Source organism: Scophthalmus maximus, chromosome 2 (assembly GCF_022379125.1).
Source record: "Scophthalmus maximus strain ysfricsl-2021 chromosome 2, ASM2237912v1, whole genome shotgun sequence".
Lineage (NCBI taxonomy): Eukaryota > Metazoa > Chordata > Actinopteri > Pleuronectiformes > Scophthalmidae > Scophthalmus > Scophthalmus maximus.
This window is the reverse complement of record NC_061516.1, coordinates 1,660,947-2,121,731: the sequence shown is the minus strand read 5'-3', so window position 1 is coordinate 2,121,731 and position 460,785 is coordinate 1,660,947. Positions and strand designations below refer to the sequence as shown.

The 460,785-nt window shown below is 41.3% G+C and overlaps 6 protein-coding genes and 1 pseudogene across 50 annotated transcripts; 3 read left to right on the top strand and 4 right to left on the bottom strand.

Annotated features, from left to right (window-relative positions):
• Positions 1-1,079: 1,079 nt before the first annotated feature.
• On the top strand, positions 1,080-144,983 carry camk2d1 (calcium/calmodulin-dependent protein kinase (CaM kinase) II delta 1). 10 transcript variants are annotated; one of them, XM_035626299.2, is made up of 21 exons: positions 1,084-1,208; positions 6,136-6,726; positions 8,599-8,693; positions 81,481-81,540; positions 90,950-91,004; positions 95,457-95,522; positions 98,313-98,385; positions 106,232-106,334; positions 114,179-114,262; positions 115,127-115,221; positions 115,876-115,998; positions 116,107-116,190; positions 116,442-116,484; positions 125,234-125,271; positions 131,183-131,242; positions 132,893-132,937; positions 134,163-134,211; positions 139,823-139,898; positions 140,013-140,107; positions 141,653-141,881; positions 143,351-144,983. In XM_035626299.2, the coding sequence occupies exons 2-21, from the start codon at positions 6,665-6,667 to the stop codon at positions 143,352-143,354; spliced, it is 1,539 nt and encodes a 512-aa protein (XP_035482192.1). In that variant the 5' UTR covers positions 1,084-1,208; positions 6,136-6,664; the 3' UTR covers positions 143,355-144,983. The 10 variants fall into 10 exon arrangements, with proteins under 10 accessions (XP_035482196.1, XP_035482195.1, XP_035482194.1 ...); XM_035626298.2 differs by having other exon boundaries at positions 125,231-125,271; XM_035626300.2 differs by lacking the exon at positions 132,893-132,937 and having other exon boundaries at positions 125,231-125,271.
• LOC118301124 lies at positions 22,293-30,334 on the top strand. 2 transcript variants are annotated; one of them, XR_007030126.1, is made up of 10 exons: positions 22,293-22,472; positions 23,059-23,157; positions 23,246-23,323; positions 23,859-23,942; positions 24,025-24,114; positions 24,233-24,563; positions 25,017-25,177; positions 25,264-25,345; positions 25,526-29,651; positions 30,151-30,334. XR_007030126.1 is itself a non-coding variant. In XM_047328900.1 (10 exons), exons 5-9 carry the CDS (start codon positions 24,288-24,290, stop codon positions 25,746-25,748), a joined length of 774 nt encoding a protein of 257 aa, XP_047184856.1. In that variant the 5' UTR covers positions 22,293-23,157; positions 23,246-23,323; positions 23,859-23,942; positions 24,025-24,114; positions 24,233-24,287; the 3' UTR covers positions 25,749-29,651; positions 30,151-30,334. The 2 variants fall into 2 exon arrangements, 1 of the variants encoding a protein (XP_047184856.1); XM_047328900.1 differs by adding an exon at positions 24,878-24,955 and having other exon boundaries at positions 22,293-23,157; positions 25,063-25,177.
• Positions 144,984-146,503: 1,520 nt separating the features above from the next.
• On the bottom strand, positions 146,504-308,786 carry ank2b (ankyrin 2b, neuronal). Of its 34 annotated transcripts, none has more exons than XM_035626276.2 (54): positions 231,544-231,966; positions 223,637-223,738; positions 220,121-220,219; positions 209,070-209,168; positions 208,750-208,848; positions 207,686-207,871; positions 205,007-205,030; positions 203,832-203,840; positions 203,112-203,210; positions 198,600-198,698; positions 197,924-198,022; positions 196,942-197,139; positions 196,632-196,730; positions 195,312-195,410; positions 195,040-195,138; positions 194,722-194,919; positions 191,771-191,869; positions 191,424-191,522; positions 189,848-190,045; positions 189,440-189,538; positions 189,154-189,252; positions 188,405-188,503; positions 188,193-188,291; positions 187,951-188,023; positions 187,628-187,684; positions 185,777-185,918; positions 185,218-185,229; positions 184,938-185,025; positions 184,277-184,380; positions 183,164-183,202; positions 180,883-181,107; positions 179,510-179,608; positions 177,968-178,122; positions 177,653-177,864; positions 176,777-176,981; positions 176,590-176,686; positions 176,230-176,458; positions 175,176-175,301; positions 174,956-175,078; positions 174,316-174,348; positions 174,000-174,021; positions 169,368-171,779; positions 167,211-169,256; positions 166,629-166,706; positions 166,352-166,483; positions 166,116-166,265; positions 165,795-166,020; positions 165,395-165,455; positions 152,195-152,287; positions 151,583-151,666; positions 151,268-151,432; positions 150,172-150,360; positions 149,958-150,049; positions 146,504-148,804 (listed from the first exon to the last, which is right to left on the bottom strand). In XM_035626276.2, exons 1-54 carry the CDS (start codon positions 231,682-231,684, stop codon positions 148,609-148,611), a joined length of 10,506 nt encoding a protein of 3,501 aa, XP_035482169.2. In that variant the 5' UTR covers positions 231,685-231,966; the 3' UTR covers positions 146,504-148,608. The 34 variants fall into 34 exon arrangements, with proteins under 34 accessions (XP_035482169.2, XP_035482172.2, XP_035482181.2 ...); XM_035626279.2 differs by having other exon boundaries at positions 167,211-169,574; positions 169,695-171,779; XM_035626288.2 differs by having other exon boundaries at positions 170,232-171,779; positions 231,544-231,965.
• On the bottom strand, positions 154,149-164,770 carry LOC124849618. Its single transcript, XM_047328898.1, has 2 exons — positions 156,242-164,770; positions 154,149-155,213 (listed from the first exon to the last, which is right to left on the bottom strand). The coding sequence occupies exons 1-2, from the start codon at positions 164,768-164,770 to the stop codon at positions 154,155-154,157; spliced, it is 9,588 nt and encodes a 3,195-aa protein (XP_047184854.1). The 3' UTR covers positions 154,149-154,154.
• Positions 308,787-400,063: 91,277 nt separating the features above from the next.
• Positions 400,064-420,103, top strand: aco1 (aconitase 1, soluble). 2 transcript variants are annotated; one of them, XM_035625915.2, is made up of 21 exons: positions 400,064-400,198; positions 401,497-401,629; positions 401,738-401,906; positions 402,909-403,046; positions 403,164-403,233; positions 403,337-403,520; positions 406,971-407,110; positions 407,207-407,378; positions 407,728-407,828; positions 408,451-408,567; positions 408,824-408,983; positions 409,084-409,219; positions 409,504-409,588; positions 410,075-410,231; positions 411,835-411,959; positions 412,058-412,162; positions 413,444-413,586; positions 413,971-414,118; positions 416,466-416,588; positions 418,447-418,632; positions 418,720-420,103. In XM_035625915.2, exons 2-21 carry the CDS (start codon positions 401,515-401,517, stop codon positions 418,834-418,836), a joined length of 2,691 nt encoding a protein of 896 aa, XP_035481808.1. In that variant the 5' UTR covers positions 400,064-400,198; positions 401,497-401,514; the 3' UTR covers positions 418,837-420,103. The 2 variants fall into 2 exon arrangements, 1 of the variants encoding a protein (XP_035481808.1); XR_004790195.1 differs by lacking the exon at positions 418,720-420,103 and having other exon boundaries at positions 413,971-414,110; positions 418,447-418,586.
• Positions 420,104-422,982: 2,879 nt separating this feature from the next.
• On the bottom strand, positions 422,983-430,806 carry paqr9 (progestin and adipoQ receptor family member 9). Its single transcript, XM_035626995.2, has one exon. The coding sequence runs from the start codon at positions 430,015-430,017 to the stop codon at positions 428,857-428,859; it is 1,161 nt and encodes a 386-aa protein (XP_035482888.1). The 5' UTR covers positions 430,018-430,806; the 3' UTR covers positions 422,983-428,856.
• Positions 430,807-449,982: 19,176 nt separating this feature from the next.
• Positions 449,983-451,132, bottom strand: LOC118300017 (annotated as a pseudogene).
• Between the last annotated feature and the right edge of the window lie 9,653 nt (positions 451,133-460,785).

Sequence of the window (460,785 nt, the reverse complement as noted above, 5' to 3'; positions counted from 1 at the left end):
AAAAAATATTATTAATTAACATTTATAGTTTAGTATTTTCTAGATTGTCTTTTGACTTGAAAGTAAAGATCTTTAATGTGTTGTTTTTACAAAATCTGTCACGTGGGAGCAGGAAGCAGGACCCAAATGCTGATGTGGGGAAAAAAGGATATTTGATAATAAAACGAAAACGGTTCAAACCAAGGGTGTCCACGACACGTAGCAAAACAGGTTACCCAAATACTGGAGCCAGGGGGGAAAGCGCAGAAACAGATCGGGGAGACGACCAGGAAACCAACAGTAGCAGACGTCTCAGGACAGACTGGGGAAAAACGACAGACGACCCAACCCAGACAAAGGGAAGCACAGAGACTAAATACACACAAGGAGGGCAGGGCAAAAAGAACACAGGTGAGACACACGAGGAACAGGTGCAGACAATCCCAGGGTCAGGAGACACAGGAAAAACAAGACACCAGAAATAAGACACAGGAAAGGAAGTGAATCAACACGCGGGAAGAGACTTCAGAATAAAACAGGAAACCAAAACATGGAATCATGACACGGGTAGGAGACATCGGCAAAGTAAAAAGGAACCCATAAAAGACAGGGAAACAGGAAGTGCAAAACTAATTCAAAATAAAAGAGGAAATCAAAACACGGAATCATGACTAAATCGTTACAAATACAGACTCTGGTACCCGCATGGTCTTCACCTAAAGACTCATGATAATACACTTTGAGATTGCTTTTATCAATGAAAAGTGCTCTATAAATGAAATGTATTATTATTATTATTATTATTATTACTACTACTACAACAGAGGTACATAGCTTAAGAAAAAAAGACTTTACTTTATGTTGACTTTCAGTTTTGCTCCATTCTGAATTACTTAAAAATATGCAAAATACATTTCATGCTGGCAAACTTTATATGGAACGACGAAATATTAACATACATTAACAGTATCTATTGTTATTAGAACTGTCTTGATTTAGCTTCGATTTAAGGCAGGACAGACAGAATTTGTGTTAAAAAAAAACATTCTGGACTTCCCTCTAAATATTTGCCTAATACATTTATATCCCTCTGAAGGGCGAGTGAGATGGAATTGCGTTCGAGGACAACAGTTTGGCGACACTTCACACCACCGGAGAGATTTTTCACGGGCTCTGGAAGTGGCGGTTGGCAGAAACTGGTTTGAGACTGGATCGGGATGATGAGTCAGGTAGATGATGACAACAGCGACATGGACTCTGACAACTGGACTAACGTAGGTAGCCAACGAGGAAGGGGAAATGGCGGACTGAGGGCGACTAGCCTAAACAACAAAAGGGGTCTGGAGGAGAACAGCTTGGATGAGGGAAGGCAGGTCGTTCGGAAAAAGGTAGTGAGAGAGGGATTTAAAATAATTATCAAATTTAAGACGGAAGATGTTCATATTCCGATTAGCCCGATAAATCTGGCAAAGGAGTTAAAAAAGAAGATAGGAGATGTAGAAATGGCAAAGATCCTGAGGGATGGGAGTCTACTAGTCAAAGTTAAAACAGAAGAACAAAAAAATAAAACGATGCGAGTAGAAAACATATGCAAGAAAATTGTGAATGAAAAAATAGTTCTTGGAGAGAAGAAAGTGACAAGAGAGGTGATAACATGTATTCCGGTGGAGGAGGACTTGGAGAGGCTCAAGAAAAGCATGGTGGGGGAGACATTAACCAAATGAAGAGATTGCAGAGAAATAGTGATGGGGAAAGGGTGGACAGTTTATCTATTCTTATAGAATTTAATGAGAGCGGACTGCCACAAAAAGTGAATGTTGGACCAATGATATTTCCAGTAAGACCATATGTCCCAGCCCCACTTTGCTGTTATAAGTGCCAGAAATATGGACACATAGCAGTGGTTTGGAAAGGGAAACAGAAGTGTCCTAAATGCAGCGGGGACCATAGAATCGAGGAGTGTAGAGAGGGAATGGAGGACAAATGCAGTAATTGTGGGGGACAGCATAGAGTCACATATGGAGGATGTGAAATCAGGAAAAGGGCTGTGGAAATACGACATTAGTTATGCTGAAGCAATCAAGAAAGTACAAGGAAAAAAAGCCAGACAACAAACGGAAATAGAGAACACAAGTCTGACAGCATTGGTCGAACAAGCGAAGTACAAAGAAACAGCAGCATTAGAAGATAATATTATTCTGTTCGTCTCTTATGTTATTAACTGCACGGATCAGGTCAAACACAAAACAGAGAAAATAAAAATTATAGCAAAAGGAGCAGAAAGATTTTTGGGGATCAAGAATTTGACATGGGAGCACATCAACAAGAGACTTGAAGCGGAAGGGAAACCAGGCAGTCAAGCTGAGGGGACATAATGAAAATTCTGCAATGGAACGCACATAGCCGTTTAGCAAATGGACAAGAGTTCAAAGGATTCATTCAAAACCTCTCAAGAAAGCCAGACATTATATGTATACAGGAAACATAGATAAAACCTTCATTAGAGTTCATTATAAAAGGTTACATGGGTGTCCGCAGGGATCGAGGGGAGGGTAATGGAGGAGGATGTGTTATATTTATAAAGCAGGGACTGCAGTACAGATTTTTAAAAAGAGGGGATGAACTGGAGTATTTGTTGATTGAAGTTTGGACAAAAATAGAGAATATCAAAAAAAATGAATTTTTACAATCCCTGTAAAAAATTAACAAATTATATAATGGAAGGAATAGCAAAAGAGTTACAAGGAAAGGTAATATGCTGTGGTGATTTTAATGCACATAGTACGTTATGGGACAAACGCAATGACAATAATGGTTTAGTTGTGGAGGAATTTATGAAAATTAAAAATTTAGTATGCTTGAATGATGGAAGAGGAAACAAAAATAGATGCGAGAACAGGAGTAGAGACCTCCATTGATCTGACACTGGTATCTGATACGCTAGCAAGTACTTGTACATGGGAGGTTATTAGAAATACAACAATTGGCAGTGATCATTACCCGATAATGGTAGATATTGGAATTGAATATGAGGGGGAGGTAACAAGTGTGGAAACATGGGCATTCAATAGTGCAGATTGGGATAAATTCAAAAAGATAACTGAGCAAGAAATGGAAAAAATTCTGGTTAATGAAAATGTGAATGAAGTAAATGAGTATGTTTGTAAAGCCATCTTAGAGGCAGTAGAGAAATCTATAAAGAAGAAGAATAGTAGGCATAATATTAAGATTGTTCCTTGGTGGACAAAAGAATGTAGCAAAGCAATAAAAGCTCGAAATAAAGCATTTAAAATTATTAAAAGGAATAGCAGTTTTCAAAATTTTATAGAATATGAAAGAGTGCAGGCAAGTGTACGGAAAATAATAAAAGATGCAAAGAAGGAATACTGGAGAAGATTTTGTAATACTGTGGGAAGGGTGACAGAAATTGGGAAAGTGTGGAGAATGATTAAAAGAATGAAGGGGGGTAAACAAGAGCGTGGTTATCCAGTTTTGAGCGAAGGGGGAATAATAGCAGTGAAGGATGAAGAAAAGGCAGAGATGCTAGTTAAAACTTTTGTCAAAATTCATAGTGAAGACAACATCAGTGGGGAAGGGAAAAGAGGAAGGGAAGACACATTAGCAGGAAATGAAGGAATATTAAAGGAGGAACAAGACATAGACAACTTAATTAATAAACCATTTAGTGTTACAGAGCTGAATCGATCTCTGAGGAAAACAAAGATGTCAGCACCAGGAAAGGATCAAATGAATTATATCATGTTAAACCATCTTGGGGAATCAGCAAAAGAAAAAATTCTGGAGTTGTATAACAAAGTGTGGGAAGTAGGTAAGTTACCCCAAAGCTGGAAAGAAGCAATTATAATACCAATACCAAAAACGGAGAAAAATCGCTCAGATCCCAAAAATTACAGACCAATCTCATTAACGTCAAACATGTGTAAAATAATGGAAAAAAATGATAAATGAAAGGTTAATATATCATATTGAAAAGGAAGGATATTTGTCTAGGTATCAGAGTGGGTTCAGGAGAGGGAGAAATACTCTGGACCCAGCTCTGTGGTTAGAAAATGAAATAAGGAAAGCTCAGGTTAATAGAGAGAGTGTCTTCTTTGATATAGAAAAAGCATATGATATGATGTGGAGAGAAGGATTTCTAATAAAACTTAAGCAACAAGGAATCAAAGGACGGATATTTAGATGGGTGAAAGACTTTTTAAACAAAAGAATAATTCAAGTAAGAGTAGGAAGGAGAGAATCCGAAAAATTTGAAATAGAAAATGGAACACCGCAAGGGAGTATAGTGAGCCCACAAATATTTTCCGTAATGATAAATGATATTTTTGTGGGGGTAGAGAATAGAATCGGGGTGTCATTATTTGCAGACGATGGTGCAATTTGGAAAAGGGGTAGAAATGTAGAGTTTGTGGTAAAGAAAATGCAGGAATCCATTAACAAGTGGAAGAATGGTCACATAAATGGGGTTTTAAATTTGCTGTTCAGAAGACTAAAGTAATGTGTTTTACAAATAAAAGAATTAATAATGAAATGAAATTAAAATTATACAACCAGGAAATAGAGAGAGTGAAACAGTTTAGGTTTTTGGGGATATGGTATGATGAGAAATTAACATGGAAGGTGCATATTCAAAAAGTAATAGATAAATGCAAAAAGGTACTGAATGTGATGAAGTGTTTGGTGGGACAGGAGTGGGGGGCTGACAGAGCAGCGATGAAGGCCATCTACGCAGGCCTGATCAGATCAGTTCTGGATTATGGGTGCATAGTATATGGGTCAGCAGCAAAAACTACATTACAAAGGTTAGACACGATTCAATATCAGACACTAAGATTGTGTACAGGGGCATTTAAATCAACACCATCAGCAGCGTTACAAGTAGAAATGGGGGAAATGTCACTTGAAATGAGGAGAATACAATTAGAAATAAATTATTGGGGACGGTTACAAGAGCACAGGGAAGATCATCTAGCACAGGATATTCTTAAACCCTGTTGGGAGAAGGAGAAGAGGAGAATGAGAAGTTTTGGATGGGAAGTTCAAAGGAAATGTGAGAAACTACAAGCACATACGTTGAATGTCAGTCCAACAGTACCAATGTCAATAATTCCACCTTGGATACTCCCAGATGCCACAGTGGATTTAACGCTTTTAGAAAAGAATAGACAAAAGATTAACTGGTTCAGTGTACAGGAACGAATTGATAGTTATTATGGTTATGTAAAGATATATACAGACGCATCCAAAAGCTCTGATGGTAAAGTAGCAATAGCAGTATCAGTACCAGAGTTTAATGTCACAAGTGTGAAAAGAATCAGTGATGGGTTATCAATATACACCGGGGAGATATTGGCAATTCTTTTAGCAGTACAATGGGTGGAAGACCCATAAGACCAATGAAAACAATAATTTGTTCTGACTCAAGCTCATCATTACTCAGTATTAGTAGCCGCCACACAGACAGTAGGAAAGACATTTTAATAGAAATACAACAAACACTGTAATAAATTTATATGATGGGTCTCACAGTACATTTTCTTTGGGTTCCAGCACATTTGGGTGTAGTAGGAAATGAAATTGCAGACAAAATTGCAAAGCAGGCGACCAGGAAAACACAAATTGACATCACGGTGAACATTAGCACAACAGAAATTAGGGGAATGATAAAACAGAAATTGAGAAGCATTTGGCAAAAACAGTGGGAGAAGGAAAGGAAAGGGAGATGGTATTACAAAGTGCAAAAGAAAGTGGGAGAGATGAGAAGTACAAGAAGAAGTAGAAAAGAGGAGACAATCATTACAAGACTCAGATTTGGGCATACTGGACTTAATAGTACACTATTCAAAATAGGAAAACATAACTCAGGAAACTGTGACAATTGCGGACAAGAGGAAACAATAGAACACATCATAGTACTCTGTCAAAAATATGGGACAGAGAGAACACGACTCAGACAGAACCTGAGAAAGCTTAAGATGAAACTGAATATTTTGGACATTTTACAGCAAGATTCACATAACGAATGTTATAGTCATTTAATACAGTACCTCAGGGAAATAAAGGTGTTAGGGAGAATCTAATCATATTGTACGATTTGTTTTGTTTTGGTTGTTTTGCTTTGTTTGGATTTGTTTTTAGTGATTCCGATCCACACTCCTTACCAGTTGGTGGCCGTAATGCACCATTTCCTTGATTGCCAACCGCCATAAAACAATAAGAGAAGAAGAAGAAGAAGAAGAAGAAGAAGAAGAAGAAGAAGAAGAAGAATTGCGTTCCAGTAAGGGTTTTATTTTGAAATGTGACCACCGGATGTACTGTGTTGTATTGTACAAACTCAGTGTGACTTGATGGCGGTCAACTAATCCAAGTGTCAGTGCGGAGAGCAACACAACAGCAGGTCGCGACGTGCCTGAGAACTTCAGGAGTGACTGGGTCGAGCGCACAGGTAACCGGGAGGAGCGACGCCGACTGTTTCCTGCAGCCAGGAGCCAGTTATAAAAAACAAATATTCCGGAAGTTTTGCTTTTTTTATTTTTTTCCTCCGCGGAAGGCGACGAGCGGCACTTTGGGGACACGGAGGGGGGCGGGGAGGAGAAACGGATTTGTGGAGAGTGATAAAGCAGCTGGCGTTCAGGTTCCCGAGTCAGTTTCCGCCGCCCACCTCAACATGGCTTCAACGACCTGCACCAGGTTCACTGATGAGTACCAGCTGTACGAGGAGCTGGGGAAGTGAGTTCTTTACATTTTCTGCGCATGTTTATATATACATATATATATATATATATAGATAGATAGATAGTGAAGTTAAGCTGCCCTGCGTTTCTTTTTTAGACCGCCGCCTACCTGTTCCTACCTTGACGGGCTCAGGTAGCGCGAGAGGGAAGAACGTCACGCCAGTTCCCATTAAGAGAAAAATCTTTGCATTTATTTGTACGTCGGTTTTTTTAACTGTAAAAACGCCTCGACAATTGTGGCAGGGACTTCAAAGACGGATTAGTAAATTGGTTTGTTTTAATATTTTCTCATGTTTTTCTCGACTACTTTAATAGTTTCTCCCTGCTCGCTACCGCCCATTAGGTTGTAAGAAGAGTTTTTTTTGTTTTTTTTTTCCAGTAACGCATGCTGAGCTCAAATAAAAAAGTTTAAATCGCAATTTTGAGCACCACTTAGTGTATTGGGATTCACACGGAATGCAAAAGTGGAGCGTTCTAATTTGTCACTTTTTTAAAAACACTGCTCCAGAGGCCACGTGCATCTGGTGACATACCAGACGAAATTTGGCGTGAATGTCGTTTGCAGAGCAGGTTAGGCAATCTGCTCACCTGTGTCACGCCCAGACACAGGTGCAGTAAAGTGAAGCTCCACCCTTCAATATTGATGGGTCATCTCTCATGGCCTATGTCCCATCCTATCACCAAGTCTTGTGGAAATCTGTTCAGTAGTCATTGTATAATATTGCTGACAAGCAAAGAAAAGAGGAAATTAAAATAGAAGAGAGAAAAATGGAAAAGTTCTGTAGCAGCTTGTCATTCAGGCTCAGCAATATATTCACCATTTGGATTAGGATAAGATTAGACCTGTGACCTTGGACATGAGAGCATAAAATCTAAAGATGCAGATTATGTTTATGAAAAATGAATTAATGTTTAGACTAAGATAACCAGCCCAACTAACTGCGACTGATGGAGAAAAGTCAGCGACAGAATCTAGGAAGACACTTGAATACAGATGACTAAGACACACTGCCCAGTCAGAACTCACTGACTTACTTGTTCTGAAACTTTCTTGCTTCTACAGTACAGCTCCAGTTTTGTGGCAGTGGAACAAACTCAGTTTTCTGATGAAGCTTTTGTAATGTGGTCGAAAGCTTCAAAGCAGCCTAATGGCAACTTTCAGCTGATCTATCATCACGCTCAAGGATGGGATCTAATCTTTAAATCGGTTTCAGAGAGTATCTGATCAAGTAATACATTTAAAAACGAATCCCTTTTGCTTAACTCTGGTGTCCACACTTGTCTGGAGATTTTGAGCCCCTTTTGGAAAGGCTGCTGGGGGGGCCCTGTTTTACGATTGTTTAGATACTCGGGGGCTGCATTTTAGTTTGGATGGGCAGAAACAGAAACTTTTGTAAACGAGTCACCCAATGATCGCTACCTGCTCACATCTGACCAGTCACGACGAGAGCCCAACCGATATAGATTTTGGAATGCCAATACCAATATTAGGGAGAATATCCGATATTGCTACATCGACTGATATATTGATTCAAAAAAGGAAACTGGTATCGATTCGTAAGATGTTGTTGATTTTACAGTTCAACAATGTGCCTTATTCTAAATAACTTTAAATCAAAAAGAAAACGCAACTATAATTGAACATGTAAAACTTCATATAAGAAAAAAATGTAAAAAATAAAAACGTGAAATGTGAACATTAATGCACATCATTTCTGCATTGATTATTCTGTAAACATAAAAGTGTATGGGGCAAACCATGATCTGAGTTTTCAGGCATGTTAGTATGGACAGAGTTTACTGAACTAAAATGCTCATCTGGTGAAAAATTCGTGTTGATGGATCCCTGCCCTCTTTTGTTGTGTAGGGGGGCTTTCTCTGTGGTGAGGAGGTGCATGAAAATTTCCACGGGGCAGGAATACGCTGCCAAAATAATCAATACCAAGAAGCTGTCAGCCAGGGGTGAGTACAGGACGCTGAACTTGCTCTGGGACATTTTCTTTGTTTAAAATGTTTACTTTTTTTAGCCATGCCATTTAAATCAACTTCCTCTTATTATTCTTTTATTTGACTGTATATGTTTTCTCACATCTTCAGCATCTTTCTCATTCTATCTGAATGCTATCTGAAGTAGCAGGTGGTCGTCAGGTTTCAGATGATAGCGGCCGTGTTAACCGCATCTTCCTCCTCCAGCTTAAACTCCTCCCCACTGCTTTCCCTTTTTCTGACTCCACTAAGTCAAAGTGGCATAAACATGAAGGAGCTGATTTTTATGACTAATTTCTCCAATTTCAACCACAGCCTCTGACCTCAGAAGAGCGGCACAGGACTCTGAGCTGCTTTTCACATTAAAACACAAGCCAGTGAAGGCAAAATGGTGGCAGAATTGAGGGAAAAATTCTCCTGTTCTCTCTTCCCGCTGGCCACTTTTTGTTCTGTGTGCGCTTTTGTTTTCCTCGCCTCACCTTTTTCTTTCCCTCCATTGTTTTCTGTGCAGCGTGGGCCGAGGCTCCCGCTGTCTGGATTTAGCGCCCCTGATTGATCCCCACACAAGACCCTAATGGGCTGATGGGACAGCGCACAACACATAAATACGCAAACATAAGGGGATGGGCTTATAAAAGCACCTGGTGATGGTGAGCGCTTGCACAGCGGCAGCAGATGCAGTGTCTCTTCACAGAGGCAGGGGGTTTCCTCACATCTTTAAAGGCTGCAAAAAAAACAAAGCGGTAGAAGATGTGGCTTTAAAAGAGAGAGAAGTGGCAACTCTAAAAATTAAACAAAACGAAAAAAAGTGTCTCCATTTTGCTACTCTGAATGGATCACTGACACAGAATCTCTGTTCAATCACAGCCAGTCCTGCCATACGGTGAACGTAAAAAACTAAACAAAATATGGGAGGATGAATGACAGTTTTTTGTTTGTTCCCGGGTCTAATCATTGGTGGCTTGGCTGCGGAGGTGAGGGGAGAACATGAGCGATGGAAGGGAGGCTAGCAAAAAGAGAAGAGGGCAGATGTTTATAGAGGGGGAGTCCATGATGGATTCCATACTCAGATTGCTTTGGCCCAATGCCTTCACTGAGGCCGGGCCTCCCTCACCTGGAGAAGAAAATTAGGGTGAAATGGAAAGCTTAGCAGAGGGGTGAGTGCGTGCGTGCGTTTGTGTTTGTGTGTGAGGACATGAGAGTATTTGTCGGCCTCGCAGCTCTTGTGTTTAGACAAGATGAAAGCCAACTTCTGGGGGAAAAAAATCTAATAAGTTCTTTGTGATTTTTGAGTTTACCCAGTGGACATTTCTTATTCCAGAGAGGCCCATTCAAAAACAGAACTTTGCTTTATTATTTTCATAGTTTTGGTCATCGTTCCTCTTGGTAAAAATGGACTGTGCAAGGTTTGATGCTGAGTGATGAAAACATGGTCCAGGTTGGCCAAACATATGGCAGAGCAACCGAAATGTGAACTTTAAAATTATTCTGTTGTAAACATCCAACACAGTTTACAGTCCAACCTTCTGTTTTATCTTTGAACCGAAGTACTTACTGTAGTTATCACACGCAGTTTCTGTGCTAATGAGGGATTATTGTTGATGTTACTTTGGTTTAAATGATCTTGCTAAACTATTGGCTTGTTAACAACCTGTCTGATTATCTGTTGCTTGCTTTGGTTTAGGATTGGGCCACTTACCGGTTTTTACAGGATTTGTTATTCTCGCCCAATTCAGTGTAGGAGCTTAAAGTGATTTGATGTTGTGTGAGCCGGCTGATCTGAATTGTATCAATAGACAGGTTCTGGCAAATCAAAAAGTAGCTCACATCATTGAGCTGTGCCGAAGCCGTCACGGCGCTAAATCGAACGTTACAAAATACTAATTGCATTTATATGAAGGGGTCTAACAGAACCACTAGTGTCGGACGAGCTGTGCACATTTACTCCTGAGCTGAGAGCGACATGTGAAGGAGATCACATTTCACTGGAGGAAGGAGGGAACATGTGCTCTGTGTTGACAAAAAAGTTTGTGTTTTTGGGGTCATGACGAGTGGAGACATGTCGGACTATGTCGAATTTGAAGCTGACAAAGTTGAAGCATTGTGAGACATAAAAACACAATTTTCCTCTTCACTCTGCTTCTTCAGTTAGAAAACCAGCTTTGAGGAGCATTATCGCCACCAAGTGGACTGGAGTTGCTATAATTTCATTCATTGGCTCTGAAGCCGCTTTCAGACATGTGTGGACACGGTCCTGGGCTTTATGTGAAACCACAACTATCTGCAGTTGTTGCTCTGGACATTCTCTGGAACTGTTCCTGCCAGCCCCCTAGTCAAATGTCTGGAGAATATCCGGGTGAGTCTATGCTAGAATACATCAGGAGAATCTCTGGAGGTTTCACAGCCAGTGAATGGGCTTTCTGCAGAGTCATTGTCACTGCCTCATGCTGCTCTACACAGATGCCACAAAATGAGACGAGATTATCTTGCTGTTGTGAACGCGTCTGACTCTGACAATGTCATATGTGAACGGCAAACTTGGGAAAATGTCCGGGCGCATTTCTGCAGACATTTTCTGGAGTTTATATTTTAGTCTGGAGGGGCAGAAACGGAGACTTTTGTAAATGAGTCACCCATTGTTCGCTACCTGATCAGGTCTGACCAGGGGTTTTGTTCCACTCAGAAGCATCTACTGAATCAAATGCGACACCCAGTAGTAAAATTCAGCACACAGGTCCTGTCCAGTTTATGGCTTGACATCAAAATGGATGATCCTACTTTGGTTTATGTTTGCATGAAACCAAGATAAAAGGTGTTAGTATTGGAAAGACTCCAGCTAACTGTAACCCTCCCCTGTCCAGGCTTTATGCCACACTAAGCTAACCACCTGCATAATGTAGCGCAGCTATGAGAGTAATACCACTTTTCTTATCCAAAATGTTGAACTGTTAAGTGGAGTTAAAGATTCAAACTCAAAGCACTCCCGGAACTCCTGTCTAGTTCCGGTACATTTGTTTTAGTTTGCAAATCTTGTGGCAGGAAGAGGGAACTCTAAATGTGCCTACAGTTGCATAGTTTTTCAAAAATCATGATCCCAACTCAGAACACAAAACAAATGTGTTACGAACAAAGTCTTGCAGTGTTACAAGCTAAAAAGTAAAGTCTGATATTGTTTCACACTTTTCTCTATTTTCACATTTAAAATGAGGGTGTTTGATTGTTAACTAGTATAGACACACTATGGGAAATGAGCATTACCTGTATATGTAAATGACAGATTAGCAGAACGGTGCAAGAAAGTGAAACTGACAGCTGACTCAAAAGCAGCGTCTCTTCTTCTAACTCAGACGAGTTCTCACAGAGTTCTCTGCCCTGAAGTGGAACCTCTTCTGTGGCTGAAATGACCATTGTGTTTGTAGCCTCTGCTGGTGATTGTGTTTGTCTATTCTCACTCCTCTCAGTCAGTGTTGTCAGGAATTGTTGCCTTTGCTAGATGTAAATAGTGTGCTGTGCAATACATTTTTTTCCTTTCATTTATTTATTTCAAAGTTATATTTTAATATTTATGCAACCTCAGTATTTGCCTTGCAATAAAGTGTATTTTTAAGTGATTGGTTTCTCATTGCATAAATATACAACAATGTGTTTTTTATTAATATAGTTTTTGAATCAATTCAAAGCATAATTTGGGGTAATCAGATTCGCCGGTTCAGTACTACAGATGCAATATCTAAAAAAAAAAGTGAAACAAATTTATCAAATGATGTAATATTGTCAAGCTTTATTTTGCACATGAATATAATACAGTAGGTGTAATGAATATTCCTTCCTCAGCTGTTCCCCCAGCAAAGTCCATGATCCAGGAAAAAATATTCCCCAATAATAATTTATCACAAGTCAAAATACTATGAGGGGAATAAATCATTTGAGTACATAATCTGTAGTCATGATTATCAGCATCAAACAAAATGTGTAATTACGTGCTGTTCACCTTTTACTGCTTGGTTTTAATGCAGGGGCGATGTGCATTTTACTTTTCCCCATGACCAAAGTGGAGTCTTGCTTTGGGAAAACACACATGGGAACTTCACCTCGTCTTAAACGCTGCTGCGTTATTGACACAGGAGATTACACACAGAAAAATAAATAATTTGACAGTCTGCTCTCCAGTGATAAATAAATACGTAAGTGATGAGTGCATTTGCAAATTCAGTAGGCCTACGTGAATGTGGCTGTAGTCCCAGCTGGGAATAGCGACACATACTTAGCATTAAGCATAGCAGGGGATGCTACGCTTGGTGATAAATAGTGATGCTAACTAAACAGTACGACACTGATGGGGAAGCATTTAGCCGCGAGAGCACAGGCAACGGCACACACGTGTCTGGAAAACTCTAAAAACTGATTAGACCGCTTGGACACAAACATATTTTCAGCCACTATGCAATAAACACCACTAACCATTAGCCATAGCACTGTGAACCTAGGAACCAGGAGTCTGAATACATCAGCACAGTAGCATACGGTCACAGAGTGCGACAATAACATGGAAAATAAAAGATAAATGAAACCGAGATAATTACCGGTCGAGCAAAAAGCATTGTTTGTGAATCCTTTAGCTCTCGCTGCTCTGTCATCTGTGGAGCCACTCCGATGTTTACATCTGCTTGATCTGCTTCCTTCTTTTAGCTTTGCTCGTGGTCTGTGTGGTATATGCAGTTTTTTTCCATGCTTAGTGTTTCTCTTCCACGGTGTTTTCAAACTAACTCTGCTTCTGCTGCTAGCTCCTCGTTGCTAAGACGTGAGCTTGGTCTTGGCCGAGCGAGTGCACAGGGACTGAGCAGCGCTGCGCATCTCGTACCTGGATGATATACAGCGCGGAAAGACGGCCCCTGGCCGTGATTGGAGATTTTTCTTCGGGCGCGGTGGATTCCTTGCAAATGGCATTAAAGGCAGTAGGGGGAGCTAAATGACGTAGATTCTGTCACAGATGATCTGTCTCACATATTACTACCAGTATAAAGTAACAGTTTAAGCAAATATAAAAAAGGGTATTTTTGCAAATCCTACCAAGAAGATTTTTTTGAATTTCAGTGATTTGAAATGATAATAAGAACATCTGTTTTAGGCATCATGAAAACAGTACAGTAATAGTTCAAATAGCATATTGAATACAGTTAACCATGCCTTTTTATAACTCCCGACCCCCCACCCCTTCCCACCCGTCTTGTTAGGAAAGGAAAAATAAAGAAATGCATGAATAAACAAATAAATAGGGAAAGACAAAAAAATATATATATACATATACACATATGAACATACATAAAAAAAGAATATTCAAAGAATTAAAAAAAAGTGCATTTCATTTGCATTGACAGTGATACATAAATTCAGAAACAAATAACTTAAAATAAATAAAGCCTACGTCTTAAAATACAGATACATAGTTAAAATAAATAAATAACTATTAAACCCATACTCTTTGCAAACTATCACAGGCTATGGGAAAATCCAAAGTTCTATCCCATTCCAAATAGTCCAAGCTGTTCTAAAGCATCATCATTACCCTGATTCATTGAAAACAGCTGTTTGTGGACAGTCATGGCTAAGACAAAGGAGCTCACTGAGGACCTGCGGGTGCGCATTGTGGCTGCTCACAAGTCAGGAAAGGGCTATAAGGCCATATCTAAATGTTTTCAAGTTCCGGTGGCTACAGTGCAAAGTATTATTAAATAATACAAGACGTTCCGCACTGTGGAAAATCTCAGAGGACGTGGTCGGAAGCCAAAATTTGACACCTGTGCTGGCCAGGAGGATAGTGAGAGAGGTGAAAAAGAATCCAAGGATCACCACCAAGGCCATCCTGGTGAATCTGGGCTCTGCTGGTGGCAACGTCTCAAGGCAGACAGTCCAACAGACACTGCACACTGCTGGGTTCCACGGACACAGACCAAGGAGGACGCCACTTCTCCAGATAAGGCACACAAAAGCCCGCTTGGCCTTTGCAAATGCTCATCTGGACAAAGAAGAAGACTTCTGGTCTTCTGCTTTATGGTCAAATGAAACAAAAATTGAATTGTTTGGCCACAATGATGTGTCCTTAATTTGGCGTAAAAAAGGAGAAGCCTTCAACCCTAAGAACACCATCCCCACTGTCAAACATGGTGGTGGGAACCTAATGCTTTGGGGGTGTTTTTCAGCCAATGGATCAGGGAACCTAATCACAGTAAACGGCACCATGAAAAAAGAGCAATACATCAAAATTCTCACAACAACATCAAGCAGTCTGCAGAGACACTTGGCCTTGGGCACCAGTGGACATTTCAGCACAACGACCCAAAACACAGCAAAAGTGGTGAAGAAATGGTTAGCGGACAAAAACATTAACGTTTTTCAGTGGCCCAGCCAGAGTCCTGACTTGAATCCAATTGAGAATCTGTGGAGGGAGCTAAAGATCAGGGTGATGGCAAGCAGACCATCCAACCTGAAAGAGTTGGAGCTCATCGCTAAAGATGAATGGGCAAAAATACCAGTGGGGACATGCAAAAAGCTATGAAGGGTATGAATAATTTTGGACTTGCTACTTTTTGTTCAAATGTAAATAAAAGCTGAGAAATATTTTTTTCCTCAATGATGCCTCTTGTACATCATCTTATAATCTTCTGGGAGACGCCGGTGTCATTTCCAATCAAGAAAAAACTTGCTGGTTGAATAAAAGTAACTTTAGGTCAAAATTTGCCAGGGGTATGAATAATTTCGGGCTTGACTGTATGTATAGGCAGATGTGTTCACATACTGTGTTTAGGCCTACGGCCCTTGCATTCATAAATTTTGGGCTGCAGACGTTCTCTGTGCACTCTTTGGACATCATTAAATTTGCAGAACATTAACCTTTTTGTGGTAATGCAGTCACAATTTCTTCTTTGGATTTGAGTTTCTGTGAATTCATAGTTCTCTTTTGTTAGAGCTTATAGGACCCAATTTCTTTATGACATTATGGATTTTTTCCCTTGAAATGGTCACCTGCTTGGCTTTTATAATGAGTTCAGCGTTTCCCCTACGTTTCCCCCCCAAACCAGTAAACCTAGGGGAAACACTGGAGTATTTACTTCCTGGGAATGGTTTGTCTTTATGCATTATATTTTTTATTTTGTGGCATAACAAAGTTCACCAGAATTTCATCATGATAGAGGAGAAACACCAATACAAATTTGGACATTTTTATATGCACATTATCTTTCCCCTCCCCCTCAAAATAAAAGCCAGAACGTCTAACTAAAATATTACCCAGATGTGCAGAACTGAAAGCATGTCTTCAGTGACTGCGCAGGCCTGTATTAAAGGAAAACTAGGACAGTGGTTAAACACAGACCTAGTGATGCTTGGACTCAGCGGAGTGGAAATGATCACTTGACAAACCCACCAGACAGTGGAAAAGCATGCTCTGGTTCAGGAGCCAGCCATTCTGTCACTTCTGCTCCTGGAAAATACCCCAGGCCCCAGCCACGCACAGTGAACTCCTCATTCCCATGGAAACAAAAGAGATGGAGAACTAAATATAGTCTGTGGGGTTATGTAGGCATTTGAATATATAACAGTCTTTGTGCTGTTAATTGCAGGAGTGCATGACGCTGCGAGTGTTCGTAAGAATCACTCAGCTCAGACACATTTAGCTAAACAATGAACAGTAATATAATTTACTGCATTTGAAACTGGCCTTGATCTGGCTTCATTTGACAGCAATGAGAACGCACAGACGCACACTGTGCCAGTGCTTAAAGTGCTGGTGCCAATGCTTTTTATGTCTGCTGAAAGAGCTTCAACAGGGTTGATGACCCGACCCCTCAGCCCTGTGGTTCATATATACATATATATATATATATATATAAGTCACGTACGCACACACACACACACACACACACACACACACACACACACACACACACACACACACACAGGGACTGAACACGACATTCACACAGAGCCCTGCTAGACTAGGCTCTGGGAGCTATATTTTTCGCGTGTGTGTGAAGGGGAAAAGAGACATTACACAAAGCAGCCGAGGGTAAAGAGGGGAAGGTAAAGCCCAGGGTAAGTAAAGTGTGCATGATATTTGAGTGTCCTGTCATTGTATGTCATCCTGGCTGCCCCATATGGCCTGTGACTTAGAAACTAGTGAGCTGTTCATACAGGCCCTGTTGACACGAGCACAAGTGATGACTCGGTAAACCCAAATCAAACATCTCTGTCATAGTCTTTCTCTGCCTAAAATGTGTCCACTGACGCTTATTGTCTGTCAAAGACCCTGAGCTAATTAATAATGAGCTAATAGTGTGAAATATTCAGAAATCCCTACGGACCATTTTCTGCAGGGAATGCAGGCATCAATCATTCAGTTGAAATACCCAAGATTTTAGATTTGAGTTTCTCAATTTCACTGTTTCCTGGTCTGATCATTAACATTGAAGGCCTTGCAAAGACCATGAATTGAACCAGCTCTGAATGGTGCACAAGATTAAATAGAATGTGTGAAGAATGGTTCATATGTCGCATGGTTACAGATTTCGTTATTAAAAGGATTACATTAACGAGATTACTTAATTAGTCAGTTTAAGATGTGTTGCTAGGCAGATTTTGTTACAGACTACGTGACAGACTTCTAACCTAATCTAACCAACAGCTGGATGTAACTCCATATTTATTGGACAGCCATGAGAGTGGACCCATCTTCTCATTGAACTCTGAGCTCGGGGATTCCTTTTAATCTGGAAATTTCATGGAAACACGTATATCAATAGAGCTGAGGATATTCGTCAATTAATCAAGGGCAGAACAATTCTACACGCTTTACATATCTGTAAACGTTCATGTTTAATTCCCCTCAAAATTCACTTTTCGCTCATTTCTCTATCTGCTCTTACAGTGTTTTACAGGGGAAAAAATGGGTAGAGTTGTTATTTCTTCTTGTTTCTTTTTTCCCTTCTCACCAAGGCTCTGTAAGTCTCAATTGATTTTTACATGAGCATAAAAACCTCAGTGTGTTTAACCCCCTGTGACTGGTTCACTTGAGGAGCTCTTTTTTGAACCGCTTCTGGATTTTACATCTACATTCATTTATTCCAAAGAGAAATGACATACTGGGAGATTAAATGTACCTGTGAAGATTAACCGCAGTCTTGTGACAGAAGTGTGCATATATATATTATTTGTAATCATTCCCCCGAGACTCCCGGTTCTTGTAACTGATGCACAGCTGCTCATGGTGTTCTAAAAATATCTCATTAGAACTACACAATATAGCATGGAAATCAGGCTGCCATGTAATAGAGCAACTGTCAGCGGGGTAGGAGGACTCCCCAGTCCTTGGCAAAATGTATATTCATCCCTGTCTGCCTAATTTACTCATCAATCAACTGGCAAGAAAGAGACTTATCATTCCAGCCTTTCTTTCTTTTTTCAATAGCAATTAATGTTATTTCACCTTCACCTTAAGCTAACTGTATTCAGGAGGAGTGCAGATGAATAATTGAAAGAAGGAAGGAATGCAAGACAACATGTCAGGGAAAATCAACAGCATGAAATATGTATGGTAAGACAAAACACATGCAGTAGAATGATGGCAGGTGAAAAATGTACCCAACAAAATATAATCTTATTCTTTCAATTGTGGAATTTCTTAATCGAATACAGTGCCACTTTGTGACATGTTCTCTTTTCATTGCTCAGTTGGCAGGCAGCAGATGGCAGGTATCGACTGTTTTGTGAAACACATTGGTGGCTGCTAAGCTGATTTGTCTCCTATCATCCACTCAATCAAAGCCCACAGGAGGCACCTCATCAATACTGATAAACTTCATTGTCTCTTCTCTTGTGGAATAATAACGCTGGATGGATTTCTGTGGATTAGTTGCTCGAGTCTTTGTTTGATGAATAGACCTGGAGAGGTAGAGGAAGTCGAAGGGGTATTTTTCTGTCTGTCTGTGTACTTTCTTTTTTCAGTAAAATCCAGAGCAAGAATATGTTGGAAGCTGATGATTTGATTGAATTTAAAAATGGTTTGCACATATAGAGTTTCCTATTAATCTTAAAATGTACATGCAAATAACACACAACTTAAACTTTAAAGTATAACAGCATTTATTAACTTAAGCAATATCAATGTGCTGCAACAGTTAAAATATTAATCAAACAACAGCAGCAACAGCAAAAGAAAGTACATGTTAAGTTGGTGCATTGTTCAATTGGTTGTATATATAACATCAGGACAAACATGGTAGCCCAGATATAATTTTCTGTGGCCCGGTCCTCCAGGTCTTCCTTGGTGTTCCCACTCCTAATGGGATATACAGTACAATTCCTTCAAAGGGAGGAATCTTGTGCGCGTTTTCATATTATGGCCAAAGCACCTGAAGTTGAGCCTTTTTTGTTAAGTAGCTGATTGTACCTCAGGTTCCTTCTGGATATCTGAGCGTCCCTGTCTGCCTCAAACCGAGACCCTGCAGGGAAAAATAATTGTTGCCACTTGTATCAGCAATCTCTTTCTTTTGCTTGGGACGATAGGTTTAATTGGTGATTAGATCACTGGCAAATCAAACACTTGACCTCCATATCAGTCTTCATATTCCCAACAGCAAATATAGCATACTCTTTGTGAGTCTTGGAATGGGTTGTACCTTGTCACCTATCTGTGCCTGGGGGCCTCAGGATTGGATCTCTTCTCTTTGTAGATTATGTATTTCTGCTGGCTTTGTTATACCATGACTTCCAGCAAGCAATGAGAAGTTCTTTTAGCCTAGGTTGAAGAGACTAGGATGTGAATCGGCACCATGTTTTAGGTCTTTGTACTCTACCCAACCTAAGGAAGGCAATCCACTATTTTCAGGCAGAGTTAAGAGAAATTCAAGTATGATAAGGCATAGATCATGGGTGAGAGTAATTGAAATGTGTTTATGCATTTGTGGTTGCACAGGTTTGACTTGTTAGCCTTTGTATCATTTGCCGTACCTAAGCCCGAGGACTTTTCCTACTTATTTTCATTGGTGTCATCCACTCAGGTGGTGTCTCTCCCTGTTTTCTTTGAAACACAGAAATGAATTGGAGTATTCCCTCTGGGCATTATTCTAAATTCTCATTTAGCCAAGTAGGCCAGCCACTTGAGGGACAGGCTGCCTGCTTTAATTAGGGCTTCTGTGTCTGTCACTGGGTACTCTGATCTAGAGACGGCATCTTCCAGCGGTACTCTCTCCCGACTTAATAAACCATTCCACTAGCCCTGAGAGTCCAAGGTCAGTCCAACTCTGTCCCTCTATAGCTTTGGGGCTCTCTGGAAAAGAGCATTCTCCTCCTTCATTCTCCGTCTGTGAATGGGAAGAGGGAGGTCATTATTCTACATGGTGATCATCTATTAACTCGTCTTTGTGTTCATCACTGTGTTGATGACCTGTGGGGGATGTAGTCACAGAACTCAAACATGCACCTTCAAAACACCCTCCCTGATTTTGAATAATGTATTCATGTAATGCTGTTCCGCTCCACAAGTGTAAAGGCAATGGGAGTTTCTACCTGCTGCAGAATTTGCAGTTTAGATGAAAAACAATTAGATAATCATAATATCAATCCTTGTCAGCTTGATGGAGGAGAAAAGAAATGAGCACAGTGAATATTGCATTCGTGCATTGGATACAGGCTTAACATTTTAGTCGATTCAATCTGGGAAAAGCCACAAAAACACCTTAAACACTGCTTTGATTGAAAACACCTTTGTAAATTGTTATGCATGAGCACCTTGGGTATATGAGAACTGCGGCCTGCATGTCATCTAAGAAACCTTAGTGACTGAACCCACAGTATTTCAACCGAGTCGACTGCCGTCCGATCCGAACCTGGACAGAACGTAGGCTATTTGTGTGTTTCAGTAAGTTTAACCTTCTGTGTATTGTTGAGAAGTTTGTATGGGCTCGCCATATCCCGTTTATTGATGCTATAATAACCGCGTTATTATCAGCGTTATCATCAGTGATTTGTGTCCGACCACGTCGGACTATTGTGTGTTGTATCATGTCTGAAATCAGCGCTCTGACCAGAGACGCGCCGGCTCACCAGCTGAGCCGCTGCGCCCCTGTGTCACACAAACCAGGTGCTGGGTCTCAGTCATCATCGCATGAGCCTTACTGCTGCTTTGATTGCTTTCCCCTTGCTTTCTTACTTATGAACATTTACACACACTCGTGGGTGCTTGAGAGTTCCCGATCTCTCCTTTGTTAGTCATGTTTAAAGCTAGCCGCCGTTAAACTTGAGGTCTCACTCCCCACCTTTCTCTGGCGCCATGTGACGTCCCCGGTCACGTCCGCAATCTTGTTCCTCCTCCCCTTTTCACGGGGACAAGCCTGTACACGCAAGCGCGCACACACACACACACACACACACACCGAAGATGCTTCGAAGTTGTGCTAGCTAAAGTTAACTTTCAGCAATTAAACTGTTTGGGTGGCTTTATAAAGGTAATAACTATGGATATGCCTGTCACGATAATAAGGTTATTGACTTATCGTGCAGTACATGAATATGAACTCAAATTTCTTTATTGACCTTAAAAATAGCCATTGTGTCAAAAAGCGTTTTTGTTGACATTGGAATGCACGTCAGCAACAGTCCAGCAAGTCTTGCTGCTTCTATACTTCTCGTCGTATGATTAATCAGTTGCTGGTTTGGTCTATAAAATGTAAAAAAGAAAAGAAGGGATTTCTTTATATTTTACCAAAGGCATCATGTCTTGAAATTGCCTGTTTTGCTCAAATTTATGTGATGAAAACAACTTAAGCTCATGTTGCTGAGCAGCAGCAGACCAAACCCCCCTCTTATCAACCCAGACCGCAGCTGGATGCTATTCTCACCTGGCTGGACATTGAATGCACTAGTGGAAAAAACCCTGTGGATTTGTATGCATTAGTTCGTATTCATGGCAGCTGGACAGTGAATGTAGGCTAGATTCCAACATGGTGATGTTGGAATCAAGAATACTGTTCATGGCGATGAAGAAACAGAGACAATGTGAGTCACTGATGTTTTTTTAATAATTTTTGGAGGCGAATGGTTACAGTGGGGCTCCAGCAGGGGACTTGTTGTTTCTCTAACCTTTTGTCGCTTCACTCTCAACTGACTCAACTGCCAAATGCTTTAGTCTGTTCAATGGTGTTTATTGATAATAAAAATAGAGAAACACTTTTCTTTTACAATTCATAGATGCATTACTTAAACTGGATTATTGCATTGTCTCACTGAAACTTAAAGCAACACTATGTAGGATTTCAACCTTCATAATATATTTCTAAGACCCTTGGGATGGTACATCGACTTACAGTAGGTTGAATGACATGTCTGTCGTAGCCTGACCGGGTCTGTATCGCTTTCACTGGCACTACGGAACTTCAGGGTGCGGGTAGTAACCCGAGCACAAAATAAACCTACAAAATTCGACTGCTTTACGGCATACGTCACTTCCCCCTTCCCCATTTCCTCAAATTCAGACGGCAGAGCCCAGCTAGCGTTTGTATGCTGGCTGGTATAGCGTGTGTACGTTGATGTCATGGCCAAAGCAGCAACGAAACTGAAGTTTTTTCGGAGGAGTCTAAGAAAAGAAAAAGGGAGAGTGACAAAATCAAAGGCCGGACGAGGATCAATATTGGTCCAGCGTGAACTAAAGGAGGAGGAGGGGTCCCCGACCGATGCTGACTTGGCCGTCATGCTGTTGGACTAGTAAGTATATTGCTTGCATACTATCTCTAGTTTTTTTATCTGTTGTCTGCCTGACTATGTTATGGAAGCTATCTGGTCCTCCATTTATCTTCATGAATCAAGCGATGCGAGTAGAGGAGCAAATTATCAATCGGGTAGCTAGTAAACGCTACTACGATACTTCTGCGTGGTTACATTCTACGAACATGTAGGTTTGTTGAGTTCAGTGCAGTGATTGAAAACGATGACTACCACACCAAAATTCTAACTCAAATGTGTTGCTTGTTCTGAATAATCAGCAAAGTAATTCCCCTGTTATGTGATTTTTGATTTCTCACATTCCTGCTTATCACTAGCACCTAAACTAAACTGCTGAGTGTAACCACACAGATTGTGACTTGTAGAATGTCAATTCATGTACATTTACAATGTTTAGCTAGAGTCAAGCCACTAGCTAACTTCAGTGGGGACAAGCACCTAGGTTTGGAAATCATTATCTGATTTAGCAAGTAAATTTCATTAATCTTCAAGTCACAATGATACAATGTCTGTGTTGTTGCTGTGAAATTGAATAAGACAAATACGTTCTCTGTTATTTTTCCTGTAGCTTTCAAATCCAGGTAGTAACATCTACTCCCCACAAACAATCCTGCCAACCTCCACAGCCTGTGGTCTCGAGTATTACAGAGGAGTCGGACCATGATAGGTATTGCATGTTTTCCTGGGCCAGCATTTGTCTGTTTTGCGGAGCCTTTTACATTTTTTCTCATGTCCTATTTTCTGTTTTGATTCAGGGGTGAATTTCCCATTTAAGGTGTTGAAATACTGGAAGAAGTCACTAGGGCAGTAGAGGTCGCTGTATTAGAGGCCAGGTGAGTTTCTATAGCAGAAGGCTATAGTCCTTGGAGTTGGTGGTGGGAGCCTCTGGTTTTCTGTCTTGTATCCCTTGCACACTTTCCTGCAACACTTGCCTACTGTCGCACAACACTCACATACTAGTCGTGTTTGCACTTGGTTAAAATGAAGCACAGGCAAAGTATCAAGGCATGCCCTCTCCTTTGTCCTCTTAGCCATCATGTCTCCATTGCAAAGTAGGGACTGGGAAAGTTGAACTGGACGGGGAGGGTAAAGGTGTGAAGTCCCGCTTTGTGCGGACCAGATTCTGGCAGAACTGAATTTGCTTCTTGTGCCATTCACCTACTGGCCAATGCAAGTTGTACAGTACAGTAGGCGAGTGATGCCTGCCACCAACAACAGTGAAACACAGTTTGTGCTCTGTGCCTTCTTAGTTTATCTGAGACAGTGACTGAAAGTTGTTTGCTTGAACTAATGTGGATTGAATGGACTTCCCACTATGTCTACTAATCTATACTATTATTGTCTACATCTATTATACTGTGTCTGCAGCATGCAATCTCTGGATCTTGTAGAGGAAGAAGAGCAGCATGACTCTCCGGATGAGGATGCAGCAAATGACCCAAGGAACAGCATGTAAGTCTGTCTAATGACTCGGTATTCATTTTGTCTTTTTGATATGTCTTTCCCGCTTATGGTTATGTGTGTTTATGTACAGTATTGAAATGGATGAGAGCTGGACAGACCCAAGATTCTGTAAGGACGGGGACAGCTCTGATGATTAATATATACCTTTTCTTCAACTACGGTATGTTATATTTACTAGCTTCATCTCATGCACAATCATATTGTAGGATAGTACTTGTAGTAGTAGTTTCCACTATCCAAAATTCTAAGACCTGTTCATATTTTGCCTTTTTATGCAGAGTTGGTGGTGCAGCTTCAAAGGTCGGTAATATCGAGCAGCTTCCAGAAATATCCATGGACGAGACCGTGCTTGATGTAGCTGTTCCCAACCCCACCGATGACCAGATGACAGATGTGCCAGACCATTTGAAAGTTGACCATGAAGATGACCTGGTTGGAAAGAGGGCCTGCATCGCCTACCTTGACAACCCGAAGATGCTTGCTTCGTTTCTTCAATTTCCTATCAAATCATGCACCTATTCTGACCGAATTACTGGGGTAAAATGTCCAGGAAGACCACCATTTCAGGTTGAAATGAAGCCTTGGGGAACTGGTGTTGTCTTGGAATGGGTAAGCAAACAGTATTTGCTTTTGTTGTGTGTGTGCATATTTGTGTACTATACTCAATAGTTGTGTGTTGGAGGAGGAGGAGGAGGGACTGACTCTGGGGAGAAATCTGATTCTGACCTGAGTAGCATAGCTATTTCGGTCATGCAAATGGTCATTGCTTCATGGAGTTTGAAATGACAGTTTTGTGTTGAATAATTGAGAACTTTCAGTTATTTGTAGGTTAGTCTGGTCTAGTGTTGAAGTGTTTGAGTTAGTAAATGTATTGCTTTTCCTGTGTTGTTTTTTATTGTTCTTACTTTATTTACTGATTGTAGCTATGCCCCTTTGGACACATTCTCTGGAAGTGGATCAGGGACATTGTAAACCATTTCTGGTATTGTGCTTTAGGAATGGTATGTTTTTGGGAAGTGAATCGATGATGTAAACAAAACCATTGTTTTGCTGTGTGTACAGAAGGCGAGAGAAATCACGTTTCTATTTCTGGTGTCTATTTCTGAAGCTGAAGTGGCGTGCTGTAATACACCACATTCGCACCCAGCACACCTGGCCTACTGGATCTTGTGAGCATGAACCACTGGGCGATGGTACCCAGGAAAAAACTTGGATAAAACAAGGTAATTCTAACTTATTTTCATGAGGAGTGCGTGTTGCTTTGAAGGGGCTTTTGTCCGTCTCATAATATGATGATGTGTGATTACAGGTTCAGCAGCTCACCAAGCATTAGTAGCCATCGTCCTGGACAAGCGTTGGTTGAAGAATGTAAAGAAGTTCATCAACTTCAGGTATGCACATTACCTTTAGTCTACACTAATACCAGTGTCTTACAAGAAAGTTATCCTGAGTGGTTTCAATAACTAGATAAAAAAACCTGTTCCTGGCAGATCGGTATGTTTAGTGGCATGTTAGTAACTTTCAAAACGAAATAACACTGAAGTGTTTATGTTTCTTCTCCCACACTGCAGGACTACATCGGATCTGGAAAACTTCCAAAATCACATACTCATGGATGCTGGGAAGCGGTATTCCTACAACGCAGCAGTGTATCCCACGCGGACTCTGCTTGCAGCAATAGACTACAACTGTCACAATTGCCGGCTCCCTTCACGAAACAGAGATGGACACAAGATGTACGTTTTCAGCATCTGCGGAGCTATTCCCTTTTGGAATCTTAGAGTGTATTTCTGACAGTCATAAATCAAGACTGGTTTACAATTGGTACTTTCTTTGTAGTTATAGACAATACTACAACAAGCGGTAAAAATTCTGGAGTGTCTACACATTGAAGGTGTAAAAGGATTACTCCTACATTCCAGACCTGCAGAGGGCCATTGTTTCAAAGAGGCTGCAAAGTGGAGGTGGTCCTCCTAGGAAACAGACCCTCAGGCCAGATGATCCCAGGCGCTTAGGTCTTCTGGTTCAAGTACAGCCACCCCCAACAGCAGAGCTAGTTAGGGCACGTGACTCGTGGTGAAGGTGTTCCCCAAAGTCAATGCTGAGATCTCTGTTAGGTGTGTGTGTGTGTGTGTCAGTATTTATTTTTAAACAAGTGAAAGGGATAAATGGAACAAGGTAATATCAAACTATTTCCAGCAAACTTCTAAGTATTATTATTGTCTACATGATCCGGCGATCCCTGAAACCTATATACTGTACCCTGCCTGGAAATGTCTGGAAAAGTGTCTCTGATTCGCCACACACAGCACCTCGGGATGACGACTCTGTTGCCCACCCCAAGGAGACCGTGCTGCCAGAGCACAAACTGGCAATAGGCTGAGTGTCTATTTTCCCTTTGCTCTACCCCCGACTCCTGGTCATCTTCAATTACAAATATGTCGTTCCGGGCTGCCCGAGCCAACCGTAATACCCTTTCGTCCAGTATATACAGGCGCATATGGGCCATGTTACTGACGCAGGTCTCTGGCGTTTGCCTGCAGCCGAGTCTCTCCAGATCAGTGCTCATTTCCCTGCAGTTTGAACAGGTGCACCACTGGAGAACACCTCCATCAGGGACTCTCGGTGGTTCAGAATCCTCCAGCAAGGCCAGCACATCAAACATCAAGCCAGGGAGTCTTGTCATGACCATCTGGAGGAGAGCATCCCTTTGCTGAGGGTCCAACGCCCCCCCCCCCGGCTCTACCTCTCCCAGATGTACTATATGGGGGCTCAAAATCCGATGAAGCAGAGGTAGAGGCAAAGTCCTGAACAACAGATTCCTGATAAAACGAGAGAAGTGTTATGGTACAAGTGTAAACTTTGTACAGCCTAATGTTGGAATATTGTTTTATGACTAAGCCCCTTCTTTTTTAGGACAAAAAATGTCAGAAGTAAGCCCATGTCTAAACGGAGTGTACGAGTTTGGTAGGGGCCACATTCTTGCAAGTAATAAATGATTATCCAGATGGACAAAATCATCTTTTAGGCTAACTAGCCTAAACATAATGACTGCAGGCTGATAGTCTAGGCTGGTGCAAGTGTCTTGCCTCTGGCTATAATGCAAAAAGGTTTTTCAACTTTGCAGATTCATCTATGGTAGCTTTACATTATAATATTGACGACATATGGCTATTACCTAACAAACAAACAACATTGAATTGAATTAGCGTATCCATCCTGTAAAACAGTAGCCTATAGTAGCCTACTATCATATTCATATGACATGCTGAAATATAGGCCACTGTACCTGGGATGAAGACATTTCACACGTGACGCAGGTAGTCTGCCCAAGCCGTGAGAAGTCGTGCTACAGAGAGTTCGGGGGTATCGTTGGCTTGTCAACAAATGCACGTGCATCCCCTGGTGTAAAGCTGGGTTTATACTTGACGCATCGGTCCGCGTCTGACAAAGTGCAGTCTTCTCCTAAACAAAAGGTGTCGGTGCAGACAAAAGAGACTCCCTACACCGCTGGAATCGCCACAAGAAGAAGCGAGAGGCATCCCGCACCGGGGCGACGGCGCTGGTGTCGGGATCGGTAGATTTGGACGAAATTGTGGTTTTAAACTTGCTTTTAGAAAAGCGACGTTAATGAAGAAGGTGGTCTGTTCGTCTTCCGAACGACAAAAGACACGTCGGGGGCAAAGTAGTGAAAATCCCCCTCGTTCTCCCAGAACAACACTGTTCGGCTAACAACTTTCACTTTTAAACACGTTTAAACTTCACAATGTCGGACAGATCTCAACAGGGCGATGAATTATTCTCTGTTTTTACCCTCTGTGAATATCTGCCTCACTGTCGGAACATATGAGTGGAGTTTTGCGACAGTAGTAGAAGACAATACTGTTTTCCCAACTGTAGGGGGACCCCGAGAGCAAATCCTACATAGTGCTGCCTTAAGATATGGTAAATGGACTATATTTATATAAGCACTTTTCTAGTCTTATGGAAGACCGCCCGATATCACACCACTGCCAGTGCAGCCCGTTGAATGTTTTCAGTGCATTGGCATGCTTGGTCTAATATCGTGTTTGGCATGATAATAACATTAGAACATAAGAACAAAAAGAAAGCCACTCATAAAAAATTTAATGCACTAAAGCTATCTACCAAAATGATGTATTTAGAGCATAGAAATTCACTGTTTCAGTTACCACCTTGAGACAGCAGACTGTTAATAATGTCCACAGAGCTTTTTCCTGGTGATGACCCTATGTTGTTAAAAGGTGGCCTTGGGATTTTCCTGCAGTAATTAACTACATCACTAGTGGAGTTTGCTGAAGTCTCCAAATGATGCTATCTGGACTGTGTAAATAATACAGCTTCCCTAATGCTTGCACAGCCCACACATATTGTGCAGCAAACAGCAGAGGTGAAGAGTTGCCAGAACCTCTCTCGCTCTTGGCGAGAATCTTGTTTTGTCTCTCCCCTCTGTCACCTTCCCTCCCTTCAATATGTTTTTTCTCTCTCATGCTCAGTGTATGAAATCAGGAATTGCGTCACTCTCTGCGGCTAAATTGAGTCATGTTTTTAAGGGGAGTTACAGCAAGAGCTTTTTCTTTCTGCCTAAGAAAGAGGATAAGGTAGACAGTGTGGAAAAAGTGGAAACCCCCTCCTCATTGTCACACTGCAGCCATTTCCCCAGCTGTTTAAATCCATTTGTATTTCTGCCAGTGTGGAGGAGATCATTTTCTTTGTCGTCTGCCATCTTTTACTTTCCAACATTGATGTTTGTACATGACTAAGATCTAAGCCTGTCACGATAACTACTTTTTGTCAGACGATATATATTTGGCCAGAATTATTGCGATAAAATGATATTATTAAAGATCTTTATTTCAGTTGCTTGTGCTGATGGTCAGACTGACACAGTCACACTCCCTCAGGACATCAAACACTGTGCATTGCTCCACATCGTGGTGTTTGTCCAGATTCGACGTGCGACCAGACCTGCAGCTAATAAACGACCCGCAATTTACTGCACTTTGCTTGTCGCCGTCAGACTTTTGACTGTTCTTTCTGTTGGTCAGACGTTAGCATGCATGCTAAGTGCTAGCTCATTTCATGTTGCCCAAAGATAAAAGCCGTAGTCGCAGAGTCGTGCAATTGCGACATTTAATGCAATTCTGAAGCAGCAGCGGCAATATTTTTGCAAAATGAACTTACAAGACTGCTGAGAGAAATGTTATCTGACAGTGTTGACACTGTGAGCTGCACCTGCGACACAGAGCAGAGGAGAGGATTGAAACAGCATGCCTACCTGTCAACAAACACTACGGTGATTATCGAGGTCAATGGAAATGATCAAGTTCATTTTAATGTATCGTACGATTAAGTCGATAATGTAATTATCGCGACAGGCCCTACTAGTTTTTTGGTTTTTTTTCCGTAATTGACCATGTGATGGTATTAAAATAAAAAGTTATTGTTTTTTAATAAAAAAATGTCTATTTTCATAATTTACAGTTTTTTTGTTACAAGGGTTTGTTAAAGGAAGGGTAGGTGATTTCGAAAATCGCCCGCAAAGTCCGACTCGCTTCCTTCAGACCTCTGTCCAAAGCCACTCCCCCACAACACATGTTGCGCACTGCTGCATCGGAGGAGGAAGACACGAGCGGAGCACAACATGCTAACTGACTGCTCGTGGCTCATTCCCAAGTAAGAAAACACTGGACATTATCTTAATATAAACGTAAACAATGAACATGGCTATTGTTGGTGGGCATATTTGTCAAGCTAACATGTTTGTGTTGGGAAATCTCATTGAAAATAGAGTTCTGATGCAGTAACTTGTTGCTGGCTAGTTAGCAACAAGCTGCTGCATGCTAAGCTAAAACAAACACGGTTAGAAATACTACACAGACAATGTTTGTTTTGAGTTTATATTTTAAAACTTCAGCACATTTCAGCCATATTGTGACGATGAAACAGCTGCAGCACCTTTTATAGCTTTCTGGCCTTGTTTTCTGTTACTATCTGTGACACAATGAAGGTGAATTTTGCACAGGACTCATAACATGTTGTTTAGCACATCAGAGCTTCCACGATGAGTGTGTTGTTAGCTCAGACTGAGTTGACTCCAGACTCTGTTCAATGTATCTTATCATATATTTAATTCTTTATCATGTATCTAATCTAATCATGTGTTACTGTACAGGTCAGAACTCCAGGACTGAGGTTGGAGCAGTGAAGTGACACAAGCCTGTTGCTTCACTTACTACACCTCACATCAGCAGATGCTCCTCCGGGCTGTCCCGTTGCAGGTCAACCTACTTGTGTCTGCCAGAACTGCCCTCAGACATGGAAAGAAAGTGCTGTGGGCAACTTCATGACTCCCGTGTCCAGGCTGCCAGAGATGGAGGTTTACATTTTGCACATACAGTATTTGATGCAATACCAATGTTTATTTATGTTCTGCATAACCTGCTCTATATTGTTGGAATAAAAATCTTTTAAATGTTCAAGGCCTTTCCTTATACTCACAGCATAAACAATCCAACCATTACATTTTCCACTTTACAAGCTGCACAAATAATGAGAACACAATGTGTCATGACACCTGTTTATTTTTTTGGAACATCATACAATATACCAAATATATTATAATATTAGCATAAACAACATATGTACAAAAATTAAGAAACTGTCTGTCTGCACTGGGTTTCCTAGCTCTAGTGTCAAAGCAGGTCTGTCGGCTGACGGGTCAGGCTGTGCTGTCGTCGACTCTTTAGGCAGTGGTCCTGTAGAAAGAATATCACAATAATAGATCAACATTACTGTAAAAGACTGAACACTTCAGCAGCATTATCTGCAGTGACAAACACAGTTGTCTGTGTCACTTTTTGTGGGAGCCAAGTATAATTGTTTTAGTGATTTGTTGGTGGACCATCCACTCTTTCATATGTATTTGTGTTATGACTTTCTTCAGATAAATATTGAAAATCATAACAGGTAGTTCTGAGGTTCAGAATCTGTAAAAAAAAAAAATTAAAACAACCCACCTGGCATAAATGTTTACACTTTGGAATTTTTTACAACATTGCCATATGATTTTTAAAGTAGCTTTTGTACACAAGTATGTTACCACTTCATGCTCAACCTACAGTATCATGAGCCGACTCACCTGGTCCTCTGCTGACTTGCTTCTCTAGCTGTTGACGGGGATCGGCTGGTCTCGTTGCTCTGGTCCGTGGCAGACAACCTCCAGGTCCTGGAATTCTTCATGTACAACTTGCTGTACCTGGTATAAGAGAAAGGAGGTCAACTTAGTGAAATGTTCATATTACCTTACATTGAGCAGTACTTTTCATTTAATGTCCTGCCCGTCGTCTGGACCGTAGTCTGGGAGCAGGGAGACAGTTTCTTTAGGGCAAGAAGCTCTGCATTGCTCCCGGACCTGCCCCTCATGCCCGGCGTTGCGGCATTTATTATTGCACACAGACTGCAACATGCACATCAACTGCTACTACAAGCCTCTAGCCACGCACACCGGGCATTCTCACTACGCCCGCTCCACACACACACACACACACACGCACGCACACGCGTAACGCTACGTCCCGTTCAGAGCGGATATATATAAACAATCAAGCGACATTTGCTCACAGCTACAGTGACGACAACCGGCGAACACACAGGCAGCTTTAGCTGTAGATACACACAAGCTAATGTAGCATTAGCTAACTTACCTAGTGTCCTCCAGCGAAGCTAACTTGGCACTGGCTGATACACACACAAGCTTTCCAACAGTTCTCTTGGTTACACAGTTCGAGAACATAAACCGCTTTCACCCAAACAAAGCAGATAATTACCTTTCACCATCTTCTCCTCTCGGAGTTGACGTCAGCGCTGAAGTGCCACACCGATGTTTACTCTGTTCACTCCTCCTCGTAGTATCCAACCTCTTTGTGTCCGTAGCCGTCTCTACTGCCGTCTTTCTGTTGCGACCGGAAGCTGTTGTAGGCACTTTCTCTACCTTTCTGCAATTCTTTTCTTCTTTAGTTCAGTGCAGCAACTCAGCTGCTAGCTCTGTAGCTCCGTAGCTCCGGTTGTTTGCCGACGCCGTGCAGGAGACTGGTCATGCGTCCGACTGTGTGGTGAACGACTAGAGTGCGCGCAGGCAGGAGTAAGCCAGTTCATCCAATCGCTTTCTTCGGACAAAACTTTCCGATTGGTCGTGTTATTTACAGTCCTGCCGTGGCCACAGATGAGGGATTGTTTTCGTTTCAGTGCCGGATCATTCAATGTACTCATCGCTATCAGTTTGTCACGACAGTTTCAAGTAATATGACAGAAAGTGCTTCTCACAGAAAAACGCCTACCCCACCTTTAAAAACATCTTCGGAATCATTGCCATTTGTGTATATACAGTCAAAATTCAGGACACCCTATGAAAACATGTTTTTCTAACATATTTGGACATATGGATATTTAATATCAACTTTAACAATATTGAGAGATTCAAGTTATATAACTAAACAAGGAAAACTGAAGAAAATACTTTTTAAAACTTTCTGTAAAATGTAATAAAATAAACATCCAATTTCTGGTGAGGAATAAATTAGGACACCCCCACATTTTTTCCCACTTAAAATGGCTGAAATCACACGGGTGTATCACATCCGGTGCACATGACTAGAACATTGTTACTCAGCATTTTGAAGGAGGCTTGCCCTATTTAAACCTCAGACATTCAGTTTGGTGTGCTCCTGACTGTTGACGTGAGAGTGAACACCATGGCGAGATCGAAAGACCTGTCTGAGGCCTTCAGAAAGAAGATTGTTGCAGCTTATGAGTCTGGTAAGGGATTTAAAAAGATCTCAAAAGAGTTTGAAATCAGCCATTCCACTGTCCGGAAAATAGTGTACAAGTGGGGGACATTCAAAACAACTGCCAACATGCCCAGGGCTGGCCATCCAAGCAAGTTCACCCCGAGAGCAGACCACAAGTTACTAAAAGAAGTCTCCAAAACCCCTAAAATGTCATCACGGGACTTACAGCAGGCTCTGGCGACTGTTGATGTGAAAGTGCATGCCTCTACAATCAGAAAGAGACTGCACAAGTTTCATTTTCACGGGAAGTGTGCAAGGAGGAAACCTTTACTCTCCAAGAGAAACATTAAGGCCAGACTGAAGTTTGCCAGAGAGAACGTAGAATGGCCCAGTTAAAGCCCAGATCTTAATCCCATTGAGATGCTGTGGGGAGACTTGAAACGGGCTGTACATGCAAGAAAGTCCTCAAACATCACACAGGTTAAAGCATTCTGCATTGAGGAGTGGGGCAAACTTTCCTCAGATCAATGTCAGACTGGTAGAGGGTTACAAGAAGTGCCTCACTGAAGTTATTTCAGCCAAAGGGGGTAACACTAGGAATTAGGGGGTAGGGTGTCCTGACTCTTTCCTCAGTTAGAATATGCATTTATGTTGATGTCTTTTCTTTAATGAGTAAAACAATGTTATTTTTGCCTGTATACCTGCAATTAGATCACTTTCTTTTCCAGAGATAAATAAAAACAAGATTAGACATTGATATGTGAACATTTCTTAATGAATAACTGAATATTTAATGGGGTGTACTAATTTTTCCACATGACTGTATATGATTGCATGAATAAGAAGCTGTACAGGTGTTACTCATAAAGTGTAGTTGAAATGGCAGGTAGCCATGTCTCAACAATTTTTGTGTTAAGCTATAGTAAGTACAGACCTCAAAGGTTTGTTTCCAGTCTCTGCTGGCGTCTAATGCAACAGGTCACATCCTTTCATTTTCCTTTTTACTCAGTTTTTAACTCAAAGCAATAAGCCCCCGCGGGTTGACTTTTACCACAATAGGTGATGTTGCCATGACAGTGTTCGCACACAGTTCTGGTCATTTATTTAATCTTTTAAATCCTTAATAGCACCACAGCTCGAATCTCACCTGGGCAGGTGCTGCTTCCAATTCCCATCATTGTTAAAATCATCAACGATCATGCCCTTCGGGTGCAGGAGCTCAGAAATGTAACTGGTTGTAAAATGCTGAACAGCTGGGATAAACATAATAAGAATAATGGAAATCTAAGGTGAAAAATGAGATCCAGGAGGGGGGGAAAGTGTTCTATCCAACAAGAGAGGGGGTATCATCTTTCTACTTGCAATATGGAGTGAGTTGAGGGAAAAGGTTAGCATGTGAGCACGCAGTGTTTCAGCCTTGTGGGAGGGAGTAGTGTATATGTGTGGTCCAGCAAAGTCCTATCTAGCCTGATTGATATTGGTTTGTTACAGATACCAACATTAATAAATGTGTTATGTATTAACCTGTGGTAATTATTACTGTGTCAATGAGCCACTACTTTGTTCCAGACTAAATAATATCTTGGCGTTGATGATCCTCTGACTTTTCCTCTGACACTGCCATGAAGCTTTTGGTTTTAAGTAAACTGTCCCAGCTGGAAAAACTTTAAGCAGCCATGAAGAAACTTCCTAGCATAGTAACAGCAAGGCTAATCTACAACCCATAGCCTTTATGAATGCATTTGTAATGTCCGTTGTGTAGCTTTTTCATCAGAAATGGAATATGATATGTTACAGTAGCCCATAATGGACAAACTAAACACTGAAGGCCACTTAGATTTCCTCACACATTCGGAAAGGGAAAATGATGCACAAGATATTCAGCTGGTTGTAATCTGCTCCCTCACCACAAGTCACACTAAATGGTACATAGTGAATGTTTAAATGAATGTTCAATTTATTTAATGGAATACTTTCAGTAGTCTTGACAAAGTCATCGTGGCAACAACCCTAGGCAAAACCCCAAACTCCTATTTAAATGAATGTGGAGAGAGCCATTATCATTCATTACCAGCACATTAAATCTACATGTATAAAATCACGAGACCGTTTGTCACTTAAAAAATGTGATGACTTTGACCCCCCTCCCCCCCCCCCCACAGATTATAGTTCTAACATGCTTTCAGACATTTTCACGACACCAACCTCTTTTAACATGGTTCACACAATCGCCATCTTTGACAATATGTATTTATTTAGTGGTTTTTTTCTCCTTGATAATGGCTCTAGTCCTGAGCTCATCAGTTCTTCAGGAATGTTGGAAAAGTGTCAGCCCTCGTCGGGCTTTATAGGCTTTAAAAGAATTGTCTCCTTAATAAGAATGATACTACTGATGATGATGGAAGTGTAGACATGCTTGGAACTTGTCCTGCTGACTGCATAATAAGGAAATTAACGTCCTTAGACTGTATTTGGTTGTGATGTCAACATGTTGCTGTGGGAACACTCTGGAAGGGTATTCGTTTCTTTCAACCTTATGCCGGAGCTGGTTTTCTGCCAGTTTGAGCCAGATAACACATGAAGTCAACGTTTCTTATCATGAGTTTAGAGTGGAAATATGTGCTTCAGCCATATTAGTTTTTCTGCCTGACATCACCACCAACACTAGCATATTGACTGATTTTTTTCTTTAATTGAAATCAGTAAAACATAAAATTAACACTTAATTAATTGTCATGCTGCATGTGGCACTGTTTGAAACATTATCCGTCTTTCATCCCATCTTATTTCTCTTTCTCTGCTGGCTGCACCACTGACGTTTGCTCCCAGCCTCCAATTTTTCTTGTAAACGTTGGCTCTAGAACGTTCTCTGCTCTCTTTTTACATCAGCCTTATAAATATTGTCGCCCGTCTGTGTTTGTAGACCACTGGAAATCTCCCAAAACAGATGGTCACTTCGGAAGGCTTACACTGTGGTTCCAGTTAAACACAGGGATTCCACTGGCATTTCTGCAGTGGTTACTCATAAAAACAGACTGGAAACTGGAACACACACAGTACCCACAACACAAGTTCAAGTATTACGTTTTTGCACCCAGGACACTGTTCAGCAGAGGCTGTAAGCCATGAATTGAATGTATTGATTTCACTTCATGAAATCACGCTTTTTCCTTGAAGGCATTAAGTTTGGATGTTTGTTTTTTTCAAAACACAAGCACAGTTAATTTCTTTATTTTTTATGCAGATTACTTATAACAAATAGAGCTCGTCTTTCACAGTAACTGTTTAAAACAAAAAAATTGTTACATGTCGCCGTTTTCCTTGGGTCTGTTTACTGGGTCTGTACTGCATAAACTACTACAAAATTGCTGACATTTTCTTTGGCTCTGGCCAACACTACACTACCTGAAATCACTGCTTTGCCGCTCTAAAAACAGTATAGGATAGTGACAATACAGTACAACTCCTCTTTTGGAGCAATGGGGAAGAAGTGATGACCGGGATAAGAAAATTGGAGTATTATATGGGTGAAACTACTTTCAAGACGTGCTATGGAAATGATAAATAGATTTAGCTCGATCCGACATTTTCCATAATTGTGGGTCTTTGGGGAATGTAAGCAGAAAGTTTTTAATACTGGCTGCCCCTTTTAAATTATAGGCAGTTTCTGCTTGTGATACAGCCATGGATGAACAGACAACTGTCACTGGATAACTTTGAACTCTGAAGGTACTAGGAGTGACCATCTTGTTTTATAAAGTTGATTAATTGACTGGTGTATTGATGATGGATATCTGAGATGATAATATTCCCGGAAAGTCCCCCCCCCCATGCACAGTTTGACCGCGTCTGGGTTAGAGTGAATGAAAACACTCCACCACCCAAGCTGTGGATAACATGCACATAATGTCTAGCTAATTGAAAGACAAAAAGGGGGCAGGGTCAATTCAGTCTAATAATAAGGTCAGAAAAAGCTGATTGTCACAGTCAATGCTATAACCTTGGCAATCTCCCTGGACTCATAAGAAAAAGCCGCCTGGAAATTAAGCAAAGAAAATACCTGTTAGTCAGAGGAGAGTATTTAATATCTGTGCTCAATGATCCTCTTCGGGTCACAGTCCTGTTTCTTGTAAGCACAAGGAATAGTGCGTCATCCACATGAAAGTGACTTGCAGTGGTTTCAAATTTGACTTGTTTTCCAAATCTGATTGGTCAGGTTGTCTGGTATTTCTATGGTGCAGGCACCATTTTTTTCTTGGAGCCGCCCTCTTGCTTTGACCTTCATTGTTGTGGCTGTAGCACTGGGTAATTTGGGTCAAGCTCCTCAATGCTGCCTCGAACCTGTGATCCCAGTTGTCCAGTTGCTTGCTGCGATAAAGAAATAGCTGGACCAAAGGCAGGGAAATGCAGTTTCTTCACTGACTTGCATCTCACCCTTGAAATGAGGAGGTAGATGACAGAATATGTGATAACGCTTCGAAATAATACAGTGTCGATTTGAATCCATGGATATCGATTACATAAGTAACAATATGTTACATTACTGCAGGATGAAGCAGAGTTTAAAGCTTATTAATCAAAAAATATACAAATTAGCAGAGGTCGTGTGCTCACATAAAGTTTATTTTCTGTATGTTACATTTGACTGTGGGAGTGATCACGGTGGCTGCAGTGAAAGATAATTGAGGTTGTCACACCGTTGTCTAGATTTAACGCCCCCACTCGAGGGTGACTCACTCCTATAAATTGACTCAATGAGCAACAAGAGGGGGAAAAATGTGTTGTGTGTCTGTGTGCGTTATCTTAATGGCTTTTGTGTCAGAACTTCTGCTTCAGTCTTAATTTTCCCATTTTTTGGAAGTTTAAGTCGCAGTTGCCATTCATTAAATGCAAATTGGTGCCACAGGGACAACCTGTTAAACAGAAGAGCTATTACAGAGGGACTTAGTGGAGTTAATAAGTCCATTAAAACATACATGTCACTTGGTAGTCAGTGGTGGATTTGCATTGTTGGTAATGTAGACACCAGGACAACAGAACAATGTGTGAAAGTCAAAGGTTTTGTGCAGGGGTGGTGCATGACGCCAGGAAGAACACATTACATTTTTGGGCGGATCTGGATGAATGGGCAGTTCAAGAATTGTTTTACCTTTCTTTAACGTGGCAAGATAGGGCTTTTGTCTCGGCGGATGGTGTGAATTTGACAACTTTCTAGTGAAATGTTCAAGCTCTGGTTTAGGGGTATTTTATGCTTTATTGCTGTTCTAAAGTCCAGAAAAGTTGCTATGGATTGTTCACTAATCAGTGGTAGTTTAGTTTGATAAGATCCAAGGACAGTAATTTATAGAAAGGGTTGATGAATAGTAAAATTATAAGAATTTATATTTTTTCACTACATATTGATGGCTGCATACCCATGGTTGCCATAACTTAAATACTACTGTCATAACATGCAATGATAATAAACTTGCCACAGATGTATCCGTTAGCTGCTGTGCAGTGTTTTATCCTTTGGCCCGGCCCTAGCTGTCATCGTGTATAGCATGACAATGACATGAAAGGATGATATGCTGAGCCTCTGAACACAGGAGGTTTCAGGACAAATTGAGTGAAAGCAGGCCCGGGCAAAATCCAACCATGGATTTGTGTTTTTGTGTGCTTTGCTTGTGTAATCCAGGGTTTATAATCCCAATCTCGTGCTGCAGTAACTACATCACTGCCAGAACCTCGCACACCTCCTCCTCGCTTGAGCTGCTCTGGATTATGTCCTATCTTGGCTAAGTTTTTTCCCACAGCCATACATCTGTCAGAAGGCCCTCCAGGGCATGAGTGGTTTTGGAGCCATGACAGCTGGAATTTAGGAGGAAGAAGTAGTAGTCTTCCAGTGTGTGCGTTGACATCACATTTCAAACTCTGTAGCATCCTTCGAGGACGTAGCCCACACAGCCGACGGAGTTGATACTCCTTTGTCGGCCAGGTAGACCGCGACAGGCTAACCGAAATGAGACGGTCTGGTCTACGGCAGATATCCTTCTTCTTCTTCCTGTTTCACTTGCGAGACATTATCGCCACCAATTGACTTGATTAGGTATTATATATATCCTTGAGAGGAGAGCATGGCTAAAATATACTGGTTAATCTTTATAATATAAATTAACAACGGTTTATTAATGTATGGTTTATTTCATTTCACTGTGATGATTTAATTCTAATCTAATACAATCTAATATTTAACTACAAATTTAAGGTACTTGTACTTTTACATTAGTATTTTCCATTTAATCCAAAGTTATACTTCAATTCCACTACATCTGTAAGGCAAATGTACTCAGATTATAATTTTTCTTAACTTTCAAGTCCACTGAATGCCACATATCTCATAATGTATTGATCTTAATACGATGATTTTATAGAATATGTTGCAGTGCTGTAGGATTAAGGACCAACAGAGTAGAAAATAGTTAAATTCAGCTAAACTTCTAAATACCAGCAACAGTAAAAGGCATCAGGAAAGAGGTGGATAATAAAATACAGCAAAAAGAAATACAATAAAAATAGAAAAGTTATATAAAGACAAGGCTAAATACATTAATATTGGAAAAGAGGCTAAAATGTGCAATTGTCTGTATAAGTAGTGTTGTATGGTTGTGCAGTAAAACAATAATAAGAATAAATATGTATATACACACATATTTACATGTATTCCTATACACTACCATACATAGATATATTGCACAGGATGAGAAAAATTGCACAGGTGAAAAAGACAAAAATGAATATCTGGTTATTGTTTATTGAACCGTTTTTCTTTTCCTTTCTTTAAAGCAGTCCAGTTGTATGGAGTGAGCAGTCTGCTCCCTGAAACAAAACACAACAGTCAGTTTTACTTCACACCACCAACACCAGGTCTGGTTGAACAGTAATAAACTTATTATTACATTACGTTTCAAATGTGCTGGGAATATTCATCTGTCTTATACAGCAGCTCCGCGACTGTCACACAACTTAACATAATAAACAATAATCACATTTTAAGGCTGCTTGGTTTATTAAACATATGTACCTTTAGCTAGCTAAACATCACATTTGTATATTATTGAAGCCTGATACTCACATTTAAAACGTTTATCTCCGTTGTCTCCGCTGGCACGCAATGAATCCTGGGATAGCCTGGGCCAGGTAGTATCCTTCGTTCCACGGGGCTTGAAGGGCGCCGACGAATTGGGACAGCCGAGTCGCGACGCTGTGACGCAACCGGTCGACAAATGCACCCTCCTAAGAAGAAAGCTAAACTACTAAAGGTCCTCTGCTGGGCTGCAGATTTTACCATCCACTCATGGACAAGATGGATTGGGCGTCATCACTGGCTTGGCCTGGTCCCAGGTGTATTTTTGTACTGATGCAAGAACAAATCTAAATCTCAAGGTTCTTGTTGGAGCCAGATTCAGTCCACTGAACTCATGATGCACTGGGAAAACATAACAGCATGGTCCAGCTCAGCAAGCATGACCTCACTGCACATATGTTCAGGACTAATTGTTTATCCATGCCCACAGTTACAGAAAATTAAAGAAATTCTCAGGATTTTTTTCCTACACATATGTCTGTAAGACGCGCACACACACACACATACACACACACACCCATGATGGTGTGATCACTTTCCCCTTTATCCCATTGACAGGATCAGATTAGAGTGCTGCTCTAATGTAAATTTGGCATCAGACCGCATTTCCTGTGTGTGTATGTGTGTGTGTAGCCTTTGTCAATCTTGTTGGACAGTGCCATAAGCCATGAGTCTTTTTGACTCTGTATGTCTCCTTGAAAGTCGTCGTCCCCCCCCCCACACACACACAAATACCTGATTTGTGTGTGTGGGCACCATGCAAGAAAGTTGTATAATTAATTTACACCTCTCGTGTTTTTTAGAGCTGCAATAATGACTTGTAAGCCTTGGGTCATTAAGGCAAGTTAGACAGAGACTAAACTTCATGGAAATTTGTAATAGAGTCCTCATTTTGTGCAGTAGAGAGTGCATGTTGACTCATTAACACTCTGGTATCCCCACCGAGAGTGACTCAAGTCTGAAGCACAGTCTTTGGAGCTGATGGGAGAGAGATGGTGGAAAATGTGGCAGGTCATGTCCAATCGAGGAGCTTGTTTTGGGGCTAGAGGTTCACTCCGACCTAAAGCCTCTTTCATCAAAGGGTGTAGAATAAGTTGCAGATCTGTATAATAAACACAGGCTGTATATGAAATTTTTTTGGGGGGCTAAGTTTGATTTAATTTGTTATTTGATGAAATTTACATTATATTATGATGTGCATAATATTTAACACCATGTTAATAACTCATTTTATAGATATCCTGATCATTATTTGATACGTGTGGAGCTGCAACAGTTACAATCGATTAACCGATTAGTAATCGACTACTAAATTAATCGCCAACTATTTTAATAATCGATTAATCGGTTCAAGTAGTTTTTGTATTCTGATTTCAGCTTCTTAAATGTGAATATTTTCTGGTTTCTTTGCTCCTCTATGACAGTAAACTATATATATTTGGTGTGTGGACAAATAAATCATCATCTTGGGATTTGGGAAACACGATTTAAAGTTTTCACAATTTTCTGAAATTTTGTGGACCAAACAACTAATCAATTAATCGAGAAAATAATCAACAGATTAATCGATAATGAAAATAATCTTAAATTGCAGCCCTAGATACGTGTATGTGCGGACCCCAGGAAGACTAGCTGATTGCCATGGCATCAGCTAATGGGGATCATCCAAGTAGGCAAGGCCCTTAATGCTATATGCCTCAATAATTGTAGGTCGCTTTGGACAGAGGCATCAGCAAAATGAATGTATTGTAATGTAATTGTGACACATTTAGTCAGACTAAAAAGTGAAGGGTTGATAACAGCCAACAGCCCTCTAATCACAGAAGAAGCTATTTGCTTCTTATGGCTGATCTTTATTATTTAAACAATAGCAGACAGTCAAGTTATTGTATCATAAAACATAAACCGTTAATCATCAGTGAAGAATGAGTAATTAAATGTGTTATTACATAGTTTCTTTCTGTATGGTGATACAAAAGCACAGTGAATAATAATTTGAGAAAAAGATATCATAGAGGCTGTGGGATATACCACCTTGTTTCCAGTTGCACCAGTCTGCCCCTTGTACTCTACCTGTACAACAACCATCAGCAGACTGAGAGACAGTGGAGTATTTAGCTGAGTCTGCTATTTCAGGAGACCAAAACAGAGCTAAAAGGAGACTCATTAATGGACTTAGTTAATGGACACAAACACACCCCTGCAGGGACGTGCAGAGACATTTGGAGCGGCTATTGCTCTAGCCCTGAAAAAAGGCTACAAATGGACATAACGTAGCTGCTGCTACATAGGCTGTGCTAGCTTTGGCTCATGTAACGTAGCATGATAGGTTAATGTAAGGCAATGTTGTGCGACGTGATGCAAACGTTACAAGCTGCACATTATTTGAAGCACAAGTGGATTCATTTGTTTAATACTCAAAGGCCATTTGTCATTATCTCCAGTGGTGTAGTGGTCCCTGCAGGGGTGGGTATAGTATTAATTTATGCCCTTGTTTTTTTAAAGTGGCCCCCTCCAGCATAAAGGGTAGGATAAAGGATAAACACGATGTTTCAAACAGTGACCTGTAAGACGACTCTTGCATTTTTAGTTCACCCAGAATGGCCAGTAATATTTGCACATTGTCACTTAATTTCTGATGCAGCTGCAGATATTGCACCAGTACATCCCCACAGGGTATAGGTTGAGACAACTACACATTTATGCATTTTGAATCAACCATTCCTTAGTCCATCTACACATGAAAACTGGACAATTATTATCTTATCCTGCAAGTAGTCTTTTGGCCAGTAGTTTATTTTATAAACTGTCACTTAGAACACCTGACTTGCAGCAGATAGTGTCGGCCAGTGTCTGCAATTATAAAGTTAACATTATTTGTCAGGGGGCAAATGTTACTGGTCCTACACAGGCCTAATGCAAACATATTCAAGATGCAATTTTTATAATGACAGCCTTTTCTCAAACTATTATGGAGCTATCTCATTACTGCAATGTCAAAACAAGAAATATATGTTGAAAAAATTTGCAACTGCTGAATGATGCGCATCAGAAGCGATTTAGAAGTGGATATACACTATTCAGATTGGTATACCCGCTTATACCCTCCACTACACTACTGACTTACAAGGGCTTTCCCTCTCTTTCACATGCAGTGCTCAGTGTGTGAGAATATAAACAAAGTCACCTGACTGGGGGCAGAGGGCATCGCTGACATTATGGTGGCAAAATAAATTAACACAAAATTGGATGATATGGCGATTTAATTTGATTTAACTTTAGTAATGATGGACTTATGGTATTGATGCAAACAACAGCCCCTCTTTCTCCAGAGGGGCAGCTCAGCCAATCAGGGCAAACAGGGTTGTTTCCCGGGCAACAATAGCCCCTACCTCTGCACCCCTGAATGAATGCTAGTGGTGGATATGTAAATGCTGAAAATATAATTATGCAACTGTTTGCTAACTTTGTTAGTAATGACCAGTTAATGATAGAAAAATGGATCTCCTGGTTCTCATTTCACCAGCTCAGTTACGTTCAAATTTTTTGTCAATAGGTGCATTTTTTTAAGAGGACCTCATGAAACCTTGCAAATTGTAGAAAACGTTGACAGTATGTTTGTAGGAAAGAAATGGGTGGGAGAAAATGAATGAATAAAAGCATGTTTTGGCTCCTTCAGTTTTTCTCTTTTCCTTTTCCATTCTACTTGTTCTCCCACACAGAGCAAATTTACTCATTGTTTCTAAAGACTTGAGCCTAATGTCACTCTTCTCCCTGTCGGTTTTGTTCATCTTTGTTTTTCCAATGTGCTGACTTACATCATCTTGAAGCCAACACAGCCTTCACTGACATACTACTGTATGTCTACATGAACATGATCCTGGATAATATTTATGATTTTTTTCCCCAGTTTGTGGTAAGCGGAGAATTATGTGCAGCACCAAAGCACTTGGCTGGTGAAAGATTCCAGCTGTCTGTGGCTCTTTGCTGATGGAATTATCAATGATGGTCTTGGAAATCTGATTGGAAGATTGCTTTGGAAAATTAAACGAAAGTTAAGGCTGTAACTACGGTTCTATGAATCCTGGATGAGCGCCAGAGGCAGTGCCTCACACTGGATATCTTCCGTTTTGCGCATGCGCAGGTCGAATATTAATATCAACAAAGTCCCATGTGACCTCCGATGACCCCCGACTCAGGTAAGTTTCGGTGTCATCACAAGATCGTTTCCTAAAGTATTTTCTTGCGGGTTCACGAGATTCTGAGTGACCAAGAACTCTGGCGGTCATCCAGGATTCATAGAACCGTAGTTACATCCGTAACTTTCATTCTATTTAATCCTTACTGACTACCAGAGGCAGTGCTTAAAACTCGCTGACTCATAACAGCAGAGTCATGAGGAAACCTGAGTACTCACCTCATAAAGATGAAGCAGATGAGCTCCGCTGAAGAGCCACGCCCAATGGATGGGGGGTGGCAACATTTACACTGTAGTATCCAGAGAATGTACCTCGGTGATGTCGATGAGACCTCAGCACATATGTTCACCGAGGGCACGCATTTCAGGGTGGCCCATGACGTGGAGACACTGGGAAACACGATTTAAAGTTTTCACAATTTTCTGAAATTTTGTGGACCAAACAACTAATCAATTAATCGAGAAAATAATCAACAGATTAATCGATAATGAAAATAATCTTAAGTTGCAGCCCTAGATACGTGTATGTGTGGACCCCAGGAAGACACTGGCATTTCACTCCGGATGGTAGAGGACGGCCCTTTGCCCCGTATGCATAGGCTATGACGATCCAGTGGGACAGGCGCTGCTTTGAGAGAGCACAACCTTTCCTAGGACCACGTGACAGACAAAAAGCTTGTCAGACGGCCTCATGTCTGCAATAGTGTCTACGTAGGCTTTAAGGGCCCACACCGGGCATAGCAGCCCAGAGTTGTTGTCCCCCTCACCTAATGGGGGGTCAAACCATGCCAGTTGGATAGGCTGATTGAGGTGTGAGCGTGCAAGCACCTTAGGGAGAAAAGCTGTATTTGGCCACAGAGTAACACCCGAGCCATCTGAGTTCCATCTCAGACAAGAAGCGCTGACAGACATAGCATGTAGCTCACCTACACACTTGGCTGAGGTGATGGCCGACAACCACTTCAGCTCTCCCTGTGCCAAGGGTTCAAAGGGAGGCAAACATAAGGCGCTCTACACCAGGGGCAGGTCCCATGCAGGAGCCTTTGGGGTGCGAGTGGGATGCAATCTCAGAGCCCCCTTTAAGAAGATGGACACCAGCCTGTGGCCCAGTGGCCCAGAGGGCTGGTCTTCTCCGTCAAGGAATACCAGAGGTGACGAGGCCCACCTCTGCTCTGCCGAAGAGATGCTGTGTACCACTTCTGGATGAAGTCGCCACTCTCCAGGTGGAGGCTTATGATGGGAGAGGAAATCCACAACCTGATTCTGTTCTCCCGGTAGATACATTGCCCGTAGGCTGGTAAGGCAGGGGGCAGCCCACATCAGGAGGTCCTGGGACGACGGGCGAGGTGTTGCTTGCCTCTCAGGTATGGCAGGAAGTGCTTGAGTGCTAGGTATATGGCCAGTAGCTCCAGCAGATTGACATGCTCTGTGTAGTCCTGAGCAGACCACTGCCCCCGAACTGTCCTGTTTTGCCACACTGCACCCCATCCCAAGAGGGAGGCATCCGTAGTGAAACCGTCACGACGGATGCCTCTTGGGCACACCTCTTGTCAGGTACGACCTCTTCCTCCATGCCAATAGACCAAGAAGACACTGTTGTGACACCTCGAGCCTCTTGTGTCTGTGCCACAAGGCGTCCAAGTGGAAGCTGTTCAGCCACCTCCACTGCAGGGGACGCAGTGACAGCAAGCCGTATGGAATGACAATCGAGGCAGCCGTCAATTTGCCCAAGAAGCAAAGAAACTGGCTGTAGGACAAGCCCTCATATTGACTGTGTCCAGAGCCACACCGATGAAGGTTATGGTCTGAGAGCTCTTCTCCAAGTTAACCTTGAGACCCAACTGGGCCACGTGACAGAGAAGTCAAGCCGTGTCCTGGGTGGCCTGACGCCAGGATGGCGCACAAATCAATCAGTCGCCTAGGTCTGGCAGAATCTTCATGCCCTGCGACTGCAGGGGCGCGAGGGCTGCTGTGACGCATCTGGTGAATACACGTGGGGAGAGGGAGAGTCCAAATGTGAGCACCCTGAAGTGAAAATTATGAAAGAAACTGATTGTGGTGAGGCACAATGGGGACATGATAATAAGCAGACTGAGGTGAACCAGTATCCCCTGGCAACAGCATGGAGGACCTCTGCTGTGCTCAACATGTGGAACGGCAAGACTTTTAAAAACTTGTTGTGTTCCCTTAGATTGAGGACTGGCCGAAGCCCACCACACCTTTTTTTGACCAGAAAATAAGTTGAGTACAACCCCCCGGCTGCAACAGGGGGCCCACAGGTTCGATTGCTCCCTTGGTCATGAAGGCTGACAACTCTTGACTTAGAGCTAAAAAAAATAAATAAAAGTCATGTTGACCCAGCTGAAGGCTGGGGGGCGGTGTGCAAGCCAAACCTGTCGGCGAGTCTGAACAAGAGTGGACATCAGACGCCCTAGTTCCCTTGACATGAAAGCAAAAGCCTGCAGTGAAGCATCACTGAGGCTGGTGGTAGACGAGGCATGTAACTGCAATTCAGCATAATTTTAACTTTACTCGATGTTACCGATTGAGAGAGGTGGTCTCACATTGGTGATGACCGAGGATCGGAGCGTCCGTCAGTCCGGGTGAAGAGCCAAACAGCGAATCCACCGATTCCTCTCTGGAAAAGGAAGAGTTTGTCGCAGCCTTTGTAGGGCGAGCAACTCGCAACTCCGACCAGTGAGGTCACAAGGCTACAAGCGACATAATTAAAAAAAGCTGAATAATTTATAATTTAGCCAAAGATAATGTTATTGCAGTCGCGTGCGCTAACCTGCATAAGCGAGAAGATGAAAAGGAAACGATCTTGTGAAAACTCACCAAAATTTGCACACTTGCTGGAGAGGCGTGTCATTCGTTGTGAAATTAATCTTGTGCATGGGCGTGGCAGAATGGCTCGATAAATTTGGGTGGCATGTGTATCATGTCAAGACATAAAAAAGTCTGTGGCCACCAATCCGTCTGACCAACAGGAAGTCGGCTGTTTCGATTTTTCGGCACGTTTTGGGACATTTTCTGACATCATACTTTAACGAACTGCTCCTACAGATTTCATGTGAGCAACCTCCAATTTGGTCAGTGTCATCTCAAGACCTCTGGGATGAAAAGATGCTAAAAGCTTGAGTTTTCACCAGACGATGTGGCCGTGACAGCACACTAAATTTTAATGTCTCACAATGAAAAAGGAAGGTACATGGTCCGATCTGAACCACACTTCTCAGGCATGTTAATAGCGCGACCCTCAACGCATCTACATATTAATATTGACACCATAGCGCCACCTGCTGACAACAGGAAGTGACATGTTTCGGCTTTTACGTCGTCTGGCTTGCAGGTTGACCAGATCAACCTCAAACTTGCTCAGAAAAGAAGGAAACACTTTGTCGATGTCATCTAGAAAAATCTGTGACGTTTCGTTAGATAGCCCATGAAACATCAGACTGTCATAACTCGACCATATATGGTCATATCCTTACCAAATTTCTCAGAAATGACAGTCCTGCCTTCAACACATTTACATGTCAATATTGAACCATGGAAAAAGCGCCACCCACTGGCAAGAGGAGGTTACAAGTTTTGTACTTTTATGTCCTCTGCCTTGCAGGTTCACCAGATCCACCTCAAATTTGGTCTGCCTCGATGCAAGACGTCGATGATGTTATGTCGTGAAACTTTTGATGAGGTAATGAACGCTGTTGCCATGGCGATGCATTGTTTGCTATCAAATACAAATATGGGATGTTTAGGTGCTCACGATATTTGGTAGACATGTCCAGTGTGGCAATTCCTGATTTCTGAAATTACATTTTAGTCAAACTTGGTCAAAATGGCTCGGTAGCGCCCCATACAACATTTCAAAGTCACAGCCCCCAACTTTAAATTTGATGTAGATAAACGAAATTTGGTAGCCACATTATGTGACAACCTACAAAAAAGCCTCTTGGAGCCTTTAGCTCCGCCCAACCGGAGTCTGCCATATTGAATTTAGTGTGTAAATTTGGGGACTTTTGTGGGTAATTAAAGGGGCCGTACTTTAACAAACTCCTCCTAGGTAGTTAATCAGATCCACCTCAAACTTTTCCAACTAATAGAAGACACCTTCCCAAAAAACGATACTCAAAGTTTTAGTCTAAGTCAAAAGGCGTGGCTGTGGCAAAGCATTATTAGCCATAAAAGTTGTTTTTTTTACAGGGTTAGGGATGCTTCAACACGCGCGCAACTTGGCACGCGTATTAAAAACGATGAGTAGTTTCATCTCATATTGCAAAATGGCTCCAAAGCGCCCCCTAAAAAATATCATAAATCAAGCCCCTCCTCACTGCTTCACCTACATGTATGAAATTTCAGGGGCACATGTATCATCTCTAGCTTTGAAAAAGGGTTATTGGTGCCATGACCTAAACCAAACAGGAAGATGGCAATTTTGAATTGAGATCACAGGGAAGTGAAATCTACACATGCCGACTTGCAACACAGCCCAACGTCGCATGAGCGATGTCCCGTACACAGCTGTTTGCAGCTTAATTACTATTGCTCCTGTGTATGAGTGGCTTAACTCCTGTTGTGAATGGGGCAGCGCATGGAGTATGTGCGGTGTGGTGTGTGTACGTGGCGTGAGACAGAGAAAAAGAGTGGAGCAGCTAGAAGTCCGGTGTACATGCTAGCAGCTAATGTTACAGCTGATGTCCAATAACAAATGCAGCAACAACTTAGTTCCACTCGAAAGTCTCTGTGTGTACTGTATGTTCACCGCGCAGTTGGGGGGAAATAAGGGGTTAATTCCAGAGCAGACTGCTTCAGCACCAGGGAGAAACTATCTCACTAATCCTTGACTACGGTCCGGACGATGGGCAGGATAAATGATCAACACTCCTCTCAAAAGTATTTCTTTTCTTTTTCTTTAAGCAGGAAATAAAATCGCAATAATCGATTTTATCGAATCACAATAATTGTAGAATCAGGATAAATCAGAATCGGAATACAAATTGGATCGGCACCCAAGTATCTGAATACAATCGAATCGGGACAAAGCATATCATCCCAGCCCTAGTAATCAGAGTACAGATATACAGAAGACTTTTTAAGTGTTGTTCTTTTTAAGTCTGTGTTATTCCAGGGCTCCAGTGTGACCATTTTGGTCGCACCAGTGCGCCTGACATTAAGCTGGTCTGTCTGTGTGTAGGGCAATGTTTTTTTTTTCTCCAGCATCCAGCAAAGAGGAATACCACGGTCTGAGCCAATCAGAGGCAGAGAAGGGGCAGGCCTTCGTTGCTGACACTGGTATTCTTGGGGGGGAACTGGGAAAAATAGATCCGGCAAAGTTGGGGATGGGCATCGAAATCCGGTTTTTAACGGGTCCCTGGGCAAAATTATGAAAGGCCCTAGAATCAATAATCTCCGACGTTATCAATGCTGCAAGTGTTGGAGCAGTGGCAGCACCGATGCCAGCTGCCTGTCCCAGACGCATTAGTAATGGCGATGGTGCAGAGAGTGAACCAGTCTAAAGTGACAACACTCGTTGCCACAAGCATATCAAATGTTTTGCAAATAAAGGCAGTGACACAGAACATTTAGTGAAAGTGAAAATACACTCTACTTCTGCTGGTCCCAGTCAGAGACAATAACTGCAGCTAGTGGCAGGATGACTGACCAGAGGGTGAATGAGTGACACCTCGCTGTGACCTGGTTCATAAGACCTACAACCCTTAACAACAGTAGAGTCCAAGGGCTTTAGCTAGTAGTCTGTTAGTCCCATCACTCAACACACAAGATAATGTACTATATATTAATTATTTGTTAAAAATAGAGATGTTCAGTGTTCAACTATGTACTGTGTGTACAGTCCAAAAAACGAAACATTTGTTGTTTCTCCTCCCCGCTGCTCAGAAATTATAATAAAATTTAACACTGCTTATAATATCGACAGCTACCATCTACAAAATTTAGATCCCAAATCATCCTCATAATAAAGCACTTGAATTCCTGTTTACAGTCATTTACATAATGTGCTTAAAAATTACCAGTGTATAAAGGGTAACTGTCAAGAAAAGGTATAAGAGGTGTATTATTGCTGTGCCAAAAGGCCCAGCGAAAATTTTTGGTTGCCCCTAAATTATGTGTCGGTGCATCCCAATTGAAAGAGTTAGGCACACCGGTGCAACCAATATAAAACTTTAGTCCCGAGCCCTGTATTAACTGTGACATATAAAAGTGTTTGTAATTTAGTTGAACGCTTGCCTACCTAGCGAGCCAACTACTTAACTGGTTGAATTGCCGACTGCGGATCAGCTTGTTAGCATTTTCAGCATAGTAGCTAGCTTGCAATGCAGGTCTGACTAACAAATGAGAGACGTCAATTTACAACATGCCTGACGTTTTTCATTATAATTGTATAATAATATATAATTATAGATAAATACATAATATATCGTATAGTAAAAATAGATTAAATTATATTTTTTCTATCCACTTATGTACATATTGTATTACCTAAATGTTGGAGAACAACAACATTTTGGTACGTGAGCTGGCTTCTTCTCTATGCTGTGGGAAAACGAAAGGAAATTTTTTTTACATTTAAAAGAATTTTCTGGAGAACAAGTGTAAATGCAGGATTGTTTTCTGGTCTTAAGTTGTTTTCATGTTGAAGCAATCCAAGATATTTGAAAAACATTGAGTTATCTTACAGAATACATCAAGAATGACTTTAATGGCAATGTATTCTGTCTCTGCAGTGAACCTTTTAAGTAAACCTCCCAAAATTGGTGGAAAGTCAGGACTCAGGAGAGGATACAAGGGATCTTAGGCTCAGCTAAGATTAGCATCAACTTTGTAGGCCATGTGTATGTACACTCTAACTATGCATAATCATTTTGTCAGTGTTTTTGTTTTTTATAGGCTTGGCAGTACAAATTATGATTATTCTAAGCCTACAAAAACTAGATTGATTTTGATTTTTTTGCGGTTGATAATTTAAAGCTTCTCTCAGTTCTTTGTTTTGGTTTTACAGCCCACAAGTTTATGGTTTTGCTCTCTGGATGAAGAAATGGCCTCCTCTTTTCTAAGATGTGGTAAAGAGACCTTTTTTCCATCATAGCTGGATTTCATTAGTATTATCTCATCTTATCTTTGGCATGGGGAGTAAACTTCAAACAGATAGCCTGTGATACTTGCTACATTTATACTAATAGGCTACTCTCTCCTCACGAGCGTCTTAGCTCCATATCAAAAGTAATGTGCGTTCAATCTAACATACCTGAAAACACATCAGATTGTCTTCAAGAAACGGATACGTGCAGAGATTTCTTTTCCTGGCCTAATTGCCAAGTGGAACTAGTACTTTAGTAAGTGTTTACCATGCTTTGCCTTCATCGCTGTTGGTCCAGTTGTGCACTTTCTAAACATCTCTGTCTCTGTGCATCCAGACTAAAATGCAGAGTTTTCGAACTAAAACGAGGTCGGCTGCGTTTCCAAACTTCAGTTTGTACAGCAGGCGTAAACCTAGCAACAGCGATGCTTTTGAAAACTAAAAGCTGTTGTATCACTGGAATAGATTCAACTCAAAGCTTGAAGTGAAAGTCATAAGATACCACAGTGCAGCTGATACATATGACTGTGTAAATGTGCCAGGATCTGAACATGCCTGGCTTCTTAGCCCTGCTTTGGCAGTTCTCACTCTCATCATGTTGTCTATTCAGTGTAAAAAAAAAAGACACTGGTCACTGATGCTTATAAACTACTTGTAAATGTGGTACTTCCAGAGTCCTATTTAACTTATGTCTTTTTCCTCTCTCAGATCTAATGTTCTATAATTAATCTATGTAATATTTCATATGAAGTTAAACATAAAGATGTTACGGTCAGTTATTTGATGTCATTTTTGTCATCCAAGGGAGGGAACGAGGTGAACCAGTAAAATGCAACAAAATGATTAAGACAAAAAAAGGATAAAGATAAAGAGGTAAATGAAGGGTGCCGGCGGCGGATGTTCTAGGAGCCATATGTGCCTGGGCTTTGATAGACAGGTCATGTGCTGGCATGCTGCCATGTGTTTGTATATTCCACACAATGAAACAGAATTTGTGTGAATTTGAAGAAAATGGATGTTTTTGAAGGTTTTTGTTTTGTGTAGATTTTTGGCAGGATTTTATCAGAATTACCACTGAATATCTTCAGGTTTAAAGTTGACATATTATGCAAAAATCCCCTTTTCAGTGTTTGTGCACAAAAATGTATGAATCTGTGGAGCCTGCCAGCCCATAAAACTGTGAGAAAAGACCACCCTGTCATTTTTTTGTGAGCTGGCTAAACCCTACAGCCTGGGTCTGAACGACTGGTTCAGATTTCTCTCCCACTCTGATGTCACAGTTGGACTCTTATGGGGTAACCCCGCCTACAATCTGAGAATCTATACTTTTCTAGTAAGGGGCATGGCATTTTGAAATCCGTTGACCAATCAAAATAGACTGGGCCAGCTGGCCTATCAGAGCAGACAGGTTTATCGAAGGGGGTGCTAAAAGAAATCCAGGTGTTTTAGACAGAAGATTTAAAGAGGAGCTTCACAAAATAGCCGGCTTTCGTGCTAATGTACCATGCTAGCTGTGCATGCAATGCTAAAGGGAAATATGTGGAAAATTAAATCCACAACCACGTGGCACGTGACAGAAGGAGGGTTGGGTACCGAAATCCGGTGCCAGTAAAGAACAGATTCCTTCACGGCTGGTACTTACCAGACCGAAAATCACAACACAGATTTCGATGCGTCATTTCGGTGTTGCTATGTAATGTAATAACTGCACTGCTTACAGGCAACATGAACCTCACTGCAAGTGCCTTGTCACGATAATAACGTTATGGACTATCGTATGATACATGAACAACGACTCGATAATTTCTATTGACCTAGATAATTGCCATTGTGTTTGCTAGGCACGCTGCATCAATCCTCTGCTCTGTGTTGCAGGCGCAGCTCACAAACTGTGTCAAAACTTTTAGATAACATTTCTCTCAGTGGCCTTGCTTTTCTCTAAGTTCATTTTGCAAAAATATTGCCATCGCTGCTTCAGAGTATATAATTTTACGAAGTCGCAATACACGACTCTGCGAGGGCTTTTATTTTGACATGACAGTAGAACGACGGAGCGCTGTAGAATCTGTAGAAAATTTAAAATTCGTTTTGCTTATTTGTTATCTGCAAGGACTTGACCTGCCAGGAGGTTTTTATTCATCTGCCAGGACCTGTCTGCCTACGTCACGCATCAACATACCATCGCCTGTGTTTTGATAGGAGTTAGCACTTAGCATGCATTCTAACGTACGACCAACAGAGTGAAACATACCGCGGTGAACAATCAAATGTCTTACTGTTCTTTAACAGAGAAAGCGACGACAAGGCAAACTAAAGTAAATCCGGGTTGTTTATTTGCTGCAGGTCGGGACCCACTTCGAATCTGGACAAACAGCACGACATTGATGTGGAGCAATGCACAGTATTTGATGTCTTGCGGTCTCAGAGTGCGACTGTGTCATCTGCTTATCAGCACAAGCACCTCACAAGCTCCAGTTAAGATTGTCAACATTCAGTTAGATGTCTTAATGCAAATTAGTTATCACATTTTGCCCCTATTGCTGCTTTGATGAACTGCCCCTGCTGCGGAAAAAAAACCCTTGAGGAAACTAGTGAATCACCGCAGGGCTCCAGAGTAACTTTTTTTCCTAGGAGCACTGTAGCCCCTTAATGATAATTTAGGGGCACACCTTGAATCGGCCTTCAACGCAATTATCCACTTTATCGCCCATTTTAACTGTATTACTGATAAATGCATAGATAATGAATAGACGACTTACAGAAATTACAATGTGCTGTTTTATTTTAAGTTCACAATGTCACAGTTGAATTGAATTGAATGAGGAAAAAGGGTCAATGGTTATATTTTGCCATTGTTGAGTCATATGTTAACAGGGATTAATACAAAAAAATTTTTTTTATCTTTCTACTTTTTTAGAGGCAGACTTTTTTTCCGCCATGCGTCGCTTCCCATAGGTTTAAATGTTAATGGGTGAACAGTGTTTATACACCTTTGGCCCTCAATGCCTTCTAAATAAGTGAAATTATAATATTTAAGCAGCACACCACACATCGCTGCTGTTCTGTAATTCCTCCGCGAGCTCACCGACATCAGGTCCGTCAAGCCCTCGGAACAGGCTGGTGATGTGCGACGCTTGGAGTGGAGGAGAGGAGAGGGGCGACTTGTTTACTTTTTTATATTTTTCTAGGAAAAGGGATTGATTAAGGACCGGTATTGTGAAAAAACCCTAACGATACCCAACCCTAAACAAAAGCAAAGTGAAACAAAGAAACCATAATGCAGGTCGGCAACGCATGACAAGCAGTGTTTCTCTTGAAGCCTCCAAGACCGTTGTGTGTCCACATAACAGTTTGCAGGTGATTTGCTAAACTCTTTGCCCGATTCCTTTGACTAATCTAAAACAAAATTTTTGGGGCTCATCTTTGCAATTGTGGAATTTATTCCAGACCCATGACTTTCCACATCTTGCTAGTACAGTTTTAACTTGAAAACCAGTGTTTGGAATGTTACAAAATTATCACTAAGATTAAATGTCCTTGTCTGAGAGTAATTAATAATAATTAATGTTGAAACAAAATGAACAATGTTGGATAACGAATGCATTAATTTCTTCAATACCGTTAGCAACACCGATAATGTGGGAGCTTATTAATACTACGGTTTTTCATAATCCATCACCAAGGCCCGTTTAATACCCGTTTAATCCCGCCCTAGATAAGACGCAGCCTAAACTCCTCTCATAAAAAAATATAATTTAGCAGCAGCGGTCAAAATCCAATAGCGGGGTACCGCGAAAACTGGTGGATTGCCTACTCCGGGTAGGTAATGAGACCTTACCCCAAGTGAAGGAGTTCAAGTACGTCATGGTCTTGTTTGCAAGTGAGGGGACAATGGGGCTTGAGATTGGCCGGGAATCGGAGCAGCGGGCACGGTTTTGAGGAGCAACACAATTGGAACATTTTTTTGCTCTGGTCTTCGCTCTGTTTATTTCACTGTCCGTGTCCGGAGATCCCATGCGCTGCCATGGCTCCATTGTTTACACCCGGGATCAGCTGTTAGCACTCCGAAACACAGCGGTGCTGCCCCATGGGAGACACGACGGGGAAGCCGTGCCGGAATTCAACGCCGCAACAGGTCCTGTCCTCCCGTCCATCGTTATGGGAAACGTAAGATCTCTTTCCAACAAGATGAACAAGTTAGCGGCGCTGACCCGGCACCAGAAGGAGTACCGGGTGAGCAGCATCATGCTGTTTACAGAGACATGGCTGAACACGCTGATTCAGGACACACACGTCACTCTGGATGGATTTCATCTGGTGTGGGCGGACAGGACAGTGGACAGCGGTAAGAGAAAAGGAGGAGGGCTGGCTGTGTTTGTGAATGATAGATGGTGTAACTCTGGCCACATCACTGTCAAAGAGCAGTATGTCAACTGCCACACCGGAGACAATAAAACACTGGACTTGTTCTATGCCAACACCAAAGAGGCATATGACTCAACACCCCTCCCTCCCCTGGGGAGATCAGATCACAACCTGGTTCATCTCCTGCCTGTGTACAAACCTCTCGTGCACAGGCAACCAGCTGTGACCTGCACAGTTAGAAGATGGTCTGAGGAGACCGAAGAGGCTCTGAGGGACTGCTTCGATACAACTGTAACAGGAACTCTGTGATCCTCATGGGGAGGACATCGACAGTCTTACTGACTGCACCACAGACTATATAAACATTTGTGTGGAGAACACTGTACCCACCAGGAATGTACAGTGTTTCTCCAACAACAAGCCCTGGATCAGTCCTGAAATTAAGGCTCTCCTTAAGGAGAAAAAGGGGGCCTTTAAGTCAGGAGACAAGGAGGAGCTGAAGACTGTGCAGAGGGAGCTGAGGAGGAAGATCAGAGAGGGGAAGAACGTGTATAGGAGGAAGATGGAGGAGCAGCTGCAGCAGAGCAGCTGCAGCAGAACAACATCAGCCGTCATCTTCCTCCTCCACAGAGCTCTTTCTCACCTGGAGAAGCCTGGAAGCACTGTGAGAATCGTGTTTTTTGATTTCTCAAGTGCCTTCAACACAATCCAGCCAGTGCTCCTGGGGGACAAGCTGGAGCAGTCAGGAGTGGATCAACACCTCACATCCTGGATCATCAACACCAACCGCCCCCAGTATGTGAGGACAAGGGACTGTATCTCTGATACAATGGTCTGCAGCACAGGAGCTCCACAGGGACAGTCTTGGCTCCCTTCCTGTTCACCCTGTACACTGCAGACTTCATGTACAGCACAGCCATCTGCCATCTGCAGAAGTTCTCTGACGACTCTGCCATCGTCGGCCTCATCACAGATGACGATGAAAGGGAGTTCAGAGAACTGACTCAGGACTTTGTGGACTGGTGCCAGTGGAACCACCTCCAGATCAATGCTGGGAAAACCAAGGAGCTAGTGGTGGATTTCCGCAGGCGCAGTCACCCCCCCACAACACCGGTGAACATCTAGGGAAAGGACATTGAGAGGGTGGACTCTTGTAAGTACCTGGGTGTTCACCTGAACAATAAACTGGACTGGACAGACAACACCATGGCACTGTACAAAAAGGGCCAGAGCAGACTGTACCTGGTCATGAAACTTAGGTCCTTTGGAGTGCAGGGGGCGCTCCTGAGGACCTTCTTTGACACTGCGGTGGCATCAGCCATTTTCTATGGAGTGGTCTGCTCGAACAGCAGCATCTCAACAGCTGACAGGAGGAGACAAGACAGACTGATCAGGAAGGCCAGCTCTGTCCTAGGATGCCCCTTGGACACAGTGCAGGTGGTGGGAGAGAGGAGGATGATAGCAAAGCTATCATCAGTAATGGACAATGACTCCCACACCATGCAGGACACTGTCTCTTCACTGAACAGCTCCTTCAGCGACCGGCTCCTAAAGCCCCTTTCACACTGGCCAAAAAACCCGTTTAAACCCGCTAACACCCGGCGTTTTCTGCAGTGTGAAAATGTTTAATCGGCATTCAGCCCCGGGTCTATTGCAGAGTCATTTGACCCGGGTAATAATTGGCTTCACCTCTGATCGGCATTGATGTGAACGTCACACCTGGGTGAACTCGCTAATTTGCGCGATGACGGAGGCAATGAAGGCTCGACTCCTCCGTCGGTAACTGCTGTTACTTTACCAGCTGTAGTAAAGAGACCTCTCACATGTAGCTAGCTTGCTTAGCCTAGCTTTAGCTTGTTGGTGGTAACAACTAACACAATCCAGATCATCAATGAGGTTCAGAACGGGGCACTTTATTTCAACCCTTCGGTGGATATACACGGCCTCATCAGGCGGTCTCTCACTACACAGTGGCCATAAACTGTCGGTAACATGGATGATGTGCGGAGCCCATTCTCCTTGTGGCTGCAGCTACGTACACAACAACAGCGCGCAGAGCCAAACTTCTTCTTCTCTCATACACACACTTCAAAACCCATACGGCCACCATTCTGTCTGTATTATGATTTTCCTTTAATTTCCACTGTCATGTTTTGTGTTTTTAAAGGAAATTAAGTTCATTTTCAGACTGTCAGTCAGTCATATCTCGAGAATCGTTCACCTTGTCCTGTGTTGTTAAGGGTCCAATAAAGTGCAGTGTTGAGTTTGGACACGTTGAGTATTGACTTCAATAAACAGCTGTGGAGCAGCAATGTAAGACACGTTGTCAATCACAACAGCGACAACAGCTGATTCTACAGTTCAGCAGTTCAGGGTTCCGTGTACTGATTCACTACAGTACAATCAAAATCACCTGACAGTTTGCGCCCGCCGCTCGCTTTTTTTTTTTTTGCCCACCGCCGTCTGTGGCCCGCCTCAGGCCAGCCACCCGCCTTGTCACCCTGTGTCGGACGGATCTGCAGTCTGCAGTGTTGCATTCACAAGATTTACTTAAAAAAAAACTCAGGCCAGCGGGCCAGGCCACCGGGAAACTCTCTGGTGCTCCCGATGGCCAGTCCGGGCCTGGCCCCTCCAAAACGGAAGTCTGCCATTTTTACTTTTTACATTAAACTTCACACTGTCATAACTCAACCATATGTGGTCGTATCTTTACCAAATTTCTCAGGAATGATAACAGTCCCGCCCTAGACACATTTGGACTTACGTCACGCCTCGACCTGCACGTACACGAGGGCCCGCTTGACAGTTAGAAAAACTGCCCATTTGTATCATATTCAAGTTAATATATTACTTTGCATCCTTTGCATTTTTGTTGAGGTTTTTAAGCCGTAAACTACGAAAAAGCTCCTATGGGGCCAGCCTTGGGTGCGATATGGCAGATAAAATCAAATTAAAGTTAAAGAGGAACATCAAGTGTCACCCAGGTGGCACTTCTTCAGTGGAGGAAACCTGTTAACACTAGTTCAGAGTTTTTTTAAAAGTTTCACCTAAATCTGAGACAAAATCTAGAGTCTCCATTTTGTGTGGTAGAAAGTGGAGAAAATTAACATCAGCTTGAAAAGAATGCAAAAACGGTTTCATGCTAAGAGCTTTATTTTGTTAGTAAATCACACATTTATTAGTCATGTTAAAATTTCACAGAGAGTGCAGAGTTGACCAGGACATCACTAAATAAAGAAAGAGAGCATCCCTCACTGTGCAGTTCACTGCCCCTGGGTGGTGGTGTGCAGCCTCCCCTCCTGGGCCTGTCCGCTTCCTGTTTACACTACATCAACTTCATCTCATGAACAGTCTTAGCCATCAGTGCATGTGCTGTTACTGTTGCCACCTGCCTGCGCACACGCCGACTTGTGATATTAACCTGCCACCACAGCTTGAATGGCTGGGTAGAAAGTGAAGGGCGCCATGAAGTGAAAGCTGCCAAGACAGAAAATGTGCAGGTCAGGATACTGAGGTCGACAACTAGTCTGACATTGTATTACTGCTTGTCAGGCTTTATGTCCACTGATGAAGCCTATTTGTGCTTGACAGAACTAGAATGGAAAACCGTAGATTATGATGTCAGTCAGAATCAGAGGGACCAATGATGTATGTATATTTCTGAAAAACACACATTCAGGTGTCTGTCTGGATTTTTAACTTCCTTACTTGCAGACTTGAATTTCCAGTGTTGTGCCTGCACGTGGTGTAATATGGACTACAGATCCATGTTTTTCATCAATGGACCCAAGGAAAACGGCCTCAATGGAGCCCAAAAGACTCCAACTCCCAGAATGCACCACGGTTGTATTCTCAGTTGGGGGTCAGTGACACAGTCCCGACACCCGGCACTCATTGGACAGATGCTTCCGCCCACCACGCCGGGAGAAGCCAGTTAAACAAAAACCCATGTCCTCCTCTTTACATCGCACTCCGGTAACCTCACCAAAGGATGCAGACGTGCGTGGAACCAGGTCCCGCAACTCCTCCCCCCCCTCACGCCGTGGACTAAATGAAGGAGATGGCTGACAACAAACTTTTCTTCTTTGCTGGCCCTTCGCTGCCCAACGAAGCTTGCTCAGCCGCTGTTCACCCCGCCGAGACAGCCACCACTCGCCACAGAGTGGAACACTACCGCCACAAGAGCTGGAAAGCCGGACAGATCGTCAACACACCGGTCACTTCGACGCGACTCACATAAGAGGCAAACATATCTGGGCAGAGATAGTTTAGCTGATTATTAACAACTTGCTTATTTCCAAATCTGCTCCTACCGATGCACAACACCAGACTTGAAATTATTTTTATCATGTCAAACCCCAGTTTGAGACATATGATGCAATGTCAGTAGGGTTAGGGTTTGTCAGTTGACTACGTTGGTCCATACGAGGGGCATTGCGATCTACCAGTATTGACCATAATCAGGATATACTAGATACTACTAGGATTTACTATAGCCCAACTGATTTATGTTGTGGGCTAATGTGAGTCTTTCACAGACGGTGTATATGTTTGCCCATATGCACTGAATTGAAAACCTTTATTTTATATAATAAACAATGCAGAGAAGTTGTGCATTTATGGTTACATTTTCTATAAATTAAATGTTTGTCTTCTTAATTCCAGTTCTTTATACTTGGTAATATTTTTTTTCTCTTAATTTATAGTTATTAATAATGTTTATGGTTTAACTGTGAACATCAAGCCTAAATAACATTTCTTTTTCATAATGGTTTGATAACAACTTATTTGCCTTTTTCTTTACAATTGGCAGATATATCGGGATGGAGAAACATTTTCAACCCTAATATTAGCACCGGCATCAGCCCCCAAAGATCCATATCTGCTATAATCTGTTAATATTTCCCTCCATCAAAGATGCTAGGTTTTCATTGATATGATCAGGATAAATGGGGATCCAGGAATTTTCACTTACTTTAACATGACGAGATAGGGCGTTCTCCATGTCAAGAGAAAGCATTCTGTGAGTGCTTTTATTGTTAAAAAGTGTTACAAAAAACACATTTGAAGTACTGATGTTTGATTTAGAGAAAACTGCACTGTATTTACCATTTTAGTTGATTCACAAAGTAACTCATTTATTTATTTCTTCACTCTTATTAAAGGTAAAGTAAAGTAGTAGGTAGTAAAGTAATAGATAAATAGTAAATGTCTATGAGGAGGTATGGCAATATCTAGTATCACACTGGTGTGGACGTAAACCAGACTTTTTTCTCAGAGATAAAATATTTATATGCATCATTAATTTGGTGTGACAACTCTCTGCTGAAAATCTTTCGGGATCATCCTTATCTTAGGCGAACTACGGATACATTTTTGCTCCCTGATGACTAAAAACACAACAGTGATGAAAATGTTCCCGCATCATGTTGGCTCAGTTTTACCTTTTGACCTTTTTAGAAATCCCTAGATTTCCTGTAGTTTTTCACTGAGGGATGACAGCAAATGTAAATTTATCCCCATTCAGGTTGAAAGTTTCCCTCCACGGGAGATGGTCAAAAGCGTATTCACAAATTTGTCTGTATCAGTCACTGAATGTTCTTGGTTCTTTTTAGGTTTATGGTAATCTGTTGTCCATCCCCTCAGCTCTATCACTCTCCAAGTACTCGCACTCTGAATGTTAGTCACACCTGCTCCTAGCTCTTGCCCATGGCAGCATCAGCCTGTCTCTCTGTGTGTGTTTATGTTTGGGCATGTACTGTGGTTTCCTGGCATGTGTTATTTTTAGCCTCTTCCACGTCACATCTGTGTGTTTGTTTTTTTTCTCCTTTACTGATGTATTCTGAGATGTGATGAAAAGGAGAAGGGGAGAGAGCTCTCTCGACTATAACGAGGAAATAGTCGTGGTGTTCGTCACCTCATGGTGCCTCGTAAGACATTTTCATACGGAGTAACAGTCTCAAACAACTCTCATGTGGTTCTCTGTTCGTCACTACTTTCACTGACTTGTTAGCCGTACACTCGTCATGTAGCCGCTGGCACTGTGCCAAGCGCTGATACAGGTTGGTGGTGTTGCCCTGTGAGGTTGCAACGGTAGTCAGCCCTAGTACTAATGCTCCAGCTTTCCTTTTCTCTGTTCTGCCAATCCAGCCACGAGGAAGCTTAGCGTTGCAGTTCTGCGAAAGCTTGCTGCTTCTTTTGAATCTATGGTTTTTTATATCAGGTGTCACAGTTATTTTATTGCATGACTTTTCCTGTCCTTTTCACCCCATGTTACCATAATGGCAACATCAGCCGTCTTCTGGCTGACAAGGATTAGTGGTGTGGTTAGGATTTCATTGTGTGGTCTGTGGAAACAGGAGCTGTACCAGCTTCATCAGATGAGTCACCATCACGGGCTCCTCAAGATCCTTTTCAATCAGCTGGGCCTGGGTCATTTCAATAGATTATATGGTCATATTGTACACTGATGTACAGTGGAAGATTACGAATAATAACAGTAAACACCTGGATTGAGGTCCTACTCATCAGCTCCTCCTCTAGTCTTGTCCACACTGCATCTGCCACTTTTGTCTTAAACCTTGGGTCCAAGGCTGTGCCCTTCTCCAAGAACTACCCGATGCTCTCATCCTGCAAGACAAAAACATTATGTAGTATGTAGGTCCTCCAGTATACCAAATGAAAATAATTGATAAATCAATAGGATAATGCTACACACATTATATTGTTTTGAGAGTTTACCCCAGATCTTCTCCTTGATGGTCTTTGTAAAGAAGGATTCCTCTTCAGGAACAGAGTAGTGCTGGAGTTTCCCTAAGATGGGCAGAATTTGACCTAGGGTTGGACTCCTGTCAGCTTAGATGCAGATCGTTGAAGTATAAAGTATCTTCATAACTTTGACAAACTCTTCTGCCGAAAAAAAAAAAAGCACTGTTTTTTTAACGACTAGTCTTATACGCAAAATATTTGACACTGGCCATGGAGTAAGCCAAAACCAATGTCCATCATTCTGGACAATACCTGTCCTTCTCAACTGACTTCTTTAGCCGAGGGTCCATGGAGGCTGCCTGGATGGCAGGGAACGGCTCCAGGAATCGCTCCACCATCAGAAACAGGCTATACCAACTGGTCTTCACATCCAGAATGACAGCATGTTCTGGAAGGTCTATAGAGACAAACAGAGGGTTTGCCAAACTGGTTGTCCATTTGCAGTATTAGTTTAATGAGTTGTTTAGCCAAGGAATTTTGCACTAAGTTGGTGTATTTTTATTTGTACTTACTGAGAAGACGCTGCTTCTCTTCAGACTGGACCTCTTCAACCACACTACCATTGCTCTGATTCTTTGAGCAGCAATATTAAGAGTATGAGCAAAACAGCCAATTTTTCTAATACTCATCTTTTTCACTACCACATCCATATTTGCTGCATTATCTACAATGATAGCAACTACTTTGTTCTTTACACTGAATTCTCCTCCTTCATGGGACCTTGTCACACATAGTGGACTGAGATGGTCCACCCATCAGCAGTCACAGCCACTTCCTTCGCGTCTTGCAACTATCTCTTGACATGTTCTTTCTCTACTGCATACCATGCAGTACCATGAGGGTATTTGACAGCATGTCTCTGCTAAGGGACTGATACTTGGGGTTTAGGGTTCTTATCATCTCCCTATAATTGACATTAGAACAGAACACAAAACATTAACAATGCCATCATCTCCTTATAATTTACAATAGAAAACAAAATATTAACAATATCACTTATGCATTATTACTGCTGCTTAGCATAAAAGTAAAAATATATATATCAAAGACTACAGATTACCTAGATTATATTGACCAACATCCTTTAAATTACAATAACACCCTTTACAGCTCACTTACCTCCACTGTCCAAAAAGGTAGAAAACCTTTAACATTAAAGCTGGTGATTGCCCTGTGGCACTCATCTTGCTTTTCCTTGAACATTTTCTCTATCTGCCAGTGTGAACGGATTGACACTTTCTGGCAGTGTCTTCTTCACACCAGGGTTGATAGGATAAGAAGCTAATGTGAAGAGGAAAAAAAATATATAACTGTGCCATTTACGCAGCAAAACAATGGATCAGCGGAACCTTACATATATATTGTTACCCATTTCCAGTCTGTCGGCTCCGAACTGCAGTTGGGAGCACAATGGTTGTTGTACACTCGTAGCTGCTAACTAGCCGTGTAGTCTGGACAGAGAGCACTTGCAATGTTTAAAAAGCAGACATGAAATATTACAGCCTCCTAATGCTGTTACTTGAGCTAACTAGACCATCGATACGTTGCAAAAATAAGTACATAATATACGTCAGCGACGTAAACTTAAATAAACGCTATATGTCTACTAAACTTACCTGCTAAAATCCATATCATAGCACCACTCTCCGTAATGTCAGCTGATGAGGTGGAATCCAGCGATGGAGATGTTGACACTGACATACTTGAATGATGAGAGGAGGAGGGAGCTGGATGTGGTTCGTTCCTCTTGCAATGAAACACTGTGCAACTGTCCGCTCTGAAATTATAGCCATGCATGGTTAAGCGCTACATCAAATTGGTGGTATTTCCATCCTTTGCTGTGACGTCCTTTGCGCATATATTGCATTTCGCTCTGTATTGGCACCCAATCTCCATTAAAATGCAACCAAACTTTTGATCTGTTATTAGGCATTTTTGAGATTTTGCAACGCACACGCTACAACCTTTGTGAGTTGGATCTTTGGCGTTTTTAGAAATTAGCAAATAAGTTGCAGGTGGTGCGCTTCTGTTACGTAAGACAACCAATCACCAGCATTCTTAGATCTAGGTACAAGCATGGTGCATGCTTACTGGCTCACAGACACTTAGATTTACTGCTTGGGTATCTAAATTGGGTACCAAATGACAAATCGTTTTTTGATGCTCGGTAGGATTGGAGCGTTTCGGTCGGTGCAAAAAAGTATAGAAGTTCGATACCCAGCCCTAAAAAGAATATGAATTGAATTTGAGGCAGGACAGATGGACACAGATAAACAGTGGCTCTAGGTGGATAGAGGACTAGATGACAAACACTGTAGGTTGTCTACCTACAATGATTGTGGATATTTCAATAAAATCTTCTGCATGTATTCCTTGATCACCCTCTGGTTTACTCCCTATTTTAGGTGGAAAGATGTTTCATTTTAGCGTGAAACACCAGCTTGCCTTACAGAGGTAGTTAAGCATTTATTAAAATCCAATACACTCTTTGTAAAAAGCAGGTATTTACTCACGGTCCATCAGCTGTCGGTTCTGTGTATTCCTAAAAAATATGTGTTTTGGTGCAGTCCTGGCTCTGTAAAATGAGGTAAAAAATTATGGTCTGGACCGCACTCCACAGTGACACTACAACTCAGGGGTTTTGTCCTAGTGGTAAGTGCTTTGGTCTCCCTTACCTGAGACTGAGGGTTGGCGGCCTGGTTAGAGCAGTAAGATCATCAACAACAACAAGGAGAGAGACGAGTTTTCTCCAAAATCATATGCCCATTTAAGACTTGACTGTCGAAGGAAACTTTAGCATAGATTAACAAAGCTTCGTTGCCAATGGCAGCACCATCTGACCTCAGACGCCTTGTGAAGGAGATGCAAACAATGCCACTTATTTAATTTTGGCATTCCAGATTAACACTTATTTATGAGGATTACAGAACACTGCTCTTTTAAATGGTTTCCAAGGAATACCTTCCTCTCCAGGAACCTTTTGTATCTTAAGTTGTCTTTTATGTCCTACAGGCAGGTTGCATACTTCCAAAAGCTGGAAAATAACCTACCTTTGAGCTGTATGTCAGTGATGCTGTACCAGTATTTATCAGATACTCATTTTTTTCTTTCTTTAATACTTGTACATTTTTAAACATCTTCTCTTTTTATAACCTGCCTCAGGTATCAACCAATCAGTTTCTTCTTGTGTCCATGAGTTATTTGGAGAGCTATCATTCCTTCATTGTAAGCTTTTGTTGTAAAGCACATTGCACGTTTGCAAAAAGCAAGGTCAAAATGGGTTGTAATTCTCAATTCTTGCAGACCAGCACTACATGGCTATGTAAGGGGACAAGAGTAGAAGTGATTCATATCACACTTTTGTTGACATTCAGATGCAGAAAGCTTTGGTTCATCAGTTTCTCAATGTCATGAAAGGTATGATCGTTATGGTGCAACCAGTAATTTTTTACTTCAAATTATTTTTTCTCGGTTAATTGGTGGGCTATAAAGTGTTTTTGTAATTGTGAAAAATCCACATTGTAAAATTCAAAAAGTTTAAGGTGGAATCCTCAAATTGTTAGTTTCTTCTTAACCTATACCTTTATTAAGACAACACATTCTCACATCCATTCATTTATTCAAGATGGAAACAGTGGAGGATTTTGTTTTTGTTTACAAGATTTACAGTTAATTAATACATTTTATATTTTAGGGTTAACATATAAAGAGATAACAGTATTGGCCCAAATTTTAGCCTTGGTCACACCTCTCTAGCACACCAATGAAAAATGGTTGCCATGTTAGAGACAAACCAATTAACCACTGACACTGCCCTGCTGCCTATTCAGAAGAACCAGTGACACTGAGCCATTTCTTCAGTCTGTCAATTAGTATGTTGTGGTTTAAAGTGTTAATAACAGCACTGAAAATCTAACAGTTGTAAAACTGTGCGATATATTATGTTTTCCCATCCTTGCCTTTTTTGCTTTCCTGTTGACTTAATCAACTCATTCTGGTATCACCTGAAAAAGTGTGTCTCAGTCCACTGGAGAAGCATTTAAAGCTGCTGTCGGTAGGATTTGCAAAAATAACTTTTTTTCATATTTGCTGAAACTGTCGCTATATGCTGGTAGTAATATGTGAGACAGTTCGTCTGTGACAGACTCTGGGTCATTCACCTCCCTCTACTGCCTTTAATGCCATTGCCAGAGTCCACCGCGCCTGAGCAAAAATGTCCAATCACAGCCAGGGGGCGTCTCTCCGCGCTGTCAGTCATGCGGGTACGAGGCTCAGCGCTGCAGAACCTGTGCACAGCCTCTCTCGCTCGGTCACGACCAAGCTCACGTCTTCACAACGAGGAGCTTGCAGCAGAAATGGAGTTAGTTTGAAAACACAGAGAAATGGCAAGCATCGAAAACTGCCCGGCTCCTTTGCCAGAAACTGCATATACGACAAAGACCACGAGCAAAAACGAGCTAAAAAGAAGGAAACAGATCGAGCAGATGTAAACATCGGAGGGTTCCACAGAAGCAACGACACTGACAGGGTTCACAAATGATGCGTTCTGCTTGAACGGTAATTATCTCTGTTTCATTCATCTTTTATTTTCAATGTTATTGTCGCACTCTGTGACCGTGTGCTACTGTGCTGTGGTAATCAGGCTGCTAGTTCTAGGTTCACAGTGCTACGGCTAGTGGTTAACGGTGTTTGTAGCATAATAGCTGGAAATATGTTTGTGTCCAAGCGGTCTAATCTGTTTTTGAGAGTTTTCCAGACGTGTGTATCGTTGTCTGTGCTCTCACGACCAAATGCTCCCCCATCATACTGTTTACATTATACTGTTAGCTTCACTATTTATCACCAACGTAGCATCCCGTGCAATGCTAAATGCTAAGATGCGTGATGAATTTGTGAGGAGGAATATTTCTTCCTGGATCAGTTTCACATACTCATGTTGCTTTTCTCCACAGATGCTGACTTTGCTGGGGGGACAGCTAAGGAAGGAATATTCAACACAACTGCTGTATTTTATTCATGCAAAATAAAGCTTGACAATATTACATCATTGTACTTTGATACCTTTTTTATGCTTTTCTTTGAGCTACTGCATCGGTAGTACTGAACCAGTGAATCTGATTACCCCAAATTAATATATTTGTAATGCCTTGAATTGATTCAAAAATTTTATTGATAGTAGTAAGTAATCGTCACATTGTTGTATATTTATGCAATGAGAAACCAAGCACTTTCAAAATACACTTTATTGCAAAGCAAATACTGAGGTTGTATGAATATTAAAATATAACTTTGAAATAAATAAATTAAATGAAAAAACATATATTGCACTGCACAGTATTTACATATTGCACAGTCTGAAGTGAAACCGTTTTGGGATGAAACCAGTGCAAGCGGCAGGGACCAACTGGCTCATCACATGAAGATCATCTGTGTCTTCGGCTCCCAGGTCCTCGGGTGTCGGGCCACACGCCGACCTCTGCCCCGTCTCCCACTGCCGCTGCCCTGGGCGTCTCGTATGTGACTCCCTCTTCTCCTCGCTCGACTGCTCGTCGAAGGAGCCGTGTTCCTCGAATGAGCCTTGTTCACTTCCTCATCGGAGTCCAGTGTACAAGTCTCAAAGCTCTAATAGTGTTATAAAACATAGATAAAAGTGTCAGTCATCTTGCAAAGCAACAAATGATGTATGTGAAGATAAAGCTGTTCACTTACAGGCCTACCTTGTAACACTGCAGAAGCTAACGTGCTAGCTAACGCTAGGTACGTAAACAAGCTAATATAAACGGATTTACGGTCAACTACGTTCAAAAACACTGACGATGTTGTTTTCACAAAAAGTCACAGGTAATAACGTGAGGCAACGATAACTAAAACCTCTTATAGTATATCAATGTAGACAGTAGTCCGTGTTAGCTTCTTACCGGTGGGAACGTCATGTTACGTACCTTGCCCGGCTTTGGTTGCCATGGTAGCATGCGCGAGCATGGCGGGCTGGGAGGAGCTGTGAGGGCAGAACCAAAGTGCAGCGGAGAGGGAGGGGGAGGGAGCAGGAGTCGTTGGGTTTTGAATTCTGAACTATGTCCTCACTTCTCTCAATCCTACCGACAGCAGCTTTAAAGGAGAGAGCCAGTAAAGAGTTGGGATGTTGCCTCTGGAATAAGGAAAGTAAATGTGTTAGGATTTATTTAGGCAGGTGTGCCAGGGTTATTTTTAAACCCTCCTTTTTAATTTTCTTATTACATTCATACTCGCTGTCTTTTGGCACCAAATTCCATTACTCACCTACTTAAATAACAGCAGGTGAAAATGAGGGATGACAGATCTTTTCTTATAGTCACTCGGTGGTCAAAGGTTAGTAGATTGAAAGAATGTTCTTTTTCACTTTTATGCTTGTTTTGAAGGTAATGTTCGAATATTCTAAGAATCTGTTGGCTATAGATATGCAGAAGAGAAGAGGTGGGTTTTAAGGCGTGACTGAAAGGTTGTGAGGGAGTCGCAGTCATGGATCTCTTGGGGGAGGGAGTTCCACAGCTTGGGAGCAGCCCTGGAGAAAGCTCTATCCCCAAAGCTGTGGAGATTGGTTTTGGGGCTCGAGAGGAGACTGGCAGAGGTGGATCTGAGGGACCGTGTGGGTTGGTAGGGGGAGAGGAGATCAGTGAGATATTTGGGAGCAAGATGGTGGAGGGCTTTGAAGGTGAGGACCAGGACCTTGAACGTAATTCGTTGGGAGACAGGGAGCCAGTGGAGTTGAACTGATACAGGTTGGTGGTATTGCCTTGGAACGTAGCGACTGTTACACAACATGCTTTGCACAATACCTCTTTTTGTTGCACATTTTTTATCTCAAAGTGCGGCTTTTCTTGGGATCTAAATTGTCCAATGTTTCTTCTGGCTCTGCAAAGGCCACTTCACAAATGCAATGTTTTTCTTTAGTTTAACGCGCGTGTTGTTGGTGGGCGTATACGCAGTCACCCTGGTCAACTTTTGATTGGTGAGGATGACTAGAACTTGTGCACAGGGCAGCAGGCATCTTTCACACAACACACATTACAAATATGAGAAATACAAATGCAACAATAGAACTGCAAAACTTATTTCCAATGAGGAATATTAAAATAAAGAATGTAGATAATAATAGTGCAAGTTTGTAATCAGTTACCAGTAATGTGTATAAGAAGATGACATGAAGGTTAAAATGTGATGGGATTTGTGTTAAACAGAGTCAAGAGTGTCTCTGCCAGACAGAGGTGAATCGCAATTTCGATTTTAAAACGATTAATCTTCCAGCCCTACATGTAGGGATTTTTTTTTAATGACTGAACATACAGGATGAGGATGAGGAACCAGATGTGTTGGTTTCCTCTTTCTGTGGCCTGGTGGTGATTTTCGGCAGTTAATGTGGGTTTTATAAATGGGCCAGATGCAGAGTGAATCACACCACAGTCTTGGATTTATGACTCAGGGGACAAAAGGTATTTTGTGGGACTCTTTCCAGACTGTAGAATATTTGGTATTTGCTGGTTCCACTTTTGAACCAATGTATTGAGTTCTGAGCCAATTTATTTTTGGTTAAGATTTTCTAAATGTTCCAAAAATTGGGTGTGAAAACCTGAATAGAACCTTTCCATGTTGGTGGAAAAGGGGTACAAAAGCACTGCATGTTTTACAGTTAGGCATGTGCCAGTATGAGATTTTGAAGGTATGATAACCTTGGGCAAAAATACCTAGGTTTCACAGTATCACGGTATCACACACCACTTAATGTGCTATTGTAAAATATCTGGCCAAAAAAAAAATACTACATTTTTTTTGCCATTGACCATAATTTAATTCTTTTTAAATAACATATAGAACATTTGGAACATGAGTAAATGTTGTATGTCAACATACAGAACATAATTGAATTATTTTCTTGAAAAACCCACTTCTTGATAAAATTTAAATATGTGCAGTCTCTTCATTGTTGTTGATGGAGATCGTTTGACTGCTCTGTACTGCTCGTGTTGGAGTTGTTCCTCTGCACATTCCGCGACCTGTGGGATTCCACTGCACTTTTTGGTTCCTTAGTGAGGATATCTGTAAACACTTGTGGAGGTGAATGTGGTTGTGAGAGAGACGTGATGCGGAGCCGGCTAAGCGGCTGAGGACTGCTAGGTGGGCTGCTTAGCACAGCTGCGCTGAGTTGGCTAATCAAGCTCTCTGGAGCAGCTGGTGTTGGTCTTTTCCTGCTAAGCGCCCAGAACGTACTGTAGTCGGGAAGCGTATAAGACGTGTTCTTTACACTGAAGGCGCTGCAGCATTTATTTTATTTCTTTATTCTTTACTTGGGCAGCAGTTCATACCTTCTGGACGGTATGACGGGAAATATTGGTGGTTTCTGAACTGCGACGTTTTGATACTGTGGTATACCTGGAAACGGGAACCGGCCTATGCCTACTTACAGTCACACAATATCACACTTTTGTTTTCTTGTTCACTCATCATGGATGTAATCTGTAAAAATAAATATTCAGATGGTGTGAAAAAATTATTTTGCACTAAATTATCAATCGACATTATTCGCCAAATTTAATTGTCCTACTGAGACTAAATGTGAGCAATGCACAATTCACCTGTGTGCAAATGTCTATAACCTTTAACATTTGACTGCTGAAGTTACTGTATAGGATTTTAGCCTAGGATTGCATAAAATCTCTGTACCATTTCACATAAAGTAATATATAACTATCACAGCAATTGGTATTTTAGTGCTAGAGGAACTACAGTTAAGTGAAAATGGAGAACAACACAAGTCTGAGTCAAATAAGTACTTAGAAACTGAAACAAATCCAAGTTTTGCACTCAGACCTATTTTTAGTCAAGTAGCAAGTTGAGTAACAGTCCTACAATTCAAAATGAAACGTAATAGATTCATACTTTTGCATGAACTTGAAGCAAAAAAAGATGGCTCAACATCGTCATTAAAAAAGTGAGTGCCTTCACCCTATTAATGTAAAACGTTGTACGTCATGGGACGCATCACATATGGGAAAGCATTCTGATATAAAGTCTAATGTTATCTTAATTGTCATACAAACTAACCCCAATATTCCAGCCCTATGTTATTACCAGCTGATTAATAATCATATTGTAGGGCTTTGAGGGAACCACCAAACAACGCTGTGGCTAATGCATTTTTTTGGGGGGCAGACTTAAAAAAAACAAAAAAAACAACAACGAGGGAGCGAGTCCGCACTCCGCCAGTGTAGACCAATGTGTGTGAGAGGGGGAAGATTTCTGTCAATAGATTCCGAGGGGCCACGCATGAGATCAGTGTAGACCCACCTCCGCTGCTGATGGGGCAGTGCCCGGATTATGCGCGCGCACGGGTCTCCCGACTCACCTTCCGTGTTCTCTTGCACCCGTGGTCTGCCTCCCAGTTGGCCCTGGTGCTGTTTAACCAGAACGGCGCACTCTTTTATCCCTTAACCGCGGCCCCGTCCAGACCGGACGTCTTTGTATCACCCCTCTCCTCACCTCCCCTTCCCTCCACTCCAAGCGTTGCACCTCGCCGGCCTGTTCCAATGATGGACCTTATGTTAGTGCGCTCGCGGAGGCGTTACAGAGCAGCAGCAATGTGTGGGGTGCTGCTTAAATATAATAATTCCACTTATTTAGAAGGCATTGAGGGTCAAAGGTGTGTACACACTATCCACTTTTTTACATGAAAACCTATGGGAAGTGACCACAAGTGCGGAAAAAAGTGGCCTATAAAAAAGTAGATTGGGAAAACGCCAGAAAAATAAATAAAAAATCAATCGGATTCTATTTTCTTTTGCAAAATAACCATTGACCCTTTTCCTCAAGTACTTCAATTAAATTGTGAATTGAATAAAACAGCACATTGTAATTTCTGAAAGTTGTGTATTTATTACCAAAGCATTTATCAGTAATACAGTTAAAATGGGCAAAAATGTGGATAATTGCGTTGCAGGCCGATTTGAGGCGTGCCCCTAAATTTTCTGCTTGTGCCCCTAAAAATTTCATTAAGGGGCTAAAGCGCTCCTCGTAAAAAAAAGTTAACCTGGAGCCCTGCGATGCCAAACTTTTTAGTTTAGTGTTGGCAACACAAAAAATATTTTTTTCTGGAAAATAAAATTGCAAACAAGACAACAAATTTGACCTGAAGTCCAGTGGCGACTTTCAATTGGCAGTTTTTAATATTTAATTTTGGATGGTATTAAAGAGCTGTTCTCTAACTTTCAGCCCAGAATAGGAAAGGATAAGTGCAATGGCTACAAATAACTGGCAGCAGACTGATAATAATGATAGTGAAGCACAGGAAGGAAGTCACTGTGAGCATGGAAGGAAGTGACAGAGAGCATGGAAGGAAAAGACCAGTTGCCTGTGGTTGGAGATGGTGAGTGAGCACCACTCATGCTGCAAATCCGGTAATGTCACAGATTAGCAGCAGGCCACGCATCAGATGGAGGAGAGGGTGATGTGGAGAAAGCGAGAGAAGTCAACTTCACCCTGGTGACCATGAGGGTTACAGCCGTTGTAAAAGTGCATCCCGTTGGTCCAATTAGGAATAGGAAATAGGGCTGAAAGATTAATTGAATTTGGGATAATATCGCGATATGATAAAACGCAATTTTCTAACCTCAGGAACGCAATCACACGGGTCACGTGATACACAAGTGAGTGGAGCACTCGGTTCCGATAACAAGCATCAGTCGCGCTGCACTATAACCTGCTGCGCAATTGCCTCAAGCTCAACATAACAGTTGGAAACTGATACAGTGGAGACTTTAGTCACGAAGATGAACAGCAGGTCGGTTTTAAAAAGGACGATGCTGCGCAGCATCAGGTGTTGTGCAGAACATGCCGTGCTATCGTTCCTACTTCACTGGGCAACACAACCAACCTGTATCCGCGCTTTACACAGCGCCACAGCAGCTACTTGACGAGTGTACAGCCAACAATCAGTGAAAGTAGTGATGAACACAGAACCGCACGAGAGTTGTGTGAGACTGTTACTCCGTATGAAAATGTCATACGTGGCACTGTAAGGTGACGAACACCACGACTATTCCCTCGTTATAGTCGAGAGAGCTCTCTCCCCTTCTCCTCTTCAACACATCTCGCTCTGTCAGTGTTTGTGTCCTAATTATAATCGCAAATCAAATCGCAATATCTGCTGGAAATAACGCAATTCGATATTTCCCAAAATCGTTCAGCCCTAATGTTGTGTGATTGAAGATGGTGTCATCACATCTGGTTGGAGCCAGTATCACAAAGGAGCAGAAACACTGGTGCTGGTTGTGATTGCACTTGCTGCTTATTGTAGAACCAAATGTTAAAACTTGCAAAACAGCCTTTTTTATTAAAATGTTCTAAAACAAACCAACACACAAAAAATATAGATGTAGCCATCTATGAAGCTGTGTATTGCGTTTGCCAGCATTTTGATTGGTCTCATCGTTACAGCCGTCTTGAATAATGTAAGGATTGAGGACAAGTCTGCTTCCTGTGTTTACTGGCTAATGGCTGCGAGCTGTTGTTACCTCGCTGGTTTGGTCATGGTTGTACATGGACTGACGACAATTTGGGCAATTCGATCACAATGCATCTTGGGTGCATTACAACTGGTACTCCCATATAGTCAAGCGCTATCTGATTTTTAATCTGATTACCAAAAGACATTATATTGGCATGTGTAAATAGGAAATTAAGTTTCTTAGCTGCTCATTGATTAGTCGTCCATTTATCCTCTCTTTGGTATTGGTTTTACTATAGTGTATAAGTGATTTATGAACATTCGACTTGTGGGCTTAATTTTTTTGTAAATAATTACTTAACACAGAAATCAAGTAAATGGACTGTATTTATTCAGAGCTTTTCAGTCTTATAGACCAAGTCAAGTCATATTCACCCATTCACACACATTCATACAGCGCTTCCATTAACCCCTCTTTTTCTATCACATTCATACACTGCCCGCAGAGCCGCCAGTGGCAATTTAAAGTTAAGTGCCTTGCCCAAGGACACTTTAGCATGCGGAATGGGGGAAGCTGGGATCTAACCTCCGACCTTCTGGTTTGCCGACCGACTCTACCTCCTGAACCACAGCACCCCAAGTAAAATCAACGTGCTGCTAAAAAACATTTGATTAGATTGTGTCCAGGACATACAAGTACAAATGTTGTTGTCCTTGCTTGTTGTATAGACCAGTGTTTTTCAACCTTTTTTGAGCCAAGGTACATTTTTTCATTGAAAAAATCACGAGGCACACCACCAAACAAAAATGTTAAAAAATGATACTCTGTAGCCTATATTAACAATTTAGTCATTCTTATCAAAGTGTCTTGAATATGAATCAAATAAACACAAAGAAAAAAATAATTCATCATCTTTTATATATCTTCTTTAAAACAAAAAGTGCACTTAACATGTCCATTTTAAAAATACAGCTTGAACATAAATGCTACAACAATGTGGTGTTAAAGGTAGTAGAAAACTTAGAAAAGTGTTTTGCAAATTCTAATTCTGTCTAAAGTCATTCTATTAGCAGGAATGCAGAAACATAGTGCTTATTCTGACAGATGCAATAATATTTGGGTAAGATTTTACTGTTCCACACTGAGAAATATGAAGAGTTGCATGTACAAAATTTCAATCAGTGTATTTTATTCACTTAGTGTGAAACCTGTGCCTTTTTGGATGAACACAGAGCTGATATCCTGGCAGGAATTGAAGAAAGACACACACGAAGGTCTTCCTCAATGCTCTCAGTCTCTCTCTGTTTTTAGTTTTTAAGGCAGTCAGGCTTGAGAAGCTCACCTCACACAGATATGTCGTGGAAAATGGGAGCAATGTCAAAATAGCTTTGTTTGCCAGAATGGGGAACTCCTTGGCAGCAGTCAGCCAAAAACTCTCCAAAGGTAGATCAGCAAAGCTTAGCTTGAAACCGCGATTTTGTCTCAGTTCAGTTAGTTCCTCCTGCTCCTGTAAAGTCATGTCCTTTCCAACAACTGCTGAGCTGTATGGGTCCCTAACCCAGTCAAGACTGTCCATGGAGGCTGAAGAGAAATGAAATGAGTTTTCAGATGTTTACCTATTATCTCACACAGTGCAGCAGTGTAAACATGTTGCCATTTCTTGGTGAGTGGGAACATTTCAAGGTTGCCACTTTCCACATGTTGTTGCCAGAGGTGCACCTTTGAACGGAAGCCATTTATTTTATCCGTACTTGTGAGCAGGTTTTCGTTTCGTTGAGTTCAGTTCATTCAGATGATGAAAAATATCCGCCAGATATGCCAGCCTTGCACACCACTCATCACTTGCAAGCAGCTTTGCGTAATCAGATCCCTCATTTGTCAGAAACACTTTAAGTTTCTCCCGCAGCTCATACACACGGGCCAGCATCTTGCCGCGAGACAACCATCGGACCTCCGTATGGAATAGCAGGGCCTTATGATCTGCTCCCATTTCCTCACACAAAGACGCACATATGCGGCTTTTCACAGGACGTGTCTTTACAAAGTTTACCATGTGCACAACATCATTCAACACAGGGGTTAGGTCTGCTGGTAAAGTCTTGGCCACAAGGGCCTCACGATGTAAGAAACTGTGCGTAACAATCACATGTGGGTTTATTTCCTTCACTCTGCTGACGAAGCCTTTGGTGCGCCCGACCATGGCTGCGGATCCATCAGTGCAGACACTCGTGCAGTTTTCCCACTTAAGTCCTCCTTGTTCAAGATATTGTGATGTGACCCGAAAAATTTCCTCTCCGGAAATTCCCCGGTGAAAGTAAATCCAAATGAAAGGTAACTCTCGCTGTATTGCCTCGAGCTCACCGTCTTTGCTTTCTTTTGACCTCCACTCATACTAGGGCTTTCATCTGGGTCCGAATTTTGTCTAGGGCCCAGTTTGGAGTTAGCATTTTTCCTCTTCAAAAACGTATCCATCACCGCCACCTGTCACATTCATGCATCGCTAATTCTCTTGTCTCAACGTACAATGCAATTCACTACCTGCTGCCATCTAGTGATATGGAAGAGTATTACATGATTACGCTGCCAGTCACTACTACAGCGCAGACACTCGACAATGGCATATTATTTGCAGATAATTAATTATTTGTTTTCAAAAAATGTTTTTAGACCAATTAGGTGAAATTGGATAATTTCCCACGGCACACCTGACGATCTCTCACGGCACACTAGTGTGCGGCGGCACACTGGTTGAAAAACACTGGTATAGACGTTTGTGCTAAGGGAGAAGTTGGAACTCTGTGCAAAGAGGGGACCCTGCCTCGAAGTCTCAATCTTGCTATTACTGCTTGCTCTAAAAACTATGGGCAAGTTCCCTCTCTGTGAATCAGCAGCTCGTCTCTGTGACAATAGAAGGGCTGTGAATTATTGTTGGCACAGGGGAGAAACAGTGATGGAAACCCTTCAGCCATACTTGACCCATCTTCTGGGGTGTCTTCTTAGCAGCATACAAAACAAAAGCAGCTCTTTATAAAAAAAAAGTTTGGTATTGTAGTAGCTATGAACAATTTTTCAGAAGAAAGATAAGAAATTTCCACATTTTCTGTAAACATCACAGATCTGCTTGATGTGACAATGTCACCTGCAGTGTAACATACCCTCTCACTTTTTTGTAGGTCTTGATGTGATACAAGTGCCTACCAAATTTCGTTTATCTACATCAAATGTAAAGCAAGGGGGAAGGCGAGTTATATTGAGTTATATTGAGCTTTATTATAGGTGATCTTTATTGAGTTATATTGACACGCCCATGCCCGAGAGCCCTAAAATGTCAATTTTATAAAAAAATTCACAGGTTCTGATGCGCGTGCAAAGTTTTGAGGATGGTCGGAGCACCTTAAGTGCCTCAAATTAGCGATTCATTTGGCGGCATAATAATAATAACTACAGCACATCGTCCCATGCAGTTTTTCAAACTGCTAGCAGTGTAAAGCGGTCCCTCGCATACACGTCGCAAGTCAGTATGTGTTGCAGATTTCACATCCCGTGTGCGCGTACATTATGCGTTCAGTGCAACATGTAAATCGGATGATGTTTGTCACATGAGTCATACATTCTGATGTTAATAGGTGGCGCTATGACCATGGGTCAATATTGATATGCAAATGTTATCATTCCTGGGAAAGTTGGTGAAGATATTGCCACCTGGAGTGGAGTTATGGCATTCTGATATTTGATGGCAGCACATTGAAATCAGCCGCCACGCCACACGGAGGGCATTAGACAAAAACTCACAGATTTGTCAACATCACATCAAAATGTTGAAGTTTTTCTGAGCAAGTTTGAGGTGGAACTTGCTAACCCCTTAAAAACCAACTTCCTGTTTCGTGGTGAATCATGCGTTGCCACAGCCGCGCCTTTCGACTTAGACTCAAACCTTGAGTATTGTTTAATCGGTAAGGTCTTTTCTATAAGTTTGCCAAGATTGAGGTGGATCTGATTAACCACCTAGGAGGAGGGGTAAAAGTACGGCCCCCTCAATCATAAAAAACAAACAAATTTGCACACTTAATTAAAGATGGCCGACTTCTTGTTGGGCAGAGCTAATGGCTCCCAAGGCTTTTTTGTAGGTCGTCACGTTACAAGTGTTGTCCATCTACATCAAATTTTACAGCTGTGGGACGAGCCATTTTGACACAATTAGACTAAAAATCCATTTCAGACATTGCCACTCTTAACATGTCTGCCAAGTATTGTGAGCTTCTAAGCATCCCGAGTCCGTCAAACACATATTCGTATTTGTTGGCGAACAATGCGCCGCCATGGCAAAAGCATTTGAGGTGGATCCGATGAATGTGCAAGGCAGAGGACGCAAAAGTACAAGACGTGACTGTTATCATTCTGGAGAAATTTGGTGATGATATGACTACATATGGTCGAGTTCTGACAGTCTGATGCTTCATGGCGGCACATCGAAATTCGCCGCCACGCCACCAGGACGGTGTTTGATGAAAAGTCACAGATTTCTCTACATCACATCATCAAAGTGTTGTCAATTTCTGAGAAAGTTTGGGGTGGATCTGGTCAACCTGCAAGGCAGAGGACTTAAAAGTTGAAAATATGTCACATCCTGTTCCCAGCAGGTGGCGCTATGGCGTTCGGTCAATATTGACATGTAGATGTGTTTTGGGCGGGACCGTTATCATGTCTGAGAAGTTTGGGTCAGATCAGGCAGTGGCTGTGTCCTCATTCACTACCCCCTACTCACTATATAGGGCATTCGTTGTAGTGGGCTATATATTGCACTCACCAGCTACGATTTCGGATACTAATTGGGTCACGTTGGTAGTTACGTATTTGTTGCAGGATTATGACGTACTACAACGTAGCCGGCCGTTGGACGATCCCATTAGATTATAAATCTTTATTTTACACTTTGTATTAATACTTATTTGTACTTACTTAAGTAAAACGTACTTTGAATGGTCTTGTTTAAATAAAGGAACACATATATATGCCTACGTTTCTGTTGTGGTGCGCTGCTCTGCTCCTATATTATTTTAAAGCCACAAATTACATTTCTCCTGCCTGTTAAACAAAACAAACAAAAAAACACGCCCTCAATCGAAATCTTCACGAAACCACTCTAGCTTGTCCCACAAATATAAACCTTTGTATTTTCACCATTATGCAATGGTTTTTGACAAAAATTTGGCGAAATACAGCAAGAAGAGAGAGAAGGCTGTGACATGTTGCTGCTGCGAGACTAGCAAGACGTACTCAAATTGTAAGTGAAAGGATGAAGATGATGCTGTACATTTATTTTTTTTTAAAGAAGATATATATAAATATATACATTCATCAACTGAGTTCTCTGTCAGACTTCACTCCCTCCTGGGGAAACTTGAACAAGGCCCAATTTTTTTTTACATGTAAACTTTATGGTGTTGTTGCTCTTATTCATATTTCATTCACAATATCAATATTTCTGTTTTTAGAATGGCCAAGTAACTCGGTACTGTGTACTGACTGACCAAGTTCCTGTCTTGGCCCTGTATTTTGATAGTGACCTGCGACCTGACTTCCGCCTCTCCAGACCCAGGAGGGTCTGCGGATGCTCAGTGCTATTTCAACCGGAAACTCTTCCACTCCATCCAAATGCAAGCCATGTGTGACCATCAGTGCCAGTTCGTGGATGTATTCATCGGTTATCCAGGGTCAGTCCATGATGCCAGAGTGCTTACAAATAGCCCTGTGTATGTGCGCAGTCTGCACCCACCTGAGGGATATTGCGTTCTGTGGGATGGTGGATACCCCTGCATGTCCCAACCCATCGCTCTCATCACACCCGCTCTCTTGACTTTAGGGGGCGCTGTTGAGCCATTTTGGCCTGCCTATTCGCGTACACCAAAAAAGACAAATGTTTGCCGAGACTGAACTTGGGGCAAAGGTTCATAAAAATCTGAGTACATTTAGCACCTCAAAATTAGGATTCATTGCGGTGTATAATAATAAGAAAAAGAATTGGAGCGATTCCAATACGATGTTGCAGCATCAAACTTTTAGTTTGTGAACATGTGAAACTTTGACTCCAAACCATCTCCAAATGATCAAGCCATTAATTTTAATTTTACTAACCAACTCCTCTTCAGCTGCTTGCCTCTCGTTTGTGTCTGTCTCTGTGTTGGTGTTGCATGCCCTGTGTGAGTGAGCGGGTAGGGGAGGGGCGGGTATTGGTTTCGCTCAGAGGAAGAGAGGCGGGGCAATGGGAAGTTGTGTGTGAGGGACAGACAGGGAAAGGAGAAATAGGCGAACTGGTGGCTCCACGAAAAACCCTTTAACGTTATTTAAACGCAACATAAATCTCGATATACACGACATTGTCTTATCCTATATCATGTTTGAAAATATATTGATAGAATTTAAAAACTCAATACATCGCCCAGCCCTAGGAGAGAGCAGTGAATAAACACGGTCATGGTTTAAGAGACTTCAGCTCCATCTCTCTTAGCAGTCTGTCTCTTTAGTGAAGCAATAGTCGTGGTGTTCGTTACCTCAGGGTGCCTACGTTAGCCATTTTCATTCAGAGTAACAGTCGCAAAAGATCCGACACCGTACTTGTCGTACTGTTTGCTGGACGGGTGCTGGACGGGTGGAAAGCAGTGATGGGGACGTCACTGCTTTCTTTTTTAGCCATACAATCGTCATGTAGCTGCATGTGGTGCTATCTGAAGCGCTGATACAGGATGGTTGCCTCGGGATGTAACGATTGTTACACGACATGCTTTGCACAATACCTTCTTTTGTTTCACATCTGTCTGCTCAAACCCGAAATACTCCCATATCATCGAAGTGCGGCCCTTTTTCGGGACCTAATTGTCCAACGTTGTTTCTGGCTCCACGAAGGCCTCTCCACTAACACAAAATTTTTCTTTAGTTTCACTTGTGTTTTGTTGGTGGGACAAGCAGATTATAAATTTAAAAATTATAATCACAATTGTAGCAAGTTATTCTTTTCATAACCCTAACCCAAAAGTGTGGCTCCTTGTTTTTTCCTCTTTAAAATGAATGCATGCTGCTCACAGGCTCTATAATTCTGATGTTGTCTAAATGCTTATAACCTGTTAGCAATAAACTTCTACTCTATCATGTAGGGATGGGCACAAGTATTAAATTCCAAGATCGACGGATCGCATCAATTCCTCGGTGGGACCAATCAAATACTCGTTTTTCTAAATCTATTTTTAGAAAGCAACGCATCTTTCTGCAGGAATAACAATGCACAGCAATACAGCCTACCTAACATGTAATGCTTATTCTCAATCAAAATAGTCACAGTTACCCTTTAAAGATTCATTTTTCACAACTTCAAAACATAGTTTCTTACAAAAACGTAATTAAATTTGCGTGTCACACTTTACTTGACTTAACGTCGAACAAACGCTGTAGGCCTGTAAAGGCCAGGAAAATGAGCATGTCAACGTGTTCGGGACAAAGGCGAGAACACATTCTGTTTATGATCAGTCCCGCTGTGGAGAAGACGCGCTATGCTAGCACAGAGGTGGCAGGTATCAACAGGATGCTGATACCTGAACGGTCAGTTTTCTTTCAATTCTGAAGAATTGCTGGATGGCTCCTCCGACAAGTGACAGATGTCGTCTTTTTGTCTTTTTTTTTCAGATCACCAGAAGCTGGAGCGAGAGGCCAGGATCTGCCGCCTGCTGAAACATCCCAACATCGGTAACTAATTCTCCCCTTCCGGTTACTGTGTCTCATGATGTCATAGGAAGACATCATGACTGATACACCATGTTTAACATATATATCCATGTGTTTGAAAACACACAATTGTGAGAGCAGAAGAGGATCGACACGTGTAGAACATGCCATTTAATATTTATACATTTTCCCCCCCAAGTGCTTTTGAGCACAAACTATATCTATATATTCCCTAATCATCAATAGACCTGCAATGTGTGTGTGCGTGCCTGTGTTGGTCTCATGAACTTAGGCCACCACTTTATTAATACTTCTTGTTCTATCTCATCCTTACTGAACGCCAGGGGCAGTGCTTAACACTGGATATCTTCCATCTCGCGCTTGCGCAGGTCAAGTATTTATATCAACAAAGTCACATGTGAACTCGGATGACCCCCGGCTCAGGTATAAGTTCCGGAGTCATTACAAGATCGTTTACTTTTCATCTTCTCACTTATGCACTTGTCTTGTCCCCGGACATTTGAGGGAAGGTCTCTCAGAAGACCCATGTATGAATTGCAGATACATGCCTCTCGCAGTAAGAGCTGCTAGACTGGCTGAGGTGGAATGCCTGATGGATGATGCTGGCTCCACATTGTCGGAACAATTAACTCCAGCCAAGCCTGCTCGTCCCAAGCGGCGGGCAACGGAGCAGTTAGATCTGACAAGCTGTCCTCTAAGGTGTATCTGCTAAGTGCAGAACTGACCCAGATGAAGTCTCTCCTCCTGTCCCTCCATTCTGTTGCTGGTACTGCACCTGAACTACCCATGCCCAAGTTGGTTCCGGAGGAGGATGTTATTTCAGTTGCACCTTCTGCCTTCTTCTCACTCTCATGACTTCGGGGATGAGGGGCCCTCCCAGGCCTCCAAGCCTGGCTGTTGTTACTACGCTCAGGGCTCTTTGGAAGGGACGGAAGTGGGCACCATGAGGTCCATCATTTGTGCAGCACTAGCGCGACTGCAGCTGGATCTACAGCAGTCAGGGCCGGTGCCTTGGTAGTGCTTTCTTTAGGCACACTTCAGCCCCCGCCACATTCACTGTTCCTCCCTCTGATGAATATCTGAGGGAGTTGCATACTTTCTGGAGGTACACGTAAGGCCCTCTCCCACCTTCTATCGGATGGCCGGACTCAGTTGACTATTGTGTCCCTCATAGTTTCCCCTGATGAAGCCCTCAGGCAAGTTGCCCTCAACCACAATGTCGGGTCACAGATGACCTCCTCTCTAAGGCTTACGACACTTCCGCGCGCATGGGTCGTATATCGGCAACTCTCTCTCATCTCTTGTTTGCCCTCTCAGCGTCCTTGCAGAAGGCTGATGTCGACACGTCCACCACCAGCCTCAGTGATACTTCAGTGCAGGCTTTTGCTTTTATGTCAAGGGAACTACGGCGCCTGTTGTCTAGTCTTGTTCAGACTCGCCACCAAGTTTGGCTGGCACAGTCGGCCTTGTCAGTGACGTGTAGGAGCACCCTCCGTAAGGTTCCAGTGGAACCAGGGGAGATGTTTGGCTCAGCTGCTCGAGCGGACTACTGCATTGCAGCAGCATGAAGATTCTGCCATACCTAGACGACTGGTTGATTTGTGCGCCATCCTGGCTTCAGGCCGCCCAGGACACAGCTTGCCTTCTTTCTCATGTGGCCAGTTTGGGTCTCAAGGTGAACTTGGAAAAGAGCTCTCTGAACCCCTCACAGACCATAACCTCCATCGGTGTGGCTCTGGACACAGTCACTGTGAGGGCATGTCCCTCGCTTCGGCGCATGGATGATATCCTTCACCTTCTTCTCCTTTTCCAAAGGGGCAGGTCATTGCCTTACAGCCAGTTTCTTTGCCTCTTGGGCAAATTGATAGCTACCTTGACTGGCATTCCCTTGGGCTTGCTGTCACTGCGCCCCTTGCAGAGGTGGCTGAACAGCTTCCACTTGGACGCTAGGTGGCACAGATACAAATGCTTGAGGTGTCACAACAGTGCCTTCTCGCTCTATTGCCATGGAGGAGGTCGTACCTGACGAGGGTGTGCCCGTGGCCTCGTTCCGGTTCGTCATGAAACCATCATGACGGATGCCTCCCTCTCGGGATGGGGCGCAGTGTGGCAAAACAGGACAGTTTGGGGGCAGTGGTCTGCTCAGGACTGCACAGAGCATGTTAATGTGCTGCAGCTACGGGTCGTGCACCTTGCGCTCAAGCACTTCAAAGTCAGCCATTTGCTTGTTCGGTCTGACAAGACCTCGGCCGCCTTCCATATACATCATCAGGGGGGCACCAAATCAGCGGGGTTACTGCGGGTGTCCCAGGAACTCCTGACGTGGGCTTCCTCTTCCGTCAAAAGCCTCCACAAGCCACAGGCTTCTTCTGGTGACCCCCTTCTGGCCAGCCAGGACTTGGTTTTCACTGCTGCACAGACTATGCTGTGGGACACCCTGGCACCTTCCAGACAGGACAGACCTCTTGTCTCAGCTGGGGGTTGGATTTGGCATCCCGACCCTTGCCGCCTTCAGCTTTGGGTTTGGCCACTGCTGGGCCCGACCCGCTGCTGAGCGATTCCATATCGCCTGCCAAGAGTACTATTTTAGTTCTCTCTTGAAGCAGCACTCGTGCCATGGATCGTGGACGTCATAGCCTGTGCATACGGGGCAAATGGCCATACTCTACCATCCAGAGTGAAATGCCACTCTACCAGGAGTGCCTCCACGTGATGGGCCATCCTGAAAGGGGTGCCCTTGGAGGTCATATGTACTGCAGCCTCATGGGCATCACTGAGTACATTCTCCAGATACTACAGTGGAAACGTTGCCACCCCCCATCCATTGTGTGTGGTTCTTCAGCCGAGTTCATCTGCTTCATCTTCATGAGGTGGGTGCTCACTATTCCTCATGACTCTGCTGTTATGAGTCATCCAGTGTTAAGCACTGCTTCTGGCAGTCAGTAAGGACGAAATAGAACAAAAGTTATGGATAAAACTAGGCTTCTATTAATTCTGGATGTCAGGCTGAGTACTTGGTCACTCAGAATCTCGTGAACCCGCGATAAGATTCTGTAGGAAACGATCTTGTGATGACAAAGGAACTTATACCTGAGCCAGGGTCATCTGAGTTCACATGTGACTTTGTTGATATTAATACTGAACCTGCGCATGCGCCAGGACGGAAGATATCCAGTGTTAAGCACTGCCTCTGGCGGTCATCCAGGATTCATAGAACCGTAATTTCATCCGTAACTTTCGTTTTAAAACGTTGTAAATCAAAAGATCTCCGTCCAAACAAGCACTTTAGCTCCATATCAGAAATAATATCTGTTCATACTAACACACCTAAATACTAGGAGTGTAACAATAAACGTATTCGTATTGAACCGTTCGGTATGTGGCTATCGGTTCGGCACACGTTACGAACAGAGCGATCCATTGTAATCCTAAATACAGCATAAACTGTGTGAAATATAATGTTCTCAGAGCCACAGCGCTCAACAAGCAGCCCACACTACGTAACACACAGCTTCAGTGTGCTGCCTGCTCCTCCCCTCCCCAAAGCAAAACATTGTTCTCCAGTTAAGCTAAGCTAGATCATGGCAAAATGGCTAGTAAGGTTATTAAAACAACGGTATGTCCCAATCCTTCTCAGTGGGACTACTTCAGACATGTCAACTCATTGACGCTGACATCACCCAGCATGTCAATAGGTGGAACCACAGCCCCCAGAGAGAGAGTAGCGATATCTCAGTTCACTCCAATGGACCAGTTTTTTTTCCCAGCAATGGCGGAAAATGGAGCCCCTCAATAGTTCCTGGAAGTGAGAAGCAGCGAATTAGAGTAGCAGCAGAATGGAGTCAATGGACCGTCTGTGTTGCACTTATGAAGGGTAAGAGGTTCAAATGATCAGATTATATATTAATACAACAATTATCAGCACATATAAATCAAATCTAAATGTGCATTACGGCATGTGAGTGGATAATGATTTATGATTAATAATGATTTAAGAAAAACATATTGACTAACTACAAAGAGTAACTACAGAGGCATGTCGGTCTGCTTTATTGCAAAACCAAACATTTTAATTACCAAAAATCTTGTTTCTGTCAGTCTGAATAATGGATTTCAAAGCTGCAAAAAAAAGCTACAAAGCGAACGGCACATTACCCCACCACACAGCGTTACTTGGCTGTGAAAGCCTGCCCCTAGTGCAGAGTATCTTCCACTGCAGGTGATATTTGTCACAGCAAGCAGATCTGTGCTGTGGACAGAAATGTGGACATTCTCATCTTTCTTCTGAAATAAACTTGAGTAAAAACACAGTGAGTTCCATAAATAAACACGTTTCTTTTGTACTTTTCTTTTGTTTGTATTTGTTTATAACTACACATTACAAACAACAAAAACAAACATCTGCTTTTGTTTTGTATGCTGCTAAGAAGACACCCCAGAAGATGGGTCATTGTACAAAGTCAAAAAACATTTAACTATTATGTTATTTAAAAATCAACGACGTTTCTCTGGCATTTCTACATTGAAAATGTACTGAACCATGACACCACTGAATCGAACCAAACCGGAAATTTTGTGACCCGTTACACCCCTACTAAAAACACATATCATGTACACTTGTGTGTACGTCATTATTTACAAACGTCTCCATTTCTCTCCATCCAGACCAAAACACAGCCCCAGAGTTCGTAGTATCCGTGCCCCTAAAATAAAGGAGTAATGTGGACACCATGCGTAAAAATAGCAACAGTGATGAAAAGTAAAACTAAAACAAGTGGATGTTGCCTCACATTCACTCCCTAGAGTTTTAACCCTAACCCTAACCCTTAAACCAAAGACTTAATTTAAAATGTAGCCTTTTCATTCATTTGAATGAAACCAGTATGACAACAGAGTGGGGATGCACAACACAAAGACAAAACACAAAAGACCATTAAGACTCTTAACTGTGAATGTGAATAAGTTCTGCGTTAAATATTTTTTGATTTATGTTTTTAATTGATGACATATTATGGCTTGTGCTTTGGCTTTATCTACAAATAGAGTGCATCTGCACATAGCTCACTTTCGAAGCGCGCACACACGCACACAAACGCTACCTTGCTTTGGGAGCTACCGAAGCAAAACTACTATAATTACCACCTCCGTTCCATAGAGACTTTGCAAAGCACTGAAAACTGGCATTAATTGGTTGTTTGGTCCCCTTTTCTTTGCTTTCAGGGTAAGTGGGAGATGAGTGGATGGAAGTGACGAATTAATGAATGGATGGATTAGAGGGGGCTATTGGGTTTGCTGGCCTTATGTCCACAGAGGTTTAGGTTTGCATGCCTATTTCCACAATTAAACCAAGTCTTTGTATTTCGCTGCAACATAGTGATTTCCATGTGAGGGTGACAATTGAGATGAATATTGCCCAAAAAGCGGTAATCTAAATACCGTCCCGACGGTATGAACTGTCCCCCCAAGTTAAAATGACTATTCACAAAGAGATTACCTCATCATTACCTCAGTGGGTTCCCTTGGAACAAAGCACACACACACAGTCTGGACTCAGGATGAGCACTTTGTGCCGTGAGTTTGGCTAGCTAATGTGCAGTGTAGTCTGTCTCAATCTAATAAATGCCACAGTGCTTAGTGTGAAGAAGACATCTGAAGACACGGTCTCTGTCCTACAGCTGAGAGCCAGAACCACGCTCCCTGCCACAAGTGTTTACAGATATCCTTACTAAGGAACTAAAAAGTGCAGTGGAATCCCCCAGGTGTTGTAATGTGCAGAGGAACAACTCTTTCCAACAAGAGCAGTCAAAAGATCACCATCAACAACACTTAGACTGCATTTAAATTTGTATTGTTTTTTCAAGGAAATTATTCCTTGTTCCTTATTCCTTATTATTATGTTCTATATGTTAATATACAACATTTACTAATGTTCCAAATGTTCTGTAATATTTTTTTTACAGAGAGATTTTACAATAGCACATTTGTGCGATACCGTGAAAGCACTGTATTTTTTCCCGAGGTTATAATACTGTCAAAATCTCATACCGGCCTATCTATTTATCTATTTTCATCATTTCTAAATTACTCCAAGCCTCTTCCAGGGTTCTCGCGGGTCCTTAAATTAAATTTGGTGAAATTAAGGTAATAAATAGTAGGTATTAAATGTGCAGACGCTGTTTTAAGATGATGGGGTAAATTGTCACAGATTCTCACACTCAATCACCTAATGTGTCTTTGGTTATCTTCGACTTTTGTAGCTTATGAGGCCTTACGGCATTTTCAGGAGTTTTACTTTATGTTACCTTGCCCAGCATGGCATTTGACAAGCTCATGCTTATTCTCCTCTTATTTTGAAAGTGCGGTAAAATCCTAACAGTAATGACTCGGAAAAAAGTACATAATCCAGGGTTTCCTCTACGTTCATTTTGCAGTGCCAATTCCTGCAGAATTCAGAATTTTATGAAATGTCATCAAGTCGCAATTACATGACTATGCAAGGGCATGACACGACAAGAAACAACGATGGAGTGCTGTAGACTCCTTGGGCAACACGCCCCTGAGGAGAGGGAGGGAGACCGGGTACCCGAGAGAAAAAGTAGCATTTCGTTTATGCTTATCGGTTCCTAAAAGAGGGTATTAACGTAACGTAAAGGCGCGTGTTACTGCATGTGCATGCTAGTGCTAGCAATTATCATGCATGCTATCGTCCAAGCCACTCACGAACCAAAATGCAATGTTAACCAAAAACTAACTCGTAGAAAACACGTGGGCTTGAGCTGACATTTTAATTGTGCAACACAATGGGAAACTCAATGGTAGTGATATATTTAACAGCTTTAAACAGGTGCACAGGCAGCAACACATTAGTGTCGTAGAATTTTCTCCTCTCCTGTGTGAGAAACTGTGCTTGGTGCACTGTGCGAGGTCATCTTATCTTTGGGAGGTCAGGTCATTGTTTCTGGATGTCATAGTCTAAACATCCCGATTCTAAGGAGCCGTTCTGATTATTGAGGACATAATTCTGAGAATTAAATACACCACATTGACCGGGACAGCGGGGGTTTGGGACATCATGCATTGACAATTTTTGATCTTTATACGAACCAGAAACCCCCTCAATATTGTGCTCCTGTAATAAATACTTTTGCTTAAGACATCCATGGTCTCCATCTTCCTGATTCAACTGCATACATTTTTCCATCACAGATCCTCAGTACTGAAAGTCTTACCTAGAGCCCAAAGGATTTATCAGTTGGCTGAACAAATCGTTCAATATGAGACATATATAATATGGGTATCAGCGTTTGTTTGCTTGTATTCATTTTATAATTCAAGTTCTAAATATTTGTTTTTATTTGTGTTTCCTTTTGATCATTATTCATAATAAAATTCATGTTTAAACTGTTAAATATCCAGCCTCAATTACATTTCTTTGTCAAAAGGGTTTGATATAAAATATAATTATATTGGCGGATATAGTGGTATATAAAATCTTTTACTTCCGAATATTGGTATCAGCGTTGGCCCCCAAAAAGTCTTATTGGTTGGGTTCTTGTCTTAACTCCACTTTAACTTGATTTTTTTTTTATTTGTATTTCAGATTTATAAATCAATCATAGATTGTTTTTTCTTCCATATAAGAGAAAGAAAAAGCTCCACCCATGGGCTCTTACTGGACTGTCACCATTATACCTGTGTAGCTTTATATTTACATTATTATTTCAGTAACATATTTGACTGTCCACTCATGGAGCCCCTGTGTACATCCACAGCTGCATCTACAACCTCTGTGAGAGAATGAGAGTGAACATTGTTAATAATTTATTTTTATGAATTTTAATGAATCCAACCTCAGAACACATGGACAGATGCAGAAAAATGAATTCCTGATTGTGCTGACACGTATTAGTTTATTGTGAAAAAATGCCTGACAGAGTTCTGCAGGAGAATGATGGAAACTTAATTCAATACATTCACATGGGTACTGTAACTCACAGTATTGTAAATGTCAGTGAAGATTAAACTTTTTACAAATGTGTTGTGAATAAATGTGTAATCATTCAAACAGCATCACGTATCAAATGTGCAAATGTGCATTACCGTATATTTGAGTTTTAAAAGACCAGTAAATGACACGCCCATGGACAAGTCAGTAAACCTGTGTATATGCTATATGGGGTCTGTGTGAATGGGTGAGACATTAGTACCTTTTTTGCTGCAGAGTCTGTGTCTGGACACTGTGGTTTGGTTGGAGGACCTGTACTTGTCTGTGACAGTAAGATGAAGGTTGTTTTTTAAAAGTTCCATTCTGCAACAGACACTTCTGTGCCAAAAGGCCTTGGTGGAATAAAGTGGAGACTGTCTAAAGAAAGTCAGCTCGTGTTGCAATGTGGTTTCACATTAAGGTCTAATTCTTATAACGCCAGGCTGGAGTTGTGTATTTGGAGGAAGCTTCTATCCATTCAGAAAATCGTCAGAAAAAGGAATGTGCAGTTCATACTTGAACAGTCACTTTGATGAATTATTTAACCTTTTGGGAAATTAACACTTATTTTGCTTTTACTTCTGAAGTGAGCTATCCGACACATGACTGTGTATAGAGAACCGGGCTGTTGTAACAGAGTTGTTTTTTGCAACATTGTTAGTGTGGCGAATCTCCATTCTTTGCGTTATTCTTGAATTTTACATGTCTCGTGCATGACGAGACGAATAACATGAAATTTGTGTCTACTTGTGTCTCTGCATTGACTTTGTACGTCATTTTATCGCGCCAGAAATACACTTTGCATTTGGTTAACCCATTAGAGTTAGAACAGGCACAAAGGTACCAAACCTGGCGATCACATCATGACAACAAGGCTGTGCAGCTTGATTTATAAAAGGAAAAGAGAAAAAAAATAATTTAAATGGATGTATATACTTGTCTGAGTGTCCATGCATCATTCAGTCTGCATCAAAATGGTCCCAAAAATGAGTATGGAGTGTTTCCTTAAGGATTTTTTTCAGCAGCGGGGGCAGGCCAACCAAAAAAACAAAAAACAAAACAATCTCTCTCTCCCTCTCCACGGGGACATGTTGCTTGCAGCACTCTGTTGCTGTGTCAAAATAAAAGACCTCGCAGGGTCCTAAAATTACGACTTCATGACATTTCATAAAATTCTGTAGGAGCAGCGGGAATAATTTTGCGTCGGCGAGTCGCCGCCACAAAATGAAAGTAGCGGAAACCCTGGTATGTAACTGCAACCAATCCACCAGTGATGTCTAAGACTCTTAACCACATTTCACACTGAGAGGTAACGACCTCACTCTGGTGTCCAGTGCTCAATTTTGGGTTCAATGAAGTGTGGCAGTTTTCCTGGTTCAGTGTTTGACAAAATGAAATAACTGTGCACTCTCTTGTCCTTCACAGTGCGGCTCCATGACAGCATATCAGAGGAAGGATTCCACTATCTGGTCTTTGACTTGTAAGTGCATGGTTTTTATTTTGGTCTAAAACATGTCGAACACGCACATTCCCTTTTTTTTAATGTGAAAGTTAAACTTTCATTTGGTCTCATTCGTGCAAGTACACGATAATCACTGGTCTGTCTTTGTGCCCCTCCGGCACGGGTTCTTCTTCACTGGCTCAGTCGGTCTCCCTCTGCCTGCACTTCTGCATTGATGATGAAACACGCAAAACAATCCCTTTAGCTCTGACTGCGTTCCAAAGATGAATATGGGGAGGCTGGTGGAGAGTCTCCACTTGGACACAACTGATGATGAGAGTGAAGACTGCTACTGTTTGATCTAACCTCTGATACTCCTCACATACCCTGTACATTTGACTTTTTTGCTGCTGTTGTTTCTTCTTCTACTTCTTCTTAGCTCACCTGCTTCTTCTTAGCTTCCTCCTTGCGTCTTAGGCCTCTTCTTCTTCTCAGCATCTTCCCCAGCCTTTTCTTCTGAGCTCCTTCTTCTTCTTCTTTGTAGCATACAGTGACAAAACAGAAAACAGGCAGAGGTTTGTGTGTTTGATGAGTAGAGACGGAGGGGTTGAGGGGTGGGTGGAGATACACACGGAGGTAGTTTATATAAAGCGGGGAAGAATAGGAAAAATAACTAATAATGAATATGTTACTCTGAGGAACAGAAATGAGTTTGTAGTTTGTATGTTGCTCTAATCATAAATATTTACTCCTGGTTGTTTTTTATCGTTATAATAGTTGCATAGTGCAGCTTACTCATTATTTAATCCACCAACCTCCTCAACTGTCATCCTTGTCTTACAGCTATTACTTCTAGTTCCCAATTTGTTAATAAACCAACCCATATATACATTATATAACTAGTGGTGTAAAGGATCACAGTTGATCCGTGATCCGTATGGATCCCCACCTACAGTTCGGAACGCATGTGATCCGTGGATTAAATGCCGCTGTTACTTTTTGAAGTAGCAAATTAATTCCCTAAATGTCGATGCAGAGAACTACAGGTAAAATATAATGATCGGGAGATATTGAAGGAAGTTATGTGTTCACGTGAACAAGGCATGTTAACAGCGGTAGAAGCCGATCATATTCATGGCTACTGGAAGAACGGAAGAACTGGAGAAGCCACCCGGATCATTTAAGTTTTGTGTATTGGAGCATAGTGGCTTTTCTGTAATATACACAGATGATGGTGATGATCCACTGGCATGGTGGAAAAGCAATGACTGTGAATACTCCTGTCGATAATGGAGCAGTGTGTGCAAGAGAGAGAGAGTGAAAGAGCAGGGAGTTGATGTGACGTGAGCATGGCTCAACCCAGCGAGGGAGAGAGAGAGTTGGTAGTAGAAGTTAATGTGCGGTTCCGGTTGCATTGTCACAATTTGATAAATAAGTGTAAAAAAGAAGTCTCGGAGTGTCCTTTGCCTCACTTTTGGGGAAAGTGAGTGTTTGTACTGCAGCAAGACAGTGAACATCTCTCCCTCCCGACTGATTCTGTGATTCATGTATGGAGTTAGAATTGGGTCAGCAAAAAAGATTGATAGGTTTCATAGGTAGCCAACAAAATGTATCTATCAAGCAGGTTTGACAGCTACAGCCTGCTTGAAAATGTATGAGTAACGAATATTACCGTCCGTTGACTCTCATCTTGCCTGTCTTGAAGGGACTAATTATATGTTAATACAGTCCCGGTCCAGTAGAGGGCTCTAGGAGTATACTCAAGGAAATTACGTATATCCAGGTGCAGAGAGAGTGTATATGGCCGGAGGCATGAGACGCTTTACCCCCACGTTGGGCATGTTATGATGTTCAATTCAATTCAATTCAATTTTATTTGTATAGCGCCATACCACAACATTGGCGACGGTGGAGAGAAAAAACTCCCTTTTAACAGGAAGAAATCTCTGACAGAACCGGACTCAGTTGTGGTCGGTCATCTGTCTCGACCGGTTGGGGTGAGGAGAGAAATGGGGAATTTCTCTCCTCACCCCACCCCCCCCTCTTTCTGCCGGGTGGGCAGAAAGAGGGTGAGATGAGAGACAGTAGGAGAGAAGAGAGAGAGAGGACTGATACTTAAAATTACAAACAATTACAATAATTTTGTTGTTGTTATTAGTAATAATAATAATAATAATAAAAATATCAAAGATGATTATGAATTTTTAAAATCAATAGAGCTTATTAATACATTTTAATAGCAACGGGGCACCACCCGGAAACCGGGACCAATAACCAAATAGTCAATTCAGTCTCAAGAATTAAGGTGTTCACTCAAAATGAGCATATGGAGTGAGCTGAAGGTGTGAATCCGATCGCTGACTCTGTCAACCAGCCTTTATCACAATGTACATGCAAATAACACTAAACAACTTATTTTTCAAATATAGCAGCATTTATTAAATTTAGCAATATCAATGTACAATCAATACTACTTTTATCAACAAATGTCAATCATATGTTAAGCTACCAATCATATATCATATGAAAAGACTCTGCAAAGACAAAGACTTTTCAAAGACAAAGACTTTTCAAAGACTTAACCTTGTCGGTGGAGAATATTCAAATGCAATAGGTGACCGAATTCACCCCGTACTTCCCTCGGTTCCTCCAGTGCACTTTGCACGGATCTCCCCGTAGAGCAGAGCAGAGGAGAGACCCGCTGATCAAGCCCGTTATCTCCCGCATTAAAGCTGTGACTCGTCGCCAGGTTGTTTTGTTTTGACCGTGGTTAAACACTCGGACAGTTTCTTCAATGACTTTGTCTGGATCTTGGTTGGAGATTTTCCCTAAGCTGATTTTGCTTCTCTGATCGTTTTGCTCAGTTTCTGAGGCAGGCAGCACCAGTTATGAGTCCTAGAACTCAACCCAAGCCTGGAACTCAGTCACGAAACCATTGCCCAACTCATGCTGCCTTTCTCCTGCTCCTCAATCTCAGTGCTCTTCGCGCCACCCCCCATCTTCACCCTCTAGTGCTCAAAAAACTATTAAATATGTTAAAACTGTCATGGAGTCCTGAACACGTTTAATTACAAAAACAGACAAACTGCCTCTGAACTGTCGGTCAAAAATTGACAATATGATGAACTCTGTCTGCTGTCATGACGTGATGCAAGTAACCAATGCATGCACTTTATTATGACCCGCCTTGATGAGAGGACTGACTGCATTTTCAAAGCCAAGTTCCGAGAGCGCAGTGACATGTAAATAGCAGCAATAAACGGGACACAGCAGTCCGGTACAAACTTCACAACAATACACAGTAAGTTCAACTTACTGAAACACAACTAAATAGCCTAAGTTCTGCCCAGAGCTAAAGCCTCTTACTGTACTCCTTTGTGGGGGAACAGGCGTGTGCAGTCCGTCCTCGGATGTTCCGATGCGCGAGGTGGGAGCCGTGGCACTTCCTAGCGGCTGACGGCGGTGCGCAGTCTTCCGGGTTCGGAACGGACGGCGGTCCTTTGCCCTTTTTCCATTCTTCCAAATTTTTTTGCTCTGAATTAAACGTTTTATGATAACGATTCATCTCGTAGCATATTGGCTTGGTTCCAGGCTTTAAACTCTTTATATAAGTATTTTATGAAATGTAAATGAAATAAGCGAATGTGAAATTCACTTCCGGAACCACAACCGTAGAGATTGAACCATAAACTCCTCAGGAAAATGTTTACTGACGTTAGAAATCAAGTGAGAGTCATTTTCTCTTTTCTTCTATAGAAACAGACTTTTTTTTTGCAACCAGGTAGTCGCCCTCTGCTGGTGATTCAAGAGATAACAGGCTTCAGGGACTTCCACATATCTATTTTCACATACTGTACATTATATGGTTGGAAACTATCTTACAGAGTTGTCAACTCAAATGTAGTTCGCAGTGCTGTATTTTATCCTCCCCATTCACATCAACAAGGCTGTGTTTTGTTCCCACCTATGCTCCTGCTCTTGTTGAGTGTGATCACATTTTAGAGACAGTCAGAACCTCCTTAATGTTTAATTCGTTGTATAGATGAAGCATCAAAATGACTGGATCCTACACTTCCCATGATGCCACTCTGTTGCTCTTCAAAAACCCACACCCCAAATTTTAAGCAAACATGTATTCTCACACCCCAGGGCCAAAGTAATCCTGATTATCATCGTGGTGATGTCACCATCGAGGTTATTGTCCCAGGCTTTGGAAAGCTGCTCCAGAGCCATAGGAGAAGTGTGTCTATTTAACATCAGCATCATAAACCTTTGCAATATAATATATTTAATTTGTCTTGGCACCTAATATCAGGTCGTAAACAAAGGGTCCTGTGCTGCCACCACAGGTAAAGTGGTGCAACACTTGAGTTCTACTGTACATGACCACCTGCTTTTTCTGTGGGGGGTTTTCTCCACCTTAATTAAAGTGTTTTCTTTGCAACTTTCTCATTCAGTGTTTGTCCCTAACTCCATTTGTTCCTCCTCCAGAGTTACTGGCGGAGAGCTGTTTGAGGACATTGTTGCCAGGGAGTACTACAGCGAAGCTGATGCCAGGTCAGTCGAACACAGTGTGTTTGGGTTGATATGTCTGAATTAATGTGTAATCTATTATGAAACCTGTGTATGGTGCCATTAAGGTATATTCAAGTTGATACACACAAAAGAACCACTGGCAATTTTACACCAATGCAAATCCTGAAATTGTGACTACCTACCTATACATACACAAAAACACAATCGCTCCTCATAATGCAGTGGACACAGCAGTGTCTCCTTTTGATATGCCTTTCATGCCCGAAATTCTCCTCTTTCTAAATGTCCTTTTTTTCCTGAGGTTTCCTCGGATCGTGGATCTACTTTCCCAGTATCTGCCTCTCTCCTGTTTATTAAAAATCCACTCACAAATGGACCTGTAAAGAAAAGCAGCTTCATCATAAAGTTTCTAAGACTTCAACTTTTCTTTGTGTTCAATTTTCCATCCAGCTCAGTTCATTCATGCAAATGAAAATATATTATTCAAGCTCAAGATTCTATTTTGCGGTCGATTTTACTGATGTGTTCAAATTTTTTCTTACTCACTAACGTTATTAGTATTTTTTATTATTTTTAAATGTGACATATAAGAATTGTATTGATGAAAAGAACATGCTTGTTACCTTTATTATATTTCTCTACGTTAAATGACAGGAACAGTTCAACAATGTATTTTCTCTCAAAGAGTGATGTGTAAACATGGTCAATCGTGTGCGTGCATGCGTGCATGCGTGCATGCGCGTGTGTGTGAGAGAGTTATAATCTGGCTCATTGTCCTGTGCGCCTAGCCAAAAGTATGATAAGACACATCATGAGGAAGTCGCAAAGAAGTCAGAAAATGACATCATGCATTGTTAAAAAATGCATTTTTCTAGGTACCTCTGCAGGATTATAGGCACAGCCTAGAACTTACATAGATTGAATAATGATTCATGATTATATGGTGTATAGTGTAGTAATGCATTAACTTTTGCAAACAATAACATCAGAGACACAATCTACAGCTTATTTAGATAAACAAATTATTGGTCATCCTATGGTATACATGTGAATGATGACATCATCATGAAATTGCACTATTACAATATGAAAGAAAAATAACATCGCATGTTTGGGTGTGTGCGGGGTATGATCGCCCCTCCGATGCCTACTGGCCTTAAGTTGGGACCCAAGCCATTTTTAGAGATGTTTATTTAAGTTTGGACTGAGCCAGGCCAGCTGTTTCCCTAATATACTGATAGCCTCATAACTCCAGCTCTGTAAAAAACACACACATACGATTAGTATTTATCCTCTCATCTCATTCTTGAAAGAAAGTAAATAATCATATTTGCCGAAAATGCTGGACTATTCCTTTAAATCCCCCCCCTTTGTAAATCAAGTGTTGTTACCAGATGTGTTGTGGTGTGTTGTGTCCACCCGTTTCCTGACATTTACCTATTCTCCCTCTTCCTCTCCTTCTTGCTTCTGGCCTGGTCTCTCTCTCCTCCACAGTCACTGCATACAGCAGATTCTAGAAAGTGTAAATCATTGCCACATAAATGGCATAGTGCACAGGGACCTAAAGGTTAGTAAGTGACCACAGTAACGGCAAAAAACGCCACTCTCGCCTTGCTCCTCCACTGCCTGATCAGTCGATTAGTTAACCTTTCCCAGAGTGCCCCCCCCCCCCCCCCCCCCCCCCCCCCCGCACCAGACACCCACACACCGCCATCTGACAGGAGTGTTAAACTAGCCACTTACTGCAGGGCACTGTGGGCAGGTTGGCTGGAGAGGAGGCGATGGGTTGTTTAGTGCTGGAAGGGGGGCCCTGGTAGAGTTCATCATGAACTGCCTCTCCTGTATGCCGGGGCACAAAGTGCATTTATCATTCATGTACCAAAACCATGCTGTGAACGAGCCACTGAGAGGCTGAGACCTGAGAGGGGGAGGAGACAGACAGAGGGCCAACTGAAAATTCTAGTGGTGATGGTCGGTTGAGAGGAAGGCAACACATATATGTAGGGCCTCTCACTCATAAAAATGTGGAAGATTTTTCATTTTCTTGAGGTGGCCGTCTTTGGTTCTTTGGCCAGCTCACATAATTAATTTTAATTCGCTTCATGAGACTAAATTTGGCTGTAACTATGAAAGTCCCCAACTGTGCTATTGGTCAACCTTTAGTTGTGATTAAAAAAAAAAAAATTATATTTTAATTTGAAGATTCCACTTCATAACACAACTCTGATACAAGACCAATGACCCATTTAGCCGAATCACATTTTTTGTTTTCATTCCACCCAAACAAGTATGTGAAGGTGATGTGTGTAGCATCTCATTTGCAATGCACAATGCTGCATTGTAAATACAGAGAAGTAATGAAAACTTGCATAGAGTTCAACACTGGCGGCCTGTTGCAGATTGAACCCTCACCTTCCTACTCGGTCTCTCAGGGTCTGGCCTCTCTGATTGGCCAGGAGCTAACACCACATCTGTTTTGGGACTTGGGCAGAGAATTGGCCGTGTTGTGTGAGTAGCAGACAATGGCGTAATTTCAGCAATGTCTTTTTACTTTCCTGGATCTGTCACAGCAAAACATCAGTGTGTGACTGTGGCAACACACACACAGACAGAAAAAGCTCACAGCTCCATTTTATCAAATTGCCCATTATTATGGCTCCTAGGTGGGTCAGTAGCCACATTGCTGTACAACCCCCACCCTACACACACTGACATGGCCAGCAGCTCCCTGAGTACCAAAGCGAGCTCACAGCCAAAGACAGTGAGTGGTAGCTTGTCACTAACCCATGTCCCCCTGGTGTTTGCATGCAGTCATTGCATTCAGCAGATCCTAGAAGCCGTGCTCCACTGCCACCAGATTGGCGTGGTCCACCGCGATCTCAAGGTAAGTAGACACACGAAAAAAGGTGCAAGCTAAAAGTGTGTCCCACATTTCCAACATGTCGTTTTTTCTATTTGATCTTCCTTCTCTATCAGCTGACATTTATCTTATCAAAATATCAAATCACATTCTTACCTTCTGAGGCTCAGTCACAGAGATGTTGGTTCACCTTTATCCCAGATCTTGTTTCGCTAAAATATCAGTTTCACTCTTCCACTGAGCAAGGACTCATCACCTCCCCCCTAATGGCTACAGAAAAGTGTTAATGTGCTCTGCAGCTGTAGACGGCAGTGTACTGTCTGTTGACATGGTTATGTAAACACCCCTGTCTGGAAAACCTTTTCATATAAAGTTTAACAAAAATAAGTGAAAAAATCAAATCAAAATTGTAAAAATCAATGCTCAACTTATAGATTAAATGCCTGAAAATGATTTATGATTATTACATTATAAACCATTAGACAGATTATTATTTACATATAATTTTGAGGTCCCGGCAAGTATAAATTATCAACAAACCCTTTTAAATATTTAAGTTTTAGTCTTGTAGGTTGTTAAAGATACACCAGTTTAATGTAGTTTTCCTCGTCTGCCATTTCTTCTTTGAGCAACATCACAACAAAAGAAAGCAGAACTCTTCAGGGCCACGTATTTTTTCATTACACGTAAGCATGGACTTTGTGACCATGAGCAGACTTTTTAATCATGTTTGCTGCGGCATGAAAAGCCGATATGCATGCCAATGGCCACCTGTCCGTACTAACGGCAGAAGTGTTCACATGCAGCTTTTAACAGAAGACGTCAGCTTGATAACCTGACGCAACAGACGTGATTTGTTGTGAATGACTATGAGCACAGGGTGTCTTTTTGAATCTCGAGTAGTGTGTTATAGCAATCACCATTAGAATACCTGCGACACCACACGATATCCCAACAAAGATTTGTGTGTCAGAAATGTTTCCCTTTTCATCCTCCTCTTTTACGACATGATCTGTGATGGTGACCTGTAGGAGCACAGAGCGCTGCTTCATTTAAACATGGTGAAGCAAAAGAAGAACAATGTTGGTGCATTCATGTGCAGCAGTGAATTATGTCACCGACACCACCATTTTGATCACCTAGTCACACAATTCATGAAAGAAGTCTCCTTCTGACCCTGGCAGTAATTGACACTATAGTTCCATGAGGTGGACTTAATCGATCAAGACCTCGTGGCTGGGGTGGTAGTAGATTTTAAACTGATTTGCTAGATAGTTCCCTGATTTACTGTTTTATTTAAAATGCAAATTTATTTCCGTTGTATTATTACTGGAATTCAAAGTTTTTTGCTTACTTTAATGCAGGTATTTTGCTGGATCTTTTGTTGTTGATAGTAAAATGTTATCTTCCTTTTTAATTTTCGGGGTTGCGAACCTCCAGCATCCGGGCCATATACTATAGGCAAAATACGAAAATACAAAAAGAAAAGAAACTGAGGAAAAATTTCACAACAGCAATTTTTTTCTGCAATAAAACAAAATAACAAATAGAACAAGCTTTGCATATGGTTTGATCCCATAGGTCTTGACATGACACACACCAAATTTGAGTTTGCTGGTGAGAAGTCTGTCGGAGGAGTTCGTTAAAGTATGACGTGCGAACATTTTCAAATTTGCACAATAAAATCGCAATGGTTTACTTGCTATTGGTCGGAGGTAATGGCAACCTTTTATTTTTTTGTAGGTTTTGATGTGATACATGTGCCTACGAAATTTCATTTATCTACATCAAATCTAAAGCAAGGGGGGATGTGGTAAGGGGCTTTATTGAGTCATTTAGACGCGCCCATGCCCGAGACCCCTAAAATATGAAATTTATCAAATTTTTCACCGGTTCTGATGCGTGTGCAAATTTTCAGGGGCAGGTCAAAGCACGTTAAGTGCCAAATTAGCAAATTCATTTGCGGAATAATAATAATAATTCACTCAATTACAATAGGTCCTCGATCTGACTGTCAGTGGAGCTTGGGCCCTAATGACTCTTAGAAGAGCACATACCATACCACTTAGAAATCAATCAAGCCGTACCAAATTGCACATATTCATAGATATCAGTCTCCTAAATATGCCTGATTTATTTTCTTTTTTTTCCCATTAAGATCTATGAATTATTCCTTATAAAATCGTCAAAAAAACACCTTATCTCACAGTGTAAAAAAAAATGCCTGGATCGAGCCCCTTTGTCCAAATACGTGGCAAAATTCAATCGCTTCTTTCTTGACCTCAGTTTCGTGGAAATCCGTTCAGTAGCTTTTGTGTATTTCTGCTGAAAAATAAACCAACCAACCGTCAAACCAACGGACAGGGGCAAAACCTAACCCCCTTGGCCGGTTTCATTTCTACAGTATATTATGTGGTTCTGGGTGAATCTGGCTGTATGCCTGTCAGATCATGGTCAGGGGGAACAAAACGACAGACAATGTTCTCAATATGGTTTTATAGGTCTTTTCTCAGGAGCTCTGCAAAGAAACAGGTCGATTTTGGCCTTTGGTCTAATTAATATACATGAGCCTCTCTTCTGATTGGCCGCCTTCTGAGTGACGCACGGCCAGGCCAACCACCTGATCTGTTCAACGTGTGTCTGTTCACCATCCTGTCCCGGAAGCAGGGCAGAAGCTGTTTCTGGAGAAACTATCACCCTGCTTCCCGACTACGCAAAATTAATCGGTAACCGGTGTCTGCGGCAGCCCGCAAGGGAATGGAAGCTGGACAAAGCTGCCGTGACGCCCCGAGCTGTTGCTGGGGCAGAGACGCTGGCTGTTCTGGACAATGAAGGAGCAGAGAGTGTCTCCCTCTCTGCTACAGTCACAGTGGAGGTCTAGCCACTCCCTCACCATCCTGAACAGCTGACGTCTCTGCCCTAGCAGTAGCTACATGTTGCGGGCGGCGACCGACACCAGTTACCGATGAATTTTGCACAGGTAAAATAATTCTGAGTTAGTTCTGGTCTCTTGTATTAATATCCTTAGGAAGCCTGTGCAATGATGTAGCTTCCTGACTTTTCTCGTGTTGTTGATAGCTCAGAAACGGAATGACGGGTTAGCGCTGGGGGCAAGGCTGAAGGAAGGGACTGCATAGCTGTGTCCTGATCACATTTCTGCAGAAGTCGTGGTGCACCTAGGCCTTATTTATTATGAAAAAAGCCAGGAAATCTCAATTTTGACAATATGGGCCCTTTAATGATATGGGACATGAAAAGCAGTCCAAGCCATCGCATTAGATAAGATTGAATTGGTCCTTGACAGAAAAAAGGTCCCCCACCCCTGCTTTTAAATACAGCTTCTCGTGTTTCACATACCTCACATACAGTGAGGTATGTGGTAAATTATGAACCTCCATTAAAGGACAGTCTTAACGTTTAGGGGGGGTCAGATGTTCAACTCATGATGTTTCAATGTTGCTGTTTGTTTGGACATCAGCAGACATTATGTACACAGTGTTCCCCTTTCCAACAAGCCGTCTGAAAACTGAATACATTTGTACTCAAATGTATTGATAGTTTCCCTACTTCCTCAGTCTCTAACAAATCTTTGGATTCAATTTTGTCAAAATTTCTCCATTTAGCCTAATGTGATTTATGTGTTCAGTACTGTGCCTCAAATATAAGCTTCTGAGATAAGAAATCCAGAAAAATCCTCTTTTTATCATAGGAGCCATTTTACGGAATATTCAAAAAGCCTGTATCTGTAATGCTTTGCCAATCAAATGAACCCGGGTGTGTCTGCGGTTTGGTTTACCTTCAGCAATAATGAGCTCGCACTTTGCATTCGCCGGCTGCACTCTTCCTGTGATCTGATTGGCTGTTGCCAGGCAGCTGCCACGGCTGGCTGCAAAAGCACAAAGATAAAACAAATACAACGCAACACAAACAACCACTGTTTGCCACTGTGTGTGTGTGTATGATTTAATTTCTCAAGATAATGATTTTGAGCAGCACAAGGAGTCCAAATCCTCTAAGTTCTCATAAAGCGCAGTAGTTTATTTGAATAGTTGAGACACTTGAATTTATCTTGTAGTCGTCAAGTGTCATAACTTTTTGTGGAGCAGTAATCGCATGCACACAACTGATTTTGACCTGCTTTTCCTATTGACAGTTATTCTTGACCGTGGGATAAGTATGTTCGACAGTGTTTTCTCAACTTGAAAGAGTATTCCACTAATTAGGCTTTGCGCTTCTATAACATTGTCCGACTCTTAACCCTAGAGGATCAAAATCGCGCAACCAGAGATATCATCTTATTTTACTCCTCAATGTTATCATTCTTCTTAAAACCTGGCAGCTTGATGATTGTTCGGTCAGAGATCTGAGCATGTCACGCTAATAGCAGCAAATGTATCCTTCAACCCTCCAACATTTTTTAACGTCTCCCTCTTGATACACTAAATGCTTCATTCTGTATTTTCAAACCCCAACACCTAATGACGTGCTGTGTAGTTGGAGAATACAGGCTGTTTGGCCACAACGAATGGATGATGAGAAATTCACGCTGACTATAAGACTAGGGTGGACACAGCTAACTCAACAAACTCCAAAGGAAGCAGGGACTCCCAGATTTGAATACTTTAAGATCTCTGAGAGGAAGACAGCCAGGGATTAAGGACAGATCTTTGAACAGTGACAGGTGTTACCATCTATACACTGTACACTATTGAATCAAACAACTTAACAACATTCAAGACACACTTGAATTATTGTTTTGAAGAGTAAAAAATTAAACAATAACAAAAATTAATTGGCAAGAATTGTTTTCAAGCATGACAACCCTCTGGCCACAGACAATTGCGCTGTCCTTATTCTTCCTGACTGATTCCCCTCTGTTTTTGTGTCCTGCTAATGTCCTTGTCACTACTGGCAGAATGAGACTGAGCCTGCAGCCCAATCAGGTTGCACAGATTGCCCAAATCTCAAGGATGGCACATCCATACGTGCAGTGGCAAGTAGGTTTGCTGTGTCTCCCAGCAAAGTCTCAAGAGCATGGAGAAGATACCAGGAGACTGGCTGTTACATGAGGAGAGTCGGACTGCGCCGTAGAAGGGTATCAACCCAGCAGCAGGACAGATATCTGCTCATTTGTGCAAGGAGGAACAAGAGGAGCACTGCCAGAGCCCTACAAAATTACCTTCAGCAGGCTACTGGTGTGCATGTTTCTGACCAAACTGTCAGGAACAGACTCGGGACTTGGGTACACCAAAATTTACAGCCTTTTTTCCCCTCTTCCTTTTTGTCCTTCATTTGACCCTTATTGCCAATCCACCAGGTCACATGGTTGTTTTCCGGGACTGGGATTGGGGTGGAGGATACTGGGGTCCCCTTCCCCTTCCCCTTTTGCATCCTTTCCTCCTCCTACTCCTCCTCAAACATCTGACCATGGCATGCCCTCCTGAATCCCACGACTCAGGATTCCCATATGCTCTACTAACTGCTCAAGGAACCTTGAAATACACACACTGACTGACAATGACTTTGACTACTGATCGCTTTTCAGTGAATGGCATGACCGATGCCTTCTGGAATGAATAGCACAGACAATATTAAAAAATATGTGTTGATATTTGTAGACAGTGTATGAACAACCATATAAACCATAATTTATTCTGGGCCTCTCACATATCTATTTTCATTCTCCCCATAAATTTATTCTGCTCTGATGAGGATATTGTATGTATGAATACAATATGTAAGGTAGTCTTAAAGGTATGCATGTTTTATTTTATTTTATTTTATTGGCTGAGAAGCTGGAGCAGTTTCTTCTCTGGGGACAATTTTTTTTACAAATTTCCAGTTTAAGATTTTTGAAGGATTCCTAATTTGGTGTCGTGGTTTGCCTTAATAATCAGTCGTGGAAGTAAGATGCCTGCGTGTAACTAGCCAGGCCTGTTTATGCGGCTGGTTTCATAAGCAGTCTGAAAACTGAATACATTTGCACTCAAATGTATTGATAGTTTCCCTACTTCCTCAGTCTCTAACAAATCTTTGGATTCAATTTTGTCCAAATTTCTCCATTTAGCCTTATGTGATTTGAAAAAAAATGTTTTCAGTACTGTGCCTCAAATATAAGCTTCTGAGATTAGAAATCCAGAAAAATCCAATTTTTATCATAGGAGCCATTTTAGGGAATATTCAAAAAGCATTTTTAGTTAGAAACCAAAGGATATTTTTAAGAGAGAGAGGAATGTTGAGGCAGTGTTTTTGAATACTAGCAATATTTTCCCAGTAGTGCAGAAGTAGCTTTTCTGTTTGTCAGAGCGGATAATGGGTGACAAAGTAAAGGACTTTCGTACTGGAGATGAGGATTCATTGCATTGGGTTCGGTTTAGGCAAAAATTTAGGGTAGGAGTTGTGTTGGCTAAATGTGAAAGAAGGTGGTAAAAGTCACTATTAACTTATTTTAAATGACCAGGATCTTATTTCCAAACTATAACCAAGTGCTGTGAGTGCCTATGAAGAACCTTAAAAAAAGTTTAATCATGCTTCAGAAATTGCTAAAATTTGATTTATACTGCTAGAGAGGTTATTTTATGGGAGAAAAATGAAATGCTTTTTTTGAGATACTTTCATTTAAAACCTTACCTGATGTTGACTGATGAATCCAGGCAACATGAAGTGTCTTTTAAAAGAAAATGTTTTACTGATGTACATTTATAACTCGTGAATGTAATGTGCAGGAGACTGTTATTATTTTGGAGTTTGACTTTTCTTCTATTGCTATTAAAAATCTCAGTGGAGGGGCAGGTTCGGAGCCTTTATTTATTTAGAAAAAACTTAATTGAATATTTTGTCTATGTGTTCATATATATACATAATCACCTGAAATAAAGAACCAATGTTTTTTCGTCAACTTTGAATGAGTTAAATATAGTTACATTAGGTGGACCTGGCTTCCTTGTAACTTGCCATGTTTGCTATGTCGTGTTGAATACGGTTGCACAAAACGGTCTACAATATGCTTATTTGCGTTGAATTTTCAGTGCTGCCGGAAACTGGATATGGAATCAGTGGTACGCCGCCATAAAGTGTACCTGTCGGTTGCTCAGTTGTTTGCGGTTTGAAATTTTACTTCCAGATGCCGCCTGAAAATTACAAAAATTACACACTGGGGCTTTAAGTTTCTATAAGTTCTATAATTAAATTTTTTTTATATTCACCTTGGTCTTGAATTCTTTTCTTGTTATTGTTATTTTAATTTGTGGGGATTCTTATCAGACTTACTTTACTTCAGATAGAGGCTCAATGTGTCACCCTACTGTCTTACGGCATTATGTGCAAGTGCAAATACAGAACGTCCTAGTAAAACTAATGAAGTAATGTGATGGAATGTGACAGCCTCAAAATGAATTATGGCTTGTACTGTCCCTTTGTAATGTAATTTATAGCCAGTGTGCACACTGCTCCCAAGATAACAGGATAATTGTTGCAAACAAGCTGCTTCGTTTTGATCAACAGCAGCTTCCCTTTGTTTTTAAGTGTGTGTGGGTGTGTGTATGCAGGTGTGTACAGGCCGGACTCTTGACTTACCTTCGTCCACTATACACTTGAACTATCTGTTAGACTGTACAGCTGCTACTGTACACTTGGCCTCCGGCTCAGCCATTAGTGATAACTGCTGAACACTAACACACACTATATGACATCAGTCCTTAATGTTATTACTCTGTCAACTATAAGCACCCTTCCTGTAGTTTTGAAATCCTCGAAGACTCTTTTAACTAAAACACTAGAAAGACTTTGAGTCTTTACCTACATTACAGAATGATATCACCACATCCGAGCAAGGTGCTGAAAGTGTTTCTCTCTATGTCTTTACTCTAAGCCGGAGAATTTGCTCCTTGCCAGCAAGTTGAAGGGAGCAGCGGTTAAACTGGCTGACTTTGGCCTGGCCATCGAGGTGCAGGGAGAACAACAGGCATGGTTTGGTGAGTACACAAAACTAGTTTTTCTTTTCACATTCAGTGATAATGTGGGGATTAATATTTTAAAAGCTTGCAATTAACACATGAACACATGAAATTTGTCATTTACATAATATATACCTGTAGGCTTTTTATGTTTCACAGCATGAGTTCACCCCTTCAGTGTCTTGGGTTGGATTTTGCAAGTGGTTTAAGACCACAACTAAGCCTTATATTCAGTATTAATAACCTCAGGGTCTGAATAATTATAATTGGTTGGTTTGTTCTATGAATATGGTTTGTTGGTGTTGTGCATTGATAGGAGCAGTTTTGGCAATTAGCGAGATATTCATAATTTTCAATGATTAATATTCATATTCATAAATTATTAATGAAATCAGTAAACGGGGCACCAGGGACTAATTATCCAAACTTGTGATCTGAGTCTCAAAAGGGTGTTCACTTGAAATATCAAGATTTATGATATTGATATTCCAGATTGAACAGGGAAGGTCAGTGAATTCAAGCACTGACTCTGTCAACAAGCCTTTGTCACAATATACATGCAAATTACACTAGGAAACTTCTCTTTAAGGTATAACAGAATTTATTAACAACAGTGAAATCAATTAACAACCAACAACACAATGATAATCAATCTCTATTATATACTATCACTACACAATAAATCAACACAGGTTACAACAATCCGCTTTTAGTGGATCTGTAGAGGCAGATATGTATTTGAATAGGGGCATACTGTGCTCCCTAAATGTATGAATGGAAAGTTTTAAGATGGAAGGTTTGATTTCCAACCTGAAAGAACCACGTGCCCAAATATCTACGGCCCTGTGAGTGTACATTAGTATCAGAGAGAAAAGAGGGGAAACCTTCAAAGGGAGCGGCAGAGCTCACGCAAACTCAGTTGGATCTTCCGCGTATCTGTTATTACGCAGGAACGCGCCAGTTGCATCTCTGGATTGCTAATCAACAGGGGTCTCATTTGTAAACGTGGCATATGCACAAAACGGGGCTGGAAACGTGCGTACGGCACTTCCCACGCAAAGGTTGTGATCTATAAAAAACAAACTTGACGGGAGAATGTGCGCACCGTAAGCAAACTCTGACCCGTGCATATGCCGTACGCACATTCTGGAGACAAGGGGAATAAGCGATACAAATGGTGAGGTAGTGAACTGAAGTCAGATTGTGGAAAGTAAATGTGAGAAGAGCGATTGACGCCTCACACACAGTGCTCACAATAATGTTTTCTCGCTCCGGTGACCAACTCCTTTTACTTCCTCAACAGTGGCACAACACAGAGAAACTTCCCCTTTGCCCTGACACAATGCAGCATTTAAACAAACTGCAAATTCACTACTGCAACTCTGTTTCTTAGGAACTCGCTGCTCACTGACACCGACACCACGTACACTTTTAGTAAGGATCCTACGCACAGTTATATAAATGAGACCCCAGGACGGCAGAGCAACACTCCCAAAGTCTGATCGCATCAGACAACAATAAAAAGAACACTGCGAGGTAACAGAATAGAATTTCAGAAACACTAAACAGAAATATCTGCGTTCTAGCAGCAAAAGGGACTCATCGGTCCTTAAATCACAAGCAACAATAAAACACACACTCAAAATCAAACTAACATCTGCCCAGAGCTAAGATGCCTCTTACTGTGATTCCTGCGGGAAGAGTTTGAGTGTGAAGAAAAAAAGGCTGTCCTCAGTTGGACTCGCGTTGCGGGCTGCGGTGAGGGAAGATGGCCGGGACTTTGCGCACAGTCGTTAACTGCGGGGCTGTTGTCCGGACGTCGGAGGAACAGCAGTCGACGATCTTTGAGACTTCCTTTGTCTGGCTTCTGCAGGCATCAGTTGAAAAAAATCCAGGCGCGTCGCAGCGGGCTTTAACCGGGATACCGGGGTTGTGTGAATCCTTAATTACACACAAAGTGAGGACTTCAGCCCGGCCAGCGAGTGGAGATCCTTTAAGGTCAAATTCTCGTTCACGTGGTAACTTCTGATAAGAAGTTACGGGTCCTTCTGTCTACAATGGTCCGACTTCTCACAGTCTTCTCACGGTTGGAAAGGGCTAAATGAGAGTCTGTTCTTTGCCGATATGGTGCGCAGCTTGTCCCTAGAGGACCCTGCCCACCGGTGAGCAGGGGATTTACGGCAGTTCTTTAGTTCGGCCGTGCAGTCTTTGCCTCTGATTTCAGGACATTGTTCTGTGGATTGTCAGAAGAGGCTTTCTCTGGTCAGAGTCTTTATGGTGAGACGCAACAATCCCCCTTTTGCTCTGAAGAGTGGGATGCTGGTCGCAGTCTTAACAGTTTTTTTGTCGAAGCGTAATCTGGGTTACACAGTCCATATATCCTTGAAAACCAGAAAAAGGTTTGACAGTCCATACATTTCAGTTCATCAACTACACATGGGCATTAGCATCAGGGCAGCTACCTGAGGCACATCTGGGCAGATGATTTCTAGCTACCTTGTTATACCTTCACATGTCACACATGAAAGAAAAACATGATACCCGAAATCATGTTCCACATTAATTTTCACCATATTGTTTTTGGTCGTTCCTGACAACACTTGAAAAAAAAGGAAGAAGAGAAAGGGGGGAAAGAGAGGGGAAAGGTGTTAAGGTTAGCGGCTTTGCTCTTGGAGAGGGTTAGAGCTAGCCAGTGGAATGAACACAGAATGGTGTGTGTACCGTGGCGGACGTCGTCCAGTCTGATCTGAATCTGGAATCTGTCCGCTACTCAGGCTGTTAACTGAGGAACTGACTTCCCTGAGGAGATCCTGCATCAGATCTCTAAGTATTTGCACGTATGTAATATCATCCTTAACAACTTGACAACTTGAAGTTCCTAGCACATGCAAAGTGTTATTGAGGACAGTGACTATGGGACTATGGTCCCCTGAAGGGTTTTACCCATGCCCTGAAAATATTTTTATTGGATTTGAAGACTCTTTTGGATTTCCATCATCTCCTAATTGAGTTCACCCATGTGTCTTTGGAGTGTTTTGATGCTAATGGAGTTGTTTGCTGAGAGTCCAATGGAGAAGAGGGGCCCAATGGCGGATGTCGCAACGAGCAGGCCACCCAGGAACCGTTTCGGACGTTTCTTTCCACTGAGATCTTCCTCAGTGACCAGAAAGTTTTGCAACTGCTCGAGAGTATGGATGATCATTTGTATGGCATGTTCCAGGGTGTCCTGTGTTTGAGTTCTGCTTGGCCTACCCTCAATTAACTGTGGGGGCCGGCGAAGGTGTCTGCGATATACTGCCCAGGGATCCAGCCGTACATAGATTCTGTGGGTGTACAGGTCGCAATGTGTGTGATCAAGAGTCCAGGTATTCCTTGTAGGACGATACCCGACGATGGGCTGGGCTCGACCATATCCTGGGACAGGTGACATGAAGGTTCAGGAGGATGCCGAAGATCCAAAGAGATCATCTGTAATGAGACCAGAGTTTAATAATAGGTGACCGGGGATAACTAGTGTTAGGAGTCAGTGCATGCTGACGGGTGAGTGGGGCATGCAGTAAATCCTATGGAGCTATGGTGTCGCATTTGTTTATCTCTGTGAGGGAGGTGTTTCTGACCTCTCAGGTGGAGAGAAGGGTACAAACGGCTTAATCAGGTTCGCGTGGACCCATTTGTAGGCTGGTGTCTGGCTGGGTTTAGAGGTCCGAATCAGGTAGCCTACCAGAGAGAGTTTGCCCGCTATTTCAAATGGACCTGACCAGCGGGTGAGGAACTTCCTGGAAATTCCTACTGGTGTGGCGCACCTGAAGTAGAAGACCTTGTCACCTACTTGGTACTCACGATTGGACGCTTTCCTGTCGTAGTAGTCCTTGAAACCTTTGACACTGGCCTCCAAGTTCTCTTTGGCCCAGGCAAGGTGAACCAAAGGTGATCGTGCAGATCTGTCATGTGCAGCCGTGTAGGCAGTTGCAACACTGATATCCTCTGGACGATACAAGAGCTGGAGTGGGAGGGTTCATCTCACTCCCCATCATCATATCGAATGGTGTGACTCCCGTGGTGCAGTGTGGGGTGGAACAAATGGCCATCAGCACCAGGGGGAGTTTTACATTCCAGTCCTTGCCACTAGAGTTAACATACTTCTTGAGCATGCTAACAATAGTGCAGTTGGCAAGTTCGACTATGCCAAATGACTGGGGTTGGTGTGAAATGTGAAAGATTGCCCCACAACATCGCCCTCATGACATTCGACGTGAAGTGGGTGCCTCAATCTGAGTTGACGGAGAGGGGTAGTCCCCAGCGGCTTAACACGTGATTCAGCAGTAAGAATGCAGTTGTCACAACTGTGTCGTTAGGCGTTGGAAGACATTCTACCCACTTAGTGAATGCACATGTGACGGCCAGGAGGTATTTATTACTTCTTGAGGACTTGGGGACTGATCCAACACAATCAACTTGAAGGTGTGACCACAGTAACGTGACACCTCGGTTCTGTTGTGGGGCCAGATTCAGCGGTCGGGATGGCTGGAACTGGCAGCAGACCAGGCATCCTTTCACGTATGCTTGAACGTCGCGGGCCATTGTTGGCCAGTATGAAACCTGAGTGAAGATTTTGAGGGTGGCCTTGTATCCGCGATGGCCAGCAACGGGTGAATCGTGGGCGTGGGCAAGCATCAACCCCCCATTGGTCTGTTGGGACAAGCTAACGAGTTGGTCCCTGGTTTGTTGTGGACATAGACCAAAAGGCCTTTTTCAAGCTTAAGGTGCAGTTGGTCCTTACGCAAGGTGTGTAGCACATTGGATTCAGGCAAGGGGACCTGTGGGGTCCCCTGTGTTGGAGGTTTTCGACCAGCTGACGCATGGTCTGAATGGCAGGGTCTTGTTCCTATATGGTCACCAGGTCGGTATAGCCAGGTTTGCGACCCAGGTGCACAGTGTGTGCGCAGTTTTGGGGTCCTCTCGCCTCTCCCTCACCTGTCGGCGGGTGATGGCATTCACTGCGCAGGTCTTGGATACTGGAAGCCACTCCTCTCTGAAATCCCGGGGTTTACCCTGTTCAGCACCTAGCTTTGCTAGGCGGTTGGCTTCATCGTCTCCGTTGTGGTCTGGACGGAGGTTTGGGAATGCCCCTTGACCTTCTTCACGGTCATACCTTGATCGGTTACAAGACAGTCACAAGCCAGGAAGAGTTAAGAGTTTTAGACTTCCTTGTTCCGTGCGCTTCGCATACCATTGTGTTTCCGTGTGGGTAAGTGAGAAATGAAACTGTGACGAGCGTAGTTGGAGTCAGAGAAGATCACCAGTTGCACCATAGCCAGCTTGGCGGCTTGCTGGAGCGCGATGAGTACTGCAGCTATCTCTGCGTACTGGCTCGTCTTGTTACCCAGCCAGTAGTTGTTTGGTTCTTCAACGTTGCGGTTGACCCAAACAATACCGGCTCCTGCCCGGATCTGGCTCTATGGTGATATGAGCAGCCGTCCACGTAGACTCTTGGGAGGTCTAGGCAGACATTCTCATTGTGGTAAAAGTGGTTGGACAGGAGTGATGGAGTGGTGACGTCTAGGGACTGGGGACTCGGCTGTCCTTCACAGTCACAGTGGTGACATTCGGCCAGACCCTGGCTTAAAGCCATTCTGTGGTTCTGGGCGTGCTTGACCTCAATATCATAGCCCTGCAGCGCCATCATCCAAGAGGTTATGCGGCTGTTGGAAATGTCTCCTTTTATCAGTCTCTGGCTGTTCAAGAAGGGCTTTTTCGCAGTCAGAGAATTTGATTTCGATGCTGCTTAAGGGTCAGCTCGCTAGGCAACAACTCGTTTGTCGGTGTCATGCTTCTGCGCCAGGGCAGCACTGAGGCAGTGGGGAGAGAAGCTTGCCTCAAGGTGAAACTCTTTGTTTTTGTCTGGGTAGGCGAGGCAAGACGCGAAACAGAGTTTCTCTTTCAGCTGCAGGAAGGAATGCTCTTGTGGTTCTCCCCATTGGAACGGTCTTGTTTAACATCCCCAGCGGCTGTCGTGCCGTCACCAGAATGGGTGCGTAAGTCAGGTTTTGGACCAGAAGATGGGCTGAGCGGTTGTTCAGCTCAAATAAGGGTGTGCCGCAGACGGACAGTCTGAGCTCACCGAAGCGAGGTAAGGGCTGGAAGAATGCCTGTGTGCCAGGGATCTTCCGTCCCTTAATGCCTGCTGTTCGAGCAGGGATAGTCAAGTCGACATCGTTGGCAACTTGACATGCCTGGGGAATGGTCTGACCTGACAACATGTGTTCTGGTTCAGAGAAAGGAGGGTGTCTCTCGGTGCTAAGCTGGTACCAAAGGACTTGTTTGACTGTGTCTAGCTGAACGCCGAGTCTGACCAGAAGGTCAGCCCCTACAAAGACAGGAGGGTGGAGTCAAGGTACCACGCTAACAAAATGCACCACCTGTTTCCTTCCGATGCATATGGAGACGGCGCACACCCCAATCGCTTTAAGGGGGTTTGCGGCGTTTCACCTTGTCTCACCTTGTAACCATTCTGGAGCGAGGCACTTCATTGCCTCCAAGCGCCAAGTCGGCATTCGCTGAGGTTTCGATCCCAAGAACTCTTGAACGCCCCCTGGTGGGGGTGCATATGCGTCTCCCATGCAAGCTGCACATACTTCTTGATCTCCTGCATGGTGAGGCCACCTGTTCTGCAGTGCATTGTGACCTCGTACCGCATGCACTCATGGAGGTTGTGGAGGAATAGGGACTTGAAGCCATGATCCTCTTCAAAACCTGGTGCATTACGTCCTTGGAAGTACGCATTCCTCAGGAGCCTGTAATAGTCACGAGGGGACTCATGCTTTTTCTGCATGATGGCGAAGGCTCCAAGTGGTTGCTGAAGCTTCATCGGTGAATGGCGAATACTTTTCGCGCAAATCTTTGCGGGGGGTCTCCGGCTCTGCACTCTCCCTGTTTGCATCCTACCTCAAGGACCACACTTACAGGGTTACTTGGAGAGGATCTTTGTCCAAACCCTGCAACCTCACTACTGGGGTCCCTCAGGGCTCTGTTCTGGGCCCTATCCATTTCTCTTTGTAAACCAGGTCATTATGCTCTTCCTGACTACAGTACGGTCTGGACGCCTCGCAGGAAAAGGCCAACACCGGCTGCTCCGGATAGCATGATTAGCCGACGCAGTGCGGTATTTTTGCCAGAGGTTATCATACCGTCAAAATCTTATACCGGCCCATGCCTATATCTTATATCCATGGTTGAATGCACTTATTGTAAGTCGCTTTGGACAAAAGCGTCTGCTAAATGAATGGAATGTAATGTATTTGTACTTTTGTGCCCTTATTTTCGTCTGTCACCTGCTTCTCAGTAAAGAGCTTGATAATCTGATTAAAGAATTTTTAAATGGAACATTTGCATTCTTGTCCCAGTTTTCTGTCTTTAAACGGCAAAATCATATGAAGATCTACAGTTGTGCCGTTTTATAATTCAGAGCCCAAATAAAAACCAAAGTGTCATCACTCCTATCTATTGGGAATATGGGTGTGCCACTGCTCTCGGCTCTCATATCAGGTTTGGATTGGATGGATATCAGGTCTATTTTTCTCCTTATTCCTTGTGGAACAGAGAAATAATTGGTCTGTTCCCTCAGCTCCAGCCTCACGTTGTGTTCTGACTTTGAGTACGGGTCTGCTGATACTTTTTTTGAAAGTAGGCTGTTCGTGAACCAAGCTTCATACCAACAGAGGGATGTTTTCCTTTAACCTTGGCTCATAAACCTCACTTTATGAGACCACTGTGTGAAGTTTTAGTCCACGTAAGGGGGTTCCTAACGTGCTTTTCAATATACAAGAGATGGTCAGGTGGATATATGTGCGTGTGTTTTGCAGGTTTTGCCGGGACACCAGGGTACCTGTCTCCAGAGGTGCTGAGGAAAGATCCGTACGGCAAGCCGGTGGACATGTGGGCCTGTGGTAAGATTTACAGCTTCTCATTTCTGGGGGAAGTTCAGTGAAGCAGTTTGTTATTATTATTTTCACACGATTGCTGTGGTCGGAAACAGTCAATCAAAGGCCTTCCCTGGAGAGTAAGCCAGGGACCATCACTACATCAAATGAAGCTACAACAACAGCAGAGATACTATACTTTTTCTCTGTTCCTTCATACTTGCTGTTACTAGGTATCAGCTGATTGCCTAATTGATACAACTGCTTTTTCTTCATTTGCTTGAAGATTTGTATTCAGGCCCCTTAAGTCTTCAAGCAGATGCGAGCATGCAAACATGCATGTAAACACATTGGCTATTTTAGTAGTCAGTAAAAATAATCCCGTTCATGTATCAAGTCGATAACATAATTATCGTTGGGTGCGTTATGAAGGTGACAAAAATGTGTTGTTACAGTAATATTACTGTCAGGCTTTTTTCAGCAAGCAACTTCATGAGCAGTATTTCCCCTCGTTGGTATCAAATTCAAATAGCGACTGGATTTCCCCTATAACAAAGCAGCGCCACGTATGGAAATTTGCATTTGGGCTAGGGATGTACAATTTTAATTTTTCTCCTCACCAACAACCTCAACTGACACACACACGCTGTCTGAAAAACATACAGTACACGCCAATCGACCAGCCAATCAAAACCGTATCTAACACCAGCAAACTCAGGCACTTGGTTTCTGTCTATTAACACACTGATCTTATTTAGACGTCAAATGTTTATCTTTATCTCTTTTTATATATTTCTCATTTTGTAGCGGCCTGTTGAGATTAATTTTGATGACTCTAATCTGTGTGTGTGTGTGTGTGTGTGTGTGTGGGGGGGGGGGGGGGGGGTGTAGGAGTGATACTCTACATTCTCCTCGTGGGATATCCTCCTTTCTGGGATGAGGACCAGCACAGACTCTACCAGCAGATTAAAGCTGGAGCTTATGATGTAAGTTTTAATGTGAATGTGTGTATGTTTCTCACTCTCTCACTCACACACGGAAAACTACTACAATAACAACAGGTCTTTTAATTTTTTAACAGTATGAGATGTGAGAATATAGGTTAAATATATTTTTTGCACATGAAACCTAATACCAGAGGTAAAGCAGGGGTGACTGTTCAAAAAGCATCAAGGTTTGGCTCTATTTGACTGTCATCCCCTGAGTTCAGATTACTACTAAACGATGCATCCGATTTAAATAAGGACCTTGTGTCAACCAAATACAGTCCAACATTAGTAGAATGCCCTAAAATTAATTTTAAAAATGTAAGTAAGAAGTTTGACCTCTTATTTGATCCCAACTTGCAATATTTTGAACACTTTTGTTGGACATGATACTATGGACAGATTCTTGTTGGTGCTCAAAAGTATTTTAGTGTCAATACCTAGCCCTAGCCCTGACTACTTAAGAATAGGTTATTGGATATTCAAAGATACCTGCCCTGGCCTTTACGAGTGAAAGAAAACAGCTTAATCGTTTCTGTGCAAGTGAATGCAAAGATGCATTGTGTCATGCAGTGTACGATAATAATTTCTTTAGCTTCTTAAAGTTGGCGGGACACTGTAAAAAAAGATTTTGTGGCGTCTTTCTTCCAACAGTTCCCATCCCCAGAGTGGGACACGGTGACTCCAGAGGCCAAAGACCTGATCAACAAGATGCTGACCATTAATCCAGCCAAGAGAGTCACTGCCACAGATGCACTCAAACACCCCTGGATCTGCGTACGTCTTTTGACACAGAAATGCACGCACACACACATCTTCCTCCATAGTTTTTGATGCAGCTTGCACAACTTCAAATAACGCCATTCACTACCTCTGTTTTTACAGCAACGCTCCACTGTGGCATCTATGATGCACAGACAGGAGACTGTGGAATGCCTGAAGAAATTCAACGCGAGGAGGAAACTCAAAGTAAGTGACAAGATCCCCTAACCCTAACCCCTAACCCTTTTTGTTCTACGTAAGAAGAATTATTGTTCAGTTGCTTCATTAGAGGGGAATTTAAGAGATCAACTCTTTTTTTTCTTAAACACTGGTTCACTCTGCCCTTTAGCTGATAAAAGCTACAAAACTCAGTCCAAACCAGTCGTGGGCACCAGTGTCTAATTATTAACCTTTCAATTTGTGCAAACATAAATGTCTGTTTCTCTGTTTCTCCACAGGGTGCTATCCTGACTACTATGCTTGCCACTCGTAACTTCTCAGGTAAGAATGAACCAGTTGTAATGACAGTGACAAAAATACCATAACTGATGGCAAGTCTTCTCTCTTTGCCTGTTTTTCTTATATATTTACCTGTTGTTGATGATGCTCTTTTGTGTGGAGCGATATTTCAAACATGCTGACCTTTAGAGCCTGTTAAGCTCCATCCGTCGCCCCTTCTCAGCTGTTCTCAAGAGAGAATGAATGGCCACATGGGTCGATGAAGTCCGATCTTCAGGTCCATTCAAAGGGCAAAATATTCAGGCCAAGTCTAAATTTATTGATTGTTTTGTCTTTGATTGTCTTCATGAGAAATGACAGGCGGGCTTACATTTTTTAAGTTCATGTTAATTCTATTATGCGTAACCTCTCAACTGTCAGTCGATGTCAATGCAAACATGCCATTAGTATTTACTTTTGTTTTTCTTCCCCTCCCTCTTGTGTGGTAACTCGCCTAAGGTAAGAGTCCTTGGTGTATCTGACACTGCTCCACAGGGTCAAACTACACAGGTTTTGTTCTGAGGCATGTCATGTCTACTAAAGCACCAGGATAGAGCTTTCAGCTGACTCTGTGCATCCATCGGTAGCCATATTGGAGGAATCCGACAAAAACAAACTACTACTTCACAATTGGCATTCACCAACAGTCGCTACATTAACGGTTTTAGTCTAAAATTAATATGTACAGTATAGTCCATACATTTTAGAATACAGGCCTGATATACACATATTTCAATTCACATACAAATCGACATTACAACTGTGAATTTAACACTTTTTAATATGATTTTAATTATTTCTTATAAGCAGATATTTTTCTTACATACTATGTTTGGTTGGTAACTATTCATATATATGTATTTCATGAATATGGACCATTTGTATTAAAAATAAGTTTTTCAGCAATAGTACTAGCTCATAGTTACAGATTTCGTCCATAAATGTAAGACCAAATATATGTAATTTACAAGTACAAAAGTACAAAGTACAACCATTACAAATTACAATTAAGTACATTGAAATATATCACAAGTGTTATATAGATAGACATATATATATATACACTGAACAAAATTATAAACGCAACACTTTTGTCTTTGCCCCCATTTTTCATGAGCTGAACTCAAAGATCTTAGACTTTTTCTATGTAAACAAAAGGCTTATTTCTCTCAAATATTGTTCACAAATCTGTCTAAATCTGTGTTAGTGAGCATCTCTCCTTTGCCGAGATAATCCATCCACCTCAAAGGTGTGGCATATCAAGATGCTGATTATACAGCATGATTATTGCACAGGTGTGCCTTAGGCTGGCCACAATAAAAGGCCACTCTAAAATGTGCAGTTTTATCGCACAGCACAATGCCACAGATGTCGCAAGTTTTGAGGCAGTGGCAACCGGCCTCAAAACCGCAGACCACGTGTAACCACACCAGTACAGGACCTCCATATCCAGCATCTTCACCTCCAAGATCGTCTGAGACCAGCCACCCGGACAGCTGCTGCAACAATCGGTTTGCATAACCAAAGAATTTCTGCACAAACTGTCAGAAACCGTCTCAGGGAGGCTCATCTGCATGCTCGTCGTCCTCATCGGGGTCTCGACTTTGGAGAGGTGTTCTCTTCAAGGATGAATCCCAGTTTTCACTGTACATGGCAGATGGCAGATCGTGTGGGTGAGCGGTTTGCTGAAGTCAATGTTGTGGATCGAGTGGCCCATGTTGGCGGTGGGATTATGGTATGGGCAGGCGTATGTTATGGACAACGAACACAAGTGCATTTTATTGATGGCATTTTGAATGCACAGAGATACTGTGACGAGGCCCATTGTTGTGCCATTCATCCACGACCATCACCTCATGTTGCAGTATGATAATGCCCCATGTTGCAAGGATCTGTACACAATTCCTGGAAGCTGAAAACATCCCAGTTCTTGCATGGCCAGCATACTCACCGGACATGTCACCCATTGAGCATTTTTGGGATGCTCTGGATCGGCGTATACAACAGCGTGTCCCAGGTCCTGCCAATATCCAGCAACTTCGCACAGCCATTGAAGAGGAGTGGACCAACATTCCACAGGCCACAATCAACAACCTGATCAACTCTATGCGAAGGAGATGTGTTGCACTGCGAGGCAAATGGTGGTCACACCAGATACTGACTGGTTTTTGGTTTTGCTGCCCCATGGGAGACCTGACGTTCCCCGCGAGCTGAGGAGGACACGATTGGGAAGCCGTGCCGGAATTCAACGCCGCAACAGGAGGAAACGTTACAGACCTGTCCTCCCGTCCATCGTCAAGGGAAACGTAAGATCTCTTTCCAACAAGATGGACGAGTTAGCGGCGCTGACCCAGCACCAGAGGTAGTACCGGGAGAGCAGCATCATGCTGTTTACAGAGACATGGCTGAACACGCTGAATCATTGTGAATGATAGATGGTGTAACTCTGGGCACATCACTGTCAAAGAGCAGCTGTGCTGTAGGGATGTCGAACTGTTAGCCGTTAGCATGAGGCCCTACTATTTACCCAGGGAGTTCTCACATGTTATTGTGATTGCGGGGTATATTTCCCCCTATGCTAATGGCGACGCAGCTTGTGATGTCCTGCACTCAGTTGTGAGCAGACTCCAGTCTCAGCACCCGCAGGCCCTCTTTCTTATCTCTGGAGATTTTAATCACGCTTGTCCATCCTCCACTCTGCCCACATTCAGCCAGTATGTCAACTAACACACCAGAGACAATAAAACACTGGACTTGTTCTATGCCAACACCAAAGAGGCATATGAATCAACACCCCTCCCTCCCCTGGGAAGAGCAGATCACAACCTGGTTCACCTCCTGCCTGTGTACAAACCTCTCGTGCACAGGCAACCAGCTGTGAGCCGCACAGTTAGAAGATGGTCTGAGGAGACCGAAGAGGCTCTGAGGGACTGCTTCGAAACAACTGTGTGGGAGGAACTCTGCGTTTCTCATGGGGAAGACATCGACAGTCTCACTGACTGCATCACAGACTATATAAACTTTTGTGTGGAGAACACTGTACCCACCAGGACTGTACGGTGTTTCTCCAACAACAAGCCCTGGACCTAACATTAAGGCTCTCCTTAAGGAGAAAAAGAGGGCCTTTAAGTCAGGAGACAAGGAGGAGCTGAAGACTGTGCAGAGGAAGCTGAGGAGGAAGATCAGAGAGGGGAAGAACGTGTATAAGAGGAAGATAGAGAAGCAGCTGCAGCAGAACAACGTCACTGGAGTCTGGAGAGGCCTGAAAACCATCTCAGGTCACAAACAGCCAGACTGCGGGGGACCAGAAGTGGGTGCTCCAATCTGTCCCTCTCCACAATCCAGATGAGACAAGAGCTCAGGCAGATCAAGGCAAGAGAGACAGCAGGGCCGGACGGCATCAGCTCTCGGCTCCTCAAGTCCTGTGCAGACCAGCTGTGCGGGATTGTGGAGTGCGTCTTCAACCTGAGGCTGAAGCTGGGGAGAGTTCCACAGCTTTGGAAGACATCCTGCGTGGTGCCAGTACCAAAAGTACCGCACCCGAAGGACCTCAACAGCTACAGGCCAGTGGCTCTTACATCGCACCTAATGAAGACGTTGGAGCACCTGGTGCTCGTCCATCTCCGCCCCCTGGTGAGACCATCGATGGACCCGCTGCAGTTAGCCTACCAGCCCGGCATCGGCGTAGATGACGCCATCATCGTCCTCCTCCAAAGAGCTCTTTCTCACCTGGAGAAGCCTGGAAGCACTGTGAGAATCATGTTCTTTGATTTCTCCAGTGCCTTCAACACCATCCAGCCGGTGCTCTTGGGGGACAAGCTGGAGCACTCAGGAGTGGATCACCACCTCACATCCTGGATAGTCAACTACCTCACCAACCACCCCCAGTATGTGAGGACACGGGACTGTGTCTCTGATACAGTAGTCTACAGCACATGAGCGCCACAGGGAACAGTCTTGGCTCCCTTCCTGTTCACCCTGTACACTGTAGACTTCTTGTACAGCACAGCCACCTGCCATCTGCAGAAGTTCTCTGATGACTCTGCCATCGTCGGCCTCATCACAGATGACGATGACAGGGAGTACAGATAACTGACTCTGGACTTTGTGGACTGGTGCCAGTGGAACTGCCTCCAGATCAACGCGGGTAAAACCAAAGAGCTGGTGGTGGATTTCCGCAGGCGCAGTCACCCCACCACAACACCGGTGAACATCCAGGGAAAGGACATAGAGAGAGTGGACTCTTATTAGTACCTGAGTGTTCAATATACTGGACTGGACAAACACCATGGCACTGTACAAGAAGGGCCAGAGCACTGTACCTTCTCAGGAGACACAGGTCCTTTGGAGTGCAGGGGGCGCTCCTCAAGACCTTCTTTGACACTGTGGTGGTATCAGCCATTTTCTATTGAGTTGTCTGCTGGAGCAGCAGCATGTCAACAGCTGACAGGAGGAGACAGACTGATCAGGAAGGCCAGCTCTTTCCTAGGATGCCCCCTGGACACAGTGCAGGTGGTGGGAGAGAGGAGGATGGTAGCAAAGCTAACATCAGTGATGGACAATGACTCCCACCCCATGCAGGACACTGTCTCTGCACTGAACAGCTCCTTCAGCGACCGGCTCCTTCACCCTAAGTGTGTGAAGGAGCGGTACCGCAGGTCCTTCCTTCCTGTTGCTGTGAGGCTGTACAACCAGCACTGCTCTAAATAGGACACAAAAAGGACTCAACCACTTACGGATACAATTAAAGTGCAATAACAAACTGTGCAATATTTATATTTCATATTTTTTAATATCCTATGTGCAACTATTGCTACTGCTCTGTATATAGCATTTATATACCTTTGGTGTTTTTTTTATTTAATGTAATTTTTTTGTTAAATTTTGTACATACAAACCCTTTTTTGTAAATTTCTTATATATTCTTCTGTCCACTTTGCTGCTGTAATGCCTGAATTTCCCCATTGTGGGACGAATAAAGGTATATCTTATCTTATCTTTTCTTAATATGGTTAATGTATGGCATGAGGTAAAAGAATATATGAACATATTGGATTCCCTGTCACAATTAAGTCCAATCAGGGGCAATGTTTCATTTAAACCAGGCAAATTGGATGCAGGATTCCAGACATGCAAAACTGATCAATCGGGATTCCTGAACTCTCATCCTTAGAAGAAACTATCACAAACAGTTGCGTTGGGAGGGGCTTGATTTCATCAACATATAAATGGCTTGCATCTGGCTGTAGAGAAACATCGATAGCCAAGCTTGAAACATGGAGGGCGGACTTAAAAGAGGACATTTCTGAAAACGATTGGAAAAAAACTTGGCTCAGGACGTAGAGTCGTTCGTCAACCAACCCGAAGGTTGGTTGTTCGATCCCAGCTTCCACCAGTCCACATGCCGTTGTGGACTAGGGTTAAGACACTTAACCCTAATTTGCCTCTGTAGGCTGTTAGATCCCCGGTGTACTTCCCCTGACTGGGAGGTGCCGGTCCAGCTTTCCGTCTAAAAGGGTCCGAGTGCGGGTGCTATGGAGTATTACCCCGATAGAGTCGCCTGCGCTTATTTAAGCTGGTGGTGAGGAGACTCGCCTAGCTGTCTCACTGCCTTCGTCCGAACGTCTTACCCCGCTTCTGCTGAACAGCGCAGCCGGCCGAACAGCCCTGTGCGCCACACTGCCTCCGTCAGCCATGTTCGTTAATGGCAGCTCTCCTCGGGTGATCTGGGCTCTTGTTAAGTGCTAGGTTTATTTTAGTGACCAAGAATATGGTCCCAGGGGTCTATTGCTTTTAGTTGGCTAGAACAATCTATAAAAACCTTTAAGGATGTTGCATGTCGGAACTCCAATCTTTTTACTGTCGCAGAAAGAACTCAATGATCGCAATCCTTCCTTTAATTGCAAGTTGGTATTTATTGAAAGCTTTTAGCAATGGCGAGCGCACAGCATAATCATCAAAAGAGTAAATATGGTACAATAATTAAAAGGATATAGCTTCCCATAAATGATTAAACTAAACAAAATCACATGAAATACGCTAATATTTAAGTGCTGAGGCTTTGTGTCTAAGTCTTTTGTTACTTGTTGTTGTTGGTTGGAGAGAACGAGTCCTCTGGCCTGGGGGACAACTCCCTTCCCGCCGGGAGATAGAAATCCGCCAGCAGCCGCTTGACTCCGTACAAAGTCCAAAACGTCCGTGTTCAGTCTCTATCTCGTATCCAGCGGAGTGAACGAGGAGAAAGTCTTCAAGTGTCCAAATTGTAATCCACAGCCCAAGGGCGCAGCGGTTAGTCCTCCTCTCGCAGAACTGTGGAAGATTTCCTGAAGTCTTGTCCTCAGCAGATGTCGGCTGGTAGTCCACTTGCTCCGTCCATGGTGTTTGGGAAGAACTCCGACGACTAACCCCGAGCTGCACTGCCCGGAGTCTTTTATACATCAATTTTAGGACAGCAAACTTCACCCTTCCCCCTTCCTGCCGTCTTGTTTGGTGTTAATCCAATAATAACTCTTAATGCTCAATTATTCCCTTCTATGGCAACATTAAGACACTTCTGACTCTTCCCCTCTTTCTGGCATACGTGCCGAATGTGTTTTTAGCAGTGGCATCAATGTAATGGCTATGGCACAATCTTTGATGATCTTACCAATACACTTCACACCTACCTTGTGCTGCTTTCTGTATTACACAATACTTAAAATCCCCTTCATTTCTTTAACTTTGCACTTCTGCTTTTTATCTTGTGAGCAGTCATGTGGTTACATTTTAAAGTTTCAGTACATTTCTTATAATCACCTCGTGTTGATTACATTGATTCTTACATTATTTCAGTACATTGTTTCTAATCAACTCTTTATTATAGCGGTTACATATTTGTGATTCGTTCTTTGACATGGTTATTGTCATGACATCTTTTACTTTGGCTTGCAATGCTTCCACGATTGACTATTATTTTTCTCTCTGTTACCTCAATTGTGAAGTAGACTGTTCATCTTCGTCCATACCAGGCATGCTCTCTGTATTCGTGTCGAGAGCGAGATCTCAACTTTCTCTTGACAAGGCTCTTCCGACGTGAATGAATGTGACAGAAAAATGCGTGGTAAATAGCAGCGCTGTATGAATGTGTGAATGGGTGAATGGGACCTTCCTGTAAAGCACTTTGAGTGGTCTAAATGACTAGAAAAGCGCTATATAAATACAGTCCATTTACCATTCAGAAACAAACAGCAAACTCTAATTTAAAGTTACTCCAATATAATTGGCTGATGAAGATATACACAACTCCTGTCAAATAAAATGAATACAACAGTAATATACTGACATTTGTTTTAAATGCAATAAGGCTAAACCAACATTTATGCACTGTGTCTGGGAGTGTGGCAAAATTAAAGCATTCTGGAGGGCGGTGATTAATAAAATCATATTGTTAAACAAAGTTGTAATGTATTGTACTACACAATAACACTATCTTGTGAATGTAATAAAAAAATCAATAAATACATTGTTAAAAAAAAGAAATGTCTCCAGCAGTGAAGAGAACATTTACATTACATTACATTCAGTACATTCAGAGTAGCCTCTCTGCTACCCTTATATGTTAAATGTAAATGTCTGAAAATCAACTTCATTTCTTTGAGGGTCACAAAACCTATGATAGGAGTAATTAAAGGAAATTCAATACAGACAGAATTATGGTCTTAGAAATTTAGGGAAAAATCATCTGATACATTATAATATCCTCAGAAAAAAAACCTCTTCCATGAACTACTGCACAAAATTGTTTACAAGAGCATACAATTCTTCATATAGATGTAGCCTCCTAAATTGCTATCATACTTCACCAGATTGATGGATTTTAACTATGAAATATACAACCTTCTCTTCCGGGGAACAATGCCCTCAAACCCCCCTACAGGGTCTGACCTCCACCGCCATAGTCTCACAAAATCTTATGGTAAACACTGAACCCTACAAAGGAGTCCCTAAATGTATGTACAAATAAAGGAAATAGGATTCAAATCAAAAAAAAAATTCATGGAGGACCCCCATACCCCGTTTTCTGCCCCCCCCCCCCCCCCTTCTGAGCCCAAAGTTACACCCTTGACAGTACCACATGCTTTTCCTGCACCTTTCCACATTTTTTACAGGAACATTTTCCTCCACTATGGCTGCTAAAAGATATTTGATGTCACTGAAAAACTGCTATCAGTTAATTAACATGCACATGTCTGTGGTTTGACAATTAAACCCCTCACTGCCATAGAGGATGCCCAACAAAAAACCCTGAAACCAACATTCTGCTCTCCCTGCCACCACTACCAATCATCTTCTTCATCTCTAACTGTCCTTGCATGTTGACTGAAAAGTTGCTGGTTTTTCATTTGCCAAAAAAACAAAGGAAACAAAACTCTTCCCACATGATTTCAGCTCACTCACTTCTTACAAAGAAAGTGGGCAAAGAAGGAAAAGAAGAAGCTAAAGGGCTCAGTTCCCTGGTGGCTGCTCAGCTCTGCTGCCAGTGTTTCATATAGTCTCGACTGATGAATCTAATTCCAAGCGAATTATTCTGTAAATGTTATCTCCTGACTTGATTTGCATGGTTCTCTTTGCTTCCAATTTTCTAGCATACACCTCTTTGAGTTTGCTTGTAATTGGCCAACCTTGAATAGACATTGTGCTTGTGTGTGTGTGTACGTGTTAAATCCAGCCGGCCACTGAGGTCCTTCCATTGTTATCTTTTTCTCAACAGCAGCCAAGAGCCTGCTGAACAAAAAAACAGACGGTGTCAAAGTAAGTCCAGCTTCCATTTCACTCTTCACACTTGTCTCTTTTCATTTCCTGTGCAGAGACCCTACATGTCTCGTACTTCTGATTACATAGCTTTGGCCTCAGTTTAAGTGTTGTACCTTGAATGCTGTATTGTATAATCGCATTTGGGTGTAAAGATCAAGCTTTTGCTTTGATCAAGTATAGAACGGTTGAAATACGTGATGATTAAACCCAAATTAAAGGGGTTGGGGGGGACCCATTTCAACGCTGCTCCTTTGCGTTGAAATGGGTCAGGTGAGGTGGTTCAGGCATCTTGTCCTTTGGAAGTTTACTGGGCACGTCTAACTGGGAGGAAACCTAGAGGTAGACCCAGAACTCTGAGGGACTAAATATCCCATCTGGCGTGGGAACGCCTCCGGATCCCCCAGGATCAGCTGGAAAGCACCCTGTTTAGCCAGCTGCCTCCTTGATCCAATCCCGGATGGGATGAATGGAATCCTCTGAATTATTATCCCTTCTCGTTCAAAGATTCATGTTGATTTTACCTCTGTGCCTGACTAAATTTCATCTCTCCTCTTTAATCAGAGCTGCCTTTCTTTATTTTTTCTGATGAATTCCCGTTGGTGGCAGTCTAACCCTTTCAGTCACAATAATTAATGATAATAATAATAATAGTTTGCCACGCCAACTACCACATCACCTGTATAATTCAAATAAACCACTGTCTACTTTTTTGATTGAATATGTACTTATTCACCACTGTTTTTGATCAACCAGCAAAAAGGATTCTAGAGGGATTTATATATATATATATATATATTCTTCTTCAGACTGTCACCTTGTTGATGTTCTTATGACAGATGAATCTCTGCAAAAGAAACTTTACCTCCACAGGATGCTACAAACTGTATATGAAGAATAGGAATATGCCTAATAAAGTGTGTCATCATCATCATCATCATCTTCAACCGCTTATCTAGGGTCGGGTCGCGGGGGCAGCAGCTCCTGCAGGGGACCCCAAACTTCCCTTTTCCAGGCCACATTCACCATCTCTGACTGTGGGATCCTGAGGTGTTCCCAGGCCAGTGTGGAGATATAAACTTCACAACACCTCACAGGGGAGGCGCCCAGGGGGCATCCTTACCAGATGCCTGAACCACCTCAACTGGCTCCTTTCTACGCAAAGAAGCAGCGGCTCTACTCCAAGTTCATGAGATGACTGAGCTTCTCATCCTATCTCTAAGGGAGATGCCAGCCACCTTTCCAAGAAAACCCATTTAGGCCCCTTATACCCACGATCTTGTTTTTTCGGTCATGACACACCTTCATGACCATAGGTGAGTGTAGGGATGAAGATTGACCAGTAGATCGAGAGCTTTACCTTCCGGCTCAACTCACTTTTTGTCACAACGGTGCGGCAAAGCGAGTGCAGTACCGCCCACGCTTTCCAGATTCTCCAGTCAATCTCACATTCCATTGTCCCCTCACTCGCAAAAAAGACCCCAAGGTACTTGAACTCCTTCACTTGGGGATAAGGGCTCATTCCCTACCTGGAGTAAACAATCCAACGGTTTCCTGTTGAGAGCCATGGCCTGAGATTTAGAGGTACTGATCCTCATCCCAGAGGCTCCACTCTAGGCTGCGAACTGATCCAGTAAGTGCTGAAGGTCACTGACTGATGGTGCCATCACGACCACATCATCTGCAAAAAGCAGTGATGAGACCCCTGGCCCACTGAACTGCAACCCCTCCCCACCATGACCACGCCTCGATATCCTGTCCATGAATATCATAAACAGGATTGGTGACAAAGCGCAGCCCTGTCGGAACCCAACCCCCTCTGGGAACGAATCCGACTTACTGCAGAGAACCCGGACACAGCACTCGCTTTGAGTGTACAGAGATTGGATGGCCCTAAGAAGTCACCAACTCACCCCATATTCCTGCAATACCTCCCACATTATCTCCTGGGAGACCCGGTCATTCGCTTTCTCCAGATACACAAAATACATGTAGACTGGATGGGCATACTCCCAGGCCCCCTCCAGGATCCTTGCGAGAGTAAAGAGCTGGTCCGTTGTTCCATGTCCAGGACGGAATCCACATTGTTCCTCTTCAATCTGAGGTTCGACTATCGGCCGAACCCTCCTGTCCAGCACCTTGGAGTAGACTTTAGCCGGGAGGCTAAAGTCTACAATTACAGGGGTATCTCACTCCTTGTGTGATACCCCTGTAATTGGCACACACTATCTGGTTTTTGAACAGGGGAACCACCACCCCGGTCTGCCACTCGTTTGGCACTGTACCAGACTCCCACGCAATGTTGAAGAGACGTGTCAACCAAGACAGCCCCTCCACAGCCAAAGCTTTTAGCATTTCTGGACAGATCTCATCAATCCCCAGGGCTTTGCTACTGTGAAGTTGTTTGACTACCACAGTGACCTCCGCCAGGGAAATTGATTGTCCATCAGCCTTCAGCTCTGCCTCTACCATAGAGGGCGTTTTAGTGGGATTCAGGAGTTCCTCAAAATGCTCCTTCCACCGCCTGATTACCTCCTCAGTTGAGGTCAACAGTGTCCCATCCTTACTGTACACAGCTTGGATGGTTCCTCATTTCCCCCTCTTGAGATGCCGAATGGTCCCCAGACCCAGCTTCTGTTGCCCAGGTACGGTTTTTAAGGTCCCTGACCTTTACTGCCACCTGACCCCAGCGGTTCTTCCTGCAAGTGGTGGGCCTACAGGATGGAGAGGGGTAGGTGCCACGTAGCTTCTTTGGGCTGTGCCCGGCCAGGCTCCGTGGCAAACCCGGCAACCAGGCGCTCGCTGACGAACCCACCGCCTGGGCCTACCTCCAGACGGGGGCACCGGGCTTTCTCCGGGCAGGGTCTCCTTGCCTCTTCCATTTTCTTTCATGGGGTCTTGGTGAACAATACTTATAGTCTGGCCCCTCGCCTGAGACCACTCTGCCATGGGAAACCCTACCAGGAACACAGACAACACAGCCCTCAAGTAATAGAGACACACAAACCTCTCCACCACGGTAAAGTGATGGTTCCTGGAGAGAAGTGTGTGTTCCCGGAGAGAAGTGTTTGTGTTTATATGTAAGTGTGGATTGTACAGTTAGACATATGTTCATTTTCTATCTCGTGGCTGCTTAACGCAGAAAAGGAAGACGGACAGTACAGAACATGGGGTAGGCCTGAGCTATAGCTGCTGCTGCTGCTGCTGCTGCTGCTGCTGCTGCTCCTTAGCCAGACCCTGACTCTTGAATTGTGTAGTCAGCGGTAGAAAACCCTTTGTGTTTAAATTCCACCACAATGTTGAACAGTGCTGTATACTGGGAGTGCACTGTCTGACTGATCAGAGCATGAAAACACCACACATTTGGTGTGTTACATAAAGATTACTTAACATGTCAAGAAACTACTTAAAACCCTGCCTGTCGCTACCGTTTAAGTACGACAGGCAGGACTAAGTGGAAAGTTTATATCTCCACACTGGCCTGGGAACGCCTCAGGATCCCCCAGTCAGGGCTGGTGAATGTGGCCTGGAAAAGGGAAGTTTGGGGTCCCCTGCAGAAGCTGCTGCCCCCGCGACCCGACCCCAGATAGAATGAAGATGATGATGATAACACACTTTATTAGGCATATTCCTATTCTTCAGATAAGGTTTGTAGGGTTTGTGGAGGTAAAGTTTCTTTTGCAGAGGTTTAAGTAAGTTTAGTCATATCCTCAGTATTTGGGGAGTTTACATTGTACAATGAAAAAAAATGTTCATGGTATTGCAAGCTGTACTTTTCTTTCTATGGGATTGGAACCTTTTTCAATAAAGTGCAAAATATGAATTAGCAAAACCTGACCCTTCTCAAAATAGAACTCTAGCTGTCTTCTTGTTATAGTACTACTGGCAAAATGGTACATTAATGTAACATACTATCACAGTTACAGTAATTTAGTAAACTCATAGTAGATTATTGGCACATCAGATTGACAATAGACCAACAAGTTGTTTTAAAGAAACAATTGTTGAGCCATGAGTCTTATCCTGGTTTTCATCGTGGAACAAACATTCGTAATTCAAAAGTTATTTAAGTCATGTTCCTCTGTATGTGTTTGGTTGTTGTGTTTTTTGTTTTGTCAGCTACTTTTTGTCTGTTATTATGTCAGTACAGAAAGTGCAGAGTTTGCATAATAAGTTATAGGTTTGTGAAATTAAAGCCATTGCTTACATAGTGATAAGAAGTAGTTTAGTTCAACTACACAGTAAATAGGTTCACTGTATAATGACATTAATATTTTCTCAGTCATGTTTGTCAAAACAATGCATCATTTTTGTCTGAACTGCAGACTCCCCTCACCATTTATTGGTTCAGAGTGAAAAGTCTTGGCAACCGTTAGATTTATTCCAATTGGATTTGGTACAGACAATCATGTTCCCCGGAGTTTTAACTGCGTTCACTTTGATGCACTATCATTTCCACAACCCCACAGCTAATGACAATCACATCAGCCTAAAATGTACTCTGCATTAGGTGCTAATTAGCTAATGTTAGCATGCTAACATGCTAAACTAAGACGGCAAACATTGCTCTTTAAACATCAACTTGTTGGTGTCGTCATTGAGCATCTTGACATTTGCAATTAACCAGAAACGTCACTGCTCAAGCTTTCCAGACCTGCCAAGCATGGCTGCAGATTATTAGTCTCATCAAAGAGCAATATGTGAGAAGTTTACAAGCCATTTTCAGGCCATATGGCATTTAATCCCTTCAAATGTTCCATCGTGGATCCTCAGTGTGAAAGTATGTGTTGTGGATCCTAAGGTGAGGCAACAATCGCTCCAGGGTGTCGGGTCAGGACACGAGTTGTGTTCAGGTGAAAGTGCAGACGAAAGATGATGGCGGAAGCAGTTGTAGAGTTCAGACTATTTATCTAGATGCAGTCCAGCATGCCAAATACAAGGTCATCACATTTTCAGGTACAATCCAAAAGGAAGGGGGGGCTCAAAGTACCGGTATAATCCGAAGGAAGGGAGTCTTGATGTTCTAACTGAGTCTGAAGAGGATTCAACACCTATTTATACACAATGAGATCCTTTGATCTTAGGAGTGGGTTTGTTCTAGATCACAGGAGGGTGAATGTCTGTGATCCTTTGATCTTAGTAGTGGGTTTGTTCTAGATCACAGGAGGGTGAATGTCTGTGATCCTTTGATGGTTACATCAACGGAATTGCTACTTAACGACTATACAGTAAAATATAGTAAAATATATAACTCGGAAATACTATTACATCTAAAGAACAGAACAGTACATAGTGGCATGGCCTTTTTTACACACTATATAATAAACATATCAAATAAAAACTTCAGTGTAATTTCTTATGCAAAATAGAATAGTTTTTTAGCAGAAAAGCACACAATCCTTTTGTTAAAATCACTATCATCGCATGTCTGTTTTCCAGGTCTCAGAGCAGTCATCAGGATGTAAGTGGTTTTACTGTAATTTTACTCTGGTACGCCCTTAAAGAGCACTCATGCGACAAGTAGCGACGTCGGTGCAGAGTTTCAGCTAATTCAATATTCTTCCTTAGAGTAATTGGGTCATTTGTTTTGCTTCAGACAGTTATTATGTCTTCATCTGACTGTAACCAGGCAGGCTTCTCATAAGAAGGCATACATCAACTCCTCCCTTTATAAAATTGCGTGATTTTATTTTGTTTGTTTTGGGATTTGGGGAATATTTTGTATGGTAAACTGTTGTGAAGCTGAACTGTTCTGTGCTGGCTGGATCATGTCGGTTGAAGTCCCTGACAGGAACTCTTGAGCCCCGTGCTCCACTTTTCCCTCCACAGCTGCTGCTGTGTTTGAACACTTAGCCTAGTCACTTCTGTGCTGTCCCACCTGTCTACCTGTCTGTCCACTCTGTCCCTCCAGATCAACAACAAGGCCAATGTGGTCACCAGCCCAAAAGAGCCTGTCCCCACTCCTTCTCTGGTACACTGTCTGCCTGCCTCACTGCCTGTGTGCTTGCATGATTGTCAGGTCTCTGTCTAACTGTCCACCTGTCCATAATTTCATTGACATCTGTTCTCATTACACAGTGCTGTGGAATTCTATGCCTTTCTTAATTGTTGATGGTGAATTTTTTGTTCTACATAAAGTTTAAGAACCACATATTGCCATATTGCTGTACCTGGGCTACATTCTCCTCTGTTGTTGATGATGACTGTAATGGCAGTACTGCGGCCATTGCATGTCAACAGTGGATTATACACTGTTGCCACTGTTCAAGTCTTTGTTTCTAGCCAAAATGGAGACAACATTGGCTTGTTATTGGCCTGAGACTTGTGGAGTTCCAAACTGAAGATCAGTTTGTTTATGAGGCATTTTTTACCACTAAAAACCCATTTGAAAAATAATTTTTTACTAGATCCCAATCGATATGGATCTTTGGGGGTGATGCCGATACTGATATTGGGGAGTAAAGAATTTCCGATATATCGGCCAATATATATATTTGGGTAGGAAATGGCAACGATTCCTAAGATGTCATTGTCAAACCCTTATGACAAGAAATGTCTGTGAGGCTTGATATTTTATATTTGAAGCAAAAAACTTAACTTTTATGAATAACCATCAAGAAAAAGAGAACACAACTAAATAAATAGAACTTAAAAGTAAAGAAAATGAAAAAGAAATTATGGAAAAAGGAAGCAATCAGCAAGCATAACCGCAGATACCAATATGTGGGCCAATCTACAAAGCATGAATTTGAAGCTTGCACTCGCTGTTAGCATAGCATGCAACACAATTTTAAGCTTAGCGACTAGATGATTCACATTTTTGGGAAATTAGTTAATTGTATCTCTTTTTGTTTTACTTTTACAAGAGATTGAGAGAATATCAATACCGGTCCCAGTTGTACATGATACGCATAGAGCTGGAGGTGATTAGCCTAGCATGAGATTTATAATCACATGTCTAATTATTGGACAAAAAAAAAAAGATATAAATGTATGCCCAAAACTGTCAAACTTTTCCTTTAAGCATTTAGCTTTTTAAATCTGATTCAATCAAGTGAGTTTCTGCTGAACCTTGGAAGTGCCAGTCAGCTAGCAGTTGTACAGCACCAGTGTACAGCAAACGGTTTCGCAATAGCATGCATTGTACTTGGGAGTGAGAAACTGCTGTTTACCAGTTAAGTCTAATACAGGTTTATGTTTGATATGACCACAATATTTTTTGTCATTGCTTTGCCCTGCATTTGAACTCTTCCTGAGTGTTTTGGCTGTAGAAAGCAAAGGATACATTTATGGCTGTACCAGTACAGGTGGATATGGAGTCTGTTACCAGGTCATTTACCGTGGTGTCTGTTTGCAGTTTTTTGTCATCTTGTTGACAGTGCTGGGTGTAGGTTGATCATCTGTGGTGAAAGTCTTGATGTTTCCTCACCCATGTTCAGGGAATTGTCACAACTTCCTCTGCTGAATCGTCCCATCTGTCTGTGAGAGTGGTGCGGGATGCTGCCTTTTGTACCAACTTCTACCGTCACCACTTTTATGTATCTTCCTTTTCCTGCAAAGTACTTTTCTGTTCAACCTTTTTCCTAACTCACTTTTGTTCTGCACCATCCTCTCTAATCAGGAGCCTCAAACCACTGTTATCCACAACCCAGGTGATGGAAACAAGGTATACAGCCAATCAGATGCTAGTCTGAGGCTGTAGTTTGCTGCAGACGTGTGTGCTGTTTAGGGTAGAGCCTCAGTGTCGCTCTTAAAATGTTTGTGCGTCAGTGGTTGTTCTTGACACATGCCTAGTGAAAAAAACAAGGAACTGTGGACTCATTGCATGCTGTTATCAACGTTGCATGTCATCCTTTGACTTAATAATGCTCATCTGTGTGTATTGCTCTTCATTTTGTAAGATCTTCAGATATTTCAGAACGTAAAATATGTTTGCTTCATTTGATATGCCAGAGTTTGACCTTTGAGGAGCAAGTGCTGCCATTTTCATCGTAACATCTCTGTTACAGTTGTGTGACAGCGGGATTATGCATGCTGTCAGAACATAACAAAGACCATGCAACCATGGATTCCAAAGCTGTTCTGATCCAAATCCTTAACAGAATAGCCTGGAGTCCATCTACTGTATGGATCTACATGCTAATGTTTAATCCATAAGAAGGAACATTTGTGCATGCTTGGTTTTTTTTTGGGCTTTGTGCAGTGACATGATGGTATCGTAGCTCATGTGTTTTTGTTCATAGCTAGAAGGTTGTGGGGTCATCGATGAATAATGTGTGCAACTGTTTGCTTAATCCATCACTTGTACTAGTGCAATATTCTGTTGATTGTGTGCGTTTGTTAAATTGGATATTCGTTCATCCACGCAGACCGTTATACAAGTAATGTGTTGTGCAACATGAAATATTCTTTATGCGTCAATGAGATGAAAAGGAACATTCTGTTAGATTTTCTCATTGTTGACACTGTTCCATTAGTCATTTTTTTACGTTATCATTAAGTAAAACTGTTTGTAAGCCAAAACGGCTAACGGAAAAGTTGCATGTGTTTTGCAGTTCATTTCTCAGATCTGAAAACTTGGCAGCTTGTCTAAAATTAAGTCAAAAAGTCATTGAACTTAAGCAGTCAGATGATCAGACAAGTCAATGACAAACCAAACCAAAAGCTAAAACAGATCAGTTTTCAATTTGACCTACTGCACTTAACATGCTTCTTCTCACAAGAGATTTTGTTGAATTTCTGTGTACAGTAAGATATGCTGAAGTAGATGATGATGATGATGGGGTGGTGTGAATCACTGTCAGTGGAACTCACCTGTCCTGTGTCCTCAGCTTGTCTGTGCTCTGTCGGCCTGGTTACACTCACTGGTCTTTTTATGTGTCGTTTTACAGGAGTCCAGCGAGAGTGCCAACACCACCATCGACGACGAGGACGTGAGAGGTAGGGAGGCTAAGACCGACGGATACAAACCCCCCTTCTGTTTGCAGGACTGCTGGCACTTCTTTAAGTCTTTCCTTAAAAAAATTTGCCAGTTGAAGTTTATTTTTTTTCCCTCTTTGGATGATTATTACAACTTTTTGTGCTAACCAAGTTTTTGACAGCACCATTTTATTGGTTGCGTCTATTGCATGAATGTCTTGCATGTTTTATTATTGTCTATAAGTGTTTAATTTATCATGGCCCATGTTGATTCATTTTGTATGTCAGGCTATATAAACCATGGCTTGACTGACCTACTGGGATGAAATGTTGTGTGAATAAGCACAGAGTTTACATTTGGAGTCAACGTCCCACAAGAAAACGGCAGAGAGGGAGGAGAGATGTATAGTTTCTGGGAGGCTGCATGAACAAATTAACACCAACTAACTGACAGACAGTAATAAGTGTGCTTTTGGGCCCCATACACTAAGGGAAACTCTAAACACCCATATAATGTCTGTCCTGCCAGCATTTCAGCCTTGACTGATCTGACTTGAATGTTAGTCCAGAAACCAGAGTTGTGGGCGTCTCTGGAGACCTGCGTTCAAAGGAAATGTGAATTCCCAACATTTGTGATTGTGATGTGAGACGGGTCCTCATTCAATGCTCCAGTAACCTCATTCAGCGGAGCTTTGAAACTGCTCTACTTATTATAGTGTTCAGTAAGATGTGCTTGACAATTTCCCCTTCATCATTTCTCTCTGCTATTATTCTCTCACACATACTGTAATACAGCTGCTCTTATGTCTCAGCCTACAAAGGCTAAGAAATCTTAATGAAATTGGGGGAATTTTAATCATGAAGTCTTTTGTGATTTTCACAGCAGTCTTATTTGACGAGGCATTAGGTGGAGGATAGAAGTGCAGGAATTGCAAGAAGGGCATTCCTCATTAATTTGCACCTACATGTATGATGGATGGTTGGTCACTGTCTTAAAGAGAACTTGGTTCAGAAGAGGAGGTAATGATGTTCTTTGAAAATGGGACGTATTTCATTGGCGTAAAATTGAAAGATATACTAAATTTGATGCAGGGCTCCATACTAAGACCTGCAAATGTGCACATTTTTCAAAAAACATCAACAAGGGAGCGATTCCGCACTCCGCCAGTGTAGACCAATGTGTGTGAGAGGGAGAAGAGTATGGGAGTGATAAGTCAACTGCGGGGGTCACGTCAACTACACCCGTCGGTGCGTCTGCGCAGGAATTAAAGTTCTCAGTCGCTAGGATTTCCGTCAATAGATTCAAAAGAGGCCACGCATGAGATCAATGTAGATCCATCTCTGCTGCCGATGGGGCGGTGCCCAAATTACGCATGCGTACGGGTCTCCCGACTCGCCCTCTGCACTGGCCATGGTGCGGTTTTACCGCAACGGCGCACTCTTTTATCCCTTTCACCGTGGCCCCGTCCAGACCGGACGTCTTTGGGTCATCCCTCTTCTCACCTCACCTCACCTCACCTCCACTCCAAGCGTTACACCTCGCCTGCCTGTTCCAAGGGCTTGACGGGCATGATGTCGGTGCGCTCGCGGTTATAGAACAGCAGCAATGTTAAATATCATAATTCCACTTATTTAAAAGGCATTGAGGGTCAAAGGTATGTACACACTATCCACTTGTTTACATGAAAACCTATGGGAAGCGAGCTCATGGCGGAAAAAAAGTGGTCTATAAAAAAGTAGATTAGGAAAACGCCTGAAAAAGGAATAAAAAATCAATCAGTTTTTTGGTGCTTTGATCCCTGCTTCCCCCAGTCACCTGCTTTCCCCAGTCAGCATTGCACAATTGTCCTTGAGCAGCGCTGTATGAATGTGTTTGGTCGATAAGTCTAGAAAAGCACTACAGTATATAAATACAGTCCATTTACCATGTGCAATGTTAACCTTATCAGGACTTTTTAAAGCTGCGATAGCTTATCTGTCACATACTGTATATTATACAGTATATACAGGGGGGGGTATTTGCGGCCTAAATATCTGATTCACAGCAGCTATTCTGAAATATAGCGATGCATGTTTGGACGTTTTTAAGGCATTTTTTTGTATTGCAATTGTGGAAGCAAGTGGAAATTGCAAAAATAGTTGTTTTTTAAATTTGAATACAGCTTCCACACCTTTTGAGCATTTTATTGGAGACCTTTTTATTCCTAAACTGAACACACACACACACAGTTTGTCAGAGAAACAGGTGAGCTTGCCCCTATCACTTTGTCATTTCTCCTACGAAAACATTAACACTAACCATGCACATGTTATTTAACTCACCTTACTTCTTTCAGCACTTGCAGTAGATATGGATGTGGATGTCTTGTCTTGTGTACATGTTTCTCCAGGAGTGTTTGTGTGAATGTGGTCCATGGTTCAACTCAGTATCAAACCATTCACTGCAACTTCAGTGCTGAACCTCAGGGAAACCGTTGTTGTCTGTAAATGTGAGATGTTCATATCACAAAGCTGCATCTTCACAACAAGAAGCAAGGAAGTGATGTTGGTGATGTCCATGTGGGAAAAGCTTGGGAAACATGATTGTGCAACTTTGCTTTTTTGTCCAATCATCTCAACTTCAACACAAATTTGAACAAACTACGCAGATAGAGATTCAATTTTGTTGTAATTTTAGCTATTGCGAGACCCTGGAGGGACTAAAAGACCTCTCTCTGTACCGGTAGACACTCTTTCTTAAGCTGTTGGACTTTTTGTTTTATCGTTTTAAAATATTCTATGAGGCTCATGCATTATCAACATTTACCTGAGGAAAGGGATCATCCAACATCACTTCTCTGTCCAGGGGTCTCATTTATAAACGTGGCGTATGCACAAAACGGGGCTGGCAACGTGCGTACGCCACTTCTCACGCAAAGGTTGTGATCTATAAAAAACAAACTTGACGGGAGAATGTGCACACCGTAAGCAAACTGACCCATGCGTACAGTGTACGCACATTCTGGAGACAAGGGGAATAAGCGACACAGACGGTGAGGTAGTGAACTGAGATCAGATTGTAGAAAGTAAATGTGAGAAGAGCGATTGTCGCCTCACACACAGCGCTTGCAATTCTTTTTTCTTGCTCCGGTGACCAACTCCTTTTACTCCCTCAACAGCAGCACAACACAGAGACACTTCCCCTTTGCCCTGAGACACTGCAGCATTTAGACAGACTGCAAATTCACTACTGCAACTCTGTTTCGTCGGACCTCGCTGCTCACTGAACCCCAAGTAATCAAACCTCTGAATATATTGGAATCACCCTTATACAGTGAGCAGAATGTTTGAACTTAAATAAATTATGGAAACATTTTACCTCCCAAATCCTAACTTTCTGTATATAGCTCAACAGCACTAAACCAATCTTATCATTGATTGCAGATACATTTTTCTTACAAGAAAACTGGTGAATGTAATATCTTCTCCTGCAATGTTCTTTCGTCTGTAGTGTTCAAGATGTTCTTGCCTGAGGCTGAATGTATTTAAAGACAGACTGGCAAGGGTTCAGTTCCTAATTAGACTTAATAAGTATGTTGTGTTATTTCAGGTAGACGCATTGAAAGAAGTTACTGTCAGTATAATTATTATACCATTCATCACTCTTCATTTTGGTGTTTTTGATGATGTAATCACTGTGATATAAAAAAAACTATGGAATGAGCTCACGTTTTGAGCTGAAACTTCATGTGACACAAAAATCCGTCCAGCTCCACTGAACCACACCTCATTCAATATGTCTTAGTGCAAAGCTGCTGTCTTCTAGCACTACTCACAGGTCAGGAGCTGTCATGACGCCCTGACTTCTGTTCAGTGGGAGTGTTCCTTAAACTATTTGATGGTGTCTCTTTGTGACTTCCTCACAGGACAATGCCTGAGTTTAGACCTGGGAGGCATTTTTCCTCCTCAGACTCTTTTCAAGAATTTTAAAGGACCCGAACCAGTGTCCAGTTTTGCTATTTGAGTTTATATGTGCATTATATTTTCTTTGTGTTCTGTGCTTTAATTTAGAAGTATTTTGAGGCTTGTTGAGTTTTACATGGTGCACATTTAACAGGAAAAATCGGCTGTTCTGCACCATGACTGGGTATCAAACGTTGTGTCAACATCGATGTCCATATAGTGTGTGCAGTATAATAAGCATGTTTTGGGGGTTTTAGTTGTTGCAAATATACAATACAAAAATATTACGTTATATTCTGTAAGTAATATTCAATTCAATTTAATCTAATTCTTTCTCATCCTTAATACCGGCTAGAATAAACTCTTGACTGCACCATAAAGTTTTAGGTAATTGTTTGCATGTAAAACCTGCAAAGTAACTAACTGCACATGTCAAGTTTGTCTGGAAGGCAAGTGAAAAACAATTTCAAATATATTATATATCATTTCATTTTAAACCTGGTAGAAAGGTTTTCTGGATGAAAGGCAGAAAATTTTATCAATTAAAACATTTATTGATAAATTGTTAACTTAGCCAAAAGAAAGTCATGATAGTAATGTTACATAACATGCTAACAAACGTAAAGTAACTATATCGTATATAGAGTATATGTACTCACTTTTGTTCACACCAATCAACTCATAGTAAATGCATCCTATTGACAGTTTAACTGACAATGAATGAATTGTGTGGGGGTTGGTGGTTTGATGCCTGTTCCACTCTGCTTTAATGTCCCTGAACAAGACATTGAACCTCAAACCACTATTGGAAATGTCACTTTGGACAAAGGTATCTGTACAGTTTCATAAAAAGGCCCATTTGGCCCCTTAGTGTACGTGTGCAAACGCATCTAGAAAGTTTCTGTAGAGTGTAGACCACGTCAGCATTGTGTTTGCTGTTTGCAAAGTAAAGTCCAACATGAGTGTAAAAGAACAGGGAACAAATATTTTCGCTGTGTCCGGCTTTCTACAAAACCAGCCAATCAGAGCAGGGTTTTTCCCTGGTCAGAATGTGTGTCGCGTCTTCCTCTGCTGCTGTCTGCTGAAGCTGAACTGCTAGTTTTGATCCTGAACAAAGAAGGATCGTTTAAGGGAACATGTTACACCTCTTGGCAGTTAGTTTTTTGGTTTTAGTGTCATCGGAGGGAATGAGTGCACAGCGCATACAGCAGCAGACTGTAAGTGTTCAGTTCGGGGGGAACAACAGTCGACATGAAACTGTGGAAGGTAAAAATGGATTTGTTTGCTGTGTGCGCGCTTGTGTGTAGATTTTAATTCCTTGGCTCCACCATGTTACCAATCTTCTCCATATCGTAAGTAAGTGTCAGTAGTGGTTGACCTTTTAGGAAACAAAAACAACCGTACTTATTCTTTCGATTAATTGTCTCCTAGCTTACCTACTTAGCATGAAAGGTAATTTTGATGTTGTCCATGTTGAACCATGTTGAATGACTTCCTGCCAGTCCATCCTTCATACTGTATCTATGCGACACTGTTATTTTTCATTTGTGACTCTTCTGTCCCTGAACATCGTGCTGTTGTGATGCTGGATCGAAGTTGTCTTTATGTTTCAGACTGGACCATCTTTAAAAAATTCTAATATGTATAAGTTTTGTTTGCAAATCTAATCAAATACTTGTCTGTCTCTCAGCTCGTAAGCAGGAGATCATTAAAGTCACCGAGCAGCTGATTGAGGCCATCAACAATGGAGACTTTGAGGCCTACACGTAAGTTCCACTGGTTTAATTACAACTATCTGACACTTCCACATGTAACACCAAAAACTTTAACGTTTTTGCGTGAATGTAACCTGCTCTCCCTCTCTCTCTGCATTATTTCAGAAAGATATGTGACCCTGGCCTCACGTCCTTTGAGCCTGAGGCCTTGGGCAACTTGGTGGAGGGCACAGATTTCCACCGCTTCTACTTTGAGAACGGTAAAGGATTTCTGTCTCTGATGGTGTGAAGACGCTTTGCAGTTGTCACAATATTCTTTAAGGATTGGAACTTCAATGTAAAAAATGTTCCTAAGGTAGACAAAGATCGTACTAACACAATGTATACTATTATAAGAGAAAGTTTACTCACTTGGGTCTCATGGTTTTATCTTCCACCTCAGTACAATGAGGTCAAATGCAGTTTAATTTGTGGTCCATATAAAAATAAAAAAATACAACTAGTTAGATATCGACAAAAGTAGTGGTTATTTCAATATCTTAATGTTGTAAAATGTTTAGAACTTTTTAAAAATTGCTTTTAAATCTCAATCTGGATCCAAAGCCATAACAATTGTTTTTAACCTATTTTGTTTTATTTAATGGAATTATTGTAAAATGTTGAACATGTTCAAAAATACCAGCCTTGCACAATGCTGAAATCCTTGTATGTATGAAAAACTGATTACTGGTACCTTAGTCCATCCGGAATCTGGCATCTGGGACCTTACATATAAATGAAACAACCACCACCTTGGTTATGTTGTGTTGTAATAATGTAAGCAAGATAACCTGGTGTGATCCATGTAGTTGTGAAATATAATTCATCCTTGAAGAAAAACTTATGGTAACCAAGAGAGGCAAGTTTTTTTTCTTCCCCAGGATCATTTTTTCTGCGTTTAAAAAAAAAAAAAAAATTATGTCACTAGAAGTGGATCCATTCCCCAATCAATCGGACATTCCAGGTGATAGTAATTTCTTCATGCACACGGTACATATATTGTTTGTTGGCAAGTTATATAACATTACTGTCAAGTCTTTCTTTTGGCTAAAATGTCAATTGATCAGAGAAGACCAAAGAGGCTTTATGTAGTCAGGAAAGGTCGTTAAAAGGGCAACAAAAGTCAACACATTGACCTGGTAGCGGTGGATGAATGGGTCAAACACTTATCTCTTGGACTTTCATTCAGGATACTATAGTTCAAATCCTGCATTACTCTTAGACATTTTATTTGATTTCATAACTATTTTACTATTATAATACTACTTTTGTTTTATAACTTTTTTCTGCAAGATTGAAAATGAAAAGAACTATGAACTTTGACACTAAGCAGTCAAACATTGAAACAGGTCGTAAACAAGAGTGTAATTGGAGGTACAACTGACAATAAATGCACCTGAAATGTTGATTTCAATCCCTCACTGCACAGAAAAAATATACACACAATTATTTTTTCTTACCTGGCCTGACTCAATGGACTTTTTAAGAATAAAAGAAAAAAATGGATGTTAATTCATTAGTCAGTATTTATTTTCTAACAGGAATAAACAGTCTTTGTACAGATCCCTTAGATGCAATTTGTTGCCATTCTGTTCAGACCCTGCTGATGTGAGAGAAACAGTTCAAACTGAGTTTTCCATGATACCTGTTCAGGCTTTACCAGTCAGAGGTGCTGTTTGGCTCTTTTGGTCTTTGGCTGTTTAGTTCACTTCATTTTCCTAAGTTGCCCCCCGTCCTTTACGTCGTCTCCTTCTCTTCCCCTGCAGCTCTCTCTAAGGGAAAGCAGCCAATACACACCATCCTGCTCAACCCCCACGTCCACCTGATTGGGGAAGAGGCCGCCTGCATCGCCTACATCCGCCTCACCCAGTACATCGACGGCAACGGCATGCCTCGCACCATGCAGTCCGAGGAGACCCGCATCTGGCAGCGCCGTGACAGCAAGTGGCAGAACATCCACTTCCACCGCTCCGGCTCGCCCACCGTACCCACCAAGTAAGGCCCCCAGCATCCTGCTTCTCTCTGTTTTCTCTGTTCATTCTGTTTCCATCCTTTGGAACAGTGTACCACCATTTAGAATTTTTTATTAAAACTTTGGTAACTTTAAGACCCTGAAGGTTATAGTGTGAAACATCTGCAGGGATTGTCACTGGACTGTTGATCAACATACATGAAAAAAAACTGGAAAATATAACTTCTGCCATTAGTGAATCAGTCATAGCAGTGTAGTGGTGCTGGCGTAGCAGGACTCTGTTGTTCTGATGGAAATAGTGCTGTAGAAATTTACATCATACTGTATTCAGTGTTTGAGGCATAAGCCCTTTCTTGACTATTAGGTCCCATTGATAGCCAGTAGGTGTAGTGGGTCATCCAGCAACCAGAAGGTCGGTGGTCCGAGCCCCGGCTCCTTCAGTTCCCATCCCAAAGTGTCCTTGGGCAAGACACTTTATTGGAACAGTGTATGAATGATGTGTAAAAGTTCTTTGAGTGGTTGATAAGACTAGAAAAGTACTACATAAATACGGTCCATTATCATTACAATCAAAAATCGCGCTAGGATCCTGACGAGGATACGAAGATATGATCACATCACACCCGTCCTTCACTCACTCCACTGGCTTCCTGTCTCATTCAGGATTGAATACAAATTCTCCCTACTCACTCATCATGGCAATGCCCCTCCCCACCTTAAAGATCTAATCTCACCACAAACCACCTCACCCAACCTCTGCTCCGGAAACAAAACCTTCACCCTGCACCATGGGGCATAGAGCCTTCTGCTCAGCCGCTCCTCGCCTGTAGAATTCCCTCCCAGACCACCTGAGGGCTCCACAAAGCACTCTCTCTTTTAAGAAGGGCCTAAAAACCTTTCTTTCTTAACAAGCATTCACCTTGTGAATCGGTAAATTTTGTACTTTTTCTTTTACCGATTCTTTTTTAAACCTATTTTTTATTTTCATTTTTATCTTGTTTTTACTCTGTAGCACTTTGAGATTGCTTTAGCAATGAAAAGTGCTCTATAAATAAAATGTATTATTATTATTATTACCATTAACTCCTGGCATTAACATTCAATAATGGGTCTTCACTAGGGTTGGGAGATTGGACAAATATGTGAGCCTGCTTTTGGATGATTTTTGTCCTTTTATTTTTTGCTAAGGTAATGATCTGCCTTCTGGAGAATAAGGAATATAATAACCCTGGAGTTGGGCCTATACATATCTTTAGTGGTTGTGGTCAGTTCATAGAGCATCTGTTGTCCTCACCTGTTTGTTCTCTTGACATCCTTCATCTGATGTCATCAGATTAATTGGAAAAAAATTGTAATATCTGTGTGTATATATAAATTATATTATTATTACTGTGTCCATCTTTCATAATGTCATCAAATAAAAGTTGAGTACAAAGGATGTTTAAATTGAATGAAGTGTATTAAACATCTAATAATGTAATTTCTGTTGCAGTTGAGAGGAAGACCTGTGACTAAGAACACCCTCCAGCCTACAGCAGTCAGCTGACAAGACCCTGCTTACCAAGCCTGCCTATCAAACCCCTCAGCCAATCCCTGCCCCTAACAGCTAGAGCTCGGCCCTCTCAGTGTGTTGTTTACATATTGTCGCTGCTGGACTGATAATTATTGTACGTGTTAGGGGGGAAAAAAAACAAATTGAGGGAGAAAACGTGATAATATTATTATCTTGACAATATAATTATCTCGACAATATTATTTTGTAGTGAGAGTTTGTGGTGTTCGTTACGGAATATTTCCATCCGCAGCATGTTTTACTCAATGCAGGTTGTTGTAGTTTAGTTGATCATTATGTTTTTAATCAGAAGCCAGTTGATTTATTTTAATAGGTTGGTCAAATATGTGAAACTTCCAGTTACCATGTAGTGAGATTTTTTTCATTTTAATATTGCACATATGTTTTTGCCATTCGCCACAATGACCAATATATGACACATCTACTTTTAACTCATATCTCCTATGTATCTTTTTTTTTTTATTGACAGCTATTAAGGCTTAGACACAAGCTTGCTTTGTTTTGGTGATGTATAGTTTTTGGTAATTGATGTAAATTGCTCTCTCTTTCACAGTATGCATATGAACTGATTTGGCAAATTTTTAGTCTGTTTTCTGCTTTGCTGTTGGCACTAAATATTATTAGGAATTTTAATTACAAGTTTAAAAAGGAAAATCAATTGGAACATGTGTTTTATTTTGTGTGTTGGGACAACCATCATAACAGAACGACATGTGAGAGAGAAAGTCTCTTATGATAGAATGTAAACAATAAAGCATACGTAGAGTTCTTAAAGGTCATTATGTGACTCTTTCAAGTTAAATCATATTTTGATCCAGTATGGAGCAAAATATGTGAATTTGATCACCTTTTCCATTGTGATACGGATGATTGTCCCTCCACTTGACATTATTACATTTCTTTAAGCCTCCTGATAGTGATTTCTATTTTCTTTTTTCTTTTATTTTACCTCTAATGTATGTTCACCTTATGTATGCCAATATTTTACAGCGCGCCATGTTTTACACTGGACGGGACTTGAATAGAATCATGACGTTCGTGCTGACTTAAATGAGAGCTGATTTTTACAGTTAAGAATAGGATTTTTGGCCACAGTTACTTGTCAACATTCTCTTTTAATTATTGATGTTTATAAATGTGTTATTATAGTGTCAAAGATTAGGATAGTTAGCATCCCTTACAGGTTTGTATTCAAACACTTAAATTGATTTTTATTCTTAAATGTCTGTGGAAAAAATTAATCGGTACATCCAATTCCAGCATGGGGGGAAGCAAGCAGACACGTTCAAAGATGAAGTCACAGGGGTTCACTTATGATTGTGTTTACCATATTGATTTTTTTTTGTTGCTTTGGTATATAAGTAATGACATCACTGAATTGTCCAGAACTGTTTGCATTCATTTATTTAATCACATTTGTTCCACAAACACCAGACATTTTTTAGTTCCTATGATGCATTAAAATTCCTGATGGGTCACTGGTATATAATGTTACAAAATATAATGTATGTTTAAGAAGTATCAAGTAAAATGTATGATTAATGCCAAATTAGTTGATTTGTGTACTGGGTTTAATTTGCACTGCAGTTCACCTAAGATTTTTTAAAGGATCAATCTTAGGCCCTCTGTAGGAAAAAGGATTTTTATTTTCCAAATTAACACTTCATAATAATAATAATAATAAATTTCATTTATAGAGCACTTTTCATTGCTAAAAGCAATCTCAAAGTGCTTCAATGTATACTTGTATGCTGATGATACTTTATACCTTTGACTCTACTACAAACCAGGCCTTATTATTATTATAGTTTACTTAGTAATCTGCAGGAGGAATACTTATTTGAAATGTGTTGATATTCAAAAAGAAAAAACTGGAGAGGCGTTCATGGACTATTGATTCTAAAGGCTTTTACTGAATCTGTTCATTCTTAACAAGATATTCTTTATTCTGGAAATGTACCACGACTCTCATGCAGCTATAAAAGTACAAGCATTTAACAGGCAAATAGAATATAAATTCTAATGTACATTCATGCATTAACCACAGGGCTTATCCTGTGAGGGTAATGGGGGGGGCTGGCACCAATCGCAGCCAACATCAGGCGAGAGGCGGGTTACACTTTGGACAGGTCGCCAGTCCATAACAGTACTTATACAGTATAGAGACAAACAACCCTTCACACTCAGAACTACATTCAATTTGGATTATCAAGGTACACTAAACTGTATTTCTTTGAGAGTATCTGTAGAAAACCTGCACAGGGACAACCTGCAATTGCCACGCAAAAAGCTTTTGAACTTAGAACCTCCTTGCTGTGAGGCAACAGTGGTAACCATGCATCACTCTGCCGGCCTGTAATGTACAGAAAACTTTAAATTGAATTGCAAAAGCAAAATGTCAAAGACTCCTTTAACAGTGTTTATCTAGTGTGCAGGTGTCAAGTAATGCGAAATGCTGTTAGTCAGTACTTGTGGTAACAAGTTAATCCCTTCATATCTACAAGAAGAAAACTGTGTGGTATGTTTCTGTTGTTCTGAGTGAAAAGTTCTGAGTTGAGAGCCAACTCTCAATTTGGCAAAGTCAAGCTCATTGCCATGGAAATTCATAAAGAATTAAGAAAAGGAAAATATATAAAGGCACAACTTGATTAACATTACTTTAAAGGGATAGTTCAGTGATTTTGAAGTGGGGTTGTATGAAAAAGGTTTTTGACTTTTACTCTGGAAACAATACCTACTCTTAATTATCTCACTCAAAGTTAGTATACTGGTTCAGTTCAGTTAATTAAGTAAAAACAATTATGATTTGTTTTACAGACGCCCATACATACTGATCACTATGAGCCCCTGCATTGAACGCTGTGGGGATAATATAAATGTAATTCAATAGTAAGGTATAGTTGTGTCATTTTATGGGAAGGCATTAATAACATCATCCAATTGTAACGCATAAAACATCATAGTACAGTAATGCACTTGTCAAAGTCCTGTTAAAGGACAGTCTCCTCCTGTCAGCACCAGTTTCTATACACTGCTTTCAGTTTCTATTAGAAAGAATGACATCACTTCACATTTGACACATACAATTTTATTGTGCTGCCATGTACACACTGCAGCTGCTATGCCTTGTTAGCGTTTCAGGTCCCTTTTTCTAGTAATAATTTGATAAAGTCATACATGCCCCGCGCTGTTAATAAGTATATATTGTCATCACCATGAAGGTGCTCATTTATCAAATCAATTGGTTTGATTTGAATTAATCTTTTTTTTTTGTTGTCTTCCAATGGATCACATTCAAATTACATGGCAACATGAGGATCGTATTGTTACATAGACAAAGTCGCAACTGTAGAGCAACACCAAACATACTTTATCAGTCTGAATGCTTTTCAACCAACTTTCAAATCAGTAAAACTCTTTGTCTATGATGGTCATTTGTCTTTACTGTTAGCTTTAGAATACATTCAAACACACACCCAAACAAACACCACTCTCAACTTCAACTGCTAGAGTATACTGTACATGGATCATTAATGGACAATAGTAAATAAATAAGGAATTACAGAAGTGATAACTGCAGTCAGTGGAAGTCGGGCTTTGCTCGGTTTTTAGGTTGATATGTCAATTCTTTTGAGAGTAGTGATAACAAGAAAAAGTAAAATCAACAGAAGTTAAAGCAAAGCATCTACCTGTTATGTGTGATGACTTAAATCTTAGAAGACAAGTCTGGTGTTAGTCGTTTTTTATTAGTGTCAACAAATCTCATGAAAAGACCACATGCAACAATGTTCAGTCTGTCTGACCCCAACCTGACTGGGACTCTCAGCTCCAGGCCCAGAGCTTTCTACTGAAGACTTATAAAACATCCCACATGTGTAATGTTTTTTATGCTGTAGTTGTTAAAGAACATTACACAAACAGGGGGAAATAGTGCATTTGTTGGGGTGTTATACATTTTATATTTTCTGCTCAACACAGTGATCAGATGTAACTGAATAGAAATTACACTTAAAGACAAATAAAACTTTATAATTGCTGAAAAACAACAGACATAAATGAAACCCCCCCCCCAAAAAATTACTCAAGTCCCAAAAAATTATGTTTCTAATCTTCTGGAAAAGAGACAAAGTGAAGTTATAGAATATATATACATAAAACTGCTAATGAATCAAATCTTTGGAACATTGTACATAATGTTCTGTTAATTGCCCCAATATGTTCATGTGCAACATGTGTTTTTAATAGCTTTATACAACAGAGGGAAAAGAAAAATCAGGCTTTGAAACACACAGGACTTGTTATCAGGAAACATTCATTGTTGCTTAATGGGATTTGTTGACAATAAGAAAAACTTAGCCAGACTTCTCCTTTACAAGGCTTCGTGGAGGACAGTAACATGAGCACCGCTGCAGTTTGAGGTGAAGAGAGAAGCAGCACAGGGTGAAACACAAACGACAGAAGCTACTACGTGTACGAGGACAGCGGGGTTAAGTGCTTGATCTGCATCAAAACATTTCTCGATAGTACTTTTCTTTTCAATAGATACGCTGTATAAATATATACACACACACACACACACACACACAGAGGTGGCAGCTCTGTGGCTGACAAACTGTGAATGCATGACACACGTGGGATGGACACATGAAGCAAAAAAAAAAGGACAGATGCATCATGGGAAGAAAAAAGTGTGCTCACAGCCATTGTAAACAGATCAGCGGGTTGATGTTTGGCTGTGTAAAAAGAGTCCACAATGAAACACACTTTCACTTTTTTTCCAGTCCAAGCAAGATCTTTTCACCTCCTCTATTTACAAAGGTTTTACAAGGGTTCTTCATCAAGAGGCCCATGCGTGAAGCGAAATGTCCCAGAAGCCCCCCCTTTTGTGCTTCGTACCTCAACCATGCCACAGCAGCCGAAATGTAAAAAGAATTCCGACAAAAAAATGGGCGCTATCTTTGGTTACAAAAAGAGCAAATGAACCACAATGTGACGGAGGGAAGAGCGTAAAAGCACAAAATACTTTTCCATAATTCGACAAAAAGAGGAGAAAAAGTCCAGTGGTCTCAGCGAAGACAACAGGGGGGGGGGGATGTGGAACATTTTGATCTGAGGAAGCATTCGTCGCCAAAGGCTTCAGTGGGAGATGCAGGGAGAGGATCAGTGGAAGCCGCTGCTCAGTCTAAGCTCTCCTCCTCCTCCTCCTCCTGGTTGTCCTCACAGTAGTCTTGGAGCAGTCGGTGTAGGTACTGCTGCAGGGCGTCAGGGTGCCGAGCGTCTGGGGTGTCGTCCAGACGCTCCAGGTGCACATGCTTCCCCTGGTCATCCCTCACCACAGTCCTCTTCTGGGTTCGCGACTTACGCATGTGGCTTCTGTAGGAAGAGAAAACAAGTTGAAACCACATGTGACTATTCAGAGGCACAAGCTGACCAGAAACTTGTTCTCCTCTAGCTTCACTCTCTCAGGGTTTACCTGGGCCACTAATGTCTGCTTTTCAACAGTCTCTTTCTCTGGCTGTAGAGAACCAGGGCTGACCATGTTGTAATGTAATATTCTATAATTTAAATTATATAAATTCTAGTTGTGTGCACGTGTGACAGAATCAACAGACAAAAATGCAATTTTCAGTGCAATGTTTGAAAATGCACAATTACTGCCATTCGACATAACAGTCAATTAAAAAGAAAAACACCTCATTTCCTGTCCTTGGTAGTCACAAATATGGGGTTCAAAGAATTCAAAATCATATAAATTAATAAGACATTGTGAAAGGAATAATCAAGTGAATTAAGCCATATGAGAAACCCCATTATACAATGGGGTTAGGTTAATTGGAGACTCTAAATTGACCGAAGGTGTGAATGTGAGAGTGAATGGTTGTCCGTCTCTGTATGTGGCCCTGCGATAGGCTGATGACCTGTCCAGGTGTACCCCGCCTCTCGCCCAATGTTAGCTGGGATTGGCTGTGTAGTGTAGTCATTACATTTATACTTTTTTACTCGAAATGCATTATTATGAGATTTCATCCTATAGTTCGTTGCAGGTCATCTTATTTTCAAAGTGTTATCTTTGCTGAAGACTATTTTATCTCAAAATGCCAGTTTTCATCTATTGAGATAAACAGGCCACGACCAGCAGCTGCTTTGGTCTTTGAGCTGATTTGTACTTTTTTTTTTTTACAAATATGATATTTACAAAAAACAATTGAGCGTGAGTGAATGATCTTAAAAAAAAACACCATGCAACACATACCCAGGAGTTAGACCTACAATATATATAAAAACATTTACATGTAATTAATAGAGTTAGTGAAGCAGTAAATATTGTAAAACTGGAGACTTTTAAAGCCACTTAAGTCTGTCATGGCCTCTTTACCTGCAAAGTACAAGTCAAATCAGGAAGTTAAAGTATAGGAGAGTGCAATCACACCATGCTGTCATGTCAAACCCTGATGAATTCCCTCTTCATAAACACCAGTGGTGTTTGTTGTGGTCATTTCTACACATTCCCATGCTGCAGTCCAACCTTCTAACCACACAGCCGTCGTCCTGCACAAGCTCTTTCTCTACTACATGAGGCAGGAATGCTTTCCCAAAGCCTCCGGCATAACTCAAAGCCTGGTGGAGATAGCAAAGACAAACACTGGAAACCCAACAAGGATCTGCTCAACAGCAGTGACTTTTGAAATGTAAATCTCCAAATCCTTGAAAGATTTTTTTTTCATTATTTGAACATTGACCTTCTCAAAGTCCTCTCTGGCTGACGGGAGGTCTGCAGCCAGTGAGGGGTCTCCCGTTTGCTTCTCCATCCTCTTGCCTTTCACCACCGTCGTCTTGACAACCTTGCTGACCTTTCGACCCTGCACCGGCTCCATCTCAAACTCTGATGATGTGGCGGTGCCCAGGGCCGGGGGCTTCAAGAATGTCAGCTGGAGAGAGATACGAAATTGTCAAGGCACTAGCTGTATTCTGAGGTTTTTACTTTTAGCTTTTGCAGAATTTTGGTGGGGACATGAGTCGGTGGACTGCAGCTGAAAGGTTTCCACAGTTACAGCATGAACCACCATGATATTTTACATTCTACTTGAGATGAATCTGTACCTCAGACTGTTTCATCTAATGCCATCATCACGTCAAAACTGTACTTTGACCAACATGTTGGTTTATGACCAAATATAAAACACTTTGTTTAGTGCTAATGTTAGTGGGAAAGCTAAGATTCTGATCAGCCAAACATCAGCATGTTGTGATGAACAATTTCCATTATATATGAAGTGGTAGAGGAATTTATTGGTAGTATTTTGACAAATAAACCAGTAAACACATGCACACCCTAAAACCCTAACAGAAACAGTTAGCAATATAAGCTAGCTTGTTTGTTTCATATGTTAAAATTTTCATCACCTGTCTCATTCTACTCCTACTCTTTTTAATGATTGCATTTTAATGTAATTTTATGTTTCTTCTCAATGCTTTTAATGTTTTATGTAAAGCACTTTGAATTGCCTTGTTGTTGAAATGTGCTATTCAAATAAACTTGCCTTGCCTAAAATGTATACTGTATGTTTATCCATATGCCACACTGATATTTTTATGGATGTAGTTGCGGTGTGTGGAAAACTTAGTGGACAGTTGTCCTTTTTCAGACAGCATGCTAACAAACAAAAAAATCTAGAAACTCAAAACTATTTTTATATCTTGATGTGAAAAATACCAGGTGCATCCCCAGGGTCCATAGATTATATATAATTCACATAATGGACATCCAGTAATACAGCTATAAGTGCTTCTGATTGCTTTAAAACCATACGAAAGTAGCAGTCAGATGATGCTGACCTCTTTCTGATCTCCCTCACTGTGAAGCACAGTTCTCTTCACCACTCTGGACACAGTGTCTCCTTCCTCGATATGCACCGTCTCCTGGTGAGAGCCCTCGATGCTCACCTCCTGTGACTCCATGCCATCTGCAGATACGTATTTATGAATGACCTTCCGTGTGATCTGGTTAAGAGAATGAGAAAAACATCCCGGTAAAGAACTGCAATCTGAAATAAAAGATTTTTATTTACAGTGTGTGGAATAGTATTTTTTAATTCAACCAGAATTGTTGGACATGTTGATGTTGTTGCCGTCTTTTAATGTTTCCCTTACTTTCTTGACTACCATGTTCCCGTGCTCATCCATGTACTTCTCCTCTGTGACAGTCTGTGATGGGATATCCGGAAGGTTATCAGCCTGTAAAAACATAAAACACATGCTGTGAGTTCACACATACACAAATACGATCCTGTGCATGTGAGTAGAAACAAAGTACATGTCCACATCAAAGAAAGTGTACCAAGCAACAAACATCACCCAACATTTGTTGATACTGACACCATCAAATCTAAAGTCTATTTTAAAGCCGCAATGTGAAGATTTTTACATGATCATAGCACATTTCAAAACAAAACATTTTAAATTCTTCACATTATGGCTTTAATTTTTCTGTATTAGACCTTGAACATTTCTATGAAAGCACAAGCTAGCATGACAAAACCAAAGGGAGAGAGCAAGAAATATACAAATAAAACGACAAAAGTGATTTAGAGATCCTGCAGCACACAGAACATATACTTTCTGCATGTATGGGTATTATTGTAGTATGTATGTTGAATATGATTAAACAGGCACATCAAGTCCAAAAAAAAAACCTTGGTTACCACTAACCCTGCATCGCTCTACAGTGCACTGGAGCTGCAAAGCTGCATCATGCTTGTTTACCTGAATGATTACTCTGCGTCGGACCACCCTGGTGGTCAGCACCTCCTCCTCTGAGCTATCAGAGGACAGCATCCCTAGTTGCTCTGCTATCTCCTGGGAGACAGCACACAGCCAGCACAGGTCAATATAACAGGTCTACACGGAGTAACTACAGCACACTCCTGTGGCTCATTCTTCTTTTCTCTTAACTTCACTTTTATGTTTGCTTGCCCAAAAGGTTCTTGTAGAAATTAAAGGAGGGAGTAAAATCAAATTGCATGATTGTCAAAACTGATGTGAGATGAAGAGATGGCACAGTTATACAAAAACATCCAACTGAAATAGACATGCAGAGATGGGAACCACCAGTGCACGAAATATGGAGTATGGAAGGTTTCAAATGCCTATATATATACTGTACTGAATGTATTTGTTTCTGTAATAATGGAAAAAAACATCAATTAACAGATTAACATTTAGATTTTTGAGTTGAATAAATCCATGCCACAATAAATCAACTGACAACACAGAAAACAAAATGATGAGCCGCATTTTGTCCCTAATTAGCAGAAAAAAAACACAACAACATATTACTATTTCTAATTAAGATTTATAACAAGGTTCAGGAACAGGACCACGCCTCAAATACATCTCATTTCCATTAAGAAAATACATAATCACCCGTTCCGTTTCCTCCCCCTCTGACTCATTCTTACATCCCTCCCCCCATACCCCTTTCTTCACTATCTTTCTTCCTCTCAGGCCACCACAGGAATTAGGGGGGTATATCCAGACGCACCTGGACGATCAGAGAGACAGCACCCCCATCCAGAGTCTCTCTACCGGTTCCCCTCAGACTCCTCGCTATAGATCAATACGATTCATACTCTCATTCCTTCGTTCCCACGACCTCCCATCTCTTTGACCCTACGACGGCTCATTACTCCGACCCTACGACGGCTCATTACTCTGACCCGACAACCGCTAATCCCTTCGTCCCTACAACCGCTCATTCCTCGGTTGCCATGACCTCCCATCCCTTAGACCCTACAACCGCTCACTCCTTGGTCACGACGACCTCCCACTCCTCGGTCATGATGACCTCCCACTCCTCGGTCACGGCGACCTCTCACTCCTCGGTCACGACAACCTATCACACCTCGGTCAAGACGACCTCTCACACCTTGGTCATGACGACCTCTCACCCCTCGGTCACGACGACCTCTCACTCCTTCATCCCTTTGATCACTCATTCCTTCTTCCCTCTACCATCCTATTGTCTTTATCATTGTAAGGTACATTGTACTCAATAAACTTTAATATTCATAAGTCGGAGGCGTGGTCCTGTTAGTGAACTAATAAAAGTGATAGTAGTAAGAATACTAAGATATTACAAAAAAAACAATGTCAGTTACCATTGTGGAAGCAGATGCGTCCTGTTTTTGTCATATAAGGATAGTGATATATCCCTGTTCTGTGTCAGACGATTATATGGCAAGAATTGGTCTAAAAACAGGTGGAGTCGTAAAATAGTAAAACAAATCTGAAGAGTGCTTTCTACCTCTGCAGTCTTATTCATTATTCTTACAAATTTATTTAATTTCACACACTGCTGTGCATTTTTGTCTGCAAGTGCAAATTTAGCATGAGCCAGAGTCACAATGGCCAAAACATGTTAAATGTGGCAAGTTGAAACTGGAATGCGTGGCCAAAGTGACCCACCAGACTGTCAAAGGGTATTTCGCACACTGATGGGTGGAACAACAAGCACAAACAGGGTCAGATGTGAAATAGGTACAATCTGTTCCTCATATCAGTGCGTAAATGCCACCAATGTTCCACCAATGTCAACAACAGTTTTTTTTCCCCCTCACTGATGATGCAATATTTATTCAGCAACTCATCATATGTAAGATTTCTGTTGTTTTCTTGAAGGTTTAGGTACTCATGCATATAAAAGCACTCATCAGCCATATTTAGTTCATAAAGTGCAGATTTGTTTTTTTAATCCCTTGAGTCTTGAAGGCAGCACCACAGCAAACAGCCAGTGCAGTGTTACACTCATGCTCAACATTACCCTTCCAAGGAAGTCGTCATCATCGAAATACCCTGCCTGATCTCTTGAAGGCAGCTCCTCACATTCAGGGAGGTCACGCTCTGTTCGACATTCTCGTGAACCCTCAGAATCATAGGCAAATTCCCCAAGGCTCTCACTGCCAGAAGAGAAGCCCTTGTAATCTTCCACTTGGAGAAAAGGATGAGAAGTGTACCGAGGGTTCCCTTTCACGAAACCAATATCAGGGCTACTCCCAGGCATTGGGGAAGATGGGTCTGAGATGTGATAGCTAATCTCGGGTTCTAATTTCACGTCTTCTGATTCAGAAAAATCAGAGAAGGCTTGTCTGCAGTCAAAGAATTCCATATCCGAGTCAGAGTGCTGTGGAGACTCAGAGCCCATACTCAGTTCTTTTGCTGGATCCTTTGGTTCTTCTGATTCCAATTCTGAGACTGTTTTCTTAAATTCTGAGAGGACTCTGTTAAAGTCTGGGGAAAAATCAAAGTCTTCAGCAGTTTCCAACTCTTTCTTGGTGCTGACTTCAGCCACAACCTGAGCTGAATCACTAAACACTGGAGACACTGGACTCAAATCGTTCAAGGAAGCTTGGCAACATTCAGGAACTTTCAGGGTTTGATGTCCTGAAAATACAGCTTCATAATCTGGTGGCACCAGAAACTGGCTTGACGTGGGTGAGAAAAGCTCACTGGACTGTGCTTCCTTAGTGGACAACTCCCACTCTGAGTACCCATGCAATCTGTCCGACATCACACAGAAAGTCTTTTCAAGTAACGGTAGAACTTGAGTAACAGTTTGGTGGGTCATGTTTGAGTTCTGGCCAAGTAGCTGTAGGGGAAATGGTTTCATTGGCTTGTTTTCACTGAGAAGAACATCTATTTTAGCAGGGTCTTCTGTGGCTGTTGAAGCAAACAACACCTCATCGTCTGTTTGAAACTTTGTTTCCTCTGGTGTCTGAGGAGGATCCTGTAAGTGAATGTCAACATGATCTAAATAAATCCACAGTGAATCACCGTAAAGGTGGGTATGCAGCAATGAGATGACATCAAGTTGGTATCACTGAGCGGAGAGATAATTTTCCATCCAGCCAAATATAGAATCTTAAAAGAATCTTACCCTCAGACAGAAATAAATCAAAATTGAATGAAGAATGATTAGTAATTTTAAAATTCTATATTTTCACATTTCACACACTTCCATACAACAGCGTATTAGGGCCATTGAAGGAAAAAAAAATTATGGAGCCGGGTAATATTTTGAGAAAAAACAATGCATGACGTTAAAGTCGCAAATTTCAGAGAAAAAACTCACAAATTCACCAGAAAAAAAGTCACACATTTACCAGAAAAAAGTCGGAAAAATTTTGCTTTAATCGGCTCAATTGATATATACAACTAATCTGCAATCTATTAAATGTATGTTCTACTGTTTTGTGACCAAGAGTTGGTGGTGGGAGGGCCTCTTTTCACTGAATATGCATATTCCTGACATCAAAATACTGAGTTGGGAAGTTTAGAAAGAACAATGAATGCATCCATGCTCTGATGACGTCATTGCATAATATTTAGCCATGTGGATTTACCTTTGGTAGAGTTCGTTTTCCGCCAGCAACTACATTTACTAATATATTTGCTACTTTTTTTTCTCATATATTTGCTACTTTTTTTCAAGTAAATTCACCACTTTAATTTCAGAGAATATCCGAGTTTGTATTTTCATAAATTTATGACTTTGATGTCAGAAATTCTGTGTTTTTTTCCTCGATATATTACCCCCCCCCCCCCCTCCCCCGGCTTAAGTTTTTTCCCCTACAATGGCCCTAACATGCCATCATACTATCACAGATTTTGGACAAAGTCTCAGAATTACTGCACACCATTTGTTATGACTTCATTAAGACATGTCCTTATGTTTCACGCAGTGTTATCCCGTCATCCAAGTAACATGTTAATGAATTGGTCCAATTTGCTGGATACTCATGCTCTTACTCTTACCCTTTGATTGGCTGTCTTGTTCTTTGGTTCTCCAGCACAGATGTGAAGTATCTCTTCTTCCTTTTTTTTTACATCTTGAACAGGTGAGTATTTCACAGTAAAGTCTTTTCTGAAGTCTTCCTCACAAGCAGTAGTTTGTAAAGTTGTGATACTTTCAGCCTCTGATCCATGGTGTTTCCATTCATCGTATGAAATAACTCTTGTGTCTGATACTGGCCTTATTTGGCATTCAGGATTGGTATGCACTTCCTTCGAAATGGTCTCACTATTCTGAATTATTAATGGTGACACAGTCATCTGATTTTTGTTAAGTATGGATGAATCCAGCTCGGGTAATAAGGAAGATGTCACATAACTCAGAAGTTTTTGTTTAGAGACTAATCTATTAGTATCCTCACAACAAAAACCTAATTCCTCCTCCAACTCAACAGATTGTGGACTCAGTGGCCTTGCACTATCATCAATCCAACAATCATTAGGGAAAGCATCAAACTCAAAGTCTGATGACAAAGACCCTGGTGAGGATGATCTTTCAAAGGGGGTTGCATCCATAAAATAGGAAGACAATATCCTCATAAACTCAGGTATTGGTGAGTCAGGCAATAGTCGCTTGAACTCATCAATAGATGAAAAAGATTCAGGTGAGGATGGTCTCTCAATCTCAGCAGCTCTTGAAGATGTGAGCATTAACTCACAATCTGAATCTGAACTCATAGATTCAGGTGATGATGACCTATGTGTAGTGGTGCACTCCTCCAATGATACTGTAAACTGAGGGATTGGAGAGTCTGGAGAGAGAGACCTGTTCTCATTGAACTCAGCCATCGATTCTGGAGATGATGCTCTTTTGTCAGCCAGCATGGCTGATTCAAGTGACATTGGTATGTATCCTGCCAATTGAGTTTCTAAATCCACTAGCATGTAATCTATATCTGAAGCTAAGGTTTCAGGTGAGGATGATGCTGATCTCAGGAATGTTACACATTCTGGCAATGATGTTGTAAATTCAGGTAAGGGGGAATCTGGTGAGAGTGGTCTAAACTCATTAACTGATGTTAAAGATTCTAGCGACATGGCTGAATGATAGGACATGGGTCTGTAGTCTATCAAAGATTCTGGTGAATAACGTAGATCATCAACCTCTGTGTCAGACACTGATACAAACTCCCACTCATTGTCAGAATTTGCTGAAGGTATTTCAAAAGTGTACTTGGTCTCTCTGTATGTTACTGCTCCTGGAGACCAAAATGTTTCAATCATTGGTGGAGGTGATTCTAGAGCAGGTGTGTCAGATATGATTTGTGCACTTAAAGTACAACTAAAGCCATCAACATCCATGGCTGCTTCTGTTGTAGTAAATGGATCTGTTACTTCTGATTGTGGTCCTGTGGCATTAGCAGCTTGCCAATCGTTCACTTTATCTTGTTTACCATCTGGAACACTCCTTTCATATTCTACTTTGCTGCCAATGAATTGCAAAAACCCTGTTTTACTGCTGAAAGTTTCTCCAGAATACTGAGGATCACGTACTTGAGAAATCAGCTTCCATAGCTGAACATCATTAATAAGATTATACTCAGCCACCAAAACAGCTGATTCCTCAGGTGAGGAAGGCACTATTGTTGTAGATAAACCTGCATTATCAATAGTGGCTTCAGTGGCAGTTGGGACCTTTGATTCAGTTATTGATGATTTGGGTTCCAATAGTAATTTTTCCTTGTCAGATTCAATAGATTCTGGTGAGGACCTGTCTTCTGCACAAAGCCGGCCTAAAGTTTGTGTAAAATTATTTGAATCTGAAAATTCAGTGGGTGATAAATCTCTCACAGTCATGAGATACCCTACAGTTGTCTTAGCAAAATTAGGTTTTGGTGATTCAGGAGACAAGTGTTTAAATTCTTCCTCTGATCTGTCAGACTGAGTTGATAGTTTTCTCATGTCAGCAACGTCTATGTCAAATGAAGCAGAATATGCCACGTTGTATTGAGCAGTGGATAATTTTGATGATGGGGACAAATGCCCATAGGATGTTTCTGTTGTTTTAGTCTCAAGAACATCTTGCGTAAATGAAGGAAAAGGTGAGTCTGGAGACAAGGGTTTGCATTCCAATGGTATGGATTCCATTGACAGCAGCCTTACTTGTTCTTCTACTCTTTTTGATTCAGGAGAATCTTGTCTATTCTCGACACCATAATTCGTCGACATCAAAAACTCACCGAAGCCACGCTCAACACCTGATTCAATGGATTCAGGGGAGTATGATCTATATCCAACATTTACAATAACACATTCAGGCACCGCTGGTCTGTATTCAGGTATGGGTGAGTCTGGTGACAGAGAATGGTATTCATCTACAGAGGCTCCTGACCCAGGTGAAGCGGGTCTATTGTCATAAACTTGTGATTCTAGGCTTATAACAATGTATTCTATATCTGAACAAGCTGACTTAGGGGACGTTGACCTATTTCCAAAAATAGTTTTAGGTAATTCAAACATTGGTGGCATAAAGTCAGGTACAGGTGAATCAGGTGAAAGTCTGATCGATGCTTGAAATTCAGGAGATAAAGGTCTGCTCTCCAAGAATGTTGGGAGAGGTAATTCCATTTCCAAATCTGAGTGCATGTGTGTTATGAATGACTCTTGCAATGACTGTGTAAATTCAGGAAAGGGTGAGTCCGGTGAAAGAGGTCCGAATTCATCTTTAGGTGGAGTTGAATCAGAAGATGCCGCCCTGTCCCCAAAAAGCCAGGGAACACACATATCAGTCTCCAAATCCTCATTTGAAAAAAACGACCCAGGTGATGAAAATCTAGGATTAACTGTAAATATAAAAGGTTCTCTTGGGGTGTAATGGGGTATTGGAGATTCTGGTGACAAACGGTGGTATTCAGAGAAAGACAAAACTGATTGTGGAGAATCTGGTCTCCCTTTATCATCTAACAACTGCAACATAAATGGAGCAAATTCCATATCCGATGCTACGGATTGAGGTGATGCTGACCTGTAACTACTGACGTATGGAACTGCAAAAGCTGGTGTGAACTCAAGTATGGGAGAATCAGGTGAAAGTCTAATGTTTTTGCTAACAGATGATAAAGACTCAGGAGATGAAGGTCGGTCCTCAAATAACATTGAGAAAGGTAAATCCATTTCCACTTCAAAATCTGACAACACTGACTCAGGTGAGGATGACCTATACTCCATGTATGTTATTGAGGTCTCTTGTCGTGATACTGGAATGGGAGAGTCTGGCGAAAGAGCCCTAAACTCATTTAGAGAGACAATTGATTCACGAGAGGATGACCTGAAATTTGAAGTCAACATCAGTAATGTAGGTGAGAGATGTCTATATTCTGATTCAGAATCAGGTGACAGAGGTCTATTTTCAACTTCTGATATGAATGACTCTGGAGAATCTGGTCTATTTTCTGTATCGAGTGGGGAATTAATCAAAGGTGCATACTCAACATCTGACGTAGCTGATTCAGGGGATGCTGACCTAAACCCAGCAAATGATGGAAAAGGTTCAGCTTGTCTTGCGATGTATTGTGGAATAGGTGGATCTGATGACAAGGCCTGGTTTTCATCTCTGGATGCCACTGAATCAGGTGATTGCGATCGATGCTCATTGGATACTGATGGAAATGATCCATTTTCACACTCTATATCTGTATAACAAACTGACCCAGGGGATGTGGATCTGAATTCATCAATTAAAAGAGTTGGGTTAAGTATAGCCTGTCTGAAGACAGGTTTGGATGAATCAGGTGAAAGTGCCCTTAGCTCATTTTCAGAATCAGAAGTGAAGGATGTCTGTTGTGCCTCTACAAATGACATGTCCGGAACATCAGTTTCAGTGTCTGATATTACAGATAAAGGTGTTGATGACCTGTTGCCTTCAACTAACACAAGTGATTCTATATTTTGGCTTAATTGTGGTAAGGGTGAATCTGGCAATAAGCTCCTGAACTTGTTAACTGATTTTGAATCAAGATAGGATGTTCTTATATCTGTTGTTAATGTTGGTGATTGAGGTGACACAGGCATATATTCCATCACAAATTCTGGTGAAATTGGCCTTATCTCAATTTCGGATGTCACTGAATCAGGAGGACCTCGTCTTTCTTCAATGTCAGACTCTGATGAATCCTCAAGCTCTGGGGCAACTGATTTTGGTCCAGAAGATGCTTCCGTGTGATTTTCAGATTGAGAGACTGAGACAGAAGATTGAGGTATAGGTAAATCTGTCGACAAAGATCTGTATTTGTCTTCTGAGTTTCCCATTTCCTGGCAATGTGTCAAAACACTCTTTGACTTCAGGGACTTGTGTAAGAGAGGTTGATATTTTGTCTCAGGGTCAGGAGACTTTGGCCTTCCTGTCTCCTCTGCATCTGGATCAAGGAGAACATGTTCTTTACCGTTATCTACACATTCAAACACTTCAACATACTGATGGTCATATAGTTGACGTATGAGTTGATTTTCTCTAAATGTACCAGCGGTTGATTGTTTTTCTTCAAGTATGAAAGCAGCAGATTCGGGTGAGTCTACTCTCTGGTCTGTAAAATCATCTGAAGTTGAAAACTGATATTCAATATCTGAATGAACTGATTCTGGTGAAGAGGGCCTGTACTCAACAGAAGGTGTAACAGGTCCAGATACTGCAGGTGTGAAGTCTGGTAAATGTAAGTCAATTGGAAATGCCCTGTTTTCATCTGAAGATACTAGAGAAATAGGTGACGAAGGTCTAATTTCATTGAATAAACAGGGGATACAAAGGTCTGATTCCTCATCAGATACTGGTGATTGGGGTGAATATTCCCCAGAAAACTGGGGAACTGGGGAATCTGGAGACAAGTCTTTCAAAAACTCTGGAGAATCCGACGTAAGTTTACTTATTAGTGTCAATTCCCCAGCTGATAAAGGCCTGTATTCTGACTCAGAATAAGGTGACACAGGCCTCTCTTCCCCCTCAATCTTTGCTTGCGCTGCTTGTAGAACATCTGCATCAGATGGATCTGTAATGTCCAACTTCATACTATCCTCTGACTCTTCATTTACATCAGAATTCTTTAGAACTTTCTCAGTTCTAGTTCTAGTAAACTCAAAAAAACCTGTTTTACTGCAAAATGTCTCTCCAATATAATGGAGGTCACATATTTGAGAAATAAGCTTCCTAAGTTCGGCATCATAAACAAATTTATAGACTGGCACGTGGGTTGCCCTGAGAATTTGACTACTAGCACCCAGTACTCTCTCTGTGGTCTCTGACACTGTGGATTCTGGTGAGTCAGGTCTCTGCTTGGAAACAACTATGTCTTTACTTGATTGTCCCCATTCTATATCGGAAGTCCCTGACTTAGGAGATGATGATCTATGAGCACTACCCAAGACAGATTTAGTAAGCCCTGTTTTGAATTTGGGTATTGGCAAGTCACCGCTGTTGTTATCTCCAGACATGACTGAATCCTGTGAAGATGGTCTCATTTCAGAGCAGTGTTGTGACAGAGACATAGCCCCATATTCACCTTCTGAAACAGGTGACAATGACCTTTCCAGTGTGGTCGAGACAGACAATTCTGGTAAAGTCTGCCAAAAGACAGGAACGCATGACTCAGGTGAAAGTGGCCTGTCTACATTGACAGAATCTGGGGAAGACTGTCTAAACTCGGAAATAGGAGAATCAACTGATAGTGCCCTGTATATGTTTATAGATGATACTGAATCAGGAGAGGCTGGTCTGTCCTCATAAAGAAATGAAATGTTTAAATTGGTCTCAAGTTCCCGATCTGACAATGCAGACTCTGTTGACACTGATCTGTGATAAAGTACAGGGAAAGAGTTTAAGTACTGAGGAATAGGGGAATCTGGTGTTAAAGCTAGCTGACTACCTACAGATCTCCCTGAATGGGAGGAATCTTGTCTGAATGATTCCAGCATCCCAAGGGATCCTTGTGACACAGGTCTATATTCAGCTTCAGAATCAGGCAAAAGTGGTCTTAGGTTACTTTCTGATCGCAAACCAGCAGTTTCATCTCCAACTGCCTTATCTGAATTTGTTTGATTGGACTCTGTCATTGTTTCAGCAAACTGAAAGACACCTGTTTCACTCATGGAGGGGTTTCCTATATACTGTGGGTCACGGATCTGAGAGATAAGCTTCCAAAGTTTTGCGTCATTCATTAAAGTACAGACAGGCACTGAATATTCTGTTGAACATAAAGGCACATGATGCTGAGATACAGACATCGAAGACTCTCTAGGTGTATTCTGATCTTTAGGTACAGTTGTAATAAGTGCCAATGACAATGGTAGATCATAAGATGCAATCTCCTGTGACAGAGTTTGGTCAGATGCTTGTGTCTCATTATGTGGTTTAGTTATACGTTGTGATGATTCATTTTGATATTTTGTCACATTCTGCACTGTTCCATAATCCAATTTAACTGATTGAAAAGCAGTTGAAAAGTCCTTAGCTCCTGCTAGTGGTGTTAGAATGTCAGACTGTCGAACACCTGGTACTGCTAATTGTACTTTAGGAGCTTCAGTTTCACTATACTTCTTGGGATTTTCTTCTAAGGATTTTGACAGAACAAAGCTTTTGCTTTTTTCTTCATTTCTTAGTTTCTCTAGATCAACAATAACATTTGATTTTGCTTCAAACTGCTTTGCAATAAATGTATCCTCTAAATAAATTGTAGCATATGTTGGCTGAAGTGCCTTGTCTTCCTCAGGAGATAGATCAGCCACAGGATTTGATAATGACCCAAAATTAATTATGGAACCACTAGAATTAGGAGGAAATAGCATATCTTTAAAATGTGACAGCAATGGTCCAGTCTCATATTCTGTATCTGACAACACAGATTCTTTTAAAGTTTCTGTCACAGGAGAGGATGCTCTAATGCCTAACGTCACTGGCTGTGGAGAAACTGGTCTGTAGTATGACACTGGCTTTGGAGAAGGTTGCCTTTTATCAATATCAGACAAACATATCATAACCCATTCATCATCATACTCTGATCCTAATTCCATTGTTGTGGTTGGTTTGTTCCTAATATCAAATACGAATGCTTCCGGTGATTTTGGTTTCTGATCAACAGATGTGGAATCATACTCTATTTGTGAAGATTCAATTAATTTAGTAGAGGGAACTGTATGTCCAGTGACAGGTAAAACATACTCGGATTCATCTCCAAATTTAACTGTAGCAGGTGATGAAGATCTCTTCTCAGGGCTAAGTGATGTTGGAGACATGGAGCCATATTCTACATCTGAGCATACTGATTCAGGGGAAATGGATCTCTCTCCTATCATTACAATAGGTTTGTCTGGCCAATTGAAACTGAATTTAGGTACAGCTGAATCAGGTGACAATGCCTTATATTCATTTACAGATGCTGCAGATTCTGGGGATGAGGGCCTATCTTCAAAAGACATTGTTAACAAAAGTCCTGTGTCAAAGTCCTTATCTGAAAACACTGACTCAGGTGAGGAAGATTTATATTCACAAGTCATAAAAGAGTCAGAGACAGCATGCCTAAATTCTGGGATAGGGGAGTCTGGAGGAAGCAGCCAATGTGCAGTGATGGACCCTATGGATTCATGAGATGATGATCTCATATCATTGAAATCAGGGGACGCAGTCACAGTCTCACAACATGTAAAAAGCCACTGCTTGGTTTCTAAAATGACGGACTCAGGTGATGATGTTCTGTCCTCTATGTCAAAAGTTAAAGACTGAGGTGAGATGAATATCTCACTGCTATAATCACTGCAAAGTGATACTGGCCTTCCAAAAGGTTTTTTGTTTGAAACCATTGGTGTCAATGGCCTTTCCTCTGCTTCTGATGATAAGAGCAGAGAAGTGCCTCCTGGTGGACTAAGTAATGGTTGCCCCTGAGCAGATGCCCTATCACTGGTTTCCCATGGAAAAACGGGGGGTGGCAGGGGAGACAAGGGCCTAAACTGAGGAACTGGAGAATCAAGTGCAAAAACATTCAGCCCATTTATTGACAGAGCGGATTCAGGTGATGAGACCCTACTCTCTGTCAGTAATATTGCTGTATCAGTCAAGCACTCAGGGGAAGATGATCTATGATGAACTGAGCTATAAGGTTCACCAGTGGTTTCAGATACAGATTCTGGTAAACAGGATCTTAATCTAGATGCTTCAATGTCAGGTGTAGACTCTGTTAAGAACACAGCCTCATTTTCAGGTTGATTTGGTCTGAATGAAAGTGTTTTCTCAAAAGTTGAGTCATGTGACAACTGAATGAATTTGACTGAGCTCATGGATTTTGCTTTCTGAGATATTAAACTTGGAATAGAATGACTGGCATCAGAAGAACCTACTAATTCATGAGTGGTTGTGTCCTGGTTTTGATTCAGTCCTTCACTGGATCTTAGATCAAGGTCACCTAAACTTGTGGTCTGGGAAACTTCTTTAATCTTTGTGTTTCTTGAAGCTCCCTCAACTTCATCTGTCGTGACTCCAGCTTGAATTGTGTCTTCAGGGGGAGCATCCATACAAATTGCAGACACATCCTCATTATCTGAATCTATCAGCTCAACATCATATCCATACAGGACTTCATACAGTCGACGAGAAACTTCATCCATATGTCTTTTTTGTTTGGTCTGCATGGATTCTGTAGATGTAGTAAGAGAAACTGAAGAAGTCCCAGGTGTAGGCTGAGAAGATGCTGGCATTTGCTGACTTGTTGATCCTTCTGTAAAGAACACCTTTTCAGAGACCACATCAGTTTCTGTAAGCTCCATAGACATTTTCCTGAAGTCTTGCTCAGCTTGTTCACATTCAATCAAGCTATCTCCAAAATCAGTCATAGACAACGGTCTACTCTCACATACACCTGTCCGAGAGCTACTGGATGACTCTCGCCAGCGCGACAGTGACAAAGAATCAAAATCATATTCAGCGTGGGTAGTTTGTAGGCACTCCAAGCTCCACTCCACTCCCCCTTCTGCCCCCTCATATCCAGCAGCACCCTCATCATCAAATGGATCAACAGAGGGGTAAGGAGGTAGGGTAGTGTGGGTACCTAACTTGGGTCCCCCTTTATACACAGGGTCTATCACATGGGATCTTGGGTTGTAGGGAGAGGTGCGGTACAGTGTAAAGGAAGGACTTACTTGTTTAAAACTGCCTGTGTGTACCGAGTCTGTCATTTCCTTGTATGTTCTTTGTGATGAGCTGTAAAAAAGAGCATTTCAATATTCAGGCACTGGATGGGTGGTGCGATTGATTAGAAGAGAGATCAAAGCTGGGAGCTGCAGTCATTCTTATAATGAGTATTAATTTGTTTTGTCATAATGGGTCAAATTGATTGTATTTCACAATGATATTATTATATTTTATTCCGACAGTAACTTGCAAACTAGAATGATCAGGTTATTTTCGCCCCAGGTGGATTTTTTTTTAATTTAATGAGCTAACTGAAATGCAGTGCAACGTGTGTTTATGCTTGTTGACTATAAGAAAAGCCCAAACAGCAAATTCAAGTGTGGTGATTAATCTTTCAAGATAACTTACAATGTTGTCTCTTTTTGTAATTTCTCTTTCTTGGCATTTCTATGAAGGCCTGTTGCTGTTGAGTCTGTCTCCAGTCGTCCTGTCGTCTCTTGAAGTGATGACAAACAGGACAGGTCCTCTGCTGACACCATGGGTACCTCTTGTCCTGAGCCTGGACTCCTAGGTGCAGTCTTTGTGCGCCTGCCTGGCCTAGGGCTTTCAATGTCTTCATGAAGGGCAGAGAAACCTGAAAAAGAATACAGTGCATGCATTGAGTACAGGACGATTGAGATAAACCTAACTACTAAAAAATCAGTCTGTTATTCGCATTGACTTATGCACCTTCACTATGGTCCAGTGCTATTGTCCGCTCAATTTCTGCATAGGTATGTGATGATGTCTCCTCCTGAGTGGACTTGATGATCTTGGTTTCAATGAGATGAACAATGTCCATCCGGTTGATATTTGTCAGTCTTTTGATCAATGTCGTTTCTGTTGAAACAGATAGCAATCAATCTTAAAAGTTCCACTTCAAATTGTAATAAGACCTTTTACTATATAACCTATTGATCACTAACCTGTGGCGTGCTTTCCCTCCCTCTCAGCCCAGAGTTTCAAAAGGGCATGGCTTTGGTCTTGCAGTGAGTTGGGGTTTTCAATCCTTATCAGGTTGATCCTCTCCTCACTGAAGTCTAGTTCTCGTGCCAATTCTAAGGGGGAAAAAGAAAATATAATAAAAGTTATGATGAGTGGAAAAATATATTCAAAAAATACTAGAAATTACATTGAGTCTGCCAAAAGTTAAGTCAATTTTGAGGTTAAAAGTTTGATCACTGCTACTAAGCTGATACTCACCAGTCCAGCTGAAGCCCAAGTGGTCAGCCATAATGACCAACCGTTGCTCTTTTCTCTCTGCTTCATCCTTTGGGTCTACTGCAAATACCACCAAACAGCCATGAGCGGTCAGAGCCGCAAGGTATACCAAATCAAGTCAGATTCACAAACAATATCTGAAAACATTTTCACTGGCTTTCTTGTTTTGTTCTATTATCTATTTGGTTAATCACAAAAATCTGATTAAGGGGTTGTAAACTTGGACTTGTAAAAAATAGTTGTGATAGATCTTGTAGTGACAGTATGAATAAATAAGATACATTATATTCATTTGAAAATGATTGACAATACATGTGATTGTTCAGATAATAATTATACTCGTTGCTAAATTCCATAAAGCCTTTCAGTCAATCTTGAGAGTTTCTGTACACATCAAAGGAAAGAGACATTACAAACACAAACACAGCTCAAGCGACACAGCAACATGGATTCCTCAACTACAACAAGACTTAACTACACGAAACAGAGAGGCAGCATCTTAACAACTAGTATACTAATGAGGCAGAAGAGATAGAGAATAGACCCTTATACTGGGGGGGATACCTTTACTTTGGACTTTATCGTCTGGAATTCGCTGCATCTGTCTCTCAACAGGGTCATCCCACAGTGGTCTAATAGGAAAGACGTCTCCTGAAGGAGGGAACTGCATCTCAGAGAAAGTTTCTCTTTCTATGCTTGATGGATCAATGAGACTGCTATCATCATCTGAGTTGGCGGCTGCAGCCTCTTGTTCATTCTCTGTCTCAGCCTGTGCCAACCTTGCCACAAGTTTTGCGGCCTCATCACTTATCTCCTCAAAGAATTCAATGGACTTTTTCCGTGGCTCACTTTTCTCTTTAGTGGGTGCTGGTGGATGAGATGACTGACCACTTTTGCCCCGGACTGGCAATCTGGATTGGAAGCCTTTAGGTTTTCCTGGCTCAACACGACCCTGTTTTTTTTTAGCAGTAGGTCCGGTAGACTCCCCCTCACAGAAGCTCTTGGCTTTGGAAGAAGGTGTCTTGGATTTGACATCCACAGAGGGACCTGCGTCCGTCTCAGATTTTCTTCTTGTATCCTTTTTTAGGACTTTAAGCTTTTTGTCCAGGTTAGATTCAACACGTTTCAAAGTAGAATCAGGCTTTATAGTGCTAGCCTTGATGGGAATTTTAGATTTAGATTCAGATGTAAAGGAGGCCTCTTTTTTAAGAGTGGTTGAGGAGGATGTTACATTAGATGGAGAGGGGATTGTGGATTTACCCCTACCTTGAGTAGCAGACTTAGCTTGTGTTTTGACTGGAGTCTTTTTAACGCTAGTGGAAGCACTTTGTTTAGCCTTGCCTGTTGGTTTTGGGGTTTCTATCACTGACTGTGGTTCCTCTGGAGAGGAGTCAGAGGACTCTTGGCCCTGCTCAGAGTAAACAGATCTAGTTACTGTAGTTTCTGCTGTCTGTACATTTGTTATCATTTGGCCAGAGAAACTTGTGTCTAAATCAAAGGATCCTTCATTTTCATTTTTGTCTGTTTTAGTATTTACAGTTTCAGGGGATGTCTGATCTTTCTTTGTAGATTTGGCTGAAGCCAAAATGCCCATTTTAGGGATTTTAGATTTGGAAGCATCAGCTTTAGAGGGTGTCTGATCACCATCAGGTGGGGACTGAAGCTGAGAATCAGGTGTTTCTTTAGATTTTTCACCTTCCTCAGGCTTCACTTCTAGAATTAGCTTGAGGCCAACTACAGGTTCTGCTGCTGATCTGCTACCTTCTTGGCTGGCCTCAGCTAAGTGAGGCTCCTCTAAAGGCTGTTCACTTATCTGGAAAAAGGCAAAACCACCTCCCTCTTCCTCATAGTTTCTCTTAGTCATGTCAATAGCACCACTCCGGGTCATCTCAAAGAGCTTCCCCTCTTGGAACAGAAAAGGGTTGGGCTCACTGTTTGGAGTGCTCTCTTCTGTTGGTGTTCTACCAGGAGTTGTGTCTGGAGTTGCTTGGAGAGAGTGACGGTCCACCACTAGATTCAATATCTTCTGTTCCTCCTCTTTGACACGAGCTGCAAAAGTGGCATCATCCTCCCGCATAGCAGACCATGAATCAGTGTCTACGTTTGCAGTGACACCTTTTGACTCAGTTCTGGGAGGTTCCAATGCCTCATCATCTTCCTCTGTGTCATCGTAGATACAGACCTCCGGTTTGAACATTTCTTTTGTTTGATCTGTAGCAACAGTTTCACCAAGTGTAGCTTCTGGTGCTAGTGTATGCCCTCCTTTGATTTCATCTGTTATATTGCTAGCTTGTTTTATCGTACCAGTCAGTAGCCTGCTAACACCTAACTCTTGACCATTCTTGCTGTCTCCTTTGTTTTCCATTGATGTCCTTAAGCACTCCTCCTTTTGCTCATCAGTCCTGTTTTCAGTGTTTGATGTTTCAGTAGTGTTTTTGGCACTACTGTCCTTGTCAGATTTCAAAGATGGAGAGAGTCTTTGTTCTTGGGAGGTTTCCAGTTTAGATTTTGAAGGATGCTGGTCTGAGACAGAGTTAGGTCCCTCTGAAGTGATACTGGCTGTTGTTGTGTTCTTGACCTCTTTGCTGTGGGATCCGTCATGCAAACCTGCTGAAAAAGGAGAGGGAGGTTGTACTTTATTATGGGGATCAAAAAAGACAGCTAACTTTGAATCTTCTGTGGATCTATGGAGCCCACATTCACTTTGCGAAAGGTTCTCACTTGTGGCCTCTAATGTTTCATAGCTGCCATCCCCTATTGTGGCATTTGCTGAGGGAAACAAATCTTTTCTAGACTTCTTGTTGCTCTTCGCTTCTTGTTCCATTTCATCAAATGTTTTTATTTTGGCTGCCATCTTAAACATTTCCTCCTCAGGAGTGATTTTTCTCTTAGCTTCATAGCTGTCTGACGTATCCTCTTCTCCTGGGTCTTCAGGGATGACAGCCGGTTTGGATGGAACAGAGAGGAATGTATGGTCAGGGGGTTTGGGGTTTACCTCATAACTTACCTCTTCAGAACTAGGAGTATCGGGGGAGAGTGGACTCTTACCAGAACTTGTCATCTGAGATGTCTGCTCACAACTGTCATCATCAGCACTAGCCTCATGGTCTCGAAGCAGCCTACCACGCAAAGCATCGTGAGGGAATTCTGAAGATTTGGTGTTACCAGGTGGAAATAGTGTCAATGGGAGAAAAGGGTAATTTTTTTGCTCGACAGGGCTGCTTTCTAAAGAGTCATGAGGAGGTGATTCCCTGGTTGGGCTAGGTTCAATGGAGTCTGGGGACTTATGGGAGGAATTTTCTTCCATGAGAGGACTACCCTCTAAAGAATCTCTGTGGCTTATTGTCAAAGAGTCATCAGCTAATGGACTGAGAGCTTCTGAGTCTTGTTTTAAAGGCAGCTCTAAGCTTTCTTTGCGCTGAGAAAAGGATCTAGAGGTTGGAGAACAAATTAAAGGCAAATCTAGCTGATGATTAGGACTCTCATCCTGACTGAGAAAAGTTTCTACAGTCTCTGAAATTCTCTTTGTTAGATTTTGAGGTTTCGATGGCTTTGACTCACTCCTCCCACCAGATATGGACTCACTTGTAGTGTGGTCATCTGCAGCCTTGCTGGTAGAAACAGGGAGGGTCAATTCTGTTGCTTGTTGGTCACCAGTGGCCCCTACACCAGTGTGTCCAGACTTCTCTGTGTCTTTACTTTGTTTTTGGACTGCTTTGCTAGCTGGTGATGAATTTGTGCGCTGTCCAGTTTTGGGAGAAAGACACAGACTTTCAGGACTTGTGCCTGGAGTGGCTAAACCCTCATGTTTGTAGCTGTCCTCGGAGCTCAGATGAGTAGTTCCATCTCCAGAACTAGCAGTTAGTGAATCTGCCGCACCCTCATGTTTTAAGCTGTCAGAGCTGTCATCAAGGCCACCATTTCCAAAGTCTACCGTTTCAGTCAGCTCTGAATGGGCAGAAGCAACTGTCTTGGTTTCTTTCTTTCTTTCTTGCTGAGTGGTCTCTTTCTTGAGAGTTTTGGAATCCAAAGATAGCTCTTGAGAAACACGTGAGGTTATTGCTTTGGTGATAGATTTTGGCTGGATGGTTTCTGATTTTGTGGTTTTCTCTGATCTTGATGTAGTGGGCTCAAACAGTCCAGACTTTCTCTTTGAGGGGTTCTGCCCCGTTTGGAATGCTTGCATTAGTTCTTTAACTGACATGGTCTCAAGTTTTTCCAATTCCGATTTAGGGGATTTAGGGGGGCCCTTTTTTGATTTAGGGCTTTCTTTGTCTTTGGGAGATGGTTTCCCCATAACAGGCAATTGTGAAGGTGTGCTTCCAGTGACCTTTTTGCTCTTTTGCTCTGCCTCAACTTTTTGTTGTAAAGCTTTGACTTTGTCCTTTATTGACCCAATTGGAGTTTCTTCCACTACTGGGGATACAGGCGATGCTGGAGTGGGGGCTGTTGACACACTCAGAAGAGCACCTGCTTCTGTTGATTGCTCTGCCTGCCCGTGGTCTTTCCCCTTCCTTCTGACTGGCTTTTTTAAATCACCAGCAATGGTTTTGTCATGTACTTTGGTTGGAGTGGTCGCTTTAGCACTTTTACGTAGTTCCACATCAGTGAATCTTTCTTGGATGGCTGGCTCTTTTTTAGCTTTTAACGGTGCATCCAGGAGGTATTCTTTAAGATCACCACTGTCCTTTATGGCCTTAGGTCTGGGAGCCCCTCTGTTTGCTCTACTTTCCCGTAAGACAGGCTCTTGAATTTCTAAAGTTGCCATCTTTTTGGCTTGTTCTATCTCACTGTCTGAGAGGAGAACCCACTCCTCTAATATTCTAGCTGCTTTTGCTGCCTCTTCTGACACCTTGCTCTCATATGTTCCACTCCTCAATATCTCACTGACTTTCTCTAGGTCCTCTTTGACTTTCTCTAAGTCCTTCTCCATTATTTCTAATGGTTCTCCAGAAATGTCCTCAGTCCCTTTCTCTAGACCACACCCTCCTAAGGTAGGGGATTTCTCTGTGGAGTCTGCAGTCAAGATGGCAGTCATTTTGATCAAATCTTGTTTCATCTCTGACACGTCGGAGAGGAGGTCTGGTTCTCGAATCAGCTCTGATTTCAGGACTGATGTCTCCGTCTCTTCATCTTCCATATGGAAGAACAACAAGTAAGGAGTAAAGAAAATCAAAAATTCAAATGAAAGGAGACAAACATTGGAAAATGTGGTCAGGACAGGATTGGAGCACACTGCAGGGATCATTGGACAACAGAATCACAATGGCTTCTACATTAGGGTATCAGAGGAATTGGGCTTATACTTTGATATGTCTCTGGGGAACTGTGGTTAAGCAAAAGCTACATAATACCAATGGGAAAGAAAATGAGCAGGAAATAACTTGCTTATACACTCAGCGCACACACACTCACAAGACAAAACTATAAAACAAACTAACATACATTTTTTTTTAAACGATACCAAATTTGAATAAAACCAGTTGACCAAGAAACCAATATTGTAAAATGGAAGAAATAATAACACAGGAAACATAGATCAGAACATCTCAAGATTGCTCAGATGTATGACAAATGTCTATGTGATGAGAGGCAAAAATGGCCTTAAAAGAACTCAAAGAAAGCCAGTGATAACTCCTAAAACTGAAGATGAGTTGCCATGTTTTTCATTATAGAACAAAGCAGATCATTTATTTTCACAGAATCTAAAGAGGAAGGATGATCTCAGCAATACTAGAAAGTGACATTTTGCAGGGAGAGACAGTATTTTAAGTCCCTTTGCCCTCGAGTCTGCCTTTTGCCTAACCTAACATTTGAAATATATAAATGAAATGAAAACTGAAATAACACAAATACAGTGCATATATGGTGTTGATAAGAAAATTAAAGCACAAAAAAAAGAACATTTACAAGCCATTGCATATTGTCATACATACACACAAGCACAAACATACACACATAAGGCAAGTTATTTCCATTCAAAGCAAAGGGAAGTGCTGATGGAGAGGTCCTGGTGAGGAGTGATTGGTGGAAAGTGTTTTGCTGTGATTAAATCAGTTTGAGGGTAAGAGGTGCTCATGATCAAGAGCTGCTTGTTAATATGGCCCATTCAGTAATGTGTAGAGTTCTTGAACTAAGGCTACTATGTTAAGTATCTGTATCATCTAAGTAATCATACATGTTATAATGTATATGAATTTTGTCTCTAAACATATACACTGAATTCAAATCAATAACATCATATATTTGTCTCATGTATAACATCAATTTAAATGCTCAAGAAAACTATTTGTAAGTTTCTATGACTGTAATTTTTAAATTGCTACATGAATAAGACAAAGCAGGAAGAAGGATTAAGAGTGGGTAGGGAGGCCAACTACTTTTGCTTTACTATTACACTAGAGGACTACAGCTGGGGGAACACTAATATAATGGCCTCTAATTTACTAAAACTGGGTGCTAGCGCAATTAACCCAGCTTCAGGAAGCGCATTGGATTAATTAAACGTTGTTTTAAAATTTTGGCACAAACTGAGGCATTATAACTAACTGCATCAATAGTGTTTTTTGTGCCGACAATGGTGGCCTGAGTAGGTGAAAAGGCTTGGACTTTTATGCCTGAACAAGAAAGCAAATTGCATTTCGCTACGTGAGCTGTATGAACATTGCAGTGTTTATACAAACAAATTGCGTCACTCCATCCACCTCAACACAAGTGAGTTTGTTTGGAGCCACTTAAGTGCAAAAATAAAAAAATTGACATGATGAAGCGGGAAGTGTGATGCATGTTAGCACTACTGCTGCCTTTCAGAACAGCACAAAATTAGAGGCCACTATCACATAAGCATCACAACAGTATAAATTAGTTTAATATGCATGTACATACTTAGATGGCAGTTTTTAACTCTTTCTCCATTTGCCCGATCTCAAATTGTGAAGGGGAAAGAGTTAAATTGAAGGCATTGAGACAGGTGTGAAATCAGAAAAAAAGAGGAAAGTAAATAGTGAAGTTAAGCCTCTGGAAAAACATAACATTGACATGGGGAGGTGCAGGTAAGGCCTTCTTTCTTTGTGTGACAAGACAAAAATACATGAAGCTTACAGGACTTTGATAAGATGTAAAAACTATAATTAAGCTATCACTGAAGTAAGTTGTGCGAGTGTACAGTATCTGTCTGGTAATTCCTATACACTCTACGTTACAGTATGTTAAACTGCATAAGTCTTGCATGTATCAGGCGTAAAATCACTGCCATTGTTATATTTGTACGATTAATAAAGGCATGCTGTAACACAGAGTGGTGACAATTTAAAAAAAGTTATAGCAAAAAGTGAACAAGGAAAACATTCTTACATTTCTCTAGTGTTCTGCTGGTCTGGAAAAAATATGAAAAGGATCATAGTTAGTCTCGTATCATCAGTTGCATGTACCAAATTGACTACAGTACTACTACCTTAGGAAAAAGAGCACACAGGACACACATAACAGTAAAAAATGAGCTATGCCACTGAAATTTCACAATCTAATCTACAATAGTGAACACAAATATCTAAAATCTGACTACTTGTGAACATGTCCTCTATTTAGTACTGGTGGTAAGACAGTGAACAGGAAATAAAAGCAGAGCTAGTTAGCAGATGAGGGAGTGGGAAGCGGTGGCTGCTTTTACCTCTTCCTCTTGCTCTTGGTCTGAATCGGACTCCTTTTGGGAGCAAGAAGCAGCAAAAAGCAGAGAGATGTATAGATAGAAACAACAGCAACATTAAAGTGGGAAAAAGACAGGGGGTCAATGTGTAGTTACCATAGCAACGGAGAAAACAGGTCAGTAAGATTTCCTGGAGAGCCAAAGTGGTTTTTGAAGCAGCATTAGGAACTTGAATCTAAAAATCTTAAATACATATTTTTTGTCTCTCAATCTTTTTGCATAAAGCATTTTAAATTCATTCTACCGGTTTTTTTTTTTCCTTTTGTGGCTATAGCCCATCAGTCATAAATGTTGCTTAAAACAACTTTGAAGTTGTTTTCTTTGGGATATCAGGTACATTTAAAACAGTAGAAAAGTAACCAAGACTTATAAAGCATAATGTTGGCTGCTCAGAGCATTAGCACAGTTTGCTTATCAAGAAAATAATGGGCTTACTTTTTGGAAATAATATAGTAAAATTGAGAAGCAGGAGATAAGTACATGGTCCAGCTTACAAACAACCGAAGCAATAAATTTTGATGCAACAGCGAGATTTACTTACGAGAAGTAACATGATAGAAAAGCTCCTCTACTGTTGAGTGGAACAACAGTTTAGTGTCCTCACCTTGCAGTATGATGGGAGGGTAATGTTGAGGTTGCATATGGCGTTCTGGGTGAGTGACCTGTAGTTCCTAGGTTCTTTCATAAAGGACAGACGTCCACATGGCTCCTGAGTGTTGTCTCTGATCTACAACAACCAAGCAGTTCAGGAGTGGTCAGTTGTTTGTCAGAAAAAAAATAAATAAAAATAAAAAAAGTTTATACAAATAAGAAATGGTGCTCACTTTGATGAAGAGTGCTATTCTGTTCTCCTTAAAGGCAAAGAAACTGAAGAGGTGATGCTGGCCACTTTTGGTGAGGGGAACAAGGTTTCCAAAGCAGTCTGCATAGATAGGTTTTCCTTCCAGGACCTGAGAAAAATAACAAGCACAGCAGATAAATAACAACAAATAACCATCTTAACTGTCATTCCTTTTTTGTTTGAACCCCAACATTTCTCCTTTTCATCTCACTGCAGTACTTCACAGATTTCTAAAGAAACCTAGAACCCTTGACAACAGCCTTTAAAATTCCTCAATCTTGTTTGGGGTTTTGATACAGTTGATCTGCCTTCATCAAAAAAACCTTTTTCAGTAGTTGTCTGTGATGCCTCCATCAAAAATGGTTAAGCCAACAAAAATAATCTCACGCCCAAGTGGCAACCCACTGTGACGTCACCCAAACTGCCATTTTGAAGCCTTGAGTTTCGCATTTTGACCAGCGCCATCTTGTTTTTTTGCAACCAGACGTAGAATTCGGGGTGGGTCTGACTGAGAGCACATCCACTCTGCGCGCACCTACACTTCGACCATGCAACCATTCAACGATTGGATGGACCAGCTGTCAATCACGCTGTATCCAGGCCCCAATGCATACCATGCTTTATCGTGTACTTTACTCAAAATGAGACAATCATTTACAAAATGAACATAGTGCTGTATTGAAGAACTCCTCAGGAAAATATTTAGTGATGTAATAAATTGAGTGAGAAGTAGAGTAATTTTTCTCATAGACTTCTTTTTGCCAGTGAGTCTTCCTTTGCTGGTGATTCCAGAAAATACAGGCTTCAGGCACTCCTGCATTGGCTACATTTTCCAGATTTGATGACTTTTTCCATTTTTATAAACAGTCTATGCACGGCCTTTAGCTGTTACAAAATGCCACTGATTTTAAATTGGAGTAAACTACACAAAGACATCGTAAGGACAATCACTTTTAGACAAAGTTGTTGTGAAATTTGTAATTTCAGCCCAGCTCAAGAGCTCTCCAGTGGATTCCTCCTTTGTCCTCCTTTCTCACCTCTACATCTCGGCTGCGGGCCACTTCAGTAAAGTTCTCCTGCTGCTCCAGGGTTTTATCGATCTTGTCGTCAGTCATGCAGAAGCAGCGCAGGCGGGCCTCAATGGGGTCATGGGTCTTGGCAAAGATGACGAATTTGGCCATGTAAGGGACACAGATGATCTCGCGGTACACCTGAGTGGAGAAGTTGACAGATTCCTGGATTTGACGACAGTCTATGAGCCAGAATCTAGAAATCAGAAAAGGATTCAAAAGAGCCAGTGAGGTTACGTGTTTGTTGGCTGCTACATGTCAGTCACTTGAAAACAGCAGTGCAGTAAATATACAGTAAATGTTCCTCAACAAATTATATTGTGTTACCTAGCAGACACATTGGTGGTAAAGGAGACACAGTCATTAATAAATGTTAATGGAGTGGTTCCCGTTATATCCTCCCATTGGGCTGGCGTTGTTCCACCTGCACATGGACACAAACACAAGATGGACATTAGAATGTGAGTGTGTGTCTTTTGATTGTCTATTCATGGATTCATGTTTCTTCTCTAACCAGTAATACTGCAGAGCAGTCGTAAGGTGGGGGTGTCCCCTCCAAAACTGTTTTGTACTGGGTCAGAGTTGCTCTTGGGAACAGGTATGGTCATGGTGATGGGCTTATGGAACTTCCTCCTGCGTGGCTCCAGGGTGACAATGGGGCTGAAGGTGGCCTTGTTCCCTAGGACCTTCCTCACTACATCTATATTCACTGGCTGTGCCTGGAAGGGTGTAGAAAATATAAACAACCTTACCTTGTGTTACCAATACAGAGAGTTATTGTCTAGGTTAATTTTGGATGGTCTGCTGACTGAAATGTAGGCTGCAGTGAACTTTGTACTGAGCTGTACCAGATTGTATACAATCTATGAAATACAACAACCGTCTACAACCATATACATCTTGGCCACATCAAACATTCATACACATGATATTAGATAACCCAAATATGCATTCCTTCAAACAGGAACAGTAATGACCACATCTATCTTGAGAAATACAATTTTTCAGATGGATCCAGCCCTGCATCTTCAAACTTAAATGTCAGATTTTCCACTCCTTGAAAAAGCATATAATATATGGTGGGCTGGTACTTCTGCTGCCAAGAAAATCATTGCCGAATTTTGGATATCATCACAAACATGCAGGTTCAAATGTCTGCTGCATACAATGTTCAGGTACAAAGATAGTGACGGTTGGTTTGTTTGAAGATGTAATAGTGGTTTCTTCAAACAAAAACAATGACAAAAGACATTGCTTATATGGATAAGAAGTCTTTTGTCATTTTTTTTTCTATTTTCACCTTAGCCATTTAAAACTCAAAATCTGCAACAGTATGCAATTATAGAAAATACAACAAAATTAAAGATGTAGTGGTTCTTTTGTCAATTACCTGAAGTCCGACCCTGATCCTCTTGGTGAGGGCCCCCTCGGGAAAAACTGCCTGCACTTGGGGCACAACTGTGCTGCTCAGTATACCTCCCTCAGGGCCAATCAGATTACTGTCCTGCTTGATGCGTGACACCACTGCAAAGTACTGTGGGAAATCTCTGGTGATGATACGGCAAATGCGCTTTCTCTCCAGCTCCTCCGGTGTGTCCAACTCTGGAGGAGGGAAACAATTAACGGCTTTGTCAGGGACATTAACATTGGGATGACTTTTGTCCAGATCATGGTGCAACCTATGGGTACGCAATCAGAAACTGACCCTCATCCATGCCATTGAGTATCTGGTTGAGTTCCTCTTGGGTGTGTTCGCAGTGATGCTCCTTCCAGCTTTCTCCTGTCTCACTCCTCAGTATCACCAATTCCCTCTCTTTCCCCCGCAGGGCTGCAAAGTGGGGGATCTCTACGATCACAGGACTGGATGGGGAGAGGGCAGGTTTATGTGAGCCAGTGAGTATAAAATATAAGTTTGTTAGTGTGTGTATGAGTGCCAGTGTGTGTAATTTCAAAGGATTGTCCAGCCCAGCATATGACTCCGCAAATCCATGTTCGACTCAGGGCTACCATGGCTTATTCAAGAGACACAGAGTGTCAACAAAAATAAGTTATTATGAAAGCGTAAGAGGATACCTTCATGAACCAGAGTAGCTCTGAGTGGAACAGCTGATTTGCAGAGTGATCCGCTGCTTCTCTGCACTGGCGCTAGTTTGTGTACATGGCCGAAGTATGCTTGAAAAAAAAAGGTACAAAAATAAACGGCTGTCTGGCGGCAAACTAAAGCAGTAAAAAAAGTACATTATTTAGCGTACAATTGAATGGATTATTTTTTTAGGTAATCATTTAAAAATGTGTTGGACTCTGACTTTTTTCGACATCCACATCCCCTCGAAACTCCGTAATATGACCGCGCTGATCACCATCTAAATAAGTTACCATATTAACTATGCATAAGTACCTAATACAACCCCACTTCAAAATCACGGAACTATCCCTTTACCTGTCGCTTTAATACTTACCTGACATGTATAATCATGACAAGCTAGCTACAACACATATCTGAAACGTGCTACATTCAGTACAATTTAAAATGGGACAAACACAGATCTGAGAGCACAACAGCTGATCTTTTCATGTGTTATTTAGATGGTTCTTCGGCCTAAATATTAGTACTAAAATATACTATTTTTGATCAATCACTTTCCAGCTTTGTACTTTGGTGGCCCCAAATGCTGGCAGGAGAAATTGCGATATAAAGAATTAACGTAATGTTGCTTTTACTTAATCTTGTCTCAAAATGATTTAGCATTCACATTTAATTGTTGTTTTATTGTAATTTCCCAGCTAAATGCTGAGACAACTGTTAGAAAAATTGCCAGAATTTGTGATTTACTTATATTTACACCCCCCATTTTGGGGAATTAGTCTGATGGTCAAGTTAACATTTACATGACAGGAGACAGAAACAGAGTTCAATCTCAAACCATACCATCCTGCCGAATTTCACCTTAATTGTTACCTTTGGGCCACAAAACCATTTAAATTTCACACAAAAAAGAAAAAGAAACACACATTGATCAAAAAATAAGAAAGCATGAAAAAAATAAACATAAATGGAAAAGGATCAGCAGAAAACAGGCTCAAAGTAATGTCTAAAGGGCAATAAGTTACAGTTAAAGTGGTCTGGAAGACAATATCACAAGCATGTAAACACAATAGCGTATGGATGAAATAACATCAGATGAAAGGGTTTTGTGGGAAACATCCATGAACCGTTTCATATGCAAAACCATTTTTTCCACCCTACCCAATGAATTTTGTCCCCGGCGGGCCAAGCTGGAGGATTCTGCTAACCAAACTCTCCCCCTCATTAAGAGGTGGAGGGGCAGTGGGGAGGTGAAGTTTACTGTGTGATCAACCAAGCGTCCATATGCAGCAGTGAGGAAGAAAGAGGACACACAATCTTTTGGTTGGGTGCAAAATAGAAACCTTGGATCTAATGTGCAATACTTGAGTGAGATTATCACACTTTTGAGGCCCAAAGCATCCAAAATTAAATGATGATAAATAAAATGTAAAAAAAATGTAACTTGCTTTGAAATATTATTTGTTTCACAATTTATTTTTTATTTAATAATTAATTGATTTAATCAAATTGGAACACACTGGGTCTCTTTATATTTGGAAGTTTTTGAATTAAAGAAATTTGATTTCTGTGGCTGAATCTATGTTTTAGGTATGGTGTCACCACACTCATGCCAAACAACAAATAAATGTAACCATTTACATTGTTAATAGGAACAATCTTCCTTAGTTAATGTGAGGAATGTTGATATTTAACTGTGGAGGTTATGGATTCCAAATCCTCAAGGATAACATACTGTATATACATAAAACAAGAACAACATTTCTCAGTTTGTGTGAGGGAGAACACGTCTCATATCAGGGATGGATTGGATAAATATTAATATAATGTATAACTCGTAACTGTAAGCTTTTTATACTGTACAATCAATATTACCTAAAGAGTTTGAAGGAACATATCAAATCATTCATGGTGCAATACATTGGTCTAGAGGAGGTGGAGTTAATTTGAAAGGCTTACGCATTACAGGTTAGGGATGAAGCTAAAAAGAGTTAGACTGCAGCTGTTAAAGAAAATAGGACAGGCTGAAGAGCAAAGATTATCCAAACCCTGGCGCTGGGAGAAAGCAACAGCAGATACAGAAATAGTTTTAGTAAGGCAGAAATTAATCTGAACGAAAAAGGGCAGCAAGTTGAAAGTTTCTTATGAAATAGAATTCAGGTCAATCAACAGCCTGAAGGTTGAGGTAGTACTTTTCTTCCTGTCTTACTAAAGATCTGTCTTACACTGGACACACATCTTTAACTGATTACTTACTACTTTTTAAATAACATTTTCCATTTTCATCTACGTCAGGACATATAAAAAGTGAAAAGGTGTGGGTACCACTGCACTTATTTTTAAGAAGCACCACTAACTATTCCGGGAAATATGCTACGTCTTCATGTAGTATCGATATATTTACCTTCTGGTGTCTGCAGATTTGATATTTAATTTTTTTTTCAGTCCTCTACATTTCCTAACTTCCAGGCTTTTATTCATGAATTCATCCATCGTGATGATGGAATGAATGAATGCCTCACCTGTACACTTACCCGAGAAATTGGGCTCCTGAGGGCCCGACCTCGATGAGTCTGCTGGCCAGGCCTTCTCCCTCAACCATCGGTGGCATGGAAGCCAAACGGTGCCTCTTCACCAGCCTACAGGTCACCCGTGTGGGCGCGCTGCACTTCCTGGGAGGGATGATGATGCGCAGGCCATTGTGTCGACAACCACGCATGGCTCCACCCCTGGCATCCACCATAAAGCTGACCAGGAAGCTGGGTTGGAACAGGAAGTATTTCCACAAATTAAAAACATAAATGGTTATGTCCATTAAGTGATGAGTGTAGACACCAAAGCTACTAGGTAAATTGGATGCACTAGCAGCATCTCAAAAAATACAACAGAGGGCTAAAAGTTCCTGGAGTCTACCAAAAATATGAACACATAGTTTCTTGTTTTTACTGGAGCTTTAAACCATAACAAAGTCTTCATCAGCAAATGGCAGTTGAGTGAAGATTATTTTGTCAGCTGATGATCCTAAGGTCCAAGAATGTAGCGTCAGGCTCAACATTTAAGTCGGTAGGGATGAATGTCAGAAAAGTGATCTGGGAAAGGAAATGTTTGATAATCTACCTTTCCACAAAAGGCAAGTGGATGGTGCTTAAATGAAGGTTATTTAGTCAATGTAAACATAAACCTGGCAATATCAGCTTCATGGGTTTTAAATATTTTGGTGTTTCTTTTTCTCAACACTGAATGGACGAGAAAAGCAACAGTGCCAAAAGGCTCTTGAAACTTCACAGTATTTGTTCCACCACTGAACATGAAACTCTTTGATTTCACTTCACATGCAAAATGGCAAATACTGTATGCACATGGATCACACATCTGAATGAAGGAGGGTGTATGGGTGTGATGAGGTTACATTGCAGTATGATCCGCGCAAGTAACCGCACCAAAGTCTGAGGTGACTGCATGATAGAGTCTTCAATGAGAGGATAGTGGCTTTAATAAAGCAAACATGACAATGATTAAAACACACAAGTGACATAAAACACACAAGTGACAAAAAACACTTGTTATTGAATTCAGCAATGCAACCAGTAAAACAGCAGACAAAGACTGTTGTCCTCTTCTGCTGTGCTTTTTTTCTGTATGGTAAGAATATGGTAATAAAACAAAACTTATTTTTCCCAATGACAGAGTATATCAATACTCCCCTTAATAAGATTATTGTCCTGTATTTGGCACAATAATAAGCTGAATATTGTTTAATGCCTGGTAGGTACAGTATGTAAGTGGGAAACCACAATTCACAAAACACTGTGTGAAATCAAAGGAGCTATATTTAAGTTTTCTCTGCTGTTGTACATGGTTTCTTGTTGGGAATTGGCGGTGGTGATGGTCAATTGGCAAGAGTGAGCAGCTGGTAAGCATGCTAGCTTCAGTTGTGGCATTGAGAGAATAGAATTGGGGCAATGCAATAGTTAACATTTGCGTTGCTTTCCACCACCGGAGACAATTCTTCAATTAAAGGAATGAAGTTTGACGCAGAACTTACAACATTTCGCCTAGACTGATGAATAATCAGTTGTTTATGCTAACATTGGCAATGTAGCACTAGCAAAAACTTACAAATAGCCCCTTTAAGAAATATGTCCTCAACCTTTTCCACCCCTCAACATCACAATTTATTTCCTTAAAGGTTCAGTGTGTGGGAATTAGAGGGCTCTATGGAGAGAAATTGAATATAATATTCATAGCTTTGTTTTCATTACTGTATAGCAACCTGAGACTAAGAATCATTGTCTTTGTTGTTACCTTTGAATTAGACCTTTATCGCTTTACATTTATTTAGCTGACGCTTTTGTCCAAAGCCACGTACAATAATTGCATTCAACCATGAAGATATTTATATTTAAATGTCTGGAGCGTAGAGGCTTGCTATGTTGCACTTACATGACTCTACGGTAGCCCAGACTCGACAAACAAAACGCTGGGTCTGGAGAAGGGCTTTCATGTTTTTATGTTACCTGAAAGCCACCGTAGGCTCTCCTACACACTTGAAAGAGGAAGGTGAAGTAAATGTTAATAAGTTGGTTGCAATTTGCCAAAACACCACTAGATGCCCCTACATTCCTACACACTGGACCTCTAACATAAAATTATATATCATATTGTGGCCTGCTGGAACCAAATGAAAGATATGTAAGGCAGTGTCGGTTGAGGACAGTAAAATACACAAACACCTCTCCACCAGGAGAGCACACTGTGGGGGGAGGAAGTGAATGATGAGGATGAGAATGATGTAACCAAGGTGCAGAAGGTCACCTGCTGTGGTCTCCATGATCATGGCACGGAGAGGAATTGCTAAAACAACAACCACATCAGCAGAAAGGAATCAAAGGTCAACCAGAGACAAGTGAGAGAAAGAGGAGCCCAGAGAGGAAACACAGCTAGACCAGACATGAGACATCCAGAATAAAGACAAGAGCCAACTTGTTGTTGAAGACAGTTACAAATTTAACCAGTGCTGACATAATAACTTGAATTGTTGCTGATTAAGTATGTTGAAATCAGCATTAATGCTATTTCAACAAATAGATTTAGCAAGAACAACAAAAAATGTAGTTTATACGACCACATTTTGAGCTAAACATATGTAACGATATATTGTCCATGTAAACATGGGCAATATCATGTTTCCCTATGTTACATTAAACAATTCAACATTTTTTGATTTCCTTCAATTTTTCCTAAAATGAGATGAGCAGATCTATATCAATTTCATGTCTGTGTAAAGTTTAGATGTGATTAGCCTAGCTGAGCTTAAAGACTGGAAACAGGGGGAACAGCTAGCTTGACTCTTTTCAAAGTTTTGTAAAATCATCAATTTAGGGTTTTTACTATTTCTAAATGTTTAAACAAACATACAGAGATATGTTGAAATATAGAATATCCTAGAAATTCTAGAATTTGTAGCAATTTCTTCACTGATATCTAAAAAAAAGATGTATAAAACCAGAATTTAAGATAAAATTAAAAGAGTCAGGGCTCATTACAAAATAGAAATATGCAAATATCTTTACTGCACTCGTGCAGTATATTTCCAACAGCTGCCAATGGAGAGAAAGACTCCCTGCAGGCACCAGGGACATAACAGATAATTTAAATTCTGAATTTGAAGTTTACTAACCCGTTAAGAAATACTATAACTAAACGTAATCAACCACTTAGAACATACTAGCAGCTCTGCTATCAGGACTCGGATAAGATTGGATTAATTGTTAATGCATATTTATGAATGTTAAGTATACACATGCACATAACTGCACATTTTACCCACATCCCGTCCACATATTTCTAAAAGGTCAGAGTGTAACTTTTATTATTTGGTCTCCTGTCATTGTGTACCATTGCTTTCTCCAAACTGACTGTACATACCCAGAGTGGATAGGGCTGGAGGATAAAGCCACATTGTCCAGGTTTTCTGTTGCCCAGCTCATTCTGTATGAATCCCTCTCATTCTCCCTTGCAAGTGATGAAACCTGGAATGTAGTATGTAGAAATACCAACTGAGGTTAATGGCCTTATAATTTCTTTGCTAAAAAGATGTAATTCAGGTGAAGTACTGACTCATTTGCGGGTGAATTATTATCGATCAGATTAGTTCTGTTAGCTTGTGTTTAATCCCCCCTGTCTTTTCAAATCTCTGTGTTGTCTTTCGCGCCTTAATGTACTGTAGAATGGTTCCTATCAGTGTTACAATATTAGATTATATTCATTCTTAGACATGTAAGCAGGGCTGAATGTTGACGAGGTGTAGATAATTTTCACTGCTCCATATAGTGATTGGTAGATTTATCTATGATGGAGTATTGTGCTTTATAAATCAATCATAAGTTTTGGAGGTAAAATCTTCAGCTTCAGATGTATGGGGTAAAACGTACGATATTTCCCTCTGAAGTGTAGGAGATTGGAAGTGTAAAGATTCAAGTACAGTACAAGTAAACGCAGTTGCTTTCCATCACTGATACAAACAGCATCATGTCAGAAATGTGATATTTCAACTACAGTGGCTGTGACCATGGTGGTCGTACTGTACCTGGTGGCTGGTGAGCATTTCCTCCATCAGGCCTTCGTGTTTAGGGGAGTAGTAGCTTTGGTGGGTGGGGGTGAAGGACCTGTCTGAACTGCAGCAGAGAAGAAGAAGAAAGCAGTGAAGCCAGAGATGCTGAGTGGTCATGACATTAACAGAAATCACAGCAGGGCGGGAAGCTAATGAGCACCATGCTACACTCTAAAGCTCATTTACAGTTTTAGAAATATGGATAAATGTCCACAGGGAAATGACACTTTACTATTTGGCCAGCGTCAGCACATACCTTTGCATTCGACTATGGAGACATGACAAGGGAGACCAACGATGACGTATGACCAGGCGAGGTTGCAAAACACACACACACACACACACACACACATCGACACAAGAATACAGTACAGATACAGATCGTTAGTTGTTGAGTTTGTATGAAAGGTTTTGTCAGTCCACACACAGGGAATACCGATTCATGATACAGTTAGAACCAGCATTCGCAGGACTACTGTGTCAGTAATTAGACAGGAACCAAGTCAAAACATGGACTGTATCAAAATAGAAACATAACCCCCTGACTGTTTGAGGGAAAAAATTATTATTTGTTGTGAAAAAGTGAAAAACATCAGTCATGTTCTCTGAAAATGTGTACAAAGCACATGGCACAAAATAATCGTTCAATGGAGCAGACGGGCACTTGTTTAAACAGATGGACATAAATATTTGCTTTGAGTCAGATGCCAAAACGTGTAAATAGAAAAAAAGAGATTATATTTTTTATTTGATCAAACCTAAAAACGATTGTTGCAGTTCCTTGTTAGCTAAAACGTGCTAGTGTCCTAATGTACCTGTCAGTGCGTCCTCCCTCCATGCTGAAGCTGAGGTAGTTCATTCCATCCAGGTACTGCCCCGGAAGGGAGTCGTCCCCCAGCTCCCTGAGGTCCTCAGCCCTCAGGTACTCCCCTCCGTCGCCTGTCATCGTGTCATCACCTTTGGAGAGCAGACATAGGGATGGAGGTGAGCAAGTTCATTAAAAGGAACATCTGGCCTAGGTAATCACTAATACAATATGAATATAGACAGTAAACATGTTAACATATAACTTAGAGATTAAAGCAAATTAGCATAAACTAAACTACTGGAAGTGGATGAAAGATGTAATTATCTAATGCTGGTCAGAAATGCAGCTTCAACTTAGTTTCGCTGTTTTCTTACACTAAGCATACTCCATCTACTGATCGTCGTCTAACCCCACACAACAAATGCACGTTATGGGAACATTCTCTATGGCCTTGCATCATAGTGATAAAGCTCTACTGCTGTTCCACTATTGGACAGCAGGGGTCAGCATCACTATTGGCTACCTGGGCCAAAACAGTTTTCATCGCCATGCACACATTAAGTCTTCGATTCTAAGACCCATGCTCTTTAGAAAAAAAGGAAAAAAATATTTTTGTTTATAGCAGACCCATTGCTGGCACATGGATATTTATGGGATGTGATACATTTTAAGTAATATACAACTATACCAATAAACAATATATTTTAGTGTGACTATTTTAACATCAGCAATAAGCAGCAACATTTTCAATATTTAAAAAAAATTGTTCTTGATTTATTCATGTCAATTCATGAAAATCCCATTTGGATCAGCATTAGAGAACGTTTCTTATAATAATAATAAATTATGGAATAATGATGACATAATGAGATAATTCCAAGTTGTATTTGTCCATTGGGTAGTATCTAGTAGATGGTGAAGATGGGATAGGAACAGGGGCCTGAGAGGGTAGTGTGTGAGGTGGTCACTATGTGATACTACGGTAAATACTGGAGTTGTAGCCAACTTTGGCCCAGGTCTGGCAAAAAGCATTGTGCTAGACCAGCAAAACAAGACAGGCTGTCTACTGTAGTTAGACAGAGATGTTCTGGTGCCAATAGAATACTGGCTACCTGGAGAGGGAAGAATATTAGAAGGAGAACTCATTCAACACAGCTACCAGAAAATCTTCCCTGTATCTCACTCCTTCAAAGAAGGTCTCTGTTGTATTTGTAATACAAATAAATCACAAACTTTCTGCCATTTGACGACTCCAATTACAAATTAGCCAAATTTATTAACAAAACATTCCCGGGCTATGACAACAAATGAATATTGCAATGCTAATGCTGACACCCACTCGACACAGATAACAAGCGCAGAGCCTGAGCTGAGTTGAGGTGGGGATTAGTTTAGAAGCATTCCAGGGCGTCAGTATTTCCTGGTGTATTCCTGTACGGCTAGAAAGAATCTTTGAGGTGACAACACTGTGGGTACAGTATGTCAGGGATTATTTTTACTGGTGTTATTTGTTGCTTTGCTCCAGAGAAAACAGGAGTGTAGCTACAGTAACGAGTGTAGTACTATGTAGCAACCAAGTGTAGCTAACAAGTACAGTAGTGGAAGAAACAAGTGTAGCTTTCTACTCAGAGTGGAATCAATTCCTTTAAACATCAGGAAATTATGTGTATAGACACTTTGCCAAAAATGTCTTAGCATCACTTGGTATCCAAATATTATGGTATAATATTAGCAGTAACTTAAGTGGCATCTTGACAAACAGCAGTTATCACAGACTCATTCGTCATGCAAAACACTCTGCCCCATTCTCGGGTAAAATCAGCACAGCAATCCTCACACTAAGCACCGCGCTGAATACCTTCCATGTCCGTGGGGTCATCGGACATAACATCATCATCATCAATGGTTTTCAAGGCTGAGGATGGACAGCACAGTCACTCACTACCTCCTAAAATCTTAACCTTACAACATTGTATTTTCCAGCATGTTAGCAAACAGTTGCCTAAATAAATCATCTAATGAATCTAAGTTCAATATTCACTCTCTTTTAGCTCTAGTTTGGTCACTACCCGCTGCTAACTCTATATGTACAGCAGTTTGTCTCTAATTGTGTCTGTCCTACATGGGCCAGGAGTGGCCAGTAGTGGCCAGTGTGCCTGCAGCATGTGTTACATGACCTACCCTCTTCATCTGAGACATCCAGCACTTCAGTCATGGTCTCTGGCACGTTCAGCTTGTGTTTCTCTGTCACCGTCTGGCAGCATGGCAGAAAACCATAGTTCACTTCACAATGTCTATTAAACTCAAATGATTGCAATTCAAAGATCTACTGTTTCAAATGATACTCTTTGAAAAGTGATGTTCAATGAATGATCTCTCCATAGATGGAGCATCAGCAAATGTTGTGGGTGTGTGCGACGTACCGTGGTGGTGGTGATGATCTCCTCTGTGACGACCCTCAGTGTGTCCACGACAGAGATGTAGCCCAGCCTCCGAGCAATACCCAGAGCAGTGTTACCATTCTGCACAAAAAAAAAAAATTAGACGTGTGTATGTACAGCACTTGTGTGTGTGTGTGTGTGTGTGTGTGTTTGTGTGTGTGTGATTGTTTTTGTATGGTTGAGTGTTTACACACCACAGTTATAGCGTTGGGCTTGGCGCCGTATTGCAGCAGAACATTGATGATGTGTGTGTTGCCTTGCTGGGCTGCCTGGTGAAGGGGGGTGTATCCATTCTGTGAGGGAACAAAAAGCACAATGTTAAAATGTAAAAATGAATCGAAACATTATGTCTGTCCAATAATACTTTTAGGGTCAGTTCACCCAATTACATCCATTATACAGCATTCATTCATTCACAAATAACAAGATATATTATAATGTATAATGTATTATTATAATAATAATAAAAAGGCTTAAGTAAAAAGGTCTGTATGAATCCCCATGAAGAAATACCACAACAAATTAAAATTAAATCACTTTCATTGCATCAGAGAGGAGGCAGAAATTCCTGATACATAAAACCAAAGTATTTGCAAGGGTAGTATAAATAAGTGAGACTATTTTTTTTAATAATTTGAGTTAACAAACCCTTTAATACGATGTTGGCAATAGGGGAGTATAAATACTTTCAGCAATAAGAGCACAATGCATGTGCTGGTTGTAGTTTTGTTAGTCCAATACAAGAGACCCCTTAACCAAAACAAAACAGTTTCCTGTTACATCTGCCCTCTGTGGCATCAACTGCCTATTTTACATTCAAATTTCATCTGAATGTTGTTTACCCAAATAGCTTATGATACATCTAGACAGTTAATGATGGTAAAATGCCACAATGAAGCTGCTGTAGCTACTGCTGTTGCTATATATACCCTTGCTTCAGTACCTTGGTTTTGGCATTGACACCGGCTCCATTCTGAAGCAGGAAGTTGACCATCTTGGCATTACCGTAGTGACATGCTACAATTAGCGGGGTGTATCCCAACTGCAAAACAACAGCAAATGCGATTCAAATAATTAACCACAAATAACACAAAAATTCAACACTTGCATTTATGGAGAAACACTGTAAAAACACTGTCACAGAGGATAATTGACTTAGTTTGAATAATATGATCTTGTAACCAGAAGGTGTAAAGCTACAGGCAGAGAAACAGAATGACTGTTCATACTTTGGTCTGCTGGTCGAGGTTGGCTCCGTTTCCAGTGAGGATCTCTGCAACGGCCCCTTTGTCTTCCTGGGCTGCCAGATGGAGGGCAGTCAGGCCGCTCTGCATGAGACAGACACACACACACACACACACACACACACACACACACATTAACTGTATTCACAACAGACCATATTCTGCCCAACCCTCCAATACTATCATGTACTGATCTGACAGTCTACGGGATGTATAATAATGTGAATGTTTCTGATTTCCTTTGTGATTAAATACTGTAGTGTTGAATCATGAAATACCTTGTCATACTAGCAGTATAATCAATTTTGATGCAACTTCCCCGAAAAACACGTGCCTTTTATGGTTAACTGTTATTGACGCATTACTCAAAAACAAACCAGGTCTCCACAGTACCTTGGTGGGAACGTTGACCTCGGCTCCTTTGCTCATGAGCAGGGCAGCCATGTCTGTGTGGCCCTCCTGGGAGGCCAGATGGAGCGGGGTGACGGCCTGCTTGGTCAGGACGTGGGTCTTGGCTCCATACTGCAGAAGAACTGTGGCAATTTTCATCTGGTTCTTCTTCGCTGCGATGTGGAGAGGCGTGTAGCCATTCTGATTCAGAAGGTCAGGGGGGAGAAACTGGTGTCACAGCTGAAACTGTAACAGGACTGCTTGTTGTAAAGTAACTATCATGAACCAACTTGGTTCACTGTTGTCATCGCTGAGTAAAACTTCAGCTGAGTTTCCATTATTGTTTGTTATCATTGTAGTGCTTCACAAAATGGAGGACCTGATCATTTGGTCCTTTGTTTTGAAGACAAAGGAACAGACTGGAAAACTCTGACTCCCAGAATGCTTCACTTATCACACCTTGGTGTGACCTCTCCTACAAGCTCCAGCTGCCATTGGTCACTGTGTGCCCCAGACCCAGGGGGTCATCAGGCTGGAAAGTCTCGTTTTACATCAGTGGCAGACACAAAGTCTAGTCAACTGATCAAGCTCAGAAACCACCAAGCAGTGTTAGTGTTGAGCATCTAACTCTGTGGAGGACACAAAAAGGACACTGAAACCACACAGCACGACTGCTCCATCTTTCTGGACACACAAATGGATCCCAAAAGGACTATTCTTCTTCTTTTCCATGGACTTGGTAACGTAACTTGGGCATACAGCATTGCATAACGCAACACGGCAAGCATAGGAATTTGTTCACTTAATGTTGTTGTTATATCTATCAATAGGTTATTTTGGTGTTATGACCCTGTGACTAACCCTCTCTTAACCTGAAACTCTTTGTCCTGCAACAAATGGCCTTATCAAAGAAGCACAGCATGTGGCCGAGCCGACACCTCTGATGCCGCCATTTTGTAGTTTCTTTGTTCACCGCCATCTTGTTTGTAGTATTTCTTAGACCTTTGACCTTTATGGCAACCCCTAGTCTGTGTACTCACACAGACACACACTCTCAGACTTGTATATATTTTGTTTGTCAGATTAGGTATTGTTGTTTCAACTTGTCTTTTAAATTAATGTTATTAAATATGCAGTCTGGTCTATTTAATGTTGCACCTCTGACCGGAAGAACTCCAAATCCTTCAACCTCTGCTAACTACCAAGGTGGTGATTCTGGTGGTATTTACAAATTTAATTATCAATCAAAATTCCAAATTGATAGTTAGCATATTGTAAATGAGACTCAATTAATTAATTGGCTATCATTTCCCTTCTTTTGATGGGTGGTGCCCCGAGGAACTTCGATATTAATTCAAGTTATTATTTCATATTAATGTTTTTATATTAATATTTTATTATTTTGATAGCCATAACTGATCAATTATATTGCTTAGACAAATGGTACTTTCACCAATGTCCAGGCACAACATCGTCATCAGCTTAAAACTGAATTAAAGAATGTGGGAAATTTTCAGTTCAGCTTTCAACTCCTGGCAACAGCTCTCCCATCTCTGCGTCGTTTACTGTGGCCTCTCACCTTGGCCATGGTGTGGGGGGAGGCTCCTTTGTCCAAAAGCAGGAGCGCAACCTTCTGGTTATCGTAATGTGCTGCCACATGGAGCGGGGTGAGGCCATTCTGAGAGGGATGGACGGTGAGCGCAGATGAATTTAACAGCAATTAGTGCAGCATGAACACCACACACAGAATTAGAAGTATGTGTTAAAGACTGCAGGTTGGGATGAATTAGAGTTATATTAGACAGAAAAAGCTGTAAGGATCACTGGCTGGGTCCTTAATATGACAAAAATTTCACAGTAAAAACTCTAAATATAAACAAATGGATATCAGTTCATAAAAAATAGTAAATAAAAATAATTGCATACCTTCCCAGCAAAATCAGGTGCTGCGCGACGCTCGAGTAGAAGTTTGGTTACATCCAGGCTTCCGTACTTGGAGGCGACGTGCAGGGGAGTAAAACCTTTCTGTTGAGGAAAACAAAAGAAAAGGGAGATTAAGAAAGGTGTATAAAGACAGTGAATACAGGATATTCACATACACACACACACACACACACACAAACACACACACACACACACACACACACACACACGGTAACTCAGTTCATTACATTTTTAACATTGATGCAGGAGCCAAAAACTATTTTCCTCCTCCCTGTGCAGAGCTCAGATGAAAGTGAAGCTTCCAGAATTTCCTCCACTGAAGAAACCCTGTTATTTGGCTCAAAAAGGCAAAAAACCAGACTGGTCTGTTTTTTGTAAAGATGGAGTGCTGCAACGATGGAACGTGACCCTGGCTTTTCTAATGTTACATGTCGGTTTTCATTAGTGACAATCCCAAGTGGGCATGGTAATGTTGGTTAGCTGTCACTGACATTGAGGAGTTGTTGTATGTGGACAAGTCGGGGATTGAACCACCAAGATTTTGGTTAGTTGAAGGCTTGCTCTATCTCCAGAGCCTCCCTTTGACCTTAACCTATTGACCTTTAACTGGGTTTTTTTATCATTGATTTCTACCCTCATCTCTATCTACATATATATAGTGTATGACACAAGCAAGTAACTCATCTTTTTTAATTACAAATTGAGCTATATATACAGTATAAGCGGTTAGCGTACTATATAAAAACATAGTAATGCTGACTAATTTCCACACAAAAAGCATCAAAATATAAGTGATCATTATATTAAAAGCCCATGGTCTCAGGGAGTCATTAAAAACAATGTACCACCACATATTCTTATAGTAGGCATCATGTTGGCACACACCAGTGATTTTTTTTTTGGGACTATCTTTTCATCTCTGGACAGTTATCAGTATTGCCTGACAAATTTGTGAATCCAATATGCATGATGGTATGAAGATTTTGGGTTATCTGCAATAGTCACCTTCTAATCGTTTTTGATTTTTTTTTTAAAATCCTATAATATCTAATTTCATCAGATATGATTCACTGGGGGCTAATGGGCCTAATGTTTTGTCAAAATTATGAGCATCTATCCTGCTGACAGACTGATGCAATTCTAGGTAACCTTAGACCAAAAAAACATTTCAATACAGTGATTTAGCTTAAACTCAATTTCACACTACAGCCAGTAGAGGAGGCACTTTGACTGTTTTAAAATACTGAACCAGTCGGGCTGACAAAAAAACCATGACCAGCGTGTTTACGGCCCAGCCCTGAACATTGAGGGAGTGGTCCTTTGTTTGTCATGCTGGATTATAACTGATGTAATGGATGTTAGGCCAAACGAAGAAAAAAAATGGAGGTTAGAAAGAGGGAGAGGAGTGGGATGGTTTTATAAGATTGATGGATGGAAAAAAAAAAAAGATTAGTGATAACATCTGTTATGAACATGTTTCTATTGGGTTATACTTGCATCATAACAACTTTCTCTTGCTTGGTTTCTGTAGCGACTGCCACACCCTTCCTCCCCAGAGAATAACCAAGGAGAGAGACATCAAGAGAAGGAGAGAACAGAAGCATCGGACCCTGACGAACACTGCATCACACAGTGCTTTGTCTCCCCCTTCACAGTGTATGAATAAATTAAAGGACTAATCTGTACTGGGCTGGATGCTAAGTGAAGAGCAGGACTGTGCAGTCTCCACTGGTATACACCTCCACGTTGATGACGATAAATCAGATTGTGTTCAGGCTTCATGCTCAATTCAGAGGAAAGCGACAGCTTTATCAGTTCATCAGTCATTTATGAAAATTGGGTCAAACAGACAGAGACCCGCATATAGAGTCACACTGGTACCTCTTTGTCTCAGGCTTCATGAGGGGACACCATGGGACAATGCCATAAAACATATGTGCACTTTAAGCCACACTGTACTATCATCTTCGAATAAATATCAATTGCTGGTATTTCAAAATTAAATAGTGACTGTGACATTGTAAAATACATCATAAAGTATTTGGTAATCATTTGTATAGGACAGCACCAATGCTTTTCCACATCAGTGTGAGTTTACTAATCTCAAGGAGTACTTCTCAAACTGTGGCGTGGAGATAGAAAGACATTTATCAGAAATGGGTCTCTGTCAAAAAATGTTTTATCAATTACATTATGGGAGATGTATGATTTGTTCTTGTTGAAGTTTGAAGAGGACTAAAAGATTAATCTGAGCATTTGCTGCTTATATTTCAGTGATTCTTTCTCTTCCTGGTTTGACCACATGTGTTTGTAGAAGTAAAATGCACAGGAGAACCCCTTTAAAAAAATGTTGTTTTGTAGTTTAGTCTAGATTATTGTTTTTTTGAACTCATTATATTGTCTAACTACAATCCACTATATTATCTATATCTACAGTACTGCTTGACAACATATGAATCAAAAATTTGTCAATTGAAGTTGGGTGACATAGGCATTACATAATCAAAATAAGATGCCTTAAGTTGCCAGTTTTACCTATAGAGTAAAATTAACCTAAAATATGTAGTGTAGCCTAACCAAATCAACTGAAGACATTGAAATTGAAGTGAAATATAATGTAAAAACTGGAACCCACAGTTTTCTCTTTTGGAGACAAACATGCAGAGGGGTGAATGATTGTTGTAACGAACCACTTTATACAGCTTACACAATTCAAAAAAATTGTTTCTGTTTTTAAATTTTTTTAATGACTATCCTCCAACTGTAGGGAGAATTATCAAGCTACAAGACCACTTCCCTGTCAGAGAAGAACAACTTCTCTACACAGATCATCAAAACATCGACCTCTGATCTTAGGAGTTGGTTGGTGTTGAAATGGTCAAATTTAAAGATGAAGTTGCCGGTTGATACAAATACACGACTCCTCCACCTACCTTGGTGGCCAGTGAGTGAGAAGCCCCGGCCTCCAGCAGCACAGAGGCCGTCTCCACCTGCCCCTCCCTAGCGGAGATATGGAGGGGGGTGTAGCCGTTGGTCGTCGCAGCATCAGGATGGGCCATGTGTTGCAGCAGCAGTTGGACAATCTCTGTTTTGCCCAGACGGGATGCAATATGGAGGGGAGTTTGGTCCTCCTAAACATGACACAGCAGGGAGACATTGAACACTCAATATACAATAATAGCATTCTGCACAGTGGAAGCAGACTGAAGTAAAAAAAAAAAGATTGCTGGTGTGTGCATCTATACTCTCACCCGAGCTCTGGCATCCACTATTGCTCCGTTCCTCAGCAAACATCGAACCACCTCCACCTGTCCTGCCCTAGCTGCCATGTGTAGCGCTGTTTCTCCACGCTGTAAGCACAACATGCAGCATGATATGGGTCAGCAAGAGAAATATGCAACATATCACTCATGCAACAGAATTGTTTCAGACAAACTAGACTAACTAGACTGACTTTTTGAGAATTGGTTATTGTAGTCTATCACGTTACTGCACTTTGAATCAGTTGTTTGTCATTACTCACTATGTTGCTGACGTCTGGCGAGGCTCCGTTTTGCAGCAGCAGCAGAACAATGTTCAGGTGACCCATGAAGGCTGCGACGTGGATGGGTGTTAAACCAGACTAGACACAGGAAGGTAAATAGGATAAAACGTAATTTCCAACGCTCTAGCAGAAATAATTAACTGTAGCCGATTAACATGCAAAACAGTAAATGATGTTCGCTGGCATTTCTCATTAATAAAAATCATGTGCAGACCTGCTTCACTGTGCCATGAAAGACAACTATTTCTTAAAGCCCCAGTGTGTAATATTTGTAAATTTCTGGTGGCATTTGGTGGTAAAGTTGCAAACCGCAACCAACTGACGATGTTGGCAATAGGGGAGTATAAATACTTTCAGCAATAAGAGCACAATGCATGTGCTGGTTGTAGTTTTGTTAGTCCAATACAAGAGACCACTTAACAAAAACAAAACATGGTTTTCCTGTCACAACTGCTAGCAACTGCTAAGTCCATTTCCGGTTTTCGGCAGCGCTGAGAATTCAACGCTAATGGGACGACGTATTCTGGACCATTTTGTGCAACTGTATTCAACACGGCATAGCAAACATGGCGACTTACACGGAGGTTGTGTCCACCTCATGTGACCATATTTATCTCATTGAAAGTTGACGAAAAAACATTGGTTCTTTGTTGCAGGTGATTATACATATATGAAGACAATTTCTGTTATTAAGTTCCTCTAAATATTACACACTGCAGCTTCAACCTAACTGGACAAAAATCACAGACTCCTGCAGGTTTTCATACTGGTAAAAAAAAACCATGGTGACCATTTCAGAAACATTGCCAAACCTCTAAGCTACCCACCTAAACTTGCACTATGTTACTTTGGAAATAATCTAAATATCATAGGCAGGGTTTTTGCTATTACAGCCTCACTAATGTCAGTGAAAGTTAGCCAACTTTAGCAAGCAAACTGTTTGATTCTTCTTTACTTGTAGCCTCAGTGGCCTGTGTTCAGAAAATGTAATCTGTCTTGCTCTAGCTCTGTATGTATGCAAATATTAGCATCAGGTGACTTAAGCTTCTTGCCAAAAAGGTTAAATGTGGGATTTCATATGTATACAGTATAAGTCCAGAATGAGGCACATGTCCACATTTGGCCAATATTTCTTTAATGCATTTAGCCAATATTATTTAAATACTATTACTACAGTTTCTTATAAGAATTAGAGAGTATCCTCTTGTATTTTCTACTACCTAGACTTCATATCAATCAGTCTTCCAAAGAATATGAAGCCTTTCTGTTGATTTAGTTTCCCTCAGGTGTGTCGGGTACCTCTGTAATGGCCTGGATAGATGCTCCATACTTGACCAGCAGCTCCATCACCTTTACACGGTTTTTCTTACAGGCTATGTGCAGTGGAGTGAAGCCATTCTGTAGAGGAAACATGACACACACATCCAGTAAAGTCTACATAGGCTATCCATGGATAGATTATTTATTTCTAAGATTTTGGTTTAAAAGTATTGCTGTATTTTTATATGACACTTTTTTATTATGAATTAAGTTTCAAAATGTCTTTTCCGTATCTGGCCCAATTTCCATTGGAGGCTCATTGCAGTTACACAGTGTTTATTTGTTGTACCAGTGCCCTGGCGTTGGAGTTGGCCCTCTTGTCCAGCAGTAGTTTGGTGACTCTGTAATGACCACAGTGTGCTGCCACATGGAGCGCTGTCAGGTAGTCCAATGTCACATCATCAACAGGCGCCTTGTGCTGCAGAAGATGTTTGACGCATTCAACGTGATCACCTTGTGCTGCCATGTGGAGAGGAGACAGTCCGTTCTAAAAGTGAGAGAGAGGCCATTTAGTTTGATGAAGATAATAGGTACTGTTTATAGAAGGAGAGTTTTGATTCATCAACTACCCTTGGAACAATGAACAACGTTGTTTGGTGGGTTGTGGGTATTTAAAAAAACATGATAGATCCCTCCCAGGGCTAAATTTTTAGGTGGGGCATTTAGAGCTGCATGATCAGTGCTTTTATGTGAACAACGAAGACTTAGTTAGCAACTAGTGGGGAATTGCAATATTTAGCAGTTAAAAAGCCAGATATTTTTCTAAGGAGCTGGTGGAGATCAAAACAACGCTAAAACTGTAGTTTTGTGACTGTTATGTGTTGTCAAATTAATGCTGATATGGATCTGTGTCTGGTGGATGTGCAATTAGCCAACTCTAACACATTGAGTACATAGACAGGAAGAAGGGGGGAAAAAACATGTCAAAAAATACCTTCCAAGAACTCCAAAGCTGCTTTACTTGCATGTTGTATATTGATAGCTAGAATTCTACAATACATACAATAGTAACCTGAGATTTGTCCAAATAACAGTTCCAACTGTAAGCAATAAGATGCTGTTGTTGCTGACTTAATAGCTCAGTGTTGTATATGTACCTCTTTTCCTACAGTTGACTTGTTAAATAAATAAGGAACCTCAGTGCTGAGGTTGTACATTTGTTTTTCCTATATAAAGTTGACATTACTATCAGTAACAACGCCAAAATAGACAAAATGGCAGCTTCCAGGTGGAACTGAATCCTGCAACAGGTTATTGGACATGTGACACACCTTTGTCCTGGCCAGCAAGGGTGCTCCTCTCTCCAGCAGCAGCTCGACAGGTATATCATGTCCACTTCGAGCCGCACAGTGGAGGGGAGTCAGACCATCCTACAAAACACAGAAACTTACATAAGTCCATAAATAGACTGCATTTATATAGTGCTCTACAGGTTCTAACAACCACTCAAAGCGTTTTACACTATGAGTCACAGTCATCCATTTACACAAACACACACACACACACACACACACACACAGGGGATGACCCTCTTTATCTCCTGAACCACAGCCGCCCACCACTTCAGGCAAATTGATGACAGAGGCTTAACCTTAACCTCTAGACCTCAACAAGCGCTGTAACATCTACATGTACGTAGTCAGAGACTAACCCAGGCAGGATTTCATTTGTATGTTTCTGAATGAAATACAGCTGATAACATGAACAAATTTACTGACTCACTGAGGTCCAGCTGAACTGGAAACAGTACATCTGTTGAAAAATGATAGTAATGTGCTAATCATTGCTTTCCTTCAGGAACAGTAAACAAGTATTGAAAAGTGATGTGGAGGGAGAAGATGCATATTGTGTTAAAATATGACCTCCATCCTCATGATGTTCTGTTTAAGGATCAGACCTGAGAAACTGTTTGAGCTTTATATTATCTCTATTCTACTTGGTACTCACCCTTGTTTTAGCATCAATCTGAGAGCCACGGTCCAATAACAGACGAACCATGTTAGTGTTGCCACGCTTGGAGGCCACGTGTAGGGGAGTAATACCGTTCTGCAGACAGGACGAAAATACATGCATGACACATTATTACAGTTTTTTTCAATTGCTAACAGGCATCGTTCAGTACTTTTATGCTTGTTTTATTTTTTGATCCTGGTTTTCCACTGTAACACTTTGCGATGTTTTACAAAATGAAAAGTGCGTTATAAATAAAATGTATTATTATTATTATTATTAGTACTGGAGACCCTTCTTCATAACTCTTCATACAGTCTGCATCACCAACATGCGTCTGGCAAAACAATTAATCTCACCTCCAAAACTCACTCGACTCACCACAACACTTCATACATGTCTCAAAATAAGCTTGTTCCACCAGAACACTGACAACAATTTTCAGTCAGAAAGCAAACACCGTCAGTCATAACACACTGACTTAAGAAACACCAACAACAGAGAGCAACACTTGACCTTTTAAGTTTTAATGACTTTTCACATAAATCATTTACTTTATTGACTGTACTAAAGTATATGTAAGAAGAATGAATCAGAAATTGCGTCAATATCCTTATTTTTTTCTATATCGTTGCATATTTTACTTACTTGTGCAAAATACTGTAAAAGGTTGAAACAAAAAAAAGTCTTAATGTTCCAGGGCTGCATAATGATTACAAAAAGAACTGACAACAACATGTATAGTATAATCACTCATACTGTACAGTACTGTGAGGGTTCTAGTCTTCTCTCTCTCCTGCATATCAAGGCAGATGTTCTTCCAACGACAGAGTCCGGTTTTAGTTTTTTTTTCTCTCCACATTTGCTCATTATGGGAACTGTTTAATTTCTCTGTAATATTGTAAGGTCATGACCTTACTATGTTTGTTGTGATTTGGCGCTATACAAATAAAATTGAGTTGATAATTGAATTGAATTTGGCCAGAAGTTCTCATCAACTTCCCCGGTGTAATTCTTCCTCTCCTTTCACCTCCATGCATCCTCCCTGACAGTCGTCTTTTCGCACCAACCTGTCTTCCACAATCCATGTTTCCAAACAAAATCATTCTGAGCCGTCCCATTCTCGGTTTGGTCATGAAACTAAAAACACATCTGTAGGCTTTTATCTGAATTTGTAATCACCTATGTTTGGAATGATTTTCATTTATTTAATTGTAGTTATTCTGCAAGTTTATCTTCATATTTCAACAGATGCAGAAATGCATGAAATTTGCCAGCATTCTGTGTTGAATGTTTTTTTAATAGTTCTGTAAAGAGTGAGTTAGCATTTGAAAAATGTCCTGCAAATATAGTGTTTTGCAGTTGGTGAAGTATGAATGAGAAAAGAGTTAGAGTTAAAAGAGTTATTTAACCCTAACCCCAAAACACTTTGAACAATCATCATGGAGACAACACACTCTTACTCAGAACACACTGAGAATAAAAACACTACCATCAAACACCAATACAGAAAATAGAAACTTTTAATCTTTACAGTTTGAATAATTTGAGTGAATTCACACAAATTAATATTTTCTTTAAAGAAAAGAGTGAAATTCTTTCACATGAAATTTTTATTTTATAACATACCAGTTTTTTAGGTAAACAGGAAGGAATGAAAATCAGCAATTTACTTCAATAGATATATTTTTTTATTTTGTCTGTAGTAATTTACGTAATTACTGAAAACAATTTCACAAACTAAAGGTACGTAATAGTAACACAAAATTGTGGGGCTAATCCTGCATCTTTCCGGCATCAGGCCACAAGTTTTCATCAACATTATATCGGATGTCCTGTTTGTTGTGTGGAATGTTCGCATTACAGATGCAACTGTAGGTCTTTGCAGATTGGGTTGCACCCTCAAGCCTGCCTCTCTACAATGAGAGACCATGATTCACAACATGGTCTATAAGTGCAGCCCTTATTTTCATCAGAAATTACAGCTCTTTGTCTTCTTCTAGGTATACCTCCACACATCTGCACTCTCCCTGCCACACTTCTCCTTCCACCAACCTGTTTGCAATCGCAAAAAAATGTAAATATATGGGGAAAAATGTATTATGTATTGTTTTCTATGCAGCACAGTTTAAAACACAATAAAATAAAACTTTTTTGAGTGCTTGAACAACCAAGGAACAATTTGGAAGATATATTCAGTGATGTATCTTTGTTCAAAGCCATAGAGCCAATGGCAAGGAATGGTAATGAACTGTGCATGGACTTTGGACATATACTTGGCCCCTGTGTGTGAAATTTGGCCCCAGACTTAGAAAATACTGACATGAAACAAAATAGCAGACACTAATTATTATTATTATTATGTATTCCTTCTGGAAAGAAGTCATTAACTTTTTTGTTAAGTCATTTTAGTTCATTCTTACCTTGTTCTTTACCAGCCATGCATCACCAGACAAGTATGTATTTGCAAATGGGTCTGGAACCTATTGCATTGGTCCATCTTAAATTTCCAAGGGGCGTTATCAATGGCAAATTGGGGGTTGTATGAGGTACTTATGCATAGATAATATGTTACCTTATGGAGATGGTGATCAAGCTGCGTCAGAGTCCTACTGTTGCAGAGGGGACCACCGGAAAACATATTTTTCGACACATTTTTAAATGTTTACCTAAAAAAATATTCGTTCAATTGTATGCAAAATAAAGTATTTTTTCACTGCTTTAGTTTGCCGCAAGACAGCCGTTTATTTTTGCACTTTTTTTTTCAAAATGCAGGGCCGGCTCTAGCCATTTTGGTGCCCTGGGCCAAATTATGCTGGAGAGATCTTACTAATCTTGCAAGAAAACTGTCTGTCTGTCACACACTTGTTATTTACGGGCCAAGAATGTGCAGTGTTAAATTTGGACATGGTTACATGACATGGTCGTGGAATTTTGTCTATCGTCCGTGAGAAACTCTTGGTTCTCAGACACCAAGCAAGGTCATCTTATCTATGGCAAGCCGAAACAATCAGAGAGCAGCTGAAGTCTCTCTCGAGGTGTCATATTCGCGGGTAGATGACAACATTACTCAAAGCTAAATACACTACAGAGACCGGAGATGGGCAGACTATCATGGGCTGCCAAACACTGTGAACCTGTTGATCTGTGTAGCGAACCGGAAGTCTCCTCAATATTGAACTCTTATAATAAATACTTCTGCTTAAAACATCCACGCTTTCCGTCTTCCTAAATCAGTATCCACTCGATCAATTATTCCATTTCAGTTATGACCATGTTAAATTTTTAATAAACAGCTGATCAGCGCTCGGGAGCAGCTACAGCTGGGACTCATAAACGGGAGACGTCAATCACGGCAAAGGCATGTTGTTCTGGGTTCAGGGTTCTGCCTGAGATGAGCATGTGGACAGGCGACTGTGGACAGGGCTGTAATAGTAGGGCTTTAATTTCTTGAGGAAAGACATTACGAAGTCACTGGCCACTAAAAAAAATCTGATTTTCTGACTGTACAGTTCAAAATTACATTTAGTAGATTTGTTTTCGGACAACAACGTGAGCCCAACACAGTTTCACCAGTGTGACAACACATGAAAAAAACCAGCATATTTTAACATGGATTCAAGTTGTAAACAGCACTACTGAAGTTGCCAGTAATGTTTAAAAATTGCAGTGTTTCCATGTGTTGCCTCAAACTTGTGAATGTGTTTCTCAGCCTGCTTGTGTTTTACATATTTTACATGAAACCTTAAAGACAAGACACTGAGCCAAAGCCTGAATGTGTTCGGACCAGTCCGAAATAATTTATCAATTAAATCCTAGGTATACAGGGCAAAAACGTATTTGTAAACACTTGGTTTAAAAGAGACATATTATGCTTTTTAAGTTTTTCCCTTTCCTCTTGAGCGTTTTATGTTTTTTTTTATGTATGTAAAAGGTCAGCAAAGTTAAGCCCTTAGTCCATGGTAGAGGGAGCTCCTCTCCCCGACAGGAAACAACTGCTCCTGAAGCTCCTGAAACACCTCGTCAGTCCGGCCGATACTTCCGTAAGATGGTGACCTCACAATGTTAGGAAAGTGCATAGCCTATCGGCTAGTCTGGCACACCCCCAAACAAAGCCAGGTAAAGCAAGAGCGTGAGAACGTCTTACATGCACTGGAAGCCGTTGACCAACCACGGCAAGGTGGGCCAGCTGGCCAATCAGAGCAGACTGGGCTTCATCGGGAGGGAGGGGCCTTAAAGAGACAGGTGCTAAAACCAAGTGTTTCAGACAGAGGCTGGAAAGAGGAGCTGCAGTAAGGGACAGTGTGTGGAAACTGATGTGTATACTGAACATCAGAGCATGTAAACCTTTTCTAGTAATAAGGCCATCAAAATTATGAACCTGAGTATCAGCAAAATATGTCTCCTTTAAGGTCAGGTTCAAGTCCATGGTGTTAATGGTTATGGTAAGCCATCAGGAAATTAATGTACGTCAATGTAATGTGTATGTGTGTGTGTGTGGTATCCCACCCTTGCAGTAAAGTCAACTGCTGCCCCTCGGTTCAGCAGGAGCGTGGCCACATTGACGTTCCCGTAGTGGGCAGCGATATGAAGGGGGGTAAATCCACTCTGAAAGACAGACAAGAGCGAGACAGACACACAAAAAGGAGAGAGGTCAGACATTCACTTTGTGTCCTTCAACTCGGACCTGCGTTTTCTTGACCCTTAGTCTTCCCAGCATGCAGCAGTCGCATCAAGCCCCACAGGTAAGACTGAAAACAAGAAAAATGTAAAAGTCACAGGAACAAAGTAAAAAAAAAAAATCAAAGGGTTTAAAACTATTCAAGTAATTTCATGGAGCTACCAAACACACAACCCCAAAACACAGACACGTCACTTCCATGCAGGTTTTCCACCATAAAAAATATATAAATAAATAAACAAAAAAAATATTTGGCTTCAAAAACCAATTTGGAATGAAGAAGACACAAACAAAAGCAGAAAAAAGAGATGGTGATGTTCTGTACACACAGAACATCACCATTGAGATCGAAATGAAGATGGACAAACATCATTAGCTACCCAAAATCAAATGATAGTAAAATCATAACAAGTGGGGAACATTTCCATCACCAAAGTGCACTATGTTAACTGTACAGCATATTAGTAAAAGAGTTAGCAATATGAAATAAATGAGAGAAGTTAGAGATTGCAGAACAAGTTGGAGGAGATCTGAAATTCTTGCCTTACCTTGCCATTCTGTAAGTGTGGTCCGATTTAATGTGAAAAAGTTGTTTACAAAAGTGTGAAGAATACAGTGACTAACGTGATGGTTTAAAACGTTACACAGTCCAAACCTTAGAATGGTGCAAATTAAGGTAGTGTGGATGCAACATGCTATTCAGTGCCAGATCTATGGCCAAGCAGGTCATGTTTTAATAAGTAATACTGCATTAGCTTCCAATGCCTTTACAGATTAACATTGTTTGTAGTAGGAGAAGTTATATGTCATTAAGTTAAATACCTTCCATAGGGATGCATGCATTTCAATTATTTGATTAGGAAGTTGTCATATATGGAAAACCAGGGATGCCAATAATAAAATAAAATCATTTATTACATCTGCATCATGTATGTATAAACTACTGCTATAAAGAACATTCACAAGATATTTTAGATTCAAATCTAAATTTTAGATTTAAATTGGATAAAATGTTTTCATTTTTATCTTGGCAGTACTGGACTTCCACAAATGAGGTACAGTATATTGTAATATTTCCAGTCAGAGTAAATCAATGTTTTAAATTCAGTAGTTCAAAGTGTATCTCTACAAATCATGCAGCACCAACATGACAACAGACAAAAGTACAAGACAGACTAAAAGAAAATACACATTCACAGTTGTTCCAAAAATGCATCAGGACAGTATTCACCAAATGAAAACCTTGAAGGAAAAATGTAATCATTTAAAAAAATAAATCAGTAAACCATGTATCTAAATATTGTTAATGTTGTTTAAAGATATTTCTAAAAGTATTTATTCTGTCATGTGAAAATAGGGGGGCTCTTTAAGCTATTAACAAAAATGATATGTAAATTGAAAAAAGGAATGATATACATACACATATATGCATACAAACAGAGTATGAATGAAATCCAAAGCCAAAAAGTAAAGCGGACTGTTTGCAGTGCCTTAGCGCAGGACACATGGGCAGGAGCTATCAGCCGTGCATGGTGGCCTCCTATCATACTGTAAGGGAAAGTGTTGAAACTGTAAAATTAACTTAGTCTTTCTACATTTATTGACAACATGCAGTGCTGAAGAAGTGAAATAAATAAATGGTGGAAGAAGAAAAAAAGTGGAATAAACAAAGGGATGGGTCTGTACAGTGAATCTGTGGAGAAATAAAGGAGCATGTGTATACCTCAGTAGTCCTATTGACCATCATCTGTAGCATGAGGAATGAGGAAGGGAAACATTAGTTCAGTTAGGCTCATATGACGCTGTGTTGTAGTCGGATGCACAGCAGCTCAGAGGCAGCTAGGCAGTCAGATACTCAACTGCCAGGTGACGTGGCTGGGGTGGGTCACTCCCATTTAATGTTCATTGTCAGGGCTACTTCAACTTCATATAGGTTTAGTCTCAGAATAAGTCTGGTAGGACTACAACTGATTATTGTTTTCATTATCAATTACTCCCTTCCTTTTTTAAGTTGAACTAAAGAACAAAATAAACCATTGTTCAGTTTAGTAAAGTCAGGAGTTATGCTGCTAGAGCTTTACTTGCTCTGGTATGACTAGTAGCGCATGTTGGCTAATGTCTGCTGAATGTCAACTTCAGATAGGTAATGCTGTTGGGTTTAGAAAATCAATTTGCCAATATCCTGGAATTGACACTTTTGGCCACAGTGGCCACTATTCAGCAAAATTTCCATTGTTTGGATAAGCAACTCTGACAGAAGCGATCTTCACTACGTACATTGGTTTAGTGAACTGATATGTGAACAGGTCATTTCAGATGCTGTCACTGGACGTTTTCTCATGTGTTTCCTGTCCTTATGAGTCATATTGAGCAGGGCTGCATCAGAACAGCTGAACCATATATGGCATTACACTAAATACATGCATATACTCTGTGTTTGGTTGCATGATTATATAATTGGTGGCTTACAGCTTCTGCAGATGTAATACTTCACATTCGCAACTTTGTAGTGCAGTAAATGGACGTCATTTTATTTACCTCCACTCTAGCCACGTCATGTCAAGCAACTTTCAGAGAAACAGTCACAACTGAAAACTTTTGTTCCAACATCGACTGTAAACTTTGAGTTCTGACCAACACTGGATTGTTACTTAAAACCCCTCCCAACCCCCCCCCCCCCCAAAAAAAAAAAAACCCTGTTTAAACCCCCTAACACCCGGTATTTTCTGCAGTGTGAAAATGTTTAATCAGCATTCAGCCCCTGGTCAAATGACTCGGCTTCACCTCCGATCGGCATTGATGTGAACGTCACACCCAGGTGAACGCGCTAATTTGAACGAGGGTTCGACTCCTCCATCAGTAACTGCTGTTACCTCACCAGCTCGCAGCCTCCGAACTGTTGTAAAGAGTCCTCTCGCATGTAGCTAGCTCACTTAGCCTAGCTTTGGCTCGTTGGTGGTAACAACTAACACAATCCACATCATCGATGAGGTTTAGAACGGGGCACTTTATTTCAACCCTTTGGCGGACATGCACGGCCTCATCAGGCGGTCTCTCATTACACAGGCCATAAACTGTCGGTAACATGGATGATGTGCGCAGCCCATTCTCCTTGTGGCTGCAGCTACGTACACAAACACAGCGTGCAGCGCCAACCTTCTTCTTCTCTTATACACAAACACTTCAAAAGCCATATGGCCGCATGCTTAAAGGGCCAGGCTTGGCTCGTAACACTGTGCTGAGTTTGCTGTGAAAGAGGTATTAGTGGCAGGACCATGAGTGACGTGGCAGGCACAGACACACTAGTGAGAGAGAGAGGGTAAGAAAGACACAGAGAGATGCACAGACAGACTGATGGATATACAGATGCAACTTCATCGGAAAAGTACATCACAACTAGTTAGTGGTCTTCTGTCATACACTGCATCATACACATATATTTTCTAGGACCCTATTTTCAACTGCTGTGATTGGTTGATTGGTATCTGGATGGTTTATCTGGATAAGCAATAAACATGTAATGACTGACGCTACGAAAGAGTTGACATCAGATCATCTCTTGTTGACAGGACTGACCAGAAAAGGTCAAATGTTAATTTGCATAATAGTGCAGTCACAATAGCATTCAGAAGATATTGATTACAGGATAACACCAGAGTGAATTTCCCATCCCCTTATGCTTCTTCATCATACAACAAATAGGTACCTTAACTATTCATACAAAGAAATGACACCATTGTGGTAAGACTTATAATAACTGTGGGTAAAAATGTTTTCCCACACATGACATCTGTGAACAGAAACATCAAATACCATGGGCAGGTAATATTGTCATCGCTATAGGCTGACGAGAATCATGGTGGGTACAAACTCTCACCACAAATTTCACCAGCAGTAATGTCATTACAACAGCTCAGCCCACACATTGTGTATACATTGTACAGTGCTTAATATACTGTAAAATCTCCTTCCATGTAAATGTTAGTTCCCTATTTTTCACCTACTCGCATACTTTACATACTGAAAAATTAGACCCTGATATTGTTAAAATACAGTAGGTTGTGATGAGAATAGAAATCAGATTGTTGGTCAATAGGAAAATGTATACAGATACAGATAACATTTTAACAGCAGATGTAAGCAAGGCCTTTCCATTCAAGGACTCTTACTAGGACCAACTGGGAGAACACCAGTGTTAAGAAGCCAAAGCCATTAAAAACAAGGATGCTTGACTGGTTTTCTAGATTTTCTTCATTCTGTTCCTCAATTATCACCAGATGAAACTCCTTAATTTAGCTTTGAATAACCATAGTATGGACACAGTGGCACAAACACGTAACACCACATTAGCTTGACTGCAGCACATGCAAGTCCTTACATTCAGACAGTGCTATGGACATACCTTCGACTGGACATCGGCGTTGTGGTCGTTCTGGAGGAGCAGGGCGGCTGACTTGGTGTCGTCCTTGCGGGCAGCAATGTGCAGGGCAGGTAAGCGGACCTTGCCTTTAGTATCGTTCTCAAGTAAGATAGAAACCACTTGGTTGTGGCCCTGCTGCAGGGCGATGGCCAGAGGAGTAAAGCCATCCTTGATGAGAAAGCACAGGAAGGAGAAAGTTAAGGAAAAGAAAGGTTAAAAGGATAAGCAACATCTTGTTTTAAAAAAAATCTGTAATCTGAGAACGTTCAGTAAAATTTCCAAACGTTCGGATGAAATACATTTCATGAGAGGTTGTACAGTACATTCTCTCTTTACAAATATTGACCAAATGTCTTTACATTTTCTATAACAGTTATATGATAAAAAATGTGTAAAGTATATTTCCTCAGTAGTAAGTCCTTCAGTGCAACAGTCATGCCATACTCACCACTCTGCTGCTCTATTCCTCTTTTTAACAGAAATACTCTTCATTCATTCGTAAAATATTATAGTAAATAGTACAGTATTTTTGGTTGCTTTTATTTTTCTAGCTTATTGTATTTTGCTATATGTCGAGCTACTGTTGATGAAACTGCTTTGCCACAGTAGGTTTTCAATTTAAATGTCTGAGGAGGAGGTTTTGCTTAAAGTCAAAACAAAGCATTTTAGCCATGCTAGCAACGTGGCTCTCGTATATTTCATCAGTCTTTGCTCCAGACTTAAATGTCTTGACAAAAAACGGATGGGTTGCGATGACATTTGTGCAAACATTCATGGTTTGGTTCATATGCCAATAACCTTGGTGATTTTTTTACTTTTCATTTAGTGCCACCAGCCATTCAGTGGAGGAGTTTTCAATTATTCTGTAAAATATGGATCATTCCAATGAAGGATTAAGTCAAAACTTGCTGTCTTTTTAAGATAGTGGCAGGGCTTTAAGGGATGGCAATGAACAACTTTTGGCCGAAGCGCTCTGTAAACAGAGGAGGAATTTGTTCCACGCTGTTGTCTGATGAGGTCATCCTAAAAACAAACACTCCACTCACCTCTGTAGCAGTGCTCTGGTTGCCTCCATTCTCCAGAAGGTAACGCACCACATCTAGGTGATTCTCCTGGGCAGCCATGTACAAGGGAGTGAATCCATTCTACAGCACACAGGCAAGTTCATCAGGTTAATGGACAAACAGCTGGTCATCGAAAAAGGTATTTACATTCCCACTCATCGTCACAAAACACGGCCCCAAATAACACTGTGGCTATGTAACATGATATTACTGCTGAGGGATCCAAGAGGTGCTATTGTCAATGACTTTTAAGAGGGTGACAGTGTAAAAAAACCCTCCATCAGCAGACTCCAGAGGCTCACCTGGGACTGTGAGTTGATGTCTGCTCCTCGTTTGGACAGGATCTTCACCACTTCAGCCTGACCAGCTAGAGAGGATATGTGAAGTGCTGTGTTTCCTTTCTGGATTAATAGAAAACAAAATAACTATTAGAAAAAGGACTTTAAGAAAAATGGCTACCAGTACAACACACTTTATATCATTATCTTTTTTTATTATTATTTTCTGTGCTAATCAATGTGTCACAATACACACTGTGACTGACAACATCTCATATTAGCTTGTTGCATTACAAAGTGCCACATAATTCAATAATTCTCATCGAGTTATAGTATATAATGCTACCATTATTCTTTATGCACAAGAATGCCCAGGTAACCACAAGTATATCATGATACTGTGTTTACTACAAGGAAAAAGCTACCCTCCTTTCCCTACAATCACTATCAAATATAGGCAAAAGGTAAACAAATCACTTAAAATAAAAAATAAAATAAACCAGTTTAATCTACTGTTGGACTTAGAATCGGAGAATGCCGCAGGAATGACGATGAGATACTGACAAATGACCGAATTCAAACACAAAAATGTCTTAGTAAGGTGTGGCAGCTTTAAAGAAAACGTGCAGTGTCTGTCTTTGCAGAACTCAATTGTAAATTGATTCTACAGCAGTGGAACCCTGGTCAGTAATGAGTCACCCTTCTCTGATTGCAGGAGTTGCAATGTTTGGCAGGTTTTAAGCATCAGTTCTCTATGTTTACTACTCCTCTGTCCATATCACTTTCCTTCTGTGCTCCTCTATCTATAAATCATCAATAAAAGCTTGTTTTTCTTCAAAGATTGTTTGTTCAAAACTTGGACCTGATTTGCTCAAACAGGTCATGCTGCCATCAGTCAATACAATCATCCCCAGTTCGTTTCTGTAGCACTAACTCTTTCTGTTAATGTTTTACTTTGCATTTGCAGCAACCTTAAATCACTATGAATAAGATCAAGTGATGAATCTGAATGATTATAAAAAACACCTACACGGAGTGTTCTAGGAGCAACAGAAGTGCCTGTCAGTTTTTAGTGGACGGTGCACGAGCACTGTGGGTATATGAGAACCCGGCATGCCACATGGTCTGCTGAAGAAACAGCAGAACAAAGAAAGGAAGCCAAGACCCCTGGACCCCCGCAGCGACCTGGGGGCCTGATTTGGACACAGCCCAAGTCGCACCCCTCATTGGCAGAGACCCGCATGGCACCGCAAGGGGTCTTGTGACGTCACATAATCTATAAAACAATGCGATGCCCACTGCTCATCGCTCTCCAGGAAGGAAACCCGCTTTGATCAGGTGGGGTCCTCTGTCCTACAAAGGAGGTAACCACTTCTCACTTAGACTTCATCCACCACAACGTTTACTCTAGAAACCAGAAGAAGTGACCGTGCATGCAGCTGAACCAGGCCCCAGGATTCCCAACTTAGCTGGACGAATCGGAATTCGCCTTTCTTCCCTCTTCCTTGTGCTTGTTTGGAAATGCACACAGCACCGGTACCGAGACAAGAGCCGTCGAGACGGAACACTCTGTCGATTGATCCCTGTAGGAGGAAAGACCTGAACCCACAGTCTTTCAACCGAGTCGACCGCCGGTCGATCCGAACCCGGAGGACCACACACTGCCGGCAGTTGCTAGGAAGCGCCGCGACTCCCGCCTCGCTACATCCAAGGACGGACCACACACGCTTTCCCCCCCCCAAAGGAGTACAGTAAGAGGCTTTAGCTCTGGGCAGGTAGGCTATTTATGTGTGTTTCAGTTAGTTTAACTTACTGTGTATTGTGGTGAAGTTTTTAACGGATCGCCCTGTCCCCTTTATTGCTGCTATAATAACCGCGTTATTATTAGTGTTGCTTGACTGTGATTTGTGTCCGACCATGACTATTGTGTGTTGCTCTGCCATCTCGTCTGAACTCAACACGCTGTTGTCTGTTTAAAGACCAGAGATGCGCCTGAGCCTTACTGCTGCTTTGATCGCTTTCCCTTTGCTTTCCTACCAACAAACATTTACACACAGATTCTGGTCTGAAGTTAACTTCGCCCTCTTCGCATCTCTCCTTTGTTAGAGTCACATGTATAAAGGTAGCCGCCGTTTAACTTGAGGTCTCAAGTCCCCACCTTTCTCTGGCGCCACGTGACGTCCCCGGTCACGTCCGCCATTTTGTTCCTCCTCCCATTTTCACGGGCACACGCACACACACACACACACACACTCTTGCTTGTTGTTGTCTCTTCATATGATGATCATATGACATATGATTGGTAGCTTAGCTTATAACAGACATTTGTTGATAAAAAGTAGTATTGATTGTTATTATTATTACATTGATATTTGTGTCATTTGCATGTACATTGTGATATTGGCTGGTTGACAGAGTCAGTGCTCGAATTCACACCTTCAGTTCACTCTATAAATGCTCATATCTACCAGATATGAACATTTTGTGTTAACACCTTTAATTCTTGAGACTGAATTGACGATTTGGTTATTGGTCCCGGTTTCCGGGTGGTGCCCCGTTGCTATTAACATTGATTAATAAGGGGGCGCTGTTGAGTAATGGCGGAGAAAGACCTTTTGGTGATAGCTCCGGTGACTTTACTTTTATTAATACACTAAACGTATGTATATCCAGAAAGAATAATCTGTGTTAACACACTAAAATGCGGGCATATGGAAGATAAAGGCCAAAGGAGGAAAACGAAGATGAAGAAAGTAAGAACCAAAACGAACGATCAAGTACTAGGCCTCAACCAAGCGCCTTGCCCGAGTGATGTGATAGCACCTGACGACGAGAGCATTGAGGCAGATCCACCAAACCGCGCAGTGCTAGCCGCTATCGCTGCTCTACGAAATGAAGTCGCCCAGGTTAAAGATGACATATGCGCTACTATTGATACCCATATACAGACCGTATACAGACCGTACACACCGCGTTCAGAGATCAACTGGCTACAACCAAGAAAGAAATACAGACGTAGATTACAGCTCTTGAGGCGACTACAGCCTCACATGAAAACACTATCAAAGAGTTGGAAAATTCAGCCACACATTGTTCGGATGATGTGAAGACTTGGAGGGGCGCTCGCGGAGACATAACATCAGGATCATCGGAATACCGAAGGGGATAGAGGGACCCAGACCAAGGGACTTCATTGCCGGGCTACTACGAGACATGCTATCCCTGGATAAGAAACCTCTCATTGACAGAGCCCAGGCCTTATGTTCTGAGGATACACTACTTTCATGTATTGGAGGACATCTTACGCAAGGCTACGGCGGCGAAACAGCTCTTCTATGACGGCAAGAGGATCCAAATTTTCCCTGATTACCCGCCCGCTGTGGCTAAGCGGAGGGCGCTGTTCAATCACACAAGGGAGCTACTAAGACGCTAGCCCAGTGTCAGATGTGGTCTACTCTATCCAGCAAGACTCCTGGTGACCCACAATGGTACACAGACTTCGTTCATAGACCCCTAAAAAGCTGAGGAATATGCAAAACGTCTTTCAGTGTCAAGATCGACTGTGACACACAATTAACTCTGTGAGTATGAGTGTGGGGGGAAATAAGAAACTCAAACTACGGTAGTTGTGTGCTAATGCCAGCTGCTGACTTCTGGCGCTGCACTGACTGCACAGATACACACATGCACAGTTGGTGCATTGTTGACCAATGCACACGACACATATTTACCTCCTAAAGGCTGATGTTCGTATTGTTAATACTTGGGAGCTATTTCATTTCTAGCCTATATATCCATTTATTCATTAGTGTAAGATGCAGAATTGGTTCTGTTTTGTGTTCTGGTTACGTTAATCCGTCTGTCTGCCTAAGGTGAATATTAACGTTAGATCTCTGGTTGGCACAACTGAGTTCATCTTTTGTTTATCCATTTAAAATATCTGCTCCTTGTTTAATATATGCGTAGATATGTATGTGCGTGCGTGTATGTATGTGTGCATATATATGTGTGTGTGCATGTGTGCGTATGCATGTATACATCTTAATGTTCTTATATGTTATTTTCTCCTATTTTTACCAATACCACTCACATCTTCGAGTTACCAAGCTATGGGACCAAAGTTAGAAGTTAGCAACAGGCCAACAGAAGCTGTGGGGAAGTGACCTGAGTTATTAGTTCATTTCACTTGCTTCCTTAAGAAGGCTCGCACCGCACTCACTTAGAGTCGGTCAGAGTAGTTTATTTTTCTGTTTTCTGTTTTGTTTATATGGGACCTGGATTACCCTTGGGTGGAAAATGTGGGGTGGGCTGGGGTGGGGAGGCGGGAGGGACAAGAGCACTCACTCGGATTCTACACGCTGGTGTTAGTGATACTACAAATACTATACTGGTTAAACATTGCTGATGCAAGATAGTGCAAATAACAATACTAGCGGGGAGAAAGGTCTCACGTTTTCTAGCTGGAATGCACACGGAGTGAATAACCCAGTTAAGAGAAGGAAAGTTCTGGCCAATTTAAAATCACTGGCCTCAAATATCTTGTTTCTGCAAGAGACCCACTTGAAAAATTGCTCACACGGCAGGTGATGAACGAGGTGGATAGAGGAGATATACCACGCAACCTTTTCAACCAAAGCGAGTGGCGCAGCCATTCTAATAACAAAAAACGTGCCATTTCTACAGAAAAAAACAATTGCAGACAGAGAAGGTCGTTACATTATAGTAATTGGAGAAATCCACAACATTTCCCTCACCTTAGTGAATATATATGCCGCCAACACGGCAATCTTTAAGATTTTAATACCGTTTTAGATGCATATCTTGATAGATCCTCCACAAGGAGACTTTCAAGAAACTCCTCAAGTGAATTTTTGAACATTCACCAATAACGCAAACATCCTGGACATATGGAGAACAATGAATCCTTCAGGTAGGGACTATTCATTCTATTCACCTGTCCACAACTCCTATAGCAGGATAAACTACGCCAAACTTGCACTATTTACAGTGAATGCTACATATCAGAGTATTGTGATCTTGGACCACAGCCCCTTCACCTTTTCATTTCGTCTAGATCAGATAGATAAACCGCACAGCGCTTGGAGACTTAATCCTCATTTACTCACTGTAAAAAAATTTTGGGAATACCTAAAAACGCTAATTTCCCTATACTTTGAAATGAATGACATTCCTGGGACCTCTCTCTCCATCCTTTGGGAAGCATTCAAGGCCTTCATAAGAGGCTGTATAATCTATTTTGAAGCCTCGAAGAGAAAAGAAAACAAGGCCAGATTAAAGGAACTAGAAACACGAATCAAACTATTAGACAAAGAAAATGCGCAATCAGCCTCTATTGCTCTACACGGGAATATAGCAACACTAAAATACAAATACAACAAAATCCTGTCAGCAAAAATTAGTAAAGCATTCCTTTATGCCAAGCAAAAATACTTTGCGAAACCCTAGACTGCGAAACCCTGAATTACGAACTTAACATCACAGAGGTTCGAAACGCCATCGCCTCACTGAAAAGTAATAAATCACCTGGTCCCGATTATCTCCCAGGGGAGTTATACAAGACCTTTAGCCAAAACCTATCCCCCTACTTATTAAAATTATATAAACATGCCCAGATAAACGATAGTTTACCACCTACATTAACTGAGGCTGTGATTATAGTAATTCACAAGAAAGGGAAGGACCCGCAGGAAGTAGGCGCCTACCGTCCCATCTCGCTCCTCAATGTCGATGGAGAATTATTTGCCAGGATACTGGCCAGCAGGCTGAACCCTATACTGGAAAACTAGTCCATACAGACCAGACAGGTTTTATACCACATAGGAACTCTACCTTTAACCTTAGACAACTTTTTAACATCATGTACACTAAGACAGGAGCACCCACTGACCTCGTCATACTCTCACTTGATTCCGAGAAGGGATTTGACCAGATTGAGTGGCAATACTTATTTGAAACTCTCACTAGGTTTAACCTTGGGGATAAATTCCTATCGCTGATTAAACTCATTTTTAAAAATCCTACAGCTCAAATACTCACAAACAAGACAATATCCTCCCCCTTTAGCTTACGCAGGGGGACAAGACAGGGGTGCCCCCTATCCCCTTTAATCTTCGCACTGGCTATCAAACCTCTAGCCCAAAATATAAGACTGGATCCTCAGATACATGGCTATACTACTAATGACACAACCAAAAAGATATCGTTGTATGCGGATGACATCCTCCTGTATATAACGCAGCCACAAATTTCTATTCTGACACTCCTAAACAAAATCGATCTATTCGGAACCTTCTCAGGTTACAGAATCAATTGGACCAAAAGTGTTCGGGTGCCAGTCCATATGGAGAATCTAGCACGCCTGGATCATTTTCCATTTAAAATCTCTGTAGAAAATATCACCTATTTAGGTATTGAAGTCACAAAACATTACTCCTCGCTCTTCCAAGCGAACTTTCCGCCCTTAATAGAAAAACTAAAACTGAGATTATCATTCTGGGAAACTCTCCCAATCTCTTTAATTGAGAGAATCAATGCCATAAAAATGATTTTTCTACCACAAATATTATACTTATTTCAGAACGTCCCTATTTTTCAAAAAAAAAAAATCTTTTAAAGACTTAGACTCTTTAATAGTCCCCTTTCTAGGGGACACAAACCCCATAGGATAGGCAAAAAGCATCTCTGCAGGCCAAAGCTTGACGGAGGATTAGCCCTTCCAAATATTGTGCTCTATCATTGGGCCTCGGCGATTAAGACTTTCACCTTCTGGCTGGATACTTCAGCGCAACCGCCTAACTGGCTAAAGATGGAGCAGGAGGATGGTGCTATCCGTACTCCATAGGTGCAATCCTATAAGCCCCTACTAAGACTAATAAACTATTATATAATAACAGCCCTATTATACACAACTTAATTCGCACTTGGAAACAAATAAAGTCTCATTTTAATCTTAAACCCTAGCTCTACCTATTGCTAAGAACCCCACCTTTGTCCCCTCTAACCTTGATGGAGTCTTCTCTACATGGAGCAGAACAGGCATCCATTGTATTGTAGACTTATATATAGAAGGTGTCTTTGCTTCCTTTACACAGCTTCAGAGGAAATATAGATTGGAGAGTAACAACTTCTTCCACTATCTACAAATCAGGGACTACATATGAAAACACTTAGCAGGTCTTGAGACCGAGACACAATCACCGGTAGATGACTGCCTAAAATTATCACCCAATAAAAATAAGTTAGTAACCCACATCTACAATACTTTATTATCAATAAACTCCCCTTCATCTCAAATTTGTAAATCCAAGTGGGAGGAGGAATTTGGCAAACCAATTTCAGATAATCTATGGGAAGAGAGCCTTAAGAATATACATACTTGCTCCAATAATGCAAGACATTGTCTGATCCAATTTAAAATTATACACAGACTCCACTACTCTAAGGAAAAACTACATAACATATATCCAGAGGTGTCTTCTGTGTGTGATAAATGCCAAACTTCGGTGGCAACCCTCCTTCACACCTTATTATTCTTGGCATAGCTGAGACATACAAAAGACTAAACACAGCACAGCAAGTAAGGGCCTCTGCAGGGGGAGGGAGATGGGAAAGGGGAAAAGAAGGTAATTTGGTTATTGTTACTTTATTTAACTGTGCTATTTTATTTTAAATTAATGCAATTATTTACTTATGGTTTATTTATTTTTGTATCTGAAATGTCCGGTGTTCTATCTTGTTTTTTGCTGTGTTTAGATAATACCTCTGTGCCTATTCCTGTATATAACTTTCCAAGGACTCCAATGCTACAGGCACAACTGTGAACACCTTGTAAATGAAAATTAGCACTGATCATGTAAGTGTAATATATGTGGAAAACAACTGCTCAATAAAAAGATACTTGATAAAAACACAACATTGATTAATAAGCTCTATTGATTTTAATAATTCAAAATTATCTTTGATAACTATGAATTATTGCTGTTAACCAAATTAGCCCAAACCAATGCACAACAACGTTGTAAGACTCTCACAAGATTTTTTTTCTTTTTTAGAACTTTATTGCCAGAATTGTACAATAACAGGCAATCAACATAACAATCAACATAACAGTGCAAACTACCTTCAGACTGGGCCACACTGAACATACATGTATAGAGTTATAGAAACACAGCGGAGGGATGGAATGTACAAATATACACCCACTTACGGACTAGAAAAAACAAACTTTACATAGAAATGATTAAGTACAGTGTTCCTGATTAAGGTAACCTATAACTGGAGCCCATCTCCTTTTAAAGATGGGCATTTTCAGTTGCAGCTGTGAAGTCAAGTATTCCACCATGTATACATTCTTGACCTTTTGTAACCATTGAGCTATGGGATGGCCAGGCTTCATCCAGTTAATCATGATTATTTTTCTTGGAACCATCAACAAGATATGCAGTACATAGCGCTGATCCGTTGTAGGAGTTCAGGTGATATTGCTGATAGGAGCATTTATGGGTCCAGAGGTATGTCCAATTCCAGAATTTTCTTGATTTCTCCTTTGATGTTTTTTCCAAAATGTTCCTATTTACAGACAGTCCAACCATGCCACAGTTTCTCCAACAGTTGTTTTTAGAGTTGTATTTAAAAAAACACAAGCTACCAGCTGGGTCCTGAAGAATCTCATCTTCACCTCACAGTTAAATTCTTTCCATAGCTGGCTCGCAAACTCCTCTGTGACATCTTGAACATATGCTTTCCCAGGCATCATCATCCACTATTGCATTCAACTCAAGCTCCCATTGTCCATCTTATGTAAACAGATTTAGTTGTTGTTGTCTCTAGGCAGAAGAAACGGGTGCAGCTCACTCACTCATTGGTTAGGACTTCATGATCGGGTCAGAAGTCCAGATGCTTGTGTGTTCATTTAGTTAGTGATGGGTAAATCAGCCAGTCATATTTTGCTATTGTAGTGGGCGGGACAAAGTACCATCGCCCTACGCCTTCCAGTGAACTGTAACGGCGTGTCATGTTTTTCAATTTTGGGATTTTAATGGAGTTTGAGGCAAAACGTTGCTGGCGATTATTGTGTGTGCGTATGTGCCTGTGTGTGTGCCTGACTTTGGTTGGCTGTTGTTTCAACCCACTCTCCGTCCACGTTTTATAGGCATTGTCACACATGGATGGGATAAAATCTGTATTTCCTGCTATTGTCATAGCCCGTGATGAAGGTACATCGCCCTTTAATTGCTTTTGGATTGCCGACCAGACCTTCATTGTATGTTTGATCCATACAATGTTAATTTTTTTCAGTGCCTGTTGACTAAGAAATTGAAAATTAGATAATGTTATTACTGGTAGGAAATTTCGTTAGATAGACATCCACCCAGTCCCCAAATCCTTGACAAGCCACGCCACGCTGCCCAATAGTAGAGTTTGAGGTTTCCAAATTTCCTCTTGCATATACTGGCAGACTCGTTCCTTCGGGAAAAAGAAATGGAAGTCTCGCAGTCTGGAGCCCTGTTGCCTACATTTCATTTGGCTTTGAAATTTCAGAAAGGTGCACAGAAATCTCCTCTTCCAGGAGAGGAATGTGAAAACACCTCTATAGTGACACAATTTGCTCAGATACAAGTCCCTATAGTCAATGTCAGCCATTTTAGAGGACAAAAACAGAAGAAGTATTTTTTTTGACTGGAAGGGGAATTTAAATGTGGAATTTGGTACTACAGTGGGAAGGGACTGAAACAAGAAAAGAATACTTGGTAGAATAATCATTCTCACTGACTATCCTAACGAAAAGTGATAATGGCAGCACATTCCATTTCGTCAGATCACTTTTAATTTCTCGAATTAATTTATTATAGTTTGTGGGAAACAGTTGTGTAATTTTATGCGTAAGAATAACCCCAAGACATCTGAATCCCTGCTTAGATCTTTTAAAATAGACCAAGTCATACAATTGGGAGGGCCAATCCCCGACTATCATCATGGCTTCCGATTTATTGTATTAACCTTGAAGCCTGACAGCAATATACTCATTTAGACTCTGGATTAGGGCTGGTACAGAGGTAATTGGGTTTTCTAAGAATAATTCAATTCAATTCAACTCAACTTTATTTGTATAGCGCCAAATCACAACATACATTGTCTCAAGGCGCTAAACATACTGTAGTTGTTTATTTGGTAGAATAATAATGATAATAATAATAATAATTCACTCAATTACAATAGGTCCTCACTCTGACTTAGTCAGTGGAGCTCGGGCCCTAATAATAATAATAATGGGTTTAGATCCTGTAGCTCTGGAGATACACTAGGAGAGAGAGAAAAAAGATATAAGTAAAATATAATCTGCGAAAAGTTCTAGTTTGTGTTGCTCATTTCCTTCATCAGATATCCCCTTTATGAGGGGGTTAGCTCTTATTAATTCAGCCAGCGGTTCAACGTTGAGTGCGAACAAGGATAGTGATAGGGCATCTCCCTGGCGTGTGCCACGTCCCAGAGGTAAGAATTCTGAGCAATGTCTATTTGCCCTTAGTCTAGATCTAGGATTTTTATATAATATTTTAATCCACTTTACAAAATGTATCATTAAAGCCCATATAGCTGAGAGTCTGTTCTAAAAAGGTCCAATCGACCCTATCAAAGGCCTTCTCAGCATCTAGCCTGAGAAGCACTGACAAATTTTATACTAATTTTACAGTGCAACATATGAAATATACTGCACTTTATAACCTTTTTACAGATTCTTGCACCTATACTTAATCTTAGACAACTGTTTGACTGATGGCTATTTATTCCAAATCTTCGCTTTCGCTTTATGTTAGCTTGACAAACAGTGAACTCTCTGATGGTGTCTCATCCATTAAAAGCATGGTCACAGTAGCCTTTTAATCAGTGACAGTTTGGAGTGAAAGCAATTCCAATTGAATCACCAGACTTTATTTTATTCATCAGTGTAAAGACCACTCTGGAGATCAGACAGTTTTCTTTAGTATCACCCGTATCATGGTAATACGGTTTTAAGGAGCAATGGTTTGATCAGTGGGAAAAATACTGTATCTTACCTTTGTGGATGAATCCACTGCTGCACCTCTGTCCAGCAGCTCCTGGACCAGGTCCACATGGCCCTCCTTGGCTGCCAGGTGCAGTGCATTAAGACCATTCTGGGAAAAAAAACAGGGAGGATAGGTACGTTAGCCCCAAAAAGTATGAGGACAGATCCAAATGGAAAGAGAAGGGTTTACCTTCTCCTCCAGGTCCATAACAATCTGAGCCCTTTATTTCTCTGCTCCCATCATTTGATCATGTGAGCGGCTGCCCTAAAGGACTGAAATGCCCTGAAGGAGTGAAATATCAAAGCTGGCTATCAATGTTGGGTTAGATGGTGTGCTATGTTATGTTGTTATGGGGCAGAGCCAGTCCTGGGTATGATGTCATAAATAGTTTGTGTTTGTGTGCGTGTGTGTTTGTGTGTGTGTGTGTGTGTGTGTGTGTCGTCAGATCAAACAAACAACACTACCTGTTGACTATTCAGTAGCTATTTCACTTCTCCATTCAGGGTTGCGGGGGGGTAGGATCTACTGTAATCCCAGCTGACATTGTGCAAGAAGCGGAATACATCCGGGACATGTCCGCAGGGCTGATGTGAGCCAAACAAAACATTCACACTCACATTCACATCTTTTTTGTTGATGAAGGTGATGAATCCAATGTAAATTAAAGCTGCAAGCAGCTGTGTGCGGGCCCTTTCACATGCAACGTCGGGGTCTGTCGTAACTTGGCATGTAGAGATTTCACTTCCCTGTGACTTCAATTGAAAATTGCCAACTTTCTGTTGTGTTCAGGTCATGGCAACATGGACCCTTTTTCAAGGCTGGAGGTGATACATTTGACCCTGAAATTTCATACATGTAGGTGAAACGGTAATTTCTGAAAATTTGTAGGGGGCGCTATGGAGCCATTTTGCAATACACAAGCCCAAAATCCATATCAGATTAAACTATCCATTGTTTGTAATGTGTGTGCCAAGTTTCGTGCGTGTTGAAACATACCTAACCCCTTAAAAACCATCTTCCTGTTTCATGGGGAATCAGGCATCCCCACAGCCACGCCTCTCAACTTACACTAAAACCTTGATTATCTTTAAATCAGTAAGGACCTTTCTATAAGTTGGCCAAGTTGGAGGTGGATCTGATTAACCACTTAGGAGGAGTTCGTTAAAGAACGACCTCTTCAATTAGTCATAAAGGAGCCCAAATTTGCACACTTAATGCAAAATGGCCAACTTTCGGTGGGCAAAGCTAATGCCACCCAGAGGCTTTTTTGTAGGTCATCACATGATACATGTGCCTACTAAATTTGGTTCATCTACATCAAATTTAAAGGTGGGGGTCGTGACTTTGAAATGTTGCAGGGGGTGCTATTGAGCCATTTTGACTGAATATTGCTTAAATTTATTTTGGGACATCAGGAATTGCCACTGTCGGGATGCCTTCCAAATATCGTGAGCTCCTACGCATCCCAAGTCCCTAAAACACATATTCGTATTTGATAATAATAATAATAATAATAATACTTTATTTGTCGGCGTCTTTCAAGACACCCAAGGACACCTTACAAAACATAAACAAGACATTAATAAAAGCACAGCACTTTTAGTAATGTCTTGTTTTCATGTCTTGGCTGTTACCATGGCAAACAATGCATCGCCATGGCAACAGCATTCATTACATCATCAAAACTTTCATGACATAACATCATCAACGTCTCACAACTAAGCAGACCAAATTTGAGGTGGATCTGGTGAAATTGCAAGGCAGAGGACATAATAGTACAAAACTTGTAACTTCCTCTTGCCAGTAGGTGGTGCTATTTCATGGTTCAATATTGACCTGTAAATGTGATGAAGTCAGGACTGTTATCATTTCTGAGAAATTTGGTGAAGATATGATCATATATGATCGAGTTATGACAGTTTGATGTTTCATGACGGCACCTCCATGAAACAACACTGATTTTTCTACATGACATCAACAAATTGTTTGAGCTTTTCTGAGCAAATTTGAGGTGGATCTGGTCAACCTGTAACAGAGAGGACATAAAAGTATAAAACATGTCACTTCCAGGTAGCGCTATGGCGTTCAGTCAATAATGACATGTAGATGTGTTGAGGGTGGGACCGTTATCATGCCTGAGAAGTTTGGTTCAGATGTACCTTTGATTAAGAGCAACTTCCTGTTTCACGGCAAAACATCAAAATTTTACACACCTTCACGGCCACACCCTTTGCCAGACACTCAAGCTTTGAGTATCGTTTGATCCCATAGGTTTTGAGATGACACACGAAATTTGAAGTCGCTTGTGTGAAATTTGTTGGAGGAGTTTGTTAAAGTATGAAATGGTTACAATAGGCTTTTTTGTAGGTCAAGACAGGACACTTCTGCCTCCCAAACTTGTACATGTCGGATTAACACAGTCTAGGGGCTTTTCTTTAGGGGGCGCTGTAAAACCATTTTGCCTCGCTTATTCGCGAACACCATTAAAGACGGAATTTTTTGTCGAGTCTGAATTTTTGGCAAAGTTTCATAAAAATCTGAGCATGTTTAGGCCTCCAAAAGTTAAGTCGTTACAAGAGTAACAATAATCATTGCGATTACAATAGGGCCTTCGCCAGCCTCCAGGCTGTTGGAGCTCGGGCCCTAAATATTTAATATCTTACATGAAAAATACTATTTTAGGTCACTTTTTAACAACCACAAAGACTCTCTAGACATTCTACCTGAGATCTGGTGTCTGGGCATTGCTGATTGTTTCCACATTCATGTTGTGTTTTTTGGTCAGCCTTTCAAAAGTTAGCTTAAAGTGTACTGTTTGTGTGAGTGGGATTAACACAGCTTTGAGAAAGACATATAAACAGGCACCCAAAATATCTTCAAGGGCACAAGCGATCAGGGCACATCAAATGATAACAAAGATGTCTCCAAGCAACACAGACACAACAGCAAATGATACATTTCCACCCCATGTGACTTTTGTTTACTGGAGTCCTCATTGTGGCCGTTGCCAGCACAAGGTTGCTTACAATGGCTGGAATGTCAATGGGCTAATAGGAGACTAGATAATGACTAGAACTAAATAAAGAAACCTCCTCCCCTATGGAAATAGACATGTTATATATAATAATCATAAAGATAATATTAATAATAATAATGTTTGTGTGTGTGTATGTGCACAGATTGGATTGGAGGGGGGCAAAATTAGTACATTAGAAATTACAATAATGAATTCTGTGGTATGTTAAAGAATTTATTGAAATTATGAGCTTTCGAAAATAGCATTCACGTTTGTCAACCTATTATGCCAAATGTTCCACATCTGAATGATCTAATGATGTGAGACGAATGAGCCACCCAGGATTTCCACCATCTTTGTGCAGAGTTACAGTGGGTCAGCAAGACTTTTTTCCCGAGTTACATTAGTACTAACACTCAAGGAAATGTTCTGTAATTAATTATGTAAGTATGTAAATGAGATGTGAGTGGGTGTTGTGAACGATGCATGTTATGTTGTTTATCTCTTACCTGATTGCTGGTGCTGATGTCCACTCCCCCTTTCAGATATTCCAAAACCTTGTCAATGTTCCCTGCCCTCGCTGCTCGCAGGAAACTGGTGTTACTGTCCGACTAGAAGAGACAGAGATGAAATACATTTTAGAATAGAAAAATGTAATAGTACCACACTGTGCCTGAATGAGTCATTCTTTTCCTTTATTTCTTATATCTCAGTTATAATTATATAAGTCAGATTTTGACCAAGCAAAAACTTATTTGAAAACAAATGCAAAAGAGAAGCGTGTTTTCTGAAAGTTAACAGTTATAAATATCTAAATATCTAATTAAGTCTGTTCACATGTCTAAAGGTAACGCACACAACTAGAACCTTGACCCCAGCAAATAATTAGTCATTTACTACGCTCCATTGTTACAGATCCTACTGTTGATGCAGAATTTTATTCTTTCTCATGTTGATATCACCTCAAGTAATTATGACACGTCGTACACTGTACGACGTCCCACAAAAGATCCATTCTTGGACCTCTTTCATATTCATATACTTCAGCTTTGATCAATCAACATAAAAACCTAACTACATAGCAATGCAGATGATACACAACTCTACATAAGAGTTTCTCCTGATAGCACGAGCACTTTAGATTCACGCTGTTCAATCAGAAATTTGAAAGATATCAAAGTCTGGGTGACACAAAATATCTTGCAGTTAATCAGAGGAAAGACAGAAATATCAGGCATATCATGCCTTACAAATCTGAACATATCACTCCATTAGTGAAACGTCTTCACTGGGTTACCAAAATTACTTGTAAGGCTTTGGTCTAAAAAGATATCAGTTTTCCTGGTCTAAAATATACAGTAACAGACCATTCATTGCTTATTTTTCTAACTTGCAGTTTGTACCAACAGCATTTTCTATAAAGATTAATAATTTTTTGCTTGGTAAGTTGACCAACAACCTTTAACTTGAAGCCTTTATCAAAATGACCTTCACTAGGTCTTATGTTAAGTGAACAATAATGGACATAATGACGATCAATCTTTTCTTAAAGTGACATTGAGAAGAATATTGACATATTATCTGCAAAAATGGTGCATCTATGATTAAACCTTTTTCCAGGTGCACAGTAATGGTGCACAAGAGACATACAATAATGTGTATGTCTCTTGTTGGGAAAGGCAATGTCTCCTTGTCTGTGTTTGGGTGCCAAGGGAGCTGAAGTTGGAAACCGACCAGGACTGTAAGGAGGCAGAATGATTCAGCATTTTCATCTTGGTGCCTTCACTAACGCTAAAACCTGGCTTATATACAGCTTGCTCAAAGCTCTCAGCTGTCTGCTCTTGCTGTGGAAAAACACTGGGTGATGCTTATTTTTACTTCAGTCAGACTGCGCTACAGAGAGGTCAGAGGTCAGATACCAAAATACTTCAGCAGATGTTTTTTGTCTCTCATTGGCTACAAAGGTCATGTTTTAAGCCCTGCCTTAACCTTCATCACTTGTAAACCTGCCCTCATTTTGTCAGAGATCAGAGAAAAGGATGCCGCACTGATGATGTTCAAAACGAGCGCTGACACTGCGGCACTGATTTCTACACTTCAGGCACATACAACAATACAATACAGCTTTCCAGTTGCTGCAGAGAACTTCAATGCATCACAGTCACACTCACACTGCTGGAGCTTTCTGCAGCACCGGCAGAATCACCTAAAAAGCCCACGCAGCTTTTGGAAACTTTTGTAGATTTACATTAAAGAAAAGTAAAGAAAGAAAGAAAGAATTGCATCCATGGGGTCCTTATTGAAAATTAAAACAGTGGCGAAAATGGTACCTGATTAGCATTCATCTTTTATCTGGTATGGGGGCCCTGGAGCAAAAATGATTTGGGGGCACTGACTGACCACAATGTAATATGAACCGTTAGACCCTGGCAGTTCCCTACTTAGTCCTTTTGCTGTTCCAACCTTGCTCCTTAAATGGCATCAGCATCAGAACTTTTTCATTAGTTACGTTTAGTTTTGATGAAGTTAGGCAAGCTGTTTGACCTGATTCAAGTCATTGTGCTAAGCAAGGATGAACAGGTCCTTGTGTCTGTGCTACGTGCAGAGAAACAAACCTGATCTCAGTCTTCTTATCTGACTTGTGGGTTACACAGCTCAAAGAAAGACTTTCCAAAATGTCAGAGTGTTACTTTAATGATCAAAATGAAGGGCCTGATCCCTTGCACTGAAAGAACACAACTCTAAAGTAGACTACAGCGTCTCGGCACCACAAAACTATTAACCGTCAGGACAAAAATGCTGTTCAATGTACCGGGACTGACATGTATCAGTTCCACAGAAAGGCAGGTATTTTATCACATGCGCCCTGGTGTCAGACAAGAATGGGTTGTATATTTGTATTTTTCTCTCAGGAACTTAAAATTACACACACTTTTGTGCATTTGCCTGATAAACCCCATGATTTTGGCAAACTTTTACTTTTTATTGATATATTTACAGAGCTGGTATTGTGTTCTGTCAGCATATTTTTCTACTGTCCCAGTAGAATGTTATATGTAATTCATAATTACAGTTTTCATAACTTAACCTTTTTTTTTACATACCTATTTCCTAATTAACAAACTATTCAATGTAGTGCTAGTTGTGGTGGAAAAGTTAGCAGATATAAAGTACAAGAGGTAGTAATACATCTGACCCTACTCTATTTAAAAATTGCATTATATTGCTTATATCATTATATGATAGTATATTAGCATTATGTCATTATTATCGTACATTAATATTATATACTATATCATTATTATTTATGAACATAAATATTCCATGTGTGCCATTACTGTTGAGTGGGTGTAAATATATTATACTGCAGAAACATTATACATCGTGGGTGATGTAGAGGTAAAGTAGCTCACCCCAGGCCGCATGACGATGTGTCCTTGGGCAAGACACTTAACCCTCAATGCTTGTTCTGGTTCTTCCAGCAGTGTAAGAATGTGGTAGAAAAAATTGCACTGTGAATAGCAGCGCTGTGTGAATGGGTGAATGTGAGTTGTCCTGTAAAGCGCTTTGAGTGGTCTATATGACTAGAAAAGCGCTACATAAATAAAGTCCATTTAACATTACATAACACTATAAACTGAAATAAAGCAGTACTGTATGTATGTTGTACTAATTATTTACTTCTTTACCTTTATATAAATATACTATAGCCCACACATCACAGCAACAGGATTTCTTTAACACATGTAGTTACACAATTCTCTCATGAATTCTAATATATTGTTGCATCGTATATATTTTAAATCAGTTTTTGATGTATAATGATACATGTGTATCTGTATAATTTGTAATTTAATTTAGTCATATATGTAATTCAATTTGTTCCTAACTGTCTGTCCAACCTCTTCGTCTGCAATTTTGTCTTCTTAGACATGAATTCATCTATTACATCATGAAAAACAGACAAACAAAAAAAACTCACAGTAAAACAGAAAATTCTACACTGCAAATGTCATGCAGCCTCTCACAGAGTAAGCATTGTTTTCCAGGGGCACTGCACAATGCAGCCATTACCACAATCAAGTCTGTCTGACGATACCCTCACATCCTCCTCAGAGCTGTAGAGTCATATTTTGCAAGACATTGCCTTAATCATCCTTTCGTGACTGACAGGTTGCTATAGTGACACTTCGACCAATAAGACAAGTGGAGCTTTTTAAATGGGGAAAACAAATGACTAAACTTTAGAAAGAAAGAGAGAATTGTGGCAGTGAGCTCCTACAGAAAAAGTTGTATAACTCCTGGTTATAAGCAGCTTTGTCTGTTTGTCACTCTTTGATAAATGTGCAGTGCAGTATATGAAGGTCGTGTTCTGTTGAGTTGGCAAGAAATTATTCTAAAAGTAAATAACGGAACTTTTGAAGCATGAAGGTCGTTTGCCACAGCTAGAAAGGAACACTTCAGAATGGAGTCAGAATAAGTGAAATACAAAATAGGCGTGATAAATCAACATCATATATTAAATATTTCCACATATAATCGTCTCATATGAGCCCTGTTGCAGGCTGTTCCTGCTTGTGTCTAGAACACATTATTACTTCAAGACTTGCCAAGCGTGACAAAGCACCGTCCTGAAGCTCCTCTGCCAACACATTTACATCAAACATTAATTTACAACGTCACTGTCGTCATCTGTTGAGTGTGAGGAGCGGCATCAATAATACACAACCGTCCCCTGAACCGTCCCTAACTCACACACACACACACACAATCACACACTGTAAGAGATAGGTGCCCATGGAGGCTGGGAGCATCCTCTCCCCTCCCAGTTACCACGGAGACAAGCACTGCATGCCCTCTCTGGAGGTAGCCATGACAACATAGCTTTCTGTCTGTCAGCAGAGCTAGCTAAGTGAGCACAGACAAACATATGAGAGGCATTGTTTCGTTTGGCACTGTCTAGAAGGGCATTAGTGTGTCACTCATATGTAAGATTTAATTGTTAGAAGGGATCTAACTACTGCTCACACCTTCATTAGAGGGATAGTTCAGTGATTTTCAGAGTCCTAATGGAGCAGATGGAACCACCGAAAAACGTATTTTTCGCCACATTTTTGAAAGCTTTCCTAAAAAAAATATCCCAGATTTTTTTTTTCAAGCGTACTTCGGCCATGTATTACTACACCAGCGTATCACTCCGCAAATCAGCTGTTTGACTCTCTATTAGGTAACATGTTAACTATGCATAAGTACCTTATACAACCCCACTTCAAAATCACTGAACTATCCCTTTAAGATTTGTTTTGATTATTAGATTGAATCATGTTTTCATAGGCAACCGCTCTTTGCACAAATGCTTAAACAAGACAAAAAAAACTAAACTCAAGAGCACCTTACTAGCCTTTTTTTCCAGAGCTTCCAGAGCATCTCAACAGCCCAAGCCTTACAAGTAAAACAGTTTGCTCAGAAGTCCTAGGGACTTTTTGAATATGTCAAAGTTTAACCATGAAAACAGTTGTCTGACTAAATAATTTCAAAGGTCAATGAGATGCATTTATGCAAATTAAATCAACATTTTTCTTCTTGAAGGACATTTCCGTCCATCCATCCAACGCCACACAGATGTCTCTGGGGGCCCGGGGAGTCAAGTTTGAACCCAGACCTCTTTTCTGTGAGGCAATAGCATTGGCCACTTCATCATCCTGCTGCCCTACCCCAGAGTGATATAAATCATATAAATTTATAAATAGTCTACAAATACCTGATTGGAGTTCATAATCCTCAAACTGACATAACTGGAACGATAGTCAGTCTTGATACATTCACATTCCCTGTGATTTCATTGCCTTGATTACTATGACGATCAATGTCACCTGACCTGCATACGGCGGCACCAGCCCTTGGAGGACTGCTTTAAGCCAATCACAACTGACGCTGTGGACCTGTTAGCAAGTCAATCAGTGCAGAACCTGGAGGATTATTTGTTTCAGCTAAATTTAGAACTAAATACATGAGGGAGAAACATTCACGTAGTGGTTTCATAAACCTCTCCATATAGCTACATTATTTATGTAGGCTGTTAATGTTAGTTTAGTACATAAACATTATGTACAGAATATTATGAAAGAGACAACACTACTTTATTACTCTGTATAATGCATTTCTATACTGTTCCGAAATAGATCACATTATGTGAAACATTACAATTTTTAAAAAATGATATGTATTGCACTGAACAGCTATTTAAATATATTTCTTTTTCATATAATTTGAAGTATTAACTTCTCAGGGTGAAAATTACAATTCTAAGGAAAACAACATTTACAAGTTGTATTCACCGCTGTTTAACTCATACAAAGGAGGATATAGGGACTTTAGAGGTGCACATGACTATTTGAGAAGGGGTCAACGGTCATAGGTCAAGACGTAGGGCTCTTTGGAAAAGATCATGTCTAAAAACAGAGGGTGTGTGGGATGTGTCACAAAGTTGCACAAACATAACACAGGCAGTAGTGTCCAGAATACTATAAACAAACTCAACTGATTTCACAGCCAGCGAACAAATGTGATGATCATAAACATAACCTGAACTCTATAGCAGTTTATTACTGTAATAATCAGTGAGTGTAACAGTGTTATTACTATGTGAAGGACGTGGATATGTTTGACTTCGTCACAAGCACACACAAACACTACCTCGCTCAGAGACAGTCTCACTGTTTGACCACCTCAGTGATGAAGCTCAGCTTCATTTCTCACACTGCTTTGTGATTTCACTTACTTTTCTCTTCACATCTTGTCTTATTCATCCCATCAGATATTTAACTGGAACCTGTTCTGCAATGGGTCACCACAGGCTGACAGGCCTCGGCCTCCTCCCACCTTCACATGGATGCAGGTGAAATATGCACTGCAACTTTTTCAACGTCTTGGAATGCGACATGAGAGCTTTTTGACAGTAAGATAAATATAAAGGTGAGATTAAGACCTAAAAGACCTTGAGTATATTCTGAATTGAACTTTGCTTTGGCAAAATGTAACTCCTCCAGGAGCCTGTCTGTTCTCTGAGGCAGAACTAATAGTGTCAACAGTCGGTACACTACTTCACCACGGAAGACTACTATGTGAGTATACTAGCTGCAAGGACAGTGGTCATGGATTCACTAAGTTAGCCGGACACATTCCAGCCATCAAACTGAGGAAGCTGATATGAAGGTGTAAAACTTGTAGGATGAGTGTGGCTGCTATGTAACCAGATGGGAGGTGTTGGCGCGATGGAGGGCAGGAAAGTGCAGCCCAACCTGGATGCCATAGACTTCCTCGAGGCAAACTTCCATGGTATTTGTGTATATGTTTGTCAAGAATGTGTTGACTTGACTTTGTAATGTCCAAACGGTTGATTCCCATGTGTTTAAAACCTACAATTTGACCCAAAGCAGTAGCTTCAGTAGTTATGGCCAACATCGTTCTCTTGGCTAAGATGCATTTTTATAACAGTTTCCAAACAAGAGGCATGTCCATATGTTTTTGCTTAGTTATGAACAACAAATCTTGTGATACCAGATATAACAGCTTCTTTGAATGAAAACTGAAAAAACTGACCCTGCTCCCCTAGTTGCTCAAAATATATTTATGTGTTAGAATTCTGCTAAATGCCTAGTTTATAATTGGAGGATATGAGGAAACAAGTATCTCAAAAAAGGCTTTAGGACAAGAACCAGCTTGAGAAATGTTGTTGTCCCACTGACATATATTTTTATACCACAGGAAGGGTAAGACATACAGACTCAGCAGCAGGCTAAGTGAGTGATATTTTTTGCCTTATATTCCCAGTTGCAGCACAGCAGCAGTGGCGTGCTGCTTAAGTCATTACGCCGCTTTTCAAATTAGCCACTAGAGTCCACATGCTACTGTGCAGACACACTTTAGGAATAAAAATGTCACACTGGCCTTCAAAGGGAGTGGAGAGGGAACAACATTCCTTGCCATAGCACAGCATTTCCATAAAAAAACACTTCTGAAGATGCTCAAGCCCTAAACATTGGTAACTTGTCAGATTTACACCTACAGTATTGCAAGGTACAAATCGGTACTGATTCATGAGTTATACCGGTAGAATATAGTTTTCTTTGAGACCAGAGAAATGTATCACTTCTATGCAAAGGAAGCTAATGCCTGCCAGTTGAGCAGCTCGCCAGTGACAGCTACACAGAACACTGCGTCAAGACTTGTGACCAAAATAAAATAACTCAGGATTTTAAAGCAACACCTGACACCAACTTCAAGTGCATCAAAGTTCTCAATTAAAAAAATGTTACTCAAATCCAACAAATTCCTAAAATAACTTTCAAAAAAGAGTGTCCAAGTTGCCAGAAATTGCACTGTCTGGGCTGCACCTGCCAGTGTAAGCTCTTACCACCGTCAGTGGAGGCTGCACAGGAAAATGCTCCACGCAGTAGTAGTCTGACGCAGGATTCTGGTCCAGGTCAGACTGACTCCCGGCTGTCCTCAGGCCCTTGTCTGAGCCGCACACCTTCCACATGGCCGTGTTGCCCATGATGCAAGGTATTCAGGTCTATCCCATCAGAGCGTGAAGGAATCTAAGTGAGCATTTAATGAGCCTGATTATCCACTTCCCCAACCTTCCCCCTTAAAACCTTACTGGCTACCATGCGGGGGAGGTGACCCCCTTAGTCCAAGCCAGACCTCCCTTCCCTTCAGTCTCAGCAGAGCTTCCGTCCCTATTAACCACTTGACTGGGCTTGTGTCCTGTTACTACTGGCAGCACAGTACTAGCTCTTCACAGTTGCTAATTCCAACTCCCTGTCTATTGACCAACATCTCCCCCGAACTCCACCACCTCCGATCCCTGCTATTTTTACACCCACCAGCCTAGCTATGCATGGAGAGAGAGAGAGGGGAGAGGGTGGTCGGCACAGGCCGGCATGCCAAAACAGAAAAGGGGAGGGGCCACCACGGACACTAAGGACTGATATGAGACCAATATTTTCAGCTCATATGCAAGGTTTCAAATTAAGCATGTGCTCCAAAAGATTCCTGACATCTAAAATTCAAATTGAAAACCCCTCCCAGAGGTGAAGTAGGTAATTTTATTGGCCTGGCCCATGGTTAAATATTTTCACTTTTATGTTTAATTAAGAAACTGAGCAAGTAAAGTAACCATTTTGGTGAAAGTATTTTCTAGAATTCAATCTTAATTGTTTATTTATCATATTGCAAATATTTTCATTATTTTATTTTTGTGTCAAGATATAGGTGCACTAACAAGCTTTTCCCGGGGCATATAACATGGTTTTCGTCAGCAGATGGAGTTCGCATAGTTGTCATGGAGATGCATCTGTTAATATTAGCTCACTTTTAGCACTTTGTGTAGGGTTCAAGGTTAAGCATGAAATATCATTCTTCATCTTGGACACTTGTATAATGTTAAAAGCTGCAGAAAGAGAAAACTAGAAACTACCTCATTTGAAAAAAGATTGTGTTTAGGATTTAGTCATTTTTGACATGATCCATTCCAGGGCCCATTTTCCTCATTTGTCTCTCAGTGGAAAACATAAACCATATTATATTTTTGTATTATTTAATTATTGCCACATGACTGACACAATGAATGATATATGGTATCAGCTTTGAATCAAAAAGTTAAAAGTCTCAAAGTGTAGCTTCTAGTCTGAATAAATATTTCACCTTGTTGTTATTGGCCTGCAATGACAATATCACTACTTGACTGAGTTAAGTTGACATAAATATGAGTTTTACTTCAGTGAAAAAGGGGGGTGGGGTTTGTAGCACGTGGGGTGCAGTATAACAAGCAGTATAACCTGCTTCCATCTGACCTCCTGAATGTCTTCACCCCTCCTGATAACTAAGCCCTGAAAAACAGTACCGAGGAAAACCCTGTATATTCGCCACTATCCGGCATTAATGTCTTATATATTTGCACCACAGAGGCTAAAGACTACTTAAATCTACAAATATAATAATGGGTACAGGTGGTTATCATATTAGTTGACCCCTGTTGCTGACTGGTAGCAGTATACATAGTTTTTCGCATTAGTCCAGCCCCCACTGTGACTTTTCTTTTTGTCTTGTTATCACTACACCTCATGTCAGGGACTGTTTAATGGAAGCAGGCATCGTGTTTTGCTAATGCAGATCTGTGTCAGACTGTAGCCGAGAGCAGGGCTGTATTGATTCTGCTGGACTGAATGCAAATTAAAGTCACACAGACCTTTTCACTGCAATTGATTGGCTATCAGAATTAATGGTATGCTGTATAACAGAAGCTTCAGACATTGGGTTCCAACTGTTTCTACTGCACATTTCACTGTCTGTTTCATCCAGGGTTAGATGTTTGTTTGTATTTGGTCCATATGCATGTGCGTGTCCTGGCCTATTGACATCAGGGAGGTAAATGTCCCCATTCTCTTTGCAGTCTTCTGCAAAACTGAAACAATGCTCTTACTGTTGAAAATATCACCCAAACAATTCTCATTCATTGAATATGTAAGCGTAGGGAGAAAAAATTATTCTTGAGAGAGTCACAGAAACTACATGACAAAGCAGCATTGGTGTTTTCTATGAATGAATGAATACAAACTGAGTAAGCACTAGATCATCACAGTTACCATTTCTGACAAAATCACAGGAAAGACATTTCATGATAACAACTGGAAACCATCTTAACATATCCATAAAGTAGCTCCAAAACTGAGTAATGTACAATAATGAGCAATGAAATACACACTGAATGGGTTCAAACGTTTTCTTGATTGAAAACACTTCTTGGTATTAAAAAACAGATTCAAATTAGTTTAGAATTTCAACAGGTTCCTACCATTCATTCATTCATACTATACCTTAATCCATTAATATGTTTTTCCACAAACTGTATGTATTCACTTCTTTCTTCAGTAGTCCTATTAAGAGTACTGCACTATAGTCAAGACGGGCAAAGGCCAAATTATCAGTAAGCAAAATAATCAGAATGATGAACTATAATAACACGCTTTTTGCCTCGAAATAAACCCATTTGACTAAGTTAAGAGCTGCAAAACTGCTGTCAAATTTAACCTCACTTCCATCTAAAAAAATACATTATTATTACTATGAGTTCTGCGCTATGGGTTTAAAAGAGTTGATAAATAATTCCAATTGGGCTAACAAATTAGGTTACATGGCTGGTAATTTTGTGTAACTTTTAATAATTAGATACAATTCAACAAAATGGTATAATATACATGCATGTTCTCAATGAGCATATACTGTGCATACTCAGAAAATGTAAACTGGTCATCCATTTGATCAGTAACCTGAGCAACCAATCAAGTTCAATTTTAAAATACATGATCCAAGCAAGTCAGGTTAGGCTATATGACCTTCTGCAATAAAGGGGTAAAAGAAAGTGGGTTAGGTTTTCTGCTGTAGATGTAAGGTGAGAAAAATGACCTACTTCTCCAATGAAAATATCAGGTCATCTGAACTGTGGTGGGGTGGCAAGGAGTCATGTTTCACAGCCTCATCGCATACATGCACGTATGCACACATGTATGGCAAGCCTTTTGAGCATATATTTTATATCCTTGATATCAGACGTCAGGTGCCTCCACTAGTTAACTAATAAAAGCCAAAAGACTCACAAGTTCGCTAGTTGGACTGTTTCTGGACTTTACTAGTTAACAACTGCGGCCCAAAATGTCTACTAATTAACTAGTAGCACACAGTTCTAATGAGGTGTAGACAGAGGGATTTGAGGCTTCCTATTGGCTTTTCAGTACAAAATAGAAGGTATAAACCAATCAGGACTCAGGATTTTGTACATATCCCGCCTACTTCATTTGCATGTTGCACACTAGTTAACATGTTGCCCTGAGGAACTGCAACTAGTCAACTAATGGCTGCAGGGTGCCACCTACATGTTAACAAGTCAAGGCGAAAACATTCACTAGTTAACTAGTTGCCTCTTTGGATTGACTAGTGATGTGGTGCGACTGCATACATGTTAACTGGTCACTAATCATATTAGAAACAGTGGAGCGTACATGTTAACTAGTATTCAGTTTTGTTCAACTAGTACGATGGGAACGTAAACTAGTGCACCGCAAATATCAACTAGTGCGGTCAGGTTACAAAAGACCCTTACTAGTTAACTAGTGGATATTTGACCCTCACTAGTTATGTTAACTGCAACATTAGTAGTGGACTGCATGCAAATTAAGCAGACGGTACAAGAATTCTGATTGGTCACTGTTCAAACTAGATAGTACGTTGGCCAACAAGGGTCAACATGAATGCAAAAGCCACAACACGGATGCAAAAGCCACAACAGAATTTTTTTTTTAAAACGCAACAGAAGTGAGCAGTGGTCTGGATATATTATTGGTCCAGGTTGCTGGGGGAATTTCATTGCAGACGGACGGCCCGAAAGTTTGAAGAAGATAGAAGATTGAGTTCTCAGTCAAAAAGTATCATTACTGTGCATTATAAATGACTAATGATGTATGTGACACAAATGAAGTACAGGTACTTCTTACATTAATATACATGTCAATTTATTACTGTTTCTGCACCTAATTGCACAAGGCCTGTTTGAGTTGCAAAAAGACAAACAACAGGTTTGTATGTGGAATGTAGGCTAATCTATTTCAATATTATTACATTATTAAAATACCAAACCTCTGCACCTGTCTGTTTATTAGGTACACCTAGCTAGATATAGCTAAAGTAGTACCGCATCCCTGGAATAAATGTTAACCTTAGCCAGTTTAATATTATGCTTTCTGTGATCTGTTTTCAAGTGTTGGTGGTCCATCCAATATGATTGACTAAATATTAGAAACACCTCTCTCGGTAAAACTCAGTACAGTTCACTGGCAGTGGTTTTGATGTTGTGACTGATGGGGACTGCATACAGTGTATATAATTGTATATATATATATATATATATATATATATATATATATTATGTGTGTGTGTGTGTGTGTGTGTGTGTGTATTGTCATGTTGAAAGGAAAGTAACAAAAAGCAATAAAGCACATTGAAAAAAAATGATTACATATATTTGTGTTTTACTTTTAAAAAGTCAAAAAGGAAAAATACATCAAGCAGAGATTTACATCAGAATGTTTTCTGTTTTTTTATTGCTGTTTATATAAAAAAGAATCATGTTTTCCTTTGGATAGTGTAATAAGGAGCTGTCGGTATCAGCAGAGCAAGGTCTTCACTTTTTACACTTTATGCTTTTTGAACATCACTAGTTAACTAGTAAGGTCAGAAGGGCATTCAACTAGTTAACTAGTAAGCGTTTTGTCTCTAACAAGTTAACTAGTAAACATTTTGGACTGACTAGATAACTAGTGGGCTGCACGGTGGTGTAGTGGTTATCACTTTCGCCTCACGGTTCTGGGTTCGAATCCCGGTTCAAACCAATCAGGGCCTTTCTGTGTGGAGTTTGCATGTTCTCCTCGTTTGCATGTTCTCCCTGTCCTAAGACATGCAGAATTGGGTTAGGTTAATTTGAGATTCTAAATTGACCGTAGGTGTGAATGTGAGAGTGAATGGTTGTTTGTCTCTGTATGTGGCCTTGCGATAGGCTGGCGAACTGTCCAGGGTGTACCCCGCCTCTCGCCCAATGTTAGCTGGGATTGGCTCCAGCCCCTCTGCGACCCTAAAATGGATAAAGCGGTAGACGATGGATGGATGGATGGATAGTTTATTAGTAAAGTCAAAATGTCTCTCACTAGTGTCACTAGTAGGATTTTTGGACATCCCTAGTTAACTAGTACATTTTTTTAGGCTGACTAGTTAACTAGTAAAGTCAAAAGAGGCTTCAACATGTTTTTCCCTTCACTAGTTAACTAGTAAGCAATTGTATCTCTCACTAGTTAACTAGTGCAGAGAACTGTAGCTCACTAGTAAGATGAATCAAATTTTACTAGTTAACATGTGAGAGCTTTTGCAGCTCACCAGTTAACTAGTAGGACTTAGTGTTACTAGTTCAGTCTACAGGACCACTAGTGTGTCAAACAGCTGACTAGTTTGGACTTTGGTGCTACTGCATCACTAGTTATAATTCTGCTGGAACTAGTTGGACAAATGTTCCACTAGTTGCTAAGAAAAAGTGGCAATTAAGAGTTTTTGTTCAACTAGTACGACAAAATGTCCAACTAGTACAAACAAGTGTCCAACTAGTACTAGTTTCTTTCATAATGGCCATTTTTACATCTGCAAGTTTTGTCAGAGATTATATTTCAAATCACTGTCAAAGAGATGATAAAAGGAAATACTATTTTTCCCCTTTGCTATAGATTTTTTATTTTCCAAGAAAAGCCTAGACATGCTAGCAAGACTATCAAAAAGTAGCATATTAACAAGTTTGATTGTCTTTATCAATCACATGTAACAGCAGCCCACATAGAGAAGAATTATACTGTTATTGATAAGATTTAGTAAGGGCAGTTACACAGCAACAGTCACCATTAGCTGCTGGTTAGACAAGACAAAGTAAAGCCATGGGAGAAAAAAAAGTGAGTCCAACCTTTCATTAGTAATGGAAAGTGTAAGAATGGGACATGTCTACTTGGTAATCTTGGAAAAAAAAGACATTCTGAGGACCAACTATTAAGTAAACATTCACACATGTTTATATTTTGAATGCGAGCACGGAATTATTTATACCATCTCAGTTTGGTTTAGCTCCATTACTAACCAAAACAAACACAATGAGATGTGGCTTTCCAATGCGCTGTCACTTCACAGGCCTTTAAAGTTTCATTAACTGGATGTAATTTCCTTAACGTCATGTCCAATCTCCTTACTAAAGAACAGTCATCTGTCAACACATTCATCCAATTACAGAAGCCAATAAAGTAATTGCTAGATAGATTAGATAGATAATTGTCAGGCTTGCACCTGTACAGATAGACCACACAATTCCCTCAAATCATCAAGTATGAAAGTAATTAGGGCCTGTGTAAGGTGTGTAATTTTTTTTTTTCAGAAATTGCTCCCGCTACTCAGCGACAGAGGCTTGGCCCTGGGTGGGACTCTGAGGCTCCATAGCACCCCCTTATGTAATTGAGTGTTTTACGTGGCATATAGTATTTCCTAGGAATCCAAGGTACATGATTCGAGCAGTACAAAATTTCTCAGGCATGATAAGAGTCCATGTCAATATTGACCATAGGTCATGACGCCACCTACTTGCAACAGAAAGTTACAAATTGTACTTTTATGTCCTCTGACAGGAGGACATAAATGTACTAGAGGTGGACCCACACCTTTAAATTTGATGGAGATGAACAAAATTTGATTCTGTGACGGTTCGTCAGACGGCCTCTGCGTGGCTATTCGTAGATTATGAGCTAACGGCTAACAAAATTGTGAACGTCATAACTCAACCATATTTGGTCATATCTCTACCAAATTTCTCAGGAATGATAACCGTCCCGCCCTGAACAGATTCAATATTGGACACCTAATGGCAAGAGGACATTAAAAAATTACTTTTACGTCCTGTGCCTTGCAGGTTCACTGGAACAAACTAAAATTTAGTCAGCTTAGTTGTGAGACTGTTGCCATGGTGACTCACTGTTAGCCATCAAACATGATATGTTTGAGGCACTTGGGATGATCTGTGTCTCACCAAACTTGGCAGACATGTTCAGAGTGGCAACATGATATGTATGAAATTGCTCTTTTGTCTAATTGTGCCAAAATGGCTCCATAGCGCCCCCTACAACATTTCAAAATCATGGCCCCCGCCTTTAAATTTGACGTAGATGAACGAAATTCGGTCTACTGGTGTATCTCCCGCCGACCTTCATAAAAGCCTCTTGGAGCCATTAGCTCTTTACTGGGACAGGGCTGCTTCAACAGGCACGAAACATGGCACACGAATTACAAACGAGGACAGGTTCATCCGATACGAGTTTAGAGTTTGGCTGTTGCAAAACGGCTCCGTAGCGCCCCCTAGAATGCAAAAAAACCAAGCCACCCGCGCGTACGGAGTATCAGCGGCGAACGTATCTCCAGCCTGAAGTCTGTCGGTGCCACGAACTAATCGCACCAGGAAGACGGCATTTTCAAAGTAAGGAAACGGGGAAGAGAAATTCCGCGTCCCGACCGGCCGTCGTGAAACTCGGTGGATGCGTCAAAAACGGTGAGAGTGCTCGGGCCTGATTATCGCTGCTCGCAGCTTAAATTATTCTTGTGTCTGCAATGCCCCCAGGGATCTCTTCACATCCAGTCCCACACAAACACCCCCCCTCCTTCGCAGTCCCTCTGTGGGTTAGTAATCCACCAGGCAGGGCAGGCCTTGACAACAAATGCTTTTAATCTGTGCTCTACCATATGGCTCGCTGGCTGTGGGAGGGAGAGGGTTGTTCTTTAAAGCCACTTGTTTTTGTTCCTGCTGTGTGTGTGTGTGTTGGGGGGGGGTGAATGTGATGACAAGTGTGTTGACAGGAGGTGTATGGAAGGGTTTATTAGAGAAGGGAAAGGGAGGAAAGATGTTTTACTGTAGTCGTGCTACCAGCTGAAGCTAACGGCTGAACTACTGGACAACAGCTCAAATCAGATATATCGTAGGGAGGAAAAAGGGAGTACAGTCCATGTACCAGACACATGTTATGCAGTCAGTCAGTCATCCAAGCAAACACAAATCTGGGATTTAATATTTCAACATACCCCATCAAGCACATTACTGCTACATGTACACATTAATCAGTAATTAACATAAGAACATTAAGTCTCCATGAGAGATTTGTCTATAAAAAGCTCCACTATAACACAACTGCTATGGGAGAAAAAGGAAACATGAATTATAGAAGTTGGAGGCCAGTGTTGCTATGGAAACACAGCTTAGAAAAGGTTTTTGCATGGATTTTTTTCTTTAGCTCCAAATAGGAGACTTGCACAAAATAGTGTTTACTAGTTTACTGCCTCCAAATGTGTCTTGATTTCTAACCATCTCAGCCACAATGAGATGGTTCAGATACCTGGAGAAAGTAATGCCTCATAATGCCACCATTTCCTAGTTTCTATCAGTATTGTATATTCAGATTTCTCAAAACTGAGATAAGCTGTTTACATGCGCAAAACAAAACCAGGATACTCCAAAAACCAGATCATACTAATGTGCAGGTAAACACAATCATGTTGACACATTTGCTCATTCTCTCATGTAGGGAAAACAGTCTAAGAGTGGAATCCCACATGACTGGCACTCCACTATAAGGTTTGCACTGGATGGTACGATGGGCCAGATGTTGGATAATTAAGCAACTGTTGTCGTCCTGCAGCCTCTGTAAAGCCAGTCAGAGATGATTGCAGAGGACACCCTGCTGAGGAAAAACAGCACAGCTGCCGGCCTCACACACTGACTGGATTTCCATATGACACACACAAGCTCTACAGGTATACAGCAACATGTATACACACTGTACATATGTCACACATATTGCTGTAGTGACTCACTGTCATTCAACTCACACATGATTTAGATTCACGATGCCATGTCACTAACTGTGTTTACGTGTTATGTCTTTAAATGTTTGCTTCACTCAGTTATTTAAAAATCTTTTTTTACACTCATTTCAATAGGCATTCTACCGATTATACATGACTTTAAAAATACATTTAGGCTGGGAGGGTTATGTAAATGCTATCAAGTTGCACTTTGGGAAATGTAAGATGTAAGAAAATGTCTTTCATTCTACTGAGAAAATGGCAGTGCATTCTAGAAAAAGTTTGTTTGAAACTACTTCATTTGGATTAGAAAAGTGTACAGTACATGGAATATATTGCCTCAATGAAGTTGCTCCTGTAGACGTTTCCTTCACCCATTTTTGCTCAGTGATGAAATTGAATGTACAGTCGGCAACCAAATAATTTTCAAAAAACATGGGCAAAAGTATAGGGGCAAAGAAATTAAGGATATAAAGGATAAACTTTGGTTAATCTGAAAACACACGCACATATGCAAACTAGGTAGCAACACTAGTGCCTGGACCAGATCAAGTGGAGCAAATTAATCTCAGTGAGACTTTACCCACGCTCTATTTAATAACATTGGTGTGACTACAATGTTTTAAGCCTGAAAACCTCAGCTCTGAATCTCAAAAACATACAAAGAGAAGAAACCGGTGGAGGGATGATGGATCTGCCTAAAATAGCAGACCAGACACCCACAGAGCTGCATGAGAGAAGAAAAGGAGAGGAAGAATGAATATCTAGACACACACACACACACACACACACACAGACACACAAGGTAGTAGCAGTAATATAACATATATCACCTCTTGGCTTCATCTTGCTCTGCTTGGAGTTCAGTGCTTTTCAGTCTTGACATTAGATTAAAATTGTCACCTCTCATCAACACCATTTATTTCTTCCACTGCCTTCTTGTTCATGTATCTTTACTGGTTTCCAGTCATCCAGCCTAATAGACCAGGCAGAGCTATCTGTGATTGTGTACATAGCCAGAGATGGTTCTTCCCAAAAAGTAAGTGAAGTTCATTAAGACCCAAAGTAGCAAAATCTTTACATCTGTGAAAAGATGTTGAGGCAGATAGTTTTTTTCGCAGGAGTTCTCTCTCAGGCTAAGCTCCTTTGGGTGATCTTCCCCCCTTGCATAACTAAGCTACATAATCATCTGCTATACTGCACTGCACTTCCAACTTTGGACCACATCAACGTCAACACCAGTGTGTGATGCATGTTGAGTGTTTAATTTCACGTCAACAAATTGACAGACAAAACAATCCTTTCACAATCCTTTAATTTAGAAGGAAGTCAAAGATGAAACAGTCAGACCATCACAGAATGCTGGACCTTCATGACTAATGCAACAACCAACTCTCTCTCTGTACATCTATGACTAATACTACCATAATACAGTGCTATTAACCACTCTGTCTCTCTACTTCCAGGGTAGACCCTGCTGCTACTCTTTACAGTTGATTACCCTCTCTTGGTTGCCATGGCGATAGGATTGGTATCTCTCCTGAGCTGCAGTGTCCCATAGTGCCACAGCAACCAGATTATAAACGCTCTAATCCAGGATTTTGCCAATCCCAGTTCAGCATCAAACGGTGGTGCATGGTCAACATCCATGTTCCATCAGTGTGTGTGTGTGTGTGTGTGTGTGTGTGTGTGTGTGTGGTTTAAGTGAAGATTTTTAGGTGGGAGCATCATGTAGCCAAAGTGAGAACATTTCTCAGTTTGGAATAAAACCAATTATCTATTACCAGACTTTTTTTGTACTTACATTATATTAGACAACAAAGAAAAGGCTGCATAAGAGATGACATTGATCAGAAAAGACTACTGTACTGTAGTAGAATGACTGAAATACAGTCACAAACTGTGAACATGGACACAGAGTATGCAAACATTCATACAACATAATCCATCATGTCGGAAGATAGAGAAAGTGAAAGTGGGGGTAGTTGCAGAGATTAACATCTCTGCCACAAACATTTCCACCTAAATTACATCAGCTGAGCATCCAGCTGTGGCCTGAGATTAGACACAAACAGCAGGATGGCTCTGCCAACGGGATGGCTAAATAATGTAATGCTGTGGGGCTTGTAGGAAAAGCATGCTTTTCTCCAAATTTTTTTATGCCCACTATAACTTAAAGAAACAGCAGTATGCCATTTCTAGTGGAAAAAAAGTAATGAATGTCATAAAAAAAAAAGTCACACAATTAACAGGGTTGTACTTAGTCTCTAATTGGTTTATTGCATTGTACACTCTTTGGGTGATATAAACCAATAAGTGCCATCTCATCCATTCCCTTTAAAAGCCAGGTGCATCTAAAACTAGCAAAGACACTTGGTGTTGAGGATCAGTATCCTTCCTTCTGCCAGACAAAGGTCACTGATCTAAGGAATCAGATATCTGGAGCAAGGCTTTTCATGAAGTAAAAAAATAAAATTCAACAACTTTTCCTTCATGAGGCAAATTACAACTGTGGGTTAACAGTCAAAATAGTTCTCACTGACCCATAGAATCTAGAAGTAGGGCCAGCATTTCTTGGCTACCTTGATGCTGTTGACAATGGAGAATTGCGCACAGGTGTGCGTTCGCACGGTTTTGTAAGTCAAAATATTTTTGGGTGTACGCCATTTTTGGGCGCACATACACTTTAAGTAAATATCCTAGACACAGTTTTATAAATGAGACCCCAGGGCCCAACTGGGACAATCATTCAGTCAGGGATACATACATGCCCAGCCAGGCCCCTTTTAAAGTGGGAGCCCTTTTTATAAATTATTTTTTGCAGATTTAGCCCTCCATACCTCAATCCCAAACACATGTAAATAAATTAAAATCTTTTCAACAATGTTCAAACTCAGAGAAAATTCTGTAATTTTGTTCAAGCTAACAGTCCATAAGTGTTTCCCACATGATTGTGAGAGACTAATGTGAGTTGATATCAGACCCTGTAGGGGGTGCCCGGGGGCATGCTCCCCCAGAAGAAAATTTTGTACACTTAGAGTACAAATGCATCAGTCTGGTGAACTTTGACATAAATTTAGGTGGCTAGATATATAAGAACTTTGTACTGTACTAGTAAACAATTGTGTGCTGTGGTAAATAATTAAATCTAAAATGCTATTAATATCCTTACAACTTATATATTTGTTGTATGGACACTGACCACCACCTACATTTACATAAAAGAGGGTAAAGTAGCTTATTTTGAAAACATCATTATTTGCATAATTCTGTCTGTATCATGATTTTCCTTTAATTTCTACTATCATGTTTTGTGTTCTTCAAAGAAATGAAGTTAATTTTCAGACTATCAGTCAGTCATATCTCGAGAACCGTTCAACTTGTCATGTGTGTAAGGGTCCACTAAAGTGCAGTGTTGAGTTTGGACACGTTACGTTGAGTATTGATTTCAATAAACAGCTGATAAGCGCTGTCGAGCAGCAACGTAAGACACGTTGTCATCACAACAACAGCGCGTTCATGACAACGGCGACAACAGCTGATTCTCTGGTTTAGCCGTTCAGGGTCACTCAGTACACTCAAAATCACCTGACAGTTTGCGCCCGCCGCTCGCTTTTTTTTTTTGGCCGCCTCGGGCCCGCCTCAGGCCCCCCACCCGCCTCGTCACCCTGTGTGGGGCAGATCTGCAGTCCACAGCTTTGCTTTCACAAGATTTACTTAAAAACAAACTGTGCTGATGCATTTTTTTTCCTTTTAGCCGCAATGATACAAACACTGATTTGTTAAATAGGTGTGTACACTATCAAGCACACAACTTAGCCAAACAATTCAGAAGGATGTTAAGGATGGGAACATATTTATTCCTTTCCGAAGCTTGGCTAGAGTCATTTGCTTTGAAGACTTCAACATTAGGTGTCCTTACTAAACTTAAAGTAGGATACAACAAGCCTGTCTCATGGTGTTTATGTCTTGTTTTACTTCTACAGTTCAAAAAATAATTTTAATGTTAATCTTAAGACATGTCATGATTCCGACAGAGATGCTGCGTTTACATTAGCTTTGGTCGATCTCAGGACAAACAAAAGGTGAATGCGCATTTCACCAGCACTGAGCAGCATCCTGCCCTAATGCAGATGTAGACAGCAGGGAGAGAGAGGACAAGGAGAGGGAGGGTGTATGGAAAGAAGGGAAATGTGACAGGGAACAAGTCTGAGAGAAGGAGAAAACAATCCGGGAGGATCCAAGAAGGTGAAGGTTTGACTGCTTGCAGCCTTTCTGATTGTATATCTGCAAGGGAGATGGTTGCACTTGTCAGGATTTCACTGCAGTGCCTGAGCAAAGACAAGGGGGAAAACCAGAGACACAGAGAGAGAGAGAGAGATAATATAAACCATCTCAGAGAGAGAGTCCTAATTCCTCATTGAAATGCACAAAGCAGAGTCCTTCTTCAGGTCTGTTAGATAACAAGAAGGGTGAATTATAACAGAAGGAGACAGACAGGGTTTGGACAACCGGTGGAACAAAGTATGTAGTCTGCAATCCCTGAGTCAGTTGACGTTAGAGATACAAAAAGGTAAAATGATTAAACCCTCACGTGAAAAGGTGCAACATCTCTACAGGGACACAAATTCACGTCTTCTGCAGAGTATCAGCTGTTTCACACTGTCCTGCAGGTTGTATCAGATGACCTGTGACAAAAGCCCAGCCCAGTTCAACGAATCTGAGGATAAACTGTGCACTAGTTAAATGAAACAAACAAGCATAAGGGGAAATCTCCATTGCTACATTGTAGGACAGTTCTGTTGAATTGTAAGTTATAGCTAAAATTGAAATGTCACAGAAGACTTGATTCCAATTGAAAATAATCGTAACAAAATTAATTAACTTGTTTTTAGCTATAGCCTCAACCCCCAAAACACACTTAACGGGAGCTTGAGAAGTTAGCTGAAACCAGGACAGAATTAGCTTGTCAACTAACACGAAGGCTAATTTAAGGCAGCTCAGTTATTCCACTAGCTAGCTGGAGCCCAAATCACTAAAAGTGACAAGATTAAGTTTGTAATAAATGACTTAAAAATGAGCAAGATTCTCTGCACTTCTATTACAGCAATCGCCCCCACAAAACCCCATAGAAACTGTTTCTGCACCACGACCACTTCAACTATCTAAACCAAAGGTAAATAAAAGAAGTGTAATTCACACAAATCTCATAAAGATCAACACAAAGCCTATAAATGAACCTAAAAATAGAACAATAAAATGTGGATTATTTAATATTAGGTCACTCCCATCTAAATCTTTGTTAGTGAATGATCTGATAACTGATCAGCACGTTGATTTATTCTGTATGGCTGAAACCTGGCTACAGCCATTCTTCTGGCTGTAGCCAGGTTTCAGTCATACAGAATAAATTAGTTTAAATGAATCAACACCACCCTCTTATAATAAGCAGCAATCTTCCAATCAGACTTATTTTTTACCCCTCGACCTAAACATAGTTTTAACTCATTTGAAAGCCTAACTCTTAGCCTCTTTCACCCAAGCTGGAAATGTAAAAAAAACCAACAGTTATTGTAGTCGTTGTATATCGACCACCAGGCCCTTACTTTCAATTTCTATCTGAATTTTCAGACTTTTTAAATGAGTTGTCTCTGTCCGATTACTACTTAGTTACATTTGAATTCTCGATTATTAACTTTACTGAATTTAGAGAAAAGTTCTATTACAGCAGATGTGTATCAGAAAACAGTAAACAGCAACAGTAACAGTAAATTCAAAGAAAAGGTTCCTTTGTTATTTACTCCACTGCCATGTGTCGATACAGTGCAGGATAGTTGTAAAAACTTTACTCTCACACAAATTGATGATGTTGTTGATAGTGCAGCAGCCTCACTACGTTCCACACTTGACACTGTCGCCCCTCTGAAAAAGAAGACAGTCAAACAGAGGAGGATAGCTCCATGGTTTAATGCACACCACGTGCTTTAAAACAGACGTCACGTAGGTTGGAAAGGAAGTGGCGTTCCAATAGTCTAGATGATTCTCACCTAGACTGGAAAAATAATTTAATTACATATCAGAAAGCCTTCCGAAATGCCAGAACCAATTATTATTCTTCACTTATAGAGGAAATTAAAACATCCCCAGGTTCCTCTTCAGCACTGTAGCCAGGCTGACAGAGAGTTAAAGCTCTACGGAACAGTCTATTCCTCCAACTCTAAGTAGCAATGATTTCATGAGCTTCTTTACTAATAAGATTATTATTAGTAGCTTCTTAACCAATAGTTTCGCCTAATTTATATTTAGAATGCTTTTCCCCTATAGATCTGGCTGAGCTGACTTCACTTGTTACTTCATCCAAGCCATCAACCTATCTTTTAGATCCTATTCCATCAAGGCTATTTAAGGATGTATTACCTTTAATTAATAATTCCATATTAGATCAAATCAATTTATCTATATTAACAGGCTATGTACCAAAGGCTATTTAAGGTGGCAGTAGTTAAACCTCTGCTCAAAAAAACGACTCCAGACCCAGATATCTTAGCTAAATATAGACCCATATCAAACCTCCCCTTTATCTCTAAAATCCTTGAAAAAACTGTTGCTAACCAGTTATGTGACTATTTACACAGGAATAGTCTGCTTGAAGACTTTCAGTCAGGGTTTAGAAAACACCATAGTACAGAAACAACACTACTGAAGGTTACCAACGACCTTCTCATGGCCTCAGACAGTGGACATGTTTCTATTCTCGTCCTTTTAGATCTTAGTGCTGCATTTGATACCATCGATCACAAAATTCTGTTACAGAGACTAGAACTCATTTGGATTAAAAGAACAGCACTAGAATGGTTTAAGTCCTACTTATCTGATAGATTTCTGATTGTTAACGTTAATAACAAATCTTCCATTCATACAAAAGTGAGACATGGAGTATCACAAGGTTCTGTACTGGGACCGATACTTTTCACTTTATATATGCTTCCTTTAGGCAATATTATCAGAAAACCCCACATCAATTTCCATTGCTAAGGTGATGATACCCAGCTGTATTTATCTATAAAGCCAAATGAAACTAATCAGGTAGACAAACTTCAGGACTGTCTTAAAGGGGCCATATTATGCTCCAGGCACCTTTTCAGCCTGCCTCCACGTATATTTGGTTATCTGGGGTGTCTGCCAGCCCACGGAGAATGAAAAGAAAACAATGAGTCGTTGATTCGTGGTTTGGGTTGACCGTGCAGACGGTCTGTAAACGAGCCATTCACAGCCCGGGCGTCAAGTGACGTAAGTTGACTCCTGCTACTGGGGCAACCACGCCCCCAACCTGAGCAGCACCTCCTCCCTTGAAGTGCGGAAAAACAAATCGCGTCTACGCCAAAATTTTGTCCCCGCAAGCGAACGACGAGGCGGAGCTCGCGGCTCGCGGCTGCCGGCGGAGCTACCGGCTACCGGCGGAGCTCGCGGCTACCGGCGTAGCTAGACTCGCGGCCGGCCGCGAGCTCCGCCGACCGGGATGTCGTTAACGTTCTATTGCCCAGCCCCTTGTGCTCTTTGTGTAATTATGGAGAACGTGTTTGCTGTGTCTCCTGGGTCTCTACGTCGTGTATGTGCCTTGTTACGTGCGACTGTTGTCATGGCAGCGCAACGCCGTAGTTGCGCAGCAGACCCGGGGAGGAGGAACACGAAGGGAAGGGGGCGAGGAGTGAGCAGGAAAGCGCTGGAATCGACCATAGTCTCACAGGGCTGTTTATACAGAAAGAGGAGGGTGCTGTGTGGCTTGATCCTTGAGGTGTTTTGACATGGAATGGCAAAGACATGTAGTGCACACACCTGAAAACCAATGTAACTTGTGTAAAAGGGGGCATAATATGGGCCCTTTAAAGACATAAAGGCCTGGATGACTTATAATTTTTTACTTCTAAATTCAGAAAAAAACTGAGGTCATTTTACTCGGCCCTAAACACCTCAGAGAAACATTATCTGATCATATAGTTACCTTGGACCAGGACATGTCCTTTGACTCAGAAAACAAGTCTCTAGGACAGCCTCCTTTCACCTGCGCAATATCAAGAACATTAGAAACATCCTATCTCAAAAGGATGCTGAAAAACTAGTCCATGCATTTGTTACTTGTAGACTGGACTACTGTAATTCATTACTGCTAGGATGCCCCAATAAGTCTGTGAAAAGCCTCCAGTTAATCCAAAATGCTGCAGCACGAGTTCTGACAGAAAAATAGATCATATTTCTCCAGTGTAAGAATCTCTGCATTGGCTTCCTGTAAAATTCAGAAAAGAATTCAAAATACTCATCCCCCATCATATCTTACAGAGCTCACAGTTTCATATTATCCCAATAGATCACTTCACTCTGTAAATGCAGGACTACTTCCCAGAGTCTGTAAAAGTAGAATGGGAGGCAGAGCCTTCAGCCACCAGGTTCCTCTCCTATGGAACCAGCTCCCAGTTTGTGTCAGGGAGGCAGATACCCTCTCTACATGTAAAGTTAATCTTAAAACCTTCCTCTTTGATAAAGCTTATAGTTAGAGCTGCTCAGGTGTTTAATAAACTATTTCTTTATTATGCTGCTATAGGCCTAGACTGCTGGGGGAACTTATATCATTAGCATCTTTCTCCCTCTCCCTAAACATTGTGTTTTACAAATAAAAACAAAACAAAAAACTCTCTTTCTCATACAACGCCTCTATCCCCCGATATGTTTACAGTACATGTCACTAACCCTGTTTGTGTTTTCTTTCTCTCCTAGTGTATGTCTGACCCCAGAGCTCCAGGACCCAAACCCGTCATTATTATTATTATTATTATTATTATTATTATTATTAATAATAATAATATCATAACTAATAATAACAACAACATAATTGTATTTTTTATTATAAGTATCAGTCTGGTAGAGATTAAAGCGGCGGTTGTACAACTGTCCTCACTCTCTCTCTTCTCTCCTACTGTCTCTCCTCCCACCCTCTTTCTGCCCACTTCTCCTCTCTTCCCCATTTCTCTCCTCACCCCAACCGGTCGAGACAGATGACCGCCCACAACTGAGTCTGGTTCTGTCAGAGATTTCTTCCTGTTAAAAGGGAGTTTTTTGTCTCCACCGTCGCCAAGTGCTTTGCTCATTGTGGGATTTGTTGGGTTTTCCCTGTAATATTGTAATATTGACCTCACTATGTAAAGTGCCTTGAGACAATGTATGTTGTGATATGGCGTTATACAAACAAAATTGAATTGAATTGAACTGAATCAACTGAAACAACTACAGTGTCAATCTTTTTAACAAACCAATGGGCTAATTCAGTTATTCCACTTGCTAACTGGAGTACAGATCGCCAAAAATGGCAAGTTTGAGATTGTAATAATAATAAATAACATAATCAGTTAGCTAGATTAACTGAAACAACTGCAATGTTAGCTTGTTACAGTGTACAGTTAGAATATTGCTATGATTTTGCAATTTGCAAAACCTTCATCTCAGTAGGAAACAATGCGTGTTTTAGCTTAGGGGAAAATATCCAATTGAACTAGTAGACAGATTCTCCTGATTTTTAAGGGCTATTGAAGTTCATGGATGGTCAGTTGAATGCACCTGATATGACATCACGGATTAGGTTGTGGCCAAGGGGTCAACATGCCTAAACACTGTGGCTCTGTGCTACATTACTCTTTAACGTGCCTGAGGACTAATGAAAACCCTGCAACATCTGCTCCACCTTGTTGACTGCTAGTGCCGCATAGGAAACAACAAAAGAAATCCATCAGGACATACTGAGACATGAGGTTGGTAGTGTGTGCCAATGTAATACTCTCCCAAAAAGGTTTTACATTTCGGTCACTTTTTCTCAACTTATATACACAGCAGACTCATTCCAGACTCCGATAAAAAAAATTAAAAAAACATTTACATTAATGCTTTTCTAGCATTTAAAACAAAACATAAACAAGCAACAACAACAACAAAAAAACTAGACCGAAAAGGTGTATGCTGAAGCCTTAGCTTATTACACCTACCCTTGTATTTTACCTTTTATCATTAATTAATTTGTCTGTTCCCTTTTAATTTATACAGAGCAAAGAAGGAAAGTAACTAAAATAAATAAATATATATAATATATTACAGCATTTTTTCCACCAAAAATCCCAAACACATTTCATGTACACTGAAATCATCATACTTCAGTTTTATATTTGTTAATCATCTTGTGTTTAAATGTTTTTGTGTTTTATACAGTTACATTTCCATTTCTAAGCCATTCCACAAATTTACTCCATATACTGACATACATCTTTATTTTACATTGTTTAGATTCCTGTTGTGATTCCTCTATGGGATGTAAATTAAGTTGCCCTTTTAAGTTTTATTTATTCATGCAAGTATATTTCCGTACTTCGTGCTTTGTGAAGTTCCCGCTGAATAGGGTTTGCTCTTTTAGAGGGCTCTCCCCAGTACCCTGAAAATGTTGCCCTACATCTTATTGACTTAAGTTACTGTTTATCCCCTGGAACCTTGTATAAACAGACATGTATTGGTCAAAGGCTGCAGTTACTGAAAAACACTGCTCCCTTTAGGCTTAGGGAATATTTTTCTTTTTCTTTTCTGTTTTTTTTTTTTCTCCAAAAGGACAATTCAGAGCAGCAGTGTAGTGAGGATGTTGTTGTGCTGATGGAATTAGTGCTTTGGAAATGTACAAGTAATTTTATCGACAGGTGAATATGTTGTGTTTGCAGTAGAAGAAAACAACATTACAAGGGCAGAAGAGCGGCTTCTTACTAAACTATGATAAAACATACTCATAACAGGGGCAGTGTGATAAAGAGACAAACTTTAACATGAGCCTGATTTGATACATCACCACTGAAGCTACAGAAGCTCTGCAGTTGTTTCAAACTAGCTCCCATAACAATTGTGCGACCATACTGTACATCACAGTGCTGCAGCAGTGAAGTGAAAATCCTCTTCTGTAGCAGATGACGGAGTTAAAGTCTGGGCTTGGTTCACCAGATGATCCCCTCACCATGTAATGGATGTCTGCTGCATTCAAACTGACGCACCATGTTTAGGATGCATTTTCCCTGCTCTGTTATATAATTGGTGATGCTTGCACAATTGTGCATCCATGCTGACGCATTTGACTGCAAAATCCAATATTACGTCCACAACTTGTTTCAGAATTTCATAACAACATGCTCTCAGCCATGCACTGTCCAGGCCAGACCCTCTGATACCCACAAAGTACCATTTACACAGAGTTAATTGTTTTCTAGCGGGACCTGACCGCTGGTGATGAAACTATTTGACAGCAGTGTGTGTGGTTGTGATGTTAATGTCTGCCCCTCGGGCACTTGGTGGACAATCTACGAAATTGAATCTATTAATCAGTTTTAGGTGTGTGTATATGTGTGTTGAGACTCAGGCAGAGCGCGAATGCACACAATAATCCCATGTGATAATCTGACTTATAGTTTGGTCAATAATAACAGCAGTAAGGGGTGGAAGGGAACAGTGAAAACACAGCAGCTCTTCATCCGAAGGGGCACAAAGGTCATGACTGGATTTCGGCTTCAAAAGATGCTATTTTGAAGTGACAGTTGAGAACGTTACCATCCCTCAGGGGAAAAGAGAAATCGTAAAAGGCCAGGTTGACACATAAGATGCAACATTACTTAATTAACTCCACCAAGGAGGTTATGTTTTCACCCCTCTCTGTTTGTTTCTTTCACGAAACTGGAAGTATGGAGGCTGAGCAAAGAAATAACCCATACAATTTTGGCGCGGATCCTGATGAAGGGCCGGACGCAGGACTATTTTTTTTATCACTTTCTTTAACATTGACATTTTTACAGATTTCCCAAGAAATAATTGATGGATCTTAATACAAAAAAATCAGGAATATTAAAGGAGCTGATATCTATGTGTGTGCAATTAGGTGCAGCTTGATTGAATTTAAGGAGAGTGTTGGGTCATGGTGGAGGTGTGAGGTCTACTGAGTGACATTCTAGTTAAAATAATGTTGCCTTGCTCACATGGATCAAGCTGACACAGATTCTCCTTAAAATGTGTGTCTGTTATTTTCCTTTAAATATCACCAGATGCAATGTGATATTGTTAATCCATTCACTATTGCATATTATCTATGCAAATACTTAAGTGGCCTAGTCCAACTTTCTTGTGTCACCCTCCGTTTCTCTTTCAAAATATGCTGTGTGTACTGAATCGAGCTGACACGCATCCTCCATTTCATACAATAGTAGCATGCAGTGATCCAAGCTAACACCTCCTGATAAATACCATTACCAAATACTGTTAAATACCAAATATATCTGTTATTTTTCTTTAAATATCACAAGTTGACAGGATTGCCCAATTGCTCCATACACAATCCCATGTGCAAAACATACTCCCTAGAAAGGTTTGATTGAATAAACCCTCGATAATAAAATCACTGACCAAAGACAGCATACCTCAGCGTTACACCTTACTAATGAAACCCCAACCACAGCCTTTCGTGTGTGATGAGAGGATGTAGACACTGTCCATGAGCAAACACTGTGAACACACACTGCAAAGCCTGGTGGTGCACCAGGGAGTGATCTGCGTAGTTATGTCCGCAGGGAGACAGCAGGAGTAATTCTACTGTGCATAGTATGTTGTTATGGTGCCCTCCCAGGGACAACTGGAGACGGGAGACAGCAACGGTGTTTGAAAGTGCTGGATGATTTGTGCTGTGATCATTAATCTGTGGTAGATACATGATCACAGAAGGAGGAGAAGAATGAACAATGGATGGATCAAGCAGGGAGAGCAGGGATCAAGCAGAGTGCAATCATGATGGCCATGTTTTTCTAGATCCCAGCTCACTGCGATTTGTGCTTCATGCGGTTTTGTGGCCAACAATGGACTGATGATAGTGATCATGGATCATTAGTTTTGTGCAATGGTGGGTTTCCCTCCCATAATTGAGTCCTTTAATACTCAGTCTTTTGATGATCCGACTTAATACAACATATTGGATGATGATGAAGTTGGAGGTCATGAGGACATGGGTCGTCTTTGATGATTCTTGCCTTCTAAACTCTTCTGCAGTCCTTGATGAAAGACTGACAAAGTTGGCTGTAAAAGTGATGCAACACTTAGATGGTGAGGATGTGGAGGGATGACTTGAAGTGCGATGAAGCAACCAATAAAAATCAACAACACAGGGGTCACGTAAGGCTGAAAGGTATGAATAGGTGGGTGATTTCCAGCGAGTCTGCCCGGTACCTTGCGCTTGCGTTCAGCCCGTTCCCGGGAACGCCTCCTCCTCTCTTTGGCTTTCTCCAGAGCCTTCAGGTCCGGAGGCTGGTCCATCTCGGACCTGGCCTTCTTAATGTGAGCTGCGGCATGAGCCATGGCTGCCCTCTCAGTGTTCTCACTCGAAAAAAACTAAAAGCTTTCAGATCACTTTCAGAAGTCCTCTCAGGAAGCTTGCCTCATTGGCAAAGAGGCAACTCATCCAAGGTAATTCTCCCACCACCTCACCAGGTAACTCCACTTTTATGCCCAAGGACAAATGGTCACAAGATGATGAACAGGGGAGGAGGATAGAGGTAGTTCTGATGTCCTCTAATCCTCTAGCCCACCAGCTCTCTTTACCCATGCAGAGAGTGTGAGTGTCTGTTGCGAGCCTCCCACCCTGCTGCCTGGATAACTGCATCTGAGACAGGGATAGAATGAGAGGAGGGGTGGGCCAGTACACGCCACCAAGAGGTAAGCTAGAAGACCAATAGAAATGCAGAGATGCCAGAAAGAGGCAGGGAGGTAGGATGAAAGCTCCACCCCTCCCTTAAAAAACTTAGACTGTAGTATCTTCACCCAGATCAACCTCCCCTATTTTCACGATTAAAATGGTACAGTCTGCCTCTGTGATTGGGGGATTTCAGGAGAAAACACACACACACACACACACACACACACACACAAACATGAATGTTTGTGTTTCAAAAACACACAAATTAATTAATTCCCGAGCACACGTTTGCACTTTTTTAGCTTGTAGTCATAAAAATGTGAAAACTGCATAAACACTGTGAATGTACAGTTGTGTTTACACAGAAAACACATGACACCTAAACATGCAAGTCAATGCTTTTTGCATGAGCAGTATGTTACAGCTCTTGTACATCAGCTATACTGTAGATCCCATGGCACAGACAGAGCACAGCAGCTACAGCCTAACCTGTAGTGAAATGTACCACAACCTCCTACACACTACAGAATATATCCTGTTATGATTAGGGCCACTGAAAGGTATGTATTTATCCAGTGCTATTATATATCTACTAATATATCTAGAGCTGAACATTTCATGTCAAGGAACACTATAGAGACAGTTATGACCGGTATTCGGTGGCATTATTAGGACCAACGTCTGAGCTCAGGCAGCTTTTAAGAGAGCCATCTATCATCTATGCACATCAACCACACATGAAACCTCACAGGAGAAGTGCACTATATGCACCAAATTGTGACCTTTCATCTACATTGTCTAGGTCTTCGCTTGACACTCCATGAAGACATCGACTGCCATGTTCATCTTTTCCAACGCCTCCACCCATGTTGCTTTTTAATACCATGGTGCCACCCCATGGCAGGACACAGCATTACAAATCAGAAAAGGTGGCAAGAGAGAAAATCCAGCCCACAAGGAGTCCACAAACAGAATATTGAAAGCGCCCAAAAGATTACGTAATGCACAACAGAAAGCGCAGTTAAATGACAGCTTCACTTACAATTAGGGGATGATAAAATAACCAGAGATACAAGCATTTAAAACAGGCAGACCATGCACTCAGATGTCTTTGTCTGATCTGATTTTATGTTCCTGGACATTTCAACCAAGGAATAAGTGTCATTTTAGTGTTTTTAGAAGTTATTGATGCCTTAAGAGGGAGTTTTCAGTATGTCACAAGAAAAAGTAGTAGAACAAATAAAAACGGACATGTCTCTTTTACAATCTTATTTTTATGCTTATACTCATTTGGTTATTTTTGTTAGCACCCCTTTGGATTTCCAACCCCAAACATGTTCATGTCTCTGATTTGACCTGCTCAATGAAGAGCATTGAAGTTTAAAGGATTGAATCAATACATCAGCATTACTTTTTAAGATCACTTCCTCCTGCCACAGATTCTTATTACATTAGATCAGACTATGTCAATACAGATGGTTTACATGTCCAGGGGTATATGAAAACACAGAAAAAATGAGTGTATGTCACATATATTTATACAGCTGACCATGCATTTTTACTTGTGTCTGCATCTCATGATTTGCCAAATGCTCATGCAGGGTCTGGTAGCATGGCTAAGAAAGTATGGCCACTGATCTTACAAGACCACATGATAGAATATCGGTTTATCTTGAGTCAAACTTATTATTATTTGAGAAATTTAAATATAACTTTAAAGAAGTCTTTACCATAATATTTGCACTTTTCTTTACACAACAAGTTTCTGTTAAAAGCCTCCAGAATTCATAAAAATCTGTCATTGTTTCCATTGATGGCAAAAGAGTCACAAGTAAACTTTGTTTCAAGTAATAATGTTTATGTGTTTGTGCTTTATCAGTGCAAATCGTGGGTTAATCTACAGTACAAGCACTAAGGATGTCTGTGGTAAATCTGCCCGGTTGATAATCTTGTCCAGATCTTCACTAACACAGAGAGACTGTATAATATCAGTAATCTGCTGAGGGTCTCAGAGATTAAAGGACCTCCAGCTGCTCCTGGCTTGGCTGCAGTCCTCAACACCGGGCCACTACAACCTGCACAAAATGCAAACTCTCTTCTCCAGCTTGACGATCCTGACAGAGCCGTGACCTCTGAGCCTTGTGAGCTCAGGAGTAGTCAGCTCAGCTAATTGGTTCAGTGGAGGCTGCAGCGAGGGGAAAGCCGAGACAGTTGGGCAGGAAAAAACGTGTCATTGTGTTAGAAGGTCATATCTGCTGCGCTTTTGTAGAGGACGTTATCAGTTGCACCGGATCTGAGCAATGACACACTCCAGACTGCACCAGAAAACTTTCAATTCAGAGAGTGGGTCAGAATAACCATAAAATAAACTTTGCTTACAAATGAACTAGATGACAGGTACGAGTGTGTGTATGATGACAACAGTAATGGATAAGCCCCGGGGGCCATCTGGTTGCTTCCATAAGAAGAACTGTGCAGCCTACACATACAGACATACACAGGTTTGACTACTCAGCTAAGATGTTCTTATCCAAGCGTTTCAAGCTCTACAGCATGAGGCGGCAGGGCCTGTGTTGTAAGTATGCTGAAAAAACAGCTGAGCTGCAGCCACAGTACAATAAGGCCCCAGTCTCAGAGACAGTCCACCAGTCCACTTGAACTTACCTAGAAGAAGAAGGAAAACACAGAGAGGATTGAGTAAATATCAGTGGCATTGGTTTCTTACCGGGACACTGTTATTGGTTGAACCACAAGTCTGTCTCTCATCTACAGCAGTATTTTTTTTTTCAACAAACCATTGATGGAGTTGACAATGCTGTCGTATTATACAGTCACGTACAACACACATATCAGGGTAGTACCAAACATCAGCAACAATACCCAGCGGAAAATTGAACAATTAATATTGTTGACTCATATGTCAACAGTGTGTTACTGTGGGAATCCAATAAATCACATAAAGCCAGAGAACAACACAAGCCATCGATAAATCACAAAACCTAGAGATCCAAGCTGGTACGCACTCAAGACAGGAAACCCCTTGAGAGTGTTGTATGACATAGTCATGACATCACATGTGGCAACTAAGTGAAATGCTACATTAGTGATATAGCATGGGCTCCGGGCACGAGACTGCATGAGCATCAGAGATAAATGTCAGCTGACCAAAAAAATGCACCAAGAGTCAGTGGACGACCTCACATAAAAAACTGCATCCTGTCATATGATCCAAATTAGGTTGGTCATGTGACGATTGAACAATCTCCATGACAACTGAGTTTGTCTGTTGAGGGCAGTGACATCAAGAATAAACTTTCTGCTAAAACTACTGCAATAAAAAAAAAACAGAGTGGTAATAGCCATGGTTTGTCTTTACTTAAAATCTGAAAGCTTCATGTTATTTTAATATCTGCATTACAGGGGTTATTTACATTATAGAGGAAACAAGATGCTCAAAATGAATTACAATCTATGATATTTATCTTTTGGGTTCTTCTTAGAAAAATGTTCAGTGACCACAATCTCCAGTGATTTCCTGCCATGGTCAGAGTTGTGAAGCCAACACATCAAAATGGTATATACAATGACATGTGTTAAGACGTTAAAGTGTTTACTCATCTTCACATCTCAGATGAAGTCATGCCACACAGTGAGGCGCTGCATGGAAAACAAACATCTCTCCAAGCTCCAATAGGTGCTGGCTTCCCAAGACATTGCCAAAAGACGTTCTTTTTTGTTTTTTTCTTTTGGAGGGGGGTCCCTGGAGTGCAGAGCAGACAAAGAGGCTAGGCGGGCCACGCCTTAGCCTCACCCACCCGAACACACACCATTAACAAAACTATTAGCTTTGTGCATTATTACAAAGCTGTCAAATCTGCATTTTAAAGTGATGACAAACATATGTGACATGCGGAGTGTTATCTGTTCAGATCTGTGACTGTCTCTGTAATGTATTGTTCCTCAAAACCATTTAAACAAAGCCCCTCACCTCTGACATAATAGCATCTGGGAATCCAAAGCATTGGGGGTTGGGGACAATGTGTGTGTGTTCATTTATTTTGTATGCATCCGTGGCTGTCTTGTTCAGAGGCCCTGGGGGAGGGTCTTTAATTTATTATCACTGCCAAAACAGCCAAATGAATGCACTGCTGCTCAGATTGAGCTGTAACGTGTTTCAGTGTGCTGCTAGTGTGTTAGCAAGATAATGTCAGCACAAGACAACGGAGCAATTTAGATCTTTACCAGTTCAAGCTTCTCTCATTTGTATGATGGAACCCCAGAGCTCATTGCGAGCAGGCATGTGTAATTAGTACATGTGTAATTTACACTGGGTTGAAACACTGGATGACAGCAGACAGTATTACAGATACATATCAACATTTCAGTTTGATATTATAACTAAAATCTCGAAACAGTGTTTGTTCTGAACAAATTCCAGACGTAAGAAGCAGTGATTTGACAAAATTGTTGATAAGATCATTATAGCTGCCTTGAATTATTACAATAATCTCACAGCTGACAGGTTTACAGCAAGAAAGTGCTTGCTCATTGTGGGAACTGTTGTGTTTCTTTATGATATTGTGAGATAATGTAGGTTGTGATTTTGAGGCTATACAAATAAAATTGAATTTAATATCCAAGAAGCAGTGGGCACATGCTAGAGAAGCTTTTCCTTTTACTTGAGTAAGACTCAAAGATGAGAGACATTATAATACTTCTTAAATCAATTAATTTACAAAACACAGCACATGCTCTACATTAAAGCAGTATTAATTGGTTTTCTTTTCCAAGAGTGAGGACAAACAGCCAATGTGGTCACTCAGGTTGGATGACTGTGTTGTTCAGCAGCTTGTTGCTAACTGTCTGCTTACTGTAGTAGCAGGAAGTGAGTTTAAAAACTAAGTCTATCAGAGCTATTTCAGCTGAAAGCTGCCGCTTTTTGCTGTAACTAAAAAGCGATAAGGGGGGTTTGTCGGACCGTGACAGTAAATTACCAAAACCAAAACAATGAGCTAGAAGAGGACACATTTTTATCACACACATTCATTAGACCTATTGTTTTCCTCAACTGATAAAGTTTCTAGAAAGGAGCAATCTAATCCAAACTCTCCTTCGAGTCCATGTTTGAAAATTTAATGTAGAATATGAAGAAGGTCATGGACAATTACAAAAACTATGCGTAACTGACAATGACACATCTTAGTCAAAATCATATGTATGAGTTTCACATGCAAACAAATACACACATGTGGCAACTGTCCAGGGTAATTGAATAGAAGGAGCGAACACAGGACACACTGTTTAGCATCTTTTTTACAGATTTTGATTAGTACATAAAATATATGTGTATGTTTATGAGAGATTTTTTGAGTGTCTGCCTAGTACCATCCTCTCAAGCTGCTTGTGACCTCAAACAAGTTAAACCACTCAGAAACCACCCTTTTATGGTTTCATGTTTGTGTGGAGAGCTTGTTTTCCTGTTTCATAATAAAGTGTTTCAGTCTTTCTTTTTTCATTTGAAGAGTAAGGCATTGCATCATTTCCCATTTGTTTCTGACACAAATCGTACACACTTGCTAACAATAATAATTGCTTTAAAATCAAGGGTAGCTGTAGACTCCCAACACAGCATCTGCTTTGCATCGCCTATTGCCTAGCAACAAGGGTATAGGGGCGTAGTCAACAACGGCAGCGGGCAAGGGAAGGTAGAGGCTCTGCAAGGCTCTGCATGGGGTGTGTGTGTGTCTGTGTGTGTGTGTGTGTGTGTGTGTGTGCGTGTGTGTGTTGGATAACCCAGTCCCTTGGGTTTCATTAGCACAACCTTTGCTCACCTAATGAGCTCACACACTGACACGTGCAAAAAATGTGGGGCTGTATTTGTGTGTGTGTGTGTGTGTGTGTGTGCAAGCAATAGAGAAGGCTCAGACACATCCTAACTGCCATTATCTGAATGTCAGTTGTCATGAATGGAACAATCACGTGTCCTCATCTCTCCCGACAGTGGACACACAAGGAAGAGAGAGGACAGACAGAAAAAGAGAGAGAGAGAGTGTGTGTGTGTGTGTGTGTGTGTGTGTGTGTGTGTGTGTGTGTGTGTGTGTGCGTGTGTGTGCGTGCGAGTAAGAGCGGACATGGTAGGAAGGAGTCGATTCATCAGTACCCTGCCCAGTCGAGCCAAATGAGATCCCAGACTTCCCCTCAGGCTTTGATGACATCATCCATTGCTGCTGCCCTCGCTGCTTCACGCATTATTCATTTTTTATAGACACACCCATCTTTAACACTTCCCATTTCCTGCTCTAATATGACATTAGAAGGTTGTGTGTGACTAATAAAACTTGAATGGAAAACACCCCCTCCGCACATACAAACAGTTGTACCCAGCGACCAAAATCTGCCATGAATGGAGTGTTCATTCAATAGAAGCACGAGGTACAGAAGCACGATCAGTCGCCTGCATGGCAACATAAATACTGCATGTACTGCAAAACCTGAATATACAAACATCTTAAACATAGGAGGTTAATCCATTCATATTTTCTGGGGTTTTTCAAGGAAAGGTCTGTTCAAGAAAATCATGTCTAGACATCAACCTGTTACATAATCAAAGAGTGCTCCATATCTGACTAGGTGACTTATAAAATCAAAAAAAATGAAAAAGCAGAGAGAGCCTGATTTCTCACAATCCACTGGACCCCTACATTTCCAAAAATGCAGCTAAAGAGTAGTGACAGCTTTTTGTTGAGCTATGGTGTGTTGTAGGGCCACAACACGATTAGAAATAACAGTGTGATTGGTTGTACGGTAGATTTGTACTTCCGTTTCCTCTGATAGTGGCATATATTCAAATGTGGGCAGAAAAAGAGAGGTACATACATTGACGTGATAAAGACGTAGTGATTGTTTGTTTTTGAAAACCAATATATTTTTCATTTTGATTGATCATAAAAACGTGTTGTTTGATGTTCACTTGAGTTTGCAACGACCTTACTGAAGTTAAATGCAGCATGCTTTTAAAGTGTAAAATCGAAAGAAATACATGAGATGTTACGTCGATTGTCCGCCATATTTAGAATTCCAGGATACATGAGAATACGCATGCACAAACAGAGAACCAATGGACGACCTCATTCGTTTCATATTGTCAGCCTCAGACATATACCTCTTCTGATGGACCATTCCCCTTCCTGGTAAATTAAGTGTTTTGTTTGGGGAAGTGGGTCAAAGGGTCTATATATATATATATATATATATATATATATATATATCATTTCAATATTTCAATATATATATAGAGAGAAATATTGAAATGATAATAATTTATATTAGACATTATATCACACAAATAACTAATATTTATTTTAAGAAATGAAAACTTTATGGAAATGATAAGATGTAAATAAGCTCACGTGGTGATAATGGGTACATTAGAGGGATACTTGAAGTTACTTAATAATAGTCATTAGTGCTATAGTACTATTGAAATATGTACTAAATGTTTACAGGTTCCAGTTAAAATACTAACTTTAAAATATCGTGGTTAAAGGGATGAGGGACAATTTGTTAATCACAATTTTTAGCTGTTAGCTTGTTAGCAGTAATCGACTGCTACCGTACCTAAGTACAACGAAAAGGGCTTTAAGTTAATGCTAGTGAAACTTAATCCCCTCATTTTTGAGCAGTCATTGGTTATTAAACTTCGAATAAAGTGTTTGACAAGCTTGTTAGCAGTTTACAGGACTATGCCCCTTGACTGCGCAGTCAAGAGTCAGAGAAGGCTTGCTGGACAAACTAAGTTTCCATATTGGTGTATATGAGACAACATATACACTGATAAAGATAAATGTCAGGAAAATATCAAGCGATAAAACTGACCTACAAATATCTAAAAAATGAATTTGTAGGATATACACATTTCACAGTGAGTTAAACTCCTCTTTGAAGGATAATAAAGCAGTTTCACTTCCACTTAATACTCATCATGTTAGCGTGTTCAGCTTTCTTGTGGCCTGAAAGGTGCACAATACCCAAAACAGGACAACTCGAAATACAGTCCAAACTGAAAACAGGTAATAAACACTTGAAAATGCCCTTAATATTCTCAATATAGGAGCTCACCTGGACAAGGGCAGGCTGCAGTGTATGTATGTATGTGTGTATGTCATTTGACAAAGCTCCTTCAGAGGCTCTGTGGTCATTTTACATACTACATATACATATAGTCTGTTAATAAGAAGAGCTGTAGCATCAGAAACATGCTTTCCTGTATCATGTTATTAAATACACACTTGTCCCTTGAAGTTCTCCGCCTCAAAATATTTTGCAAATGTCTGATCAGATTATAATAATCTGCAGTCACATTGGGTTTATGATGCTTTATGAGCACAACTGTGAGTCAAGTGCACACTGATGCAAAGACGTGCTTAACTAGCCTTGAAGCTTTTGTCTGGCTCATGAGTGTCTCAGGAATTTTAATCCATGGTGAAAAGATGGAGCAGGGAACCCTGGTTATGGGGGATTAGGGGGTATAAACCCAGGAAAAAGATGGTGGTTTCCCTCAGAGAGAGAGACAAGTGATATCCCAGCACGTATGAAACAATCCCAATTAACGAGTTTGATCAGGGGAAACTAATATAGTGTAAAACCCAGTCATGTACAAGTGAAGTTGGTATTTTATTATTTCATAATTTACACAAACCTCGGATCGATTGCAATTTACAACACAATCCGCACCAAATTCAAACTAGTTTTCACACCAAATTTGCAATCGTTTCCAATTTCTTTTACAGGCAATTCCCAACAAATTCAAATTTCTTCATAATCTGTGCTCTTTTGATATTTGCCCTACCGAATTTCCACCTATTTTCAGATTATGTTTCACAACAAATTCAAAACACAACAAGTTCTTCCACATTATGAAGTGGGTTAATACACTGGTTTTGTCAAAAGAAGGTTGTTCTGAATCTTCTGTATCCTCTGTATCAGTATTTTCCTGTCCACTGAGTTAATAAGTTATGTTTCAAAACACTGAACAGCTCAGTTTCAGTGACATTAAAATGCCATGCAACTGACGAAGCAAACACAGATGAATATAAATTCAGCTTCCAATCAAGTTTTACCTGGCCTGTTGCTCCAACCACCATGTCTGCGCTCATCAGGGCTCTCGAGGAGGCCTCAACACCCGGGGGGGGGGAAATATATCCAATGTTGGTATGACTCGGTGTGTTCAAGCCAAGACAGAAGCGTGCATGTCTATGTGTCTGTGTTTGTGTTTGTCAGATGGGGAAAGGGGGGAAGAGGCGCAAGTCCAGGACAGTCTAGGCGACAGTGAGTGGATTAGCGTGTAACGTGCCGAAAGTATTAACACACTGTGGCTGACACACACACACACATACACATACACACACACACACACACACACACACAGAGGGGTGTGTGCATTCTTAAAGGGGATTATGTGAACTAAAATAGAAGTGTCTTTTCTACTGACCTAGAATCAGAATCTTGTGATAGAGAGAATAGAGGGCGGAGAAGCCAGAGTGCACACATGCACTTGTGCACACACACACGTTCAGATAAAATGAATGCAAAAATTGCTGCAGAAAGTTACTCTGAGCTCCAGACTGCTGAAGCCATCTCAAATATGATCTGCTACACTTCATCAATTTGGAAATATCTGACTGTGAGTGTTGTCCCACTCTTTGAGTAAAGGTCCAAGAATTCTTCAAATGGTGTGCTTTGTTGGATCACCATGTGGAACTCCCTTTGCATTGGGCAGACTGGTGCCATATCAAAGGAAATACTTCAACAAAAGCAGAGGCCTCCAATCAGGTGCACTGCATAACACGATAATATATTAAGATGATATAAAGAAATGAACATCCCATCATGGTCTGTAGTAGGTAAAAAAAAAATGCTGAGCGGACCCAGTTGATTTTTATCAAGGTGGGAAGAGGAACCGATCTAAGTGACTCTGAAAGAGGGTTCATGGAGCAGGAGCTTCAGTCACAGAGATGGTCGACCATGATCGTGCATCAGTGCGATATGTAAGAACAAACAGAAGATCAACTCAATCTCAAGTCACTAAATGTCAGTGCTTCTCATCACTGTTTCTTTGTATGGGGGTTTTAGTTATTGTCTATACTGTAAACTCCCTTTTTTAACAATTGTTCGATCAGCCAGTGTGTGTGTGTATACAGTATATATATAGTTATATATACATTCCTGTCTGACTAACAGTTCATGTTTACGTGTGTGTGTGTGTGTGTGTGTGTGTGTGTGTGTGACTTTCCCATTCATTCCGGTCTGCCTTTTTTTATTTAACAGTTCATGTGAGACAACACCAGGAAACCCATGGTGGGCAATGCTACTTTAATAGAAGTGGCTTTTCATTTATGAGAGAAAAAAAAGAATGTTTAAATTGAACGAATATTAACTGTATCTGAATGAATTGTGGGCTGCACGGTGGTGTAGTGGTTAGCACCTTCGCCTCACAGCAAGAAGGTTCTGGGTTCGAATCCCAGTTCAACCAGGGCCTTTCTGTGTGGAGTTTGCATGTTCTCCCCGTGTATGCGTGGGTTCTCTCCGGGTTCTCCGGCTTCCTCCCACACTCTAAAGACATGCAGAATGGGGTTAGGTTCATTGGAGACTCTAAATTGACTGTAGGTGTGAATGTGAGAGTGAATGATTGTCCGTATCTGTATGTGGCCCTGCGATAGGCTGGCGACCTGTCCAGGGTGAACCCCGCCTCTCGCCCAATGTTAGCTGGGATTGGCTCCAGCGACCCTTAAATGGATAAAGCGGTAGACGATGAATGAATGAATGAATTGTATCTCATCGCAGTGCATCAAATCGATTCAATAGTAAATCGAATCGCACGGAATCGTTCCATATTAAAATGAAATCGTATCTAGACACGTGAAGGTTTGTCTTACAAGGGAGAGATGCACACCCATAATATATATATATAGATAGATAGATAGATAGATAGTCATTTCTCAATAATTATATATGCTGTAATTTCTAAAACATTGTCCTGGTGAAAAATGTATCTACTAAATAAACAGAGTTAGTCATTTCTGGTCCCTAAAACATTTCTTTTTACCATATTGTGTATGTTCTTGACATTTTCCCGAAAAATCACATTAATTAAGACTCTGTTTCTGTTTCCGAGGAAAAAATTCACAGGTGAGCCAAACAACAGCTAACAATATTGCCCCCAACGCAACACTACAACCCATTACTCTGGAGACTGTGCTCTACTGTATCACCCCTTCTGTCTTTGCTCTATAGAATTCATGTAGTGAGGAGTCTCTGTCAGCAGGTGCCGCCACAGCTGAAGCAGCATCACTATAAATATTTTGCAGCCTCAGGAACTCAGCCTTATGTTCTCTTGATGGGGGATATTGCAGGGTGTCGAATCACCATATCAGTTAACCCTTAAAGTCCCTTTATAAACGTCTAACTCCTCTCACTGCACATAAAACTCATCTTAATTGTCATGACAGAATCTGGACAAGCCATAACTCACTTATAACTTCCACAAAGGGAAGCTGACATTTTGCCCCTACAGCCTGGGCCAAAGCTCAACAACACAAACAAATATTCTGAGCACACACACTAATACCTCTTTCACACCAAAATTACCGTGTAGACCCGGGTTTAATCGACAATTGGCCTCTTTCACACTGCGAGCAGACCAGGGTCTGATGATCGTGTAGTGACAGTTGGTAGAGAGTGGTCCGCGCCGTAAAACAAAGAAGAAGAACAGTGTAGTAAACAACAGAAAGCATGGTAGCTTGTACTTGTCACTGTCACTCTTTTAAAGTTTACAAGCTCTGCGCAGTGTTACGAGCCGAGCCTGGCCCTTGAAGCAGGTGGCCATATGGGTTTTGAAGTGTGTGTGTGTGTGTGTGTATGAGAGAAGAAGAAGTTTGGCTCTGCGCGCTGTTGTTGTGTACGTAGCTGCAGCCACAAGGAGAATGGGCTCCGCACATCATCCATGTTACCGACACTTTATAGCCACTGTGTAATGAGAGACCGCCTGAAGAGGCCGTGTATGTCCGTTGAAGGGGGAAATAAATATAAAGTGCCCCGTTCTAAAGCTCATCGATGATCTGGATTGTGTTAGTTGTTACCACAAACGAGCAAAAGCTAGGCTAAGCGAGCTATCTACATGCGAGAGGTCTCTTTACTACAGCTGGTGAGGTAACAGCAGTTACCTACTGAGGAGTCGAGCCTTCATTGCCTCCGTCATCATGCAAATTATCGGGTTCACCCGAGTGTGATGTTCACACCAATGCCGATCGGAGGTGAAGCCGATTATTACCCGGGTCTATTGCAGTCATTTGACCCAGGGCTGGGTACAAAGGGTAATACACAGGTGCATTTATACGCACACATGGACACATATCCTCCATGCTGAATAATGGATGGAGGCTAAGGAAGGAGGTGGGGGAGGAGCTAAGGAGGGGTGGGATGGTGATTATTCACCACAGCCTCAGGACACTAGAGGTGGGGGTGAGGTCTTCCAGTGGGGATGTGGAGCAGTGACATGCACATCATGATAACACATTTCCACATTGCGTGAGGGTTTGGATTTGCATCTCTTGTTACACACACACACACACACACACACACACACTCTGCAACACACTCTACAACACCCTGTGATGGGCAGAGGCAGCACTATAATGTTAAAAGTACCTGCTTTTGTCAGTCAAAGCCACTAATGGCAGGTCACGGATGCATGAGAGAGGCACAGTGTTTGTGTGTGTGTGTGTGTGTATGTGTCAGACAAAGGGAAGTGTCCTGCTTTTGATGGGACGTGGGGGTCGAGAGGTGACTTGATATAGATTCAGTGAGAGGAAGCGAGAACCAAGGGATGACAAATAACAACGAAATTACATTTGCATTCAATTCCCTCTGGCTACTATGGCCTGTAAACCATTCATGAATTATTCCACCAGTGCAGATTGAAGCCATGACTGAAGAGTTCCTGAGCCACATACTGTTGGATAGAGGGTGGTGTGTGAATGAATGTAGTAACAAACTGTCTTTGAATGGGAACCACTGTTGTGTTGAAATATGTGCCACTACTAAAAAGACGTACCATTGCACACTTAGAATTCAGGCACAAACAAAGTTACATACAAAGCCTTTAGTGAGGAGACTCAACATATATGGAGTTCACATCAATTAAGTCTCAGTCTGAAAAGGACAATTGGATTGGAAGTTATAACCCCCAATATTGTATTATACACTAATGAAAAGGCACTGAAGAGGCTAGCATGGAATATAAATCAGGTGGTTAATGTGGAAAATACCCTCTGAACCCTCTTTTGTATTCGATTAAATTCTAATCTGATTTCTTCATGTAAACACTGACACTGACCAAAGCATCAACAAATATCTCCATGATACAGAGGACAGCATTGCCTTGTCCTTCTTTCCCTTCTGTCACTTCTCAGAAAGAAGGGGTGGGTGAAGGCGAGGTGCAGTGGAAGGTCTTGCGTAACAAGGCTGTCTTTCTGCGCCGATGAATAGGCTGGCCTTTTTTGCCTAATGCTCTTTCTGGTCTGTGATCTGTCATGTAACCAGAGCTGCTTTCACATGTATAATAGGCCTTGTCATTTTAAACTGGGCTTTGATTCATCCTAGGCCAGGCGCTTCCCATGAATTTAACCCTGTCACACGCACAAACAATGGAATGTGAAACAAACGCCCAGCAACGTGACTGCTGGGCGTTTGTTTCAACGTGACGTGAATGTAACACAAATACCCACCACTGTTCCAGCTGCGAAGATACTTGAACAGTTTTTATCATTATTGTATGGCAGTAAAAAAAATAAAAAAAATTAAATGGCAAATTCAGAAAACTGTCAATGACAATGATGTCAGTAATCTATAAGCAAGCACAATGGTATCTGATGGAACTGATAGAAGCATGACAAAAATTTACAGTTTTTCTCGATTGCTTACACTCTATTCCTAGACCTATTCACTAAACATCCCAAACCATAACTTTTCCCAAAATTCTAAACACTATTTCCCTGTTTAAACACATGATTCGGGTTTGCTGAACAACTTGTGCAAAACTTTAAACACAAATGCCTTCATTTATCATTGGTTACACCATATTCTCATTCAGAAAGCACTCCATTCAATAGCATTAGCTCGAGTCATCACACCTTGAACACAATTGGCACACAACTCCACAGGTGGAAACACTGTAGTCACAATTGTTCACACACCCATCAGAACCTCAGGATAGATAGATACAAGGACTATGGGGCAGTTGGAACAATGGATCCACATGAAGGAAGAGGAAGAGCAAGAAGAGCAAGAAGAGGAGGAGGAGTAAGGAAGAAAGAGATAAATTGTTTCAAATGAAATTCATGCAACTCTTGTTGACCATGTCCTCGGTTGGGCAAAGAGTTCAGACAAATCTTAGCAGCTTTACAGTAGCTTCTATACTGTAATATAAACCTGTAGAGAGGATAATAGCTAAGTAATTGACATACTGCTCTCTACTGTAATGTTGTGCATCGGTTTGGGGTAATTATGAATTATTGCTAATAACCAAATTACCCCAAACCGATGCACAACATAATGGTGCCCCGTGTGAGGCTCTGAAAATACAAAGTTTTGTCGCGGTGTACCTGTATAATAACATAATGACAACTGCTGCGCAGCTCTGAAAAGATCAGCTTTATTGCCGTATGTACATGCCTGTAATAACCTGATATTAATAATTTGGAATTATTAATTTTCCCTGAATTATTAGAATTGTTTTTTTAGGCATCTCGTGCTACTTGCCAAGCAGACGCGTAGTGTGATTTTTAGGTTCACTTTCAGTGTGTAATTTGTAGTTAGTAGATTCATGGTGAATTGTTCAAGTTTGCAAACGCACATCACTAATTTGTTTGGAGCCTGGTGTTCATGACACTATAGTCGCGGGTTTCAATCCCCTGCCGGCTCACCTAATTACCATTCCAACAGAATAGGTTTTTAGAGCAAACAACCAGCATAGGACAGCAGCTTGTAAGCCACAGGTTGAAGCCTTCACCTGTGCACTTGTGTCAGCACCACTGCTGTCACTGCTCACAACAAACCCACTGGGCAGGGTGAACTCACTAAGCAGTGAGATGATTCCCCAAACACCCCAGGTGGGTGGAGCTGAGGCTCCTCTGAGACCAAGCGACACAGACCTAGAGGATGTGGTCGCCGCTCTCCTCCTCCTCTCACTTAGAGGACAAGATAACCTCCACAGCTTTGAGGTTAACACCTGCGGAAACACATTGCAGGAACCAGTTGGGCAGGCCAACAACCCGGTCGGGAAGCCAGAGAGCTCCGATCCGAACCTGGTGAGTATGAAGCAGCTCATCAAGGTACAGCACAGTGACCAAGCTGTGCACAAACATCTCAGCCTGCGACCAGAAGTCCAGCTAGAGATGACTTTGGTGCAAGAGCACCACACAAATCTGCAGGAGCAGATCCAGGCACCTCAGCCGAGAGTTGAGGGCGACCCTGAAGAAGGCCACACCAGCAAGGTAAGCATCGCTGCCTGCACGGCCATCCAGGAACCACAGAGTGTTCCCGATCTTAAAGAGATGTCCTCTTCTGGCCTAACCAGCCGACACCTGCTCCATGATGCCCTCCAGCCAATGGAGCAGATGAACCTAGGTTATCAGGAGACACACGCTAGTAGCCTAGTGACCCCTGCCGGGGAAGTCTCCCATTTCGTCAGCTCAGACGACCACCAGGCATCTCCACCAGCCTGCTTGGTGGACATGGGTGCCCCACAACCAAGGGATGCACACCCACCAATCTTCAGCCCCACCTCCTTGCGTTTTGAACGAAGAAAGGAGGATTGCTGCCAGCTAGAATGCACAACACGCGTGCATTCTGCCAGAGGATATGAAGTCAATGCCAATATCCTAGTTCCAGGGAACATAGCGCTCGATGGTGATGACAGGCCTCGCGTTAAGGTGAACGGCAAAACCGAACCCCAAAGACGCCGGCCACCTCGCCAGCAGAGCGGGCAACATAGCCAGGGGGGTGATGACCAAATCCACCCCCAGGTTCGAGTCGAACCATGTCTGCAGAACCTCCCTCAGCCAAAAAGGGAAGGTTTGCGACACCTGTTAAGGGCACGTCTCCTCCGAAGACGTCTGACGGAGACAGCAAAGCAGCTCGACATGTCCCGTCCTCCCCCAGGTCCGCTGGACCCCTTAACAAGACTTGATGCTGGTCCCTCGCCAGCATAACCAGGCCGGGTAAGTGCCCCTTCCACTGCCAAAGTTCCCTTTGCAGGTTGGGGGGTGGAACAAAGAGAACCCAGGACACTCCTTGAACCGTCACACACAAGACCCGTGCCCTCTCTTTCCTGTCCTTCTTGAGTGGCCAAGTCGCCAACTCCGCTACACCCAAGAAGTGGTAGTAAGGTGTATCCACGTCTATTCCTTCTTCCAGAACCTGATCCTGGTTCTGACTTCTTGCCGCCTGTGAATCGACAGCCACCGCAGCATGACAATCGTCATCTTTTCTTGACGACAAGCCTTTCTCTCCTTCGCTGAGAAACACACTCAGCCCTGTACTGCCCCCATGTGGTCGGAGGCATACACATAGCTGTTACACAGCTCATTTGAACCTGGTGCTAAAACCACCACAGTTGCAGGTTCAATCTTTGCCGGTTCACCTCACTAAATTCCTGATAAGATAGGATTTAGCAAATGTTCAGCAGTACACTGCTACCTTGTAAGCCACAGGTATTAGCTACACCTGTGCACCTTTCACCCTTTCTTGCGACCTACCACCAGAGGTCAGCGTAGCCCTAGGTAGCGCATTTACAGACAGGTAAAATAAGTCGCCAGACACCCCTAGTGGCCGGAGCTGTAGCTCCTTCAAGGTTTTCTCACACAGACCTGCAGGCTGTGATCTTTTTCTCCTTCCTTTCCCCAAGAGAATAACCTTTGTAACTAAGATCTTTGCCTGCAATGAGGAATTGCAGAGGAACCAAACAATCCATGGTCCGACAGACTTGAAGTCCCTCCTGTTTTACAGCTGTGACCAGAGAGTCACCTTACACTGCAGACCGAGTAACCTCAACATGCAGGTAAGTAGGAGATGTGCAGCTGGCATGTAAGACACGCATGCAGCCTGCTAGCAAGCATGTAGGTGGCGCTAGTGGCGCCAAACACCTCATCAGCAGAGGGACCTACATAGCAAAGGGGGTCAAAGCCATGCCTTCCCCCAGGAGCAGTCTCTCCTCCACCAGGAAGAAGCAGCCTCCAGCCTTGAAAGGGAAGAACTCCCAGCACCTTCCCCTTTCACACAGGAGTCAGACTCTGGTCCGTCACCGAGAGCCACAGAGACTCCTCCTCCAACAAGAACAATTGCATGACCTGGATAAGACCGTCCAGGGTACCAGAGTCTCTGTAAATGTTACTTCCTGCTTTTCTATATTTTGCATGATTAGACTTTGTCAGCAGCTTCCAGACAGCATGAACTAGTGTTTAGTTGGTAATAATAGGAACAATTATTACATAACTCCCACAGTTACATCTGGCATAGTATGGTACTACACCCTAATACATGTAAAAGTAAGTAGGACAAGCTTGGCACGTTAGCAGACCTGCCACCGAAGCTCATGTCCTACAACCGCCATGATCCATCCACTAAACTAACCCTTGAAAACTAGACCGTGTTCTTAACGGCTCCCAAAGGAGACCTGTACACTTTGTCCTCCATCACCTCAACCTCGACCGTCGACACAGAGATTGAGATCATGGACGCATTCAGAGGCCAAAAACCTCACCGCCGACGACACCCTTCAAAGACAGCGTCCAGCTGAAGGGACCAAATTGGTGAACTAAGTCTCAAAGCGACTAGACTAACCATTAAGTTACTAGTAAATTAGTAGGTGGTCAGTTTTCCAAAACACCAAGTCAGTTGGTCTTTTTAGTGGTTGAATCATCACGGCATTTACTGCACACATCACATGCAGACACGCAAAACACCACAGGCCAGACTGGACTCCTCGTTCAGACACGATCTCACAACCAGTCTGTGCCATTCCACTGGCTAACTCCATGGAGCTAGCGTATTAACCATTAACAACCTTTCCTGTTTCTTTTTCCTTTTTTGTTTTTGTTTTGTGTCACCACCGATGACCAAACAGCAGCAAGGGAAGGGTTATGGTTAATATTTCATCTCGTGTTTTGATTTGTGTGATGTTTGAATGCAACTAGGCTTAGTTAGAAAACTCTGCCCAGACTTTGCCTCAGGTAACAGCACAGACTTTGTCCATTAACTGCCCAGACGCAAAGCCTCTCTGAACTGTATGAACTGCATAGACTGTTGACTCTTTCCCATTCTCAGGAATACATGGGCAGTAACCCTCAGGTTACCCCTTCTTTCCCACAGATTCTCAGCCCTTGAGTTGCTCTGAACACTGCGAGGGTTGTCATGATATGCAGACATGGCATGAGATACTGGGGAACTGTAACTACAATGACATTCAGAGGTTACCAGATGTTGTGGACGGTATGAAAATTAAAAGTTCAACAAACAAACCTCTACATTGTGAAGTGTGCACTCAGGGGAAGTTTTACCAGACCAGACCCTGATGTGAGGGCTAAAACCCCTCTAGAGCTAGTACACACAGACTTGGCAGGACCACCCAGAATCTAGAGATGGATACAGATATGCACTTCCATTTACTGATGATTTTTCCAGTGCAGTGTTTTTCTGTATTTCTTAAAGAAGAAAAGTGACACAGTCCTAGCTACAGAGAAGTTTGTAGCTGATACAGTCCCATATGGCAAGGTGAAATGCTTCAGATCTGATAATGGTACTGAATTCACAAGAAAAGTGTTCCAGACTTTGCTCATTAAAAATGCGACCAGACATCAAACATCAGCACCTTACTCTCCTCACCAAAATGGGACTGCTGAGCGCAATTGGCGCACACATTTTGACATCGAAAGGTGCATGCTAATCGAAGTGGTTTGCCCAAACAACTGTGGACTTATGCAGTCCAGACTGCTGCTGTGGTAAGAAATAGGTGTTTTAATAAGCGCACAGGGCAGACACCAATCAAAATGATGACAGGAAGACGGCCCAACTTGTCTAGAATGCAAAGATTTGGATCAGAGTATTTTGCTTATAAACAAGACAAGCGAAAACTTGATCCGAGGTGTGAATAGTGTGATTTTATCGGGTACGACAAAAACAGTCCTGCATACATTGTCTACTTTCCTGTCAGTAAGAAAGTGCAGAAGCAGAGACTGGTAAAGTTTGTAGCTAAGTCAGGTGTAGAATCACAGACTAAGTTTACACCTGAGGATGATGACTTCATACAGCACAGGTCCAGAAGTCCAGATCACTGTGTTGAAGTAGAACATGAATTTAAAGGGAGCAACTACCAACCACAGACGGTTGAGGTCAAGTGTGAGCCTGGGTCTAGCCGATACCCTTCTAGAGAGAGGAGAAGGCCAGACAGATACACAGATTGCCATGTGTCTAAATGTATGTTTGAGGAGGAGACTAATCAAATCCAGAGTAACATAGATTACTGTTATCGAGTGATGTGTAACATCCCTGTTTCATTTATAGAAGCTGTAACCTCAGATAAATCAAGAGAGTGGGTCAAAGCGATGGATGAGGAAATGCATTCACTTAGGGAGAACAACACATTTACCCTGACCAACTTGCCTGAGGGTAAGAAAACAGTGCGGGGTAGATGGGTGTATGCTATTAAAACCAATGTTGATGGATCTGAGAAGTACAAGGCCTGATATGTTGCAAAGGGGTACAGTCAAGAGATAGGTGTGGATTATGAGGAGACATTTTCTCTTACGGTTTACATGACTAGTGTCAGAGTTTTGATGCAGAAAGCAGCACAGGAAAATTAGATTTTACACCAAATGTAAATGGATGTGAAGACTGCCTATTTAAATGCACCCATTGACTGTGAGATTTACATGGAACAGCCGGAAGGGTACAAGTTAAAATCTCACACAGACAGAGAGTTGGTGTGCAAGCTAGAGAGGTCATTATATGGGCTAAAACAATCGGGCAAAAATTGGAACAAGTTGTTACATGAGTATCTGACACAAAATGAGTTTCTACAAAACCAGGCCGACCACTGTGTTTACACAAGGCAAAGAGAACATGAGAAGGTGATCATAGTAATTTGGGTCGATGACTTAATAATTGCAGCAAGTGATGAAAATGCTATGAATGTTACGAAGGACATGCTTACAGCAAGGTTTAAAATGAAGGACTTGGGCGAACTAAGACTATTTCTTGGCATTGATTTTAACCAGAGCGACGACTGTGTAACAATGTCACAAGCAAAGTATGTTGGGAAAATCCTGGAAAGGTTCAACATGCAAGATTGTAAACCTAGGTCAACACCTTGTGAAAAAAAAGAACTACACAGATGATGATGCTGCATTGATGAGTGATGTTTCAAGATACAGAGAGGCAGTGGGTAGTCTGATTTATTTGACTGTCTGTACAAGACCGGATTTGAGTTTTGTTGTAAGCAAACTGTCACAGTATTTTACTGAACCTACTGAACAGCACTTTGGTACAGTTAAACATGTGTTGAGGTATCTAAGAGGCACAACGGATAAGGAGTTGTGTTTACAGGAAATGTGATGAGAACCTGGGTATACAAGCTTACATTGATGCGAATTGGGCTGGTGATATTAATGATAGAAGAAGTACAACTGGGTATTGTGTAAGCCTGATAAAGGGCAGACCTTTAGTGTCATTGAAGACCAAAAAGCAGCCCACTGTAGCACTGTCTACTTGTGAGGCAGAGTATATTGCTCTGGCTGCAACCATCCAAGAGTGTCTGTACCTCACACAACTTTTAGATGGCATTGATAAATATCTGTATGCACTACCTAAGCTGTATGAGGACAACCAAGGCACAATTGCTTTAGCTAAGAATCCTGTCAGTAGACAGAGGTGTAAACATATGGACATAAAATACCACTTCATACGGTCCACTGTGAATGATGGGAAGGTATTATTGGAGTATTGTCCAACTGACCAGATGGTAGCAGATTTGATGACCAAACCTGCAACAAAATTTAAGTTAGTTAAATTTGCTAAGTTTATGTTTGGAGATAACTAAAAGAAAAACCCTGGAAAGGTGATGATATTTTCTCCCTTTTTGACTGGATGTAAATGTAATGTAATGTTTTTTTTGTTTGTAATAATGTGAGAGCAAGTGGGGGTGTTGAATGGTGCTCTCAATTGTTGAATGTTTATTTGTGTTTTCATTAATGATGAGCAAACTTTGTTTGTGATTTAATTTGTGATGGAAGCTGACAAGCCACCTGTCTGGTGGGCGTGGCTAATAAAAGTCCTCCTGCACGCAGCTGATTGCAGTTGCAGTGTGAGTGCCCTGAGAAGCAGCAAAACGTCTCTCGTCTTTTCTTTTTCCTCCAAGTTTCGGTGCTATGGAATTTGAGCTCACAACGAGTAGCCTCTGTAACGTGCTGCTCTGCCAACATAATTGAACATGCATATGTATTTTAAGTTCCATCAAAGAGGAGTGGAGATGGGGTCCAAATTCTTTGTCACATTTGAGCATTTAAAAAATTACTTGAAATTAACGCAATAGTTACTTTCCAAGTAACATTTTCTTTTATAATTGTAACTCAGTAACTACTTTAGTTACTTTTTGGGAGAAGTAACTAGTAACTGTAACCAGTTACTTTTTTAGAGTAACTTACCCAACACTGTTGGTTAAAAGCATAATCCCTTTTCAGTGCCTCAAGATAGTATTGCAGCAAAAATGCACCTGACCACCCCTCATTTTAAGACCAACACAACCATGGGCATGGGTACAAGTGTATTTTCTGTTTAAACAATGTAGGAGACTTTGGAGCCACTTTGCACAGAGTATTGGGTCAGGTAACTCTGTGATTAGTTATTATTATTAATAATAATAATAATAATAATAATAATAATAATAATAATACTTTTGATTTATAGAGTGCTTTTTTTTACGAAACTCAACTATACAAAACAAAATAATAGGGTAAGGGTTAGTTGCCATGACTTCGCCCAAAAAAATGGAAGACCACATGTTAGAACCCAATCAGCCATAGCCTGCTGTCTTTAACAACTTAGTTGACCTACAGAGAGGATCAGTACAATGCAAAGACAATATTGCCATGTTGCAGCTCTGCTCGGAGTGTTGAGCATTTACAGTCCAACATTACAGACCATCACAGCGTGAGGCCTCCCAGATGCTGAGATGGTTGTCCTCTGCTTTAGGAAACCATGCAGAGTAAAGTCAGCAGTACTCACACCCAAAACTTTGTCAAACTAGAATCAATGGAGTCACATATTCTGTATGAAGAAAAACAATACTTTCCGTCTGTATAAACAAGGAATTAAAATTATCATAGAGTTTCTCTATTCTTATTTCAGACCTAACCAAAGCCCCATTCCCAGTCGTGACAATGGGCGGCCTTGTCTCAACAACACTAACAATTATCAAGAGTAAATTTGCCAATGAAAACATGCTGAGGACATCACCAACATTCACTGAGGGTTGACTGACACAGGGTGTGTTGGAAAACGATAAGCAAATCAAACAGGAACTTTGATTTTGAATGTAATTCACCCTGTCACGCTACTGATTTATCATGTTACACAGCAAGAGGTTTCACTCAAGCATTCTCAATCCACAGTGGGGGGGGGGGGGGTTCAGGTTTAGAGTAGTAGCAGGATGTCTTGTCTCTTTCTGTGACTTAGTATTAGTGCAGTATTGAGGTGCATCTGTGTGTGTAGCGTTTGGTGAGGCTCTGCCAATGGGATTAGCAGAAACAAAAGGGGATGTTGGTAGTGAACCACAGTGAATGGGCCCTGCTGTAGAGCAGAGCTAACTGGATTAGGCCAGCCACTGTGGGCTAGACTGTCATTAGGGCTTCATGCCTCCAAACACACAGATGGACTACGAAGGGGGGAGGAGGGAAGGGAAAAGGGAAAGTGTAGAGAGGGATGTTGAAAAAAGGCAGGTAGATGGAGATGGAGGCGCTGTGAGAGTGAGGCTGGCAGATTTATCCAAAGATTAGGAGAAAGAAAGACGGGGCCATAGAGAGAGTGAATATGCTTTTGACACAAGCGCTGAAACCTCCTTTGACCAGATCATACGATACATGACATGTTGTCATCTTTCTTTGCCATATTCATCAAGTTCACATTGTTTTTATAGAAAACAATACTTTTTGGGAGATTATATAATCTCAAAATATATATACATATAAAGAGCAACCAAATACTTTATATTATTTGTATAGTATAGTATAGTTATACTGTATGTTGAGGTTCATGATTCCTTTAAGTTTCATCAAAATGTGATAAAAAATGTTAGTGATGATTTTCCTCAGGATAAAAATCCAGTAACTAAAACAAGTATGGTGAGCTGATAAAACTTTAGGATTCAAAGGAGACTTGATATCCTGATATTGTTAAAAGTCAAGGCATGGCAGGCAGATGCCCAACCTTCCATTTTATTAAAACTTAGGGAAGGAAAAACTTACCCACTCTAGTTTACTGCTGCAGCTGAGCTCTCAGCCTTGGGCCAACAAAACAAGGCCTTTGAATGTAGCAGCTTTGGCTTTTGTGGGTATGTGAGTGCACGCCTGCCATCACACAGCTCAAAAGCAACTAAAGCAGAAGAGCCTCAGACAGAAGCCTGAGGATTCTGACTCAGCTCAAAACACTGAAAATATAAAGGTGAGAAACCAGGACCAGGTTAACAATGTAAATGGAACAAAGCAGACTGTATCCACCCAGTCAAGTCTTAACAAAAAACCCAAACAGAATCACACACTACAGTAAATGTCACTAAATCCCCAGCAAAAGCCCTCAGCCTCCTAAGAAAGGTCAATCTTCAATCAGGAAGTCAGGGGGTGGGCGAGCTGCTGCAGGGGGGTGATGATACAGGGTGGTGATGGTTGCGGTGGTGGAGGGGAAGTTGTGGTCTCCATGCCAGCAGTTTGAAGTGAGGCTGGGGTCAAACACTACCATTTGCAAGCACAGTCAGAGGCTGATTTGCTGTGAGTGGTTAGACCATGTAGGTCTACAGCACAAAGGGCTGCTGGGTAACAGCCTGTTTACTCTCTTATCTCTGTTCCTGAGTTTCTGTATTCATGGATTTGTATCGCTTCAAGCATTGAGCCTGTATCCTAGGAATTTAGATGTAGTGGATATAAAGGATCATACCCATGTTTTTCAAAGTTTCTCAACATCTATATTCTCCTTTTTTTTCTCAACTGGATGAATGAATTGTACATTGAACTGTTTTGAATGAAAAATTAATAGACAGAATTAAGATGCACTGAAAAACATAGACATCATTACACCAATCCATCCATTATCTCCCACTTTATCCTTTAAGGGTTGACAGGGGGCTGGAGCCAATCAGCTGTCATTGGGTGAGAGGCGGGGTCACCCGCCCATCACAGGGCAAACATATAGAGACAAACAACCATTACATTAAGAGTCTCCAATCAACTTAACCCCAATCTGCCCAGAGTACCTGGAGGAAGAATATGCAAACGCCATATGCTGTGACGACAGTGCTAAGGACTTTGAAATAACCCTGAAAAAATCTAAGTAATAATAGACTAAATTTTTGTTTCGAAACCAGGTTGGCTTCATTCACTCCCCCTGCCATGCTGATAACTAACGCGTGTGTGTGGAAATAACATAAAACTACTATTGTCTCTATCCAGACCTTCCAAAACATGTCTGATGAAACCCTTAAGTGGCGGAAGGAATCATGTCCTAGATACAATATCCTTAAGAAACTTTCTGCAACAACTTAAAACCTTCCTTCACCTCAAACCTCATTCAAGTAATCTGTAAAATGGGATAATCAAGTCTTTTTTACAAGACAGATGGTAGGTAAGCAGTCTGCAATATGTTAAGACTCAGGCATTCAAGGAAATTCTTCTGGCTACATTGAGTCTGACATTCCTTATTAATGTCAAAGCTCTTGACCTCACTGGGTTAGCTCTATGTAGTTTGCTTCCTTGTATGCTGTTGGTGGCCTTGCGTGACCACAGAACAGGAGGTGAAGTGACTGATGGGTCCTCTCCACAGCAAGGAATATGTGTCAGATGAAACGGCATCAGTCTCAATCACAATCACTATCATTAGGAACCTAATCAAGGTAAACTGAGGTACCGTCTATTGTTTCTAAAACACTGCAAGTTCTAACCAATGTGATGAGATGGAATGAAAATAAAATAACTGTAGAAAAGACAGAGCTTTCAGGCCAGACCGCTCATTTGCCCTGCACTGCCATTTTTGAAAACTATCTTCTCCGAGGCAAATACATTGAGCAGGTTCTTCCAACTGCCACAAGTCTAAGTCAGCTTCCATTAAAAGGACAAAAAAAGGTGGCGAGAAATTATACTCAAGATCTGATCTGTATCATTCAATGGATCACACATGGCCAAGACGCATCAACACTCAACGTGCATTAAGAATACATTTTACATTCGCCCAGAGGCCCAGGATCAGCAGGAATATTTTCCTTCTGAGGCCCCCATTGTCAGAGGGCACTTACATCATTAACCTAGTCAGCAATCCATCTTTGCTTAAACAAGGCGAGCAGAGGAATTACAAAAAATATTCTTACTTATGTGACTTTAATTTCAGTGGCTGGAATGATAGCAGTCTTTCCAGAAGTGAAAGAGTGAAGAGTAATTAACAAAGTGGAGGAAAGTGAAGTCTCGAATCATTCATTACAAGCCCAAGTTTCATGTCATTAAAGACAACCCCAGTCATATATCAAGGTTTGTATGTGTTTGAAAGCAAATCAAGTCTCAAGACACTCAAGACCAGCCCAAGTCTCACATTAGACAGTGTAAGTCTCAAGTCAAGTCTGCTGAAACAAGTCCTGCTCCAGAGAAATTCACATGTCAAATCTAAGACTCACAGCAAGAAGGTTGTGGGTTTGAACCTGTCAGCCATAATCTGCCCACGTCTGCATGGGTTTTGTCAGGGTACGGCGGCTTCCTCCTACAGTCCAATGAGAATCTAAATTGCCCGTAGATGTGATGTGAGCATGAATGGTTGTTTGTCTTGTGACCTGTCTAGGGTGTACACCGCCCTGTCAGCAACCTCAGCAACCCTCAAAGGACAAGCAGGATTGATAATGGATGGTACCTAAGATCTTTCAAAAAAGACCCAAGTTGAGTCTCAAGTCATCTGAGACAATCCCAGGTCAAGTCTTAAGTTTGTCAGAACAAAGTATGAAGTCAAGTCTGAAGTCAGTTGAGTCAAGTCAAATGTGAAATTATTTGAGACAATTTAAGTCCATTCACAAGTTCTTTTTGTCAAATTATCTAGAACACGTATCAATCAATTACCTCAATGACGCACTCATAGACACACACAAACAAATTTAAGTTGGCCATGGTTATCAACAGGTAGAATTACTCTTCATGCTTTTCATTAAGTTATTTATTTAAATCTATTATTATTACTCTAGTTCTCATGGCTGTGTGGTATTGTTTATTTATTTTGCCCGACTGTTCCCCCTTTTCATTTTCCCTAAGTTGTTTTAGTTTAGTTGTATTAACTGTTTATTGCTGTTGTTCGGCTGGCCGTCTCTTTGTCTTTGTTTGTTTGTCTTTCTCCACCCCAAGTCCCCCTCCCCGTTCTCTTGCAGGTTTCGTTGCAGGTTTCGTTGCAGGTTCCTGCAACGTTGTTCTCCTCTGTTGTTTTCTGTTGTCCCCACCCCCCATCCCCGTTCTCTTGCAGGTTTCGTTGTTTTGTGCAATTGTTGTTCTCCTCTTGTTTTCTGTTGTCCCCACCCCCCATCCCCGTTCTCTTGCAGGTATGGTCCCTTCTCTGTGGTGTCTGTTTGTGCCCCATCCCCATTTCTGTCCCTCTGTCCGGCTCGGTGACAAATCATAACATAAATAAATAAATAATAAAAACAGACAAGGGAGTATATTAAAACTCTCTTGTTAAAGTAAAATCTGTTTGGCACAACAAGGTAGGACAGGTTAAAAAATAAATAAATACATTTTTAAAAAAATTTAAAAATTAAAAAGTACCTCAATGACAGTCTCATTTTAAGTTCTAAGTCATAAAGTCACAAGTCTTTCAGAACAGGTCTCAAGTCAAGCCTTATGTGCTTGATGGCCATACCAATTTCACAGTTTTTTCCTCATCTGCCATCTAAGTAGCATGTATGAGCACACACAATCTGTGTCAAATACCAACATCAAGTCTATCTGTCTCCTCCTCTTTCACTTTCCTCTGCCTTCTCCGTCACACTTGGCTGTATGGAAAACCTTCCCCCAATTTTCAACCCCCATCCATCAATACCTTTACCCTTCCTACTTTTGTTCCATCAGCTATATCAAGACAAAATAACCTCTAATAAAGTCAGGGAAGTCAGCTAACCCAACCCAAACACAAAATGCTTCAACTGTCATTTAGATATTTTGAATTATTTTTATTTTACCTCATCATTAAAACTCTATGGAAAAATAATTGTTATACAGAACACCAACATGGCAATATATACAAACACTGATACTCATTACAATGTCTAGGATGTCTAACTTGTAGTTGCCATTAATGTTCAGATCAAAGCTTTGTTTGTCCAAGTTTTATATGAATACAATGGGCGACACAGGCCATCAAGAAGTAGTATTGGTTCTGTTTGAGCTTGAATGTTTCCATCGGACACAACACTCTGCAGCCATGAGTTAGCAAAATGCCAATACGATATATTACCACAGGAATGTAATGGAAAATGTAAGATTGTGCCCATGTACCATAATGCAAATATGGAGAAATATCAACATTGACTATCATGTGTTTTAAAGCACTCTCTGCATAACTGTTGGCTTAAGTTTCTTTCTTTTTTTAATGTGCCAGCTTCATTTAAATTCCCCTTAATTATACCATAATTATGTGCCAGTCAGATGGGCTCTCACAACCTTCTTTAACTTTCCATTTGAAAATGACTATGTGGACTTTTTGCTCTCAAAGTAAACATACAGTGTATGTTATAATAAACAGAATGTTCGATCAGGCTTTACCCGATCCATTCCCTACTGCACTTTGAGTTATTCCTATTAGTTTAAAATGACTTGATCAAGTCTAATTATGATTAGTTAAGGAAATCCTAATTGTGTTGCCTTATAACAATGGAGATCACAGACCTGCATTTACTGTACTGACAAATCCAGACCAAAACCTGTGGTCAGCTCAACAGCTGCACCTTCCAATTCAATCTTGGAGCTCATCCAGTAATTCTTTCCATTATGTAGTAAATATGAGATCAGAGAGGGATAAAGAGTGAGAGGGAGAGTCAGTGATGAAGAGAAAAATAAAACAGGATTTTGTGAGTTATTTCTGGTCTGCCGCGTCACCTCATGTAATATTGCTTGTCAGGAGGTCCGGTTTTCAGTGTAAAATCTTTGTTTTTTTCGACCAGTCGACAGCACAGCCTCTGATTGCTACAAGTCTGTAACAAAGCCTCTGATTGGTCAAAGTGTATCCAAGATGGACGGCTAGAAGTCCGCTAACAACAACAGTAGCATTTTATGTCTTGATAAAAATGATCATACAAGTCATTCAATGTTGGATTTATCATCATGGACATAAATAAAGTCTCAGAAAAGACACTGAAGTTCCAGAATGCATTACAAATCTTCTGAAAGGGCCACGATAGCACGGAAGCCCTGCCTGGAATGGCGCAATTGTTAGCTTCCCATCAAAACCATAAGTTGCTGGCATAAATTGATTAATGTTATGAGGACTTTTATAACATGACGCATTTTCTGTCGCATACGAGATGTTCAGGCTCAGAGGGTTATTAATGTTTTCAAGTCATCTTGTATTGACTGATTTGATTCCTAAAATATCTTTGTTGTTTTGTTCAATCAGGAACATTAGAATGAATATGTGAATAAGAGCTTTTAGAAAGACAGACAGAGGAACCTTCTTTTCAGTTGCAGGCCTCAGATGGAATCAGGGCCTTGGGATTTCCTTAAATATTAGTTATTTTAATGGTGTAAATCTAATAAGATCCTTACACAGGGTGACCAGGCGGATGGCGGGCCTGAGGCGGGCGGTGGGCAAAAAAAAAAACGGGCGCCAGGCGCAAACTGTGATTTTAAGTGTACTGAGTGACTCACACGGAACCCTGAATGGCTGAACAGGAGAATCAGCTGTTGTCGCCATTGTCATGATCGCTGTTGTTGTGATTGACAGCTTGTCTTACGTTGCTGCTCCACAGCTGTTTATTGAAATCAATACTCAACGTAACATGTCAAAACTCAACACTGCACTTTATTGGACCCTTAACAACTCACGGTTCTCAAGATATGTCTGACTGACAGTCTGAAAATTAACTTCATTTCTTTGAAAAACATAAAACGTGATAGTGGAACTTAAAGTAAATGAATACAGATAGAATTATGCAAATAATTATGTTTTCAAAAGAAGCTACTTTTCCCTCTTTTATGTGGTGGTCAGTGTCAATACAACACATATATAGGTTGTAAGGATATGAATAGTGTTTTAGATTTAATCCTTATATATCTAGCCTCCTAAATATATGTAAAAGTTCACCAGATTGATGGATTTAACTTTGAAATGTACAAAATCTTCTTGCCATGCCCCTGGACCCCCCTACAGGGTCTGATATCCACCCACATTAGTCTCTCACAATCCTATGGGAAACACTTATGGATTGTTAGCTTGAATAAAATTAAAGATTTCTCTGAGTTTGAAAATTGTTGGAAAGATTTTACTTTATTTCCATGTGTTTGGGATTGAGGTATGGAGGACTAAATCTGCCAAAATAAAATGTAAAAAGGGTCCCCACTTAAAAAGCGGCCTTGGTGGGGCTATATTTCCCGGACTGAATGATTGTCCCAGTCTGGCCCTGATCATATATATATATATATACTATAATATATACTATAGTATATATTATATACTATAGTATATATTATATATGGTATATAATATATACCATATATATATTACCCCTTTACCCTCTTTGGGTTTTCAGACTAAATATGCTTTACTGATTTATGCACTCATCAAGCTAGTACCGTATTACACCCTGACAATGTCAGATCAACAACCACAGGAGTGTATACTCAGCCAAATGTTGATTATTTGATTAAAAAAAGACAAAAATACCATATTTACGTAAAGTGTTACAGTGTCAGTTTATGCACTTGAATGCACAGTGATCACGGCTAATCATTGTCCCCAACCTAACCTCAAATTTCACATCTGTTTCAAAGGGTGGTGGAGACCAAAGCCAAGACCAATTGATTGTCAGGACACAAGTGGGAAATCACATTACAGGAATCATGTGGCAGTCTTTTAGGAATGGACATCCCACTTCCTAGAAAAAAAGCTCCTTAAGATAAATCTTAAAAGTAGGGAACTGTTTGGCAATATTTTAGCTACCTAAAGCCTGACATGGACCCTTCAATAAAAACAAGTATAATGCAAGCAATTATAATTTCATACATCAGCAACTGAGCATTCCCGAAAACACCACCACAATCACCACAACCACTGCCAAGCAACAATTATCTGTCTCTGAAGATTGAGTCATTTTTTTAACTGACGGGAGGGAGCAATACATTACCTGTGCCCATTGTACCAAATACATATTGTGTCTATTCATTGGCATCTTCTTGGCAAAAAAACCCCCAAATCACCCAAGGTGTTTGATGAACTTGTAATCTATCTCTATGGATGTTTCAAAATGTTTAGTTGTCATGGACAAAGCCAATTTACATGTCTGAGAAACAAGTAAAAAAAGTTTAAACAAGTATACTTTTATTATACAAAGAACATCAGTTGAGCAGACAGTTGTCAATTTTGCAATCAGTCAATCAATCAGTGTTCTGTCTTAAAGCAAAGACCCACAGATTCAAACACTACAATTTCAGTCGTGAATCCATTAACATTGTAAATGACAAACCAGCGTGCTAGGATCGAAAGAAAAAACACAATTTCACTTGTGATTATAAGGATCTATTCATCTTTTTAAGATTTATGTTATTATTTGTACATATAATTTGTATATTGCTGTAGAAATTAATGACAGAAAGGATCCAATGAATAGGGAACTGTTTGTTCACATACTAGCAATATCACTTGTATCTGGCCAGTAAGTTTAGGTCAAAAGATTCACGTAGACAGATTCCTTAAATTTTCTATTTTCAGTCCATATGTTTCTTGGAAACTTTTCAGACTGACTATATATTATATTAACTAACACCACTGAATAATAAAACATTTATTGATTATTTGCAGCAGCTAATTGCCATTTGTATTCATTCATACCAAACATAGAGAACTGTGGTTATTGAGGCACTTAATGGTGGCCCAGTGAAAATGCCATGCCATCTGTTATGGCAACAGCAGACTGGGAAGAGGGAGACAGATTTCCTCAGACAAGTGCACATCCACCACATCAACTTCCACACCATATTGCGATTAAACGCTGATTAAACATTTTTTTCTTTCCTGAACCTCCACTAATCCTTTCGGCATCTCTATCTCCATCTCTGTCTCCTCCTTTCTCCATCATTGTTGTGTTTCTTGGAATGAAAGAGAGAACAGTAAGAAGTATTGACTTTAAAAGTTGTGTATTTTAAGCAGGCTGAATCACACAGCAATACAACAACAGGGTTGACTCTATCCAGGGAATAGCCACACCCTGACCCTCCATATACCAAGGGAGTGCTGTTAAGTTAGTGTAAACCTATAGACAGTTTAACATATAACTTGACATTTCAAATACAAACACAAAATATTCTGAGGAAAATCTCTTAAGCACCTCAAAGTTGTATTCATACCACTGCTCCTTGTTGTCAAACGTTGGGGCAAAATTAACCTAATTATCAATTTTTAGAACCTGAAGTGGAGGTGTGAGAATATGCTGCCAGAGCATGAGATGTGGCCTGGGATGTTTTCAGCTAAATGTTTTCTTTTTTTGCGAAGGGGATCTATGTCGCCATGGTAACATCTGGGCATCATTCTCACAGACCATCTGTGTAGCCATGTGCTGTCCAAAAAAACACGAGGAAGCATGGAAGGGTCACACTCGCTCACACTAACACACACTTATCAAAGCACACTTAAAACAATAAACAGATAATTATAACAGTGATGGAAATGAAGGCTTATATGTAGATTGTTTATCATAATGTACAGATGGTTGCTGGCAGACATACAGTGGATACACTCATGAACATGCTTTGAGCCCTCCTCTCTCTCTGAGTGCATGCTGGGAGTGAGTTGTGTGAGTGAGTGACAGAGCGAATGATTTAATGTTCTTTTTTTCGATTTCTTTAATTGTTTAAAAGTATTATTTTCATGTAGTTTATCATTTATAGTTCACTTGGTTTAGATTTGGTGCTTTAGGGTGGGGGTTTAGGGGGGTTTTCTTTGTTTTCTCACTGGCGTCTCGCCAGTGGCGTGGCAGACGCCATGGCCAGCGGGGATTTCAAAACCCTCACCCGCAAACACGGTGTTAGAATCACTGCCACATTCCCCTGCAGCGTGGAGGACATCAGTCTGGCTGTGGGGGAGAGGGTCGGGCATAGCAGCGTTAAATCGGCTGCTGGGATGAACAGCGCCGTGGTCCTCTTCCTGGATCAGGTGGAAAAGGTGAACAGAGTCGTTGAGACAGGAATCACCATGAAGGAGAACTTCGTACAGGTACTGCCGGCCACCAAGGTAGTCCTGTCGAATGTTCCTCCCTTCATAACCGATGCGTTTCTCAGTAGAAAGCTCTCCAGACACGGGAAGGTGGTTTCCCCGATCAGGAAGATCATGTCTGGATGTAAGTCTCCATACTGAAAGACGTAGTGTTTCAGTAATAGACATGTCACCGCAGACATCTCTATGTGAAACTGAACAACAGAAGGAGGAGCTCAACCTCCGCTTCCGTATTAAAGTAGATGATTATGAGTACGTGATTTTTGGCAATTCATCTGTGATGAAGTGTTTCGGTTGTGGAGAGGAGGGACACACGGTGAAGCTCCACCTGGCCCGGGGGTGGGGGATACCGGCGTTGGAACACTGCCCGGCAGTCCGCTCCGGCGACTGCGGGCTCCCCGGCCGGGGCGACTGCGACCGCGGGACCGGTCGCCTCACCTGAACGGCCGATTGTGGCTCAAGATCCGCTGCTGTGTCCGACCCAGCGCACGGGGTGAGTACTGTATACACCGTGTGTGTGGGGGGGGGGTGAATGATGAAAGAGAGAGTGGGGAGAATGTTTTGGTTGAGACAGGGGGAAAGAGCGGATAAAAGTTAGCAGCAGGTTACCGCTGGGGGAAAGGAGGTGGAAGAAGGGGAGGAAGTAAGAAGTGAAAGTGATGCGGTTGTTGAACAGATGAATGAAACAGATGAGACCATTGCCGCTGATCTCATCTGTTTCATTGAACAAGTGGAAGTGGAGACAGGTGAGGGGGAAATACAGGCAGGTGAAGGAAAGGAAAATGAACAGGAAAAAGAGGAAGGAGGGAGCAGTGAAATCGATAAAAAAGAGTCTATGGCATATATGTCAAGCTCAAGGCCCGCGGGCCACATCCGGCCCGGCGTGCAATTATATCCGGCCCGCAAGATAATTTTATATAGATCTATTATTATGGCCCGGCGACATGAAGCGCTGACAATACACAAACTACAGATCCCATAATGCAGTGCTTCAGTAACCAAGTAACGGACACTCGGATACCCGGGAACTTTTCCGCGTCAATCAAGTCAGCTTCTTTTGCGCTACAACCGGCTGCTACAACCCCGTTGAAAAGTTATTGCGAAGCTAGCCCCTCACAATGGCGAAGAGAAAAGTTGATTCTGAAAACAGAGCATTTCAAAACCGATGGGAGGCTGAGTACATGTTTACTGACATTGCTGGTATACCTGTGTGTTTCATTTGTGGAGCTAATGTGGCTGTAATTAAGGAATTTAATATACGGCGGCACTACGAGACAAAACATCAGGAGCTGCAAAACCTGAATGCAGAGGAGAAGATACAGAGAGTAAAAGAGTTAAAGAAGAATCTGAGATTTCAGCAGACGTTTTTCACCAGAGCGAAATCCCAAAGTGAAGCTGCTGTTAAAGCAAGTTTTATCGTGGCACAGGAGATAGCCAAATCAGCCCGTCCATTTACCGAGGGAGAGTTTCCGAAGAGCTGCATGATGAAGGTGTGCGATGTCTTGTGTCCAGAAAATAAGCAGATGTTTGCAAATGTAAGCCTGAGTAGAAATACGGTTGCTGATCGGATTTGTGAGATGGCCACTGATTTAAAAACACAGTTGAGTGAGAGAAGCAAAGACTTTACTGCAATTTCTCTTGCTGTTGATGAAAGTACCGACATGACGGACACTGCACAGCTGGCCATTTTCATCCGTGGAGTGGACTCCAGTTTGTGTGTTACAGAGGAAATATTGGACATTAAATCGATGCATGGAACAACGACAGGAAAAGACATTTTTGAAAACGTATGTCAAAGCATAACTGACATGAAACTGCCCTGGGACAAACTTATTGGACTTACAACAGACGGAGCACCGGCGATGTGCAGTGAAAAGTTGGACTGATGGGAAGGATGCGAGCAAAGATGCAGGAGGAGAACTGTACTGGTGAGCTAACAGCGTATCACTGCATCATACACCAGGAAATGCTGTGTGGTATAGTCCTAAAAATGGAGCATGTAATGAACACTGTAACGCAAACCGTAAACTTTATCCGAGCTAAAGGTTTAAATCACCGGCAATTTCAGTCTTTTATGCGGGAAATAGATTCAGAGTTTGCCGACATTCCTTATCATACAGAGGTGCGCTGGCTGAGTCGGGGAAAAGTTCTCAATAGAGTTTTTGAGCTCAGCAAGGAAATCTGTCAGTTCATGGACAGTAAAGGAAAAGACACCACAGTTTTGCGGGATGAAAAGTGGAAATGTGAGCTGGCGTTTCTGGCTGACGTAACAGCTCATCTCAACGTCTTGAACCTTCATCTCCAGGGACGTGACCGCATAATCACTGACATGTACGATACAGTGAAGGCATTTAAAGTGAAGCTGCTCTTATGGGAGACACAAATGCGCCAGTCCAACTTGCCTCACTTCCCCTGTTGCCAAGTAATGTTTAACCAAGTCAGCGCAACGGTGTTCCCAAATATGCACTTTGCTGACAAACTGAGCGCACTACGCACTGAGTTCGCGCGGCGCTTTGGTGACTTTGAAGCACGAAAAGAGAATTTCGAGCTGCTTCGCAACCCGTTTGCCGTCGACGTGGAAACTGCTCCTGTACAGATTCAGATGGAGCTGATTGAGCTGCAGTGTAATGGGACACTAAAGGCGAAGTACGACACTGCAGGGCCCGCACAATTTATTCGCTCAATTCCTGAAACAATGCCCCAGCTCCGTCTGCATGCTGCTCAAACCTTGTGCATGTTTGTAGCACATATCTGTGTGAGAAGCTGTTCTCAGTGATGAAGATGAACAAAACAGCACACAGGAGTCGTCTCACTGACGGACACCTGCAGTCCATCCTGAGGATCTCCACAGCACAGGAACTCACACCAAACCTAAACGATCTTACTGCCAAAAAAAGATGCCAAACATCCTGCTCTGACGAAATGGCATAAGAACAAAGAAACATGTTTTCATTTGTTTTAACGTTTACTTAAAAGCACTATTTTTATTTATTTTTTTCAGGGGGTTTTTGTAGCATGTTCATATTTCGAACTTGTATAATTATTGACAGGATATATTTTTATGGAGAGAAAAATACATTTTATTTTATTTAAAGTGCAAGTTTATTTATTCTGAAATAATATTCCTGTCTGTTTTATTCATATTCATGTTCAAACGTGTAGTTTAAGGGTGTTCAATAAATGTTTATCCTGTTCGGCCCGCGACCTGAGGTGTGCTTTGAGTTTTGGCCCTCTGTGCAATTGAGTTTGACACCCCTGGTCTATGGAGTGAACAGGTGGAGGAGGCTGAGATGGAAGAGGAATTAATTGTAAAATCAAAGAAGGCAACAAAAAAGGAGCAAAACTAAAAACACAAATGATGGGAAAGCTAATGAATTGGAACAAGAGAGGCAGAAACAATTCAACACAGATGAACGTGAAACTGAGGAGTGTGTGTCAGACAACAGCGATATCATAGTTTGAACAGCAGCCAAGAGAAGAAACTCTACAAATCAGAAAAAATCAAGAGCTTTTTATAGCAAACAAAAAACCAACACAGGGTGAAAACGAGATCATTTCCCAGACTAAGGTCTTTTTTATTCTTCAGCCAGGCTCCACATAAGTCCTAGAGCGTAGTCTGGCCTCACCGATCAAGAGTTTTTTTAGATTAAAAAAACTTGTGCTGAAAGCAAAAAAAAACAAATAAATGATGATGGGAAAGGCAGCTGTTTTAATTCATTTATTTGTTTTATTTCTCGTTTTTAATACCTCACTCATTATGGATGTTTTTAGAGTGGGCGTTCTTAATGTTAACGGTGCTAGAGACATAAGAAAAAGAGCAATGATTCATGAAACTGCAAAAATAAATAAAATAGATTTTTTTTTGCAAGAAACGCAGTGATTTTACGAATGAAGCAGACTGGAGGAGGGATTGGGAAGGGGAAGCCATTTTAAGTCACAACACTTCTCTGAGTGGAGGAGTGGGCTTCCTCTTCTCCAGGGCTTTTAATTATTTTTTCTTCCTGTTAAAAGGGAGTTTTTTCTCTCCACCGTCGCCAAGTGCTTTCCTCATTGTGGGATTTGTTGGGTTTTCCCTGTAATATTGTAATATTGACCTCACTATGTAAATTGCCTTGAGACAATGTATGTTGTGATATAGCGCTATACAAATAAAATTGAATTGAATTGAATTGAAAATGGTTGTGCATCGGAGGATTTTTTATTCTTGGGTGGGGATTTTAACTGCACTGAAAAAATACATCTTTAGATGGCAATCACGCAGGGCCTCATCCAGCCTCTCAGCACGCCTTAAAGCAGCTGGTCCACTCCCATGGACTGGTGGATGTGTGGAGGAGGATGCACCCAGACAGTACACCTGGTCCCACCTCAGAGAGACTAAGGTCTCCTCAGCCAGGCTGGATCATATTTATTGTTTTAAACATCATTTTAATGTTTTTAAAAGTTGTAATATTTTACCTGGCGGTTTAATTGATCATTCCCTGCTATTATGTAATGTTATTATCAGAAATATTTTACCAATAAGTGCATATTGGCATTTTGATGATGTTTTAACATTTGACAATAAGTTCAGGGAAGTCCTTATTTATTTCTGGAATGTTTTTAGACAGGGGAAGTGTGATTTTAGCAGTCTTAGGCAGTGGTGGGACCATGGTAAGACTCAGATAAAGATGTTGTGTCAGCAGCACACCCTCAATGTCAAACGAGACATCACCAGATCTATGAAGGATCTAGAGACCGATATAGTGGAACTAGAACATTTAAGTGAGTCCACAGAAAATCGAGGATGTTTTGAAAGTCTCAAAGTTAAAAAAAATGGCTTTAGCCGATCTGCTGGACACTAAAGTACAGGGTGCACTGGTCAGGTCCCGGTTCCAGAACATCAGGGAGATGGATGTTCCCTCTTGCTTTTTCTTCAGCTCCTCTTCATATTCACAAAAGTGAATATGAAGAGGAGCTGACACTCCTAGAGGAGTTCTGTGACGGACTGCCTCCAGTCTCGGAAGAGACAAACTCACAGCTCGAGGCCCCCCTCCAGATGCAGGAGCTCTAGACTGCCCTGAGGGCATGCAGGGACGATGGGCTCCTGGCATTGATGGCCTCACGGTAGAATTTTATAAAGCCTTCTGGGACATCTTCGCTAAATATGTCCTGGAAGTGTCTTGCCTGTGGTTCCATGGCAGTGTTCTGAAGGAGGGCAGTCCTCACACTACTGCCAAAGAAGGAGAACCTGCAGGACATCAAAAACTGGCACCCTGTATCATTGCTCTGTGTTTATTACAAACTTCTATCAAAGCTCTTGGACTGGGACAAAAAATCGGCCCTGGCATTGTTGGCCGAGGCGGCCCACACCCACCGTGATTGGTCAGACTTCAATAGCATTTACTGGCCAGGCGTCCATGCTTACGCAAGGTAACGTAACCCCATTTGTACAGGTCCTATCCCTTGACCAATCGGCTTCGTAAATTTGCGGCCGGGAGTGGGGAAGGTGGTTCCTGGATTTGATTGGGTCGGGCCAGTGCCAATAAAGTAAATTAATTGGCCCACCAGGAAAATGCCCAGTATGCCAGATGGCCAGTCCAGCCCTGGGAGCAGGTCATCCACTGGGACCAGACCTATTGTGTACCCGGCAGGTCCATGGTGGACAATATCCACCTCATTCGGGATGTTTTGGATGTCTCAAGTTCCTTGGGTATAGATACTGGTTTGATTTCGCTAGACCAGGAAAAAGCTTTTGGCTGCGTTGAGCACAACTTCGTTTGGAAAGTCAGGGAGGCACCGATCCAGCTTTTTCAGTCCCGATCCGATACCGATAACTGGGCTTAGCGTATCAGCCGATACCCGATACCGATCCAATACCACTGTTGAATTAATAAACTGTACACCAGGGTTCCCCAATTAGTTTTAAATGTTCTTCTATATATCACAAAAACACAAAAAAAATAAAAATAAAATAAAAGCACCCTGGCAGGCTAACACCTTGTTTCATCTGTGACTCAAGTAAGAAGCATTTTAATTTACAGCACCTACATAGAGGCTCAACATAAAGGAAGACAATGAGGGAGCAGTAGTTCAAAAGGTCCCAGGTGTGTGGGATATATTCTGATATTCACAACAGCAAAAAGCATTTATTAATAACTCTATAGCAAGAGGCACACAGATATGCATGCCATCAATACCATTAGTGCAGATTTTTAAACCCATCTGCAAAATGTCCACAAATACAGCTGTCAGCAGCATCTGTACAACAGAAGAGCAAAGCGAGCGACTGTGTGAGAAAGACACATAAACAGAGAGAGGGAGAGAGAGCGCATCAGCTGTCAGTTTGTCACTCTCAGCGTCGGTATGGTCCGGTAAAATAAAACAAATCTCATCAGTCCAGTCACTTTGCCACCTTTTGGTGCGGGCATGTTACTAATTATCTGACTTACTTGGATATTTCACTCAGAGGACCAGCGGATCAGCTGGTGTGTGTGCGCGGGATATGATCCTTTTTTTCTTTCTCCACCGCGAGGTACGTCTTCACGTGTACGCGCTCTCTACACAAGCAGAGGTCGACGTATAGCGTGGGATGACATTGAAATAATGTAGAGCAGTGCGCACCTTATCTCTCATGTTGCTCACTTAGTTTACTTAGTTTCATATTACGACAGGTGCTTCAGAGCCAGTGGATCGCCGTGGGCCGTCTAATTGGCTGGGCACTGGTCACCTCGCCATGTGGAAGACAGTGAAGGCATCTGGCTGGACTCTAACATTACTTTCCTAACTTTGTAAAATGTTGTTGCTCTGCGTTTGTTGCTGCGCATGCGGTGGACATGTTGTAGCGGCGTCACTAACATAGAATTGAAGTGAATAGATCGGCTCATCCTAATATCGGATCAGTGCATCCCTAGTCCCTACGCTCTCCCTGGAACCCCTCCTCAAAAATATACACTCTAACCTACAAGGTCTGGTTTTACCTGGTTTTAATGGAAACATGATTTTATCAGCATATGCGGATGACATTATTGTTTTAGTTAAAGATCGGAGAGATGCAGACCTTTTAACCAGTATCATTAGTGATTTTAGTATAGCATCGGCAGCGAGGGTGAACTGGAAAAAAAGTGAAGCCCTCCCTGTCAGTAAGACGGCATTAAGTACTTGGGAGTGTCTTTGGGAAAAGAGAACATAGTTAAGAAGAACAGGGAGACCGTTACAGAGAAAATAGATGCAAAAATGTTTAAATGGAAATGGTTGCTCCCTCAAGTGTCTTTTAAATATAGAGTATTGGTTTTAAATAACCTTGTAGCATCCCAGTTGTGGCTCCGCTTAACCTGTGTAGACCCCCTCCCCCCAGGCTTACTAGCTGGGATACAAAGAAAAATGGTTGATTTCTTTTGGGATGGTTTACACTGGGTGCAACAAGGGATGCTGTTTTTAGTCAGAGAGGAGGGGGGACAGGGACTCGTCCACCAGGCCAGCCGGACTGCCACTTTTAGGCTTAAATTCATACAGAAGTATCTCACAAGTTCGGCAGATCTGGTGTGGAGAGATGTGGCCAGTTGCATCCTTAGGCGTATTAATAACCTGGGTTGGATAATGCTCTGTTTATAACTGTTTCTAAATTTCTAAATTTAGAGACTCACTGAGTTCTTCTCTCTTTTAACAATGGTTTTTAGTCTCTTTAATGTGTTTTTTACGGAGAGGGTTTTTATCATGGGAGCTGGCTACAACAAGAGCAACAAAGAGAAGTGGCAGCTCCTCAATTTTCTTTTAGGTGAAGCTAAGATGGCCATTTATGTGTCCAGTAAGAACCGGGTAGAGAACAGGGAAGGGCAGGAGGCCAGAACAGTGTGGTTGGTGAACCTCAGGGCCAGACTCTGGTTAGAATTCAGATTTTATAAAAACATTGGGGATATAGGAACTTTAAAAAATGTTGGTGTTACGAAAAAATTCTTTGTTCTGCTGATAATGACGATTTACAGCACTCTGCATGTCTTTGGACTGTGGGAGGAAGCCGGAGAATCCAGAGAGAACCCATGCATACACGTGGAGAACCTGCAAACTCCACACAGAAAAGCCGTGGTTGGTTTGAACCCAGAACCTTCTTGCTGTGAGGTGAAAGTGCTAACCACTACACCATCTTGCAGCCCTGCTTTAACTCTCTGTTTAAATCAAATTTCATTCATTCATTCACTCTTTCATATCTTTAAAAGTAACAAGATTATAGTCAAAACCACATGCGTCAAACTCAAGGCCCACAATGTTGATTTTGAGACCCGCGGTCAATACGGAACCAAAAGGGACCACAGACAGATAGGTGGAAGACAGAGGAACACATGGAGGGCGGATAGCGGAGGAGAAGGATGAGCACAGCACAGACCACCACCCACGGCAAGAGACTGAGCCGTAGCCTGGAATGCCAGCCGGTCGAAGAGACAGACCAGAGTGTTGCAATGCTACAAACACGCATCAGCAGAGCTCTGCCAAACGGTTCCTTTGGGAACTGTGAGACTCTGGTGCTTGAATACAGCGGTTCTGAAACACTTGTTGTATGTGCACCATACTGGCAGTGTTTTCTGTGCCTCAGGTGTGGCATCTGGTGTGTGCACGTGCAGTGGCCTTTATCACCAATGGGTGAGTCCACCCACTCAGCTGCTAACATAATAAGGATGGTACCAGGTCCCACACAATCAATAGGCCTCATGTAAATTATACATGAGTACATGTACATGATACTGTTGATTCCTGATTCTCTCTCTCTCTCCCTCTCTCTCTCTCTCTCTCTATATATATATATATATATATATATATATATATATATATATGTATATACATATATATATGTATGTTTATATATATAAATACCATTAGCCAGTCACTAAAACAATCTAAGTTTGGGTGTTGTGTTTCTATCATTGAGATAAATACAATATATGTTAAGGATTTTGTATTGTTTTTTTTATTTCTGTATTGTTTTTAAAACCCAAATAATGTAGTATAAGTACCAAAGGGTCTAAAAAAGTGAACATAATACAAGGGTTAATTGCCTAAACTCAACCAAACCTTAATAACAGAGTTGGCAGATAAAAACAGACTTATATATTGGTAACCTCTCATATTATATTGGTTGTTTTGGAAGACACTGACAAAATACAGATCATTGTCATTTGGGTAGGATGTCAGCGCATTACCAGAATCATTACTCTTCCTACTCTCAGGGCATATCTGCAATTTGTCCAAGGCTTTAGTTGTTTGCGATTCATGAAGCGTTTACAGAATGGTGCTGTAAGATCAGGGGATCACCAAAACCATTAGGATTTATCACCTGGGGACCATGACTTTCTATGCAAAACTTCTTGACTATCTGGTCGATAAATATCTGCGTATCAATGCTTTTGACCAACAAACAAAGACTGACCTTCCTGACTGTAGCTTTTACGCTTTGATGCACAAAAATAAACGTTTTGCTTTGCCACCTAACCCCTGGTGGGTGGATGGTCTGCTGTGGAGACACTAAAGGAAATTTGCTTTAACCAGCTGACTGATCAGAGCCATTTATAATAATAATAATAATAATAATAGTAATAAATTTAATTTATAGAGCAGCCCTCCATCTGAGAGTAAGTCCACTCTGAAGGTATTCCAAGATAAAACATGACAGTAGGAATCAGAATGATATAGCTGTAACACTGTAAATGTGGATTAAGGTTATCTAAAGACTGATAGTTAATTAAGGGCCTGAAAACTCTTAAAGCTAATGATCCAACCAGAATTATATTCCTGACTAGGGGGTAATCCAAGTGGCAACCCATTGCTTTGTGAACTGCCATTTTGAAGACTTGAGTTTTGTGGTGGGTTGGTTTTGACTAAGAGTTAAACTGTTTACTGACATTATAAATCAAGTAAGAAGTATAGCCATTTTCTCACAGACGTCTATAGAAACTAACTTCTTTTTGCAATCAGTGGAGTTGCCCTCTGCTGGTCATAAGAGAGAATATAGGCTTCAGGCACTGAAGGCATTGGCTTAATTTTCCGGACCTGGGGTTTCATTTATAAACGTGGCTTATGCACAAAACGGGGCTGGCAAAGGTTGTGATCTATAAAAAAAAAACTTGACGGGAGAATGTGCACACCTTTAGCAAACTCTGACCCATGCGTACGGCGCACGCACATTCTGGAGACAAGGGGAATAAGCGACACAAACGGAGAGGTAGAGAACTGAAGTCAGATGTAGAAAGTAAATGTGAGAAGAGCGTTTGACGCCTCACACAGCACTCGCAATTCTTTTTTCTCGCTCCGGTGACCAACTCCTTTTACTTCCTCAACAGCAGCACAACACAGAGAAACTTCCCCTTTGCCCTGAGATAATGCAGCATTTAGACAGACTACAAATTCACTACTGCAACTCTGTTTCTTCGGACCTCGCTGCTCACTGACCCCCACACACACACACACACATGCGCTGCGCGCGAGGGAGAGATGGCGGGGGGGTCGCTGCGGACACGTTCCTCTTTGCCTCCACCTTGAATGAATAAGATTCTTTATGTTGCACATTTAAAATAATACTCAAGCAACACAAATTAAATACATGTTGGTAAAGGAGTAGAAAGATGTAGTGAACCTTCAGATTTGACCACTTTTTCTTATTTCTCCCACTGTCCGCTCTGTCCCACTGACATTTGACAGCCGCAGCAACACGTCACCACTCGCACTGCTTCTTTTTAATAGTGATCCCGCTGCTGTGGCACCAAATAACGCTGTTTTCCATGCGTGCCTGTCAGTGTCTGAGAAGTGACGTTTTTTTTTCTTTTTCTCACCTGTTGGAACGAAAGAACAATTGGATGCCAGGGTCATTAATATACGGATCAGCATTCATGAGGTGATTTGCATTGACTATTTATGCTTAAAATGGGCGTGTACAGGGCGGGATATGAGGCAGTTTCACGTACCCACACTTATAGGTGACCTCTGATTTATAAAGGGAGAATTGCGCACAGGTGTGCGTACGCACGGTTTTATAAGTCTGAATATTTTTCAGCGTACGCCATTTGGCTTTTGGGCGCACTTTCACTTTTAGAAAGGATCCTACGCACAGTTTTATAAATGAGACCCCTGGTGACTACTCCCCATTTTTAAATACAGTCTATTGGTAAGAGCAAGGTTATAAGCAAGCAAGACTCAGCACTTATTGGCATTGGTGCAAGCATGTCTTTAGCACAAGTGTTGAAAACTGTTGAAAAACTGTTGAAAAACTACCCAATCCAACATTGTATCTGCTCAGATTTATTTCTACCTTGTTTCCTGATATAAATCAAAATGTTGCAAATTTCAAACAAATTTGCAATTTTAGGTTCTTTTAAGTTCTTGTATGTCTGCTAGGACAAGCTTTTACAATTTAGAAGTCTGTCTTCTTTTTGTAGAATATTTTAAATGCTTACATTTCACCAAGGAATCAAAAAAAAAAAAACGGACATCAACATAGCCACAGACAAACACTCCAAATATTTATTTTATGATTGCAAGTAGTAATTGCAGGACATAAACTCAGTCTTCTGAATGAATGTCATATGTGCTACATGCTGACGTATTGCGGTTACGTATTGTGTCATTTCCGGTTGCTGGTGTAACCTGTGTTTATCCACTGCTTATCTTTCATCGTTTTAACACTGTTGTTGTCGTTGTTTTATCTTACAATAGGCTAAATATCCACTCACCCTTGTTAAGTCTAATCACTTACAGTTCTCTTCCTCTTTTAGCGATTTGCTCGGTAACTCACAGCAGGCTACTTGGTCTTATCTCTCAGCTATTTAGCTTAGTTAGTTAGCCTTAGCAGCAAACTATGACTTCTCTCTCTCCCTCTCCTGCTCTCTCTTGCTCTGTATGCTCAATGTTTAGCTACTCCTCGGCCTCCTTCAGCAATAATGGTACATGTAGAATGTCTAATTTATTTGCCACGATGGAGGAAAGGCTCAGTCTTTTGGAAACTCGGCTCTGCACCATGGAGAGTAAGTCATTAGCTGATACTGTTAGCCAGTCCCCACTAGCCGGTGCGAGTCGCTCCAGTGTAGCTTCTTTAGCTCCCCTAGCAACTCCCAAGCAGCCGGGAGGACAGGGCGGCTGGGTGACTATCTGCAATAAGAAGCATAGTCCTAAACTGAAGCCCACGGTTCACAACCAACCACTTCACGTTTGTTATAAATTCTCCCCGTTCAGCGAGACTCCCACTGGGGAAACAACTCTGATCAACAAGAATATGTTAGTTTAAATGAATCAAAACCTCCAATTAATAATATTACTCATATTCCTCTCACCACAGGCCGAGGAGGAGGGGTAGCAGCAATTTGCCAATCAGACTTATTAATTAACCCCCAACCCAAAAATAGCTTTAACTCATTTGAAAGCCAAACTCTTAGCCTTATACACCCAAGCTGGAAATGTCAAAAAACAGTTCTGATAGTTGTTGTATATCGTCCACCAGGCCCTTACATCCATGTTAATGTTGAAATTACCCACTATAATGACTTTATCTGTGCTATGTACTAACTCAGATAAAGTCATTATAGTGGGTAATTTCAACATTAACTTGGATGTTAAAAGTGACAGCCTAAGTTCAGCTTTTATTTCACTAATAGACTCAATTGGTTTCATTTAACGTGTGAATAAACCCACTCACTGTTTTAATCACCCTTGACCTCAATCTGACATACGGCGTAGAAATTGAAAATCTAATATTTCCTCAAAACCCTCTGTTAAATCACTTATTAGTCACATTTGAATTCTCGATTATTAACTTAACTGAATTCGGAGAAAAGTTCTATTACAGCAGGTGTCTATCACAAAACTCTGTCAGTAAATTCAAGAATTTTTTTTACTCCCACACAAATTGACTATCTTGTTGATAGTAGAGCAGCCTCATTGTGAACCACACTCAACACTGTCGCCCCTCTGAAAAAGAAGATAGTTAAACAGGAGGATAGCTCCATGGTTTAATGCACAGACACGTGCTTTAAAACAGATGTTACATATACTCTAAAAACAAATGCTTTGGCTCAACAACAGTTTGCATCAATCTTTTTTGAGTTATGAACTTCTAAAGAAATAATGTTCTACCAACAAACTACAATGAGTTAGGGGAATTCGATTTTCATCTGAAATCAAATGTAGTATTAATTACCACCTACTTACTAATTGGTAGCATATACAAAAGTTTTTAGGTTGATTACTCATTGAAATTAAGTTATTCCCAATAGTTTTCCACATTATTTAAAATGATCTTTTAAGTGTTATGTACTTAATTTCCATTACTATGTTGACAACTGTTAAAAAATTAAGTTGCTCCTGTCAGATTTTCATCATTACTTTTTCAGTTTTTCATGTTATTGTTCATGTAGCAGCTTTTATGAAAATAATTAATCCAAGAACAAAATTATAAGGCAATAAACTTTTTTTTATTTTATACTTCAGTTAATATTTTTTTGAACATATGATATTTAAATCCTGAAAAAATAAATAAATAAACAACAAAAATTTAAATGGGCCCACAAATTAAACATTAAACATTTACCATATTGCCTTGTGAAATTAAGTAGTAAGCATGCTCAATCATGCTATTATGTCACAACAAATCAATTATGCCATCACAGCAAAGTTATAGGCCTTTACATATTTAAAACCACAATGCCAAACATATAAACATCTGTAAATGCTGTTCATTTTCTAAAACATTTTCTAAAACAGTGACAAAGTTCCAAGATGGTGCTAAGCAATTATCAACTTTCAATGGCAACCAATCTTTTCAAGGTCCTAAAACTTTTTGAAGGTTAAATGCCGGTGTGGTGGAAAGGACTTGTAAGGGTAGTATACAAGATTTTTGAAAACATATAAATACATTTTAAAAAATTGTGAAACACTCAAAACTTGAGTCTCCGTGGAGATAACAGATTGGTATATCCTTTCCCTCTACGATTTTTGGTTCCCTCGACCATGATGGTTGTCGTCATGTCACCAACGATGGCAATCTTCATCACTTCCCTATCAAAGCCTGCCTCAAACTCTTCTCTGATCTTGTAAAGCAAATGGAAAGATAGGTTAGTGTGTTAGAGATAATGAATTGGATGATTACTGCTGACTTTTCAGACTGACAGTCTTAGTGATTTCAGTTGATCAATGGAGACATTATTTATTTATTTAAACCTAAATAAAAGCAACACTGAATGAAATGAGCAAGACAAAAAATAAGCACACTGTCTCTACTACTTCTATCCCTCTCACAGAACTATCCAGTCAAAATAAAACTACAAGGCTATTGATGTGATGACATTGAATGATGTTAACAAGGTGTCCACGAATGAATTTTGAGTACACAATGTAGTTGACAGTTACACAAATAAGCAAAAATTGAATAATGCTTTTCCTCCCCAGGGCACAAATGAAAAGCCCTTTCTAGTTGAGCAGATTTGTCAAATAAAACTTCATCATTCTTTCCGCTGTTAAGTTAAAGGGTTGAAAGGCCCATTTACACTGCTAAATATGACTAGCGTTAGCTACATGAAGTAGTACAACATATTTCATCAACTGTTTTGGCAGATGTAGCCAAACCTCCGTACACAGTACACTATTGGTCATATAACAATTCAGAATATGACCAAATTCATTGCTTTAGTAGAATTTATTTGTAAATTATACGATACTCACCATGAAAATGTCCTTTATATACCAATCGTCCAGCCTACAGATCATCTGTTTGAATTTGTCCAGGCTTGTTAAGTGGGTAGGGGAGGCTACTTGAAATCATGAACTCAAGGTGGAAAAAAATTAATTCATCAAGCAAATTTCATTAAGTTACTGCAACTTGACTTTTGTTTTGAATATTTAACCCAGAAATTTGAGTTGAAATGACACACAATATTAAGATGATGTAATTACATACATTATTATGTCAGCACAACTCATTTAAATTATGTTTGTAACCTAAAAGTTGTATCTAAATCAATGGATTAGAATTTTTTACTTGCAACCATGCATTTAATTAAGTGCTGGTAATATGTCTCCTGAATTATTTATTTTTTAAACAAATGAAGCGGCATTCCAATAATCAAGATGATTCTCACCTACACTGGAAAAATAGATGAATTACATTTAAGAAAGCCCTCAGAAATACTAGAACCACATATTATTCTCCACTGATAGAGGAAAACAAAAACAACTTCAGGTACCTTTTCAGCACTGTAGCCAGGCTGACAGAGTAAAAGCTCTACTGAACAGTCTTTTCCTCCAATTCTTAGTAGCAATGATTTTGTGAGCTTCTTTACTAATAAGATTATTACCATCAGAGAAAAAATGAATCAGCTTCTTCCCACTAATAGCACAGACACACTGTCCAGTACAGTAGCCTCAGAACCAACAGTATCGCCAAATTTATATTTAGATTGCTTTTCCCCTATAAATCTGGCTGAGTTGGCTTCACTGGTCACTTCATCCAAGCCAACAACCTGTCTTTTAGATCCTATTCCATCAAGGCTCTTTAAGGATGTATTACCATCAATCAGCATTTCCATATTAGATCAGATCAATTTATCTCTAGTAACAGGCTACGTACCAAAGGCCTTTAAGGTGGCAGTAGTTAAACCTCTGCTTAAAAAGCCGACTCTAGACCCAGATATCTTAGCTAACTATAGACCCATATCAAACCTCCCCTTTATCTCTAAAATCCTTGAAAAAACTGTTGCTAACAAGTTATGTGACTATTTACACAGGAAAAGTCTACTTGAAGAATTTCAGTCAGGGTTTAGAAAACATCATAGTACAGAAACAGCACTGCTGAAGATTACCAATGACCTTCTCATGGCCTCAGACAGTGGACATGTTTCTATTCTCCTCCTATTAAATCTTAGTGCTGCATTTGATACTGTTGATCACAAGATTCTATTACAGAGACTTGAACACATTATTGGGATTAAAGGAACAGCACTAGAATGGTTTAAGTCCTACTTATGAAAGATTTCAGTTTGTTAACGTGAATAACAAATCTTGCATTCATACAAAAGTTTGCCATGGAGTTCCACATGGTTCTTTGATGGGAACGATACTTTTTCCTTTATGTATGCTTCCTTAAGGCAATATTATAAGAAAACACCACTTAAATTTCTATTGCTACGCAGATGATGCCCAGCTGTATTTATCTATAAGGCCAGATGAAACTTATCAGGTAGAGAAACTTAAGGACTGTCTTAAAGACATAAAGGCCTGGATGACTTGATGAAACCGGCCCTAAACACCTCAGAGAAATACTACCTTGGACGGCATTACTTTTGCCTCCAGCTCTACTGTGAGGAACCATGTCCTTTGACTCACACATAAAACAAGTCTCTAGGACAGCCTTCTTTCACCTGCGCAATATCAAGAACATTAGAAACATCCTATCTCAAAAGGATGCTGAAAAACTAGTCCATGCATTTGTCACTTCTAGACTGGACTACTGTAATTCATTACTGTTAGGATTCCCAAATAAGTCTGTGAAAAGCCTCACTTCCCCTCTCCCCCATTTTCTCTTTCTCAACCTACTATAAGTACTATTTTTGTAATTTTAAGTATCAATCTGGTAGAGATTAAAGCAACTGTTATACAATTCCTCTCTCCACCGATATGTTTACATTATATGTCACTTACTGTTTGTGTTTTCTCTCTCTCCTAGTGTATCTCTGACTCAGAGCTGCAGGACCCAGATCCGTCATTAGTATTATTTTCATTATTACTAATAATAAAAACAATATCATTGCATTTATGTGTCAGTTTCATTTTTGTAATTATAAGTATCAGTATTGTAGAGATTAAAGCGGCGTTTGTACAACTGTTCTCTCTCTCTCTTCTCTCCTCCTGTCTCTTCTCTCCCCCTCTTTCTGCCCACATTGCCTCTCTCCCCCATTTTTTCTCCTCACCCCAACTGGTCAAGACAGAAGACCGCCCCCAACTGAGTCCGGTTCTGCCAGAGATTTGTTCCTGTTAAAGGGGAGTTGCTTGCTCAGTGTTGGATTTGTTTGCTGGGTTTTCTCTGTAATATTGTAATATTGACCTTTCTATGTAAAGTGCCTTGAGACAATGTGTGTTGTGATTTGGCGCTCTACAAATAAAATTGTATTGAATTGAATGTTCACCACCACGACCTTGGCACCAATATTTTTCCCGCTTGCAATGTAAAGGACAATGGCACCAAATGTTAGCATTAGACACTGATCATAACATGTGACATCGTTCAGTAAGAACATATTGTGTTGCTAGACTGTAAAAAAGGTTTCAAAACTTCATTACAGATACACTACTTTAGTTCATATTGAATGTCTTGGTATCATTTTAATATACAGGCTTTTACTGCACCATATATATGATATAAGAATTGGATGATATTGATTGGACTTCATCAATTAAATTAACCATCAGCATTAAGAAATCAGACTCTTATTTGACTGAGTATGGTAAATGTTTATAGTCTTATTGACCACAGAGCAATTTGCAGTACAAGTAACATTAATCCCATTCATACACTGCCGGCACAGCCGTCATGGGGCAATTTAAGGTTAGGTGTCTTGCCTAAGGACACTTTGGCACACTGACTGGAGGCCCCGGGGATCTAACCATCGACCTTCTGGTTAGTAGACAACCATCTCTTCCTCCTGAGCCACAGCCACCCACATATTTGCGTGTTCACACGTGAGTCACAGTAATGAGGAAGGGGTTGAAAATCCCTGAACTCTCTGCCCTGAAACAAAACACCAATCTGCCTGCAGGACAGAAAGACATGAACCTGAAACCTTACTGCTCTCACCAGAAAAAAAAACTTGCATCTTCATCATGAACAGTTTGCCTCACCTTGAAAGCAGCTATAGTGTGTATGGCTGAGTTTCAACCTCTCCTTTGGATCAGTGTGTGTTGGGGGTTTAATTGAGGCAGTGGCGGATTAAAGTGCTTAAGGCTTTCATGAAAGAGCCAAGAACACTGTATTAAACGGAGGCTGAAAACATCAGCTCAATTGAGTGTTTGCGTCCACATGAAGGATTGTAGCAGCAGACATAAGCGCAACACCTCAGTGTGAGTCAATTGCCCTGCACACAGCAGAGATCAGCTCCAATAAGTCACCAGAGGGGTGTGTAAGTGTATTAATGTGTGTGTGGGAGTGTGTGTATGTGTGCTCCAGTGTGCTGCATGGGGGGAGGGAGCAGATCAATAATTCATCCATTGATTCTGAATGGCCCCCTTCTGCCAAAGGCTTTGCTTCTGCTTACAATTTCCTTGTGTAGATTCAGCATTACTAACTTCAAAACCTTTTTCAACATTTTTTCTTGAGCATTTTTTCACTGCACTTTTCACTGCAATAAAGAAAAGGGTGGAAGCACATCCGATTTGTCTTGTAGCTCTTATCTTCAGACAAAACAGCAAAGTGAGCTGTTGACCAAACACCATAGGTGAATAGTTGCTGCATGTAGCACAGCTCTCAGCCTGTAAGTTCACCTTAATAATATTTGCATGCCAACAGAATTGATATTTATGCTCAGTGAACAAGATTTCCTTCAATACAGCTACATTTTTATTTATTTTTTACCATCACCGAGCTGGAAATCATCAAGAGCCTTTTTTTTTTTAAAAGAAATGAGACCTTAAGTAAAGCTTGGACGCCAATGACGGCCACTTAATTTCTCCATTGTCTTCAATGGTAAGCGAACATTCTAATTATGTTTTTGTGTGCATGATTTTTATTGTTATTGTAATTAACCATGTTGGCCATACAAGCATTTAGCTAACGTCAGCATATTTTAACACCAGGGAGCTCCTCAGGTTTTTTGTGCTTTCCTTGCCCCATTAAAGAAGCTCAGCAGAAACGCCATTAGGCAGCAGGCTCTCTGGTCTATGAATGGAGGTGTGGCTACATGCTAATTGCTTTGGTGTGTTTTTTTTTTTTTTTTTTAAATGGGGGGGGGGGGGGGGGGGGGTGCAGCACCTGCTCATTAAACAAGGCTTGATGTTCATCAGAGTAAGTTAATCACAGTATGTGTTGGTGAATTGGTCAAAGGATCCACGTCCCATTGCTATCATATTAAAAACTCTTGCACGCTCACATCAATGTGGATGAAGCTCCGAAAAGTGAAGTGAAAAGCAGCGTGGCTTCAACGCCAAACAAGCACTACAACACTGGATCTGAATCGTCCACCGTGAGATAGCAGGTTGATCCACATCTTTATATCACTACTTTTGATTTTTTTCAAAGCGTTGGCTGGTGTTGGTTAGTTCATTGGTAGTCCCGGCGCCCCGTGTGCAGTGGCTGTGGGTTCAAGTCTTCCTACAATCTCTTCTACTGATTGATTTAATCACATGTCCCTATCACAGGGTTTTTTCATGTGTGACTTTTGAAAAACATTTCAATGTGAGCCGGCAGACATGGCGGATGAGGAGCCAGTGCCAAAAAAGGACTTGACATTAGCGTGTCAGTGTTTCAACTCTGAACTTACAGAAAATTTGTCTGTAAACTTTGTTGGGCAAGGTAATACAACATATATTATAGATTAAATTTTTAGCATTCTTAAAAGGAAGCGCCTGTACAAACATGATGTAGAAATCTATGAGAAAGAGACTCTACTTCTCAGTTGATTTATAACCTCAGTAATCGTTTACCTGAAGAGTGTTTGGTTCAATCTCTAGTTTCAAATCTTCTTCAAAACAGCATTTTTTGTAAGTCAAACCATAGATGAGGACATCGACATTAATACAGATTTTTTTTTTTAAACAAAGCTTTTCAAAACTGCTCAAGTATGATGAACTACTTCTGTATAGAAACGAGAATGTCAAACTACTCGTTCTTCTGAGAATTAATAAAGAATTGACTAAGAATTTTCCTGAAGCTCAACCACATAGTTTGAGTTGCCAAAACATGAACAAACCTTAACAGTTGAAGTGATAGATCAGAAAACACTCAAATTGATTGTTTTGGAAAGGAGAGAAGAACAACCTGTTTTGCTGCTCAGGTTTGAGGATGGTGAACTTAGAAAAGTAAAGGAGGAATAGACTCAAGGATTTTGTAGTTGTTTAGACATTGAACTGAAAACTGGACAAAGTATGGTCTCAATGACACATTAAAAAGACAAGATATTTTTTTCTTATAATCTCATCTATGTTCAACAGCTCCATGAAGCATATTTTGGTTAAAATGTGTTTATCTTGAATGTGCTTTAACAATTATTCCATTGAGAAATGTATTGATATATTTGCATTTTAAGTTTAGTGTAAAAATATTTTAAAAATACATTAACTATTTTTCTAAAGCCTAAACACATAATATTAACAACCATTTTAAAGAATTATGACCAAGAAATGATCTGAGAGGGACATTTCACAGAGGAAAATCTGGAAAAAGCTGTAAATATATAATGATATTAGAGCTGAAACAATTGGTGACAACTATTTTGACAATTGATGAATTGCTTGAGTGAAGGAAATGGAGGAAACGTGCTGCTTTTCAAACACTGGCTCAATTTCTCTGTCTCATGCGATACTGATGCAACGTTTTCCAGGATGTTATGATTTTCACTATTTTCTGATATTTTAGAAACCAAACAAATTATCAAAAAAAAAACAATCCTTAGCTTAAAAAATATACTGTATTTAATTTAATCTAAAAATAGTAATGTGGATAATTATTTTGTTCTACACTCACGATATTTATTGATTTCCATGTTTTTAAAACACAATGATCTGTTAAAAGCTGACCCAGAAGGCTATGGGCGTGTTTGCACATGGTGATGGTTGCAAAAAATGAAACAATAACCAGTAAAAGATGACATGCTATGTGAGTGTATCAGGATTAAAACTAATCTGCTGATATCTGTGACGACGTCCACAACAAGAGGCACACAAAGAGCGAGTGGAGTGAAGCATGGACCCACCCTGTCAAGCATGTGAGAGGAGCCTCCTCCTACTACTCACAACCAGTTCACAACAACAACAATGCACTGACACACAGAGAGGGATAGAGGGAAAATATAGGGAGCAGGATGAATATGAGAGAGCAGAGGAGGAGGAATCTATCAAGGGGGTAAAAAGGAGGTGGAAATCAGCAGAGATGGAGAGCTCCCACTGGAGAACAGCTTTTCTCCAGGGGTGTATATGAAGATGGAGAGAAAAATCAAGTCAGCATTGTAGGAAATAAGCTTTGACACAATCAGATACAACAAAACCACTTCTGGCCAAAAATAAAATAATAATAATAATAATAAAGAAAATCATTCACACACACACCCACACACACTCATCCTCCACTGTTCACCACCTGCTACATCTCCCCTGCCCCCAGCTCTCTTGCTGGGAGGGGAGAGATCAGACAGCGCTCCCTCCTCAGCTCCTTCACACTCCTCATTCTCTGTACCATGTGGCTCTTCATCTATTCAGTTACCTTCTTAGGTCTCTTTCTCCTCTGTCCCAGCCCATTGAGGCGATCGCTGGGGTCCAGTCTGTAGTGGGAGTGGTTGTCCTCACTCATTCTCCCCCACTCCAAGAAGACAACAACAACCACTTTTCACTCCTGTTTATTTCTCCTTTTTTTCTCCTACTTCTTTTTTCTCCTTCTCTCTATCCAATCGTCTGGTCTGTTTTTCCCCTCTTCTCAGCGAAACGAAGTGAGGCAACCTCTCTCCTCTGTTCCTCACTCTGACTGAGTGGAGTGGTGAGCCAGGCAGAGTGGGGGAGTGGTCTGGCAGAGAGAGGAGATGAGAGGGAGGAGGGGAGGGGAGGGAGCACAATGGTGTTGCTATGGCAGCAGCTGCCACCAGTGTTATATATCTGGAAACCTTGCTGGTGAACCAAAATAGTTGCCACATACACACACACACCACTCAACAGCCTTATGTGTGTTTCCCGTACATTTTTAGTATGTATGAGACAGCTCAGATACGACAGTTTTAAAAGGAATAAAATAAAATGCCAAACAATTAAAAGCCATGAGAATATGAATTTTACTGTTATGAGGTTGCTGTTAGTAAAATAACAGTAAAGAAGTCACAAGAAAACAGAAAAGGAAATGGAAATATGAGTGAAATTCCAAGTTTACGTGGTTCACGGAAAAAACTACAAGTAAATGGTAAATGGACTGTATTGATATAGCACTTTTCTAGTCATATAGACCACCCAAAGCGCTTTACAGGAGCGCTTTACAAGTCAAATTCACCCATTCACACACATTCATACAGCGCTGCTATTTACCACACATTTTTCTGTCACATTCATACACATTCATACACTGTCGGAAGAGGGTTAAGTGTCTTGCCCAAGGACACAATGGCATGTGTACTGGCGGAAGCTGGGATCAACCGCCAACCTACCTTCAGGTTGGTGGACAAACGACTCTACCTCCTGAGCCACAGCCGCCCAAGTAATTATCTTATTACAGATATTGATAGTGTATAACTAAATTTGTCAAAATAGGATCTACTTCTCCAGAGATATTCACAATGATATACACCATAATGCTCCTTTATATCTTTGGATCATTACACATTGAAAATGTCTGGCTGTTTGACTGTTGGTCAGGCAGCACGACACGACACAACATGTGTCAAGTCTCTTTTATTCCGCGAAAGTTGCAGTGGGTGGAACTTTCAGCCACCGTAATTTTTCACTGTTTTTTGACACTTGATAGACCAAATGAAGTGTTAGATTGATTAATGGCTGACAAATGAATTTAAAAATACCCCTTACCCTGCATATGTTCATGACGTTTTTATGTATATTATATGATTCAAAGCTGTATCACGCAGTTTCAATTATCAGTTTGTCAGTTGGTGTATTCACATTTACACGGAAAAAAATTGTTTTTTGTGTGTCTATCCATGCTGATTGTGAGCGTGTGTGAGCACTTCGCACACTTCCACAGTTTGCCGAGTGGAGCAGGTCAAACTTGTTGACTGGAACAGCTCTTAATGTTGTGGCCTCAGGCAATCGCTGTTGATCACTGCTTGAACTGAAATAGACCAAAATAAGAAAAAAGAAAAGATGTCCCGAGACTTTTCTGAAGTGTGCCACAACAAACTGGCTCAGTTTCTAGTCTTGAAATAAAAATGTTTTTTTAATGAAATATCAGCACATTTTGAGTCTCTGACACGTAGCAGTAAACAACTTAGGCTCAGTCAAAGAAGTGGGCTGATATCATACCTACTCTTCAAACGATCAATTGGTCGTGAGAATAAAACAAACACTGCACTATATGTTTAAAAGCAGTATTTCAGCAAAGTTAGTTGAATATAATGGTGAAATGTATTTACAGCATGATTTTTTTGAGGGGAACACAATAATTGCAAATGTGAAAATGTGAATACTTGACTTTCTCCAAGTAACAAAGGGTTAATGAAGGGCTGAATTCTTCAGGCTGCAAATCAGTATAAAATCAGTATAAAATAACAACAGAGACGAGACATTGTACAAGGAGTGTGGAACAAATGTTGTGGCCTCTAGCAGAAACAAAACTTGATGACTGCTTTTAATGGCTGAAGAGATTCAATTCAATTCACTTCAATTCCATTTTATTTGTATAGCGCCATATCACAACATACATTGTCTCAAGGCACTTTACATAGTGAGGTCAATATTACAATATTACAGGGAAAACCCAACAAATCCAGCAATGAGCAAAGCATTTGGCGACGGTGGAGAGAAAAAAGTCCCTTTTAACAGGAAGAAATCTCTGACAGAACCGGACTCAGTTGTGGGCGGTCATCTGTCTCGACCGGTTGGGGTGAGGAGAGAAATAGGGAAGAGAGGAGAAGTGGGCAGAAAGAGGGTGGGAGGAGAGACAGTAGGAGAGAAGAGAGAGAGAGAGGACAGTTGTACAACCGCCGCTTTAATCTGTACCAGACTGATACTTATAATGATGTGGGTTGACAAAGCTCCAGCAGGCACAGCCTCATGTAATGAAACAGAGGCTTGCGTATTTGGGTTCCTCCTCCCTACGTCCAGTCAATAAACTTCCAGCCAGTGAGGATTACACACCCAAACACAGCAAATCCACACCACCTTGTCCGTCTTTGTTGTCTGAAGGCAGCCAGGTCTTACATACATGTGTACCCAAAACGACCCTCTCTATCTCTCTCGCTCTTTCAAACACACACACACACACACACATACTCTCTCTTTATGAGTTCCTCCACTGATTGCCTGTATCTTAATGATGGCCTCGGGCTATGGGGGCCCAGTCAGAGCACATTGATACAGAATGTCATTAGCAAATTAAAAATTGAATCTTGTGTTTTTTATTCTCCATCACCACTTCATCTACACCGAAATGAGATTGGTTAAAAAAATATTTTTTTTCTCTCCTTCAAGTCATCTTTTATTTCTTTTTTTTCATGGCACTCACTATCTTCAAATTCCATCTCTGTCTCTTAAATGGTTTTGAAATAGAGCCTCAGGTTTCACAGATCACGTTGAATTTCATCCACAATCTTTTATACAGGAGGCTGCAGGAATGAGGAATAAGGTGTATAGGGAAAGTTAACTTAAATGACTTCTGTTTGGCATTATATGCAAAATACAAGAACAACAACAAAAATATATTAATTTGACTAATTAAATGGTAGGGGAAACACAGTACATGGATTAAATTTGGCTGGCACGTTTATCATGTCCATACACAACTAAAAGTCTGTTGAAGACATATGCTAATCTTAACAGGAAGTCGGCCATTTTGACTTGAAAGTGACATTTTAGCACTGTTTTTGCCATTTTCACCCATATTTTAACAAACTCCACCTACAGATTTCACATGAGCTGCTTTAAATTTGGTTTGAGTTATCTAATGACCTTTGCGTCATTAGATAACAGCCCCGCCCTCAACAAATCTACATGTCAAGATTGACCAAACGCCATAGCAGCACCTGCTGGCAACAGGAAGTGACATGTTTTATACTTTCAGGTCCTCTGCCTTGCAGGTTTACCAGATCCACCTCAAAATTGGTCAGAAAAGCTAAAACACCTTTATGATGTGATGAACAAATATCTGTGACCCTTCGTCAGACGCCCTCCCCGTGGTGTGGTAGCGAACTTCAATGTGCCACCATGAAACATCAGACTGTCATAACTTGACCATATGTGGTCATATCTTCACCAAATTTCTAACGCATGATAACAGTCCGTCCCACAATACATTTGCATGTCAATATTGACCCACAGTTATAGTGCCACCTACTGGAAGCAGGAAATTAAAAGTTTTATACTTATATGTCCTCTGCCTTGCAGCTTCACCAGATCCACCTCAAATTTGGTCATTAAGTTGTGAGCGGGGAGGATGTTAAATTCTGAATAGTTTGACCAATCTGTTAAAAGCTGTTGCCATGGCGATGCATTGTTCGCCATTAAATACAAATGTGTGTTTGAGGGACTTGGGATGCTTAGAATCTCATGAAACTTGGTAGACAGGTTCAGAGGGTCGAATCCTCACGTTGAAATGTCTCTTTAGTCTAATACTGGCGAAATGGCTCGCTAGCGCCCCCTAAAACATTTCAAAGTCAAGGACCCCAGATTTAAATTTGATGTAGATTAACAAAAGTTGGTAGGCACATGTATCATGTGAGGACCAAAGAAAAGCCTCTGGGATCCATTAGCTGTGCCCAACCAGAGGTCAGCCATTTTGACTTTTTTTTGCATTGAAAAAAACAGTCATAAGTCAACCATAGGCAATGTTGGCGCCCTAAGCAAGATTTTTAATCTGCGCCCCCCACACCCAAAGTGTTTACAGTACATGACAACCCCCCACCCCCACCTCATTATTTGTCCAACACTAATCACCACTTGCAATGCAAGGAACTAAACATTGTACAACAGCTAAGATGTGCAATATACTGTATAATAAAATACAATAATAAAATATTAATGATGTATGAATTACGCATAAAAAATAATTCAAGAAATTTTTGAGTACTGTTAATATTTAATTTCATCCTTTCTCAACTCATTTTGCAGCTGCAAATCAAAGCTAGACCTGGACAGTCTTGGATGATGCATACATTGGTAACTTGCATCACAGCAGACAGTGTTCATCATCTTGTCAGCTCATGACTGACAGTTCAGGTGCAGTTTGTCTGTTTTTGCAGTTAAAAAAGTTCAGGGCTGAGCTAGAATTTGGACCCAAAATGCAGGCGATCAGACTCCATTAAGGTTTCAACAGATGTAATAGTCTTTCAAGTAATGGAGGGTGAGGATTGAGGGTGACCAAGTTGAGCAGTTAGACAGAGAAGCGGGAGTAAGGCAGTGTGAGTTCGGCAATGGTTTTGTGACAAAGTTCCAGGCTAGGACTGAGTTCCAGGACTCATACCTGGCACTGCCTTCCTCAGAAACTGAGTAAAACGATCAGAGAAGCAAAATCAGCTTTGGGAAAATTTCTGAAGTGCTTCACAAAATGGAGGACTTGACCATTTGGCTCTTTATTTTAAAGACAAAGGACAGACTGGAAAAATCTGATTCCAGAATGCTTTACTTATCACACCTTGGGTGTAAACTCTCCTCCAAGCTCCAGCTGCCATTTGTCCCTGTGTGTCCCAGAGCCCAAGGGGTCAACAGACCAATAGAACCCCAGGGCTCCCACTCTTTCTCTCTCTTCCTGCCTCTAACTTCAAGGGGACATCATCTCCTTCTCTCTTTCCTCATGCCTCCTTGAGGGGAAAAGTCTCTTTCCACTCTCGTCCTCTGGGAGAAAACACTGCTCTTTGAGGATCCTGACCTCCATGCAGGCCTGCCGAAGCAGACTGCTGCAACTTCCACAGGCAGTAATGCAAGAGCCTGCCAAAGGACCAACCAAGGCTAGAAAGTCAGGTTGCACATCAGCGGCAGACACACGGTCTTGTCAACTGATAGAAGCTCAGGAGACACCAAGCAGAGTTAGTGTTGAGCATCTAACTCTGTGGAAGACACAAAAGGACACTGAAACCACACAGCACGACTGCTGCATCTCTCTGGACACACAAACAGCATCCCAAAAGGACCTTTCTTCTTCTTCTTTTCACGGATTTGGTAACATGACTAGGGCATACAGCATAGCATAAGACAACACTTGAGCTAAACATAAGACTGTTTTACCTTGTACGTTTACTGTATTTATTTGAGTCAATATGTTCACTTAATGATGTTGTTATATCTATTCATAGGTTATTTTGATGTTAGCACCCTGTGACTAACCCTCTTTTAACCTGACACTCTTTGTCCTGCAACAAATGGCCTTATCAAAGAAGCACAGCATGTGGCCGAGCTGACACCTATGAAGACGCCATTTTGTAGTTTCTTTGTTCAACGCCATCTTGTTTGTAGCACTTCTTAGACCTTTGACCTATATGGCCACCTAGTCTGTGTACTCACACAGACACACACACACACACAAACTCTCAGACTTGTATATATTTCGTTTGTTAGATTAGGTACTGTTGTTTCAACTTATCTTTTAAATAAATGTTATTAAATATGGAAGTCTGGTCTATTTAATATTGCATTATTTTTATAGCCATAACTGATCAACTATGACGGCGCCCTTAGCATTCACCTATTCAGACTATGCCCAGGGCTGGCCCTGCAACCATACATGGTCAAATCTTTACCAAATTTCTCAGGAATTATAACAGTCCCGCCCTCAATACATTTGCATGTCAATATTGACCCATGGTCACAGCACCAACTACTGACAACAGAAAGTAAGATATCATCCCATTTACATGACATTTACATGGTGCACTCAACGCATCATTTATGTGGACGCGGGAAGTGAAGTTCGCGACACACCGAGACGTGCACGTATGCAAGGGCCTGCTTGACACAGCTCGCAGTTTGAAGAACTTCACACTCACACATGTCATATTCAAGTTAGGGCCCGAGCACTGACCAGCAGGAGGCTGGCGAAGGCTCCCTTGTATTTGCAAGGATTATTATTATTTTTCTCTGTGTGCGTTGCCCTCAATTTTCACTGCCTAAATGTACATGTGACCGCCAAACTTTGCACACTTGCCAGAAATGGGATCCAGATTGCGTAAATTTTTTCTTTTGCATGGGCATGGCAAAATGCCTAGATAGAGCCACCTACAAATTTGCTCAAATTAAGCCCCTCGTTCAGGTTTCACCTAAAAGTCTATTGGAGTCATATCCTAATCTCAACAGGAAGTTGGCCATTTTGATTTCAACGTGACATTTTTGCAGTTTTTGCCATTTTTAGACGTTATATTTAAAAAGGCAATTCCAGTTGTCTGTAGTGGCTTTTAAGTCCAATTGTGTGAAAAGGCTCGATAGAACCCACTACAACTATTCAAAATCAAGCAAAAGTTTGCTGTTGTTCCATGATACGGGACGTTCCTCTGCCTTGCAGGTGTACCTTATCCACCTCAAACTAGCTCAAAAAAACACTTTGATGATGTGATATTTTGGAATCTGTCAGTGTTCATGTAACACCCTCTCCGCTGAGTGGAGTTATGGCATTCTGATGTTTCATGGCGGCACATCGAAATTCCCCACCACGAAACATTAGAATGGTATAACTATTCCAAGTTGTCATATCTTCACCAAATTTCTCATGCATGATTAATAGTTCCATCCTCAACACATCTACATATCAATATTGAGCCATCTTCATCGGGACTCACAGACAGAAACACCACACTGGGTTTGACACACACAATGCTGTAGCTGGACACTGTCACACCACATTACATTGTGAAAAAAATTATTTTCTACGGAGTGTGTAACTCTGAAGCTCTTCTGATTTCATCAATATTTCAATACTCCTGCTTGTTCTCTCTGCCTAAGTCCATTGGTTTACACTTAAGATTCATCCCTTCCTGTCAAACTAAATCATGAGATTTCAGGAATCGCATAGCATTCATTCAGGAATTATGCAATTACATATGACCTTTACAAAAAATAAATCTTCACTCTACATGATAGCTACAAATTTCCAAGCTACACAGATACTGGACTTGGGTTTTCTTCAAAAGAACTATTCATCTTGTATTTTCTGAAATAATGGAATGTGACATCTAAAAAAAAACAGTCATGCACATCGTAATAATTCATGTTAGGGTAGTTTAGTAAAGTATTTTTCTATCTGGTCATCTTATTTTGTGTCTAATATTAGATCCCTGTGTCTTTTTGTCACATGTATCCCTCTGCACCAAATCAACTGGTACATTGATGGTACAAATAAAGAACTTTAATTTAATAACATATATTTTCCATAGAGAGATACATGGACATTACCAATTAGGGGACCAAACAGCTTATTAACAAGAGGAATAAGAGGAAAGAGGAAATGTCTTGTTTGAGTCTTGAGAGACCAACAATGTCTTTCAGGCAAGTGAAAAAACAGCTTTTCTTAAAAAGGCAAAACTCTGGTGGCCAAAGATCTGAGGAGAGTCCCCTCGGGAAAATGAAGACACTCAGAAAATGTAATAGCTTAATAGAGTGATCAAGTCACAAAATGAAAAGGGTTTGTGTAATGACTGAAAGAGGGAGATTTTGGACACAAGCAGCTAAAAACAAAAAACACATAGGAATTATCCCCTTGGACCTTGAATATCAACACCAAATCACATGCCGAGGATGCATTAACTAAATGTGCAGAGGATGAGGAAATCATCGGCTGTAGACTTGTTGAAGGTACAGAAAGAACATTCTACGAACACAGACTGACCATTACTGTCTAATCAGGGACTACAATGACTTGTCATTTCTCAAGACTATTCATTTAAACACATTTGCTATGTTGGACAAGGAACAGCATGGATTTGATGCGACAACAACCTCAGGCATTCCACTGCCTAGTTGGATTCAGTAGAAATGACACATCATGTGACATAAACAATGCCCTCTTTATCTCTGTGAGCACTTGCCAGGAAAACTTTGCTACTGCAAGAAGGCAAAGCATTCCAACAAACATGTGATTGCTGTAGATGAAGAGATCATTTCGGACTTCAACACCCATGAAATCAGGGAATTTTTCAATCATGCATGTAACAGAGGACACTTTTAGAGCATTTCTCTTGAAGGATAGTGGACATTATACTCTTCCAACACTGCACGCGAGCAAAAATCAAGCACTGAAATAAAAACAAAACAAAAACCTTAAGGATCACCACTTTTTTCAACTCAGGACACCATGACAATTACACTGCAATCCCGTGCACACTACAGGGAAAATTTTGTACGTTTTTATTGCAAACACAGCTTAGAAACATATTTACAACAGAAATATGTTTGCACACAAAGCAATTATTTTCTAATGAGACGCTGTCAGCAACTATAATCCCTATGCCTGATGTTTGCAGACATTTTAAGTATGTAGCATAAAACACACACATACACACACACACACACACACACAGTCAAGCGAAAATGTCCTATTAGTGAAAAAAACCTTGTATGACTTACCAGTAATCAAATATTAAAGCCATACAGGGTTTGTATTACTGTCCTGTGACATCTTCTTACTTTCACGGGCATCAAATAACTGTAGCCTCAAAAATCAATTAATTAATACATAGGATTAAAACATGAACACCATACCACAATTATATTGTGTTCACATAAACACAATATAATTGTTAATATGCGCAAATGTTAACAAACAATGTATGTTGACAAGCAACCCCTTGTAGCCATGAGAAACAAAAGTGGAAGTTGGGTGATGATACGGCCTCAAACAAACTGGTTGGTACATTATCTGACCACATCTAAAGATGAATGTCCTTAATCTTCTTTTAAAATAGCAACACTCCAAGGTGGGTTGAAAGGCCTGCTTTCATGGCTTCCTCCTAACTGCATCCCACTGCCACATCCCTGATCACAAACCAACAGGGCAACCACTGATAAGAAGCTGCGCTAAACTGCAAGCCCACTGGCCTCAACGGTTCAAATTTGCACATGTACACATTAATTGTGGAAGTTTGCAGGCATAGATGTTCCAGGCGCTATTAGACCATCCAACAAGTATTTGGTCTGATGCAACCTGAGGCATTTTCTGAACTTACCAACAGTAGATATTACCCAGAGGATCTGTACGTATGAACGTAAATGTCTGAATCAGTTAAACCGGTCAATAAACAGACATTGGCCTTCTGCCTCCCCAGTACAAAGGCTGTCTGTCCGATTGAGGCGATGTATGAGTCGAGGAGGTCACTGTCCAAGGAATTCACAGCAGAGGAGTGGGCGTGCTTTTTATCATGCCACCGCTGTTAAACCAGGAAAACACAAACACCCGAAGGTGAAGAAGAAGGGTCACTTCTATTTGGAGAGACCGTAAGATCGTAACAACTTAAATAAGAGCCAATGTCGGAGTTGTCAGACAAATTGTTGCTTGTGATCATCTGCAGCATCATCTTTTTGCATCATGTCAATTCAGACTACTCAGGTTCCCGCATGACTAAACCAAATCATGTGCCCCACCAAAGATGCTGTAGCAACTTTCAACCATGACAGACAACCTAACAAAACCATAACAATAAACTCATTACAGTAAATGTGGATGAGGTATACTTATTGTCCCCGGGTTTCTAAGAATGCTTTTAGCAATTGGGCTGGAGATGAAACAGCTGTGCAAAAGTGACCTACTACATTTCAATGGCTTAAACTAGCTCACCCCAAAACAGAGCAACCAATAACAATAACTGATGTGTTACATATACAAACACACATTGATTGGCTGATGTGAATTCTGAGACCCAGCTTAACCAGGCAAGAGCACAGGTCAGCGGTTTTCAGTGTGTTTGTGTGTGTGTGTGTGTGTGTGTGTGTGTGTTTTTGTGTGTGTGTGTGACAGGGAACAGTGTGCTGAAGCCAAAACAAGGGAATTCACTGGTCTCCTCCTGTTAAATCAAAATACAAAGAAGAACCTGAGATTCCTTACTTTATGACCCAAGGAACAAAAAGTATTTTCAAATTTTTCCAAGATAACACATACAGGCACACACACACACACAGAGAGAGACAGGCCTCAGTGACACTGACCTGGCCTGACACTGCTTCCATTAGGATGCCCGGCTGTAATGGGCTGGAAGGAAATGACATTACACACATACAAACCAAGACAAAAGCAACTCCCACATTCCACAGTGTCAATGCATGCACACTATACCACACACACACACACACACACACACACACACACACACACACAAGTAAAGGCTTCCCAGCACAATTAAAGTGATTTAGCAGCACATGGCTGAGAGACCTAAGAATGGACTTGCTATTGTAGACGCGTCTGTCACACTTTAACAAGAGCAGGAGATAAATCTAAACCAACAGGCTGGGAGGAGAGAAGAGAAGAGAGACCGATACACAGGAGCTGTTTAACAGAAACAATTTTAAAAAGATAGAACTCAAAAGAAGGAATGAAGGAACACAAAGAGATTTTTTCAGTGAAATTAGACTTGTTGTATTTTAATCTCTATCTCAATACAAGTGCTAATGTGTTCGGGTTTTACATTTAACATGATTCCATGTCTAAGTTTCTGTTCCTCTGTTTCGGTTACCATTGGGAGCCTTCTTAAAGGATGAGCTTTCAGGAGAGACTATGATTATGCACAAATGTAGATTACCCAAAGGGAAGTGGACAAAATGCCTTTGGGCTTCAAACCATAAAGGGCCCTGACAATCCACTGTTTCACACAGCTCAGCATCTCCAGGAGTTGCACTAATAGTAAAGTATGTTGGACATGCATATTAAGCCTAATACCATGTCTGGTGCCAATGCAGAATGCAGTATGGAATAATCCATGTAAACCGACTCAGACGTCGCACAGGTTAACAAGGTCCCTGCAGGTGTTAGGGAACCAGGGTAACCTAATGACAAGTGGGCAACTGGAATGAGACATTCATGGACTGGGATGGAGAATATATGTAATTGATGGAACTACTATACTATAATATACAAGCAATCCCAGTGAGAGGGGATATATGCATGCGGGACCAATGGATACTTCAAAACCAAACATCTAGGTTAATGGAGCACTCAGGGCTTTAACCCCCAAACTGGGAGAGTGGCAAATTCCAGGAACAACATCTGAACCTCTCAGTCCAGAAGAGCACAGTCCTACGAACAGAACCCTCAGGCTCCCAGGCCTGCTCGCATGTTCATTTTTTTTCATGTATATATATGTATATATATATACATATATATACATTCATATGTGTGTAAAGTGACACATCCTCCACCAAGAAGATATATATCCATACATGTGTGTGTACAGTGACACATCCTCCACCATGAAGACAAAGGAAACTCCAGTTAAATCAATTGTTTAAAAAAGGGAATTCCACAGATTTTACACATTTAAGTGTGTTTCCATGTGTTGGGGATCACTACTATAAAACCTCCAGTGTCTTCAAAAAGAGCTGCCCAAGCTCTCATAAATCTCATGTGGGTTTGGTCTGCAGACTACAAGTTGAAAAACAAAAACAAAAACATGTTGTAGCCTGCTCCAGATCTCTGCAGCAGGCCACAGGCTGCATTTGCCACTGCTAGCATCACATACTGGAATTGTGGAAGATCGAGTTGCATTGTGCATTGGACCAAAGTTATTATGTTGTTTATAGTAGGAAAAATGAAGTAGGGGCATGTTGGACATTTGTACTAAAGGGTCACTTCAGCAATGATTCTGCATGTTAAACAACGGATTTGTATTCTGGGCATTTTATTTGAAGCTTTGTGATGTCAAAGAGAGGCACTTGAGAAACAGTTGAAGGCTTGATTCTATAATCCACAGCGATCAAAGCTGGAATGAGGAAACCTCCCCGGTTAGGCTGTTGGACACACTGTCGGCCCATTGGTTACTACACAGTGACTGGGTTCATTATAAGCAGGCAAACATCATGAAAACCTCCCTTCTCTGCATTTTAAAGCCCGACCTTCTCTTTGTATTTCCATCCTTTGTACCCTTCGGTGAGCCGCGCACCCTGTCAGCTGGCTGACTGCCTGGCAGAGAGGGAGTGGGGTGTCTGCTGAGCACCAGGCTTTCCCTAAATATTTTATTAGCGGTGTGGGGAGGATGGATGGGGGGGGGGGGGGGGGGGGGGTACCAAGGGAGGGGGCAATGATATAAATAGATTACTGCATATCATATTTGCTGTACTATGATCTGGTGCACTTCATGAATATTTAAAAAATACTAAAAATATTTTTAAAAATTGTCTTTCTTGTATTTAGCATCCCCTGTCATTGTGGATTTATTAAACAGTCTCCACAGGTTGTAGAGCCAATTGAGACACATTCGTCTGAAGACTTTAAGGAGCCATTTGAGAACAATTAAGCCTCACAGGTAGTGATGTGAGCGCCTACTGTATCTGTGTAATAATGTCTTCAACCTGTGAAATCAGTGTAAATCCTTCTTCACAATAACTCTTCTAGATAACATGAGGAGTAGGAACAGTTTACACACATTAAACAAAAATGACTGGACACTGCCAGAGAATGTTTTTTTTTTAAGTTTTGCTATGTATCATAGCATGAGCAGGCTCACAGTCAAAAGTCTGCGCCAATGTTGGCATAATGTTCATGTCGCGTGACATGGGGCACCATAGACACACACATGAAAGTGTGGGAAGTTTCCCTGAGGCCCTGGTTGAGGAGTTGGCTGGCTCAAGGACTTTTTGAATACTCCGGACTCCCAGCTAGCACCCCAGTTGGCTAGCATCAGGCCTGTTAGCATCCAGCCAGCCTCCCAGTGTGCCATCCAGCCAGCACCCCAGGTGGCTAGCGTCAGGCCTGCTAGCATCATGGTTCCGAGTGTACAGCCGCTTTATGACGTGATACGACAACTCCAGGGATTTTTGGATTATTCGGCTTGCGCTAAGAACAGGCCAACAACGTCGGCAGGCCTGCGGCTTGCTTGCCTCCAGCCGTCCTCCACGTCTCCAGTCGGTGGGCCGATCGACACGTTCTCCGTCGGTGGTCCGACCGACGCCTGCTCCAAATCTCCAGTCAGTGGACCGATCGACACGCTCTCCGTTGGTGGTCCGGCCGACGTCTGCTCCTCGTCCCCAGTCGGTGGGCTGATCGACGCGTCCCTCGTCGGTGGTCCGGTCGACGTCTGCGCCTCCTCGTCTCCAGTCGGAGGACCGATCAACATGCCGCTCGCCGGTGGTCCGGTCGACATCTGCCCCTCCACGTCGCCAGTCGCTGGGCCGATCGACGCGCCGCTCGTTGGTGGTCCGGTCGACATCTGCCCCTCCACGGCACCAGTCGGTGAGCCGATTATTATTTTCACACGCACACACACACACACAGTCAAACGAAAATGTCCTATTAGTGAAAAAAACCTTGTATGACTTACCAGTAATCAAATATTAAAGCCATACAGGGTTTGTATTACTGTCCTGTGACATCTTCTTACTTTCACGGGCATCAAATAACTGTAGCCTCAAAAATCAATTAATTAATACATAGGATTAAAACATGAACACCATACCACAATTATATTGTGTTCACATAAACACTAATATATCTAATATATCTGGTCCGGCCGAGCTCTGCTCTACGTCGCCGGTCGGTGGGCCGATAGACGCGATTCTCGTCGGTGGTCCGGCCGAACTCTACTCCTTCTCGCCGGTTGGTGGGCCGATCGACACGTTCCCCGTCGGTGGTCCGACCGTCGCCTGCTCCACGTCTCCGGTCGGTGGGCCGATCGGCGTGTCCCCCGTCGGTGGTCCCCCGGAACTGCTATGCCTGCCTGCCAGGCCTCCTGGCCGTCCCCCAGAACTGTCGTGCCTGCCTGCAAGGCCTCCGGGCCTTCCCCCAGAACTGTCGTGCCTGCCTGCAAGGCCACCGGGCCTTCCACCAGAACTGCTCAGTCTGCTGAACCCCCCCAGCAAAACCCCTGTCCAGTTCCCCAGTGACAGTTTTTTCGGTCCGTCCTGGCCCCCTTCCACCCACCCTGCTCTGTGTAGATTGGTTTTGGATCGTCTGGAATTCGGTCCTTGAGAGGGGGGTTCTGTCATGATCTTGTGTTTTTATTTCTTGTTTTATTTTGAATTAGTTTTGCACTTCCTGTTTTCCGGTCTTTGTCTGTTCCTTTTTGCTTTGCCCGTGTCTCCTGCCTCTGTGTCATGATTCCGTGTTTTGGTTTCCTGTTTTGTTCTGAAGTCCCTTTCCACGTGTTGATTCACTTCCTTTCCTGTGTCTTGTTTCTGGTGTCTTGTTTTTCCTGTGTCTCCTGCCCCTGTGATTGTCTGCACCTGTTCCTAATGTGTCTCACCTGTGTTCTATTTGCCCCGCCCACCTCTGTGCTTCCCTTTGTCTGTGTTGGGTCATCTGTTGTGTTTCCCCAGTCTGTTCCTGCTATTTCCCCCGGTCTGTGTCTGCATTTTTCCCCATTCTGTTTCTGTGCTTTTCCCCCTTGCTCCAGTATTTTGATTACCTGTTTTTGCTACATCTCGTGGACACCTTCAGTTGTACTTTGTTCTTGTTTGTCAGACGTTGTAAGTCTGTTTTCTTTTATTATTAAATATCCTTTTTTTTCGACCACCTCTGCATTTGTGTCCAGATCCTGCTCAACCCTGACAATCACTTGCCATATTGTAAAGAGTTACTGGTAGAGAGCAATGTTTTGCTTTTGGGAGGGGAGTAGCAGACAGCACGCTGCAGCTGCCTGTTACGTAGTGTGGGCTGCCTAGTCAGCTGATTGATAATAGCTTGATAATTCCAACTTCAATTCAAGGTGCTTTTACGAACGACGGTACAACAAATGGTACACGATAAAGACAAAGAAATGAGATGGAAACAAAATATTTCATGAAAATTTTATCCCATTCCTTTGTTTTGTAAACCTTAGGTTTTTAATCAGAAGTGGTGTGTGGCTCTTTCAATCCCCGTTCTGTGTATTTAATGGTTAAACCTACAAATGTATACATATACAACCTGCATTAACTTGAAAGTCCTCACTATAACACCAACATGAAAATATACTGTGTATCTATGGAGAGAAAATAGTCTCATAAAGGTCACAAATGTGATCTACAAGCGAAAGCGAAAAATAAGAGGTACAAATGCATACAACGATTTCTGCGTAACGTTGGGTACTCACAAATGCGTGTCCAAATACACACACGGATACGAAGAAATCCATGCACACGTAACTTTACAGATCTAATAGTGTTCACTTTTGACCTGCATCCTGTGAGTACAAATGTCTAAAATATGTGTGACATTGGTTGTTTTCACTTACAGATCATTAAATGCGTGTGCACGGATCATTGTACATGCACAAATCATCTTACTAGCGTGTATGGACTATTGAGACTGTTTTCTCCCAGGGAGCTCTGAAAAGATTCACAAATGTTTGCTGCGTTCAAGTGCTGGGGGAAAACTGGGACATTTGACATTTCGGTGACGTGTGTAATTTCAGAGTGGGAAAGACATTTTTTTCTAGACAGAATAGCGTGTCGCCCCTCGATTAGAACACAGACATTATAAAATAAATGTAAATATAAATATATAGTAAATACATCATATTCCATACATCTAATATATCTAGTTCATATATGCTACTGCTGGGTGGTGCACTTCTGCTGGGAAAACAGCCAGTTCAGGCAAAAGGCAGATGCCGGTGGTTTGCGTATCCGACGATCCGTGCACACGCATTTAACCACCTGTAAGTGTGTGTGTGTGTGTGTTTTGTGTGTTTTATGTGTCTCCAGCAGGACTCCCGCTGAACCACTTCCTCCCCAGCTCTCGGAAACAGTGTTGCTATAGTAATTATCGTATCTAAGTGAATAACCATAGCAACCACAGAGATGCTTTTGATGGCACAGTGGTAGCTGCTGGTTTTCTGTGCTGGAGATCCAAACACACCTGATGTTGTTAGAGGAGGGCGAGGAAAGGAGGAAGAAGAAAGCAGGCAGCGGAGAGGGAAACGAAAGACGAAAAGAAAAAAGCAGGGATGGGAGAGAGGAATGGGACGGGGAGGGAGAAAAAAGGGAATAAGAAGAGAATAAGACAGGAAACAGGATCAAATAAAAAGGGTATTCCCTGAAGGCACCACCAATTTTTTCAAATCCCTCTTGTCTAATAATACCTGTCAGGGGTTCACTGATTCCAAGGCAGAAAACAGGAGCTGCTCTACTTATACAGAGGTGGTGATAGGTAACAGTTCCACCCTGTTTAATTAGGTTTAGAGCCCATGGCTTCCAAAGAAGATCATTCTCTTTCAAGTTACTTTGATTCACCGAGAGAGTTTCAAGAGAAAGAAAACAGCATGAGATTTTCTTTTCTTAATCCTCAGTGCCCCTCCACATCCTCAAATCACAATCTGCTGAACAGTCATGTGTCACTGCAGCCCATAACATTATTCATGAGCAGGAAGACAAAAATATGAAGGGCCGGGAGGAACATAATCTAGAATTACCTCTCACACACAACTGAAATGCTCTCACAAGCACAACTGAAACACCTTCCTGTTCAGCTGAAACGCCTTCTTGTTCAACTGAAAGGCATTCCTTATCAACTGAAACGCCTTCCTGTTCAACTGAAACACTCCCACACACACAACTGAAACACTCTCACACAAACAACTGAAATGCTCTCACACAACTAAAATACTGTAAGACACACCACTGAAACACTCTCACACACAACTGAAACGCTCTCACACACAACTGAAACGCTCTCACACACACAACTGAAATACTCTCACGCACACAACTGAAACGTTCTAACACACAACTGAAACGTTTTCACACACACAACTGAAACACTCTCACATACACAACTGAAACTACTGAATTCAGCTAGAAGGTCCTGGCACACATGCCAGACTTTTATTTTTGGATTTTTCATCGGTATTTAACACTATCCAGCCACATGTTTTAGCAAGGAAATTGCTTGTTGATTTTAATCTTGACATAAGCCTTGCAGGGCTCCAGACAAAAAAAAATCTAGGAGCCAAATTAAATTTTTCAGGAGCCTAAATAAATGATGATGATGTTTTTTTTCAGTGTGAAAACGTTTAATCGGCATTCAGCCCTGGGTCAAGTGACTCTGCAATAGACCCGGGTGATAATCGTCTTCACCTCCGATGGGCATTGATGTGAACGTCACATACCAGGTGAAAGTGCTAATTTGCCACTGACGGAGGCAATGAAGACCAACTCCTCCGTCGGTAACTGCTGTTACCTCACCAACTGTAGTAAAGAGACCTCTCGCATGTAGCTAGCTCGCTTAGCCTAGCTTTGGCTCGTTGGTGGTAACAACTAACACAATCCAGATCATCGCTGAGGTTTAGAACGGGGCAGTTTATTTTAACATACACAGCCTTATCAGGCGGTCTCTTATTACACAGTGGCCATAAACTGTTGGTAACATGTATGATGTGCAGAGCCCATTCTCCTTGTGGCTGCAGCTACGTACACAAACACAGCCAGCAGCGCCAACCTTCTAATTGGCAATTGGGGCCGATTAAACTAAGTTTTGTTGTGATCAGTATTGTTGAGCTGCTGGGGGAACTTATATCATGAGCATCTCTCTCTCTCTTTCGCTCTCTCTCTCTCTCTCTCTCTCTCTCTCTCTTTCTGAGTGAATGGAGGCCTGAGTGCTGAGAGCGTGGTGTGGGCTGATTTTTCAGTGATTTGAGTGAGTTTCTCTTACTTTTTTCTTTATTTTTTCTCTGGTTGTATGTGTACGGGTGTTTTCTTTTAGTTAGTAGAGTGTTTTTTGTGTGTTTGGTGTGTTGGTGGAGGGTTAAAGCAGCTTCGTTTGGCACGATGCCGGTGGCGGCTACTGCTGCCGCGGGGTTTGAGAGGCTGACTCGGCGTCATGCCATAAAACTCCTCCCGGCAGTGCACTCCTCGCTGGAGGAGGCAGGTTTGGCGGTGGGAGAGGTGGTGGTTTACGGCAGCATCAAGTCTGCCTCCCACATGAACGGAGCGATCGTTATCTACCTGGATAGAACGGGACCCCACGGGTCATGATTAAAGACACACTTTCACTCCCGTTCTCCCACTGGTTAGTCCGGCCACCAAGGTAACGATCTCCAATACTCCTCCGTTCATCAAGAACGAAGTGCTGGTTTAAGAGTTGTCACGGTTTGGCCAGCTGGTCTCTCAGATAAAAATGGTGTCTTTGGGCTGCAAATCTCCGCAGCTAAAACATGTTGTGTGTCACCGGAGACAGGTGTACATGATCCTCAAAGACACGACAAGCGATCTCAACCTGTCCTTCTCTTTTAAAGTTCGGGGGCGGAGGGACACTTATGCCCGGAGGGAGGGGCGGGACGGCGGCTGGCTGCTGCCGCTGCTCCGCTGCCCGCAGTGGCAGAGGTGGTTGCTTCTGCCTCGGAGGCTGCCGAGTCTTCGGGGATCGTGATCGACCCTGTGAGCAGTGACCCCCCCTCATGCTTTGGTTCTGAGACATGTTAAGGGCAGAAACAGATAATAAAAAAAGCCCAGCCCGAAGCAGTGAAACAGAAAGTGGCTCAAGATGAGCAAAACAAATGACAGATGACATCATGGTTAATAGTGAAAACGAGTCAATTAACTTAGATATAATGAACGAGGACATTTCTGATGACAACCTCATGAAAATATCCCAAAAGAGGAAAAACTCTGAAGCGGTGCAGTCAAACACCATAACCCAGAAAAACTGTTGTAAAGGAGTAAAAAGTTGCAGAGTCAGAGAGTGACTTCTGCATGACTCAAGAGGAGCAGCAGAGTCTCTACTCACCGGAAAGCATTACAACTTTTTTAGAGGTCACAAAGGGAGCTAGACTTCCTGTAGTAGAAGATCATTTTAATAACGTAAGACTGTTCATTCAGTCTGCTCGGCCCTTTCACCAGGAAGACTGGGAAGGCTGAGGAGGTACTCACAGACAAGGAAAAATATCGCCTCAAAAAGCTGCTGGTGAAAGTGAAAGCACAAATCATCATTGATGAAGATGAGTTTTAAACATAAGACCTTGTGCTTTTACTTATTTACATGTTTTATCATTGTTGCTTTCTTTTTAAACTTCCCTCCACCAATGTGTGATTTTAATATCAGCACTTTAAACCTGAACGGAGCAAGGGCTGATTTAAAAGAGCTGCTCTTTTTAAGCTCATGGATATGAAGAAAGTAGACGTGATGTTTGTACAGGAAACCCACAGGGTTTTAAACAGTCATCACAGACAGTACACCTGGAGCCGCTCAAGGGGAAACCTTTTATCTTTGGCCAGACTGGACCGCCTATACTGCTTTAAACACCATTTTAATATTTCTAAAAGGTGTTTTATTCAGCCTGTGGGTTTCACTGATCACTGTCTTGTCTCTTGCTCCGTTTTTATAAAAAATGTTCGCTTAAAGAGCGCCTATTGGCATTTTAACACGACTCTTGAAAGACCAGGCTTTTAGAACTGCTTTTAAGTTGTTTTGGTTTTCCCACAGAGAGAGCAGGCCTGCCTTTCCCAGCATTCAGCAGTGGTGGGACTTTGGCAAAACACAAATTAAACAACTTTGCCAGCAGTTCACTCGCAACGTCACAAAAGACTTAACCTGGTCAATGAAGTATCTGGAGAGACAGGTAGGATAACTACAGTCTTTAGCAGCTTCTACCTGAGATCGAGAGCATATTAAGTCCCTCAAGTCCAAATAATCGGCCCTAGCCATCTGCTGGGCGTTTCAGCACAGGGAGCTCTGGTCCTGTCACGTTTTATGAACATCTCACAGATGGACGCTCCCTCACAGTATTTCTTTGGGTTGGAGCAAAAAAATGGACAAAGGAAGATCATTCATTCTTTACGAACGGGTAGCGGCTCTGAAGTCTCAGACTCATCTGAGATCAGGAAGTTTGCTGCCGGTTTCTACAGAGACGTTTTCAAGAGTGAGTGGTCAAATAATCCAGATGTACACAGTAGCTTCGTTTGTGGTCTCCATCAGGTCAGTACATAGGCAAATGCCCAGCTGGCAGCTGAGTTGACTCTGCAAGAGCTTCTCACTGCCATGACCAGTGTGCAGAACGGCAGATCTCCGGGGATGGACGGCCTTCCTGTTGACTTCTACAAGTCCTTCTGGTCCATCACAGGACAGGTCCTGCTCGAGGTACAGAACCAAATGCTCCAAAATGGAAGACTCCCTCTGAGCTGCAGGAGGGCCGTCATCACCGTGCTGCCGAAGAAGGGAGACCTACAGTACCTGAAAAACTGGAGGCCGTTCTCGCTGCTGTGCACGGATTATAAAACCCTGTCCAAAGCTCTAGCCCTGAGACTGAGGGACGTGAGGGTGTCCGTCGAAAAAAGGAGGACTCAAGTACCCTGCGGTCTTTCTGGGGGACGAGACCTACAAAAAGAAAAACTGGAATGATGTGGTTGAAAAGGTGAAGGGGCACCTCAGTAAATAGAAATGGCTGTCACCTAACATGTCATACAGAGGTCGCACCCTGATTTTAAACAACTTGGTCTCGTCTGCCCTGTAGCACCGGCTCTACTGTGTCGATCCTCCAGTTTCTCTCCTGGTAGAGGTACAGCGGGTTTTAGTAGATTTTTTTGGGGCCAGGATGCACTGGGTCCCACAGAGTATCCTTTTCCTTCCGAAGGAGAAGGGAGGCCAGGGCCTGGTCCATCTTGCCAGCAGGGGCGCTGCCTTCCGACTCCAATTTATCCAAAGGCTACTGACTGGGCCAGAGGACACTCTGTGGAGACCTTTATCCCAGTGTATCCTAAAGCATTTTAACAGCCTGGGTCTTGATTTAAGCCTGTTTTTAACGGATGACAATGAGGTTCTTGCATCATCTCTTCCTGGTTTTTATTAAAGTGTTTTTATTGTCTGTAACCTGTTTAAAAAGGAGAGAAAGCAGCAGGGGGACTCCCTGCACTGGCTGCTGCAGGAGCCCGTCCTGTACGGAACTTTACTGAACCATCCCAGCTGGGCAGGGGCCACATTGTCCAGACTGCTGCAGACTGTGAGGGTTTCCATGCTGGGTCAGGTGGTGGAGATGTCCGGGCCCCTGCTGGAGGACCCCACTGAGCTGGCTGACAAACTGGGAGTTAGATCCATCAGGATTATAAAAAAACTGCTGGATTACTGGAAGGAAAAACTGACAGATCAAGACTTCCTGCTTTTGAGAACATTCACTGATGGATCGTCGCCAAACATAGAGGACCCTTTTCCTGCCACTTTTCTGGCTGTGGATTTTAAGGATTACTCTGGTCTTCTTTTAGATCCAGTCTCCCTTTTATAAAATTATGGTAAAAAATTTGAACAGAAAAAAACTGAACGGATCTGACTGACACTGCGTGGAGGGGATACCTAGGGCTAGACCTGGGATCCAGACCCCAGTGGAGATCTTTATGCAAACATCCACTATCCAAGAGGCATGGGGACTTACAGTGGAGGTTACTCCATGGGACAATGGCAGTGAACTCTTTCGTGTCCATTATAAATCAAGCTATGGAGGACAATTGCCCATTGTGTGGCTCAAGAGCGACTATTTTTCACAGTTTTTATGAGTGTCAGCGCCTGTCAGCGCTGTTTCTGTTTTTACAAGTTGTTTTTTACCAGTTTTCAAGAGGTTTTAAGTAAGCAGGTTTTTATTTGTGGGTTGTTGTTTTTTTATACTCGCCAACACACACAGAAGAGCCAGCTTTTAAACTTTGTTTTAGGGCAGGCCAAGATGGCAGTGTACGTCAGCAGAAAGAGGAAGGTGGAGGGAAACCTCCATGTTGAGTCAGTCCCTGTCTGTGTCAACCTGATCAAAGCCAGACTGTTGATTTTAGTTTCCACAGAACAGCCGGTGACCTTGACTCTTTTAAAGATCTCTTCTGTGGCATTGTCTATCAGGCCTACTGGCTCAGATCCAGAAAAAAATGATGGATTTCTTTTGGGGGGGTCTGCACTGGATACCACAGGGGGTGCTGTTTTTATCGAGAGGGGAGGGGGAACAGGGCCTCGTCCACTTGGCCAGCATAACAGCAACCTGAAGACTCCAGTTCATACAAAGGTTTCTGACAGGGCCATCTGACTTGGTGTGGAGGAACGTGACCAGCTGTATCCTCAGACATGTGAGTAATCTGGGGCTGCTCTGTTTTTAAGTGATCCTAAATTTAAGTTAAGTTAAGTGGGTTTCCTCTTGGGCCCTTTTTAACCATAAAACGTGTGAAAAGTCTAACTCTCTGCACTGTATTAAAGGAGCCTCTGATCCACGGGAGCAGGCTGGATATCTGCAACGTGACGCCTGGGCTGCTGGCAGCTCTGCGCCAATCAAAGACAGTGAGCCTGCAACAGCTGGTGAAGGCAGCAGGAGCTGAGGGGGCCGAGGCCCTGGGCTCTCACATTTGATCCGACAGGCTGGGAGGGGACAAGCCCCGCCCACAGTGGAGGGTGTTATATAAGCCTCCTCTCAAAAAGCGGACAGCTGACCTCCAGTGTAGGGTTTTACATGGTACCATCGCCTCAAATGCCTTTGTCTCAGTGATAAATCCTGCTGTTTCAAATAAGTGTCCTTTCTGTGGCCTATGAGAGACTGTTTTCCATGCGTTCACAAAGTGACTCACAAGTTTCTTCCCTCTTTTAACAGTGGTTTTTAGTCCGTTTAATGTGCATTTTTCAGAGAGTGTTTTTATCTACAAACTGTACAAAATGGAAGCTACTAAATTTCCTGTCAGGAGAAGCCAAAATGGCCATTTATATCAACAGGAGGAACAAAGTGGAAGAGAGAGCTGGGCAGGAGGCTCTCTCTGTGTTTCTCTGTAACGTCAGAGCAAGACTCTGGCTGGAGTTTCTTGTATAACAAAGCAATAGGTGACATACAGACATTCACACAACATTGGTGCTATAATGACATTCTCTACTCTGCCCCAGATGAACAATAGATTTTTGAACAAACCTTTATTGGATAAATTTTTTTTAAACTGCTGCACAAATAGCACTTTTTTGATGTATTTGTAACAAGGGTTAAATAATGTAAATAAAGTGTTTATGTAAAATCAAAATAAAATATCTCTTTCTCCCTCTTTTTCTTTTTCTCTCTCTCTCTCTCTCTTTCTCTCTCACTCTGCCCTCATGTATTTACATGACATGTCACTAACTCTGTTTTCTCTCTTTCCTAGTGTATCTCTGACCCCAGAGCGGCAGGATCCAAACCCTTCATTATTATTATTATTATTATTATTGCTGTCAAGATTAAAGCAACTGTTATACAACTCCTCTCTCCCCCGATATATTTACATTACATGTCTCAAACTCTGTCTGTGTTTTGTCTCTCTCCTAGTGTATGTCTGATCCCAGAGCTGCAGGACCCAAACCCGCCATTATTATTATTATTATTATTATTATTATTATTATTATTATTATTATTATTATTATTATTATCATCATCATCATCACTAATATAACAATAACAACAACATAATTGTATCAGTCTGGTAGAGAGTAAAGCAACTGTTTTCTCTCTCTCTCTTCTCTCCTCCCGTCTCTCCTCTCCCCCTCTTTCCTCCCACCTCTCCTCTCTTCTCCATTTCTCTCCTCACCCCAACCGGTCGAGACAGACGACCGCCCACAACTGAGTCCGATTCTGTCAGAGATTTCTTCCTGTTAAAAGGGACTTTTTTCTCTCCACCATTACCAAGTGCTTGCTCATTGTGGGCTTTGTTGGGTTTCTCTGTAATATTGTAATATTGACCACACTATGTAAAGTGCCTTGAGACAATTTATGTTGTAGTTGTATGAAGCGGCAGTTGAAGCCTCAGGATTCCTTCGTGGGAGGATGCGTGGGAGCCCCCCTATTAGGCCCCCTAATAGTACTTCTCAGTGACTTCTACATCCAGACAGAGAAGTTAACATCTCAGCTGTAAGTCTTTCTATCCTCCTTCACTATCTAACTCTCCCCCCCCACACACACTCAAAAAGCTGGTAACCAACTCAATCTTATATTCACCAGAAACTGCTCTACCACCAAGCCCTCTGTCACTCCTCTCCATGTCTTTGACCACTTCTTCATATCCTACTCTCTTCCCCTCTCTTTAACTCCTAACCCTCCCTCTTCCACTCATACTGTACCTGTCTGTTGCAACCTTTGCTCCCTGTCTCCCTCCTCTCTTGACTCATCTGTCCTGTCAGCTCTCCCCTAAGCCGACTCTCTCTCACTCCTGCCTCCTGACTCTGCCACAGACAATCTTTTCTCCACCCTGTCCTCTTCCCTGGACTCCCTCTGTCTTCTAACTTCTCGGCGGGTTGCCCCACCCATCCAGCTCCATGGTTGTCTGACTCAGTGCGGTCTCAGAACCTCCCTGCGAGCAGCTGAACGACAGTGGCGCAAATCCAAATGCCCTGAAGATCTTCTTGCCTATAAATCTCTACTTTCCTCTTTCTCTGCTTCCTCATATGGTGCTAAAAGCTCTTTCTTTGAATCTAAAATTGAGGTTCTTTCTCCAACCCCAAGAAACTTTTTTCCTTTTTCTCTAGCCTCCATGATCTCCCCGCTCCCCCACATCCCTTTGTCCGAGAGACTTTGTTATCTACTTTGCAAAAAAGATAGATGACATTCGCTCCTCATTTCCTGACCCCCCTACTGACACTGCCTCTCCCTCACCCTCTCCTCATCTCCTTTTCTAGTCACTTTTTCACAACTCCCTCCCAGTGAGGTTCTATATTTGGTCACTTCCCACCGCATGCCCCTCTGACCCTATCCCTTCTCACCTTCTTCAGTCTATTGCTCTTGACCTCCTTCCCTTCCTCACCCATCACATCAATACCTCTCTGACAACAGGTTACTTCCCCAACACTCTTAAAGCAGCAAGAGTGAATCCTCTTTTAAAGAAACCTACACTCCACCCATCTGATGTGGAAAACTACAGACTAGTCTCTCTTTTTCCATTTATTTCCAAAACTCGAACGTTCTGTCTTAACTCAACTTTCTGCATATCTCCACCAGAACAACCTTCTTGACCCCCACCAGTCAGGATTCAAGCCAGGGCACTCAACAGAGACTGCCCTCCTAGCTGTCACAGAGGAACTCCACACAGCTCGAGCACCCATCCTCTCCTCTGTTGTCATCCTGCTCGACCTCTCAGCAGATTTTGACACAGTGAACCACCAGATCTTCCCCTCCACCCTCCAACAACTGGGAGTCTCAGGCTCGGCACTCTCCCCGTTTGCATCCTACCTCAAGGGCTGCACATACAGGGTTACTTGGAGAAGATCGGTGTCCGAAACCCGCAACCTCACCACTGGGGTCCCCCAGGGCTCTATTCTGGGCCCAATCCTCTTCTCTTTGTACACCAGGTCATTAGGCTCTGTCATTCACTCACATGGCTTTTCTTACCATAGCGACGCAGATGATTCCCAACTTATGTGGTCCTTTACCAAATCTGAAACACAGGTGGCAGCACAAATCTCTGGGTGTCTGGCTGACATTTCTCAGTGGCTGTCGAAGCACCACCTGAAGCTCAATCTGGACAAGACCAGCAACCTCTCCATCATCATTGAGAACTCGGTGGTGACCCCTCCTCAAACCGCAAGGAACCTGGGTGTGACACTGCTGTCCTTCACTGCTAACCATTGCAGTGATGACCCGCTCCTGTAGATTCATCCTCCACAACATCAGGAGGGATACGTCCGTTCCTCACAGAGAAGGCGACGCAGGTATTGGTGCAGGCTCTTGTCATCTCATGCGTGGACTACTGCATTTCCCTCCTAGTCTGCCGGCATGTGCAATCCGACCTCTGCAGCTCATCCAGAATGCAGCAGCGCGGTCGATCTTCAACCTACCCAAGTTCTCCCACACTACACCGCTCCTCCACACCCTGCACTGGCTTCAGGTGGTGGCTCGAATCCGATTCAAGGCACTGGTACTCGCTATCATGCTGCGAATGGTTCAAGCCCCTCCTACATCCAGAAAATGGTCAAACTTTACTCCCCAGCCCGTCCACTCTGCTCTGCTGCTAGAACCTACAAGCTACCCATTGACATCAGGACTGCAGAATCCCTTCAATGCTTTCTTCGCAAACTGAAAACTCACCTGTTCAGACTACAGCATACTCCCTGAATTTATTATGTTAAACGCACACACACACAAAAAAATGCACTTAATTACAAATAGCACTTTGATGAATGTTTATGTACTTATTCATTCTTGCACTTTGAGTAATATTTTCATGGTTGAATGCGCTTATTGTAAGTCGCTTTGGACAAAAGCGTCAACTAAATGAATGTAATGTAATGTAATAAGACATTGTACTCTGACATCAATATATTTTGGCTCCTGAATCTTTCATTTGGGTCCTAGATTTTTTTTGGTCAGGAGCCCTGCAAGGCTTATGTCAAGATTAAAATCAACAGGCAATTTCCTTAGTGTTAAATACAGAAGAAAACGTTTTTAAGTTGTGTGTGTGAGAGTGTTTCAGTTGTGTGTGTGAGAGTGTTTAAATTGTGTGTGTGAGAGTGTTTCAGTTAGATATATCCCTAACGGCCCCTTATACAAAAACATCCACATGGACCTTCAGTCAAAGCTGCACAGAGCTCTCGGGTTTATCCTTCCTTAAGAGAGTCAGACCAGTTTCTCTACATACTTAGGAGAAAGTATATTCACATTTGACTTTTTCATGTTAAACCAGATTTACATTCACAGGTTTTGCTGCCACCGTGCTGTCAGACCAGAGAGGGAGGCGTGGAACCCTCATCTTTCCCGTGTCCAAGGAAACCTTCACCTTTAAGGAGTCTGTCTGTTGTCAGGGCAACGGAGCAAAGGGAAAGCTGGAGAGAAAGTCTGGTTCCAGACTTAACTGTTGTGCATGTTCAGACTTAATATGAATGAGCAGTTGTGTAGCAGTGAATATAATATTGGTTCCTAAAATGTGCTTTAATGCGTATGTTAGATTCTCCTTTCATTATTATGTGACTGAACAAAAATTACATCATCCACTGTATCTGAATCCTGTTCTTATTAAAATGTATGATTCCCCCTTAATTAGGAATAAATGGGTTTCTTGTGCTAGTCTATCTTGTCCCATCATTAAGCGCCTCCATCCCTAGATATGTGTTAAACAACCTCAGGAGCAACAGCTGTGAAAGAATGAGCCTACGTTTGTTTACAGAGTTGAATGGGGGAAGAGAAGAAAAAGAGAAGAGAGAAAAGATCATTTTTTTCTGTTAATTCATTCTGCTATTGGATACCACAAGGCCAGCATCCGGCATGTAAATTCGTTCTTGACCATCTTTTACCAATCATGCCCAACACACTTTTTTTTTTTTTTTGTCAATCAAAGTAACCTCTGGATGTCATTAAAGCAATAGCATCTTTAAAGTCGTAATCCTTAAAGACATGCTCGAATCAGCATTGTCTTTAAGGATTATGACTTGTAGTGACAAATCCACAGTTATCACTCTCGAGACAGCTTCACATATCTTTTAGTGTTTTTCATCACATGGTTTTGTTGAGCACTTGGCAGTTGTTGAAATTCAGTCCAGCTCTAAAATGAGGTGGATCTCAAAAATCGGTCAAAACCAGGCTCAAATTGTGCAGTGTATATCCCAGCTTAAAGTCGGAGGGCAGAGAGTAAGTTTGACAATTCAACAAATACTCAACACTAGAGAATAGACTTGATAGACTTGTTGATATGGCCAGTAGGATCTCTAGGGCGAGTCAAGCCAAGCTTTTGGACATTTCTAAAGGACAGGTCCATAGGAAGGCTTATGCTATTGGACTGTCAGTACTATCCACTCCAGTTTGAGTTATTGCACTTGGGTTGGCGTGTCAGGGTTTCAGCCTGTATGACTAAAAGGCTTTGTGTCTCCTTTGAACATAGAGCTTCGGATGCATTCTTTGTACTACCTTGTAACATTTGCCCATCTGCAAATTGGCACACTAGTATTCGGTTGGAATTTTTCATTCCTAGTACTTTGCACATTTTGAGCACTGGCCCTTTTGTACTTGGCATGAACTTCCATTCCTTGTTCTAGGGTGTGCTGCTGTAACAGTCAATGCTGTCATTGTTTGTTGGATGTGATCCCTGCTGCAAATCAATTTTCCTCGTGGATAATGTGGGAAAGATCTGAAAAGACACGAGCCGGGGCGAAGTTAGGTTGGGATAAAAAACTATGTTCTGAGCTGATAACTCGGCCACCTGAAGCTCTCAGGTTCGCTGGCCAATCAGCACAGACTTTCACCACTTAAAACTTCAGATATGAAGAAAAATTTATGAAGTTTATTTCATTGATAAACATTTATTTTTCAATGTTTATATTAAACCAGCGTCTGACTAATTTAAAAGAGTTTGTTATTTCCTTTGGAGACACAGGAGGGTGTTGACACAAAAATGACATATCAACAAACAAATACATACAAGCTACATTTACAAGCTAGTGATGTTGGTTTAATATATTATCATATTTAACTATTTCTACTTTTAAGAGATTGAGGAAAACAATTAAACACCTAAAATGATGGATTCAGATATCATCATCGTTGTACATTTGTTTACCAACCTTTTGAATATAAAAATAAATATAAACAAATCAAAATCTAAATATTGCTCCCTGATCTCTACATTCCTCATTCCTACAAATGACTGATCCAAGGCTCAACTTAACATAATTTCACTTGGTGAGTGGCGCCCTCTTTTGGATGCTTACTAAGCTTACACAAATCATTTAAAATACTTTTACATTAATCAAAATCAAAAAAGACATTAAGGTTATATTAAATATAAGATGAATAATTACTGATAGAATTCACGAGAAGGCAGCTTTCACAGCGTTTCATACTGAGATAACTGAACGTGGTTCACATTGTTGTGTCCTCTTCCTCTGCTGGCCTTGTCCACAGTGCTCACACCTATTGTAAAATGTGCTTGACTATTCTTGGCTCAGCTCACTAGCTCATATGCACATACACTAATGTGTCAAGTTTTCTATCAAAGACACCCACACCCACACCCACACACACAGAGAGGAGACAGAGAGACATTTCCTGTCCGTGTCAAAAATAACTCAGCTGACAGTTTGGCATAAATAAAAGTGAGCAGCAGGAATGAGGTGTGTGTGTCTGGATGTGGCAGCATGTGACTGGCATCAGCTGGTAGTGACCTGGTGTCAGGTATGTACAGCTCAGTCTAACTGCTCACACAGACAAAGTCCCTGTAAAACCACCTTAAACTTAGTTGCACAGCAAGCCAGGAGCTGCGACACAAGAGCTGTGATTAGCTGGTGTTTCTATTAAAGGGCTACTCCACTGGATCTACATGAATGGGTTTTATTTTAATGACCTAAGTGTTTGGTCTACAGCCCTTTAGGGCACATCCAAATTCACTTTTACTAATTTAAGGGTGGCACCTCGGTAGATTGCGATTATACTCGTGAACTACTGAACGTTTCTCTGCAGATGAAACGCTGTCACATCACACACAAGCAGAACAACTATGTGTAACAAGCAGAGTTGTATGTAGGTGGATTTAACTATCATGTGGTAACCAACCCAGGCCTCTCACGATAACTACATTTTGTTGCATGATATATTGTCCCAGAAATTATTGCAATTAACAATAATATTGTCATTTTAACTAGAGCTGCAACAGTTCATCGATTAATCGATTATCAAATTAATCGTCAAATGTTTTGATAATCAATTAGTCGGTTCAAGTAGTTTTTATGAAAAAAGTTGGTTGACTGACTCAAATTCATTCATCTCAGATGAGGTCAAACCAAGATGCAGATGCATTGCGATGACTCCACCACATGGAGATTCAATGTGCTGTGCCGATCCCTGTGTCTGCACGAACGCAGCCTTGAGCTGAAGCCAGGGTACTGAATCATTATTGACTTAAATGTCTGTTTCAATAGCTTTTCCCAATGAAGCTTCTCTCGCTGCTGACTGAACTCAGTTGTCAGCTCACACGTGTGTGTGACACACACACACACACACACACACACATACACACACACACACACACACACACACACACACACACACAGTGCTGTATTTACCTTCCTGGTTAAAAGCTGGCAGGAAGAAGCTACAACCAGACATTTAAACCAGGCCAATGCAGTATATAAGCCAAGAACAGCTAATTGCAGGAATATGAAATATTGTGTATCTGATGGCAGATAAGTAGCAGGATATTGCAGAACAAAAATATCAAAGATATCCATTCATCCTACTTTTCCTTTGATGGGTGCTGGAGCCAAACCCAGCCGACATTAGGCAAGAAGCGGGGGTGTACACCATACAAATCATCATTCTATAACCAGGCTGACTCATGTAGAGACAAATAACCGTTCACACCAACAGGCAATTCTCCAATTAATCTAGGCTGCATGTCTTTGGACTGTGGGAGGAAGCCAGAAGGAACCCAGACAGGCATAGAGAGAACATGCTCACTCCACACAGAAAAAAGCCCTGGCCGGCTAGTTGCTTCCAATCAAGAATCTTCTCTCTGTGAGGCGACCACAGCACAGCTCTGATATCCATCTAACCATTATCTATATCGCTTTGTTCTTAAAGGGTCGCAGGGGGCTGGAGCCAATCCCAGCTGACATTGGGTGAGAGGCGGGGAGACAAAACAGCCATTCACATTCACACCTATGTCAATTTGAAGTCTCCAAATTAACCTAACCCATTCTGCATGTCAGAGTACCCAGAGAGACCCCACGCATATACAGAGAGAACAGGGATCAAACTCCACACAGAATGCCCCTGGCTGGTTTGAAACCGGAATGCAAACCAAGAGCCTTCTTGCTGTTAGGCGATAGTGCTAGCCACTACACCATAGTGCAGCCTCTTGTTAAGCTATGATATGCTAAGGTAATTCAAAAAGTAATGAAATTAACAAAGTTTGTCTACCAGAACACACAGATGGAGTTAATTTTACATTGTACAATGAAAAGAAAAACTATACTCAATACGTTCACAGCTACATTATTACATAACAGGACTCACCATGACTCACAGGGCTCCATACTAACGTTTTCATTTATGTACACCTGCACATAATTTAGCTGCAACCAAATTTTGGCACCGCAATAATACACCTATTATATCTTTTCTTGACAGATCCCATATACATTGGTAATTTCTTAACGCACGTAACACATTTTTATAATCCTGTAAACAGGAATAAAAGTGCTTTTTCATGAGGATGATTTGGGATTTAAATTTTGTAGATGGTAGCTCGTCTTTGGCGATATTATAAGCAGCGTTACATTTTATTTTAATTTCTGACTCTAAGCATCAAGGACTAAAATTTACAATTGTTTTGTTTTTGGACTGTACACAGTACATTGTGAACATTGTTGAACACTGAACAGCTCTATTTTGAACAAATAACTAATATAAAGTACATTGTTGTGTCCCCATAGTTTTGTGTTGAGTGATGGAACTAACATAAAGCCTGTCAGAGGTAAAAAGTAACAGAACTCAATATATACAGACATACATTTACATAAAGCTCTTGGACTTTACTGTTGTAAAGGGTTGTAGGTCTTTCACTATGAACCAACCAACATTTGCCCCAGGGCCCATTTAAAACCGATTTTGATGCCCATCCCCAACTACGCCTGATTTATTTTTCCCAGTTCCTACCAACATTCAGGGAAAAAGAAAACCAGGATCAGAGACAAAGGACCACCCATCAAGAGGATAATCACAACTGAGAACAGAGTACCAATACGGGCTTCAGGCACTTCTGCACTGGCTTCAGTATCCCGGTGACTACTTCCATTACCATCACAATATTTCATTATGGCAAATCATAACATGCATCTATTACTGTCACAATACTGTCTGAAAAGGACATCATTATTTATTCATGAAACCATGATGGGAAGATGAATGTGGTCATTGAGAAAATGTCAGTAATGCCTGCATTCCCTCTGTAACTACAGCAGTGGTTAATATCACAGTATGATTCCACTATGCTGGTCTCCATCTTCATCCACTCACAGGGTTTCACTGAGCAACAAGACAAGGGCTATAGTTTCCCATCTGGTTTGGTCGGTTGGTGTCCAAATTCTGATTGCTCAGACCAGAGTCCGCCCTGGTAATTTTGGTGCCCTAGGCAAGATTTTTGATCCGATTAGGAGCAGGAGTAAGGCAACGTGAGTTCCGCAATGGTTTCATGACTGAGTTCCAGGCTTGGGATGAGTGCCAGGACTGCCTGCTTATACCTGGCAGTACCTGCCTCAGAAACAGCAAACTGATCAGAGAAGGCAAAATCAGTTTTGGGAACATCACAGAACAAGATCTAAAGTCATAGAAGAAACTGGCCGAGTTTAAAAAAAAGAATTTGGCAATGAGTAGTGGAAGAGTCACAGCTTTAATGCAGGAGATAACGAGCTTGATTAGGAACAGGTGTGCAGCCCAGCGAGGAACTCAGGAAGACCACGCCCACTGCCACACACAGACAGAAAACTAATTATAGATTTACTAATAAGAACTAGATACTATTGAGGAATTTCGTCTATGCTCCCCTGAGAAACTCTTAAGAATAGTCTTCTCAGGTACCAAGCAAGGTAATCTAATCTATGCCAAGCCGAACCAATCATTGAGCAGCTGATGTATGCCTCGAGGTGTCATAGTTGCGGTGAGATGAGGACATTACTCAAAGCTAAATACACTACAGAGATTGGGGATGGGCAGTCAGTGTCTCTTGTTCTTTCTCAACATGAAGGGCAGCTTCAAACAGTCTTTTAGACTTATATTCCAGTGTCTCTTTTTCTTAAGAACAGTCCAGTGTCTCTCAACTCTCTGTTGTTGACCTTTGGCCTCTGTAAGAGCACTGCATGCCTCTCTCGATGTTGACGTCACGTCTCACGGCTGCTACACAAAACTTGAAAAGGCCTCACAATGTCTTTGGAGCTTATCTGGCCCAGTCATTTGTCTGTCCTTACTGTATGTAAAAACAAACAAATGCTGACTGTCTCCATGGGATAGATTAAAATGAACTCAGGTCAAAGACTGTGCAGTACTGGAATTATCAACAAAATATTTGTACTTTTCAAAAAGATTAACTGCTGCAAAAAACGGCCTTATTGAAGACACCTCAGGTGCTCATGTGTGAAATATTGGCTGTGTGCTGAATGGTTGATCACAAAGATGAAAGCCATGTCTATGCCAGACAACGTCCTGAATACAGTCATCAACACATTTAAAAATTTCATCAGGAAATAGAATCAAATTAACTTCAACGGTAATTTTGGTTTTCTTGATGATCATTTGAAAGCTGAGTTTTAACTGTTTAATAATTTAGAATGTTCCCTGTCTTTCCCAATGCTGACTGCGTGTATGTGTGTGTTTGTGTGTGTGTGTGCGGTGTGTATGTGTGCTTGTGTGTATGTGTATGTGTGTGTATGTGTGATGAGCCTCTGTGTCTTAGTGTCTGACTCACAAGGTTGAAAGACATCTGCCACTGCCAGTGTTTTGTTTTCGGGCATTTAAAGGAATAAAAAACATCTACTTTGCTCATTCAAATTCAAAACTTAATCTTCATCATCATTTTGAAAAGGTATTGTCTATCATTCTTTTCAAGATGATAACAATTGACAGTAATGAAACTTAGTTACTGTATTAACACATTTCTTTACTGTAAAAGTTCTTTACTTTAATAATTATTTTCCGTAAACGTATTCATTATTTACATATCTGAAATCCAAGACTCTTCTTTACTAGGTTAAAAAACTACGCTGTCTCAAACATTCAAACACATTAAATTTCTTGTTGCTCTGCTCGTGTGACGCGAAAAACCCTGGGTTAAGTTCTCCCCCCTCGTCTTTGAGCAGCCTGTGAGGAGTGTACTCCCATTGGCCACTCTAAAAAATGCTTCTTCAATATCGTGTCTGTATTATAGCTGCAGCATACAAAAGCAATTCATCTGTTTGTTTTCTATTTCTATTGTATAAAATACTTCTTGTATTTAAAAACCATTGCTTCTAATTTAAAGCTTTTTAACATTAATACTTTAGCACATAGACATTTTATCTCTGTCTTTCACATCACATTTGAAACTGCAATCTCACGTTTCTCAGTCTCATACATTTAACATATCAATGGACTACAAGGCATGAACACTGTCATCCTCTCTGTCTATACATGTATACGTTTGTGTTGCATTTGAATCATTCGGAAGTCGTGCTTCTTATCCCCTCACAGAGAGGAAAACATACATTGCAGGCGTCCTCACAAACTCCACCAGAGCACACCACCATCACAATTTAAAACACATTCAACCCAATATGGTTAAACAATGATCAAATGTCGTACTTCAGCTCAAACTTATCAATTTCCAACTCCTTTAACTAACTTAGTTTATACATTTTAATGATTTTTTTGTCACAGGCCAATTCAGACTTGCTCTCACTTTTAAAGCCATTTTTTTTTCAAAGGTAAATTATGATTCTGTCAAACACAGACTAGGCAAGGCAAATAAAGAATAAAACTTTAAATTAACACTTACCATTCTCTGTTGTATTAGAATCCTGTTCCTGACGCCAGCTGAAATGGAATAATTGATGGAGTGGAAGCTGATTCAGGAAGAAGGAAACCACGGATGTCTAAACCAAAAGTATTTATTATTAAGAGCTCAATATTGAGGAGACTTCGGTTCGCTACACAGATCAACGGGTTCACAGTGTTCGGCGTCCCAAGATACTCTGTATGTCTAAGGAACATTTTATCTACCCTACCTTGCACGAGGCCTTTCATGATCTAAAGCAAGCCCTCACCTCAGCACCAGCTTTGGGCCTCTCAGAACATCATCAGCTTCCACCTGCATGAGAAGCGTGTGTCACATTATTACCCTGTTGCATATTGCTCATACTGGTTTCCACCTGTGGTCTTGGCATGGCGAGATGTCTCAGAGATGAAGCCACTGTTGCTACCATAACTGTTCAATTTCAGCCATAGTACTTGTCACGACTGTTGTCTGTGTTGTTTATGTTGTTTATGCAGGGCTGCACATCGTGAACATGATGCAGCAAGGAGATCTGACTAGGAAGCTGTCATATTCTCACATTTCTTTAGCGAGAATTAAAGCAGACTGATTCAAAATTCTGATCTGATTTTGTAAATTGATTGATTTAAAGATAACGAACACCTGGTTGTGCAGTAGTGAGTGATTTCGAAGTTATGGAACCAATTCACTGTCTAAAGGCAGAATTACATGCTCTCATTAGAGCCTGCATTCTGGTTAAAGATTAACGTTCTTCCTTCATGTTTTGGCCCATGTTTTCACAAGGTCCGACACGTAGGAAAAGGGGGAAAGAATTATGTAATAAGGTAAAAATGATTTGCTCCAGTCACACACGATATAGTAGTAAGTAGTAAGTAAAGAAAGAAAGTTCAGTGAAAACACGACCACTTACAGCCTCCATCAGACCAAAGTAGTAACGTATTACTATAAACTGAAAGTCATTTGTCATTATTATCAGAATTAAAATAGTCAATTTTTATTATCATAAATAAGTATGAAAATAGATTTAATACATATGCCAAGCTGTCAAGGCTATGAATGAGTGAGAATGAGAGATGGACTTGACCATTGTTCTACATTTCATCCGCAGTACAGAGAATGCAGCAACTGAACTACAATAAGTCCTCATGAGTCCTAACAGAGAGTATCAACCAAAAGCTTACGCTTCTCTGGACTGATGAGTAGATGAGTATATATGAGTGTATGATATTGTATGTATATTGCATGTTAACAAAACTAGCCAACTAACAGTGATACTAAAAAGATTTCATTTACAGATCCTCCACAGACTCCTGGAAACAATGTGGGGGTTTCATGTTTCGGTATCTGTTTGCAATTTTATGTCTTTTCTTTTAAGTACTTGGTGTTGAGAAGAATGACACCTGTCCTTATCTTTATCAATGATTGTGTGTTGAACAAGGCAGCAAAAGGGAGGAACTGTTGAAGAATCTTTGTCTATCCTCCCTGAGAAACTCGTAAGCAAGGAGGGTGCTCCTGGTGGCAACCTGGGCGAAAGTGTGCCTAGGTTGCGGCTGCACCATGACAGTCATTTTCCGTGGGAGACAGCGCTGTAAGGCTTTGTCTTCCTTTTTCTTCGCCTCACACCACTTTTGCATCGAAGCGAGAGCGGATCCGAATATACCCTCGGGAACGACTGGGGTATCCAGAATGTCCTCCTTCTCTTTATCTGACATATTAGTCATATGAAGCCACCTCGCTCTCTCCTGTAACACCAACATCGACATGCACTTCCCCGCTGCCTGCACAGCGCAGTGCTGGACACGCAGGCAGATATCCGCGATTGTGGTGATTTTGTCACACACGCATGTTTCGGTCACGTCTGCCATATCATCAAAAAGCTCCGCTTGATATGCTGACAACATGGAGGTGACATTTAGAGCCCTCACCGTCAAGAATGCCACCTTGTATGCTCACTCAGCCATGGCGGACTGGAAGCGATCGGATTTCGCCGGGAGGGTGGGAGGTCTGGATAAGGGCAGCTGACAACTGTGGGTGAAGGTGTGCAGCTCCATGGGTGGCACGCGGGCCATGGCATGCTTATTCATTCCTTCAAAATCCAAGGAAGACGCACCTTGAATAAGGGCCTTATTGGTGAAAAGGGTTCTCTTTCCAGGAGACAGTGACTTCCTCCAGGAGCTCCGGGAACACCGGGAGAAGCTGTCTCGCAGCCCGCTTGGTTTGGGGTAATTTCTTCCCCTCGTAGCGGGACCGCGGGGCCTCCGCCACGACCGTGGGGCCATAGGATTCCTAGTCTGGCCGCGGCGCGTTTAGACACGTCACGCATATCAGCGCTGAGTCGAGGCTGTGCAGCCTCACCAGCACCTTTAGCAGCGTACGAGCCAGGAGAGCTGAGAGTTTGTGTTGGAGGTACAAATGATGATCATCATCGTCATCATCACCCTCCGACACAAATACAAATTTCGCTGTTTGAATCTACCTCCTCATCGTAATCCAACGACAGAGGCCGCACAGCGAACGGGTGTAGCAAGTTGAGCGTCGAACCCCAGGGTCGGATCTTCGGTCCAGGAGTATCCTCCTGGTCCATGCCAAGTTGGTTTCCCTCGGGGTTGGCACTGGTGAGGACAGGTTCCCTCTCAGAGAGGCTAGCCTGGCGGGCTAGTACTGAAAATGGCACCACTCCACCATGCACGGTTTAGACTGTGGCTGGACTTTTAGCTTTGGAAAAATAAAAAGTACAAAAACAGCAACGCTGATACTGGGATCCGCATTGCCTTGCAATGATGCCAGCCCCCTCTTGCTTTGACCCCTAAATAGACTGTGTTCTGTCACCCATACATATTGACTACAAATCAATACACTCACAGATTGCAAACAAACAGCTGTAACTGCAAACTCCTACTTTGAGAGGTTGCTTCATGATCCTTCACACTGCATGCAGTACCTTACAGTGTATCACAGCACATTTACATTACAGTTGGCTATGGCCTTTAGTACAAAATACCCCACCCAATTTGTTCCATATGCATGAGAATCTGGGAAATCAGTGACATCACTAAAAATAGGTCAAGAAACACACGAAATCCTGAATCCCTTAGTCCCCAAATCAGGAGAGACAACTCCCAAACCATGTCCAAATCTAAACTATGTTTCAATAAACAGGTGATTTTTTGTTTTCCTTTTGTTCTGTAACCTCGACATTCTCATCATTATCAAATTTTAAGACATCGAAAAAAAGTCTCAGCTGAGATGCAGCCGGTTTGAAACAGTGACAATGCTTTCTCTCAGCTAACTGAGGCTCTTCCCGTTCAAACAGTATGATTTAGGATGGCAACAAAGAGCAAAGACATGTTAGGCACTAGAGAGAGAGAAAGTGAAAACATATGGCTCTAATTTGTGACTTTCTGAGAAGTAAAAACCTTACACGGAATAGAAATACTTGTTTCTATTCATTTGTAATGTCATCACATTCAAACAAAGTCTGTCACCTTGACTGAAAACGCCAACATTAAGAGGAAGGAGCAAAAAAAGAAACAGACAGAGAGAAAACACAAGTGACATTTGGCCATTTCATCCAGCACTCTGTCTCTCTGGGCAAAGATCTAATCTCAGACCAAGTCCAAAGGTCACTCTGGAACAATCACTTATTTGGAAACAAATAACAAAAATATGAGGTCTGTCATCATCATCATAATAACAAATCCAATACAAAACCTGACAGAGTCCACATATAGGTTAATGACATCATACTGTACTGCTGTCACGGCCAAGAGAATAAACAGCAGGGTGGGTTCAGTGCTGCTCACACACTGCAGAGCATGAGACAGATACAACAGCAAGGAGTCACACAGGTAAGAAAGCATAGTGCTTTGCACACACATACACTTATGTGCACATTGCACATGTGAATCAAACACTCTACTCTGTCCTAAGTGAGAGAGATGAATGGATTAGAGCTCCTTGCTGGAGTAATGCGGGGGCGGCCAAGCTGCTACACTTTACTACTGCCAGAGTATGTAAGTCCAATTGGTGTGTTGTAGAGGTAGATAGTTGCATGTGGGAGCAAATAGGTGATTCCTCTCTAATCCATGTCCTTCGTTTAAAAAGAATAGACATAAAAGACTTGAAAAATCGTTTTCAAAACCAAAAAGAAAAAACGGACAACGACTTGTTTTTATTAACTTCCGATTTTGTGCTGAAATGAAAAATGGAAAAAAAAAAGTATAAAGAGCGTTTCATCCAATTTTGATATTTTCAGTTGCGTGACCTGGAAGGGCAACCAGGGTCCGTCCGGGTCCCTGTATCTTTTGGTCATTGGATTTTCTTTTCAAAAACGGTTGTCTTTTTCGTGGTAAAAAGGGTATGAGTGCAATTTTAAAAATGGTTCCATTTTCATTTTCTATTTTGAATAACAAAAAATTTAATAACAAGAAAACTGAAATGAAAAATAGGCCTGTTTTCTCATATTCTCAGACCGGATGTGGTGGTCAATTGTAAGATTGCCAGTCTGACTGCCAGTGAGTGTTGTTACAGCCAGGGTAAGAGAAATGTATTTATTTATTTTGAGCGCAAGTGCGTTCTGTCGTTGCGACAATAGAATATTGTTAACAAGTGCGAACAACATTATCAACAAAAACAGACTTTATGTGTCTGTGTGTGTGTGTGTGTGTGTGTGTGTGTGTGTTTCTGTCAGTGGGCGTGGTCTTCCTGAAGTCCTCTCTGGGCTGCACGCCAGTTCCTGATCAACCTAGTTATCTCCTGCATTTAAACTGTGACTTGTAACCAGATTGTTTTGTCTCCACCGTGGTTAAACGCTCAGACCCTTTTCTCTATGACCTGAAGAAACCCTGACATGCTGGCTCGATCGCGTGATTATCATCTTATTATCAGCGCTTGTCAGGCAAGTTTAATGTAAGTAGCTGCTGCCTAAATAATAAATTGAACTGCATCTACCCTGCCCACAGACTGTAAATAAATGTATAATGGGACATTTGAGAACACTCACCTGAGCAGACGGGTGTCTGCGCATGCGCACAACACTGACCACTTCACTTGCACTCAGAGATGTCCATTGGCGCACAGTTCCTAGGTTATATACTGTGTTTACATTTGTTCGCCCACTCACCAATTTGTCTGTTTTATATACCCAAAGTTTAGTCTGTTAAATGACTGAAGGCCTCTGAGGCCTCACTTTGGCTTGGTTTGTTTTAGTCAATGTATCCCGTCTCCATTTTTGCATCTCTAAGGACAAAACAGGGGGGAGTTGTAAGTCTTATACATAACTGACGTTACAGTTTGAATTTGTTTCCATTCACCTGTAATATACCCTAGCTCAGCACAGGGTAGCTTGGTTTCACAAGTGAGGACTATTAGATAGTCTATTATCGTGTTAGGAAGACTTGGGGTTCTTCTCACATTACGTGAGTGTGTTTTTCTTTCTTTTCTTTTAGTCTTTTTTGTCCTTTTTTCTTTCCTTACTCTTTTTTTCTTTGTCTTTTTTCTACTATGCTATGGCACGGGTTGTATTATATTACCTCATGAGAAATGTAGACAGGCAAGATGACAAATGTAGCTCTTAGGTATTTGACATGGAACACTAATGGCATCAATATACCATCAAAACGTAAAAATGCATTAACTTTCTGAAGAATCATAAAATAGACATAGCTCTACTACAGGAGACACACTTAACGGATCGTGAATATGCTAAGCTAACCCGACAATGGCAAGGACAGGTATTTAAAGCATCTTTTACAACCCAATCTAGGGGAGTTGCCACACTGATTGGTAAAAATGTCCCTTTGCATGTAGATAATGTTGAGAAAGACAAAGAAGGCAGATACTTGATACTTAAAGGCTTCATAGTGGGGGAACCTATTTCATTGGTCAATGCTTATGGCCCCAAATATGATTGCCCAAAATTTGTTTCTCATGCTTACATTCTATTCACATGCTCATAATAGTTATTCTAGAATCTGTTTTCTTACTCATACTGAAAAAATCCACCTTATAAATTCATGTGAGTACCTAGCTATGACCCACTCAGACCACGCTACTCTCATGCTCCATATAGCTCATCAAAACACCTCAAAGAGTTTAAGACTTTGGCGATTCCACACACATCTGCTTAACGACACAGACTGTCAAACAAATCAAGACTAATATTGGCATCTTTCTTAGTAAGGGGACTGCCTCACCACCATAGTGCTGGAATCCTTTAAGGCCTACTTGAGAGGTGAGACTATAAGCTATGCATCATGGTAAAAGAAGCAGCATCTGTTACAAACCAAGACACTTGAAGCAGAGATTAGGACTCTTGAGAGGGAACATTTTCAGACATGAAACGTGGGGACCTTTGACACTTTAAATAACTAAAAGGATTCAGTATGACAAGCTAATAACCCGAGTGGTTGAAAATGCTATGGCCAGAACTAAAAGACAATATTACGAACATGGGGACAAATGTGGAAAACTTTTAGCCTGGCAGATCTGAAAAGAGGGTAGCTCAAGATGTATCCCCTCAATTAAGAACAAGACAGGTGCCACTATAGTCCATGATCCCAAACTAATCAATGGGGCTCTTAGGGACTTCCATGTGGAGTTGTACTCTTCTCAGGGTGAAGATAAATGTAAAATTGATACTTTTCTGGAGGGGATTGCTGTGCCGGGGGTGACTGAGGGGACACTGGTCAATTTAGAGACGGATATTACTAAACAGGAGGTTCTGAATGCAATAGGAAAGCTTTCAGGTGGGAAATCACCAGGGCCAGATGGCTTCCCAATGGATTTTTATAAAGCTTTTGCTTCTGATCTTATTACACCGCTGATGGATATTTTTAGACATGCAATTGAGATTGACCATTAACCCAAAACATTAGAACAGGCCCTGATCTTAGTCCTGCAGAAACCAGGCAAGGAATTATGCGGATCCTACAGGCCCATTTCCCTTCTATCGTCAGAGTACAAGATATATACCAAGGTGATAGCCACTAGATTGGACAATGTAGTACCTACCCTTATAAATGAGGATCAGACCAGTTTCATTCAAAATTGTTTTTCCTCTGACAACATACGTAGATTTCTAAATATAATTCATTGTGCTCATGACATCAACACTCCTGTAGTTAACTTTTCATTAGATACCGAAAAGGCATTTGATCGCCTAGAGTGGCCCTTCCTTTTCACAGTATTGGAAAAGATGAACTTTTGTCCAAATTGAATACAAATGATTCAGATACTCTATCTCAACCCTACCTGACTTTCTGTTATACTATATGGCTGCCAATCCAAAGCTATTTGGACTTGGGTCAAAAACCTGGAACACTCACCTGCATGGAAACAAGTGCTTTCAAGTATTCCATTTATCCCCTCTTACCACAGTCTGAAAAATGTCCCAAATCCAATGGTAAAACATACAAACAAAATATGGCATGATATTAGAATACAATTTTGAAGTTTCCAGAAAATATATAGATTCCCTCCATTCCATTTTAATCCTGCGCTGCCCGGATCACTGAGAGGCAGAACTGCAAAGAACTGGTATAGAGTTATATTTACATTTGGACACTTATTTGAGCAAGATCACCAGAATTCCTTTGAACAACTGAAATCCTCCTTTGGGCTTCCTTCAAATCATTTTTTAAAAATCCCTGCAAGTCATGGACTATATTAGAGTGCAGCAGGGAGGGAAACTTGTCCCTTTGGAGGATTTTCAAATACACTTTATGATACAAGAAAAACAATCCTAGAGGTTTCCTGTCTTTTGCCTATAAGAGACTCATGTCCCTTATAGAAAGTAAACCTCTCAGTGCAAGGGTTAAGTGGGAAACGGACATTGGTTACGCTTTTGAAGACTCTGAATGGCAGCTGATTTGTGCTAGCTCTCAATCATTCTCTTATAACAGTTGTCACAAACTATGGCAGTTTAATCTTATACACAGAGCTTATTATTCACCCGAACACCTCCATAAGATAAGTAGTAGCCACCCAGAACACTGTCCTAGGTGTAAAGCTGAAACAGGATCTCTTATACACATGTTTTGGACATGTAGGTGCCTGGAGCACTACTGGCCATCCGTTCTGGACATCATTAAAAAAATTGTGGGGATGGAAATTCCAACCAACCCATGGCCTGCACTGTTGGGGGACTACTCAGTTTTACCTATCAATTTGAGGGGCAATATTCGCTTTGTCAGACTAGCCCTAATTGCGGCTTATAAATGTATAGCCATTCGCTGCAAAAGTGAGGAACCCCCTAGTGTATCCTTGTGACTCAAGGAACTGTCTTCATACTTACCTTGAGAAAAGATTATGTTTAACCTTAAGAAGAAGCCGTTTCTTATTGACAAATGCTGGGGAGAGTTTGTTACCTTCTGACAAAATAAACCTTCTCTTAATGATAATGCCCACACTTGAAACTGCATGGGTCAGAAGAGCTTGGGACGTGATTTGGGGCAAACACTGGATGATGACCTGTGGAACTCCATCCTCTCATCAATACACAAATCTTTGCTCTGTGCGAGACACTGCCTAATATAATTTAAGATAGTTCACAGGGCCTTTTTTCCCCCCTCCATCTTTCCTCCTAATGTAACAGTTACAGTTGTGTATTTATCTTTTAATGTCATTACCTTCATCCTTAATACTGTCACTACTATTGCTATTATGTTGGGGGGGGCAGGGGGTTCACGTTTGACGCCTGTTTGCATTGTACTGATTATACTCTATCAATGTATAGGAGGAAACAGAAAATTCAATAAATATATTGTTTAAAAAAAAGTATATATATATATATATATATATATATACACAGTATTAAACTGCATTATTTTTTATAAAGGTGAACCATATGAACTGTTAAGTCTCCATATATGGGTCTACCCATATATTGTTAACAAAAACGCATATTGTTTTGAAATGCTATAATATTATGTAAATACACAGATTGGTGTATCATTCATTCATTCGTTTTCCAATATAAAACCAAAAATCCAAAAAAACTAAAACTGACTTGTTTTCTCAATATTTGCTTCCAAAAGCTAAATGAAAGAACGGATAACAACTTGTTTTTCCAATTTCCGATTTTGTGCTCACATGAAAAATGGAAAAAAGAAGCATTTCATCCAATGTTTCTTTTGACGCAAGTTGCGTGACCCAGAAGTGACCTTTACTCATGGGAAAACAGCCGTTTCTCAATACACAAAATCTTCAGCTCCTAGTGGGCGTGATCCTCTAAGACCAACCCCTGCACCATATAAGCAAAGGACTGATGCCCTAAGACTGTGAGTAGTCTGACCATCGTAGACATAAGGACCCATAGATTTCTATATGAGAAGTTACCACGTGCACATTCAATTTGGCCTTAAAGGATCCTCACTCGCTGGCCGAGCAGAAATCCTCACTTTGTGTTTAAACAATGATACACACACCCCCCGTTTCTCGGTTAAGCCGCTGCGACGCACCTGGCCTTTCTTCAATCGATGCCTGCAGAAGTGAAACAAAGGAATCCCTTTGTGTCTCAAAGATTGTCGACTGCTGTTCCTCCGTTCCAGGACAACAGCCCCGCCGTTAAATACTGTGCGCACAGTCAGGGCCTTCGTTCCTCTCCGCAGTCCCCAACGCCCAGGATTTAGGGCTGGGCGATATGGCCTATAAATAATATAGCAATATATTTTAGTTTTATTGCGATACACAATATATATCGCAAATGCACATTCATAAATGCACAATATAACCCTTTGATGCATACAAATCACACCATTATAATGATTCTGCAACCTATGTATGTATTAAAACATTTTTTTATCTTATTTATATTCAATAATGGTTTAGATCGGGAAAATTTTAAACTTGCATGCAAAAAAGAGGGAAAATCAAAACCAAGTTAAACTTAACAAAACAGTATTACTCAAACAAGGCAATATATTCAAAGCTCAATAAAAACAGACCTTAAAGCAACAATAAAGTGCATTCATGAAGAAACCCAGAGAAGGCATTTCAAAACAACATAAATTAATGCACTTTCCCTGCTCTCTCTCTCTCTCTGTGTGTACATGTATGTATGTGTGACAAAATTTTACGTGACAATTTGTAGTCGTGGTGCATCGAATATATTCAAGATATTGCCCAGCCCTACCAGGACTGCTGTATTACTTTAGCTTTATCTAGGTGTACCTAATAAACTGACAGGTACAGATCTTTGGTATTTTAATAATGTAATAATATTGAATGTGCTTAAGTGTATTTTAAATGTACTCACATTTTTTGAAAATATATTCCAAATATACTAATAGCTAAATGTTTCTGGAAATATATAAAAAGTAATTTTCATAATTATACTTTTAACACACTTTAAAATAATTGAACTCTAGTAAATATTCTGTCAATATATTATATGAAAATATACTTTAAGTGAATTATAAGAGTAATAAGTAAAGTGTACTTATTTAAGAATTTTTGTTAAATGTATTTTTTGTATACTTTAAAATGTATGCTTGAAATTATCATTGTATTAATGCACTGAAAGCATAATTTTAACACCCTGATGTTTTGATGATGACTTAACCTCAAGTGGTGTAATTACTAAAGTGTGCCATTTCAACGTTTTGTTGAATATTTTTTGTTGTATTTTTTAAAATGTATGCTCAACATTATAAACATTAAATTACACATTTTAATTGAACACTGTATATTTGAATATACATAGGTGCACTTTTTCATGCTTGCCTTTCAGTACATTATTTGTAAATTTCTTAAGGAAAGCGTAAATATTGTGAAAAATATTACTGTGATAATAAACCCTTTTATGTTGATGCCAGGATGATTTTGAATTCGTCTGGCATTGCCAGCGTTAGACCTCTCTCTCTAATCCACAGCATTCCGATCCGGAGACGCTTTGAATAGATTAGCGCCAAGTCACTGACTAATTAGGCGTCCGATTTGTTGTTCACTTCCGCCAATCATAGCTGACTGACGTTGCGCAATCATTACACACTGTGTTGGAGACCTCACTGACGTGACGCGGGTTTGCAGGTGAGGAGCCGAGCTGAGAATGCCATTTCAATTCACCGTAGAAGACAGTGGGTGTTAAAGTCCTGCTATTTGAAGGTTTGTTTGGGTTTGGCTATTATTCCCCGAATTCATTTTCAGCTAATTATATTTTGTCAAAAAAAGCATTTTTTAAACGAAAAGGAGTCCCTCCTGGCTGCCTGCACAGTGCACAGCGGTTGCTATGCGACACACTGTAGCGTTCCTCAGTAAGAGGGCTACGAGACGGTAGCTGGGTTCGCAGGCAGTTTAATTTCGCAGGCATCCACGGCCCACGCCAAAACGCCATTCAAGCTGACCTAGTGCTTTGAGCTCTCGTAAGTTTCCTCAACTTCCCTCCGTAGCTACTCATGTCATTACTTCCTGAGTCGCGGAGGTATACGGACCTGTGCAAACCATGATAAATGCTCAATATATCATGGCTATGAACCAATCAGATCGCTTGATATGAGCTACCAGTTTTATAATACCATTTCTATCATTACACTTAATGTAAATCATAATTGCAAGGAGGCTCTGTCTGTCCCTAGGGCTGCTGCACCCTGATGTCCATCGGCTGCGAGGATAGTGATTTTCTTATTACATAATCTTTTCCTACATTGTTCTACAACTAATACTGTGGTGTCTATCAAACACAAGAAAAGTGTTTTCAAACAGTTTGATTTTAAAAAACTCTACCCTCATGCTGACGACAGTTTGTCCTAGTTAATGCTTACATCAACTGGTGTGGTTTTTAAATGAGATATTATTGTTTTGAGTTCAATTGCGAGCCTTCAGCCACCAGGCTCCTCTCCTCTGGAACCAGCTCCCAGTTTGTGTCAGGGAAGCAGATACCCTTTCTACATTTAAAGTTAAACTTAAAACCTTCCTCTTTGATAAAGCTTATAGTTAGAACTGCTCAGGTGTTTAATAAACCATTTCTTTATTATGCTGTTATAGGCCTAGACTGCTGGGGGAACTTATATCATGGGCATCTTTCTCCCTCTCCTGTTCTCCCTCTCTCTCTCTCTCGTTATCTCTCTCCTTCTTCCACTTTTTTCGATCTCTCTCTCTCTCTCTCTGCCCCCATGTATCTACATAACATGTCACTAACTCTGTTTTCTCTCTCTCCTAGTAGATCTGACCCCAGAGCTGCAGGATCCAAACCCGTCATTATTATTATTATTATTACTATTATTATTATTAATAACATCATTGAATTTATAAGTGTCAGTTTTCACAAATTATAAGTATCAGTCTGGTAGAAATTAAAGCAACTGTTATACAACCCCCTTATCCCCCGATATGTTTACATTACATGTCACTAACCCTGTTTGTGTTTTCTATCTCTCCTAGTGTATCTCTGACCCCAGAGCTGCAGGACCCAAACCCGTCATTAGTATTGTTATTATTATTATTAATATTAATATCATCACTAATAATAACAACAACATAATTGTATTTTTAAAATTATAATTATCAGCCTGGTAGAGATTAAAGCGGCGGTTGTACAACTGTCCTCTCTCTCTCTTACTGTCTCTCCTCCCACCCTCTTTCTGCCCACTTATCCTCTCTTCCCCATTTCTCTCCTCACCCCGACCGGTCGAGACAGATGACCGCCCACAACTGAGTCTGGTTCTGTCAGAGATTTCTTCCTGTTAAAAGGGAGTTTTTTTCTCTCCACCGATGCCAAGTGCTTTGCTTATTGTGGGATTTGTTGGGTTTTCCCTGTATTATTGTAATATTGACCTCACTCATTTTAAGTGCCTTGAGACAATATATGTTGTGATATGGCGCTATACAAATAAAATTGAATTGAATTGAATTGAATTGAAATTTTATGATATAGCTAAACATAAACGGTTTTGTCCAGGCAAAGATAGCAAAGACTAAGAAGGAGGACAGAGTCCTGGCATCCAGTCTCAAACATCAAACCAGTTCTGATGATGTCACAAATAGGAAGTCCACAAAGTCCTGACATTGTAAGTCATAGTTATTTCTTTGCTGTTTTCTGTGAACTCTCTCAGACACAAACTATCTCTTTTTCTGCTCCATTATGTTATTCTTTGACAGTTTCAAGGCCACGACTTATGAAGACTCAGGTCTACCTTCAATCCAGAGAATGGCAAGTACATTTATAATTTAGATTTCAATGATGCAGATACAGTTATTATGTTATCTGACTTGATAGGTAACATGTGTCTAACACAGTCATGTAAATTATTATCATTATTATCACTTTGCTGGCAGCAAAGTGACAGTTCCAAAGAGGGCCTTCCTGTGATTGAACTGATCACGCGTGGCAATTTTTGCACAGTGTGTGTGTGTGTGTGTGTAGAAAATGGGGGGGGGGGGGGGGGGTTGTTATATTTTAATATTTTAAAGGGATAGCTCAGTTTTTTTTGTATATGTGATGGTGTTTGTGTCATTTTAAATTGCTTTGAAAACAATGCAGTCCACATTAGGAAATAGTCCCATTTGTAATTCAGCCTTTAGTACACTGGCAATATATTTTTTGTGTAATGTACAAAGTAGTATAGCAAAATAATAAAAGGCTTATTGATAAATAACTACAAATTATAATAAGCTCAAAATATAAGTGATGTATACTATACCTACAGTAATAATAGATTAATGGTATATTGCTTTACATTAATAAGAATCTCGCAATAAATTAAGAATGTACTTATAACGCGTACAAAGTACACTTTATTTCCACTATTCAAGCATGCATATTAATACATACACAGCTACGTACTTAATAGTACTAAATATACTTAAAGTTGTTCTACTTTAGCACATAAAAGTACAATAAGTACATGTAAAACTTAAAATTGTGCTTTTCCACAATTTAAATCCAACTAAAATGTACTTCGTACAAAATTGTTGTTCTAAATTAGCAAAATTAAGTTAAATAATCTTTAGCATACTTGAAGTATACTGATGATTAGTCTGACTAAAAGTATACTCAAGTATGCTTAAATTTAATATATTTAGCATACAAATTTTTCACAAGGGTCAGCCTACATTCCACATACATACTGTCTTCTTGCAACTCTAACAGGCCTTGTACAATTAGGTGCACAAACATTAATACATATACATATATATTAGTGTAAGAAGTACCTGTGTCACATACATCTTCATTTATAACGTAAAATAATTATACTTTTTGTCTCAGAACCGGAACTATTACGCTGCTTATCTAGCAATGAAAGACAGAAATATCTCAAGCAAACACCTGACCTGATCACACAGGTCAGATGGAAATTTAATTCTGGTTCATATCAACAATTTATATCAGACAATTCATATACTTTAATAAATACAGTTGAATATGTTTTAAATACTAAAGACACAACTAAGCAATAAAAATAATAATAAAAATAACAACAGTAAAATCCTCTAAAAAAGTATATAGCGTCCCCCCCCCCCCCCCCCCCCCCAACAGGACCAAAGTCACGTGCGAAGGTTTGCACAGCTAAATCATCATTTGTCCTTCGCCATGTTGTTTTTCTGGAGCCGATGTGAAACCAGCCTTTAGCCTGTCCAGGAACAGCATCAACATGCTGTTGTGGAGAAAATGACGACCATCCTGCACAGAGCGACTCATTTCCCCAAACCGGAGGAGATGGAGGAGGTGGAGGCTGGCTGGTCACCTTGCTGGTCATGAGGCGTTCTGCCGTGTTGATGGTGCCACATCAGGATTCTTCCTCCTAAAGAAAGGATGTTGGATCAATAGAAAACGTTTCCCTTAGTGCTGCTGTACTGTGTCTGTGATGCCAAGGGCACATTTCTAGATGTTTACATTGGCAATCCAGGACAAGATCATGATGTGTTGGTCCTCTGCAGATCCCACTTGTAGGTGCTACATCCACCAGCTGGTACTTTCTGTTAGGAAATGGAGGATATCTGTGTCTGCAGCTTCAGCTTGCCATCATGACACCAAAGCCTGTAGCAAGTCAGAACACCCTCTGTCTCAATAAACACAGACACATGAGACAAAGCAGATTATTACAATGGTGAATTTGAAATACCATGTACATTTAATACGTGAATGAAGCCCGGTACAACAGTCACCATTCAAAAACCAGAAGCATCATTGAGCGCACCTTTGGTATCCTAAAAACCTACTGGTGCAACATCTTCTGCTGGGCCCTGGAGGTCCGGCCTAAATATGTTGTATATGTTCATTTCTTGTAATGTTATTTTTCTTGATCTGACTGTCATGATCCTTGAGGATCATGGGCTAGGGGTGAACTATCTAAGCTCTTTGGTGAACTGTGTTTTCCTTGTGGACCTTATCATTAAGTTATGCTTTGATTTACCATTTCCTTGTCTCTCTGTATTAAGCTACATTTGTTATCCCTTGTGGTTTTTTTTGGTGTTTCCAGTTTTATTTTGACATTAACATCCTTGTCCCCTGTCTCTTGTTGTTTGCCATTTTACTTGTGTTTCCCGCCATTTTCTGTGATTGTCCACTAGGGGTGTCAATCACAGGAGGCTCCACGATCCGATATCATGACGATACTTAAGCCACCATCGAATATTATTGTGATTTTGCGATACTGAGTATTACAATAACATACAGTATATTGCAATATATATGACATTTTTTCAAGCAAATTATGTCCTCAAATGAAAACTTTGTCAACATTTGTTTTATCTAATAAGATAAAGTTTCCAGTCTACTCATGTCAATCCAGTCATTTTTAATGCAGCAAAATAGGATTGACAAACCTGCCATGAATGTTGCATGTACCTGACAAGCTTAACAGTTTGTATTACAGTCTACATAGTCTAACTTCACTGAATCCAAACGTGTGTGGACTACTGTACTATTACAGGTATTCCTGAACAATGCAACTTGTTCATACAAGTTATGCAGCCCCTTCAGCAACTGGGGAATTTGAAAGTTAATTACTGTTGAATAAAATGAAACAAATAAAGCATGTACTCTTAAATGAAAAATATAAATGTTAAATTGAAATAAAATAAAATAGTGAATCTTGCTCAGAAAGAGGAGCTGATCAACATGCGCCGTGACAATGTCTCCAGCCGTTGAGAAGACTCTTTCTGCTGAGATACAAAGGTATCCTTTTTCCAGCTTGGCCAGGAAAGGATAGACTTGCTCCTATTTTAGTTGGTCTTCTGTGAGTGCCAGTGGTGTGACCTCTTGGCAGATAATGATTTTGGTGGGGCTCCGACATCACCGTAAGTCTGAGCAAGCAAGTCTGCTAGCCCACATGACTTCCTCATCCTGGCTGGTATGACAGGGGGTCGTGGATCCACTTCAGTGTAGCCAGGTTCCTCCTGATGTCCCTGGGCTTCTGGCTCAGGGATTGTCTGCTGCCTCATTTCCTCCTGTACAATACACACACACACACAAACACACAGTCAAAGAGAGAGAGAAACAGAGAAGGTAGTATATCTTTAATATGTTTTGCAGCAAATATGTTGTTTCTCTTTGGTTAAGAAAGAAGGTGATAATATTATAGTTAATTTGTATTTAAGTTTTAAATAAATCTTTACCACTATGAATTCAATATTAATAGACCAGTGAGTGACATTTCTTAAGTGGGTTAGAATACATTCTACCATTATTATTTAAATGTCTGTTTACCTGGGTTTTAGTCAGGGTTTCAAACCTTGGGTCAAAAGATTATTATGTGTAGAGGGTGTTCTTCTCGACAGCACTGGCATATCTCTTCTTAAGATCCTAACTGATGCTTTGTTTGATGTCTCTGACCAGCGCTGTCGCCAATTTTGTCCTGTGTGTCATGCAATAGCTGTGCGAGCAGTGGTGCTATGAGTGACAGAGTAGATTTCTTTGGGGTTCCCAATATCCGTCTCATTCAGGGTGAAGAGCCGGCCTTAGGTAAGGCTGTATAGGCAAATGCTAAGGGCGCCGTTATCCATGGGGGTGCTGCCACGCCGCAAACATAAAGTTTATGTCAAGGCTCAGACTTCACTGCTCCTCTGTCTATAAGTTCTCTGTCTCAAAGTGGGCGTGGTCTTCCGGAGTTCCTCGATGGGCTGCACACCGGTTCTTGATCAAGCTAGTTATCTCCTGCATTAAAGGGCAACCATTAAATAGTTAATGGTTAACCGCGACAGAGCCAGCGGGAACTTCCGGAAGGACTTGATGAGGCTGTTCCTGGTCATCTGGATAGTCGGCGAGGCCGCTTATCAACTCCGAAAACGTCGGACCAAAGTTTTAAATAGACTCTAACTTGATGAAGCGAACACAGACATGAAGTCAAAACAACTATATTCTCGCCTCAAAAATCTTTTAACCACATTTAAGTACACAACAGATTTATTTCAAAAGTTTTAACTTACTTTTTTTTTCCTTCCCCGTTGCTGCCGTTGGTTTTCGCGAAATGCAGTACACACAAGTCACTTCTGGGTCAAGCAACTGACGTCAAATGAAAATTGGATGACAACACAAAATCCGAAATTGGAAAACAAGTCATTATCTGTTTTTTCATTTTGGTTTTAGAAACGAATATTGAGAAAAAACAAGTCACTTTTTGTTTTGGTTTGGTTTTGTTTTAAAAAACGAATGAACGAATGATACACATAATCAGAAGCTATCAGACGGAAATCTCTGAATGAACGAGAAAAAAGCTGAGATTTTTCTGGTTCTGGCACACACACACGTGTGCATTGCTTGTTAGGAGCTACAGTTCTACACAGGCAGTATTTTAGCCATCTGCAATCAAGAAATAGGTCCAAAAACATGCGTCTTATTTGACGATACAAAACAATAAAAAAACATGCATAACTGGATAAAGTAGGTTGACAGCCTCTCATACACACATACACCCTTGAAGCCATGTGTATTGAGTGCTAATCAGCTTTTGGACGGCCAAACTGTTACATCAGTTTGACAACAGCTCCAACCACAGATTCTGCAGCAACATGTAGGACCAGATAAGGGGAGGACGACTGAGCTGATTCAACGACACACACACACACACACACACACACACACACACAAAGATTCAAATCAACATGAGAGTCTGTCAAGAGGGAAGGATGAGAGAAGGAGGAACGGAGGCCAATGGAATAAGACACAAGCATATGTCTTCTAAAGTTATGTTTGGTAGAAATAGACCCAATCAGCAGAACAATGTTCAGTGTGTAACTAGTACATGGTGGTTTAACTCATTTGTAGGTTTAACATAATAAATTTTCCTAAACTGTTGCTGCATCAGGCCACTAAAGATAAAGAATAGCAAGCATTCAGCATGTTCTTATGTAAAGATAAACAGTAGTCAGTCCTCTGTCAGCATGTAGCCACAGAGGAGCAAGGCTGCAGAACCACATCAGCAAGAATCGATCACCACTGACATGACCTGGGGGTGTTTTAACAACCATGTGTGAATCAGCTACATACACTACGTCAGTCATTTCATGAGTAAACTACAATTAGGGAGTTGCTTTACATGAATGATATTCCAAAGGAAGACGAGCCCTGAATTTTTTTCATTTTTATGTTTTAATATTTTTACAGTTAGGGTTTTTGTACAGTCTAAATAAGGCTTAATTGTCGTGGACACAGCATTACAAACGGAAAATATGTCACAAAATAGTGGTTGCAAAGTAGGGCTGAAACGATTCCTCGAAGAAAACCAAATAATTTGAATACCAAAAAATTAATTGATTCAAAATTTGCCTCGAAACTTTGTTTAATCAATGTAACTAACGCTGTACTGCTCGCTGTGTTTCCGCACGGATGATTATTACCGTCGCACAACAGGCTTCTGCTATGGACACATGCAGTGAAGATTCACGAGCCGGCACGGATGGAGGCAGTGCGTGGAGTATGTGCCATGTGGTGCTTGTGGAGAGAGAAAAGGAGCTCAGCAGCTAAAATATTACAGCGCCATTGTGGCGCTGTAATCTTGCAATATTGACGTCATTTGGAGTCACAATCTGCGGGAAACTGATTGTGCTGTAGAGCTACAATATCGAAATCCCGCCCATGCTTGTACTCAACCAATAGTTCATCAGACTCAGCTGTCAATCATTATAGCATCCAGTAATGACATTAATATATCAATGTGATAAGGACTACCTAAAATGACAGAAACCATCTTTGAGAAATGTTTATGTAACGCATAGTTTGACTTTTTAGTTTGGCCCATGTCTCATCCACTAACATGGAGGAGGCAGGGTTTATGACCTGTACTGGAGGCTGCCACCAGGGGGCGATTGAGATAATTTGGCTTCACATTTGGGGAGCTGTCATTTCGTCCATCTTTGAATACACTCTATGGCATAGCCGTCTAATTCACTCCAATGGACCTTTTTTTCTCAAGCAATGGCGGATCATGGAGCCTCAATATTTCCCGGAAGTGAGCAGCAGCGCATTAGAGTAGCAGCAGAATGGAGTCAATGGAACTTATGAAGGGTAAGACGTTTAACTAATCAGATTGTATATTATCAGCACATCTGAATCAAATCAACATGCGCATTAAGGCATTTTAGATTTTTAAATTTTTGTTTTACTTTAAAAAAAAAGGTATTCACTAAATACATATAGTAACTACATTGGCATGTCGGTCTGCTTTATTGTAAATTTATACATTTATTGACTACTAATTACCGAAAATTGTGTTTCTGTCACTCTGAATAATGGATTCTAATTGCGCGGCAAGAACTTCCGGGAACTATCTCAAGTCTACATGACATGTGACGTGAAAGCATTGTGGACTTCCGTTCCGTCTCTGGTCCATGGTGGCTACATACGGATGCCTGGTTAAGTAGAAAAATCTGTGTGGTATTGTCGTGGTATTGTGTCATATTCCCCAAAAAATAATGCTTCACCCTCCAGGTGGTCATATGAAACACTGATGAAATCTCCCAAAACACTATTAAAACCCTTAACTTTTGGTCTAAAAATTTCCCAAACTAATCTTTTTTTTAATTCACAAAACAAAATAGGATCACATTCATTTAAATACTACAGGTGTGTAGTATGTTGAATTGGCACGTGTCTGTCATGATCCTTGCGGATCATGAACTCCTCAGTTATAGTGGACTCTATAGTTTGTATATTTTATTATTCCCTTGTTGTACTTTTCCTTGTGTATCTGTTATATTAGTTTCTTTATCCCTTGTTGTTGGTTCCTGTTTTATTTTGAAGTAATGTTCGTTGTGTTTCTGCACTTCCTGTTTCCCTGTCTTTTGTCTGTTCACTTTACTTTGCCTGTGTCTCATGCCCCTGTGATTGTCTGCACCGGTTCCTAATGTGTCTCACCTGTGTTCAATTTGCCCTGCCCACCTTGTGTCTATTTATTCTCTGTGCTTCCCTTGTCTTTGTTGGTTCGTCTGTTTTTTTCCCCCAGTCTGATTCCTCTTTGATTTTGCCCGAGTCTGAGATTCCTGCCCGGTGATGTTTGCTGTTCTGTTCTTTGATTCCTTTTGCTACTTTCGTGGACACTCTTAGTTGGATTATGTTTTACTTTACACTGTAAGTCTTTTGTTTTCCGTTAATTAAACTATTATTTAAATTGCCCTCTGCATTTGGGTACAGTTCCTGCATAACCCTGACAGTGTCTCCATTGTGAGTCTACTTCAAATTGCTGGCATGTGTTGAGAGGTTTGGTCAAATCTGAGAAGTAGATACTGATGAGGCGTTCAATGTCAGTTGGCTATATGCACCCTAAGCAGTGCCGGCCCTGGCAATGTTGGCATCCTAGGCAAGATTTTTGATTGGAACCCCCACCCCCAGGGTGTTTGCAGTACATGACAAACCCAACTAGGGGTGTAACGGTACACAAAAATCACAGTTCGCTATGTATTGATATTTCAGACTGAACAGGTCGGTGAATTCAAGCACTGTCTCTGTCAACAAACCTTTGTCACAATATACATGCAAACAACACTAGGAAACTTCTCTTTAAGGTATAACAGAATTTATTAACACTTATGATAACAAACCTTTATTATATACTAGCCCCTACACAACAATCCTGTGTGTGTGTGTGTGTGTGTGTGTGTGTGTGTGTGTGTGTGTGTGTGTGTGTGTGTGTGTGTGTGTGTGTGTGTGTGTGTGTGTGTGTGTGTGTGTGTGTGTGTGTGTGTGTGTGTGTGTGTGTGTGTGTGTGTGTGTGTGTGTGTGTGTGTGCTAAACACGAGGGGCTAGACACAAAATGGCGGACGTGACCGCGTCGCTGACGTCGCGCTAGGACGATGGCGGAGGTACTTGGGCGGAGTCTTTGTGTAATAGAGAATCATACACGTGTGTTTAACAAAGGGGTCGTTTCAGGAGGGAGGTTTGAATTCCAACCTGAAAGGAACACGCACCCAAATATCTACGGCCCTGAGAGTGTGTGTGTGTTAGTATCAGAGAAAAAGAGGGGGAAACCTTCAGCGGGAGTGGCAAAGCTCATGTGACCTTGAGTGAATCCTACGCATATCTGTTATTACGAAGGGACGCGCAGCCGCGTCTCTGAATTCCCAATCAACAGATGGCGTTCTGAATCCACCCAGGACAGCGGAGCAACACTCACCAAGTCTGATCCCGTCAGACTACAATAAAACGAACACTGCGAGGTAACGGAAAAGAAGTAAAGAAACACTCAAAATTAATACCTGCGTTGTAGCAGCAAAACGGGACTCGGCGGTCCTTAAATCACAAGCAACAATAAACACACACTTAAAAATCAAATTAACATCTGCCCAGATCTAAGATGCCTCTTACTGTGATTCATGGGGAAGAGTTCGAGTGTGAAGAAAAAGTCGTCGTCCTTGGGCTGCGTGGCGGGCTGCGTCGCGGGCTGCGGTGAGGAACGATGGCCGGGACTGTGCGCACAGTCGTTAACGGCGGGGCTGTTGTCCGGGCATCGGAGGAACAGCAGTCGACGATCAATGAGACACGAGGGGGTTCCTATGTCTCGCTTCTGCAGGCATCGTTTGAAGCAAGTCCAGGCGGGTCGCAGCGGGCTTCAACCGGTATACCGGGGTTCTTGTGTGTATTCTTGGTGATACACAGTGAGGATTTCAGCACGGCCAGCGAGTGGAGATCCTTTAAGGCCAAATTGACCGTGCACGTGGGAACTTCTGCAAAGAAGTTACGGGTCCTTCTGTCTACAATGGTCCAACTACTTACAGTTTTCTCACGGTTCGAAAGGGTTGAATGAAAGTCCGTTCTTCGTTTATATTGTGTGCAGGTTGGCCTTAGAGGACCCCGCCAACCGGTGAGCTGGGGGTTTACGGTAGTCCTGTAGTCCGGCTGTGCCGAACATTATGGGTAATGCAGTCTTTGCCTCTGATTTTGGACAATGTTCTGTGCTTTGTCAGAGAAGAGGCTTTCTCTGGTCAGAGTCTGTATGGTGAGGCGCAACATTTACGTATTGCGGTACACCTCTCAAACGAACCGTAAGTGTCTGTACCGTGACGGTTCGGTACGAATAATTGTATTGTTACACCCCTAAACCCAACCCATTATTTTTCCAACACTAATCACCACTTGCAATGCAAAAATCGCCTCATTTTGAAGCTGCAACTCAAGGCAGACCTTGACCGTCTTGAAAGGTGCATAATAATGTGCACGCATTAGTAACTTGCACCACGTCATGATAGCAGACAGAGTTCATCATGATGTCAGCTCGTGAATGACAGTTCAGGGACAGTTTGTCTGTTTTTTTAAATTAAAAGTGTTCAGGGCTGAGCTAGAATTTGGACTCAAAATGCAGACGACCAGACTCCATAAAGGTTTTAAAAGATTTAATAGTTTTTCAAGCAGTAGAAGGTGAGAATTGAGAGTTACAAAGTTGAGCAGTTAGGCAGAGGAGCAGGAGTAAGGCAGCGTGAGTTCGGCAAAGGTTTCGTGACTGACTTCCATTAGGCTTATTTCCACACTGCCTGCCTCAGAAACTGAGCAAAAGGATCAGAGAAGCAAAATCAGCTTCAGGAATCACCGAACAAGATCTAAACAAAATCATAGAAGAAACTGGCCGAGTGTTTAACCACGAGTCACAGGCTGTGTCCGAAATCACCCCCTAACTACTATATAGTGCCCCCTAACTGGTATATATTTCATATACCCTATATAGTGCACTGATTGTATCCAAGGAATGCATCCGGAAAGGTAGTGGACAACCGATAGTCACTGACCGAGCAATATATACCAAGATGCATTGCGCTCGCTGCGGCGATAACATCAACATCGGCGGAGGGAGGAGGAGACGAGAGGACGGTGCAGCGCGAGCCCGAGCGCGACTCCGCAATGGCATACAAATGTAAGTATATTTCTGTTGCTTGTGATTTAAGGACCGCCGAGTCCCTTTTTGCTGCTACAACGCAGGTATTGCTGTTTCTGTACTTTTTTTCTGTTACCTCGCAATGTTCGTTTTATTATTGTCTGAGGCGATCAGACTTGGTGAGTGTTGCTCCGCTGTCCTGGTTGAATTCAGAACGCCATCTGTTGATTTGGAATTCAGAGACGCGGCGGGCGTCCCTTCGTAATAACAGATAGGCGTAGGATTCACTCAAGGTCGCGTGAGCTTTGCCACTCCCGCTGAAGGTTTCCCCCTCTTTTCTCTCTGATACTAACACACACACTTTCAGGGCCATAGATATTTGGGCACGTGGTCCTTTCAGGTTTGAATTCAAACCTCCCTCCTGAAACTACCCCTTTGTTAGACACACGTGTATGATTCGCCATTACTCAAAGTCTACGCCCAAGTACCTCCGCCATCATCTCCTAGCGCGTCCTGGTCACGTCCGCCATTTTGTGTCTAGCCACTCGTGTCCTGACGTCACCTATACGGATGCGTCTGCCATCTTGTGGCTAGCCACCCGTGTTTAGGACTCACACACACACTCACATAATTGCACACACATAGCCCTATTTACGTACATATCTACCTTCACAGATCCACTTGAAGGGGATTGTTGTTATCTGTGTGGATTGTTTGTGTAGTGCTAGTATATAATAGAGGTTTATTATCATAAGTGTTGTTGGTTGTAAATTGATTTCACAGTTACATACATATAGGGAGCACTCCATACATACATATAGGGAGCACACACATAGCCCTATTTACACACATAGCCGTATTTACGTACATATCTACCTCCACAGATCCACTTGAAGGGGATTGTTGTTATCTGTGTTGATTGTTTGTGTAGTGCTAGTATATAATCGAGGTTTATTATCGTAAGTGTTGTTGGTTGTAAATTGATTTCACTGTTATACTTTAAAGAGAAGTTTCCTAGTGTTGTTTACATGTATATTGTGACGAAGTCTTGTTGACAGAGTCAGTGCTTGAATTCACCGACCTTCCCTGTTCAATCTGGAATATCAATATCATAAATATTGCTATTTCAGGTGAAAACCCTTTTGAGACTGAGATCACAGGTTTGGATAATTAGTCCCTGTTCACAGGGTGGTTCCCCGATTACTGATTTCAATAATAATTCATGAATATTAATATTTATCATTGATAATTATAATTAACCTGCTAATTGTCAAAACTGCTCCTATCAATGCACAACAATACGTAGCCAAATATATTGGCGATTCACATAATTATTTTTACTGTCTTCAGGGACCGATGACGATGTGGCAAATTTAATTCGCCTGAGAAGAGAGAAGGACCACCTCTTCTCCGGAAAGCGGTTTGCCTCAGCAGCAGGATTGGCGTGAGTTATGTCAAATCCTTAATGTGTAGACTTAAGTAAAATAACACTACATACTCACTGTCTATCAATATATTACACCATTCTGATTTATACAGTTGTGTTTCAATATACTTTGTATTAAATTATGTAGAGCTGTGCTGATAGAGAGAGACCTGGCTGGCCTCATGACTGCTGCTAGAGCAGCTTAGACGTGGGAGAACCTTAAAAAAAACATACAAGGTTTGTATTCATAGTATTAGACTGTAGTGATATCATAGATAAAGTATAGATAGATCAGTTACATGAATCAGTTACAGATTAGATCAGTTACATGAATTACAATGTTTGCAGGAGCTCAGGAAGCCACCGACAGGGAGTGGCACTGAATCAGGGGAGTCCACTGCTGCGACCTGGAAGTGGTTCTCTCCCATGGATGAGGCAATAAGTGAGAGGCCATCTATTTAGCATCTGTGCCTCATTGCCTCAGCCTGGTGAGAGAACCCTTCTGCGTCCATGTCAGTCTCCCCTGATTCAGTGCCAGAGGAGCCAGAAAACGCAGAGTCAGGGAGTGTGTCAGGGATAACGATGAGCAATTATTATTCTTCACTAATAGAAGAAAATAAAAACAACCCCAGGTTCCTCTTCAGCACTGTAGCCAGGCTGACAGAGAGTAAAAGCTCTACTGAACAGTCTATTCCTCCAACCTTAAGTAGCAATGATTTCATGAGCTTCTTTACTAATAAGATTATTACCATCAAAGAAAAAATTTGACCAGCTTCTTCCCACTAATAGCACAGTTAACTTTCCAGTACAGTAGCCTCTGAACCAATAGTATCGCCTAATTTATATTTAGAATGCTTCTCCCCTATAGATCTGGCTGAGCTGACTTCACTTGTCACTTCATCCAAGCCATCAACCTGTCTTTTAGATCCTATTCCATCAAGGCTATTTAAGGATGTATTACCTTGAATTAATAATTCCATATTAGATCAGATCAATTTATCTATATTAATAGGCTATGTACCAAAGGCCTTTAAGGTGGAAGTAGTTAAACCTCTGCTCAAAAAAACAACTCTAGACCCAGATATCTTAGCTAACTATAGACCCATATCAAATCTCAACTTTATCTCTAAAATCCTTGAAAAAACTGTTGCTAACCAGTTATGTGACTGTTTACACTGCAATAGTCTGCTTGAAGACTTTCAGTCAGGGTTTAGAAAACATCATAGTACAGAAACAGCACTACTGAAGGTCACCAACGACCTTCTCATGTCCTCAGACAGTGGACATGTTTCTATTCTCATCCTATTAGATCTTAGTGCTGCATTTGATACCATCGATCACAAAAGGCTGTTACAGAGACTAGAACACATTGGGATTAAAGGAACAGCACTAGAATGGTTTAAGTCCTACTTATCTGATAGATTTCAGTTTGTTAACGTTAACAACTAATTTTCCATTCATACAAAAGTGAGACATGGAGTACCACAAGGTTCTGTACTGGGGCCGATACTTTTCACTTTATATATGCTTCCTTTTGGCAATATTATAAGAAAACACCACATCAATTTCCATTGCTACGCTGATGATACTCAGCTGTATTTATCTATAAAGCCAGATGATCAGGTAGACAAACTTCAGGACTGTCTTAAAGACATAAAGGTCTGGATGACTTAAATTTAGAAGAAAGTGAGGTCATTTTACTCGGCCCTTAACACCTCAGAGAAAGATTATCTGATCATATAGTTACCTTGGATGGTATAACCTTGACCTCCAGCTATACTTTGAGAAACCTTGGAGTTACCTTTGACCAGGACATGTCCTTTGACTCCCACATAAAACAAGTCTCTAGGACAGCTTACTTTCACCTGTGCAATATCAAGAACATTAGAAACATCCTATCTCAAAAGGATGCTGAAAAACTAGTCCACGCATTTGTCACTTCTAGACTGAACTACTGTAATTCATTACTGCTAGGATGCCCCAATAAGTCTGTGAAAAGCCTCCAGTTAATCCAAAATGCTGCAGCACGAGTTCTGACAGCAACTAGAAAAAGAGATCATATTTCTCCAGTGTTAGAATCTCTGCATTGGCTTCCTGTAAAATTCAGAATAGAATTCAAAATCCTACTCCTAACCTACAAAGCCCTTAATAATCAAGCTCCATCATATCTTACAGAGCTCATAGTTTCATATTATCCCAATAGATCACTTCGCTCTGTAAACACAGGACTACTTGTGGTTCCCAGAGTCTGTAAAAGTAGAATGGGAGGCAGAGCCTTCAGCCATCGGGCTCCCTCTCCTCTGGAACCAGCTCCCAGTTTGTGTCAGGGAGGCAGATACCCTCTCTACATTTAAAGTTAAACTTAAAACCTTCCTCTTTGATAAAGCTTATAGTTAGAGCTGCTCAGGTGTTTAACAAACCATTTCTTTATTATGCTATAGGCCTAGACTGCTGGCGGAACTTATAACATGAGCATCTCTCTCCCTCTCCCGCTCTCTCCTTCTCTCTCTTTCTCTATCTCTCTCTCTCTCTCTCATGAACGACATGCAAGAGTTTTTGAATCAGTGGTGTTTCACCACGGCTGTGTGTTCAGTGAAGGAGGGAGAGCTCATCTTTCACTCTGTGTTTATGACCTGATTCATTCTGGTTTTCTGTTATTTTGTTGTTGTGTGTGTTTTTTTTCTCATTTCATTTGTAGAGGACCATGATGTTCGCTGGTGAATCTTAATAAACATTGTGTTTTAAAAATCAAAAATCTCTGAGTGCATGCTGGGAGTGAGTTGTGTGAGCGAGTGACGGAGCAAATGATTTAATGCTCTTTTTTTCGATTTCATTAATTTGTTGAAAAGTATTATTTTCACATAGTTTATTAGTTATAGTTCACTTTGGTTTAGATTTGGTGCTTTAGGTGGGGTTAAGGGGGGTTTTCTTTGTTTGTTTGTTTTCTCACTGGCGTCTCGCCAGTGGCGAGGCAGACGCCATGGCCAGCGGGGATTTCAAAACCCTCACCCGCAAACACGGTGTTAGAATCACTGCCACATTCCCCTGCAGCGTGGAGGACATCAGTCTGGCTGTGGGGGAGAGGGTCGGGCATAGCAGCGTTAAATCGGCTGCTCGGATGAACAGCGCCGTGGTCCTCTTCCTGGATCAGGTGGAAAAGGTGAACAGAGTCGTTGAGACAGGAATCACCATGAAGGAGTACTTCGTACACTTTTTACAGCAAACACAAAAAAACAACACGGTGTGAAAATAGGAGATCATTTCCCAGACTTAGGACTTTTTTATTCTTTGGCCAGGCTCCACATAAGTCGTAGAGCGGAATCTGGCCTCACCGATCAAGAGTTTTTTAGATAAAAGTAACTTGTGCTGAAAGCAAAAAAACAAATAAATGATGATGGGAAAGGCAACTGTTTTAATTTATTTATTTGTTTTATTTCTTGTTTTTAATAGCTCATTCATTATGGATGTTTTTAGAGTGGGTGTTCTTAATGTTAACGGTGCTAGAGACATAAGAAAAAGAGCAATGATTTATGAAACTGCAAAAAATGAAGAAAATAGATGTCTTTTTTTACAAGAAATGCACAGTGATTTTACGAATGAAGCAGACTGGAGGAGGGAGTGGGAAGGGGAAGCCATTTTAAGTCACAACACTCCTCTGAGCGGAGGAGTGGGCTTCCTCTTCTCCAGGGCTTTTAAACCCAACTCACTGGAGGTCCAACATTTTATCCAGGGGAGGTTGCTTTTAATCAAAGCTCAGTTCGAGACTTTTAAAGCTGTTTTTATTAATGTGTACGCTCCAACAACTGGTGCAGAGAGAAAGCCTTTTTTACAAAAGTTAATGATGTTTTAAATGGTTGTGCATCGGAGGATTTTTAATTCTTGGGTGGGGATTTTAACTGCACTGAAAATACATCTTTAGATCGCAATCACGCAAAGCCTCATCCAGCCTCAACGCCTTAAAGCAGCTGGTCCACTCCCATGGCCTGGTGGATGTGTGGAGGATAGATTCAGACAGCTGACAGTACACATGGTCCCACCTCAGAGAGAGTAGGGTTTCCTCAGCCAGGCTGAATCGTAATTTATTATTTAACTTTAATTTTATTATTATTTAACATAATTTTAATGTTTTTAAAAGTTGTAATATTTCACCTGCCGGTTTTAGTGATCATTCCCTGCTATTATGTATAAAGTGCATATTGGCATTTTAATTTCTTATTAACATTTGACAATAAGTTCAGGGAAGTCCTCATTTGTTTCTGGAATGTTTTTAGACAGAGGAAGGGTGATTTTAGCAGTCTTAGGCAGTGGTGGGACCATGGTAAGACTCAGATGAAGATGTTGTCAGCAGCACACCCTCAATGTCACACGAGACATCACCAGATCTATAAAGGATCTAGAGACCAATATAGTGGAACTAGAACATTTAAGTGAGTCCACAGAAAATCAAGGCTGTTTTGAAAGTCTCAAAGTAAAAAAAATGGCTTTAGCCAACCTGCTGGACACTAAAGTACAGGGTGCACTGGTCAGGTCCCGGTTCCAGAACATCAGGGAGATGGATGCTCCCTCTAGATTTTTCTTCAGCCTGGAGAAAAAGAACGGGCAGAGGAAAGTAATCCACACACTGCTCTCCGACACAGGGCAGGAGCTTGTGGAACCAAGCTGTGAGTTTCTATGCATCCCTTTACAAAAGTGAGTATGAACAGGAGCTGACACTCCTAGAGGAGTTCTGTGACAGACTGCCTCAAGTCTCACAAGAGACAAACTCACAGCTCGAGGCCCCCTCCAGATGCTGGGGGTGCTGTTTTTAGCCAGAGAGGAGGGACGGCAGGCTCTGGGTTCTCTGTCGGGGCTGCAGTCAGTGTGGGTGACCCAGAGGATCCTGGAACTCTGGGCCCAGAGGCTCTCTGGGAAGGAGAGGAGCCTCCTTAACATGTGCTACCAGGACAAAACTGAACCCGATCCTGCTGATCCCTTCCTTCCCAGAGAAATCCCCATTTCTCTCCTCCCCCGAACCGTTCGAGACAGATGACCGCCTGCAACTGAGTCCGGTTCTGTCAGAGATTCCGTTTAAAAGGGAGTTTTTTCTCTCCACCGTCGCCAAGTGCTTTGCTCGTTGTGGGATTTGTTAGGTTTTCCCTGTAATATTGACCTCACTATGTAAAGTGTCTTGAGACAATGTATGTTGTGATATGGCTGTATACAAATTGAATTGAATTTTATTGTTTGTGAAATGTTTAATTAAATAAAATTGTTTGTGAAATTGAGGACTGACCGATGATATTCACAGAGATATTTCAAACAATGACTTGTCTTTAATTTTGAACATTGTTAAGGAGAAGTAACTGTACACATCAAATACTACATTACATGAAATGACACTTGAACCGGAAAACTGGTATGTGATTTGCAACTGCTGCCTTCAGAAACTGAGCAAAAACTTTTTTATACAGCAGATCAGTTTATCAATAGTCATGGTCCTGAAAACCAGAGCAGTGGTGTTTGGTGCTGAAAGAGCATCGGCGATGTGCCCACGCAGCTGTTCCCCACACTGCTGGTCTGCCTGGAGCTGACCACCTCCGTCATCCAGTCCTGGTGTCTCTTCCACAGGTTCAACTGTGTCCCCATTTCTGAGGCAGAAGTTGTGCAAGATGGCACAACAAACAACCACCTTCACAGCAACAGCAGGCTGCACCTCCAGAGCCGTGAAGAACACCGATCACCACCTGGTCTTCATGATGCCAAATGCTCTCTCGATGACAGAACGGGCCTTTGCGTGGTGCCTGTTAAACTGCATCTCTCACTGTAAGGTGTGATGAGCAAGGCGCTCGAAGCCAGTGATGATTCTCTCAAGCTCCTCCGGTGGTGGAAAGTAAATTACCCTGTTCTTCAGACCGAGCAACCCTGTGGATGATGTTATGCACCGTGGAGCATGGGATGCTAAACACTTGTGACGCGACACGGTAAGAGGTTGCGCTTGCCAGCTAAAACAAAAACACCAGAGCCTCTAGGCCCTCACCCCAGCCATGGTCAGATGGAGAGTGGAGAATGCGGATGAGCTGAGCAACTGTGGGTCTGGAGAGGCGGATGTCATGTCGCAGGTCACTTTGACCATCAAAATACAGGGCCAAGACAGGAACTTGGTCGTTCAGTACACAGCACCGAGTTACTTGGCCATGCTAAAAACAGAAATATTGATATTGTGAATGAAATATGAATAAGAGCAAAAATACAATAAAGTTTACATGTGAAAACAAGATTGTGCCTTGTCCAGGTTTCCCCAGGAGGGGGTGTAGTCTGAAAAGAAGAGATATATACATACATCAACTGAGAACTTAGTTGATGTATGTATATATCTCTTCTTTTTAAAAAAAATAAATGTACACGACTAGCATCATCTTCATCCTTTAAATTACAATTTGACGACGTCTTGCTAGTCTCGCAGCCCTCTCTCTCTTCTTGCTCTATTTCGCCAAATTTTTGTCAGAAACCATTGAATAATGGTGAAAATACAGACAGACAGGATGATATTCGCGGGCATTTTATCGAGACAAGCTAGAGCGGTTTCGTGAGTATTTAGATTGATGGCGTAGTTTGATTTTTGTTTTGTTTAACATGCAGGAGAAATTTTATTTGTGGCGCTAAAATAATACAAGAGCAGAGCACCACAATAGAAACATAGGCATATGTGTTCCTTTATTTAAACAAGACCATCCAAAGTGCGTTTACTTATAAGTATTACTACAAGTGTAAAATAAATATTTAAAATATAATGGGATCGTCCACTGACCGTAGTCGAAATCGTAGCTGGTGAGTGCAATATATAGCAGCTACAACAAATTTCCTATATAGTGAGTAGGGGGTAGTGAATGAGTGGGTGATTTCGGACACAGCCACAGCTTTTATAAAGGAGATAACGAGCTTGATCAGTAAGCGAGGAACTCAGGAAGACCACGCCCACTTTATGTTTGCAGCGCCCCCCATGGATGACGCCGCCCTTCGCATTCGCCTATTCAGCCAATGCCTAAGTAATAGCAACCATCTCCTAAACATGCTTCAAATTTTAGCTTTGAAACAATGGTTCTCATTGAGTGTGTAGGACCAGTAGCAATGGAAGAAAAAATAAAAATAAAGATTTGGTTAACAATAGTGTAATTGCTGCTTTCAAAACAATGAATACACCCACAATGGATGTGAAATCCCTGCACTGTCATGGAAGCACACACACAATGTTCGGGTGGACACAATAAAAACAGTGGATGAAGTAAACAGCCAGGACAGGCCGGACAACTTTCCCCAAAAGACTATCTGACTCATCTAGTTAACATTTCAAGCATTTGGCCTCTACCCAAGTGTTAACGATTGAGTGTTCAAGAGTGAGTCATCTGCATCAGAACTAGATCACACATCTAGCAGTACAGCTGCCTCCAGCCTGCCTTAGTGCTACAAAAAAATGCTAAACTAATTTTTACTCCATCATGGGAAAACCCAGCAGCATGGAGGGAGGGCCAAGCCTGAGCCATTTTATCTAATGAAGTTGCCGGAGTAAGTAATGCAAGATGTTCAGAGATTGATTAACTCAATAAAATCTAAGTTATCTGAACTGTCTTGAAAAGCCTATATGGGTAAAATACTACTTCATTCTCCCTGACAGTACCGACAGAACATGAGGCAAAGTTTGGTGGTGGTGTGGTTAGAAAAACAATGCAAAGATGCAAGTGTACATGACCTACAAGGGATGGATTTAGGTCGGACTTGTATCCATGAGTCGAAAAAACTTTCATATAGAGCAAAAAAAATGTGTTTATCTCAGGGCTTTATGAATCTATTTATAAATGTGCATAATGAGAGGAAAAGGAGAGAAACTAATAGAAAGAGGTGGAGATTCTGGCGACCGACTTCCAGCTAACATCTGTGCTGTTGGTGCACTGGCTGTTTGGGACTAATAATCAAATATGGAAGCCAGAGTGAGAGTAAAATCGCCAAACACATCCTTAAAATTCTATAAAACAATTCAGCCATTGCTTAACTCCATCCTTAACAGAAATAACCTATGACTCACATATATACAAATTTGGCCAATGATCAACTTCGAAAAATAGAATTTAAAAACTTACTGTTTATTAGAGGGTTTATGTGTCTTTCAGGTTTCTCTGAAGGCAGATTATACAGCTACAGATTAAAGAACAGCAGCGTTCGGTTTCTATAAAGCACATATTCTTCCATCCTAGTATAATGATTAAAATTCATATGATTATGAAAATATATATGGAACATGCAGGTCCAAATATTCCAGTTAATCTAAGATACACAAAACTAAATTTGTGCATCCCAAATATGGCTACTGCTGAATGCATATTGTATTGTGTACACCGCTTGTGTGGTTTGGTCAACAATATGGGGTGTCTATTCAGGACACGGGAGGCACGAATATCCTTTGATGGGTTTATTGTGAACTCAAACAGAATATACAGATAAACAGGCACTATTACTTTTCTTTTAGTTAGAAGTGTGTGATTCTAAAGGGAGAGGAAAATAAAAGACATTGAATTATGCTACTTGGGCTATACTATCTCTATAATTAACTCTTACAAATGGGAATAACATCTTCTGCAAAGGATAAAAGAGCTGTTTAACGAGAAATACATATTATAACTACCAACAGGTTAAATATCACCACAATACACAAAACAGTACTCACTTGTGGTCAGGGATGCACACGAACTGAGGAATCAACTGAATCCACTGACTCTAACAGTCTAACTGTTAATTAGGCAGACAGCTGTTCACTACAGATCAGCATGAGCTGTCTGTGTGTGTGTGTGTGTGTGTGTGTGTGTGTGTGTGTGTGTGTGTGCGTGCGTCCGTGCGTCCGTGTGCACGTGTGCGTGGCTTAAGCTGGCTCGTTAAGCCTGGCTGCTCTCATAACTTCTCATTCCTTGAGCCTTTTTTTTTCAACATATCAAGCCTTTATCTGCTGTTTCTTGAACAAAGGAAGTGGAGATGGATGGCCACTTCAAATGACCACACAGATAGCTGCAGGCTAGATGATAAAACAGCCATAATTTAGATATTGTTTTAAAATAGACCAGTTCCTCAGGGTAGAGTGTATGTTGAGTATGATTTATGTATTCATCTCAAGACATACTTCCATTCCAATATGATTAAAAAAACAGAGCCATTATTATAGACTCAATAAAAGGATGTTTAAAAATACCCCACTTTTGAGAGGTGCTATAAATTCTGTTTTAAAAGGAAGAGCTCATCTGTGGAAACTTGTGTTGCCACGACAATATGCTGGCTTGATAGCAACCCCAGAGGTGTACACATTCAGATTAAGCTTCAGGGTGGTGCAATAAGATCATGGCGTTTTTGATGAAGATAAAAGAAGAGAGATCCATAAAAGAGACTGCTTACTCATGTTTTCAATCCGAACATTAAATAGTTTTTTTCCTTAAAACAACATTTTCTTGAAACAATGGTGGGATTATTCTACTACTAGAAATACTGGCCTCAAAAAAGCAAACAAAATCAAAGAAATTATCCTTTGTACCGTGGCGAGATAAGAGGAGCTGGAGAAGGTGCATTCTTTTCGTTAACAGCGATTCATAACATTTTCTAACCTTCTCAGTTGGCTACTTTATGTTTCTAATGTCATAGTAACCTCCACATCAAATCCATCAAAACCCTAATGACATAAACTTAGTTACAGCCTAAAGTGATTGCATAATACTCGTGGAAACTGAGTGGAGTTTCAGGGCCTTTTTTGTGTTGGTTACAATAACCATCAATCTGCCTAACTAGTGTAAGGCTGTCTGCTCCAATATGAAATGTCTTTTACTATTCTGTACGGTTTTGATATTGATATTGATTTAGGTTAGCGTGAGGTCCTTAACTTGAGACTAAATCATAAAGAAACAACAGACCTTATCTACTAATTATGTAGCTAACCGCATTAACTAATTAGCTAACAAAGCGACTACAGAGCATTTCTTAAAAAGGAAACAAAAATAATAACAAACTTTGAAAAAGCAAATAAAATTAGCATTTTGTTATACTCAGTTCTTATGATCAAAGATAATTTGAAATTGAATTAAAGATGACACTTTGTGAGACTTCAAGGGGGTCTGGTGGCTTCTTTCTCCGATGCCAGAGACAAACAGTATGCTGAAAGATGTAAAAGAGAGCGGCCTGATGAAATGGTCAATTGTGGATTATTTTGGTTTTTTTTTGGAAACGACAGCTCCCTAAAGTCCACCTCCTTCTATGAAGAGCACAAGTGCTGGCTTTGCCCCCCCCGGAGACTGCTGACTTTAAGACCAAAATATGTCATGAAATTTAATAGAGATAGTAAAAGTGACATGACAATGAATACTAACTTTGTTCATTGGGTCTAACACTATAATAAAGGTCAAAATACCAGTTAAATAATTGCATTCCCATATAGTCCATAGAGCCATACCGCTAGCGTGGCTCAAAACTACAACTAAGGAAGTGATGCCTCGCTTTTTCTCGCCCAATATCAATACCTAAACTATCTGTCAGTAACAGGCAGTCCTGGTACCTGCCCCATAGTGCTAAATAATCTAATATTGTACAGCAAAGTGTCTCATGCTAACATTATCCCGCTACACGGGGCGACACCCCAAATAATAGTTTTTGTTATAAACGCTATAATGACCAGATTTACAATAGTTCCGAAGTTTAATTTACCTTTGATATACCAGATTGGTGATATATTGGGATAAAAAATTGGGATCTTTATCGGCCTTCTCTGTGTGTCTGTCATTCTGGGTGCACATGACAGAGTGCTGAATGCATGTTCATATATTTATATAAAGTACATCTGTAATCAACAAACAACCCTTTCACACCGTAACTCATTCTATTGACCTTGATAATCGCCGTTGAGTGCGACTGGGTCAGTCTGACCATCAGCACCAGCACCTCAAGCAAAGATCTTTAACATGCAGACTTTAGTTCACATTTTGTCCCTGTTGCTGCTTTGATGAACTGCCCCCGCTGCAGAAAAAAAGGAGTAAACTGGCAGGGACACTTATCATGTATAATAGTGCAGTGATTCACACACACAACAACCAATATGCCCTTAATAACAGCTCACATGATTCAGTTGCAAAAAATTACAATATCATTTATCAAATTAATTCTGGCCCAATATATCGTCCGACAAAAAGTAGTTATCGTAACAGGCCTAAGGACGACACCATGTTAAAGTGGGTTGTAAGTTGTGCATGAGTGAAAGGTGTTTGTGTGCCAGTGAAGTGTAAGCTTAACAACAAAGCTCTTTACAGCATAACCAAACCAAACCGAACTGAGGTGTGCCTGTGGGGAGAGAGAGAGAGAGAGAGAGAGTTGAAGGACACTGCAGCTTAAATAACCTCAGCAAACCGGGCCCAGGTGTGCTGAGTTACTTCTAATTAGTGACCTGCAAATGGGAGGGGCACCCCCCCCCCATTAAGACGTGGACTACGAAGGGATCCACGAAACACCAAAAATAGCATCCACCAACAGGCACACAAACAACAAAAACACAGCAGTAAGGCTGTACTTACACAGCATATACTACTAGCCCACATTAACCAACTGGGGCACATGACAGGGCATCTACAACAACATTATCCCTGCCCTTAAAATGCCTTTTGTCCAAACAGTGAGACTGTAGGAACAAGGTCACCCTCATTAGCCAACGGTTTTGACAACTCAGTGAACAAAGACAAGTAAGCAGGTTATGGTTGTGTAAACCACAACTGGGATAATGCCAGATATGACATCAAAGTGCTGGAGGGCCCAGATCAAGGATAAGGCCTCCTTCTCGATCCTTGAGTCGTTAAATTGGTGCTTTTTAAAACTTTTTTGAGAAGTAGCAGACTGACCTATCGACCCCCTCCCATTCCTGCAGCAAGACTGCGCCCGCCCCAAATGAATAGTGTCAACCTGTACTTTTAAAGGCTGGTCGAAGCGCGGTGCAGCAAGGACCAGCGCAGCACACAACAGGGTCTTCACACCCTCAAATGCCGACGTTTGTCAGACCACTCAAACTTAGCTTTAGCCTTCAATAAGTCTGTCAGTGGTGCAACTTCTGTGGAAAACTTCTTACAAAGAGCTCCCAGGAAAAAACTTGCTCTCTTATAACTGCAATCTAAAATTTTCTAACTCCAACTTACTCTTCTCAGCATCCTGTTGCATTTTCTCCAACTCAAGCTTTTCCTCTCTCTCAAAATGACTGCGTAGCTTCTCCTGCTCAAACTGTAAAGCTAACAGCTCCTTCTGCTGTTCAAATGTTAAACTTGCTGCATGCACAAGTGTTGGTACAGACATGGGGCCTGAGTCTGCCACAAGCTCTGCTTTATTCAACAACCCACGTTCAAATAAAGTTGACAAAACTGCTTTTTTATCTCATCCTATGACTCTTCCCCACAACAACAATGTCATAATGATTAGCAATCTCCAACAACTGATTCTTTTTTACAACTATTTACGAAAAGCACTGTGGGTGCCTGAAAAAACTCTGACATGGAAGCCATCATCACAAAGATAGATAAACTGCCAGACTCACACTTGGGCAACTGTCAGCCCTTTGAAAAGAAACTTCCCCCTAACTGCCTTCCGAAAAGCTAGCCAAAGCTCAACCCTAGGCTTCGTGTGGTACTTGTGGTGGGGACTTATGCACGGCATTGACTACAATAATGACCATTATATGCATTCAATGACTATAGCCCAACAGCCCAGCAGAGCAACCATAAAATGCCGACCCTCCAGCAGCAGCAGATGTGCCTCCGAGACAACCGCTCTGGCCACTTTCTCGGACACAAAAACGGACACAATCCCTAGAGGAAAGCACCCTACCACCTGACGGAGAAATCTCTGCCCACAGTGCATCAGACTAACAACCATTTTCTGATTTATACATAAGCAAATTACCTTACGAACAAAGGCTTCCAAAAAGCACATGGTGCATCTCCCCACAAGTAGAAAAACCAGGGCTCAACAAAAAAAAAAAAACTGCCTTGGCTACAGAGCACAGCCAAATTCAACACTTCGCTGCACCAACTAATTAACACTAAGGTTTCCAATTGGTACAAAATCTACTACTAACATTACTTAAAGGGCCCATATTATGCCCCCTTTTACACAAGTTACATTGGTTTTCAGGTGTGTGCACTACATGTCTTTGCCATTCCATGTCAAACCACCTCAAGGATCAAGCCACACAGCACCCTCCTCTTTCTGTATAAACAGCCCTGTGAGACTATGGTCGATTCCAGGGCTTTCCTGCTCACTCCTCGCCCCCCTCCCTTCGTGTTCCGCCTCGCTCCGCCTCGCTCCTCCCCGGGTCTGCTGCGCAACTACGGCGTTGCGCTGCCATGACAACAGTTGCACGTAACAAGGCACATACACGACTTAGAGACCCGGGAGGCACAGCGAACACGTTCTCCATAATTTCACACAGAGCACAAGGGGCTGGGTGATAGAACGTTCAGGACATCCCAGCCGGCCGAGCCCGCCGGCAATCGCGAGCCGCGAGCTCCGCCGGCAGCCGCGAGGTCCGCCGGCAGCCGCGAGCTCCGCCGGCAGCCGTGAGCCGGCAGCTGCAAGCCGGCAGCTGCAAGCCGGCAGCCCCGAGCCGCGAGCTCCGCCGGCAGCCGCGAGAAAATTATGGCGTAGACGCGATCTGTTTTTCCGCACTTCAAGGGGGGAGGTGCTGCTCAGGTTGGGGGCGTGGTTGCCCCAGTAGCAGGAGTCAACTTACGTCACTTGACGCCCGGGCTGTGAATGGCTCGTTTACAGACCGTCTGCACGATCAACCCAAACCACGAATCAACGACTCATTGTTTTCTTTTCATTCTCCGTGGGCTGGCAGACACCCCAGATAATAGCTGTAGCTCAATTCATGGGCCATATCCTTCGGTGGACTTGCAGGACTCAGTCTACTCGGTCTAAGAAGGTCACGCCACAACCAAGTAGACCACGGAGGGGAAACAGAAAACTAAACAGTCTCGTCTTTGGAGGATTTCCTATTTAGGTTACCAGCTTGTCTCGTCCTTACCCGCCACCAGCATATCTAGCTGATTAGCTCTGTCATGACAAGCAATGAATCCTAGTTGCCTGAAATGGATCCACCCATTGGAGCCTTTGTTGCTTCTCGGTTGTGTTTGTAGAACCAATATGGCGTTTTCCGGGCCGATATGATACAGGTTATTACTAATCGAGGCTGATAACCGATATTTGTCTGCAGTAAAGGACTGTCAAAAGGTGTCAAAATTTAGAATAACACAAACTCTTAACTTTATTGAAATGCCTTCAAGCATATTTTTTGGATTATATTATATTATATTATATTCACATAACCTTTCAACATGACTTGATCAAAGAAAGTGCAGGGAGCTACTGTATCAGCAGCATTAGAAGTTGAACAAACAAACATGGATGGGACATTGCTAATACGAATATCAGCCAGGCCGATAATCAGTCGACCCCTAGTTTTTAGGAGCCTTCAAAATGAGAAAACCGTAGTACAGTCTCTGAAGGATGCAGCCCCTGAATTGGGATACTGCTGATAAAAGACATGGACTATGGACAATAACTTACAATTGCATTAACAAAACCATTGGTGTGATTTATCAGAGTATCAAAGTTCATTTGGTTGATTAATTATGATGACTAATATTACCTTGTAAAAAATGTATTTACATGCTGCAATACACAAGATAATCCGCCCAGTGTACTGCACCTCCTTGTCTTCAGTATCTGCTGCGCTGGGAAAATGCTGAGTAATGTCCTGCAGGGTTGAGGTTCGGGACAGAGGCAGATGCTGGGTGTTGTGACTGTGGAGGAAGAAACTATGTACCTTCCAGCCCAACTGAGACCCTGCTACTGCTCCCGAGCCAAACAAGCCATCCATCCAGCCTGACCTCCCCCCAGCACATACCTCGGGTCATTTTTTATACTACATACTCCCATCATAATCACTACAGCTGCTAGAGGTCGCCTAGCTATAAAATATAACTGCAGGTCGTAATAAACTGCTTGCAAAGATGACCAATAGCCTTGTTTCAGTGTCAGATCTCGGTGTCCTCAAATAATGAATCACAGTAAATAAATTCAATATGGGAACCATTCTCTCACTCTCTCTCCCTGTATATATATATATATATATATATATATATATATATATATATATATATTTATATATATAAATACTGATTTAATCACTTTGTCATTATGTGTAAACTGCAACACTGCAATTAAAATCTGAAATTTTGGTTTCATTCATTTTTCTTTAATGATATTTCCATTATATTCATCCAGTTGACAGGAGTACAACTATTTGTAATAAAAGTTCAAATAACCAGCTTTGAGCACACAACTGTAAATTTTTGAACTTGTTGCTTAGCCCCATTTACTACCTAAGAACTTCTTACGTAACTCCATAATCCAAATCACCGAGCAATAAACAGAAGTTAAAGTGTCACCTATGGTTGACAACCAGCACTATGTGGAATATTGAAAAATTTGAGGAAACAACTGCTCATATCAACATCTGTAACTATGATGTTCTCAAGTCATCCACCCACCACCAAAGATGACAGCACATGCCAGTTGCCAATCAACAACTGCATGTTCACCCAGAGACATGGAGCTCAGAGATTTGACCACAGTACAGTATCCAAAATTGGTTTATCCTCTTATGAAAAATGGAATAGAAAATATTCACAACTGCTGCGTCATGGTAGTTTTTTGTTTTCCCTGTACAAAACTGAAGAAAATCCAAACATCAGTAATGGTTGATTCTGTCCTGTGATCTTTGAATATGTTTGATAATCCCTCATCGCAATGTGAAACCGTGGACACACTCAACACAAACAAACAGTTAAAACGGATTATCTGAATTGCTTTGTTTAAAGGTAAAACTGAGAGAGATTTTATCTTCTGCCTTCATTTTCGCACTCACATGAACTGGCTAACCTGCACTAACCGTGTTTACAGCCTGTCTAACTGCGATTTCCTTCATTTTAGCAATGTGGCTGCAAAATTACAATGCCATCAATATTGATGAGGATGGCTAAAATGATGAAAATAGGATTGCTTGATATGAGAGCATTATCCCTTACTTTCTCCTCCAGATTTAAGTTGAAGCTGTTCAGGGATTTTAACCAGCAACTGTCAAAAATTCAAACCCTTCCTCTGTCTCCCATCTCATCGACCCACACTTCTCACTGAACTGCAAAGACAGAAACCGAAGCATAATGTGTGCAAAGTGACTATCACGTGAACATGCTTTTAATTGATCACATTACAGCAATGTATTTCCATTCTCCCTTCTGTCTGTCCCTCAGTTTACAGCCATGTCTCTCTGTCACACTGCCAGCACTGCCATAGTCAGATGTTGCCTGTCACAGACTTTGGCTGAGGCAGAAAAAAGCAAGTGGCAGATGTCCTTCTCTGCAGGAGCAGACCTGGTGGCAACCTACATGTTCACCCCTCCTCTAACTTTTCTGTCCTTCATAACAGCCTCACACTTCTGTTGGTAATGTAATGTTAAATGATGAGATGAATATCCCGCAAGCTGCAACAGGAACTTGATTCTGGGGTAAATGGAGGGGAAGAATCTTGCTTGCGCTTCATGGCAGCTTTACCTCCAGAACTGTTGGTCATCTTCAAAAACTCAAAGACTTTAAACATATTCTAGTCCATCATACAGAACCAAAACAGTCCGCTGAATCCATGAATGATAATAATAAATGGAGGGTTGGAAAAACAAATCTACCACTCAGGTTGCACAAAAATCAGTCATAATTGAAAAAAATTGTAATTTTAGCAGTTGCATGAAAGGGCAGCTGTAACTTACAGTTATCAGGTGATATACCATGTTCCTTTGCCGTATCTGACACAAATGTGGAATTTAATCCAGACGCTTCACTTTTTCCACATCTTGCTAACTTGTAATCCTGGCAGATGGTCCGAGGTGGTAACGTTACAGAAGATGTGGGCTGTGACGCACAAAACTAGCAATAAAATAAAAATGTACTTATCTAATAATAATAAATAAAATTGATGCATGGTGAATAATGTTGGATAATCATTGATTAGTTTACACTATTATACGCTATTTAGAATTTTTGTGATGATACATGAGATAAAAAAATATGAAGCATTTGAATACTTACATTAGTTATCATGGCAACAGCCAAAGCTTTGATCAGACCAAAACAAACAGGTTGATTACAATTTATTTCTCATAAACCACCACCACCAACAGTTGATATGTTGAAAAGCAAAACACACAACAAGCTTGTCACTAGAACTTATACATTTACTGTACATGTGCACTAGTGGTCAAAACTCTCACAGTACTTTCAACTCCCAAAAATGAGGACTTATTTAATAACGGACTGCTGGAAAACGGGCTCTGTAGAACTTGAAAGCATAAACTTTCATATTTCACGTTTTGACATGGTAAAACAATACCAAAGAAAACAAAATCGTGAAGGCATTGCATGGCCACACCTTGTGTTTGACTGTTAGGCCAATTTGGTCTCGGCTACGTACAAGCTATTTTAGACAGATCAGAAAAGGAAATATTCTAATGCAGTGTCATTTCAGTGGTGAGCATTCCAAGACACAAAACGCAATTTGCTTTCTAAAACTTGCCCTCATTGACTTAACAACTGCTCTAATGAACCAACAAATCGAAGGATGATAAATTATGTCTTTCATGTGCTAACTATAAAGATTTATAACAGTGCAGTGCTTTGCAATGGTAATTTCGTGTGCTCACAGGAAATACTGCAACTGTGGTTCAATGGAAAACACTGGCTAATAGAGAAGTGTTCACAACACAAACTGTGTTATAGCTTTTGAGACTGGCACTCCACAGTACTGCCTCTCAGCATTTTCTATCACAACTCTGATGTTCAAATAACCACTTTAACAGCAAGAAACATCTGCTGTACCAAGTCTGGGCAGCCAGACTGTGACCAGTCAGCACATAACCTTATTAAATGATGTATGATGGAGAGAAGGACAGGTCCCATTAGACCTTGGCTGAGCAAAATCCACCCAGGCATCTGTTTCTATGCCAGTTCACATAACATCCATGAGCTATACAAATAAAATTGAATTGAATTGGATTGACAACTAAGGCAGTGGTAATGTTACAGGATGGACTATCCATCCTAGCATGTAAACAAATGAGCCAACAGGTCATAAACATTAACATAACATTTCTGTACCATAAACTATACAAATAGTGAGGATGTGATTTGATAATTTATGAAAGACCCAGGGTCAGTTTACCATAACATATTCTGAGACAGAATATGATGAACAATACTACTGGTAAAAATCAACTGTCTACCATTTCACTATTATGGAGAACAAACTATGACATGTCAAACTCACAATACTGTTAGGACTCTATTTCAATCCAAGCACATGGTCTAAAATGCCTTTAACATGTGTCCAAATCCATTTTCAGAAAAAAAGGTTGCTGCACCAGGTGAATGGGCTAAAACGGTTATACTTTGTCTTTTAATTAATCATGGGTGTGTTTGGGGAGTAACATACAATATACCAATCAGTTTTGTGCCATCTCCCATTCCCTTGCACTTGCACCTTGGCAGTATGCTGTTATAAAGGTGGGACACTTCCCTGCAAAGGGAACTATTTAACTTTGCACAGTGTAGATGCATTGTGCACCTGCCCTATGTAGGTGCACTGTTAGTGTCTTGATAATACACCATAAAATAACAGTAAAATACTGTGCCCGTGACTTCAGACCAGGTTGGTCAATTGCTTTCCACTGCATGAAATTGCAATTCGCCAACAGTGCTCCTGACCACTAGGGCTACATAACTGTACAAATAAGATAAACTACTGTAGATAACAGGCCAGCTAACACACTAGCCTCCCTGGAACATGAAGCTGCTAGCCAGTCACAAAATCTCTTTAAGTTAGCCAGATGTTTAACTTTCAGTCTGCATGTTATATATATCTAGATATATTTATATATCTAGATATATATATCTAGATATATATCCTACCACCAATTTCACACTATTAGCGCTGAAATTGGTTGGATGTGGCACAGCACTACCTTAAAAAAAAATTACACCAGCCGCCAAAGCACAGTAGACAAGGCTTTAACATGGTTTAATACATAACAGGGAAGTCCAATTGGCTGCCATCACTGTATGGAATTTCTAGGTCAGGAAATTCTCATGAATTAGATATCATCTTACGTGTCCATGTCATCTTTATATGATGTCCCCTGTGCCCACGTTAGAAAACAGTCGCAGATGGCATTCACTCTTGCATTCCTGTCACTCCAACCATATGTACACATTAGTACATCAGAGCTGCCAGACACTGATACCAAAATGCACCTGTTGTGAAGGTGTCGATTTGGAAATTGTAAACAATTCACCTTTACACAGGAAACATGCTCTATACTGACTAAATGTGCCGCCATGTGTAAAATACTATCGTACAGAAAAACATCTCTCCTGTGTATAACTGAGCAACTGTACACCACAACCTGCAGCTTGACAGGTTGACGAAAAGAGAGCAGGCATATATATTTCAATATGCACAAGACTATAATTTTTTTTTAATCCTGAATGGGCCACATACTATAAATACTAGGTAGGCATTAACAGTGAAAAGCATTTTCAGAATCTGAAGCAAACATCCACATCATCATGATAAACAGTGGTTGTTTAGCAGCAAAGAGAACTTCATGATTTCCCAGCATTTGGACGATCATGCAAGTGTCACACTCAGGGAATCGCCTTGCCCCGTCACTGCCTGCTGTCTATTCATGGGACACACTACTGTATGATCCACCAATCCAATCAGCAGCGACAATACGTCACACCAAACTCCATTCAAAATCAATTGGAATAAAGGATCCTATAGCATCAGCAAAGGTGACAGTGGATGACCCATGCTCTTACAAATGTCTTAAAGTATCTTGTTAAATTCGGTGTGAAATGGATTATCCAAGTGGCACTTATTTTAGTATGAACTTTCATATGGGGTCATACTGTTTCATAATCCCATCATGGTTTGTAATGTTGCTGGTTGATGAAAGGATTTGAAATGTGTATTTCATTTAAAATAATGCTCTGTTTAAAGTATTTATTACGTGACGAATTAACATGCAGTGTCTATTGAGTCAGACAATATCTAAAATCCTGCTCATGCACGCAGGTGCTTCAGCAGATGACCGGATAAGTCTTAAATGGGTATGTTTTCGACTGAAGTTCTGCGTGGATGAATCGAAAATGGGACACATACGTGTACCTTCCGGGTTGTAGAGGGCTCCTCATTCCCGGTGGGTGAAGGTGTCTCTCCTTCGAGCGATGCTGAGGTGACCGGAGTAGAAGCCATGTCCCCGTCTCTCACTTACTACGTGCTCCCGGTGTCACTTTGCGCGGCGTCATCCTGCATTCAGGAGAGAACTGGCAACGGTTATGGTTTCCTGTCCGAGAACAGTGTCTCTCTGTCGGGCTGCACAGAGGAGCCAGCGTCCCTGCTCCGGACGGTGCTAGTATGCTTGTAGTCCGGTAGTCCAGTCCGGGCAGATGACGCGCACACACACACACACAACACACACAAACTCTCTATCTCTGCTGTGTTAGGCGAAAATGAAAATGTTCTCAGACTGACTGCGAGGAAAAGAAACCAAAAAAACAAGAAAAGTGATCCTCAGGCCAAAGGAGTGGCAGTGGGGGAGGAGGTGGTGGAGTAGGAGGTAGAGGAGAAACGGGTGGAGGAAGAAGAGGAAGACGAGGGGATGGAGATGGAGGAGGAGGAGGACTCTACTACAGTCAGTCAGCCTCTTCCTGATTGACAGGTCACTGTTGGTTCGGTGTAAGAAGAAATGCACCAGGTACAACATATAAGAAAATTCCTGCAGAAAACAAAAAAAACACAAGAATGTAAAGTTTGAAGACCATTTTGGGGACAAAAAAATGTTATTAGTCTCAGATGACCCTTAGAGGTGAAGGAGGCTTCACAGATCAGGAATTCTACAGATTGAAGAATTTGGTTCGGAGGATCAAGCTTGAGCTTTTGAATGTTGAGAAAACTGAGGACATGTAAGACGGTCTGTCTGCTGACGGTCTTAACTTTTGTATCATTTTTAATGTGTGTGTCTCTCCTCACGTCTTTGGAAATGATGATGTCGTCTGGAGGCCAGTGGCCAGCACCATTTAAGGGGGGTAGCAGGTCTGAGTCCCGATGCTTCATTGTTTTTAGTGGACTGTGGTTTTCTCCCTTTGTGCAAACTGCCTCATTTATATCCAGGACTTTTTTAAAGCATGGCAACTTTTTAAATGGACCAGACTGGAGCCTGCAACATCTCTGGCCTGGCTCCTGGAGGAGCCTCTGGTGTGGGGGACCCGGCTGGATCTCCACGATGGCAGCAGACCCAGACTCACCGAGAGACTAACGAGAAACTGGAGTGACAAAACTGAGGGCGATCATGGAGGCTGCTGGTCCTGGTTTCCAGAACACAGAGGCAGTAGCCTCTCTGCTGGGCCTGAGGTCGGCCTGCCACACCAGGAACATTCTGAATGAGTGGAACAACAGACTGGACAGTGAAGAAAAAAGGGACTATTTTAATGGGACCGAAACCCCCGTTTTCGGGAGACCCTTTTCCAGACATTGAGCTCATCTTTCACTCTGTGTTTTTATGACTTTTTTTTTATTTAATGCATTCTTTGATTTATTTTTGTTTTTTATTTTTAGTGCATTTGTAAAACAACCCTGATGTTTCTGGCGAATTTTTAAATAAAAGTTGTTCTCAAAAATCTCTCTCTCTCTCTCCCTCCTGTGCCATGCTCTGCTTCTCTCTGTCTTGGGGTAAGGCTGGATCAAGGTTTTGATTAAGTAGGGTTAGGAGTAAGTGCTATATGAGTTTGTGGGGAGCCTGACCAGAGCAGCCTTCAAACTTGTAGGAGGCAGACTCAGAAGCTGTGTTGAGGTGTCACAAGAGTGTTTATTTACAAAATGGTGGTCCCAACACATAACAACACATGAACTACATCCCAACATGTTTCAGAGACCTTAAAACATATTTTAATGTGTCTTTAGTTCCCATTTGAAACAGTTGTTCTGAATTTGTCTGTGAATTTGTTTGTTTTTTGTGATTGATAGACCTGTTTGATGCTAGTGTTTATGCAATGTTGCTGTATGTTGTCCTGTTATATGAATGAGCTGTATGCTTTGACTGATGCTTCTTGTTTGTCTTGCATGCTTCATGTACTTTATGCCTTGGACTACTGACTTTTCTATATGAAGATTTTATTAATGTTTTATGAAGTGTTGTTTTTAACTTAAAGGTGGGGTAGGTGTTTTTCATGAGAAGCACTTTCTGTCATATTACTTGAAACTCTCGTAACAAACCGATAGCGATGAATACATTGAATGATCCGACACTGAAACAAAAGCAAACCCTCATCTGTGGCCGCGGCAGGACTGTAAAAAACACGACCAATCAGAAATCACTGTCCGAAGAGAGTGATTGGATGAACCAATAGCAGTAGTGAGAATGCCAGGTGTGCGTGGCTAGAGGCTTGTAGTAGCAGTTAAATTGGCATGTTGCAGTCTGTGTGGAATAATGAATGCCGCATTAGGGGCAGGTCCCAGAGCGAGGCAGAGCTTCGGCCCTAGAGAAACTGTCTCCCTGCTCCCAGACTACGGTCGGGACAACGGGCAGGAAATAAAATGAAAAGTACTGTTCAATGTAAGGCAACGTGAATATTTCACTAAGCTGATCTCCTTTCTCTTATACCAGGTACAGCAAGTTGTATATGAAGAAGTCCAGGACCTGGAGGTTGTCTGCCACGGACCAGAGCACTGAGACCAGACTATCCCTGTCAACAGCTAGAGAAGCAAGTCAGCAGAGGAACAGGTGACACGGCTTAGGATACTGTAGGTTGAGAATGAAGTGGTAACATCCTTGTGTACAAAAGATACTTTAAAATCAATGCGGCAATGTTGTAAAAAATTCCAAAGTGTAAACATTTATGCCAGGTGGGTTGTTTTAAATTTTTTTTTTACAGATTCTGAACCTCACAACTGCTATTAGATACATAATCACTATTATGATCTTCAATATTTATCTAAAAAAGGCATAACACAATTATATATGAAAGAGTGGTAGGTCCACCAACAAATCACTAAATCAATTATACTTGGCTCCCACAAAAGGTGATACAGAAAACTATGTTTGTCACTGCAGATAATGCTTCTGTAGTGTTGTCAGTCTTTTACAGTAATGTTGATCTATTATTGTGATATTCTTTCTACAGGACCACTTCCTAAAGAGTCGACAACAGCACAGCCTGACCCGTCAGCCGACAGACCTGCTTTGACACTAGAGCTAGGAAACCCTGTGCAGACAGTGTCTTCATTGTTGTACATATGTTGTTTATGCTAATATTATAATATATATGTGGAATATTATATGATGTTCCAAAAAAATAAATAGGTGTCATGAAAAATTGTGTTCTAATTATTTGTACAGCTTGTAAAGAGATAAATGTAATGGTTGGATTGTTTATGCTGAGAGTATAAGGAAAAGGCCTGGAACATTTAAAAGATTTGTATTCCAACAATATAGAGCAGGTTATGCAGAACATAAATAAACATTGGTATTGCACCAAATACTGTATGTGCAAAATGTAAACCTCAATATGTGGCAGCCTGGACACGGGAGTCATGAAGTTGCCCACAGCACTTTCTTTCCACGTCTGAGGGCAGTTCTGGCAGACACAAGTAGGTTGACCTGCAACGGGACGGCACGGTGGAGCAGCATCTGCTGATGTGAGGTGTAAGTGAAGCAGCAGGCTCGTGTCACGTCACTGCTCCAAGCTCAGTCCTCGAGTTCTGGCCTGTACAGTAACACATGATTAGATTAGATGCATGATAAATGATTCGATGTATGATTCGATACATTGAACAGAGTATGGAAAAACTCAGTCTGAGCTAACAACACTCTCATCGTGGAAGCCCTGACGGGCTAAACAACATGTGATGAGTCCTGTACAACATTCACCTTCATTGTGTCACAGATAGTTACAGAAAAAAAGGGCAGAAAGCTCTGAAGGTGCTGCAGCTGTCTCATCATCACAATATGGCTGACGTGCTGAAGTTTAAAAATATAAACTCAAAACAAACGTTGTCTGTGTAGAACTGCTAACCGTGTTTATGTTTTAGCTTAGCCTGTGGCAGCCTGTTGCTAACTAGGCATTAAAAAGTTATTGCATCAGAACTCTATTTTCAATGAGATTTCCCAACACTAACATGTTAGCTTGACAAATGTGCCCAACGACAATAGCCATGTTCATTGTTTACGTTTATATTAAGACAATGTCCCAGGCTATCTCCGGATTCATCGTGCCGGCTTCGAAGGGAAGTAACGGCAGCCGATGTTAACGCGAATGGAGAAAAAACTTTTTTAATGTACGTATGAGGCTTCAAAAATATATAAATGTGATGTTTAGCTAGCTAAAGGTTCATATGTTTAATAAACGGATCGGCCTTAAAACGTGATTATTGCTGTTAAAATAGTTTTATGTTAAGTCTGTCTTTTTCACCTGTGCAATTTTTCTCATCCTGTGCAATATATCTATGTATGGTAGTGTACATGAATTATTATTATTACGTGTAGATATGTGTGTATATACATATTTATTCTTATTATTGTTTTATTGCACATCTAAACAACACTGTCCTAATTAGTCACATTTTTATACAGACAACTACACATTTTAGCCTCTTTTCCAATATTAATGTATTTAGCTTCTTAGTCTTTATAGATCTTTTTATATTTTTATTGTTGTTTTTTTCCTATATTTTATTATCCACCTCTTCCTTGATACCTTTGACTCTTGCTGCTGCTCTAACAAGTGGGTTTCCCCGCTGTGGGATTAATAGTCTAATTTTGTTATAATGGCCCCACTCAGTGTTTTAATATTATATACAGTATATATATATATTTTTAAATAATATTATTTATACATCCATGAGCATGTTGCAATTTATTGTGTGGTGTTTAGAAGTTTAGCTGATTTTAACTACTTTCTACTCTGTTGGTAGTTAATCCTACAGCAATGCAACATGTTATATAAAATATATAAAAAAAAACATCATATTAAGCTTTCAGTAGACATGAAAGTTAAGAAAAATTGTAATCTGTGTAAATTTGCCTCAGATGTAGTGGAATAGAAATATAACTTTGCATTAAATGGAAAAATAGGTACCTTGAATTTGTAGTTAAATATTAGATATGGAATTATATCATCAAAGTGGAATGAAATAAACCATACATTAATAAACCGTTGTTAATTAATATTATTAAGATTAACCAGTGTATTTAAGCCATGCTCTCCTCTCAAGGATATATGTAATACCTAATTATGTCGGTTGGTGGCGATAAAGCGACTCGCCAGTGAAACAGGAAGAAGAAGAAGGAAAACTGCTGTAGACCAGATCGTCTCATTTCGGTTGGCCCGTCGCGGTACTACCTGGCTGAAGTAGGAGTATCACCTCTGTCAGCTGCGTGGGCTACGTCCTTGAAGGATGCACCCCCTGAATTGGGACACAGCCCCTGTGTCATAAGAGTGTTTATTTACAAAATGGTGGTCCCATGTTACTTGTGTAACCCAAAAATATGTACAAACAAATGAAATATATTGAGCGTTAACTGAACATAGCGTAACTCTCAATAAAGCAACTTAAATCAACTTGATGTGAACATGGCTACCAGTGTTGGGCAGTAACTAATTACTCAGTAATGTATTACTGTAAAATTATTACTTTTCCCAGGAACTAGTAGTGTAAGGGATTACAATTTCCAAAATAGTAATTATATTACAGTTACTGATCCAAGTTAAGCTGCATTACTTTTGCTTAGCGAGAATGCAAATATGTATTTTGTCCTAGGTAGGCTTTCTTATTAAGCGCAGGCAGCTCACGTCGGCTAAGGCTACTAGTCAAAAAGCTAAACGAAGGATAGAGGATGACAGAAATCTGGAGAAGTTCGTAAATGGGTATATCATAGATAAGAGGTTTGAGAAGCTTCTGCTAATGAAATACAATCATTGTTTCACTTCTGAACATTAGGACCTTGCTTGATATGCCAGGGCAGAAAAAAAAAACAAGGAGCTGGACACCATGTCAGCTTGGGTTTAATGCAACGTTTTATGTTCTGTAAAACCCTCAGATACTCCCTGCTGCATGCTCTTATGACTGAATATGAGTAATAAGTAACTTATTAGCCTTCCTGAGTAAATTGCCCATCACTGATGGCTACACACTTATGATTTAAGGAGAGATAATAGTGAAACAAATAATTATCAAACAAGCATTGTTACATTGTATGCTATATGGCAACTGAGAAGAGAGACAATTGGAGTGTTCTCACCAACTTTGTCACAGAGATGTATTAATAAAGCACTTTCTGGTCTTATCACCACTCAAAGTGCTTTACAGTACATGTTACATTCACACACACATTCATACAGTGCTGCCATTTACTGTGCATTTTTTCTGTCACATTCATACAGTGCCGGAAGAGCCGTCAGAGACAATTTAGGGTTAAGTGTCTTAACCCTAACCCTAAACCACTTTGGCTGGGATCAAACCATTTACCTTCTGGTTAGTGAATGACTTCTCTATCTCCTAAGCCACAGCCACCCGGAGTGTGTGTGCATATATGTCCCTCTATCTTTAGGAGCTTGGGAAGGCATTGTCAATGAGTGCCTTCACAGAAACGTGTGTGTGTGTGTATCGAGTGAATCTGGGTTGCTGCACTTCCTCAGCACACTGTGGTAGCCAGTCCCGTTTTATTTCACCTCAGTTCAATGTTGTAAACTCAATATTCTGACTACAGATAATAATACAAGGTGAATACTGTAACTGCAGCAGTTTAATTCACTGCTGATGTTGTGTTGATCTTATGAGCTGTGCACTTAGCAAGAAAGCAGGGTTATCAATACATTTGTATATTGGTCAGAAGACAGCCGCAAGTCTGCTGTGAAGTTGATCCCAGCATCATCAACCCCCTCCTCCTCGTGTTGTCATTCACTTGTCATACTATGACAACTTGACTTTCTAAACTTTGCCTGCAGTGTGGTGCATGGTTGACTTTTTTTTCTTGGGGGCTGTGTGGGAATTCCAAGAAACAAAATAAAATCTAGGTGTTACCAATCATATCACAAACACCTGCCCTGAGTTTTGCAATGACAACTTGATAATAGTTGGTAATCTGTCAATGTTGTGTTCGCAACTAGTTGCAATGAACCTAACTAAGTGCCAAAAAAAATCACTTAAAGCAAAGGATAATGGAGATTATTGCTTTAAATTTTATGTGTGTGTGTGTGTGTGTGTGTGTGTGTGTGTGTGTGTGTGTGTGTGTGCGTGTGCAGATGGATGGATTTTCATCAAACTTGTTTTCGATGATTACAATTTGGAGCTGATCATTCAAAGGTCAACTTAATTCAACATAAACTGTTTTGTTCACATTTACATGAGTGAGAGAGTTGAACTCTTTTGTTTGTGTTAAATGTACTGCTGAGAGTTCACTGCACACCTAAATAAAGGTTCTAAATATCTAAATATAGTTATATTAAAGCTGCAAGCAGCAATATGCAGGCCCTCGCACACACACGCCGGGGTGTGCTGCAGCCGCGGCCTTGTTGTCGGACACCAGCTGTTTGACGATGCCCCGACTTTTTTTGAGTTAAGCTCACCTGATGGCTGCCTTCTCCCATCAGGCACTTTTCCTTCCACACATTGACAAAAAGTTGAACAGTCAGTAAAGCCTTTTTTGAGCCTACATTTTCAAAATCATTTCAAATTTGCCAACTTCCTGTTGTGTTTAGCTCATTGCACCAAGATACCTTTTTTCAGGCTGGAGATAATACACATGCCACTGAAATTTTGTCCATGTAGGTGAAACGGTGAGGGGGGGCTTGATATTTAAAAAAATCTAGGGGGCACTAGGGAGACATTTTGCAATACCCAAGCTTAAAGCCTATATCGGATTACACTCTCCCCGTTTGTAAAGCGTGTGCCAAGTTTCGTAAAAAGAGTCAAAGAGGCTTGTTAACAATACATTGTCAACCGAGTAAATTCACAAGAAAAGGTTTTTTTTATATAATCATATTTACTATGGAAACTTAACTAATAGCTAATATGATTGAGATATAAGGACACGCGGACACATGAAAACAATTAGGATATTAAAGTCTACACGTCTCCACCTCTGAAATCAGCCTGTTACTGCCTGATATGTATAAAGATATTATCCATAAGCTCTTAGACTGTATGAGTATGATGCTGGTGTATGAAGTATTTACTTTATATCTCACACAAATATTTAAACTCTATTGGTGTAACTGAGCTAAACAAAAGGAAAACATCTGTTCACTGCTGTTAGAAATTACTTGTATAAGTATGTACCTGTGTGAAGCTGCTTTGATCAAATCTTTATTCAGCTTCAGTCTTTATCCTTTAAAAATGTTCCATCTCTGTGTTGCTCTATGTAAACATTGATCAAAAAAGTTAAAAGAAAGTAAGGAGAACAAAAAGTCCACAATACAGTGATGCAGCACAAAACCTGAACCATATTGAATATAGTCAATAATCTAGTCTAGATGTCACATAAAGAAACCTTATTAGAAAATGTGTATTTTCTTTTTATTGTATTTCAACTGAGAATCTTAAAAAGTGTATAAAGTGCAGATGCAGAGCAGGAGGTTTATGAAAGCATTGTGGGAGAAAAGAAACTGTTCATGCTATGATGAGCTGCTTGACTTTTTTGCCCCATACTGTAACAAATGGCACAAATGACAGTGAGGCTGAACTGGTTCTCCTGACATCACAAACTTACTCCTGAACTAATCATGGTAAGCCAGTGACCTTGCTTCGTAGTACAGGCCTCAGACCTCTTATATGGTTGAGTTATGACGTGATTTTTTATGGCACTACATAGAATTCACCGCCACGGGAAGGGCATCAGACGAAACGTCACATACGTCTATATGACATCATCCAATTAGTATAACTTTTCGGAGTAAGTTTGAGGTGGATCAGGTGAACCTCCAAGGCAGAGGACATAAAAGTACAATTTGTACATTTCTGTTGCCAGTAGGTGGCACTATGACCTATGGTCAATATTAACATGTAGATGTGTTGAGGGCGGTACTCTTATCATGCCTGACAAGTTTCGCACAGATCGGACCATGCACCTTCGATTCATAGCAGATACTATATGCCACCTAAACACTAAATTACATAAGGGGGCGCTATTGAGCCCCTGGGTCTCTCCTTGGGCCAAGCTTTGGTCGATGAGTAGCGGGAGCAATTTCTGATGTGTATGCCAAATTTCATGAGTTTTCCCATATGGGAACAGCCTCAAAAATGCCCAGATGCTGCTGAAAAAATAAGTTAATGTGACAAAAATGCGCAGCAAATAGCAGTGTGAATGTGTGTGAAAGGGTGAATATGACTTTCCTGTAAAGCACTTTGAGTGGTCTATATGACTAGAAAAGCACTATATAAATACAGTCCATTTCATCAATCATCATTCTTCATGCATAAACCTAACCAACCAACAAAGGCAACAAGTACCAGCCATTCAGAGGCAGTGTAGAGCCAAATCTTTCTCCTACATTGAGAAGGGGGTAAATGGCTTTTAGGACTGAAACACTGTATTGCATAGTGAATTAAAATATTGGGGTTCACTTGTCAACAAAAGGGGTTTAACAGGGGTTCACTTGTCAACTTTTGCCCAAGGCAAGGCACAAATTACAATACAAAACCCCAACACCAATATTCAGAACAAAGCATTGTAATCTGCTGGGACTTGAATTGACTGGTGGGCCTTACACCGATTAACCAGCAACAGTTATATATGTTAATGTCATGGTTCTGCCGCCATGACTTATGTAGTAGATTATTGAATCTTGTTGAGTCTTTAATTACCTCTTGTGGACTTTGGTTTGTTTATTTGATTATGTCCTTTTGTTATCCCTTGTGTTACCTGCATTACGTTTGCAATTTTCCTGTTTTACTCTGTAGTTTCTTGTCTCTTGTTGCTGCACTTCTTGTTTCCTGTTCCTAATGTGTCTCACTTGTGTTCCCTGTTTGTTACCTGTGATGTTTGCTGTTCCATTCCATCTGTGATTATTGCTCCAACTGTTCCTGTCTCTCATGCCTGGTTTGTTTTGTTTTCTCTTCAGTAATTTTGTTATTTTTACCTTTTGAGACTGTAAGTGTTTTGTTTTCAATTTATTAAAATTATTATTTTATTTTGAACTCTGCATCCGGGTCCTGTTCCTGCACACCATTACAGTGAAAGTGGAATAAATGAAAAATTCCACTCCATGTATGAATACATGGGTCATACATTCCCACACATGTCCACATGTAGTTTACAAATCGATAAATGCAGTCAGAAGTGTTGCAGCACTGCCTGAGGTAGAGCAGGCATGAATCAGTGACATGCTAATTTCCACATGATTAAAAATTGCTATTCCCTGCAGAACAATGCCCACTGCTGAACAATCACCTGCAACCTCTGGTGCTGTCACATTTCTGCTACAAAACTAATTAAAGGATGTTTGTCTTGTCTTAAAGGAATTCGAACAGTTCAACTGGCAAAATATGTCAGGTTTCTGCAGGAAAAGAACATCAATTTGATTGGCCCTGTCTTTAAGCCACAACAAACACATGCACGCACGCAGGCAGGCACACACGCACGCACGCACGCACGCACGCACGCACACACACACACACACACACACACACACACACACACACACTTAAGCCGTTACATGCAGAGATAAACATTTCCATGGATTTTCCAATGAATAATTTATAAATTGTTCACTTTTTGTCCATTCTGATGGACTGTAGGTGGTTTGAAATAAGCCCAGTCCGTTTAAAACATTGATTTACAATGATAAGCCAATATTTAAACACCAAATTACACTCAGTTGTTGTTATTCTGTTATTATGTTTGTGGCTGTTAAGTGAAAAACAGTATGTGATTCCATACATGCACAGTGACCATTATGTAGACGCTGGTGAGGATCCAGAGCCTGATATAGCAGGGGAACACTTCGCAGTTCATTAGTAATGAGAAGGTGCTTGGCAGTACATTTGACAGCAACAGCTACTTTCTCTGGAGCTCTTCATTCACTATCATGGTAGGGGAGCAGCAGCAACTTTGACCACAGTAGCTGTAAAATCTGCTGCAGCAGCACAATCTAGTGGGTCTTGTAATCAACTTTCACTACTCAAGTAAGTACCACAGAAATAACAGAAATAACCAGCTGTCAAAGGTGATTTAACTGTAGTTTATGAAACAGGATCAAAGGCCTAAGGGGTCAAGCTGCAACTAAACAGACAAAGTGGAAAAATGGAGAAACAAATGGGGATTTAATGTGTCATATGTATTTATTAAATATTTATTGAGGTCTTGCGAAAGCAGTCCTATATGATGGATATGCATGGAAATGCCTCTGAGAATTAGGAGGGCCTTTTCACTAGGATCACAAAACTCACGGTTCCTGTTACTTTTGTTGGAAAATTCAATCATCAGCTGTAGCCTCTTGGAGATTGCAGTCAAACATGCATTGAGAGGTTGCAACGGTATGACGTGTTTTTTTTTCTTGCTGGTTTCTTGTTCCACTCTTTAATCCAGTATGTGGCGGTAATACAAATGTGAGCTGGTTTTCCAATCGCCATTAGAAGACAGATGAAGAAGAGTTGGAAGAAGACCCGCCCATGCCTCTGATTGGGTTAGCTTAAAAAATGAAGAGTGTTGATTGGTTGAAAGTAGGGAAGAGTAGCAGGCTAAGTCAATCAGAGGCCGAGTATGGGCCGGTCTTCCTCCACCTCGGGTGTGAAAATACCAAGTCGCAGCTGCAGCAGGGGCAGAGTTGTAGGCAGGTAATCCACGGTAGCCCTCTGCAGTGTCTCTGGTGCAGCTCACTTTCAAGTAAGTAATCAAATCCGACTTAATTTAATTATTTAATCATGGGTTGTACCGCAGCGTCATGCCGACAACGTAGTAAAAACCCCGTGCTCTCATGCAGATTATTTGGGCCGTAAGCTAGCTAACTGACTGCTGCATTCAAAACATATATGCCATTATACCAAGTCATCCTGATGTAATGTATTCGGAGTAGCCGATCGTAAACTGTTAAACATGGGTCGTTCCTCGTGTTTGAATTATACACTGATAATTTAGACAATAATTAGACCATAATAAATGTCATAGTTTGTCAAAGTAGCTAATGCTAATTTACGTCAATAAGGCCAATGGTGGAGAAACTGGGAACAGGGAAGCATGAGTGGCAGGTAAACATGGTTAGTTTCTAATGACAAGTTTGTTAAAACCTCATATCTAACAGTATTTATGATTAGCAATGAAAATATTCCCAGCTGTTCCTTCTGTGTGCTGAGTTTGTCAAAGTTCTACCTGAAATAGTGATGCTTGTTTGGTACGCTAGTTTTAGGTATATAAAAACTAATAATTAAGGCTCCAAACTTTACCTTGAACTGGCAAAATGCTAATTTATGGTTATACTCCACAAACAACACTACAAATCTGGCCTGACATTCAGCTTTTGATATTTGGTACTGTAGACACACATTTAGGTCAATACCCCAAATGATCAGTACTTTAACAAAACATACATTGTTACTATGACATTGTTATTTCTATTGAGCACATGTCCTCAAAGTAAAACAATGGTGGTTGTAACCGTGCCCTGTTACATCACACCATATTGTCAGTATTAGACTTTGCTCTCTGCAGCAGAGCAAAATTAACCTGTATTTCAAGGTAAAGTATGTGGACGCTCAGGGTGCGTAGGCCCCGTCAAAAGATCATTATATCACATAGATGACATCTCTCTCCAGGAATTCACTCTTAGTAGACGCAGATTTTCAGATAATTTTTTTTCAGTTAGTGTTCATTTTTGACTAGGGCCCATTTCCCTGTATAAAGGTCTGTCAGAGTGTGAAAGAATTTTAGTTATGTAAGGTCTGAAAAACATGGGCCAAAAGTTCACTGACCCTCAAGCTCCACCTTTCTGCCTGGACTCCACTGTTACACTGAATATGAAGGATTCTAGACTGGATCCTGTAAATAACCATCTATATTGTTTGTTAAAAAATACTTTATATCCCTAATTGTATTCATTTTCATCTTATGTGCAGTTACCATCTGCTGTAATAATTTTACAGTGTTAAAAACAGCCATACATTCATTGCTTATGTTTCCTCTTTTAGATTCATACTGAGACATAGATGAGGATGTCTAAGGCTTTGAATAATCCTTTTCAACACGTTGTTGAGCCCCTGGACCCTGAGGACCCGAAGCAGCAGTTTTTCAATCTTTTCAAACTTGGAGACAGCAGATATGGTGACAACAAACCCATACTGAACGTAGAATTAAAATCTCTTGTCATTGTTATTGTATAGTGTTGGGAGCAGATAGTCCAGAGAGGTTCACTGTCCCTCTGTTCCTCAGACCGTCTGCCGTTCTCCATCCGGGTCCTCCTGGAGTCTGCTGTCCGGAACTGTGATGAGTTTCTGGTGAAGAGCTCAGATGTGGAGAGCATCCTCAACTGGAAGCAGACCCAGGCTCAAACTGTGGAGGTGCCATTCAGACCTGCCCGTGTCATCCTCCAGGACTTCACGTATGTCTACGCTTTTCCATTGTGTCTGGATGTCAATGAGTTGTTCAGCAGGTTTTATACACAATCAATTAAACCCTTTACACAAGTACTGTTGAGTGGAAGAGATATTTTTTGAACCAACAAAACTTAATTTTGATGGAGAACTCCATCAGTCATATACATACATGTCAAAGTCATCGGCAGAACTAGTCATCATTAGTCATAGATGCATTATGGGAAATAGAGGATCCAGTTTTATTGTAGGGTGACCCATACTTAAAGCTAAAAGTCATGATATCTCAGCCTCTGCTGCTTCGATCTGAATTATTTTTGGGAAATATGTATAAAACTCACACAAATGAAAGGATAAATCTATCAAGAATGCTGTGCACAGACTCAAACCAAAAATGAACTGATCCTACCACACACACACACACACACACACACACACACACACACTGACACACACCATCCTGCTGCCAGAAATTCTTAATGCAGCAACTAATGTGGATCAATCGACTGCTGAAAGTAGTCCCCTATACAAAAAACTATTTTTCTCCTGTTAGAGGAACGTTTGTTAAAACCACCAATGACCAGCAGCTTTAGGAAGTTCTTGAGACTTAAAAACAAAAATATAGCTAGAGTGGGTATTCATGAGCTGTTTGTAAAGATTTAGCTCATCGGTAAGACCCAATGGACTTGGGCCTGAGAGGCACAGACAGTGTGAAGAAGTACTGAGAGGTGAATTTATATATTGTTCATTTTCATCTTTTCATTGGGTTTGTTGATCGTGACAAGAATTAAGAATATTGTAAGTGTTATGAAGATGTGGTGTCAAACAAAGGCATCAGTGGATTGTTAGCTCCTGAATATTGACAAATAAATGTTACTCATACTCACGATGATATCTCCCAGCCCTGACTGGCTGGCTACATCAGTTAACTAAGGATGAGTTATATCTGAATGTTGAAAATGTAGACTGGACTCACTCTGACCTGCTGTGTCTCTGAACCCACCCTGCAGTGGTGTCCCTGCTGTGGTGGACTTTGCAGCCATGCGTGATGCAGTAATGAAACTTGGTGGTGACCCAGAGAAGATTAATCCAGTTTGTCCCGCTGACCTTGTCATTGATCATTCCATCCAAGTGGACTTTAACAGGAAGTAAGGCTCATCATACTATTTGTACCATGGCACCATCATGGCACCATAAGTACATAGATACAATATTGTCCTGCAGGTAGCTACAACATGATCATCGCCTCTCTTTTTTTCCCCAAGGACTGATAGCCTTCAGAAAAACCAGGATTTGGAGTTTGACCGCAACAGAGAAAGATTTCAGTTCTTAAAGGTCTGAACAATTAACAAACCCCATGCAAGGTCTTCATATCTGATACGTTTTTATTTCCAGTGCCTTTTCCGTTTTACCATTAAATATGTTCTGTGGTTCCTAGTGGGGCTCTAAAGCCTTTAGGAACATGCGAATCATTCCTCCTGGATCAGGGATCGTTCACCAAGTCAACCTGGAGTACCTGGCACGAGTGGTGTTTAACAACGATGGGTTCTTCTACCCCGACAGCCTGGTGGGCACCGACTCCCACACCACCATGATTGATGGCCTGGGTGTCCTCGGCTGGGGTGAGACAATACCTGCTGTTTTTAGAAGACTTATACTTTCAACTCTTTCCAATAATTTGTGATGAATTGCTCTTTTGTCCTCATCCCCATTCATGTCTGCTTCGACACGTCATATATAGAGGTAAAATGCGTTAATGTGATGGTAAAACTAATGTTTTCCAGTCAAGATAAATGAAAAGGTATACAGTTTTAATATTAAGCATTAAATGGGTTTATATTCCATCTAGATTTTCGAAATCTTTATAATTATGCAGCTTTTTCTTCTGTAGCGGCTATCTCGTCTCACAGCGTTTGAGCTACGTACACCGTTTTCTAAGCTCTGTCATATTTCCGATGACTTTTAAACATGAAAATTTGACCAAAAAATGGCCTGTAGGGGCCAAGCTGCGATTGCTGCAATTCTTTTTTTCTTTGACAAAATGACACTTGTCTATCGGGATCGCCTTGGTGCAGTGGAGTGGTTTGTCGTCTCTCAGCCAAAACACTGTTGGTTCGAATCTAGCTCCTGCAAGAGGATTTAGTTTCAAACCACTTGGGTCCTATGGAGATGATAAGCCAACGCACTGCAGCTGTGCCAATCAGTGCACCTGCTTCAAATGATCTGTCTCAGCAAAAAGGATTTGGTTGTTGTTTTTTTTCCTTTCTTTCTTTCTTTCTTAACTTCTTTCTTATGTGAATGCTGAGCCATTCTGTATGAATGCTGCAATTCTTTTTTCATTGACAAAATGACATTTGTCTATTGAGATCACCCTGGTGCAATGGTTAGTGCTATCGCCTCCTAGCTAGGAGACTGTTGGTTCGAATCCCGATCCATGTCACATGGATCTCTTTTCTTTGTATTTCTTTCTTTGTTATGTGTGAATGCTGAGGCATTTTTTTTTCATTGACAAAATGACACTTATCTAGCAAGATCACCTTGGCGCAGTGGGCTGTGTTGTACGCCTCCCAGCTAGAAGACTGTTGGTTCAAATCCATGTTCACTTGATGTAGTTATTATTATTATTATTATTATTATGCTTATTCTTCCGTAGCGGCTATCTCGTCTCACGGCGTTTGAGCTACGTACACTTTTTGTCGCTGTGCCTATCAGCCCACTTGCTTCAAATGATCTGTCTCAGCAAAAATGGTTGTTGTGGGATTTTTCTTCTTCTCTTTTCTATGTATTTCTTTCGTTCTTTACTTCTTAACTTTCTTTCCTTGTTATGTGTGAATGCGGAGCAATCTGTATGAATGCTGCTTCTTTTGTGATTGACAAAATGACACTTATGTAGCAAGATCACCTTGGCGCAGTGGTCTGCGCTGTCGCCTCCCAGCTAGAAGACTGTCAGTTCGAATCCAGGTCCATATTATTAATGTCTTTGTTTTTTGTTATTTCTTTCTTTACTTCTTTTCTTATGTGTGAATGCTGAGGCATTCTGTATGAATGCTGCTTCTTTTTTCATTGACAAAATGACACTTATCTATCGAGATCACCTTGGCGCAGTGGGCTGCGTTGTCTTCTCCCAGCTATTTTTCCGCAGGAAGTGCGCTTCTAGTCACTTATGGGGCCATGGTAGCTATCTGTTGGCATATGGAGATTTAGGTGGTGCAACGTGGCGTTGGTGGATGGAACGAGACATGATGTCCCAGATGTGCTCAATTGGATTCAGGTCAGGAACAGGCAGGCCAGTCCATAGCATCAATACCTTCATCATAGAGGAATTGGTGACACACTGAAGCCACATGAGGCCTGGCATTGACATGCATTAGAAGGAACCCAGGGCCCACTGCACCAGCATATGGTCTCACAATGGGTCTGAGGATCTCATCGCGGTACCTAATGGCAGTCAGGGTACCTCTGGCTAGCACATGGAGGGCTGTGCGGCCATCCAAAGAAATGCCTCCCCACACCATTACTGACCCACCACCAAACCGGTCATGCTGGAGGATGTAGCAGGCAGCATAACTTTCTCCACGACTTCTCCAGACTCACGTCTGTCACATGTGCTCAGTGTGAACCTGCTCTCATCTGTAAAGAGCACAGGGCGCCACTGGCGAATCTGCCAATATTGGTGTTCTCTGGCAAATGCCAATCGCCGTGCAGTGTCGGGCTGTAAGAACAGGCCCCACTTGTGGACATCGGGCCCTCATACCACCCTCGTGGAGTCTGTTTCTGACAGATTGAGCAGAAACATGCACATTAGTGGCCCGCTGGAGGTCATGTTGCAGGGCTCTGGCAGTGCTCCTCCTGTTCCTTCTTGCACAGAGGAGGAGGTAGCGGTCCTGCTGCTGGCCTTTTGCCCTCCTACGGCCCCCTCCACGTCTCCTGGTGTACTGGCCTGTCTCCTGGTATCTCCTCCATGCTCTGCACACTGTGCTGTCAGACACAGCAAACCTTCTTGCCACAGCTCGCATTGATGTGCCATCTTGGATGAGCTGCGCAACTTGGTCAACAATGGTTTGTGGTCACGACCTGCAGAACCACACCTTTATAGGGGTAGTCTTGCTAATTGCCTCTCATTTCCACCTGTCTGTTTCATTTGCACAACAACAGGTGAAATTGATTCACAATTAGTGTTGCTTCCTAACTGGACAGGTTGATTTCACACAAGTGTGATGAACTTGGAGTAACATTGTGTTGTTTAAGTGTTCCCTTTATTTTTTTGAGCAGTGTATTATTCTAGAATTGGTAGAGACCAAAACAAAACTAAAAGGAGAGTCATTATTGATCTTACATACATCAGATTGACTAAAACAAATTGACCCTGATGTTGCTCTGTGTTGGATGTATTATTAGGCAACTTTATAAGCTCATAAATGTCAGCACTGAGGTTGTTGTATTGCCTCAGAGTTGCTGAAGGATCAAATAATGCAGCTATAAAATGTGTTTTGTCCTGCCAGTGTGAAAAAAAAATTCCATCCAGTGCATTAGGATCGAACAAGACTACACTATATATTGATACTAAATTAATTTGTCAGCCATCTATATATAATTTTTGTATAAATGCGCTGAGATGCCATCATTTGTATAGACATACATATATTGCTAGGTTATCTCAAAACAGTCATTGCTATATGATCAATTTTCCATGTAGGCATCACAGAAAATCCACTATATCATAATGTAGTAGATGAGTATCTTTATCACAACATAATGACATATACTTATAACATAAAGGAATATATTCATATTCCCTCTCCTACATTGTAGAGGTTGAACTAGTCTGAGCAACAATAGCTGTTTGCCTTTGAGAGAAATACTGACACCCGTAAAATATTTATTGTACCATTTTGCCAAGAGAGCAAACACAACATTGGACCAGTATGATTTTTGAAGTTGAAATCCCTGCCTTCATTTATGATAAAGTGCAATGGATACACTGTTGGCTAATGATAAGATGACAGTTACAAAACCCCATGAATTGCGGTGTGATAATTAAATTAAATAAGAGTCGTCTACAAACCTTTCAGGCGTTGGTGGAATTGAGGCGGAGGCTGTGATGCTGGGCCAGCCAATAAGCATGGTTCTGCCTGAGGTGGTGGGATACAAGCTGCACGGAACCCCAGAAAAACTCATCACCTCCACTGACATTGTCCTCACTGTTACAAAGGTAATTACAATTGTTCCATGCAGCTCCTCCAACATGTTGGCCACTTCTATGTCGTATCATTGGTATCATAATCTTTCTCCCCTTCCTTGCACTCAGCACCTTCGTCAGGTGGGTGTAGTGGGGAAGTTTGTGGAGTTTTTCGGTCCGGGTGTGCTTCAGCTGTCCATCGCTGACAGAGCCACCATCGCCAACATGTGTCCAGAGTACGGAGCCACAGCAGCTTTCTTCCCCGTGGACGACGTCAGCATTCAGTACCTCGCGCAGACCGGTGAGTGTGAGACATTTTCTGTACAACACCACATATGATTTTCTACCATTTTTGTATATCTGAAACCAGCTTGAAGTTATTAACTTATCAGCCAGAAAACAATGCAGCGCTGCTAAAAAGCTCATTAACATTGTCCCATTGCTGATGTGAGATGTGGACCTTTTCTAAATTTTTTGGAAAGTTGTATAATCAGCTTTGTTGAAGTATAACTGCAAAACCAAGAGACCCAAAACCCATTTTTAGATTCATGGCTCCTCACGTAAATCAACATATGCTTGATTTTTACAGACCCCCACTTGATTTATCACAGGTGAGGATTTCTTCTTTTGTCTTCCTTGTCTTTATTCAGGGCGAGATGTAGAAAAGCTGGCCTACATCACAAAGTACCTAAAGTCAGTGGGAATGTTCAGAGACTACTCCGACATCTCTCAGGATCCTGATTTCACTCTGGTCAGTGTCAACATCATTTTGATGTTTTGTTCATTGCAGTAGCACAATTTAAAGGTAGATTATAATTCACTTTGAGTAGGTAAAATGCCTGTGTTTGTGATTCTTACTGATACTATTTTATTTGGATGTCAAGATTTGTGACATGCTACTAAACACAAAAATCTAATAATAAGAATACAATTAAAGGTGCAGTAAGTGATTTTAATCCAATTCTCTTTTTGTAAAAATCAGCGATTGTATCCTTGCAGTCTGCTAGCTGTCGGTTCATTTGTCAATGAGGCCATTAACTCGGTTGACAATGTGTTGTTAACAAGCCTCCCTGACTCTGCTGCTGCCACAGAGTAACATTTAATTGTAAAAGTCAATCTCAAGGTTTGTGGTTAACCCTGAGTTAAATCAGAGTAGATTAACCTTGCTTCGTAGTACAGGCCCCAGGTCAGTGCAGTAAAATCAACAAAAGACAAGCTTTCTCCAAAATCGGTTACTGCCCCTTTATTGAGTTGTTTAAAAATGAGTTTCAATATAATTGAGTAAGTGAAGTAGTATGAAGTTCAACATTGTGGACAGTGAAGCAAAGAAACGTATTGCAAAATAATGATCTCTCCGTCTCTCTCTTCTTCAGGTGGTGGAGTTGGATCTCAGTACAGTGGTTCCATGCTGCAGTGGTCCCAAAAGACCCCAGGACAGAATTCCTGTTTCTGACATGAAAAAAGACTTTGAAAGTTGTCTGGGAGCAAAGGTGAACACCAGTGCAGTCTCATGTTTTCTCTATATCCACACTTAATAAATCTGCAACATTTTTCTCCATTAGTTCCCGCACATCTACACATTAAGGTTAACTTTTTCCACACCTATTCCTTGACTTTGGTAATGACAGATTTCAAATGATACCCTGTCCAGTTTGTTCCTAAGTAATAGATGAGTATGGCTAAACTGCTGCTACTTTTAGTGCTTCACAAAATATTTGATCTACTTTGGTCTTGCGATGTGTTTAGCAAGGCTTCAAGGGCTTCCAAGTGGCCCCTGAGGGCCACAGCGCCGCAGTCCCCTTCCAGTTCAATGGAAAAGAGTTCACTTTGAGCCACGGCTCAGTGGTCATCGCTGCTATCACCAGCTGCACCAACACCAGCAACCCATCTGTCATGCTGGGAGCCGGTGTGTAGACTGCTCTCTTTGGAATTTGTGTAATATCAACTCATGGGGTTTGTAACTGTCAATTTGAGAGTATCAATAATAATTACGGTTTATTTTTCAGGACTTCTTGCTAAAAAGGCAATAGAGTGTGGGCTGAGTGTGAAGCCGTACATAAAGACCAGCCTTTCACCCGGCAGTGGAGTAGTCACCTACTACCTCAAGGAGAGTGGTGTTATGGACTACCTCTTTCAGCTGGGGTAGCTCACTCATTCTTCACCTGCTATTTCATAGTTTATTGTCTCAATTTTATCTGCTCGTGTTCATTTTTCCTATTCTCATTTCATCTACCTTTTTGTTTTATTTCATTTTCAAGTATGAAATCTTCGACTCAGTAGGTCTTGGTGCCAGCTCGCTTCCTAATCCATTTCTACAGTTGCATATATGCACTGCAGCAAATTTTTATGTACATGGAAATGTGTGCCACAGTGCAGTCAGGTGACGTTAGCATGAAGCTAATTTGCTGCCTTGTCTTTCCTCATAGCTTCGAGGTTGTTGGATACGGTTGCATGACGTGTATAGGCAACAGTGGGCCACTCCCAGAGCCAGTGGTGGAGGCCATAACACAGGTACCTGTGGTTTACATCCCCACTGTATCATGTCCAGTGTCTCCCATAGGATTTTGAGAGACTATGGGGGGTGGACCTCGGACCCTCAAGAATAATATATAATATCTGTTGATTGCGGTTGGTTGTAATGAATGCACGCTCAGTATTTTCTAACAAGACTCTCTTGTCGAGATCTTTTATTTTTGCCATGATAAGTGTAAAAATATTTTCGGTTTATGAGTCTATGGCGTAACAAATTAGACTATGGCGGGCCGCCACAGTCTCGTCAATGTATGGTAAAACCTGATGTTACCTCTCGGTGTCTTTAGCTCTTCCCAGGGGTCCTCACTCTTTCTCCTGTGGTGACAGCAATATTGTAGCCACTTAAAGTGAACAGTGCTCTCTTTGTGTATTTCTACTATATTTACTACTGTAAATAAAGAGTAAAACGTTTTAGATTATGAATGTATTTAATATTCTATCTCACTCCTGTTTAACATGTTTCAGGGAGATCTGGTTGCTGCGGGCATCCTTTCAGGAAACAGAAACTTTGAAGGGCGAGTCCACCCCAACACCAGAGCAAACTACCTGGCTTCACCACCACTCGTCATTGCTTATGCTATAGCAGGCACAGTGAGGATAGACTTCGAGACAGAGCCCATTGGTGAGTTTTGAGACTCCCATAAAAACTGCCCCTTTATTTTGAGTTGTAAACCTTTATTTATTACTCGTCACTCAAAGAATAAAACAGTACTCGGCACAGTACAAAAGTTTCTCACATAATGTGTTGCTGTAAGTTTTGACTTTTACTTCAAAGCTGTGCTGTGACAAGTCCTCAGGGAACAAAGTTATGCACTCAGTATAAAAGTGAAGGCATGGTCAGTGGCAAGATCATGATACACATTTGGTTGTGTCACACTGAGCAGGATCAGTTGGAGGAGGAGGAATTTTTATCTGTAAAATGCTCATCAGACCTATGTAGCCAGCTCCTCATCTCTGCTGCAGGCTGCATGCTACATTAGCCCGCTACACACAACACGCAACAAACACTAATCGCCGACCAAACCATCAGCAGTTAAGTTGCATTGTGGGTTATGTAGGTGCTCATTTAGTTCATTTTATGTAACCGTCCACAATGACTTTGAAAGTGAGTGATGGTGTGTGTCCTGTAACTTTAACCTGTGGTAGGGAAAACTGAAGGCTAACTTATCATAGCTTGTGATGTTATCACTTCTTCACAGAGGCCATCAGACATTAACAAGAGGATTAATTATGACTTTAACCTTTGGAGACATTAGGAGAATCCGTCACTATGCATGCTTTTAACACGGAGTGGTTACGGCCCTTCAGTGTTCCCTCAGTGTCGTTTAAACAATTCAGGCTTTTAAAGGCCAATACAGCTGCTTAGAACCATTTAAGTGGTGGTGCACAGTTTAGCCAGGAGGCGGTCTGGGTTACAGTTCAAGGATTGTGGTAAAATCCAGTGAAATATCCTGTTACAGATATTATCTGTTCAGAGTCAGTATATAATCTACGGGCTACTTTGTTCTTACAAGCGATGCTGTGCAATTATGTTGAGTTTGTTTTAGTCTTTACATTTTTAGATTAGAGATGAACAAATATCAGTATTAGCCTATGAGTATAAGACTGACTATACAATAAAACATGCACCTTTTATAATATAGTGCTGAGTTCTCTAAATTTGAAAATTAACAGTTCAGCTTATCCATGCACTTCTAAATTCAGTGATTTGTCTCACCAAACACATACTACATATATTGACTTGGTAATCGAGATTTTGCCTGTTAAATCAAATATTAAAGGGTCATATTATGCTCAAGTGTAAAAAAATCATAATTTATCGCAAACTGCATGAAACAGTATTTTTCCCCATTAATTACCTTGACTGTGGCAGTCGCTTTGGTCTAATTTGTCCTGACAGTTTCATAATGAACCCCAAAAAAATTTACCCTCCTCATGATAGCATAAAAGATCTAACTTAGGGTTTTGCACTGTTGCTTCATTGTAGTGGTGTGCAGCTCTGGAGAAGGTCCTTTAAGGTCAATATTTTACATCTCAAGAGGCTGTATTGACTAATTGACTCTTTTATGTGATGTCATCGGATTGCCCACAATGACAGAAATTACGCTTGATTTTTAAACTTTGTATGTGATTACAGCTTCACGCCCAAAACGGCTACTGAGCTTGATGCGCTAGGCAAAGCAGATTTTCAGACTCTTTAAGTATTGTCCTCTTGTTGTCTGCAGCCACGAACTCTGAAGGCAAAGAGATCTTCCTGAGGGACATCTGGCCCACACGAGAAGAGATCCAGGCTGTGGAGAAAATATTTGTCATTCCATCAATGTTTAAAGAAGTGTATGAGAAGATTGAGGTAGTGTTACCATTAGTCTTACGGGAACAGCATTTAAGCAATTTGATATAAATGTGACTGACTGACTGACTGACTCTTTCTGGATTGTGTTGTTCTAGAAAGTGAATGAACGTTGGAACTCTTTAGTTGCTCCCTCTGACAAGCTCTATACCTGGGATCATCAATCAACTTACATCAAGTCTCCACCGTTCTTCAGTGGTTTGGTAAATGATACGAATCACTACATCCTCCGACAGTTACGAATCTCCTTTTAAGTTCCCCAAGAAGTCTTTAGTGTATAGTATACTGCAAGCTCACATGATGCAATAGCAAAAAATGGTCTTGAAATGTCAATTTTATTGTCATTATTGAAATGGCAATTATTTTTGCAATAATTTCAGGGAAAATATATCGTCCAACAAAAAAGAGTAATCGTGAAAGGCCTATGCATATGCATTAAAATTATACAAATGTTTTTTATATCTATAAAAAAATGTATAGACTATATGGCAAATGGGAAAGTTTCCTCAGTGTGTGCTTGAACTCCATGAAACACTCAGTCACACTGACCGAGGCAGCAACTCTAGCAGCCATGGACTTCAACACTGTTCCACCACAGTCACTGCTGCTTCTACTGTCCTGAAGATATTAGAGCTTTTTTCACAGCAGCCATTTTGAAATAACACAGTAAACAAAGTCGTTACTAATCACATTTGTAATAATTACAATGAGCTTCTGTTCTTCAGTGTGATTAGTATCACCTGTGTTTACCTACATGGCTGCATATAGATAACGTTGTTTTAGCCTCAGACAGTGCTTTCATCATCATCATCATCATAATTATTATTATTATTATTAGGGCCCGAACTCCACTGACAAAGTCAGAGCGAGGACCTATTATAATTGAGTGAATTATTATTATTATTATTATAATAATTTTTATTAGGGCCCAAGCCAAGCCTGTAATTATTATTATTATTATTATTATTATTAGTAGTAGTAGTAGTAGTAGTACGCCAAATGAATTGCTAATTTGAGGCACTTAATGTGCTCCGACCTGCCCAAAACTTTGCACACGCATCAGAACCGGTGAAAAATTTGATAAAATTGACAATTTAGGGGTTTTGGGCATGTGCGTGTCAAAATAACTCAATAAAGCCCCTTACCACATTCCCCCCCACATTGCATTTGATGTAGATAAACGAAATTTGGTAGGCACTTGTATCACAAAAAGACCTACAAAAAAATAAGAGGTCGCCATTACCGCCGACCAACAGGAAGTCAACCATTTCGATTTTAGTGTGCAAATTTGGCCATTTTCGCACGTCATACTTTAACAAACTCCTCCGGCAGACTTCACACTAGCATCTTCAAATTTGCGGTGTCATCTCAAGACGCATGGGATCAAACGATACTCAATGCTTGAGTTTTCATTAGAGCCCCTTGTTATTATTATTATTCATTGTTTTTCATTATTATATGGTTGTTGCTTTGCCTCGATTCAGACCATGAAGCTGCAGCCTCCTGAGTCTATAACAGATGCCTGCGTTCTGCTGAATCTGGGAGACTCAGTCACCACGGACCACATCTCTCCTGCAGGGAACATTGCCAGGAACAGCACCGCAGCTCGCTACCTGACCAACAGAGGGTGAGTGACCTCACTGCTTCAGGCTGTGGCAGCAGTCCTTGTGTAGGTTACAGTACCTTTCTTTAGTCAGTATGAGTCACTGTGAACAAGTCAAACTGCAACTAATAATCACACCCAAAGTCACAATTCTGCTGTGACAACACATTACTTTCACACACACTTCCTCAGTCATAAGATCAATACATCCTGATTTGAATAGATTCATGATATTATTGCTTTTTTAAAACCCACTGCACAGGAAATATTGGTGTCATGTTTGTCAGTTTCCTTCCTCCTATCGCCTTTATGAAATCACAGTTGTGTTGTGATATGTCTACAAACACAATCAACTCCACTCAGAAATCATAAAAACTTTCTGTTTAACTCTGTTTGTGTTTTGACTAGTCTGACTCCTCGAGACTACAACTCGTATGGCTCCCGTCGAGGAAACGACGCCGTGATGGCCAGAGGGACATTCGCAAACATCCGCCTCTTTAACAAGTTCCTCAACAAGCAGGCGCCACAAACCATTCACCTGCCAACAGGTGAAACGGTCAGCATGCAATACTTTTCTTACACCCACCAGGAAGCCTTTCCTCTCAGCTCTTTCTTTCATCGCCATGAGTATGTAACATATACATACATAAATACATACAGTATGTGGTTTTGTAAAAGCCCCAATACACAGTTCTATTTCATCCCTCCTGACCGCCAGAGGCTGTGCTTAAAGCACTGAATATTCCCTTTGCGCATGCGCAGTTCGAGTATGTATACCAACAATGTTACCTGTGACCCCCTGGATGACCCGAGAGAGGCTATATCTTCCGGTATCATCAGAGGTTCTGTTCCTTTTTTCTTCTCGCGTGCATTTGCATTGGATTTCATAGCATTGGCTAAAAGCTAACACATTAAACTAATAATAAATTACCGTCGCTGTAGTGACCCGAGCAGCTACATTTTGTTCATCATCCAAGGGCTGCGACGGCACTGGTATGGTACGGTAGCATTTTACTCTGCCTCTCCGGGTGTACGGTATGTGTTTCACTTTATTTTCTTTACCTTGAAAATAAGGCCCTCAGGTGGGTGGCTTTGTTATGCCGAAACTTACTTTTTACAGCAGATTACAACCCTTACGGTGAATGTAGCGTCTGCGCTCCCCACTCCCAGAATAAAGTTGTTTGTCTTTGTTTACATCAAGTTAGTGGCTGTGTTTCGCCGAAACTAATTTTTTACAGCGGTTTACAACCATGACGGTGAAAGCAGCGTCTGCACTCCCCGCTCCCTGTATTAAAGGTCCCATATTGTACACCTTTCTGGTGTTTTATTGGAAGTTTTGATATCCTTAAGAAAATATATTCGGGTTTTTTTAGTACCAATTTATTGACCGTTTTGACACTTTAACGGTACTTACAGAGCCCCTAGACCTTATTTATTATGAAAAAAGCCAGGAAATCTCAATTTTGACAATATGGGCACTTTAAGTTGTTTTGCTTTATTTACATCAAGTTGGTGGCTGAGCCTAGATTGTGAGAAAAATCATGATTCAGATCAGGGATGGTGATTCTATCCCAAAAGATCGTTATATGATCCCCAAACCCCTACTTAGAAGTGAATCGATTATCCGCCGAGCTGGCCGAGATGAGGTCCCTTCTCCAAGGTCGCCACTCTGATGCTCCCCCCGAGGATGTGGAGGTGTCTACTCCAACCATGCCCATGCCGGTCCCAGATCGCACAGTCACCTTTGACTGAGGCGTGTAAGAGGACCCTCCGTAGTGTCCCGGTGGAACCAGGGGAGCTGTTCGGTTCAGCTGGAGGCAGCTTCCGAGTCTCCGCAGAAGCATGCCTCCGCCCAAAGGGGTCTAGGGGCCCCCCGGGCCCATCCACTACCACTGGTTCACTCCACTGGCTATCGTGGTCCTCAGTGTCCCGCTCAGAGGCTTGCCAAGGACTTTCGTGACTATGGCTATTCTGCCATTGGTGTTCCGCCCACAGTGAGGACCCAGTACATTGCTCCCTGCCTACCATCCTGGAGGTCCTGCAGTCCCTCTTGAACAACGGCAGGTCTCCCTCTACCCTGAAAGTTTATATGGCGGCACAGTGGGGAGTCCCAATCTGGTGTCCCTCTTTCTGAGGGGGCTCGGAGGATGCATTCCCTAGGAGCCCCAAGATCTCCAGCACTGTCATTTTGAATCCTTTTGATCCTGCGAGAAGATTCCGTAGGAAAGGAACCCGTGATGACCCTGAAAGATATAGCCTCTCTCGGGTCATCCAGGGGTCACATGTGACATTATTGGTGTACATACTCGAACTGTGCATGCGCGAATGGTATATTCGGTGCTTTAAGCACTTCCTCTGGCGGTCATTCGGGATTCATATAACCGTAGTTACATTCATAACTTTCATTTTATTTTATGCTGTACCAGATGAATCTTTGTAATCATGAGTCAAATCGGCAACATACATACATACATACATTTTGGGATGTACCACTCGACTGTGGCATTTTTGACTACACTCAATAATTAACTTAAATCAATGACACAGCTGTCGCTCTATTTTGTTGTATTTGTGGTTACACGTCTCTTCTGTCAGGAACTGTGAATGAGGAACTACGCAGAGACGCCGTTAACATTTTTTCAAAGTGAACAGCTCCTGCAGTGGAACCATGACATGAATACAGTACAAAATGATGATGGATGATGAAAACTGATGACTGACTTAATTTTGTTTGCATTTTATTTTTTTTTAAAACCTAGTACTGACTATGATTTAATTCAAATTTAGAATATTAGAGTCCTCTCACACTGGCTGACCTGCAGGATCATTGCTATTATACAGTGTACAGGGGCCTTAATGGACTGAGTCGTAAATTTGTTTCACCTTTCCCCTCTCCTGTTCAGCTGGACGTGTTTGATGCTGCAGAGAGATACCAGCAGTCCGGCGTCCCTCTGCTGGTTCTGGCAGGGAAGGAGTATGGCTCAGGCAGCTCCCGAGACTGGGCAGCTAAAGGGCCCTTCCTGCTAGTGAGTATCACACATTTCCATTTATAGCTTACATTGGAACATCAGCTGTATTAAACTAGGGCTGCAACTATCGATTCTTTACATAATCAATTAATCTGTCGATTCTTTTCTCGATTAATCGATTAGTTGTTTGGTCCAGGAAATGTCATAAAATTGTGAAAAATGTAGATCGTGTTTCCCAAAACCCCAAAATTATGTTTTGTTTCATCCAAACACCAAAGATATTTAGTTTGCTGTCATAGAGGAGCAAAGAAACCAGAAAATATTCACATTTAAGAAGCTGGAATCAAACCATTTTGACATTTTATTCATAAAAACTACTTGAACCAATTAATTGATTATCAAAATAGTTGCTGATTAATTTAGTAATCGATTACACTTGATTAACTGTTGCAGCTCTATATGAAACCATTAATTTATTAGCTTTTCTCACAGCTTTCTAGCAACATCACATTGTCTTCATCCAGGGTCCAAAATTAGCACTCACCAGTAGCAAAATGCCGGTAAATTCTGTCTTTGGCGAGTCAATTATAGAGACTACACGCCACTCTGGCGGATAGAAAAAAAATGTCTTACATGCGAGAGAAAGCTGCTGGTTGCCGTCACTCAGACTGTTTAAAAATAGCTGTCAAAGGGCTGGGAGATAAAGGTAATTATCGCAAAATAACTGTTCTTCGATAGAAATATAAGACACTGTCGATATAACTTAGATAGAACTAATTCCGTAAAAAATTATCTACCACCCACCTTGGCTGGTAAGCCAAAAAGTTAATTTTGGACCCTTCCTTCATCAGTGACCTCAGTTTGTACTGACAGCATGTCAACAGAGCTAAACAAAGCAAGTAAATTAAGAGATGGGACTACACAGGCATCGCTAGGTTTTTTATTATTTGCTGCAATATGTATATGAGCAATTTTTTCTAGGTAATCTTCCCATGCCGACAGAGTATGCCGAATGTAACAATCAGCTGTTCTCTTTTTTATCTGAAATCATCAAATGCATTTCTTTTTCTCTGTTAGTGAAGATAATGAAATGAGTCTTTGCACAAGTGCTCCTGTATCTCAGGACCATGTGGTGTCCAGATCAAACTGTGTCGTCAACATGTCTGAACACTGAGTGACACAGTCACTGGTGTTTAAAATAGATCATGCACTTCCATTTGTGGATTTTAGAAGAGAACGAGATGAACACTGAGACCTAAACAATCCGTGAGACTTTGTGTTAAACTTATATTTAAAGCCAATGAATTAAACAAATAATATCTTTATATGATATTTGGCTCAGTCATAAAATCTGGCTGATGATTGTGATTTTTTTCACAATGTTACTCTGATCATGGTTTTCAAATTTTAGTCCCAAGAGCGTCAAAGTGAAAGCCCAAAACTTTTGGTTAATCACTGAAAATGAGCCGTGTCCCATTCATGGGCACCATCGTTTGTAGGCTGCATTTGAAGACTTATAGTGTTACTAGGACTGTCCCATTTCAAAGGCTCCTTCACACATCCTTCCATTCACAAGCAACAAATAATCCAACCTATCCCAGGATTCATTGTGCACCGGTGACAAAGCTACCGAGCTAGCAGCTGTAAGGGCGGGACAAGCTGGTGATGCAAATAGGAAATCCTTCGTGGACAAGGCTGTCACATTTCAGTTCAGCCTTCAAGGGCTCTGAAGGATACCGGCCCTAAATTGGGACGCGGCTATAGTTGTCACAGGTGTAGCTGAATTATCATGTGTCTGATAATGAAAGTTTCGTCCTGTGATCAGTTTCTTCTGTGAACTGAGACGGAGATTTGGCAAAAAAATTAAAAGCTCTGGAAAAGTGTTAAAAGTAGGAACCTGTTTTTGTTCTTGTAGGGTATTAAGGCAGTTCTAGCAGAGAGCTATGAACGGATCCACCGCAGTAACCTTGTGGGAATGGGAGTGATTCCTCTGGAGTATCTACCAGGAAACACTGCTGACAGCCTGGGGCTGACCGGCAGAGAGCGCTACACCATCATCATCCCCAAGCACCTCACTCCAAGGATGCTTGTCGACGTCCAGGTTTGTTGAGGACAATTTGTTGGAGATCAGGGTCAGAATTCAATTCTCTGTCTAAGCTGATGCTTGACGTCTCTTTCGCCCTCACAGCTCGACACGGGGAAAACATTCCAAGTGCGGATGAGATTCGACACAGACGTGGAGCTGGCATATTTCCACCACGGGGGAATCCTCAACTACATGATCCGCAAAATGTCTGAAAACTAACATGCAGAGCACAGCGCAGGAAGTTTAATTGTTCTTATTCTGAGCTACAGTCCAACATGGTATGAATCTAACGTAACAGTCGACAGACGGAAAATGTACAGGTAAAATTCAATCTCCACGCTCGATGCAATGAGCCACTCACAGAGACACAATCTTCTCATTTTTGAGAACACTGCTACGAGTCATGTTTGAATCATAGAGGAGAGCCTGAGTGAATAAACTGCATATGAGATATAAATAATGAATGAAGATATGCAAGGCAGGATGATACTTGATTTTGATATGCCATACAGAAGGTAAAAATGTTTCACCGCAAACCAGATGTCCTCCTGTATTTCATTGCCTTAAGAATGAAATTCCAGCCTGCACTTTCAGAGGCAGCAGTAGTTTTGCTTTTATGTGATACATCTGAACCAAGGCGATGGATTATTCCACATTATTACAGGCTTGACTTTTTTGTCTTCTATCAGTTAAGATCTGGAGCTGAGTCTATGGTACCAGTCATGAGCTTTGGTACTACAGCATCACAGTCTTCTGTATTATGCAGTCTTCTGTATTATGCGTGCTGCAGTTGCACTATGGAGGACTTTGTCTTTACGTTTGTGTCCCTGTTTGCTGTGCATTTGCATGTGCACATGAGTGCATGCAGGTGACGTGATAAACATTCTGGCCAATGTTTTTTTCACCATTCCATTGATCGACAAAGACAGGAAAGCTGGATGTAAACAATGCAGGTTTAAGAGTAAAAAATAATAATTGATGTTTTGTGAGCAGGGAGATGGATTGAACACACTGTGCTGAAGAACAAAGAGCTATAGTCACAAATTAGAGCCAGGTTGTAATAAAGCAGAAATAATATATGAATCGCCATATGAATCATGTTGAGATTTAAAGTTCATTCTTCACCATGATAGAAATACATTTTATGTACATCTCGGCTTCTAAGTGATATATGGATTATGTTAGTGACGGTACATATTGGTGGTGATGAACCTATAATATATGTCCGAGGAGGAGTAATCAGGTGTAGCTTCACTGTGAGAGCACATTATTCTCCTGGTTTCTTTTCCAGCATTCCAAAACTGGTGAAGCAGTGTTTGACATTAATGTTGGGTTTCCATTTCGCTGTTTCCATTCGTTGGTGGTGTCCTCAAGTCGTCACCGTTGTGTTGAACTGTTCCATGTTCTTTACAATCGCAATGCATTAGACCTCAGGATACTGCTAAACTAAATGAAATGTGACTTAAACCATTTTCCCTGAAATTTATCGTGTCTGTTTCTGTGTAATTTATTTTTAGAAGGGACTAAAATAACCCTAATACTAGTCTGCTTGAAGCTCATCTCATCTGCAGTCCCTTGGCCCATAAACTTCAAACACTAAGAGTAACAAGGCATATTGGAATGCTTTTCTTTTTATATGCTGGAGAAAATGAGCCTTGAAATAGTCCCTAAAAGCCCTTTATTTCCATAAATAGTCTGTTGGCTGTCGCTACACTGCTCACTGATAGTGGACTTCTGTCAAAAAACGTCCTAAAAGTTGTTTTTCACTATCGACAAGTATTTTTCAAAAGCTCTCTATGAGAGTGTGAGTGTTTTCTATTCTAGTCCAACTGCTCAGTTTAAGCCACCAGAGGGTTCTTTGAGCAGAATTCATGACAAAGAAATGGGAAATCTGTCCTAAAATTTTTGTATTTCACTCATACACAACTCAAAAGGAGTTCAAATCTGCAGCTTGGAAAAAAAAAAGCATCATCTGGTCCTGAAAACGTGTGTTGACACCCTGTATTGTACATTTACACCTTGAAAACTGGAAGAAGCCTGGAGTCCTGCTTTTCCCCTTATATATCCCTGTAAGATGTTACAAATTAAGAGCAAAAACAACAGTCTATGTAGAAACTGCAGTATTTCATGCACTAAGTGAAATTTTTACTTCCAAGTTGAGTTGCATTATTAATGTAGGCGACAAGTTTTTGACAAGGAACAATGTGTGGAATAAAAAAACTGACATCTCTAGTTCCACTGCACCAATTTAAACAATTTAAAATTACATTAAATCTGTGGAGTATGTCTTCAATGCTCTTCTTTTGACACAAATACAGTTCTGCTGGTTAATTGACATATACTGCAAAGTTCCATTTGAATACAGTGAGGATAAAATTTGTCTGTGACTCAGGACATGAGAGTAAAAAGAGACACATGCATACGCTGTCGGAAGAGCTGTCAGAGGCAAGTTAGGGTTAAGTGTCTTGCCCAAGGACACAATGGCATGTGGACTTGGGGAAGCTGGGATCGAACCGCCAACCTTCGGGGTTGGTGGCTGAATGACTATCTCCTGAGCCACAGCCGCCCGTAGGGTGGCAATCACTGTCGTTAAAATGGCTAAAGAAAGAAAATTCCACTTAAAACAGTAAAATGTATTCGCTGTGTGATGCATGATCCACATCTTCATCATAATTTGTCATTTTCCGCATGCATTTGCTAGCTCGGAGGTGCCTACACCTTTGCTCTGAATTTAGCATGCTTGGCAGCTGACCTCGGCCCAGACTGCCTGTTTTGTTACTATACAACAGAAAGTCGCTGTAGTATCCAGGCTGCCCTGAAGATGTACTGTGCTCAAATGGCGTATTATAACCTTGTTTGGTACTGTAATTGGCTGATATGAATCTTGGTCCTATGTCTCTTTAGTTGAGTGGGGATTATTCAAAATTAGATTAAGTTCATTGGTATTCATAATCCGAACAACTCGGAAATTTTATAGCAATCCAGTCAAATCAAATTTTTAAAACTGGTAAGTGACAAAAATTGCATCAATGCTGCTAGTGTGGCTTTAACTACAAAATCAAATTTGGACCAATTCTGACCAATGAAGCTGTTTTTGCCTATTTGATAATTGTTTATGGACTCTTGATTCTTGATTTTTTTTGGTAATAGCTTAATGGTTGAATGCACTGTAATGTAATGTGATTCTGACTAACATAGAACCACATCCTGATGAATCCAACCCATCCTGAACTCCTGCACAGTAAAATGAATAAAGAGCCACAATGATGAAAGTTCTCTATCTTTTATTCATTAAAGCTCTAATCATATATATTATTATTGCTATTTGATACATTTATCAACATAATGGAGGGGGGTTTATCTTTTTCAGCATTAACAGTACATACAACCTCCACCTCTAGTAATTCATAATTTAAGTGCAAGTGTAAATAATATATTAGTGTTGTTCTTCAGTCACTCCTGGGTACTTCCCTAGGAAAGATACAGTCGTCTGGAAGTCCAACATTCACATATTGAACACTGCTTATCAAACAATGATAGATTAAAGCCGCCACAGTCTGTTTCAACAATGGTTCTTCTCAGTGACACAAATGCTGTATTGAGGTAAAAACAATGCTTTTGCACTGGATGCATCATTATGAATCACTATTCATCAGAAAGCTCTACCTACTCCAGGAATGTGCTGAAATAATAGTCCTGTTAGTTTGACCCTTAAAGGGGTCATATTATGCTCCGGGCACCTTTTCAGCCAGCCTCCACGTATATTTGGTTATCTGGGGTGTCTGCCAGCCCACGGAGAATGAAAAGAAAACAATGAGTCGTTGATCCGTGGTTTGGGTTGATCGTGCAGACGGTCTGTAAACGAGCCATTCACAGCCCGGGCGTCAAGTGACGTAAGTTGACTCCTGCTACTGGGGCGACCACGCCCCCAACCTGAGCAGCACCCCCCCCCCCCCCCTTGAAGTGCGAAAAAACAGATTTCGGCTCCCGGCGGTCGGTCGCGGCTGCCGGTGGTCGGTCGCGGCTGCCGGCGGTCGGTCGCGGCTGCCGGCGTTCGGTCGGGGCTCCCGGCTTGCGGCTGCCGGCGGTCGGTCGCGGCTCCCGGCTTGCGGCGGCTCCTGGCTGCCGGCGTTCGGTCGCGGTTGTCATGGCAGCAGACCCGGGGAGGAGCGGTCTCTACGTCGTGTATGTGCCTTGTTACGTGCGACTGTTTTCATGGCAGCAGACCCGGGGAGGAGCGAGGCGGAGCTTTGTGGAACACGAAGGGAGGGGGGTGAGGAGTGAGCAGGAAAGTACTGGAATCGACCATAGTCTCACAGGGCTGTTTATACAGAAAGAGGAGGTTCTGTGTACCTTGATCCTTGAGGTGTTTTGACATGGAATGGCAAAGACATGTAGTTCACACACCTGAAAACCAATGTAACTTGTGTAAAAGGGGGCATAATATGGGCCCTTTAAAGGAACATTTTAAGGAGTTTAAAGAAACTTTAAAAGGTACCATAACAGCATGATTATTTTAACAACTAAATATTTACTCATTACATAGTAATGCAAAAACACTCAGAGAACAGCAACTATTTTTTGTATAATTGTCAACTAAAATCCTGTTCCCTCATCTGGGAGGTCAGCACCAAGTGACTTCAGCCAGTGGGGTCTTGACTCACAGCTGATCCTACCAAATTGATTTATGGTTGAAGACAGCAGAAGCAGAAGTGAAAATGGGAAAAGACTGGCTGTTCTGTCAAACTATCTTTGAATGCATAATGTCCTTCATTCACACAAGCCTGTACTAGACATTACACCGGTTTTCTTTTCATTTAGAATGTTACTAACCTTAAGCTTACAAGGCTCACATGACACATTCACCCTTTTATGCTTGACACTACAAATCTACATGAAACACAAACATGGACGTACAATTGTACATTCACAATTTCAAAATTGAATTGAATTGAATGGGATAAAGGCTCAATGGTTATTTTGCCATTGTTGAGTGAGATGTTAGCAGGGATTAATGCAAAAAAAAAGATTATTATTTATTTTTCTAGTAGATGGTCATTTTGCCCATTTACCTTTTTAGAGGCCACTTTTTTTCTGCCATGCGGTCCCTTCCCATAGGTTTTCGTGTGAAAGGGTGGATAGTGTGTAACACCTTTGACCCTCAATGCTTGCTTAATAAGTGAAACTATGATATTTAAGCACCACCCCACACACGGCAGCTGTTCTGTAACGCCTCCGCGAGCGCACCGACATCAGGCCCGTCAAGCCATCAGAACAAGCCAGCGAGGACGCAGACGGTGAAAGGGATAAAAGAACGCGCCGTTCCGGTTAAACCGCACCAGGGCCAGCCTGGAGGCCGACCACAGGTGCAAGAGAACACGGAAGGCGAGTCGGGGGCCCATACTCGCGCGCAATCTGGGCACCGCCCCATAGGCAGCGGAGGTGGATCTACACTTTTACATGCGTGGCCTCGCTGGAAATCGAATTGACAGAAATCATAGCGACTGAGAACTTCAATCCATGCGTAGACACGAAGACACACTGACGAGTGTAGTTGACGTGACCCCCGCAGTTCACTAATCACTCCCTGACTCGGCGGAGTAGGGACTCGCTCCCTCATTTTTTGGGGGATAAAAAAATCTGCACATTTGTGGGTTGTGCGCGTGCGTGTAGTTGTAAAAAAGAGAGGTGCATGATTCATCCACTATAATATCCTAACACGTATAAGGAGAATAAACAAAATGTGTCAATGGCTTATAGACTGTGGACAGCAGCAGAATATATGATCCACAAAGTAAGTAAGATGGTAATTGTTATTTTTATTTTTTTAATAATTTCTATGTTTTAATGCACGATACAACAAGTGAGACATATTTACAGGTTTGGTGAGAAAAATATAGGGTGGGCTACAACAATGACAGTAAGACATAAGATAGACAGACAGACAAACAGAAAATAGAAAACTAATGGTAAAATAAATTAGGATACATAACAAAATAAGTATGATGGGTTGTGTTACTATATTCTAAAGTTTGTGTGTGTGTGGGGGGGTAAATGTAGGCAATTAATTTGTACAGTGGTGACTATTAATATAAAGAGAGAGATAATTAAACACAATAATAATACAATTTTAATATATATATATATATATATATTTAAAAAAGTATTTTTCTCTGTCTTTCCAATTTTATGTCATTTTTTTGGAAACACTGGTTCCCATTTCCTTAGTCGCTCTCGTTTTTTTATTGTTAAAGAAACAATGGATAACATAGTTATTTTTCTTTAAAAAAAAACTATCTTTCTTATTCTTTAAAGAAAATAACTATCTTATGCATTGAGTCTACATTTTCCCTGACACATCCTTGAAGATCCTGCGGTTATAGACTGGGGACTGGAGGGAAGTGACCAATCAACGGAGGGGGGCGTCAGTCACTGATCCCGGCTCCAAAGTCTCAAAACTCAACTTGTCGAGCGCGCTTGTTGTGAAGTCGAGCAAGCAAATTCAGCAGTTGCGAGTTAGGAGGGGAGGGGGGGTTCAGTCCTGCGCGCGGAGCACAAATGCTCGCTCGCGAGAATTGTTTTATGCTCGCGGATGCCGTTCTTCGCGCGTGCAGAGTAGAAATGCGCCCTCGCGAGTGTCTTATGCTCGCGGTGTTGACCTGCTCTCTCGTATTATACGCGCGCGTGTGGTTTGTACGTGCGCGAGTTTTGAGACTAAACTAACGCCATAACGCCCCCTTCACAGCACTCACTGCGACACAGAGAAACCTGTTTATATACAGTCAATGAGAGAGACACAGACCTCAGCTGTTGTCAGTCAGACCGCGAATAACCAACACAACGTGTAACCAGCGCAAAATGAATTAATACAACGCAACAGATAAACATCAGCCACTGCAAAATGAATTAATACAACGCAACAGATAAACATCAGCCACTGCCATCAGTGAATGTTTACACGAACATCAAGCAACCTCAGTGGTGGGGGGAGAGGGGAAGGGTGGGCGGAGTCGTCTCCTGCTGCATTCACTTGCAGTCGAATATAACAAAATTCTGTCTCTTAAATGTACGATGAGCCACAACTTTTCTTTGATTTCAAAGCTGCCACCCCGGTAGATCCCCCTCTGTGGTGCAGTCAGACAGACTAAATGAGAATTTCTTCATAAATTGGATTAATAGTAACTAACCCAAACCTGACCGTCCAAAGGTTTATGCAGTGAAGCTGGGCCTTTAGGGTTTGGGTAAGGCAGCAGAATTGTAGATAAAAAGAAAAGAAAGATGGGCAGGAAAACAGATCTCTCCACAGGTATTTCCACAAGGGGTGGTATAGCTAACACTGGTGCAAGCAGGATTTGATCCTGCAGCATATGATTGCTAGCAATAAGGCTAACCTTGCGCAGTGCATTTTAAAGTTGAATTAATAGATGGTACATTTAATTTACATGGTAAAACTCTGCCCCAGTTTGTGCATCTCGTGTATCACAACTACATTTGAGTCGCCTGAGTATCTTTTGTTCTAAATGATCAACACCTGGAGATAACTGATCAACCAGTGCCAGATAAAATGTTTTTTATGCGTTTCCTAAATTGTGTCTGTGTTCATAATGATATCTCTCAGGTCGTTCGATACGGCACAAGAAAGAAACATATTGTATGGAGATACAGTTTAACATATTAAAAAGTGCCATTGATTTAGATGAGAATTAAAAAAAATTGTTTACCTTCATTGGATTAATGAGGTAATAATACCACATCTTGAGAAACAGATTTGAAGCCTTTTTTTATGGAGCTGCAGAAATAGTGAAGCATGTTTTTTAAGTTTGCCTGGAACAATATAAGGGCTAGGCTTAGCTTATCTTTGCTCTATCTCCCCCTTGAAAGGGGAGGTCTGAAACTTCCAAACCTTCAATCGTATTATTGGGCATCCCAACTTTCTACTGCCTCCTGCTGGTTTTCGCTAGGAACTCCATTGTCCTAGGTGAGCATTGAAATATATATTACATCTCCTTTACCTCTTAATTCTTATTTGTACTCAGCTAAGCTAAAAGAACTCAAGAAATGTACGCAGAATCCCTTCGCTAATAATACGATACAGGTATGGTATGAGGTACATAAACATAGACATGAAAGACCATCATTATCACAATTCTCTCCGATCTGGGGAAACAGTCACTTCTCACCGGGTAAGAGCGATATGGGCTTTAAAATCTGGGCAGAAAAAGGCATATGTATGGTTGCAGACCTATTTGTTAAAAATATTCTCATTTCTTTTAAAGATTTGCGACAGAAATATGGCATTCAATCCAAGCATTTCTTTAAATATTGATCGACAGATCTGAAGTTTCATATGCAAGATGCAAAAATCATTATCCTCACCTACACTTACCTCTGTGGTCGAAATAACAGTAAAACACCACTCCAAAAGAGGTCTGATTTCTCTGTTTAATGGAATAGTTGTGGACGGTTCCCAAGTCTCTTAAGAAAATAAAAGAAGGGACTGCCCGAGTATCCAGACTTTCTGGTTGGAAGTTTTGAATATCCTTACAAACTTCACAGGCGTGAAATTATCATTATGCCCTAAGCTATGTATCCTCGGAATATTTCCTGAAAACTGTATACTAAGCAAGGATGATAAGAAAATTACTGTATACTGCATGTTGCAAGCAAAACACACTATTGCCAAATTTTGGAGATCTGTTACCAAACCAAGTCTACAGATCTTGCTTGCCAGACTGTCAAACTCTCTCTGTCAAACGATTATGGGTAAATATTCTATATTTGAGAAGATTTGGAGAAGTTTTCTATCATTTCTAGCCTTTTTGTCTTAATTATATTATTTCATATAACCTTTTTTTTTTAAATTGTATGTTTATTTCGAATTTCGGAAACATGCTGATACATACTTCAGTTCACGAAATGGAACTCATTGTAATCTTGTAGAACTTTACAGGAAGATGCCTTGCCAATCCTGCATCGTACTACTTGTCTGTTTGTTTGTTCGTTTTTTGTTGTTGTAATCCTTGTAATAAATGAAAAAATACAATAAAAACATTTGTTTAAAAAAAACAAATCTGTTTTTTTACAGATGCTTGGTGAGATTACAGATGCTCTTGAGTCTCAGAATATTCTTAATCTTCTTATCTTTTTCCTGATATATTTTTTCAGAAAAACTCATGCCGAGCTCTTTGACTGTAATGTGATGATAATACACGAAAGGTACAAACTGCAGATGGACCTATTAGCCTGTTCTATCTCAAGTGGAATGTATCCAGGAAGTTCCTGTTGACATAGTACAACTATAATATTGTCATTATTTCAACTTTCATTTCATGCTCTGGGCGGTTACTGTACATCACATGACATGAAAAGCCTTCATGTCATGTTCAGAACGAAGGACATTTAATCTGAACTAGACATCAATCTAATAACCCAAGAATTCCAAAAGAGCATGTCAGCAGGACTTCATATATGCTTAAGCTATGTTAACGTTACCCTTAACCATGGTTTCTTAATGACAGGGCAAATTCAACCAGCCCCCTGAAAAGTGCTTTACTCTTTTCAGCTATTTCTGTTGCGTCGGCAAGTCCACCACATACTTCCTGTTGCAAGGGCCACTTGGAAAGGGAGAGAGGAAATTAGGCCGTGTGAATGTTAGATGAAGAACCGTTTGGTTAACAAGGGTCTGAAATAAAGTATTAATTCAGTATGAAACTATTGGTCCAACTGAAGCCATAGCAGAGCATTTTCAAAAGATACTATTTAAGGTCAGGGTAAGTGCAACAGGAGGAAGGATATGGTAAGAGAAAAGTCATTGACATCTTGTGTAAATGGTGACGCTGAGTTTTACGCCACATTACCCAAATGTTACATGGAATGTGTTCTCCTGGGTACCAACACCTTTCCTCTGTCCACAAGAATACAGCCCTTAGAGGTAGTTATTATCCCCACTGCTCAGGCATCCTGTTGGAACATGCTGGAACAGCTCAGGGGAAGAGCTGGTAAGTTCTTTCAATATCCACTCAACCAGACAGCCAACCATGTGGTGAGCTCAGAATATAATCCTTTCATCTTCCAATGTCCCCTCGTGAAATGCTTGAAATATGCTCCCGAAAGGGTTAGAACACATCAGGGCGTTGAAATTGGATGGGAATCACTGTTTAACTTGTGTGCATCTCTTTGTGGCATGGCTCTGTATGCATGTGCAAATCATCATTCTCAGTTGACATGACAAAGAAAAGATCAGTGACATTTCATATGTTTCTTGAGGTGTTCCTTAGCTAGCTGGTCTCTCTGAGGTCCGTAGATGCAGTTGGCACACCAGGAGAACCACACAATGATGGAGATGATGGTGGTCTGCAGGAGGAGCATCACCCCATATGTGGAAGCTATGGTAGGTCCAGGCAGGCGGGAGAGGGTGGCTGGGGGCAGCAGCAGAGTCGGGCTGAGCAGGATGGCCCTCACCTCAGTCTTGATCATGTGAAGCTCATCGAGGATGGACAAAAACGTGCAGCAGTGGAACCACTGGTGGCTATGCCCCCAGATGTCGAAACAACCCGGGGCCAGCCGCTCTGGGAACTTGCTGATGTTGAAGATGGCCGACACCACCAGCCAGAGGCAGTGGCGATAGAAGAAGCTGGGCATGGAAGTGGAAGCAGCAAAGGAGGAGGAGGAGGTGGAATAAGGCGATCTGGTGAGGAGGCGATAGAAGACTGGTGTGGAAGAGACAAGGAATGGGAGGAGGAAAACAAGGGTCCGGATGACATATCGATATTTTCTCCACTTCTGGCGAGTATTGCAGCAAGATAAAACACAAATGATTGCTACAACACAGGCACATGGGATGTAAAAGTTGTCAAAGAACACACTGAATTCTGGGATTGCATAGGATGAAGTAATAGCCCCCGCATGTTCACTTTTCAAGTCCATATGGGAGCCATTATGGCCTCCTGTCTCCACTATCCCTGCTCGAGGGTGGATGTAGTAATAGTACGCCAACGATGAGCCAACAGTGTAGACACTGATAGTGCCATAATCCACAAAGAAGCAGACTTCTCTTACCACCACAGACATTGAGTTGAGCAGGTGGGCCATGCTGCTAGCCATTAGCAAACAGAGCACCCCGATGAAGTAGTTCCACAATGGATAGAAAAATGGGGCATCAACGTGTGGTGCACCTTCCCAACCGAACACCTCCACAAAATAGTATGAAAAAGTAAAAACTGGCAGGAAGTGTGTCCAGAAGTTGCCCGTTTCGTTGGTAGGCCTGAATGCTGATAGTAAGCAATCCCTTAGGCTGTATGTTGGGAAGCGGTAGCCAGTAAGGATGAAGTTTTCGATGACCCGAGGCGGAACATCTGTGTGCCTCAGGAGAGGTAGCGGCTGGCCACAGTCCAGAAGCATAATGGCAACAGTTTATGTTGCTGCAATTACTTCTCTTTTTATTGCTTGGCTGTTGAATTTATTGCTGAACACAGACCAAATGAAATCTGCTATTCACCAGTGGATAAGGAATCTACAGGCTTCCCCAGCTCAAAAAGACCTTCCAGCCCCGCTCTATGCTGGACCTTTGATCCCGGCTCCACTGCCAACCTCGTGAGATGTAGGCTAAAGGCTAAAGAGCAGATTCAGTGTGTATTCTAGCAGCATAACCGTTTCCTCTTTGACCCAAGGGCATTTCAGAAGGTCAACAAAACATCCAGCATGCAATGCTTTTCGTGTTATATGTTCCTGCTCCCTTATTTTGCAAAGGACATAGTCTGCATGGATTGTTCTGTTCAGTAATATACAAATTCATTTGACTTGTTATGCATAATTCTGCAGCAGCAAATAAAAACGAAGGTCACTTATTACTGGCCATGAGAGCTGTATCAGGCTACCCCAGGCTTCTATTACTCCCGTTGTTCCTGGTCCTTCAGCCTGGATCCACGTCCGACTTTCACTTCATCCAACTCCCATTCCTTTGCAAAGCAGGGCGCTGCAGAGGAATAAATCCACCGGGACTGACTGACGTTGGAGAACGTTTTGTGAGCCGATCCATTTGTCTCAACGCAAGGTCATTTTTAAAATCAGCATTACATAACCGGGGCTCTCAACATATGATACGCAAGAGAGAGGCAGTGCGCTGCCGCGAGTGTTGAGCACGGACAGCCGGCATTTCAGCGAAACAGTGAGGAGAACGGGAGACTGACAGGTACCAGAGTCAAGTCACACGTGCAACAAAACAGTGGTTCCGGTTCTGAGTTTCAAAATAAAACACAGCGGTTGTGACATAACACTTCAGAGGTCATTTTGCTAGTTTGCAGATCAGGAGAACCTGTGAGAAATTGTGACGGCAGAATATCTTTGCTTTACACAAAATAAAACAAAAAATTTAATAAAAAAGTATGAATAATCTAGAATGAAGAACAAATGACAAAGGAAACCCAAATTTAATGTTAAAAAAATTTAACATACACATTATAAGAAGAGATAGGACATGAGTTTAATAATTCCATGTAATGATAAATAACCAACAACATTAGAGAAAAAGAATAAATCAAAATAAAGAAGTGAAAAGAGATTTTGAAGAGACTCACTCCTGTTTTCATCGGTAAAGAATTGTTTGTTTACTGCATTTTGGATCCCACACGATGTATTTCATGCAGACAGTTTGGTTGGAATTTCTAGTATAATTGTCCAATATATTGTTAATATACTATAAATCACCTTTCTTTAATTATGTGTCTCATTAGTGTAAGATTAAAAATGTGTTATGCAAGCTAAATGTGTAAACAGGTTCAGACAGAGCTATGCATAAATAAGTTTATTATGTTGTAATGGAATTACAGTGATCTTTTTTACCAATAGTTGTGGTTACAGAAATGTCCAGATATCGGATCTTCCAGCAAGTGGGCGCTGTTAAGAGAACAGGTGGGAGATAGGTTGAGATGAGGGGAGAAGACAAAAAGAGCATGAGCAGAGTAGTATGGGGAGACAGGTGTGGTTGAGCTCACTGTTGTATGTCGGAGCTTACTAGAAGTTATTTGGAAAACCCAGAATGTGATCTGTTTCTTTGTCACACAACAACAAAGCTTGTATTAGCTCTACATGCAGGTATCAATTAAATTAAATTAGCATCGTAATTTGTTATGAGTAAAATGACAGAGGTCATTTAAAGGAGCGCATGGGGCAGGACAGAAAGAGAAAACCTGACCCTTTTATTTTGAAAATTTCCGGTCTCGTTCAGGCTCACTGCGTGCCCTGAGGCAGTTCAACTGAGTACAGAAGTAATTCAAAGCTGTAATTGCCCTGCGTTTTATCTTCCTTGCATTTTAGGGAGTTGTCCTTTAGGCTAGAGACAGTTAGAATCAGAACAGATGGAAACTGAAGAGGGTCAGGAGTAAATACCGTGCCGTGCTGTACTAACGGTTTTCGGTTATCTGCTTTAAATGCACAGCTTGTCCCTTGTCGAGTAATCCTGTTAGAGCACCAGTGTGTGTGTGTGTGTGTGTGTGTGTGTACCCCCTCCCCTCTCTGCCGTGACCTACAGAGTGCATGACCCTCTCCTGCTTTGTTTGTTGAACAGATAATACTACAGCCACAAATCATCACAAATGTTTATTTTAATGTGCAGTATTTAATAGCTTTTCTTTTACAAGGTAATATTACAAGGTCCTATATCTCAGTAGTTTCTCGGTGTTGCTATGCTTCTTTTATTATAATTTGTTGTACCTCCATATAACATCTATGTATTATGAGGCACTATCATTAGTGTGTATTCAATAAATATTAAAACTCACAATAATCCCTTTCCCTCCATGTGCCAAATGCGATACACAATAAATTCACCACTACTCAACGCTGCAGGGATGAGAGGCTCCTTTGTCTCTGCGCCCATGTTTGTGTATCTTATTGATTATTTACTGGGCGCATGTATGCCCTCTCTTTAGACTAACTCGTGCCTCCACTTATTTGGACTCCCATCCTCCATAGCATCACAATGGTACGTTTGCCGCCATTTGGCAGTTAAACTGGTAATGCCGTGCCGATATTAATGTTTGTTTGTTTATTTATGTTAGACAGTGGTAGTGGCGGCTCGATCCACTGGTGTCCCTTTCGGCACCAAGAGACGGCCCGATTGGACAGACAACAGCTTGGCGCAGTAGCTGCCATACCACACCGGAACGCTGCTGCTTTGCTTTGTTTTTGTTTTGTTTCTATTTGTATTTGCTTGTTGCTGCGTTGTTCAGCCACGCTACTCGGCTGTTATATATACTGCGCTGTTGATCTCGTTTATTGTGTTGGCGTAATTGCAATTGTTCATATTGTTTTTAAACTGTCATGGCCAGATTCACGATTGGGGAATTATTTTAATAAGTTTATCATTCATTGAGGATTTTGTTTTGTATAGTTTCATTTACCACACTTGGCAGGAGGCGTTTTGTTTAGCTGTGGATTGCCAATGTGCCTAAACAGTGATTGATATTGTTTCATTATGTGGCGGGTGTCACAGAGTAAAAAAGTGGAGGTGCCCCAATTACTAAATGTAGCAGATATAAGGCTACCGGCAGGAGGAACTCTAGCAGTGTTTGGGGTTCAGGCCGGTGGAGTGAGGAAGATTGTGCACACCTCATTCCATGCTGGCGTGCAGAGGGACGCTTCAGTGCAGGAAAAACGGTAGACCTTATGCGGTTTTGTCTTTTGTTTTATATAGTTGAGTGTGCGTAACATGTATTGTTTGTCTGTATTTCAGACCCGCTTCCCTGCTGGGTGGAAGTATGGAGTTATTTTACTATCTTTAATCAAGAGCGTGGTCTTTCGGTTTGTGCGCATTACTTACTGATTTCTCATTCAGATTTGTCATTCTTTCCTTCAAAATCTGCCCTCGCACTCAAATAGTTGCTTCTTGTGCTCAAACTGTTTCTTCTGCTTCTGCTCAAACTGTACGCTTGTGCGCAAATATATTATTGCTCACACTTAGATTATGTTGTTGCTCACACAGATTTCCTGCTCTCAGCTTCAACTCTTCTCCTCGCACTTCTTCTGTGTGCTCTCAACTTGTCTGCTTACGGATTTCTGCTGTGCACTTGGATTTTTTGTGACAACCCTATCAAAAATCCTCAACCAGTAGGATTCCATGTGTAGTGTTGACCAATGAAAAGAACAGATTAGTCACTCATTCACAAACATATTAGTGGCAATTTGCACGTCGCAGCGGGTCGCATCTCATATCTACTGCGGATATGTTGGTTTGTTTTTTTGTCAATCTGTTTTACTTCCCCCACTAACAATTAACATCATGTCAGTTGAACTCCGCCAGAAAGTCAGGTAGGGTTAATTTGTTTGCAGTGAAAGTAATCACGTGTGTAAACCGGTGTGTTAAACTCACTTAGTGTGCAAGTCTTGACGTTTATCATGTGTACTGGTGTGCAGTGTAACTTAACTGTAACTAGCCTGTTGCTGATAGCGGGTAATCAATTGTTGGGATGTTAAAGTGGGCGAGTAAATCTTAAAACAGAACTTGTGTAGAACCGTGTAATAAAACTCATTACTCCTTAACTCCTTGACTGTCATTTCTGATGCTAATGACCTGTAGTGGATGTAACAATCATTTTCGTTTGTTTTCTGGTGATTGTGTTTCCTCTATTGATTGATTTCCCTTTTTCTTTTCCAGGAACTGAGGGCCCAAAGTGGTGGCAGCAGGCCTCTCTTGGTGGTGGTGTTTCCTCTTATACCACTGTTACACCAAAATTACCGCGTAGACCCGGGTTTTTTGAACACGGGTCGACCCGCGTTTAATCGGCAATTGGCCACTTTCACGCTGCGAGCAGACCAGGGTCTGATGATCATGTAGTGACAGTTGATGGATATAGATGGTGCCATAAAACAAAGAAGAAGAACAGTGTAGTAAACAACAGAAAGCATGGAAGCCAGTGAGCCGGTGGTCAACGTTACCTTCTATCTTGTACTTGTCACTCTTTCAAAGTTTACAAACTCAGCGCAGTGTTACGAACCAAGCCTAGCCCTTTAAGCAGGTGGCCATATGGGGTTTGAAGTGTGTGTACGAGAGGAGAAGAAGGTTGGCGCTGCTGGCTGTGTTTGTGTACGTAGCTGCAGCCACAAGGAGAATGGGCTCTACACATCATCCATGTTACCAACAGTTTATGGCCACTGTGTAATGAGATAATGTGTGTCCGCCGAAGGGTTGAAATAAAGTGCCACGTTCTAAACCTCATCGATGATCTGGATTGTGTTAGTTGTTACCACCAATGAGCCAAAGCTAGGCTAAGCGAGCTAGCTACATGCGAGAGGTCCCTTTACTACAGCTGGTGAGGTAACAGCAGTTACCGACAGAGGAGTCGAGCCTCCGTTACCTCCGTCATCGCGCAAATTGGCGGGTTCACCCGGCTGTGACGTTCACATCAATGTCGATCGGAGGTGAAGCAAATTATTGTCTATTGCAGAGTCATTTGACCCGGGGCTGAATGCCGATTAAACGTTTTCACACTGCAGAAAACGCCGGGTGTTAGCGGGTTTAAACAGGTTTTTTGGCCAGTGTGAAAGGGGCTTTAGTTTCCAGTGTCCTTCCCCCCCACTTGTGTGCCTGTGTGTGTGTGCCTCCAGGTGTGATTAAAGCCCCTTTCACACTGGCCAAAAAAAACGTTTAAACCATAGACTGTATATAAACATGGACGTAGCTTCCGTGACGTCACCCATTGGTTTCTGCAGGCCGGTTTTGAAGACTCCTCCCTTACCCTGCTAATCCAAATATGGACATAGAGGTGGGCTGAATGTAGACCGGTCACTGAAACGTCATCACCTACGTCGAAGCTTCCCAGCTAACTGACGCTAAGGAGCTAAGCTAATAAGCTAGGCTAAGTGCGAGCCGGCTAGCTGCGCCCCGAGGCTGCACTGGGTCGGTACTGACTGCGGTAACGTGACCTCCGGTACCAGTCGTCTCAGCCAACGTTACATGTGGTAAGTTGTTGTATACTAAGTATCGATGATGTGAAGATGTATTGAAGAGAAGTCCGCCGACACCGTCTTGATTGTATATAAAGGTTTATTACAAAAAGACCAGCATCAATTACAAGCACTGCAGAGCTTGGAGAGTGTCCGGCCAAAATGACAACCCTTCCGACTCTTCTTGGGGGTTACATTTATAGGTCCGTTGTTTACTTGAGCAAGAACATCTGGTTCAAGTTATACTATGTAAGACAAGGAATTTAAAGGGGGCCACAAGGAAAGGTGAGGGGTCATCAGGAGGCCCCTAACTTGGCATTCCAAAGAAAGAGATATAAACACATATTCCCTTCTCATTCCGTATAGACGAAAAGACACTACATATTTCCCCCCTTCGAGACTAGAAGAGTCTCGAAAATCAAAGGAGTAAACATACATAGCTAGGAAAACTACGACAAAAATAACAATTCCTTCAAACCATGCTTCCTGCAGCATAACCTTAATCATACAACAAACGTCATGAAGTGTGAGAGTGAAAAACCTGTCCGGCAGCTTTCTTTCCGGAAATTTCCCTCAAACAATCTAGACAGGAAAATTCTCTCACGGCCCCTCTGCCCCAGGCGACCACATATAGTACTCCAGACCAATTAAAGAAAGAAAAGAGGAATCTAAACAATTCATCTAGAGATATGGTTTAAGCAAATACATGTGGAAACCTCAGGACATAAAATCAAAACAATGTCCAAATTCAGGCTGGTCAACCCATCGAACCTTCCTCCGGACCTGTCCCTGCCTAGTCTCCAATATCCCTAAGCATCAAGAACAAAAAGAAAACATCTGAGGTTCCATACATTTACTTGATTACAGAAACCATCATTCTCCAAACAATGAATACAAAAAGAATATGATTAAAATTTAAACATTACTCATACAAACATTTTTATATATATCAAAAAGACATAAGAATGTATCACACTGCCGCTCCTCAGCAGTGTCGACTCTCAGTGTAGTGTCGATGATGTGTCGAATCTGAACGTTTTATCACAACATCCTTGTTCAGAGGTCTCCAGTCCATTCTTATGGTCCATATTCGATTATTTGAATCTCTTCCGCACAACCCCTCAATATGCTCTGGAAGAAAAGAAAACACCAAACAGTATCTTTTGCAAACAACACATGAAAATTAAAAAATGAAATACAAATTTATATTTAATTATGAGTCATATTCCATTTCCCCCCTTTTGCACTGTTTGCTCATTGAGCTTCTCCAGCACCTCTTAATTTCTTTGCCTGTCAGAAACATATGTGGATATTCTGCTATGGAAATTAGCCATTTATGTAACATTTGCTCTCATGTCATTCTCCAAAAGAGCCAAATTTGGACCTTTGCCGCTTGTTCGCAAACAAGGCGTGGGCATCCGTCTCCCCGTGACCAAGTCATGGGGTGTCATATGCAAATCACGCAGCTCACTCGAGCGACACACCATTAGCGCCAAAGGAAGCGCTGCTATCCAGTTTAAACCCGTATGCTGGCAAATCTTGACAATGCGATTTTTCAAAACACCATTCATTCTTTCACACAACCCTTGACTTTGCGGGTGATAAAATGCTCCAAGACGTTGTTTAATTCCCAATTTTTGCAAAATCAATTTCAATGTCTTATCCACTAACTCTTTCCCATTATCTGAGGATATCTGATCTGGAAGTCCCCACCGGCTTATGACTTCGCTACACAAAAACTTGAAAACTTGGCAATTGACTGAGCATTGTTCCGCTTAGTTGGACAGGTCTCTGTCCATCGTGAAAATCTGTCCACAACAACTAGCATGTACCTCTTGCCTTCAACTGGTTTTACCATGTCAACATAGTCCACAACCAACTCACGCATAGGAACCCTCCTTCCTCTTATTCTCCACCAGTTGTATTTGATTGAGTTTTCTGAGGATCTCTTGGTCCTGCACTTTCTGATCATGCTCCCTTTTCCTATATAGCTCCACTTGATGGGCTATATGATCCATATAGACACCTTTTGTCATTCTTCCAAGTCCAACCACCTCTGCCAGTTTGCTCCTTACTGGTAGGGGCAGCCCCTTCTGTAGTTTGGCTCGCAAAATTGACTGCTCCATTTGACTCAAATCCGGGTCATTTCCAGTAACATTTCTCCACACCTGATGAACTCTTGACACATAGGCTCTTGGATTTTCGTCCTGTCCCAGTGACTCAATGAGAATATTGTCAGGATGCACATTTGTTGGAAACGTTTCTCTCAACGCTCTCCACATCCGACCTCTACTTGCAGCAAACAGCTCAGGATCATTCACAGCAGTCCCCACATATCGATTGAGTCCTGCTTTCTGTAGGATCTCTTCCATAGCTGGAACCCCAAGGAGATTAGCCAAAAGTCTCTTAATATCTCCTATGGCAGACTGTGTTCCCACCGTAATTTCTTCCAACTTTGAAATCCAAGGATGCGCTCCATCTTGAAGAGTAGGCAATTTCTCAAGTATATCTGACATATCTGTACTCTGCCAAGGTTTGTACTCCAAATTCTGTCCTCGGATGATCACTGGAAGCATCTTCTCGAGTGTCTCCCCTCTTCTTGGACGCAATGTATACTTCCTGTCCGACTTTCGGGATTCTTTTTCCCTCAATTTTTCCTTCTGTCTCTTCCGCTTCTCCAACTGGACTTCCAATTCTCTTATTTCTTCTGGTTTGGTCGACTTATCCAAATCCAAACAATGCTTCTTTCAACTTCTTCTATTCTGGTACTGTACATCGCAGGATAAAATCCCCTTGAACATGAAGCACCTTCATTCACCAAATCTCCATCACTGTCTCCATTTTCACTTTCATCAGAAGTATAATCTCCTCTGTTCCTTTTCTTCCATATTTCATCACCTCTCCTTTCTGCTCTTTCCAGTTTCCATCTGACCACAGGATCATATCCACCCATGATCTCCTCTGAATCACTTTGATCATCATCATCTCTGAATCCCATCTTCCTGATCCTCAGTCTACCTTTGGTTTCCAGGCGTGTCGTTTTCTTCTTACTTTTGGAGCTTGGATTCATCTTTATAGTTGTTTCCGCTTGTCCAATTTCTATTATTTGGTCATCCTCATCTCTGATGCAGTAATCGCCCTCCTGACTGATCACTGGAAGCTGAGGATAGATGTCCTTAAACTTCACCTCCTTCTCATAAGGTGGGGGTTTCTTCACTGGATCCGTATGTGAGAAAGGTGTATTGATTTCCGCCATTAGTTTTTCTGTTACTTTTGCATCTTTTGCTATTTCTTCTGCACCTATATCTCTGTTATCTTTTGCTGCTTTTATCAGTTTCTGTCCCTCATTTTCAAACAACTGGAGAATGTCAAGCTCTATTTGTCTCTTCTCTCTGTGTTTTTCCCCTTTTTTCCCCTTCTTTTGATTCACCTTATAGGTGGACACAAGCACTTGCATTGTTTTATTTACATCTGGGTTAAGAGTCCCTTCCACTGGCCATGGTTGTTCAATGTCAGGCCAACGCTTGTGCCATTTTCCCGATAACTTTGCGATATCACAAACTAAAGGATTATTCTTCTTTACTACATCAACAGGAGTAGTTACTTTCCGAATTGTACTGTCCTTTTTTGGCATTGTAACAACCCTTCTATGTTGCCTTATTGTGAATTTTTATTATTAGTAGTAGATTAAAACTAATTCTTTAAACTCAGAACACTTACATCTATTTAGCTTATCTTTCCCTCTCTTTTTTTTTTTTTTTCAACCAAATTGTTTATGGGCCACAATATACCACAATCATCAAAACAAAGCGAAAGAAATTCGTCAACTTCAGAGAAATCAAAGGACTTGTAAATCAGCAAAATTACAACACCATGTGGGTTTTGGTGTTACAGTTATATACTTTTAACCAAATGCACCAGCAGTCTAGCAACTTCCATGAATAAAATGTCCACAAATATCCTACAAATTAGAGAAAATTCGATCCTTCATAAAACTCAAAAGATCACACACTACTCCAAGGAAGCAACTATCACCAATTGTGGTGTTATTTGCAACGAAACAATCACCTAATTATCACCCAATCACCTTAATGCACACAATAATCTCAACACTAAATCTCCAAAGCAACTTTAAGCAAAACAAACCTTTGCACCAACAAAAACTACAATTTGCAACTTCTCGTCAGTATTCAAACCAAGTAATCATACTACGTTAATTACTCAAATACATTAATTGATCAGTCCGTTGCCAAGTCTCTTGCTAAATGTTCACAACATGAAATAGTTTAGGCATACACAAGCAGATAGATGCCCTCGATCAACCCCAAATTGAGAAATGTGTTTATAATAACCTATAAATGAAAGCAAACTAAATGTACATCAGCAATATTAGCAATAAATGAGTGAACACATAGATGTCAAAAATGCAGGTGTTTGTTAGAAAGAGTTTGTGGATAAAACCGCACTGGCCTTGATTAGACTGGATTCAGGAGCTGCACACGCTGTCGGCAGCAAGCCTCAATCCGTGTGACGCACTGGCCAGCACCTCCTCTCTCTCTCCGTCTCCTCCTTCTCCGTTTCTCACACACCACAGGAGAACAAAAGAAACATACAAGAAATTAAAACTGCACACATTATCTGCCAACACATAGGTCATTTGTATCTAAAACAAATGTTTTCCTCCTTTAAGTACCAAATTACAACCTCATGCGGTATAAAGTTGCAATTTTATCAATATACAAATGTTATATATATTTTATGCATACCTGTGTTTTCATTCAAGCTAAGGAATTATCAATCAGCTTAATACAGGAATACTTGTAATTGTCATAATAACATTTACCTTTTTATCTGTCAACATAACTCTTATATATAAAGTTAATGGATCTCAATCAAATAATTTTATAATCGAGCAACAGCCACTAACAAACAGAATGTTTTATTGGGCTTCACCCTGCTCCCCCTTCTTGCAACTCCAAAGCTGCAGGCTGGAGCTCCTCTGTGCAGACAGGGGAGTGGCTATACTATCTGTGTAACCTTATACCCCTAAGAAACCACACATGGGCAGTTCATTCACCAGTGTGACTGTGGAAAGAACAGAGTTGTGGCCACAACTCTCCTCTCCTCACTCTTATCTGGTATCTTCACTACTCTATCATAACGTCTTCTGGAGGCTCATGAATTTTTACTCATTTATTGAAAACGTCCTCAAAGAAGCTCATACATTTTAACATACTCAAAAATGTCCACCCGAAGGGGGCTCATAGCATTTAACTTCTATTATTTTCTTTTTTATTTAAAAACGTCTTCTCAAGGAAGCTCATAAGTTTTTAACAGTAAGAAACAAAATATCTTTCCGTACAAATAAGTAAATCTCCTATTCTCAACCCCTGCACAGCCTATCGCACACAGCTGGAACACGTCAGAGATAAGCTTCACACACACACACAAGCTATCTCTCATACACACACACAAGAACCAAGCGTCCAGCAGAAAAGTGCATAGTAAGGTCACAGCCAATACATCATCATCCCAAAGCACAAACAGCATTCATCTCTAAATCAATTAATTCATACAGTTCCTATAGCATGCTTTCGCCGCTCCTTTTTTCCTTTTTCCTTTATCTTATTCTAAATTTTTGCTACCTTGAGGTGTAGATATTCAATGAGAGGCTGCTTCAGACACCGTTCGTCAACAAGTGTATTGAGTGGGAACTTACAATTGAATTTTTATTCTACACCTTCCAGTTCCTTGAACTGACCTGAAATTCACCTAGTGACTTCCCAGGATTTGTGGCCGGTCTAAAACCGCCTCCCAGAGGGCTTTTGTCCAAATCAGCGGCGTCCTATTCCTTTTTCCTTTTTTCCTTATTTCCTCTTTTATTCAAGCCAAATTTTCCCTGGGCCCAGGGTTGTGACTCTCTTTTTTCCTTTAACCCAATTCGACTATTCCTTAAAGCCTACTTTCACGCAGTGTCTAATCTACACGTCTTACCGTTAAGGAGTTGAGGGCCCAGTCTCCATTAATCTTGCATAGTTTTTTAGCTCACCTTCCCGTTACTAATAAGGCTATTCTACATCTCTTCCTTATCCTTTACCTTTATTTCCTTATCCTTTACTTTTAATTTCCTTACTCCCCCCTGTGGCGTTTTCAACAACGCAACAAACCAAATTTAGAACGGAATCTCACCCAAACATCAACACAACATGGAACACACACAAGGTCCTTCACGGTGTGACCAAACAGCACACACACACAACTCCAACGAACGAACCAGCGCTCAATCACGTGAGAAAATGCTCACCGTATTTGCCGGCTTGAAGCGGGAGTCAGAGTCAGCACATTGAAGTCGTCGGTGAGGCAGCAGGACACAGCACGTCCAGAGTTTGTGACGCCAAGTTTTGTTGTATACTAAGTATCGATGATGTGAAGATGTATTGAAGAGAAGTCCGCCGACACCGTCTTGATTGTATATAAAGGTTTATTACAAAAAGACCAGCATCGATTACAAGCACTGCAGAGCTTGGAGAGTGTCCGGCCAAAATGACAACCCTTCCGACTCTTCTTGGGGGTTACATTTATAGGTCCGTTGTTTACTCGAGCAAGAACATCTGGTTCAAGTTATACTATGTAAGACAAGGAATTTAAAGGGGGCCACAAGGAAAGGTCAGGGGTCATCAGGAGGCCCCTAACTTGGCATTCCAAAGAAAGAGATATAAACACATATTCCCTTCTCATTCCGTATATGGACGAAAAGACACTACAAAGTAACACTGGAACAACATTTGAAACAACGTTTTCTTTTATTTGTATTAGTGGTTGTTTTCACCACTATATTTTGATTCTAATAAATTAAATCAAATAAACATTTACTAAACAAAAGTTACATGTGATGGTTAGTGTTCTTGGCATACAGTAAAGGTTTTATTGACACTGGCTTGTAGTCTTAGTTATTATTGTCGTTTATTTATTTATTTTGGCCTTAAGGGACATAAACATACACCAAACAAGAAAATATAAAAACTATAATTCCCCAAACCAGTTGTAAACAGTGCGAAGATCAAGTTTTCACACTTACATTAGTCCGTGGTAGTCTACCTTACCTGTACTGCTATAGACATTACTGTACTAGATTATCACTTTGAATACGACTGTATGAAAGGCACTTTTATATTTGTTACAGGATGTTTATTACTTCCAGCACATTGGTTGTTGTTCAGTTCACCTGTGATGCTTCCACTTGCTGCACAAAACAAACCAGTACCAGTCATGGCTGCATGACTTTACAGTTATATAGTCTGTCTAAAAATAAAGTATTAGAGACTGTCATCTATATTCTGAGATGTAGCTCTTTAGTTCCATTTTATCCTACAGATGTGACATAACAGTGTTGTCAACATAAAAATGTGAGCTACACTCTTTAGTGGACTTCACATTTTTCATCATCTGAAGCATTTATCACTCATTTATTAATTTTAATCCTACAGTCACAATGTGGACGTGGTGATGAGTTTGTCCGTCGAGGTGTCCAGAGAGCTGCAGACCTTGGCGTGCTGTGTTTGGCTGGTGGACTGTGGTGGAAAAACCTTCTTCCACTCTGCACTCCGTGAGGAAGAGCAGCAGCTGACTTCCTCATCATCCACCGTGGTAACGACAACCTGAGGGAGATCAGTAGCATCAGGCTGGTCAACATGAAGACGACTCACCTCCAGCACCTTGTGAAGGGGACCTGTAACTGCTACAGTTGGCAGTGTCACTGCTATTTAATTTGGCCTTCAGGACACACTTTGTTAAGTCTAAAAATGTCCCTAACTTTCATGGACAATGTTGAGTTTATTTTATTTATTTTTTACAGATAAAACCTTAAGCAATAACAGGTTTGTGTGATTAAAAATATATTTTAAAAGCTGTGTAACAGTACATGTAATGATAAGAACCGAGTGATTAATTTTTCTTCTTTGCTCTTGGAGACAGAACATGGTCAGCACAGTGGAGTCCTTCAGGCAGGTCCTTCCCTAATTACAAAGACACAAATAAAAAATTGTAAGACACGTTTGTAAATAAAGAGGTTTGTGTGTTCTGTAGATATTCAACTGTATTTGAATGAAGTTTTAGATTTAACAGAGTTCTACCAACACAGTGAATGTACAGTACAGTATTTATAGAATATTTAATTGTCATCAAAGCTTACGGGCACCTTTGTTCTCATGTTTCACTTGGGAAAAATATGACCATTAAGTTATTCACAAACCATATGTGGACCTGGGGTCAGTGCTGAAGTGGTGAGTCAGTTCAGTTCTGCCTCATGTTGAGCTTCCACTGGTCCAGTCTGTCTGGATCATCTGGAGGAAAACTACACAGACGAACCTCATCACAGGCGATCACAAGTCTGTTTCTGCATCCTAATTATCTATCGTGTCGGTTTAAAAAAAAAAATATGAATCAAACTTCTTGTGTTATTCTGTTTCATTTAAAGTTACCGTACAGGCGCAATAAAAAAACTCCATCACAACCCAGAACACACCGCATCCTCTACGTTAACGGTATCTTCTGAAACAAGTCTGATATGTGACATGAACACTACATTACAAACACCTTAATGTACCTTGACAGTTGCATTGCTCGTATTTAACGTGGTGGACCATATTTACCATCCACACGCAGACGCCTGTTAACCGGCTCATGTCGGTGTCGTGTTGATCCCACTAGCCTCGTCAGCAGAGCCGGAGTCTCGCTCGAGGCTAACCCCAGGCTAGCTGGCTGAGAAGCGCTTTAGCGAGCTAAGCTAACGAGCAGCTACCGAGCACAGACACCGAAACCCGCTTATTACTGCAAACACAGAACAACACCATCATTTAACTTAACAAAACAACAGGAGCGCAAGCTTCCTGGACTTGTCTGTTGGGACGACTGACTGCAGAGCAGGCAAATTATGCATTAGTAGCTTGAAATGTTCTCCGCAAGGCTCCGACACGGCGGTCGAAAAGTCCCGTTCAATGACCGTGGCTTAGCTCTGGTTACAGCTAACGCTGCCGGCGGCTAGCTGCCACCGAGCGGCTAACAAACAGCGGCGTCACTTGTCAATCAAGTTACCACGCCCCTAATTATGCAGAATTTCAAACCTTAATATAATATATTATATTAAGGTATAGAGTTGTCACAAAGGGGGGGATTAGCCACTGGGACCAAAACCTTTTTTTGAAACAGGCTGTAAACATGTTTAATTATGCTGTAAAGTTGGGCATTTTAACATGGGGCTCTATGGGGATTTGCTCCTTTCTGCAGCCAGCCTCAAGCAGGCATCTATAGCACTTCCGCATAGGCTTCATTTCTCAGCCTCAGAGTTGGCCCTTTGGTTTAAACCTGCTAACACCCGGCGTTTTCTGCAGTGTGAAAACGTTTAATCGGCATTCAGCCCCGGGTCAAATGACTCTGCAATAGACCCGGGTAATAATCGGCGCACACAGCTCTCTACCGCCATCTATGGTCCCCAACTGTCACTACACGATCATCAGACCCGGGTCTACACGGTAATTTTGGTGTGAAAGAGGTATTAGGGTGGCCCCTCTCCCTGACACCCCTGTGTTTGTACCTGCGTTGTATCGTCTTTGTACAAAAATTAGAGAAACGGGGTCAAAGAAAGGTTTGGTCTCATAGTCTGATGTCACCTTACACTTTGGATGTCTACTTATATTCATGGAAAGGCTCAGCCCTGGTCATAATTTATTTATTCGTGGGAAATTTACCTTGCTTAATATTGATTCTGTTTAACTTAATTTTCCCCTTTTCTGGTTAATTGTTTAATTGCACTGCCTTTTTAATAACTTTTCTGTGATTAATAAAATATGTTTAAAATGAATGGAACCAGGTCTCCCTCTGGTTAGTGGAAAACGGACCTAGTTGCCTCGCAGATTCTATAAAAAAAAATACTATCTTTCCAGGGTGGCGTTGTCGGACATTCCTCCCCAGATTTGACTATTAATTATCAGTCTTTATCCCCTGTTCTATAAACCCTGGCCTGTCACATTACATTTGTTGTGCATGAGCATCGTGTGTATATGAAAACCCGGAATGCCACATGGTCTGCTGAAGAAACAAGCAGAACAAAGAAAGGAAGCCAAGACCCCTGGACCCCTGCAGCGACCTGCGGCGACCCCGCATCTCCCACCTGGGTGCGTGATTTGGACACAGCCCAACTTGCATCCCTCATTGGCAGAGACGCACAAGGCACCGCGAGGGGTCTCGTGACGTCACAGACTCTAAAAAACAATGCGATGCCCACAGCTCATCGCTCTCCGGGAAAGAAACCCGCTTTGAGGTAACCACTTCGTCCCTGCGACTATTACACTAGCGTTATTATCAGTGTTGCTTGACTGTGATTTTTGTCCGACCACGTCGGACTATTGTGTGTTGCTCTGCCATCGTGTCCGAACTCAGCACGCTGTCGTCTGTTTAAAGACCACAGACGCGCCGGCTCACCAGCTGAGCTGCTGTGCCCCTGCGTCTCAGACCAGGTGCTGGATCTCGGTCATCATCGCATGAGCCTTACTGCTGCTTTGAAGTTAACTTCGTCCCCGATCTCTCCTTTGTTACAGTCACATGTTGAAAGGTAGCCGCCGTTTAACTTGAGGTCTCACGCCCCAACCTTTCTCTGGCGCCACGCGACGTCCCCAAGTTGTTTTATGTTATTTGCATGTACATTGTGATAAAGGCTGATTGACAGAGTCGGTGCTCGAATTCACACCTTCAGTTCACTCTATAAATGCTCATATCTACCAGATATGATCATTTTGAGTGAACACCTTTAATTCTTGAGACTGAATTGACGATTTGGTTATTGGTCCCATTTTCCGGGTGGTGCCCCGTTGCTATTAACATTGATTAATAAGCTCTATTGATTTTCATAATTCATAATTATCTTTGATAATTATAAATTATTGCTGATAACCAAATTAGCCCAAACCGATGCACAACACATTTGAGAGCCAGCTGCAATGTAATGTTGTTCTCCTGTGCACTTGTGGAATGACAATACATTCCAAGTCTCTCTAAATCTATAGCCCTAGTTTAGTTCAGTTTCAATCCAGAGCTTTTAATTGTACTTACTGTATAAGATATAGAACAGCCATTTCCATGTACCTATTTAGCAAACTAGCTAGTTTACTTTTCTTATTGTTAATATTTATCACGAAACACGTTTTTAGTAAATCAAAAATGACCATATCATTGCATTCAGATTTTTACTGAAACCAAACTAAAAGTACCTCATTGAAGTCAGATAATATATTCAAGATGTCTTTTTTTGAAAGGCTCGTGTGTCCTGTACACCAGTCAACCAGGCCTGCAGGCGAAGAAACCCAGCCCATCCATCTCCCCGTTCATGCTCCTGCATTGGCCATTGTGGCCAGATGTCAGGAAGTCTTTGAACCAGCAAGTTAGGAATGATGGGGTGGAGGAGGTGGGGTTGGAATGGCCATTTTCCAAATCCCCCTGAGGAATAATAGGCAGGCTACACATCAGTGCAGCATGCCGTTTTAACTAATGATTGACAGGCAGTAATGATTTAATGGATGTGGACTCACGCTGACAGCTAATTATTAACACATAATGGACATAAATGGATGGGTAGATTTACATTACAGACCCACAGAAAGGCCCTTACTTGGACTGGGACATCCTAAAGATATATGTTAATACTATACATTATGTTCCAAAAATACTTCCAAAAAACAACCTAAGATTCACTCAAGGTCTCATATTATTCTCTCTAGGATCCATGAAAATAAGTCTATGTTAAAACCTTTGGGTCCTAGATGAGCTGCCTGGTGTTTCTGTACACTTTGCAGAGCTGGTGGTCATTTGCACATTGACTAACTAACATGTTTATGAAAATGTATTTCTCTGAAGTGCAGGAGCTTTAATTAACTTCATTTGGAAACAGGATAAAGACTTGTTAGAGCCGCAACAAATATGCAGCAAGTCAGTCACTTTACTGGTCATGTTTTGCAGAGGAGAAAATATTACATTTAAATATTTGTCCTCCAGCACTAAAGGGAGTGTACATGCTCTCACTTGTTTTTCTTCTTTTTTTTTTAAAGGGACTACATGTTATCTTTTTCATGCTATATAGCCACCAATAGCATTAACAGCTGCTTCATTGCAAGTTCAGCATAAAACTAGGAGTTCAGTCAAGAGTGGTCTGCAGTGGTGGAAACTAACAGCAAAGTTAATTCTTGTTTTTCTCCGTTTCTATTACTTCTCTGCATCTACTGAAGTTAGCATGCTGAAACCAACAAGCCCCAACCCGTCTCATCACTGCAAGTCACACTCAGCCTGGAAGAAGCAGCGCTGCAAACAGGGCTTATTAACATCTTGTACTGTAAACACAACAATGGCTGAAGCGACCATCACCACCACCAGCCCCGAGCAAGCAACCATTTTCAGTGACCGAGAAAACTGACTAATTTAAATGAGTTTCATATCCAGTAGGATTTGTACCTGATTACATTTACAGCTGGTATTAAATGTCTCCAATGCTTCCATGCTGTGTCCAGCTCCTTTTACAACTTACTCTCGTTCGTGTGGATCTAAAAAAACGATAGACGAAGATGGCAACCATCGGTGATGCTGTGTTATTGGATTTAATTGCTTTTAGATTAGTTTTGTCTTCACTCCATCCACAGGTAACATGAAGACTGAGAGGAAATAGCATCCTGTGTTTACAATCAGATAACAATACCCACTCAATGCGTGGCTTTTCTCTATCTGACTGCAGTTCGATCTGGAGAAACACATTGTGTAACTGGGGTATTACATATAACACCTTTAATGACTGTAGGACATTTTATTTCCCTTCCTTTTTAGCCTGTATGTATAATGGGGCTGCCTTCCTCTTAAGTGAGGTTCAAGTTAAGTATGGTGAATTAAGGGGAGATGGTGTAATATCAGACTGGACACTGGAGTTAATGACAGATTACAGCAGCTGAGCATTTGCTGAAGGCCAGAACATGAGGTGGAAAATTAAGATATAGGAATACCTGGTGGCAGGCAATGATGGAAAAAGAAAGAGCAGTATAGACTATAGATCAGTCAAAACTTTTCATAACTGAAGGCGACCACAGACTGATAACAGCAGTACTGCGATGACGTTCAGCACAGCCAGAACATGCCCAAGGTAACGGGAACTTTTCCAACTGACGAGTTAGACAGACCTTCAAGGCTGGAATCCCTCAACATTTTGTCTCTTCAGATTTGTGCAAACACTAAAATCTTAAAATTTTGAAGCCTTTTTAATGTTGTTGATGCATTTTTGATGTCTGCATCATGGAATCTGCTTTAAATTTTAACAAATGTGTCAGTCTACTCGGAGACTGTGACGTACATCTGCAGGCATTTTTCTGAAAACCTCACATTTCTTCCTTCCCAGGTCAACAGTGTAGTTAGCAGCAGGGAATTACAAGTCATGGCAATTTTGGTGGAGTGGCCAAGGTAGAAATTGCAAATGATGTGCAACCTTTGGTCTCAAAGATTTTTTTTGCCATATACTGTCCATGTTTTATAAGATTAATGATTGTAACTGGTTCTGTTGTGGTTCCATTTTGATTGAATCCAAATCAAATATCACTTCACCTCTTATTCTTGTTAGGTTCAGAAGTTAAATGTAACTACGTGAGTGGACAGTAATTTTGCGTTGCTAGGGGTGATGGTTACCTTGAGCACAATACAGTTTGTTGCAGCGACAACGAATCACTTCTGGCAGAGTACAGAAAATTCAGTGCAATGAAAAAGGTGGGAAACTGGGAACATGTGCATCAAATAAATTGTCCTATGTAGCAGGAGCAAATCCTTACAAATCAGTTTGCTGTGTATTCTGCGCCCTTCCCATTTTATTTGCACATGGGGCTAAAGAAACGGGGTATCTTGGGGTACATTTCTTTCATTGAATGAGTAAATGCAGAGACGGGAATCATTTGAAACTGCATTTAAAGCTTCATAGGAAATAAATGTGTAACTGAACAGTTAACTGGCTGGGGTAGTTTAAGAGTCTTACTCTTTTTTTCCATGAGAGGGTTTGGGTAAGGGGGTTGCCAGGGGAACATTTTGTTCTCCTCCATCCCAATTCAGTACACTTCTCACAGAGCCTCAAAATTTGAGATAAAAGAAGGCCAAAGAATTGCCAAACCAAAATAAAGACAAAGGGAAAACATTACATTACATAGCAGCAGCAGACGCTTTGGTCCAAAGCGACTTACAATAAATGCATTCAAACATGGGGATATTACTTAAGTGCAAAAGTTAACAAAGTGCATAAACATTCATGAAATAGGCAAAGAAAGCTTCAAGTGGTATTGGTCATAAAGTAAAAGAAAGTGCTTTTTACATTTTTGTTTGTTTTATGTGTGCGTGCAGTATATTTAGTTAAATTTAGAATTGTGTTTCCAGGGAGTATGGTGCAGTCTGAACAGGTGAGTTTTCAGTCTGCAAACGAAAGCATTGGAGGGATTCCACTGTCCTGACATCAATAGGGAGCTCGTTCCACCATTGGGGAGCCAGGACAGAAAACAGGCGGGATTTAGAAGAGCGGTGGCTGCCAGCCTTTCGCACTGAGGGAGTGGCAAGGCGTTTGGCAGTGGTAGAACGGAGTGGGCGGGCTGGGGTGTAGAGTTTGACCATGTTCTGGATGTAGGAAGGGCCTGAACCATTCGCAGCACGGTAGGCGAGTACCAGTGCCTTGAATCGGATTCGAGCTGCCACCGGCAGCCAGTGCAGGGTGCGGAGGAATGGTGTGGTGTGGGAGAATTTTCATAGGTTGAAGACCAACTGAGCCGCTGCGTTCGGGATGAGCTGCAGAGGTCGGATGGCACATGCCGGCAGAACAGCTAGGAGTGAGTTGCAGTAGTCCAGGCGAGAGATGACAAGAGCATGCACCAGTACCTTGCGTCACCTTCTCTGTGAGAAACTGACGTATCCTCCTGATGTTGTAGAGGATGAATCTGCAGGAGCGGGTCGTCACTTCGATGTTGTCAGTGAAGGACAGCTGGTCATCCAGTGTCACACCCAAGTTCCTTGCGGTTTGAGTAGGGGTCACCACCGAGTTCTCAATGTTGATGGAGAGGTCGTTTGTGGGGAAGGCCTTTCCTGGGAGGAAGAGCATCTCCATCTTGTCCAGGTTGAGCTTCAGGTGGTGTGTCGACATCCACTGAGAAATGTCGGCCAGACATGCAGTGATTCGTAAAACACCCTTACAGATGCATTTGTCACAGGCGGAAGTATTTTTTATGTTTATTTATTATTCTGTACATCAGGTTTTTATATTTTGGGTGTTAGTATGTATGATTTTATTTGATGTTTTATGGTTGTTGCAGTGTTTTTCATTATTGATGTTTGCACCTGTAGAGCACTGTTCTTTTTAATAGAAACATTTACGCAGCCAATCCCTTACACAACACAACAGCAAATCGTCACAACACAACAGCAAATCACCACAACACAACAGCATTGGTGAGACTGAAACGGAAAGGGTAGGTACGTATCGGACACTGACCTTTTCCTGATTGATCGCACTGTCTGTCATTTACAATGCTTAAGTTAAAGTTCGCAGTTTCTCCATCGGTAGTGAAGGGGAAAGGTACTGTGTGAAGAGAAAACATATAAAGATAGGAGCTACAATATGTATTGCTGCATTATCCATTGTCAGGGGATGCTGACAAGAAAGAGAGGGGACAACCAGTGTGTGTGTGTGTGTGACGCCGTAAGAGAATGACAAACACAGCACGAACACAAGAGACCGAGCTATATGGAGGTACATTTGGTGCATAACTAGTTTGTAGTTGTAGAAAAGAGTCACACATATGTAACAGTCAATTTTAAGTTGTAGAAAATAGTCACATGTGTAACAGTAAATTTGTAGTCCCAGGAGTTGCAAACTTGAAGATTTTTTCCCCTCTCCCTCTCCCACAAACACAAAACTACAGTTACACCTTTTCAAATACTTAATCACAGGTGCATAAATCCTATTCTATGAGTCACAAATTATCAAGTCATATGCTGACATTTTTGCTACATTTTTTGCAGTATATATGGTGCAAAACACATTCACACACCTGTGTCAAATAATGTGAAGTCATGTAAATGCGTACAATGAGAGTTGCACACCTAGAATATTTTCTTACAAATATATATATTTTTTCTTGGACAATAACAAAAGTCAATAAGTACACCTGCTTGAATCTGCAGCAACGAGTCACAAATGCTGTTTCTTCGCATACAAAGACACAAATGACAAATATCTCGCTGAGTGGAGCAGAACTGATTTATGCACTTGTAGCATTTGGGGGCGGGCCCTAAAACCCTCAGCTTGGCTATTTTTATCCTTAAATTGTATGAGCTTTTACGTGGACTTTTAGCCTTTTATCCGTAAACTTTGACTGGGGCCGTTTATATAAGGATTTCTGAAAAATGATTGTTGTTTCACCAGTGAAACTGTGCATGTACCTCCTTGATTGCTGACAGGGTTGCTCCCCATCTGATTTTCACCACAAATCTGTTGCAAACACCCGCTATTATTTATTCCACCAACTCAACCCCGTGACAAATTTCAGATTTCATTCTTGCCGCCTGTTGATATCTTGCAATACACAAGTGTTCAACTTATTGTTTGCTTTTAAACATAAGCTGGGTAGACATTTGGAGCATTACTGGGCCGTATGGTCAGATGAAACTGCTTCATTAATTAGTAGCTAGTATTCTCGTGTCTGGAGGAATATTGGCCTGTGTCCTTGGTAATAACTTAAATTTACTGAGAGGTCCCAGACGCAATTTGAGTATTAGTCAGGCTATGCCAGGCTAGCATTTGCCTGCAATGTTGAACTCTTACTTCAACATGTACACAACTAATGACTAATTTCTAGCTCAGTTTAAATTCATTATTTCATGGTATATGTAACTTATCTCAGTAGCCAAGCATAGCCATGTATTAGAATAGAACAGAAAAAACTCTATTCATCCCGCTCTGGGAAATTCACTTGTTACAGCAGCACACTATTACACAGGGTAGCAAAAGTACGATTAAAAATACAGGAACACTAATTTTTACAGAGTGCAAAAGTAATGTGCAGTGTTTTGGAAATAATACATATTATTATTATTATTATTATTATTATTATTATTAATAATAATAAATATTCATAAATACATATGTATTGCAATAGCTTTTTTGTCGTTGTCGTCTTGATGGCTAGCCATGTAGCAAACTACAAATGTGTGACTTGACTTCAACATTGTTAGAATTTGTTAAGCTTCGCTTATAAAAGCAACATAGAACTGAACTCTTAATGCAGACACAAATCAGACTAGAGACAAAGATGAGTTATACTGAGTCTTTTACTGGTTAAACAAAGTCACAGGTTTGAATGGCAAAGGTACTGTCGGGATCCGGGGAAAGGGAAATCTGGAAGTAAATTCAAAGATAAAGTTCCATCGTTATTTACTACACTGCCATGTGTCGATACAGTGCAGGATAGTTATCAAAACTTTACTCCCACACAAATTGATGATGTTGTTGATAGTACAGCAGCCTCACTACGTTCCACACTCGACACTGTCACCCCTCTGAAAAAGAAGACAGTCAAACAGAGGAGGATAGCTCCATGGTTTAATGCACAGACATGCTTTAAAACAGATGTCACGTAGGTTAGAAAGGAAGTGGCGTAGATGATTCTCACCTATATTGGAAAAATAGTTTAATTACATATAAGAAAGCCCTCCGAAATGCCAGAACCAATTATTATTCTTCACTAATAGAAGAAAATACAAACAACCCCAGGTTCCTCTTCAGCACTGTAGACAGGCTGAAAGAGAGTTAAACCTCTACTGAACAGTCTATTCCTCCAACTCTAAGTAGCAATGATTTCATGAGCTTCTTTACTACTAAGATTATTATCTCATCTCATCATCTCATCTTCAACCGCTTATCCGTGGTCGGGTCGAGGGGGCAGAAGCTTCAGTAGGGGGCCCCAAACTTCCCTTTCCCGGGCCACATTAACCAGGTCTGACTGGGCGTTCCCAGGCCAGTGTGGAGATATAATCTCTCCACATAGTCCTGGGTCTACCCCGAGGTCTCTTCCCAGCTGGACGTGCCTGGAACACCTCCCAGGGGAGGCGCCCAGGGGGCATCCTTACCAGATGCCCGAACCACCTCAACTGGCTCCTTTCTACGCAAAGGAGCAGCGGCTCTACTCCGAGTTCCTCACGGATGACTGAGCTTCTCACCCTATCTCTAAGGGAGACACCAGCCACCTTTCTAAGGAAACCCATTTCGGCCACTTGTACTCACGATCTCGTTTTTTCGGTCACGACCCATCCTTCATGACCATAGGTGAGGGTAGGAACAAAGATTGACCGGTAGATCGAGAGCTTTGCCTTCCGGCTCAGCTCCCTTTTTGTCACAACGGTGCGGCAAAGCGAGTGCAATACCGCCCCCGCTGCTCCAATTCTACGGCCAATCTCACGCTCCATTGTCCCCTCACTCGCAAACAAGACCCCGAGGTACTTAAACTCCTTTACTTGAGGTGAGGGCTCATTCCCTACCCGGAGTAGACAATCCAGCAGTTTCCTGCTGAGAACCATGGCCTCAGATTTTGAGGTGGTTATTCTCATCCCAACCGCTCCACACTCGGCTGCGAACTGATCCAGTGAGTGCTGAAGATCACAGACCGATGGTGCCATCAGGACCACATCATCTGCAAAAAGCAGTGATGAGATCCCCAGGCCACCGAGCTGCAACCCCACCCCACCACGACTACGCCTCGATATCCTGTCCATGAATATCACAAACAGGATTGGTGACAAAGCGCACCCCTGGCGGAGACCAACCCCCACCGGGAACGAATCCGACTTACTGCCGAGAACCCGGACACAGCTATTGCTTTGAGTATACAGGGATTGGATGGCCCCAAGAAGTGACCCCCTCACCCCATACTCCCTCAGCACCTCCCATAGTATCTCCCGGGGGACCCGGTCATACGCCTTCTCCAAATCCACAAAACACATGTAGACTGGATGGGCATACTCCCAGGGCCCCTCCAGGATCCTTGCAAGGGTAAAAAGCTGGTCCCTTGTTCCACGTCCGGGACGGAATCCACATTGTTCCTCTTCAATCTGAGGTTCGACTATTGGCCGAACCCTCCTTTCCAGCACCTTGGAGTAGACTTTACCCGGGAGGCTGAGAAGTGGGATACCCCTGTAATTGGCACACACTCTCTGGTCCCCCTCTTTGAACAGGGGAACCACCACCCCGGTTTGCCACTCGTTTGGCACTGTACCCGACCTCCACGCAATGTTGCAGAGACGTGTGTACCAAGACAGCCCCTCCACACCCAAAGCTTTCAAGATGCTACGTCCCTGTTTATATACAGTCTATGGAGCAGACCAGGGTCTGATGATCGTGTAGACAGTGTGACAGTTGGCAGCCATAGATGGCGGTAGAAAGCATTGCACGCCATTAAACAAAGAAGAAGAACAGTGTAGCAAACAACAGAAAGCATGGTAGCCAGTGAGCCGGTGTTCAACGTTACTTGTATCTTGTAACTCTTCCTAAGTTTACAAACTCAGCGCAGTGTTACGAGCCAAGCCTGACCCTTTAAGCAGGTGGCCATATGGGTTTTGAAGTGTGTGTATGAGAGAAGAAGAAGGTTGGCGCTGCACGCTGTGTTTATGTACGTAGCTGCAGCCACAAGGAGAATGGGCTCCGCACATCATCCATGTTACCAACAGTTTATAGCTACTGTGTAATGAGAGACCGCCTGATGAGGCAGTGTATGTCCGCCGAAGGATGGAAATGAAATGCCCCGTTTTAAACCTCATCGATGAGGTTGTTACCACCAAAGAGCCAAAGCTAGGCTAGGCGAGCTAGCTATATGCGAGAGGTCTCTTTACTACAGTTCGGAGGCTGCGAGCTGGTGAGGTAACAGCAGTTACCAACGGAGGAGTCGAGCCTTCATTGCCTCCGTCATCACGCAAATTAGCGCGTTCATCCAGTCTGCTCTGCCTCTCACCAGGAAGACTGGGAAGGCTGAGGAGGTACTCACAGACAAGGAGACATATTGCCTCATAAAACTGCTTGTGAGAGTGAAAGCACAAATCATCATCGATGAAGATGAGTTTTAAACATAAGACCTTGTGCTTTTATTTATTGACATGTTTTATCATTGTTGCTTTCTTTTTAAACTTCCCTCCACCAATGTGTGATTTTAATACCAGCACTTTAAACCTGAACAGAGCCAGGGCTGATTTCAAAAGGAGCTGCTCTTTTTAAGCTCATGGAGATGAAGAAAGTAGACGTGATGTTTGTACAAGAAACCCACATCACACCAGATAATGAAAGTGACTGGAGGATGGCTTTTAACAGGGAGGTTGTTTTAAGCCACAAGTCCAGTCTGAGTGGAGGGGTGGGGATTTTATTTGCCAAAAGTTTTTTACCTGTTTCATGTGTAATTGGAGAAGTAATTCCGGGTGTTTTATTGAAAGTCATAGCTGAATATGAGAATGTGAAGCTTGTGTTTTTAAATGTGTACACGCCCACCAATGGTGTGGAAAGAGTACTGTTTTTAAACATTTTAAGTGATACAGTTACAGCTTGTGGTAGTAAGGATTTTATGTTTTAGGGGGTGATATTTACTGTACAGTTAATCCAAACCTAGACAGGACTCATCCTGAACCACATCCTGCTTCATCCCACAGAATCAGACAGCTGGTAGAAGAACATGAGCTGTCTGACCTGTGGAGGGTTTTTAACAATAATCACAGACAGTACACCTGGAGCCACTTAAGGGGAAACCTTTTATCTTTGGCCAGACTGGACCGCCTTTATTGCTTTAAACACCATTTTAATATTTTTAAAAGGTGTTTTATTCAACCTGTGGGTTTCACTGATCCCTGTCTTGTCTCCTGCTTTGTTTTTATAAAAATGTTTGTTTAAAGATCGCCTATTGGCATTTTAACACGGGTCTTTTAAAAGACCAGGCTTTTAGAACAGCTTTTAAGTTGTTTTGGTTTTCCCACAGAGAGAGCAGGCCTGCCTTTCCCAGCATTCAGCAGTGGTGGGGCTCTGAAGTCTCAGACTCATCTGAGATCAGGAAGTTTGCTGCCGGTTTCTACAGAGACCTTTTTAAGAGTGAGTGGTCAAATAATCCAGATGTACACAGTAGCTTCGTTTGTGGTCTCCCTAAGGTCAGTACAGAGCCAAATGCCCAGCAGCAGAGTTGACTCTGCAAGAACTTCTCACTGCCATAACCAGTGTGTAGAACGGCAGATCTCCGGGGATGAACGGCCTTCCTGTCGACTTCTACAAGTCCTTCTGGTCCATCATAGGACAGGACCTGCTCGAGGTACTGAACCAAAGTCTACAAAATGGAAGACTCCCTCTGAGCTGCAGGAGGGCCGTCATCACCCTGCTGCCGAAGAAGGGAGATCTACAGTACCTGAAAAACTTGAGAACGGTCTCGCTGCTGTGCACGGATTATAAAATCCTGTCCAAAGCTCAAGCCCTGAGATTGTGGGAGGTGATGGTGTCCGTCATCCACCCGGACCAGACTTACTGTGTGCCCAGCAGACTCATCAGTGACAATGTCACTTTGATTTGAGATGTTCTGGACCTTTCCAGTTTATTGACTGTAGAAACTGGTCTTATTTCCATAGATCAGGAGAAAAAGGCTTTCGACCGGGTTGAACACCAGTATTTATGGCAGACTCTGGCTGGTTTTGGGTTCAACCCAGGTTTTATAGCCATGACATAGTGACATTGCGAGTGTCCTAAAGATAAACTGCGGGATGAGTGCTCCGTTTGATGTCAAGAGAGGGGTGAGGCAGGGCTGCTCTCTCTCTGGCATGTTGTACTCCCTGGCCATCGAGCCCCTGCTCCATAAACTCAGGAACAATTTGAATGGCGTGTGTTTCCCCCAGTGTGTCTTTTAAACTATCTGTATATGCAGATGACCTTATTGTATTGGTCAACACACAAAAGGACATTGTAGTTTTATCTGGTGATTTTAAACAACTTGGTCTCGTCTGCCCCGTGGCACCGGCTGTACTGTGTCGATCCTCCAGTTTCTCTCCTGGTAGAGGTACAGCGGGGTTTAGTAGATTTTTTTGGGGCCAGAATGCACTGGGTCCCACAGAGTGTCCTTTTCCTTCCGAAGGAGGAGGGAGGCCAGGGCCTGGTCCAGCAGGGGCGCTGCCTTCCGACTCCAATTTATCCAAAGGCTACTGACTGGACTAGAGGCCACTCTCACCTTTATCCCGGTGCATCCTGAGGCATTTTAACAGCCTGGGTCTTGATTTAGGCCTGTTTTTAATGGATGACAATAAGGTTCTTGCATCATCGTTTCCTGGTTTTTATAAACGTGTTTTTATTGTCTGGAACCTGATTAAAAAGGAGAGAAAGCAGCAGGGGGACTCCCTGCACTTGCTGCTGCAGCCCGTCCTGTACGGGACTGTACTGGACCATCCCAGCTGGCCAGGGGCCAATTGTCCAGACTGCTGCAGACTGTGGGGGTTTCCATGCTGGGCCAGGTGGTGGAACTGGCCAGGCCCATGCTGGAGGACCCCACTGAGCTGGCTGACAAACTGGGAGTTAGATCCATCAGGATTATTAAAAAACTGCATGATTACTCAAAGGAATAACAGACAGATCAAGACTTCCTGCTTTTAAAAATGTTCACTGATCTTTTCCAAACACAGAGGACCAATTTCCTGCCACTTTTCTGGCTGTGGATTTTAAGGATTACTCTGGTCCTCTTTAAGATCCAGTGCACCCGGTCTCCCTGGAGGGAGGATCGGGGAAAGTTTTTACCTACTTTTGGTAAAGTTTTGAAAAGGAAAAAACTGAACGGACGGACTGACACTGCGTGGAGGGGATACCTAGGGCTGGTCCCGGGATCCAGACTTCAGTGGAGGTCTTTATACAAACATCCACCAAGAGGCATGGGGACTTACAGTGGAGGATACTCCAAGGGATAATGGCAGTGAACTCTTTCGTGTCCATTATAAACCAAGCTATGGAGGACAAATGCCCATTATGTGGCTTAAAGCTGCTGCCAGTAGGATTGAGAGAAGTGTGGACATAGTCTCAGAATTCAAAATCAAAGGACTCCTGGTCCCTCCCCCTGCCTCTCCGCTGCACTTCGGTTCCTCCTCCACAGCTCCTCCCAGCCCTCTGTGCCCGTGCACGCTACCATGGCAACCGAAGCCAGGCAAGGTACATAACATGACGTTCCCACCGGTAAGATGCTAACCTGAAGCTAACACGGACTACTATCCACATTGATAGACTATAAGATGTTTTTTTAGTTATTGTTGCCTCATGTTATTACCTGTGACTTTTTGTGAAAACAACATTGTCAGTGTTTTTGAACGTGGGTGACCGTAAATCAGTGTATATTAGTTTGTTTACGTACCTAGCGTTAGCTAGCAAGTTAGCTAGCACCTTAGCTAGCACGTTAGCTACTGCAGTCTTACATGGCAGGCCTGTAAATTAACAGCTTTATCTTCACATACATCTTTGCAAGATGACTGACGCTTATCTATATTTTATAACATTATTAGAGCTTTGAGACTGGTACACTGGACTCCGATGAGGAAGTGAACACGGCTGCTTCGACGAGCAGTCGAGCGAGGAGAAGAGGGAGTCGAATACGAGGCGCTACGGGCAGCGGCCGTGGGAGACGGGGCAGAGGTCGGCGTGTTGGCCCGACACCCAAGGACCTGGGAGCCGAAGACACAGATGATTTTCATGTGATCAGCCAGTTGGTCCCTGCAGCGTGAACTAGTTTCATCCCAAGATGGTTTAGCTTCAGACTGTGCTATATGTAAATACTGTGCTGTGCAATATATATTTTTATTTAATTTATTTATTTCAAAGTTATATTTTAATATTTATGCAACCTCAATATTTGCTTTGCAATAAAGTGTATTTTGAAAGTGATTGGTTTCTATTTTTGCATAAATATACAACAATGTGAAAATTACTTACTACTATCAATATACCTTTTGAATCAATTCAAGGCATTACAAATATATCAATTTGGGGTAATCAGATTCACTGGTTCAATACTACCGATGCAGTAGCTCAAAGAAAAGCATTAAAAAAGTACACAATGTAATATTGTCAAGCTTTATTTTGCACATGAATAAAATACAGTAGTTGTGTTGAATATTCCTTCCTCAGCTGTCCCCCCAGCAAAGACAGCATCTGTGGAGAAAAGCAACATGAATAGCGACACATACTTAGCATTTAGCATAGCACGGGATGCTACGTTGGTGATAAAATAGTGAAGCTAACTAAACAGTAGGACACAGATGGGGGAGCATTTGGTCGCGAGAGCAGACAACGACACACGTCTGGAAAACTCTCAAAACAGATTAGACCGCTTGGACACAAACATATTTTCAGCTATTATGCTACAAACACCGCTAACCACTAGCCGTAGCACTGTGGGCCTAGCAACTAGCAACCTGATTAGAACTAGCAGCCTGATCACAACAGCACAGTAGCACATGGTCACAGAGTGCGACAAAAACATGGAAAATAAAAGATAAATGAAACAGAGATAATTACCGGTCAAGCAGAACGCATCGTTTGTGAACCCTGTTGGTGTCGTTACTTCTGTGGAGTCCCTCCGATGTTTACATCTGCTTGATCTGCTTCCTTCTTTTTAGCTCGTATATGCAGTTTCTGGCAAATGAGCCGGGCAGTTTTTTCGATGCTTGGCGCTCTACCACGGTGTTGTCAAACTAACTCTACTTCTGCTGTGAGCTCCTCCTTGCAAAGATGTGAGCTTGGTTGTGACCGACCGAGTGAGGCTGTGCACAGGTTCTGCAGCATGCCCAGCCCATTCCCGGATGACTGACATAGCGGAGAGACGCCCCCTGGCCCTCTGATTGGAGATTTTTGCTCAGGCGCGGTGGATTCTGGCAAATGGCATTAAAGGCAGTAGAGGGAGCTGAATGACCCAGAGTCTGTCACAGACGATCTGTCTCACATATTACTACCAGCATATAGTTATTTTTGCAAATCCTACCGACAGCAGCTTTAAGAGAGACTATTTTGAGTGTCACCGTCTGTCAGCGCTGTTTCTGTTTTTACAAGTTGTTTTTACCAATAAGCAGGTTTTTATTTGTGGTTTAAGTTACACTTGCCAACACAAACAGAAGAGCCAGCTTTCAAACTTC

Coding starts and splice junctions, on each gene's coding strand:
- camk2d1 (XM_035626298.2), top strand. CDS start 6,665: ATGGCTTCAACGACCTGCACCAGGTTCACTGATGAGTACCAGCTGTAC. Junction 95,523..98,312: donor TACAGCGAAGCTGATGCCAG/GTCAGTCGAACA, acceptor GTTTGCATGCAG/TCATTGCATTCAGCAGATCC. Junction 116,485..125,230: donor TGCCACTCGTAACTTCTCAG/GTAAGAATGAAC, acceptor TTTTCTCAACAG/CAGCCAAGAGCCTGCTGAAC.
- LOC118301124 (XM_047328900.1), top strand. CDS start 24,288: ATGGACGAGACCGTGCTTGATGTAGCTGTTCCCAACCCCACCGATGAC. Junction 24,564..24,877: donor CTGGTGTTGTCTTGGAATGG/GTAAGCAAACAG, acceptor TACTGATTGTAG/CTATGCCCCTTTGGACACAT. Junction 24,956..25,062: donor GGTATTGTGCTTTAGGAATG/GTATGTTTTTGG, acceptor CTATTTCTGAAG/CTGAAGTGGCGTGCTGTAAT.
- LOC124849618 (XM_047328898.1), bottom strand. CDS start 164,770: ATGGATGCTCCCCCTGAAGACACAATTCAAGCTGGAGTCACGACAGAT. Junction 155,214..156,241: donor ACAAGACAGCCAATCAAAGG/GTAAGAGTAAGA, acceptor ATTCACTTACAG/GATCCTCCTCAGACACCAGA.
- ank2b (XM_035626260.2), bottom strand. CDS start 231,684: ATGGGCAACACGGCCATGTGGAAGGTGTGCGGCTCAGACAAGGGCCTG. Junction 188,024..188,192: donor AGATCATCACCACCACCACG/GTACGTCGCACA, acceptor CCATGCTGCCAG/ACGGTGACAGAGAAACACAA. Junction 175,079..175,175: donor GAATAGCACTCTTCATCAAA/GTGAGCACCATT, acceptor TGGTTGTTGTAG/ATCAGAGACAACACTCAGGA.
- aco1 (XM_035625915.2), top strand. CDS start 401,515: ATGAGGATGTCTAAGGCTTTGAATAATCCTTTTCAACACGTTGTTGAG. Junction 407,379..407,727: donor TCAGTACCTCGCGCAGACCG/GTGAGTGTGAGA, acceptor GTCTTTATTCAG/GGCGAGATGTAGAAAAGCTG. Junction 409,220..409,503: donor GACTACCTCTTTCAGCTGGG/GTAGCTCACTCA, acceptor CTTTCCTCATAG/CTTCGAGGTTGTTGGATACG.
- paqr9 (XM_035626995.2), bottom strand. CDS start 430,017: ATGCTTCTGGACTGTGGCCAGCCGCTACCTCTCCTGAGGCACACAGAT.